Source organism: Homo sapiens, chromosome 2 (genome assembly GCF_000001405.40).
Source record: "Homo sapiens chromosome 2, GRCh38.p14 Primary Assembly".
NCBI classification, from domain to species: domain Eukaryota; kingdom Metazoa; phylum Chordata; class Mammalia; order Primates; family Hominidae; genus Homo; species Homo sapiens.
This window is the reverse complement of record NC_000002.12, coordinates 231,934,657-232,504,665: the sequence shown is the minus strand read 5'-3', so window position 1 is coordinate 232,504,665 and position 570,009 is coordinate 231,934,657. Positions and strand designations below refer to the sequence as shown.

The 570,009-nt window shown below is 45.6% G+C and overlaps 5 protein-coding genes, 2 long non-coding RNA genes, 1 other non-coding gene and 5 pseudogenes across 15 annotated transcripts, besides 50 other annotated features; 5 read left to right on the top strand and 8 right to left on the bottom strand.

Annotated features, from left to right (window-relative positions):
* Positions 6,885–7,690: an enhancer, noted in NCBI's record as "H3K27ac-H3K4me1 hESC enhancer chr2:233361686-233362491 (GRCh37/hg19 assembly coordinates)". NCBI's record gives its function as "activates a minimal SCP1, AML or CMV promoter by ChIP-STARR-seq in naive H9 embryonic stem cells {active_cell/tissue: H9 hESC(naive)}" and the evidence as "EXISTENCE:reporter gene assay evidence [ECO:0000049][PMID:30033119]".
* Positions 10,359–11,178: an enhancer, noted in NCBI's record as "H3K4me1 hESC enhancer chr2:233358198-233359017 (GRCh37/hg19 assembly coordinates)". NCBI's record gives its function as "activates a minimal SCP1, AML or CMV promoter by ChIP-STARR-seq in primed H9 embryonic stem cells {active_cell/tissue: H9 hESC(primed)}" and the evidence as "EXISTENCE:reporter gene assay evidence [ECO:0000049][PMID:30033119]".
* Positions 11,179–11,999: an enhancer, noted in NCBI's record as "H3K4me1 hESC enhancer chr2:233357377-233358197 (GRCh37/hg19 assembly coordinates)". NCBI's record gives its function as "activates a minimal SCP1, AML or CMV promoter by ChIP-STARR-seq in primed H9 embryonic stem cells {active_cell/tissue: H9 hESC(primed)}" and the evidence as "EXISTENCE:reporter gene assay evidence [ECO:0000049][PMID:30033119]".
* LOC124906124 (uncharacterized) lies at positions 12,276–16,723 on the bottom strand. Its single transcript, XR_007088123.1, has 3 exons — positions 15,707–16,723; positions 12,682–15,350; positions 12,276–12,586 (listed from the first exon to the last, which is right to left on the bottom strand). It is a non-coding gene; the product is annotated as an uncharacterized LOC124906124 (long non-coding RNA).
* Positions 16,832–24,839, top strand: ECEL1 (endothelin converting enzyme like 1). Of its 2 annotated transcripts, none has more exons than NM_001290787.2 (18): positions 16,832–16,947; positions 17,912–18,798; positions 19,399–19,467; positions 19,575–19,685; positions 19,773–19,865; positions 20,070–20,194; positions 20,443–20,665; positions 21,152–21,250; positions 21,487–21,561; positions 21,712–21,809; positions 22,058–22,116; positions 22,197–22,248; positions 22,817–22,884; positions 23,036–23,160; positions 23,510–23,575; positions 23,853–23,948; positions 24,191–24,267; positions 24,414–24,839. In NM_001290787.2, exons 2-18 carry the CDS (start codon positions 18,013–18,015, stop codon positions 24,511–24,513), a joined length of 2,322 nt encoding a protein of 773 aa, NP_001277716.1. In that variant the 5' UTR covers positions 16,832–16,947; positions 17,912–18,012; the 3' UTR covers positions 24,514–24,839. The 2 variants fall into 2 exon arrangements, with proteins under 2 accessions (NP_001277716.1, NP_004817.2); NM_004826.4 differs by having other exon boundaries at positions 21,712–21,815.
* Positions 18,178–18,785: an enhancer, noted in NCBI's record as "H3K27ac-H3K4me1 hESC enhancer chr2:233350591-233351198 (GRCh37/hg19 assembly coordinates)". NCBI's record gives its function as "activates a minimal SCP1, AML or CMV promoter by ChIP-STARR-seq in naive H9 embryonic stem cells {active_cell/tissue: H9 hESC(naive)}" and the evidence as "EXISTENCE:reporter gene assay evidence [ECO:0000049][PMID:30033119]".
* Positions 27,216–27,715: an enhancer, noted in NCBI's record as "H3K27ac hESC enhancer chr2:233341661-233342160 (GRCh37/hg19 assembly coordinates)". NCBI's record gives its function as "activates a minimal SCP1, AML or CMV promoter by ChIP-STARR-seq in naive H9 embryonic stem cells {active_cell/tissue: H9 hESC(naive)}" and the evidence as "EXISTENCE:reporter gene assay evidence [ECO:0000049][PMID:30033119]".
* Positions 43,913–48,513, bottom strand: ALPI (alkaline phosphatase, intestinal). The gene is made up of 11 exons (NM_001631.5): positions 48,400–48,513; positions 48,201–48,317; positions 47,971–48,086; positions 47,593–47,767; positions 47,344–47,516; positions 46,967–47,101; positions 46,799–46,871; positions 46,534–46,668; positions 46,258–46,449; positions 45,918–46,034; positions 43,913–45,806 (listed from the first exon to the last, which is right to left on the bottom strand). The coding sequence occupies exons 1-11, from the start codon at positions 48,464–48,466 to the stop codon at positions 45,520–45,522; spliced, it is 1,587 nt and encodes a 528-aa protein (NP_001622.2). The 5' UTR covers positions 48,467–48,513; the 3' UTR covers positions 43,913–45,519.
* Positions 52,298–52,809: an enhancer, noted in NCBI's record as "H3K4me1 hESC enhancer chr2:233316567-233317078 (GRCh37/hg19 assembly coordinates)". NCBI's record gives its function as "activates a minimal SCP1, AML or CMV promoter by ChIP-STARR-seq in primed H9 embryonic stem cells {active_cell/tissue: H9 hESC(primed)}" and the evidence as "EXISTENCE:reporter gene assay evidence [ECO:0000049][PMID:30033119]".
* Positions 52,810–53,322: an enhancer, noted in NCBI's record as "NANOG-H3K4me1 hESC enhancer chr2:233316054-233316566 (GRCh37/hg19 assembly coordinates)". NCBI's record gives its function as "activates a minimal SCP1, AML or CMV promoter by ChIP-STARR-seq in primed H9 embryonic stem cells {active_cell/tissue: H9 hESC(primed)}" and the evidence as "EXISTENCE:reporter gene assay evidence [ECO:0000049][PMID:30033119]".
* Positions 54,046–54,795: an enhancer, noted in NCBI's record as "H3K4me1 hESC enhancer chr2:233314581-233315330 (GRCh37/hg19 assembly coordinates)". NCBI's record gives its function as "activates a minimal SCP1, AML or CMV promoter by ChIP-STARR-seq in primed H9 embryonic stem cells {active_cell/tissue: H9 hESC(primed)}" and the evidence as "EXISTENCE:reporter gene assay evidence [ECO:0000049][PMID:30033119]".
* Positions 55,548–56,299: an enhancer, noted in NCBI's record as "H3K4me1 hESC enhancer chr2:233313077-233313828 (GRCh37/hg19 assembly coordinates)". NCBI's record gives its function as "activates a minimal SCP1, AML or CMV promoter by ChIP-STARR-seq in naive H9 embryonic stem cells {active_cell/tissue: H9 hESC(naive)}" and the evidence as "EXISTENCE:reporter gene assay evidence [ECO:0000049][PMID:30033119]".
* DIS3L2P1 (DIS3 like 3'-5' exoribonuclease 2 pseudogene 1) lies at positions 56,707–62,634 on the bottom strand (annotated as a pseudogene).
* Positions 57,414–57,913: an enhancer, noted in NCBI's record as "H3K4me1 hESC enhancer chr2:233311463-233311962 (GRCh37/hg19 assembly coordinates)". NCBI's record gives its function as "activates a minimal SCP1, AML or CMV promoter by ChIP-STARR-seq in naive and primed H9 embryonic stem cells {active_cell/tissue: H9 hESC(naive and primed)}" and the evidence as "EXISTENCE:reporter gene assay evidence [ECO:0000049][PMID:30033119]".
* Positions 57,914–58,415: an enhancer, noted in NCBI's record as "H3K4me1 hESC enhancer chr2:233310961-233311462 (GRCh37/hg19 assembly coordinates)". NCBI's record gives its function as "activates a minimal SCP1, AML or CMV promoter by ChIP-STARR-seq in naive and primed H9 embryonic stem cells {active_cell/tissue: H9 hESC(naive and primed)}" and the evidence as "EXISTENCE:reporter gene assay evidence [ECO:0000049][PMID:30033119]".
* Positions 60,523–61,160: an enhancer, noted in NCBI's record as "H3K4me1 hESC enhancer chr2:233308216-233308853 (GRCh37/hg19 assembly coordinates)". NCBI's record gives its function as "activates a minimal SCP1, AML or CMV promoter by ChIP-STARR-seq in naive H9 embryonic stem cells {active_cell/tissue: H9 hESC(naive)}" and the evidence as "EXISTENCE:reporter gene assay evidence [ECO:0000049][PMID:30033119]".
* Positions 64,372–64,876: an enhancer, noted in NCBI's record as "H3K4me1 hESC enhancer chr2:233304500-233305004 (GRCh37/hg19 assembly coordinates)". NCBI's record gives its function as "activates a minimal SCP1, AML or CMV promoter by ChIP-STARR-seq in naive H9 embryonic stem cells {active_cell/tissue: H9 hESC(naive)}" and the evidence as "EXISTENCE:reporter gene assay evidence [ECO:0000049][PMID:30033119]".
* Positions 64,877–65,380: an enhancer, noted in NCBI's record as "H3K4me1 hESC enhancer chr2:233303996-233304499 (GRCh37/hg19 assembly coordinates)". NCBI's record gives its function as "activates a minimal SCP1, AML or CMV promoter by ChIP-STARR-seq in naive H9 embryonic stem cells {active_cell/tissue: H9 hESC(naive)}" and the evidence as "EXISTENCE:reporter gene assay evidence [ECO:0000049][PMID:30033119]".
* Positions 71,672–72,493: an enhancer, noted in NCBI's record as "H3K27ac-H3K4me1 hESC enhancer chr2:233296883-233297704 (GRCh37/hg19 assembly coordinates)". NCBI's record gives its function as "activates a minimal SCP1, AML or CMV promoter by ChIP-STARR-seq in naive H9 embryonic stem cells {active_cell/tissue: H9 hESC(naive)}" and the evidence as "EXISTENCE:reporter gene assay evidence [ECO:0000049][PMID:30033119]".
* Positions 80,240–81,007: an enhancer, noted in NCBI's record as "OCT4-NANOG-H3K27ac hESC enhancer chr2:233288369-233289136 (GRCh37/hg19 assembly coordinates)". NCBI's record gives its function as "activates a minimal SCP1, AML or CMV promoter by ChIP-STARR-seq in naive H9 embryonic stem cells {active_cell/tissue: H9 hESC(naive)}" and the evidence as "EXISTENCE:reporter gene assay evidence [ECO:0000049][PMID:30033119]".
* Positions 81,008–81,775: an enhancer, noted in NCBI's record as "OCT4-NANOG-H3K27ac hESC enhancer chr2:233287601-233288368 (GRCh37/hg19 assembly coordinates)". NCBI's record gives its function as "activates a minimal SCP1, AML or CMV promoter by ChIP-STARR-seq in naive and primed H9 embryonic stem cells {active_cell/tissue: H9 hESC(naive and primed)}" and the evidence as "EXISTENCE:reporter gene assay evidence [ECO:0000049][PMID:30033119]".
* Positions 84,038–84,821: an enhancer, noted in NCBI's record as "H3K27ac-H3K4me1 hESC enhancer chr2:233284555-233285338 (GRCh37/hg19 assembly coordinates)". NCBI's record gives its function as "activates a minimal SCP1, AML or CMV promoter by ChIP-STARR-seq in naive H9 embryonic stem cells {active_cell/tissue: H9 hESC(naive)}" and the evidence as "EXISTENCE:reporter gene assay evidence [ECO:0000049][PMID:30033119]".
* On the top strand, positions 84,755–88,641 carry ECEL1P1 (endothelin converting enzyme like 1 pseudogene 1; annotated as a pseudogene).
* Positions 85,605–86,388: an enhancer, noted in NCBI's record as "H3K27ac-H3K4me1 hESC enhancer chr2:233282988-233283771 (GRCh37/hg19 assembly coordinates)". NCBI's record gives its function as "activates a minimal SCP1, AML or CMV promoter by ChIP-STARR-seq in naive H9 embryonic stem cells {active_cell/tissue: H9 hESC(naive)}" and the evidence as "EXISTENCE:reporter gene assay evidence [ECO:0000049][PMID:30033119]".
* Positions 93,952–97,822, bottom strand: ALPG (alkaline phosphatase, germ cell). The gene is made up of 11 exons (NM_031313.3): positions 97,705–97,822; positions 97,493–97,609; positions 97,265–97,380; positions 96,898–97,072; positions 96,649–96,821; positions 96,265–96,399; positions 96,093–96,165; positions 95,828–95,962; positions 95,554–95,745; positions 95,218–95,334; positions 93,952–95,092 (listed from the first exon to the last, which is right to left on the bottom strand). The coding sequence occupies exons 1-11, from the start codon at positions 97,769–97,771 to the stop codon at positions 94,794–94,796; spliced, it is 1,599 nt and encodes a 532-aa protein (NP_112603.2). The 5' UTR covers positions 97,772–97,822; the 3' UTR covers positions 93,952–94,793.
* Positions 95,195–95,695: an enhancer, noted in NCBI's record as "H3K4me1 hESC enhancer chr2:233273681-233274181 (GRCh37/hg19 assembly coordinates)". NCBI's record gives its function as "activates a minimal SCP1, AML or CMV promoter by ChIP-STARR-seq in naive H9 embryonic stem cells {active_cell/tissue: H9 hESC(naive)}" and the evidence as "EXISTENCE:reporter gene assay evidence [ECO:0000049][PMID:30033119]".
* Positions 95,696–96,196: an enhancer, noted in NCBI's record as "H3K4me1 hESC enhancer chr2:233273180-233273680 (GRCh37/hg19 assembly coordinates)". NCBI's record gives its function as "activates a minimal SCP1, AML or CMV promoter by ChIP-STARR-seq in naive H9 embryonic stem cells {active_cell/tissue: H9 hESC(naive)}" and the evidence as "EXISTENCE:reporter gene assay evidence [ECO:0000049][PMID:30033119]".
* Positions 96,559–97,758: an enhancer, noted in NCBI's record as "BRD4-independent group 4 enhancer chr2:233271618-233272817 (GRCh37/hg19 assembly coordinates)". NCBI's record gives its function as "activates an origin of replication core promoter dependent on BRD2, P300/CBP, MED14 and CDK7 cofactors, and independent of BRD4, by STARR-seq in HCT116 cells {active_cell/tissue: HCT116}" and the evidence as "EXISTENCE:reporter gene assay evidence [ECO:0000049][PMID:35650434]".
* Positions 117,622–118,916, top strand: ECEL1P2 (endothelin converting enzyme like 1 pseudogene 2; annotated as a pseudogene). The gene has a single exon (NR_028501.1). The product of NR_028501.1 is annotated as an endothelin converting enzyme like 1 pseudogene 2 (transcript).
* On the bottom strand, positions 121,777–125,915 carry ALPP (alkaline phosphatase, placental). The gene is made up of 11 exons (NM_001632.5): positions 125,788–125,915; positions 125,579–125,695; positions 125,351–125,466; positions 124,979–125,153; positions 124,730–124,902; positions 124,346–124,480; positions 124,174–124,246; positions 123,909–124,043; positions 123,635–123,826; positions 123,299–123,415; positions 121,777–123,169 (listed from the first exon to the last, which is right to left on the bottom strand). Exons 1-11 carry the CDS (start codon positions 125,861–125,863, stop codon positions 122,871–122,873), a joined length of 1,608 nt encoding a protein of 535 aa, NP_001623.3. The 5' UTR covers positions 125,864–125,915; the 3' UTR covers positions 121,777–122,870.
* Positions 123,339–123,889: an enhancer, noted in NCBI's record as "H3K4me1 hESC enhancer chr2:233245487-233246037 (GRCh37/hg19 assembly coordinates)". NCBI's record gives its function as "activates a minimal SCP1, AML or CMV promoter by ChIP-STARR-seq in naive H9 embryonic stem cells {active_cell/tissue: H9 hESC(naive)}" and the evidence as "EXISTENCE:reporter gene assay evidence [ECO:0000049][PMID:30033119]".
* Positions 125,149–126,116: an enhancer, noted in NCBI's record as "H3K27ac-H3K4me1 hESC enhancer chr2:233243260-233244227 (GRCh37/hg19 assembly coordinates)". NCBI's record gives its function as "activates a minimal SCP1, AML or CMV promoter by ChIP-STARR-seq in naive H9 embryonic stem cells {active_cell/tissue: H9 hESC(naive)}" and the evidence as "EXISTENCE:reporter gene assay evidence [ECO:0000049][PMID:30033119]".
* Positions 125,634–133,958, top strand: LOC124906123 (uncharacterized). Of its 2 annotated transcripts, XR_007088121.1 has the most exons (4): positions 125,634–125,721; positions 128,073–131,775; positions 131,952–132,088; positions 133,634–133,958. It is a non-coding gene; the product is annotated as an uncharacterized LOC124906123 (long non-coding RNA). The 2 variants fall into 2 exon arrangements; XR_007088122.1 differs by lacking the exon at positions 125,634–125,721 and having other exon boundaries at positions 127,565–131,775.
* Positions 128,997–129,564: an enhancer, noted in NCBI's record as "NANOG hESC enhancer chr2:233239812-233240379 (GRCh37/hg19 assembly coordinates)". NCBI's record gives its function as "activates a minimal SCP1, AML or CMV promoter by ChIP-STARR-seq in primed H9 embryonic stem cells {active_cell/tissue: H9 hESC(primed)}" and the evidence as "EXISTENCE:reporter gene assay evidence [ECO:0000049][PMID:30033119]".
* Positions 138,730–139,326: an enhancer, noted in NCBI's record as "H3K4me1 hESC enhancer chr2:233230050-233230646 (GRCh37/hg19 assembly coordinates)". NCBI's record gives its function as "activates a minimal SCP1, AML or CMV promoter by ChIP-STARR-seq in naive and primed H9 embryonic stem cells {active_cell/tissue: H9 hESC(naive and primed)}" and the evidence as "EXISTENCE:reporter gene assay evidence [ECO:0000049][PMID:30033119]".
* Positions 140,508–140,597: an enhancer, noted in NCBI's record as "active region_17322". NCBI's record gives its function as "activates an Ori minimal core promoter by ATAC-STARR-seq in GM12878 lymphoblastoid cells {active_cell/tissue: GM12878}" and the evidence as "EXISTENCE:reporter gene assay evidence [ECO:0000049][PMID:35858748]".
* ECEL1P3 (endothelin converting enzyme like 1 pseudogene 3) lies at positions 153,251–153,716 on the top strand (annotated as a pseudogene).
* NRBF2P6 (NRBF2 pseudogene 6) lies at positions 159,955–161,637 on the bottom strand (annotated as a pseudogene).
* On the bottom strand, positions 160,316–542,953 carry DIS3L2 (DIS3 like 3'-5' exoribonuclease 2). Of its 5 annotated transcripts, none has more exons than NR_046476.2 (21): positions 542,901–542,953; positions 489,687–489,831; positions 488,995–489,152; positions 480,336–480,389; positions 474,586–474,687; positions 416,945–417,179; positions 373,947–374,047; positions 367,947–368,194; positions 341,034–341,207; positions 294,261–294,340; positions 266,021–266,133; positions 255,320–255,427; positions 241,226–241,459; positions 204,547–204,626; positions 174,670–174,780; positions 173,890–173,976; positions 170,679–170,826; positions 170,167–170,297; positions 169,931–170,035; positions 168,792–168,893; positions 167,474–168,197 (listed from the first exon to the last, which is right to left on the bottom strand). NR_046476.2 is itself a non-coding variant. In NM_152383.5 (21 exons), the coding sequence occupies exons 2-21, from the start codon at positions 489,736–489,738 to the stop codon at positions 168,036–168,038; spliced, it is 2,658 nt and encodes an 885-aa protein (NP_689596.4). In that variant the 5' UTR covers positions 489,739–489,831; positions 542,901–542,953; the 3' UTR covers positions 167,474–168,035. The 5 variants fall into 5 exon arrangements, 3 of the variants coding, with proteins under 3 accessions (NP_001244210.1, NP_689596.4, NP_001244211.1); NM_152383.5 differs by having other exon boundaries at positions 174,670–174,853; NR_046477.2 differs by lacking the exon at positions 367,947–368,194 and having other exon boundaries at positions 167,474–168,893; positions 174,670–174,783; positions 373,723–374,047.
* Positions 161,316–161,825: an enhancer, noted in NCBI's record as "H3K4me1 hESC enhancer chr2:233207551-233208060 (GRCh37/hg19 assembly coordinates)". NCBI's record gives its function as "activates a minimal SCP1, AML or CMV promoter by ChIP-STARR-seq in primed H9 embryonic stem cells {active_cell/tissue: H9 hESC(primed)}" and the evidence as "EXISTENCE:reporter gene assay evidence [ECO:0000049][PMID:30033119]".
* Positions 166,908–167,707: an enhancer, noted in NCBI's record as "H3K4me1 hESC enhancer chr2:233201669-233202468 (GRCh37/hg19 assembly coordinates)". NCBI's record gives its function as "activates a minimal SCP1, AML or CMV promoter by ChIP-STARR-seq in primed H9 embryonic stem cells {active_cell/tissue: H9 hESC(primed)}" and the evidence as "EXISTENCE:reporter gene assay evidence [ECO:0000049][PMID:30033119]".
* Positions 170,108–170,907: an enhancer, noted in NCBI's record as "H3K27ac-H3K4me1 hESC enhancer chr2:233198469-233199268 (GRCh37/hg19 assembly coordinates)". NCBI's record gives its function as "activates a minimal SCP1, AML or CMV promoter by ChIP-STARR-seq in primed H9 embryonic stem cells {active_cell/tissue: H9 hESC(primed)}" and the evidence as "EXISTENCE:reporter gene assay evidence [ECO:0000049][PMID:30033119]".
* Positions 170,908–171,707: an enhancer, noted in NCBI's record as "H3K27ac-H3K4me1 hESC enhancer chr2:233197669-233198468 (GRCh37/hg19 assembly coordinates)". NCBI's record gives its function as "activates a minimal SCP1, AML or CMV promoter by ChIP-STARR-seq in primed H9 embryonic stem cells {active_cell/tissue: H9 hESC(primed)}" and the evidence as "EXISTENCE:reporter gene assay evidence [ECO:0000049][PMID:30033119]".
* Positions 174,118–175,091: an enhancer, noted in NCBI's record as "H3K4me1 hESC enhancer chr2:233194285-233195258 (GRCh37/hg19 assembly coordinates)". NCBI's record gives its function as "activates a minimal SCP1, AML or CMV promoter by ChIP-STARR-seq in primed H9 embryonic stem cells {active_cell/tissue: H9 hESC(primed)}" and the evidence as "EXISTENCE:reporter gene assay evidence [ECO:0000049][PMID:30033119]".
* Positions 176,186–176,235: an enhancer, noted in NCBI's record as "active region_17321". NCBI's record gives its function as "activates an Ori minimal core promoter by ATAC-STARR-seq in GM12878 lymphoblastoid cells {active_cell/tissue: GM12878}" and the evidence as "EXISTENCE:reporter gene assay evidence [ECO:0000049][PMID:35858748]".
* Positions 176,306–176,575: an enhancer, noted in NCBI's record as "active region_17320". NCBI's record gives its function as "activates an Ori minimal core promoter by ATAC-STARR-seq in GM12878 lymphoblastoid cells {active_cell/tissue: GM12878}" and the evidence as "EXISTENCE:reporter gene assay evidence [ECO:0000049][PMID:35858748]".
* Positions 189,128–189,297: an enhancer, noted in NCBI's record as "active region_17319". NCBI's record gives its function as "activates an Ori minimal core promoter by ATAC-STARR-seq in GM12878 lymphoblastoid cells {active_cell/tissue: GM12878}" and the evidence as "EXISTENCE:reporter gene assay evidence [ECO:0000049][PMID:35858748]".
* Positions 211,112–211,833: an enhancer, noted in NCBI's record as "NANOG-H3K4me1 hESC enhancer chr2:233157543-233158264 (GRCh37/hg19 assembly coordinates)". NCBI's record gives its function as "activates a minimal SCP1, AML or CMV promoter by ChIP-STARR-seq in naive H9 embryonic stem cells {active_cell/tissue: H9 hESC(naive)}" and the evidence as "EXISTENCE:reporter gene assay evidence [ECO:0000049][PMID:30033119]".
* Positions 211,834–212,557: an enhancer, noted in NCBI's record as "NANOG-H3K4me1 hESC enhancer chr2:233156819-233157542 (GRCh37/hg19 assembly coordinates)". NCBI's record gives its function as "activates a minimal SCP1, AML or CMV promoter by ChIP-STARR-seq in naive H9 embryonic stem cells {active_cell/tissue: H9 hESC(naive)}" and the evidence as "EXISTENCE:reporter gene assay evidence [ECO:0000049][PMID:30033119]".
* Positions 211,843–211,932: a silencer, noted in NCBI's record as "silent region_12458". NCBI's record gives its function as "represses an Ori minimal core promoter by ATAC-STARR-seq in GM12878 lymphoblastoid cells {active_cell/tissue: GM12878}" and the evidence as "EXISTENCE:reporter gene assay evidence [ECO:0000049][PMID:35858748]".
* Positions 227,312–227,827: an enhancer, noted in NCBI's record as "OCT4-NANOG-H3K4me1 hESC enhancer chr2:233141549-233142064 (GRCh37/hg19 assembly coordinates)". NCBI's record gives its function as "activates a minimal SCP1, AML or CMV promoter by ChIP-STARR-seq in naive H9 embryonic stem cells {active_cell/tissue: H9 hESC(naive)}" and the evidence as "EXISTENCE:reporter gene assay evidence [ECO:0000049][PMID:30033119]".
* Positions 227,473–227,767: a silencer, noted in NCBI's record as "tiled region #824; K562 Repressive non-DNase unmatched - State 24:Quies". NCBI's record gives its function as "represses a minimal TATA promoter and a strong SV40 promoter by Sharpr-MPRA in K562 cells {active_cell/tissue: K562}" and the evidence as "EXISTENCE:reporter gene assay evidence [ECO:0000049][PMID:27701403]".
* Positions 228,304–228,353: a silencer, noted in NCBI's record as "silent region_12457". NCBI's record gives its function as "represses an Ori minimal core promoter by ATAC-STARR-seq in GM12878 lymphoblastoid cells {active_cell/tissue: GM12878}" and the evidence as "EXISTENCE:reporter gene assay evidence [ECO:0000049][PMID:35858748]".
* Positions 228,404–228,453: a silencer, noted in NCBI's record as "silent region_12456". NCBI's record gives its function as "represses an Ori minimal core promoter by ATAC-STARR-seq in GM12878 lymphoblastoid cells {active_cell/tissue: GM12878}" and the evidence as "EXISTENCE:reporter gene assay evidence [ECO:0000049][PMID:35858748]".
* Positions 272,702–273,203: an enhancer, noted in NCBI's record as "H3K4me1 hESC enhancer chr2:233096173-233096674 (GRCh37/hg19 assembly coordinates)". NCBI's record gives its function as "activates a minimal SCP1, AML or CMV promoter by ChIP-STARR-seq in primed H9 embryonic stem cells {active_cell/tissue: H9 hESC(primed)}" and the evidence as "EXISTENCE:reporter gene assay evidence [ECO:0000049][PMID:30033119]".
* Positions 273,899–273,988: a silencer, noted in NCBI's record as "silent region_12455". NCBI's record gives its function as "represses an Ori minimal core promoter by ATAC-STARR-seq in GM12878 lymphoblastoid cells {active_cell/tissue: GM12878}" and the evidence as "EXISTENCE:reporter gene assay evidence [ECO:0000049][PMID:35858748]".
* Positions 331,919–332,013, bottom strand: MIR562 (microRNA 562). The gene has a single exon (NR_030288.1). It is a non-coding gene; the product is annotated as a microRNA 562 (primary transcript).
* Positions 366,533–366,827: a silencer, noted in NCBI's record as "tiled region #7061; HepG2 Repressive non-DNase unmatched - State 15:Elon". NCBI's record gives its function as "represses a minimal TATA promoter and a strong SV40 promoter by Sharpr-MPRA in HepG2 cells {active_cell/tissue: HepG2}" and the evidence as "EXISTENCE:reporter gene assay evidence [ECO:0000049][PMID:27701403]".
* Positions 382,937–383,131: a silencer, noted in NCBI's record as "fragment chr2:232986245-232986439 (GRCh37/hg19 assembly coordinates)". NCBI's record gives its function as "represses an EF-1alpha promoter that drives an FKBP-Casp9 reporter gene in an ReSE screen in K562 erythroleukemia cells {active_cell/tissue: K562}" and the evidence as "EXISTENCE:reporter gene assay evidence [ECO:0000049][PMID:32094911]".
* Positions 429,000–429,200: a silencer, noted in NCBI's record as "peak4085 fragment used in MPRA reporter construct". NCBI's record gives its function as "represses an SCP1 promoter by STARR-seq MPRAs in K562 erythroleukemia cells {active_cell/tissue: K562}" and the evidence as "EXISTENCE:reporter gene assay evidence [ECO:0000049][PMID:32103011]".
* Positions 514,124–514,745: an enhancer, noted in NCBI's record as "OCT4-NANOG hESC enhancer chr2:232854631-232855252 (GRCh37/hg19 assembly coordinates)". NCBI's record gives its function as "activates a minimal SCP1, AML or CMV promoter by ChIP-STARR-seq in primed H9 embryonic stem cells {active_cell/tissue: H9 hESC(primed)}" and the evidence as "EXISTENCE:reporter gene assay evidence [ECO:0000049][PMID:30033119]".
* Positions 542,696–542,855: a silencer, noted in NCBI's record as "silent region_12454". NCBI's record gives its function as "represses an Ori minimal core promoter by ATAC-STARR-seq in GM12878 lymphoblastoid cells {active_cell/tissue: GM12878}" and the evidence as "EXISTENCE:reporter gene assay evidence [ECO:0000049][PMID:35858748]".
* Positions 542,986–543,075: an enhancer, noted in NCBI's record as "active region_17318". NCBI's record gives its function as "activates an Ori minimal core promoter by ATAC-STARR-seq in GM12878 lymphoblastoid cells {active_cell/tissue: GM12878}" and the evidence as "EXISTENCE:reporter gene assay evidence [ECO:0000049][PMID:35858748]".

Sequence of the window (570,009 nt, the reverse complement as noted above, 5' to 3'; positions counted from 1 at the left end):
GCAGAGTATTAGAGAGTAGTTGACATTTGAGGCCAGAGCACTGGGTTCAAATCCCAGCTATGCCATGTCATAGCTGTGAGGTCTTTGGCAAGTCACTTAACCTCTCTGAACCTCTGCCTCTTTGAACCTTCTCCTGTCTGTGAAATGGGGATGATACTGTTCATGGATTAAGCATTCAAAATTAAGTTGCCAATGGGTGAAAGCGGGAAGGGCCAAGCAAAGGTGTGGAAGTAATGTGAAAAGCCCAGTGGGTCAGTGTCACAACCTGGTAGAAGCAGAGGGAGGCGAAGCCTGAGTTTGGGGTGGGATCCCTGGTGTGGGTGAGCCTCCCTATCTCAAGGGACTCCATCTCGAGGGACCCCAGCCTGGCCCACTTGGCAGCCCCACCAGACTCTTCCGCCCTTTGCATCACCACAATCCTCACTGTGGTACTTTCATCACTGAAGTGCCCAGGGATCTTTCTAGAGAAGCCACACTCCCGCGGCAGCTCTGCCTCCCCAGTGCAAAACCGTAACGCACTGGCTACCAGAATCTGCTAATTCTAAGCCCTTTACGCATATCATTGAACTTCCCAGAGAAGTGGGGTCTCCTCATTACTTCCCAGCGTCAGATGAAAGGGGCTGAGAGGCTAAATTACCTGCCCACAGTCTCGCAGGAACAAGAGGCAGGGCTGGGGCTCTAGAAGCCCGACTTTCTAGCATCTTTCCAGTGCTCTCATGGGTTAGGAAGGAAAGAGTGGGGGGAAGGGGTAACCAGAATGGAGGTGGGGGAAATGGAGGCAGAGAGACCCAGGGACAACGCCCGCGGTCTCAGCGGGAAGGTGTTGGGGCCCGAGGGCCCGAGCCAGAGCTCCAGGCTGGAGGAAACCTCCCTGCCTCCTAAACCGCTAGGACAAACTGGCCGCAGCTGCTCCTCGCCCTGAGCAGCGGGAACGCTCTGGGAGGGTCGGGGAAGAGCGCGGGGAAGTGTTGACTGGAACAGTCGCCCCCTCCCTCCCCGGGCTCGGGAATTAGCCGCCTTTATCGGCACCCGCGGGGGGAAGCGAGGGTAAAGAGGGGGACCCACCCCGAGGGGCAGGTGCAGAAAGAAAGGCGCGGGGAGCGTCCTGCCGCGCCGCGTCCCGCAGGGGCCCGGTCCCCAGCCTGCCCCCGAGGTCCACCAGGCGGGCGCCAGGCCCCAGGCCTCGGTCCTCACGGTGCTGGGGGAGGGAGGCTGAGCGGGACATTGACCTATATTTGGAGAGCGCTCAGTCCCCCTCGCGAGTCCAGGTGAGTCCCCTCCTCCCGTCCCCGCACTCAGCCCTCCAGCCTGAACCTCCCCCACGCCGCCCGCCCAGACCCCTCCCTGGGGCCAGGGCTAAGGTCGCTGCCGCAGCTCGGGCCGCCTGATTCAATGAACTAATTCCCGGCAAGACAGATGTGCCATTCCCCGTCGCCTGCCATTAGCGGAGACTGAGTGCCCGCGGGCGGGGGCGGGAGCGCGGCGGGGGCGGTGAGGTGACGTCACGGCCCAGCCGCTGACGTCAAGGGCGCCGGGCCAGGAGTCCCGCAGCGGCCAGGCCCGCCCCGGCCTTCCGCAGAGTGCGTGTTTGTGCGCACACCTGTGTCTCTGGGCCTCGGGGTCTGCACTGGGTCCTTAGTTTGACCCAACTGGGCTGACTCCTACGGATAAACCTCCCTCCCGCCCCCGCCTCTGCCTTCCCTTTCTTTGTCGTCTGATCTTGCCTCCCCGCCCCCCTCTCCTCCCCCAACACCACCCCGCTCCACTCCCCCCAACCTCCCGTCTCTTCCGTCTCTTACTTCGGTGGTATTTTCTGTGGGCGCATGCACGGTGAGGACGCACGCACACACGCGTGAACATTGACACCCAAGCATGCACACACGTGTGCACACGGGGGCCTGTGCGCACGCAGGTGTGTGTCAGCAGGAGCATACTTCAGATATGCACGCCGTGGTGCCCAGGGACACATACATGCACGCAAGGGCACAGGAGTCTCCAAGCAACACCTGCACACACGCGTGCGCACACACAGTCCTGGGTCTGGCTGGGGGTGCTGCAGGCCCCAGGGGGACCCTCTCAGCCTTAGAGAAGCCGAGCCCATAGCCTCAGCCCCTCCCCAGCCAGGTTTCTGGGCCCCTGAGGAGCATTACAGCTGGGGTTGGGGAAGGGGCAGGATAGGGGGAAGGGAAGCCTTGTCAAGGACACCAGCAAGGGAAAGGAAAAAAAAAAATAAAGTGGAAGAAATAAAATCAAAAGGCTTTTAAGGCTGCTCTCCCCAAGTAGTTGATGTCTTGGCTGCGATTGCCGGCAATGAAATATTGTGCTCTCTGATCGCTTAATGCACGGAGCTCCGCAGCCCCCTCCCCTTGCCCGTGGCAGCCCTCCCCTCCCCCTCCTCCCACCCCTCCCCCATTCCCTGGCAGATCTGCCTCCTTGCTCCCAGAAGGGCCCTGAATGTTTAATGGAGGACACAGCTGATACCCACGTCCACCCTGGCACTGACCCCAGGAGGGGCCCTGAAAGCCACAGCTGGCCAGGACACCTCAGTCCACAGCCTGGGCAGGAGAGGAGAGCCCAGCCAGGAGCTGGGAACCCTGCCCATGCCCAGCAATTGTGGTGCCCAGGGCTCTCTCCCTGCAGAGAAAGAGCTGGCTCTGGGGGTCTTTGAGGTGTGACAGCATCCTCAGCCCGAGAAGGAAATGAGGCCCATGTGTCACTGATAGGGATCCCCTGCCCTTGGAGCTCTGAGAGGCTGGTGACACAGCCGAGGCTCCTGGAGACTGTGTGTGTTGGGGTGGAGGAATGGATAGGTGGGGTGGGGGTGGGCGGTAGGGGCTGAGTGGATAGGTGGAGGGTGTCCTGTCCTAATTTTCAGCCTTTAGTTAAAAACAGCTCAGTTATGGTTAAGAGGCCTGGCTTCAAGCCTCAGCTTCCATTCCAGCTCCCTTACTTCCTGGCTCTGTGACCTTGGGCAAGCTCCGAGCCTCCTGTGTCTAAGTTTCCACACCAGGAAGGATAGAGCAAATAATAGAACCAACTTCATAGGGTTATTGGAGGATTAAAAGAGAAAATATATGCAAAGTGCTTAGCACAGGGCCCCGTGCACAGGAGGGGCCCATAAGTAGGGCTAATTATCTTTGTGATCTCTGCAGTGGCTCCACCCCGCCTTGTCTGGACTAGGAGGGGCTGGGCTGGCAGCAGGCCGAAGGTGGTGGAGCCCACAGCCCCTCTCCTTCCCATCTTCCTCCTCCTCTCCCACCCTGGCTTCCACACCCGCCCCGCCCCCAGGCAACGGTTCTCTGTGCGCCTTTCTGTCAAGGTCGCCAAATTGGCCAAATCTCCGTAATGCTAAAAAATTGGTCCATTAGCTGGCAGGGAACATTGACAGGAGGGGAGAGCGGAGAGCATCACCACCACAGATGTGCCAGGGGCAGGGGGAAGGGGCTCCAGAGCCAGCCCTGTGTGTGTTTCTGCACATATATGTGTATGCATGTGTGTGGGTGCGTGTGTGGCTAAGGCCCTGCTGTGTGCCAGACATGCTACCACTCGAGACTTTCACAGCATCACCTCATAAACCCCATGACAGCCCTGAGAGGTTGGTCCTGTTATTATTCCCATGTTACAGATGAGGAAATGGAGGCTTAGAGACCAGAAGGGCTCAAGCAGGGTCACTCAGCAGGTAGCAGGGAGAAAACTCACCCTCTGCTCTGGGACTCCACTGGCCTCTGTGGGGCCCCTTCCCAGATGTCCCAGTGGCCCCAAACACCCCATGATCCTTGATCCTGCAGTCTCTGCCCTCATCCCTGCCTCCTGGCCCTGCCCTGGGGGTCTTCTCACTGCCCTGGAGCAGCTGGCTGGGGAACTTCATCTCGTTGGGGTCAGCCGTGCCCAGTTTCTCCTTGTGGGGAGAAATGATGGGTGTGGGAAGTGATCAGGGCCTGGAGGAGAATGGGGAGGGAAGCTCAGGGCTTCTGGCTGTCCTCCCTCCTTCCTGGAGGGAGGGGTGGGCTTGGACAAGGACTGCCCACACTGGGCCACTCCCTAGCTGCCCATGATGGGGACAAGGCTCTTCTCTGCCCTCTTTGGAAGTCATCTCACTTAAATCTAGCCTGGGTAGATATTACTGTCCCTATTTTGGGGCAAAGGAATTGAGGCCTAAAGAGGCTAAGTAACCTGTCCACAGCTAGTGGAGGGTGGCGCTGGGATTGAATCCAGATCACTCTGACTTCAGAGCCTGGGCTTTCAACCCTTTTGCTTCAATGATGGGGAGCACCTCCATGGGTGTCATGTCCTATCAGAACAGTTTGAATCCTGAGAATGTGTTTATTCATTCTTTCCTTCCATACATATGAAGTACCTCCTAGTGCCAGCGCTATGCACTGGGGATGCAGAGATGGACGAGCTCCTTCCCTACCCCCAGGCCCACGCTGCTGCACACAGCTGAGACAGCCCCTACCCCACTCCTGCAGCCCCAGGAAGCCCCGGCTTCTCCTCTCAGGGCTGCTCGGCAGTCCTCGCCTCTTCCCCTCTCCCTCTGTCCCTTGCTTCCCGGATCTGCTTAACTCTGAGTCAGTCCACCCAGCTGCCTGCACACATGGGTCCTCATCCCTGCCTGTAAGAGGTGAGCACCTGCCAGTGGGCCTCAGGGCCCCCAATTCTTACTCTGCAGTCCCCCGGGCCCCCATTTCCCACCCCAGCACCCCCATCAGATGGGTAGTAGGGACCCCCAATTCTTACTCTGCAGTCCCCCGGGCCCCCATTTCCCACCTCAGCACCCCCATCAGATGGCTCGTGTCTGGGGATATGGCTGCCCACTCCAACCACCCTAGGGGAACAATACTTCAAGGCCAATGCCCTGGGCTGTGGCTGGGGACAAGGAAGGCTGAAGAGAGGGAGGCTGGCAGGCTGAGGAAAGAGCCTTCTCTTGGCCATAACCTGTCCTGAGACACCACCAAGGGTCCGGCTGGGCTGCCGCGTGGCCCTGGCCTCACTGTCTATTGTGGACTGCATATTAGTGTCCCCCAAATTCCTGTGTTGAAGCCCTAATTCCTAGTGGGATGGCCTCTGGAGTTGGGGCCTCTGGGAGGTGATTAGGCCATGAGGGTGGATCCCTCATGATGGGATGTGTGCCCTTCTAAGAAGAGATGGGAGAGAACATGCTTCCTCCCTCTGCTCTCTGCCGTGGGAGGAGACAACCAGGGGACAACATCTGCAAACCAGGAGGCCCCCAGCGGAAGCCAGCCGTGCTGGCACCCTGGTCTCAGACACCCAGCCGCCAGGACTGTGAGGATACACGCGCCCTGTTGAAGCCACCCAGCCCGTCGTGTTTGCTGTAGCAGCCCAAACGAACACACTGTCCATCCTCAGCCTGGCCGCCACCCACGAGAGGTGAATGAGCGCCCCCAGAGCCAGCCGTGGCCCAGAAGTGAGGGGATGTTGAGGGAGGTGGGGCAAGCTGGCCTCCATCTGACTGGAGACAAAACTAGGATTCAGCTTCTCAAGTCAACACAGTCCCTTTTAACATCCCCTCTATGCAACTCTGCAGGGTAGAAAGCTCAGCCAGGGAGGCTTGGGCACAACTGCCATGCACCAGTGGGGGTGGAGCACAGGCTGGCTGCAGGGAGGGCCTGCCTCTGATGCTGCTGCTCCTGAGTAGTCCAAGTGGCAAGTTGCTCTCCCCCACTTTCCTTCCCCCTTGCCCCCCTCCCCCAGCTTGATTCCTTAGAACCCCTTGATGGACTGTGGTAAAGTATAGCGGTTATGACTTTGGGCTCTGATGTCAAGCAGTTTAGGTTCAAGTCCTACCTCTGACACTTCCTGGTCATGACTTTGGAAAAGCCCCTTCATTGTAAGCTATGGTCTCCTCACCCTGCAAAGTGGGAGGATAATAATGGTACCTGCCCCTTGGTAGGTGTTGCAAGGATTCAGTGAGATGCAACAGTGCTGGTACAAGGTGAGTCCTGATGGCGATGATGGTGGTGACGGTTTTGTTGAAAGGGATGATGATGATGATGATGATGATGGAGGTGGTGATGATGTTGGGGAATTAGGCGAAAAGGATGATCTAGATAAGGTGATGGTGCTGATGGTGGTAGAAAAGGGGAGGATGACAAGGATGGGGTGCTGCAATTCAGGTCTAGTGAAGAAAGATAGCAAGGCACATAGGAAGCTTGGTGATGCAGGGGTATGAAGCCAAAGGGTGCTTCTCTGTGGATCCTGTGCCTACCCCACCTACTGTTAACCCCCTTGCCTCCAGCCAGCCCAGGAGAAGGCAGAGGTTTCTCTTCTTTCCTGCCTGACCCTGGCTGGGCATTGGTCGGGGCTCTGGTCTCGCCATGGCCCCCTGGCCTTCCCAGGTCTTTGGGAAGCATCCACAAGTCCTGGTGGCCGATGTGAGTCCCGGTTCTCCAGACCCAAAGGACCTGTCAGCAGGTGATCATGGGGTCCAGAGTGGCAGGCATGGACTGGTGCATGGGTCTTGAGCAGGAGTCCCAAGGCTGTGGCCCATCCCATGGGCTCTGAGGAGGGTCAGGGTAGGGCTGTGGACCTCAAGTGGGGTCCACAGGAGGAGACAGTTATGTGGGCTGGATGGGCAGGCGGCTGCGGTGCTTCCGAGTTTGGAGTCAGACCTGTTCACATCCAGTTCCACCACTGAAGAGCCATAGGTTAAGAAACCCTGGCTGTTTCGTAATCTCCCCAAGTCTCAGCTTTATCTCTGTCCCGACACATAGGGTCATGATTGTATTTTTCACAGGTTGGGCAGTCAGCAGAACACCTGCACCTGGGAGGCACCCCAGAGACATTGCTGACTGACTTCATTATCATGACCTTCATTGGCTTTGATGGGCTGCATAGACCCCTGGCCTGGGCTGCACCCGGGATGGTCATAGGCCAGGCCCGGGCAGGGCTGGGGGCTCCTGGCAGGCAGGCTGGGCTCAGATGCTTCACCTCCCTGACCCCTCCATGCGCCGGCTCTCCACTGCCCCCACCCCCCAGCCTCCCCCTGCGCCCTCTCCACAGGCTAGCGAAGGCTCTGACGTGTGAAATAAAAAGAGATTTTTAATTACCTCTCAGCAAAACAGCAATTAGAGAGAATCACAGCACAACAGCGGTCCCCTCCTCCACTCCCCCAGCCAGGTCCGCCTTCTCGCCTATTTCTCCTCGCAACCCCAGCGTGAGGCTGGATGTGACAGGAAGTCCTCCCATTCAGCTCAGGCCCCCGTCCCTGTACCCCAGGCGTGGGGTGGGCGAGTCAAAGGTCAGGAGGTGGTCTGTGCTGGGGATGGGGGTGGGAGGGTGCCAGGGGCTGTAGGGAAAGCCCCCAAATGATGAGGGCTGCTTGGGCAAGTGGGGCCTCCTTCTGCGCAGACCTCGAGGGTGGCCAGGACCCCATCTCTCTGGGGTCTGCGTGCAGACCACAGGGCTCTGCATCCACACCACGTGTGCCCTGGCAGTGCCCGTCCCTGTGTGCATGACTGGCACGTGTGAACACCCGTGTGTGCACGTGAGCCTGGCAGCAACCTGGGGCGGTGCAACCCTCAGGATGAGCAGGTTGTGCTGGACAGGCAGCGCATTCTCCTGCAACAGGCTTTTAAAATAATTGCCTGTGACCCTGAGCAGTAGCTCTCTGTCCGCTGGCTGCCCCTGCCCCAGGCGCCTGCTGCCAGGGGTCACTGCTCTGTCCATCTGCAGAGACTTGGGCACCTGTGCTGTACTTGGGGATGGGGCAGGGAGGGCGGGTGAGGTGGCCCCGTGGGTGGCCTGAGGCTGGGGGCGGTGGGTGGTGGGTGGCTGATTGAAGGGATAATTGCAGGCAGCAGGCCTTAGCTAATGCATGCTATGATAAAGCCCCATTACTGAGGGAGGCCGCTGAAGCATGGGGGTGGAGGCTGGGGGGGAGGCCGCCTATGGGGCGCTGACAGCCTTTCTCATGGGAGGGGGAGTGGGCAGCCACTGACACCTCTGCAGTCCCCTACCTTCCAGAGCTGCAGCCAGATGAGTGGGGAGAGCCAGGCCCCAGGGGTAGGAGGGACCCGCCCCACAGACACGCACGACCACCCCCGGGCAAAGGTCTGCAAGCCTCCACTCAGTTGTCTAGGGGCCCAGCCCCCATGGAGGAGCAGCAGTTTCCTGGCCATTAATCTTGGGGTTCCTGTACTGTGGAGCCTCCCAGCCTCAATGTTAGGGAGTATCATCACTGGGTTGTAGAGGTCAGACTGGGCCAGGTGAGGTGGCTCACGCCTGCAATCCCAGCACTTTGGGAGGCCGAGGAGGGTGGATCACCTGAGGTCAAGAGTTTGAGACCATCCTGGCCAACATGGTGAAACCCCATCTCTACTGAAAGTACAAAAATTAGCCGGGCGTGGTGGCGGGTGCCTGTAATCCCAGCTACTCGGGAGGCCAAGGCAGAAGAATCGCATGAACCCGGGAGGCAGAGGTTGCAGTGAGCCTAGATCCCACCACTGCAGCCAGCCTGGGCGACAAGAGTGAGACTCTGTCTCAAAAAAAAAAAAAAAAAAAAGAAGTCAGACTGGCAGTGAATGGACAGCTGACAGCAGGGACCCCAGCTCATTGGGTGTCACAGATGCCAGCTACCTGTGGTGGGGGCACAGATTAGACTGCTGAGTCCCTGCAACATGGCCCCAAGTCTCACCCACTTGTCTATGGGGAACAGACCTCAGCATCCATTTCCCAGAGGCCCAGAGCAGGTACATGACTTTCCTAAGAACACACAGCCGGGTCTGGATCAGACCCCACATACCCCTAATCTCTCAGTGTGGTCATTTACCGGCTGTGTGACTGTGAAAGTCACTTAATCTCTCAGGGCCTCAGCTGCTTCCCCTGTAAAATGGGATAATAGTAGCACCTGCTCCTAGGATTGTCCTGAGGAGTGAATGAGATAATTCAGCACTAATGCCCAGGGCCTGGCCTGGAAGTCAGCTGCTTCTATCCTCAGCGCTGTCTTTGTTCTCTGACCCACATCATTGTGGTAGGCAGACTCCTAAGATGCCCCCAAGATTCCCGGCCCCCGGTGTACACATGCGCATCCCACCGCTATTCAACTGAACACAAATCTGGGGACTGGTGTGCAGGGATTTTGCAGATGTGATTAAGGTTCCAAAAGACTTGACCTTCAGGTAAGGAGATTATTGGGGTGGGCCCGACCTAAGCACATGAGCCCTTCAAAATCAGAGAGTTTTGCCAAGTGCAGTGGCTCATGCCTGTAATCCTAGCAGTTTGGGAGGCCAAGGTGGGAGGATTGCTTGAGCCCAGGAGTTTTGAGACCAGCCTGAACAATACAGTGAGACCCCGTCTCTTAAAAAATAAATAAATAAAAGCAGAGAGTTTCCCGGGCTGGTCAGTGTGAGGAAAACAGAAACTTGAAGCAAGTGGAAGACTCCACTGGAGGGAATTCTCCATTGCTGGCTGTGGAAATGGAGGGGGCCTCTGGGAGCTGACAGCAGAACCCCAAAGTGGACACCTTGATTCTAGCACTTCAAGGAACTGAATTCTGCCACAAACCCTGAGCTTAGAGGAGGCCCCTGAACCCCAGATGAGCGCCGTATCCCCAGCCGACATCTCGATTTGGCGCAGTGGGGCCATGGGCAGAGAATCGCATGCCGTGCCTGGACCACTGACTACAGAAACTGTGAGGTCATAAAAGGGTGCTGTTGTAAGTAGCTATGTTTGTGCTACTTTGTTTTGCAGCAATACAAAACTAATAACCCTCTTTGGTAGTTCTGTCACAGGCTCTGGGACCTCTTGCCAAGAGGGGAGCTTGGTGCCAGGCTGAGGGGCAGCCCCAGGCATAGCTGGCACTCTCCGGTGACATGTGGATATGCACCTTGCAGCTGGCTACTCCTGGCAGGCCTGAGCACCTCCCCAAGAGGCTGTCACAGGTGGAAGGGAAGGCAGAAACTTGCCACCCAGGCTTCCTGCTCCGGGCCGTGCTGGAGTTGGGGGAACCTTGTACCCAGTTGCCCGTCCTCCAATCTGACCTATCAACACAACAGAGGAGGAGGCCTGTGGGAGGCCTCGCCATGTGCTGTCCAGCCCACAGCCCCAGGGTGGGTGGCAGTGGGTAGAGGTGGGGCAGAGGTGGGCACTGATATTCACAGTGATGCAGGGTGAATCACGGGAGCGCCAAATCTGCTTCTCTAGTCCTTTACCCACTTTAAGGAGCTTCTGACAATGCCTGACCCCTCAAACACACAGTCTGGAAGAAGGCCCCACAAGGGGCCATGGCCCTGTTCCCAGCCCCCCGCCTGCCAATATCCCCCTCCCCAGACCCTCTGTCTCCTCCCCTGCACAGCCCTGCTCTCTCTTCAAAAGGGACAATTAGTGGCCTCAGCTTTAATTAGCTAACGATCCCCTTCAGCTCCAATCACTTGAAATGATGATGGAGTGCTGGGGGAGGGGACTGCAGGCCCAGGACCCTGGCAGCCAAGGAAGTGGCCCTCCAGGCCATTCAGGCTTCTCTGCCTGTCCCAGGCTCGCCCTTCCTTGCAGTCCCAGGCAATGTGCCATGGAGACCCTGACAGGAAGGGGTGTCCCCAGCCCCCACAGCCTCATTTGCATCCCTCTTGCAGCAGGAGCTGAGCTCCTGTCGTGGCCTGTCCATCAGATGGGGAGCCCAAGGGACCTGCTTGTCAGGGCTAGAGACCACTGGCCGGAGACTCTCCACTGCCCCCTCCTTCCTGTCCCCCATAGCCACCATCCGACTTTGACTGCAAATCTGGCCCCCACTCCTGACTCCCTGCCTTGTGGCCAAGGCCTTGCCACTTAAAGGTTGGGTAGGAAGGACAAGGCAATAGGAAAATCTAGGGTTCCAGCAGAGCTGAGGAAGAGAGGCTGTCGTGAAAATAGCGAGTCACAAGATAACGTCAGGTAGGGACAAATGCGGTATGGGATGTACCCAGTGCCACAGACAGAAAATGGCTTGGCCTCTTCAGATAGGGAAATCCAGGAGGGGCCTGTGGAGGTGGCGACATCGGAACGGAGGCCAAGGTCCCGGCTGCACGCCCTGAGATGCCTCCTGAGGTCGCTGAGCAAAGCCACCTTTGGCACCTCCAACGCAGTTTCTGGGCCTGAGGTCCCAGGCTGGGACCCTGGCTCCGAGCTGCCGTCACTTGGGTTCCTGAGTGCCCTGCTGCCCTCTGCAGAGCTGTTCTTCCATCTCCCAGCTCGCAGTGTGCATGGCCCTGTGACTCTGAATGCAGCAGACACAGGGTCAAGCCTCCGTTTCAGTACTGAGTCTCTGCGTGAACCTGGGCATCTTCCTTTCCTTCTATGCACCCCAGTTTCTTCCTCTGTAAACTGGGGACAACGACAGGGCTCCCTCGTGGGCTTACTCAGCGTGAGGTTCAGTGTGGAGGGGATAGAGGTCTTGGCGCAGAGCATGGCGCTTGGGAGCCGCTCCGCATGTGACAGTGGCTGTTCCACCCACAGTTGGCGACAGGCCTGTCCAGGTTGGAGCTGGGGCCTTGTTCCATTCAGCCTGGCCCAGGCTCTGGGCACCCCTGCTCTGGGGTCACGTGCCAGGCTCCGGGCTGGGCACTGGGGGGCATGCATCCCTCCGTGCCAGGGGCCCTTGGGCAGCTTCCTCAGGTGGGGGCCTGTCAGGGGGATCCTGGAAGCTTGAGATGGACCTAAAGGAGGGACACAGGTCTGGGGACACAGAAGTTGGGCAGAGGGGACAGCTCGAACAAAGGCTGTGCTATGAGTATGCCATGCTGGTAGAGGAGGGACACTCAGGGGAGCATGAGGGGACCACACCCAGGAGGCCTCAGAAGCCACAGTGGCCATGGCTACACCGAGGCTGTGGCTGGGAACAGGCAGAACTGCAGCAGCACCCAGGTAGGCAAGGAGGGAGAGACCCCCTTCTCCACTAAGAAAGGGAGGAGGAGGGGCCAGAGCTGGAGACAGGAAAGGGATAAGAATGAGAGGAGGAGGTGAGAAGTCTTTCCAAGGCTGGGTTTGGAGTGCAGTGAGTTTCCAGCGCCAGCGGGTGTGGGTGGGACCTGGGACCAGAGCCAAACACCTGGGCACAGCATCCAGGGGATGGAGGAAGGGCAGGAGGCAGGGAAGGTGGGACAGGGCGGGCAGAGAGGGAGAGTGCGAGGCAAAACTCTGGGCCAAGGCCTTAGGATTTGGAGACCAGATGGGGTGAGTGAGACAACCTAAGTATCCCTCAGTCACAGAGGGTGACCCCGAGGACCTCTGGCTTGGAAACACTAGCACAGGCCACATGGGGAGGAGAGGCACTCAACCATCCATCCTATTGTGTCCTATTTATTAAAAATAAATCAGTAAGGGCTGGGCACAGTGGCCCACACTTGTAATCCCAGCACTTTGAGAGGCCGAGGTAGGCGGATCACCCAGAGTTCAAGACAAGCCTGGGCAACATAGCGAGACTCCAGTCTCTACACAATAAAAAAAAATTGGCCAGGCATGGTAGGAACACCTGTAGTCCCAGCTACTTTGGAGGCCAAGGTGGGAGGATCACTTGAGCGTAGGAGATCCAGGCTGCAGGGAGGTGTGATTGCACCACTGCACTCTCTCTGGGAAACACAACGAGACGTCATCTCTAAAACAACAACAAAAAAGACGATAAAATAAAGTGATACCCAGGTGGGCCTAGATGCTCCCCCTGCAGTGGTCGCAGAGCCTACCTGGCCTTACCTTGGGAGGGCTGAGGCTGCGTGAACGAGGACTTTCATGTTTCTCCTCTACAAACTTGTGTGGCTTCAATATTTTAAAACAAGAGAATATTTACATGTTTCTTGTACAAAAACAACATTGCTCCAGAGGTTGGGAGGTGACCCCAAGAGGAGTCTATGCATGGCGAGGACAAAGCCTACCACGGGGTTCAGAGTGGAGAGGAGGGGTGCAGGAGGGTGGAAAAGTGGCCCCCACTTTGTCATCTGGTGGGTTCCAGAGCAAAGGAAAGGTGTTCAGGATCTGAGAGCCTGGGCAGGTTTGCCTGGGTGCTGTGCCTGGTGTATGGCTTGGCGCTGAGAGATGCTTCAGGCAGGGCATCTCCATGAACTGATCACGGACGTCACCTGAGTTTATCATATGCGTCCCCTGTCCTGGGCTCCAGAAGGGGCCGCGGGCTACCTGGAGGGGAAGAACAGGGGCTGCCATAGGAGAGACTTTGCATCCGGTGGAGTAGGGGCCTGTGGAGGCAGCACCTGACCAGATGGGAGAGGCCACTTCCAGGTGGCCCTGAAGGATGGTTGGCAATTGGCCACCGTAAGAGGGGACGGGGGAAGGGTGTTCCAGGCAGCTGAAACAGCAAGTGCTAAGGCCTGAGGGATGACAGAGCCAGCCATGTTCTGGGAAATGGAAATAGATCAGAGTAACCAGAGGAAAGAGGGAGGTATGGGGGTGGGGAGGCAGAGAGGGACAAAGACAGAGAAGAGCCAGGAGGAGGCCCTGCCTTGTGGGCCACACTAAGATGCCTGAGCTCCCCCGTGAGGGGTGAGGAGGGGTTCTGCCGTGGAGGCCGGAGTGGAGGCCAGGTGTCCAGCAGCGGAGGCCAGTGCCAGCAGTCGAGGCCGGAGTGGGCCTAGTGTGGGGTCAGGACCTAGCAAAGGAGCTCAGCCAGAGGTCTGGACAGGGTGGAGGAAGCCAGGCCAGGAGGGCCGGGGGGTGTGGGGAGGTGATAGGCCAGGCCAGGGAGCCCAAGGGCTGCCCTTGAGGCACAGGAATCTGAAAGCCAGTGGAGGACAGATCCAGCTGTCCCCCCGACCGCCCTGCCAGAGGTAGGCCCCACTGGAGGCTCAGGCAGGACCAACGGGCACCCGTCACCCCACCTGGTCACAGCAATGGGGAGGAGTGGAGGCCTGGGGCAGAGTGGTGGGGTACTGGGCCTTTGGGGTCTCTCAGTTCGGCTGTGGGCCCCGAGCTTTCCAAGATGAACCTGAGTCAGCACCGTGGCGGCTGTGGCGGCCACGGCGGCTCCGGCCTTCCTCCACCCCCTCCCTGCCACCCCGGCCACTTGGGAGAGTCATTTCATTTCTCAAATTAAAAATCCATTTTGTGCTGTGAATAATAGATGGGATGAGCCCCGAGAGGCCGGGTGGAGGACAGGAAGCTGGCTGGAGGCGTGTTTTTAGGGCTCAGAAGATACCACAGATCTGCAGGGGAGGAGTAGGGCCTGGTTGGACAGGGTGGAGGCTGGCGGGGCTCGTCCTGGAGCTGACACCCTGCTGCAGCACACCGAGGCAGGGCAAGGGGTTCATCCCCACCCACGTGCAGGCCGCAGGAGAGAGGCGGGTCCGACCACAAATGGGCTCCAGTCAGGACCAGGCCCGGCGTTAGGTGGGCAGCCCCACCTCAGAGCAGGGCACTTAGCAGCCCACATGGTGAACGTGCAACAGATGCAAGCTACTGGTGACAGCACACTGTCCTCAGGGAGGGCTCTATGTCCAGAACCCAAACCAAGTGATGCCCTGTTCGGCAGAGTTGCTGGGATCTACCCTTGGTCAAGGAGGAGACAGAGAGTCAGGTTCTGAACCCCTCATCTCTGCCCCCTTGCATCCCCTCGGGCCTTTTCTCTCCAAGGCAGCTCTGGCAGCACCCAACTGCTCCCTGAAGCTGGGCACCCAGCTGCCTCACTCAGGGCTTGGCTGGGTTTAGCTGGGCACCACTGTGGCCTGTCATTCTCTTTCTCATGAGTCATGGGGTCATCTTGGTAATTAGGGGTAGGAAGAGATCCCCCAAAAGAGTGAGCAAGCTACAGGCCAGACCACTGGTGCCTACTCCCCTACAGTGCCAGCTTCCCTTACAGAGAAGGTGCCGGAGAGTCAAGGAGGTGGGCCTCTGACTTCTCTTTATTGGCAGTCTGTGTGGGGTGGCCAGGACTGAGGGGTCAGAGGGCCCAATTCCAAGTCAACTCCTGTAGGCCCTGGTTGCTGCTCTCAGCCCGGGGCTGGGGGATGCGATGTGAAAAGAAAAGGTGAGGTGGAGCCAGGCAGGTCGCCCGGCAGGGAGTCGGGAGGCCCATGAGCAGACCAATAGCAGCTGAGTCTGGGAGAGGGTGGCTGGAAGGGGGGTCCCAGAGCTGACCCGGGAGGGAGGAGGAAGGGATGAGGGAGGGCAAAAGGAGGGAGGAGAGACTGAGGGCCTGGGGGCTGCCCCCCACCCCACCCCCGGGACTGGAGCAGAAGAGTCCCTAGGGAAGCGTGTTTGCCTCTGTGCCTTTCTGTCGGAAGAGGCTCTCTGAGACAATATCCATTTTTACATTTCTTGGAAATTTCATGGCATTCATTTCGGGGAAAATAAAAGCTGTCCTTGCTGGAGAAATGATACCAATCAGGGCCTGAAAAGGCTGGAAAATTATCCTCCTGGAGACGGGAACATTGAGGGAAAAATGCAGATTAAAAGCACAAAGAGCCACTTTGCCACCTCCCTGCCCTCCCCTCCCCCCTTCATGGAATCGCCACATTATAAGTAATTCCATTTTTCCTCTTTAGAATTAATAGGACCCAAGAAGGATGCATGGGGCAGAGGACAACCCTGGGGTGGCCAGAGATGGAGGCAGGGTATCCGGAGTGGGGGCTTAGAGATGGAGAGATGAAGAGGCAGGGAGAGGCAAGACAGGGGCAGAGGCCGGCACTCAGGGCCAGGGCTCAGGAGCTGGGCAGATGCACAGACCCTGAGGAGGAGAACAGGATGATGGGTAGGTTATCAGAGTCCCTACCTTGTTGTGATTTTTATTAGATGGTGCTCCATGGCTCTCACACATTGTTTAAGCCAATCCTACGGGCTGGAGCCGGCAGACCTGGGAGGGCTGGTGCTTTGTGGGGTCTCCTGCTAGAGACACCAGAGGCAGGGTAGGGCAGAGAAAGCAGAGACTCCAGAAACAGTATCAGTCTTCCAAGGAGCCCCAAGTTCTCTGTGTCCCATTAGGGCCAGGCTGTCTGGCCAAGGCAGGCAGGCAGGTAGAAGAGGGCTTTGCCTCCAGGCAGTGGGGAGGCCCCACATTTAAAAAGCCAGTTTACCTGGAAGAAGGCAGGCGGTGAGTAAATTCAGAGTCCCTGCACCCAGCCTGCCCTCCCATCAGTCCACATACCAGGGTCTTGAGGCTCAGGGCCTGTCTGAGGCCTAGGGCTGCTGGCCAGAGGGGGCAGGCTCCAGCCTTCCCTGGCTCCAGCAGGGAGACTTCGCTCATTCTTCTCTTGGCCTTTTCTTCCTACCTGGGCCAGGGACTCCCTGAGCCGTGGTGCCAGGGCCACCCAAGGCTGGGGAGGATGGGGAAGGGGGCGGCAAGCCCTCTTCTTGCAGGAGTCCCCGCTGAGCTCCCTTCACCAGGGGCTAGGTGAAGGGAGCGAGGCCAACCAGAAGCCCTAGTGGAGAGCCCATCCAGGGCAGGGGTTCCAAGGAGGACAAAAAAGCCGGTTAGTGAAGGTGCGCTCTGCGCCAGGGACTGTGCCGGCAGACACAGGCACTACTGACACCGCCCCCAGCCCTTCGGAGGAGTCCTCGGCTCCTCATCTCCAGCTCCAGCCCCTTTCCAGCCGGCTGGTGGGCGGCTGGGAGTGGGGACACTGGATCGGAGGGGACCCTTCACGGGAGTACTCGCTGCCCTCACTCGTCTCGGAACGCGGCTGGACCCGGAGTCCCCGACCGCAGCCCGCGCACGACCCCCGGGAGCCTGTCTCCGCGGCCGCCGACCCACGTCCGCGCTGCCGCCCCACTGCCAGGTGGCCCGAGAGATGCAGGAGGAAGGAGGGGCGCGCGGGGCGGGCGGAGGAGGGTGGAGCCGCCGGCGCGCCCCCTCCCTCGGGCCGGCAGGCGGGCGGCGCGGCGGGCTCGGCGCGGCGGCAGAGGAGGCGGCGGGCGCTGGGAGACACCGGACGCCCGCTCGGCTGCGCTGCGGCTCAGGCCCCCGCTCGGGCCCGACCCGCTCGGTCACCGCCGGCTCGGGCGCGCACCTGCCGGGTAAGTGGCGCCCGAGTCCCTGCCGCTGAGGCCACCACCGCGGCCACTTCCGTCGCCGCCGCCGCCACTGCGCGGAGCCTCCCGGCTTTGTCTGCGTCCTCTCGGCTGCGGCTCCGGCTGCGGCTGCGGCTGCGGCTCCCGGGCTCGGCTCTCGGGCTCCGCGGACTGCGCCGCACGGCGCCGGGGCTCGGGGGTCGCCAGCCAGCTCGCTCCCCGCCGGGGGTGAAACTTCGCCCAAGTTTGGGTTCTGGGGAGAACCTGTTGAAGCCAGGAGTGGCTCGGGGCGGGGACAGAGATGGTGGGAGTGGGGGGAGGGAACCCGTCTCGGGTTCTCCATCAGGGCCGTCCAGTGGGTGGGTTGTGTGTCCGCCACCCTGGGGCGTTGGCGCGCGCCCCTAGGGAAGGGGCGAGTGGGCCGTCGGGCCACCGAGCAGAAGGAGCCAGGGAGCGGGGTTGGCGTGGTCGATCCCGCGGACTTCCGCGAGGACAAAGTTTGGTTCTTTGGCCGCTTTGCGGAGCGTCTGTCTGGGTCCAGCGCGGAGAGCTGAAAGTGTCGCATAGACGCGCCCCTGACCGCACCTCCTCACTCCAGCCTCCGCTTCTTCCCCCACTCCACCCGGCCTTGGCTGGGGCAGGTCGTGGAAGAGAAAGGCGAAGGGGAAGAGGGACGACCTTTCAATGAAGGCCCACTACGTGCCAGGCCCCTTGCCTGGCGCCTCTTGCTTCCAATAAGAGCCCTCCCAACCCTGCGGCCCTCAAGTGTGTGCAGGGAGGGGACAGGGGGGAAGACTCCACTGTGCACCCGGGGGTGGTGGCCCCGCCGAACCCTCATAGTCCCTGGTTTCCGCAGTGAATGAGGCCCGCGGCTGGGGCCTCTGCACCCAGGCCTGTGTCCCTCCTCGCGGTGACCCTGAGCCCCATCCGGCTGCGGCGCCTCCTGAGCCTGCTTCCGCCCTTCCCGCAGCTGCGGCCCCAGGGCCATGCGGAGGCCCACGAGGAGGCCGGCGGCCACGCGCATCCCGTAGCCCAGGTGGCCCAGGTCTGCACCGCGGCGGCCTCGGCGCCATGGAGCCCCCGTATTCGCTGACGGCGCACTACGATGAGTTCCAAGAGGTCAAGTACGTGAGCCGCTGCGGCGCGGGGGGCGCGCGCGGGGCCTCCCTGCCCCCGGGCTTCCCGTTGGGCGCTGCGCGCAGCGCCACCGGGGCCCGGTCCGGGCTGCCGCGCTGGAACCGGCGCGAGGTGTGCCTGCTGTCGGGGCTGGTGTTCGCCGCCGGCCTCTGCGCCATTCTGGCGGCTATGCTGGCCCTCAAGTACCTGGGCCCGGTCGCGGCCGGCGGCGGCGCCTGTCCCGAGGGCTGCCCTGAGCGCAAGGCCTTCGCGCGCGCCGCTCGCTTCCTGGCCGCCAACCTGGACGCCAGCATCGACCCATGCCAGGACTTCTACTCGTTCGCCTGCGGCGGTTGGCTGCGGCGCCACGCCATCCCCGACGACAAGCTCACCTATGGCACCATCGCGGCCATCGGCGAGCAAAACGAGGAGCGCCTACGGCGCCTGCTGGCGCGGCCCGGGGGTGGGCCTGGCGGCGCGGCCCAGCGCAAGGTGCGCGCCTTCTTCCGCTCGTGCCTCGACATGCGCGAGATCGAGCGACTGGGCCCGCGACCCATGCTAGAGGTCATCGAGGACTGCGGGGGCTGGGACCTGGGCGGCGCGGAGGAGCGTCCGGGGGTCGCGGCGCGATGGGACCTCAACCGGCTGCTGTACAAGGCGCAGGGCGTGTACAGCGCCGCCGCGCTCTTCTCGCTCACGGTCAGCCTGGACGACAGGAACTCCTCGCGCTACGTCATCCGCGTGAGTGCGCCCCCTGAGCGCCCTGCCAGCGGCCGCGGATCCGGGGCGCAGTGGCCTTGCCCAGGGGTCCCTGCGCGCGGGAGGCGGGTGCGTGAGAGGAGAGGAGGGAAGAGACGAGCAGGAGAGGGGAGGGGAGGGGAGCGCACAGAGGCAGAGCGCGGGAGGAGGGCGCAAGTAATTTCCCTGGGGTAATTGCGGTGTTTAGAGGAGCCGCGGGAGCCGCAATTTCCCAGCCCTCTGGCAGGCAGTGAGGGCCAGGAGGGAGAGGCGCGCCGGCGGGCTGGGTTGACGTCTCCGCGAGGTCTGGAGCTGGCCCCAAAGCTAGGGGTCCCAACTGTCAGTGGGGGACCTACGAATGCCCCGGACAGATAAGGAAAGTGCAGACGTACAGGGGTAAGATTGGGCATCCGCAGGCTGGGACAGTCAGGGATGGGGCTTTGGCCATCTCGTCTGGGTGGAAAGAGGAGCTGGGGTCTGCGTGCTTCTGTGGCTGTACTCATGGATGTCTGGTTGCTCTCTGGGCATTGGAGTGGGAATTCCCTCTGTTTAGGGAACCTGAGGTGTGGGCCTCTGACCTGTGGCCCCTGTCTCCCTCCCCAGATTGACCAGGATGGGCTCACCCTGCCAGAGAGGACCCTGTACCTCGCTCAGGATGAGGACAGTGAGAAGGTGCTGGGGCATGGGATGGGGAGGCAGGGAAGGCCTGGGGCCCCAGGAGGGGTGGATCCAGGCTAGGCCTGTCCCTGTCCCTGGGTGAGCCCCCTCCCCTGGTGCAGATCCTGGCAGCATACAGGGTGTTCATGGAGCGAGTGCTCAGCCTCCTGGGTGCAGACGCTGTGGAACAGAAGGCCCAAGAGATCCTGCAAGTGGAGCAGCAGCTGGCCAACGTGAGCAGACCAGGACTGGAGGCTGCCCTGGGCTTGAGGGAGGGCATCATGGAGCAGGGCTGGGTCAGCTGTGATCTCTCCCCACAGATCACTGTGTCAGAGCATGACGACCTACGGCGAGATGTCAGCTCCATGTACAACAAGGTGACGCTGGGGCAGCTGCAGAAGATCACCCCCCACGTGAGTGTGGCCCAGTCCTCGTGGGCAGGCAGGGTTGAGGGCAATGCTGCTGCTGGGACTACAGGGTCATCTCTCCCCAGAGATGGGCAAACCGTTCCTTGGCCATGGACTCTCATGTCCCCTCGCTGCCTCTCTCTGCCCCCTCCCTGTCTTCTGTGGCCCCTGCCAACCCTAGCCTCACTGTCCCTGTCCTTGGTCTCACAGTTGCGGTGGAAGTGGCTGCTAGACCAGATCTTCCAGGAGGACTTCTCAGAGGAAGAGGAGGTGGTGCTGCTGGCGACAGACTACATGCAGCAGGTGTCGCAGCTCATCCGCTCCACACCCCACCGGTATGGCTGCAGATCTGGCATTTTCTGCCCAGCGGTCACTAGGTCCTTCCCCTGCACCCTGGACCTCTCTGCTGGGTGGGCTTTACATTTTCTGCTCTGCATAGCTGGGATGACCCCCTGTCCCTTCTTTGTGGGGCTGTCTGGGTCCTGGGTCCAGCCACAGGTTGGCGGGCACAGGTAGGGGTGGTGCCCTTGGTGGCCCACATGCATGTCCGTCTGGACACCCACTGGCTTCACCTGGTCCCCAGGGTCCTGCACAACTACCTGGTGTGGCGCGTGGTGGTGGTCCTGAGTGAACACCTGTCCCCGCCATTCCGTGAGGCACTGCACGAGCTGGCACAGGAGATGGAGGGCAGCGACAAGCCACAGGAGCTGGCCCGGGTCTGCTTGGGCCAGGCCAATCGCCACTTTGGCATGGCGCTTGGCGCCCTCTTTGTACATGAGCACTTCTCAGCTGCCAGCAAAGCCAAGGTGGGTTGCCCTTGTTTGAGAGAGGAGGATGGTGCTGAACTGAGGGTGGAGCCCTCCCGAGGCCATGGTCCTAATATGGGGAGCCCCACATGTCCCCTGCAGGCAGGGGGACCAGGCCCTGCTAAGTACTCAGCCGATTCTGAGGCCCCAGGCTGCTCCTCCACAGGCCTCCTCCTCCAGGAAGCTTATGTGGACTATCAACTGCAGGCAGACCTCCCTGCCAGGCCCCAGCCCACCTTCTCAGGCATGCTCGGGAGGCGTGGCCTTAGGGATGTCTGTGGTCATTGCTGGGGCAGTTTCCTCCTCTATCTTGTGAGCCCTCGGGGGTGCAGGGCCTGGATCCTCACCTCCAAAGTATCCTCTTGGTGTTCAGAAATGAGGTTTGGGCTTAGAAAGTGGTGCTTAAAGGCAGGGGTACCCCTCCTGCCAGGAGTGATAGACCAGGCTGCTGGGTTGACCCTTGCTCCCTGACCCCTGACCCTGCAGGTGCAGCAGCTAGTGGAAGACATCAAGTACATCCTGGGCCAGCGCCTGGAGGAGCTGGACTGGATGGACGCCGAGACCAGGGCTGCTGCTCGGGCCAAGGTGAGGGGGGACCCAGTGTCATTGGTTGGTCCCATATATATTGAGCACCTACTGTGTACCAGCGAAAGAGAACAAAAGGGACAAAGAGGCCTTCGTGGAGTTGACCAGGCCTGCCTCCCCCACTGTGAAGCCCACTCCCAGGCTGGCCTAGTGCTCCCTTCCTTGGTGGGTAGGGTGGGGGGCGGGGGGCTGTCTCCCGAGGCCTGGTGCCACCTTCACCTGCCCTCGGCCCGCAGCTCCAGTACATGATGGTGATGGTCGGCTACCCGGACTTCCTGCTGAAACCCGATGCTGTGGACAAGGAGTATGAGGTGGGCCCTGACCCTGCCTGCCCAGCCTGTCCACAGCCCCTCTACTAACGGCACTCAGGAGGGCAGGTGGCCTGCACGGCCAGGTTGTTGCCCAGTCTGCAGGTAGCCCTGCCCTGGCCTGCCGCTGAGTGTCGCCCGTGCCTCCTGCAGTTTGAGGTCCATGAGAAGACCTACTTCAAGAACATCTTGAACAGCATCCGCTTCAGCATCCAGCTCTCAGTTAAGAAGATTCGGCAGGAGGTGGACAAGTCCACGTGGGTGCCTGGCCCAGAGCTGGGGGTCAGGGAAGGGTTGTGGGGAAAGGGCAGGAGCTGGTAGGGCAAATCGTCTCACAGCCATGCAGATATGGGGGGCACACACGCCAGCACAGGGCATGGGGTGGGGGCCGGCAGGGTGACCCCCAGACTGTCAGGAGATGGCTGACGAGGAAGCTGTGATGTGAGGGTAGCGGGGGAGGGAGTGTGTTCCCCCCATTCACCCCAGCATCCCTCCACAGGTGGCTGCTCCCCCCACAGGCGCTCAATGCCTACTATCTACCCAACAAGAACCAGATGGGTAAGGGGATGTGTCCCTACGCCGGGCGGGGCAGGGTCCGAAAGTGGATGGGTTTCCCACTGAGCACCCCCTTCTTGTAGTGTTCCCCGCGGGCATCCTGCAGCCCACCCTGTACGACCCTGACTTCCCACAGTGAGTACATAGCTTGCCCTGTTTGTGGCTGAGGGCAGGGCTGGCATTGCAGACCTTGTCTACCAGGTGTGTGTCGGCGTACTGTGGCTCCAATCGCCCCAGACCCAGCTGGGTTCAGGAGTCAGGACAGCTGTGGACCCTGGCTCCCCACTACATCCTTGGTTATTTAGAAAAATGTGTAGGTTTGTTATTTGTAACTTCCTGGGGTCTTCTTTACTTGTTTGAGGCTCATTTTGATGTTTCAAAGGTGGCGCAACACTAATGATGAGGTAGGAGGAGAAACCCCTACGTAGGTGCCTCCGTTTCCCTCCTGTCTCCTCCAGCCCTGTTTCACTGCCCAGCCAGCTCTGTTAGATGTGATTTCCTAAAAGAAGCTGGATAGGTTCCACTGGCATTCACATAGCGCATGAGGAAGCTGAGGCACATGTGCCCCTGGACCGCACGGATGCCTCTGTGGCCTCCCTGTGCCACCTCCTGGCCCGGCCAGGGGACATCTGGGGCCTGGGCAGCAGCATGGGGCTCTCAGAGGGTGGAGGGCTAGGGCCTGATGCTGCTGCTGTGGGCCCAGGTCTCTCAACTACGGGGGCATCGGCACCATCATTGGACATGAGCTGACCCACGGCTACGACGACTGGGGTGAGGCCTGTTGGGGCCCCAGGGGATGGCCCGGAGGGGGCAGGACAGGCAGTGGAGAGGCAGGGTAGGGGATGGCCTAACTGGGGCTGGTGGGTGGGGAGGGGAGGGGGCTCAGGTGAGGGTGGGTCTCAGCCTGCTGCACTGCCCACAGGGGGCCAGTATGACCGCTCAGGGAACCTGCTGCACTGGTGGACGGAGGCCTCCTACAGCCGCTTCCTGCGAAAGGCTGAGTGCATCGTCCGTCTCTATGACAACTTCACTGTCTACAACCAGCGGGTGAGACCCCCACCTGCCCCTTGTGCCCCTCAGGCCTGGTGGGGCACGGGCCGGGAGCATCACGCACACCCTTGCGCACGTGCACATGTCCAAACAAAACCTGTGCCCAGGTCCCTGCACACACATTCGGTTCCCACGCACACTCACGTGGACAGATAATGAGTGTCCGCAGACTTACGGAGGACAAGGGGGTTGGGAGGAAAGAGTAGGGTTGGAGCCCCCCCTCAAACTCTCTGGGCAAGGGAAGGAGAGGGGTGGTAGGAATTAGGGGCTGGGGCCCAGGGTATCAATGCCTGAGGGAGGCCAGCTGGGCCCCAAGCAGCCCCCTGGCCTCTTCCCTTCCCGGCAGGTGAACGGGAAACACACGCTTGGGGAGAACATCGCAGATATGGGCGGCCTCAAGCTGGCCTACCACGTGAGCGGCCTGCCTGTGCTCCACCCCTGCTGCAGGAGGGACGGGGGCTGATGAGGACTCCAGATGAGGGACAGAGCTGCCTCTCCCTGCCCACCCTGCTGAGCTCTGGCCTGGGGTGGGGCAGGGCATGTGCTGGGGCCACGGTCCACTGGAAGAGGAAGGATTCACGGGCCCCCCTTCACAGGGAGAGCAGGGAGGGCTACCTAGATGGAGGACAGAGAAGAAGCGGTGCCCAGGGTGGGCGGGCATAGCAGGTCCATGCTCTCTGTGTCCCCAGGCCTATCAGAAGTGGGTGCGGGAGCACGGCCCAGAGCACCCACTTCCCCGGCTCAAGTACACACATGACCAGCTCTTCTTCATTGCCTTTGCCCAGGTGGGCTGGGTGGGGGATTGGACTGGGAGCCTTGGGGTGGGGACACGGCATCCAGGGTCAGTCCCAGTCCTGCCTTGCCCAGGCTTCGCATGGACAGCCTGTCTGTCATCACCTGTCCCGTCAGAGGTGATGGTCCTGTGGTGCTGAGGGGGCCTACCGCCTTGTGTGCTGGGTGGGGGGCAAGGGGGCGGATGCCTGGCTTCATCTCCCCCTCCTCCCCTCCACCCCGCTCCTGGACCCAGAACTGGTGCATCAAGCGGCGGTCGCAGTCCATCTACCTGCAGGTGCTGACTGACAAGCATGCCCCTGAGCACTACAGGTATGCCCACCTGCCCGCCTGGCCTTGTCCACTCCTTGTGTTTGGGGTGGGATCAGGGGGCATGGGAAGGAATAAAAGTCACCCCTGGTTGCTGGGGCTGGAGTGGCTGCAGGGCCCAACACTGTGTGGGTCTCTCCCCACCCCAGGGTGCTGGGCAGTGTGTCCCAGTTTGAGGAGTTTGGCCGGGCTTTCCACTGTCCCAAGGACTCACCCATGAACCCTGCCCACAAGTGTTCCGTGTGGTGAGCCTGGCTGCCCGCCTGCACGCCCCCACTGCCCCCGCACGAATCACCTCCTGCTGGCTACCGGGGCAGGCATGCACCCGGTGCCAGCCCCGCTCTGGGCACCACCTGCCTTCCAGCCCCTCCAGGACCCGGTCCCCCTGCTGCCCCTCACTTCAGGAGGGGCCTGGAGCAGGGTGAGGCTGGACTTTGGGGGGCTGTGAGGGAAATATACTGGGGTCCCCAGATTCTGCTCTAAGGGGGCCAGACCCTCTGCCAGGCTGGATTGTACGGGCCCCACCTTCGCTGTGTTCTTGCTGCAAAGTCTGGTCAATAAATCACTGCACTGTTGCCTTGGCCTCTTCACGGGTCCCCAGGGCAGGCGGAGCTGGAGAGAGCCCTCTGCAGGGAGGCTAGGGCACTTAGCACAACCGGGACCCTGGAGAGGACCTTCTTGTCTCCTGGTCGCCCTGGCTTGGCCGCCTGTGTCCAGCCTTCCTGGACTCTTCTATCTTTTCCACCAACCGACAGTACTTCCCTGGCCCAGCCGCCCTCCCCCAAAGCCTCGCCCAGGGCTTCTTGCCCAGTTCTGGGGCACCCCTAGTTCAGCCTCATGGCCTGGTGACCCGCATTCCAGGGTGATGCTGGGGCTTATGACCCCTGCAAGTCTGAAGTAGGAGAAACTTCTGCCTTGTCTTAGCCTGGCCCTTGGCCTCAGCCTCCCTGGAGAAGGGGATAGCGATCCACACTTACATGGAGGTGAGGCTGACCCACAGGACATCTCAGCCTCTCCTCCAGTGTGGAGACAGGCTTCTGGGGTGCAGAAAGGAGAGGACTGGTAGGAATGGTAGGCTCCTGGCATGAGGAGGGTGGACAGAGGCAGGGAGTGCTGCCCAGGCTGGAGGCTGCCGGCTGGCCCTGCCTGATCATGGAGGGGCGGCAGGGGTGGGGGGATTATCCTACTGGGCAGCCCCACTCAGGGATCCCGAGTCTGAATTGAGGGGGACCAGCAGGCACCTGCCCTTCCTCCCAGGTCTGTTATTCTTCCTTTGGGGGTGGCCTAGAGGGGTTAACCCCTCCCTGGGCACCGCCCGGTGTGGCCATCCCCATCTCATGAATGGAAGTGGCAAATCTCTTGCCAGCCCAGCTCTTGTCATTCTGCTCAGACAACGCCTGCCTGCACCCTGTCCCCAGCCTTGAGAGACCTTTAAAAAGTCCTTCTTATTGGAGCCTTGGGCAGGACAGCCATGCGTGGCCCTGCGGAGGAGGCTGGAACTGAGAAGGATACCCACGGGAGTGGCCAGTCCGGGATGGGGCGGGGCCCTTCCTCGCAGTCTGCAGGCAGCTGACACTGGGTTCCGAGGTGTCAGGGAAGACTGCAGAGGCTCAGTCCTGGGCACCGAGCCCGGCTCAGAGCTGCCTGTCAAGGGCTCCTTCACAGCGTGCTCCTTGGAGGACCCCAGGCCCCATGGAGGTGCCGTTTCCAGACCTTTCATCCTGAGCTGGGCACACACGTGTCCCTTGGGCAGCTGGAGCAGTACAACAGTCCTCTTCCTGCCACCCTCCTGGGTGGGGCCTGGTGTCTGGGACCCTCCATACCCCGAGGCCCACCCCGCCCCTCTGATCTGGGATCCTGGTTGGAACTGGGATCTGCAGGCCCAGCCCTCTTGCCCTCACCCCGGGCTCCTGCAGTTTCCCAGCTTTACCCACCACCAATCCCTCCTGTGTCCACACCGGCTTAGGGGAGGCCTCAGCATCAGGGGAGCCTGTGGGGTGAGCAGCCAGCAAAGCCAACAGACAGGGGTCCCTTCTGCCCAGCTCAGGAAATGCAATGAGGCTGGGACACTCCTGGGGCCAGGCCCCTTCTCTCTGTGTCCTGCTGAGGATGCAGTGAGGACGGGTGCAGGGAGGTGCCTGGGACAAGACATGAGGTTCCTGGCTTCCAGGCTGGTCCAGAGCAAGTGGCCTGATGCCCAGCAGCACTGTGTGTCACCTGCTAGTTCCCAAACTGCTTTTTCAGACGGGCCCTAGGAGCATCCCCACCGTAACCCAGTGAGATGGACAGAGTGGCAGGAGCCCCTTTAACAGATGGGCCACATGCCCCCAAGGCCACACGCCCCCAAGGCCACACTGCTCATGTCAGGGTCTTGTGGAGCTCAGGTGTCAGCAGGTGTCAGCATGGGTGCATCACGTGTTCCGCTGGGAGACCAGGCACGCTGCATAGTCCCAGCCATCTCTTTGTCTACCAGGCCCCGTCCTAGGATCCACACTGGGCTGTCGATGACTGTGATTCTACTGGGGTCGAGGAATGTGAATGAGCTCAGCATAGCTACCCACCTGGCCTCCGTTGCCCTTGTGTTCAGTGAGGGGACATCAGCCTGGCTGTGAAGGCCCTTCCTGGGTGATTCTAGAAGTGGCTGAGGGGTGGGTTGTTGCTGGGCTGGTTCCATCCATCCCTGAGGGCAGGTTCTCCCACAAACAGGGCACAGCTCACTGGGATGACAGAAAGCAATCTTCGGCCAAGCAGGGAAATAAAGGAGCTGGGATGGTTTACAGCTATGCTTAAACTTCCGGGCATCCAGCCGAGTGAGGTGGCTCAGGCCTGTAATCCCAGGAGTTTGGGAGGCTGAGGCAGGTGGATCGCTTGAGTCCAGGAGTTAGATACCAGCCTAGGCAATACGGGCAAAACCGCATCTCTGAAAAAAATACAAAAATTAGCTGGGCGTGGTGGCATGCCCCTGAAGACCCACCTACTTGGGAGGCTGAGGTGGGAGGATCACTTGAGCCTGGGAGGCAGAGGTTGCAGAGAGCCATGGTTGCGCTACTGCACTCCAGCTTGGGTGCGAGTGAGACCCTGCCTCAAAAAACAAACAAACAAACCAAAAAAACCTGAGAAGAAAAAAATCTTCCAGGTATTCACCTGTGTACCAAAGTTCAGCAGGCGATGCTGTCCCCATCAGTATCCTCAGGGGCTAGCCTCTGCACCAGGTCCTGGTTCTGCCATCCACAGCTTTGTGAGCAGGACTTGAGCCCAGGGGTTACTGCCTGGTGACCTTGGCAAGGGAGGAGCCCTCTATGGTCTCCAGTGTTGCCATCAGCAGATGAGAGGTGACGGGTGCCCAAGCGCTGGCTTGCAGCTGCCACGATGAAGGATTGGCATGCCTGCCCCCTGTTTCCTCCCCAGGTCTGCACAGCTCCCCCGCCTCGGCTGCGAGCTTGCCTCAGAGTTCTCAGGGCCTAGGATGTTGGGGGTGCCCCTCAGCCCTGGGGGCCCTGTGGGTTCCACCTCTGTACAGATTCAGGAAGGATTTGAAGCCAGCAGAGAGGTGGGTTTGTGCCCAAGCTTCCCATCCTAGGGCCAAAGAGGGGACATTGGTGAATGCGGGGGCTGAGCCCAGCTTAGTGGCCCTGGGATTTCTGGGATACCCAGGAAGGGGCACATGGCATCTGGTGCCACTGAACAGCCCTGAGCCCCAGGTCATTCTAACTAGCTCCAGGGAGCCTGGATTTAAGTTCCCACCATCCCTATGGTTGTTTCTATGCTGGCCCTGATGTCCAGGACCCTGGGGGGGCTCAGCTGGTAAGTGCCATAGATACAGTATTTTTAAATGGCTGAAAATTTTTAAATTTCCAAATAGGATGGAAGCCCAGAGTCCTTCATATGCGAATGCCTCTGGGGGCAGGTTCTGCGGGGGGAGATTGGGTTTCTCCACATGGCCCCTTGGGTGGGCTGGTTCTTTCCCACCTCCATGCCCCCCATGGGGGCAGCACCCTAATTCATTTCTTCCCCGGGTCCCACCCACACAATCCTGGGTGGGCCACAGCCTTTGCTGAAGTTTCGGGGTGCCAGAGGGGGTGTGGCCCATCAGCTGCTGAGATCTGCTGTCTCTCTTTCTCTCCTCCCTCCCCCTGCTGAGCTCCTCCCCTCTCCCTGAAGCTGGTTGCAGGAACCCACTTTCCCAGGACTGATTATAAAGAGTAGTTTCCCTTTCCCCCTGCCTGCTCTGGGCTTGTCCAGAGGCTGAGCACTGTCTCTGTCCCCATGGGTGGGCTCTCAAGGACATTCAGCAGCAGGACAGGGCAGGACAGGGCTCAAGAGTCCAGCTTTCCTTCTCCCATCCCCACAGCCTCTGTACCAGTGAGACTGCAGAGGGTTATTTTTATAGATATGAATTTCACTGTCTACCATCCATTAAGAAGCAGAAGGGACTGTAATCTGTTTTTGTTTCAATTAGCATGTTCCCCTTCCTGCTCCCCTTGCAAGGGGCCACAGGACACTTCCATCAGCTCTCTACAGCCTGCAGGGTAGGCTTCTTCTTTTTTTTTTTTTTTGAGATGGAGTTCCACTCTTGTTGCCCAAGCTGGAGTGCAATGGTGTGATCTCGGCTCACTGCAACGTCTGCCTCCCGGATTCAAGGGATTCTCCTGTCTCAGCCCCCTGAGTAGCTGGGATTACAGGTGCACACCAGCACCCTGGCTAATTTTTTGTATTTTTAGTAGAAACGGGGTTTCACCATGTTAGCCAGGCTGGTCTCGAACTCCTGACCTCAGGTGATCCTCCCACCTCGGCCTCCCAAAGTGCTGGGATTATGGCATGAGCCACCGTGCCTGGCCGAAGGGGGCTTCTTGAGAAGCTGAGACCCTTTAGGCTTTGGAGTCAGCAGCTGGCCCTCCCGGGTCTAAGTCACTGCACAGCAATTGATCCATAAGAGGCTGTCGTTGGGAGGACTTTATGGAGAAGAACCTAGGCCACTGATCATGCCATCTATAGTTTCTTCCTATTGCTTATAGAAGGTTTCAGGACAATGGAAAACTCAGCCCATGCACCCCAAGGAAGCCCTTGCTCTATAAGCTCACTTGTCACTGCATTTTGGAGTCCACGATAGATGGCACATAACTGACTGAGCCCTTGGCAAGCTGTGCACTTCATCCCCGTCTGAGAAGAGCAGCTCTTCTCTGCAGCCTCCATCAGGCGGACACTCAGCTTTGCCTGGAAAACCATGAGGGGCAGGAACTGCGACTTCTCAAGACCCCTTCCCCTTGGGGACAACCTTAGCTGTGTCCTGACCTGGCCTTTCCCGCAGAGTCCTTAGAATGAGCAGGAATCCACATCCTAGTGTCCTGGTGTGACCCCTGCCCTGTGACTCCTCTTCATATGGTCCAAGGTGAGCCACAGTTTCCTTCTCTTGTCCAAGCCAAATACCCCTTTTTGTCCCTACTGCTGTTCATGTGACATGGGTTGTGGCTCATGTTGGGGCTTCTCTCTGGGGCCTCCTTTCCATCTGCTTGGGTTGGGGGTTCTCAGCCCTCACTTGTTTGCAGCCCATCTTAGAGGTGCTGTCCCACATGTTCCCCTGGCCATTCCTACTCCCCCACTATCAAGTGTGGCTTATTTTACTCTGTGTCACTGACTCAGGCCACCCTGCTCCCTGACAGCCGGTACACTCTGCTGTAGCAGAAATAAACCAACCTCAAGCAGCATGGTGGAATAGGAAGCTCCTGAATCTCCCCCGACCCAGAAATGCACCAGATAGGTCTATTCACAGGTCAGTTTCCTCAAGACAAAATCAGAGACCAGTTGAGACTCCTACCCATTGAGCAACGGAGAAAGTCATTTTGAATGGTTAGGAGAGTGGAGGCATATTCGGGCATGGCCCCGGGCACCTCACCACCCAGCTGGGAAGGAATCACCCCAGCTTCCTTCTCCCTGTGGAGAGGAGGGTTTGGGCCTTAAATATAGCACCCTAACTCTAAAGTTCCCCACAGTTTGGCTCTTATTTCACCAGCTCTGGGAGCAGAGATTAGACGCATATGAGTCTCTCTAGACCACAGGAATAAAGCAGCAGTTTCATACGGGCATACAAGCACTTCCAGTGGCTTTATCCTCTGGGAACAGTACAGAGAAGGGGCTTAAAAAGAGCGGCCCCCTGTTTCTCCCTCAGATAGAGCACCCCAACTTTTACAGCTTCCACTTGAAAGACTGCATCCTAAACCTCCTAGCTCTGGGGGCAAAGGGGACTGGCATGAATGTGTCTCTCTAGACCACAGGAAGAAAGCAGCATTTTTATACAGGTGCAACAAACACTTCCAGGGTCTTCATCCCCCAGGAGCAGCACAGAGAAGGGGCTTAAAAAAACACAGCCCCCTCTTTGTCCCTGGAAAGGGTTTATACCAAAAATTGAGTTCCCCAACTTTTACAGCTACCTCCCAAAGGACTCCATCCTAAACCTCCTAGCTCTGTGAACAGAAGGGACCAGGTATATGTGAGTCTCCTTGATCACAGAACAAAGTGGTGGTTTTAGATGAGTGTGTAAACACTTCCATGGGGTACACCCCCTTGGAGCAGTGCAGAAAGAGGCAGGAATGTGCAGTTCCCATTCGCTCTCCAGGAGAGGCTCTCGGTACACACTTCCAGTGGCTACTTGACGGTCTGCCTTCTAAATGAACTTGCATAAAGCAGCTAACTGGGCAATGGAACAGAACAGGAGCCCTTCGACAGCTGGAACCAGAGCTTGGTGCTTCATAAGCCTTCTCTCGGGCTCACCCTGGTGATAAATCCAGGCTTACCCATTCTTCATGAAAGGAGTTTGGCCAAGTGCCAAGTGCCAGAACTTCTATAGCTCCCAGCTAAGGGACTGCGTTTTTAATTACCAGCTCTGGGACTCAATGGGGCTTTGCATTCTTGAGTGGCCCTAGACCACAAAAAACAAAGAGGTGGGCCCAATGTCAGCAGCTATCTCCCCAGGATCAAAGAATGCAGCCTGTACAAATGCCTGTGCAGGCATTTGCCACAGATTTTATCCCCAGATTAATGCAGAGAAAGTGGGAGACAAATGCCTGCACTCAGCTTCACTGTAAAGATAGAAGGAACTGGAACACATATCCAACACCCAACCTTTCCAGCTACATCTAGAGAGTCTGGCTGCCATCTCACTGGTATTAGGTACTAACATGATGTAGTACATCCCAAGCTCTAGGGGGCCACCGCAAACAGAGGTAGCAGTCTGGACAAACACAAAGATTTGAGGGACATCTTAAAATCCCAGGTTAAATGGATTGGCGAGATTCTTCTACATGAGGCCAGTCTCACAAGACTGAGGGAAGTAGTTGTCCTATCTAACCCAAAGAGACCAACACAGAGAGTCAAGGAAAATGAAGAAACGGGATGATATTCCAAATAAAGGAACAATACGAATCTCCAGTGAAGAACAAATCCAAGTGAAGTGGAGATATGTGATTTAACTGAATTCAAAATAACGGTCATAGACATGCTCACCAAGGTCAGGAGAGCAATACAAAAACAAACTGAGAATTTCAACAAACAGACAGAAATTAAAGTACTAAACAGAAATCATAGCGCTGAAGAATACTATAACTGAACTGAAAAAGAGCATAAACAGCAGCCTAGATCACACAGAAGAAAGAATTTATAAATTCAAAGACAGGCCACTGGAAATTATCTAATATGAGAAGCAAAAAGAATGAAAAGGATTGAAGATAGCTTAACAACTTATGCATTATTGGCATGCCAGAAGAAGAAAGGGAGAGAAAGGGATAGAATACATATTCAAAGAAATAATGGCAGAAAACATTGCAAGCCTAGGGAATGAAATAGAAAGCCAGATCCAGGAAGCCCAGAGGATGCCAGATAAGATGAATCCAAAGAGATCCACACCAAGACACATTGTAATCGAATTGTCAGTAGTTAAAAAGAATATTGAAAGCAACAAGGGAAAAGTGAATCATCATGTATAAGGGAACCCCCATATGACTATCAGTATACTTCTCAACAGAAACCTTGCAGGCCATAAGGGAGTGGGATGATACATTCAAAATCCTGAAAGGAAGAAAAAAGCCAACTAATAATACTATACCCAGCAATTCTGTCTCTAAAAAATGAAGGTGTGAGAAAGACTTTCTCAGACAAAAACTGAGAGGGTTTTTGTTTTAGACCTGCTTTACAAGAAATGCTAAAAGGAGTTTTTCAAGCTGAAGGAAGAGGATGTTAATTAGTAGTAATATGAAAACATATGAAAGTATAAAACTCATTGGTAAAAGTAAGTACATTGTCAAATCCAAAACACTCTAACACCATAATGGCAGCAGGTAAATCATTTATATCTCCAGTACAAAGGTTAAAAGGTAAAACTTAAAAACAACTAGAGCCACAGTGATTTGTTAAAAGATAAAAATTGTAAAAAGATGTAAAGTGTGACACAAAAACATAAAATGGGAGGAGGAGAAGTAAAAGTGTAGAGTTTATATGTGCAATCAAAGTTAAGTTGTTGTCAACTTAAAATAACCAGTTAAGTATAAGATGGCTTATGTATGCCTTAGGGTAACCACAAAGCAAAAGCCTATAATAGATACACAACAGAGAAAAAGAACAGATCCCAAGCATAGCAGTATAGAAAGCCATCAAATCACAAAGGAAAAAAAGCAAGAGGAAGAAAGGGACAAAAGATCTACAAAATACCCAGAAAATAATGAACAAAATGGTACTAGTAAGTCATTATCTATCAATAATTAGTTTGAGTGTAAATGGGTTAAATTCTCCAATCAAATGCACAGAGTAGCTAAATGGATAAAATAACAAGACCCAACATATGTTGCCTACACAAGACTCACTTTGCCTTAAAGGACACTCATAGACTGAAAGTGAAAGGATAGAAAAAGATATTCAATGCAAATGGGATAAAAAAGAGAAGAGAGGTAGCTATACTTATTTCAGACAAAATATACTTGTGTGTGTGTGTGTGTGTGTGTGTGTGTGTGTGTGTGTGTGTGTGATGGAGTCTTCCTCTGTTGCCCAAGCTGGGGTGCAGTGATGCGATCTCAGCTCACTGCAACCTCCACCTCCCAGGTTCAAGGGATTCTCCTGCCTCAGCCTCCCGAGTAGCTGGGATTACAGGTATGCACCACCATGCCTGGCTAAATTTTGTATTTTTAGTAGAAACAGCGTTTCACCATTTTGGCCAGTCTGGTCTCCAACTCCTGACCTTAGGTGATCTGCCTACCTTGGCCTCCCAAAGTGCTGGGATTACAGGTGTGAGCCACTGTGCCTGGCCCAGACAAAATATACTTTAGGCGAAAAACTGTAAAAAGAGACAAAGTCATCGTATAGTGACATTCTATAGTGGTGAATTCATCAAGAGGATATAACAAGTACAGATATATGTGCACCCAACTTTGGAGCACCTAAATATATGAAGCATGCCTACAATCTCAGCACTTTGAGAGGCCAAGGAGGGAGGACTGCTCGAGGCCAGGAATTTGAGACCAGCCTGGGTACCATAGCAAAACCCCATCCCTACAATCAGTCAATCAAGCAACCAAACAAGCAAACCTTAAGGGATCTGAAGAAAGACGTAGACTACAACATAATAATAGTAGTGAATTGCAATTCCTCACTTTCAGCATTGAACAGATCCAAACAGAAAGTCAATAAGGAAACATCCGATTCGAACTACACTTTAGACCAAATGGGTCTAACAGATATATATAGACCGTTCCACCTAAAAGCAACATAATACATATTCTTCTCGAGTGAACATAAAACATTCTTCAAGGTATGTCGTATATTAGGCTACAAAATAAGTCTTAACAAATTTAAGAAGATTGAAATTGGCCAGGTACAGTGGCTCACTTCTATAATCACAACATTTTGGAAGACCGAAGCGTGAGGATCACTTGAGCCCATGAGTTTGAGACCAGCCTGGGCCACATAGAGACACTGGACATGGTAGCGTATGCCTGTAGTCCCAGCTCCTAGGGAGGCTGAGTCAGGAGGATTGCTTGAGCCTGGGAGTTCGAGGTTGCAGTGAGTGGTGATCAGCACCACCACACTCCAACCTGGGTGACAGAGCAAGACCCTGTCTCAAAAAAACAGAAAAAGATTGAAATAATATCAAGTATCTTTTCCAACCACAGTGGTATGAAACTAGAAATCAATAACAGAAGGAATTATGGGAAATTAACAAATATGTGGAAATTAAACAATATGCTTCTCTGAACAACTGGTGAATCAAAGAAGAAATTAAAGGGTAAACTTAAAAATATCTTGAGATGAACAAAAAATGGAAGCACAATATACAAAAATGCATGGGATGCAGCAAAGGCAGCTTTGTTTTGTTTTGTTTTTTGAGATAGGGTCTCACTCTGTTGCCCAGGCTGGAATGCAGCAGCGCAATCTCTGCTTACTGTAGCCTTGAACTCCTGGGCTCAAGCAATCCTCCCACCTCAGCCTCCCAAGTAGCTGGGACTACAGGCAGGTGCCACCATACCCAGATAATTTGTTTTTATTTTTGTAGAGAAGGAATCTCACTATGTTGAACAGGCTGGTTTCAAACTCCTGGCCTCAAGCAATCCTCTCACCTCAGCCTCCCAAAATGCTGGGATTACAGACATGAACCACCACACCCAGCCTAAAGCAGTTCTAAGAGGGAAGTTTATAGCAATAAATGCCTATATCAAAAAAGAAGAAAAATCTCAAATAAACAGGCTAATATTATGCCTCAAGGAACTAGAAAAAGAAGAACAAATTAAGGTCAAAGTTAGCAGAAGGAAGGAAATAACAAAGATCAGAGCAGAAATCAATGAAATAGAGACTAGAAAAACAATAGAAAAAAATCAACAAAACTAAGAGTTGGTTTGTAAAAAGCTGAACAAAACTGACAAACCCTTAGCTAGACTAATAAAGAAAAAAGAAGACTCAAATAAAATCAGAGATGAAAGAAGAGTTGTTACCATTGATAACAGAAATACAAAGGATCGTAAGAGACTACTATAAGCAATTATATGCCAACAAATTGCACAACCTAGAAGAAATGGATAAATTCCTAGAAATATAACCTAAATACTGGATCATGAAAAAATTGGAAATCTGAACAGACTAATAACTAATAAGAAGATTGAATCAGTAATTAAGAGTCTACCACCACCAACAAAAAAATCCCAGAACGAGATGGCTTCATGGTTAAATTCTACCAGATATTTAAGGAAGAGCTAACACCAATTCTTATCAAGCCCTTCCCAAAAATTGAAGGGGACAGCATACTTCCAAACTCATTCTACAAGGCCAGCTTACTCTGATACCAAGCCAGACAAAGACACTACAAGAAGGAATAAGTACAGGCTATATCATTGATGAACATGGATGCAAAAATCCTCAAGAAAATACTAGATAACCCTATTCACCAGTACCTTAAAAAGATCATTCACCATGGGCCGGATGCAATGGCTCATGCCTGTGATCCCAGCATGAGGTTGAGGTGGGCGGATCACTTGAGCTCAGGAGTTTGAGACCAGCCTGGGCAATATGGCAAATTCCTGTCTCTACTAAAGATACAAAAATTAGCCAGGCATGGTAGTGCATGCCTGAAGCCCCAGCTACTAGGGTGGCTGAGGCATGAGAATTGCTTGAACCTGGGAGGCGGAGGTTGCAGTGAGCCAATGTTGTGCCACTGTACTCCAGCCTGGGCGACAGAGTGAGACTCTGTCTCAAAAAAAAAAAAAAAAAAAAAAAAGATTATCTCTGGGATGCAAGTTTGGTTCAACATATGCCAATCAATGTGAGTCACCATATTAGAATGAAGGACAAGAAATCATATATTCATCTCAATAGATGCAGAAAAAGCATTTGACATAGTTCAATCCTTTCATGGTAAAAAAAACTCTCAACACACTTTGAGAGGCCAAGGCGGGTGGATCACGAGGTCAGGAGATTGAGACCTTCCTGGCTAACACGATGAAACCCCATCTCTACCAAAAATACAAAAAAATTAGCTGGCATGGTGGTGGGTGCCTGTAGTCCCAGCTACTCGGGAGGCTGAGGAAGAATGGCATGAACCCAGGAGGCAGAGCTTTCAGTGAGCCGAGATCGCACCACTGCACTCCAGCCTGGGCGACAGAGCAAGACTCCGTCTCAAAAAAAACAAAACAAAACAAAACAAAACAAAAGACACTCTCAACAAAGTAGGTATGCAAGGAATGTTCCTCAACTCAGTGAAGATCATGTATGACAAGTCCACAGCCAACATCGTACTCAACAGTGAAAAGTTGAAAGCTTCTCCTCTAAGATCAGGAACAAGGCAAGGATGCCTGCTCTGTTCCACATGGTACTGGAAATCTTAGCCAGAGCAATTCGGCAAGAAAAAGAAATAAAAGGTATCCTAATAGGAAAGGATGAAGTGAAATTGTCTGTGTTTGCTGACATGATCTTATATATAAAATATCCTAAACAGTTACCCCCAAAAACCATTAGAACTGATAAACAAATTCAGTAAAGTTCCAGGATACAAAATCAACTTACAAAAAGCAGTAGTGTTTCTTTATACTAACAACTAACTGTCTGAAAAAGAAATTAAGAAAACAATCCCACTTAAGAGAGCATAAAAAAGGTCAGAGTGCAGTGATGCAATCATAGCTCACTGTAACCTTGAACTCCTGTGCTCTGGCAATCCTCATGCCTCAGCCTCCTGAGTAGCTGGGACTACAGGTGCATGCCACTATGCTGAGCTAATTAAAAAAAAAATTTTTTTTTTCAGAGATGGGGCTTGCTATGTTGCCTAGTCTGGTCTCAAACTCCTGGCCTCAAGTGATCCTCCCACTTCGGCCTCTCAGAGGGCTGGGATTACAGGCATGCGCTACTTTACCTGGTCTTGGACAATGGGGGAAGAACGGTCTCTTAATAAATGGTTTTGGAAAAACTAGATCTCCACATACAGAATAATGAAAAGGGGACTTTATCTTACCCCTTATACAAAATCAACTCAAAGACTTAAATGCAAGACCTGAAACTATAAAACTACTAGAAGAAACGTAGGGCAAAGGCTCCATGCCATGGGTCTGGGCAGAGGTTTCTTGGATATGACCCCAAAAGCACAGGCAACAGAAGCAAAAATAGACAAATTGTATTGCATCAAACTAAAAAGCTTCTGAACAGCAATGGAAACAGTTAATAGCGTGAAGAGACAATTCAAAGATTGGGAGAAGACATTTGCGAATCATACACTGGTAAAGGGCTAATATCCAAAATATACAAGGAACTCAAATGACTCAATAATAAAAAACAAATAACCCTATTTTAAAAAGGCAAAGGACTTGAACAGACATTTCTCAAAACAAGACATACAAATGGCCAACAGTTATATGGAAAAGTGCTCAATATCACTAATCATCAGAGAAATGCAAATTAAAACCACAATGAGATATCACCTCACACCTGTTAGATTGGCTGTTATAAAAAAGATGAAAGATAGTAAGTGTTGACAAGGATGTGGAGAAAAGGGAACCATTATACACTGTTGGTAACATTGCAAATTAGTACAGCCATTTTGGATAACAGTATGAAGGTTTCTCAAAAGACTAAATATAGAATTAACTGGAGGGCTAGGTGTTGTGGCTCATGCCTGTAATCTCAGCCCTCTACTCTAGGAGACCAAGGAGGAAGGACTGCTTCAGGTCAGGAGTTCAAGAGCAGCCTGGACAACATAGTGAGATCCTATCTCTAAAAAAAAAAAAGAGAATTACCTGTATCAAATAATCCAGCAACCCCACTACTGGGTACATACCCAAAGGATTGAAATCTGTATGCGGAAGAGATGTCTGCACTGCCATGGTCATGACACAATTATTTACAATAGTCGAGATATGGAAACAACCTAAGTGTTCCTAAACGGGTAAATGGATTTTTAGCACGTGGTGTATTTACATAACGGAACACTAGTCAGCTTTATAAAAACAGGAAATTCTGTCATTTTCAACAACATGGATGAACCAAGAGGAAGTGAAATAAGCCAGGCATAGAGGGGAGGTGAACGGGGAAGGGGAGAGGTTGGTCAACAGGTACAAAGTTACAGCTACTAGGAGGAATAAGTTCTGCTGTTCTATTGCATAGCAAGGTGACTATAGTTCATAATAATGTATTGTATATTTAAAAATAGCCGAAAGATGAGATTTTACTTTTTTTTTTTTTTTTTTGAGATGGAGTTTTGCTTTTGTCACCCAGGCTGGAGGGCAATGGCATTATCTCGGCTCACTGCAACCTCCACCTCCTGGGTTCAAGCGATTCTCCTGCCTCAGCCTCCTGAGTAGCTGGGATTACAAGCATGTGCCATCATGCCCAGCTAATTTTTGTATTTTTATTAGAGACGGGGTTTCGCCATGTTGGTCAGGCTGGTCTCGAACTCCTGACCTCAGGTGATCTGTCCTCCTCGGCCTCCCAAAGTGCTGAGGTTACAGGCGTGAACCATCATGCCCAGCCAAAGATGGGATTTTAAATGTTCTCATTACAAAGAAATAATAAATATTTGAGGAGGCGGATATGCTAATTAGCCTGACTTGATCATTCCGCAATGTATACATGTATTGAAACATCACATTGTACCCCATAAATATATACAATTTTTATTTATCAATTAAAAATAAAATAAAACTGGCCGGGGCATGGTGGCTCATGCCTGCAGTCCCAGCACTTTGGGAGGCTAAGGCAGGTGCATTGCTTAAGCCCAAGAGTTCAAGACAAGCCTGCACAACATGGCAAAACCTTGTCTCTATAAACAGTACAAAAATTATCCAGGTGTGGTGGTGCGCACCTGTAATCCCAGCTACTTGGGAGGTCACTTGAGCCCAGAAAGCAGAGCTTGCAGTGAGCTGAGATCGTGCTTGGGAGACAGAGCTAGGCCCTGTCTCAAAAATAAAATAAAATAAAATAAAATAAAATAAAATAAAATAAAATAAAATAAAAAAGAAAGAATAAACACACACACACACACACATAAAATAAAAGCTATAAACACATCCACATATAAAGCAACCCCACTGGTCACAGTGAATGCCTCCTCCTCCCCAGCCTCCCCACCACCCTGGTGCAAGGTTCAAGGTGCCCAGAGGGCTACACGGTTCAGTCCCGAGCTGGGCCTGTGTCCAGCATGAGCTCATCAGGTTGCAAGGGAGTAAGATGGGTTCCTGGCTTCCCCAACCTCAGCTGCCACCCAGGATCCCGTAGCCTCTGGCAGCAGCTCACGGCTGGTTCATTGGACCGGCAGGCAGCTCAAATCCCCAAGAAGCTGTCACATGGTGCAGTCAAATCGCATCTTTCCTTGTCTATATTTTGCATAAATAATAATTTTAAAAAGCTTCTATGATCCTGTGGAACCAAACCATTGCAGGGACTGCTGTCAGGAATCTGTGTGGAGAGATCTGAAGGCAGCTCCTTGGGGAGAATTTTCCTTTACTCTAAGGAGCCCAGACAGGGTGGGTGGAGGTGGGGAAACTGTGCTGGCTGATAACAAATTTGCAAATCTGGTGAACAAAGAAAGTGCCAGAACAGGGTACCAGGGCCTGGCCACCTCCCTGTTAAGGGTGGATGGTGGCCTCATCTTTTGACAGGGGACTTCTGTTTCCTCCTTGAAGGGCAGCTCAAGAGCCATGTGGCTGGTTCCCAGGCACCATGCCAAGCGCATTAGCAAAGACTGGCAGCCCCAGTGGCAAGGTTCTATCAAGGGGAGCTTCCAGCTGCTTGTTGGTGTTGGGGTCTGGTGTGTGCACTGGCAGTCAATGGTCAGCTGGGGTCAGTAGACCCTGGGGCCGCCTTAGATGAAGGGGTGCAACTGCAAATCCCACACAGCTTCCGGAAGGCCTCTGGAGCCCCTCTGGGAGGCTGAGATTCAGGGAGGCTTCCTCTAGGGGCAGAGGCCAGTTATGCAGCTGCTAACCTGGTGGGGAGGCCTGTTCCTAGAACCAGTGGGGCCAGGGCACGATCAGATGCAACTTCAGCACCCAGGCCAGAATGGCACAGCTGGGATCCCCCTTGAGTCCTCCCGAGAGGCTGCCGGAGTGTGCTCCTCTCGCTGGATCTGGAGGCTTCCTGTGCCAATCACTGGATCTGTGCAGGGGCAGGGGTTCAAGGGAACTCGATGGGCAGGGGGCTTCGAATCTGCTGGGGACTGAACCTGTGGTGCCTTCTGGGGTCTGTGCTCTGCAGGGAGTGAGATACCCCTGCTCACAGGGAGTTGCTCAGCCTGGGCATCCTGCCCAGTACTCAAGTACTTCAAAACTCACCTGGACCTTGGGGTTTGGTTAAAGGGATGTCAGGCACTCCTGAGTGCCTACTGTTTGCTCAGCTCGCCATATGCCTTGCCACAGCCCTGAGCAGTGGGCGCCCCAAGAGCTCATGTTTAATATCAAGTTCCATGCTGGCGCCTTCACCCTTCATGCAGGTACCACCCCACGCAGTTCTCTGGTGTCCCAGAAGAAGGGAATTTGGTGCCCGAGACCAGGGGTTGATGCAATACCCACTCTGGATTGCACGCTTTCAGCGGATTGCGGAGGATTAGAGTTTAGTGCGTCTAAGTGGATTGATGGATTATATGATCTTGTTTTTTTTTTTTTTTTTGAGACAGAGTTTCACTCTTGTTGGCCAGGCTGGAGTATAATGGCACCATCTCAAAACCTTCGCCTCCCGGGTTCGAATGATTCTCCTGCCTCAGCCTCCTGAGTAGCTGGGATTACAGGCATGCGCCACCAAGCCCAGCTAATTTTGTATTTTTAGTAGACACAGAATTTCTCCATGTTGGTCAGGCTGGTCTTGAACTCCCAACCTCAGGTGATGGCCGATCACCTCAGCCTCCCAAAGTGCTGGGATTACTGGCGTGAGCCACCGCGCTCGGCTTATATGATCTGGTATTAACCGAACTCATCCCCCAAAATGGCCAAGTGGCTCACACAAGATTCCTGTAAGGAATCTGCAATGAACACCAGAAATCCAGAGCAGGTGAACCACAGCAGAAGGGAGAGCTGAGAATTCCTTATTACTCTTGGCTGAGCTCAGGGTACAGACCTGACCAGAAGTTAGCCCCTAAAATAAAAAATCAGCAAACAAAACTCTTTGAATTTCCCCCACTCTGTGGTTACTGCTGAAGTTTGCCCCGGGTGCCTGGTGCCTGGAGCTATTAAGTCATCAGCAGTGTGAAATCCTCATGGTTGGCAAGGTGTCTAAAACTAAGCTTTCAGAACCGAAGAGAAACCTGAGCAGTTTTTTTCCCAGCGGTGTTTAAAGTTCTGTGCTGTTCAACCCAGTACTTCTTAGTTATTTCCCTAAGCAATGATAAATATTTGGAAAGCTCTTTTAAAGTTTCTTGCATGATAGCATGAAGCAAAAAACATCTACCAATGGGCAGACACTTATTCTTTCTGCTGCAGGAAAAATGGCAGAAACAATGAACAATAAATGATCTGTCGACAAACCGAAAGGCATTTCTTTGTCAGCAAACACCATCGAAAGATGTAGAGAAAACACTGCCGAAGATTGGAAGAAACTCATGTTAGAGCAAATTACCCAGTGTGGGAGGTTTGCTTTGCAGTGTGCTGAAAGCACAGATGTTCCCAACATGGCTCAGCTGAAGGTATTTGCCAGGTTCTATTCCAATAATGAAATACACAAACCACTTCTTTCTTTCTTTCCTTTTTTTTTTTTGAGCCACTAAAGGGAAGATATAGCAGACAAGATATATTGCCAACAGTAAATGCCTTCTTTAATAAAAACGATGTCATATGGGAAAAACGGTAAAAATGCAACCACAGATAGAATAGCTACTCAGAAAGGGTTTTTTAAAAAAGGATTCTGGATACGAATCAGGGTGCAGAGGTGGCTTCACCCTTACCCCTCACTCATTGGCTCATCCACAGTCTAATCAGCGCAGGGAAGAGGTAGAAGCCTGGAGGGCATAGAATGTTGCAGACCATCAGTGGGCTAATGTTATAAAGCCAAGACTGTGGCATTACAGTAGAATCTTTCCCATACTTGGTAAGGAGATTGGGTGGACCATGAAAACTTTCCAGCCACACAGAATGACTTATCTTCATAGCAAAATACCGAAGAGGGTTGCCCCAAGTTCCCCTCCCTCTCTGCTTGACTTTCCCTCCCTCCTTATTTATTTATTTATTTTTAGACGGAGTCTCACTCTGTCGCCCAGGCTGGAGTGCAGTGATGTGATCTCAGCTCACTGCAACCTCCGCCTCCTGGGTTCAAGTGATTCTCCTGCCTCAGCCTCTTAAGTAGCTGGGGCTACAGGCGCCCGCCACCAAGCCCGGCTAATTTTGTGTATTCTTAGTAGAGACGGGATTTCACCGTGTTAGCCAGGATGGTCTCAATCTCCTGACCTCGTGATCCGCCCACCTCGGCCTCCCAAAGTGCTGGGATTATAGGTGTTAGCCACCGTGCCTGGCCCTCCCTCCTTATTTTTAAAAAATTTATCAGTAATTTTTAATGTATGTCTGTTTCTGCTTCCCTGTGATTAACTCTTTTTTTTTCCTGTGAATATTCTTTTTTAAAAGTTTAGATTCAGGGGTACATGTGCTTGTTTATTACATGGGTAGACTGCATACTGGTGGAGATTAGGCTTCTAGTGAACCCAATACCCATATAATGAGCTTGTACCCGATAGGTAATTTTTAAATCCTCACCCCCACTCCCACCTCCCTCCTTCTTTTTTTTGAGAGGGAGTCTCGCTCTGTCACCCAGGCTGGAGGCAGTGATGTGATCTCGGCTCCCTGCAACCTCCGCCTCCAGGTTCAAGCAATTCTCCTGTCTCAGCCTCCGGAGTAGCTGGGATTATAGGCCCCCACCACCACGCCTGGCTAATTTTTGTCTTTTCAGTAGAGACAGGGTTTCACCATGTTGACCAGGGTGGTCTCAAACGCCTGACCTCAAATGATCCGCCCGCCTCAGCCTCCCAAAGTGCTGGGATTACAGGTGTACGGCACCATGCCTGGCTAATTTTTGTATATTTAGTAGAGATGGGATTTCCATGTTGATCAAGCTGGTCTCGAATTCCTGACCTCAAATGATCTGCCCACATTGGCCTCCCGAGTGTTAGGATTACAGACGTGAGCCACTGCGCCCGGGCTCCCTCCTTCCTAAAGACCAAAATGCTGACACTTTTGAGATGACAAGAGCTGTCTGTTTTAGGCAATCAGGAAAAAGCTTGAAAAATAATTGTACTTTTCTTGCATCTGCTCCTTCAAGGTAAAGATGTCCTTTCAATGAAAAAATGAGAAAGTAATCATCTTGGAATGAAAACTCATGCCAAAGAAAACATTTTTTAGAACCAAAGTTTGAGAATGTTTTCATTGACATGTGAATTTTGTGGTAAAAAATGTATTTGACTGATAAAACCCTGATCCCTACACATTTAAAAAAACTTGAAAGCAGATTATATATTCGAATCTGTTTTTTAAAATTTAGATATAATTTACATACCATAAAATTCATCCTTTTATTTCATTTTTTAGACACAGATTTTCGCTATGCTTCCCAGGCTGGAGTCCTATGGCTATTCACAAGTGGGATCATGGTCCTCCAATATTTTTGTGACAGCTACTAAAACCCAGAATTAAAAAAGAACTACCCTGAGAGTCAGGCCTTCAAACTGATGTTTTACAATTTTATTTCAAGGTTTTAGTAAATAAGAAAGCATATTGAATGATGTTACTATTTCTTGCAAAAGCAAGATGCTTTTTTGCACCTTTGTAAATGTACAAATAAATTTGTAATACTGCAAAATTTGCTGGAAAATGTGGTTGATTTCACCTTTATTCTTTTCAATGTTCTCTTGGAGCAGGTGTGTACTCACTAAGTATGGCTGTATTGGGATGGGCGCTCCAGAATACTTTCAGAGGGAGGTCAGAAACACCTGGAGTCAGCTCCTTCCCCAGCTTTCACCTGAGCCTGCCACCACCCCCACCCTCTGCCCAAAAGACCAGACCCTTCTCCTGGCAGCAGCCAGAGTGCTTATTTCCCAACCAGGGCAGGTCACAGCCCTCCTCAAAGACCTCCAACCACACCCCTCTAACCAGACTTCACAGTCCCCCATGCACACCCCACTCTCCTGACCCCTCAGGCTTTCCCCACTCTGCCCACCCACCCCCACCCCTCTGATCCAGCCCTTGGCCTCCCAGAGCACCTGCTGACACTGCCCCAGGGCGTTTGCACTGCTGTGCTGCCTTGCTCAAGCCCCCACTCTGTTCAAGTCTCTTGCTCAATCATCTGCCCCTCAGCAGTACCTCCTGGCCTGCGTTATCCACCTCTCCAGATACTGTGCCCACACTCACTCATGATTTTTCTCCTAGGAAGTAGTACTGGCATTACATTGTCTAACACCTTTTATTATTGCTTTGTCTCCTAGGAGAATGGAGACCTTGAGGAGGCAGGGGAGTCTTCCTTGTTGAGAAATCTATGCCCAGCATCCAGATGTCCCGGGAGGGCCCATGGGCTCTGGGTTGCTGCCCTGTACCCAGAGCTCCTCAAGCGCTCCTTGGATCTGGTGACCTGGAATGGGCACTGGGGGGCAGGAAGCATCTGAGTGGCTGTGACTTGGGGCAAGCCTCTGCCTCATTGGTCCCTTGGTCAGGTGCAGGGGTGTGGAATGATCCTAGTGGGGAGACAGCAGAGGACTGTGTCAAAGCCCCCCTGGGAATCCCCGATCCAGTAGCCTCCTTGGGTGGGTTGCAGGGTTGCCGGAAGCTTCTCTTCTTCAGGTGTCCTGATCCACCCAAGTCCTTGGGTCTACCAGGTGCTGCCAGGATTGAAGCTAAGACGGTGGGGCACGCGGTCTGGGTGTGTCGTGTCCCACGATGGGGGACGTCTCTGGGTCCAGGCCTGCTTGGTCTTCCTTAGGATAGAGGCAGGGTGGGGGTTGGGTGGTTTTGGTCCCTTTATTGTCTGGGGTGCAGGCAGCCGCATGGCACAAATCTGCAGTCTCTGGGGTTGGGAGGAAGAATCAGAGAACAACCTGAGGGGAGGTCCTGGAAGTCCCAGGCTCAGCTCCCAGGGCGCCCTGGGCTCCTGCTCCCTGAAGGGGATGCGGAGGGAAGAAGGGCCCCGCTGCGCCAGCTGAGGCTGGTTTATCTCTAGGAGGTGAAGGTCCAACGGCAGGACACCTGTGTGTGTTCGCTGGAAGTGGCGGCTCAGGACGGGGAACAGGGCAGGACGCCCGGAGGTGGGGAGCAGGATAACTCCGGAGTGGGGCACTCAGGGAGCAGCGGACGCCCCCAGCAGCAGCAGGGTCCCGGCCAGCAGTGGCAGCGACGCGGCAACTGGGTGCGCGGCGTCGGTGGTGCAGGCGGGAGGCGCCAGGTCGCAGGCCGTGTAGGGCTCCAGACAGGCAGCGAAGGCCATGACATGCGCTACGAAGCTCTGCTCCTGCACACCATGCACCAGGTGCGCCTGCGGGCCGCGCGCAAACACCGCCACGTCTTCGCCTCCGTGGGTCTCGGACGACAGGGGCACCGCCGCCTGCTGCTGGTAATCGGGGCTCCCTGGTAGGAGGGTGAGTGCACTTCAGGGCAGGCAGGCGGCGTCCCCCTCCCGCGAATGCCCCCATCCCTGGCACCCTGGTCCCCCTGCACGGGCCATTCAGCCTCACTCACCGCTCTCGCTCTCATTCACGTCTGGTCGCACGCCTGAGTTGAACACGTAGCCCGGGCCATTGCCGTACAGGATGGACGTGTAGGCTTTGCTGTCCTGAGCCTTGCTGGGGGCCAACCCTGTAGGGAGATGCGGGTCCCTGTAGTTGAGCTGACCACAGCTGTGGGAGTGCCTCCTATGTGCCAGGCACCGCCACTTTTTGCCTGTTCGGGGGCTCGGTCCTCACAAGATCCCTATAGGGCTGGTGCCAGCATTGCACACTTTTGACAGAGGAGGAAACTGAAGCTCAAACTTCACCCTCATAATTGATGCAGCAGCACCTGCCACTCTCCCCAGGCCTACCGAAGATGGAGCTCCCTCGCAAGGTGTAGCCACCAAAGGAGAAGACATGGGAGTGGTCAGCGGTGACGAGGGTCAGCGTGTCCTCCTCGCTGGTGAGCTGGCCCGCCCTCTCAATGGCGTCGTCGAACATGACCGCCTCAGTGAGTGCCTGGTAAGCCACACCCTCATGATGACCATGGTCGATGCGGCCGCCTGCAGGAAGGCCAGAGGGGGGTGATGCTTGAACCTGCCCTGCCGCGCCCCGCCTTCCTCCACTCCCCAGGGGCCACCACGCACCCTCCACAAAGAGGTAGAAGCCGCGGGGGTTCCTGCTCAGCAGGCGCAGGGCAGCCTCTGTCATCTCCATCAGGGAGGGGTCCAGTGTGGGGTCTCGGTGGATCTCATATTTCGTGTCTCCGGGCTCAAAGAGGCCTGTGGGACAAGGAGCTTGGTGGTGATTGGCAGGCTGTGAGCGGGAGGGTGCTGGCAAATGGGCACACAGGCTCGGATGGCACCCTCTGAGGTTGTCTGAGGAATGCCAGGGCAGGAAGGGGGTCATTACCCATGAGATGGGTCACAGACTGGTCCAGGGACGCCTGCATGAGCTCAGTGCGGTTCCACACATACCAGGCACCCTGCAGGGACAGAGCCAGGCTTCAGCCCACAGCCCTGAGACCCACACACTTGGCCTCCCCCTGCCGTGCCTCCCACACCCACCAGCCCCCATCACCTGGTGCTTTGCCAGCCATTCCTGCACCAGGTTCTTCCCGTCCAGCCTGATTCCATTCTGGCTGGCATCAGCTGGGTACTCAGGGTCTGGGGTCCCCATGGGAAACATGTACTTGCGGCCTCCGCCAAGGATCACCTGAGGACAATGGATGGGGCAGGTGGTTTGGGGGCCTGGCTGGCCCCGTGCCCCCTCCTCATGCATAGCCCCTGGCTCCCCTCCCCAGGGCTGTGGGAATGGCCCAGCCTGTATTGCACATTCTACATCCCCAACTCCACCTCCAGAACCTGCTGACCCAGATCAGGCTTTTGGTTGCCTGGATCTGAGCCTGTGCCACCTTCCCCTCTGCCCAGCCCCAGCCCTTGGCCCGGGGGTCGCACGTCAATGTCCATGTTGGAGATGAGCTGAGTGGCGATGTCCTGGCACCCCTCCTGGCGGGCTGAGGCAGGCATGTCAGCATCTGAGTACCAGTTGCGGTTCACTGTGTGTGCGTAGGTGCCGGCTGGCGAGGCGTGCTGCACCCGTGTGGTGGTCACCACTCCTACTGACTTTCCTGAGGGTGACAGAGGTCAGGATCGGTGACCGAGATCTTGGGCCTGGTCCTGACCCCACAGCGGGCCCCAGCTCACCTGCTTGCTTGGCCCGGTTCATCACGGAGATGACCTCATTGCCGCGTGTCGTGTTGCACTGGTTAAAGCGGGCGGCTGCACTCAAGCCGATGGTCTGGAAGTTGGCCTTGACCCCGCACAGGTAGGCCGTGGCTGTGGCTGCGCTGTCTGGCACCTGTCTGTCCACATTGTATGTCTGCGAACGGAGACACCCTGAGCTCTACTTCGGGGCGGACACCCAGACCCCAACCAAGGACCTGGTTCTGGTCCTCTGGGATCCTAACTGCTCCCAGCTCCTAACTTAGGCCCCAGCTGTCCTGGCTCCCTCCCTCCTGCCACACTCCATATCCTTGATCCCTCTCCTCTGCTTGGAGGACTCTGAGGTGGCCCAGCCCTTACCTTGGACAGAGCCAGGTATGGGAAGCGGTCCATGGCCAGGGGCGTCTCAGGCCCCAGTTTGCCATTCTTCTGCCCCTTTAGGATCCTGGTGGCTGTCACCGTGGGCACCCCCAACCCTGAAGGAGCAGAAATGTGTGAGTCCTGGGCCCCAGGGTTGTCCTGGAACCACTGAAGGTCCCGGGTGCCGGGGCTGTGAGGACTACGGGGCTGGACAGGCCTTGCTCACTCACCATCGCCCAGGAAGAGGATGAGGTTCTTGGCGACCTTCTGGATGGGCTGCAGCTTCTTGGCAGCATCCAGGGCCTCAGCTGCCTGGCGGTTCCAGAAGGCCGGGTTCTCCTCCTCAGCTGGCCAGGGGGAGAGTAGAGATCAGGTCAGCCTGGCTGAGGGGGTGCCCTGTGTGTGGAACAGCTTGGGGAGCCTCATTACCTGGGATGACGCCCAGGGAGAGCTGTAGCCTCAGGCCCAGCAGCAGCAGCACCCAGGGCCCCTGCATGTCTTGGGGGCAGCAGGAGGGAGGCGAAGTGGGGACACCAGGAACCGGCTGCAGCGCAGGCTGCCTGGGTTTAAATCAGGGGAGGACTTTGCCCCTGGCTGTAAATGCTCCACGTCCCTCCCCACACCCCTGGTGTCCATCTTGACCCCGCCCAGTCCTGTGACCTGAAGCCAAGCTTGCTGAAGGGAAGGGACTGGGTGTGGCTCACAGTGTCTTGTGGGAGACGCGTTGCCACTCCTTCATTCACCTCATTCAAGGTGTGAAGAGAGGTGAGACTGGAAACACACAGCCTAGGCCAGGGCCCGGGTTAGGGCTCGTAATGTCACGAGCCCCAGAGGAGTGTGAAAGGAGGCACACTGGGTGGCCTGGCTGCCCTAGAACCCACTTGGTGTATATGGGTGCCCACACCTATGTCCTGAGGACGCAGGCTGGGAAGGGGCCAGTGCTCTGGGTCAGCCAGACCTGGGCTGGGTCTTCCAGAGCAGCCTGTGCACTTGAGGTTGACCCCTGTTCCCTTGCACAGGTAGATGGAGCCTGGGGTGAGTCTGTTTTCCATGGGCCCCGGGGAACACCCAGAAGTGTAGCCTCTGATAAGGAGTTCAGAGAGTTTGGTAACCTCAGGCTGAGTTCAAAAGTATTGCTTCAGTCCAGACATCCCACTCTGAGTGTGTAGCCAAAGGAATGCGAACTAGGGACTCGAACAGATAACTGCACACCCATGTTCCCAGCAGCATTATCCACAGCAGCCAAGAGCTGGAAGCTACCCAAGTGTCCAGCAAAAGAGAAATGGAGAAACCAAACAGGGTGCACACATACAATGGAGTATCACGCAGCCTTGAAAACAAAGGCGACCCTGACACCTGCTACAACATGGATGAACCTTAGGACATTATGCTCAGTGAAATATACCAGTGCAAAAGAACAAATACGCACGAACACACTTCTCTGAGGTCCCGAGGGGAGTCAAATACATAGAGACAGAAGTGGAATGGAGGTTGCCTGAGGCTGAGGGAGGAGGCAATGGGTTAGGGTTGGGGTTAGGGTTAGAGTTGGAGTTTAATAGGGACAGAGCTTCAAGGTTGCAGGATGAGAATGTTCTGGAGATCAGCTGCACAACACTGTGCGTGTACTCAACACTGCCGCCCTGTACACTTGAAAATGGTGAAGGAGGTAAACTTGATGTACCGTGTTTTGTAGCACAATTCAAAAACTGGTTCAAGAAGAAAAGGCTCCTCCAGCTCCACCCACCCCAGCCCAACCACAGCAGCCCCTTCTCCACTCGAGCCTGTTTACCTCAAACCCCAGGCTTGGCCCTCAGAACCCAGGGGACCTCACCTGCTGCCCAGCCTCTGCCTGCCCTGCCCCACTCCCCACCACGCCTAGGGCCTCCCTCAGGCCGAGCTTTCCCGGGTCCTCCTGCCTGCGCCCTCCTGGCTTCCCGGTGGTCGTCCTGGGGCTCTCAGGGAAGATGTCGCTCTCATAGGTCCTTCTTGCCCCCTGCTTGTTGCCCCCTTAGTTTCCTCTACCTCCTGCTTCATCTTGCTGAGTTAGGAACATTCTTGGCTGAAAGTCAGAGGAGACTCACTAATGGGTCTCCTCAATTAATTGATTGATTGATTCCAAAGTCAAGGTGAGTCAGGAGGCTTTATAGCCACCCTGAGTTTCATGTTTAAGTTGGAATTTTTGACAGAACTATAGATTCACAAGTAGTTGTAAGAAATAATACAAGCTGGGTGCGGTGGCTCATGCCTGTAATCCCAGCACTTTGGGAGGCCGAGGTGGGTGGATCATGAGGTCAGGAGATCAAGGCCATCCTGGCTAACACAGTGAAACCCCATCTCTACTAAAAATACAAAAAATTAGCTGGGTGTGGTGGCATGCACCTGTAGTCCCAGCTACTTGGGAGGCTGAGGCAGAAGAATCACTTGAACCTGGGAGGTGGAGGTTGCAGTGAGCTGAGATCATGCCACTGCACTCCAGCCTGGGTGGCAGAGTGAGACTCTGTCTCAAAAAAAAAAAAAAGGGAAATAATACAAGAGGCCCTACGTAGTGGCTCACCCCTGCAATCCTAGCACTTTAGGAGGCTGAGGCGGGAGATTCACTTGAGCGCAGGAGTTTGAGACCAGCCTGGGCAACATGGAAAAACCTCATCTCTACAAAAAATACAAAAATTAGCGGAGCGAAATGGCCTGCTCCTGTGGTCCCTCCACAGGAAATAAATTAAATAGCCTTTGGGTGTGAGCTGAAATTATCTCTCCACCTACTTGGGAAGCTGAGGTGGGAGTATCACTTGAGCCCGGGAGGTGGAGGTTGCAGTGAGTCAAGACCATATCATTGCACTCTAGCCTGGGTGACAGAACAAGACCCTGTCTAAACAAAAAAAAAAAAAGAAGAAAGTACAAGAGATGTCTGTGCACTTTGCTTAGTCTCCCCCAGTGGCATAATCCACAGTTATTATTCAGATTTCCCCAGTGTTACCTGTATTCGTGTGCATGTGTGTGGGAGTGTGTATACAATTTATCACCTAAGTAGGTTTGTGTAACAGCACCATAGTTGAGATGCTGAAGAGCTCCAACCCCACAGGGTACTTTTATAACCAGGCCACCTCTTTCCTCTACCTCTTCCCCTGTCCCTAATCCTTGACAACCAGATATGTGTCCAACCTGGGTGACAGAGTGAGACAACATCTCAGAAAAAGAAAAAAATAAGAAATGCCTTGTGGACTTTGCATAGTTTCCCCACCTTTGGTTAGTTTCACTGCCACCCTAACTTTGCCATCTCCCCTTTAACAAGATAAAGCATGCTTTAGACTCAAAACATCTAAGGAGGCTGTAAGAACACTGCTTTTGGTGTGTGTGGAATACACAGTTGCTTCTGTTTATGGCAAGAGATGGTGGTCTTCCATTTTTCAGTTACAAGTTTCCTTTTCTAATAGACTTAAGGCAAATCTGAGCTTATGTAGAGAAAAATATTCAGTAAATCATACCACAGGCAGTAATGTGGCTACGGCAAAAAGTTGTCAAGGTGATACGTGACTAGCTGAGTGCTAAGAAGCATGGATTTAAAAGAAGTAAATTAAATAGCCTTTGAGTCTGAGCTGAAATTCTCTGTCCACCACTTACTGAGTGTCCTTCAGAACGGAACCTCTCCAAGCCTTAATTCCCTCATCTATGAACGAAAAGAATGATAGTCCTGTCAACCTTAAGAAACAGAGGGAGGCTCTCCAAAACTATGGAGTTTAACTGGGAATAAGCAGCAGCATTGCATGCAGAGCCCCGGCCTTAGTAAACTAGGGGCGCATCGGAGGAGGGGAGGCAAGGGGTGCTTTGAAAGGCGAAAGGAGCAGTGCATGGTCGGTTTTTGGTTTTTGTCTTTTTTTTTTTTTTTTTCTTGAGTTGCTCTGTTGCCCAGGCTGGAGTGCAGTGGCACAGTCTCAGCTCACTGCAACCTCTGCCTCCCGGGTTCTCCTGCCTCAGCCTCCTGAGTAGCTGGGACTACAGGCACTCACCACCACATCCACCTACACAGCTGTTTTGAAAGGAAGAGAACACTGATTCCAGGGGCTTATCCCAGGAACCGGCATAAGTTTATGAGTGGACACAGCGTTATTAGGCAAGTGTTCTTGTGCAGCCGGCTAGCCGTCCTTGTGACTCACATAGTGAGCTGCAAAGTCCCGGCAAAAAATAAAAAATAAAAAAAGGTCTTGTTGCAGGCATCTGTGCCCTTCCCAGAGGCTTCGGAAGGGCTCTGATCATAGGCAGGTGTGCGGGAGGGCCCTCCTTCAGAACCTCCCGGCCGCATGATTTTGTTGTTGCTCTTAGGGTTGGACAGAAGTGGCTCCATTTTGATTCTGACAACTTTCACAGAGCCTGGGTCTCGGGGCTGTTGCGGGGACTTAATTAGTCCAGGGCCTGCTGCAGAGTTAGCAGGGGAGCAGGGGGCAAGAGGCGACCCCTGACCTTTATGAACACGAGGCAAGTCCTGAACATCCTTGAAACCTGTTTCCAAGCTGCGGGTCTGCACAGCACACAGTTGGCCAAATGGTAGCGGAAGCAGCTCCTTCCTAGAGCACAAATCTCTAAATTCCTAATTAAGGGCTGTGTAGGCAGGACCTCCCTCTGGCCCATCCCACCTACCAAGGAGGGACATCCAGGCATTCCTCATGCACAGGAGAACTTGGGTCAGGTACCTGGGGTGGGAACAAGAAGGGACTGTCCCACCCCCAAGGCAGGAGACACCCCAACCTCCTCCCTATGGGCTTCCTGGGGAGGCCTCTCAACAGGCCATGGAGCCCCCTCAGCAGCACAAGCAGGACACTGGGGCCTCAGCCTGTGGGAAGCTGCAGGCACAGGAATGGGCTCAGTGGAGGGGGCACTCAGCCAGGCACCCCGAGCCCTGATCTGGCCACCTCCTTCACCCCTGCCCCCTAATACCAGCAGTAGTGACAGTGGCAGGGGTGGCTGGCAGGTGGGCCCTAGTGAATGGTTGTCCCCTGAGAGTGAGGGACAAAAGACAATTCTGCCCTGAAGGGTGCTTCGGGCGTCTATATGGATGTGTGGAAAGGAAAGTGTATGAAGTCAAGGATGCTGCAATTGTGTTTAGTGGTTTAACTTTGATCTTGTATGACAGGAACCAGGGGGACAATTGTATTCCAATAGCACCCTGGTGAGTTGAAAACCTGTTAAGTTGAATACACTATTGGAGAGTTTTTGTTCCATCTTCTATTTTGCCCTTCAATTTCTGTTGCTTTTTAAATATCTGGCTAAGTGCTTTCCAGAACTGAGCAATGTACTATTGATAAACATTAAGAACACAACACAGCTCATGAACGAGGTTGAGCAAAACTGTTTTTTAAGTAAAATAAATTATTTAGGCCGGGTGCGGTGGCTCACGCCTGTAATCTCAGCACTTTGGGAGGCTGAGGCAGGCGGATCACAAGGTCAGGAGATCGAGACCATCCTGGCTAACACAGTGAAACCCTGTGTTTACTAAAACTACAAAAAAAATTAGCCGGGCATGGTGGCAGGCACCTGTGGTCCCAGCTACTTGGGAGGCTGAGGCAGGAGAATGGCGTGAACCTGGGAGGCAGAGCTTGCAGTGAGCCAAGATCATGCCACTGCACTCCAGCCTGGGCAACAGAGCAAGACTCCGTCTCAAAAAATAATAATAAAATAAAATAAAATAAATTATTTAAATGGATCAGTTTCCCCCTCAAATGATTTTCTATCTGTTAAAAAAACAAATCGGCCGGGCATGGTGGCTCATACCTATAATCCTAACACTTTGGGAGGCTGAGACGGGAGGATCACTTGAGCCCAGGAGCTTGAGACAAGCCTGGCAACATAGTAAGACCCCATCACTACAAAAAATTTTTAAAACTAGCTGGATATGGTGGCACTCGCTTGTATTCCCACCTAGTGGGGAGGCTGAAGTGGGAGGATCTCTTCAGCCAGGGAGGTGCAGGCCTCAGTGAGCCCTGATCGCCCCACAGCACTCCAGCCTCTGCACTCCAGCCTGGTCAATAGAGGGAGACCCTGTCTCAAAAAACCAAAAACCAAAAAACCAACAACAAAAATAAGTAAAATTTCCCCCAAACCATAAGACCCCACAATTAGAGAGAAGGTTCAAAGAGATGATCTTACAATAAGGTTTTAAATCCAGAACCTAAACTCAGGCATGTGGAAACTAATACTCATCATTCCAAGAATCATCCCCTTCTCCAGAACCTTCTTTAACGTGAACATCCTGTATAGCCTCCACCAGGGCTCAAATATTTAATTCACTTCCCCCCTCCCAATTCCCATCCCGACTGCCATTAGCCCCTGAATTCTGTGATTCCAACCCAGGAACCACTCTTTGGTCCGTGCCCGGCAAGGACTGGGGCAGGCTCATGTGCAGAGCTGGCCACGGCCCGGCCAGCGGCACCATCTGTGCTGTAGAACTCCCTGGAGAAAGCCCATCCCACCTGTGACTTTGGTGGCCTATCCCCGCCAGGCCTCTCTGGACATCTGCACTGTCCCCTCTCAGCCCTTCCTCCTGGCACCTGGGCGATCACAGCCCCTCCTGCCTGGCCTCCCACTTCCTGCCTCGTGGCGGTGCTGCTGGGTGGTGGAGCCGCTGCAGTGGCCTCTGGTGCTGCTTCTGCACAGGCCTTGCCTCCTCTGGTGCCCCCTTCCCAAGCTTCATGCCCGTGCCTCCCTTCTGCGGCCTGACATCCTCCTCAGGGGCCAGGAGGCTGCCACCCCAGTCTGTGTGATTCCAGTTCTTTCCTGAGGTCCTTCCTAACAGGAACTGGGGAGGCGTCAGTCTCTCCCCAGGTGGGTGGCTGCAAGCTCTGGGAGCTTCAGCTCCTTCCCCAGGCCAGGTCACTGCCTGCACCATCTTCCCCCTAGGTCCAGGGGGCCGGTACTGACCCTTCAGGGTTGGGACACACTCACTGGCTTCTGAGCATCGCCAGGCCCTGGTCATGGAATGAGGTTGATGGTGTCTACCTCTCCCTCTCTCCCCCACGTTGTCTCCTTGAGGAAAAGACAGTCTCGCTCTGTGCCCGGGCCCTGGCCGGCAGGTGCTGTGGGACAGCCCAGGGAATGACCCTCCTTTAGATGAGGGTCGGTGTCTGGTCACTCTTTCTGTTGAGTCCTTTTAGTGAGGGGCCACATAAGAGGCTGGGCCCCCAGCGGACCCATGGAGAGCCATCCTGTGAATGCGCGGCACCGGATTCAGTCAACCATGTTCCTTAAAGGAGTGAATGCAGACGCGGGGCTCGGTGTGACTGGTGTGGGGAGAAGGCTGGGCTGCCTTCTCTGAGCTCTGGGTAGGGTGTGGCGGCTGCCTGGGCCTGAGCCCAGGTCCTGGCTGGGCACAACCTTGCCAGGTCACTGGAGGCAGAGACCTGACCTGACCCTCGTGGATACGGTTTCCACTTCCCCAGATGGGGTGGGGTGGGCTGGGGCTGCCATGGCCTCCACAGCTCCAGGGACCCGCCATGCTCTGGGGCCAGCACGGAAGGTGAGGCTCTCTGAAGAAACTTTGAGCCCAGCATCTGCTTCCCAAACAAGCCCAGGCAGCAGGAACCCCCTTGTTCACCCCCCTGGCTACTCCTTACTGGGGCCTGGGGGCGCTGGGACATAGGGACAGGTGTCCGTCCGGGTCTGTGCTGCCTGTGAGGGAACAGCTCCCATGCTTCGTGGGAGGCCCTGGGGGACAGGGCCAGCCTGGCCTGAGAAGCCCAGAGAGGAACTTGGCCACTGCTCCTCAGAGGGTGGGCAGCGTGGAGGGGAGGGGAAGGGGCTGGGATGTCTCCTGTTTGGGGCTCTCACAGTCAGGCTGCCTGGGCTGGGGCAGCACCCCACAGCCTTCTCCACCCCAACACCAAACCCCCAGATGCTCGCCTGTCTGTCCCTGCAGATACTTGGCTCCAGGAGAAGGTTCTGGGGACAGGAACAGATGGGGTGACCGTGGCCTCTGGGACATCTCGGGGGTGGCAGGACACACAGACTGAAGGCCGCCTGAGGTGGCTGAGCCCTGGAGGAGGGAAAGGCTCCCAGGGCAGGTGTGGGATGTCTTTGGTCGCCTCCCACAGCCAGCCCCATCTGACAGTGGCAGAACAAAGGCAGCCATAACCAGTCGCTGTCATTCAGGTGCTGCGACGCACTCTGACAAGGGACCCTATTGAGTGTTTCTTTGAAGAAAATTCACTGTAACCAGATCAAATGAGCTTGTTAATCCCGACACCCCAGGAAATGGTGCGGGGGAACAGAGGCCGTGCTCACCATGGCTTTCATCCTAGTTTCTAGCAGCTCTCGGGGACGCCAAGCCACGGAGCTTCCCCCACAGAGGGGGAGGAGTGCAGGCTGGGGTCAGGCTGGCTGGGGAAGGGAATGCCCAGTGGCCAGCCAGCTCTGCCCAGGCCCCAAGGCAGGTGGGATCCATGGGTGCTCAGGACACTGGGTGGGCAACGGGGCCAGGTTGGGAAGGCACTGGAGAGCCCTCGTCCCCTCCCCGAGGCCCAGGCCTGCTTCTGTCCCCAGAGCACAGGATTGGGCCTGGAGCTGCCAGGGCACTGACTCAGACCCAGGGTATAGACAGGGCCATTCAGAGTGTTGGCCAAGGAACTGCGGGGAGAGGGTGTTGCAGGACCTATGACCCCCACCAGGCCCTGCGGAGCTGGTGCAGAGAGGAAGTGGGGGCAGGGTTGGACACAGTCACATGCGTCAGGGTGACGGGGGCGCTCTCAGTCCTGCATACTAATTCCATTTTTAATCAGGCAGAATGAGACTCCGGCACCAATCTGCCACGTAGCCGACTCTGAATCGTGCTGGAACTGACAGGAAGGTTCCGGGTGGTGACATCGGCTCAGCAGTGAGGGGTGGAGCCTGAACTGGGTCCCTTGCCCTGGGTGCAAGGGGCATTCCGCTGCCCAGGCTTCCCAGAGGCGCCCCACACACCAGATGGCACTTCACACTTGATTTTATTCCCTGACACTGATTTGCAGAAAAGGCCCCATTCCCTGGGCTGGAGAAGGCAGTGGGGCCCGGGCAGAAGGGGAACCGGTCTCATTGCTGGCCAGGTCTCAGCCTTCCTTCCAGCTCCATCCTCTCCCCTGCAGTTTGTTTAAAAACTGAGCTGCAAACACTAAATAAAATGCAAAAGTAAAACCAAAAGCAAACCCTTGAGTTGTTAAAACCTAAATTAAAAATCCCCCTTGGTGTCATCAGGTCCTATTCCTAAAGCTAGCGGGGTGGGGCAGGAGGGTTTGGCTGAGCTTGGCCAGCACATCAGACCTCAGGTTCCTTTTCAAACTCGACCTACTCCTCCTCCTCTTCCTCGGGGACCAGGTGGCCCTGGTTGCTCGGCTGCCTCAGGGCAGCACTATACTAGAGGGCCATGGCTGCCCACAGGACCACCTCCACCAGGCTGAAGATGGTGATGACCTGTGCAGAGCCCGGCAGTGAGGGGACAAAGATGGCAGGGCTTGATGACGAGGCGCAACTCTGCCTCCATCCCTGCAGCAGGACCCCCAGGACCCTCCCTTGGCCTCTGGAAGCCTCTGCTCGCCTGTCTGTAACGGGGGCCTGCTCCAGGATGAATGCCCTGGATCAGGGCAGAGCTGGGGAGTCAAATGCATCCTGAGCGCTCCCAAGGCTTATAAAACACAACCTGAGGGCCCGGGTCCACCTTCAGGGCATGTTGTTAGTGAAAACGGTGCCAGACAATTTCTTGCTTGTAAACTCATAGCTTTCATCAGGTTCTCTAAAGGACCCCAGAAGGCCAGCACCCCTGCATTAGCAGGACAGGCAGAGCCCTGCCTCTCTCCACTGTGGTTGTCCCCAAGGAAGAGAAGGTGGTGCCAGGAAGCAGGACCCTCAGGAAGGGTCTGGGTGAGCTGGGAGGGCTTGGGGGTCCTGAAACCCTACCCGGGAGGATGCAGTGCTGGGGGAGCCCAGGGGACACAGAAGAGGGCAGGGGGCACCGCAGGAGGCAGGTGAGGGTTTGCCAGGACTAAGGGGGATGGGACACAGAGGGGGCCACCTGCCCTTCCACCCTGGAGGGCTTTACTGCTTGGAGGTGGCCCTTGGCCCTGGCCCACCCCTGCCTGGCTGGAGGGAGATTCAGGGAGGCCCTGCCAGGCCACCTTCGGCTGAGGCAGCAGGTGAGAGTGACCAAGGGCCAGGGGTGGGGGCTGGGAAGGCCCATGGCTCTGTGTGCTATTGGGGGCAAGTGGTGGGGCGTCCAGGGCTGACTGCACTGAGGTGGGGACAGAGAACTGTGGCGGCGGAGCGCTGCGCCCCCTGCTGGTGCCATCTGTCAGTGCAGGCAGGGCTGGGCCCACAGCAGGGTGAGCTAGGCTTGAACTTCAGGATACAGAGCCCCCAGGGTCCGCAGGGGGACTCTGTCATTCCTCTTCTGCCCAGCTCCCGGTTATGAACACCACGTTTACTGCACACAACGGGCTGGACACTGTCCTCCCAGGGCACTCTGGATGTTAGGAAATTCAAAGCCAGGCACAGGGGCAGGTGGTGACCTGCAGACCCCAGGGCCAGCTGGAGCCAAGCCCCTAAGGCAGCATTAGGACAGGCCCATGTCCCCTTGGAGAGAGAACTGTGAGTCAACAGTCACTCAGGGCAGGAGCCGAGCCAGGGACAGCTCTCTTCCTTGTCTTCAGGGGACACAGTTTCCAGAGCGGCCACGGACCATTCGCTGGCCTTTCATTCCTTCACGTTCCTATAAACACAGTCCCCAAAGCCTGCACACCTTGCCGAGCTGTACTGGCCATGGAGGGGCCTGCTCTCTGGTTCCTGGGTCCTTGGGGAAGGGGGCCAGGCCTGACCCTGGGCCTGGAGCCACCATCCCAGGTGGGAGAGCTGGGCGTCTCAGCAAGGCCCATCAGGTGGGCTTTGTGCTAGGGCTGGGGGAGCGAGGGGTGGAGTGTGACCCATCACAGCCTGTGCCCCTCCAGTGCGGGATGGCTTGGGCTGCCCCGCCCGCCCCCGGGCTCTCCCAGGGCACTCACGTTGCAGTAGATGCGCTTCTGCACGCCATAGCGCAGCACCAGCACGTCGAAGGCTTGCTTCAGGACGCCCATCACCATGGCTTCTGACTCCAGGGGGCCACTCTCCTGCAGGGACAGTGCTGCAGCCATGGCACCTCCTGGCACTGCCCTGGGCTCCTCGAGGCCTCCTGGTGAGCAGGTGCCCAGGAGGGTCGGGAGCCAGAGGGAGGTGAGGGGCACCAGGCTGGAGGGCTCACCTTGACCAGAATGGCAAAGAAGAGACCGGTGCTGAGTTCCTTCATGTGCTTGGACGCCATGCGGCCGTCGTTGCAGTGGTCTGCCTGCTTCTGCAGGGTATCGGGCGCCATGTCTAGTCGCTCCCTATAGCCTGGGAAGAGGGGGCGGGGTCGTGGGCGGTGTTGTATGGGGCATGAGGGTGGAGGGCGGGCAGTGGGGAATGGTGATGGCTGGGGGATGAGCTGCATGGTGCTCCACCCCAGACGACAGATTAGGACCCCAGCACCCAGCTCCCAGGGCAGCAGAAAGCAGCCCTCCGAGGTCAGCGCCCTCCTCTCGGCTGTGTCCAGGGCTGGCTGTAGACCCCCTGCAGCTTCCGCAGCACCGGCCCATAGAGAGAGTTCTCAGGTCGGGTTCCCCTACACTTGGGTCGCCCGACCTTTGGACCTCCACCATCACCGCTGAATGGTCTTGGGCCACCGAGCACCCACTGTGGGTGAAGTGTGTGTACAGGGGCATGATGAGCGCATAGTGCCCGAACTGTGCCAGGTCCTGCAGCAGCCCCGAGCAGAAGTAAAGTGCCATCTGTGGGGCGGGTCAGAGCCTGGCCAGCCCAGAGCTTTCCGACTATTCCCAGAGGTCCCATGCCACCCACAGCTTTGCCATCGGCAGCCTTGGTGTGCACAGACCTGGCGGGCTGCTGGCTGCTGAGCAAAGCCAGGGAGGACCAGGGCCAGGACCAGTGCCCCTTTCTGTACAAGGGAACCCAAGGGGAGGCCAGGAGGCAGGCAGAGCCCAGGGGTGCCCATACTTCTCTCCAGGAGACAAATCTGGCCTGCCTGGGCCTCCCAAATGCCCTCAAGGTGGCAGCACTGAGAATGGCCCAGACATGTGCCGTCGCTGCTGAGTCACTGCTGGGCACCACCAGGAGGGAACCGTCTCTGGTCTACCCCTCCCCAGCATGGGGCTGAGGCTGCTACTCTGGCCCAGGAAGGAGGAGGGGGAAGCCTGTGGCCATGTATGACCGGGGGCTGCAGGCGCTGTCTGCTGGAGACACAAGCAGAAGCTGAGGAGGCTGTGGTCTTTGTTCAAGGAGGCCAAGTCCATTGCTCCATCTGGCTAGAGTGGGAGGCAGGCAAGAAAGCCCAGGATGCCATTCCCTGCCCCGTGCAACACAGGCCTCAGGCTCCTGGCGCTTCCTCTCGGACCTAGGCACACCTTTGGTCGGAGCTGACCTCATCCCCTCTGGCATTGATCCCACGCAGCTGAAGCCACGCTTCACCCCAGCACCTCTGTGTCCCCTGGTACTCCACCCCACAGCAGCCAAGGGAGGCAGTTTCCGGCCTGCCAGCCTCGGCCCTTCTCGTCTCTGACACCTGACCCTCCCGGGGGCTGAGACACAGAGGGCTGAGTTCCAAAGGCCCTTGTGCTGGGCAGGAGGCAGGACTGGGGCAGGGGGAGATACCGAGAGTCTCTAGGGACCAGCGCATAGCCCGTCCCAGCTGGGGCCACAGCCCCTGAAGCTGTTTGTCCTGCAGTCTCCGAGCTTTCAGGGCTGGGTGTCAGGGCCAGTGCTACTGCCTGGGAGCGAGTGAACGGGTTCCTCGCAGAGGTCCAAGGTCACTCCTGTGTGTCTCTCTGGCTCCCTTGCTCCCTGGCTGCTGTACACACTCACCCTCCTGTGCCCTTGGCCAGACAGACAGCCAGCTCCCGTTACTCTGTGCACACGGGCCCTGGAATCCAGGGCGCAGCTGATGGTGACCTGCTCCGCTCCCTAACTCCACTTCCCTTCCAGCCCCTGCTGGGCCCTGGGTTAAGTCGGGGGCAAGTCTCTGGGGGAGGTGGGCACAGCCTCCACTCCCAGACATGTCTGGGCTTTGTTCTCAGTGGTGGCCCAGTTCCCCAGATGACCTGGGTGAGGTTGATGAAGGGCCCTGGCCCCTCTTGGCTGGTGGAGGTGGCTCAGGGTCGGGTGGGATGGGTGGGGACCATGGCTTTCCCACAGGCCCAGCCATCCCTGGGACAGCCCTGGGACAGCCCTGGTGTCCTGATGCAGATGCTCACTGGGGACTGTGTGCCCCCTCACACCTTTCTGTGCTCTCTGCTGCTGCTCTGTCCTGTCCCCACCCCAGTTCCCGGGGCTGAGGAACAGGAGCACCGCAGACCTGGTAACTCTCTGCCATCGGATTCCCGGGCAAGGGCGCCTCTGAGCTCCCTGGGAGGCGAGCCAGGAGAATGCAGCCTGTTCGGGCTCTGGCTAACTCCGGAGCGGCTCCGATCTCTGGAGCTCCAGCTTGGCTTGTACCTCCTTGGAGGTGATGGCGTCAGAGGCAGGGACATGGGAGGGGCCCCAGCAGGGCAGAGCCAGAGGCAGTTCTGGGACTCAGGGGCTGCTGCGCCTTCTCTGCCAGGCCTAGAGCCGCTGCAGTGTAGAACAGAGAGAGCCCAGTGGGCACGGCCCAGCCCCTCTCCGCTGTGGGTGCCACAGGTGCTTGGCTGGGCAGACACTTGTGACTGGGGGCAGGTCACGGTGACCAGGCCCAAGCAGGCCCTGATGGCTTCAAACCCAGCAGAGCTTGAAGTGTCAGAAAATAAATCCACTGAGGTCAGCTGAAGCCATCCAGTTCTTGTGAACAGATTGAATCTTCCGAGTGACCGAGCCCCTAAAATATAGCCTGTCCCTGGCCCTGGGCCGGGCCGGGACCCAGAGCCGACCCATCAGCAACCACTGCTCCCGCTGACCCGAGGGTCCTCTGGGGTCCTGGTCCCAGGATGCTCGGGCCCTGCACGGGGGAAGCTCAGCCTGGGACGCTGTGACAGGCATCCCAGAGCAAGCCCAGCTGTCCACCCCACAGGCTGCCACCTCCCTGCAGGCCCAGGCCTAGGCCCCCAGCCAAGTCCGCTTCTTTCCCACACTGGCCAGAGGCTGACAGCTGGTTCTGGACTCCACGTGGGGATGGAGGCTGCGGAGTGTTCCCTGGGACAGGAAGCCACATGGGACCCTGTCTCTCCTCCAGGACCCCAGCCTGACAGGAGGTCTCAGTAGCCCCTCAGCTCCAGGGCACTCTGTCCTTGAGCGAGTGTGAGCAGGAGACAGCGGCTCAAACTCAAGAGGCTCAGGGTGCCCCCTCCTAGGTGCTGCCTGGGGTCGGCCTCCTCTCCCACCCTCTGGCAGAGGAGGAGCAGCCCCCGTCCACCCAGCCATGTCCAGAGCAGGCAGGAACGGTGGGGGCCTGTGCTTGCACGTAGAGGTCACCGGTCTGGGGCCAGTGTGCTCCCGGGAGTGGGGGAGACTGGGGCTGGGCCCTCCTTACCTGCATGGGGACTGGGCTGGGCCCTCCTTATCTGCATGGGCCGGAAGCACATGTTGGTGAGCACCTCCTTCCAGGCCAGTGAGTACTTGTCATCTCCAAATGTTTGGGTCAGGCTTTTCTAGAAGCAAATCCCAGAAACCTGTGTGACATGTGGTCCAGCTCGGGGAGCTGGTGGTCATCCGCTGAGCACCTCATGCCCGGCTCTGGGGGGAGGAGTTGGCTGTGGGGCTCAGCCCTGCCTCATCTCATGTGTTCCGCCAAGTCCCTGTCTTGCCCAGCACCCCCATGGTCTCCCCTGCACCAGTTGGTCTACACCGCCTTCTCCTCTGACTGGTTAGCTCCTGTGCTGGCTCTCCCAGAGGGGGACCCTGGAGAGCAGGGAAGCACCCATCTATTAAATAATTCACGGCAGCAGCCCCAGAGCTCAGCAGCCCACCCAATCCAGAGAAGGCACCGAGGAAAGATCTCTGCTGAATGACAGGATGCCTGGAATGCTCAGGCAGCCCAGGCTGTAAGAGGGCACCATGCTCGCCCAGGCCATAGGAACCCAGGGGGGCCCGGCCCAGGTCCTAGTCCGAGGACTCCCTGGGGCATGTGGCAGTGGTGAGTGGACTGAGGACCCCACAGGGCCAGGAGTGCTGGGCTCCCTTCTCCCTGGGGATGGTGCCTTGTTGGAGGGAAGCCTCCCGACAGGGTCTCTGAGGGTAGACAGGAGAGTCTGAGGCAGCAGGAGGGAAGGAGTCAGGGTGGGGTGAGACCCTGGAGTCACCCTTTCAGGGCCTGTTGCTCCAGCTTTGCTGTACTTGAGCGTTGTTAGACTCAACAGTCGCTGTGAATGAATGTGGCTCCCGATGGAAGGACTGAGCCGGCCAAGTCCCTCGAGATCCAGGCGCTGCTTTCCTGTTGCCCCTCCTCCCCCAACATGGCCAGCCAGGGGTCTCCCACACGTGTCCTGTGAGTCTCACTTCTGCCATCAATCCCATCCCCTTGCCCCGCTCCAAGTCTTCCCTGAATGTCAGACAGAATTCTCTTCCATGGGCATTTATAGCTAGGGTCACGTGTGTCACTGTCTAGTGCCATTGGAATCTTATTTAGATTTCATACTTACATCTTGTCAGCCCAAGAGGAGTCCCAGTTCCTGCTGGAAAATGGCTCATGTAATCTATCTTGGTTGGGTCATCATCACCGAAAAGCATCAGATGCATAGTTCATTCATTCATTTGTTCACTCATTCCACAAAGATTACCATGTGCCAAGCACGGTTCTGGACTTTCTCCCCACGCAGTCGGACAATCCTCCTGGGCAGGAGCACCTGGGCTGTTCCCTGGTGCCCCTTCCCCAGCCCAGTTGCAGGCCTGGGGGAAGAGGGACACCTGTAGCCTCCAGGCCGACCCTGGGTTGCATTTTGAAGTGTGGCCAGCAGGTGGCAGCATGCCCCCATACTGGGTCGCTCCGAGGCTGCAGGCTAAGGAGGCCACCAGGCGGGCAGGGTGAAAGAGCAGGGCTGTGCCGGGCGGCCCCGGTTTCTCCTCTGTGCCCATGCCCCACCCTATGGGTTTAGGAATTGAATATCTGGGGGCCTCTCAGGGCTGAGCCAGGCTCCTGCTCTCAGTTCCTGCAGGCGCTCTCCACATCCCTTCTCATGATCTTCAGTAAACACGAGGACAAGGACAGGAGGGAGGGGACAGGGAGAGGGTGGGGCCGCTGTGGAAGCCCCTGCCAAGACCACAGACCTCAGGCAAGCTGCTTCCCTGGCAACTCCACTACCTGCTCTCCCTGGACCCCAGCACAGTCCCAGGAGTCACCCCTGCCCTCAACAGTGAACAAGTGCACTCTTGGTGACCTTGAACGTGAAGCCTGGTGAGGCTATGGAGGAGAGGCCCACCTTGCCAGGGCCCTTGGTGTGGCTGAGTCTCTGCTTCCCTTGCCGTCTCAGCCTCTCCCTCCCTCTAGGGGGCTGGGGGTCGGGACAGCGCCTGTGGGGCTCTGGCCCAGCCAGTTGGGCCACATCAAGCAGGGACCCAGATAAAGGTCAAGGGCACTGAGGAGGGAGCTGGCACTGCAGAGAGTCCACTTCCCAGGCACAGCCTTGGCCATGATGTTTGAGGACAGCTGCAGGGGCTGTCTGGTGCCCTCATGTCCTTCTGATGCTGCAGGTAGCAGATGGGGGTGGAGAGAAGAGGTGAGCTATGAGCAAGAGTGAATGAAGGTGGGGCTGGCCCCTGGCTGTGGTGGTGACGCCCTGGGATGGCTGGAAGGGAGGTCCCCAGTGGAGTCTGGGGACAGGAAGGTGCAGGCCAAGCCCAGCTGCCAGCAGCCAGAGTTGCACCGAGTTCAGTATTCGCCATTGCAAATGGGACCTGGCACCACGGGTCAGAGAACTGAGCTGGACGGTGCAGGGTGGGTGGGGTAGGGAAGGTGGGAGTCAGGGCTCTCATCTGCGGCCAGCACAGGCTCCACAGTCCCCCACCCTGTCAATTCCCTGGTGGGCCAGCAGGTGGCGCCCAGCCTCTTCCTCCCCAAGGTCCTGGGATGGGGAGGCTCCAGCTTAGAGCCTAGGCGCTCCTATGGGAACCCAGGGCCAGAGATGGAGGCTGTGACAGTGACCTGGTCAGCAGGGCCCTCTACTCTGACCTCCTCCCTCCCTCTCCTGGGGAGCAGTGCTAGGTGCACAGCCTAGGCAGCCAAACCTCCGAAACGCCCCAAGCTATCCTGGGTGGTCAGGCCGCGCCGCTCCACACTCTGGGCCACGGGAGCCCCGAAGGAATGGAGTGGGCACTGGGGCCGCTGGACGGGAGGGTGCCCTGCCCCCTGCCCTGGCTTCAGACCTTCCTCCTCTGATGTGGGCACCGGCCCTAGTGCCAACCCGCTCCTCCCAGCACCAGGGGCACAGGCATGAGATCACTGGGCCCTGCTGGGAATGGGGCGCTGGAGCTCAGGGACTGCCTGACAACTGCTCTCCGAGGGGCTGGGAATGGCTGCCAGCCAGCATCACCTTCCAGAACAGCAAGCCAAGGCCTCGGAGACGGGGGCCTCGGTCCCAGACCTGGCATCGACCAAGCTTCTGGAGCTTGTGCCACCAGAGTCCCACGACTCTGGAGGTCTGGGGTGGGGCTGTGGTGTGACAGTGGCTGCAGGGCCAGGACCCCAGCTCCTCAGCACTCACTCCCAGCACCCCTCCTCCCTGGGTCTGTGCCTCCCCGGGGCAGGAGGGGATGGGGAAGGATAGGGCAGGTGTGAGGCTCAGCGAGCCCCTCACACGCTGTGGCAGACAGCAGAGAAAGGCCACCAGCCCCCCGCACACGGTACACACTCCCCACAGCAAGGGTGACACTGGTAGAGACAGAGGTTCCCACAGTGCACAAACGTTCCTCTAAAGAAAAAGCAACAACATCAATATATGAAACGCAGGGCTCTTCATGCGTTTACGACAGGGCGTCCTTCACCCTGAAGGTGCCGGCGAGCATCAAGACTGCAGAGCCAGCCACTGGGTGCCGCATTCCTGCTGGCTCAGGTGGGACCTGTTTCTGTTGCATCTTAAAGGACGATGCTGGGAAAGGCTGCTCTCGCCCTGGCAGGGCTTAGAGGTGATGAGATGAGAAAGGGGTGAAGCCATCTGCGCTTCAGAGGAAGCCTGCCTTCCCTGATCACGGAGGAACCAGATCTGAATGTTTCTCTGCTCAACTGGGAGATTGGGACTCGATTTTGACATTCAGGGATCTGGGGCATCTGTGGCCAGGAAAGACCTGTCTGGGGGAGGGGTGGAGGGGCGTCCTTCACCTCTCATGGCCCTGCCATTGAGAGAGGGGCTTCTCCTCAGTGGCTCGCATGGAACACCAGCATCAACATCAATCCCATGAAACATGCGCTCTTCATGCGTTTATGATCGGGTCTCCTTTGCCTTTAAGGTTCCAGCAAGCATCGGGCCTGTGCAGAGGCAGCACTGGGTGCCGCGTTCCTGCTGTCTCAAGTGGGACCTGTTGCTGTCACATCTTAAAGGACGATGCTGGAACGCCAGCCCTGCCACTCTCACTGCGTGATTTCAAACTTTTTTTTTTTTTAATTTTGAGACAAGGTCTTGCTCTGTTGCCCAGGTTGGAGTGCAGTGGCATGACCTCGGGTCACTGTAGCCTCCACCTCCCTGGTGGCCCAAGTGATCCTGATCTTCCCATCTCAGCATCCAAGTAGCTGGGACCACAGGCGCGCACCACCTTGCCCAGCTAATTTTGTCTATAGAGAGGAGGTCTCACTATGTTGCCCAGGCTGGTCTCCAACTCTTGGGCTGAAGCGATCCTCCTGCCTCTGCCTCCCAAAGTGCTGGGATTACAGGCATGAGAGACCATGCCTTGCCAGATAAATTAGTTAAGCTTTCAGAATCTCCATTTCTTTCAAAGCCTGTAAAATAGGGAAGCAATGTGCCAGTGCCTGGCCTTGAAAAAAAAATAAGACATCATTGTAACACGTCCTATGTTGTGACTGGCATGGTTGCCCCAACTCTAGGAATTGGGCTAAACACGCAGCTACATTTCTAGAAGCTTCTCCTGGCCTCCCTCTGACAAGGGCACCAGTCTTGTCCCAGCCTCCGTCTCTTTTACCAGGTGGCCTCCCTAGTCATGCTCTGCTCTGCGGCCTTCACGCCAAAGCTGGTCCCATCCCTCTGCTGGAAGGGCCCTCTGCGGCTCCCCCGTCATGGGCTCAGTCCTACCTCCAGGGAATGAGGTTCTGCGTCCAGCTCCCCTCCCCTTCCACACGCCCAGCAGTGAGCATCATCGTCCTTCGCCCTCCCTCCACCCATCTCCTGCCACCTGCTTCTTGACATCCCATTCAGAGCCCATCCCAGCACTCAGCCGCCATGTCTGTGACAGCCTCTTTGAACACAGGGGCCATTTCCTTCCATGCCGTGTCGTAGACTCCGGTCCCACTCTAGATGCCAAGTGCATCTGCACAGAATGAAGGACTCTAAGATGGGGCATGCCAGGCTCCAATTCAGGAGCTGAGAAGGCTGGGTCCCTGCCCCAGTGCCCTGTTCTGCTGGGCACACAGCTCTGGGCTGCGTGTTTCTGATGATGATGCTTGCTGCTGGGCGTGTGGATACTGTCAAGCTCCGCCTGAGGGAGCTCATTCCCAAGCAGGCCAGAGGCAGCCAGGGCCCTGTCCTCTCTCCTCCCTGCTCCCCACGGGTGGACCGAGCACCACCCTTGGGCTCAGACAAGACGGTGGCGACATCCCAGCATGGCATCCCTCCTCCTTCAGAGCTAGGCTTTGCTAGTGTCCTTGTGTCCTCACTCTCTTTTGCATCCTCAAGGCTCCCCTAAGTGGCTGCGGTCACCAAACTGTGCCCTTGGAGCAGCACCGGGAGAAGGAGAACAGGCAGCCCCTGCCCCTGCAGCTGCCCCGCGTGGTGCCACCCACATGCTCGTCCCTTTCCAGGCCCCTGCAGCCCAGGCTGTTCCATCTCTTTCTGTGTGGGTCAAAGCCTAAGGTGTAAAAAATAAAAAAATAAATAAAAAATAAAAGACTGGCCACACACAGTCTCCCCACCCCCAGGCCGCGGTCTGCACTGCTGCACCAGAGGGCCTTGGCCCTAACTTCCTGGAGCCTCAACAGCAGAGGTGCATTCCTGAGTGCCAGACTAATTCCAAGAGATGGTGAGAAAGGACTGTTTTATAGGAAAGGGGTGAGATAGCAAAGTCACGGAGGCAAAACAAAACAAAAACAAACAAACAAAACAGGCTGGGCACAGTGGCTCACACCTATAATCCCAGCACTTTGGGAGGCCCAGGTGGGTGGGTCACCTGAGGTCAGGAGTATCGAGACCAGCCTGGCCAACATGGTGAAACTCCCGTCTCTACTAAAAATACAAAAATTAGCTGGGCATGGTGGTGGGCGCCTATAATCCCAGCTAGTTGGGAGGCTGAGGCGAGAGAATTGCTTGAACCCGGGAGGTGGAGGCTGCGGTGAGCCGAGATTGCACCATCACACTCCAGCCTGGGCAACAAGAGCGAAACTCCCTCTCAAAAAAACAAACAAATAAAGAAAAGCATCAGGTTAGTTTGGAAAATAAGAAGTCAAGGGCAGACTGTGTCAAGGGGAGACTGAAGGGCTGCGCCAGGAGGGGTACAGGGACAGCCTGGTGCCTGTCACACTCTACAACCGGCACCTTTTCTGGGAGCTGGGGAAGGCTGTTGGAACAAGGGAAGGACTTTGCACGGGGACCTTAAGCAGGACACAGTGAGGGACGGAGGCTGGACCAGAGGCAGGGCATGGCTGGGATGAAAGCTGAGCAGCCCAAGGCTCCCAAGAAGCAGCCCCAGGAAGCAAAAAAGAGCAGGGTAATCCCAGCACTTGGGAGGCCAAGGCGGGCAGACCACCTGAGGTCAGGAGTTCGAGACCAGCCTGGCCAACATGGTGAAACCCTGTCTCTACTAAAAATACAAAAATTAGCTAGGCATGGTGGCGGGTGCCTGTAATCCCAGCTACTCGGGAGGCTGAGGTAAGAGAATCACTTGAACCTGGAAGCCAGAGCTTGCAGTGAGCCAGGATTGTGCCACTGCAGTCCAGCCTGGGTGGCAGAGTGATACTTCATTTCAAAAAAGAAAAGAAAGAGCAAGGCTGGAGACTGGGGGCCACAAGGGCGCCCTCTTCCCAACTGGGCACAGCGGGGCAGGAGCTGATAAGCTCCCAGGCAGAGGCAGTAGGAAGTGGCCGAGAAGCAGCTCTGGGACTTCAGAGGAGCCTGCGGGTTGTCCCCAGTGTGAGAGCTGCCAAGAAGAGCAGGGGCTTGCACAGGGCCCTTGGATTTGGCCAGAAGGAGTAAGTCACAGTGGCAGTGCGGCTGGAGAGGCTGGTTCAGAAACCCAAGAGGACGGAGGGAGGGAGACTGGCAGGTGTGGACAGTTCCCCACCAGGTTGCTGCTGATGGGGCCGGAGTTGGCCTGGGGGAGATGCGGGGTGTCTGTCTGCTTCCTGCTTGCTGTCTGAAGCATCCCAAAGGCCGGAATGTATCTGCAGAGGAGCTCACAGAGGGAAAGACCCCAGGAGAGCAGCCAGCTTATGGGACAGCCCGCAGGGCCCAGGGCAGGAGGAAGGAGCTCAGGGTGGAAGCCTGAGGTCCTGTCCTGGGGAGGGCAACTGGCCAGCTCCCAGGACGGAGCACCGCTGTGGTGTTGGGGGAGATGAGGAGGCCTGTCTGGGTGGGTCCTGAGGCCAGCCCCTGCTCAGTGTCCACAGCTCTGTCCTGACCATGGTCCCTGCAGAAAGGGTGGGTGCAGTCAGATGCCGCTTCCTTACAGCATCCTGGAGGCACTGAGGAGTGTCGCCCAAGCCATGTGACAGTGGCCAAGAGATGAAGGACCTTGCCCAGATCAGACAGTCAGTCAGGGGCACAGAGGGCTGGACCCCACCTCCCTGGGCCCCTTGACCAGCGCCCTGCGGGCCCAGGTCAGACACTTGCCCTGACAGCCCTAGCATGGAGGAAACAGGCTGGAGGCCAGACAGGTGACCCTGGAGCTCAGGTCAGAGGACTGCACCCCTGGATCTATCTTTTCCAGTCTACTGGGCACAGCAGAGAGGAGAAAGCAGAGAGCATGGCCACCCCACAAAGTGGGGTTCAGGTTCCATCAGCTCAGCTCTGGCCTGGCCACACCCCAGCTGCCTCCTGTCCCCTCCCTGAGGACTCCATGGCTCCAGAGGAGTCGAGGGAGACTGGGCCGGCAGTGGGTCTCTCCTCAGGCCCAGGCACGTTGCTAAGGCAGGGCCCAATCTCCTGACCTAGACTGCTCGGGCCTGGCCCTCAGACTCTCGGCTCCTCTGCACTTGGCCTCTCAACCCTGCCTGGCAAGGAGGACGTGTCTCCAAGGCTGTCCTGTTTCAGATCCACGCACCTGCTGAAGTGCTGAGAAACTCACCTCACCCCTTCCCCACACAGGACACTCAGAGAGTGGCTTTGGAAATGAGCGGGAGCCGGGGCAGAGGAGCAGGACCAGTGCCCAAAGCTGAAAATGTGTCCATTTTCAAAGGCCAAAGGCAAATGTGGGACAGAAACAGCCTCTTCTGCCCTCAGCCACCAGGGCCCTTGTCACGCTCTGTGGGAGGCTCCTGCTAATGGAATGAGGCCACTCACAGAGCTTGTTCAATTAGCTCTTGCTGAAAACTGCTAACGTGGCTTTGATAAGAATTGCTCCCAGCCAATTTCAGCCTCATTTCTTCTGCAGACCAAATTTTCCACACTTGAGCACATGCTCCCTGTAAGCTCCAGAGCCCTGGGCTCTGCCGAGGCCATGAAGGCAGCTGCTGGGCCTGTCTCAGAAGCTGTGTACCCAACCATGGCCCGTTCTCCATGGCCGGGCAGCCCATGGGGTGCAGGTGACGGCCACCTTTACGTAGAACCTGCTGTGTTCTTAGCAGCTGGAAATTGAGTGTAGTGTGGTGGGAACCGCAGGGCCCCGGGAGGCAGGGGTCTACGGAGCACTGAATTGCAGGCTGCTGGGGAGGGAAAGTGGAAGAGATCTTGGTGGCAGCTCTGTTCCAGGCCAGGCCGGGTGGGGCTGGGTGCCTGGGAGCTGGAAAGTGGAGGCCTGGAGAAAGGGAGCCGCAGGCAGAGCACCTTGCCTGGGTCGGGGAGGGGGATGGGGAGAAAGTGCAGCTGCTTGACTGATGGACCCCCACCCACAGCTGGCCATGCACCCTGCTGCCAGTCTCCAGCAGAGGGTGCCGTGGCCTCTGGGTGGCCCACCAGTCACAGCTCGTGCCTCTCGCTGACCCCTCTCCTCCTGGGCACACTGCAACCTCCTGAATGCACTGGACGTTTCCATGAAACCACAGGGAAATGAATGGGGCCCAGTTCACAGGCATGGAAAAGCCCAGAGGAGAAGGCCTCTGGAGCCAAACATCACATGCTGCAGGGGAGGCCAGAGCCAGGTTTCCTAGGCTGGGAGGCTCAGTCCACAGCAGGGCCTTGTCACTACCATCATCCTGCTCCTGACTGCCGAGGGCGCCTCCTCCCCTCTGCCAGGATCACAGCAGCTGCAGAGCCCAGGGTCACCCATCTGAACCTGGCTCTCCACCTGCCCGGCCACCCCCCAGGGACAGAGCCTTTCCCCTGGTCTGCTCCCTGCCCCTAGGCCCTGAGGCTGGTCACAGGCACAGGCGCACACGCATGGGCCCCTGCAGCCACCGCCTGGCTGGGCTGGGACACTGTTGCCACCTTAGAAGCCTTGCTTCCAGGCCCCCACTTTGCCTCTGCCTCTGTCCCGCTGCAGTTGGATGAGGGCAGAAGCAGCACTCAGGCCTGCGGCACGGCCTCCCTGATAAGGCTGCCCCCTCCTGGTTGCCTCGGGCTCAGGCCCTTTCCTGTCTGAGTCGCCCAGGGCTGAGCAGGGTTGCTTTTCCTGCTCTTGGTTTCCCGTCACTGCTGAAGGCGCCCTGTGCAGCCTCTCCTTTGCTGACGCTCCTCCCACCCCACAGAGACGCACTGGGCTCCTGGGTCAGGAGGGCAGGGCAGAGTGGGCCACGGGCCATGGCAGCAGTGGGATGGGGAAGGCCCCTGCCCCTCAGATGCCTTGGCCCACGTGACATCATGGCCCCTGGGTGCTGGGCCTCAGGTGAGCCTCTTTCTAGACTGTTCCAAGAGGGAGTTTTTGTGCTGAGCTCGGAGCTGGGCAATGAATCCAGGCATCCGCCATGTTTTCCCTGGTGAGCTCCATACAGTCGGAGAAACCTCAAGAAGTCCCCAGGTCAGTCCCTCGCCCAGGCCTGAGTGCGGCCCGGGGTCCTTAGCAGGCTGGCGCTCTGCTGGTCCTTGGCTGTCACACTGAAGGCTCCCTGGCTTGTGCAGGCTCTCACTGGCCTGTTCCTGGCCTCAGCCCTGCTCCCTTACCCGGCAGGAGGAGATCGGTGCCTCTGTTCTTCAGGGACCCCTTGGGGCCTCCTCATGGGTGACAGGCACCTAGACCTTTAAGAACCCCTGGATTCCCATGCTGCCCCCTCTGCTCCCAACACCCAAGCCCACCTTCTCCACTCAGCTCCCCGTGGGGCTGTACAGGCTAAGTTCAGCCCAGTCCTAGGCATCCTCCAGGTACTGACTCACGGAGCTCCACAGCAGCGTCATGCAGTAGGGGCTATAATCACCCCCTTTACAGATGGGCAAACTGAGGCACAGTGAGGTCCCCTTGAGGAGCGAGCCCTGTGTGTTTTGGGTGTGCACATGTGTGTATACACATGTATATGCATGTGTGTGTGCATATCTGTGTGCATGTGTGCATATCTGTGTGCATGTGTGCATGCACGTGTGTGTATGCATGTGTGTGTGCATGTGTATATGCATCTGTTTGTGTGTATGCACAGGGGGCGGGGGCTGAGGCCCTGCTCTGTGCCAGACTTGCTGCCACTTGGGATTTTCACAGCATGGCCTTATACAAACCCTGCAACAGCCCTAAGAGGTTGGTTGGTCCTGTTATTATTCCCATGTTACAGATGAGAAAACTGAGGCCCAGAGACAAGAAGGGCTCCAGCAGGGTCACTCAGCAGGTGTTGGGGGAGAGGACTCACTCCCTGCTCTGGGATTCCACTGGCCTCCATGGGGCCCTGTTCCCAGGTGTCCCAGTGGCCCCAAACACTCCATGAGCCTTGATCCTGCAGTCCCTGTCCATGTCACTGTCTCCTAGCCCTGCCCTGTGGGGTTCCCTCTCTTTAGGAACAAAGCGGGTCCCCTTTTATTTTTTTTTGAGACCGTGTTTCACTCTTTGTTGCCCAGGCTGGAGGGCAGTGGCACGATCTCGGCTCACTGCAACCTCTGCCTCCTGGGTTCAAGCAATTCTCCTTTCTCAGCCTCCCGAGTAGCTGGGATTACAAGCGCCCGCCACCACGCCCGGCTAATTTTTTGTATTTTTAGTAGAGACGGGGTTTCACTGTGTTAGCCAGGCTGGTCTCGATCTCCTGACCGCAGGTGATCCACCCACCTTGGCCTCCCAAAGGCGGGTCCCATTTTTAAGAATTCCACAGAAGGCTGGGCGCAGTGGCTCACGCCTGTAATCCCAGCACTTTGGGATTACAGACCTTGTCTGAAAAAAAACAAAACAAAACAGGAATCTCAGATTATCAAACCTCTTGAGGCTAGGAAGCCAAACCAAGACAGACTTTAGATTTTTTTCTGCAGTCTGAAGTTTCCTGGGCCTGCCAGGAAGTGACAATTTTTAGTTGCTCACTGTAAGGCTGGGAACCCCAGAAGCCAGGCATTCTATGCATATTCACAAATATATTGCAATCAAAGCTTTGGTAATATAGCCAATGTTTCCAATTGTATCCTATATAAAAAGAGAGCAAATTCTTAAACTTCAAATAACCATGTTGTCATAAGAATACTCATGAATAGTGTCTGAATTTTGGAGGGATCCACTCTTGCCTGGATGACAGACCAAGACCCTGTCTCAGGAAAAAAAAAAAAAAAATGAAAGCTTCAGTTTAGATGGCTGTTAAACACAGAAGTAAAAATTAATGCTTCTTGTGGATTTACTAAAAGCAGATTTAGACTGGGCGCGGTGGCTCCTACCTGTAATCCCAGCACTGTGGGAGACTGAGGCAGGCAGATCACCTGAGCTCAGGAGTTCGAGACCAGCCTGGCCAACATGGTGAAACCCCATCTCCACCAAAAACACAAAAATTAGCTGCGTGTGGTGGCACGTGCCTGTAATCCCAGCTACCCGAGGCTGAGGCAGGAGAATCACTGGAACCGGGAGGCAGAGTTTGCAGTGAGCTGAGATTGCGCCACTGCACTCCAGCCTGGGCAACAGAGCAAGACTCTGTCTCAAAAATAAATAAATAAAAATAAAAGCAGATCTATATTTCAAGGATATCTTGTGGTACTAACATAGGGGACCAAATTTTTAGTTTTTAAATCAGCGTAGGTTTGTTTTGTTTGTTTTTTACTTCTCCTAGAGCCTTCAGATGAGAATACCAGTGTAGTTTTAATATGAAAGCTCCATCTTTAGAAAGACTCGTGAATAATTTCCTTCTAATTTTAGCCAACTTGATCACATACAAAAATTCCTTTCCCAAATTCATCCTTCCCAAAAAAATGGGAAGACATTATATGTGTCTCTGCTAGATGTTTCAAGGTCATAAAACTATAAACCCAACCTAAAAACAGTAATCTTTGTTCATGTAGTTCTTTGATAAATAAAACTAGTTGAGTATTGCTGGTTTATTGAAAGCAGCTCTGTTTTATACATATACATACATATATACATAGTAATGAACCAAATACCTTTTAGTTCATGTGATTTAACTACATCTCTGATAAATAAGCTGGTTTTAAATTGGTTGATAAAATAGAAATACCTCAAGCATTTCCTTTTTTTTTTTTTTTTTTTGAGACAGAGTCTCTCTCTGTTGCCCAGGCTGGAGTGCAGTGGCACGATCTGGGCTCACCGCACACACCTTTCATGACTTAGCACTTCTATGACATGCTTAGGCCTCTGCTTTAACCTAAACTTCCCCTTTCTTAGCTAACAAGTCATTTTACTTTAGGACACAAAAACTTACAAGATCCTTTCTCATTCCAAATTATTCTTTTTTCTTTTAACTGTACTTATCAAAAATATATCTTCATACCTTTCTTCACATTTCTGTCCTACTTACGGGTTCCTTTCTATCCTGTTTTTATTTCTTTCATAAATCCATATTTTGGATTTATGAAAACACATTTTGGCCAGGTGGAGTGGATCACACCTGCAATCTCAACACTTTGGGAGGTGACCACTTGAGCCTAGAAATTCGAGACCAGGCTGGGCAGCGTAGCAGGATCCTATTTCTATTTTTTTTTTAATTAAAAAAAAGTTAAAATAATTTTTAAATATACAAAAAACTCAAATAAAACAAAAACATGTTTTTACACATTTTAAATAGTTTTTCTCATCAAACATACATATTCTGTACACTTTGTCTACAGAATTGTATAAATTAATTAGAATTTTTAATTCTTAGCAACCTTAATTTGTAGTGAAAACCTAGGAAGCAAAAAATGTTTAAATGACTGTCACATATTAGTATTTTACAGATGGGAACCATTTATAATTTTAGAAACATGTTTCCCCATTGCATAATTTTTATGTGTATTAACCCCTATAAATTTGGTAGTTCCATAAAACTGAAGAAGCCAATGGTGGCTCACGCCTGTAATCCCAGCACTTTGGGAGGCCGAGGCAGGTGGATCACGAGGTCAGGAGATTGAGACCATCCTGACTAACATGGTGAAACCCTGTTTCTACTAAAAATACAAAAAATTAGCCGGGTGTGGTGACGGGCACCTGTAGTCCCAGCTACTCCGGAGACTGAGGCAGGAGAATGGCGCGAACCCGGGAGGCAGAGCTTGCAGTGAGCCAAGATCGCGCCACTGCACTCCAGCCTGGGCGACAGAGCAAGACTTGGTCTCAGAAAAAAAAAAAAAAGAAGAAGCCAAAAACAAACATATTTGTGTTCAGCAATTTATGTTTTTGTGTTTTCTCTTACTTGGAAATGACCAATATATTTAATGAGTATCTGTCAGTTAAGGTAGCATAACATGACTTTAAGATTTCAAAGTCTGGCCAGGCACAGTGGCTCATGCCTGTAATCCCAGCACTTTGGGAGGCTGAGGTGGAGGACTGCTTGAGACCAGGAGTTCGAGAGCAGCCTGGCCAACATGGTGAAACCCCGTCTCTACCAATAATACAAAAAGTAGCTGCGTGTGGTGGCGCATGCCTGTAATCCCAGCTACTCAAGAGGCTGAGGCATGAGAATCATTTGAACGCGGGAGGTGGAGATTGCAGTGAGCCGAGATCACACCACTGCACTCCAGCCTGGGCGACAGAGGAGACTCTGTCTCAAAAAAAAAGAAAAAAAGATTTCAAATTCTATGAAAAGCTCATTTATAGACATTCATCCTATTTACATTTACCTAATTTATATTTTTAACAATTATACCTCCACTAATTATGAATACTGAGATATTACACAAAGCTAGTACTCATTTCCGGGTATTTTCTTGTTCACTATTTTCATAGCCTGTGACTCTCAGGTGTTCACTTAAGAAGCTTAAAGTTAAATACATGGATATTTTGCCAGTAACTCCTAAGACAGAGCTGTTTACATTAAACCAGCAATACTAAATTAGTTTTATTTATCAAAGAACTACACAAACAAAGATCACTGTTTTTAGGTTGGGTTTAAAGTTTTTCTATGACCTTAGGCCAGGCGCAGTGGCTCACGCCTGTAATCTGAGCACTTTGGGAGGCCGAGGTGGGCAGATCACTTGAGGTCAGGAGTTCGAGACCGGCCTGGCTAACATGGTGAAACCCCGTCGCTAATAAAAATGCAAAAATTAGCAGGGCATGATGGCACATGTCTGTAATCCCAGCTACTCAGGACGCTGAGGCAGGAAAATCACTTGAACCCTGGAGGTGGAGGTTGCAGTGAGCTGAGATTACACCACTGCACTCCAGCCTGGGTGACAGAGTGAGACTCCGTCTCACAAAAAATAAAAAATAAAATACAGTTTTAGGACCTTGAAGCATCTAGCAGAGACACGTATGATCCTAACTGACCCACAAACCGAGGGGAAAATGTACACTGCAAATGCTAAAGATGGACGTGCGTGGTGGCTCACGCCTGTAATCCCAGCACTCTGGGAGGCCGAGGCGGGTGGATCACTTGAGGCCAGGCATTTGATTAAATTAATTTTAATTTTAATTTTAATGTTTTTTGTCTTGAGGCCAGAAGTTTGAGACCAGCCTGGCCAACATGGCAAAACCCATTCTTTACTAAAAATACAAAAAAAATTAGCTAGGAGTGGTGATGAGCACCTATAGTACCATCTACTCAGGAGGTTGAGGCATGAGAACCACCTGAACCTGGGAGGTGGAGGTTGCAGTGAGCTGAGATTGCACCACTGCACTCCAGCCTGGGTGATAGAGAGAGGCTCTGAGAGAGAAAAAAAAAAAAAAAAAAAAAAAAAAAAAAAAAAAAAAGAAGGAAGGAAGGGAGGGAGGGAGGGAGGAAGAGAGAGGGAAGAAATGAAGAAAGAAAAGAAAATGCTAAAGATATTTCTATTTTTATTTTATCAACAAATTTAAAACCAGCTTATTTATCAAAGATGTAGTTAAATCGCATGAACTAAAAGGTATTTGGGTTAATTACTATGTTATATATGTATGTATATGTAATATGTATACATGTATTTATATATGTATGTATCTACACAGGTGTGTGTGCATATATATATATATATATATATATATATATATTTTTTTTTTTTTTTTTTTTTTTGAGATGGGGTCTCACTCTGTCACCCGGGCTGGAGTGCAGTGGTACAATCACAGCCCATGGAAGCTTCTACTTTCCAAGTTAAAGTGATTCTCCTGCCTCAGCCTCCCTAGTAGCTGGGACTACAGGCACACACCACCATGCCTGGCTAATTCTTGTATTTTTTTTATAGAGATGGGGTTTTGCCATGTTGCCCAGGCTTATCTCGAACTCCAGCTACTGGGCTCAAGCAGTCCACCGACCTCAGCCTCCCCAAGTGGTGGGACTAAAGATGTTTGACACCGCACCCAGCCTATATACATATTTTTTTTAGAGATGGGGTCTTGCTATGTCACTCAGGCTGTCCTTGAACTCCTGGGCTCAAGTAATCCTTCTGCCTTAGCCCCCTGAGTAGCTGGGAATACAGGCATGCTCCACCATGCCCTGCTCACTATATATTTTAACAAGTTTAATTAATCTAAGTTAAACTGAATAGAATTCCTTAAGGAATTTCTGGCCTATTGTGCCAGATTTCAAATTGGAGACATAACATACAACATGCAAAAACATACATAAACATAGATACACACAAATAAGACCTTATGGCTTTAATTTGAGCGTTTCGGTCATGAGACAGCAAAACATACTAATACAGACTCACAGGTTTATAAGACACAGTAGGATCCAAATGAGATTTCTGAGAAAATGGGAGAGGTCTCAAAGCTAAACTTTAAGATTTGCATTTGTCTTTATGAGCAATCTTATGAGGGCTGTGAACCAAAATTTTGGGTAAAGCAGTTTGGTTTTCTTTTTTGTTTGTCTTTAATTTTTATTTCTTCGATCGTACCTTTTCCCTTTTTCAGTTTCAAATGAGTTTAGGGGTTAAATATTAAATGTTTATATTTTAACTAGGACTGCCTGGATTTTATTAGAGAAAGAAAATCACCAAGCAGTTTTGAAGTCCATAACTAATTGCTTTTGTTTGCCACTCTTATTTGCTTGACAGTTCCACGCAGGTAGGGAAGCATTTTAGCAGGTTTTTTTTTTTTAGTTCTTCTGGCCCTGTGTAGCAGACAAAGCAATTTTTATGCTGGGCAGAAATCCTTTTTATTATTGCTCTGAGCTCACAATTTTGACCTCTTTGATCTGAGAGCCTAATTTTTATAAACATTTCTCTCATTCTATTCTTTCTAATAGCAGTCCTTCCATGGACTGGTCCATCACCCAAAGCAACTGTTAGACAGGTAAACCTAAATTTACATTTCCAAAAGGCGTCTAGGTTGTGGGTTGGCCATGGAGCTGTTGTAATTTGTAGAACCATTAATTTGAAAACCTTTTAAGACCTCTTCCTTATTGGTTTTTATCTTGGCTGGAATGTGATATTGTGGGTTTATCTTAATACCAGCAGAAATGTCAGCAGATTTCAAGTAGGCAGAAAAAAGAGAGAGAGAAGTAGAGAACTTAGAAGGCTCTCCATTTAACTCTGTAGTTGGCAATTTTAAAATTCAGTATAAGGAAAAAACAAACTTGGGGAGTTCAAATGATTCCTATCGTGCCACTGATTTTAAAATGTACATGAGGAAAAGCCATGTAGCTGGCTGTTAATGTTTGAGAATGCCATTCCCTTTCTTATTAATCTCGAGAGCAAAGAAAATCCTATAAATCCTGGAGTTTGCACAAGTATTTAGAGGTAGTGATGCCCTAGTTTCTTTTAATTGGCTATCTCATACCCATCTTTTTAAATTGTTTTGTTGTTGTCGTTGTTGAGACAGGGTCTCATTCTGTCAACCAGGCTGGAGTGCAGTGGTGTGATCACAGCTCAATATGACCTCCACCTCTCAGATTCAAGCAATTCTTATGCCTCAGCCTCCTGAGCTCAAGCAATGCCCCCTACCTCGGCCTCCCTAGTAGCTGGGCCTACAGGCATGGACCAACATGACTGGCTAATCTTTGTATTTTTTGTAGAGACAGGGTTTTGTAATGTTGCCCAGGCTGGTCTTGAACTCCTGAGCTCAAGCCATCCTCCCACCTTGGCCTTCCAAAGTGCTGGGATTATAGGCGGGAGCCATTGTGCCAGGCCTGCACTCGACATTTATTTATTTATTTATTTTTAAATGTTTCCTATGGTACCAAATCATTTATGTTTATTTTTGCTATCAGATGATCAGAAGATGTTCACAAGCATGAAAAAAAATGAACCAAATCATTTACAGACGTGGGAAACCAAACCAAAATCAGAGTGCTCACAAAATTTCAACCAAGGTGTGCACATCAAACAAAATATTCAGCCAGGCATGCAGAAACAAAAGTGAATTCACCAGAAAAGTCTTGCCGCCTAGACAGAAAATAAATTCTGTAGAAACCAGAGCCCTCAAACCAGAAGGGCACTTCTGTTTATACCAGAAAGTGCTTGCTAAAAGCAAAGAAGCAAATAAAAAAACAAAACTGGCTGGGCACAGTGGCTCACCCATGTAATCCCATCACTTTGGGAGGCGAGGTGGGCAGATCACTTGAGGTCAAGAGTTCAAGATCAGCCTGGCCAACGTGGTGCAATCCAGTCTCTACCAGAATACAAAAATTAGCCGGACATGGTGGTGCACGCTTGTAGTCTCAGCTACTAGGGAGGCTGAGGCACAAGAATCGCTTGAACCTGGGAGGAAGAGGTTGCAGTGAGCCGTGATCCTGCCAAGCACTCCAGCCTGGGCAACAGAGCAGGACTCTGTTGGGTGACCGAGCAAGACTGCCTCACACACACACACCCCAACCAAAAACAAAACTCCAACCTCTATACTCCCAAGAAGGATGCAAGGTCCTTTGTTTAAGGGAGGCTTATAACCAAAAAAGATCCAGGATAAAGTAAAAAGGAACTGACTAAAGGGAGGGAGTCTGAGTATTCGAGGAGATTCACCAGAACATGAAGGGGTGGGTTGCCCCTCCACACCTGTGGGTGTTTCTCGTTAGGTGGAACGAGAGACTTGGAAAAGAAAGAGACACAAAGTATAGAGAAAGACAAAAGGGGGCCCAGGGAACCGGCGTTCAGCATATGGAGGATCCCACCGGCCTCTGAGTTCCCTTAGTATTTATTGATCATTATTGGGTGTTTCTTGGAGAGGGGGATGTGGCAGGGTCATAGGATAATAGTGGAGAGAAGGTCAGCAGGTAAACACGTGAACAAAGGTCTCTGCATCATAAACAAGGTAAAGAATTAAGTGCTGTGCTTTTGTTGTGCATATACATAAACATCTCAATGCCTTAAGGAGCAGTATTGCTGCCAGCATGTCCCACCTACAGCCCTAAGGCGGTTTTCCCCTATCTCAGTAGATGGATATACAATCGGCTTTACACTGAGACATTCCATCGCCCAGGGACGAGCAGGAGACAGAAGCCTTCCTCTTACCTCAACTGCAAAGAGGCGTTCCTTCCTCTTTTACTAATCCTCCTCAGCACAGACCCTTTACAGGTGTCGGGCTGGGGGACGGTCAGGTCTTTCCCTTCCCATGAGGCCATATTTCAGACTATCACATGGGGAGAAACCTTGGACAATACCTGGCTTTCCTAGGCAGTGGTCCCTGCAGTCTTCCGCATGTGTCTCTGGGTACTTGAGATTAGGGAGTGGCTTGAGATTAGGGAGTGGTGATGACTCTTAACAAGCATGCTGCCTTCAAGCATTTGTTTAACAAAGCACATCCTGCACAGCCCTTAATCCATTTAACCCTGAGGTGACACAGCACGTGTTTCAGGGAGCACAGGGTTGGGGGTAGGGTTACAGATTAACAGCATCTCAAGGCAGAAGAATTTTTCTTAGTACAGAACAAAATGGAGTCTCCTATGGCTACTTCTTTCTACGCAGACACAGTAACAATCTGATCTCTCTTTCTTTTCCCCACAAGAACAGAAAAGCAACTCCTGGAAAGGCAGTCTGCAGAGGGCTCAGTCAATGCAGTGTTAGATTCCAGGAGACACTGATTCATCCAAGATGAGTTCACTTCAGTCCCACTTCTGACACCACTATGTGACATTGCATAACAGATACAGGAAGACCCTAAAATAAAATGAACTTTCTTTGGAAATAGGTACTGCAATGGGAATAAGCAGGCCAGAGGAAACTATGTGTGAATTTAGAAAGGTGAAGGAAGACAAAGGTTTTTAAAGAAAAAAGGAGGAGGATCACAGGATTGTTTTGAGATATTCATCCTTGGCTACAAGGATCAAGGATATGAGTGGCACCAGTTTGAGGATGGACAGGCAGGTGCTGGGCAGATGTCCTTGCAGAAGTATTTTTTGGTGAAAGGTTGTGAAGGCCATTATGCAAGCTGGTTGTTTGCAGTCTTCTGTGATAGTTCTTGATATCAGGTTTTGTGCATGATAAATCCCCTTCATGTTCCTGGCTTTACTTCTCAGGATTTTTAACAAAAGGAACTCTGTTTTGATTCTGACGAGGTGCATAGGCTGGATGACTGGGATCTGTCGTTAGTCAGGGGGTAGGCAGCGAGTCAGATTCTGAAGCCCTCACGGTCTGTGCCTGGTCTGTGCCCGGCACCCCCTCGGGCCTTCTCTCTCCAAGGCAGCTCTGGCTACTCTACCCACCCGCTCACCCTCACATCAGGTATCCAGCTGCGTCACTCAGGGCTTCACTGGGTGTCGCTGGGCACTGCTGTGGTCTGCCATGCTCTTGCATATGAGTCATGGGGTCACCTGGGCAATCAGGGTGTATTAGTCCGTTCTCACCCTCCTATGAAGAAATACCTGAGACTGGGTAAATTATAAAGAAAAGAGGTTTAATTGACTCACATTTCCTCATAGCTGGGGAGCCCTCAGGAAACTGACAATCATGGTGGAAAGCACCTTCTCGCATGGCGACAGGAGAGAGAATGCGCGCAAACGGGAAATGTCAGACGCTTATAAAACCATCAGATCTGGCGAGACTCACTCATTCGCACAAGAACAGCACGTGCGGAACCAGCCCCATGATTCAATTACCTCCACCTGGTCTCGCCCTTGACACGTGGGGATTATGGGGATTACAATTCGAGGTGAGATTTGGGTGGGAATACAGAGCCAAACCATATCACAGGGGTAGGGGAAGACCCCACAGTGAGGGAACTGGAGCCTGGACCACGGACATCACCCACTCACCCACAGCCTCAGCTTCCCTTTTGGGGAAACTGCAGAGGAGCCAAGGAGCTGGGCCTCAGACCCTTCTTTATTGACAGTCTGTGCAGGGTGACCAGGACTGTGTGGTCAGAGGCTAAACCCACGTCACCTCCTATAGGCAGTGATTGCTGTTCTCTGGGACAACCGCCTATTGGGACCATGGGGGCCACACTCACAGCCCCAGGCCTGCTTCTGGCAGGGCTCTGCGTTGCTCTCCGTGGATCAGAGGCTGGGGGAAGGGGGCGAGACAACCAGAAGCCCAGACACCCCGGGGAGAGCTGATCCCGGACAGGGGTTCCGAGGAGGTAAAGGAAGCTCCCTGGTGAAGGTGAGCTCTGCGCAGGCGCTGTGCGGGCAGCCCAGGCACTCCGTCAGCGCCCTCTCAATCCTTAGGAGGAGTCCTCCCTGGGTGGTGCTCCAGGGCTGTGGGCTGGACCATGACGGCCCCCAGCTGCGTAGCTCCAGCTCCTTTCCAACCGGTTGGTGGGCGGTTCCGAGTGGGGACACGGGATCGGAGGGGACTCCTGCCGGGTGTACCCGCTACCCTCACTAGTCCCGGGATGCGACTGGATCCGGAGTCCCCTACCGCAGCCCGCGCACGACCCTCGGAAGCCTGTCTCCGCGGCCCCCGACCCAGGTCCCCGCTGCCGCCGCGCTGCCAGGTAGCCAGAGGGTCGCAGGAGGAAGGAAGGGAGCGCGGGACGGGCGGAGGAGGGTGGAGCCACCGGCGCGTCCTCTCCCTCGGGCAGGCAGGCAGGCGGGCGGCGGGCTGGGGCGGCGGCAGAGAAGGCAGCGGGAGCGGGGAGACACCGGCCGCTAGCGCCGCTTCGCTCCTGCTCAGGCAGCGGCTTCGGCCCGACCCGCTCCGCCTCTGCCAGGCTCCGGCGCGCACCTGCCGGGTAGGTGGCGCCTGAGTCCCTGCAGCCGCGGCCACTTCCGTCACCTTCGTAGCCGCTGCGCGGAGCCTCCCGGCTTTGTTTGCGTCCATCCGCCGGCTGCGACTCCCAGGCTCGGCTCTGAGGCTCCATGGACTGCGCGCCGCGCCTGCATGGCTCTGGGCTCGCCCGGCCAGCTCGCGCCCCAGCGTGGGTGAAACTTCGCGCAAGTGTGGGTTCTAGGGAGAACCTGTTGAAGCCAGGAGTGGAGCGGAAAGGGGATAGAGACGGACAGGTCTCGGGTTCCCCATCACTGCCGTGCAGGGGGTGGGTTGTGTATCCGCGACCCTGGAGCAATAGTGCGTTCCCCTTGGGAAGGGGCGGGTGGGCCGTCGGGCCACCGAGCAGAAGGAGCCAGCGAGCGGGTTTGAAGTGGTAGATCCCGCAGACTTCCACGAGGACAAAGTTTGGTTCTTTGGCCGTTTTGCGAAGCGTCTGTCTGTGTCCAGCTCGGAGAGCTGAAAGTGCCGCATAGACGCGCCCCTGACCGCACCTCCTCACTCCAGCCTCTGCTCCTTCCCCCACCCCACTTGGCCTTGGCTAGGACAGGTCGTGGACAAGAAAGGCGAAGGGAAGAGAGATGCAATGAAGGCCCCCTACGTGCCAGGCCCCGTGCCCAGCGCCTCCCCCTTCCCATAAGAGGCCTCCCAATCCAGCATCCGACACGTGTGTGCAGGGAGGAGGACAGGGGAGAAGACTCCACTGTGCACGCGGGGATGGTGGCCCCGCCAGACTCTCCTCGTCCCTGGTTTCCGCAGTGAATGAGGCCGGCAGCTGGGGCCTCTGCACCCAGGCCTGCGTCTCTCCTCGCGGTGCCTGGGAGCCCCGTCGGGCTGCTGCGCCTCCTGAGCCTGACTCTGCTCTTCCCGCAGCTTTGGCCCCCCGGGGCCATGCAGAGGCCCACTAGGAGGCCAGCGGCCGCGCGCATCCCATAGCCCAGGTGGCCCAGGGCTGCATCGCGGCGGCCTCGGTGCCATGGAGCCCGGTATTCGCTGACGGCGCACTACGACGCGTTCCAGGAGGTCAAGTACCTAAGCTGCTGTGGCGCGGGGATCGTGCAAGGGCCTTTCTGCCGCCCAGGCTTCTCTCAAGGAGCAGCGCCACCAGGACCTGGGCTGCCGCGCTGGAACCCTGCGTGAGGTGAGCCTGCGGTCGGGGCTGGTGTTCGCCGCTGATCTCTGCGCCATCCTGGCGGCTATGCTGGCGCTCAAGTACCTGGGCCCGGTCGCGGCGGGCGGCGGCGCCTGTCCCGAGAGCTGCCCCGAGGGCAAGGCCTTAGCGCGCGCCGCCGGCCTCCTGGCAGCCAACCTGGACGCCAGCATGGACTCGTACCAGAACTTCTACTTTTTCGTCTGCGGCTGCTGACTGAAGCGCCATGCCACCCCCAACGAAAAGCTCACCTATGGCACCATCGCGGCCTTCGGCGAGCAGAAAGAGGAGCGCCTGAGGCGCCTGCTGGCACGGCCCAGGGATGGGCCCGGCGGCGCGGCCCAGTGCAAGGTGAGCGCCTTTTTCCGTTCGTGCCTCGACATGCGCGAGATAGAGCTACTGAGTCCTCGGCCCATGCTAGAGGTCATGGAGGACTGCGGGGGCTGGGACCTGGGCGGCGCGGCGGAGCGTCCGGGGGTCGCGGGACCTCAACCAGCTGGGACCTCAACCAGCTGCTGTACAAGGTGCAGGGCGTGTACAGTGCCGCCGCGCTCTTCTCTCTCTAGATCAGCCTAGATTACAGGAACTCCTCGCGCTACGTCATCCGCCTGAGTGCGATTCCCGAGCGCCCAGCCAGCGGCCGCAGACCCGGGGCGTGGCCCTGACTAGGGGTCCCTGCGCGTGGGAGGAGGGTGCGCAAGAGGAGAGAAAGGGAAAGCAGGGGAGGGGAGCGCTTGGCGGCAGAGCGCGGGAGGAAGGCGCAAGTAATTTCCCTGGGTTAACTGAAGTGTTCAGCCGAGCCGCGGGAGCCGCAATTTCCCAGCCCTCTGGAAGGCAGTGAGGGCAGGGAGGGAGGGACGCGCCGGCGGGCTGGGCTGACATCTCCGTGAGGGCTGGGGCTGGCGCCAAAGCCAGGAACCCCAAGGGTCAGTGCGGCACTGCGCAAGTGCCCCCGACAGGTAGGGAAAGTGCAGGCTTTCAGGGGTAAGCTGAGACAGTCAGGGATGGGGCTTTGGTCATCTCGTCTGGGTGGAAAGAGGGGCTGGGGTCTGCGTGCTTCTGGGTCTCTACCCATGGATGTCTGGTCGCTCTCTGGGCATTGGGGTGAAAATTCCATCTGTTTGGGGAGTCTGGCATGTGGATCTCTGACCTCTGGCCCCTGTCTCCCTCCCTAGATTGACCAGGATGGGCTCAATCTGCTAGAGAGGACTCTGTACCTCGCTCAGGATGAGGAGAGTGAGAAGGTGCTGGGACATGGGATGGGGAGGCAGGGAAGGCCTGGGGCCCCAGGATGGGTGTCCCTAGGCTAGGCCTGTCCCTGTCCCTGGATGAGCCCCTTCCCGTGGTGCAGATACTGGCAGCACACAGGGTGTTCATGGAGCGAGTGCTCAGCCTCCTGGGTGCTGATGCTGTGGAGCAGAAGGCTAAGGAGACCCTGTGGCTGTAGTGGGGGCAGCTGATGACAGGGGACCATGGGGCAAGGCTGGCTCAGCCCTGATTGCTACGCCCACCCAGATCACTGTGTCAGAGTATGATGATTTCCAGCGAGATGTCAGCTCCATGTACAGAAAGATGACGCTGGGACAGCTGCAGAAGATCACCCCCCCCCCCCATGTGAGTATGGCCCAGGCCCCTCCCCTGCCCCCTGGACTTGCTGGCTGGGTGTGCCATGAATTTCCACCCCTACTTCTGTCCAGTAGTCACACTAGAGGAGGCAGCACTAAAAAAGGACCCAGAGCCCGGGTATCCGATCCTAGCTCTCCCCTCTGCTTTCCGAGGCCCTCGGCAGGGCTGGGAGCTTCCTGAGCTGCAGTTTCCTCACCTAGGGATGGTTGGAAAGAGAAAGTGTGGCTACAGCTCTGCTGTCCCTGGGCCACCCTTGGGAGAGCCTCGTGGTATCTATCCACCATGGGGAGGAACAGAGGCCTTTGCAAGCCAGCTCTGAGTCAGACAGTCACCCTCAAGGACAGACGCTGTCTCCCCATGGCAAGTCAGGAAATGATAGAAGCCCTGACCCATCAGCTTCAGGGGCTGGCATCAGTAGCGAGAGTGTCCTGCTGTGTCATTGAGCTCAGCACACTCCAATTTCAGCCTCCACATACCTGGGATGACCTCCTGCCCCTTCTTTGAGGGACTATCTGAGTGCTGGGTCCAGCCGCAGGCTGGGTAGTACAGGCGGGGGTGGTGCCCTTGGTGGCCCATATGAATGTCTTTCTGGACACCCCACTGGCTTCATCTGGCCCCCAGGGTCCTGCATAACTACCTCGTGTGGGACGTGGTGGTGGTCCTGAGTGAGCACCTGTTCTTACCATTCCATGAGGTGCTGCACAAGCTGGCACAGGAGATGGAGGGCAGCGGCAAGCTGCAGGAACTGGCCCGGGTCAGCCTGGGCCAGGCCAACCACCACTATGGCATGGCGCTTCGTGCCCTCTTTGTACATGAACACTTGTCAGCTACCAAGGTGGGCCGCCCTGGTTTAGGGTGGGGAGGATGGTGCTGAACTGAGGGTGGAACCCTCCCGAGGCCATGGTCCTCGCATGGGGAGCCCCAAATGTCCCCCTGCAGGCAGGGGGACCAGGCCCTGCTTAGGCCTCAGCCTATTCTGAGGCTCCAGTCTGCTCCTCCGCAGGCCTCCTCCTCCTGGTCTGTCAGCGGTAGGTGGCCCTCCCTGCCAGGCCCCTGCCCACCTTCTCAGCCATGCTCAGGAGGCATCTCCTTAGGGATGCCCATGGTGGTTGCTGCAGCCATTTCCTCTTCTAGCCTGTGAGCTTATTGTCGGAGGGGAAGGGTCTGGATCCCTACCTCCAACATGTCCTCTTGGCGCCTAGCACCGAGCTCTGGGCTTAGGAAGTGGTGCTGAAAGACTCCTTCATGCCAGGAGTGATGGACCAGAGTGAAAGGCTGCTGGGTTGACCCTTGCTCCCTGACCCCTGACCCTGCATGTGTGGCAGCTGGTGGAAGACACCAAGTACATCCTGGGCCAGCGCCTGGAGGAGCTGGACTGCATGGAGACCAGAACAGCTACTGGGGCCGTGGTGAGGGGCCCCCAGTGCCATCTGTTGGTCCCATGCACATTGACTGAGCACCTACTGTATGCCAGTGAAAGAGAATAAAAGGGACAAAGAGGACTTCGTGGAGTTGAGCAGGCCTGCCTCCCCCACCGTGAAGCCCACTCCTAGGCTGGCCTAGTGCTCCTTTCCTTGGTGGGCAGGGGGTGGGCAAGGATGCTGTGCCCTGAGGCCCTGTGCCACCTCACCAGCCCTCCGGCCCGCAACTTCAGTACATGGTGGTGATGGTCGGCTACCCAGACTTCCTTTTCAAACTGGGTCTGTGGACAAGGAGTATGAGGTGGGACTGTGTCCCTGCCTGCCCAGCCTGACCACAGCCTCTCTGCTAATGGCACCTGGGAGGGCAGGTGGCCTGCATGGCCCGGTTGTGGCGCTATCTGCAGCCTTGCCCTGGTCTGCGGCTGAGTGCTGCCCATGCCCCTCATAGTTTAAGGTCCATGGGAAGACCTATTACAAGAACATCTTGAACAGCATCTGCTTCAGCATCCAGCTCTCAGTCAAGAAGACTGGGCAGGAGATGGACAAGTCCATGTGGGTGCCTGGCCCAGAGCTGGGGTGTCAGAGGAGGGTCATGAGGCAGTAGCCGGGAAGGTGGTGGCCCAGCCCAGAGGTGGCACAGAAGATGCATTGTCAGGAGATGGGTGTGGCTGGGCTGCCAGGAATGTCCTGCAGTCCGGGCTCTGTGACCTTTCTACAGAGGTGGTTGTTCCCCCGACAGGTGCTCATTGCCTTCTATCTACGCAGCAAGAACCAGATGGGTTTGGGGTGTGTTTCTATACCTATTGGGTCCATATATAGGTGGGTCTCCCACTTGACCACACCCTCCCTATAGTGTAACCACAGAATGTCCTGCAGTCCAGGCTCTATGACCTGACTTCAGTGATCAAGACATAACATACTCTGGCCAATGCATGCCCGGTGGCATCCTAGGTGGCAAGCTTCTATCAAGAGGAACTTCAGCTGCTTCTTGGTGTTGGGGTCCAGTGTGTGGCCTGGTAGCAAAGGGGGAAGCTCTGGTCGGAGGGAGTCAGTAGGTCCTGGGGCCGCCTTAGCTCAGAGGGTACAATTACAAGTCCCACATAGTAAGTCCCACACACTGTAGACATCTTGGGACCCCCTTGGGATGGGGGCAAAGGCCAGTTATGCAGATGCTAACCCGGTGGGGAGGCCTGTTCCTAGAACCAGTGGGACCAGGGCATCATCAGATGCAACATCAGCACCCAGCAGAAGGGCACAGCTGGGATCCCCCTTGAGTCCTGAGAGGCTGCAGGGAGCATACTCCTCTTCCCCGATCATGAGGCTTCCTGTGCCAATCACTGGAACTGTGTAGGGGCTCACGGGCACTCAATGGGCAGGGGGCCTCGGATCTGGTGGGGACTGAACTTGTGGTGCCATCTGGGGTCTGAATTTTGCAGGGAGTGAGACGCCCCTGCTCACAAGGAGTTGCTCAATTTGAATGGCCTGCCCAGGCTGCAAGCACCTCAAGACTAACCTGGACCTTGGGGTTTGGTTAAAGGAACATCAGGCCCTCCTGAGTGCTTACTGTTTGCTGGGCTCATCACATGCCTCAGCACAGCCCTGGGCAGTGAGCGACCCAAGAGCTCATGTTTAATATTGAGCTGAATGCTGGTGCCTTCACCCTTCATGCAGGCACCCACCCCATGTGGTTCCCGGGTGCCCCGGAGGAAGGGAATTGGGTGCCTCAGGCCAGGGGTTGACACAGTACGCCCTCCAGATCACAAGCTTTCAGCAAATTGTGGAGTATTAGTGTGTCTGCCTAAGTAGATTGACAGATTATATGATCTAGTTTTCTTTTTTTTTTTTTTTTTTTTTGAGACGGAGTCTCACTCTTTCACCCAGGCTGGAGTGCAGTGGTGCGATCTCGGCTCACTGCAAGCTCCGCCTCCCGGGTTCATGTCATTCTCCTGCCTCAGTCTCCCGAGTAGCTGGGACTACAGGCGCCCACCACCATACCTGGCTAATTTTTTTTTTTTTTTTGTATTTTTAGTAGAGACGGGGGTTTCACCGTGTTAGCCAGGATGGTCTTGATCTCCTGACCTCATGATCTGCCTGCCTCGGCCTCCCAAAGTGCTGGGATTACAGGCGTGAGCCACTGCGCGCAGCCTTATATGATCTAGTTTTAACCGACCTAATCCTCCAAAAGGGCCAAGAGGCTCACACAAGATTCCTGTAAAGAATCTGCAACTAACAACAGAAATCCAGAGCAGATGAACCACAGCAGAAGGGGGAGCTGAGAATTCCTTATTACTCCTGGCAGAGCGCACGTCACCCGGGGTACGGACCTGACCAGACGTTACCCCTAATAATAAAAAATCAGCAAACAAAACTCTTTGAATTTCCCCCACTCTGATTACTGCTGAAGTTTGCCCCGGGTGCCTTGTTCCTGGAGGTATTACTTAATTACTTATGAGCAGTGTGAAATCCTCATGGTTGGCAAGGTGTCTAAAACTAAGCTTTTTGTTTTTTCTGAGACAGAACGTCGCTCTGTCGCCCAGGCTTGAGTGCAGTGGCAAGATCTTAGCTCACTGCAACCTCCGCCTCCTGGGTTCAAGTGATTCTCCCTCCTCAGCCTCCTAAGTAGCTGGGACTACAGGCATGCATCACCATGCCTGGCTAATTTTGTATTTTTTAGTAGAGACAAGGTTTCACCATGTTGGCCAGGCTGGTCTTGAACTCCTGACCTCAGGTGATCCACCTGCCTCTGCCTTCCAAAGTGCTGGGATTACAGGCGTGAGCCACTGTGCCTGGCCAAACTAAGCTTCCGGAACTGAAGAAAGAGTGCAATTTTTTCCCATCAATGTTTAAATTTAGGTGCAGTTCAACCCAGTACTTCTTGATATTTCCATACGCAATGACAGATATTTGGAAAGCTCTTTTAAAGTTTCTTGCATGATACCATGAGACTAAAAACACCTACCACCAGGGAGAAACTTAATTCTTTCTGTTGCAGGAAAAATGGCAGAAACAATGAGCAGTAAATGATCTGTCGACAAACCGAAAGACTTCTTTGTCAGCAAACACCGTCGGAAGATGTGGAGAAAACACTGCCGAAGATTGGAAGAAACTCGTGTTAGAGCAAAGTACCCAGTGTGGGAGGTTTGCTTTGCAATGAGCTGAAAGCACAGATGTTCCCAACATGGCTCAGCTGAAGGTATTTGCCAGGTGCTGTTCCAATAGGGAAATACACAAACCACTTCTTTCATTTTTTTTCATGTCCCACTAAAAGGTAGATATAGCAGACAAGATATATTGCCAACAGCAAATGCCTTTTTAAATAAAAACAATGTTATGAGGAAATGGTGGAAATGCAACCACAGATGGAATAGCTACTCAGGAAGGGTTTTTTCAAAAAAAGCATTCCGGATACAAATCAGTGTGCAGAGGTAGGTTCACCCTTACCCCTCACTCATTGGCTCACCCCCCGTCTAATCAGCGCAGGAAAGAAGCCCAGCGTGTACATGAGATGTTGCAGAAGGCAGTGGGGTTGATTTTGTAAAGTTTAGATAGCCGCATAATAGAAACTTAAACATAAATAGAAACTTTAAGATACTTGGTAAGGGGAGTGGGTGGAAACTTTCTGGCCACATAGAATGAGTCGCAGAATGACAAAGTACTGAACCCACCTGTCCTGAGTTCTCCCTCTCTTTCTTCCTAACTCTCCCTCCCTCCTTCTTACAATCCAGTTTGCTGACTTTGAACTGAAAAGCTCTCCATTTTAGGCGTACCATGAAAAGATTGAAAATATAAATATACTTCCTGTGTGTCCTTCAGGTAAAGATGTCATTTCAATGACAAAATGAGAAGGTAATTATCTTTCAATGAAAACTCATGCTAAGGAAAGTGCATATTTTTGAATAGAAGTTTGAAAATATTTTCATGACACTTGATTTTGTGGTCAATAACATAGCTGACCGATAAGCCCTTATACCTACACATGAAAAACAAAAACATAAAACAAAAAACAAAAACCTAGACAACAGAATAATCTAATAGCAGAACAATCTATTTTAAAATTTGTCCAGTTTTAAATAATAGAAGTCCGTGGGTGTGAGCACTCATGTAAAATATAATCATGCAGCACCTCCACATTGGTTAGAAAGAGGAACTGACTGACAACTAGGAAGATAGAAATATACTAGCTGGATTTTACCAGAAACCTTTGCATACTTGATGGATGGAATTTAACAATGAGTGTGATAATTTAGTAAGGCCAGCTATTTGAGTCTATCTTCTGTTCACCTCCCATATTTCTGTGACAGCCACTGAAACCCAGAATTGAAAAAACTGTCCTGAAACCCAGGTTCTCAAATACATGTTTTGTTTTGTTTTGTTTTGTTTTGAGACAGGGTCTTGGTCTGTCACTCAGACTAGAGTGCAGTGGCAAAATCTCAGCTCACTGCAGCCTCAACTACCCTGGGCTCAGGTGATCCTCCCGCCTCAGCCTCCCAAGTAGTTGGGATGACAGGCACGTGCCACCTGGCCTGGCTAAATTTTTTAAAAATCTGGGGCTAGGCATGGTGGCTCATGCCTGTAATCTCAGCACTTTCTGAGGCCAAGGCGAGCGGATCGTTTAAGGTCAGGATTGAGACCAGCCTGGCCAACATAGTGAAACCCCATCTCTACTAAAAATTCAAAAATTTGCCTGGCATGGTGGCAGGCGCCTGTAATCCCAGCTACATGGGAGGCTGGGGCGGGAGATTCACTTGAATCCAGGAGGTGGAGTTTGCAGTGAGCCTAGATCCTGCCACTGCACTTCAGCCTGGGAGACAGAGTGAGACTCTGCCTCAACACTAAACGAAAACGTGTAGAGGTGAGGTCTCACCATTTGCCCAGGCTGGTCTGCAACTCCTGAACTCAAGCAATCCTAACCTCTTTTCCTCCCAAAGTGCTGGGATTGCAGGCATTGAACCACCATGCCTGGCAAATAGACGTCTTACAATGTTAATTCAATTTTCATAAAGAAGTATTCAATCATTCTAGTATTTCTAGTGAGTACAAAGTCTTTTTGTTTTGTTTTCTTCTTGAGACAGGGCCTTGCTCTGTCACCCAGGCTGAAGTGTAGTGACGTGATCGCACCTCACTGCAGCCTCCACCCTCCCAGGCCCCAGACAATCCTCCCACCTCAGCCTCCTGAGTAGCTGGGACCACAGACATGGGCAACCAAGCTTGGCTAATTTTTGTATTTTTTGTAGAGACAGAATTTCACCATGTTGACAAAGTGCTCCTTGTACCATTGTAAATGTACAAATAAATCTGTAATAATGTAAACTTTCCTGGAAAATGTGGTTGATTTCACCTTCATTTAATTCTTTTCAATGTTCTCTTGGGGCAAGTGTGATACTAAGTATGGCTGTATTGGGATGGGTGCTCCAGAATGCTTTCGGAGGGAGGTCAGAAACACCTGGAGTCAGCTCCTTCCCCAGCTCTCACCTCTACCCTCCACCACCCCCACCCTCTATCCAAAAGACCAGACCCTTCTCCTGGCAGCAGCCAGAGTGCTCATTTCCCAGCCAGGGCAGGTCACAGCCCTCCTCAAAGACCTCCAACCACACCCCTCTACCTAGACTTCACGGTCCCCCATGTCCCCCACCCTCCTGACCCCTCAAGCTTTACCCCATCTACCCACCCTCTGATCCAGCCCCTGGCCTCCCAGACAGCCTGCTGACACTGCCCCAGGGCCTTTGTGCTGCTGTGCCACCTTGCTCAAGCCCCGACTCTGTTCAGGTCTCCTGCTCAGTCATCTGCTCCTCAGCAGCCCCTCCTGGCCTGTGTTATCCACCCCTCCAGCCACTGTGTCCACATTCAGTCATGATTTTTATGCTAGGAAGTAGTACTGGCATTACATTGTCTAACACTTCCTTTTATTATTGCTTTGTGTTTCCCAGAAGAATGGAGGCCCAGGGAGGGAAGGTAATGAGTCTTCCTTGCTGAGAAATCCATGCCCAGCACCCAGATGGCCTAGGCGGGGCCATGGACTCTGGACTGCTATCCTGCACCCAGAGCTTCCCAGGTGCTCCTCGGAACTCAGGTGGGTGCTGGAATGGACCTTAGGGGGCGTCGAACATCTGAGTGGCTGTGACTTGGGGCAAGCCTCTCTGACTCATGGGCCCCTAGGAGGGGCACAGGGGTGTAGAATTAGCCCAGTGGAGGGACAGCAGAGGACTGTGTCAAAGCCCCCCTGGGGATCCCCACCACAGCAGCCTCCTTGGCTGGGAGGGTGGGTTGCAGGGTGGCAGGAAGCCACGCTTCTCCAAGGCGTCCTGATGCACCCAAGTCCTTGTGTCCCTCAGGTGCTGCCATGACTGAAGCTAAAAAAGGCGCAGGGGGTCCTAGGTATGGGTGCCTCATGTCCCCGGGGAGAGAGCCTGCCTGATCCACCTCAGGATATGGGCGGGGGCTGGATGGTCTGAGCCTCCTCTTTTCCTGAAATGCAGGCAGCTGCCAGGCACAAATCCCCAGTCCCTGGAGTTGGGGCCAAAATTTCAAGAGCAAGATAAAGCAAAGGGCGTGGTGTCAAGGGCTCGGTCCCCAGGGTGCACCGGGAGGGGAAGGTTCCATGGCAGGACGTCTGTGTGGCGACTCCGGGGGTGACAGCTCCAGGTGGAGGTCCGGCAGGACGACTGGAGGTGGGGAGCAGGGGAACTCCGGGATGGGGAAGCAGGAGCCCCAGGGACGGGACACTCAGGGAGCAGTGGCCGTCCCCAGCAGCAGCAAGGTCCCTGCCAGCAGAGGAAGCAACGCGGGGACCACGGACGGCCCCGGGTGCGCGGCGTCGGTGGTGCCGGCGCGGGGCGCCAGGTCGCAGGCGGTGTAGGGCTCCAGGCAGGCGGCGAAGGCCATGACGTGCGCTATGAAGGTCTGCTCCTGCACGCCGTGAACCAGGTGCGCCTGCGGGCCGCGCGCGAACACCGCCACGTCCTCGCCTGCGTGGGTCTCTCCGTCCAGGGGCACTGCTGACTGCTGCCGATACTCGGGGCTCCCTGGTTGGAGGGTTCAGTTTCAGTAGGAAGTTTCAGTTCCAGGCAGACAAGAGGTGACCCCTTCCCGCCAGCCCCCCATCCTTGGCACCCTGGTCCCCCTCAGGGGGCCACCCCACGGCACTCACCGCTCTCGCTCTCCGTAACATCCGGCCGGGCGCCGTCCTTGAGCACATAGCCTGGACCGTTTCCGTATAGGAGGACCGTGTAGGCCTTCCTGTCCCGGGCCTTGCCAGGGGCCAGCCCTGCAGAGAGAGGGGTCCCTGTGGTTGAGCTGAACACAGCTGTGGAGTGTCTCCCACGTGCTAGGCACCGCCACGTTTTGCCTGGTCAGGGGCTTAGTCCGCAGGAGACCCTACAGGGCTGGTGCCAGCATTACTCCCATTTGACAGAGGAGGAGACTGAGGCTCAGATTTCACCCACTTAATTGCTGCAGCAGCACCTGCCACTCTCCCCAGGCCTACCGAAGATGGAGCTCCCTCGCAGGGGGTAGCCTCCGAAGGAGAAGACGTGGGAGTGGTCGGCAGTGACGAGGCTCAGCGTGTCCTCCTCGCTGGTGAGCTGGCCCGCCCTCTCAATGGCGTCGTCGAACATGATCGTCTCAGTCAGTGCCCGGTAAGCCCTGCTTTCATGATGACCATGGTCGATGCGACCACCTGCAGGAAGGCCAGAGGGGGGAGATGCTGAGCCTGCCCTGCTCCAACCCCCAACCCCCACTCCCCAGGGGCCACCACGCACCCTCCACGAAGAGGAAGAAGCCGCGGGGGTTCCTGCTCAGCAGGAGCAGGGCAGCCTCTGTCATCTCCATCAGGGAGGGGTCCAGTGTGGAGTCTCGGTGGATCTCGTATTTCATGTCTCCAGGCTCAAAGAGACCTGTGGGACAAGGGGTCCTGTGGTGACTGGCAGGCTGGGGGTGGGAGGGTGCTGGCGGATGTGCACACAGGCTCAGAAGGTGCCATCTGAGGCCATCTGAGGGATGCCAGGGCAGGAAGGGGGTCATTACCCATGAGATGGGTCACAGACGGGTCCAGGGAAGCCTGCAGGAGCTCAGTGCGGTTCCACACGTACCGGGCACCCTGCGGGGAGGGAGAGAGCCAGGCCTCAGCCCACAGCCCCGAGCCCCACACCTCTGCCCTCCCCCTGCTGTGCCCAGCACACCCACCAGCCCCCATCACCTGGTGCTTCGCCAGCCATTCCTGCACCAGATTCTTCCCGTCCAGCCTGGTCCCACCTTGGCTGTAGTCATCTGGGTACTCAGGGTCTGGGGTCCCCATGGGAAACATGTACTTTCGGCCTCCACCTAGGATCACCTGGGAACAGAGGATGGGGCAGGTGGATTTGGGGGCCTGGCTGGCCCCGTGTCCCCTCCTCATGCACAGCCCCTGACTCCCCTCCCCAAGGCTGTGGGAATGGCCCAGCCTGGGCTGCGCCTTCTACGCCCCCAACCCCACCTCCAGACCCTGCTGGCCCAGATAAGGCTTTTGGTTGCCTGGGTCTGAGCTGGTGCCCCCTCCCTGCTACTCTCTGCCCAGCCCCAGCCCTTGGCCCGGGGGTCGCACATCAATGTCCATGTTGGAGATGAGCTGCGTGGCGATGTCCTGGCACCCCTCCTGGCGGGCCGAGGCAGGCACGTCGGCATCCGAGTACCAGTTGCGGTTCACCGTGTGGGCGTAGGCGCCGGCTGGCGAGGCATGCTGCACCCGTGTGGTGGTTACCACTCCCACTGACTTTCCTGAGGGTGATAGAGGTCAGGATATGCGATAGAGGTCTGTCACCTGGCCCTGACCCCACAGCGGGCCCCAGCTCACCTGCTTTCTTGGCCCGATTCATCACGGAGATGACCTCGTTGCCGCGTGTCGTGTTGCACTGGTTAAAGCGGGCGGCTGCACTCAAGCCAATGGTCTGGAAGTTGCCCTTGACCCCGCACAGGTAGGCCGTGGCTGTGGCTCCACTGTCTGGCACATGCTTGTCTACACTGTATGTCTGGGGACAGAGACACTCTGAGCTCTTCTCTGGGGCAGACAAACAAGACCCTGATCTCTGTCCTCTGGGATTCCAACTGCCTCCAGCTCCTTATTGGAGCCCCAGCTGTTTAGGGTCCCTCCCTCCTACCACACTCCATAGCCAGGATTCCCCTTCTCTGCTTGGAGGACTCTAAGGTAGCCCAGCACTTACCTTGGACAGAGCCACGTACGGGAAGCGGTCCATGGCCAGGAAGGTCTCAGGCCCCAGTTTGTCCTTCTTCTGCCCTTTTAGGATCCTGGCAGCTGTCACCGTAGACACCCCCATCCCTGAAGGAGCAGAAGTGTGTGAGGCTTGCTCCCCAGGGCTGTCCTGGAACCACTGAGGGTCCGGGCGCCGGGGCTGTGAGGGCTGCGGGGCTGGAAGGCCTGGCTCACTCACCGTCACCCAGGAAGATGATGAGGTTCTTGGCGGCTGTCTGTGCAGGCTGCAGCTTCTTGGCGGCACCCAGGGCCTCGGCTGCCTGGCGGTTCCAGAAGTCCGGGTTCTCCTCCTCAACTGGCCAGGGGGAGAGCAAAGATCAGGTCAGCCTGGGCTGGGGGGTGCCCTGTGTGTGTGTGTGTGTGTAGGGGCAGCTGGGGGAGCCTCATTACCTGGGATGATGCCCAGGGAGAGCTGTAGCCTCAGGCCCAGCAGGAGCAGCACCCAGGGCCCCTGCATGTCTGGAAGCAGTCGGAGAGCGGCGAGGCGGAAATCCCAGGTATGGAGTATGAGCTGCACTCCAGGCTGCCTGGGTTTAAATCAGGGAAAACTGTGTCCTGGCCCCTCCCCTTGTTACCACCTTGACCCCGCCCAGCCTCTTGACCTGAAGCCACACTGGCTGAAGGGAGTGGCAGGGTGTGGCTGGGCTGGGCTGGGGCTGGGGTCCTGAGAAAGGCAGCTTAGGGTGGGACCAGGTGTCCCCCAGGGAAGGGTGGGATTTTGGGTATAGTGCAGTGTGCATCCTGCCGCCAGGGGCCCCTCCCCCAACCCCTGCTCACTGTGTCTTGTGTGGAACTAGACACCCTGTCACTCGTTCATCCACCATTTTTTTTTTCTGTATTTCCTGGGAGCTGGGGGCCAGGCTCTGTTCTGGTGTCGAGAGGAGGGGAGGCTGGAAGCACACAGCCCGGGCCAGATACTGGGTTCAGCTTTCTGATGCCAGGAGCCTGGGCCCGGTGGGAAAGGGGCACATGGGGGGCTTTGCCGCTCTGGCACCCCCTTGCTCCAACATCTGGCCTTGGCCTGGACAGGTGGGGCTGGCAGGAATCTAGGCCCAGAGCTCCAGGGCTGTGGGCATCTGTGGGGCCAATGGTGACAACACTGAGTGGGGCCGGGCCAGTCCTGCCCATTGCTTACATGTTGTGTTTGATTGTGTATGTGTTTGTGTGGGTGCACTCGCACTAATGTTTGGACGACGCAGTGGGGGAGAGTCCAGTGCCCTCGGCCAGACAGGCCTGGGCTGGGTCTTCCAGAGCAGCTTGTGCACTTGATTGTGACACCTGTTCCCTTGCACAGGCAGAGGGTGCCTGGGCGGACTCTGTTTTCGGTGGGCCCTGAGCATGCCCAGAACTGTAGCCTTTCACATGGGGATCAGATGTTTTGATAGCCTCAGGCTGAGTTAAAAAGTATTTCTGCAGTTCAGATACCTTGCCATCATTTTTTTCTTTCTGTTTTATTATTATTATTTATTTATTTTTTTGAGACAGGGGCTGGCTCTGTCACCCAAGTTGGAGTGCAGTGGTGCATTCACGCCACACCTCCTAGGCTCAAGCGATCCTCCCACATCAGCCTCCCGTGTATCTTCCATTATGTGAAGCTAATTTTCAAAAATTTGTGTAGAGTCAGGATCTCTTTCTGTTACCCGTGCTGGTCTTGCACTCCTGGGCTCAGGCGATCCTTCAACACTGCTAGGGTTCCAGACTTGAGCCACCAATCTGGGCCCACATTCAGGAGAAATGGATTTGGAGAGGAACCAGAGTGCTCAAGGGTGTGTGACATGTGCCACAATCGTGGGCAAAACAGACCTCTGCCCTTGTGGAGGGCACAATCTAGTGGAAGAGGAATGTTTTTAGAGATGTACAAAGTGCTGGCCATCAAATTGTGGGGAGTTGCTGGAATAGGACAAGGGGCCTAGGAAGGCCTTTCCTAGAAAATGTGGTTTGAAGGCCGGGCACAGTGGTTCACGCCTGTAATCCCAGCACTTTGGGAGGCCGAGGCGGGTGGATCACAAGGTCAGGAGATCGAGACCATCCTGGCTAACACGGTGAAACCCTGTCTCTACTAAAAATACAAAAAATTAGCCGGGCGTGGTGGCAGGCACCTGTGGTCCCAGCTACTCGGGAGGCTGAGGCAGGAGAATGGTGTGAACCCGGAGGTGGAGCTTGCAGTGAGCCAAGATCGCGCCACTGCACTCCAGCTTGGCCGACAGAGCAAGACTCTGTCTCAAAAAAAAAAAAAAAAAAAATAGAGGAAGTGTGGTTTGAGCTGAGAATTAGGGATAACTGGGAGTTAGGCTGATAAAGGAAGGGAAGTGGTGATTGGAGGAGAAATCCTCTGTCCTTGTCTGAGATTACCCTGTGTTAGGGCAGTGGCTGACCCTTTTCTGGGATCACCCAAAATGGGATAGTGGGTGGGTGAGACATGTGGACTGTCAAAACTAGTAGATTCTGAATCCTGTCTCTGCCATGTCCTGCTGTGTGGCCTTGGGCAATTTACTTGTCTCTCTGTTGCTTCTGATAGAAAAGGAGGGTAGTGAGGGAGATTCAAGTTGAAGACAGACAGAGTTAATCATGTTTAAAGTGTTGGCTTTGGCTGCTGTGTGGAGATTGGATTAGAGCGGGGGTGTTAAGGAAGAGGGAGGGATTTGGGTTCCTGGTGAGAATCAAAGTGGCTGGGGCCAGGGTTTGGTGTTGTGGGTGGGGAAGAATAGAAAGTGATCTTTTTTTTTTTTTTTTTTGAGACTGAGTCTTGGTCTGTTACCCTGGCTGGAGTGCAATGGTGTGATCCCGGCTCACAGCAACTTCCGCTTCCGGGATTCAAGCAGTTCTGCCTGAGCCTCTTGAGTAGCTGGGATTACAGGCATGAGCCACTATGCCCGGCTAATTTTTGTATTTTTAGTAGAGATGGGGTTTCACCATCAAGGCCAGGCTGGTCTCAAACTCCTGGTCTCAAGTGATCTGCCCGCCTCCGCCACTCGAAGTGCTGGTATTATAGGTGTGATTAGAAGTGAAAATTAATTGGACTTGGTTGGTGAGGGAGTGGTCAAAGGTAACTCCCAGGTTTCTGGCTTCTGTTATTATGAGTAAAACAGAAGAGTGACTGAACTTCATTAATATATTTTCCATTTGTTGTGGTCATGCAAAAAAATGTTTTCCATCTGTTCCATTTAAAGATGAATAACAAAAATAAACCCTTATTTACTCTGTAGGGATAAATCTTTTTGAGAAAAAGATTTAAAGCCTTTGAGTCTCCCACCTTTCTCCCCAGAGGTAATGACTATCCTGTATTTTGGTTAATCTTGACTTTGCTGTTGATTGCTTTTTACCACATATGCATGTTTTCCTGAATGATATAGTGATTTGTTTAGTGTGTTTTTCAACTTTATATTTATTCTGATTAGGGTTCATTGATAATTTTATTTATTTATTTTTATTTTTTAACTCTTTTTACTTTTTTATTTTTTACACTGTAGAAGTTATCATTATAAACTTTTTCAATCCAAGGGTTTATAACAGTATTTTTTTTTTTTCATTTTCGAAAGACATTTTTTCAGTGTTTCACTCTGTCACCCAAGCTGGAGTGCAGTGGTGTGATCTCGGCTCACTGCAACCTCTGCCTCCCAGGTTCAAGTGATGCTCCTGCCTCAGCCTCCCAAGTAGCTGGGACTACAGGTGCAAGCCACCACACCCAGCTAATTTTTTGTATTTTTAATAGAGACAGGGTTTCATCATGTTGACCAGGCTGGTCTTGAACTCCTGACCTCAAGGCATCTGCCCGCCTTGGCCTCCCAAAGTGCTGGGATTACAGCCATGAGCCACCATGCCTGGCTGGTTTATCACAGTCTTAATAAAATTGGGAAAAAATTTGAAAACCAGAATAACCAAAAGGATGGCTGGGCATGGTGGTTCACACCTGTAATCCCAGTCTTTGGGAGTCCAAGTCAGAGAATTGTTTGAGCTCATGAGTTCCAGGCCAGCCTGGGTTATATATGTGCATATATATATATACCCAAAAGGTAGAAGAAACCAAATGGGGTCATCCACCCAACGAAATATCATGCAGCCTTGAAGGAGGCCCTGGAGAAGACTCTGTTACAACGTGAATGGACGGTTAGGACATTACACCTAGTGAAATATGAAAGTCACAAAAGGACAAATACCGTCTCCTGTAAAATAAGATTCTTAAAAACAATAACAAAAAGGGCAAATGCATATGAACACACTTCTCTGAGGTCCCTAGAGGAGTCAAATTCATAGAGACAGAAGTGGAATGGAGGTTACCTGGGACTGGGGGAGGGGGCAATGGATTAGGGTTAGGGTAGGGTTCGGGTTAGGGTTAGAGTTGGAGTTTAATAGGGACAGAACTTCAGGGTTGCAGGATGAGAACGTTCTGGAAATCAGCTGCACAACAATGTGTGTGTACTGAACACTTGAAAATGGTGAAGGAGGTAACTCTGATGTACCATGTTATGTAGCACAATTCAAAATTTGGTCCAAGAAGAAAAGGCTCCTCCAGCTCCACCCACCCCAGCCCAACCACAGCAGCCCCTTCTCCACTCAGGCCTGTTTACCTCAAGCCCCAGGCTTGGCCCCCAGAATCCAGGGGACCTCACCTGCTGCCCAGCCTCTGCCTGCCCTACCCCACTCCCCACCACACCTAGGGCCTCCCTCAGGCCGAGCTTTCCTGGGTCCTCCTGCCTGCACCCGCCTGACTTCCTGCTGGTTGTCCTGGACCTCTCAGGGAAGATGTCACCCTCATGGGCCCTTCCTGTCTCCTGCTTGTTGCCCCCTTAGTTCCCTCTACCTCCTGCTTCATCTTGCTGAGTTCGGAACATTCTTGGCTAAAGGTCAGAGGAGACTCACTAACAGGCACGCCCTTAATTGATTGATTGATTCACTCCAAAGGCAAAGCCAGTCAGGAGCTTTCCCAGCCATCCTGAGGTTTGGTTTTGTTTTGTTTTGTATTTTGTTCGGTGTTTTTTTTTTTTTTTGAGACGGTGTCTCACTCTCTCGCCCTGGCTGGAGTGCAGTGGCGCCATCTTCCGCACACTCTGCCTCCCAGGTTCAAACGATTTTCCCACCTCAGCCTCCCGAGTAGGTGGGGTTACAGGTGTGCACCACCACGCCCGGCTAATTTCTTTTAAATTTTTTAAATTTTTATTTACTTTGTTTTAGATGGAGTCTCACTCTGTTGCCAAGGCTGGAGTGCAGTGGCACAATCTTGGCTCACTGCAATCTCCACCTCCCAGGTCCAAGTGAGTCTCCCGCCTCAGCCTCCCAAGTAGCTGGGATTACAGGTTCCCGCCACCATGCCCGGCTAATTTTTGTATTTTTAGTAGAGATGGGGTTTTACCATGCTGGCCAGGCTGGTCTCAAACTCCTGGCCTCATGTGATCTGCCCGCCTCAGCCTCCCAAATGGATGGGATTACAGACAATGGCCACCGCACCCAGCCGAGTTTCGTATTTGTTTTTGTTTTTGTTTTTTTGACACTGAGTCTCGCTCAGTTGCCCAGGCGGGAGTGCAGTGGCATGATCTCAGCTCACTGCAACCTCCGGCTCTTGGGTTCAAATGATTCTCCTGCCTCAGCCTCCTGAGTAGCTGGGATTACAGGCGGGCACCACCATGCCTGGCTAATTTTTGTATTTTTAGTAGAAACGGGGTTTCACAATGTTGGCCAGGCTGGTCTCAAACTCCCGATGTCGTGATCTGCCCACCTCGGCCTCCCAAAGTGCTGAGATCACAGGCCTGAGCCACCCTGCCTGGCCCGAGTTTCCTTTTGGAATTTTTGACAAACTGTAGATTCACACGTAATAGTAAGAAATAATACAAGCAGGCTGTGCACGGTGGCTCAAGCCTGTAACCGCAGCACTTTGGGAGGCCGAGGTGGGTGGATCACCTGAGCTCAGGAGTTCAAGACCAGCCTGGGCAATATGGCAGAATCCCAATTATATAAAAAAATACAAAGAATTAGCCAGGCATTGTGGCGTGTGCCTGTGGTACCAGCTACTCCTGAGGCAGAGGTGGAAGGTTGGTTTAAGCCTGGGCTGCAGAGGTTGCAGTGAACCGAGATTGCACCACCACGCTCCAACCTGGGTGACTGAGTGAGAAAACATCTCAAAAAAAGGAAAAAGAAAGGAAGAAAAATAATAAAAGAATGGCCTTGGCCAAGCGTGGTGGCTCATACCTGTAATCCTAGCACATTGGGACGAGGCGGGTGGATTGCGAGGTCAGGAGTCTGAGACCAGCCTGACCAACATGGTGAAACCCTGTCTCTACTAAAAATACAAAAATTAGGCGGGTGTGGTGGCACAAGCCTGTAATTCCCCGCTACTCAGGAGGCTGAAGCAGGAAAATCACTTGAACTCGGGAGGCAGAGGTTGCAGTGAGCCGATATCATGCCACTGCACTCCAGCCTGGGCTACAGAGCATGGCTCTGTCTCAATAAAAAAAAAGAAAGAAGGAAAGAAAGAAAGAAGGAAGGAAGGAAGGAAGGAAGGACAAATGCCTTGTGCACTTTGCTTAGTTTCCCTCAATGACGTAATCCCCAGTTATTATTCAGATTTCCCCAGTGTTACCTGTACTCGTGTGCATATGTGTGGGAGTGTGTATACAATTTTATCACCCAAGTAGGTTTGTGTGTAACGGCACCATAGTTGAGATACTGAAGAGCTCCAACCCCACAGGGTCACTTTTATAACCAGGTCACCTCTTTCCTCCACCTCTTCCCCTGTCCCTAATCCCTGGCAATCTGCTATGCATCCTGTGTCTCTAATATTTTGTCATTTCAACTAAGTTACATCAATGCAAACAAACAATGTGTGATCTCTTGGGAAGGGCGTTTTTTTTCACTTAACATAACTTCCTGGAGCTTCATCCAAGCGTGTGCCAGCAGCTGGCTCCTCCGTAGTGCTGAGCACTATTTCACGGGATGGAAGCACCACAGTGTGTTTAACCAACCACCTGCTGAAGGAAGCTTGAGCAGCTTTCAGTTTTGGCTTTTATAAATAAAGCTGCTATGAGCATTCATGGGTAGGTTTTTGAGTGAACATGTGTTTTCATTTGTCTTGGATAAATGGCCAGGGCTGTATGTTGGTTGCATGTGTAGTTTTTGGAGAAATTACCAGCTTGTTTTGCAGATTGGCTGTACCATTACGTGTCCACCAGCAAGCTGAGTGACTTTTTCAGCATACTTGCCAGCATCTGGTGTTGTCATATTTTGTATTTCAGCCGTTCTGATAGCTGTGTAGTGGGAAGTTTCTTTCAATGCTCTTCTTATGATGACCTTAAGCAATCCTCGCTACAATTCGCCCTGGTTTCCTAACTCAGGCCTGTAATCCTAGCACTTGGGGAGGATGAGGCTGGAGGATCCTTTGAGGCCAGGCTGGGCAACATGGAGAGACCCTGTCTTTACAAAAAATTAAAAAATTACTCAGGTGTGGTGGTGCACACCTTTCGTCTTGGCTATTCTGGAGGGTGAGGTGGGAGAATCACTTGAGCCCAGGAGATTGAGGCTGCAGTGAGCCATGTTTGAGCCACTGTATTGCAGCCCAGGTGACATAGGGATACCCTGTCTCAGGAAGAAAAAGAAAAACAGAAAAAGAAGAAATATCAATAAACGTGTGTGAAAAGGTGTCTACCAATGTAGAAGAGACCACACTGGGTGGGGTGGTGTCCCAGATCCCAGACTGGCCAAGATTTAAAAGTCCATCCCTGGGGAGCTGGCAGGAAGTGGAGGAACCAATAGGAGCAGCGTTCTGAATGTTGAGCTGTGCACATCCCACGAGACAGCAATTCTGTCCTGGGTAGGTGTCCTGGAGAAACTTGGCACATGTCCAGGAGGAAAGCACCAAACGTGTACAAAGTGGCATTGTTTAAATAGCCAGACATGGAAACAGCCCCAAATGTTGATTGACAACAGAAAAGATAAAATGTCGCAGGGCACGGTGGCTCATGCCTGTAATCCCAGCACTTTGGGAGGCCGAGGCGGGCAGATCATGAGGTCAGGAGTTCGAGACCAGCCTGACCAACATGGTGAAACCCCATCACTACTAAAAATACAAAAATTAGCTAGGTGTGGTGGTGCACACCTGTAATCCCAGCTACTCAGGAGGCTGAGGCAGGAGAATCTCTTGAACCTGAGAGGCAGAGGTTGCAGTGAGTCGAGATCGTGCCACTGCACTCCAGCCTGGGCGACAGAGGGAGACTCTGTCTCAAAAAGACAAAAAGAGAGAAGATAAAAAGTCAATTGTTTCATGATTGGAATCGTATACAGCAATGGAAATAACCAGTTGTAATATGCAACAGATTAAATGAATCTCACAGACATAAAGCTGGACAAAAGATGCAAATCACAAAAGAATACATAGGATCCAACATATCTTTTATGTATATAAAGTTGAAATTAGGCAAAACTAAACTATATGAGGGATAAAACTATGAAGAGGAAATGAGTATCAAAAAATTCAGGGAGACCAGGTGCAGTGACTCATACCTGTAAGCTCAGCACTTTGGGAGGCCAAGGTAAGAAAGATTGCTTGAGCCCAGGGGTTTGCAACCAGCCTGATCAACATAGGGAGATTCTATCTCTAGAAAAAATTTAAACATTAGCTTTGTGTGGTGGCACATGCCTGTACTCCCAGCTACTTGCGAGGCTGAGTTGGGAGGCTCACTTGAGCCAGAGTGTGAGGCTGCGGTGAATTACAATGCTGCCACCGCACTCCAGCCTGGGTGGGAGAACAAGACTCTGTCTGTAAATAAACAAACAAAAACCAACAAACAAACCCAACAACTCAGTTTCCTTTGGTGACAAAGGAATGGGAATTATGAACAGGGAAGGTATGGGGTGGGGTGGGGAGATCCTGGTCATAGTCCATTTCTTGATCCGGGTGGTGGTTTCTTCAGTGTTCAATTCTGTAATTATTCTTTAGGTCATAGCTCTCTGTTTTAAACACTGATTTAAGCACTGTTTAAGCTTTCTGTTTAAAGCACAGATTTTCACTGGTTACTTAACTTCATGTCGTTAATTTTTGTTCTGTCTGATCTTGATTAGTTGTTTCACAAATTCATGTTTTTTCACTTGTGTTCTGAAAAAAATTTTATTTAGTCCTTTGATTTTTTTTTTTTTTTTTGTGAGACTGAGTCTCGCTGTATCACCCAGGCTGGAGTGCAGTGGCGTGATCTCGGCTCACTGCAACCTCTGCCTTCCAGGTTCAAGCGATTCTCCTGCCTCAGCCTCCTGAATAGCTGGGTTACAGGCACCTGCCACCATGCCCAGCTAAGTCTTTTTTTTTTTTTTTTTTTTTTTTGGAGAGACGGGGTTTCACCATGTTGGCCAGGCTGGTCTTGAACTCCGGACCTCAAGACCTCAAGTGATCCACACGCCTCGGCCTCCCAAAGTGTTGGGATTACAGGCGTGAGCCACGGAGCAAGCCTAGTCCTTTGATCTTAAAGTTATCAGAAACTTGTCCTAAGAGTACTTGGTAATGTCTTTACCATGAATCTGATTGGAAACGTTTTTAGGGAAGGACAACACTGTGGATGACAGAGACTTTGAATAGCCATTCTTAAAAATATGATTGAAGTTCAGACCTGACATGGAGGTTCACACCTGCAATCCTAGAACTTTGGAAAGAACTTTGGGAGGACAGCTTCAGACCAGGAAATGCAGACCAGCCTGGGCAACATAGCAAGATCTCATCTGCATAAAAAATAAAAACATGGCCGGGTGCGGTGGCTCACGCCTGTAATCCCAGCACTTTGGGAGGCCGAGGAGGGAGGATCAGGAGTTCAGGAGACTGAGACCATCCTGGCTAACACGGTGAAATCCCGTCTCTACTAAAAAAAATACAAAAACTTAGCCATGCGTGGTGGCGGGCGCCTGTAGTCCCAGCTACTCAGGAGACTGAGGCAGGAGAATGGCGTGAACCCGGGAGGCAGAGCTGGCAGTGAGCCGAGATGCCCCACTGCACTCTAGCCTGGGCGACAGAGCGAGACTCCATCTCAAAATAAATAAATAAATAAAAATAATAAAATAAAATAAAAAATAAAAACATTAGCTAGGCATGGTTACATGCACTTAAAGTCCCAGTTAATCGGGAGGCTGAGGCGGAAGCATCACTTGAACCCAGGAATTCAAGACTGCCGTGAGCTATGATTGTGCCACTGCACTCCAGCCTGGGTGACAGAAAGAGAGTCTCTACTTATATTTAAAAAAAAAAAATCTGATGATAGTTTATTGTAATTAGTAATTGACAAGGAAGTTTGGTTATTTCTGTGACATACAATGTAATCGTGGAGTGAAATCCCCAGTGAAATATTAGATTTCTAAGAGTTTTATCCAATGATGCAATGATGGAATTTTCATAGACCTTGTCTATACAAAAATAAAAAAGCCAGTTGTGGTGGCACACACAAAAAAGTTAGCACAGTAGGTGGTAGTCCTAACTACTCAGGAGGCAGAGGCAGGAGAATCCCTTGAGCCCTGTTGGTCAAGGTGGCAATGAGCCAAGACCACACCACTGCACTGTAACCTGGATGACAGAGCGAGACCCTGTCTCAGAAAAAAAGAAAAGAAAAGAAAGCTTTAGTTTAGATGTGAAATATATTTCAGAAGTAAAAATTAATAACTCTTTTAGATTTTCTAAGAGCTGATCTATACTTCAAGAAAACTTTGTTGTACTAACACAGGGGACCAAATTTTTAGGTATTTTTTTTTTTTTTCTTTTTTGAGAAAGACCCTCACTCTGTCACCCAGGCTGGAGTGCAGTGGCGTCATCTCTGCTCACTGCAACTTCCGCCTCCCACGTTCAAGCAATTCTCCTGCCTCAGCCTCCCAGCTAGCTGGGATTACAGCCACCCGCCAACACACCCAGCTAATTTTTGTATTTTTCGTGGAGACGAGGCTTCCCCATGTTGAGCAGGCTAGTCTCGAACTCCTGACCTCAAGGTATCTGCCCGCCTCAGCCTCCCAAAATGCTATGATTATAGGCATGAACCACCACACGCGGCCGCAAATTTTTGGTTTTTTAATCAGAGTAGTTTTTTTTTTCTTTTTCTTTCTCTTTCTTTCTTCTCCTTTTTTTTTTTTTCCTTCTAGAGCCATAAGAGGACAATATCAGTGTAGGTTTTTTTTTTTTTGAGATGGAGTCTCACTCTGTTGCCCAGGCTGGAGTACAGTGGCACAATCTTGGGTCACTGAAACCTCTGCCTCCCAGATTCAAATTCAAGCGATTCTCCTGCCTCAGCCTCCAGAGCAGCTGGGATTTCAGACATGTCCCGTCATGCCCGGCAAACTTTTGTATTTTTAGTAGAGATGGGGTTTCACCATGTCGGCCAGGCTGGTCTCCAACTCTTGACTTCAAGTGATCCACCCACCTTGGCCTCCCAAAGTCCTGGGATTACAGGGATGAGCCACTGTGCCCAGCCTCAGTGTAGTTTTAATATGAAAGCTCAATCCTTAGACTCATAAATAATTTCCTTCTAATTTTAGCCAACCTGATCACATACAAAAATTTCTTTCACAAATTCATCCTTCACAAACCTTTCATGACTTAGCAATTCCATGACATGCTTAGACCTCTGCTTTGACCTAAACTTCCCCTTTCTTAATTAATAAGTTGTTTTATTTAGGACAGAAAATTTACCACACAAGATCCTTTGTCATTCCGAATTCTTTTTTTTTTTAACTGTTTTTACCAAAAATATATCTTCATACCTGTAACATTCTTCACATCTCTCTCCTACTTACTGGTTCCTTTCTGTCTTGTTTTTATTTAGTTCATACATCCATATTTTGAGACAACATTATATAATCTCCAAATTAGACAAAATTATTCCTTTATTTCCGTGAATAACACATTTTGGCCAGGTGCAGTGGCCCACACCTGCAATCTGAACAGTTTGGGAGGCTGTGGCAGAAGGATCACTGGAACCTAGGAATTCGAGACCAGGCTGGGCAGCATAGCAGACTCCTATCTCTATTTTTCTTAATTTATAAAAAGTTCAAATAATTTTAAATATACAACAATACCAAATAAAGCAAAAACATGCTTTTACACATTTTAAATAATTTTTCTTGTCAAAAATGCATCTTTTTTTTGGTACACTTGGTCCACGGAATTGTATAGATTAATTAGAATTTTTAACTCTTAGCAACCTTAATTTCTAGTGAAAAACCAGCTAGCAAAAGAAAAAAGTATTTTTTTCTTTTTTTTTTTGAGATGGAGTTTTGCTCTTGTCACCCAGGCTGGAGTGCAATGGCATGCTCTCAGCTCACTGCAATCTCCACCTCTCGGGTTCTAGTGATTCTCCTGCCTCAGCTTCCCCAGTAGCTGGGATTATGGGCACCCGCCACAACACCCAGCTAGTTTTTGTATTTTTAGTAGAGACAGGGTTTCGCCATGTTGGCCAACTGACCGTCACATATCAGTATTTTACAGATGAAAACCGTTTATAATTTTAGAAACATCACTGTTTTATGTGTATCAGTACAACCCCAATATATTTGGTAGTTCTATCAGATTTTAAGAAGCCACAAACACACTTATATTTATGTTCGGCAATTTATGTTTTTGTGTCTTATTTGGAAATGACCCCTATATTTAATGAGTATCTGTCACTTAATGTAACATAACCTGACTTTAAGATTTCATATTCTGGCTGGGTGTAGTGGCTCTTGCCTGTAATTCCAACACTTTAGGAGGCCGAGGCGGGCCGATCAACTGAGGTCGGGAGTTCGAGACCAGCCTGACCAAGGTGGAGAAACCCCATCTCTACTAAAAATACAAAAATTATCTGGGCTTGGTGGTGCATGCCTGTAATCCCAACTTGGGAGGCTGAGGCAGGAAAATCCCTTGAACTCAGGAGGCCGAGGTTCTGGTGAGCCAAGATCATGCCATTGCACTCCAGCCTGGGCAACAAGAGAGAAACTCCATCTCAAAAAAAAAAAAGATTTCAAATTCCGACTGGACGCGGTGGCTCACACCTGTAATCCCAGCACTTTGGGTGGCCAAGAGGGGAGGATTTCTTGAGACCAGGAGTTCGAGACCAGCCTGGTCAACATGGTGAAACCCTAAAATTAGCTGTGCATGGTGGCACATGCCTGTAGTCCCAGCTACTTGGCAGGCTGAGTCAAGAGAATCACTCGCACTGAGGTTGCGGTGAGCCGATATCGCACTACTGCACTCCATCTTGGGCCACAGTGAGAGAATCTGCCAAAAAACAAACAACAAGCAAGCAAACAAAAAAATCTCAAATTCTATGAAAAGCTTATTTATAGACATTTATGCCATTTACAGTTACCTAATTTATATTTTTAACAACTATATCCCCATTAATTTTGAATACTGAGATATTACACAAAGCTAGTCGTCATTTCAGGTTTTTTTCCTGTTCACAACTTTTGTAGCCTGTGACTCTCAGATGTTCACCTAAGAATCTTAAAATTAAATAAATAGATATTTTGCCAGTAACTTGTAAGACAGAGCTATTTTCATTAAAGTAGCAATACTAAATTAGTTTTATTTATCAAAGAACTCCACAAACAAAGATCACTTTGTTTTTAGGTTGGGTTTAAGGTTTTATAACCTTGAGGCATCTAGCAGAGACACATATGATCCCATCTGACCCGCAAACCCAGTGGAAAATGTACACTGCAAACGCTAAAGATGGACATGCACGGTGGCTCACGCCTGTAATCCCAGCACTCTGGGAGGCCGAGGCGGGTGGATCGCTTAAGGCCAGGAGTTCGAGACCAGCCTGGCCTACATGGCAAGGCCCATTCTCTATTAAAAATACAAAACAATTAGCCGGGGGTGGGGAGGCGTGCCTGTAGTACCATCTATTCAGGAGGCTGAGGCATGAAAATTCCTTGAACCTAGGAGGTGGAGGTTGCAGTGAGCCGAGACTGCACCACTGCACTCCAGCCTGGGTGACAGAGCAAGACTCTGCCTAAAAAAAAAAAAAAGAAACAAAGAAAGAAAGAAAGAAAAGAAGGTGCTAAATATATTTTATTTTTATTTTATCAACACATTTAAAACTAGCCTATTTATCAAAGATATAGTTAGATCATGTGAACTAAAAGGTATTTGGGTTCATTTTTATGTTATATATGTATACATGTATTTATATATGTATGTGTGTATACATGTATGCATATACATACATAGATATGTGTGTGTATATATCTGTGTGTGTATATATAATATATGTAATATATATTATATATGTTTTATATATATATATTATATATATATTTGAGATAGGGTCTCGCTGTCACCCAGGCTGGAGCGCAGTGGTGCAATCACAGCCCACTGCAGCCTCTATTTCTCGAATTAAAGTGATTCTCCTGCCTCAGCCTCCCCACTAGCTGGGACTACAGGCACACGCCACCAAGCCCAGCTAATTTTTGTATTTTTTTTTTTTTGTAGAGATGGGGTTTTGCCATGTTGATCAGGCTGGTCTGGGACTCCTGAGCTCAAGCAATCTACCCACCTTGACCTCGCAAAGTGGTGGGACTAAAGACGTTTGACACTGCACCCGGCCTACATACATATTTTTTTTAGAGATGGGGTATTGCTGTGTTGCTCAGGCTGGCCTCGAACTCCTAGTCTCAAGTAATCCTCCTGCCTCAGCCCCCTGAGTAGCTGGGAATACAGGCATGCTCCACCATGCCCTGCTCACTATATATTTTAACAAGTTTAATTTATCTTTTTTTTCTTTTTTTGTTTTTTTAAGACAGAGTCTCGCTCTGTCACCCAGGCTGGAGTGCAGTGGCATGATCTCAGCTCACTGCAGCCTCTGCCCCCGCTGGTTCAAGTGATTCTCCTGCCTCAGCCTCCTGTGTAGCTAGGAATACAGGTGCACACCACCAGCCCCAGCTAATTTTTTTTTTTTTTTTTTTTAGTAAAAATGGGGTTTTGCCATGTGGCCCAGGCTTGTCTCGAACTCCTCACCTCAGCTGATCCACCTGCCTCAGCCTCCCAAAGTGCTGGAATTACAGGCATGAGCCACCATGTCCAGCCACCCCAAATAGAATTTCTTAAGGGATGTCTAGCTGACCATGCCAGATTTCAACTTGGAGACACGACATACGACATGCAAAAACATACATACATAGACAGAAACACAAATAAGACCTTATAGCTTTCATTTTAGAATTGTAGTCATGAGACAGCAAAACATTGTAATGTGGACTCACAGGTTTATAAAACACAGTTGGATCCAAATGAGATTTCTGAGAAAATGGGAGAGGTCCCAAAGCTAAACTTTAAGATTTTCAGGGCCAGGCCCCGTGGCTCATGCCTATAATCCCAGCACTATGGGAGGCCGAGGCGGGCATATCACCTGAGGTCAGAAGTTGGAGACAAGCCTGGTCATGATGTTGAAACCCTGTCTCTACTAAAAATACAAAAAGTAGCCGGGTGTGGTGGTGTGCACCTGTAATCCTAGCTACTTGGGAGGCCGAGGCAGGAGAATCACTTGAACCCAGAAGGCGGAAGTTGCAGTGAGGTGAGATCACTCCACTGCATTCCAGCCTGGGCGACAACAGAGAAACTCCATCTCAAAAAAAAAAAAAAAATTGTCATTTGTCTTGATAAGCAATCTTATGAGGGCAGCAACCAAAACTTTGGGTAAAACAGTTTTCTTTTCTTTTCTTTTTTTGAGATGGAGTTTCGCTCTTGTTGTCCAGGCTGGAGTGCAATGGCTCGATCTCGGCTCACTGCAACCTCAGCCTCCAGATTCAAGCAATTCTCCTGCCTCAGTCTCTCAAGTAGCTGGGATTACAGGCGTGCGCCACCACACCTGGCTAATTTTGTATTTTCAGTAGAGACAGGGTTTCACCATATTGGTCAGGCTGGTCTGGAACTCTTGATGCCAAGTGATCCACGTGCCTTGGCCTCCCAAAGTGCTGGGGTTACAGGCATCAGCCACCGCGCCTGGCAAGCAGTTTAGTTTTCTGGTTTTTATTTTAATCTCTTTGAGCCCACCTTTATCCTTTTTCAGTTTCAAATGAGATTAAGGATTAAATACTAACTGTTTAATTTTAGCTAGGACTGGCTGGATTTTGTACAAGAAACAAAATCTCCTAGCAGTTTTGAAAAGTCCAATAACAAATTTCTCTTCTGTTTGCCACTCTCAGTTGCTTGACAGCTCCGTGCCGGTGGGAAGCATTTTAGCAGTTCGTTCAGCTCTTCCTGGCCCCTGTGTAGCAGAGAAGCAGTTTTTATGCCAGAAACAGAGATCCTTTTCATTATTGCTCTGAGCTCATGATTTTGACCTGTTTAATCTGGGTGCCTAACATTTATAAACATTTCTCTCATTCTGTTCTTTTCTAATATCAATCCTTCCGTGGACTGTTCCATCACCCGAAGCAACTGTTAGGCAAACCTGAATTTACATTTCCAAAAGGTCTCTAGGTTGTTGTTTGCCACGGAGCTGTTGTAATTTATAGAGCCATTAATTTGAAAGCCCTTCAAGACCCCTTCCTTAGTGGTTTTTATGTTGGCTGGAGTGTGATATTATCAGTTTATCTTAATGCCAGCAGAAATGTCAGCAGATTCCAAGTAGGCAGAAAAGAGAGAGACAGAAGTAGACAACTTAGAAGGCTCTCCATTTAACTTTGTAGTTGGCAGTTTAAAAATTCAGTATTAGGAAAAAGCAAATTTGAGGAGTTCAAATGATTCCAATGATGGCCATTGATTTTGAAATGTGCACAGGGAAAGCCATGTAGCTGCCTGGAGTCCCAGAAAATCTGGCACGCCTTAGTGTCTGAGAATGCCATTCCATTTCTTTTTCATCTCTGAGAAGCAAAGAAAATCCTATAAACCCTGTCAGGGACTGTCAGGAGTCTGGACCAGTGTTTTAGATGGTGGTGACACCCTGGGTTCTTTCAGTTGGCTTTCTCACACTCACCATATGTGTATTTTTTGAGACAATTCTCACTGTTAAACAGGCTTTAGTGCAGTGGCAGGACCACAAGTCATGGTAGCCTCGACCTCCTGGGCTCAAGCAATCCTCCCACATCAGCCTCCTGATAGCTGGGACTACAGGTGGGAGCTGCCACACCCAGCTAATTTTTGTGTTATTTGTAGAGGTGGGGTTTCATCATGTTGCCCAGGCTGGTCTCCAACTCCTTAGCTCAAGCCATTCTCTCACCTTGGCCTCCCAGAGTGCAGGGATTACAGACAGGAGCCACCTCGAGGGGCCGACCCTCACCGTGTGTACGTGTGTTTTAACATTTCCTATGGTGCTAAACTATTTATGTTTATTTTTGCTGTGGGATGATCAGAAGATGTTCAGGAACAAGCAAGAAAAAAAAATGAGCCAAATCATTTAAAGACGTGGGAAACCAAACCAAAATCAAACCCAAATCAGAATGCTCACAAAATTTCAACCAAGGTGTACACATCAAACATAATATTCAGTCAGGCATCCAGAACCAAAAGTGAATTCACCAGGAAAGACTTGCCTCATGGACAGAACATAAATTCTTTAGAACTCAGAGTCCTCAAACCAGAAGGGCACTGCTCTTTACACCAGAAAGTGCTTGCCAAAAGCAAAGAAGCAAAAAAAAGAAAGAAAGAAAGAAAGAAAGAAAGAAAGAAAGAAAGAAAGAAAGAAAGAAAGAAAGAAAGAAACCCAACCTTTATACCCTCAGGAGGGATGCAAGGTCCTTTGTTTAAGGGAGCCTTATAATCAAATCACATCCAGGATAAAGTAAAAAGGAACTGACCAAAGGGAGGGAATCTGGGTATTTGAGGAGATTCACCAGAACAGAAAAGCAACTCCTGGAAAGGCAGTCTGCGGGGGGCTCAGTCAACACTGCGTTAGATTCCAGGACACGCTGATTCATCCAAGATGAATTCACTTCGGTCCCACTTCTGGCTCCGCTATGTGACACTGCATAACAAATACAGAAAGACTCTAAAATAAAATGAACTTTCTTTGGAAATAGGTATTGCTTGGGAATAAGCAGGCCATAGGAAAGCACGTGTGAATTTAGGGAGGTGAAGGAAGACAAAGGTTTTTAAAGGAAAATGGAGGAGGATCACAGGATTGTTTTGAGATATTTATCCTTGGCTACAAGGATCAAGGATATGCGTGGCACCAGTCTGAGGATGGACGGGTGGTTGCTGGGCAGATGTCCTTGCAGAAATATTTTTCGATGAAAGGTTAAGAAGGCCTTTGTGCAAGGTGGAACTGGGCCTGGACCACTGGCATCACCCACTCACCCACAGCCTCAGCTTCCCTTTTGGAGACACTGCAGGGGAGCCAAGGAGCTGGGCCTCGGACCCCTCTTTATTGGCAGTCTGTGCAGGGTGACCAGGACTGTGTGGTCACAGGCTAAACCCAAGTCACCTCCTATTGGCCGCGATTGCTGTGCTCTGGGTCAACTGTGCATTGGTACCATGGGGGCCGCACTCGCAGCCCCAAGCCTTCTTCTGGCAGGGCTCTCCGTTGCTCTCCCTGGATCAGGAACTGGGGGAAGTGAGCGAGGCCAACCAGAAGCCCAGACGCCCTGGGGAGACCTCATCCTGGACAGGCGTTCCCAGGAGTACAAGGAAGCTCCCTGGTGAAGGTGCGCAGGCGCTGTGCGGGCAGCCCAGGCACTCCATCAGGGCCCCCTTATCCTTTAGGAGGAGTCCTCCCCGGCCGGTGCTCCAGGGCTGTGGGCTGGGGCATGACGGCCCCCAGCTGCGTAGCTCCAGCCCCTTTCTAGCCGGCTGGTGGGCAGCTCGTAATGGGGACGCGGGATCCGAAGGGACCCCTCCCGGGAGTACCCGCTGCCCTTACTGGTCCTGGGACACGGCTGGACCCCTCGGGCTGGCAGCTCGGCGGCAGAAAAGGCAGCGGGCGCTGGGAGACAGCGGCTGCCCACGCAGTTCTGCTCAGGCTCAGGCTCTGGTTTCGAGCGGGCCCGCTAGTCCTGGTCCTGCTCGAGTGCGCACCTGCGGGGTAAATGGCGCCGAATCCCTGCAGCCGTTGCCGCCATCGCGGCCGCTGCGCGGAGCCTCCCGGCTTCGTCTCCTTGCGCCCCGCGGGAGGTGAAACTTCACCCAAGTTTGGGTTCTGGGGAGAACGTATTGAAGCCGGGAGTGGCTCGGGTCGGGGTCACAGACTGGGAATGGGGGTGGGTGGGGGGACGGAGCCGGTCTCCATCAGGGCCGTCCAGGGGGTGGGCTGTGTATCCACGACCCTGGGGCGTTGGCGCTCGCCCCTGGGGAAGGAGCGGGTGGGCTGTCGGGCCACCGAGTAGAAGGAGCCAGCGATCGGGGTTGAGTGGTAGATCCTGCGGACTTCCGCAAGGACAAAGTTTGGTTCTTTGGCCGCTTTGTGGAGCCTCTGTCTGTGTCCAGCGCGGAAAGCGGAAAGTGCAGCATAGACGCGCTCCTGACCCCACCTCCTCACTCCAGCCTCCGCTTCTCCACCCCCCACCCCCATTCTGCCCGGCCTTGGCTGGGGCAGGTCCTGGACCAGAAAGGCGAAGGGAAGAGGGACAGCCTTTCAATGAAGGCCCACTACGTGCCAGGCCCCGTGCCTGGCTCCTCCCCCTTCCCATCAGGGCCCTCCCAACCCAGGGACCCGCACGTGTGTGCAGGGAGGGGGACAGGGGAGAAGACTCCACTGTGCACGCGGGGGTGGTGGCCCCGCCGAGCCCTCCTGGTCCCTGGTTTCCCCAGTGAATGAGGCTCGCGGCTGGGGCCTCTGCACCCAGGCCTGTGTCTCTCCTCGCGGTGCCCCGGAACCCCGTCGGGCTGCGGCGTCTCATTAGCCTGCCTCTGTCCTTCCCGCAGCTGAGGCCCCAGGGGCCACGCGGAGGCTCACGAGGAGGCCGGCGGCCACGCGCATCCCGTAGCCCAGGTGGCCCAGGGCTGCACCCCGGCGGCCTCGGCGCCATGGAGTCCTGGTATTCGCTGATGGCGCACTACGATGAGTTCCAGGAGGTCAAGTATGTGAGTCACTGCGGCGCGGGGGGCGCTTGCGGGGACTTTCTGCCCGCAGGCCACCGGGCCCAGGCCGGGCTGCAGCTCTGGAAGCGGCGCAAGTTGAACCTGCTGTCGGGCTGGTGTTTGCAGCCGGCCTCTGCTCCATCCTGGCGGCTATGCTGGTGCTCAAGTACCTGGGCCCGGTCGCGGCCGGCGGCGGAGCCTGTCCTGAAGGCTGTCCTGAGCGCAAGACTTCGCGTGCACCGCTCGCTTCTTGGCCGCCAACCTGGACGCCAGCATCGACCCATGCCAGGACTTATACTCGTTCGCCTGCGGCGGCTGGCTGCGGCGCCATGCCATCCCCGACGACAAGCTCACCTACGGCACCATCGCGGCCATCGGCTAGCAGAACGAGGAGCGCCTGCGGCGCCTGCTGGCTCGGCCCAAGGGTGGACCCGGCGGCGCTGCCCAGCACTAGGTGCGCTCCTTCTTCCGCTTGTGCCTCGAGATGCGCGAGATCGAACGACTGAACCCGCTGCTCATGCTGGAGGTCATCGAGGACTGCGGGGGCTGGGACCTGCGCGGCGCGGCGGAGCGCCGGGGGGTTGCTGCGCGATGGGACCTCAACTGGCTGCTGTAAAAAAGTGCAGGGCGTGTACAGCGCCGCCGCGCTCTTCTCGCTTATGGTCAGCCTGGACGACAGGAACTCTTTGCGCTACGTCGTCCGTGTGAGTGCGCGCGTTGAGCGCCCCGCCAGCTGCCGTAGACCCGGGGCGCAGTGGCCTTGCCCAGGGGTCCCTGAGGGCGGGAGGAGGGTGCGCGAGAGGAGAGGAAGGGAAAGCAGGGGAGGGGAGGGAGCGCACAGTGGCAGCGCGCGGGAGGAGGTCATAAGTAATTTCCCCGGGGTAACTGCGGTGTTCAGCGGTGCAGCCATTTCCCAGCCCTCTGGCAGGCAGTGGGGAGCGGGTGGGGTGCGCGGCAATATATTCAAGCTTATGTACAAAGCATTTGAGGTCTAGTTGAAGAAACAACTTGAAGAATGGTCTCGCAGCAATTACAAACAAATACCCTTCAGCAATTACAAGAAGGCTTTCAATGACTGAACCCGAATACTTGGTTGTCTGGGTTAAACATACGCATTTGGGTGATGGCCGCTATATTCTTTTTTGTATCTGATTGCTAGGGTGATGGCCGCTATATTCTTTTTTGTATCTGATTGCTAGGCTTCTGTAAATGGCTCTGTGCTGCCACCCGAAGCATCTATGACCAGGGAAGAAGGATAGAAGCTTATTTTGCGTTGGATAACCAGCAAGCTCTAAGAATTAAAGAAGGGGGAGATGTGGGGGGTGCACGACGATATATTCAAACTTATGTACAAGGCATTTGAGCTCGAGGCATGGAAAAATACTGAGGCACTGTGTGTACGTTGTTTGTGCGTGAGAATGTAACTCCTTGACACTGAAAACAGGACAAGGAGTGGAATGTGTGATAAGGAGCGCTGAAAACAGCCTCCTAGGAATGTGGTCTGAGTGCTTTTACAAGGCCGTATGTGCCTCATGACCCCACGGCAAAAACCCATCTGGTGGATGTTTGTGGTTTAACAAGCCTTCTAATAAATACTTGGCGGATGGATTTTGGGGCGGCACTCTCTCAGAGGAGTTGCCGCCTGCCCCACTCAGCTGGAATTGTCTGAGTACTTCATTCTCTGGCGTTCACAGCAGCTACAAGCTGCAAGGGGTGACCCCAACGTGACCACCTTGAAATTACGCGTGGAGCAGGTCGACTCATCAACTTTGGGTACTAAAAATACCAAAACTTAGCTGGGCGTGGTGGCGGGTGCCTGTAATCGCAGCTACTCAGGAGGCTGAGGCAGGAGAATTGCTTGAACCCGGGAGGCAGATGTTGCAGTGAGCCGAGATCGCGCCATTGCACTCCAGCCTGGGCAATAAGAGCGAAACTCTGTCTCAAACAAAACAAAACTCTTGCTAAGGAAAGAGCAAATTTTTGAGCAGAAGTTTGAAAATATTTATTTGACACTTGATTTTGGGGTAAACAATGTATTAGACTCATAAACACTCATACCTACACAGGAAAAGGAAGCTTGAGAACAGAATGACCTAATTTCAGAATAATCTTTTTCCTCTTCTTCTTCTTCTTTTTCTTCTTCTTCTTCTTCCTCTTCTTCCTCTTCCTCTTCCTCCTCTTCTTCTTCTTCCTCTTCTTCCTCCTCCTCTTCCTCTTCCTCCTCCTCTTCTTCTTTTCCTCCTCCTCCTCCTCCTCCTCCTCCTCCTCCTCCTCCTCCTCCTCCTCCTTCTTCTTCTTCTTCTTCTTCTTCTTCTTCTTCTTCTTCCTTCTTCTTCTTCCTTCTTCTTCTTCTTCTTGGGATGGAGTTTCACTCTCGTCACCCAGGCTGGAGTGCAATGGTGCGATCTCGGCTCACTGCAACCTCTGCCTCCCGGATTCAAGCGATTCTCTTGTCTCAGCCTCCTGAGTAGCTAGGATTACGAGTGCCTGCCACCACACCTGGCTAATTTTTGTATTTTTAGTAGAGACAGGATTTCACCATGATGGCCAGGCTGGTCTCAAACTTCTGACCTCAAGTGATCTGCCTGTCTCGGCCTCCCAAAAGGCTGGGATTACAAGCATGAGCCACAACTCCTGGCCAGAATAATCTGTTTTTAAAATGTCTTCACTTTTAAAATATAGAAGTCCTTGGGTGTGAGCACTCATGTAAAACCTAAACATGCAGCACCTCCACATTGGTTAGAAAGAGGAACTTTCTAACCCACTGACAACTGGGAAGATAGAAATACACTAGCTGGATTTTACCAAAACCTTTGCATATTTGGTGGATGGAATGTAACAATGAGTATGATGATTTAGTAAGGCCAGCTAATGGTGTCTACCTTCTGTTCACCTCCCATATTTTTATGACAGCCACTAAAACCTAGAATTAGAAAAGAAAAAAAACTGTCCTGAGAGAGCCAGGTCCTCAAATACATGTATATATTTTTCCAGACAGGGTCTTGCTCTGTTGCCCAGGCTAGAGTGCAGTGGAGCAATCTTCTTTCACTGCAGCCTCGACCTCCCTGGACTCAGTTGTTGTTTTTGCAGAGACGGGATCTCACTATGTTGCCCAGGCTATTCTCAAACTCCTGAACTCAAGCGATCCTACCCGCTCTTCCTGCCAAAGTGCTGTGATTGCAGGTGTTGAGCCGCCATGCCTGCCAAATAGATGTTTTACAATGTTAAAATAATTTTCATATGCAAGGAAGCATTCAATCATGCTAATATTTCTAGTGAGCACAAAATGCTTGCTTTTTTTTTTTTCTTAAGACAGAGTGGCTCTGTCGCACAGGCTGGAGTGCAGTGGTATGATCTCAATTCACTGCAACCTCCCAGGTTCAATCAATTCTCCTGCCTCAGCCTCCCAAGTAGCTGGGATTACAGGTGCCGACCACCACGCCCGGCTAATTTTTGTAGTTTTAGTAGAGACCGTGTTTTAGTTTAGACCAGTTTTAGTTTCACCATGTTGGCTGGGCTGGTCTCAAACTCCTCACTTCAGGTGATCCTCCCACCACAGCCTCCTGAGTAGCTGGGACCACAGGCATGGGCCACGAGGCTTGGCTAATTTTTGTATTTTTTGTAATAGTGTAAACTTTGCTGGAAAATGTGGCTGATTTCACCTTTAATTCTTTTCGGCCAGACACGTGGCTCACACCTGTAATCCCAAACTTTGGGAGGCCAAGGCGGGTGGATCACCTGAGGTCAGGAGTTGGAGACCTGCCTGGCCAATATGGTGAAACCCCGTCTCTACTAAAAATACAAAAACTAGCCAGGCATGGTGGTGCACACTTGTTGACCCCTGGCTACTTGGGAGGGTGAGGCAGGATAATGGCTTGAATCTGGGAGGCAGAGGTTGCAGTGAGCCGAGACAAGGTCATTGCACTCCAGCCTGGGCAACAGAGTGAGGCTCTGCCTCAAATAAAAAAAATTCTTTTCAATGTTCTTTTGGGGCAGGTGTGGTACTCACCAAGCATGGCTGTGTTGGGATGGGTGCTCCCGAATGCTTTCGGACGGAGATCAGAAACACCTGGAGTCAGTTCCTTCCCCAGTTCTCACCTCTCCCTGCTACCCTCTACCACCCCCACCATCCACCCAAAAGACAAGACCCTTCTTCTGGCAGCAGCCAGAATACTTATTTTCCACCCAGGGCGGGTCACAGCACTCCTTAAAGACCTCCAACCACATCCCTCTACTCAGACTTCACACTCCCCAACACTACCCACCCTCTTGACCCTCAGATTTACCCCTCTACCCACCCACCCTCTGATCCAGCCCTTGGCCTCCCAGAGCACCTGCTGGCGCTGCCCCAGGGCCTTGGCACTGCTGTTCTGCCTTGCTCAAGCCCCACTCTGTTTAGGTCTCCTGCTCAATCATCTGCTCCTCAGCAGCCCCTCCTGGCCTGCGTTATCCACCCCTCCAGACACTGTGCCCACAGGCACTCATGATTTTCCTCCTAGGAAGTAGTACTGGCATTACATTGTCTAACACTTCCTTTTATTATTTATTTATTTTTAAAATTTATTTGTTTATTTTTGAGGCAGAATCTCGCTCTGTCGCCCAGGCTGCAGTGCAGTGGCATGACCTCGGCTCACTGCAATCTCCGCCGCCCGGGTTCAAGCGATTATCCTGCTTCAGCCTCCTGGGTAGCTGGGACTACAGGCGCATAGATAAGGGGTTTCACCGTGTTAGCCAGGATGGTCTCCATCTCCTGACCTCGTGATCCGCCCACCTCGGCCTCCCAAAGTGCTGGGATTACAAACACTTCCTTTTATTATTGCTTTGTCTCCCAGGAGAGCAGAGGCCCTGGGGAGGCAGGGGAGTCTTCCTTCTTGAGAAATCTATGCCCAGTGTCCAGATGTCTGGGGAGGGACCTTTGGCTCTCGACCAGTGTCCTGCACCCAGGGCTTCCCAGGAGCTCCTCGGATCTCAGTTGGGTGCTGAAATTGGCATGTGGGGGTATGGAACGTCTGAGAAGTTGAGATTTGGGGCAAGCCTTTGCCATGAGGCAGAGGGCCCCCTGGGGGGGTACAGGGGTGTGGAATTAGCTTAGTGGGGGGCAGCCGAAGGCTGTGTCAAAATCCCCCTGGTGATCCCCACCCCAGGAGCCTCCTTGGCCAGCAGGGTGGCAGGAAACCACCCTTCTCCAGGCGTCCTGAAGATCCCGAGTCCTCAAGTCCCACAGGTGATTCAAGGACTGAAGCAAAGATCAGCGGGGCGCGGGGTCTGGGTGCTTCTTTTCCCCAGGAAGGGAGCCTGCCTGGTACCCACTGGGCTGTAGGTGGTGGCTGGATGGCCTGAGCCCCCTCCTTTCCTGGGGTGCAGGCAGCCACAGGGCACAACCTGCAGTCCCTGGGGTTGGGGTAGGGAGTCCGAGAGCAGCCAAGGGGCAGGTTTGGTGTCATGGGCTCAGTCCCCAGAGCGCACGGGGAGGGGAAGGTTCCATGGCAGGACCTCTGTATAGGGACTCCGGGGATGACGACTCGGGCTGGAGGCCAGGCAGGACGACAGGAGGTGGGGAGCAGGAGAACTCCGGGATGGGGAAGCAGGAGCCCCAGGGACGGGACACTCAGGGAGCAGTGGCCGTCTCCAGCAGCAGCAGGGTCCCGGCCAGCAGAGGAAGCAACGCGGGGACCACGGACCGCCCCGGGTGCGCGGCGTCGGTGGTGCCGGCGGGGGGCGCCAGGTCGCAGGCGGTGTAGGGCTCCAGGCAGGCGGCGAAGGCCATGACGTGCGCTATGAAGGTCTGCTCCTGCACGCCGTGAACCAGGTGCGCCTGCGGGCCGCGCGCGAACACCGCCACGTCCTCGCCTGCGTGGGTCTCTTCGTCCAGGGGCACTGCTGACTGCTGCCGATACTCGGGGCTCCCTGGTTGGAGGGTTCAGTTCCGGTAGGAGGGTTCATTCAGTTCCAGGCAGACAGGAGGTGACCCCTTCCCGCCAGCCCCCCATCCTTGGCACCCTGGTCCCCCTCAGGGGGCCACCCCGCGGCACTCACCGCTCTCGCTCTCGGTAACATCCGGCCGGGCGCCGTCCTTGAGCACATAGCCTGGACCGTTTCCGTATAGGAGGACCGTGTAGGCCTTCCTGTCCCGGGCCTTGCCAGGGGCCAGCCCTGCAGAGAGAGGGGTCCCTGTGGTTGAGCTGAACACAGCTGTGGAGTGTCTCCCACGTGCTAGGCACCGCCACGTTTTGCCTGGTCAGGGGCTTAGTCCTCAGGAGACCCTACAGGGCTGGTGCCAGCATTACTCCCATTTGACAGAGGAGGAGACTGAGGCTCAGATTTCACCCACTTAATTGCTGCAGCAGCACCTGCCACTCTCCCCAGGCCTACCGAAGATGGAGCTCCCTCGCAGGGGGTAGCCTCCGAAGGAGAAGACGTGGGAGTGGTCGGCAGTGACGAGGCTCAGCGTGTCCTCCTCGCTGGTGAGCTGGCCCGCCCTCTCAATGGCGTCGTCGAACATGATCGTCTCAGTCAGTGCCCGGTAAGCCCTGCTTTCATGATGACCATGGTCGATGCGACCACCTGCAGGAAGGCCAGAGGGGGGAGATGCTGAGCCTGCCCTGCTCCAACCCCCAACCCCCACTCCCCAGGGGCCACCACGCACCCTCCACGAAGAGGAAGAAGCCGCGGGGGTTCCTGCTCAGCAGGCGCAGGGCAGCCTCTGTCATCTCCATCAGGGAGGGGTCCAGTGTGGAGTCTCGGTGGATCTCGTATTTCATGTCTCCAGGCTCAAAGAGACCTGTGGGACAAGGGGTCCTGTGGTGACTGGCAGGCTGGGGGTGGGCGGGTGCTGGCGGATGTGCACACAGGCTCAGAAGGTGCCATCTGAGGCCATCTGAGGGATGCCAGGGCAGGAAGGGGGTCATTACCCATGAGATGGGTCACAGACGGGTCCAGGGAAGCCTGCATGAGCTCAGTGCGGTTCCACACATACCGGGCACCCTGTGGGGAGGGAGAGAGCCAGGCCTCAGCCCACAGCCCTGAGCCCCACACCTCTGCCCTCCCCCTGCTGTGCCCCCTGCACCCGCCAGCCCCCATCACCTGGCGCTTCGCCAGCCATTCCTGCACCAGATTCTTCCCGTCCAGCCTGGTCCCACCTTGGCTGTAGTCATCTGGGTACTCAGGGTCTGGGGTTCCCATGCGAAACATGTACTTTCGGCCTCCACCTAGGATCACCTGGGAACAGAGGATGGGGCAGGTGGATTTGGGGCCCTGGCTGGCCCCGTGCCCCCTCCTCATGCACAGCCCCTGACTCCCCTCCCCAAGGCTGTGGGAATGGCCCAGCCTGGGCTGCACCTTCTACGCCCACAACCCCACCTCCAGACCCTGCTGGCCCAGATAAGGCTTTTGGTTGCCTGGGTCTGAGCTAGTGCCCCCTCCCTGCTACTCTCTGCCCAGCCCCAGCCCTTGGCCTGGGGGTCGCACGTCAATGTCCATGTTGGAGATGAGCTGCGTAGCGATGTCCTGGCACCCCTCCTGGCGGGCGGAGGCAGGCACGTCGGCGTCCGAGTACCAGTTGCGGTTCACCGTGTGGGCGTAGGTGCCGGCTGGCGAGGCGTGCTGCACTCGTGTGGTGGTTACCACTCCCACTGACTTCCCTAAGGGTGTCAGAGGTCAGTATATGTGACCAACGTCTGTGACCTGGCCGTGACCCAGCAGCGGGCCCCAGCTCACCTGCTTTCTTGGCCCGATTCATCACGGAGATGACCTCGTTGCCGCGTGTCGTGTTGCACTGGTTAAAGCGGGCGGCTGCACTCAAGCCAATGGTCTGGAAGTTGCCCTTGACCCCGCACAGGTAGGCCGTGGCTGTGGCTCCACTGTCTGGCACATGTTTGTCTACATTGTATGTCTGGGGACAGAGACACTCTGAGCTCTTCTCTGGGGCAGACACGGAGACCCAGACCCTGATCTCTGTCCTCTGGGATTCCAACTGCCTCTAACTCCTTACTGGAGCCCCAGCTGTTTAGGGTCCCTCCCTCCTACCACACTCCATAGCCAGGATTCCCCTTCTGTGCTTGGAGGACTCTAAGGTAGCCCAGCACTTACCTTGGACAGAGCCACATATGGGAAGCGGTCCATGGCCAGGGGTATCTCAGGCCCCAGTTTGTCCTTCTTCTGCCCTTTTAGGATCCTGGCAGCTGTCACCGTAGACACCCCCATCCCTGAAGGAACAGAAATGTGTGAGGCTTGGGCCCCAGGGCTCTCCTGGAACCACTGAGGGTCCGGGCGCCGGGGCTGTGAGGGCTGCAGGGCTGGAAGGCCTGGCTCACTCACCATCGCCCAGGAAGATGATGAGGTTCTTGGCGGCTGTCTGTGCAGGCTGCAGCTTCTTGGCGGCACCCAGGGCCTCGGCTGCCTCGCGGTTCCAGAAGTCCGGGTTCTCCTCCTCAACTGGCCAGGGGGAGAGCAAAAATCAGGTCAGCCTGGGCTGGGGGGTGCCCTGTGTGTGTGTTGTGTAGGGGCAGCTCGGGGAGCCTCATTACCTGGGATGATGCCCAGGGAGAGCTGTAGCCTCAGGCCCAGCAGCAGCAGCAGCAGCAGCATGCAGGGCCCCAGCATGTCTGGAGGGCAGCAGGACAGTGGCGAGGCAGGAATTCTGGGCATGGAGTATGAGCTGCACTCCAGGCTGCCCGGGTTTAAATCAGGGAGAACTGTGTCCCGGCTTCTCCCCTCGTTGCCACCTTGACCCTGCCCAGCCTCTTGACCTGAAGCCACACTGGCTGAAGGGAGTGGCAGGGTGTGGCTGGGCTGGGCCGGGCTGGGGCTGGGGTCCTGAGAAAGGCAGCTCAGGTTGGGACCAGGTGTCCCCCAGGGAAGGGTGCGGTATTGAGTACAGATGCCATTTGGGTGAGTGTGGTGTGCCTCCCGCAGCCAGGAGCCCCTCCCCCAACCCCTGCTCACTGTGTCTTGTGTGGAACAAGACACCCTGTCACTGGATCATTCACCCATTTTTTTCTATATTTCCCAGAAGCTGGGGCCAGGCTGTGTTCTGGTGTCGAGAGGAGGGGAGGCTGGAAGCACACAGTCTGGGCCAGGGCCTGGGTTCAGCCTCCTGATGCCAGGAGCCTGGGCCCTGTGGGAAAGGGGCACGTGGGGGGCTTTGCTGCCCTGGCACCCCCTTGCTCCATCATCTTACCTTGGCCTGGACAGGTGGGGCTGGCAGGAATCTGGGCCCAGAGCTCTAGGGCTGTGGGCAGCTGTGGGGCCAATGGTGACAGCACTGAGTGGGGCCGGACCAGTCCTGCCCATTGCTCACATGTTGTGTGTGATTGTGTATGTGTTTGTGTGGGTGCACTCACACTAATGTTTGGACGACGCAGGTGGGGAGTCCACCCCAGCCCAACCACAGCAGCCCCTTCTCCACTCATGCTTGCTCGCCCCGAGCCCCAGGCTTGGCCCCCAAAACCCAGGGGACCTCACCTGCTGCTCAGCCTCTGCCTTCCCCGCACCACTCCCCACCACCCCCACGGGCCTCCCCTCAGGCCGAGCTTTCTGGAGTCCTCCTGCCTGCCCCCCGCCTGGCTTCCTGCTGGTCGTCCTGGGGCTCTCAGGGAAGATGTCACCCTCATGGGGACATTCCTTCCTCCTGCTTATTGCCCCCTTAGTTCCTTCTACCTCCTGCTTCATCTTGCTGAGTTAGGAAATTTCTGGGCTAAATTTCAGAGGAGACTCACTAACAGGCAGGCCCTTAATTAATTCATTGATTCACTCTAAAGTCAAGGCCAGTCAGGAGCTTTTGCCGCCACCCCACAATTATTTTTCGAGCTGGAATCTTTTGGTTTTGGAGACAGGGTCCCATTCTGTCAGCCAGGTTGGAGTGTGATGCCTGAGTTACGGCTCCCTGCAGCTTCGGACCTCCCAGGCTCAAGCAATCTTCCCACCTCAGCCTCTCACGTAGCTGGCACCAATGGCATGTGCCACCACACCTGACTCATTTTTTATTTTGTGTAAAGACATGGTTTTGCTATGTTGCCCAGGCTGGTCTCGAACCTCCACCTCAGCCTCCCAAAGTGTCTGGATTTACAGACATGAGCCACTGCGCTCACCTTCCTCTTTTTTTTTTTTTTTTTTTTTTGAGGCAGGGTCTCATTTGTCACCAGGCTGGACTGCGGTGGCATGATCATGGCTCACTGCCTCAGCCTTAGCCTCAGCCTCCCCAGTAGCTGGGCTTATTGGCACCAGCCACCATGCCTGGCTAATTTTTTTTGTTTTGTTTTGTAGAGTCTCACTGTGTTGCCCAGGCTGCTCTCAAACTCCTGGCTTCAAGTGATCCTCCTGCCTCAGCCTCTCAGACCACTGGGATCACAAGTGTGAGCCACTGGGCCCAGCTGGGTCTTGTCGTTTGGCAACAACATTCGTTCCCAGCCCCTGCCATGCTGTCCCCTGAGTGGCAAGGGCTGTTGCCATATTTCCCAGTGAAATGCCCTGGTAAGATCTGGAGGGCAGGAGGCAGGCAGAAGCCATTCATCCGTGGTTGGCAGTAGCTGGTGAGGGGGCGAATTCAGCCCTGCCCGGCCACTTTGGGAGGCCAAGACAGGTGGATCACCTGAGGTCGGGAGTTCAAGACCAGCCTTACCAACATGGATAATCCCCATCTCTACTAAAAAATACAAAATTAGCCAGGCATGGTGGCGCATGCCTGTAAGGTGGGCACTGAGCTGGAACATGGTCTGGACTGCACAGAGCTTGGTATCCCCAAGGGCATCAGGTGGTAGAGGGTGCTAAGGGATCTAGATGGGGCCCTACAGGACCAGCCCTTCCTTCCCAGGAAACAGAAGGACCAAGACGACCAATCCTCTGAGAATACACGCCACAGCCTGGGCCTCCCCTTGCCCCAGGTAACAGCAACCAAGAATCCCAGGAATGGAGGCTTTGGCTCTTCCTCCAGCCGGGGAAGACCTGCTGCTTCTGCTTTGAAATCCCTGGACCTCAGAGGAAGGGCTGTAACCAGACATTATGACAGGCGACTCTGGCATGAAGGTAGGAGGCAGGGTGGCCAAGCATCCCCATGTGGCCAGGGTGTCACCATAGACTTTGAATGTGGACAAATATCCTTTGTTTACTGCAAGTGACATTGGTGTGTGTCTGGTCTCCAGTCTTGCTCAGCACCTGAAAAAATTCACCACATAGTGAGCAACATAGCAAGACCCTGTTTCTATTTTATTTTATTAATTAATTAATTAATTTATTTATTTATTTTTATTTTTTTGAGATGGAGTCCCACTCTGTCCCCCAGGCTGGAGTGCAGTGGCGCAATCTCAGCTCACTGCAACCTCCACCTCCCAGGTTCAAGCGATTCTCCTGCCTCAGCCTCTTGAGTAGCTGGGATTACAGGCGCCCGCCAGCACGCCCAGCTAGTTTTTGTATTTTTATTTTTTTATTTTTGTTTATTTACTTGTTTTAGAGACGGAATCTCGCTCTGTCGCCCAGGTTGGAGTGCACTGGTGAGATCTCTGCTCACTGCTCCGCCTCCCAGGTTCAAGGGATTCTCCCACCTCAGCCTCCCGAGTAGCTGGGATTACAGGCACCTGCTACCACACCTGACTCATTTTGTATTTTTAGCGGAGATGGGGTTTCACCATGTTGGCCAAGCTGGTCTCGAACTCCTGACCTCAGGCTATCCACCTGCCTTGGCCTTCCACAGTGTTGGGATTACAGGCGTAAGCCACTGCGCCTGGCTGATTTTTGTAGTTTTAGCGGAGATGGGTTTTCACAATGTCGGCCAGGCTGGTCTCGAACTCCTGACCTCAAGTGATCTGCCCACCTCGGCCTCCCAAAGCGCTGGGATTACAGGCGTGAGTAGCTGTACATGCTGGCTCGTATGTCGCAGGTCTCATTAGCTTCTTAAATCTCCACCCGGGGTGCGCTTTTTACTATTATAATGAGCAAAGGGTCAGTTTGAGGATAGGTAAAATCAAAATGCGCATGCTCTCTAGAAAGAAAAGTCCCCACTGAAGATAGCTTTGCTTGAATGAGCTCAATTACAATTCGAATGCTGAGGCTTATTGTGTTGACTGTGCGGTCACCACGCTTGCTGCATCCCAAGAACACGGTCACTTCCTTGATTACCTATCCTGTTTCAGTACCGCCCTTTGGAAATACGTGCATGTCACATTTTGAAAAATACTGGCTGAGATGAAAATGGAAAACGCAGCTGGAACAGTTGCATCTAATCTGGATCAAATGGCAAGCTTGTTCCTTCCTTTTCTTTCTTTCCTTTTGAGATATGTCAAACATTAAAACTGCAGAAAACAGAAAGATATGGCCTAAAGAAGAGTTACAGAATTGAACGCCAAAGTAATACCACTCAGATCAAGAAATTGACTACAGCCAGGATCTCCCCATATGTACCCTGCCCCCCATTCAAACCCCACTTCTTCCTTCCCCACCAAAGGGAACCATTGACTTTGTTTTTTGAGACAGAGTCTTGCTCCGTAGCCCAGGATGGAGTGCAGTGGGGCAATCACGGCTCACTGCAGCCTTAACCTCCTGGGCCCAAGAGATTCTTCCACCTCAGCCTCCCGAGTAGTGGGGACTACAGGTGTGTGCCACCTTGCCCATTTAATTTTTGCATTTTTGGTAGAGATGGGGTTTCACCATGTTGCCCAGGCTGGTCTGGAAGTCCTGGGCTTAAGCCTCTCCTCCCAAAGTGCTGTGATTACAGGTGTGAGCCTCCACCCCCAGCACGGCCTAAATTTTTTGACACTCCTTTTCTTTTAATAGCTTTTGGCCAGAACATGCTTACTAGCAACACCTCTTCCCAACCCCTCATGAATAATCATGTAAGATTTCCATAAAGGGAGCCTCCCTAGTGCCAACTTTTGCTGTCTCATCTTTATGAGCAGCCTGCCCTGAATTCTTCTCTCTGCCTATTCTGCACTTCACTTTCAAGATGTTCTTTTTCTTTTGCAAAAATTATTGTATGCTGCATCTCCTTTGCTGTTGTGTCTCTTGTTTAAATTATTTTAAGCTAAGAAGACAAGAACCAAAGTCTCACATCAGCTGCCAACAGTACTCCAGATTATTTCAGGTGGTGTGGGTGTCAAGGCAATTCCATCTTGGGGCCTGATCTACCAGGTTGATGAATGCCAGTTCTCGGAGGGCCTCTGAGATTTCCCATTCATGTCGTGTTTCTAGTGCGGGAGCACCTACTTCCCATAAATCCTGCCCTTAGGACAAAACAACTTTGATGTTATCATATTTCAATTGTCCTACACATCCCTTTGAGGTCACCCCTCCCCTGTGGCCCTTGGTCTTGGGGGGTAAAGCTACCATCTTGTCTCACTGCCACCTGAGACCCAGACATAGCTTCTGTTTGTAAGTCTCTATTAAATGTTTTTTTCTAAGAAACTGGATATGTCAGCAATTCTCCTGCCTCAGCCTCCTGCAGTGGCTCACGTCTTTATAGGAGGCCGAGGTGGGTTGATTGCTGGAACCCAGGACTTTGAGACCAGCCTGGACAACATGGCAAGACACTGTCTCTACCAAAAAATGTAAAAATTAGCTGGGCATGGTGGCATATGCCTGTAGTCCCAGCTACTTGGGAGGCTGAGGTGGGAGGATTGCTTGAACCCAGGAGGTCGAGGCTGCAGTAAGCTGAGGTTGTGTCACTCTACTCCAGCCTGGGCAGCAGAGTGAGACCCTGCCAAAACAAAACAAAACAACAACCAAAAAACCCCACATACTCCTGAAAAGCAGTCTAGGCCACCAGGAGGCTTGCTGTCTTGTCATTTCAACATACATGTCCACTTCAGTTGATGCATTACTGTGGGAACAGCAAGACGAGCTGGCGATTCCACACACTCCCCTTGTTCAGCAAGCAAACAGTGCACAGCTATGCGGTTATCTAAAACTACTCCAGGCTGGGCATGGTGGCTCACGCCTGTAATCCCAGCACTTTGGGAGGCTGAGGTGGGCGGATCACTTGAGGCCAGGAGTCCCAGACCAGCCTCGCCAATATAGTGAAACCCCATCTCTACTAAAAATACAAAAATTAGCAGGGTATTTATGGTGGTACACGCCTGTAATCCCAGCTACATGGGAGGCTGAGGCAGCAGAATCGCTCGAACCCGGGAGGCAGAGGTGGCAGTGAGCCGAGATTGCACCACTGTACTCCAGCCTGGGTGACTAAGCGAGACTCTGTCTCGATAATAATAATAATAATAATAATAATAATAATAATAAAACTACTCCAGCTAAGGAGTCTAGGGACTTGCTGGGCAGCCATAGCAGCCGCCATTTAGCTTGCTTTGATCCATAGGGCAGCCCTCAGGAGCACAGGTCTGTGTCTTGGGTAGCAGTAGTCACTAAGGCTGTCCTTTCTAACTAGGAATCAGTTAGGTTATTACTACATCCAGGCAAAGTCACACCTGCCCGAAAGACTTCCTGACTCATTAAGGCCTGCCCATCAGATGGAGTGCTCTCTGGCTCACCATCAAGGGAAAAGAGGAGCTCGCCTTCTTTTAGCAAGGGTAAGGGAATAGCCCAACTGGGATGCCCAATAGAAACGGGGGCTTCGTGGTCCCTAAAAGGGTCCACGTAAGGAGTACTCAGTCCAGTCCACAATTCTTTTAGGGGTCTTTGGATGTTCAGATAGGGACATGCAAAAAGCTGTGAACTGTTGGGTTAACGGGTCGCTGTGATCCAGGACAGATTGGCTTCGGTGACACATCCAACAGTGGATGAGTTGGCGGATGAAGCAAGAGCTTGTGAAATACTAAGCAGTGAGCTGTCCTTCCATCCAGAGGCAAGAAGGCGCTGGAGAACAGTAACAGCCAGAAAAGCGTATGTTCCCTTTATGATTTCTTAGGGTCTTTGGCTGGGCTTTGAACTCTACCAGTTTCCCCTGGAGGAACTCCAGAAACACTGGCTTTATCTGAGTGTAGTAAATCCGCAGCACCCACAGATGAGTGGGTGCTCAGCAGCACCTCAACAGGGCCGACCACGGTGGTTGCACTGATCTTCAGCCTACTGGAATTTCCAGGTCTTCAACAGAACTTGGTCCCCTGGTTTCAAATTTTAATTTAATTTTTTTTAATTTGAGATAAGCGTCTCGATCTGTCACCCAGGCTGGAATCCAGTGGCTCAATGTTGGCTCACCGCAACCTCCACCTGAGGTTCAAGTGATTGTCCTGCCTCAGCCTCCCGAGTAGCTGGGATTACAGGTGCCCACCACCACACCTGGATACTTTCAGTATTTTTAGCAGAGACGGGATTTCACCATGTTGACCAGGCTGGTCTCGAACTCCTGATCTCAAATGATCCGCCCACATCAGCCTCCCAAAGTGCTGAGATTACAGGCATGAGCCACCAAGCTTGGCCAAGTTTTCAAAATTTTTAAAGGAAGGCCAGACACAGTGGCTCATGCCTATAATCCTATCACTTTGGAAGGACAAGGCTGAAGGATCCCTTGAGCCCATTAGCTTGAGACCAGCCTGGACAACATGGCAAAACCTTGTCTCCAAAAAATTACAATTAGCTGGGTGTGGTGGTTGTGCATGCACCTGTAGTCCCAGCTGCCAGGGAGGCTGAGGCAGGAAGTCCACTTGAGTCGGCTTGGTCGAGGCTGCAGTGAGCTATGATCACATCATTGCACTCTAGCCTGAGCAACAGAGAAAGGGTGTGTGTGTGTGTGTGTGTGTGTGTGTGTGTGTGTGTGTGTGTGTGTGTTTGAGAAGGAGTTTCGCTCTTTTGCCCAGGCTGGAGTGAAGCAGTGCCATCTAGGCTCACTCCAACCTCTGCCCCCCACTCCTCCCCCCGCCCAGGTTCAAGAGATTCTTCTGCCTCAGCCTCCCAAGTAGCTGGGATTATAGGCACCTGCCACCATGCCCAGGTAATTTTTGTATTGTTAGTAGAGACAGGGTTTCACCAGGTTGGCCAGGCTGGTCTCAAACTCCTGACCTCAGGTGATCCACCCACCTCGGCCTCCCAAAGTGCAGGGATTACAGGTGTGACCCACTGCGCCTGGCCTTTATATTTGGTAACATAAGGTATCAAAGAGTTATTAAATACACCATCACTCCCATTTGGTACAGGGCCTATATATAATTATCTATACCTACAGAAAACAACATACATACACAGTAAGGAACAGCCAAGTTATATCTTGAGACCTAAAACAGATGCCATTTCTAATTCAGAACTAAGAAAAAAAACTGTATGTTAAAGAACAAGTGACTTTTTCCCTTGTAAAAGATGTCACTTGATTTTCAATAAATGCTTTCATACAATGGAGAAAACAAAATGTATTATCCTCTCACAAAATTTTTACATGTCAATCCTAGTCTAAACTGTATTTGAACAATTACAAATTTTTTTTTTTTTTTTTAGACATAGAGTCTCACTCTGTTGCCCATGCTAGAGTGCAGTGGCCCAATCTCAATTTACTGCAAGCTCCGCTTCCCGAGTTCAAGTGATTCTCCTGCCTCAGCCTCCCGAGTAGCTGGGACCACAGGCACCCACCACCACACTCGGCTAATTTTTATTATTTTTAGTAGAGATGGAGTTTCACCATGCTGGTCAGGCTGGTCTCAAACTCCTGACCTCAAGTGATCCACCCGCCTCGGTCCCCCAAAGTGTTGGGATTACAGGTGTGACCCACTGCTCCCAGCCACAAATATTTTAATAAATTCCAAAATCTTATTTTTAACCATTACTGCTCTGTAGCAATAGTTGATGTCCCAACCTGAGCCAAAGGCAGTGTCGATCTTGAGCCAAAGACATGTGAGCATCTTTCTACTGTCAACAGATGCAGTTCATCCGAGAAATGCACAAGCCAAGAACGTGCCCCACATCAACAGCACCCACTGCCACAGCGTGGAGGGGAGGGGAAGGGGCTGGGATGTCTCCTGTTTGGGGCTCTCACAGTCAGGCTGCCTGGGCTGGGGCAGCACCCCACAGCCTTCTCCACCCCAACACCAAACCCCCAGACGCTCGCCTGTCTGTCCCTGCAGATACTTGGCTCCAGGAGAAGGTTCTGGGGACAGGAACAGATGGGGTGACCGTGGCCTCTGGGACATCTCGGGGGTGGCAGGACACACAGACTGAAGGCCGCCTGAGGTGGCTGAGCCCTGGAGGAGGGAAAGGCTCCCAGGGCAGGTGCGGGATGTCTTTGGTCGCCTCCCACAGCCAGCCCCGTCTGACGGTGGCAGAACAAAGGCAGCAGTACCCAGTCACTGTCGCTGCGAGGCACTCTGACAAGGGACCCTATTGAGTGTTTCTTTGAAGAAAATTCACTGTAACCAGATCAAATGAGCTTGTTAATCCGGACACCCCAGGAAATGGTGCAGGGGAACAGAGGCCGTGCTCACCATGGCTTTCATCCTAGTTTCTGGCAGCCCTCGGGGACTCCAAGCCACAGAGCTTCCCCCACGGAGGGGGAAGGAGTGCAGACTGGGGTCAGGCTGGCTGGGGAAGGGACTGCCCAGTGGCCGGCCAGCTCTGCTCGGGACCGAGGCAGGTGGGATCTGTGGGTGCTTGGGACACTGGGTGGTCAACGGGGCCAGGCTGTGTCACCAGCAGCCGGTTTCCCCTCCTGGTTTGGAAGGCACTGGAGGGCCCTCCTCCCCTCCCCCAGGCCCAGGCCGGCTCCTCTGTCCAGGCTCCCTTGGCGCTGCCAGGGTACCCACTCACACCAGAGCTGGGCACAGGACCTCACAGAGTGCTGCTTGAGGAACTGCGAGGAGTGGGTGTCACAGGACCCCTGACCCCTACCAGGTCCTGCGGAGCTGGTGCAGAGAGGAAGTGGGGGCAGGGTTGGACATAGTCACATGTGTCAGGGTGATGGGGGCGCTCTCAGTGCTGCATACTAATTCCATTTTTAATCAGGCAGAATGAGACTCCAGCATCAATCTGCCAGGCAGCCAGCTCTGAATTGTGCTGGAACTGACAGGAAGGTTCTGGGTGGTGACATCGGCTCAGCAGCAAGGGTTGGAGCCTAAGCTGGGTCCTTTGCGCTGGGTGCAAGGGGGCATTCCGCTGCCCAGGCTTCCCAGAGGCGCCCCACACACCAGATGGCACTCCACACTTGACTTTGCTCCCTGACATGGATTTACTGAAAAGCCCTCATTTCTTGGGCAGAGGAGGGCAGTGGGGGAAAGGGGGGTTGGCCACTCAGGGGGATGCTGGGCCATTGCTGGCCAGGCCTCAGCCTTCCTTCTAGCCCCACCGTCTTCCTTGCAGTTTGCTTAAAAACTGAGAGGCAAACATAAAATAAAATCCAAAAATAAAAATAAAAACAGGCCAGGCACAGTGGCTCACATCTATAATCCCAGCACTTTGAGAGGCCAAAGCAAGAAGATTGCTTGAGATGAGGAATTTGAGACCAGCCTGGGCAACAAAGCGAAATCCCATTTTTCCAAAGCAAAAACCCAAAAACAGCTGGGCATGGTGGCACAGGCCTGCAGCCCCAGCTACTCGGGAGGCTGAGGCAGGAGGACTATATGAGGTCAGGAGTTTGAAGCTACTTGAGCTGCGATGGTGCCACCATACCCTGAGCCTGAGTGACAGAGCGAGACCCTGTTTCTAAAAAAAAATTAAATTTAAATTTAAAAACTTAAAACATTAAATTTAAGTTAGAAAAATTTAAACATTTTAAAAACAGAATTAAAAATTCCCCTTGGTATCAACAGTTCCTATTTCTAAAAGCCAGCAGGGCCAGATAGCCTCAGTCCTCCTCCCCCGCGGGGCCCAGGTGGCCCTGGGTGCCTGGCCGCTTCAGGACAGCGCTATACTAGAGGGCCATGGCTGCCCGCAGGACCCCCTCCAGCAGGCTGAAGACGGTGATGACCTGTACAGAGCCCGGCTGGGAGGAGACAAGGACGGCAGGGCCTGATGTTGAGGCGCAGCTCCGTCTTGGTCCCTGCAGGAGGACCCCAGGCCCCTCCCTCAGCCTCTGGAAGCCTCTGCTCGCCAGTCAGTAACGGAGGCCTGCTCCAGGATGAACGCCCTGGGTCAGGGCAGAGCTGAGCGAGTCAGAGGCCACGTGTCCCTGATGCATCCTGAGAGCTCCCAAGACTTACAAAATGCAACCTGGGGGCCTGGCTCCACCTTTGGGGCATGTTGTTGGTGCAAACGGTGCCAGAGAATTTCTTGGGTGTAAACTCATAGCTTTCATCAAGTTCTCAAAAGGACCCCAGAAGGCCAGCACCCCTGCAATAGAGGGACAGGCAGAGAGCCCCGCCTCTCTCCACTGTGGTTGTCCCCAAGAGAGGGAAGGTGGTGCCAGAGAGCAGAGCTACAGGAAGGGGGTGGGGGTCTGAGTGAGCTGGGAGGCCCTGGGGGTCCTGAAACCCCACCCGGGAGGCTGCAGTGCTGGGGGAGCCCACCAGGGCACATAGATGAGGGCAGAGGGCACCGCAGGAGGAAGGGGAGGGCTCGCCGGGACTTAGGGGAACGGGACACAGAGGGGGCCACCTGCCCTTCCACCCTGGAGGGCTTCACTGCTTGGAGGCGGCCCTTGGCCCTCAGCCCTGGCCCACCCCTGTCTGGCTGGAGGGAGCTTCAGGGAGGCCCTACCGGCTACCTTCGGCTGAGGCAGCAGGTGAGAGTGACCAAGGGCCAGGGGCGGGAGCTGGGAGGGCCTGTGGCTGTGTGTGCTACAGGGAGCAGGCGGTGGGGGGTCCAGGGCTGACTGCACTGAAGTGGGGACAGAGAACTGTGGCAGTGGAGCACTGCGCTCCCTGCTGGTGCCATCTGTCAGTACAGGTGGGGCTGGACCCACTGCAGGGTGAGCTAGGCTTGAACTTCAGGACACACAGCCCCGAGGGTCAACGGGTGGACTCTGTCGTTCCTCTTCTGCTCAGCTCCCGGTTTACTACACACAACGGGCTGGACACTGTACTCCCAGGGCACTCTGGATGTTAGGAAATTCAAAGCCAGGCACAGGGGCAGGTGGTGACCTGCAGACCCCAGGGTCAGCTGGAGCCAAGCCCCTAAGGCAGCATTAGGACAGGCCCATGTCCCCTTGGAGAGAGAACTGTGAATCAACAGTCACTCAGGGAAGGAGACGAGCCAGGGACAGTTCTCTTCCTACTGCTCAGCGGACACTCCATCCAGAGTGGCCAAGGACCATTCTCTGGCTTCTTCTTTCTTCATGTCCCTTTTAAAACAGTCCCCAAAGCCAAGCAAGCCTGGGGCCGGGACCCTTTCTGCATAAGGGCACCCAAGGGGAGGCCAGGAGGCGGGGAGACCACAGGTGCCCATGCCTCTCTCCAGGAGACAAATCTGGCACCAGAGCAGCTAGATACAGAGTGTCGATCGGTGCATTCACAAACCCTGAGCTAGACACAGGGTGCTGATTGCTGTGTTTACAAACCTTGAGCTAGATACAGAGTGCCGATTGGTGTATTTACAATCCCTGAGCTAGACATAAAGGTTCTCCAAGGCCCCACCAGAGCAGCTAGATACAGAGTGTCGACTGGTGCATTCACAAACCCTGAGCTAGACACAGGGTGCTGATTGCTGTGTTTACAAACCTTGAGCTAGATACAGAGTGCCGATTGGTGTATTCACAATCCCTGAGCTAGACATAAAGATTTTCCACGCCCCCACCAGACTCAGGAGCCCAGCTGGCTTCACTCAGTGGATTCCGCACCGGGGCTGCAGGTGGAGCTGCCTGCCAGTCCCGCCCCGTGCGCCCGCACGCCTCAGCCCTTGGGTGGTTGATGGGACTGGGCGCCATGGAGCAGGGGGTGGCGCTCATCGGGGAGGCTCGGGCCGCACAGGAGCCCATGGAGGGGGTGGGAGGCTCAGGCATGGCGGGCTGCAGGTCCCGAGCCCTGCCCTGCGGGAAGGCAGCTAAGGCCCGGTGAGAAATCGAGCGCAGCGCCGGTGGTCTGGCACTGCTGGGGGACCCAGTACACCCTCTGCAGCCGCTGGCCCGGGTGCTAAGCCCCTCATTGCCCGGGGCCGGCAGGGCCGGCCGCCTGCTCAGAGTGCGGGGCCTGCCAAGCCCACGCCCACCCGGAACTCCAGCTGGCGCGCAAGCTCCGCGCGCAGCCCTGGTTCCCGCTCGCGCCTCTCCCTCCACACCTCCCTGCAAGCTGAGGGAGTTGGCTCCGGCCTTGGCCAGCCCAGAAAGGGGCTCCCACAGTGCAGCGGTGGGCCGAAGGGCTCCTCAAGTGACGCCAAAGTGGGAGACCAAGCAGAGGAGGTGCCAAGAGCAAGCGAGGGGCTGTGAGGACTGCCAGCACGCTGTCACCTCTCACCGGGGCCGAGGAACAGGAGCACCGCAGACCTTCTGGTAACTCTCTGCCATCGGATTCCCGGGCAAGGGCACCTCTGAGCTCCCTGGCAGGCGAGCCAGGAGAATGCAGCCATTCCTGCTGCAGAAATATCTGCATGATTTGTCATCTGCCTTCGGTCAGGCCATCAGCACAGAAATGCTTCAGATGCACACAATCATGCATACTTTTGCCCTCTCGCTCCACAAAGATTACCATGTGCCAGGCACGGACTTTCTCCCCATGGAGTCGGACAATCCTCCTGGGCAGGAGCATCCAGGCTGTTTCCTGGTGCCCCTTCCCCCTCCAGCCCAGCTGTAGGCCTAGGGGAAGAAGGACACCTGGAGCTTCCAGGCCGACCTTAAGCTGCATTTTGCAGTGTGGCCAGCAGGACGCAGCATGGCCCCAGATCGGGCAGCACTGAGGCTGCAGGCTAAGGAGGCCACCAGGCGGGCAGGGTGAAAGAGCAGGGCTGTGTGAGGTGGCCCCTGGTTACTCCTCTGTGCCCATGCCCCACCCTCTATGGGTTTAGGAACTGAATATCTGGGGGCCTCTCAGGGCTGAGCCAGGCTCCTGCTCTCAGTTCCTGCAGGCGCTCTCCACATCCCTTCTCATGGTCTTCAGTAAACACGAGGACAAGGACAGGAGGGAGGGGAAAGGGAGAGGGTGGGGCTGCTGCGGAAGCCCCTGCCAAGACCACAGACCTCAGGCAAGCTGCTTCCCTGGCAACTCCGCTGCCTGCCCTCCCTGGACCCCAGCACAGTCCCCGGAGTCACCTCTGCCCTCGACAGAGAACAAGTGCACTCTTGGTGACCTTGAACGTGAAGCCTGGTGAGGCTTTGGAGGAGAGGCCCACCTTGCCAGGGCCCTTGGTGTGGCTGAGTCTCTGCTTCCCTTGCCGTCTCAGCCTCTCCCTCCCTCTAGGGGGCTGGGGGTCGGGACAGCGCCTGTGGGGCTCTGGCCCAGCCAGTTGGGCCACATCAAGCAGGGACCCAGACAAAAGTCAAGGGCAGTGAGTAGGGAGCTGGCACCGCAGAGAGTCCACTTCCCAGGCGCAGCCTTGGCCATGATGTTTGAGGACAGCTGCAGGGGCTGTTTGGTGCCCTCATGTCCTTCTGATGCTGCAGGTAGCGATGGGGGCAGAGAGAAGAGGTGGGCTCCGAGCAGGAGTGAGCAAAGGTGGGGCTAGCCCCTGGCTCTGGTGATGGCACCCTGGGGTGACTAGAAGGTGGGTCCCCAGTGGAGTTTGGGGACAGAAAGGTGCAGGCCAAGCCCAGCACTCCATCCCCGGAACGGAGAACTGAGCTGAGCAGTGCGGGGCGGGTGGGCTGGGTAGGTGGGAGTCAGGGCTCTCATTTGGGGCTAGCACAGGGACCCCTCGTACAGTCTCATACTCTCCTCACAGGATCCAATGTACCTGCCAAATTGATAAGAAATTCACCCCAACCCTTCCTTTCCCAGGACAGTCAGACTGGCTTTGGAAATGATTAAAAGTTGATCTGGGCCTGGGCAGAAGGGCATGGCTGTTAGCCAAAGCTGAACTGCATTCATCTTCAAAGACTTAAGAGAAGCAGCCCCTTCTACCCTCAGCCACCAGGACCATTCTGTCACATTCTGTGGGAGGCTCCTGCTAATGGAATGAGGCCACTCACAGAGCTTGGTCAATTAGCTCTTGCTGAAAACTGCTAACGTGGAACTTTGGTAAGTATGGCATGCAGGGAGTGGTGTATCATCCCATCATCCCAGCACTTTGGGAGTTCAAGGCGGGAGGATTGCTTAAGCCCAGGAGCTTGAGACCAGCATTGGCAACAAAGTGAGATCCCATCTCTACAAAAAAAAAAAAAAAAAAAAAAAAGTCAGCCTGGTGTGGTGGAATGTGCCTGTTGTCCCAGCTACTTAGGAGGCTGAGGCAGGAGGGATCCCTTGAGCCCAGGAGGTTGAGGCTGCAGTGACCCATGATCGCATGACTGCACTCCAGCCTGAACAACCGAGTGAGACCCTGTCTTGAAACAAAATCAAAAGAATTGCTCCCAGCCAGTTTCACTTTCATTTCTTCTGAACACCAAATTTTCAAGGACTTAGGCAGGTCCTTACTGCAGGCTTGGAGCCTGTGGGCTCTCCTGAGGCCATGAAGGCAGCTGCTGGGCCTGTCTCAGAAGCAGAGTGCCCGAGCACAGCCACTTCTCCGTGGCTGGGCAGCCCTCAGAGCGCAGGTGGCGGCCACCTTTACGCGGGACCTGCCGTGTTCTTAGTGGCCGGAAATTGAGTGTAGTGTGGTAGAAACCGCAGGGCCCCGGGAGGCAGGGGTCTGCAGGGCACTGAATTGCAGGCTGCTGGGGAGGGAAAGTGGAAAAGATCTTGGTGGCTGCTCTGTCCCGGGCCAGGCCAGGTGGGGCTGGGGGCCTGGGAGCTGGAAAGTGGAGGCCTGGAGTGAGGCAGCTGCAGGCAGAGCCCCTGGCCTGGGTCAGGGAGGGGCACCGGGAGGAAGTGTAGCTGCTTGACTGATGGACCCTCGCCCACAGCTGGCCATGCACCCTGCTGCCAGTCTCCAGCAGAGGGTGCCGTGGCCTCTGGGTGGCCCACCAGTCACAGCTCGGGCCTCTCGCTGACCCCTCTCCTCCTGGGTGCACTGCAACCTCCTGAATGCATTGGACGTTCCCATGAAACCACAGAGAAATGAATGGGGCCCAGTTCACAGGCATGGAAAAGCCCAGAGGAGAAGGCCTCTGGAGCCAAACATCACATGCCTGCAGGGGAGGCCAGAGCCAGGTTTCCTAGGCTGGGAGGCTCAGTCCACGGCAGGGCCTTTCTATAGGTGAGTCGGCGGGGCCCTGCTGCAGCCAGGCACATTCAGCTACTGTTTTTCTAGCTCCAAAGGACGGAAGTCCCCAGAGGCTAGGTGGCCACATTTGGGCCCTCAGGCCTTGCCAAAGGGAGGCCCAGTGGCTATAGTGGTTTTGGGGAGGGGGCTTGCTGGGAGCTGGGGCTGGGCTCTAGGCACTCAGGTGTTCAAGGGATAAGGGTGTTCTGGAAAGGTGTTCTGGTGCAGGTCTTTTTCCTCTCTTCTGCCCGCATACACGCTCTCAAATACCAATGCTGCCAGAGATGGCTAGGTAAATGAGATGAACCTGGGCTTCCTGGGACCTCTGGCAGCTTTGCTGCTGCAAATTGGAACACATTTGTTCACCTTTGAAAGGTGCTCTTGCCCCCATGCCTGCTAGGGGCAGGTTCTCTTCAGCAGGGCCACCACCCCAGCCAGGTAGCCCCTAAAGGCTGCAAGAAAATGAGAGCACAGCTGCCATCCTGGGCTGGGCTCTGTGCACTTTCCCATGTACTCCTCAAACCTCTGGTAAGGCTGCCACCTCCCAGCTGCATCCGGCTCTGGCCCCTCTCTTGTCTCAGAGTCGCCCTGGGCTGAGCACAGTGCTGAGCATGTTTGCTTTTCCTGCCCTCAGTCTTCCCATCGCCCGCAGAAGGTGCCAGGTGCTGCCTTTGTTGTTAATGCTCCTCCCACCACCCCATGGAGACTTGATGGGCCCCAGATGTGCTGGGTCAGGATGTTACCACACAGCAGGTGGATCCTGTCTCTCCATGAGTGTATTCGTCCATTCTGCAGTGCTATGAAGAAACACCTGAAACTGGGTAATTTATAAGAAAAGAGGTTTAATTGGCTAACAGTTCCACAGGCTGTACAGGAAGCATGGCTAGGGAGGCCTCAGGAAACTTTCAATCATGGCAGAAGGCAAAGGGGAAGCTGGCACGTCTTCCATGGCCAGAGAGTGAGGAAGAGAGAGAGGAGGGGGAGGGGCTGCACACATTTAAATGACCAGATCTTGTGAGATCTCACTCGCTATCACGAGAACAGCAAGGGGAAAGTCCTACCCCATGATCCAGTCACCTCCCACCAGGGAGCTCCTCCAATGCTGAGGATTACAATTCAACATGAGATTTGGGTGGGGACACAAATCTAAACTATATTGTCACTGGTGGAGGGTTGTGACTGCAGGTTGTCCAGGTTCTTGGCCTATTGAACAAAGAATTGGACAAAATGCCCAGCAAGGCAAAGAAAGAATGAAGCAACAAAAGAATGAAAATGGGGATTTATCGAAAACGAAAGTACACTCCATGGTTTGGGAGTGGACCGAGCAGCAGCTCAAGGGCCCAGATACGGAATCTTCTTGGGTCCAAATATCCTCTAGAAGTTTCCCATTGGCCACATCATGCTCACCTCATGTAAATGAAGTGGTGGCCTGCAATCAGTCTGATTGGTTACAGAAAGCAGCCAACCAGAGGCTGAAGTGAAGTTACAAAGGTTACACTCCTGTTCAACCAATCAGAGACTAGGGTGAAGTTACAAAGTTATACTTCTATTGAAACGAAGATGTGGCCAGCAATCAGTCTGATTGGTTGTGGACAGCAGCCATTCAGAGGCTGGAGTGAAGTTACAAAGTGGCAAACAAAGACTGGACCTTCAATCAATCTGATTGGTTGTGGACAGCCAATTTCCCATCTGCCTAGCAGAAAAGGTGAGGGGGTTGCAAAGGGAGTAGCCTGTGGTCCTTTTGTTACTTAGGCATGGAAAGGTAGGGTTCTGCCTTCAATTTAGTTCTAGGAAGTCGGTGTGAAACAGGCTTAGGTTCCCTGTGTCCAGACCCTATTCTCCTGCCTCAATATTGGTATCACCCAATGATCACCCAGTGACCATAACCAAGGAGGATTTAGCAATGGGATTTTGTTACTTGTAACAGGGAACCAGCAGGGACAGTTCCCAAGGCAGTGTGTCTCTGAGCTGGGCACTGGGTCAAATTTTAGAAGCATAGGCTAACGAGGTGTGATGTTACTGGAAACTGCCATGGGGGTGACACCAGAGCTCCAACTGCTTTTTTTTTTTTTAATTTATTATTATTATACTTTAAGTTTTAGGGTACATGTGCACAATGTGCAGGTTAGTTACATATGTATACATGTGCCATGCTGGTGCGCTGCACCCACTAACTCGTCATCTAGCATTAGGTATATCTCCCAGTGCTATCCCTCTCCCCTCCCCCCACCCCACAACAGTCCCCAGAGTGTGATGTTCCCCTTCCTGTGTCCATGTGTTCTCATTATTCAATTCCCACCTATGAGTGAGAATATGCGGTGTTTGGTTTTTTGTTCTTGCAATAGTTTACTGAGAATGATGATTTCCAACTTCATCCATGTCCCTACAAAGGACGTGAACTCATCATTTTTTATGGCTGCATAGTATTCCATGGTGTATATGTGCCACATTTTCTTAATCCAGTCTATCATTGTTGGACATTTGGGTTGGTTCCAAGTCTTTGCTGTTGTGAATAATGCTGCAATAAACATACGTGTGCATGTGTCTTTATAGCAGCATGATTTATAGTCCTTTGGGTATATACCCAGTAATGGGATGGCTGGGTCAAATGGTATTTCTAGTTCTAGATCCCTGAGGAATCGCCACACTGACTTCCACAATGGTTGAACTAGTTTACAGTCCCACCAACAGTGTAAAAGTGTTCCTATTTCTCCACATCCTCTCCAGCACCTGTTGTTTCCTGACTTTTTAATGATTGCCATTCTAACTGGTGTGAGATGGTATCTCATTGTGGTTTTGATTTGCATTTCTCTGATGGCCAGTGATGGTGAGCATTTTTTCATGTGTTTTTTGGCTGCATAAATGTCTTCTTTTGAGAAGTGTCTGTTCATGTCGCCCACTTTTTGATGGGGTTGTTTGTTTTTTTTCTTGTAAATTTGTTTGAGTTCATTGTAGATTCTGGATATTAGCCCTTTGTCAGATGAGTAGGTTGCGAAAATTTTCTCCCATTTTGTAGGTTGCTCTGATGGTAGTTTCTTTTGCTGTGCAGAAGCTCTTTAGTTTAATTAGATCCCATTTGTCAATTTTGGCTTTGGTTGCCATTGCTTTTGGTGTTTTAGACATGAAGTCCTTGCCCATGCCTATGCCCTGAATGGTAATGCCTAGGTTTTCTTCTAGGGTTTTTATGGTTTTAGGTCTAACGTTTAAGTCTTTAATCCATCTTGAATTGATTTTTGTATAAGGTGTAAGGAAGGGATCAAGTTTCAGCTTTCTACATATGGCTAGCCAGTTTTCCCAGCACCATTTATTAAATAGGGAATCCTTTCCCCATTGCTTGTTTTTCTCAGGTTTGTCAAAGATCAGATAGTTGTAGGTAAGCGGTGTTATTTCTGAGGGCTCTGTTCTGTTCCATTGATCTATATCTCTGTTTTGGTACCAGTACCATGCTGTTTTGGTTACTGTAGCCTTGTAGTATAGTTTGAAGTCAGGTAGTGTGATGCCTGTAGCTTTGTTCTTTTGGCTTAGGATTGACTTGGCAATGCGGGCTCTTTTTTGGTTCCATATGAACTTTAAAGTAGTTTTTTCCAATTCTGTGAAGAAAGTCATTAGTAGCTTGATTGGGATGGCATTGAATCTGTAAATTACCTTGGGCAGTATGGCCATTTTCACAATATTGATTCTTCCTACCCATGAGCATGGAATGTTCTTCCATTTGTTTGTATCCTCTTTTATTTCCTTGAGCAGTGGTTTGTAGTTCTCCTTGAAGAGGTCCTTCACATCCCTTGTAAGTTGGATCCCTAGGTATTTTATTCTCTTTGAAGCAATTGTGAATGGGAGTTCACTCATGATTTGGCTCTCTGTTTGTCTGTTGTTGGTGTATAAGAATGCTTGTGATTTTTGTACATTGATTTTGTATCCTGAGACTTCGCTGAAGTTGCTTATCAGCTTAAGGAGATTTTGGGCTGAGACAATGGGGTTTTCTAGATATACAATCATGTCGTCTGCAAACAGGGACAATTTGACTTCCTCTTTTCCTAATTGAATACCCTTTATTTCCTTCTCCTGCCTAATTGCCCTGGCCAGAACTTCCAACACTATGTTGAATAGGAGTGGTGAGAGAGGGCATCCCTGTCTTGTGCCAGTTTTCAAAGGGAATGCTTCCAGTTTTTGCCCATTCAGTATGATATTGGCTATGGGTTTGTCATAGATAGCTCTTATTATTTTGAGATACGTCCCATCAATACCTAATTTATTGAGAGTTTTTAGCATGAAGGGTTGTTGAATTTTGTCAAAGGCCTTTTCTGCTTCTATTGAGATAATCATATGGGCTTTGTCTTTGGTTCTGTTTATATGCTGGATTACATTTATTGATTTGCATATATTGAACCAGCCTTGCATCCCAGGAATGAAGCCCACTTGATCATGGTGGATAAGCTTTTTGATGTGCTGCTGGATTCGGTTTGCCAGTATTTTATTGAGGATTTTTGCATCAATGTTCATGAAGGATATTGGTCTAAAATTCTCTTTTTTGGTTGTGTCTCTGCCTGGCTTTGGTATCAGGATGATGCTGGCCTCATAAAATGAGTTAGGGAGGATTCCCTGTTTTTCTATTGATTGGAATAGTTTCAGAAGGAATGGTACCAGTTCCTCCTTGTACCTCTGGTAGAATTCGGCTGTGAATCCATCTGGTCCTGGACTCCTTTTGGTTGGTAAGCTATTGATTATTGCCACAATTTCAGATCCTGTTATTGGTCTATTCAGAGATTCAACTTCTTTCTGGTTTAGTCTTGGGAGAGTGTATGTGTTGAGGAATTTATCCATTTCTTCTAGATTTTCTAGTTTATTTGCATAGTGGTGTTTGTAGTATTCTCTGATGGTAGTCTGTATTTCTGTGGGATCGGTGGTGGTATCCCCTTTATCATTTTTTATTGCATCTATTTGATTCTTCTCTCTTTTTTTCTTTATTAGTCTTGCTAGCGGTCTATCAATTTTGTTGATCCTTTCAAAAAGCCAGCTCCTGGATTCATTAATTTTTTGAAGCGTTTTTTGTGTCTATTTCCTTCAGTTCTGCTCTGATTTTAGTTATTTCTTGCCTTCTGCTAGCTTTTGAATGTGTTTGCTCTTGCTTTTCTAGTTCTTTTAATTGTGATGTTAGGGTGTCAATTTTGGATCTTTCCTGCTTTCTCTTGTGGGCATTTAGTGCTATAAATTTCCCTGTACACACTGCTTTGAATGCATCCCAGAGATTCTGGTATGTTGTGTCTTTGTTCTCGTTGGTTTCAAAGAACATCTTTATTTCTGCCTTCATTTCGTCATGTACCCAGTAGTCATTCAGGAGCAGGTTGTTCAGTTTCCATGTAGTTGAGCGGCTTTGAGTGAGATTCTTAATCCTGAGTTCTAGTTTGATTGCACTGTGGTCTGAGAGATTGTTATAATTTCTGTTCTTTTACATTTGCTGAGGAGAGCTTTACTTCCAAGTATGTGGTCAATTTTGGAATAGGTGTGGTGTGGTGCTGAAAAAAATGTATATTCTGTTGATTTGGGGTGGAGAGTTCTGTAGATGTCTATTAGGTCCGCTTGGTGCAGAGCTGAGTTCAATGCCTGGATATCCTTGTTGACTTTCTGTCTCGTTGATCTGTCTAATGTTGACAGTGGGGTATTAAAGTCTCCCATTATTAATGTGTGGGAGTCTAAGTCTCTTTGTAGGTCACTCAGGACTTGCTTTATGAATCTGGGTGCTCCTGTATTGGGTGCATATATATTTAGGATAATTAGCTCTTCTTGTTGAATTGATCCCTTTACCATTATGTAATGGCCTTCTTTGTCTCTTTTGATCTTTGTTGGTTTAAAGTCTGTTTTATCAGAGACTAGGATTGCAACCCCTGCCTTTTTTTGTTTTCCATTGGCTTGGTAGATCTTCCTCCATCCTTTTATTTTGAGCCTATGTGTGTCTCTGCACGTGAGATGGGTTTCCTGAATACAGCACACTGATGGGTCTTGACACTTTATCCAATTTGCCAGTCTGTGTCTTTTAATTGGAGCATTTAGTCCATTTACATTTAAAGTTAATATTGTTATGTGTGAATTTGATCCTGTCGTTATGATGTTAGCTGGTTATTTTGCTCGTTAGTTCATGCAGTTTCTTCCTAGTCTCGATAGTCTGTACATTTTGGCATGATTTTGCAGCAGCTGGTATCAGTTGTTCCTTTCCATGTTTAGCGCTTCCTTCAGGAGCTCTTTTAGGGCAGGCCTGGTGGTGACAAAATCTCTCAGCATTTGCTTGTCTGTAAAGTATTTTATTTCACCTTCACTTACAAAGCTTAGTTTGGCTGGATATGAAATTCTGGGTTGAAAATTCTTTAAGAATGTTGAATATTGGCCCCCACTCTCTTCTGGCTTATAGAGTTTCTGCCGAGAGATCCGCTGTTAGTCTGATGGGCTTCCCTTTGTGGGTAACCCGACCTTTCTCTCTGGCTGCCCTTAACATTTTTTCCTTCATTTCTACTTTGGCGAATCTGACAATTATGTGTCTTGGAGTTGCTCTTCTCGAGGAGTATCTTTGTGGCGGTCTCTGTATTTCCTGAATCTGAATGTTGGGCTGCCTTGCTAGATTGGGGAAGTTCTCCTGGATGATATCCTGCAGAGTGTTTTCCAACTTGGTTCCATTCTCCCTGTCACTTTCAGAGTGACACCAATCAGATGTAGATTTGGTCTTTTCACATAGTCCCATATTTCTTGGAGGCTTTGCTTGTTTCTTTTTATTCTTTTTTCTCTAAACTTCCCTTCTCGCTTCATTTCATTCACTTCATCTTCCATCGCTGATAGCCTTTCTTCCAGTTGATCGCATCGGCTCCTGAGGCTTCTGCATTCTTCACGTAGTTCTCGAGCCTTGGTTTTCAGCTCCATCAGCTCCTTTAAGCACTTCTCTGTATTGGTTATTCTAGTTATACATTCTTCTAAACTTTTTTCAGAGTTTTCAACTTCTTTGCCTTTGGTTTGAATGTCCTCCCGTAGCTCGGAGTAATTTGATCGTCTGAAGCCTTCTTCTCTCAGCTCCTCAAAGTCATTCTCCGTCCAGCTTTGTTCCGTTGCTGGTGAGGAACTGCGTTCCTTTGGAGGAGGAGAGGTGCTCTGCTTTTTAGAGTTTCCAGTTTTTCTGCTCTGTTTTTTCCCCATCTTTGTGGTTTTGTCTACTTTTGGTCTTTGATGATGGTGATGTACAGATGGGTTTTTGGTGTGGATGTCCTTTCTGTTTGTTAGTTTTCCTTCTAACAGACAGGACCCTCGACTGCAGGTCTGTTGGAGTACCCGGCCATGTGAGGTCAGTGTGCCCCTGCTGGGGGGTGCCTCCCAGTTAGGCTGCTCGGGGGTCAGGGGTCAGGGACCCACTTGAGGAGGCAGTCTGCCCGTTCTCAGATCTCCAGCTGCGTGCTGGGAGAACCACTGCTCTCTTCATAGCTGTCAGACAGGGACACTTAAGTCTGCAGAGGTTACTGCTGTCTTTTTGTTTGTCTGTGCCCTGCCCCCAGAGGTGGAGCCTACAGAGGCAGGCAGGCCTCCTTGAGCTGTGGTGGGCTCCACCCAGTTCGAGCTTCCCGGCTGCTTTGTTTACCTAAGCAAGCCTGGGCAATGGCAGGCGCCCCTCCCCCAGCATTGCTGCCGCCTTGCAGTTTGATCTCAGACTGCTGTGCTAGCAATCCGCGAGACTCTGTGGGCGTAGGACCCTCCGAGCCAGGTGCAGGATATAATCTCCTGGTGCGGCATTTTTTAAGCCCGTCGGAAAAGCGCAGTATTCGGGTGGGAGTGACCCGATTTTCCAGGTGCCGTCTGTCACCCCTTTCTTTGACTAGGAAAGGGAACTCCCTGACCCCTTGCACTTCCCGAGTGAGGCAATGGCTCGCCCTGCTTCGGCTCGCGCACGGTGCACGCACCCACTGACCTGCGCCCACTGTCTGGCACTCCCTAGTGAGATGAACCTGGTACCTCAGATGGAAATGCAGAAATCACCCATCTTCTGCATCACTCACGCTGGGAGCTGTAGACTGGAGCTGTTCCTATTTGGCCATCTTGGCTCCTCCCCCCCATCTGCTTCTTAATTCAGTTCTTGCTCCTTGGTTGGAGCACTTAGGTCCTCCCTATGGTGGCATGCTTTGTTCACCTGGGCATGCTCAAGGTATGCGAACTTTAACCTGGGGGTCCACGGCCGCTGAAAAACAACTCACAACTTTGTTACATAAAAATTAAACCAAGCTGGGCACAGTGGCTCCTGCCTGTAATCCCAGCACTTTGGGAGGCTGAGATGGGTGGATCACTTGAGGTCAAGAGTTCAAGACCAGCCTGACTAACATGGTGAAACCCCATCTCTACTAAAAACAATTTCATTCCTCTAACCAAGGCCTACATCCCTAATCAGCAGGAAGTACTAAAAATACAAAAATTAGCCTTGCGTGGTGGTGTGCACCTGTAGTCACAGCTATTCAGGAGGCTGAGGCATGAGAATCACTTGAGCCTGGGAGGCAGTGCTTGCAGTTAGCCGAGATCGTGCCACTGCACTCCAGCCTGGGTGACAAAATGAGACTCTGTCTCAAAAAAATAAAAAATAAAAACAAAGTTGAACCAGATTATTCTGATGCAGTTACAAATCTCCCCCACCAGCTTTGTTTGTTTTTGTTTGTTTGTTTGTTTGTTTGTTTTGAGGTGGAGTCTTACTCTGTTGTCCAGGCTGGAGGCAGTGGTGCAATCTCAGCTCACTTGAACCCTCCCGGGTTCAGGTGATTCTCCAGCCTCAGTCTCCCGAGTAGCTGGGATCACAGGCGTGCACCACCATGCCCAGCTAATTTTTGTATTTTTAGTGGAGACGGGGTTTCACCATGTCGGCCAGGCTGGACTCGAACTCCTAACCTCATGTGCAATCACTTGAGTCAGAAACCTCAAGGAGTCCCCAAATCAGTCCCTCGCCCAGGCCTGAGTGTGGCCTGGGGTCCTCAGCAGGCTAGTGCCCTGAGGGTCCTTGGCTGTCACACTCCCTGGCCCCTGCAGGCTCTCACTGGCCTGTTCCTGGCCTCAGCCCTGTTCCCTTACCAGCCACAAGGAGGTCGGTGCCTCTTCCCCAGGGGCCCCTTGGGGCCTCCTATTAGGTGACAGGTGCCCAGACCCTTAGGCTCCCTGGGTTTCCACACTGCCCCCTCTGCTCCCCATGTCAAAGCCCACCTTCTCCACTCAGCTCCCCATGGGACTGTACAGGTTTAGTTCAGACCCCGTCCTAGGCATCCTCCAGGTACGGACTCACGGAGCCCCACGGCAGCATCATGCAGTAGGGGCTATAATCACCCCCTTTACAGATGGGCAAAATGAGGCATGGCAAAGTCCCCTGGGGGAGCCACCCTGTGTGTGTGTGTATGTGTGTACACGTGTGTATATGCATGTATGTGTGCATGCACGTGTGAGTGTATATGCACATGTGTGCATGTGTGGGCATCTGCATGTGTGTGTGCATGTGTGTTCAAGTATGTGTCTGCATGTGTTTTTAAAGGAAAAGGGAGAATCACAGGATTGTTTTGTGACGATTATTCTTGTCTACCAGGACACGGGTGGCACCAGTCTGAGGCTGGACAGGCAGTTGCTGGGCAGATGTCTTTGCAAAAGTGTGTATATTTTTTGTGAAGGTTGCCATGGCCTTTGCGCAAGTGGTTGTTTGCAGTCTTTTGTGATAGTTTTCATCAGGTTTTGTGCCCGAGGACTCTCCACTCATGGCCTTTCCTGCCTCTATTTGTCAGAGTTTTTAAGAAAAGTGACTCCATTTGGTTTCTGACAACTTTCACAGGCAAGACTGGCTGGGATCTGCCTTCCTCAGGGAGGAGACGGAGGTTGGGATTCGGAACCTCTCACCTCTGCCCTTTGCACCCTCCTGGGCCTTCTCTCTCCAAGGCAGCTCTGGCCACAGCCTCCACCCCCACTGCCCCCAGCCCCTACCGCCAACACCCACGCTGCGTATCCAGCTGCCTCACTCAGGGCTTGGCTGAGTTTAGCTGGGCACCGCTGTGGCCTATCATTCTCTTGCTTGTGAGTCAAGGGGTCACTTTAGCAATTAGGGGTGGGGGACCCCAAAAGAGTGAGGGAGCCGGAGGGCTGGCTGCTTCCCTTTATGTGAAACTGCAGAAGAGCCAAGGAGCTGGGCCTCGGAGCCCCCAATAAAGGCAGTCTGTGCAGGGTGACCAGGACTGTGTGGTCAGAGGCTAAACCCACGTCACCTCCTATTGGCCGCGATTGCTGTGCTCTGGGTCAACTGTGCATTGGTACCATGGGGGCCGCACTCGCAGGCCCAGGCCTTCTTCTGGCAGGGCTCTCCGTTGCTCTCCCTGGATCAGGAGCTGGGGGAAGGGGGCGAGGCCAACCAGAAGCCCAGACCCCCCGGGGAGAGCTGATCCTGGACAAGGTTTCCCAGGAGGACAAGGAAGCTCCCTGGTGAAGGTGCGCTCCGCGCAGGCGCTGTGCGGGCAGCCCGGGCACTCCATCAGGGCCCCCTTATCCTTTAGGAGGAGTCCTCCCTGGGCGGTGCTCCAGGGCTGTGGGCTGGGGCATGACGGCCCCCAGCTGCGTAGCTCCAGCCCCTTTCCAGCAGGCTGGTGGGCGGCTCCGAGTGGGGACCTGGGATCGGAGGGGACTCCTCCCGGGACTACCCGCTGCCTTCACTTGTCCCGGGACGCAGCTGGACCCCGAGTCACCGACTGCAACCCGCGCACGACCCTCGGGAGCCTGTCTCCGCGGCCGCCAACCCACGTCCGCGCTGCCGCCGCTGTGCCAGGCGGCCCGAGGGTCGCAGAAGGAAGGAGGGGAGCGCGGGGCGGGCGAAGAAGGGTGGAGCCGCCATCGCGTCCCCCTCCTCGGGCCGACGGGCGGGCGGGGGTGAGGCAGAAGAGGCAGAGGGCGCTGAGAGACACAGGCAACGGCGCCGCTCCAGGTCCTGCCTTGGGTGGGCACCTGCCGGCTAGGTGGCCACCACAGCGGCCACCTCCGCCGCCCTTGCGGCCGCTGCGCGGAGCCTCCTGGCTTCATCTACTTCCTCGCGGCTCAGGCTGCGGCTCCCAGGCTTCGCTCTCGGGCTCCACGGACTGAGCGGCGCGGCTCCAGGACTCCGGGCGCACCCGGCCAGCCCGCGCCCCGCGAGGGGGTGAAACTTCACCCAAGTTTGGGTTCTGGGGAGAACCTGTTGAAGCCGGGATTGGCCCGGGGCAGAGACAGAGACGAGGGTCGGGGAGACTGAGCCGGTCTCGGGTTCTCCATCAGGGCCGTCCAGAGGGTGGGCTGTGTATTCGCCACCCTGGGGCGTTGGCGCGCGCCGGTGAGGAAGGGGCGGGTGAGCCGTCGGGCCACCGAGTAGAAGGAGCCAGCGAGCGGGGTTGGAGTGGTCGATCCTGCGGACTTCTGCGAGGACAAAGTTTGGTTCTTTGGCCACTTTGTGGAGCGTCTGTCTGGGTCCAGCGCGGAGAGCTGAAAGTGCTGCATAGACGGGCCCCTGACCGCACCTCCTCACTTCAGCCTCGGCTCCTTCCCTCTCACCCCACCCGGCCTTGGCTGGGGTAGGTCGTGGACAAGAAAGGCGAAGGGAAGAGGGATGGCCTTTCAATGAAGGCCCACTACGTGCCAGGCCCCGTGCCCGGCCCCTCCCGCTTCCCATCAAGGCCCTCCCAACCCAGGGACCGACACATGTGTGCAGGGAGGGGACAGGGGAGAAGACTCCACTGTGCACGCGGGGTTCGTGGCCCCGCCGAGCCCTCCTCGTCCCTGGTTTCCGCGGTGAATGAGGTCCGCAGCTGGGGCCTCTGTACCCAGACCTGCGTCCCTCCTCATGGTGCCCGGGAGCTCCGTCAGGCTGCGGCGCCTCCTGAGCTTGACACTGTTTTTCCCGCAGCTGCGTCCCGGGGCCAAGCGGAGGCCCACGAGGAGGCCGGCGGCCGCGCGCATCCCGTAGCCCAGGTGGCCCAGGGCTGCACCGCGGCGGCCTCGGCGCCTTGGAGTCCCGGTATTCGCTGAGGGCGCACTACCACGAGTTCCAGGAGGTCAAGTACTTGAGGCACTGGGGGCCTGTGCGGGGCCTCTCTGCCCCTCAGGCTTCTCTCGGGAAGCAGCGCCACCGGGGCTGGGCCGGGCTGCAGCTCTGGAACCCGCGCGAGGTGAGCCTGCTGTCGGGGCTGGTATTCGCCGCCGGCCTCTGCGCCATCCTGGGGGCTTTGCTGGCGCTCAGGTACCTGGACCGGTCGCGGCGGGCGGCGGCGCCTGCCCCGAGTGCAAGGCCTTCGCGCGCGCCGCTCGCTTCCTGGCGGCCAACCTGGATGCCAGCATCGACCCGTGCCAGGAGTTTTACTGGTTCTCAGAGGAAGAGGAGGTGCTAGTGCTGGCGACGGACTAAGTGTAGCAGGTGACCCAGCTCATCCACTCCGCACCCCATAGGGACGGCTGCAGATCCGCTAGCCCCTGTCCACCGGCCTCTAGGACCTGTCTGCTGGGTGGGCTTTGAATTCCCACCTCCACCTGTGTCCGGTAGCCACACTGAGGGAGGCAGCTGTTGAGCACTAGAATAGAAATCCAGAGCCCTAGGTTGACATCCTGGCTCTCCCCGCTGCTCTGCATTTTCTGGGATGACCTCCTGCCCCTTCTTTGTGGGGTTGTCTGGGTCCTGGGTCCAGCCACAGGCTGGGGGGCACAGGTGGGGGTGGTGCCCTTGGTGGCCCATATGCACGTCTGTCTGGACATCCACTGGCTTCACCTGGCCCGAGGATCCTGCACAACTACCTAGTGTGGCGCGTGGTGGTGGTTCTGAGTGAGCACCTGTCCCTGCCATTCCATGAGGCACTGCAGGAGTTGGCACGGGAGACAGAGGGAAGCCACAAGCTGCAGGAGCTGGCCGAGGTCTGCCTGGGCCAGGCCAACCACCACTTTGGTATGGCACTTGGTGCCCTCTTTGTACATGAACACTTCTCGACTGCCAAGGTGGGTTACCCTGGTTTAACGTGGGGAGGCTGGTGCTGAACTGAGGGTGGATCCCTCCTGAGGCCATGGTCCTAACAAGGGGAGCCCCACACGTCCCCCTGCAGCCAGTAGCACCAGGCCCTGCTAAAGGCTCAGCCTATTCTGAGGCTCCAGGCTGCTCCTCCACAGGCCTCCTCCTCCAGGAAGCCTACCTGGTCTGTCAGCGGAAGGTGACCCACTCCACGAAGCCCCTGCCCAGCCTTCTCAGCCTTGCTCGGGAGGCATGGCCTTAAGGGATGTCCAGGGTGGTTACTGGGGCAGTTTCCTCTTCTAGCCTCTGAGCTTATTGTCGGGGGTGCAGGGCCTGGATCCCCATCTCCAGCGTTTCCTCTTGGTGCTCAGAACCAAGCTCTGGGCTTTGTAAGTGGTGCCTAAAGATGGGGACACTCCTCATGCCAGGAGCGATGGACCAGAGTGAAAGGCTGCTGGGCTGACCCTTGCTCCCCGACCCGACTCTGCAGGTGTGGCAGCTGGTGGAAGACATCAAGTATGTCCTGGGCCAGCGCCTGGAGGAGCTGGACTGCACAGACGCTGAGATTAGAGTTTAAATCAGGGAGGACTGTGTCCCGGCCCCTTCCCTTGTTGCCAGCTTGACCCTGCCCCAGGTTGGTGACCTGAAGCCACACTGGCTGAAGGGAGTGGCAGGCTGTGGCTTGCCTGGCCTGGGGTCCTGAGAAAGGCAGCTCAGGGTGGGCCCCGGTGTCTGCCAGGCAAGAATGGGGTGTTGGGGGCAGATGCCATCTGGGTGAGGGCAGTGTGCATCCTGCAGCCAGAAGCCACCCCCACTCCCACTCACTGTGTCTTGTGTGGAACAAGACACCCTGTCACTTGTTCATTCACCCATTTTTTCTGTATTTCCTGGGAGCCACCTACAGCCAGACCCTGTTCTGGTGCTGAAGGGAGGTGAAGCTCGAAGCACACAGCCCAGGCCACAGTGTGGGTTTGGCCTCCTAATGCCATGAGTCCTGGAGACAGCGGGAAGTAGGTAGGTAGGGTGGTCTGGCAGCCCTGGCACCCCTTGGTTTCTCACCGGCCATGGCCCAGACAGGTGGGGCTGGCAGGAGCCTGGGCCCAGAGTTCCAGTGCTGTGGGAAAGGGTGGGGCAGGTGGTGACAACATTAAGTGGAGCCTTGTCTTTGTCATGATTGCAGCCTGGGCTGGGCCAGCCTTGCCCACGTGTACACGCCTGTGGGTGTGCACACCTCTTCCTGGAGGAGGAAGCCGGGGGAGGGACCAGTGCCCTGGGCCAGCCAGGCCTGGGCTGCATCTTCTAGAGCAGCTTGTACACTTGAGTTTGACCCCGTTCCCTTGCACAGGTAGATGAAGCTCCAGGGAGAGTCTATTCTCCAGCAGCCCTGGGCACACCCAGAGGTGTAGCCTCAACCAGAGGGTTTGGTAACCTCAGGCTGAGTTCAAAAGTAAATGTGTGAAAAGGCGTCCAATCAATGTGGGATAAAGCACATTGGGGTGGGGTGGAGAAGGTATCACAGACTCCAGGTTGGCAAAGACCTAAAAATCCACCCATAGTAGGGTGGAGGGAGGTGGATGAATAGGCGCCCCACACACCAGACTCAAGAGCATCATTCAGGACGTCAAGTTGTGCACATCCCAGGATACAGCAATTCCATCCCGGGAAAGTGTCCTGCAGAAACTTGGCACACGTGTCCCAGGATGTAAGCACCAACGTGTGCAAAGTGGCATTGTTTAAATAGCCAGACACTGAAAAACCCAAATGCTCATCAACAGCAGAAAAAGTGTCAGGAGTTTCATAACTGGAATATTATACAGCAATGGAAATGACCAGGCTTTTCTAACATACAACAGATTAAATCTCACAAACATAAAGTTGAACAAAATATACAAATCACAAAGGAACACATAGGATAGAATATATCTTACACATACATGAAGTTCAAATGGGGCAAACCTAAACTATATGGGGGATAAAACGATGAAAAGAGGCTGGGTGCAGTAGCTCACACCTGTAATCCCAGTAACTAGGCTGAGGTGGGCAGATCACCTGAGGTCAGGAGTTCAAGACCAGCCTGGCCAACATGGTGAAACCCCCGTCTCTACTAAAAATACAAAAATTAGCTGGGTGTGATGGCATGTGCCTGTAATCCCAGCTATTCTGGAGGCTGAGGCAGGATAATCACTTGAACCCGGGAGGTGGAGGCTGCAGTAAGCCGAGATCATGCCACTGCACTCCAGTCTGGGTGACAGAGCAAGACTCTGTCTCAAAAACAAAACAAAAAAACTATGAAAATAAAATGAGTATCCAAATATTCAGTGGTGGTCGGGTGTGGTGGCTCACACCTGTAATCCCAGCCCTTTAAGAGGCCAAGGCAGGAGGACTGCTTGAGCCCAGGAGTTTTAAGACCAGCCTGGGCAACATAGTGAGACCCCATCTTTAAAAAGAAAAAGAAAAAAAATTCAGTGGTAAGAAAGAATAGTGTTTTCGATGGGAAAGGTATGGGGTGGTGTGGGGGAACCCTGGCCACAATCAATTTCTTGATCTGGGTGGCGGTTACTTTGGTGTTCAATTCTGTAATTCTTCTTTAGGCCATACCTTTCTGTTTTCTGCACTCTTCATCGTGTGTGACATATCTTAAAAACAAAGACAGAAAAAGGAGTGAACACTATGCAGTGATGCAGTGTGATCCGGATTAGATGATGGGTTCCAGCCATGTTTCCCATTTTCATCGCAATCAGCATTTTCCAAAATGTGACACACACTTATTTCCAAAGTGTGGTACTCCAGATTAGGTGGTATGGGGCATGTTTTAGCTGCCATCAGACAAGACATTAAATAGTATTAAACTTCACGATGAGAAAGTTATTTTTTAGACAGGATCTAGCTTTGTCATCCAGACTGGACTGCAATGGTGTGATCTCAATTCACTGCAACCTTGGCCTCCCGGGTTTAAGCCATCCTCCTGCCTCAGCCTCCTGCGGAGCCAGTATTTTTTGTAGAGACGAGGTCTTGCTGTGTTGCTTAGGCTGGTCTCAAACTTCTGGGCTCAAGCGATCTGGCCACCTTGGCTTCCCAAACTGCTGGGATTACAGGCATGAGCCACCGCTCCCAGCCGGTTATTTTTTGATTGTCTTCCAACCCTTCTGATAATGTCAAGGAGAGAATCTCAGTTGGTTCTATGTCTTCACTATCACCCTAACTTTGCCATCCCCCCTTTAACAAGATAAAGCATGCTTTAGACTCAGAGCATCTAAGGAGGCTGTAAGAACATTGCTTTTGGTGTGTGTGGAATACACAGTTGCTTCTGTTTACGGCAAGAGATAGTGGTCTTCCATTTTTCAGTTATAGGTTTCCTAACAGATTTAAGGAAAATCTGAGCTTATGTAGAGAAAAATATTCAGCAAATCATACCACAGGCAGTAATGTGGCTACGGCAAAAAGTTGTCAAGGTGATACGTGACTAGCTGAGTGCTAAGAAGCATGGATTTAAAAGAAGTAAATTAAATAGGCTTTGGATCTGAGCTGAAATTCTCTGTCCACCACTTACTGAGTGTCCTTCAGAACGGAACCTCTCCAAGCCTTAATTCCCTCATCTATGAACGAAAAGAATGATAGTCCTGTCAACCTCAAGAAACAGAGGGAGGCTCTCCAAAACTATGGAGTTTAACTGGGAATAAGCAGCAGCACTGCATGCAGAGCCCCGGCCTTAGTAAACTAGGGGCGCATCGGAGGAGGGGAGGCAAGGGGGGCTTTGAAAGGTGAAAGGAGCAGTGCATGGTCGGTTTTTTGGGGGTGGTGGTGGTGGTGGTGGTGGTGGTGGTGTTTTTCTTGAGTTGCTCTGTTGCCCAGGCTGGAGTGCAGTGGCGCGATCTTGGCTTACTGCAACCTCCATGTCCTGGGTTCAAGTGATTCTCCTGCCTCAGCCTCCTAAGTAGCTGGGATTACAGGCACCCACCACCAAGTCTGGCTACATGGTTATTTTGAAAGGAAGAGAACACTGGTTCCAGGGGCTTATCCCAGGAGTGGACGTCAATTTACGAGTGGACACAGCGTATCAGGCAAGTGTTCTTGTGCAGCCGGCTAGCCGTCCTTGTGACTCACGTAGTGAGCTGCAAAGTCCTGTAAAGTCCTGGCAAAAGGTCTTGTTGCAGGCATCTGTGCCCTTCCCAGAGGCTTCGGAAGGGCTCTGATCATAGGCAGGTGTGCGGGAGGGCCCTCCTTCAGAACCTCCCGGCCGCATGATTTTGTTGTTGCTCTTAGGGTTGGACAGAAGTGGCTCCATTCTGATTCTGACAACTTTCACAGAGCCTGGGTCTCGGGGCTGTTGCGGGGACTTAATTAGTCCAGGGCCTGCTGCAGAGTTAGCAGGGGAGCAGGGGGAAGAGGCGACCCCTGACCTTTATGAACACGAGGCAAGTCCTGAACATCCTTGAAACCTGTTTCCAAGCTGCGGGTCTGCACAGCACACAGTTGGCCAAATGGTAGCGGAAGCAGCTCCTTCCTAGAGCACAAATCTCTAAATTCCTAATTAAGGGCTGTGTAGGCAGGACCTCCCTCTGGGCCATCCCACCTACCAAGGAGGGACATCCAGGCATTCCTCATGCACAGGAGAACTTGGGTCAGGTACCTGGGGTGGGAACAAGAAGGGACTGTCCCACCCCCAAGGCAGGAGACACCCCAACCTCCTCCCTATGGGCTTCCTGGGGAGGCCTCTCAACAGGCCATTCAGCCCCCTCAGCAGCACGAGCAGGGCACTGGGGCCTCAGCCTGTGGGAAATTGGGGGCACAGGAACGGGCTCAGTGGAGGGGGCGCTCAGCCAGGCGCCCCGGGCCCCAAGTGGGCTGATCCTTCACCATCGCTGAGGTGGCAGGGGCCAGGCCTCCCCTTGGCCCAAGGATGGTGGCACAGGCAGGGGCACCTGGTAGGTGGGTGGTTCAGCCAAGTCCTAGCTCCTGGTTGTCCTTTGAGAGTGCGGGACGAAAGACTAAATTCTGCCCTGAATGGTGCTTTGGGCATCTATATGGATGCATGGAAAGGAAAGCTTATGAAGTCAAGGATGCTGTAACTGTATTCAGTGGTTTAACCTTGATCTTGTATCATAAGAACCAGGAGAACAATTGTATTCCAACAGCACCCTGGTGGGTTGAAAACCTGTTAAGCTGAATACACTAATGGAGAGTTTCTCTTTCCTGTTCTATTTTGCACTTCAATTTCTGGTGCTTTTTAAATTATTTGGCTAACTAATTTCCAAAACCAAGCAATACACAATTTGTGAATGTTAAAGAACACAACTCAGTTCATGATCCTCGTTGAGTAAAACAACTTTCTGAAGTAAAATAAATTATTTAAATGGATGTTTCTCCTAAAATGACTTTTTAAATATTAAAAAAAAATGCCACTGAACTGTAAAAACCCTTAAAAAGAGAGAAGGTTCAAAGAGATGATCTTACAATAAGGGTTTAAATTCAGAACCTAAACTCAGGCATGTGCAAATTGAAGCTCATCATTCCAAGAATCATCTCTCTTCTCCAGAACCTTCTTGAATGTGAAAACCATCGCATCCTGTTACCTCCACCAGGGCTCAGATCTTTTTTTTTTTTTTTTAAACACAATTACTTTATTGATTTCTTACAATCAAATACTGCCAACTAGAATTCCTTCCACTCACGGATCACTAAAAACAAAGAAGACTTCCTTGGTACTTTCAAATGATGCCTTATACAATAAAGTTAGAACTTAAAATGCACCCTCATTAATTATGTAAACTGGTAATTTGTGTTAAAAAGCATAACTAATAATTTGGTTTCTTTCTTCATAACACGGAAATTTAAATATTTCTCCTGATGGTCTTGAGGTTATCACCGTTATGAGTAGTGCACAGTGCGGCACATATGGTTTCATCTGGAAAGGTGTGTCTCACACCTTATACAAAACGCCAGTAACAAAATGCATACATACGTCAACGCCTGAGACAAAGCATGTTTCAAATACGAAGCAGCCCCTCAGGCTGCCATAATATTTAGGTTTTGCATGATCACTTATGACATAACAGATTAATTATACATAACATACTTTTATACATTTTAACCCTGAAGATAAGAAAAATAATTGTTGCTTGAAAAAATTCTTTCAGGCAGCCATTTGGTTGGTGTCAAGAGAAACTGACCCTCCACGAGTTTAGTGTCTGCCAGGTCGGCATCATCAGCTCAAGTCAGTGAATCAGGTATGTGACACGCTTCACAGCGACTGTTCCCCACATCCTGGCAATGCGTCTTCTCCTACAGTACACCAGATGACGAGGCATTTCCAGGATTACCCTTGCCTGTGGCTTTCCCTTTTCATTTTTTGTTGCTGGATTAACTGTATGACTTAGTATTATTTCCTCTTCTCCCTTCTTCTATGGCCTTCCATTTTAGTTACTCATAAATCCTTTCAGAATATCCTCAGAAAGCTCCATAAAGGGAAGCTCTGGAGATGGAAAATCTGAGGGAAAAGATTGGGTATTGGAATGTACTTGGCTTTCCTGGCATCTGCTGCAAACCTCTGCAAGGCTGAAGAGGGTATAGCAGTTTCTGAATGCAGAGGCGAGCTCCGTAACTCTGACTTTTCCACAAAATCAGCACCCACATCCAGCTCCTTTTCTACTGGACCTTTTAGAAGTCTGGCCTTTTCAGCCTTTACCTGTTTACTTTCTTTCCATAATCTTTCCTTCTCCGCCACAAGGAATTCCACATGCTTCTTCAAATCTGCAACTGGGTTGTCTGCTCCTCTACTCTTATCGTGTTTTGGGGCTTTGCTTCCAATACACGGCTCTGTTGCTGAAGGAAAAACAGTCGTGTGTCTGGATCCCTGTCACATATGCCCCGAGTCTCAGGCAGGCGTTCCTCTGTGGAGGGCTGTGCTTCTGCATCTTCAGCAGAGGGGCTGTGAGAGGCCTGAAGATGGGCAGCCCCATCCTTGTCTGCGTTCTGCTGGGCCCTTTTCCGTGTCTCCTGGATGAGGAGGCGCGGTTTCATGTGGCTAGGCCTTTGCAATTCCAGTGAAAGGTGAGCCTACTCAGCCTGCGTCAGCTCCATAGCTTCAGAAAGATACAGCATGGCCTTTTTGTGACAGGAAATAGCCTCTTCATATTTGCCTGCAGCTAGTCAACAGTCTGCTTTGATGATGAGCCAGGTTGAGGGGGCCTTCAGTTACTTCCAGAAGACCCCAGGGTAGGCGGCAGTGCCGGGGAACATGGAGGGGACAGCAGAGCAGTGTGATGCAGCTGTGGACACAGCAGCCCCTCTCAAATCTTTAACCTGCCTCAGCCCTCCCAGCCCCCCCACTCTGACTCCTATCAGCCCTTGAAATCTGTGATTTCGACCCATGAACACCTCTTTGATCTGTGCCCAGCAAGGGCTGGGGCACACTCTTCTGCAGAAAAGACCCATCGACCGTGCAGCCCTTCCCCAGGTGGCACAGCTGCTCCTGGCTCACGGAGCTGCCCAGGGACTGGCCCCTCACCCTGGGCTCCCAGGGGCCCCAGCCCAGCCTGGGCTCACACATGAGCCTAGAGGTTCTATGGAGGCAATGAGGATTTGTCACTGCCATGACTGCTACTTGAGGCTTTAAGTAGAAGACCATACGCAGCCTTCTAAACGAGTGGGAACCTGAGGTTGCGTGTCAGTAGGAATTTTATCTGTTGCTAGAATAGTGGACTCTTTCATACACCCTATGCTGAATGTACAAGAAGCCTTGGAATCCAATTGTGGATCATTCCTGTGCTATTAGCATGAATACATTTTTTTCAACTTCAGTTTTTACTTTTGTCCAAGTTATATGTGAATGTAGTTTAAAGTATCAAACAGATCTACAAGGTTTGTTAAAACAAACAGCAGTTCCGTCTCCCTCCTTGCATTTTCCCATCTCTGAGGCAACCACTTTCCTCTCTCTTGGTGTTTTACTATTTACCACTGTTGCTAAATAAGATACTTCTTCATGTCTGAATTTGAAGCTATGTGTATATATGTATATATGTGTATATATGCATATATGTGTATATATGTATATGTGTATGTGTGTATGTGTATATATGTGTATGTGTATATATGTATGTGTATATATGTGTATATATGTATGTGTATATATGTATACGTGTATATATGTGTATGTGTATATGTATATGTGTATATATGTATATGTGTATATATATATGCTACACACACACACACACACACACAGCCTACTGATGTTCTATTATCTATCGTTGTGTGACAAACTACCCCCAACAACCTTAAAAAACAATCATCTATCGTCTATATTTTGATCACAAAACTGCCATCTGGGCAGGGCTGATGGGACTGCCTGTGTGTACTGAGGCCTCAGCGGGCCTGGCTTGCAGGTTGGGGGTCTGCGTGGCTGCCCAACTGGTGCTGGCTGTGGGCTGAGAGTGGGCCCCTCCATAAGGGCTTCTCCAGAGCTGCTTGGGCTTCCTTACAGAAGGGCAGGTAGGTTTCCAGAGACAGAGAGGGGAAGCTGCCAGTCTCTTAAGGCCTGGGCCTGCAACTGGCACAGTGTCCCTTCTGCCATATTAGCTTAGCAGCCCTGGGGCCTGTCAAGATTGAAGAGGCGGAAAGAGAGTTTACAGTCATCTTCAAGCCACAGCTTCCCACTGAGGAAAATGAGCATTTAGCTTCCATTTCACCAACTGCATTCCCTGCATGTGGACAGCGTCCCCATCTTCCAGTCCTCCTGATAGAGTTCTGCAGTAAACTAGATCCTGACTCGGCATTTCTATGGTGATGACTGTGTAAACGCTATTGCCAGATCGTAAACTGTGACTAGCTACCTCTTCTTGCTTGCACTGCTGTTTTCTCTGGAGCCAATCATGGTCTTATCTTCACATGTGGATCATTCTGTATGTACTACTAATCCAACCCGAGGCTCTATGCGAAGTACTTCAATGTCCTCCAGGCTCTTCTGGGGAATTCAGCTTTCTATCCATGTCACTCTACTGCTGCCCTGGGTGGGACGTCCCGGGGCGGGTTGCCAGGCACCACCTGGGGCTGAGCTGCTCCCTCACCACTGTCCCGAGCGCTTGCCCCACCGCAGCTTGAAGGACCCTGGGTCCTGTCACTACGGTTTCCTCTTTGTGGCTTCTGCCCTCATTACTGCCCATCTTTCCTGAGAAGGCGAGGGACATGTATCTGTTGAGAGCTCACCTGTCTGCAGTGTTTTTACTCTAGTGGCGCTGAAATGTGTCTCCACGGTGGCAATCATTGTGCCTCCAAGGGCCCTTGTTTTGCTCTCTAGGAACTTTTTGGAGCAACCTCCTCTCGTTTCACGATGGCTTTCTCACCTCCAGGAAGGCATTCATCATTTCTTTTTCTACAGCTTTCTTTTTCCTCTATGGTCTGTGTTCCCCACGGAGCTTGTTTTTTGTTTCATGAAGTTTTCCTCCACGAAGGGCAATCCCTGGCTGTGCACGGATAGGCATGAGCAGTGTGACTGGAAGCTCTGAGCACACCAAGGGGCTTGCAGACTGAGATGCTCTGGAGGGTGGCCTGGCTGGGTCTCCGAGTTGAGGAATCTCTGAGGTTGGGTTCTTTGTCTCCTGCTGGGATGGAGAGAGAACTGAGAGCTTTGCCAGTCCCTGGTCATGGAATGAGATTGGATGGAGTCTTCCCATCTCTGGCCTGGATGGGGAGGGCCTGGCTATCCATGCCCTGAGCGCTGCCTGGGCACGAGGGCTGTAGTCTCAGCATCCCTTATGCACTTAGCCACACATCCCCCTGAACAGGCCTGGTCCTGGCCCAGAGACCGTTCATTTTGCCTCTGTAGGAGATGGCTCTCCAGGGCCGACCAGTAAGAGGTCGGGACAGGTGCTGGCCTCTGCAGACCACGGTGGGATCTAGGGAGCTGCCTGCCTACTGAATTGTTTGCAACAATGATTCCAGCCATCCCTCTTCACCCCAGCCCAGAGGTCCCCAGAGCTGCTCTCAGTCTCAGAGCTGGGGGTCCCGTGGTGCAGGCTGGGGCAGTTCCAGCTGTTGCTGCTGCTGGCTTTGGAGTCGCCTTTCTCAGGTCAGCTACGCCTGGGACACTCACCTTCTGCTTTCCAGGATCCAAAAGTGCTGTTTGCTCCTCTGCTCTCACCTGCCATGCGGTATGGATAGGCCTTAAAATCCTCCCTTTCTTGCCTCTTTGTGGACTTGGAGGAGGGAGTGACAGCAGGAGCGCGCTACTCTGCACTCTCCGCCTATAGTAATGACTTGCAGCCAGTCAGGCCTGGCCCCAGGCACAGCTAAACGCGCCCAGGCCACCAGGGCCACCCCTGGCTCTTCTCACAGTTGCAGCAAGTGTACCCTGCTCTCTCCATACCTAGCCAGGCTCCAGCTCCCCTGACCTGGCCTGTTCCTGGCTCTCCTTCTAAGGCCCAACTCAATCCACTTCCTCCCAGGTCCTCCCGGGACCTCCTGGTCCATTCTGGCTAGAAGAGACCTCCTCTCCCCAGCCAGACGGAGTTCTATGCCGGGCAGGTCACAGCTGCACATCCCATCCTGCCTGCGCTCCCAAAAGGCACTGCTGGGCAGGCCCGGCTCTCTCGTCCATGTGGCTTTCCTGCTTCCCACCCCGGCCCTGCATGCTCAGTGTTCTACTGCCCAGCTGCAGGCACAGCAGATCCTTGTAGGCCTTGTTCTCTGAACACCCTGCAGTGGCCTGGAGAGGCTCTTGTCCCACAAAGGAGCCCAACCTGTCACTTCGGCTGCATGTGCTCACCATGGGGCCTCCTTGCTGCACTGTCCTCAGGCCACACACAACTCTGGCGGAAGCCCATCCCCACCCGTGACTTTCGCAGCCTGTCCCTGTCAGGCCTCTCTGGACATCTGCACTGTCCCCTCTCAGCCCTTCCTCCTGGCACCTGGGCAATCACAGCCCCTCCTGCCTGGCCTCCCACTTCCTGCCTCCTGGCGGCGCTGCTGGGTGGTGGAGCCGCTGCAGTGGCCTCTGGTGCTGCTTCTGCAGAGGCCTCGCCTCCTCTGGCGCCCGCTTCCCAAGCTTCATGCCCGTTCCTCCCTTCTGCGGCCTGACATCCTCCTCAGGGACCAGGAGGCTGCCACCCCAGGCTGTGTAATTCCAGTTCTTTCCTGAGGTCCTTCCTAACAGGAACTGGGGAGGCGTCAGTCTCTCCCCAGGAGGGTGGCTGCAAACTCTTGAGAGCTTCAGCTCCTTCCTCAGGCTGGGCCACTGCCTGCACCATCTTCCCCCTAGGTCCAGGGGGCCAGCACTGACCCTTCAGGGCAGGGACACACTCACTGGCTTCTGAGCATCGCCAGGCCCTGGTCATGGAATGAGGTTGGTGGTGTCTACCTCTCCCTCCCTCCCCCACGGTGTCTCCTTGAGGAAAAGACAGTCTCGCTCTGTGCCCGGGCCCTGGCCGGCAGGTGCTGTGGGACAGCCCAGGGAATGGCCAAGTCCTCCTTTAGATGAGGGTCGGTGCCTGGTCACTCTTTCTGTTGAGTCCTTTTAGCGAGGGGCCACATAAGAGGCTGGGCCCCAGTGGACCCATGGAGAGCCATCCTGTGAATGCGCGGCACCGGATTCAGTCAACCATGTTCCTTAAAGGAGTGAATGCAGACGCGGGGCTCGGTGTGACTGGTGTGGGGAGAAGGCTGGGCTGCCTTCTCTGAGCTCTGGGTAGGGTGTGGCGGCTGCCTGGGCCTGAGCCCAGGTCCTGGCTGGGCACAACCTTGCCAGGTCACTGGAGGCAGAGACCTGACCTGACCCTCGTGGATACGGTTTCCACTTCCCCAGATGGGGTGGGGTGGGCTGGGGCTGCCATGGCCTCCACAGCTCCAGGGACCCGCCATGCTCTGGGGCCAGCACGGAAGGTGAGGCTCTCTGAAGAAACTCTGAGCCCAGCATCTGCTTCCCAAACAAGCCCAGGCAGCAGGAACCCCCTTGTTCACCCCCCTGGCTACTCCTCACTGGGGCCTGGGGGCGCTGGGACATAGGGACAGGTGTCCGTCCGGGTCTGTGCTGCCTGTGAGGGAACAGCTCCCATGCTTCGTGGGAGGCCCTGGGGGACAGGGTCAGCCTGGCCCGAGAAGCCCAGAGAGGAACTTGGCCACTGCTCCTCAGAGGGTGGGCAGCATGGAGGGGAGGGGAAGGGCCCTGGTCCTTCCTGTTTGGGGCTCTCCTGTTTGGGGCTCTCACAGTCAGGCTGCCTGGGCTGGGGCAGCACCCCACAGCCTTCTCCACCCCAACACCAAACCCCCAGACGCTCGCCTGTCTGTCCCTGCAGATACTTGGCTCCAGGAGAAGGTTCTGGGGACAGGAACAGATGGGGTGACCGTGGCCTCTGGGACATCTCGGGGGTGGCAGGACACACAGACGGAAGGCCGCCTGAGGTGGCTGAGCCCTGGAGGAGGGAAAGGCTCCCAGGGCAGGTGCGGGATGTCTTTGGTTGCCTCCCATAGCCAGCCCCGTCTGACGGTGGCAGGACAAAGGCAGCAGTACCCAGTCACTGTCGCTGCGAGGCACTCTGACAAGGGACCCTATTGAGTGTTTCTTTGAAGAAAATTCACTGTAACCAGATCAAATGAGCTTGTTAATCCGGACACCCCAGGAAATGGTGCAGGGGAACAGAGGCCGTGCTCACCATGGCTTTCATCCTAGTTTCTGGCAGCTCTCGGGGACGCCAAGCCACGGAGCTTCCCCCACGGAGGGGGAAGGAGTACAGGCTGGGGTCAGGCTGGCTGGGGAAGGGACTGCCCAGTGGCCAGCCAGCTCTGCTCGGGACTGAGGCAGGTGGGATCCGTGTCACCCAGGCTGTGTCACCAGCAGCCAGTTTCCCCTCCTGGTTTGGAAGGCACTGGAGGGCCCTCCTCCCCTCCCCCAGGCCCAGGCCGGCTCCTCTGTCCAGGCTCCCTTGGTGCTGCCGGGGCACCCACTCACACCAGAGCTGGGCACAGGACCTCACAGAGTGCTGCTTGAGGAACTGAGGGGAGGGGGTATCACAGGACCCATGACTCCCACCAGGCCCTGCGGAGCTGGTGCAGAGAGGAAGTGGGGGCAGGGTTGGACACAGTCACATTCGTCAGACACAGTCACATTCGTCAGGGTGATGGGGGCGCTCTCAGTGTTGCATACTAATTCCATTTTTAATCAGGCAGAATGAGACTCCAGTATCAATCATCTGCCAGGCAGCCAGCTCTGAATCGTGTTGGAACTGACAGGAAAGTTCCAGGTGTTGACATCGGCTCAGCAGCGAGGGGTGAAGCCTGAACTGGGTCCCTTGCCCTGGGTGCAAGGGGCATTCTGCTGCCCAGGCTTCCCAGAGGCGCCCTACACACCAGATGGCACTCCACACTTGATTTTATTCTGTGACACTGAGTTGCTGAAACCCCCCCATTTCCTGGGCAGAGGAGGGCAGTAGGGCCCAGAAAAAAGGGGGGCCAGCCTCCCAGGAGGACTGGGGCCTGCTCTGCTGGGGTCACTGCTGACCAGGCCTCAGCCTTCCTTCCAGCCCCACCCTCTCCCCTGCAGTTTGTTTAAAAGTTGAGCTGCAAAAATTAAATAAAAATAAAAACAAACCCCTGAGTTGTTAAAAACCAAATTAAAAACCCCCCTCCGTGTCAACAGGTCCTAAAGCCAGTGTGGCGGGACAGGCAGGCGGGGCAGGCGGGGCAGGCGGCTGGTGGAGCTCAGCTGGTGCTTGAGTCCTCGGGCTCACCGTCAGACTCCTCCTCCTCCTTCTCAGGGCCCAGGTGGCCCTGGGTGCCTGGCCGCTTCAGGATGGCGCTGTACTTGAGGGCTGTGGACTCTGCCTGCAGGACCACCTCCACCAGGCTGAAGATGGTGATGACCTGTGCAGAGCCCAGCCGTGAGGGGACAAGGATGGCAGGGCCTGATGTCGAGGCGCAGCTCTGCCTCCATCCCTGCAGCAGGACCCCTGGCCCCTCCTTCGGCCTCTGGAAGCCTCTGCTCGCCTGTCTGTAATGGGGGCCCCCTCCAGGAAGAATGCCCTGGGTCAGGGCAGAGTTGGGGAGTCAGATGCATCCTGAGCGCTCCCAAGGCTTATGAAACACAACCTGAGGGCCTGGGTCCGCGTTCAGGGCACACTGTTGGTGAAAACGGTTCCAGACAATTTCTTGGGTGTAAACTCATAGCTTTCATCAGGTTCTCTAAAGGACCCTAGAAGGCCAGCACCCCTGCATTAGCGGGACAGGCAGAGCCCCTCCTCTCTCCACTGTGGTTGCCCCCAAGGAAGGGAAGGTGGTGCCAGAAAGCAGGACCCACAGGAGGGGGTCTGGGTGAGCTGGGAGGGCCCTAAAACCCCACCCGGGAGGCTGCAGTGCTGGGGGAGCCCAGGGGACACAGATGAAGGAATGAGGGGCACCGCAGGAGGCAGGAGAGGGGTCATCAGGACTTAGGGGGCTGGGACACAGAGGGGTTCTGACCTGCTGTGCTGGCTCCTGCTCCATGTCCTCAGGCTCCCAGACCAGCGTGAGTTCCGGCTTCTTGCCCACCTTCTGGAAGTGGTGGGACCGCAGGGCCAGTGCCTGGAGTGCAAACACCAAGCCTCAGGCCTCAGCTCTGGATGCTGCTGCCTGCCCTTCCACCCTGGAGGGCTTCAATGCTTGGAGGCGGCCCTCAGCCCTCGGCCCTGGCCCACCCTTGCCTGGCTGGAGGGAGCTTCAGGGAGGCCCTGCCAGGCCACCTTCAGCTGAGGCAGCAGGTGAGAGTGACCAAGGGCCAGGGGTGGGGGCTGGGAAGGCCCGTGGCTCTGTGTGCTATGGGGGGCAAGTGGTGGGGGGTCCAGGGCTGACTGCACTGAGGTGGGGACAGAGAACTGTGGCGGCGGAGCGCTGCGCCCCCTGCTGGTGCCATCTGTCAGTGCAGGCAGGGCTGGGCCCACAGCAGGGTGAGCTAGGCTTGAACTTCAGGATACAGAGCCCCCAGGGTCCGCAGGGGGACTCTGTCGTTCCTCTTCTGCCCAGCTCCCGGTTATGAACACCACGTTTACTGCACACAACGGGCTGGACACTGTACTCCCAGGGCACTCTGGATGTTAGGAAATTCAAAGCCAGGCACAGAGGCAGGTGGTGACCTGCAGACCCCAGGGCCAGCTGGAGCCAAGCCCCTAAGGCAGCATTAGGACAGGCCCATGTCCCCTTGGAGAGAGAACTGTGAGTCAACAGTCACTCAGGGCAGGAGCCGAGCCAGGGACAGCTCTCTTCCTTGTCTTCAGGGGACACAGTTTCCAAAGCGGCCACGGACCATTCGCTGGCCTTTCATTCCTTCACGTTCCTATAAACACAGTCCCCAAAGCCTGCACACCCTGCCGAGCTGTACTGGCCATGGAGGGGCCTGCTCTCTGGTTCCTGGGTCCTTGGGGAAGGGGGCCAGGCCTGACCCTGGGCCTGGAGCCACCATCCCAGGTGGGAGAGCTGGGCGTCTCAGCAAGGCCCATCAGGTGGGCTTTGTGCTAGGGCTGGGGGAGCGAGGGGTGGAGTGTGACCCATCACAGCCTGTGCCCCTCCAGTGCGGGATGGCTTGGGCTGCCCTGCCCGCCCCCGGGCTCTCCCAGGGCACTCACGTTGCAGTAGATGCGCTTCTGCACGCCGTAGCGCAGCACCAGCACGTCGAAGGCTTGCTTCAGGATGCCCATCACCATGGCTTCTGACTCCAGGGGGCCACTCTCCTGCAGGGACAGTGCTGCAGCCATGGCACCTCCTGGCACTGCCCTGGGCTCCTCGAGGCCTCCTGGTGAGCAGGTGCCCAGGAGGGTCGGGAGCCAGAGGGAGGTGAGGGGCACCAGGCTGGAGGGCTCACCTTGACCAGAACAGCAAAGAAGAGACTGGTACTGAGCTCCTGCACGCGCTTGGACGCCATGCGGCGGTCGTTACAGTGGTCCGCCTGTTTCTGCAGGGTATCGGGCGCCATGTCTAGTCGCTCCCTATAGCCTGGGAAGAGGGGGTGAGGCATGAGAGTGGGAGCCTGGGGGGCTGGGAAGAGCTATGGCTGGGGGATGGGCTGCATGGCGCTGCACCCCCGCCGACAGATTAGGACCCCAAGCACCCAGCTCCCAGGGCAGCAGAAAGCGGCCCTTCGAGGTCAGCGCCCTCCTCCCGGCTGTGTCCAGGGCTGGCTGTGGGCTCCATGCAGCTTCTGCAGCACCGGCCCGTAGGGAGAGTTTCCAGGCCAGGCTCCCCTGCACTTGGGTCGCCCGACCCTTGGACCTCCGCTGTCACGGCAGAATGGTCTTGGGCCACTGAGCACCCACTGTGGGGGTGGGCAGCCCTGAGCTGGCCCAGGTCTGCCCTGACCCCGACTGCACCCCTCACCTAACGCGGCAGCCAGGAGGCGGTGCACCAGGACGTCGGCAAAGCGGCGGATGGGCGAGGTGAAGTGTGTGTACAGGGGCACATTGAGCGCGTAGTGCCGGAACTGCGCTGGGTCCTGCAGCAGCCCCGAGCAGAAGTACAGTGCCATCTGCGGGACGGGATGGGTCAGAGCCTGACAAGCCCAGAGCTGCCCAGCCAGGCCTGGAAGGCTGGCACCACCCACAGCCTCACCGTCGGCAGCGATGTGTGGACAGACCTAATGGGCTGCTGGTTGCTGAGTGACGCCAGGGAGGACTGGGGCCAGGGCCCTTGCTGCACAAGGGGCCCCAGGGGGAGGCCAGGAGGCTGGGCAGAGCCCAGGGGTACCCATGTCCTTTCCAGGAGACAAATCTGGCCTGCCTGGGCCTCCCAGATGCCCTCAAGGTGGCAGCACTGAGAATGGCCTGGACAAGCCCACCCTGCTGAGGACCAGGGAGCCAGGAACCCCCAGGATGCTGTCAGGGTAGGGGGCACGAGCTGAGCCTCCGAAGTCCAGTCCCTGCTGAGTCACTGCTGAGCACCACCAGGAGGGAAGAGTCTCTGGCCTACCCTTCCCCAGCATGGGGCCGGGGCTGCTACTCTCGCCCAGGAAGAAGGAAGAAGAAAGAAAGGTAGCGGCGGGGGGTGGGGGAGGAGGAGGAGGAGGTGGCGATGGCAGAGGTGGAGGCAGAGGAGGAGGAGGAGGCGACAGCGGAGGAGGAGGAGGAGGAGGAGGAGGAGGCGACAGCGGAGGAGGAGGAGGAGGAGGAGGAGGAGGAGGAGGAGGAGGAGGCGACAGCGGAGGAGGAGAAGGAGGAGGTGGTGGAAGGAGGAGGTGGTGGTGGTCGAGGAGGACAATGAGGAGGAGGAAGAGGAGGAGGCCGCCTGCGGTTTTGTTGGACCAGGGGCTGCAGACGCTGTCTGCTGGAGACACAAGCAGAAGCCAAGGAGCCTGTGGGTCTTTGTTCAAGGAGGCAACGTCCATCCTCCCATCTGGCCAGAGTGGGAGGAGGGAGAGAAAGCCCAGGATGCGATCCCCTGCCCTGTGCAATACGGGCCTCAGGCTCTTGGAGCTTCCTCTCCAGCCTAGGCCCACCTTTGGTCGGGGCCGTCCTCATCCCCTCTGGCACTGATCCCGCCCAGCTGAAGCCACGCTTCACCCGGGCACCTCTGTGCTCGCCAATACTCCACCCCACAGCAGTCAAGGGAGGCAGTTTCCGGCCTGCCAGCCTCGGCCCTTCTCGTCTCTGACACCTGACCCTCCCGGGGGCTGAGACACAGAGGGCTGAGTTCCAAAGGCCCTTGTGCTGGGCAGGAGGCAGGACTGGGGCAGGGGGAGATACCGAGAGTCTCTAGGGACCAGCGCATAGCCCGTCCCAGCTGGGGCCACAGCCCCTGAAGCTGTTTGTCCTGCAGTCCCCGAGCTTTCAGGGCTGGGTGTCAGGGCCAGTGCTACTGCCTGGGAGCGAGTGAACGGGTTCCTCGCAGAGGTCCAAGGTCACGCCTGTATGTCTCTCTGGCTCCCTTGCTCCCTGGCTGCTGTACACACTCACCCTCCTGTGCCCTTGGCCAGACAGACAGCCGGCTCCCGTTACTCTGTGCACACGGGCCCTGGAATCCAGGGCGCAGCTGATGGTGACCTGCTCCGCTCCCTAACTCCACTTCCCTTCCAGCCCCTGCTGGGCCCTGGGTTAAGTCGGGGGCAAGTCTCTGGGGGAGGTGGGCACAGCCTCCACTCCCAGACATGTCTGGGCTTTGTTCTCAGTGGTGGCCCAGTTCCCCAGATGACCTGGGTGAGGTTGATGAAGGGCCCTGGCCCCTCTTGGCTGGTGGAGGTGGCTCAGGGTCGGGTGGGATGGGTGGGGACCATGGCTTTCCCACAGGCCCAGCCATCCCTGGGACAGCCCTCGGACAGCCCTGGTGTCCTGATGCAGATGCTCACTGGGGACTGTGTGCCCCCTCACACCTTTCTGTGCTCTCTGCTGCTGCCCTGCCCTGTCCCCACCCCAGTTCCCGGGGCTGAGGAACAGGAGCACCGCAGACCTGGTAACTCTCTGCCATCGGATTCCCGGGCAAGGGCACCTCTGAGCTCCCTGGGAGGCGAGCCAGGAGAATGCAGGCTTTTCGGGCTCTGGCTAACTCCGGAGCGGCTCCGATCTCTGGAGCTCCAGCTTGGCTTGTACCTCCTTGGAGGTGATGGCGTCAGAGGCAGGGACATGGGAGGGGCCCCAGCAGGGCAGAGCCAGAGGCAGTTCTGGGACTCAGGGGCTGCTGTGCCTTCTCTGCCAGGCCTAGAGCCGCTGCAGTGTAGAACAGAGAGAGCCCAGTGGGCACGGCCCAGCCCCTCTCCGCTGTGGGTGCCACAGGTGCTTGGCTGGGCAGACACTTGTGACTGGGGGCAGGTCACGGTGACCAGGCCCAAGCAGGCCCTGATGGCTTCAAACCCAGCAGAGCTTGAAGTGTCAGAAAATAAATCCACTGAGGTCAGCTGAAGCCATCAGTTCTTGTGAACAGATTGAATCTGCCGAGTGACCGAGCCCCTAAAATACAGCCTGTCTCTGCCCCTGGGCCGGGGTGGGACCCAGAGCCGACCCATCAGCATCCACTGCTCCCGCTGACCCGAGGGTCCTCTGGGGTCCTGGTCCCAGGATGCTCGGGCCCTGCATGGGGGAAGCTCAGCCTGGGGCGCTGTGACAGGCATCCCAGAGCAAGCCCAGCTGTCCACCCCACAGGCTGCCACCTCCCTGCAGGCCCAGGCCTAGGCCCCCGGCCAAGTCCGCTTCTTTCCCACACTGGCCAGAGGCTGACAGCTAGTTCTGGACTCCACATGTGGGGATGGAGGCTGCGGAGTGTTCCCTGGGACAGGAAACCACATGGGACCCTGTCTCTCCTCCAGGACCCCAGCCTGACAGGAGGTCTCAGTAGCCCCTCAGCTCCAGGGCACTCTGTCCTTGAGCGAGTGTGAGCAGGAGACAGCGGCTCAAACTCAAGAGGCTCAGGGTGCCCCCTCCTAGGTGCTGCCTGGGGTCGGCCTCCTCTCCCACCCTCTGGCAGAGGAGGAGCAGCCCCCGTCCACCCAGCCATGTCCAGAGCAGGCAGGAACGGTGGGGGCCTGTGCTTGCACGTGGAGGTCACAGGTCTGGGGCTAGTGTGCTCCTGGGAGCAGGGGAGGCCGGGGCTGGGCCCTCCTTACCTGCATGGGCCGGGAGCACATGTTGGTGAGCACCTCCTTGCGGGCCAGTGAGTACTTGTCATCTCCAAATGTTTGGGTCAGGCTTTTCTAGAAGCAAATCCCAGAAACCTATGTGACGTGTGGTCCAGCTCGGGCAGAGACTCTGGGCCCTGTCATCCGCTGAGCACCTCATGCCCGGCTCTGGGGGGAGGAGTTGCCTGTGGGGCTCAGCCCTGCTCAGAGGGGATGGGTGGGGAGAGGGGGCAGCCGCCCACACCCTGTGGCCCACACTTCCATGTTTTTGCTGGCTGGCCTGGACTCACTGGGCTCCAGCTCTCTGGCCTGGGGCACCTGCCTTCCCCTCCCAGGGTTGGGCCTGGGTGAGATGTCTCCCTCCTCCAGGACCACAGCCAAGGCCCTGGGTTTCTTAGCTTTGCCCCAGGCAGGGAGCACCTGAAAGTACCCACCAGGAACATTCCCGGGATTCCTACAATTCCAGCCCCGACTCTGAAAGCCTCTGGGCCCAAGACCAGCCCTTTCTGGCCACAGGACCCCTGCCCTCTGCTAGGCCTCCAGGGTCCCCCCGCTTGGCACAGTCCTGGTGAAGGGGCAGGTCCCACTGTCAGGGCCCCTGTGACTCAGAGGGGCCCTTTCTCCCAGGGCCTCCTTCCCTACAGGAGAGACCTGGCTGAAGGGGAGGGACTCTGGGGGGAAGCAGAGGCCGCTGGACCACCCCACCTTCCAGGTCTTTCTCTTCTTTCCCCCAAGCAGGGCCTCCCCCGAATCCTGCCCACCACTCACATTGAGGGCTCCTGCGGAGCTGAAGTCCACGGGCAGCCCCATCTGGTCGCAGAATTCCACCAGGTCACTGAGCATCCTTGTTTGGGGCGGGGGGTGCCGGCGCAGCAGGGCCTGCTCGGGGAAGGCGCGGTGGATCTTGTGGGCCACTGCCATGTTGGCCAAGAGCATGAACTCCTCCACGAGCCTGCAGAGGGTGGGTGGGATGGGAGGGACCGCTGGGGTTTGGGGACAGGTGCGCAGGCTTTCCCACGCTGCAGCCGGCCTGGCTCTCTATCAATCACCCTTCAGGTCTCAGCTTAAAGACAACCTCCCAGCTACCTCATCTCATGTGTTCCGCCAAGTCCCTGTCTTGCCCAGCACCCCCATGGTCTCCCTGCACCAGTTGGTCTACACCGCCTTCTCCTCTGACTGGTTAGCTCCTGTGCTGGCTCTCCCAGAGGGGGACCCTGGAGAGCAGGGAAGCACCCATCTATTAAATAATTCACTGCAGCAGCCCCAGAGCTCAGCAGCCCACCCAATCCAGAGAAGGCACCGAGGAAAGATCTCTGCTGAATGACAGGATGCCTGGAACACTCGGGCAGCCCAGGCTGTAAGAGGGCACCATGCTCGCCCAGGGCATGGGAACCCTGGGGCCCCAGCTCAGCCCCTGCTCTGAGGGCTCCCTGAGGCATGTGGCAGTGGTGAGTGGACCAAGGACCCCACAGTCCCAGGAGTGCTGGGCTCCCTTCTCCTCTGGGGACGGTGCCTTGTTGGAGGGAAGCCTCCCAACAGGGTCTCTGAGGGTAGACAGGACAGTCTGAGGCAGCAGGAGGGAAGCCCTCACCAGAGGACAGGGCAGGAGTGGGGATGGGGTGAGACCCCAGAGTCACCCTTTCAGGGGCTGCTGCTCTGGCTTTGCAGCACTTGGGTGTCTGTCATTAGACTCAACAGTCACTGTGAATGGATGTGGCTCCCCACAGAAGGACTGAGCAGGCCAAGGTCCCAGACTGAAGGAGCGGGGACCGATAGGCGATGTGGGACATGAACCAGGCAAAGGCTGGGGGGCTGGTATCACACAGCACTGAGGTCAGCACCACTGACCCTACCACCAAATCTGGGGCAGGAGGCCACGCACTTCTTTTTCCCGCCTTTGGTGGGACAAGAAGATCACACATGTGCACAAGAGCTGGAGCCTGTTGTGATGGGCCAGCCTTGGGCATGTCCTCATGCCTTGGTGACCAGGACCCTCTTCATGGGGAAAGCCGCCCCCTCAGGGAGACATGGGGCTATCGGGGCCTTGACCAGCCTGGGGGGACTCTGCCTTCCCTGCCTTTCCCCAGCCTTCATGCCCAGCCCTGAGCTTTCCCCTTGAGTGAGAGAGATCAGGGAGGAAGCTCCCGCAGGCCTGGCTGCAGCCAGAACCCTGCCATCAACTTCCCTTCCTGGAGGTGTGAGTAGTGCTGCGGGTGAGCCTCGTCATCTGGCCATGCTCGTGGAAAGAAAGCCAGCCACCGAGAGAGAGAGCCCTGGCATATAGAGCCCCTCCTCCACCCAGGGTGGGCCTGCCAGGGCAGACGTGTGGCTGTGCTCTGCCAGGATGTCCTGAGAGCATATCTGCCTCCCCAGGGAGCCTGAGATGCAGAGGAAGAAGGGCTGGGAAATGCCCCAGGAGGGCAGGCACCACCTGGAGAGGAGGGAAGCCAGCCCAGCACCCCTAGCGCCTCCCCTGGGGACTAGTGGGGACTTTTTTGGGCTGGCTCATGGCACACAGTAAGGCAGGTGACAGCTGGGATGTGTGACCACAAGGATCAAGCTTCAGCCTGCCCTTCTACCACACAGGACACCCAGCAGGTAAAAGGAGGAGCATCCATGTTGCCCTCTGGGTGGCAGTAACGGCCTGTGATGTGCCACCCCACCTCCCAGCCCTAATCTGTGCTTGTGCCCACCACTTCCTGCCAAAAACCCTGTGTTCAAGCCCTTAACCCACTACAAGTCTCCCAAGCCCAGGTTTGACTCTCAGCTCCACAACTTTCTTGCCGTGGGATTCTGAACAAATCACAGAGCCCTCCCCATCCTCTGTCTCAAATGCAGGACAGGGGTCACAATGGCACCTGCTCAGGGCTGTCATGGACGCAGAGAAAACAGGTTCTGCACTGGCAGGCCCTCTGCCTGATGCATTGAAAGCCCTCAGGACGCAGGCACTGTTCTCCTGTTGCCCCACCTGCCCCCCACATGGCCAGCTGGGGGTCTCCTCAATATGCCCTGTGATTTTCATCCCTGCCATCAATCTGTGTTCCTCAATTCTTTTGAAGCCTCCCTGAAAAGCAGGCTGCAGTCCCCCACATGAACACTGACTGTTCTAGGCTCACCTGTATCACTGTCTGGTGCCATTAGACTGTTCTTATTCGGATTTCATAATAAGATATTGTGAACCCAAGAGGAATCAAAATTCCTGCTTGAAAAATAATCTGATACTGGTCAGGCCATCAGCACGGAAATACTTCAGATGCACACAATCATGCGTACTTTTGCCCTCTCACTCCATAAAAACTACTATGTGCCAGGCACGGTTCTGGACTTTTCTCCCCATGCAGTCGGACAATCCTCCTGGGCAGGAGCATCCAGGCAATTCTGTGGTGCCTGCTTTCCCCTCCAGCCCAGCTGCAGGCTTGCCGGAAGAGGGACAAGTGTAGCCTTAGGCCCGACCCTGGGCTGCATTTTGCAGTGTGGCCAGCAGGAGGCAGCATGACCCCATAGCGGGCAGCACTGAGGCTGCAGGCTAAGGAGGCCACCAGGCGGGCAGGGTGAAAGAGCAGGGCTGTGTGAGGTGGCCCCTGGTTACTCCTCTGTGCCCATGCCCCACCCTCTATGGGTTTAGGAATTGAATATCTGGGGGCCTCTCAGGGCTGAGCCAGGCTCCTGCTCTCAGTTCCTGCAGGCGCTCTCCACATCCCTTCTCATGGTTTTCAGTAAACACGAGGACAAGGACAGGAGGGAGGGGACAGGGAGAGGGTGGGGCCGCTGTGGAAGCCCCTGCCAAGACCACAGACCTCAGGCAAGCTGCTTCCCTGGCAACTCCGCTACCTGCTCTCCCTGGACCCCCAGCACAGTCCCAGGAGTCACCTCTGCCCTCGACAGTGAACAAGTGCACTCTTGGTGACCTTGAACGTGAAGCCTGGTGAGGCTATGGAGGAGAGGCCCACCTTGCCAGGGCCCTTGGTGTGGCTGAGTCTCTGCTTCCCTTGCCGTCTCAGCCTCTCCCTCCCTCCTGGGGCTGGGAGTCAGGACAGCACCTGTGGAGCTCTGGCCCAACTAGTTAGGCCACATTAAGCAGGGACCCAGACAAAGGTCAAGGGCACTGAGGAGGGAGCTAGCACCACAGAAAGTCCACTTCCCAGGTGCAGCCTTGGCCATGATGTTTGAGGACAGCTGCAGGGGCTGTTTGGTGCCCTCATGTCCTTCTGATGCTGCAAGTAGCAGATGGGGGCAGAGTGAACAGGTAGGCTATGAGTAGGAGTGAATGAAGGTGGGGCTGACCCCTGGCTCTGGCGGTGGCACCCTGGGGTGGCTGGAAGGTGGGTCCCCAGTGGAGTTTGGGGACAGAAAGGTGCAGGCCAAGCCCAGCTGCCAGCAGCCAGAGTTGCACCGAGTTCAGTATTCGCCATTGCAAATGGGACCTGGCACCACGGGTCAGAGAACTGAGCTGGACGGTGCAGGGTGGGTGGGGTAGGGAAGGTGGGAGTCAGGGCTCTCATCTGCGGCCAGCACAGGCTCCACAGTCCCCCACCCTGTCAATTCCCTGGTGGGCCAGCAGGTGGCGCCCAGCCTCTTTCTCCCCAAGGTCCTGGGATGGGGAGGCTCCAGCTTAGAGCCTAGGCGCTCCTATGGGAACCCAGGGCCAGAGATGACCCGGTCAGCAGGGCCCTCTCCCCTGACCTCCTCCCTCCCTCTCCTGGGGAGCTGTGCTAGGTGCACAGCCTAGGCAGCCAAACCTCCGAAACGCCCCCAAGCTATCCTGGGTGGTCAGGTTGAGCCGCTCCACACTCTGGGCCACGGGAGCCCCGAAGGGCGCAGAGTGGGCACTGGGGCTGCTGGACGGGAGGGCGCCCTGCCCCCTGCCCTGGCCTCATACCTTCCTCCTCTGATGTGGGCACTGGCCCTAGTGTCACCCCACTCCTCCCAGCACCAGGGGCACAGGCGTGAGATCACTGGGCCCTGCGGGGGATGGGGCGCTGGAGCTCAGGGACTGCCTGACAACTGCTTTCCGAGGGGCTGGGAATGGCTGCCAGCCAGCATCACCTTCCAGAACAGCAAGCTAAGGCCTCGGAGACGGGGGCCTTGGATCCAGGCCTGGCATCAGCCAAGCGTCTGGAACCTGCACCACCAGGGCCCCACCACTCTGGAGGTCTGGGGTGGGGCTGTGCTGTGACAGTGGCTGCAGGGCCAGGACCCCAGCTCCTCGGCACTCACTCCCAGCACCTCTCCTCCCTGGTTCTGGGCCTCCCTGGGGCAGGAGGGGGTGGGGAGGGGGAGGCTCAGGTATGAGGCTCAGCGAGCCCCTCACAAACTGTGGCAGACAGCAGAGAAAGGCCACCAGCCCCCCGCACACGGTACACACTCCCCACAGCAAGGGTGACACTGGTAGAGACAGAGGTTCCCACAGTGCACAAACGTTCCTCTAAAGAAAAAGCAACAACATCAATATATGAAACGCAGGGCTCTTCATGCGTTTACGACAGGGCGTCCTTCACCCTGAAGGTGCCGGCGAGCATCAAGACTGCAGAGCCAGCCACTGGGTGCCGCATTCCTGCTGGCTCAGGTGGGACCTGTTTCTGTCGCATCTTAAAGGACGATGCTGGGAAAGGCTGCTCTCACCCTGGCAGGGCTCAGAGGTGATGAGATGAGAAAGGGGTAAAGCGATCTGCTCTTCAGAGGAAGCCTGCCTTCCCTGACCATCGAGGAACTGGATCTGAGTATTTCTCTGCTCAGCTGAAAGGCTGGGGCTGGGTTTTGATAGTCAGGGATCCAGGGCATCTGTGGCCAGGAAGGTCCTGTCTGGCAGGTGGTAGGGGTTGGGGGGTGTCCCTCCCCTCTCCTGGCCCTGCCATGGAGACAAGGGGCTTCTCCTCAGTGGCTTGCATGGAATGCCAGCCCTACCACTCACTTGCTTCTTAAGCTCATGTAATCTCAATTTGTTTCCCTGTAAAACAGGGAAGCAATGTTCAAGTTCCTGGCCTCGAATAAATAAGACATTATTATTACACATCTTATGATGTGACTGGCCTGGGTGCCCCAACTCTAGGACTTGGGCAAAAAACACAGTAAAAGCAACATTTCTAGAAGTTTCTTCTGCCTCCCCTACCCTCACCACAAAGCCACCCTCTGGCAAGGAGGCCAGAGGTGTCCCATTTCAGATCCATGCACCTGATAAAGTGCTGACAAACTCACCTCACCCCTTCCTCACACAGGACACTCAGAGAGTGGCCTTGGAAATGAGCGGGAGCCGGGGCAGAGGGGCAGGACCAGTGCCCAAAGCTGAAAATTAGTCCATTTTCAAAGGCCAAAGGCAAATGTGGGACAGAAACAGCCTCTTCTGCCCTCAGCCACCAGGGCCCTTGTCACGCTCTGTGGGAGGCTCCTGCTAATGGAATGAGGCCACTCACAGAGCTTGTTCAATTAGCTCTTGCTGAAAACTGCTAACGTGGCTTTGATAAGAATTGCTCCCAGCCAATTTCAGCCTCATTTCTTCTGCAGACCAAATTTTCCACACTTGGGCACACGCTGCCTGTAAGCTCCAGAGCCCTGGGCTCTGCCGAGGCCATGAAGGCAGCTGCTGGGCCTGTCTCAGAAGCTGTGTACCCAACCATGGCCTCTTCTCCATGGCTGGGCAACCCATGGGGTGCAGGTGATGGCCACCTTTACGTAGAACCTGCTGTGTTCTTAGCAGCTGGAAATTGAGTGTAGTGTGGTGGAAACCGCAGAGCCCTGGGAGGCAGGGGTCTACGGAGCACTGAATTGCAGGCTGCTGGGGAGGGAAAGTGGAAGAGATCTTGGTGGCAGCTCTGTTCCAGGCCAGGCCGGGTGGGGCTGGGTGCCTGGGAGCTGGAAAGTGGAGGCCTGGAGAAAGGGAGCCGCAGGCAGAGCACCTTGCCTGGGTCGGGGAGGGGGATGGGGAGAAAGTGCAGCTGCTTGACTGATGGACCCCCACCCACAGCTGGCCATGCACCCTGCTGCCAGTCTCCAGCAGAGGGTGCCGTGGCCTCTGGGTGGCCCACCAGTCACAGCTCGGGCCTCTCGCTGACCCCTCTCCTCCTGCGCGCACTGCAACCTCCTGAATGCATTGGACGTTCCCATGAAACCACAGAGAAATGAATGGGGCCCAGTTCACAGGCATGGAAAAGCCCAGAGGAGAAGGCCTCTGGAGCCAAACATCATATGCCTGCAGGGGAGGCCAGAGCCAGGTTTCCTAGGCTGGGAGGCTCAGTCCATGGCAGGGCCTTTCTATAGGTGAGTGGGCGGGCCCCTGCTGTAGCCAGACACATTCTGCACCTGTTTTTCTAGCTCCAAAGGAAGGAAGTCCCCAGAGGCTAGATGGCCACATTTGGGCCCTCAGGCCTTGCCAAAGGGAGCCCCAGTGGCCGTAATGGGGAGCGAAAGGAGACTTGCTGGGAGCTGGGGCCGGGCTGACAGTGCAGAAGGCCCTTGTCAGCATAAAGCCAGCCCAGAAGCCTCATTCGCTCCCCAAGTTCGGGCTCTGCTCCCAGAGGTAGGGGCGGCCTGCAGGCTGGCAGCGGCCCTGCCCCCAAGCAGAACCAGGTGCCAGTCTGTGCTGTGTGGTCTTGCAGAGCGTGGTCATTAGGGCTTGCTGGCTGCTTTATGGTGTTGACACATAAGCCTCTCTCCAGTGCCAGCCCCTGCCCAACCGGAACTGGAAACAAGGTCCTGAGGAGGGGTGGCACGGGCACACAGAAGCCTGGCCACCTGGGGGAGTCCCCACAGTGCCCCCAACAGCTTTGCTTGCTGCCCTGCTTGCTCCTGGCCAGGGGTCCCTTTCAAGCCCCAGCAGGGGAAGCTGGCTTCGTAGACTTGGAGCAAGAACAGAACTGGGCCATCACAGACTTAAGGAGGCCAGCTGGGCCATCGCAGACTTAAGAAGGCATCGACTTCGGTTTTAAAATTAGGCTCTGGGTAATCGGATGTTCAAGGAAGAAGGGTGTTCTGGAATGCACAGGTCTTTCTTTCTCTCCGTCTCTCTCCTGCACATACACACGCTCTTACACCCACACGTTACCAAGGCAGCCACAAAAACGAGAGAGAAGCCTGGGCTTCCTGGGACCTTGAGCAGCTTTGCTGCTGCAAGTTTGAACGTGTGCTCACATCTGAAAACTGCTCCTGCCCAAACGGCTGCCAGGTCAGATCCCCTTCAGCAGGGCCACCACCCCAGCCACACAGCCACTAAAGTCTGCAGGGAAACAAGCGTAGAGTGGTCTCTGCACTTCCTCATCCACTCCTCACTGGTCCCCCACACCCAGTGCATGGGGAGGGGACTGTGGTCCTAAGGTGACAGAGGGAGATGGTGTCTCTGGGAGGCCACAGAAGTGACCACAGAGGTCCCATGCCACAGTGTGGCAGGGCTGGATGTGGAGACTGCCAGGCACTTTGCCACTCTCGGTCCATCTGAGTCTCAGAAGTCAGAGTTCTCATGCCTGGCAGGAGCACAGGGAGCTCAGTGAGCTCGAAGGGCTTGCCCAAGCTCCCAGACCCAGGGTCCCTGACACCCCATCCATGCTTTGTCCTCAGGTGACCCTGCATCATTTGCTCTGAACCCTCTGAGGAGGAGGCAGCAGCCAAAGGCTGTGCTGACAGTGGGAACTCAATACAGAGCCCACCCTGAGAGCACATTGCTGCCCAGGGGTCAGGCACCCCCGTAGTCAGCTACGTCACTACCATCATCCTGCCCCTGACTGCTAAGGGCGCCTCCTCCCCTCTGCCAGACCACAGCAGCTGCAGAGCCCAGGGTCACCCATCTGAACCTGGCTTTCCACCTGCCCGGCCAAGCCCCAGGGACAGAGCCTTTCCCCTGGCCTGCTCCCTGCCCCTAGGCCCTGAGGCTGGTCACAGGCACAGGCGCACACACATGGCCCCCTGCAGCCACCGCCTGGCTGGGCTGGGACACTGTTGCCACCTTGGAAGCCTTGTTTCCAGGCCCCCCTGGAAACAAAGGGGGGGCCTCTTGTTTGCCTCTGTCCCGCTGCAGTTGGATGAGGGCAGAAGCAGCACTCAGGCCCGCGCCACGGCCTCCCTGATAAGGCTGCCCCCTCCTGGTTGCCTCAGGCTCAGGCCCTTTCCTGTCTGAGTCGCCCAGGGCTGAGCAGGGTTGCTTTTCCTGCTCTTGGTTTCGCGTCACTGCCGAAGGCGCCCTGTGCAGCCTCTCCTTTGCTGACGCTCCTCCCACCCCCCACAGAGACGCACTGGGCCTCCGGGTCAGGAGGGCAGGGCAGAGTGGGCCACGGGCCACGGCAGCAGTGGGATGCGGAAGGCCCCTGCCCCTCAGATGCCTTGGCCCACATGACATCATGGCCCCTGGGTGACAGCTGGGCCTCAGGTGAGCCTCTTTCTAGACTGTTCCAAGAGGGAGTTTTTGTGCTGAGCTCGGAGCTGGGCAATGCATCCAGGCATCCCCCATGTTTTCCCTGGTGAGCTCCATACAGTCAGAGAAAGCTCAGGAGGTCTCCAGGTCAGTCCCTCGCCCAGGTCTGAGTGTGGCATGAGGTCCTTAGCTGCTAGTGCTCTGGGGGTCCTTGGTTGTCACACTCCCTGGCCCCCCGCAGGCTTTTGCTGGCCTGTTCCTTGCCTCAGCCCTGCTCACTTACTGGCCACAAGGAGATCAGTGCCTCTGTTCCCAAGGGACTCTTTGGGGCCTCCTCATGGGTGACAGGCACCCAGACTCTTAGGCCACCCTGGATTTCCACTCTGCCCCCTCTGCTCCCCGCACCCAAGCCCACCTTCTCCACTCAGCAACTCGTGGGGCTGTACAGGTTCAGTTCACACATCTCCCTCCCTGGCTCCATGGTCCTGTGGGCTGATTCTAAACCACATCTCAACAGTGAATCCAGACTGTCCTTCTCTGGAGGCTAGTTTTCCTCTGCAGACCATAGGCTGTTGGGTGGGGAAGGGAGGGGAACACCTAGCCGTGCCCATCTATGTATCCCAGAGCTGAGCAGCACATGGAGGAGCTGGTGAAATGTTTGGGGGAACAAATGAGGTATTTCAGAGACATGACTTGCTTGTTTGCTCCACAGAAAACGTTGAGTGCCAAACAAGACTTATTTTCAGGGGTGGAAGCACAGCCCCCTAGTAATAAAGGACTAGGAGTGGCAGTTATGGCTCCTGCAACTTCCCTTCAGCTTATCACTGTTGAACCAGAGGTGTATGAACTTGGCAGAAGAAACCCAAGATGGCTTCTGCTGGCCTAATGGGACAGGCTACATTTGCCTCGATACATTCTTACTGCCTGTATATGGTTATCACTTAAATCCAACACAGGTGACAGGTGACAATGTCACTGGGACTCATCTGTTGGTTGCATGATGAATGAATTCTCTCCTGCAAGGGCAGCCTGCCTCAGTATAAACATGAAACACAGAAGATTAAAAGAAAACTCCTTTTGTCTTGTTTTTTTTTCCACTGAACTAACGCTCGTCTTATCACCCCCTGGAACACAGCATGTTGAGTTTGGCAGAGCTCTGCATTCATTCTGTGACTTTTAAAATATTGACACACAGTTTTATGACCTAGGTTCAGAGCGGTTTCAATGAATGTGTCCCCCACCCCCCCCAGAACATTCTGGGCTTCCCTGACATCTTCATGTGCCCACCCCACGTGGCACTGAGGCCCCAGCTCTGCCCTCTCTTTGTCCACAGGAAGGGGTAGGGTGGGTGGGGTGGAGGGCGGGGAAAACCATAAGACTGCTGGGTTTCATCTCCACTCCTACCCAAAGTCAACCAAAGACTGCTGAGTGCTCTCGCACAGCCTGTGTGAAGACTTCAGCCCTTTCCCCGACGCCACTCTCATTCTACCTGAGAACCAAGACCAGAACAACCTGGATTAGGCCCTGAGTCCTTTCAGGCAGGCTGGGTCAATCGTAAGTCAGATGGTGAGGCCAGACCATGCCAAAGCGTGACTGGACCTGAGGGCTCTGCTTCCCTGAGCTACCACTCTGGAGGCCAAGCCCATCTTGTAGGGCAGCCTGGGTTGCAGAGGGCAGCCCTGTTTATCCAGGATTTTCAGATGCATTAAGAAAGCTCTCCTGGTACCTGGGATGCTGACTAGCAATCTGGGAGCTTCTTCACAGGTAGGTTAGGCCAAGCCCAGGCAGCCAAGCCCAGGCAGCCTTCAGGCCTCCCCTGGGTGAGAATTGTTGTTCCTGGTAGAGGCTGTAGCACCCAGAACTCTCTGGCCTCAGTCCAGCTGCCTCTGCCTGGGAGGAGGCCTTGCCCAACACCCCAGGAGGGCCCTGTGTGGTCCGCTGAGCTGTGCAGCCACCAAGATGGAGAGTAACTGTGCTGTCTGATTAATGGTGCTTATGCCTGTCCATTTACCAGTAAATCTTTGTGATACTCAAGCCCAGTTCCTCATGTGCCATGTTTGGCTGTTGTGGAAGTACTGTCAAATGGTCATTTGCAACAAAACAAAGAACTGGCTGCTAGTTTCACCAGGACATGCTTATACGTAGCATGCAGTCCAGGGTGTGTCCACTGTGTGCCAACCACACAGTGTCGTGTGCACCCCACATGGGAAGGCCAGTGTGGTAGGGTGCTGGGTGCTGTTGCCCTCTGCTTCTCTCAACCACCACAGTGTCTTGTGTGCCAACCACACAAGACACTGGGTGCTCCTTACTCGATACCATCTGCCCAGGAATGGCCCAGCCAGCCATGTGGGAGCAGACCACACCTCCCTGCTGGGTATGGAGGCCAGCAGTGCTAAGACTGGCAGTAGGAGTTCTGAGAAAGGAGTGGCCATGGCCACTGCACTCAAGGAACATGAAGGGAAGACCCCCGCCCTGTGTTGTATCTGGAATGCTCCTGGGGTTTCAGGGAGAGACGGTGGGGAGGTGGTGGGAAGAAGAGCCATTCTCCTTCTATCCATGATCTTTAGGGATTCCTCCTCATTCCAACAAGCATGACAAGATGGAACACAGAGGCTTGGTGAGGCGGCTCTCTGCTCTGCTCAGTTCTCCAGGGCTTGGCCAGGCCTCTTCCCTCTGGTTCTTGTCCCATGACTCTGTCCTGTCACCTTCTCACTTGCCTCCCCTGGGGTGGGTTGGGGCCTACAGGGTCCCACACTGACACTCCAGCCGGGAGAAGCAGAGGGCAACAGCACCCAGCACCCTGCCGCGCTGGCCTTCCCATGCGGGGTGCTCACAACACTGAGAGCCACTCCCTGCATCCTTTGTTCACCTCCCCCCTGGCCTTTGTCACCCCCTTGCAAATGCTGTCTTACATACCTGTCTTCCTCGATGGGCTGTGGGCTTCAAGGGAAGGAACTGGGCCCTTCTCTTGTGCTCAGTGCAGTACCTGGCACTAATAGGCGTCCAATAATGTTTGCTGGACAAGCAAACGAATGATGTTTACAACTGGGCCAGAGAACACTTGGCGAAACTGGTCCTCCAACCCACGAGGGTGTGGGCAGACTTCTCAGCGCCCTTCCATGAACTCTGAGGACTTTCCTAGGGGTCGTTTTCTAAGTTTGATGGTGGGAAAGGGCCCATGTGGCACAGAACACAATTCTGAATATAAGGGCTTCCTGAAGATTCTTGCAAGTTACCCTTGTTTGAGCCCAGCTTCCTGGGCACCCCGACCACTACTGGCCTCTGGCCTCTGGCCTCTGTGGAGGCCTGGCCTTGCAGGAGTGGGTTCTCCATTGTGGATCGGCAGCTTCACTTTATAACAGAGCCCAGAGGGCAGCAGCAACTTGCCAGTATTCTTGTATTGCTAAAGTCAGGGGGGAAAGGTAGGGCACTGTCAACCACACACAACCTGGGTAACCTTAGGCAGACTACTTAACCTCTCTAACTTCTTCTACCTACCTCGCAGGGTTATTCTAGTGAGGATTAAATGAGATAAACTTTGTTATCTTATTTAACATTATAAGCTCTGACCTATTGTTAACTATTCCATAAATATTAGTGTTATTATGAAAACCTTCTGCACTGAATTAAGGAGACAATTAATTCAGTGACAATTCAGAGACAATTAGAGGTGTAATTAAAAAATAGAAGAGGCTAGGAGTGGTGGCTCACACCTGTAATCCCAGCACTTTGGGAGGCTGAGGTGAGCAGATCCCTTGAGGCCAGGAATTCGAGACCAGGCTGGCCAACATAGTGAAACCCCATCTCTACTAAAAATACAAAAATTAGCCAGGCGTGGTGGAGGGCACCTGTAATCCCAGCTACCCGGGAGGCTGAGGCACATGAATCGCTTGAACCCGGCAAGCAGAGGTTACAGTGAGCAGAGATCGGGCCACTGTACTCCAGCCTGGGCAACAGAGTGAGACTCTGCCTACCTTCTACCTCCCCACCCCGCCAAAATAGAAGAATGTTAGGAACACAGAACATGAGAGGAAAAAAGAGCAAATACTGCATACTCCCAGGAGACATTTGTCCAGCATCTGCTGAACACCTCTGTGTTCCCAACACTGTGCAGGGGCTGGGATGAAGTGACTGTCCTTGCTCTTGGGCACAGGGAATCAGATCAACACACACTCACTCCCCTACCTCCCAACCCCTGTCCAAATCTTATTAGCATAAAAAGTGGCTTGTTTCCGCAGCACTTACTGCCTGGGCGAGGAAAGCCTTTCACACACATTCTCCACACTCTACCCACAAATGTGTTTCCCTTCCATTGCAAGGACTGTCCATGGGTCATGAAGCCAAGGGTAATAACCTGCCTCCCAGGGCACACAGCGAGGTACTGGTGGTTCTGAGGCTAATGCTGCCTTAAGGATGTGAGAGTTAAGCTCGATGACACTAACAGCTGGGAAATTCACCAGGAAAAAAGCCCAAAGGAATGAAAAGTTCCTTCCTCTTCAGGAACGGTACAATGAAAAATCACAACAATGGTTTCCTAGAAGATTTATGACACAAAAGATAGCGACCAGCTAACTGATCTTTTATCTACACCAAAGACTTAATGACAGGAAACAGATTTAGATTAAACTGGAGGGCTGTTAAACTAAAGAAGAACAATTCAATAATAAGCACAATATCTTGCTTACCTAAAACTTAATCACATTTGATCTTATGTCTTTGAAACATGAAGCAGAACCAGGAAATAGGCAGAAGCAGGGCCTGTGGGCAGCCAGCGCAGAGGTGGGGCCGGGAACCCAAGTGTGCCTCCTGGGAAGTCCTTCCTTCCCACCTCACTCAGAGCCTTTCCTCCCATTGAACAGAATCCTAACAGCTTGCCTCGGCTTCCTCACAGATTCCACGCTCCCCACAAAGCCTCATGCTTGGAGTGGCTGGAGAGGGTGCTACAGGTTCTCCGGACAGCCACGGAGAAGTGACAACTGGCCCTGACTGTAAAGGCAGAGACAAAGACAGGGCAGGGCCCCAGCAAAATCAGTGAAAATACACAGCATTGTGTGGACATCTAGTGTGGAGGCGAATGACACTGTGGAGTACAGGGGACCCCATTAAAGAACAGGACATAATCGTAAGGAACAAGGTTTTGGCGCCTGGAAGAATAAATCCTCTCTGTAGAATGACTCCTTCCTTCTTATTCTAGGTAGCACAAACATTAACAGATTTATAGAACAACAAAGGCTGTGCTGGAAGCTGATGAGCCGCTGCCCAGGAGGCTACTGTGAAGCCGCAGTGGCATGCCAGGGCTCGCGAACACACAGACACACCAATGCCAGGGCACTCAGGGAAGGGAGCTGCTGAGAGCGGGGTCCCCGACCCCAGGTGATGAGCCATGTCCTCTGCCATCTCTGCTACCCATTCATCACAGTCTACTCTCCAGTTTGGCACCTACCCCCTACTGGTAACCCGGGCTTGGAGGGTGGACCCTGGGTCTCACCTAGCTTTGGGGTAGGTGTGGGGTCACATGGGGTTGGCTTGGGGGTAGCCCAAAGTCAGTGGAATGATCTATGTTGTTCATCTCAGCCAGGCCTTGCTGTGTTGGGCTTTCAGAGCAGCTGCGGAAGTTGGCCACTTCCTCTTGCTTAATTCAGTGGGCATGAGCTGGGCGCTTGCTCTGAGTCACTCTACGAAATCTTTTCGCAGCTGTGTTCCGGCCATCAGAGAAGCATCCGCAGAACAGACAGCAAACATGTTCTTCTTCAATACGTGAAGCAGCCACTAGGCGATTTATAGCCATTGATAGCCTGTGCCTGTCATCAAGCACAGCAATTCCTTCAGGCTCTAGAGGCTTCCTGCCCAACCACCAAGAAAAAGCCACAAAGCCTCAGAGAGCTGGGAGTGGCAGTGAAGACAGATCAGAAACACTACCCCACAGATAGCACAGCCAAAAGCTAAGAGAGCCAAGCACATCTGGTTACCTGCCAGGCAGCCACAGAAGATGACAACCATGGGCACCTTTCTTCAGGCTCAAACCCAACATGCAGTCCTATGACCTGTTTCTTTTATGGGCTAACCTCCTTGAGAGTATATCTCAGACCTCTGTGGCCTGAGCCTGGGCTCTGGGCTTTCAGTACCGGAGTGAGGGTTTTTACAGCAGAGACATTTGCTACTTTAAGTACCTGAATATGCCCTGGGTCTGGGCCAGCACACCGGTATGGGGGTGGGGAGGGCTGGAGGCGCTCACCCCACTTGCCAGGAATTGAGTGTCCCTGTTCATCAAACAGGGACCTGGCCTGAATATCACAGTCTCTTCTAGAACTCCTTGAAGTCTTGGGAAGGGGCAAGCCTCCTTGGGTTTAAAGACCGCCTGGCAGTACTATCTGCTTAAAAAGCTTAGCATGAGGGACCAGAGAGCTGGCTTCCCCCTGGGGATGCAAACCTGTGGTTGGAGAAATACCCAGAGAGGCAGAGAGAGAAACGAGTCATTCCAGGACCTTCTGAGAAAGGTATGGATGTGGCAGGTACAGATATACGGAAAACAAAAATGGTCATTCTCACCGACCCTCTGTCACTGGTAAGAACACATCTTCATGTGCTATAAAGTAACTGGGAAAGAAAATCAAAGAGCTCCGAGTCATGCTGGATTGCTGCAGCGCCAGGAGGCTCCCCAGAATGGAGGGAGCTGCAGTCCATCGCAAAAACATGAAGAAAGCAAATGGCAACGTGACAGACAGGAAATCTTATTCAAGAAAGGGAAAGTGTTAGCTGCTTAATGTAACTCTATGTTAAATCGACAATGAAAACATTTACTCTTTAAGGTCTTTAAGAGTTTTGAAATATCTAGTTTTGAGAGTTCCTGGTGTTCTAGAATTTTCTGTCTCATAGGGAAATCTCTTGGGGCATCCATGGGTATTTGGGCTGCAAAAGGTGGAGTGTGAGAATAGTGAGGGGCATTCTCGGGCTAGGGAGCTCCCTTCAGCCCCAGGGCCCTGAGGCCTCCGGGGCCTGCTCGGTTTGGGTCTCGACCCTCTCTGTCCTCTTCATTCCTCCAAGTCTCAGCGAAAGGGATTCTGTGAACCCATGTAGGATGCATAACCCTCAAAATGGGACAGCTGAGACTCTACAGGGCTTAAAAATATAGGATCTACCTTGCAACCTGAGCAGCCCGCCCAGGAGGAAAGCCTTCAATCCTACCTCCCAGCACCAGACAACAGGCGACAGAATGACAGCACAGGCTGGAGAATGCCCTATACTGGGCCCAGTGGGTGCTGGGCCGGTGCTGAGGAGGGCTGCAGCCCTTTAGGGCCACAGGCAGGCCCAGAGGGCTCCTTTCCATGGCAATGGAAATCAGGGAAAGGTGGGATGGGGCAGGTGATAGTGTCATATGGTTTGGCTCTGTGTCCCCACCCAAATCTCATCTTGTAGCTCCCATAATTCCTATGTGTTGTGGGAGGGACGTGGTGGGAGATAACTGAATCACGGGGGCAGGTCTTTCTCATGCTGTTCTCATGATAGTGAATGGGTCTCACAAGATCTGATGGTTTTAAAAATGGGAGTTTCTCTGCACATGCCCTCTCTTGGCCTGCTGCCATCCTTGTAAGATGTGACTTGCTCCTCCTTGCCTTCTGCCATGATTGTGAGGACTCCCCAGCCAGGTGGAACTGTAAGTCCAACAAACCTCTTTCTTTTGTAAACTGCCCAGTCTCAGGTATGTCTTTATCAGTAGCATGAAAATGGACTAAAACACAGGGATATAAAGAGATTTGGGGTAGGAGGTTACTGGGGAAAGGAAAAGATGCTGCATATACCTGTGAGGCAATAATAGTTTAGCAACTTTTCTCTCGGTCATCTATGACAAAAGTGGTATTTTTACGACCTCGTGGGTTCACGTTCAATATTCTACCAAGGAATCAGGGAGCAGTAAAGAGAGCATGGGTTTTGAAGTCAGACAGATCTGTTTGAATCCTTGTTCAAATGTACAGCCATGAGATCCTTCTGTAAAATGGCCAAGGCAAAACCTCCTCACAAGGTTAAAATGAGGAGTAGCAGTCTTGTGATAAACATTAGTTCCTTTTCATTTAAATAAAAAATCAGATATCATTTTCCTAGCTCCTAGCTCATAAATCACCACTTAAAACTTAAAAAAAAGTTCCCAAATTGAAAACTCATCTTGGGGAAAAATAAAGTGTATACTAAAGAGAACACCAGTAAAAATTTTCATTTTCATAATCTAAGAGTGAGTTTGTGGTAAAAACTCTTCTGTTTGAGATCAGGAACAAGACATAAATGCCTATTATTATTATGTCCAGAAATACTGTACAGTGCAATAAGGCAAGAAAAATAAATACATGGCATGAGAATTGGAAAGGAAAAAGTAAAACTGTCATTATTTGCAGATGACATGATGAGGTACACTGGAAATAAAAAAGCATCTACACTGAACTGAAATATTGTTATGAAAAAAAATCTACAAATTATTTGAACCTAATAAATAAATTCAGGAAAGTAATTGATAACAAGGTCAACAAAAATAAACCATGTTTCCTTGTATTAGCAACAAAGAGAAAATTAAATTTACAAATACCATTTAAAATAGTACCACAAATCAAATACCTAGGAGTAAATCCAATGAAACATGAGCAAGATCTCTAACAGAAAATTATATTGAGAAAAATTAAAGAAGCTCTAAATAGAGGGAGGTACCATGTTTGTGAAGACTCATTATCATAAAAGTGTTGATTTTTCCCAAATTGACATATGGATTCAAAGCAATCTCAATATAAATCCTAGCAAGTTTGTGTGCATGTATGTGGCAACTGACAATCTGATTCTAAAATCTATATGGAAATGGAATGGGCCAAGAATAGCATAGGTGCTCTTTATAGAAAAAGTCCAAGTTGGAAAGTGTAGCTCTACTGGCTATCAAGATTTTTATACAAACATGAAGGTAGTGTGGTACTGGTACAAGAATAGATATATAAACCAGTGACACAGAATGGAGAGCAGAAACAGATCTGTGCATATGGGTACTTCATTTTTGACAAAGGTGGCAGTGCTAAGCTATGGGAAAGTATTTTCAAAAAATGATGCTGGGTCAACAGATACCCATATGAAAAAATAAACTTGCTGTACCATTTTCAAAAATCAATTCTAAGTAGATTCTTTTAGAATATAGACAAAGATTTCTTAAATGGTATACAAAAAGCATTTAACCATAATAAAAAAGATCGACATACTGAACTCCATTAAAATTAAGTACTTCTGTACGTTAAAATAACACCAGAGGCAGTAAAAAAGCAAACTACACAGTGGAAGATATTTGCAACATGTATAAGCAACAAAGAACTGATATCCAGAATATAGAGGACTATAAATCAAGAAGAAAAACAGAAAACCCAGTAGAAAAACAGGCAAGAAATTTGAAAAGGCACTCTACTGAATGGCCAATAAACAGATGAGCTCTCACACACTGCTTGTGAAATTACATATGATTTCAGCAATTTCATTCCTATTATATACTCAAAAGCAACACATGCATATGTGCACCAAAAGACATGTACAAGCAGATTTATAATAACCCCAAAATGGAAACAATACAAATGTTGACTGAACAAATGCAGATTGGATAAATTGATGAATGGACTATAGATGCAACAGCAAAGATGAATTCTCACAAATATAATGCTGAAAGAGAAAAGCTGGGCACAAAAGAGAATATAGTAAATAATTCCATTTATATGAAGTTCAAAGCCAGGCACAACCAATCTACAGTGTTAGAAGATAACAATGGTGGTATCCTTTTGGGAGGAGTGAGGGGCACATGGGAGGCTCCTGGAAGCTGTAATGTTCTATTTATTATTTATTTTTAAATAAAAATTTGTTAATTGTCGTTACACTGCCCGGGCTGGTGTCATACCCCTGGGCCCCAAGCAATCCTCCTGCCTTGGCCTCCCAAAGTGCTGGGATTATAGGTGTGAGCCACTGCACCTGGCCATGTTCTATTTCTTGACATGGATGTGTTCATTTTCTAACAATTTCCTTGAACTAGATGCTTATAATTTGTACACTTTTCTCTATGCATGTCATAATTCAGAAGTAAGTTTTACAAAGCAAGCTTATTGTAAAAACCTATTTTCCAGTATGTGCACTACAGAAAAAAATAGCAGAATGCATAAGTCACACTATATGCTGAGACATGGACCAGTGTTCCTGTGTGTGTACACTGATGTATGTGACTGGTCTGTGGCCAGCACAATCTGCCGATTTTTGCGGCTCCCCCATTTCCTTGTTTGGGTCAGTTCTGGCCTCAGAAAGCCAGAAAGAGCTGAAGGTCTAGTGATTTCTACAAAGGGTCCTGAGCACCATAGCTCAGCAGCATGGGAAACCTCTGCCGAGGCAACTGAGTGCTATAAAATATGACTTCAGACTCTGTCCCTCCCTGGTTCTCCCAGCAAGTGGGGAATAGGCACTGACTCAACACAGCTGAAAAAGAGCTCCTCCTTGTCCTGGCCCTTTGCAGTTCAGATTCCATGTGGAGGAGACTGGGTGACTGTGACTCCAGAGGAGATGGAAGCAATACAGGAGGCAGCTGTGCTGCCCCAGGCCTTGCTGCCCTCCCTGCTCCTGGACCCATGGGCAACTCAGTGCCACTTCTGTGTAGTTGTTCTAGGGCCCCACACCTGCTTGCATCAGATAGCTGGGGTAGTATCCAGGGAGAAGCCTGCTGGATGGTCCTCTTATGTACAGCTTGACCTTGCACAGGGCACCTATCAGGGCATCTGTTTCTCTCTCTCTAAAATGGGAGTGTTCATACCCTCTTCTCCTCTTCCTGTAGATAAAACTGAGGTTAAATGAAGCACTGCTTGTTGGCAGACAAAATATCCTGATTGCTGCTGCACGGAGTGAGGTGAGAAGAGAGCAGAGCATAGAGAGCCACGGCCATCCCTCTGTGTGGGTGGACGGTGGAGAGACACTCCCTTCGCTGAACACTACCCGAATCCAGCAGTGGAAGCAGGAGTTGTGCCTGCATCATGCTGATGCCAAACACTAACGGCTGTGGTGGAACAGTGAGCTCACACCTGCACTGTGAGTGGCTGACTCCCACGTGCACAATACAGCTGCAGGCTTGCACCCATGAGCTCACGCCTGGCACCTCTCTGGCTGCATCGCTTCCAACTTCCCCCAAGCCCCTCCTCTCTCTTGATTTCAAGCCCCCCTTTCTCCTAAACTAAGGCTTCATCAGGAACAAGAAAGGCCTTCTTCAAGCTAACCTGGCAGTGTCTGGGAGGCCTGGAGGCTCTCGCCCTCTGCAATGAATGGCTCTTAGGTAACACTGCTGCTTAGCCTGAGGAGCTGGCATCAGTTCCAAGGTGCAGACAGAAAGTGTCATTTCCAAAGTACTGGGAAGTGTTGGTGCTGGTTTGAAGTTGTCAGAGCTGCTGGGAAATATTTCCTCTGCTTATTCAGGATGAAGGCAAAGGCAAAGAACCAAGCAGGGGGGAAGCTAATTAAACAGGACTTCATCCAGGAACACCCTGCTCTGTCCCCTCCTCAAGTGCAGCAGCCAGGAAGAGGCATCACTCAGATCTTCTACTACTGACAATGTCCCCAACTGCAAGTGCTCTGATCCACCACTGCATCTGCCCTGAAGTCACACTTCCTGTGAGCACGCCTCCAGGGTCCTAATGCAGGCCAGGTCCTGCAAGATGTGAGGATCCTCCAGCAGTCAGCTTTGGCTTTGGCTTTGGCTTTGGCTTGAGGACTTTCCGTCAGTGAACCTTAAAACTGGGCCGCAGGTGGGAGCCATTGTGCGGGCCTGTAATCCTAGCTGGTGGGGGTGCTGAGGTGGGAGGATCTACCTAAGCCCAGGAGATTGAGACCAGCTTGGGCAACATGAGATCCTATCTCAAAAAAACAAAACTAAACAAAAAAACCTGGGCCGTAGCCTGAGACTCTCCCTACCCAGCCCTCCTTCCTTTCCAAATTCCTTCATAAGGGCCAGACTTGTGTTGAGGTCTGAAGGCTCTCTCTGCCTTCCGCTACTCTCTCCCCTTTCATCCTTCACAGGCATCTTCCTCCATATGTTTCTCAACATCCAATCCCATCTCAGCATCTGCTTCTCTGCAGATCTGAACTGACGCAAGTGGGACAGGAGTGGTTCTGAGGAAACAGGCAGAAAGATAGAGTCTGGGGAGTGGCTCACTCACTACCTAGTGGGCAAAGGGGATGCTCTTCTGAGTGGTGTGTGGGCAGGGACAGGCCCTGGTACAAAGTTGTGGCTCAGCTGCTCAAAGACTCACCAGCAGTGACCTGGGAAGAAGCTCCTGAGTCACTGTGATAATGCCAGCACGGGAAAGCCCTGGGATGCATACTGTCTACAAGGGCTGGTTGCTGTAAGGTGAAGGAAGCCCCGGGCCTGCCCCTGTTCCCTCCCCTCATCCTTCACAGGCCTTCCCCCAACACCTCTCGTACATTAATCCTGCTTGGGGTCCACTTGTCAGAGCACCTGAACGAACCCATCACATCCTCCATGATAAACACAAAACAACAGAGAACCGCAGTGTGGTTTTAGGGTTGGTTCTCTAGGTCTATTGTGTCTAGAGAGTGTGTTCTGAGACCCCGGGGGATGCCAAGCAGGCTAAGCCCCCACGGGCAGGGGGCATGTTGGGAAGCAGAAAGAACTATGTGCTCAGGTGCTGGGGAAGAGAACCCAGGTGTCCTTACAGTGACCTGAGCTAGCAGGTGCCTGTGGGCTGGGGAGAGGATGTACAGCCCAGAACTGCCCTATCCTCTGGAAGGCTGCAAGGAGTACTGTCCTTCAAGGCAGGCTCATGAATGCGGCAGACACTTCAGCCGAAGGAAATCAATCCCACAGCGTAGCTCTCTCTCACACATCTAGAGGCCAGCTAGTAAGTTTAATGATGTGTGTTTCAAGGTCCCAAAATGAGTCCAGTAGCTAGGCAGGAAAAAATGGAAGATTTTCTCTTGTTAAGTTTAGCAAACTAACCTGTTCTAAGAGTAAGAACTGCAGTAAGGCAGAGGACCTGGCTGTGAGTGTCAAGGAGGCTCTGAGAGGTCCGCAGGGACAACGGATCTGCCAGCAACTGCTGGCCTCACTGTCTGGACCAAGTGAGGCACAACTGCCAGCAGGGCAGAGGAGCAGGCACCCCAAAGCTAGGGCCTGGGTCTGCCAGGGTCTACTACAAGGGCCAATCAGGCAGGTATTCAGGGCAACTGCACCCCCAAAACTACGAGGTCTTTATAACTAACACAGCCACATCACATACCACTGAATGGATGGTGACCTGCCAAGCAGCGTGACTGGCCTAACCCAGAACTCTGATGACAAGTCAGAAGCTGCCCATCTGACCTGGGGTTCACAGGGACTGGAAATCCCAGGATTTCCCAGACAGCCTTCCCAAGCAGGCCTGCTTAGAAACGGCTGGAATCAGCACTCCCTGCAGCTTCCTGGCATGGAGAGAAAGGCAGGTGTCATGAAGGCACAGCACAGGCTTTAGAATTTGCCACAACTGGCCAGGTTCTGCCCTTGACCTCTGTGGCCTTGGCAGGTGAGCCTCTTCAGACTCTTCAGTTTTGGTTTGTTTTTATTTTTTATTCTGTACAATTGTGAAAATAATAAAACCTCTCAGACTCTCACTGGTTTTATTTTTATTTTTTATTGTGAATATCCTTCTTGAATGGTTTTAGACTAGAACTAACCTGGGTAAGCCCCTTGCCTGGTGTCTGCGGGCACTCAGAAGATGGTAGCTCCCATCATGATTATGGTACATGGATCATAAAGTCTAGATGTCGTGAACAAGAGTATAGCCTTGCAATCGAATTCAGCTTCCACAAGTTTGTCTGACATGTTTAATGCTCTTCATAGCTATCACTGTTCTTCACTACCCGGCAAAAAATGGCAAAAAAAAACTGATGTAAGTGACTGTAATTACCACTATATTTAGAGTTAAGCCACATTTTTACAGCTTCTTTTCTCCATGTTAGCTCTTCAGAATTCACAGCTATCCATGAAGACAGTTTCCCTGATGTCATGTGTAATTTAATCATCATGATAATCCTACGGCAAATGAAAAGACAAAGCTGGAAAGAAGCTTGACTCCTCAGTAGCCATGCTCCCTCCCTTCCTAAAGGACTAAATCAGGTCCCCCACCTTCCCTTCATCAAGCATTATTTGCCAGATAGTGGATTAGGCACTGTGGGTACTGAAATGAAAAAAACAAGACCTTGACCTCAAAAGCATCAGGCCAGTGGCGGAAGCCAACAAGCAAACCCACAACTGAAAGGCACAGTGCTAAGAGCTGACATGGAGCAGACAGGCACGGCACAGGGCCACGGGGAAGGCACATCTGACCCAGCTTTGGTGGTGCCTGTGAGGGGTGTGGAATGGCTTCCCAGAGGAGAAATACCTAGCTGAGAGTGGAAGGAGAAGCAGAGGTTACCTAGATGGGTGGGCACGGGGTTCTGGGAAAGAGGGATGTTCTAGAAGCAGAAAATGGCATGACAACAGGGACACGTTGTACGCAGGAGCGTGAGGTAATCTGGTACAGACAGCATGTAGGGTGCCAGGGCAGGAAGACAGGATGGGTCTGTATGGCAGGCAGGTGGGGTGGGATCACAGGGCTGGCTGCCTTGCTGCTGAGGAGTGCCCAGTCCCTTCCACTGGCACATGGGCCTCTGTTGGCAGCATCAGCGTTTATTCAGCTCTGTGGCCCCAGGGCCTAGAACTATACAGGTATATAGCAGATATTCTCTATACATTTGCTAAATGAGTGACCATATTTAAGTTTATTCAGATCTCCGATTCTGACAAGATAGTAGACTGAACTGATGTGGACCTCCTTCCCAACACAAACACAGAGAACTAATAGATAAAATATACCAAAATAATAATTTAAATATATTATTGAGTATAGAAGAATAATGAGAAAATTCTCAGATGCTTGAAGTGAAAAAAAAATTAAGTCAGAGCTGTAATTTTTACCGTGGCAACTGGGGGCCGGGAGTATCAGACGTTGATACAGTTACAGGAGCTAAGATTTTAATGCATGCAGGAGGCAGAAGACCTGGCCATGGAACTGAAGACCTGGTCATGGAACTGGAACTGAGATCCCCACATAAAGCCAGGATCCTGGGAGCTGTTGGTCTTTGAACAAAGAATCAGGAAGACCTTTCTCACAGAGCAGAGGAATGGCCGTATGTGGCACAGACCAGAGGCATCTCCTATGAGAAATGGAGATGTGAAGCCCACACGGCACATGGGTGAGGAGTCAGAATGTGGCCTACCCAGGAGGTGAGACTCCTAAGCCAAGGAGTTAACATCCAAACTAGCAGGACCTATGAACCTCCCTGGGTCTTGGCAGAACATATGCAAAAGTGATAAGATAACACATCCACAACCCACAGTATGTGGAACTCCCACTAAACACAATCCCTACTTAAGATGATCTTTTTTTTTTTTTTCTGAGATGGGGTCTTGTTCTGTCACCCAGGCTGGAGTGCAATGGCACGATCTCAGCTCATTGCATCCTCTGCCTCCTGGGCTCAAGTGACTCTCCTGCCTCAGCCTCCCGGGTAGCTGGTCTTACAGGTGTGTGCCATCACGCCCAACTAATTTGTGTATTTTTAGTAGATACAGGGTTTCACCATGTTGGCCAGGCTGGTCTCGAACTCCTGACTTCAGGTGATCCTTCTGCCTCGGCCTCCCAAAGTGCTGGGATTACAGGCGTGAGCCACTGCGCACAGCCTAAGATGATCTTATGATAAAAAAACAAGTTGCAAGAGAAAATGAACCACGTAAGAGTGAGTCAATAGACACAAGAAATAAGAGAATTGGTACTCTTGGAACTAGAACTAAAACTCTTCAAATAACTGGAAAGAGGCTGTAAAATAAATACAACCAAAATAATTAGGGAGATAAAAGAAAGAATAGAAATCATAACAGAAGACTAGGACACCAAAAAAATTAATTAATAGTAATAGGCGGATTTTCAAAAGCACCAAACAGAACTTCTGAAAATTAAATATAAAAACCAAACATGAGGACAGGCGTGGTGGCTCACGCCTGTAACCCCAGCACTTTGGGAGGCTGAGTTGGGCAGATCACCTGAGGTTAGGAGTTTGAGACCAGCCTGGCCAACATGGCGAAATCCCATCTCTACTAAAAATACAAAAAAATTAGCCCTGCGTGGTGGTGCGCGCCTGTAATCCCAGCTACTCAGGAGGCTGAGGCAAGAGAATCACTTGAACCCAGGTGGTGCAGGTTGCAGTGAGCTGAGTTTGCGCCACTGCACTCCAGCCTGGGTGACAGAGCGAGACTCCATCTCAAAAAATAAATAAAATAAAATAAAAACCAAATATTCATATTGGGAAGGGTTATTAAGCAGCCGATAGTAAACTGCTACAAGGAGAATAAAGTGACAGACACTTTTGAGGAAGTTGCCTACAATGCAGCATTAACAGATACAGAAATAGAAAAAAGAGAGGAAAGATGAAATAAGATGGTTTCTAACAAGTTCCAGAAGGAGAGATTAGAGAGAACCAAAGAGAATCAAAGATAATAGATAAAAATTTCTAAATGAGAACTATATTGAGTCCTAAACAATATAAATAAAAATGAATCCACTCAGACATAATGTAGTAAAACTGCAGAATGCCAAAGACAAAAATAAGGTCTAAAAAGCAACCAGAAGGAAAAGACACACACACTCACTCAGGCTGCAGAGAGGACAGCCGGGAGGCCAACCAGCTAACGGCAGGAAGAATAGCTTGCAAAGCAGCTCCACAGTCCTGGCAGTGAGAAGGAGGGTAGCCGTGGGGATGGAGAGAAAGGAGCCTTCTGACAAAGCTCCTTGTCTGTGAAGGTCACCACCATCCACACAGTAACTCCAAAGTCGGAAGCATTCACTTTCCTCATCGTTGCTGCCATAGCACTCGATTCCTACCACTGCCAAAGTGCATATCATCCCACAGGGTGCTGGAGTGCGCTTTGCTCCTTATACAAACCCTGAGGGCATGCACTGGGTCTAACGTATCTTTGCCTCCCCCATGTAACACACTGTACAGAGCAGGGGCTTCATAAATGTGTAACTGAATTCTCACAAATCACTTATTCACTCCTGAAGGTCTTGTTCCTTGCCCTATATCCAGAGATCTCCAAACTTCAATTTGACAAAAATGACTCTCGATCACTCCTTGATTAACTGGATTTAGTGTTAAAGACAGGTAAAGTTTTCTGCAACAGAGAAAAAAAAAAAACCAGTCACCACCCGTAGACCCACGGTGGCATCTGCCAGGGGGTGTGAGGCCTCACACCTCCAGATGCAGACTGGAGCAGCTTTTGGGAGGCTGACAGAATAATTCAGGGTGGAGAGCTTTACTAGTTGAACCCAAGGCACCATAGGACAGCTTCTCTCTTTCTTCTAATGACCTCAGAGCTTTAAGAATGTTTACCCGACAGCTGTGCCTCTAGCCTTAGAGAAGGCAGGGTCCAAGTCCCATGAGAAATGGACAAGTCCTAGGGACTGTCCTCCCTGGACCCCAGAGGTAGAGATTAGCCCCTTTATGTGAAAGGAGAACAGGATGACAGAGAGCCAAGGATCAAAATTATCAGGCACCACCCATGGACCCGAGGGCCACATTCTTCTTCTCTGTTGCAGAAAACTTTACCTGCTTTTGATACTGAATCCCGTTAATGGAGGGCTGATAAAAGAATCCAGAAAATATAAAAATGGAGTGCCCATTTTCCGGGCCATTCCATTTGAAAGGAAAGACTATTTGGGAGAACCATCCAACAGCCTCAGCACTTATTCAGAACAACTTTTTCTGCTGATGGATTGAATTTGGCAAACAGAGATGAATGCTAAAGTGATTACAAATTGTACTGCAGGGAATATCCAAAAAGGAAAGGCAGTAGTTTCAATAATCAGTTGTACCAAACTAATACTCAAGCTAGCTTTTTCATCTGTAGAATTTCCTCTCTCTGCTGGTATTGTCTTCATGTTACTTAGCCTGAGACAACATGGGCCCCTTAAGGGTCTGGGCTGAGTATCTTCATTTCCTAAATAACACTATTATGCCAATATTTGGATTCAGGCATTGTAGGGAAAATGACCCTAAATGGAAACAGAGGAACACAAACAGGGAAGGGTCTGGGGGAGACAATAAATCATAGTCAGGATTTTGGGGTCCTCCGTGCTTCATAACTCATGAGTGAGGAGTCTGCCTTTGACAGAGCGTCGTACACAACCAAAGGCTGTGAACGGCAGGCACACCAGCCTCTTCCCTCATGAGTACACTGTTGGCAGAAGACTTTCTGGGAAGATGGAAGTCATGAGCCAGTTTTTCTCTTTGGGAAGAAGAGGCAACAAGCACTTCCTATGGGCATTCTATATGTGAGACTGGTGATGACACACTTCAACATGATATCCCGGCCAGAGAGCCCCATGCAACCCTGCCAGAGAGGTATTATTAATCCTACTATTAATAATTAATTAACAATTAATAATTAATCCTACTATTAATCCTACTTCATCCTATAGATGAAGAAACTAGAGGCTCAGGCCGGGCGTGGTGGCTCACGACTATAATCCCAGCACTTTGGGGGGCCAAGGCAGGTGGATCACCTAGATCAGGAATTCAAGACCAGCCTCGCCAATATGGTGAAACCCCATCTCTACTAAAAATACAAAATTTAGCTAGGTGTGGTGGCAGGCACCTGTAATCCCAGCTATTCGGGAGGCTGAGGCAGGAGAATCACTTGAACCCAGGAGGCGGAGGGTGCAGTGAGCTGAGATCATGCAATTGCACTCCAGGCTGGGTGACAAAAGCAAGACTATCTCAAAAAATAGAAAAAAAAAAAAAAGAAGAAGAAGAAAATAAATGAAACTAGAGGCTCAGAGAGGTTAGGAAAGTTGTCTAAAGATTGAGAATGAACCCTAAGACTGACTCTAATACAAGCAAGAGAGAACCAGAGAAAGCAGTCACCAAAGCATTTGATCACCATACTTTTTTCTTTTCCTTTTTTTTTTAATTATTATACTTTAAGTTCTAGGGTACATGTGCACAACATGCAGGTTTGTTACATATGTATACATGTGCCATGTTGATGTGCTGCACCCATTAACTCATCATTTACTTTAGGTATATCTCCTAATGCTATCCCTCCCCACTCCCCCCACTCCACTACAGGCCCCGGTGTATGATGTTCCCCTTCCTGTGTCCAAGTGTTCTCATTGTTCAGTTCCCACCTATGAGTGAGAACATGCTGATCACCATACTTTTCTAGATCATGGCTCCTATCTGATTTCCTACACAAGTATTTTCTTTTAGAGGTCTTTGGGGGCCAAAACTTATTCATATTTATAAACCCTAAGTTATCTTCTTACATTGCTTGGTCTGATAATATGCTAGGAGCTATGGATCAACCAAGACACAGAGCTAGGCTGGGCATGATGACTCACACCTGTAATCTCAGCACTTTGGAAGGCTGAGGCAAGAGGATGGCTTGAGCTCAGGAGTTCAAGACCAGCCTAGGGAACATCATGAGACACTGTTTCTATTAAAAAAAAAAAAAAAAAAAAAAAGAGCTAGGCTATTTTCTCTTCTCACAGTCAAAGACAACATAAGTTGTTGCCACCAGATATGTGAACAGCTAAGACATAAACTTAAAGGACAGAGAGCTGGTGTCCTTCTCCCATTGAATAAATACTCTTCAACCTTTTCCCAAAGAGCAGAGAGTCCAGCAAGAATTGTTAAAGGATGTCTGGTCAATCCTTCCTATGATTAATTAGGGGTACACACCAGTTACTATGGCATTCTCCTAAAGATAAATTACAAACAGTCATCATGTCTTGAAGGTAATCCCAGTGGAGATGTGGTAACGAGGGCACCCGGTAGCCTCTCTTCTACCCTAAACAGCACCAGAGGTCTTGAGGAAGGCCCAGGTTTCTCTTCTGGAAGGTCATAGACAGTAGACAGTTCTACTGGCATGTGCCTATTTGTTTCCTTCCACTGAATAAAATTAAACAGCCTGGATATTTAGACAATGAGACCAGAGTACATTCTCCTTAAGTCCAGGATGGGACTGCTCTTGTCATTGACTGGGGTTTCTAAGTAAAAATACGGGTCACTTGTTTTCCTTCTATTCTCTCCCCAGAGTAAACATGATAATGTTGACTCTGCTTCTCACAGCCGTGGTGAGTCACCCTGAGTGAATTACTTTAGTTCCCTAGACCTTAGCTTCTGCAAATATGACAATAATAAAATAACACACCGGGGTTGTTATGAAGATTAAATGAGATAACAAATGTAAAGTCCCCAGTACTGTGCCTAACACATAGGAGGTGCTCAATGGTAGCCGCTGTCATTACCATCATTGTCATCATCGGGGCACAGTTCCTGTGCCTCATTCACCACCACTTTCACTGTCTCACAAACGAAAATACACAGTCAAGGAGGCAGTCTGTGGCTGGGTGTGGTGGCTCATACCTGTAATCCCAGCACTTTGGGAGGCTGAGGTGGGAGAATCGCTTGAGCTCAGGAGTTCAAGACCAACCAGGGCAACATAGGGAGACCCTGTCTGTACTAAAAATTTAGAAAATTAGCTGGGCATGGTGGTGTGCACCTGTAGTACCAGGTACTCGGGAAACAGGTGGGAGGATCACTTGAGCCCGGGAGTTTTGGGCTGCAGTGAGCCACGATTCTATCACTGCACTCTAGCCCAGGTGACAGAGCAAGACCCTGTCTCAAAAAAAAAAAAAAAAAAAAGGAGCAGTCTATGATGTGGAAAGGAGGTGCTATGAAAGTATGCAAGGTGCCACCTTTCCAACAAGGGCACCAATTTAAATCTCTGTAAGTACCCGGAAATCTCCCAACCATTAATATAAAATTTACAAGGTAGATAATCACAACAAAACCCATAAACCTAAGTATAGGCAGATAGTGACTGAGAACTACAACAAAGCCAAAGTCACACAGTGAACCAAACAAGCAGGCACATGACTGGAGACCAAGAGTGGGGAGGGTCTGGGGGACATCTGCAGCCTTGAAAGAAGGTCTGCTTCAGCATCTACTTCTAACACACCACAACTGCTCCTCTGCAAGTGCTCCAAGTTCTATACTTAGGGGCAAAGAGATCTTACAAGAGGACTATTTCTGTGCCAGCTATTTTCTAGTATAGTAGTAAAAGGTGTATTCCCTTCCTGACAACCACTTAGCAATGGAAGCTCAGTGTCAGAAAGCCCACAGGCACCACTGCTGCACACATGTGAAGTGACACTCTTTCCCACTGAGTGGCTTACTTGTTGCTCTCGCGGTACTCATAGATATGACATCCTTGAGGCAATCCGGTCTCGTGGTCCAGAGTGAAAGCAAGCTTTAGCTGAAGAGAGAGAGAAGAGAAAAAGAAGTTTTAGGCAGCATGCTCTATTCATTCCAATAGCTGAAATGAAAAAAATAAAATCAAACGAAGTCACACTCCCTCAAGTCAATGTGTTGTGGAGAACCTGGGCCTGCCCACTCTGGGAAGAGCCCACACCTTACAAGGACCCCATCATCAATGATGACTGTCAGCAAGACTCTACTTGTTCATTCAGCATGCAACCAATACGTTTATTAAGCACCTATCTTGTGCTAGACATGAGCTAGCTGAGAGGGAAAGAACAGTGACAGCAGACTCTTTTCATGGGTCTTACCGTCTAGCAGAGAAGACTGACAGCAATCAAATGATCACACCAATGAATGTGCATATATGTGTAGAACTTCAAATTAAAATAGGCTCTCTGAAGCAAGAAAAAAATCCCCATGTTTCCATGAAAGTGAAGAGCCTGACCTGGATAGAATGGGTAGAAGGGAAGGCTCCTCTGAATCAGGAGGAGGAGGGATGGGGAGTGGAGAGGGTTCTCCTGAGGAGAGAGCACAGTGAGTGCAGAAGCCCTGGGGCAGGAGCTGCAGGATGGCTGGTGAAGTTGGGCGCTGATAGATCCAGGGACATGGTGGGTGACTCTGGGGAGGACCTTCTTGGCCACACTGGAATTTTTGGCCTTTACCTTAACAGCGAAGAAAAGAAAAAGAAGGAGTAGATGAGGTAATCAGAATTCTATTTTGGCAAGACCCCTCTGGCTACAGTGCAGACTGCAGACCACAGACCACAGAGCAGAAGCAACATCCTGCAGGAGGCAGCCACTACAGTCAGGGGAGCGGCCAGGGGGGCTGGGATAGAGTGAGAGAAATGGACAATTTGAGGTACATTTTAGAAGTCGAATCAACAAGATATGCTGGTGGATTTGATGTTGGCAGTGGTAAGGAAAGAAAGGAAGAACTCAAGGACGGTTCAAGATTTTGAATCTGAATCACCAGTCAGGTGGCTGATCCACTGCTGAGAGAAAGACTGAATTTGGGGACTGATAGGGAGTCAAAGGTTTGACTTTGGACATGTTAACTTTGAGACACTCATTAGCTTTCTTCAGTTATGGAAGATCAGGAACAGGAACTCTGGGAAAGTCTTGGTTTCTTTCTGGATTCCAGAGGGCAGTGCTCAGGTGAGTGCTGAACTTCCAACAGAGCTCAAGGAGGTGCAGCATGCCCTGCTAGAGCCAGTTGGTTATGACAGCTTTAACATTCCAAATGCAAGCCAACTACTATGTTTATAAATTCACTGGGTTTTTAAAGCACTAGGGAGATTTTAACTAAAATTAACTGCACATTAGGAGGATACATTATTATAATTTTTTTTTTAACTACAAGGCTGCGAACACAGCTAATGATCTGCATCATTAGATACTGGACGATTTTTCTCTTCCTTAGTGGGAAAGGAACTCACAGGAATGGTTTGTCCTCTAACTGACCCAGATGAAAACACAAAAGCAGAAACAAGCCCTTCTCGACCATCATGAAGCCAGAACTTCAAGTCAAAGGCATGTTTGCCCTACAGAGCACCACTTGAATCTTCCCAGCCCTCTCCTTTGTGAAGTAAAACATAATTTTAAAAGCATCTATTAGTTACAACCCTTTTCTCTTTACCTCTCTCTTTGCAGCTGAGGTCAGGTCTATATTCATTCTGTCCATTTTGAGTCTGCATTGCTTAGAAATTTTCATATGATTTGACTCAGTGATTTAAGTTATGAATTTATAGCTTAGAAAAATCATCAGAAATGTAGGAAGAAAAGTTTTATTTGCAAAACTGTTCCCCCCAGTGTTATTTATTGGAAAGACTAAAAAGTCCAGCAGTGGCAAAAGGTTAAACAAACTATGCTATAGTCACACATGGAATAGCAGGTAGTTGTTACATGGCTTAGGGAGAATTTTTACTAACCCAGGAAAAATAGGTTGGACAGATGAGATAAAGCAGGATGCACACTTGATTATACAGTGTACCATGAAGACTATGTAAAAAAGGACAAAGACTTCCTAGAAGAAAGACTGAGGCCAGATGTGGTGGCTCATGCCTATAATCCTAGCACTTTGGGAGGCCGAGGCGGGTGGATTGCCTGAGCTCAGGAGACCAGCCTGGGCAACATGGTAAAACCCCATCTCTAGTAAAATACAAAAAATTAGCTGGGTGTGGTGGCACGCACCTGTAGTCCCAGCTACTCAGGAGGCTGAGACACGAGAATCGTTTGAACCTGGCGGGTGGAGGTTGCAGTGAGCCCAGATTTTGCCACTGCATTCCAGCCTGGGCGACATAGCGAGAGTCTGTCTCAAAAAAAAAAAAAAAAAAAGACTTGGAAGGAACATACCTAAACAGCAACAGTGCCTATCACTAGCTGAGAGGTTCCAGGTGATTACTTTCTTTGCATTTTCCAAATTCTTCATAAGCATACACTGCTTTGACAGAAGACTAATAGGTTTTCCTCCTTATTTTATGACTGGTGATTCTTACAGAATTCTAAGCCCTCCTGGGTTTCCTGTGTCTTTTGGTCCCAGTTTTCTGGACAGCTGGTCTTAGCTGAGTGTCTTATGCCTGTCCTACTAGCCACTAGACCCAAGAAGTATAGTATTCAGCTTCTCAATCAGTATCTAAGCATCCTTCTTGCTCCCTTATCATGAAAGGTGTCACTGGGTCAGAGAGGACTTAGCCACTGGGCTGGCACAGGCATGCAAGGGAGATGAGCTGGCAAGGCAGGCTGCACGTAGGAGTGTGTGAACTTCACTTCACCAGAAGAGAGAAGCCATGGCAGGTTTCAGGGCAGAAAGACCAGCTCTGATGGTCAGGTAGAGAAGGGCTGAAGTGAGAGAGGGCATAGAGAAATGCCTTAGAGGGGGCTGCTGCAGTAGCCCAATGAGATGATGAGGATTTGGCTTACGGAGGTGCAGTGGCGTTGGAGACAGCTAAGAGACAAGACTTGGAAGTACATACACATCTAATTATGTGCCAGTAACATCTGGCATCTGCCTCCCAGACCCCACACAATGCTGTGGTGACCAGCACTTAGTCCTTAGTCATGAAGGAACTATGGGAAATCTAATTGCAGGGGGAGTCTCAAAGTCAGGAAACTATGTTCACACCAACTCAACAATAAGGCAAGTCAGCAGAGGTGGTGATAGGGTAGGGGAGAGAGAGGACTGGAACAGAAGAGCAGTCATGTTTACTAAATGGAGGACTCACATTTATTGAATGCCTACTGTATTAGTCTGTTCTCACACTGCTAATAAATACATACCTGAGACTGGGTAATTTATAAAGGAAAGAGGTTTAATGGACTCACAGTTCCACATGGCTGGGGAGGCCTCACAATCATGGTGGAAGGCAAAGGAGAAGCAAAGGCAAGTCTTACGTGGCGAGAGGCAAGAGGGCTTGTGCAGGGAAACTCCCATTTACAAAACCATCAGATCCTGTGAGGCTTATTCACTACCACGAGAACAGCACAGGGAAAGCCCACCCCCATAATTCAATTACTTCCCACTGGGTCCCTCCCACAACATGAGGGATTACTAAAATTCAAGGTGAGATTTGAGTGGGGACACAGAGCCAAACCATATCACCTACCAAGTAAAGGCTTTCCTTTATCCTGACAAAAACCACTTAAATTAGGTATTGCTATTTCCTTTAAACAGATGAGGAACTTGAGGCTGAGAAAGATTAAGTAGTTTGAGCAAACCACAATTAGAACTGGAATTTTAACCAAAATCCATGCTCCTTTCACCTCACCAGCATTACAGGACTTGGTGATGGTCTGGAGATAAAGTCAGTGAGAGAGGGAAGAGTCAACAAGTGTTCAGGATTCTCTGGCTCAGGCTGCAGGGCAGATGCTATTGCTACTCACCCTGACAAGGAAGAAAAACAGGTTTGGGAGAAGAGTTTGAGTTCAATCTGAGATTGCGGATTCTAACATACCTGGGAGGCATCTAGTGGAGATGGCCAGTAGGCTGCTGAACATACAGTTCTGAAGTTTATAAGCAAGATTGTAACCTGAAGGGATAAGAGAGCCCTGGATAGAATCCTGAGAAACACCTGTATTTAAGAGCTGGACAACAGAAACTGGGGAGTGGCTATGGAGTTCTGAGTTCTGACATTATAGAAGCCAAAGAGAGAACATGCCTCAAGGAGGGCATAGTCAGCAGCGTTAAATCCTTCTAAGAGGTCAAGTAACAGAGAACATTCCCAAACAAGGAATCCTTTGGATCTATCAGAAAAGACTCTTGCAGGGAGTGCTGGGGGCAGAGATCGGGGTGACAGGTTGAAAAACGAATAGAAAGCCAGGAAATGGCAATCATGAGTGAATACAACTCTTTTAGCAAATTAGACAGTGCTAGGGAAGAGGCAAGATTCATGAAATGGAATGGGAAAGGATGAGAGGATGTGAGAGTGTACTGAAGGTGTTTGAAGGGAGTATATTTAAAGATGACAGAGACTTGTTTCAATGCTGACAGGAAGAAGGCACTATGGATGGTGGAGTAGAAGACATTAAGAGAGACAGAGAGAACTGCAGATTCAAGGTCTCTGAGATGACAAGGGATTGGATCCAACACAAAAGTGGAACCCCTTTCTTGGCTGCAAGAGGAAGGAAGATGGGCAGCGATAACAGTAAGATCTGTGGATTGGGCAGGGGGGATTTAGAATGTCCTAGTATGATTTTTTAGGTTCTTTCCTGAAAATTAGGACACAAATTATCTGCAAAGAATGGGGAGTGTGATGGGGGAAGGAGTTTGAGGAAAGTGATGAAGGTTTGAAATTGCTCCTTTGGAGAATAGGAAAAACAGTTGACCTGGGCAGAGCATAAGGATTGCCAGGGAGTATTGCCAGGGAGTATTCGGAGGCCACAGGATCTGAAGTTACTGTAGCAAGCATCTGTCCCACTGTTAATTTTTTTCTAGCAACTTAGACATTAGTGTGAAGAAAGTTAGGTTGGTCCAAGCTGAATATCTGCCAGGAAGGTATGAGGGAAGAATAAGGGGGTAAGGGAGTGGAGATACAATACGGCAGCATATGGACCAGGAGACCTACGGGGGAACAGGAAGGAAATAAATGGGAAAGAGGCTGATGGGAAGAAAACAGAAGGAAGCGGCTGGGTGACAGATGTCTGGAATGGAGCTAATATTTATTAAGCACGTCCTCTGTCCTAAGCATCTCTCACGCTGATCTTATTTAATCCTCGCAAGAGCCCTGCAAAGCCGGTTCCTACCTCTATGTTACAGGAGAGTTTATTAAGTATTTGGCCCAAATTACCAAGTAAGTGGCACAGCTGAAGTATGGTCCATGTTGCTAATCACTGGGTGTAGTGTCTGAGAGGTCAAGGAGAGGAGTGTGGGAGTCACTGGATAAGGGAGTTGAAGGGGCTGAGGCCATGGTCAGAGAGCAGGCTGTGTGTCTGACCTTGGAGATGGCTGGTCAAAAACAAGATCCAAAAAGAAGTCAAGGAATGGAGAGCCAAGGGTCTGGGTAGGGATAAGGGTAGGGGATCCTTCATGAGGACTGAAATTCACCCAGGATGATGGTATGCTGTTTCCACAAAGTATGTCCCTACTGGTGTGTAGGTGCTTACCATGTACAAGGTTCAAAAGATGAATGAATGGGTCCATCTGGTTCCTGTAGCAAACACGGATGCATAGCTAGCAGGCATTTCCTCCTTGCTAAGGATGGCCTACTTTCACTCAGCTATTCATTCCCCTGTCCTGCTCCCCATTCTAGGGGGTCCGGGGGGAAGCAGACCCAACCTCTAGCTCCAGGGCTGGACGTGACAGCTCTGAGGTAAGAAACCTAAGCCAATCAGGGCATGGCATTTCCTGGCCCTAGAAACTGGTTCAGGAATGGATGTGTGACCCAACCGAGGCCAATGAGGTACGAGGGGATGCTTGTTGAGTGCTTCTGGTCATGCGGGCCAGAACTGCTGCAACCAGCTTGCCACCAGCCTGAGAAGGGAGCCAAATCATGGAGGACACAGACTCCAAAGACTGACAAAGTGGGCAGCCAGTGCCTTGGTGGAGGCAGGCCTGGTCCCTGCCACCTCCGGGCCCTCTACTGCCCTTGTGTAATTTGTGCTCATGCTTCTCCTAAGGACACTGACACACAATGTATCTTCCTACTCCCTTGGCTATGTTCTCCTAATCCGCTCTCTAGAACATAGCTGTTATTTTCCTGAAGCATAAACCTGGTAACACTTCCCTCTTTAGTACCTTTGACGGCTTCCTGCTTTTGGAGATATGAAAGTGAATTCAACACAGCCCAGGCTCGCTGAAGGTTGGTTGTTCACATGAACAAATATGGACAGTAACAGAGCAATGGAAAGAGGTGGGCCTGTGCTCGGGAGGGTGTGCCAGCCAGGGAGGCCCTCAGGACAGACAGAAGGAGTCTTACAGGACAGGGAAGGGTCACTCTCCAGCTCCTGCAGAGCTCCATGCACTCCCCGACGCGGTCCACTTCCCTGAGGGGTTCAGAGCAGACCAGGCTCTCTTAGGCCTCTGTGCCCTTCCTCATGCTCCACCTGCTTCCAGGGGAGCCCTTCCTGCCTGTCCCTCCTCTGTCAAAGTGGCCCTGATCTTTTGTTTTCCCCTTCGCTGGAATGCCAGAGGTATTTCCCCCAGAGAATCCAAGGGTGGCTTCACCAGGTCTCCTGGGCAATCGGTGTCCTTATCACTGTCACAGCAGGTGTCCAATGTCATTCCTTCAAAATAATTTCTTTTTCTTCAGTAAATAAATTCTGCCTCACGTCTGCCTCCTGCTCAGTAATTGCCACCAGATGACCAGCTGTGGCTCAGACACTCTCAGTGTTCAGGTGTTGCCATCTTGTCAGCACCCTCAAGAGGCACAAGCTCCTTCCCTCAACAATGCTCACTAGATACTTCCTAGCTATCAGGCACGGCAAGGAACCAGGCAGCAGCAGCGCTCTGGCCCTAATCACCACCTGCAGGGACCACCCACAGAGCAGCTCAGCTTGGGAAGTCAGCCTGCAAGAATGGCAGCCACTCAGACTTCACAAGGTCTTTCTCTCTCCAGAGGCAGCTGCCATGTCAAGCAGGAGAGCTCACCACTACCCAATCCTTTCCCCAGGAACAGGCTTCCCTGGGTGGACAGTTTCCAACTGCACAACGGTCCTGGTATTGAGTGAAGAGGGAAGGAAGTGAAGGACCCAAGAGGCAACAACAAGGTTGCTCTGTCAGCTTCCACCAGCAGAGGGCGGAAGCCTTCAAAAGGGTTCAGTTAGAGGCAAGGCTTTCATCCCAACAAGGAAAGGGCAGTCTCCCCAGGGCAGAAAATGGGAGAGCCTTCTCCTTTCAGGGGCTCAGGCTGAGGTCACACAGGAGGGCAGGCTCCAGGCGGCCAGAGCATGAGACTACCACTGGGTCCCCTTTGGACCTAGGCCTCCTGCTCTAGGGTGGGGCCCCCAGGAAACTGGCCTTAAGAGAATCGCGTGGGTGAGCTCTAGGAGCCTGGATGAGTTGAAGGGACTAGGACCCTTGGGAGAGGAGAATCTTCCCCAGACTCTGTGGGAACATGGGATGCAGGCCCTGTTGGGGTTGTTGGGCCTTTGAGAGGCCCTCCTTCCGCCCGTCTGAGCTTTCTGGGTAGGATGACAATGGAGACAGCAAGGCGACCCTCCCAGCAGATGGCAACAGGTGGGTAACAAGAATGAGTGACTGAGGACTATGTACAGCTTCCTCAGGCTGCTCAGATTATTGCTGCTTGGGGATGGCACTTTAGGGAGAACTTAGGGGCAGAAACAATGTCCTAGGTAAGCAGAAGGAGGGGTGTCCACTGAGTCTTTTAATGTAACTATTAAAAGATATGTGACCTTATTTTGGATCCCAGCCTGGTGAAGACAGTGGGCCAGGCTACATTCATAAGAATAACCAGAAGCGTGACGAGACAAGACAGGAAAGTGTGGCTAGGCAAGCATGCCAGGGGTCCCTCTGGGCTACTGAACAGGTAGATCTTTGGCTGGCCCAGGCACACAGGCAGCTTTGTCAAACAGCCATACTTGGAGAACGTCATGCAAGGGCCACTAGGCACTAAACTCCATCAGTTAGGGAAGACGCCACATCAGAGGTTTCGAGGCTTTGGAAAAGTCCTGGCCTGACCTTGGAAGGGCAAAAAAATGAGTTTAAAAGTTTAGGAATTCCCTGTTTTGTTCGCAATACCTCCAAGATGACCTCTCATGGACAACCAAGTCTCTCTCTGCCCGTCTCCTGGAAGGTACTTACAGCCCCAGCAGGACAGAGCCATTCAGCTTTCTCTGCAGACTACTCCATGAATGAGCAGGGGAACCTAGGATGCTAGCTCAGAGCTCCCCTCACAGGGGTGTAATGAGGGAGGTCACTGGTAAGAGCACAGTGTGAGTTATTTGGCCAGGATTGCTCCAGTTCAAACCAACATGGGTTCTCCAGGAGGCCTGTGAATTTGCTTCAATCTGCTAGTTATTAGGACCAAGGTTCAAACACAGGTCAAGGCCGGCCTGGGAAGCCTCCAGCCTCTCCACGGTTGACTCTTCCCCTCATAGTCCACTGGGTCTTACAGGGTGTCCAACTCTTCCTTAAGCTGAAAGTGGTAAATCCTAGCACAGTTCAAACATTTCAGCTATGCCATTTATGGCAGAATTTAAAAGATCAGAAAAGTTACTTCTACCTGCAGCCTTGGTTTTTAATAGAAAAATCTGATTAGAAGAAAATCACATTTTCAGAGATGATCTTGAGTTTTTCTTCTTTAGTGTTCACTGTTTGGTTTGGATTTCCTAAGTATAATTTCTTTTTTTCCATCTCCTTTTTGCTTTCTTTTATAAGACAAAGATGCTGTGGACTTTGCTTTAACTTGGTTAATGACGATTCTATGGCAATGTATTAAATTTCTTTCTCCTAAGTCCACTGAAGTCTTTTTGGACTTGGAGAGAGCTTTTTAAGAAAGAACTTGCTCATTCAGCAGGATTTTCCTCCCCACCCCAAGCTCTGGTTCTGACCTGGAAAAAATAAGAGTGAGAAAGAGCAAGAGAATCCTGCAGTCCTGACGCTCAACTTCACAAACCACAAAAAAGAACCTTTCTCCAGTAACGTAATCATGGAGATTTCTGGCACCTTGGTCTTTCAAGAAAAATACATCCTTCTGCTGGCACAGGGACCCATCAAACTAAACCCTATTCAGCATGGAGTTCCCGATTCATTAGTGTTGGAAAGTCTATAGCGAGGCTGGCCGCTCCCATTGGATGATGCCTCCCTGCAGCGCCGTCTGTAAACCCCACAGCTGTGTTTTCACTTAAAGCCACTTCTCCTGACTGCGCTGCACCTTGTTCCAGAGGCTTGCTCTGTTCTCATTAAGGTTAAAAATGACAGGACAAGGATTCTTCAATGCTGAGGTTTTACTTTCTGAGAAGAAAAAACGTCTGTCTTTGGAGCTATGGTCAACCCACAGGGAGGGTTGCTCTGTAGGAAGGAGCCAGTCCCAGGAGAAAAGGGCCTGGTGGTAGCATTCATGCCCCCAGGTCAAGCCGCCTCCTCTTCTGAAGGTGACTCCATTGCTCACCAGCACGTCTATGGCAGGAGAGTTCGGCTCACCACTGTCCCACACGACCTGTATTACTGGGTGAGCCCAGCAAGGAAGAGCTCGTCCCTGATCCCAGGGTCTCCTTTAGCAGAACAGGAGCACCTTTACCTCAGCAGCTTCCCGATCAGGACCTGCCCAGTTAGTGGGCCATGTTCTTGCCTCTCACGTGCCTGAGCAATATGCAACAGTGAATACAAAGCATGATGAGCAAGTCTGCGTGTGTCACATGCAGCCAGCTGGAGAGAGAGTGCAGCCAATCTGCTCATCCTAATCAAAGCTGGAGAATTTTTGAGGATTTTCATGGCCAAAGAGGATGACTGCGTTAGAACATCACCTTATCAAACCATTTGTGCTCAGAGCTCAGGGGCCTCAGGCCAACTACTGTCGAAGGAATGCAGTTACCCAAAGCTGCTTCCACAGGAAAGTGCCAGTGCTGACTGCAGGAACTGCATATCACCCCTTCCAATGCACAGAGATGGTTGTGCACCTGGGAAAGATGCTATCTAGATTTCCTTGCATATAGAATATACTAATTCTGTTACCTATCTATCTGCTTTCTAAATAAAGCTTGTGGTCCTGCCCTCAGCAGTGGTCCTACCCAAGCTGCAGACCTTGTGGAAGCCTCCCACAGCTACACAGCCCTGGTCAAACACTCAGCAAAGGGAAGGGAAACAGAAGTAGCCCAAGCGACAGGCTCTCCACCCACTCAGAGATGGTCTACACTTTATCCTGGAATCAGATTAGGATAGAGGATAGTTATGTGTGTAGATCATATGAGCTTGGCTCTCTAGCACCTGCCTTCCTCAAGGGTGGGTTAGTATGTTCCTCTATTTTCACCAGATTTTGTCTTAAGAAATAGCCTTATAAAATCTCTTTCCTGGCTGGGCGCGGTGGCTCATGCCTATAATCCCATCACTTTGGGAGGCCAAGGCAGGTGGATCACCTGAAGTCAGGAGTTCAAGATCAGCCTGGCCAACATGGTGAAACCCCATCTCTACTAAAAATACAAAAATTAGCTGGGCGTGGTGGCGGGCACTTGTAATCCCAGCTACTCGGGAGGCTGAGGCAGGAGAATCGCTTGAACCCAGGAGGCGGAGGTTGCAGTGAGCCAAGATGGTGCCACTGCGATCTCAGACATGAGAGAGGCAAGAACACGGGCCAGTAACTGGGCAAGGCCTGGACAAGTCTCCAAAAAAAAAAAACAAAAAACAAAAAACTCTTTCCTCATTTGCCCAAAATGCAAACGCTGTCCACTGTTGTAACACTGAATATTTCCAATATCAAGCCTTAAGTGAGAAGCTGCTTTTAGGTGCTAAGAAAAATAATTCTCAATGTTCGATGGGGTTTGTTGTAAGAGATAACCTTGTAAACTCTCCCTCCCCCACGCCACCAAGCAGGACGACTGCATCTGTGATATTGAAATCAGAAAACATGAAGCCCAGTCACAGGAGCTGTGCCCACCCTTACAGATGTCAAATTCTTTCTGACACTCCTCTCCTTCATTCTGATTTTCTGTCTTTCTATTATTTAAATGCAGCTCACTGTTCATTTCCTTTGTTGTAAGTCCTCTCAAAATCTTTTTGGAAACAGATGAGGGTATATATAAACAAAGCAAAGTTCTTCAAAATATAAGCCAAACATACATAAAAATATGAGATCCAGGCAAGTTTAAACACAGACTGATGAAACAATGACCATAATGGTAGGCATTCAGTTCATGGAAAAAAAAGAAAACGGGACATTCCCATACAATACTCAGAGCCAGTGATCAAGCTGGCTGTATTCTTGAAAAAACAGCAGAGAACAGAATGATCTTCCAGGGAATTGGCCTCAGTTTCCAGGGACTTGAGGAGTCGGGGAGTTATATAACCCCAAGCGGGGAGCCAGCAGCTCTGACCTTGTCTCTGTTCTCTCCCAGATTCTGGGGTTGGTGGTGGGGTTCCGATGGTCCTAGACTTTCTACCTGTTAAACAGAGCTGAGTTCCTCTATGGTTGTCCTCATGGTTTGTTTTACGGGTGAATGTGAGACACTTTCTAGGTTTGCTGGAAGAAAGCACTCATAATAAGCCCCTGCTATATCAGTTAGAAGAGACGCTCTACGATTTCAGAAGAGCCAGTGCTCACATCTTCAGATGTTTTAATGAGAACCAAGTGGCAGTGAAGAGTTCTCCTGCATAAGGCTGTCTTACGCAGCTAAGAGCTCCCATCAAAGTTCAGGACTTGATTCCGTGCTAATTCTGCTTCCTTCCTCCCAGACAAGGCCAAATATCTGGATAACATATTCCAGAACTACACTGCCATCTCAGGTCCCTTCTGGACCTGGGGCAGCCAATCTACCTCCTTCCCCAGCTGCCTGCTCCCCTGCTCCTACACCCTGGCTTCAACCTGCAACAATGGGGTTAGCAGCACCTCCTGGTAGAAGAATCACTTTCCACTACCATCCAGCCACAAAATGCCCATTGATCTGACATCTCTTAATTGGTCGCTCAGAACAGTCTGGAAGGGACACCTATGGGGCCCATACCTGGGGTTACCTGAAGTTCCTATTCCAAGATAATTAGTTGTGTCTTAGATAGTCTATTTCTTTACAGAATGACATATCAGTCTAAGAGATGCTGTTTTAACTGTGGTAAAAACTAAAGAACCCACGCGTATTGTGAAGTTTAAAACAGTACAGACAAAAGTTTACTGTTAATATGAAATACAAAGACCAAATGGAGGGTATTTGGAAGGGCCAGGATCCATTAAGAAGGAAAATGGGGCTGGGTGAGGTGGCTCACGTCTGTAATCACAGCACTTTGGGAGCTGAGATGGAAGGACTGCTGGAGGCTATGAGTTTGAGAGCAGCCTGGGCAACAGAGCGAGACCTCCGTCTCTACAAAACATTTAAAAATCAGCACAGGCATGCACCTGTGGTCCCAGCTACTCAGGAGGCTGAAGTGGGAGGGTCATTTAAGCCCAGAAATTTGAGGCGGCACTGAGCTATGATCACGCCATTGCACTCTAGCCTGGCAACAGAGTGAGGCCCTGTCTCTATGTAATAAAAGCGGGGGGGGGGGGGGGCGCGGGGGGAAGGAAAGGATAAAAAGAAGGAAAATGAACAAACTTTCTATTTGTAATGCTAACTATGAAAAATTAGCTTTGGTAATAAAAAACTCCTTGGATAATCTCACAGTTGAAAATCATTTAAGAAACTAGACACAATGTTAAATGTTAAAAAAATAAGTTTCACAATAATCTTAGGGGAATGTTTTCATTAAGCAGAAACTTGTTTTCCCTCTAGCTGCCATGTAATCTCTCTAGAGGCTGTAGGGCTAGAACTCAGGGGACAGACAGAGGATCTCAAAGTCTAACTTTTTAGTCTAGTCTAGATCTTCTAGTCTACCTTTCTGCCTGTCAGACAGAGTTTATGCTCTTGCTTCCACCTTTCTGCCAGGGAAACACCTTTGACAAAAGGAAGGAACTTCTGCTTGTGAACACTTCTACCTATGAAAACAACCAATGACAGGCCAGGCGCGGTGGCTCACGCCTGTAATCCCAGCTACTCAGGAGGCTGAGGCAGGAAATCTCTTGAACCTGGAAGGCAGAGGTTACAGTGAGCCAAGATTGTGCCACTGCACTCCAGCCTGGGCAAGAGTGACACTCTATCTCAAAAATAAAACCCCAATAACAGGGGGCTGCTTAGTAGAGAAGTAAAGGGTACAGCCTCTTTAGGCTGCTGGGTTTTGAATCCCAGCTTTACTTCCTGTTAGTATGTAATCTCTTTTACCTTAGGTGCCTCCTATGTAAAAAAGAGATAATAACAGTGCCTAGCTATAGCGGAAACTCAATGATGTTCTTGATGTATTATACAGTAAGGCCAGAGGTTATTCCTGATAATGAGTTGAGATCAGAATTCAAAACATGACATGCTGGAACAAGCTGATTGGGACTCAATATTTCCAAATGTGATCACTCTAAAACCTGAGTAATTTCTACAACAATAAGGTCCAATTTCTTTACCTGAGCAGTATCTGGGAAACACTCTCTCTGTGGCTTGCTTTCTGTAGGACTCCTTGGGCCGCAGCAGGAAGATACAATGCTTCAAAGCCTTGCTGTCTGCCTCAGCAGCCCCACTACCACTACACTGCTCTCCTGTGGCTGTGCTGACACGGGGTCAGCCCTTGATAAAATCAAGGCAGCCCTGATTTTATGACCCAGTGACGCTAGCTCCAGAGCACCAGCATCAGGGAGGCCCTATGCCACTAGATGAAGCTCACGACTGAAAAAAAGCTTCCAAGGCCCTGCTGGGTCAACAGATGTGCCTCCACAAGGAAGCTGCCCAGAACCTCAGCACTAGTAACAACTTGTCCATTAATCTCTGCCTGGGGAAGGAAGAGGCCACCCCAGCCTGTTGGAGCATGGCAGAGGGCTGGCTTCTGACAGTCTGGATACATGAAAATTGCTTCTATCATGGCCTGATTCTTCTCAGTTATTCTCAAGTTGAAACATGTCTCTAGCTGTGTACTTGTTTAACAATCATATTGTCCCAACTAGATTTTAAGTCCCTGTAGAGAAACCCCAGTGTAAGTTTACTCTTTGTGATCCCCACAAAGGCTTTAAGTTAAGGCAATGCAGGGCCCCGTGATAAGCAGTAGGAATCACAGGTTCCACATGCAACCAGAGACTGTGCCAGGAACAAGTGTCCAGGTATCACTGCTCCTATCTTAAAGGTGAGGGAACTGAGGCTCAGGGAGGTTAAGTAACTGACCTGCCCAAGGTCTGGCAATACATAAATCAACCCCGGCCAACCTGGAAATGGAACTCAAACCCATACGGCTCTAAAGTCTTGGCATTTCCTACTGGGCCACACTTCCTGTTTCTTCTCCCACAAACAGGGACACTGTGTTGGAGGCTGCAAGTTGCAACAATTTACCTTTCCCCTTCTCTAGATTCTAACAGAGAACTGCAAATGGCATTAAGAATGTCAGCCTCCTCAAGGCTCACTGTCAATTAAGGTGGGCGCTGAAGAATCAGGTGAGAGCTCAGTAGACTGACCCACCCAGTTGCAGGTGGAGAGGCTGGACTGGAGGAAGGGGATGCCTGGGTGGGCTCCCTCCAGGCAATGTCAAGCTTGGAGCCTGCAGGTGCTAGGTGAGTCCACTCAGGGAGAGCAGGTGAGAGATAGGTTGGCTTCACCTTTTCAATTCAATGAACCTGCCCCCAGTTGTGGCCCAGTCACACAGCTAAGTAGTAATAAGACCTGAACTAGAGCTTCTTTCAGGGTCTGTAAAAGGTTAAAAGAGGAAATGTCAGTCAGCTAGTCCAAAAACTGCAGAACAGAAATAAAGAAAAAAAACCCAAAACAACAACAAAAATTAAGATCAATATAAGAACTAGCATTATCCTATTAAAAATGGGTTGGGGACCCTTATAGCCACTTCCTATTATTTAGTCCAGGGCCCCTATTCAGGACTTCATCTGTAAAATGAAAGCCTCAAAAGGCTCCTGTCTAAGTCTCCTTCGGGCTCTCCTTTCACAGTTCTGTGGGCAAGCACCTGCTAAGCATTCTCTCTGTGGTGTGCAGCTCCATGCCAGGTCCCATGGGAGGTTCAGGATAAAGGTTGGCAAAGATGACTGAGCTGCACTGCCTCTAATACTGAGGGAGCTTAGAGAATGATCTGGTAGAGGGGCCTGCATGGTGTAGATGAGGCCTCAGGTCTGGCAGGACAGCAAGGATCTGAACGATGGATGCACTCAGGAGAGATTCCAGGTGATGGGGAAAAAAACAGACCTTTAGCTCTCCCGGGGCAAAGACCACATGGGGCATGTCCATCAATGTATCCCTAGTGCCTTCCAGAATTTTCAACAAAACAGGTGCTCAATAATAATTGTTGAAGGAATAAATGATCAAAAGCAGAGAAAATAAGAATGAATATTCAATGTTCCATGAATACACAAGAGATTGGTCTGACTGCAAAGTTGGGAGTAAAATTGGGAAAAGATAAAATAATAACATTGATCGTGGTATCGAAGATGATACTAAGCACATCAACACATTCTGCCAGACTCACAGGGTGGGTGCAGTTACCATGCCTACTTTACAGCTGGGAAGCTGGAGGCTCACAGAAGTTGAGAAGCTTGCTCTGGGTCACACAACTGCAGCCCTGATACTTGAGCCCGGGGGCCCTGACTCTCAGTTCAGTGCTTTCCCATAAGTCGAGAGAGCCTAAGCTCACATCTGACAGGCGATAAAACCTGGACCCTCTTCTAGTTTGTGCCCCACTTCTAGGCCAACTTTGACTGTGTGATGTGGCTTGCTTTCTGATGGCAAGCAGCCCCTGAACTGAGACCTGGCTATTTCCTGGGGGCAATGCTGGTGTTGCACACAGAGGAATTAAAAAAAAAACAACCCACTTTTTATTCTGAGATAATTATAGCTTCAGGAAATTGCAAAGGTAGTATAGAAAGGTTCCACGTGCCCATCTCCAATTTCCACCCAAGGTTCCATCTTACATAATTATAGCACAATATCAAACGCAGGAAACTGACATTGGCATAATGGGTGTGTCTAGTTTTATGCCATTTTGGTCACACACGTACATTTGTGTAACTGCCATGGCAATCTACATACAGACTGTCCCATCCTTACACAGCTCTCCCTTGGGCCACCCTCTGCTCCCCCCGCCATCCCTAGCTCCTGGCAACTACCTACCTGTTCTCCTTCTCTATAAATCTGTCATTTTGAGGATGTTACCTAAATGGAATCATACAGCATTTTAAATAGCTCTTCAAATAATCCTAAGGTCAGGACTTGATCCATTTTTTAGATTTTTAGAAGAATATAAAACAACATCAACATCTACCGAGAGAAATGAAAAAGTAAGCAGAATAAGAAATAGACTGGGCCTAGTCCTGGCCCAGTCGCTCACAACACCTGTAGTTCCAACACTATGGGGGTGCAGAGGCAGAAGGACTGCCTGAGCCCAGGAGTTGGAGACCAGCCTGGGCAACACGGTAAGACTTTATCTCTACTAAACTCAAAAAAATTAGCTGAGCATGAAGACACGTGCCTATAATCCCAGCTACTCAGGAGGCTGAGGTGGGAGGATCACTCGAGCCTAGGAGGACTGCAGTGAGCCATGTTCATGCCACTGCACTCCAGCCCGGGCAGCAGAGCAAGACCCTGCCTCAAATAAAAAGAGAAATGATTCCATCCTAGTTCTGCCACCTCTAGCTATGTGAGTTTTGACAAGTGTTTAAGCTCAAGTCTCAGTTTCCTCATCTCTAAACAAGGGTAAAAGGCTTGAGGATTAAATGATCGAATGTGTGAAAGCACTTGGCAAACTGCAGGCTCTCAATAAATTCTAGCTGTTTGTTGTTACTAAAGCAAAGCCAAAGAAGCCTCTGTGCTTCTTTATAGAAAATAAGGCTCTCAGTGGTCACAGATGATTAAGGAAATGACCATGCCAGCCCTTAAATGACCCCAGGTTATTCTTCCTCTTTCTTTGCAAGACTCCAGGATGGAAACAACCTGGGGATTCTTAAAAGGCGCTTCCAACAGGCGCCTTCATGTGCGCAGCCTCATGAGAACAGGCAGCCATCCCCACGCCAGATTCACCAGGGGGCCCTGAATTCAGAAAGTGGGGAAAATGGCCAAGTGCTCTCTGCTTAGCACAGGACGCCTCCAGAACAGCCGGGTTTGTGCAGAGGCCCCCAGCAGCACACTGAGCACAGAGAAGGGGCCAGTGCGAAAGAGAGGCAGGGGTCAGATGTGTGATTGAATTAGGTGCTGCATGGATACTCCTGAAAGCGCAGCCTTACTCAAAGGCTGGATGTGAGAAGGGGACAATGGCCTGAACTGCCCACGAGGTCATCTTTACTATGACTAGCTATGGAAATCTGAAAACATCTCCCCCAAAATCACATATGTGAAGACTCCATTATATAGTGGAAAGAGCACTCGACTTTGAGCCTTTGAGTAGCTGGGAACCTTGCACAAATGGCTGGCTATATCTGAGCAATATGCCCAAGGCCCATTGAAAATGGGACAAAACCAGGCATTCAGAATCCTTCATGATTTATTGAAAGTGGCATTGTCTGTGCCTCTGCATGGCACCAGCAGGGGTGGGATGGGGGGCACTCCTCCTGATGGTGGGGTCACCCCATGGGTCTCCTGTTCCCTTGGACTTTTCAACTCCTCTGGCCCACATTCACTCACTCAACTTTTCTCCTTTGAAGTTACAGAATACGCCCTCATCTATCACTGACATGTTGGGTTTCAAAAGGACTGGGAGTGAATTCCCTTTTTTTTTTTTTTTTTTTTTTTTAAATAAACGAGAAGGGCTCAGCTGGAAAGACAGAGAGTAGGAGGTGAGGAGGGAGGGTGCAAGCAAGGAGGAAGGACGGCTGGTTTCCTCCTGCTCCACAGTAGCCTCTGGGCTCACTGTCAGGGGATGGAGGCTTTCATGGGTGCCACGTGCTGCTCCTAAGTGCCTGTGTGCTCACCGTGGTCTTGCCAATTAGATTTCATATTGCTTCTAGTCCTTCCTGCTGTACTTTGGGAGGTATGAGCAATCCCGATGCTTCCCATGTCTCTTTAACTCAGAGGCAGCAGCCTGTGGCAAGGTAGAAGAGGAGCAGCAGACTTCCGGTCCAGCCACCTGGCAAGCGTCTTTAAGTGGGCAGCTCACGCACCTCAAGCCTGGAGGGTCTCCACCCAATGCCTGCTCTTCCTCCCCTGGGTGGTGCCGATGATGCTCCTGGGTGGCACGTCTTCCTGCCTGTCAGAAACCTGGGCATATCCAGGTGTCCCCCCTCCCTTTTGTGGTTCTGATTCCACTTCTCTCATCTGTTCCCTCCTGTCAGCTGTGTGGCCTCACCTGCATACAGCCACAGCCATCTAACTGGCTTCCTTGATGTCTACACCTTGACCCCTTCCAACTCATTCTCTACAGAGCTGCCAAAGAGATCTTTCTAAAAAAGAGGTCCCATCCCACAACTCCTATATGTAAAATGCTTCAACAGCACCAAGTTGAATTCAAGAAAACATTCATATTTCTTTTTTTCTTTTTGAGACAGAGTCTTGCTCTGTCACCCAGGCTGAAGTGCAGTGGCGCCATCTCGGCTCACTGCAAGCTCCGCCTCCCGGGTTCACGCCCTTCTCCTGCCTCAGCCTCCCAAATAGCTGGGACCACAGGCGCCCGCCACCACGCCCGGCTAATTTTTTGTATTTTTAGTAGAGATGGGGTTTCACCATGTTAGCCAGGATGGTCTCGATCTCCTGACCTTGTGATCCACCCGCCTCGGCCTCCCAAAGTGCTGGGTTATAGGTGTGAGCCACCGTGCCCAGCCGAAAACACTCATATTTCAAGGCAGAGCAAACAAGTTCCTCCAGATCAGCCCTGGTTACATCCCCAACATTTCCCACCACCACTGGGAGCCCTTCCTCTGACACAGCCACACCAATGGCCTGTACATTCCAGAACAAACCAACCCACGGCAATGCTCTGCCTGGGACATTCTTGGAGAAGCCATTTCCAGGCTGCTCTCAACTGCCTTGCCTTACTGGAACTGGAATCTTCTGCCAGCTTCTACAACCTAGCATGGATCACAGAGTGGACCATGCATTTCTTGAAGACAGAGCTGTGTTTTATCTCTCTTGCGGTGATACAGTGCCAATTATCATTGTTGTTTTCTGAGCACTTCGGCTGCAGTGTATGGAGGGCCTCTATGTAGCTTGGCTGAGGTTGGTCATCTCACAGATTTCCATCAAACATTAGCTGCACATCCTTCCCAGGCAAGCAATCCTTGGTCTCTCACCCACACCAGGCTTTCTTCCCACCACATTACACTCCAGCTGTTCTGAGGAAAACTCCATTCCAATGGCAGTCATAACTAGCAAGCTGCCTTGTTGACTATAATTTTTTAAAGCCTCTCAGTTATGAGATTAAAGCATGATTGGGTGAGTCACTGACATGGGTGTTCACATGTAATCGGCAAAGTCCTGTGTTTGGCACCATTCTTCATTTCAACTTTGTGCAACAGTTAGAAGGACTTATCTAGAAAGTTTGGAGGTTTTTCTCTAATCATCCCATACCCTCTTTTCAAATGATACAATCTTCAGTTTGATGCCAAATCTTAAGCCAGAGAAGCCTGGTATCTGTTTAAAAGCCACCCCTCGGGCAACTTCTAAGGCACACACCTCCTTTTCAGATGGCTCACAGAGAGCATCATGCCTGGCAAGGCTCCTAGGACCAACTCCATCCCAAATCTTCTCAGGTGCAACTGTTTTCCAAAAGAAACTTCTAGGCCTGGGCAATATGTTTTAAAAAAGGAAGAAACTAAAATGTAAATCCTAAAATTATAAAACCTTCAGAAGAAAACAGATGAAAATCTTTCTGACCTTGGGTTAGTCAAAGGTTTCTTAGATATGACACCAAAAGCACAATCCATAAAATAGATTGATAAATTGGACTTCATAACAATGAAAAATTTCTGCTTTTCAAAAGACAGGAAAAGATAAGCCAGAGAGAATGGAGAGAGAAGAAATGAAATGACAAGCCAAAGACTAGGAGAAAGTATTTGCAAATCACAAACCTGGTAGAGGATTTGTATCTAAAATATTTTTAAAAATCCTTTCCAGGCCAGGCGTGGTAGTTCATGCCTGTAATCCCAGCACTTTGGGAGGCCGAGGTGGACAGATCACGAGGTCAGGAGTTTGAGACAAGCCTGGCCAACATAGTGAAACCTCATCTCTACTAAAAATATAAAATAATTAGCCGGGCGTGGTGGTGGTTGTCTGTAATCCCAGCTACTTGGGAGGCTGAGGCAGGAGAATCACTCGAACCCAGGAGGTAGAGGATGCAGTGAGCTGAGATTGCACCACTGAACTCCAGCCTGGGCGATAGTGCAAGACTATCTCAAAAAACAAACAAACAAACAAACAAACAAACAAACAAACAAACACACACACCAATTCTCCAAACTCAGTAATAAGAAACCAAACAACCCAATTAAAAATGGGCAAAAGATATGAACAGACACTTCACCAAAGAAGATATGCAGACAGCAAGTATACATATGAAAAGATGCTCAACAGAATTTGTCATTAGGGAAATTCAAATTAAAACCACAATGAAATACCACTATGCACCTATCACCACACCTAAAAAACAAAACAAATAAAAAACTGACAATACCAAGTGCTGACAAGCACATAAGAAATAGAATTCTCAGCTGGCCATGGTGGCTCACGCCTGTAATCCCAGCACTTTGAGAGGCCGAGGTGGGTAGATCACCTGAGGTCAGGAGTTTGAGACCAGACTGACCAATATGGTGAAACCCCATCTCTATTAAATACAAAAAATAAGCTGGGCGTGGTGGCACATGCCTATAATCCCAACTACTCAGGAGGCTGAGGCAGGAGAATCACTTGAACCCAGGAGGCGGAGGTTGCAGTGAGCCAAGATTGTACCATTGCACTCCAGCCTGGGCAACAAGAGCGAAACTCCATCTCAAAAACAAAAACAAACAAACAAACAAAAAATTGCTGATGAGAATGCAAAGTGGTATAGTCACTTTGGAAAACTGGAAGTTCTTTATGAAGTTAAATATACACTTAACCATATGACCGAGCAATCTTATTCCAAATATTTACCCAAGTAAAATGGAAAAAATGGTCATACAAAAGCCTGTAGGCAAATACAGCATTATTCATATTGCCAAAAACTGGAAACTAGCCAAATATTCTTCAACTGGTAAGTGGATAAACAAACTGTGGTATATCTATACAACAGAATACTACTCTGCAACAAAAGGGAATGACCACTGATACACACAACAACATGGACGACCCTCAAATGCACTTTCATGCTAAGTGAAACAGGCCAGACTTAAAATGCTACCAACGGAATGATTCCATTTGTGTGACATTCTGGAAAGGCAAAACTATAAAGAGGCAAAACAGGTTAATGGTTGCCAGGGGCTGAGGCTAGGGAAGAGGAACTGACTACAGAGGGGCACGTGGGAATTTTCTGGGGTGATGGAATTGTTCTGTATCTTGATTGTGGTGGCAATTACATGACTATACGTGTAGCTTGCAGAACTGTACACTAAAAAGGGTGGATTTTACTGTATGTAAGTATACCTTAGCAGGGAAAAAAGTGCTTTTAGCTAAATGTGGCTGGTAGGTCTAGTGCTTAAGGTATTATAAGATTCTAGTGATACCATATAAAATGGTAAAATGTGCCCTTTCACAGAAATGGCAAAAAGAGGATTGAAGAGTTGATTGAGCCCACAAGCAGGAAAACAAATGCGAGTCAAAGCAATAATGAAACACAATTTCCAATCTATCGTATTAACAAACTCTCAATTTAGTGAGAAGCAGTAACAATGCACTATTGTTTCCTGCTGAGGAAAACCTAAATTAGTCTAACCTTTCTGGAAAATTCAGTCATGTGCTGCATTAAGAAAGTTTTGGCCAACGATGGGCCCCATATCTGCCAGTGGTCCCATAAGATTAGAATACCATATTTTTATTGTGCTTTTCTACGTTTAAGTGTACAAATACATAGCACTTGTTCCAACTGCCTGGAGTATTCAGCACAGTCACATGCTGTACAGGTCTGTAGACTAGGAGCAGCAACTGTGTAAACCACAAAGCCTAGGTGGGTCGTAGGCTATCCCATCTAGGTTAGTCTAAGTACACCCTATGATGTTGCACACTGACAAAATCACTTAACGACATATTTCTCTGAATGTGTCCCTGTCATTAAGCAATGTGTGACTGTAATCTCAAAGTCAAAAGCTCTAAAAATGTACACGTACACGCCTTAGGATATATAGAAAAATGTTATTACTCAGTGATAGGTGAACAATGGCTGCTTTTGGTCAATTTCTAAATTTTTATAAAATAAATATGTATTACTTTTATAATAAAATAATAAAAGGTAGTAAGAAAGAGAAAAGTAGCACAGAAAAAAAAGTTAATTTCCTTCAATCTAGTAATTTTAAGAATGTACTCCTAAGGAAATAATCCAAAATGATTTTTGAATTTTATGCATAAGAGTATTAATTGCAGTGTTATTTATAACAGCAAAAACTGGAAACATTCCAGCTGCACCAACGTTAGCGGGTGTGATGCACTCTGGCCTAGTTATCAAAACAGGATGAAATACTTTGCAGCTCACATTTGCGTGACTTGGGGCGTGATGTTCAGAGCTGCATCCCTTTGCCTTCCTTGCTCCCAAATCTTACCCCATTAAGGAACTCAGCACCACCATGCCTAGGCTGATCCCTCACCACGGAGCTCCCTTCAGGGACCTAGCCAAACCAGACTGTTCTGCTTCCCTGCAGGGGGCAATGAGGCTCACTCTGCCTTGCATTTACATTTCAAATCCTCCCCCACCTCCCAGATCGACTGGAAGTATCATAAAGGAGGCGATGTCTCCATGCCATGGCTGCTGATGGCCACCATCGTTTACTGTAGTCCTTCCAAGTTCACCTCTGTGTTAAAGTAGCTCTTCTGTGAAGACAGAAGTGGGCCCTTTCTCACCATCTGGCCACACAGCTAATCCCTGCTGGGTGCTTGCTATGTGTCAGGCACTGTTCCAAGTGTTTTACGGGTACATCTCATCTAACCTAATATTCCTATAACGTAGGTACTGTTATGCTCTCCATTTCACTGACAAGGAAACTGAGGCACAGAAGAGTTAGAGTCACACAGCTAAGTGAGGGAGTCGGGATCAGAACCCAGGCAGTCTGACCCAGGGTCCATGCTCTTGATCACTACATTCTCTTGTTGCGCAGGAGATGTTCAAATAAACAGTCATTGACTGGAAGCTGGTAGCAACAGGAGAGCTGAGAGTTGGGGCCTGGGGCAGTCTGGAGTGGAAACATGTACCAAAAAGGAACAAGTCTGAGCGAGGCCTCTGGGCAAACAGGACAGAACTCCACAGGGACCAACAAGGTAGTCTTGGCAACCAGGGGTCAGGAATCCCAGCCAGGAAACTAGGCAGCCAGGAGGGTCCAGGAAAGATAGGAGCTCTGCTCCCCTCGAGGTGAGCTCAGCTGTGCTCTGGCATAGCCACCAGGGAGGTGGGTAAGCCTGAGAGCTTGGCTGGCAGGTGGCAGGCAGGAGAATGAAAGGGGAGAGCGCCCTGTTATTTACGGGTCGAAACTGACAGTAGCAAATCAGTTTCAAACTGCCTAATGGCCAAGCCAGCATTCTCAGAGCTCAGTCACAGCTCTCTGTTCAAATGTGCTTCGAAACCAGTAGACTCTGCTATTCATTAGCACATCTTCTTATTTAGGAGGCTACCAGCCTCATGCTGACAAGCAGATAAGAAACCTGTTGGGATTCCCTCCCTGGGTGTTGCCCTCATCTCCATCTACTCTGGCAGATTTCCTTTACCCCAGGAGGTCACGATTCAAGGAGCAATTAAATAATTTCTAATTTGTTTTTAGCATTTCTAGTATAAGAGCAAGTTGCTAGGAGAAAACTTTTAAACAGTTCCCACATTTCTAACTGACTTTGAAAGTGGCCCCTTCAAACCACAGCTGGTGTTACTGTAGAACACGAAAGCAGCCACGTGCACACCTGCTGTCCAGGCTCTTCCTGTGCACCCCTGTCCCATCTGCCTCTACGTCTTCCAGGAGACAGTAAGCCACTCTGAGTGCTGTGACCATGTTCTAACCTTGTCTTTGTCCCGGACACCTAGCAGATTACCTTGTACCTGGTAGATACTAAAAAAACATGTGGGCAATTAAAAAGGTAAATCAAAAGGAATATTTTAAAGTTATAAAATTAAAATAATTTAAAGCTCTTAAATTGTCTTTAGTCTAAAAATATCTGCCATGTCACTTAACAAGGGAATCAAGAAGTATTATAAAGCAAAACAAACCGTGCTACAATACTATCACTCTTTTAAAAATGTGGGAGTTTCTTGAGGAAGAGCAGTACCACATTTTCACCTTGTAGACAATACAATGGGCACAGTGTCCCTGGGCACCCATGGACCTCAGAGGTGACATCAGATCACTGTGAACAGCTCTGAGCTAGCCGAGTGATGCCCCACTAAAGGACTGCATACCTCTTCTGTGCCCAGCACCATGCTAGATTTACAAATCTGAAGGAAGCAACAGTAAGACATCTGCCTTCTTAACAGTTATAGTCAAGAATGCAGGCAGGGAGGAAAATAAAAAGGAGTAAAGAAAGAAAACCGCAAAACAAAACGAATGAAAGCTGATGGTGTTCCGCACCAGGCACCTAGGGGAGAGATGGGGAATGGGGCCAGAGATATTGGAGGAAGAGGAAGTCTATTTGGAGCAGGCTTCTAGAGGGAGTGAGGTGTGTAGGGTTGCGGGGATCAAATGGAGGCCCAGACTCTACAGAGGCAAGGCAGGAGGGAGGAGGAAGGATAGGGGTTAGTGGGAAGCAGGGAACACCCACACCAGGCTACCTGACAGAGGCCCCCAAAGGCTGGGGCACTTAGATTTGATGTAGAAATCCAGTCGTTCTCACAGGCTGGTTTGAGATCAAACAAAATGAGAAAAAGATAGGACAATTAAATAGGTTTCCACCAAGTTCAACCAAGTCAACGTAAAAGACTGCTCCATATTGTGAAATTATGTCGTCTTTGTTTTCATGCTAAAATGTTTTCATTTATAAAATAATGAAGATAGTAGATGGTAACTGGCTTTTTAAAGAAAATGTCCTTGCTTGGTAAAGTAAAAAGGCAACAATCTTATTATATCTTGTCTTCAAAACAGTTTTGGAAATCTTACTGATCCATGATATTTACTTAATAAGACTGCAGGCTCTTGAGTGGCAAGGGGAAAGCAGCATTTGGGGAAACTCAGTCTGGCAGCAGCCTTTAGGACAGAGAGCAAACAGAACAAAAGGATTCTGGCCTTCGCAGCAGAGCCCCAGCTCACTGAACAATGAAAACCGAAATAAACTGGGCCTGTCCCAAGAAGCAGTCATGGTTTAAATCTAAGGGTCAGCTGCAAGGGTTCCCCTTCCCTAATGCAGGTTTTACTAACGTCAAAGAATTCCACGTCTCTGATGTAGCTGTTTGGCTCACATATGAGTGACGTGGAGTGTGACATGGAGGCAGGGCAAGGACGTGCAGTGTGTCCCGTGAACAGAAAGAGGAGAGTCCAAGTGCTGCCTAATTATGAGTATAATTACCCAAAAGCCAGGGTCCTAGAGGAGCCAAATTCTGTTCCATTTGTCAAGGCCCCTAACTTGAAAGGTTCACATCTCTGAGAGGAACAAGGGGTGCTGGCTGGGGTTCTGCTCACCCCTGGAAGTTCCTATCACCTGGTCAGTGCAGGAACCCTATGTCTCACTTCATGTCCCCTGGAGATGCGAGGCACTTAGGTTTGAGTCATCTGGGCACACTTTCAACTTCAACCGGGATATAAGTTATCTTCCTCTCTTAGACAGTCCAGCAGCAGCTAACACAGAACCTCTGTCTTATGGGAATTATCTCCATTAAAAGCAAAAATAGGTTCTGATCAGAATTTTGCAGAAGGAGCATTAGACTGCACAGCCACCTTGATACACAAATCGCTTTCATCCCCATCATGGGTCTAGGGACTAACAGCTAATGGTAGCTGACCCTAGAGAACCTTCTGAAGTTTGGTGCCTCCCTACCTTTCCATGCCAGCAGGCCAGCATCTCCCTTCCCAGCATGGCACACTGGGGTCTCTTTCCCTTCCCCTGGAGTGCCCCTTCCACCATGCTCCCCTGAAGGGGACACAGTTGGTCTGAGAAGTGAGCACCGAAGTGCTCAGGATGCCTCAGAAGCACTGCCAGGCCCTGGGGGTGCCGAAGTTTCCTGGCTCCTCACACCTGTTCAGGCAACTCCACCTTGAGAAAGTCCTCATTATACCTTGTTCTAAACCCTGGATGCCCCAGCAAATAATCAAACACCCAGCCCTTTCATTCACAAGGAAAGAAAACCGCCCTGGCTCATAATATGTATCTAATCCTCTTATATAAACACGCCTCTCTTCTAGAGCTACAATCCACTCTCCTGAACACAGCTACCATCATCTTTTTTAAAAGATCAATATGTATAGTGATGTTTAAAGACCTTGAAATGCCTGGTTAAAAATGAGCACTGGGCAGGGGCTGGGGATACAAAGGTGGACAAGATGTTGTCTTTACCCTTAAGAAACTCACAATCTTAGAAAAGGAGACAGGGAAGCAAAAGGAAAATGGCAAGACAATGTGACAGTGTGATAAAGACAGGTAACAGGTATAAATAAAGTATCAGGGAAACCCTAGGAAGGAGGGGTGGATGGGCTGGCCCTGCCTAGGAAAAACAAATGTGAACTTCTCTGCAGCAGGATTTGGAGTTTCAATCTTCAGCTTCAAAAGGTGAACCTAGAAGGTCACAGGGTGAAGGTGGAGAAGGTCACAGGGTGAAGGTGGAGGAGTAGGCTGGGGGTAGGACTTTCTTCATCTATAAGAAATGAGCCTGGATATAGGCAAGCAGAAAGAACCAGAAGGCAAGTGAAATGCTTCTAGAAGTGGGGTGGGAGTCAATTTTGCTTTCAGAGTTCTTCTGAGGATCTGCACTGGCTGTTCTGACCAAGAGCAGAAGCATTAGCCACTGGTCCTCACCAGCAGACCCTGCACTGGAAGGGCACCTAGCAGAGAAGGTCGCACAAGGGCCATCCCCAGTTCCAGTCTGATAGAGGACATGGTTCTCTCTGTCTCTGGCTACTTTCTGCTCTCACTAATCACTCCAATCAGTTTCTTTTTACATTAACTACTTCTGGGCTGTTCTGTTAGATTGCCTTCTAACCCAAACGGTATCAGTAATAGATGGAATAATCTCAGTCTGATATGCATGACTATTTCTCAGTGGGTTCAGCACTCAGAGAGAGGAGTGAGGGGATAAATCCCTTACCTCTCACAGCGTGGGTACTCCATACCTTTCAGCTCCTTTTCCCTTTCATCACAGTGTGGCTCACGGCTTCACCCTCCAAACTGGCCTTCTTTCCCTAATCCCATCCCACCAAATAACCATCGGGTTTGCGATTCTGTCAGCCCTGTTTCAAGAGACTGTGCCCTTGCTTTTATCTTATTGGTGTTTTTTAAAGTACATACAGTTCTCAAATTGCTGAAGCAGCTTGAGGGTAGAAAGTTTGTCTTCTGCTGCCTAAGGCTCCTTCACAGAACTGTGAGCAGTATTTGTAACACACAGGAAGCAACCCTCCTGTACTGGTCGGATATCACCTCTGAGTCTGTATTTTTAACAACTTCCAGAATAATGCAACCTGTATTCCTTCTAATTTTTGAAAATGATGAGTAAATGACTAGGTGACTTGCCTACAAGGAGAGTAAGCACATGAAGAGTTCAGGGTTATAATAATGAGCCACTCAACAGAATGAATCTGATGCTTAATGACACATATTAGTTTTTATGCACTCGTGAACAAGCCAGAAATAGTGGCCACCACACATAAGTGGCTGTAATTAGTGTTGCTTATATATAATTAGGTCAAGTTTTCAAGTTTGTCTATTGTTCATGCCTTGGGATGCATAACCATGGATTGCTTTCCTTGATTCCATAAAGTGTACTAACTAAATCAATCTCTGTCTCTTCCTTTTTCTCAAAGGGGAGATTCCAACACCCGCGACGGCTGAAATTCACGCTCCCAGGTTCTCCCCAAAGCTCAGGGATGCAGCTTGTTCCACCCCTCACTGCTTCCTCCTCCCACTCTCTTCCACGGAGGCTGTCCTAGATAGCCTGAGTGCTGAACAGCTAAGAGGGCACACATTCTTGGCTGTGGATTTACTTTATAAATGAGATGAATAAATTTAAATGAAAATTTTGCTAATATTATTATAAAATTGGTAACTGGGAAAATGTAGGAGGCTAATATTCTTCAAGCCTCGCTGACTCTAGAACTATCTCCACGGTTGAAGTAGTAAGTCGTCAATGTTTAAATGGAAGCCTTGAACTTCTAGCAGAAGCCTTCCTGTACTGTTTACTACTACTTTCAAGAGAAGTGTAGCAATTCTTATGGGAGCACAGATTATACAGAGCGATTCTGTTTTCAACTGGATTTCCTTATAATTATTCATGTCAGACCAACTCAAACAATGCCCAAGAGGTAATACACGCAGGAGGTAAGAGAAAAGACTAGTGAAGTTACAAATGTTCTCTGAGGATCTGAGAATGCAACAACAGTTCTCAGCCCCACTTCAAACACAATGGGTTTCTTTAAGGATTCTAATGAGAGGAAAGGACCTTAACTTGGGGCAGGGGTCATTCCCCAGTCTCAGCATTAGCAAGAGTTTAGCAAGATACTGTCAACCACCTCTTTCAGCTGTTTTAAATTTTAGGACCCTTGTAAGTACTTTTTAAAATAAGTAACACAACGAGAAGTGTCTGTGACACATTGAGCTCTTTGTAGAGAGGAGCTCATGAAAATAAAATATGAAAGATGAAGGAATAATCTAAGACCACAACCACTGGGATATTTCAGAGACCTAGACACCTGAGAGAGACAGAGAGAGAGAGAGAGAGACGAGACAGAGAGAGAGAGAGAGAGAGAGAGAGAGAGAGAGAGAGAGAGAGAGAGAGAGAGACGAGAAAAAGAGAGCGCGCGAGTGCGCCAGAGCTCCGTGTAGGCAGAGAACTCCTGACAGATGTTTCCATCTAAGGTACCCTGATTCACATACTACTGAAGGAGTATAAATTGGTACAACCTCTCTGGAAGGGAATGTGGCAATATGTTTCAGTATTAATCTTAAATATATCCATATCCTTGATGCTGTCATCACAGTTCTAAGACTGTCCTAAGAAAATAATCAGAGATCAGGTCAAAGATTTACGAACACAGATGGCCATGGCCATGGTACTATTATTTGTAGTACCAAAAAAATCAGAATCTAATTTAAATATTCAAAATTGGGGAGTGGCTGAATGTTTAAGAGTATATTCATATGACAGAATATTATGTAGGTATTATAATGTTTTAGAAGATTTTTTAATGACATAGGAAAAACTCATTAGGTAATATTTAAGAGCAGAATATAAATAAAAACTATACATATGTTATGCTAGACACCCTTCCCTCCTGCTATGAAGTGATAAGGGGCAAATGCACAAGGAATTATACCAAAATATTAACCATGGTTATTTCTGGGTGATGGGACTATAGGTGATTATGATTTTTTCTTTATATTCTTGTATTTTCTAAATTTTCTAACATGAGAACATATTACTTTTATGATAAAGCTTCCTTCCTAAAGGAAGAAGAGGGGACCGGAGAGGCCTAGTTATGGAAATCATCATCTCTCTTCTCGACCTCCACCACGGTGGTGTCCCCAGGTGGTACTACCATGTGCCTAAACTGGAAACCTGATTCCCTGATCCCTAGCCTCTGATCCTGCCCCTCCCCTCCGCATCTAATCAAGAGAGTCAATTTGCTACAGGCTTGTCGATTTTCTTCCCTCTCTTGGGTCGGTCCATCATCTTCTCTCACCCCACGGTCCCTACCTCAGGTTAGGCCCTCATCATTTCTCTCTTGGATTATAAACTTCCTCTATTCTATTCACTTTTGGGAGGCTCTTTCTAAAACCCAGTTCTGCTCATGTCACTTACATATTTAAAATCATTCCATAGCTGCCCTGGTTCATTCCTACAGACTCCAAGGCCTAGCCTGTGTCTCCTCTAGCTCCTCTCTCTCTCTGCACCCTACACCACACACCCTGGAACAATCTGCCATTTCTCATCCCTCCCATGCTTGTACCAGCAGTCTGCTTGCCTTTGCAGCCTGGCTAGACCCTCAAGTCTTTTAGAAGGCCTAATGCCCCACTACTTCTGCTGGAAAATCTTCCCTGAACCCCTGAGACTGAGCTGGTCCTCTCCAAGACAGCTCACTGCACTATGGGCAGAGTTCTGTCACATCACTTTACATTTTCTGTGTGGCCTGCTGGCTCTCTCATTATTTTCCTATATTATTTATAGAAAAGCTCTACGACTAAGAAAACAGAATGATTCTACAAATATACTCAACCCTGTGATCAATAGCTTCCTCGTGTGTTTAAGTGACAACATAAATAATAAGACCAAGGAAGAGCCAGACAGGATAAATGTACCCATCCTTCCTACCTTGGATCAAATATATGGTACAAATATTAAACAGCAGAGCTGGAATGCTCATTTCTTGAAAGCGACTGTATTGGAGAGAAGGAACAGAAACAGATTCAACAAAACATACAGCTACATTTGGCAATGGGGGCAGTGTGGGGGAGAAATGCTACACAGTTTCCTTAGCGCTACATTTTGCCATGAGCAGTCCCCACCTTCAGCGCACCTACACGAGGCAGAGCCAGCATCTCTGCAAGTGGGCTTGGGTGGGATGAAGACCTGACTGTGAAGAGCTGCTGAGCTTGCAGAAGTGGGAAATGAGAACCCCTGCTCCTTTTGCTTCAGGCTAATTAAAGCGACCTGCCTGTAAATGGAATAAGGGAACTGATGCTAAACTGATTCATTCCTCTACTCCCCACCTCCCATTGGACTGGATAAGCATGGTACTAATCAAAGGAATAATTTACCTAATTGCATGAAGCCATCCTGAGAGTTAACTTAGCACGACTGTTCTCCATTACCCAGCCTGGCTTCCCTGTGAAGTGATGATGAGCTGCTAAAAGCTCACTGGATAGCAGGGCTGAATTGCTAGCTGGCTGTTTAAGCAGAGGTCAGCAAAGTATGGACCACAGGCCAAACCTGCTTTTGTATGACCCATGAGCTAAGACTGGTTTATGCATTTTTAAATGGCTGAAAAATAATCAAAGGAAGAACAATATTTTGTGATGTGTGAAAACTATATAAAATTCAAATCTCAGTGTTCTTAAAGTTTTGTTGAAACACAGCCACATTTATCCATTTAAAGCAACGCTGGTGTTTTCACACTACAACAGCAGAGTTGAGTAGCAGAGACAGAGACTGCACAGCCCACAAAGCCTAAACCATTTACTATCTGGTCCTTTACAGAAAATATCCGTCAATCCCTGCCTTAAAGGCTGGAACAGGTCAAGGTCATACATAACAGCATTCCACTGCAGCTTGGGTCCCAGGGTATTTAAAAATAATTTCCATTAACAAGGCTATCTTTACAATCAAGTCCACTCAAAGAAACTGCCTGCAGTTTGGGTTTCAAAATTGCACCAAGTAGGATTTATACAAGATGCAGTTGTGAAGCTCCTGGAGTTGAGAGTAATTTGCCTGGGAAGATGGTAACATCAGGTTTTCTCCACCACTACTTCAACTTCCTCTGAATTCCCAAAGTCAGTGACCCAGAAGGAACTGCTCACATCACCTAACCACCTGTCAGGGGACCCATGATGGTGCACAGCTTCCTGCAAACCTCATGCTTATTTTACATGGAAGCCCTCAAACAGAGTGGCTTCTGGGTACTGCCACCTGACTGATGAGGAAGAGGCTAGAGAGAGAACCCCAGCAGGCAGTAGGTGTAGCTTCCTAAAAATCAATCAATATTCCCAAGACACTTTCATAATGGGATTCTTCTGGCACCTGCCACCCTCCCTTGGTATCTTTTCTGAATGCCATGGCTAAGAAGCCTGAGGCCTTGTCTTCACATTATAGTCAGGCAGTCTCTGTAAAGGACCTAAGTGGGAAGGTGCCTGAGAACAGGCTTCGTGTCCCAAGAAGCAGAAGTGCCAGGGGACTCTGTGACCCCTACTCTCAAAGTCTATTAGTTGGGCCTGAATCACTGAGCAAGAACCAGGCAGAGAGCAAACTTCCCACAGTTCCCCTTCTCCCAAAGCTCAAGATTTGGATATGATTATAAAGCATTATGATTCCTTTTACTACAAACATAAAAAAGTCTGGGCCCCTGTTATGGGAGCTCCCTTTTCAGAAATGAGAGACATATGTTATAAATAAAATAAAACAAACATCTATGTTAAGTCCAAGAATTAACTTAGCAGCAGAAAACATGGAGATAGAAGAAACTACCTGGAAGGGGTATTACTCAACCCATCCAACCAAAAAGCACAAGAATGCATTTGGTATCTGCATTTGCTTTCTAAGCAATGAAACAAAGGAGTCATTCATGTACCTAGAACCTCTTTAGAACTAGGTTGAACTGTAGGTAAAGGAGACATTTGGAGCAGGTAATCCCACCTGGAAGGCAGTGCTTCCCTATCTGTTTCCCACCACAGTTCTAGGATATGAACTAGTATATACATATGCTAATATATGACAGCACACTAGGGTAAACAAGACTGCTAGTAGGTGGCCTTCATGGAACTGGGGCCAGACTAGGTGGCCCTGAGGGCTGAGGCTCACTAACTCAGACATGGGTTAGGCAGCTCCGGTCTAAGTTGCCAACTGCAAATACACAATGGTCAAGTTGCTCTACAGTTCTGAGGCTATGACTTCTGAACTAGTAGGTCCCTAACTCAACAAACAATCACCATACTAGTGCCGCACACTCAGCCCCCATTCATTCGGAAAGTCATCATGGTAAACTGACTTCTTGGAAAGGTGAAACTTGTGGTTTACACGCTTATTCTGAACCTAAGGGCATGATGTGTAAATAAATGGTACCCCCTCGCACAGACTCATCTCTAATTGAGGCTAGCTTAAATGGACTTTATTTTTTATTTTTTAAAGGACTGCCACCAAAAGCACGGACATAGTGGTCTGAGGCAAACAAAGCATCAGAGAACAATTCCAAACAGTAGGCTACTCAAAAAAGCACCAAGGAAAAATGGATTTTTGTGAGGACAAGGCAGGCAGTAGGGGCAGGAGAACAAATGCAGTGACTTCTGAATAGGGCCATTTAGCTGATTTATAAATGACCTCACCAGAGTCCTTTGCTGTGGGAGATTGATGTGCTCCTCCTTCCAAAGCTGGGGTCCATGGACTTGTTTTCGGGGGAACCAAGGAATCAACTCCAAGGGTGCAAAGCCCTTATTTTCAAACCTTAATTAACTGGAACCTAATTAGGACTTCGGAGGGTTTTCTTTCCACTTAAAAGGAAAATGTTTTTCTCTCTCAAGTCAGCATGGTGTAAATGAAGGCAAAGTGAACACAGGGCAATTTGAATTTCTTGCATATAAGCAACTCACTTAACCTTTAGGGGCTTCAGCTCTCTAACTGATAAATTGAGAAGGCCAATAGAGACAGATATCCAAAGCCATTTTCAGCAATAAGACTCTGATTCTGAGACATGCCAACAGATCTTTATCTATCAATAATCTGAGATCATTCTTCTATTTTGACAACTATACCCTATCCTCATATGAGCTGGGATCACCTGACAGTCTTCTACAGTTTTTACAGTATTTCATATACTTAATTCAACTGAACTTTGCAACAAACTGGTGGGGTAAAGTCTCTAAAACGTTATGACAGAAACTTTCCTGTGATGTGCTTCAGCAGCCATTGGTTGGTTATTCTAGAAGTTAGAAAAAGAAGAGAATCAAACAGAGGAAGACAAACCCATCACTAAATGTTTTAATTTATATAGATGTATATTCATTCACTAATTTTTTGTAAATGTAAGGCTTTCAAAAAGGGAATGCTAACCGGAATTCTACATAGTCTTTTCTGAATAAACTACACTCACAATTCACTGTTCATACGTTACCATTTGATTTCTTTAAAAAGAATGAGAATTTAGACATTTATGAAGCAATTTGAATACAGAATGCTTAATGGATTTTGTAATTATCCCCTGTTTTACAACTGAATTTTTAAAGACTTATCCTTATCCAGGTCTTTCCAAAACATTTAACTTAGTTTTTATAAAAACAACAGCTTCTTTTTTATGTTCGTATTTGATCGGTTTCCCTGATATTTAGTTAAACTGCATAATTACAACAAGTACAACTGGCCTAGCCAGGTTTGAGAATACACATACCACTCCCCTGGTGGGGGCCAAGGGAGAAGGCAGTACTAGACAGCCGGTGCCACCTACTGCATCACTGATCACTGCGTTTTACAGAGGGAAGGATGAGCACTGGCTGAGATATTGTGGGGCTGGACTAGAGCTGGGGGAGGGAGGCCAGGGATAGAGAGACAGATTTTGGCTCGTTAGCATCCAGTTAGTAGTTAGAATCACAAGAGGTCACTCAGGGTGGGAGTATGGATACAGAAAGAACAAAGGTTGGGTAGATCCCAGGGAATGCCAACCCTAAAGTGGTGGACAGAAGAGGCTTCTGCAAAGGGGGCCAGCAGGACATTACTGGAGATGTACAAAGAGAAACAGAGAACCAGGAGGTGGGTTTCAAAGGGGCTGGTGCAGGTCAGAAGTCTAAGAAGCAAGAACTGTAAAGTGTCCTGGGACTTGACAATCAGGCAGCCACCTGTAAATGAGAAACAGAGTGTGTTCACACTCCCATGAATGATTTCTTAAAGGAAGGAAAGTAGGTATTCTGTAATCCCCTATGCCTTTAGTTTCTCTTCCACCATGTCTGCTGTCTTCTTCAGCATCCGCTCTGCCTCTTGTCTCCCTGTCAGCATTCTCACGCAGACAGGCCTGCTCAGGCTGCCCGAGCCCAGGCTGGGGAAGGAGGAGCAGGAGAACTCCAGAGGCTACCCTGACTCTGCCACACACAGGCAGGACAGGTCATCCACTGGTCCCAATGGCAGCCACTTCTCCCTAGGCCCAGGGCAGCACCTATTTGCAATGCCTGCTTAGAAGCATTTGTGCAAGTCTGTTGCAAAAGGGAGGATAAAATCAGAACTTCAATCAGAAGGCTTTGCAAGGCCTTTCAGATTTCTCCCAGCTGACAGGCTCAGGGAAAGAAGTCTGCATGAGGCGGTCTGGTGAACAGTTCCACGCTCCTACCCACCTCATTTCAGACACGTGGAAACTTCCCAGAGCACACAACAAGCAAGGAAGGAGTGTTTGGGTGAGAAATATAAATGAAGGAGAAAAAAAGTCCATAATACAAAACATAGTCTCTCCTCTGTAATATACTGACAAGCAATGAAAAAAGAAATCCTGGGTCCTAACAGTTACCGACTCTCAGATATGGAAATTCAAGCAGGTTTAAGTGACAGCTACCTAAGTCCCAGAGGGCTGCCAGCAAGGCTGTGAGACTTCAGAGTTATCAATAACAATCCAGGCCAATGTTATTCAATAGCCAGTGTTCTACAGCAGGGGTCCCTAACTGCCGGGCCATGGGCCATACTGGTCCATGACCTGTTAGGAACCAGGCCGCACAGCAGGAGGTGAGCAGTGAGTGAGTATGACCACCTGAGCTCTGCCTCCTGTCAGGTCAGTGGCAGCATTAGATTCTCATAGGAGCTCAAACTCGATTGTGAACTGTGCATCCAAGGGATCTAGGCTACATGTTCCTTATGAGAATCTAACTAATGCCTGATGATCTGAAGTGGAAGTTTCATCCCGAAACCATCCCCTACCCCTGGTCTGTGGAAAAATTGTCTTCCACGAAACTGGGCCCTGGTGCCCAAAACAATGGGACCGCTGTTCTACAGTCTCCTCAGTTCTCTGCATCTTCAGATATTAATCTGGAATTTGTAAACAAATAACTCTTTTTTGGGAGATGAGGTATAAGAAGAAATACTTTTTTTCCAAGCCTTCGTATCAGATACTGGTCAGCTGCCTCCTAAATTTCCGTGTCTCCTATTCTTGCCTCCATTAAAGAACAGGTTTGAGTAGAGACCTGAGGTGAGGATCACAGACTGGACACAGCCTTACCAGGGAAGACCAGCTGGGGGTTTTGGTCAGAGCCACCCACACAGACCCACTCTTTGCCTTGGCTCATGTCATTAGGCCTCGTGTACCTGTGGAATCATACAAAATACAGAATATTTTGCATAATATCCTGTATTTGGAGAGTGAATGGGAGTTAGTTCCTGCCGGCCTCAGAGAACATGATTTTAGTGTGGTGCCTGGAGCAAAGAGAAGGAAGGAAGAGTCTAAGCCTGCCAAGCTGCGCTCATCCACGCTGGGTTCAGGCACGAGTCAAATCTGTTGGCTACACTAAAAAAACACGTACTGACCTGATCCAAACGAAGTGCGCCGTCCACAAAGCGCTGCTGGCGTAACTGCTTGGCAATTCCGTGGAGATTCAAGACGGCCTGGTGTACCTCCTCGCTGCTATGCTCTGGGGAAATGGGGGGCAGCTCTTTCGCAGGGATTTTCTCAGTTGGGCTTTCAATCATGCTCTGTGCATGCTCGTAGCTAAGTTTGGTGCAGGAGCGGATGATGGTCCGGCCAAACCATTCATCAAGGATCTGCAAAGATGGACAGATTACAAGGGAATTGTGAGGACAAATGTTTTTCAGGTTTTTCTTCCTTCAGCCATTCATCCATACACATTCAACAAAGATTTATTGAGCACTGACTGTGTGCTCGGAATGGTGGCAGGTTCAGGCTAGGCACCCAGATGAATCAGAGATGGAAGCTGCTGCCCTCAGGGAGCTTAGTCTCCACCTGGCGTGGAATTAATCCAATGGGCACTGGACACCTATGGACGGTCCCCAAGCACACCAGTGGCACAGGCAAGGCATGCTGGAGGCTTTTTCATTAGTTTCGGTGAGTGGGCATCAATGTCGACACTGAGAGTAGTAGAGGAGAGAGCTGCCAACAATGTGGCAGACAGGGACTCTGCAGGCTTGGGAACAGCTCGGATGTGGAGTGAGGGAGAAGGGGGAGGTGGGGCCACTGACAAAAAGAGTGAACACAGGTGGAGAAGCAAGATGAGGCTAGAAAGAGGAAACCCATTCCGACTTTTCCATTTGGGGCACATATGTAGAGACAGAAGTCTAGAACAGGCTTCTCAATCTTGGCACTGTTGGGCTGAATAATTCCTTGTTGGCCAGGGGGCTGAACTGTATATTATAAAATGTTCAGCAGTATCCCTGGCCTCTATCCACTGGATGTCAGGAGCACCTCTCCCTACCAAGTTGATAATCAAAAATGTCTCCAGACATGGCCAAATGTCTTCTAGGGGAAAGCTGGCCCAGGCTGAGAACCACTGGGCTTGAAGGAGATATACCCAAGTTTAGTGGTGGTGCCAGCCGAGCGGTGGGATTACCACTGAGGTGCATTTTATTATTTTCACTTTTCTGTATTTTGTATAATAAATATGTATTACTTTTAAAACAAAAAAAGGACATTAAAACATTTTGGGGACTCCTAGGTCTGAGGTTCAGGGAGAGATGTAGGTGAGGGGATCTGGCAGGCATTCGGATGTGGGCCTGGGCCGTTTGGAGGTGGAAGGGTCTATGGAAGAAAGGGCGGTTGGGGGAGGTGGGGCTGCTTGGCCTAACACCTCCTTCATGTTAAGGAGAGAAGAGAAGCCAGGGAATGAAAACAGTAGAAAAAACAAGAGAGCTGAGAGAGACAGGACAAAAACCAGGAGTGACCGATGTTAGGAAAAGCAGGAGAAAAGAGCTTTAAGAAAGGGGACTCAAAGACAACACAGGGCACTCAGAGAGCAATTGCTATGAGACAGGCATTGTTCACACTCTCCATATGGCAACTATTTAATTCTCATAACAATGCTATGAGGTAGGAATTTTGCTATCCTCTTCTTCAGTTGAGGAAACTAAGACATAGAGAAATTAAGGAATTTGCCCAAGGTTACACTGCTAGAGACTGGCAAAGCTGGGAACTGAACCCAGGCAGTCCAGCCCTAGAGTCTCTCTAAACCGCAAGTGTATGTCCAATGCCACTTGGATGTCAAGGAGGAGAAAACAAAGACAAGCTCCTGGCATTGAGCATTTGCTGGCTGGTGGTGTTTATGAAGGCTATTTTAGGAAAATATAGGACAGGGGCAGAGTCACACTGCAAAGGTTTAAGGCATGTACTGCAAATGGGTTCTGGAGACGCTGTGAGGAGGGCTCTAGCTCTTCTTACTCCCAGGGCAGCCAGAGCTTCGGCCTCCCATCAGCCTCATGCACACGTCCCCGGTGCTACTCAAACAGCAACATCTTCTGTGTGTGACATGACATGAAAAAACCTGGGAAGCACCAGGTTAAGGATAGGTGGGGGCATCGGAAGCGGAGGCAATGCAACCAGTGTGGATGACCACTTCCAAAAGAACAGGAGGGAAGGAGCGCTTTGGAATGAGCAGAACAGAGGGCTGTGTGGCAGTTGTAGGGTAAAGAAGAGAAACCAGCACTGAAGGAAGACTGAAGACACAAGAGAACAAAAGGGATCTTGGGCCAAATGGAGGCCATCCATCCTGGACAGAGGAAGCCCAGCCTGGTGGGGAGGAAGGAAGGAAGGAAAGGGCAGGAGACCCTGAAGGGAAGAAGAGGGAAGCTGAGAGCATGACTATCACAGAACCCCAATCTATGTAGTTGAGCATGAGGCAAAGTACAAAGGAGGCTAGGTGGAGTTTGAGGGCCTGAGGAGAATGGAAAAGCTCTGGATAAATGCGTGGAAGTGTATTTTCTGTGCAAGAAAAGGGAGGGAGCACCAGTCAAGAGTAGAACATTTTACCTTTTAACCTGGGCTTGCAGACATCCCCCTTGCCTTGCTCTTCACCAGCCAACCCTTCTGTTCACAAGCTCTCAGACAATGCTTTCCGAAAAAGCCAGTTGAAGAGTATGTAGGCATTCCCCATGGGGAAGGACTGAGCCCAGCCCAGGTGCTGTTCACACCACAAAGCCTCCAGGGAATACAGCTTCTGCCCTGAAAGGCTGGAGAGACCACTTTGGTACCTTCACCCTCCCTTAAAGGAAGAATCAATACTCTTGAAAAATGGCAGCCATGGGGTAGAGGAAAAGAATGGTGGCAACTACTCACATTTTTATCCAGAGCAAAGTCTTATAAGAATCTTGAATCTGTAATCACTGACTTTAACTTTTCTTTTAAAAAAATCCTGAAACTATTCTTTCCATATTATTCCAAGAACTACCACTATCCAAAGATATAAGGGATTCAAATAATCTCACAAATCTTCCACTGTGGCAAGCAGGTCTGAATTTGGCTCTCAGGAAGCATGTGTGTGCTGTGGGCAAAAGCAACTGTAGAGTCAATTCCAGGTACCACCTGACAGTCCCAGTGGGGAGTGCCATGTGCAGGTCTCCAGAAGAGTCTGAAGAGCCCCTTTTAGGCTCAGCCAGGCTTGTCCTCTTCGCACATCCACATTTCCTGAAGAGCTGCTCCAGCCTCCTCTGGAATGACAGGGCCATGACCTCTTCATTCTTGTGGTCTCAAGGGTTTCCCCTGGTGATTTAGCTTGCTTCCTTTTCTACATTTCATTCCAAACCCAGTCACTCCTCCTGTGCGTCTACATTGGGCTGTACAGTCTGCCTTCAGCATGCTCAGGGAACGTCAGTTTCAGTTCTATTCCACTGTTCTCTTTCACATTTCACAAGTGGTCTGGAGGTTCCCTCCAGCATCCAGCATTCAGGTCACAGGGTCTGCAGCCTCCCAGGGTCTGCGGTCTTTTTCCCTAGTGAATGCTCCAGCACAGGGCAACCACTGCACCCTGATCGGGCATTTGCTTTCACATAAGCCATGGGTCAAGAACTGCTTTCAAAATCTAGTGAATTTTGGCCAAGCACGGTGGCTCATGCCTGCAATCCCAGCACTTTGGGAAGTCAAGGCGGGTGGACTGCTTGATGTCAGGAGTTTGGCATCCTGGCCTGGCCAACACAATGGAACCCCGTTTCCACAAAAAAACAAAAACAAAAACAAAAATTAGCCGGGCATGGTAGTGCGCACCTGTAATCCCAACTACTCAGAAAGGTGAGGCATGAGAATTGCTTGAGTCTGGGAGGTGTTGGTTGCAGCGAGCCGAAGTTGCGCCACTGCACTCCAGCTTGGGCGACACAGTGAGACTCGGTCTCAAAAAAACAAAACAAACAGAAAAAAACTTAGTGAATGCTCCAGGCCCTCCTCCCTGAAATATTTATGCATAAAACGTAGCAGCAAGTTCCACGAGGTTCCCAGACACCCCTGTACCCTGCAGGCCCACGTCTCCTGGCTCTAAGCACATCTCTGTAGCTCCTTCTCACCCCTCTGATTGCTGGCCCTGACCAGGAGCCACTTGGAATCCTAAGGTATTCCTAAAATTGATTACCTGAGACTTGCCCAAAGCAGCAGCTTGTCACTCTTTACCAAAGCCTGCTCACCGCCTATGCTGGCATTGGCTACCAGTTCATTTGAGCTCCTTTTTTTTTTTCCTTAATGGGCACCTCTACTTTGTTTCCTTATCAGTCAAGATAGATAAGATGTCCCTTCCTAACAGCACATAGGAACACCACCAAATTGGAGACTGCAGTGCTGATGATCACTTTCCCATAGCTGTTTTGCTTCACTTCAGTCGTCTTCCTTAACGCCTGCAACCCTGAAAATCCATCCCAACCTTCTCTTTAAATACACGAAGGGCTGAGGTAGAAGCTTGAAGAGCCATCAGGAACTTCCTGCTCAGGCACAGGGACCTCTGGCAGCCGAATCTACTATGCCTTAACACAGTCCAGTGCTTCTGGGAGTCACACCTGACATGTACTAAAAAATGACTAGGCCAGGGAAAGAAGGCCTGAAACCATCTTCTGCAGACGCCAAGCAGAAAAGAAAGGAGTCTGTTGTCGTCTGACACAGAGAAAGGCAGCAAGAAAGCAAAGATCCAAATGGAGGGGGTCCTCGGAATAGCCAACCTCACAGTATGTAAGGCAGGCCTCTCTGTATGGAACACCTCATTACTTTCCAATTTGGAAACTGGATTCACATCAATGCCCAGTGCATAACCAAAGCCAGTGGCAGAAGACAAAAGGACAGAGTTTTTCACGGAAAAAGTAGAAACAGCAGGGAGAGCTTCAGAAACAAAACACTTCATAAAGAAGATCATGTCTTTCCTCTTTCCTTTTTTTTTTTTTTTTTTTTTTGAGACAGAGTCTCGCTCTGTCACTCTGTCACTCTGTCACCAGGTTGGAGTGCAGTGGCACGATCTGGGCTCACTGCAACCTCCGCCTCCCGGGTCCAAGTGATTCTCCTGCCTTAGCCTCCTGAGTAGCTGGGACTACAGGCACATGCCACCATGCCCGGCTCATTTTCTGTATTTTTAGTAGAGACGGGGTTTCACCATGTTGGCCAGGATGGTCTCTAACTCCAGACCTCGTGATCCGCCCGCTTTGGCCTCCCAAAGTGCTGGGATTACAGGCATGAGCCACCACACCTGGCCCCTCTTTTCTTTCTTAATCACAGGATTTGGGTCACTCTTCTGTAGGCAGGTGAGTTTACTGCACATACTCTGGAATACCACTGTTCAGAATGTCAAATTAAATACAGTGCCAACACTGACTGAAGGCGTATTACTGGGAAAAAACTACTGAAAAAGGAGTACATAATTATGTACTACAGCACTGTAATTCAAGGCCTACCTACTGTACTAAGTAAGACCGGAAGTAGTCTAACACTCGGAGTATTCTTAAACCTACTACTTCTAAAATCTCCTTAACACATCTGGGAGGAGTGCATTGTTCAGCCCATTTTACAGTTGAGAAAACAGGCCAGGAACTTGTCAAAAGTCATACAAACTCCTAAGTGGCGGCCAAGACCAGATCCAGTTAAAGACAGACCCAAAATCTAGTGTTACTTTTATTCCATTTCAGGTGAAGGTCATAAATTAGACAGAGGCAGATGATGAAGTAAAATAAACCAAGTATGTCTCAAACACACATCAACTTTCTATATTGATACAGAAGTATGACCACTTCCTTTGAAAATTATTCAGTTCCATTCAAATGTATCTTTAAATTTATCCTCTGAAAAATGTCAGCACTTCATTAAGATGTATCTCTGGCTGAAAAAACTGCAAGTGGGGTTAACTTATAATCTTAAATAATTAGGTACAAAATCACTTTTGCAGGAGCTCCGGGCTTCCGTATGCAAAATATTTTGTTCAAAAAAATATGAGGAAGAAAGAAACCTTTTCCTGACTGGAACAAAACCAGGCTGTTTGGAGTGACGGAGGGTGGGAGGGAGGTGGAGTGGATTTTGGCTGCTTCTTAGAGCTACGAAAACAGGGCAATCATCCTTAGTAGGGGCAGCCCGGCAGTGAGAAAAGTCAAAGGTGCCAAGAAGCAAGTGTCTGAAAAGGACTAGGCAGAGAGAGGACGGGCTGGAAGAGAGCAGAGAGAGGCAGGTCATGCCTGTGGTGGAAAGGACGCAAACTTGCTAGGGAAGGTCCTAGTAACTGCAGAGGACAGAGGCAGTGGGGTGGCTAGAGCAAACAAGAGGCTACTCCACAAGCCCCAGTCCTCACACTAGGGCCATCATCACTAAGCAAAGCTCAGGCTTCCCCTGAAAAAGGGAGAGACGAACACAGTAAGATTAAGGCATGAATATCTAGACTGAAGCACCATTGCACACAATCCACTTATACACCCAGCAGAATGCTCGCTTTCTCTTCACAGGTGGCTCACTGCAACTTCTGCCTCCTGGGTTCAAGCAATTCTCCTGCCTCAGCCTCCCAAGTAGCTGGGACTACAGGTGCCCACCACCATGCCTGGCTAATTTTTGTATTTTTAGTAGAGACAGGGTTTCACCATGTTGGCCAAGCTGGTCTTGAACTCCTGACCTCAGGTGATCTGCCCACCTCAGCCTCCCAAAGTGCTGAGATTAAAGGTATGAGCCACCATGCCCAGCCAAATATTTATTTATTTATTCATTCATTTATATTTTAGAAACAGGGTCTCGATCTGTTCTCAATCTGATCAAGTGATCCTCCTGCCTCAGCCTCCTAAGTAGCGGCAAGGCAGAGAGAAATTTTGATGTGGAAAGGGGGACCTCAGCAGTTGAAGTTGGCTAGCCTCTCTCGTTTCCAAGAAGGAGGAATGAAAGGTACTTGGGAGAATGATGGGTCTTAAAGGAAAGAGGAGTGGAAAGCAAGGTTGAGGTTGGAACCGAAGAAAAAAGGCTTGGAACCTAGTGACGAATAAAAGGATTCCCAAGTAGCACTGAAGGTTCAGCTGAGAAAGCCCCAACTGGTACACAACATAGTTCTACAATGTCCAATTCTCAGAATGGAATGAGTTAAGCAGGGAGGAAAAGATCTGCTCAGCTACAAGGAAGGGGCAGAGGCTTGAAGGATATGAGAAGATGGCAGGTGGGGAAACTCAACCTTGACTGATGTCAGGTCCCTGGAGCTGGGGAGGGGGCCTGCAGCACAGCAGAGAGCTCAGTTACACATAAAAGGCAGCTTCTCTCCTGTGAGCAGCAATGCTCCAGGACATGAGAGGAGATGCTGGTTGCAGGAAGACTCTGGAGTCTATGCATTTCCAGCACAGAAGACAGGCAGAAAAGAACAAGGAAAAAGTTACCATTGTAAGGGGGCGTTTTATCTTTTATTGTGAATGAGAGATTGGAAAGTTTTAATGGAGAGACAAGGCTTAAGATTCAGAAGGATCACTCTGACAGCTGTATGCAGAGGAGATGACGTGGGGCAAGAGCAGAGGCTGCAAGGACAGTCAGGAGGCCACTGTATCTGTCAAGGTGAGAGAGAATAGCTTGGACGCAGGTATTAGTGCCGGTAGTTAAGGAAGGGGGCTGATTCTGGAGGCATTCAGAAAGCAAAGCAGCGATGACACACTGGCAGACTGGATGCAGATGTAGCATGAGAGAAAGACCAAAGTCAAGAATGACCCCGTGGTTTTTGACCTAAGTAAATGGCTGAAATAGGCGACTTCCATAGTACACTCCAGGTCCTGACTAATCCTGTACAGCACACAGCAGGGATGTCACAGGAGACGCAAACTGAGGATAGCTAATCAATTGTGAGACCCTTCTTTTATTATTCTGATCTTTGGCCCTAAGATTCTAAGGTTCTAAGGTCTAAGGACTTAGTTACTAAGTCAGAGAATAAGACTCTCACAACCAACATGTGAGAAATATGCTAAAAATAAATTATTCAGCGTTTATTGACCTAAAAGCCTGAGCACTAGCTTAATGAATGCATACATGTCCAAGATTTTCTTGTGAGTGTTTAAAAAAAAATTTAGTAGGCGTTAAGAAAACGTTGGAACAATCTTTCTATAGCTGACCATGCCTGCTCCAGAAAGTAAGCCATTCCAATAGACTAAGGAAAAATACAGAGCTTTCTCCACTTCAACTCCAGGTGAGACTGGTGGCTACGCAGCAGCTGTGGCATGATGCTGTTGGCCCTGCTCTGACTCCTTCTAAGTCCAAACCTTTACGCCAAGAGAAGTCACCACTGCATGCAAAACCAGCCTCAGACTTTGGCCACACAGGCTTCGGAGATCCTCCTCTTCATCACTGGGTTCTTGATGCAGGGCTACCCCTTGCCCGTTGGCCTTCTCTGGCTCCCTAACCCTCCCATCTGGTTCCGAACTTTGTTCCCCCAGCCCTTGCTAAACTCAAGCTTTCCTTGCCAGTGTCTTGAGGAAGGACCATCCCTTGGATGTGAGTCTGGAATCTGACCTCTCATTTCATGCATCTTGATTGTGGGTAAGAGATACTCATCCCAGGACTAACCAACCAGGTCTACCTCTCATGTGGTCGCTTGGTCTGGGCAGGGTGTTTGGATAACCAACAGTACAAGGAGTGTGGTTAGTGGGCTTTGCCCTACAACTCTGTCTCTAGTCCAAACTCTCATTACTTCCGATCTGGCTTGGTTTGCACTGAGGCCCACAGCCCCTCCTGGATCCTGTGCCTACTTCACACCTGCTCTCTAGTCCCTAATGCCAGTGGCCTGGGCACCAGACACTACCTCCAACAGAAACCCCAGAGGCCAACTGAGTTACAGAGTTTGCCACTTTCTAGTGCTTCTTTTATGACCCTCATATTTTAGAAGCTCATTAGATTGGGCAGCTTTTTATTTCTTGGGTCTGACTTTGGCAGGCAAAATTCAGACTCAAAGTTCTTTTCTGTTGACTCAAGTTAGCTTTCTTCTATGGGCTTTTATTTTCTGTTTAGTTAAACTTTCACGAAAATAAGCATTTATAAAAACATAAAAGCTACACGTTTTCAAAAAACATTAGAAAATACAAAAAAGTAGAAAAAATTACTCATAGTTTTACTACCCAAACATAACCGCTATTGGCATTCGATTTTATTTCCTACTGGTCTTTTTCCATTCATTTTTTCCCCTATGCATGCTCCCACCCCCACCAAAATATGATTGCTGGCATACTGTCCTCATAATTCCTTCTGTTTTCAGATAGCGTTTGCCTCTTAACTCTTAAAAAAATCTTTAAAAGGGTGCTTTTTTTTTATTAACCCGATATTTAAGAGCCATAAAAACCAAATATAATGTGTATAACTTGTTTTGATCCCAATTCAGGAAAATCTATGGGAGAAAGGAAGGAAATCTATTACGGACTGGGTTCAGAATGACACCAAGGCATTAGTAGTCACTGTTAGGTGTGCTAATGGCACTGTGGTATATAAGAAAATGTCCAAAATTTTTTCAGCTTCATACTAAAATATGTATGAGCGAAATGACATGTCTGTGGTTTGTTTTAAAACACTCTGTCTTGATAGTTGAATCTGGGAAGTGGGGAGGATGGGTTTATTGTGCCCTTTACTTTCATGTATGTTTGAAATTTTTCACAATAAAAATATTAAAGTATACATAGTTCAAATAGTTTTAAAGTATTGTTATGAAAAACAGCAGCCCCCATCCCTCTCTGTTACTTCCCAAGAGTAACTACTTTTACCTCTTTTAAAAGAGTATTTGGATATTAACTTTCTATATAACCTGTCTGCTACTTCCTGATTTTTTTTAGGCATTATTTGCAAACTTTTCACTACAGAAGATAATTTATTTTTTCTTCCATACACACTCCCTCCCCCACCATGCCCACGTAACTATTCTAGTCCTTAATCCTCCTAATACATGACAATGATCAGAATTCATTTTATCAATCTACTATTATGATTACATAAATACTAAGTGTTACTTTTCTTTTCTATACAACTTTTTATTCTCACTGGAATTAATAACTGTCTTTTTATTTGCTTGGTTTTTCTGTGTGCTATGTATATTAATCTACCCCAAACTTTCCACCAACTGTCCATTTGGTTCTCAAGGTATGGTCCATGTACCCCTAGGGATCCCTGAGACCCTTCCAGGAATCCAGGAGGTTAAAACTATTTTCATAAAAATACTAAGGCAGTGTTTGTCCTTTCCACGTGCTGACATTTACACTGGTGGCACAAAAGCCCTCGTGGGTAAAGTGGCTGCCTTGGTGCAAATCCGACAAGCACACCTGTGGCTATTGCACTCCAATACCTCATACTCGTATCGAACAACCGAATGCTCTGGACAGAGGAGTAAAAATTATTAATTTTATGATGTCTCAACCCTTGATTGCTTGTCTTTTTCACTTTTGCTGCATGTAGAGGTACGCTGGTGGTCTTGAGGAAAAGCAATTACATAACTGAGTTGTGAAGTGAACTGATTGCTCATTTTATGGAACACCATTTTTACTTGAAGGAACAACTGACACACAAACTATAGTTTAGACTTGGGTATTTTGGGGAGATGAGAGAGCTCACTCTCTGGTGTCTGTTTTTTATTTTTTTTCATCCACACAAGGTCTCATTATGTTGCCCAGGCTGTGCAATCCTCTTGCCTCAGCCTCCCAAAGTGCTGGGATTGCGTGGCGTGATCATGGCTCACTGCAGCCTTGACTTCCCAGGCTTAGGTGATCCTCCCACCTGAACCTCCTGAGTAGCTGGGACTACAGGCGCATGCCACCACATCTGGCTAATTTTTGTGTTTTTAGTAGAGACAGGGTTTCAATATGTTGCCCAAGCTGATCTCGAACTCCTGGGGTCAAGCAATCTGCCCGCTTCGGCCTCCCAAAGTGTTGGGACTACAGGCGTGAGCCACTGTGCCTGGCCCAACCAACTTTTGAGAAACTATTAAAGTTTGGTGTAGTACAAAAATGAATAGCCACAATTATCTGAAAAAGTTATTAAAATGCTCCTTTCTTTTCCAGCTACATATCTACACATCAACCAAAACAACTGATTCTAACAGACAGAATGTAGAAGCCCACGAGAGGATCCAGCTTAGCGTCCTCTTCTTTTTCTTTTTCTTTTATTTTTTTCAGACGGAGTTTCACTCTTACTGCCCAAGCTGGAGTGCAATGGCACGATCTCAGCTCACCGCAACCTCCACCTCCCGGGTTCAAGTGATTCTCCTGCCTCAGCCTCCCAAGTGGCTGAGATTATAGGTGCCCGCCACCAGGCCCAGCTAATTTTTTGTACTTTTAGTAGAGATGGGGTTTCACCATGTTGGCCAGGCTGGTCTTGAACTCCTGACCTCAAGCGATCTACCTGCCTCGGCCTGCCAAAGTGCTAGGATAACAGGCATGAGCCACCACACCTGGCACTTAGCATCTTCTTTAAGACAGACCTGAAGGACAGTGTAGTAGCTGTGACAGGGATACTGACTATCTGGCCCTTTACAGGAAAAGTCTGCCAGCCCTGATCTAAGTGATTCCTTCACTTCTTTCTGTATTGGATTATCTGCTTCCTGCGTCCCATGTCTTCCTCTTTCTTCATTTACTCCTCCTTCATTTTGGTGAAGCACATCTTCTGGTGGCTTTCTGAGAAAGGGTGTATGAGATGGACATTTTTGTTGAAGCCTTGTATGTCTGAAAATGTCCTTTCCTACCCTTTTTATTGATAGCTTCGTTGGGTACAGAATTTTGGCATGGAGATCACAGTTCTTCAGAAATTAGAAAGCTTTGCTTCACTGTCATCTAATTTCTAGGGTTGTGGTAGAAAAGTCTGAAGTTATTCTGATTTCCGATTTTATCGTATGTCTTTTTTTCTTTGTCCACAGTGTTCTGAAATTTTATAATGATGTGTCTTGATGATGTGCCTCCACCCCTGTGCTAGGCAGTGTGCCCTTTCAATATGGAAAATCACATCTTCCAGGAATGGGGCATTTCCTAAAATTATTTTGTTGATCATTTCTTTTCCTCTGTTTACTTTGTTCTCTATTTCTGGAACGGTCATTGAACAGATATTGTATATCTTGGACTAGTCTTCTAATTTTTTGTCTTTTCTGTCTCTTCTTGGGACAGCTCCTCAACTTTACCTTTCAGTAGGAATCTTGAATCTTTAATTCTTCTAACCTGTGTTTAATTCCCAAGAGCTCTTTTTTTCCCTCCAAATGTTTCCTTTTTAAAGTATCAAGATTTTGTGATACAGCTACCTTCTTTTTTAAAAAAATTCCCTAAAGATATAAGTGATAATTTCTTTTCCCTGCTAGTGTGTTTTGTTCTAGTTACTTTTTCCTGTTTACTTCATTTTCTGTTTGTTTACTTCTTTCCTGTTTTGTTTGTACTCCAGTTGAATTACACATATACTTAAGAGCCCTAGGGCTAAGTGTAAACTCTGGACAGGGTTTCATCAAAGTAAAATAAAGCTATTGTTGAATCAATGCATTAGTAATAGCCTCCCTATTTCACATTAGAAGCTTCCCTCGGGTTGTCTCTTCATATATGGAAATGAAATCCTAAAAAGCTCTGATTGTGCGGGTGAAGCTTATTGTCTGTAAGCTTTACTGTAGGGAAAGACAGCTGGGCTGCTGATTGGGAAACTCTTAAGGTTAGTATCTTTATGTTTTTATTCCTCACTATTCAGAGTCCTCAGAGATTTTCCCATGTCCCGACTCATGGATATAGGCCTGGCGACCAGAATTCTGGGGCTGGCAGCAAAAAGAAAGCTGACACTCTTAACGTTCAGTATGCCAACATTCACTCAATCTCCCCCAAGGTGTCACTGCCATCAAGCATGTTTGATGTCCTCTAGTTCAGACACCTCTTACTTTACCCTGTCTAGAGAACACATTTCTGATCTTCCACTAAGTTATAGGAGGGGCAATTTTTAAAAATAAACTTTCAATACTGTTGTTAGCCTCACTCTCCCCCACCCCTCCCCCACTTTCTAGAATTATCTGGTACTGTCAATTTCTGAATTGTTTAGGGTTCTGCTGCATAAACTGGGTTGTTTCTTGGCTTTCTCTATTGCTGGCTCAGGATTCAGCTTTCTCAGGACTGCTAAGTCAGTTACACTCATCCATCTGCTACCCAGATTCCAAAATTTTGTTGCTGTTGTCTCCTCTCCCACTCTCTTTGTCCTTGTGGGTTTATGTCTTTAAAAAAAAAAATCCTTTTACTGTTGTTTTAGTGAGGTTTTGGGAGGGAATGAAAGTAAATGTGGGTATTTGATCCTCTATCTTTATTTGGAACCTCTTTATAATTAAATATCTTTTTTTACTTCCATTTAATATTACAGTATAAACACTTCCCATGTTCTTCCATGGTCTCTGTCAACAACTTTAATAACTGCATATATTCCACTGAGAAGGCACCAGGGCTTACTTAATCACGACCCTACTTCTGAATGTTTGGAGTTGTTACATTTGCAGGGAGGGGACTAGTTTCTCTTTCATGTATCTCTCTCCTGCCGTTCCCTATGATACGCATAGGCACATCCCGACGACAGGCACAGACATCTTTTTCCTTATGCCCAGAAACCCCTGCTGACATCCTTCTCTCCTCTGTTCTTGGTCTGTGGTTTCACCACCTTGTGCCTTGATTATAGCACTACCTTGCTAATTCATCTTCACCGCTCCAATCATCCAGCATGACGATGCACCACTGACCTTTCTACAATCAGCTTTCTCATGACACTTCAGAGGAACCCTAACACCTACAATTCATTTGTGATTCTCCAGTTTGATTTCACCCCACCTATGTAAACTTCCCACTTTACCTAATGTCCTCCTCTAAACAGGCTCTGCTCTCCTAACTGCAGGCTGGGCTGCCCCTCCTGCCTTTGCCAATCCTCATTCAATCCCACTTACACCCTGTCTCCTGCATAAGCCTCCCCGGCATCACTCTGCTTACTCAATTTCTTCCTTCACCTGATAACAGACAAGAAGCCTGTTCTAAGTGCTTAAGGTCAGTCTTGGCTTCTAAGTGGGGCCAACGGCTCTTCCGAGGCAGGGACTCTGACATTTCTCTATGATGGCTACTCCATACCTCCCTTGTCTTACCACCATGGCACCCAAGCCAGTGCCAGGCACATGGTGAGTGCTTCATGACTCATGGAACAGAAAAGAGGTAAGTGGAGAAAGAAAACGTGTAAGTTGTTACCTTGCCCTCTGGAGTCAGTGTCCAGATCACAGAGAAGGTCAGCTTGTCGGACATGGGGTTGAGGCTGCACAGCTCCTCACACAGCAGCCTGGGAAGCATGGGGACCACCTGTAAATAGAGCACAGGCCCATGAGCACCTTTCTCCAACCCGCTTAGGAGAAGCCCAGTGGGCAGAGTTTTGGTGAACAGCTTCAGCTTTTCCAGAGCAAGCTGAAGATGGAGGTGGCTCTGTTCCCAAAGACTCTGCAGAAAGACCACACTGTTGTATACTTTTCCATGCGCCTCTAGAGTCAAATAGGAATATGAGCTGGGAAAGTGAGGAGAACTGGTAAGGGAAGACAAAAGTACAATGCAAGCAATGTAAAATAGCTACATTGTATTATCTACTAAACCTGAAGCTCCAGACTCAAGAAGTACTTGTGCTTTTGGATATAAGCACTCCAGTTGAATTATACATATACTTAAGAGCCCAAGGGTTGAGTGTAAACTCTGGACAGGGTTTTGTTAAAGTAAAATAAGCTATTGTTATTGTTGAATCAATGTTTTAGTAACTGAATATACCGTAATTTACCAAATTACATGTTGGAACATTAAGAGACTACTTCAATAAAATATCACTAGAGTGATAAAACAGAAAGGATCATACATCCAGGTTTCCTAGATAAACATTGTGATCAACTAGTTATCCATTTTCCCATTTTTTAAGCCTAAATTATTTCTTCTCCTTATTGATCTTTCTGTTCCATAATAAACTGAGTCAACGGTATATACTCTTTAATTAAAAACTGTTTTTCAGCTTACTTTCAAATGATGACTTGCAGTTGTCCCAAAATATTACTTGTTTTTTTTCCTACTATTCCAAAGATGAAATGAATATCTCTGTATCTCCTGAAATTACTTCAAAAACTCTCTCCCATCTACCACTATCTGTTCCTTTTCCCATATTTTTCTTGATTAATGGCAGGACCATCCACCCCACCTCTCTAACTAAAAACATCAGCAGTACTAGCCATTTACTCAACACACTTACTATGGCCCACTTTGGCTTGCAGTGTTGAGCATGGATAACACTGTAACCCCATGCTAGGTAACTGAGAAGTGATAGGCAAAGGGTGGCCATGCTGTAATTGAGGGACATTCAGCAAACTATGTTTCTTTACGGGCAGAAACAGAACAAACCCCAGCGGCTTCTTATTCTGCGTGAAGTATCTGCAACTGTACTCTACTTTAGTACAGTAAATATCTTTGGTATGGAATAGTAAATTCTAGAACTCATGGCCCACACCAGTAACAAATAATTGGCAATTGTTTGGTATTTCTAAAGAATGTCATGTCTTTTAACATCTGTATGAAACTTAATGACTACCTGATAACTCTGGTAACAACTTTTCCTACCAGCCTTCGCTAACAGCTTTTACAGACAACTACCTTTGAAATTTTTTTCTTGCCATTACTTTTGCACCATCAGTTCAGACAATACTATATTTTCTTTGCTAACTTATTTTGTGATGCATTAGAATGTAATCCAAATATTTAACATTTTCTTGTATATGTCAAGTGTTTTATAAAATGATACATCTTCACCTGTTTAAAAATAGTGCACAAAATGGAGAAAGCTTCAAGATGATACCATCTCGTGGTTGAATGATAAAGATTTCACCTACTCAGCCTTTGGGCTATCCTAGGGACTGAATTGGCACCCTCCCCCCCGCCCCCCCCCCCCCCCCCCCGCGGCAGTTATATGTTGAAGCCCTAACCCCCAGTGTGACCGTATATAGAGACAGGGTCTTTCAGAGGTAAGTAAGGTTAAATGAGGACACGGGGTGGTGCCCTGGTCAAATACGACTGGTGACTTTATAAGACAAGAAAGAGACACAAGTCTCTCTCTGCATGAGTAGGCACAGAGAAAAGCCCATGTGAGGACACAGCCATATACAAATCAAGAAGAGACCATCACCAGGAACCGAATTGGCTAGCACCTTGATATGGGATTCTGGCCTCCAAAACTGGGAGAAAATAAATCTCTGTTGTTTAAGCTATGGCATGTTACTATAGGAGCCTGAGCTAAGACAGACTACATCAAGTTTGCTGGGTATGCATTCTTGTGTTCTCCTCTGGGCTGCATTAACAGTTCGTTCTATCAACTGTATTTTGGTAACTGGCTGCTCAGCCACCCAGCATGCTTGTTGCAATGACATCAGTCCAGGGCTTAATGCCTTTTGTACAGATAGTTAGTGTGTCTTCTAAGTGTTCACGGCAGTATCTTACTTTAAGTCACAAAGCTGAGCATCTGACAATGCATTATAATTCCTAACTTCATATTTAGTGTTTGTCAAAAGAAAGTCATTATAACTTGGGCCAGAACTAGAATCTGGAACAGAAAGAAAACACTGATGGAAAAACTAGTGAAATCCAAATAAAGTAAGGAGTTTAGCTATTTCCAAAATAAATGAGCTTATTAAAAACAAAGTCACTGTTTTCATTAATTGGTGTGTGTTACACATTTAAATATGAAATAAATGAATGCTAATTATTTAGTGAAAACCTGATCTGTTTCTATATGTTGGAATTTGGGGTTCAGATATTATTTGCAAAAAGGGCCTCACCACTTAAAAAAATACAACAAGGTCTAAAGACCTTTTTACAGTGAGTGAAGTGCAGACTCAGCAGCAGCATGGTGCAGGAAAGACAGCAAAGGCTTTGCCACCTGAGAGACTTGGGGGCTAATCCTGGGCCCACCGCTTCTTGTACAATTTGGGCAAGTTAGTAAAATTTTGAGTCTTGGTCTTCTTATTGGTAGAACAATACTGAAGATGCTCAGTGAAAGTCAGCTCACTGGCCAGCCCACGGTATCCAAGGTGCACTGTCACCAGGCTCAAGCATCCCCTTCAGCTTTGTGCCCTGGCCCTCTCCCGGGGCACTGGCAACACCAGTCACATGGGCCTTCCCACTGCACCCCCTTCACCTGTCTGTGTGCTGCTCCAGCTCTTGCTTGTGCTGGTCCCTCTTTCTGGAACACCTTTCTGGACATTTTACATCTGGCAAACTCTTGTACATCCTTTCAGATTCAGCTCATTGCCACTGCTAAAAGGTTTATCCAAAATCCCCCAGGCAGAGTGTGTGCTGTGTTTTACACACCTCCCCTGTTCTTTCAAAGAGGATTTGGGGCCATCCTACACAGTCAGCCACTTACTCCATCCTCCCTGCTCTTCTGCTGCATTTACAACACTGTCCTAATTGCTTCTTCAGGTGCCTTGAGTGCCACAGACACTGAAACCTCAGGAGCAAGGGCCAGGCCTCACTCCTGTCTCTCTCTACACCTGATGCATGGTAGGCACTTCCAGTGTGTAGACAACTGACTGGCTTCTGCCCAGGAGATGGACCACCTCTTTTTTTCTATGTTTACTGCATCACATAAAACATTTTATGAAATATACTAGAGACTTATATTTAAACATCTTGACAAAAAAAACTTCATAAACAACTAGTATTTTAAGTATAAGCTACACTGTTTTGGCTACTAACCTAAAACTTACCAGCACATGCAGTGGTTGTGCAGGCTATAAAAACTGTGTGGTATCCTATATCTTACACAGAAGACATTTTATTAATCACACTGCAATGGTCAGTTACCAATCTAAGTGCTCATGAAAAAGCTGAACTTTAAAACTTTTTGGTTAGTATAATTATATTTAATTTTTAAGAAGTATTTTTTATAAAAGACATTTACCAGGTCTTAAAGCAGAATTCAGACGAAATTCTCATAGAAAACAGTCTTTAGGTATATATAGTTTTGTAAATAGATGGTTATTCCTCTATGTTTCAAAGGAAAAGGAATTAAGAGGTTACAATCACATTTGTGGTTTGGCACATCACAGCCTCTCATAAATGGGGCCTAATTCCTGCCAGGGTCACTGTGAATGTGCTCTCCCACAACCCCAGGCACAGCAGGATCCCTGTGGAGGAGGGCTGGAAAGGAGAGGCAGGCAGCCCCTTCTGATCAGCTGCTTTCTCAAATCCAAGTCCCATTATGTCAGGGGGAGACCCACCTGGACCATGGCGCAACAGTCCATGCACCCAGGTCAGCTACATGAGGCCTGCGATGGTTCCTGAGAGCCTCTGGGTCAGGGTGATAAGTGTGGAACACCATGTCTGACTGGAAAAGAAAGGTCTCTCCAGGAGCTGGGAAACTCCTGGCTATCATTAGAACTGTGCAAATGTTCATACATTCCCTGACCCCTTGATCCTTTTCCCCAGTCTTATCCTGTCTTGTCCTCATTAACTTTGCTATGCAGTGTGAACCACATGGATAATTTCTTCAAGGTTCTTTATTTCCCTCACTTCTACTATCCCAGCTCCACAAACCCTATGATCGATCTTATAATCGCCCTTTCCTACTTCTGCAAGTCCTCACTGAGCAGTGACAGAGAAAACTGCTGGGCCGTGTGGAGGTGAGTTGCTAAGCTGTCTTAGTTCTTACCTCCATGAGGGTTGGCAGGCCTTTCACCTCTCTTTGTTAGCTCCTTCCCCACGCCCCTCAGAAGAGGTCCCAAAATGTTACTATTCTCCTCAGACCTCTTACCTGACTGCCTTCCCAATCTTTCTCAGCAGAAAACCTCAACTCTTCTTCACAGAGAAAACTGAGATCATCAGACTCAATCTGTTGCAAGCAACCTTCCAGCTCCTTCCTTTGGCCAATTTCTCCCAGGCCCACTCACTTTACATGTGTGCCCTCGTCTCCTGCCATCTCACAACGAGTGTCTTCCCTGTCCAAGGTCTGGCCATCTGGCCTTGTGACTCCACATACGTCTACAATGCCCTCTGGATACCATGAACTGGATGTCCCATGAATGTTTCAAACTCCACATGGAGAAGACAAAGTTCAGCATTTTCCTCCCTTCTTTACCTGTTCCACTGACTACATTTCCTACCTCTGTTAAGAGCAGCGCTCTGTCCCAAGTTAAATAAGCAAGGAAGCAAACGACCACCCCTCCCTCAAAACCACCAAAAATCAAAACACCACACCCATGTCTCCCCACACTCCTCACCCCTGTCCCCAGAACACAGCTGGGGATTTGCCTGTGATTCTTCACTCTCCTCTCTCTCCCTTCTACATCCAATCACTTCCCAAGCCTAGATCTGACATTCTAACGCTCTCAAATGAGTCTTTTCCTCTCCTCCTTCCACTATTCAAGTGTGGATATGTCTCTCTTCCTCTCTCAGATAAAAACCAGTGACAATTCTGAAGTAGAAATTATTCTAGATAAGACTTGTTTATTCTCCAGACTTCTGCATCTTCTTACTAATCTCCACTCAATGATAATCTGCAATTCCATTTATGTTAGGACACACTGGCTTTACCTTCCCAATAGCTAAGGAGCTGAATTTAGTAAATGGACTTTTGCATGTCCTGTGGATGAAGGAGGGCCTAGAGGGTTCCATGGGGCCAAAAGGTTTTTGGAAAAGCCTGCACCCTCAATGTTCAGTGGCTAAGGTCACAGGTGGCCAAGAGTTCCCCACAGGGAAGCGGGAGAAGGACCCTATCTCCGAGGGGACAGCAAAGATAACAGTGGGAAGCTAACTTCTCCATTTTCCCTGCCCTTTGCTTCTCCCTACTTCTTCTTGTGTGATATGCATTGCCAGAATTGGGAAGAAACTACAATTTGAAGTAACTGAAATGCTGCTTGTTCAGAATGTCCATTTGGCACTAGGCTGAAGACATCTATTGTCCTAGTTCTCCTGGGGTCCAGTTAGACATTACCACATTGGTAAACTCTCATAAGATTTTGTGAGCAAAGATCTCTGTGTTGGGGTAGTTATTCAGAGCCTCAAGAGGATATGACTGGGGGAAAGGGCCCAGGTACTGATGACAATTTTCCTGCCTCTGGCCTCACTATCCTTCAACCACACAGTTGCTAAGGTGATTTTCTATCTTGGTGGAAGGAGACCGTATCACTTCCCTACTTGCCCTCAAAATCTGAGCTCCTTCGCCTACCACTCCAGGCTTCTCTTTGTAACCTCATCCGTGGCTCTCTCTACAACTCACACCCCAAGAATTCCAAACTGCATACTGCTCCTTGAATGTTCTCTGCTTTTTCTAGCCTCTGCCTGGAATGCCCTCTCTGCCCATTTTTGTCTATCTAGAAATTTTCTACTCAAAATGTGAAACACTGTTCAAAACACGATTGCTTTGTGAAGCCTTCTTGGACCTTGCAGAAGCTCCTCTCCCACCACCAGCCCAGGCAGATACAACCCCTCTCTCTTCTCTAACACCTCCTCACCTTTGGGGCACTTCTGTACCTGAAGGTAGCCTGATGCATTGCAAGTGTTTGCTACCTGTCCACCTCCTCTGCTTCCCCAGGGCAAGACCAGAATCTGTCTCATCTTTACATCCCTCGAACATGACACACAGCTGGTACTCAATAAATACCAAGTGGAGGAAGACTGATAAGCACTTCAGGCAGCAGAAAAGGAAACGGGGCTTGAAGGATGCTAAGTCCTCTTAAGCATGCTTTGGGGCCAGGACCAAAGTTGAGTCAGGGCAGAGCTTAAGAGCTGGCCGTGGAGAAAAGGGATAGTGATGATAGGACACTGACTTTCTAAGCATTCTGGACCAGGTCTTGAGAGAGTAGAGAGAAATTTATCATTTGGGTAAATACACCACTGCCCAAGGCAGCTGGGTGGGGGTACCAACAAGACTATAAAACCTTATATTAGCCTCAGAGAGCAGAAACATCTGCTAAAGCCACAGTGGGCAGGCTGGCCAAGTTCAGCAGCAGGTTAGCCAGGACAGCCCTGTGACCAACACAAAGGGCCACAGAAGGGAAGAATCAATCATTCAGGCAAGGAGGAGCAGGAAGGACTAGCAGTGATGTGGGAGCCAGATGCCCACAAGCCAAGTCATAGGGGCTTCTCCACTACCTGGAGAGGTTGCAGGGCCTCTTCTGCCCCTTTCAGCCCAGGCCTTTGCTGGCTCCCCACCCACACTCCCTCAGGCCTTCAGTGCGATAACCCATTGGCCATCGCAGCCCATATCTGCAGTCTGAGAATTGGTGACTTTTCCCCCTTTTCTCCGAGGACTTCGAGGTTTTAACAACAAGGTACACTCAGCTAGCTCCCTACTTACACACTGAAATAACTTAAAGGAAATAGATTAATTCACTTGCCAGCCAACATCTCTGTTTAAAGAGTTTTCTTTTCCATATCAACACTTCCATGAATTCAGAATTTGATCAACTCTTTGCTACACAGTTTGACGTTAACAAAACATCAACACTCTGACAACCTGCTGGTGTCAGAAAGAAACATCTTAAAACTCTTTGGACTCTACATTAAGACAGGCTTCCAATCCCAATCTTTGATCTCTATTATAAAGCAGTACCAATAAAATATCGTAGAGATTTATGGGCGAACTTTCACTTGAGCTGTTTCGCACCTAAAATAACATGAATGCTTGGGCCAATAGGCAGAAAATTTAGGTTTAGGTTTCAACTGTTTAGGTTTTCTTTTACTTTTAAAGCTTAATTTGCTTATTTTCTAAAATTACTTTAAACTTTGCAATTACATTATATTTATCTCCCAGAGAAGACAGTTGAGAGGCATTAACTGAGCAAATGTTGTGTCCTTCTGAGAAAGACAGACCAAAATTCAGGTGGGCAGGTGTCCCCTATCTAACGGAATCATCTTTTGTCAAAAAGTTTTTTCCTGATATTTAAATGGACACTACCTAAATTTATATTTCCACCTGATTATACCCTATTGTTAACAAGAATAACCAAATACTTATTACTGTGAGCAAAATCTCAACAAAAAGAATTTCATTTAAAGTCAGTGAGGTGGTATTTGGACCCAAGACCTGTTACACTGTATACTGTCCTACTCCATGGGTTAATCCCCCAATTAGAGTTTAGATAAGGAGCTAAGATTGCAGTTCTGGCATCAGTCACTTACAGATCTGAATGAAATCAGTGCCACATTCCCTATAGATGGGAAATGAACTGGAACCCCAGCCCCCCTTCCCCTGTGTGATGAAGCTGGGAGAAATGATTGTGCCAAGTGAGAAAGCAGAGAATCTGGAGGGCGGAAACACAGCTCATCCAGCTTTTCAGAAGACCTTTATAGGCAAAGTAAAGTGAAAACAGCAGAAAAGTTCCTGGACACAGTCCTTTAAGAAACAAAACCGAGTAGGAAGAAAGGTCAGAGCAGCGGTTCAAAGGAATCAGAGCGCACAGCTGCTGCTGTCCAAGGTTGCGGGCCGGCGCCACTTGTGCCTGCCAAGCTGGAGGCAGTGCCGGGCAGCAGAGGCGTGCGGGCCCTTCCTCCACCCAGCTCCCCACTTTCACAACTCAGCAGCAGAGCCCCAACTCTGTAGTCCCACAGAGAAATTCTAGAACTGTGACAAACACAAAACCAAAGGAAACAGAAAAGGAAACATGCTTAATTACTTAACCCAATTTGATTTTTTCATTTTCTGATTTTGAAAAGTAATTCCTGGTTATAAAAGGAGAGCGCAGCAGCTAGTGCATGGCCGTGGCTTCATGGCCATGGGGGTCAGGGAGGAAGCCCCATGTACTCAAGAGAGATACTTGTGGGTCAGAAGTTTGCACTGCATTCTCTTAAGCTGCCTATACCTGCTCAGAGCTTGGACTCAGGTGTCATAGACATTGTGAGGGGTCGGGGGGCAAAGAGAAGTTCTTAAACATTGCATTTAGGCTTAGGCCAGCCACAGAGGTCAGGGAGGGACACAGTACGTTTGACACAAGCAAAGTCTGGTACGGAATTCCCCCTGCTCAGATGAGGACACAGCTAACTATTCTCACTAATTGGTCACTGAAGGTGCTGGGTCTTTCAGGCATCACTGTGCATTGAGATTACCTATTGCCCATGACACAGTTACCTGGAATGGGGTTTTGATGATCACACAGCTTCTGACTCAGAATTTCCTGGCTCTGATCAACTCTGTCTTCCTCTCTATTCACTATTCTCACTTCTGGGATGGCAGAAAACACGTACATGGTGGTTCTGATCACCTAATGTGAATGGTAGGCAAAGCTGTACTTCTGAAGAAATCGGCTGTACAAGTCTCCTGGAGCAGGTGGAGCTAGGGTTTTGCTCAAATATTCTAGGTTTCAGTGATCCAGAGAGTACTGTCCTGGGGCAGGGGAGAGGAGGTGCCAGGTCTTCCTAGGTAGGGCCTCCACATATTGAAGGCGGCTATGGCAGATAACAGCTCTGGCTTTCCTTTGGGACAAGAGAGCCCATCTAGGCTAGCTCCCTTTGTAGCAGGAGCAAAGGGTCTCAGACAAGGTGATTTCCACCATGGGGTGGAAGACATCACTGTCAACTGATAAGCTCAGCTACACTGGGGGAACTAAACTTGGGCCACAGGCAACAGGATCTTCAGCCCCTAGAGGATATGGCTGCACTCAAAGCCTAGACTGGTCTCTTCCCTTTTGAGAGGTTAGTTTTCAGGGTGGACAAGTTGAAAACATGAGAGGAACTCTCAGTAACACTTGGTAAATACCAGAAATCCTAGAAACTTTTGGGCTTTCCTGGATAGCTTTTGCTCCAGAAGTGCCAATACCTTTGTGAACATCAAGTAGGCACTTTGCTAGAAGTGGAGCCCAGAAATTCTAGAATGCACCTGTGGTGCTGCATTCTAGGGTGGATGGTGGGGATATTCCTCTGACCTTAGGGCAGTCAATGAGCAAATACCAGAATCATGTCCTAGGGCATGGGCTTGGGAGGCAGGAAGGCTCAAGCTAGTATAGGCAGAATCCCAAACTGGACTGCCAAATTTTAAAAAGCTAGAAAGGAAGTGGAAGTCCAGATATGGCCGAAGAAGGAAGATGAGCAAATGAGCAGAGGATCAGAGAAGGGAAAGAAGAGAAAGAAACCTGGCAGAATTCATGAACCACAGTGTGGAGGGCAGAACTTACTCATGCTTGGTCTCTTATTAACCCCTTTCTCTGAGGCCTACTGCAGTGACCATCAGATAATTGGTGCTCAATATATATGTGTTAAAGGAATGGATTCTCATGGTTACCTATTGAATGTGCCAGGTCCAAGTACACAGAATGGAAGGGATGTTTTGAGATGAATCTGTCCAGTCCCTTCATTTCACAGATGAGTCTAGGGAGGTCTGTAGACACTTAGTAACTAACCAAGAGTGGTGCAGTCAGGATGAGAGGGAAAAGCTCAGGCTCCTCCTTATCTCCCTTCGCTTTTCCATCTCGGAGACTCCCATAGCTATCTTGTAATGGGCAGGTCAGGACCAGATTGGCTCCCACCTTTTAGAACAGGGGTTGAAAACATTTCCTTAAAGGGCTTACAGTAATAGGAAATCGTCATGCCACTCTGCTGAAGTAGTGTGAAAGCAGCCACAATACATGAACAAATGCATGTGCCTGAGTTCCAATAAAACCTTACAAAAACTAGTCGCTAGTGTGGGCTGAGTTTGCCGAGCCCTGCTTTAGAACAATCGTTTGAAAGCAGGTATTTTGCCTCCTTTCTTTCTGAAGCTGAGTATCTGTCAGTTACTTATATAGCAGGGCCACTCTGGGATGAGGCCTCAGATGAACACCTGTGTCTTCCTTTGGCTTCTCTTTCCGGAGAACATGTAATAACAGAGAGCACACACTCTTCCAGGGAAACAAACAAATAAACAAAGCAAGAAAAAAGAAACTAGAGATGGATTTTTACCTTTTGAACCAAGTAGACGCTTGTAGCCCTCTCGGCAGCCACTTTATCCAGATCAGATCCCTCCGGAACAAAGTAACTCACGTCAGCAATGTGAACTCCCACTTTGAAGTTGCCTGTAAATGCACGAGAAGGACTATCAGGCTGGCGTGGAAGGCCACAGCATTCTCTCCCAGGAGTCCTTTCCTAGAATGTATGTCACTCCCAGAGGCCACAGGACCTGCAGTTAGGTGACACATCTAGTCTTGCTTGCTTCCTTCCTTGGCCACCTCCCTCTGTGACCCGCACTACTGTCACTTTCCTCATTGTATAGCAAAAGATGATGAAATTGTTCTTGTGAATAAACAAGATTAACCACTTTCCCAAGATGTTTCCCATTTCTAAAGGCTTCTTATCTTTGAGTAAACATAAGAAGATATGGCTCATTCTGGGTGATGAACAAATCCTTTTAGGTCACTAGAAGTGAATTAATCCCCAAATCCTACAGATGAAGCCTCTGAAAGCTCTGCCCTTCCTTCCCATTCCCTCTGGCCATTGCCCTATTTAGCCCACACCTGGCTGCCCTACCTCGCCTCTGTGCCCCCCTCACCTGGCCCTCCACACTTTGCTGTGATCTTTCTAAATGTGGGTCTGGGAAAGGTACTCTTAGCCTGTTATTCATGTCCTTACAGGGTCACACCCCAAGCAACCTCAGCCCCATCCTTCACATGCTCTGTATGTAGCTGTCATGGGAAACCTCTTTCCATTTCCTGAACAGATCTTCCCTCAAGCCATTTAGATGTTGGCTTGGCTCATACTTTTTCCTATGCTTGGGATAGTCTTAACAGGATCTGCCTATCAAAATCTTCCTTACTTTATTTGGGTCAACTGAAAGAGAATCCCCAAACAAGAAGAGGTTCCTCTACCCCCCTCCCACCATTTCCTCCACCTGTCTGTCTCCTCCAACTCCCCACCACCCCGCCCCCAACCATTTCCTCCATCTGCACTGTAAAGCACGTACTCCACACCTGTTGAGGCTTACCGTGGTCTTTCTTCAGAGCTCTCATCACTACCAGATATCACGGCATATCTCTATCGGCTTGTGTGTTTGTTATCTGTCTCTCTCCCTACCATGTAAGCTCCAGCAAATAAGGCCTTTTGTGTAATGTTCACTGTTACCCAAGGCCTGGAAGAGTACCTGGCACATAATAGGTCCTCAAGAAGTACTTGTTGAATGAATGAATCAACAGTCGGTCTGTCTTTTCCCTCTGGTAAAGGACCCACTTTCTTTTTCCTTTTAGAACTGCTCCTTCCCTTCCTGGTGGAGCTGTCTTTTAATAGGCCCTGCCCTCCCTACCAGGTTTACCAGAGAGTTGGTCAGGTGACCAAGGCTGTTAGAACTGTACCTTAAATGAGGGAGGGTAGTTAGGTTATAAACTTAAGATTTATTCTTGAACATACTGTAAATCACCTATCAAATATAGTGTATGTGAAAATAAAAATATACACATACATACAAGAGTATATACATACGTACATACATATACATGTATGTGTGTATGAAAATACAGAAAATGAACCAATTACAAAAAAAGAGTATACATGTAAAATAAGTATATAGGCTGGGCACGGTGGCTCATGCCTGTAATCCCAGCACTTTGGGAGGTCAAGGCTGGCGGATCACTTGAGGCCAGGAGTTTGAGACCAGCCTGGCCAACATGGCAAAACCCCATCTCTACTAAAAATAAAAATTAGCCAGGTGTGGTGGCACACACCTGTAGTCCCAGCTACTCAGGGGGCTGAGGCAGGAGAACTGCTTGAACCTTGGAGGCAGAGGTTGTAGTGAGCTGAGATTGTGCCACTGCACTTCAGCCTGGGCAACAGAGCAAGGCTTTGTCTCGAAAAAATAAAATAATAAAATAAAATAAGTATACAGTTTAAAGATATACAATGGGCAGAGAGAAGCACATGGAAGATACAAGCATAGTGCTGAATTTGCTTCAGTTGAACAATACAACTTGTTGTATTGATAAATGATATGAACTTCAGGAAAGAGGGTCTCTCTCCTGGGATCCTAGGCACTAAGGACCACATAAACCTGGAGCTGCCAGGAAACATCTATGCTACATAATCATGCCAATACAGAAAATAATAGTCTAAGAAAGAAAAGAAGAATTATGACCTCATTTGAACTTCAGGATCCAGCTGAGCCTGAAACTAGTCTACCTGTGGACTTGGCAGTTAATGAGTGGATCAATTCCCTTTCCATTATGACTCACTGACAGAGTCTTGACTCATACCCAAGTTGGCTTAGAAGAACTTATTAACACAGTACCATCTGCTCTTTTGGTAACCTGAATGATCAGTCCTAAGGTATCACACATTTTATCTGCAAACTGTGTAGCTACTTATTATCCTCCTACTCCTTCACTGGGGGATAATTCTTCCCTCAGTTTTTAAAATGGAAAAATGCTTAAACGTGGGATGCTTGAAAAAAGGGGTTCAGGCAAGGAAAAGAATTTAAGATTCCCTATTCTTCATCTGGTGTGACACTCAGAGACCACCTTCCTACAGGGCATTCTTCAGGTTTTTCCGCCCAATCCTGTAGCTGTAATACATAAAGGAATACTTAAGTCCACTTAAGAGATCCTGGCTGCTATGGGGTAACATAACAGATCTGTTTCCCACAGAGGAGAGGGCTGTCTGGAAAGCTGAGAGGAACCAGCATGACTCCAAGCTTAGCTGCCTCATTCTGACAGGCACGCAGCTGTGTCGCTGGGTCACTGGGAGCAGTGAAACCTGCCCTGCGATCGAGGAACTGAACTTTATGTGAATTCAGCCAAGAGTCTCAGATGGCTCAACTTCCAGTTTTGATATTTCAAGTATCTAAAACCAACACTTAGAGAAGGTAAAATAAAGTGTCTTCTTTTGAAGTCAGCATTATAATATATTGGCCTAACAGGTAAATATTGACTGAAGGACAAAAGAGAGGATTATTACATCATGATATAAACCATAATTTTAAATTCAGTCTCTGTGTTACTGCACATGAACTTTCTGTCCTTAGTCAAAATTGACAAACTGACAAAGAGTTCATTACAGGAGATAAAATATGAAGAAGGCCAATCAAAACATATTCAAGAGGCTTAAATTTCATTCAGAATTCCCAGCAGAGCCTCTGAAACCAGCAAAGAGAAGCTCTCTTATTCTCTGCTTTGGATCTTTTTTATGGAAACCCTAAGTAAATATTTTATTATATATGTTTACATAATGTGAACTTGCAGAACTCTTGAGGTGGTGGCACTGAACTTTTTATTCTATGAAAGAGAAACTATAAATCCAAAAGTCACATGGCATATGCTGCCAAAATGTTTAAGACAAATTTGATATTTTAAAAGATACTGGCTTTCATATGAAAGCATTCTTTTAAAATATTTTTAAATTTAAAACTTTCATCTGCCAGGGAGTAGGTGAGCCTGTGTGTTTAAAGAGCATTTAGAGCAGAGAGAGGAAGGATCCCCCGGGCAGCCGGGCCTGGCTCACTTTGCCTAGGGTCCACAAACTTAGATGAGTACAAACACTCCTTTGAATGAACCTGACGGGACATGAGAACTGCTTCATCCAATTAAAACATAGATTATAAAGCGGGATTCAGAAACCATCTCTTTGAAGCCAGCCTTCCAACCAGTGCAGCCACTTCCCCACAGTGTCCCTGCCAGGTGGCCCCTGCTATATCCTCAAGAGTGGGAAGCTGACATCTTCTTGAAGCCACCTGCTCTCTTTCTGAAGAGCTCTGGTAGGGGAAGTGCTTCCTCACATGGATCCTCTAGTTTATGCCCGCACTAGACATCTGTGAGTGGGGACCCATCCATTTAAGGAGCTCTCGGTCTAATGGGGCTCATACATACACCCGTGTGATAACTCAAGTATATGGCAGTAAGCTGAACTGCAATCAGTGAGGACATCTGAAAGTGTTTTGTGATCCATAACAACTACATAAATGTAACATAGACTATGATGATCATAAAAATAATAAAGACCTGTAATCCCAGCACTTTGGGAGGCTGAGGTTGGCGGATCACCTGAAGTCAGGAGTTCAAGACCAGCCTGGCCAACATGGGTGAAACCCCATCTCTACTAAAAAATACAAAAATTAGCCAAGTGTGGTGGCGCATGCCTGTAGTCCCAGCTACTTGGGAGGCTGAGGCAGGAGAATCACTCGAACCCGGGAGGTGGAGGTTGCAGTGAGCCAAGATCACACCACTGCACTCCACCCTGAGCAAGAGTGAGACTCCGTCTCAAGAAGAAGAAAAATAATAACAATAATAATACAGATAGCAGGAGTGAACATTTATTAAATGTCTCCTCTGTGCTAGGGGCTTCACACACAAGCTAACTTTGACTACAGCTATGCATATCGTTTTGCACAGATGAATTATCTGAGATGCAGAGAGTTTTTCAGTCACTTTTCCAGTTACTTGGCTAAAAAGTGAGAAATCCCAGATTCAAAACCAGGTTGGGTTCAGATCCTTTGCTCCTTTTATTACCCCTCGCCATAAACTGTCACTGCAACTCCAGAACAAGATGATACAACCCAATTTTTCATCTCAGTGGGCCACAGCTCAAAATCCCTCCCTATCTCTCATAACTCCAAGGAAGCCACATTCTCAGCTCTGGATTCAGAAGTCCTGGCAGAGACTCTTTCCAGCCATGTTCACTCCTGTCCCTGCAGGCTCTTTTGGTTCCCGTTGTCAGTCTCCTTAACCACTTGTAGCAGGGCCTGATTATAGAACAACCACTAAGCCATTAACTCCAGTTCTATTTAATTAGATGAACAAGCTCTTTAAAATCTAAACCACTCCTAAATTTCTAGCTTACAGTCATTTTTAGCTGGTAGTACAGAGACTGTCTGAACGACTCAAGAGGCCTGTGCCAGGAATGAGCACAACCAGGGTGGCCACCTACTATAGGTGGGGCCTTCCCTTACCAGCAGTGAGATAAGGCCTTCCAGACTTGGGTCACTTCATTCACTTTTACCCATTGCTGAGACTGGACAGTGGTCACAGTGGTGACAGAGGCTCTTCTTGACATCAGCAGGACACTCCTCACATAAAACAATATTATGTGTTGTGATAGATATTTGCTCCCCCCAGTCTCCCCACTCCCTGCCAATTCACAGGTTGAAATTCAATCCCCAATGTGATGGCATCAGGAGGCAGACCTCTGGGAGGTTATCAGGCCTCAGAGGTAGATCCCTCACAAATAGGATTAGTGCCTTATAAAAGGGACCCCAGACAGCTCTCTCATTCTTTCTACTATGTAAGGACGCAATGAGAAGGTGCTGTTCCATGAACCAGGAAGTGGGCCGTCACTAGACACTGGATCTGCCAGCATCTTGATCTTGGACTTCCCAGCCTCAAGGACTGTGAGGAATAAATCCGTTGTTTTAGTTCTTTATGCCACCTAGTCTACAGTATTCTGTTATAGCAGCCTGAATGGACTAAGGCACATGTGATGCCTGGAAAGCCTTTTAATATACTTCATCAGCAAAAAATAACTGCTTTGTCCAGGTCACTAATAACCTCTGTGCACTGAATCCAAACCTTTGTAGGCCTGACCTTATAGCAGCATCTGAAGCCTGGTGATTCTGTGCCCTCCCCACCCCAACACCTTGAGACACTCCTCCTTAGCTCTGGGCCCCACTCTGGGTGTCTAAGCTCCATGTCTGCTCCTCTTCAAGTTTCTCTGCCTCTCCGTGTCCCTTAAGTGTGGCGTGCCAAGCCTCCGTGCTCTGCCCCAGGCTGCCTTCTCTTCTAATTCTACCCCTTCTCTCTGGATTGTCTCATCTACTTCCAGGGATTCAAACCTCATTTCTGTGCTTTGGTCTTCTAATTGTATATCACCAGCCTAGACTTCTCTGAGCTTCAGATTGATGTATACAAAGTCTACTGAGAATTGTCACTCAGCTGTCCCACGGTCACATCACACTCATACCTCCATAAGCCCCTACTGGCAGCAAAACCATTTCTCTCCCTGTGTTTCCTGTCCCAGGAAGTGGGATCACCTCCACTAAACCAAAAGTGATACCCATGCTTGCCTAAACCAAAAAGAAACCTGGGACTTTCTCAGGCCTGTGTCGATCAATCATTCTGACTCTACCTTCCATACGTCTCTCACATCTGCCCATATGTCTTCCTTCCCACCACTGTCACCTTGGCCAAGACCACCATGGCTTCTTCTAAGAAATATCTAACAACCTCCTATTGCTCTCCCTGCCATTTCTCAAACTGATTTTCCATAGTGAAGACAGTGCCCTTTCCAAACACAAATCTGCCTGTCGCCTCACCATCTACACCCTCCAGAGGCCCTGCTGCCCTGAGCACGCAGCCCAGACCTGGCTTCTGTGGCCTGCCTGGCCTGGCTTTTGCCCACCCCTCCCATCCCATGGTCTTGTTTCTTCCACTCCTCCCCTGCACACCATCCTCTATCACCACTTCACAAGAAGCTGATACCAACCCAACTGCTCATCATGTGGGTCTGCTCTGTGCATGTTTTGACTTTCCTGGCCCTTATCCCTTAAATGACAGTTACACCCCCAAGACACTGTGATGGGGCTCCCATGCTCACACCCAGGGGTCTCCCCGCGGTTCTCTCTATTCCTCTTCCTGGCAACCCCCACTGGTCCTTCAAACTACCACCTAAAGTCACTTCCTCCGGCAGGCCTGCCCTGATGACCTAGACCAGGCTCAATCCCCTTCTGTGTCTTCCTACAGCTTCTCAACTCTTTCACCCCCATTTACTACATGCGGATCATGAACTACCTCCTGACTCTCTGTAATCAGCATGATGGGCAGGGAAAGGGCTGGGCCCGCAGTGATTGACATTTACTGAATGAAAAAGAAAGTAACAAAAAATACAGGGCAGGCGCCCTGCTGCTCTGGGCTGAAAGGATTGTAAACCCTGCCTAACTGCCCATGCAGGTGCTGAGCCCTCTCCATACCAGGTCTGCAAGAGAGCACCCAGCCTGTGCCTGCATATGCATACCTCAGGTGACTTAAAATTCACTGCTGTCTGGTGAAGCCCACTACGTCCTCAGGTAAAGTGGCAATTATTATTATTTTTTTCTCTCTTTTAAAGCCAAAATATGTCTCCCTAGAGTTTTCACTTATTGGCTCCAGTTCTGGCTCATAAGGGTGCCCAGAACAAGCCCATCTCCTTGGAGGACAGCAATCTGGCCAAGAGAAAGGAGTGAAGCAGGGCTAGGTGCTTTTAGGGTAGCACCAGCTTTAATTACTGAGACAGCCAGCATATGGCCCCTGGGACTTTTCTGCTTCAGGCTAAACAACCACATGGTTTAGCTTTCAATTACCTCATAATCTTCCTAATAACCATCTTCATTCATTCAATCAGCCACACAACAAATACTTACTAAGCTCCTACTATGTACCAGTCCTTTTCTAGGCACTGTAGACATACAAGAAAACTGACAAGGTCCCTTCTCATGTCAAGCTTCCAGTCTAGTGGGGAGAGAAAGGCAATGAGCAAACAAACAAATGACAAGATTACTTAGATAGTAAAAAGGACTTTGGAGAAAATAAAACAGCGAATGTCTGGAGCCTATTTTAGAGTTCATTAGTAATGAAAAGGTGTCTATGAGGAAACAGACTGAGACCTGTGGGTCTAAAAAAGACCATGTCACGTGATGACATGGGGGAGAGCATCCCAGGCAGGAGAGCCAGAGCGAAGGATGGGGGGTGGGCGCAAGCTTGCTGTGTCTAGGGACACAGCTGTGGCTGGAAAGCAGGGAAGAAGTGGAAGCAGGGAGGCTAGTGAGGTGGATGGGCCCTGAGAAGAGCTGCCCTGCTGGGTCAGGATGAGGCATTCTTTACTTCAAGTGCAATGGGAAGCCACCAGGGAGCGCTAAGTGGAAAGGTAACTTGAATGTACCATACTCACTTTCTCACTTTGCCACCTCACCCACTCTGCAGACCATGGCTCTATTAATGCCATCTGCAGTCATACTGAACAAAAACAAAGAGCCTCAAGACCACAATCAGAAGTACAACCTGCTGGACACCTTGACAGATAGAACAGATGTTGGACTTCCTGTCCCTCAGGTTGGTTTCCACCCAGTCTATGATGGGAACACAATGCTCTGGCTTGGGTCACCCCTCTTGACCCTGTGGCCAGTTTTCCCAACATAGGAGCCTCAACAGAGATAGAAAACAGTATTCTGGAAGCTCAGAAAGGGTAATCCAACCAAGGGGGCTGAGCGAAAGGGATGTTCCGCTGTTCAAACGGCACCAGCGATGAGGGGCCTTACTTAGGGCAGCTCATGCAGCCAGGATGCGGGCCCTGGCCTTAGCATGATCCTACTGAATTTTGGAGACAGACTCAATTGGGCTTGGATCACCTTGTGGCCACACAATAAACTCCACCTTTTACTTGGGATAAGCACATTCCCTCTGAGAAACACTGATTGGGTTGCTAGGTAAGAGGGACAACTCAAACGCTGGCATCTTCCAGTTCCATGTGGTATTCGTTATGTAATCTTACACAAAAGCTGACCACCAGTATAGCAAGCCATGGCAGCACTCCATGGCCATGACGTGGTGATGGTTTGAGGATATTTTACAAACTTAAGAGAAGCTGAAGTGAAAAAAAAATCTGGGGTAAGTAAATCTGAATGAAATGCAGGAACCCACCATGAGGAGGGGGTAGCATAGGATGACTTCTTAGGTCTCCCCAAAGGTCAGGATTTGAAGAGTCTGGATTTTCTTCTTCTTTTTTCCTCTTTGCCATCCAGCAAGAGGTTAATGAGGACCTTTAGTTGCAAACTCCTTAACTGGTGAGCTCATCTTCTGGAACAGAGCAGCTTCAAGAACCTTTTCCCTTCATTATTACTAAGGGCTCTATCAATCTGCAAGTACTCAACTAAACTGCCCACACAGCAATTTTTGTCATGTTCAATGTAATTCTCAGGCATCTAAGTTTAAATTTATATGAACAGCATGTATGAGGAACACCCAGGTAGTAAATTCCACTTTTTCTCTTCCAAATGACTTGAGCAATGGCCTTCTTCATTAACAGGAAAGAGAATGAGGAGCTGAACTTGCGAGGCTGGCGCACTCAACGTCTGGGAATTTCCAGGCTTTTCAGCAGTGAGTGGGGAAAGCCCAGGTCAGCCGGTCAAGCCTGGGACAGAGCACAGGCTCCAGAGAAGCTCTGAGAGCAGCAGGGCAGGCACTTGGTCCTTACTCAAAGCCAAAAGACAGTGAAGCCCTAGGGACTGCGAAGGACCCTAGAAGGTCATTACAAAGTGAGCAGGTCAAAGTAATAAGGGCTGGGGTACAGGTGGGTTGGGAATGGAGCAGGACTGGCTGTGGAATGAGGGATACAGGGGCTAGGTGATGGGAACAATGGGTTTCATTATACTCTTCCTTCTACTTTTGTGCATGTTCAAAATTCTTCATCCAAAAAAAAAGAGAAGAGGCAGGACTGAAGCCAAGAAAAGAAAAAAGTTTGAAAAGGACAAATCCAGTTAAGTAAAACTAGCTCAAAGTTTTAAAACAACAACGAGCCAATAGAGGCAGAAGTTGAAGGTTACTGCTAAGAAAGAGCAGAATAAAAATGTCCTCAGTGATGATCTTTAGAGGCAGCAGATACAGGGATTGTTCCTTCATCCGTTACACACTTTTGTAATGTTTTCAGTTTTCAAAGGCAGGAAAAGCAATAAGGATAAAAAGTATAAAATAAAAAATGCAAACCCTGCTTTAAAATATCTGGAGAAAAATATATGAAGAAGGTAACAATGGTTTTGAGTGATAGGATTTTGAATTTTTCTTTTTGCTTAGATGTAAACTTTAATTCTTGAATAATAAGTGTGTTACTTGGTAAAGAGTCTTGGATTTTTAGAATAAAACACACCAACAAAATGCTATGTCCACCCCAGCCACCTGTGTACCTCTTGACTTCCCAGCACACACCAAGAAACAGCACTACTGGCCAGCCTGAGCAGGAGGCAGTAAATTGATGCCAGCTTATTGGTCAATTCTCCTGGTGGATTATGGTGACTAAAGCACTTTGCAGGCAAGCTCTATAAAGGTGAACTTAGTAAATGAAGTAGCAGAGAACTGGGCATACTCCTTCTGAACAGGAAACAACTATTTTCATGCCAGAAATGTAACTACAGTAGGCAGCAGGTCATGGCATGTGTCGTCATCTCTTTTATGGGCTTCGGCACATACGGCCAGCATGGGGACCTAGTCTTTCTTATGTCTGAGGCTGTGCAGGGAATGCGTGTGTGGAATCCCAGCAGAATGGTTTCCCCCAGGTCTAGGTCTAAAAACAGAATTGTAGCATATTTTCATTCATTTGTGGACTTTTCTATTTTTTAAAAGTCCCAGCCGGGTGTGGTGGCTCACGCCTATAATCCCAGCAGTTTGGGAAGCTGAGGCGGGTGGATCACCTGAGGTCAGGAGTTGGAGACTAGCCTGACCAACATAGAGAAACCCCATCTCTACTAAAAACACAAAATTAGCCGGGCCTGGTGGTGCATGCCTGTAATCCCAGCTACTCAGGAGGCTGAGGCAGGAGAATCGCTTGAACCGGGAGGCGGAGGTTGCCGTAAGCCAAGATAGCACCATCGCACTCCAACCTGGGCAACAAGAGCAAAACTCCATCTCAAACAAACAAACAAAAATAGTCCCTCTATTAACAAGACATAATTACTAGTCTCTACCAGCCAAATATACAAGAGATATATAATTTTCAATGTTTTAAAGAAATATAAAACAACTATGTGTATTAAAATGCCTATAAACTAAACGTTAACTGTTAACTGCTTAATCCAATCCCAGCATTCCTTACATCAGAAATTGAAACAACTTTCATATTTACCTAGAATTCTGAAAGGCAAAAGCTCACTGCTTTATATTCCGGTGACAAAAACCCTTAGTGGCTTTTCTCTCACACTGGAGATACCTTTTGGGTTATTATTTTCTCACCATGCCCAATTAGCTCTTTTGGATCCAATCACTCAGTTTCACTTATTAATTTATTTGCATGAAAGGGAAACCATTTCTGACTCCCCAAGACGTCACAAAAGTTAACAAGAAATTATATACATAATTTATGTATGCCTGTGGTATGAGAATCCACCATACTGGTGGTCTCATAATAACGGCATATTGACTGCTTACTTTTTAAAGCACTTCATTATATTAATTCATTTAATCTTCCAATGCTATGAGACGCATCTCTTTCTACAGATAAAGACACTGAGACCCAGGGAGGTCAGACACCTTGTGTCAAGGTCTGACTCCAAAACTGGAGCTCCTAACCACTGCATTATGGAGACTCGCCCCTCAGCATCGGGTTCTTGACAAACTCATACTTGCTTCTTTTTCAACACCTGTAGACTACAAGCGCTCTCAATTTAATTTTAAAAGATTACACATTCATTCTGCAGAACAAACATTTTGACAAGTAGAACAAGTAAGTAGACATAGTATGATTTTCAACATGACTGAAAGTAATTCCTTTACAGAAACAATAAATATTTGTTGAAATGAAAACCTTGTCAAGTAGTCTTTTAACTACTGGTCACTTTCTATTTCTGAGCTGTCCATATATCAGTTAGTTATAACTCAATTTCCTGGGTTTTTTTTTGTTTTTGTTTTTGTTTATTTGTTTGTTTTTGAGACAGGGTCTTGCTCTGTCACCCAAGTTGGAGTGCAGTGGCACGATCATGGCCCACTGCAGCTTCCACCTCCTCAGGCTCAAGTGATCCTTCCACTTCAGCCTCCTGAGCAGCTGAGACTACAGGCAAGCACCATCATGCTCAGCTAATTTTTTAATTCTTTGTAGAGACGGGGTCTCACTATGCCCAGGCTGGGGTCGAACTCCTAGGCTCAAGCAATCCTCCCACCTCGGCCTCCCAAAATGTTGGGGTTACAGGCGTGAGCCACCCCACCTGGCCTTGAACATGACTTTTGTATTTTGTAATAGATATGGATGTGGTATAGTAGGGGAAAGATGTCCTGTCCTCATGACACACGCTCAAGTTCACTTGTAGCCTCTCTCACTAAAATGGAGTTAAGACTCTTCAGATGCCATAGCTCCTGGATGATAACAATAGTTTTATTCATTGTGGCTGGCATATAAATACACTCAACTATTTCTTGATTAAATGAATAATCTTCACAAAAGTTCTATGAGGTAGGTACTATTAATATTTACATTTTACAGATGAAGACATTCAGACTCAGAGAGGTTAAATGATTTGCCCAATGTCAGACAGTCAGTAAATGGCAAAGCCAGGATTAGAACATTGTCTGACTCCAGTAACAATGTGCTCACCTATCATACCAAAGGACCATATGGTGGTGCAGCCTTTTCCTAAGGCTGACTATGATTAACAATGTTTCAATCATTATTACAGTTACCAGTATCTCTTAACTTTTTGTTTCATGACAGCTTTATTGAGATTTCATTAACATACCACACAGTTCACTCAAAGTGTGCAACTGAATGGTTTTTAGTATAGGCACAAAGTTGTGCAACCACAACTACAATAAATTTTAGAACATTTTCATCACCCCAGAAAGAAAGCCCATATCTGTTTACAGTCACTCCCTACTTCCTCCCAACCTTCCCAGCCGCAGGCAACTACTAATCTATTTCTGGTCTCTATAGATGTACCTGTTCTGACATCTCATATTAATGGAATCATACAAAGTGCTCTTTTATGGTTGTCTTCTTTCACCTAGTTTATTTTCAAGGTTCACCCCTGTTGTATCGTGTACTTTGTTTCTTTTTATGAATGAATAATATTCTATTATATGGATATACCATATTAAATTATCCATTCATTGGCTGCAGACACATTTGGGTTGTTTCCATTTTTTTTGTACTCCTTCATTTTTTTAAAATAAAATTTTTTATTAAGGCATGAAATACATAAAGTATACAAGCATTAAGCATACAGTTCAATGAAGTTTTACAAAGTAAATATACTTAGGTAACCACCACCCAGTTCCACGAAATAGAATGTATGCAGAATTCCAGAAGCTTTTCTCATGCCTCCTCCCAGTCTTTACACTCACCAAAGATAATTACTTTTCTGACCTCTATATAATCACTGATCAGTTTCACCTTTCTTTGTATTTTACATAACTAGATTCATATGGTATATATCTATTTTTTGTCTGGCTTATTTTGCTCAACACAGCGTTTTTGATATTCATCATGTTGTGTTTTGAATTTGCTTCACTCTGTTGCTATATAATATTCCATTGTAAGAGTATACCCCAATTTATTAATTTTATTGTTATCAGGCACTTAGATTGTTTTTGGTTTTTTGCTATTATGAGTGATGGTGCTATGAACGTTCCTGTACATATATACACCTTTCTATGGGGTATATACTTAAGACTAAAACTGCTGGGCCATGAGTTATGAATCCACCCAGCTTTATTACATATTGTACAATGGTTTCCCAAAGTAGTTGTGGCAACTTAGACTCCTACTAGCAGTATATGAGAGTTGTAATTGCTCCACACCCTCCCTAACATTGTCAGCTTTAAAAACTTTTAGCTATTGTGGTGGGAACATAATAGTATCTTATTGTGGTTTTCATCTCCATTTTCCCCCTGGACTTAAGATATTTTCATGTGTTTGACCATTGGTTATCTTCTTTTATGAAGTGCCTCTTCAAGTCTTTATATAATATATTGGTAAGAGTCATATGCTGGATATATGTATTACAAATATCTTCTCCCACTCTGTGGCTTGCCTTTTCAACAATTTTTTTTCTTTTTTTTTTTTTTTTAAAGACAGAGTCTCACTCAGTTGCCCAGGCTGGAATGCAGTGGTGCAATCTCAACGCACTGCAACCTCCACCTCCCAGGTCAAATGATTCTCATGCCTCAGCCTCCCGAGTAGCTGGGATTACAGGCGTGTATGACCATGCCTGGCTAATTTTTGTATTTTTAGTAGAAAGAGGTTTTTACCATGTTGACCAGGCTGGTGTCGAACTCCTAACCTCAAGGGATCCACCTGCCTGCACCTTCCAAAGTGGTGGGATTATGGACATGAACCACTGCACCCTTTTCAACAATCTTAATGATGTCTTTTGATGAATGGATGTTCTTAATTTTAATAAAATCTAATTTATCAGTCTTTTCCTTTAAAGCTTATGCTTTTTGTGCTCCACTTAAAAAATCTTTGCCTACACCAAGGTCATAAGGTTATTTTTCTTATGTTATCTTTAGAAGTGCTAATGTGTTACTTTCATACTCAGATCTATGAGCCACATGGAATTCATTTTTATGTGTGGTATAAAGTAGGGGTCAAAACCAATTTTTCCCCCATATGGATATCCAACCAGTCTAGTACCATTTATTGATAAAACCATCTTTTCCTCACTACACAGCAGTAACATCTTTGCTAAAAACCATGTGGTTGTATATATATGTGGGTCTGTTTCTGTATTCTCTATTCTAGTCTTACCTTGACTTCTGAGCAGCAGCTGAACATTTATTATTTCAGCATAACCCTTACTACAATTCCATGGCAATTTTTTTGGTCTCACTCTGTCGCCCAGGCTGGAGGACAGTGTGGTGCGATCATGGCTCACCGCAGCCTTGACATCCTGGGCTCAAACGATCCTCCCACCTCTCAGCTTCTTGAGTAACTAGGACTATAGACGTGCACCACCACATCCAGCTAATTGTTGTAATTTTTGTAGAGATGGGGTTTCACCATGTTGCCAAGGCTGGTCTCAAATTCCTGGACTCAAGCAATCCTCCCATCTTGTCCTCCCAAAGTGTTGGATTACAGGCGTGAGCCACTGTGGCCCATGCAAATTTTAATCTTTCTAATTTTATATTAATAATAACTTTCACTAAACACTTACTTTTTGTCTAGCACCATTCTAAGTGCCAGGGATTATCTCATTTAGTCTTCCCCATAATTCTGAGTTAGATATTATTATCCCCCTTGATGTCAGGGAACATTGAGGTAAGAAGAGGTTAATTCTCTCCTCTGGAATACGGACTGTGTCCCTTCTCATTTTGTTGTTATACAAACTACTTTTGTGGAAAAGGATCAGAAGTATATGCAACTTGAGGTAGTTACTGTAAATATTTTTAAAGCTAAGTTGTGTTTACGCAACAATAGGCATAAATGAAGCTTAGCTCTTTTAGTTTTTCATATACTCAATAATTTGGAACTGGAAGACACTTGAGAAACTGTCTAGTTCAAACCACCATTTTATAGCTGAGGAAAGAGAATTTCAGAGAAATCACAGAAATGCCCAAATTTCCATGATGCAGTAGAGGCAAAGATGAGACAAGAACCCAGTTCTCCTGCTCCTATTGCAGTGCTCTTTCTGGTGTACCACAACTGTCTCTCATCAAGCAGTGAGTGTGTTGGATCACTGGGACTTCTTAACTGGCTTCCAGGTTTACCTTGGTGCCAGATACTTGAGGATGCCTGACTGGTGGGTGCCAGATTATCTTGGCTTTCATGAGCAAGGAAACTGGAACCAATCAGTAGAGCTGGAAGCTGATGAACACACAACAGTCCAAATTCGGTTTAACAAGGTGCACTGAGACATCCATGAAAAAGAGAATTTCCAAAGCCCAGACCCCACAGAAATCAAGCTAGCAAGATTTGAATGGAACATAGGAATAAGACTTAGAGGGTGGAGCTGCCTCTCCACTTAATCTTTCCACTTAGATTCTGTGTCCTCAAAAAGGAACTCATTGGCAAGCATCCCAGAAGCCCACTTCCATGCCAGAGCCCTCGCATGACTATTCAGTTATTTGGATTTTTTGAGTCAAGGTACAATTCAGTAAAAAATGATCATACAACAAGGACAGTTAAAATTGTTCACTCACCAGCTGGGTGCAGTGGCTCACGCCTGTAATCCCAGCACTTTGGGAGACCAAGGCGGGTGGATCACCTGAGGTCAGAAGTTCGAGACCAACCTGGCCAACATGGTGAAACCATGTTGTAAAAATACAAAAATTAGCTGGATGTGGTGGCAGGTGCCTGTAGTCCCAGCTACTAGGGAGGTTGAGGCAGCAGAATCACTTGAAGCTGGGAGGCGGAGGTTGCAGTAAGCCAAGACTGCGCCATCGCACTCCAGCCTGGGCGACAGAGCAAGACTCAGTCTTAAAAAAAAAAATTGTTCACTTGTCAGTGCCCCAGATGAATGAAGAAGACATGCATTTCCTTATGAGCTGACAGATCTACAGAATTTCCCATTTCTCTTCCCAGGTTCATTATCAAGGGCCCTACTACAAAAATAAGGTTTGACTGAGATCAAGTACTTGAGTTGCCTGGGATCTGCCTGAGACATAAAATACTGCAAGAGGAAAATATTCAGCATTTCAAAATGGGGATTAGAAATGACTTCACAAAGCTGGGCGTGGTGGCTCACGCCTGTAATCCCAGCACTTTGGGAAGCCGAGGTGGGTGGATAACCTGAGGTCAGGAGTTCCAGACCAACCTGACCAACATGGTGAAACCCTGTTTCTGCTAAAAATACAAAAATTAGCCAGGCACAGTGGCGTGTGCCTGTAATCCCAGATACTCAGGAGGCTGAGGCAGGAGAATTGCTTGAAACCAGGAAGCAGAGGTTGCAGTGAGCCGAGATCACACCACCACACTCCAGCCTGAGTGACAGAGCAAGACTCCATCTCAAAAAAAAAAGAAAAGAAATGAAATGACTTCGCATGGAAGAGGAACATAGGAGTAACAGCATTCGAAGCACTGGGCATCATGAAGATGTCAGAGACAAAACCCAGAAATGTATCCAAGCAGAAAATTGCCCTGAAGTGGAATTTTTCTTTTCTTTTTTTGAGACGGAGTTTCACTCTTGTCACCCCGGCTGGAGTACACTGGTGCGATCTCGGCTCACTGCAACCTCCACCTCCCAGGTTCAACTGATTCTCCCACCTCAGCCTCCTGAGTAGCTGGGATTACAGGTGCCCGCCATGCCCAGCTAATTTTTGTATTTTTAGTAGAGACAGGGTTTCACTATGTTGGCCAGGCTGGTCTCTAACTCCTGACCTCAGGTGATCCACCCGCCTTGGTCTCCCAAAGTGCTGGAATTACAGGTGTGAGCCACTGTGCCCAGCTGGAATTTTTCTTTTCCAAGATCTACTGATGAGTGATCAGGGTTCCCCTCTAAAATACAAAGCGCAGATTTTATCCTCTTCAGTGAGCTGAATCCTGAAATGCTGCATTTCAAAAGGATGCCCTTCCTGAAAATTGAAGACTGTACCATGGGAAGCACCTCACATTTAATTAGGAAAGTTTAATCTGTTAGCTGCTGGAAACATAAACATATGTAGCTTAAAAATAAGATCTACATGCACCATTTAATTTAACAAAAAACGATGCTTAAAATCTACATATAAAGTTGACTTTCATTTTTAAACTGTCACCTGATTTCTGAATTCCGGTCCCTTGGCATTATCTCCATATACCAATTTAACCTCCCAACTACATTCCCAAGAGATGAAAATTAAAAACAAACTTTTTTTTTTTTTTTTTTTTGAGATGAAGTCTTGTTCTGTCACCCAGGCTGGAGCACAGTGGCACGATCTTGGCTCACTGTAGCCTCCGCCTCCTGGATTCAAGCAATTCTCCTGCCTCAGCCTCCCGAGTAGCTGGGACTACAGGTATGTGCCAGCACACCGGCTAATTTTGTATTTTTTAGTAGAGACGGGGTTTCTCCATGTTGGCCAGGCTGGTCTCCAACTCCTGACATCAGGTGATCCACCCGCCTCAGCCTCCCAAAGTGCTGGGATTACAGGAATGAGCCACCATGCCCAGCCTAAAAATAAACTCTAATTTCCAATGTCTCACCAACATGGCATTAAGATCTATCTGCTACCAAAGGAATACTTAGATTTTTATACTATCAAATTTCTATTTCTTTTCTTTTGTTTTAGATGGAGTCTCGCTTTGTCACCCATGCTGGAGTGCAGTGGTGCGATCTTGGCTCACTGCAACCTATGCCTCCCGGGTTCAAGCGATTCTCTTGCCTCAGCCTTCCAAGTAGCTGGGATTACAGGCGCGTGCCACCACACCCAGCTAATTTTTATATTTTTAGTAGACATGGGGTTTCACTATGTTGGTCAGGCTGGTCTCGAATCTTGCCCTGGTGATCTGCCCGCCTCGGCCTCCCTAAAGTGTTGGGATTACAGGCATGATCCATCGCACCCCGCCCTCAAATTTCTATTTCTCCCAACTTATAGGTGAGCACTGCCACTGAAGAGATACTTGGTGTTTGTTTGTTTATTTATTTATTTATTATTTAACAACACCAAGAGATACTTGGTGTTGTTAGAGACAGCCTCACTGTATTGCCCAGCCTGGAGTGCAGTGGCGCCATCTTGGCTCACTGCAGGCTTGAACCCCCAGGCTCAAGTGGTCTTCCCACCTCAGCCTCCCACGTGGCTAGGACTACAGACGCACATCACTATGCCCAGCTTATTTATTTATTTATTTATTTATTTATTTATTTATTTATTTATTTATTTTTCTGTAGAGACTGGGTTTTGCTACGTTGCTCAGGCTGGTTTTGAACTCTTGGCGTTAAGTGAGCCTCCTATCTTGGTCTCCCAAAATGCTAGGATTATAGGTGTAAGCCACTGCAGCTAGCACTGTACTTGGTGTTTAAAGGCATTTCTTAACTAGTAAGACTATTTGCCAATATAACTAAAGGGAAAAAACATTTGGCTTTTAGATCACAAATTTTGTTTTACTACCATGTTAGGGTTCATTCAGGAAGTTAATTTTATCAGAAAATCAGCACTTATTGAATTTGAAAATAGCAAGGATACAGGCAGGAGGGAGGTGGAGGAAATGACAAGATAAAATGAAGACATGAGTTGCTGTGGAAGCCTGTAGGGATGAAAAGGGAAGAGCAGTGCAGACCACGCAAGACACCTGGCAAGGAAATAAGAGGAAGGAAGTGAGCCTCACGTGGGCCAATTCACAGAGCTGAAGTAACAGCAGCATGAACATAAGATAAACCCAGTGATCTTATAGGTACCACTGAGACATGACAGATGGAGTGAAACACTTGAATGGAATAAGGGAAAGGTATGCCCAATTCCAAAGAAACAGACTTATTTTAGGAGAGAAAGTGGATGAGACTTATATGTCAGGATATAAACCCACAGGCAACCCACAAAACAAGGACAGAAGTACATGGAAATAAAGGGGCAAGGCAAGAACCAGAAAAAGGAGTGAAACACTGAAGGTATGCAATAGGTTGCCTGGCTAGATCTGACTAGACCAAACAATTTTAAAATGCAGGGTAGCAACCAGGAAGTAGAGATATCCAAGGTACTCAGGAAGTAGAGATATCCAAGGAACACCCTGCTCTTAGGAAATAAGCAAAAAAGGGAATTAAATCCAGAAGTAATGATGGTTATTGCTATATCCAAGACATGAAGAATACTTGCTGGTAGGAGAAACAGAAACAATGCATTCTGCTAGGAGGAAAGGAAAGTTCTGCGGAGGTTTATGTTGTTCTTAGAAGGCGATTTCATCTGACAGAAGGAGGCAGGGAGGCAAGACCTTGTAAGCAGAGGGAAAGGAGCAGGCAGAGGCCTGGAGGCAGGAAAGGGCACAGGAGATCAGCAGAGCCTGCAGTGACCAGCCCCCACTGTGCGTGTGTTAAGGGAAGCAGCGCTGGGAAGTGGGGTGGCAGGAGAGGAGGCTGAGGACTCATCTTACAGGGCTTTGGTAACAAAGGTCTGCTAAAGAACTGCAGACCTAACCCATAGGTACAAGCAGGTTTTCAAACAGAAAAGCTACATGATCTGGTCCTTGTGCGTGCCACGTAGGAAAGATAACTAGACAGCAAGGTGGACGGGAGACAGTGAGGAGGGAGGGAAATTACTGAAAAGACCATGACAACAGTCTGGAGAGGAAAAGGAATCAAATGTGATTCCAAGATTACTTTGTAAAACCTTGGTTGATTAGACGCCAGCTGATGCCATCATAAAAGCAAGAGGCGGAGAAGAAACAGGCTCAGAGGGACCCTTGTCCTGCTGCCCCTCCAGCTCTCCCTCCCAGGAAACTCCCAAGTTTGGTCTTGAACTCCTGGCCTCAAATGATCCTCCCACCTCGGCCTCCCAAAGTGCTAAGATTACAGGTGTGAGCCACCACACCCGGCCTGAAACCTCCAAGAATGGATCACTGCAACCTCTGTTCCCACACCTCGGAGGCTGAGAATTACTGAAGAAAAATCTTATTATCCTCCAGACTTTGTAGGATTCAAACCCAGACATACCTGAGCAGTGTTTGCCAATGCTTTGTCTGATGGATTCCTGGTCAGTTCTCTATACTATCTGTGATGTGCACATGACATGGACATATATGTGTGTGTGAGCATGCGTGTTCATCCGCGGTTCCTCGCTTATGACTCCTACAGCCCTTATTACAGTCTTTTGTTAAAATGTTGGAGAGCTTTAGGCCACTGAATCTCTCTGACTTTCTCCTGCCCTCCTTTCACCCGCTTCTTTTTCTCCCCAAGGCAGGACTCTAATCTTCCCCTCTTCCCATTAAAATGTTCTCTGACCTACCTTGCCTGATTGTGGGTTGGAAGACTTCCATTTTAAAAGGGGTCCTGCCCTATATCCTGGAAGAGGGAATGCTGCACAGAGAGGCCAAGAAGCATCTGCACAGGCCTTGCTGGGTTTCTCCATTCAGTCTGTCACTGAGATCAAACGCTTTTTGCCCAATCACATTTCTACATGGGTGTCCATGCTTCAATCATGCCTATCGAATGAAGCCTCCATAAAAGGCCCAATAGGACAGGGTTCAGAGAGGTTCTGGAGAGCTGAACACATGCAGGTTCCTGGAGGGTGGCATGCCTGGGGAAGGCATGGAAGCTCCACATCCCTTCCCCCATACCTCGCCCTAGGCAACTGTTTATCTGGATCCTTTGCAATATCTTTTATAATAAACCACTAAACTTAAGCGTTTCCCTGAGTTTTCCGTGAGCCACTCTAGCAAATTTATGAAACTCAAGGAGGGGGTTGCAGGATCCCAAACTTATAGCTGGTCAGTCAGAATCACCAGTAAACCACCCTGGAGCCTGCAATTGGCATCAGAAGCGTGAGGCAGTCTTGTGGGACCAGGTGCTCAATCTTTGGAATCTGATGCTATCTCCAGGCGGAGAATATCAGAACTGAATTGGAGGACAACCTGCTGGCATATGCTGCAGAACTAATTGCTTGCTTGGTGTATGGCAAAAAAGCACCCAAGTATTTGGTCATAGCAGTCTTCTGTGTTGATTGTTGCAGGGTGGCAGCAGGGGAAAGGCAGTCTGTGTTGTTTTTTCCCACTCAGACTATCTCCTTCACCACTCCGTCAGCCCTCTCAGCAGCATTCGGCTTTCTACTTCACAGTGGAAGCAGGTATGGCCAGGTGTGATCCCTCATCAGCAGGGACCCATCAACTATGTCTTGCCTCTCTGTCTCATAGAAAGAGGTGTTGTGGCCAGGCGCGGTGGCTCACACCTTTAATCCCAGCACTTTGGGAGGCCAAGGCAGGCGGATCACAAAGTCAGGAGTTCAAGACCAGCCTGGCCAATATGGTGAAACCCCATCTCTACTAAAAATACAAAAATTAGCCGGGTGTGGTGGCAGGCGCCTGTAGTCCTGGCTACTCGGGAGGCTGAGGAAGGAGAATCACTTGAACCCAGGAGGGGGAGGTTGCAGTGTGCAGAGATTGCACCACTGCCCTCCAGCCTGGGCGACAGAGCAAGACTCCATCAAAAGAGGGGAGGGGAGGGGAGGGGAGGGGAGAGGAGAGGAGGTGTTCTTCCTTGGCCTTACCTTCCACTTATGCTCTGATTCATCTCCCACCTTCTTCTTCAAGACCCTGCAAAACGATCAACTCTTCTCATGCCTGTGTTTTCAACTTTTCCTTCTCTGTCATCTCCTAGTTCTCAACATAAACATATCAAATATCTTGCATCTTAAAAGCAAAGAAAAAAGCCACCTTTGACCTATGTTAGTTAGCAAGTGATGAGTGGTGAGAAAAAAAAAATGGAAAGGTGGCTAGGTGAGAGGGGTGGAATCAGAGGCAGAATGGCTAGGGAGGCTTCACGGAGAAGGTGACCAATCAAACCTGAAAGGGAGAGGTCAGCCATGTGGCTTTGCAGGGAAAGGGGAAACCAGGCACAGGGGACACCAAGTGCAAAGGTTGTAGAGCATGAGAGGGGCACTGATGCCTGAAGGGCTGGGCAGTGAAAGATGAGTTAAAAAGGCGACTGGAGAAGAAAAGCCCACATTTAGAGCCAAGAGCAGGCAGGGTCCTTTGAGTCCAAGGAAGAGTGAGTGAATTTCAAGGAGGAATAGCAGACTAAAGAGCCAAGTGCTGTAGAGATGCTTAGTGAACTGAGGCTGGGGCAACCTGTTGCAGCCAGCATTCTGAAGCCACACTGTAAAAGGGATAAGGAATACACGGGAAGTGAGAAAGCAACGGGAAGTGAGAAAGCAACAGCAAGTAAAGACAACTCTTCCAAGGTGTCCTGACAGACACAAGTGAAAGTTCTAGAGCTGGAGCAGAGTACAGGAAGGTTTTATAGGATGAGGGAGACTTCAGGTGGTACAGCAAGAGGAGGAAGCAGGGCAAAGGGAAATGTAAAGGGGCTGGGGTGAATGATTGCTGGGGAAGAGTCTTCCCAGAGGTGAGAAAAGAGCCCAGGAAGAGGGTCTGGCCTGGCTGCTAGAGACATGCACGAACCTTTTCACTCAGAAGCCCCAGGGCTCTCACATGTCCCGTTTCTTCCCAGTAGCAGGTCCAGTGACTTCATCTCAGCCCTTTGCTCTTTAAAACAACTACCACCCCATCCTATCCCTCAGGTTTTCTAGCCAAAGCCTGGCACACAGGGGGACACAAGAATTTCTGGCTCCTACTTCCTCACTGCCTCCAAAGGTGATCAGTCAATATAGGAAATTCTCAGCAGGTGACAAACACAGCCATTTGGGGAGCCAGAGAGTTTATTAGGAATTCTCTGAAATCCTTACAGGCACTGCTCCTAGACTCTCACTCTATTCCCTTATTGCTATGGGCTCCCAGGAACAAAGCTGTCTGCTCCATCCTCCCCAAAAAATGTCATGCAACCAGGCAGGCTGCAGAGACAATCCAGGCAGGAAGACTGGTGCTTCCTTGAGCACAGTAGGTAATGTCCACCCCAGAGGCCCCTTAGGCTGGATGCTGTTCTAACTTAACCAAATATTTTCTATGCAGATAGTGGGACAGACCCTTCTTTTTTTGAGTCAGAGGGCTGCACTCTGTGGGGATGGGAAATGTGAGCGGGCAGCAGAGCAGAGGGCTGTGCACCCGGGGCTGTAGTTTCATGGTTCAGAGAGGAAAGCAGCAAGGAGGAGAGATGGACACGAGGGATGTGACTATGATAGCCAGCTGGGCATTCCATAAAGACCTCTGCTAAACTGTGGTTAAGGTGTAAACTCCAATTTCCAGAAAGCCTCAAGGATAAGTGGATATGTTTATTTCTTCTCATTCATTTATTCATTCACTCCTTTTCCCCTAGTGGTTTTTGGTATGTCCACAAAGTTGTGCAACTATCAATTATCTAATTCCAGAACATTTTCGTCACCCAAAAAGAAACTGAAACCCATTAACCATCATTCCCCATTCCCATTCATTCATTTCTAAGGCCGGGCTAGGGTAACCCTGTAAGTTCAACAGCAGAGTACATGTTAGAGAATACAACTTTAGAGAAACAAGATGCTGGAGAAGTGAAGTTCAATTTCCTGCAGGATCTGCTGGGAGCCTGAATCAACGAAAAGCGAATAAAGGTCCTAGCTTGTCAGGCTGACAATTTTCCCTCAGAGACTAAGGCAAAGCCACAATGCTTGACTAATTGAACAGAATGGGTAGCTGTTACTCTGAACCCAGTCCTGCCCAATAAGGAGGAACTGGCAAGGAGAGAGTAGGCCCTGATAGCCAGGGAGGCGCAGTCTGGATACAGGTAGCCATGTACTTCAGACTTCATAAAAGCAGAAGTGACTCCATGACATGGGAGATGGGCTCACACCTCATAACCCACTGGACACCAAAGAATATTTAGGATGCTAAGTTGAGAATTTTTGACTCAGAAGACACATGATAACTGTTATCTAGTAACTGATAGGTTGTCAAATGAGACACTAGATTTGTTCTATAGGGGCCCGAGAGGCATAAATGGGACTAATGAGTGGAAAATTACAGGAAGAGAGCACTGTTTCAGATCATTACAGGGAAGGATTTCCTAATAGTCAAGCAATCTTAAGGCAGAATGAATTGCCTCTAAGGTAGAAAGTTCAAATGCAGTCTGGACATTCCATAAGTGGATGCAGTGGAGGTAATTCGAAAACCAGAGAGTGATCTGACAACTGTGGCATTCCCACACTTCAGCGTTGAGGTCAGCTGTGAGGTATGCTGCAAGTGATCTGTACAATAATAAAACACTGAGGCACACGATTTACTGTCTCCAGATTCTGGGTTATCACTATAACGCCACTCCTATTCACTTACATTACTAAATATTTTCTTGAACAAAGGTGAAAAACTCTACATTGCTGGGTAATGCTCATGGGAGTGTTCTCCTGAAGTGTGTTTTTAGGATAAGAAAAGTGGAGAATTACCAGGTTGGAAACCAGTAGAATCCCTTCCAAGCTGAGATTTCATGAAGATAGGTGGCACCCTCTCCTCCGCCTGCAACCTAATTATGATCTATTGGTAGACAGGTGGTCACTGTGATTTGCTGAATTGATCACTGGAGTGTCTCACCTGACAGACACTGGTAACAAGTCCTGGGAGTACATCTGAACTCTACCAAAAGGGAAAGTAAGGACTAGGTATGTTATATTTGTCTGCTTTTCACAGAATGGTCATTCAGATAATTTTAATGAAACCAAAGGAAAGTTAAACTTTACACTTAAAAAAAAAAAAAAAAAAAAAAAACTACAGATGATATAAATAGACCGAGAAAACACTATTTGTTTTTTGAAGCATTGAACATTTTTCCCCCTAAGCAAGAATTGACATGAACTGGTAACTACCTCAACCTGAACTTAGCCAACCTCACCCCAATCCAAACTGGAATTGACTTTCCCTTTTCAACTCCTTGGATAAATGGCCCTGGCAGAAACTGTTGTCACAAAGGCCAACTGTAGAAGTGCCACCATAAAACTGTTTGCCTGACCAACTCAGGCCGTTTCAGAGTCTTCCCTGACTCCTTTTCCATGTCCTTTTCCTGCTGCTCTGCCAAACTGCTCCTCAGGAATGCAAGAAAAACTAAGTGGATGGAAGGTATCTGATCACCTGGTGCAGTAGGCTACTGAGCGGCCTGTGATTTCTGGCACCTCATAATATTTTTGTATTACAAAATTTTTTCATTATACAACTATTATTGCCACATTATAAAAATTTGGGAACTAGAGAAAGGAAAAAAAATCACTTATGATCCCATCATTCGAATGAAATCACTGCATTTTGGTGCATTGCTTCCTCTCCTCCCGGGCTCTTTGTATATAGTTCCACGGACTGCATCTATTTAGCTTGTTTATACACACCTCAGCTCCCCTACAAAGAATTTGCAGCAACTAACATAAATAACATCAGACAGACAACTCCATGCCAACATACTCTCTCCCAAACCAGCTTGTACTCCTGATTCCCATTTCTAACTTATGGGTTCCATCTCCCAGTCATCCAGGTTGAAACCTTGGCACCATCTTGGACTCCTCTCCCTCAACCCCAACATTCATTTCCATAGATTCTTCTGTCATTATCCCTTTCTCACATCTGTCCTTCCCACTCCAACCCCCCCTATTGATTTTGCTACCATCTAGTCCAGGTCCACAACTATTGCAATATTTCTCTGACTCATTCCCCAGCCTCTAGTTTCTCTCCTTTTCCTTGCAATGCTAAATTATTTTCCTCTTTTTGAATGCTCTCTTGCTGAACAACATCTGCTTGCCTTTCCATTGTCCAACAAACAAAAAACACTATTTGGTCTGAAAATTTGTCCCGAGTTTGTCCCCAATCTATCTTTCCTATCATATCTTTGACCACTTCCTTTATGAAACCTCTGCTGACACACTTGGGCCCTAGACATAAAACCACAGTGTATGCAGTGAGTACGGCAGGACATGTGCCTGCTCCCTGGAGACCCTGCAAGGTGCAGGGTTCCAGGCCAGCTGAGACAGAGGAACAGGTAGTAGATGTATCCGTCTGCTATTATCAACTATGAAAATGGACAAAACAAATGAAGCAATTGTGTCTAAGCATTACACAAACAGTAGAGGTGTGAACCTAGAGGTAAGGCAAATATGAGGAATGAGGTCCACGGTCACCTGGCTTTCAGCCTAGGGGCACTTTCCACACTGTGGCTCAGGGAAGTGGTGTCTATATGCCGAGCAGGTATGCCTAAGCCTCTGCATGCAACAGAGATTGCTAAGAATGTAAGAAATCAAGCCAGTACTTGCTTTTTGAAGTAGGCTGCTTCAATTTTGGATTTTAAAAAGATATAATTTCTCTAAAATTTCCAGGGGACCTTTTCTCTTGTTTCTTTCAGTTTTCTTTAGTTGAAAATATTGAGGCTCAGCACAGTGGCTCGTGCTTGTAATCCCATAGTGGCTCGTGCTTTGGGAGGCCCAGGCAGGAAGACTGCTTGAGCTTGGGAGTTCAAGGCTGCAATGAGCCACTGCATTCCAGCCTGTGTGACAGAGTGATACTCTGTCTCTAAAAATCGATTAATTAATTAATTTTTAAAAAGAAAATATTGAGCAATCTTGCCCATAGTTTCAAGGAAGATAAAACCAGTCTTAGGCAATGTCTTCTATCTCTCAGCCTTCTATCTACTAAGCTTCCCCATCTATTATAGTAGAGAAGAGATTACATACTGAACCTACGGCGTTCTGTGTCAGTGGGAAATATGAACATCTTTGCAATGTTTTAAAACACTAGGCCACTAGGCCATCAACGCTTGGTGGCAGACTGAAACTGCAAGGGTGGATGTCCACATTGGGCAAATGTCAAAGGCCATGTTAGTGCCAAGGCCATCTCTGAGGATGACCAAAGCCAAAGCAGTCACCCAGAAGCCACCCTAGAGAGGGGCAAGAAGTAGGTAAAAACTAGAAGCAGCACATCTGGGGCATTAGAAAAGGGATTGGGGGTGCTGGGCATGGTGGTTGACGCCTGTGATGCCAGAACTTTGGGAAGCTGAGGTGGATGGATCACTTGAGCCCAGGAGTTCAAGACCAGCCTGGACAACATGGTGAAACCCCATCTCTACCACAAATACAAAATATTAGCCAGGCTTGGTGGCACACACCTGTAGTCTCAGCTACTTGAGAGGCTGAGGTGGGAAGATCACCTGAGCTTGGAAGATTGAGGCTGCAGTGAGCTATGATCATGCCACTACACTCCAGCCTGGGCAAAAGAGTGGGACTCTGTTGAGAAGAGGAGGGGAGGGGAAGGGAGGGGGAGAGGGGGAGGTGGAGGAGGAGGAGGGATTGGAAGGGTTCACTTTTCTCATATCCTACACATTTTTTCTTTGAGAGTCAATTGCTGCATTCCCTTCCTCCAACTATAATTTCCAAAGACAACTAGCCTCAATCCCACTTTTACCTGCTCAGTAACATCCCAAAAGAATGTTTAAAGAGCCCTTATCAGTTTGCCTTTCTCAACTTGCTGGATAGATGAAAACCTACTGGGAGTAGCCCAAGCTTCTCCAGCTCAGCCCTAGAGAGGCAGTTCTCAGGGAAGGTGTTCCTGCTACCCACCGAGAAGCATGCCTTTGAAGAGTACCCCTTCAATCACGTTATTTGGTGTTAAATTCAGGTAAAGAACCCTATGTCTCTCCCAAGCAGAGCCCTTACAAGCTTTCTTTCTGTGATACCTTACACCAACACTGGAACCATCTGAAGGGCCAAGGCTTGGAATTCATTCTTTAGCACTCACTGTTGCCCCTTCTGAAGCCCAAGAAGAGTCTAGTGGGAGGACATTTCTCATTCTCACCCTCACCAATGTCACCACAGGAACACAATCTTAAGGTCACATAGTTGTAAAGGCTCAGAGGCCTATGGCAAGTTCAGGCACGAAGCAAACCTAGCCTTGCACAGTATGCTGCCTAGGCAGCACAGGGCAGCCAGGCTAACCACACAGGCATGCAGACTGCCTGCTACCCAAGATGCTATAGAAATTTCCATCCTACCGTCAGCGAGTGGCTTGCAGGAGAGGGCATCATCGAGGTCTCGGGCGGTTGATGGGTCAATGGTGAAGATACAGTCTTTTCTAGGAAAGAGTGAAGAAACAATTAGCAATGCCACAAATAATAGCAACTTTACCCCACCATAGTACAGCTTTAAAGAACAGTGAATTTTGCATATGTGCTCTGTTAGGGAAAGTGAAAAATAACTTCTACGAGAATGAGATCTTTAGTTAAATGTGAGACTGAGAAGAGACAAATGGGTGAGTGACTTTCTCTTCCTCTGTGTGAACTGGCACCTACTTCTCCTTCACCCCAAGCCAGAAGAGATGTGAGTGGGTGAAAATCAGGCTGCTTCCATGAACGAGGCTTCTCAAGAAGAGTTGGCCAACAAGAGGGGCAAGTTACTTTGGTAAATTACTCTTCAATTTACACTTTGGTAAAATATCCTTCTCCAGTGACTTGTGATACAGGGGGATGGGACCCAACAATAAGCTTCGCAAAAAAACTTTGGGCCGTAGAGTTAACCATAATAGAAGTCTACCTGGAAACAGCACAAATCACAGTTTGTTTCCACAGAATAATTATATATTTCAACCAAGCTCATACCAAGTACACCATGTGCCCATTTATCTTTGCACAATATCCTTACGAACATCACACTCTTACCCTGTGAAACTCCCAGACATTCTCATTCTGTTTTACAGTTTCCCATATAGCATGCCTGACTCAATCCACCCATTCCCACCATGTAAACACCTAAAGATCTTGGCAGCAGCTGTCCTTGGCTCTCCATACCTCCAGCCTTTCCTGCCCGAGGACTGCCTGGAGATTGGGGTATTCTGCAGCAACTGCCCTTCTGCCCCCATGCCACACTCTAGTCGGTGCTCACTGCTTCCTAGGTTCTTCCTCCACTCCATCCAGTACTAGCAGTGCACTGCCACCATTTCTCTGTCTTTTCCTCATTCATCAACACTGATGATGTTGCCCATACTTGTACTAACCATGGTAAGACAGGCTTTGTTCTTAAAGACTTCTTCCCTGGTGTTGCTCCTCTGTTCAAAACCTCCTTGGCAGCAGTGAGCTATAATTGGGCCACTGCACTCCAGCCTGGACAATAGAGCGAGACCCTGTCTTCAGAGGCTGCCAAGCTGCTCTAATGCTGGCCTGCCACAAGCTCTTGGGACCTTTCTCTATCCGACTCTTAACTGTCCACTTACCCTACTCCTAGTAACTCCCAACAGCCCTCTCTAATCCTAACCACAATACTTCCATCCTAAGAGAGTATTAATTATAAGATGCGCCATCAATTCTGTAATAGCTTTTGGAGAAATAAAAACCCCACCACATTAAATATATACATTAATTTTAAGATACTTCAGAATTTCAGAAATGTCAAATGTTTAAAAAATAATAATAACCTTTTTTTTTGTATGGCTCACTGCAGCCTCAACCTCTTGAGCTCAAATAATCCTCCCACCTCAGACTCCCAAGCAGCTGACAGTATAGGTGCATGCCACCACACTGGAGTAGTTTTAAAACTTTTTGTAGAAACAGGATCTCACTCTGTTCCCCAGGCTGATCTCAAACTCCTGGCTTCAAGGGATCCTCTCAACTTGGCCTCCCAAAGTGCTGGGATTACAGGTGTGAGCTACGATGCCCAACCCAAAAAGTAATCTTAAATGGTAAATGGATAACCAGACTGTGGTATACCCCCAAAATGGAACAGTATTTAGCAACAAAAATTAACAAATTATTCATAAATGCAACAGCCTGGATGAATCTCAAAGGTATTGAACTAAGTGAAAAGAGCCACTCTCAAAAAGAAAACAAAGCACTTTGGGAGGCCAAGGTGGGCAGATCACCTGAGGTCGGGAGTTCAAAACCAGACTGGCCAACATGGTGAAACCCCGTTTCTACTAAAAATACAAAAATTAGCCGGGCATGGTGGCACACGCCTGTAGTCCCAGCTACTCAGGAGACTGAGACAGGAAAATTGTTTGAACCCGGGAGGTGGCGGTTGCAGCGAGCCAAGATTGTGCCACTGCATTCCAGCCTGGGCAACAGAGCAAGACTTGGTCTCAAACACAAAAACAAAAAAGGGTGGGGGGAGGAGAGGGGATAAGAAGAGGAGAGGAGAAGAAGAGGAGAGGAACGGAACGGAATGAAAACAGAGATAAGACAGAGAGCAGATCAGTGGTTGCCAGAACTGGGAAAGGTACGCTTGTGCGGGGGCAGCAGGGGGAGTGGAACTAAATCTATGCATGTCTTAAAATTCACAGAATTTTACATACAGCAAAAGAAGGTCAATTTTAATGTTTACTATTTTTTTAAAAAATTCATGTGACTTTCAAATCAAGAAGAGTAAAACATATATGTTAAATATTCATAGGGTTGATCGACGGGTGCTAGATTTATGGATTAATTTTTTTCCCTTTAATGTGTACTTTTTCATATTTTTAAAATTTTTCACTGCAATTGAATATTACTTTTGTAAATGGAAAAAATCAAAACTATAGAGAATCTTCCTTAATCAAAAAACAATTGATCAGATATGTATTATTGTTTGTTTGTAAATATATTGTTTGTACATATATTTAGCTATCTTGTAACATTTGTTACAAGATGCATTTGGCTTAATATAGTTAATGGCTTTAAGATTATGGATCTGGTAAAAACTGTGTCCCTACTGGACACTAAGAAAATAGGGCAGGGAAAGGTAGGTGCCATTCAGGTGGAGGGAACGAGAGCATTTAGAGTGCAGATCCCAGAAAGGGTGATTAATCAGGAGACCCACTCTCCCTCTAAATATTTCGAGGAGAGTCACACACAGTGTAGGCAACATGAAGGTTGAAGCCTCAAGATATACAGAAGTAATTTTGGTTCCACTATATAAAAGAGGTTGTAAGCAAGAGTGCCAGAGGAGAAGAGAAACACTGATCTCCTGGAATGCGTGCTCCGAGGGCTGTGTTCCCAGAGCCTTGAACAGAGGCTGCACCTCAGACATGTTTGTTGAATGAACAGATTGATGGTAATAGGAAGTGCCCAGGAGGTGAAATCAGACCTGGCACCACAGCAATGGGCTGTAATTGATGAGGATCTTGAACTTGGCTCACAAGGTAAAGAAGGAAGTGTCCACTTCTTTCTCCTTTTGATATCTCCCATAAAATCTAACCAAATGTTTTATATACACTGAGTACTCAATAAAAAATACTGGTATAACTGAAACTAAAAAGTCAGACATGGTAGTAGGAATGTTTGGGTCTTCTTCTTTTATCATAATGACATCATAAAAAGCCAAAAAAATGTTCCCCTAGTCAAAATCAAAAAGAACTCCATTAGCTTGGTTGGAGGTGGGAAGCCATCGTTTACTAGGTTACTTGGAGGGTTGACTAGGAAGTTTTAATTTCTTAAAATTAAACGTCTCTGGGTGCTTTGAGACTTTCATTTCTATGGATCCAGTGCATGAATGATAATTCCCATTTAGACATTTCCAGCCTGAAGTTGATCCCACCATATGTGACCGTGTAAGACTTTGTTAGTTTGTAAATGTCTTCTTTGGGAGCCCCCACAACTGCTTTCTAAGAAAAATCCTAGACTAGCCTGTAAGGACTCAAACCAACTCTCTATTACCTTTAACACTTTTTAAAAATCTGCTCTTAAACCAGAAACATAAAAGTCTAAATTAAAATGGAACCTGACAAACAGTACTCAGGAAGGCTTGCTTGCTGGAAAGATAAGCCATCCAAACATTATTCCTGATCAGGAATTGGCAAACCATACTACACTGGTCAAATCTGGCCTGCCACTTGTTTGTGAGTGACCTGCAAGATGAGAACAGTTTTTGCATGTTTAAATGACTAAAAAATAAAAAATCAAAAGAAGAATACTATTTTGTGACACAAAAATGATTGTGGAAATTCAAATTGCACTACGCACAAATAAAGCTTTATTGTACACAGCCACACTTTTTCTATACAATGGCAGTGTTGACCAGTTGTGACAGACAGCTGTTTTAATTGTGCCTGAAATATTTCCTATGTGACCCTTCACAGGAAGTTTGCTGACCCCTGTTTTAGATCAACGTTTCTGAATGTGCCAATTAAGTGTTTTAATTTTTTTAAAAAAGATCTTATGATTAAATCAGTTTGGGAAATACTGGGCTGATTTCTTAACTGTAGGACTTCGAGGAGCCTTTAATATGCCGGTATCAACAGTTCTTGACCAACTCATTTGCTCCTGGCACTTCTTTGTGGGACAGCATCTCCCAGAACCAAGATTCCTCAAGGGAGCACCTTTGGAGATGCGAAGAACTGCACTGAAATGCCCTGCACAGGCCTCCCATGGTGCCCTTGTCCTACTTGGGGCTTTGCCACCAAGCCTACCCCAAGGGACACTGCAAGAAGTCAACCAAATGACTATGCTATCACTGTAGGGAAGCAGGGAGAACAAGGGCCCATTTGACCATGTAGTATCCTTTTATAGAGTACACTTATGGGGGAAGTTGATGCAGTATAAGGAAACACTCTACTTGTGACAATCTGTATCTTACAGACACACAAATTTTATCCTTGATGGCTTCCCTTTTTATGCTATATGAACTGTCTGCTGTACAAAATAAAATAAATAAACTTTAAAAAGTTTTCCTTTTTGCTTTGGCTGCTAGGAAACTCAGAAAACCTTCCTAACTTGCCTCTAGGAGATTTTATTTATAGTTTGCACTTTGTGAACTAACCCTTATCCTGGCTGTGCCTAATTTTCCTACTCACGTGTTCCTTTTACCTCATTTCCTAATTTTTAAAAAAACACTTGCTGGGCACGGTGGCTCATGGCTGTAATTCCAGCACTTTGGGAGGCCGCGGTGGGCAGACTGCTTGAGTCCAGGAGTTCAAGACCAGCCTGGGCAACATGGTGAAACCCTGTTTCTACAACAAATACAAAAATTAGCCATTGTGGTGGCATGAGCATGTAGTCCCAGCTACTCAGGAGACTACTCCTGAGAAGTAGGAGTAGTCTACTATTACTTCCAGTTAGTAGTAGAAGTGGGAGAATCGCTTGAGTCTGGGAGGCAGAAGTTGCAATAAGCTGAGATCACGACACTGCACTCTAGCCTGGGTGATAGAGCAAGACCCTGTCTCAAAAAACAAACAACAACAAAAAATTCACTGCATTTTATATATATATATATATATATATATATGTAAACTGCCTTCAAATATTTTTGGATAAAAGCAAGGTATAACTAAATACATATGTATATTGAGAGATTACAACATTCCAGAATCATGTGTTGAGGGGATGCTGGAAGACAGAAAGATGCAGCCTAGACTACTAAGAGAACGAACCTCTTGACAGCAAAACTCAGAGGGCTCTCAGAAAGTATTTCTACTGTAGCAGCAGACTCCAAGCTTCCTCTCTCACTATGGAAAATTGGGAGAAGCAAAGGAACGGTGAGTGACCCTGACAAACCCCAGTCCTCAGTGCTGAGAGCCAGTGATTTAATCTGTTGTCATCACCGCAATTACGAGCCTGCCACGATGTGCTGCATGAGGGCTCCTTCTGCTTGCAAGCCGCAGTGGCTAGGAGCTGCTGGCCTCAGCACTTGGGAGCCCAGCCCCGTGCGGTGGGGTTGAGGGTGATGGAGGCGGTGCACTGTGCAGCTGTTACACTCAGTTAACATGCTTGGGATTTTACTGGCTCCTTTTCTGGAAGGCTTTGGTCTCACAACCTGCAGGGAGCAGCCTGGCCTGCCAGCTTTTAGAACCTGTGAGACCAAATATTTAAAGAGTTCCACAACAATGGTTAGAAAGAAGTTAACCCTGACCCGCAGAAAATACAGTGCCAGGTGGGGGAGGGAAAGAATGAGACTCCAGTTCATGAGGCTGCAGAATTCCAATTCAGAGCAATGTTATGTAACCAAAATTTCTGAAGGCACGTGACTGAAGGGCTTAGAAGAACTTTTTAAAGAGACAGAAAACTTCTAAGATTGTGTTTTACCCAAAGCCATTGGTCTGGGAATGAACACATGAAGAGTAAGTCTTCTATAATCCCTTAAAACCTCGCCAAGAACCCTAGGAAATAACAAAAGCTTAGAAATAATTTCTGTTCCTTTGTCACTTACACTCTTCCTCTGACCCTGCACCCTCAGCCTCCTCAAGGTATTAACATCTCTACCTCCTTTAAGCTGGAAGAAGCTGTCTAGTCGCCACAGCAACATTTACTCACCACTTTGTCATTATTCACCTCACTGGATTTTGGTCATGGCCCCTACCACATCACAGAAACTGTTCTCCCCAAGGTCGCAGATGCTGCCAGATTAAGCATCTTAAAGCATGCATTGGTCAAAAACCTTCATCAACTCCTTACCGAGAAAAATACAAAGTCAGCTTAGGATTTAAAGCCCTTCATGACCCAGCCCCAACCTGTACTTTTCCAGTTAGACTGCATGCTCCCGCTATGTCCCTCGTGTGCTAAATTCTTCTCTACACCCTCTGCTTTCTGAAATGTTGTTTGTGCTGTTCCTATAGTGGGCTACTTAACTCTACCAATCTCCAATGTCTAAGACCTACCTTGCAGTTAAAGGCCTGCCTGCAATGCCAGCTTTTTTCCAGTAAACCCTCACAGCCCCAAAGAATAGAAGCTATCTCTCCCCCATGCGCCCTACCCATGCCTGCAACCTGCCTCTCTCTGATGGCAACAGCCACTGTCTCTGGCATGTTGGTGGCCACTTATGGACATGTCTTATCGCTGTGACAGGCTGGGAGCCAGTATCAGGTCTGGTAATGAGATTGGACTGTCTTTATATCCCTTCCAGCACATTGAAGGCACATATGTAATGAATAGCTGATGGACAGATGAATGAAAAAACGACCAAAGGGCTCTTGTGGAGCACTTTTCCACTCAATTTTGCCACTGTGTCTTGGGAAATACATTTAGGATTAGAACTCATGACTTCCTGGCATTCAATCCTGTGGTCACACCACAGTGTTATTGTTTCCAAGGGTGTCCTTTTCTGTCTTCATCCCATCTTCTTTTCTCATAAAACAGTGTTTTACAAACTGTGGTTCAGGGACCACTTCCAGATTAGCAAAATTTATAGAGGCCCTCCTCTGTCCGTGACTCTGGGTCTGTCTCCGTGCTAGCAAGCAATTCTGGGGAGGAGGATCTGGGTCAATGATGAAGAATGGGTGAAAAGGAATGGAAAAAAAATTAAGAAATAACCTTAAGTGGATAAAGAATAAAACTTTCAGTCCAACACTTTCTTAGATTAGATGGCATCACAGTTTATAAAGAAATCAGCAAATTTTATGTAAACTGTAGAAGGAAAAACAACTGAAGAGCTGGATCATTCACCCACAGGGATGTGTTCCCAATTGTACCATTGCAGAGAGCCCAGCCAGATGGGTGCTGTGACATTCCAGTACAATCAGATGCTGAATTCATCTAAGCCTCCATTTCACAGAGCTGGGATCATCATTCAAACCTAGGTCTGTCCCCTTGCTCAGTGGGGCTGCGCCTTTTCTTTTTTTCGACGGTAGTTGCCAATATCATAATACTGTTTCACGCACTTCTACTCACACAAAAGATGCTAAGAAGCAGACACAAAACACAAATTTTTCACAACAGGAAAAGTCTATGGTCTATTTAGAGCAGAAAGTGACCTTGGTCCATTTGCCTCCACTTCCCCAGCCTCACCACACTCAGTGGTAAAGTGACACTTAATGAGGCCATATGGCCAGTAGAAAGAAATGATGCAGCACTGTGGGCAGGCCCTTTTCACTGGAGCAGGTGTTTCTAACCTCGGGTCCTCAGAAAGGTCAACTCAAGCGTTAGCAGAATTCTACACCAAGTGAATGTGTTTATTAAGTTCTGTTATTTTTTAAAGGATAGTGATGAAACTTAATCCAAACAAACTGAAATGTTCTGCCATGTTACATCCCTTTACTCATTGGTTCTACTCACCGGTTCAATGAACCTCTCATCGTTCTATGTTTTTTTTCTGTTTGTTTGTTTTTGAGATGGAGTCTTGCTCTGTCGCCAGGCTGGAGTGCAGTGGCGCAATCTCTGCTCACTGCAACCTCCGCCTCCCAGGTTCAAGCGGTTCTCCTGCCACAGCCTCCCAAGTAGCTGGGACTACAGGTGCGTGCCACCACACTCAGCTAATTTTTGCATTTTTAGTAGAGATGGGGTTTCACCATGTTGGCCAGGATGGTCTCAATCTCTTGACCTCGTGATCCACCCACCTCGGCCTCCCAAAGTGCTGGGATTACAGGCGTGAGCCATCACGCCTCTTTTTATACTTTAAAAAAACAACATCCTGAAGCAGAGGACAAAGGACAGGACGGGTCTGGGACTGTGGGAGCCAGAGATCAAGGGATGGGCCAGGAAAGCCATGGTTTAAACCCAGAAAATATGTTCAAATTCATTTTCTTCCCCTTAATTTTCATTTGAAGAATGTTAAACTTTCAGGAAAGTTGAAAGAATAGTAAAATGAACATCCATATACCCTTCATCAAGATTCATCAAATTTCAACATTTTTCCATATTGGCTTTATCTTTTTTCCTCCTTCCATCCCTCCCTTCCTGTGTCTAGCTGGTTGTTTTGTGTGTTTATTTTTGACATCTGAATTACCAAGAAGTATGTCACAGAGATGGTGATACTTTCCCTCTCCATACTTTAACATGCATTGTCCAAAACTAAGGGCATTCTTCCATAGAACCACAACACTAACACCACAGTCAAGATTAATACTTTCATATCACCCAATTCATAGACCACGTTTAAATGTCTTTGACTGTTCCTAAAAAGTCTCTTTTGCTTTTAGTTTTCCTCCTGATCCAGGATCTAATCAAAGTTTCCACAATGTATTTGGTAGTTATGTCTCTTTAGCCTGTTTCTTGCTCAACTATCTTTTGTTTTTCAAATATAACATTGCTTTTTTATTCTGAAGAGTCCAGGTCAGTTGTCTTGTAAAGCGTCTTATGTTCTGGATTTATTAGATTGTTTCCTCACAGAAGGAGGAAGAAAGGGATAGACAGAAATAAATCAAATGTGACAAAATTCATCTCCTCTGTATTTCCTATAAATGGAAAGTTGGGTAAAAAGGCTTGACTAGATTCATGGTGAACATTCTGGCCTCAAATTTTCACAGGTGATGATGTGCATACCTTCAGAAGGCACAAAATGTTAGGCTGCCAGGTTGGATTACTTGGTTAAGGTGCTAATAGCTAGAACTGTGTATGTTAAGGCTACCTTTTACCCTTTGTAAATAATAAGAAACCTACAGAATGAGACTTAGAGATCATGTGAATATCCTGCTCTCAAAAACCCTTTTGGGGCCAGGCACGGTGGCTCACGCCTGTAATCCCAGCACTTTGGGAGGCCGAGGCGGGCAGATCACCTGAGGTCAGAAGTTCGAGGCCAGCCTGGCCAACATGGTGAAACTCCGTCTCTTCTAAAAATAGCCAGGCGTGGTGGTCGGCACCTGTAATCCCAGCTACTCGGGAAGCTGAGCCAGGAGAATTGCTTGAACCCAGGAGGCGGAGTTTGCAGTGAGTTGAGATCGTGCCACTGCACTCCAGCCTGGTCAACAGACAAGACTCCATCTCAAAAAAAAAAAAAAAAAAAAAACCTTTTGGTCAATGGTTTCAGCATCTAGATGACTTGACTTTTGCCTGAATGAATCATAGCCTTGTAAATTATAAAATGTTTGCTAATCCTATAATATCTCCTACATTTGCTGGCTATCTTCTATTAAAAGAAGTTTTTTCCTGCCCCCAATTTTTTTTTTTAGTGTCATTACAAATTCATTGATTTTTTAAAAAAATTCACTGTGTTATAATCCATTACCACGACTACCACTACTATTCTTTTTGATACATAAATTTTCCCAAATTAGGCTGGTGGGAGCCCTTTCAAGTGAGCCTCTATATCCCTGTGGCAAGTCTCACAAGCTGTACAATCCCTGCCCCAGGTTTATAATTACCGACTTCCCTAAGGAGCCCAAATTCCTTCTGGTGGGAATGGCATTTAGAAACCAGGATGGGGCATAAGATATGCTCATTGCCTCCAGGCCCTTTCAGCTAGCAGAGTTAGAAAATGTTGGGTTGAATCACATGAAATTGTTAATATTTGACTATTTGTGGCCTAAAAACTGGCAATTTCATGTGGTTCAACCTAAATGCTGTTTAAAAATCATGAGTTCATATTGACATCCCCAACTGAAATCTAATACCATAAAGTTCTTATCTCCCCCATTCCATATTTATATCTTTCTTTTTCCAGTTCCCAATGGCCTTGATATTCAAAACTGTTTCAGAATTACAATGCCAACACCACTCACAACAACAAACCTATTAAGTTTGATTTCTTTGGTGGTTTATCCTTAGAATATACTCACTATGGGTATATAGTTCGAGTGCTTAAAAGTTACTTGAATTCTTTTTTCTGTAGGTGCTGATGCTATACATTTGAAAAACATTAGGCCCATTTGTTTTTGCTTGATTTCAATTTTAGAAATTTTGCTTTTACCACCTTTTAGATTATATTACTGAATATTTAAAACTTTAAATGGTTCAAAAGTTAGCATACTCAAAAGAAGTCTCATTCCCATCTCTATCATTCCCCCAGCTCTTACCTCTCCCCTATAAATAATTATTTTCATCATTTTCTGGTTTACCCTTTCTGTGTTTGTTTTCCTTTTTCATACATATATAGATAGATACATTTTTCTCATTTTCTCTTCTTTCTTACACAAATAATCAAATACTATTACTTCTCTTTTCATTTTGCTTTTTGCACTTAATAATAAATCCTGGAAATCACTCTGTATCAGTTCAGGGACCAGAATCACAGAATAATCAAATTGGAAGGTTACCCTACTCCAAATCTTATCCTCTGAATGTCCCCAAACAAAAACCAAGCACACAGATAAACCCACATCTTGAAAGCTGGGATGGGGAGGTGAGAGGAAGAGTTCACTGCATCATTAGGCAATAATTAGATAGCTCTACCTGTTAGGAATCACCTTTACACACTGAACTGAAATCTGACTCCGAGAAACTTCAAAATTCAGGCCCTTCATGGCCACAAAGAATTAGCTGACTCCCTCTGATACCATACAGCTCTTCAAACATGACTTTTTTCAAGAAATATGCCCATTCCTTTCTTTTCTAAACTGTTTATAACTGTGAATAATTGTAGCCTTTTTCATAAAATTTCACTTACTTAGTGTCAAGAACAAGTCCAAGTTGTAGGAACCAGTAGAACATCAATGTGAAGAAGATATCAGAGGTCAAGAGAAAGACAAGAAATGCTACACCCAACAAATATTTAGTGGCTATCTACTGCTTTCGGGGTTTGGGACACATTTGAGAACAGACAAAGATTTCCACGGGGAGGAGACAGAAAATAAACAGTGCTGAAATTCATTGCTATGGAGGAAAAAAAAGAAACATTAGAATACAGTAAGGGGCACTGAAAGTACTGATTACAATTATGAATAGGATATACAGGGTAGGCTTCACTGAGAAGATAGCATGTGAACACGACTCAAAGGAGGTGTAGAAGTAACGCGTGGGCTATCTGGGGAAGAAGAACTTGGGCAAAGGCCCAGAATCCACGAAGTTAGTTTACCTGAAAGCACTGAACTACTGGGCACAACTCAACCAAGAGAGTTTGTATGCAGGGCAGAGATGGCTTGGTCTCTGACTCTTTTATTTCCTGTCCAAGAAGATTTATAGCTAGGCTTGCTGGTGTTCAGAATGCAGCTTTCCATGCCTAAGGGTGCAATGAGGGCAGCCGAGTCCCACCAGGCCAGAAAGTCTCTCTATCCGAAGCTCTCTCTGAACATCTCTTTCTTCTTTTATCTCTGGTAGTAGTTTACCTATAATCCAGATTTAAAATATCAGATTGCAGTTACTTTAAAACAGCCTATGAGAATACTAATTAATACAAATTAAGTTTTAAAATCAAACAAAACAAAGGGGCTGTAAGCTTCCAGGAAATAATACCACAGAAGGATCAAATACCTAAGCCCCTAAATATAAAGTGTTAAGAGTTAAAGTATAAAAAGTTCTATACAATCTATAAAATCTTCTCAGATTTTATAAACATAGGAGAGGTCTTCAACATACGAGAAATCTTATTCTCATTAAAAACACTTTTTTTTCTCTATTTCCTAGAGATGGCCCTTAAGGGGATAGAATTATAACAATGGTGGGTGTTATTTTTACTCTCACTTTGTGGGTGGGGAAACTGAGGCCCAGACGGATTAAGTAACTTGCTCAAGGTCAAAGAAGCCCAAGGTCACAGAACTGCAGAGCTATGACTCAAAGGGACAGGAATTCACCAAACAAGTCAATTAGACCAAGTTCTATTTCAATGAGAGTTGAAATCTCCCCTACTTCTACCCTTAATTCCAGACTTTTCTTTTTTTTTTTTTTAATGAGATGGAGTCTCACTCTGTCGCCCAGGCTGGAGTGCAGTGGTGCGGTCTCCGCTCACTGCAACCTCCGCCTCCCCTCCCGGGTTCAAGTGATTCTCCTGCCTCAGCCTGCCAAGTAGCTAGGAGCACGTGCCACCACACCTAGCTAATTTTTATATTTTTGTAGAGACGGGGTTTCACCATGTTGGCCAGGATGGTCTCAATCTCATGACCTCATAATCTGCCTGCCTCAGCCTCCCAAAGTGCTGGAATTACAGGCTTGAGCCACCGCGCCCAGCCAGAATTCCAGACTTTATCTTAAGATTTAAAAACTCTGGATGTATTTTGGCAAAAGTAATAACTTATCCCAAATCTCTACAAGAAAAAGTTTCTCTGTGGTTGACTAGGTTGACAATGACTTCATTTTAGGTACCCCATCCAAACCTGAAAACTTCCCATCCTCAACCTGAAAATCTCCATCCAGAGTTCTGATATAGTTTCTTCACAGTAGATACTCCTTAGTATGACTGAGAAAGTCAAGTACCAAGTACTTTCCTTAGGAAAGGATATATAAAAATAGGAAAACGATAGTGAAAGAAAGAATATATGTGAATATATTTTCACTTAAATATACTACGCTTAAAATTTGCTTCTTGATTTCCAGAAGTGACATAGTTAATATGTAAAAATAAAACAGAAATTGTAACCAAATTTTAATATGACTTTATCTGAGACTAAGCACAGTGGGGTAAATGACAGCATTTAATGGATTTAAATTCTAGTGGACAGAATTAAGAAGAGTCACAAAGTCAAGGAATTTACTATGTCTAGACATCTCTCCTAGATTTCTATTTGAGGAACAATGTATTTCTTTTCTCATCCTTTGAATTCCCAAGTTAGGAATTCAGAACCTGCTGTTGAAAGGATCATCATCCTTAATTCTCAATCCATTTATCAGGCTAAAATGCAAATGCAAGTGGTGAATGCATTTCAACAGCCCTGGAGCTCCAAAGAGACTTCTCAGGGAACATGCTGAGCTAACTGGGGAAGGGTTAAGCCACCCCTATTTTTCAGATCTGAAAACAGTTGTTCTGATATGAGAAGAAGCATTACAATGGTGCCAGCTCCCTTCTATAAAAGCTATACACATTTTTTGCACAACTGTATGATTGTTATGGCAACCATAAAAATGGAACTATCATTCTTCACATTACACACTACCCATACTAGATTACCTACCTACATTTGTTCTTCTACATTACCCAGAATTTCTTTTCAGAAAATGCTATGTCTGTCCTATAGATGTTTAGGAGCAAGATAAAGTGGTCTCTTTCAAAGGGAGAGTCCACAACAATGAATCTTTCAAAAGCCTTGCTCTTCAAGAATTCTAGGGCTTTCCTGTCAAGTCTTTTAATCCTATGGTCACTGGGAGGCCTCAAAATATTCCCCCTGGAGGCAAAGGAACTGCCTGGAAAATGTATTCTCAAAATGAATGTTTTTTATTAAGATGATGATGTGGAAAGATACTATTGTTGAAGCATCATAAATGATGCATAATAGGCCTTAACAGGCCTGGCACCGTTTTATAAAATATTGAGATTATTTACTAGAGTCTCAGTTTAGAGAGATAAGTGACTTGTGTACAAGATCCATACAAACAATTAAATAAATTTGCTGCTGAAAATAAAGAATAATAACATGAATATATGTTTAAAATACCAGGCCAGGCACATTGGTTCACGCCTGTAATCCCAGTGCTTGGAGGCCAAGGAGGGAGGATCACTTGAGCCCAGGAGTTCAAGGTTGTAGTGAGCTATGACTGCACCACTGCACTCCAACCTGGGTGACAGAGCAAGACCCTGTATAATAGTATAAAATTTATAATTATAAAAATTCTAATAGTGAGAAAAGTTTGACAATAAAAGAATCTGACCTAACAGATTCCATCTTGCCTTTAACCTCCAAGCTGCCCTTGTTCATTCCTGGGCATAGGCTGAACTAACTTTAGGAGGAATTTAATTCATACTTTAACTTTAAAACAAAGATGATAAAAGCCTCTCCCCAAAACAAACTCCCCCCTTGCCTGGGGACTAGACTGCCTTCATAAAACTAATAAATTAGCAAGATTTAAAATAATGGTTTAAGAGATATGCAGCCAGGAGCCACAAGATTCCCCACCTCTCAATTGCTCCTATGGATAACATTATTATTATCAAACCTAAGGCTCATGCTCAAGGCAGGGAGTGGGGGTTCATCCCTGTAATCCTAGCACTTTGGGAGGCTGATGCAGGAGAACAGCTTGAGCCCAGGAATTCCAGACCAGCCTAGGCAACACAGCAAGACACCATCTCTATTTAAAATAAAAAGAACTGTAAACTGGCTCACCTGGTCTTGTGGCACCCCCACCCACCACCCCTACCCCACCCCACCCCACCGCACCCCACCCCAGGAACTGACTCAAGACAAGAGGACAGCTTCAACTCCCTATGATTTCATCCCCAACCCAACCAACCAGCATTCCCCATTCCCTAGCCCCTGCCCACCAAACTATCTTTTAAAAACCCTAGCCTCTGAATTTTCAGGGAGGCTGATTTGAGAAATAATAAAACTCTACCTGTTTTAGCCAGCTCCACATGTATTAAACTCTTTCTCTATTGTAATTCCCCTGTCTTGACTAATTGGCTCTATCTGGGCAATGGGCAAGAAGAACCCATTGGGCTGTTACAGTGTCTCAAAAACAAAACAAAACAAATTTCAGCTGTATTTCAGGATAATCGGGGATTCTATTATTAAATTGAGTATGACTTTGTAATTTTTAACAGAAGAAAGTATGAATGTCCTTCTTTTCATTAATGGAGAAAGCCAAGCTTAGAATTATATGTCTTTTAAGTACTCATTTTGGGCCAAAACTCTGTTGTATCATTCAGAGCTTGTTCTATAGTTTTTTGTTTTGTTTTTAAATAGCAGGCTGAAAATGACTTCCTGGCTGATTTTAATATTAAATACTTAGATTCTAGGTCAAAAATATGCTCATAATAACTGTTTGTTTCAGAGAGTTTCCAAATCAAGAATTGGAACATAGTGAAGAATGGAGTGCTACTTCTCTACTCCCACCAACTTCAGGAGAGGAGTCCCAAGTGACCCCTCATGCAACCTACACCTCCTCCTGTGCTTCCAGGTTGCGGGTCACCCAGCACACACTCTCTACCTCAGCCCAACTCCCACAGCCCAGTCCTTACCAAGCCCTGGACTGGCGCTAAATTCATAAAGCCCACTTTCCATTCCTACTAAAGCAGCTCTCTTCAAATGGACTCCAGTCTCCTCTCTTTCTTTCCTGCCTTTCAAGTCCTTTACCACTTGGCTATTAGGACAAAGTCAATTCTTAGAACGTACAATTACATTATACTCTCCTTCTCAAAAACCTTCACTGGCTTCTAGCTATCTTTGAACTATAATCCTCAGCTTGGCATCCAGTATCCTCCATGATTTGGCTTCAAACTATTTCTCCATTCTTACTTAATGTGACTTAGCTTCATTAACATGGGACCTTGGTAAACCAGTTCTGCCAAAACACCCTGAATTCATGATTTTTGTAGATTCACAGTATTTTCTTCTAGACTTTACTCTTTTTAAAGGAAAGGACTGTTTCTCTTAATTATTTATGTAAATATATATTATACATATTTTTAATTCCAACAATATCTATTTCAGTATCTTGCAAATATTAGCATGTATATACACACACATAGAAGCAGCATATATATCTATATACATTAATATTTGCAAGATACATTCCTATTAATATATACTAAGATATATATAGTAGAGATAACAAATATTTACTAAATTGAATCTTTTTTCTTTTTCTTTTTCTTTTGAGACAGAGTCTTACTCTGTCACCCAGGCTGGAGTTCAGTGGTACGATCCCGGCTCACTGCAACCTCTGCTTCCCAGGTTCAAGCAATTCTCATGCCTCAGCCTCCCAAGTAGCTGGGACTACAGGCGAGCACCACCACGCCCAGCTAATTTTTGTATTTTTAAATAGAGACAGGGTTTTGCCGTGTTGGCCAGGCTGGTCTTCAACTCCTGGTCTCAAGTGATCCGCCTGCCTTGGCCTCCCAAACTGCTGGGCCTCGCCGTGAATTGAATCTTTAATTGGGGTCTTCCAACTCCAATCACTGGAAAAAAAGGCTAGTAGAGCCATGAATGTTTTTCACCTAATAGTCTATGTACCAACATTATTTGTGAAACTACTTTGGGTGATACCTTGGGACCTCCAACTATTTCCTAGAGAATTTTGGGGTTTCTTAGAACCAAAGTCCTTTGGATTATGAATATATTAATACCCAATGATAGATGAAATGGGGACATAAAAGAGGCAAGAGGAAGCAGAAATTTGAACCAAAAGGCAGTTTAAAATTTTTACTCCTCATATGACTTAAACATCTTTTTGTTAAGGCAATGTGCCTTAATAATCATCAGAAATAAAGGGGCAATATTTTATCAAGCATAATGTATGCTAGACCCTGTGCTAAGCACTATACCTGTTATTACATTAAACTCTGCCACAACCTCATGAGAAAGACATTATCTGTATATCCCTTTTATTAAAGAAAGTAGGGCTCACAGGAGCTAAAACTTGCCCAAGATTATATACCTAGTAAGTGGCAGAATTTGCCTCTAAAACCTGTGTTCTTGTATTTCACTCCTGTGATAGCAGCATTTAAAACTCCCAAAGGTAGAAGTGAATGCAACTGTGCTAGTCACATTAGGTTGTCTGTCCTTACATTCACTCACCCAAACTAGCATGTAAAGTCAAAACGGAATAATCTGATCCTTGCCTAGAATTTGGAAATTGGGACAAAGGATGGGAAACAAGGAAGGAGTGTGCAGGGAGGAAAGAGAAATCAGTCTCCCTTTGGTTGGATGGGCCCGGAGAGCACCGTGGTAGCTGTAGATAGCAGCCATCCCACTAAGGAGGAGGAAGCAAAGGAGCTAGTCTGAGTAAAGGGGAGGAAGGAAGCCAGTGTGTGAAGTAGGAGAGGCAGAGAGGAAGAAAGAAGTCTTTCTGGGTTTCTTGCCTCACTGCAGTCCCTGGTTCCCTGCCCTTGGATTCTGGGAGACACCACAGCATCCTTAAAACAAATTCCCCTTTCTGCTTAAGTGAGTTCCAGTGGTTTCTGTTACTTGGGACCAAAAAAGTCTTAATTAATGCAACAGCTGTGGAAAGTTTCCTAGAATGGCTAACTCGTCCTGGCTTTCTCTAACACTTTATCATTATCGAAAGCTACGACAGGACATTACAGTCACCACTTCCACACTGTCCCCTGGGGGAGCTCAGAGAGCTCCAGGTGTGGGGAGGCAGAGGGAGGGTGCCGCGACTTTCTAGAAGTTTAAAAACTATTGCTTTGGTAATTAGAATGACATAAAGTACAATGCTATCAAGTCTTTTAGCCAGTAGGAGCTTAAAGAAGACAGGCTCTAACTTCTATTTTCTCAGTATGAGGAAGGGGGAAGTATGAAGTGCTTCTGATTTATTTTTTTAATCAACTTTTTTTTAAAATTAAGGGCATAGGTTTAAGAAGGTGGAGACATATGAGGACCGTGAGTTAGAGATTCCAAAACTGCAGACCTGAAATCAAGTCCCAGTTCTTCCCCCTCAGTCATGTGACCTCAGGCAAGAGATTACTACTCAGAGCCACAGTTTCTTTATCTGAAAAATAAGGACAAGTTTCACAAGGTTATTTCAATGATTAAAGGAGATGATAAGTATGTATATAAAGGTATAACATAAGCCTTCAAAAATATCTTTTGGTATATAAATATATACCCCATTAACAAAAAGATAAGTAAAAACATCAAACTTCTGTACACATTTGTTTTCTTTATGCTGGATATTTTTGGCCAAACACCATGGAAGATGATCTACTAGCTATGAACTGATTTTTCTCTTAGTGTGACCCCTGGTATATAACAAACACTAGGGTAGAGAAGACAGGAGAGGGATGTTCGGTGAGTGCCTACTATGTGCCCAGCTCTGTCTCAGGTCTGACAGACATTCAAGATTAGAGTAGCGACTTAATATTTTCAAAATAACTCTATTTCAAAAAGAAACGATGAAATATGACTATAGAAAGGGATAACTGAACACACATTTAAAGTACTGTTATGCTTGTGGGAACACTCCTATCCTAGGAATTCTAATTACATCTGTAAGACCACAGAACTGTTTAAACAATCACAATTTGAAACTCTTGATTCTCCCATATATAAACTTATAACTCCACTAAGTCACCTCTCAGGCAAAAAGACTACATGGCAACTTTACATTTGAGCACTAGGAGTAAACACAATGTAACTAGGCCAATTTCTTCATATATAATAGAACTTCCACACAAATGAGTGTCCTCAAAGTTACAAATCCATACACCTACTATTCAGAGAATGCTACAACTGCTCAAATGGTTCTTGTGATTTTTTAAGGATTACTTTCTAAGCCAATTCATGAGCTTCACAAGAAAATCAGTGTTACTACTTTATAATTATAATTTTTTTTGAAGTTGTGTTATCCAGCTTGATCACCCACCTGATTTACCACCCTTGGCTCTGAATTAACTTGGCTGCTTCCAAAAATTAAATCCACCCTCGAAAGATGAAGATTTCCCATTGTTGAAAATGTGCCTCAGGCTCTGAAGGCAATTTCCAAAAAGGAGTCCAAAAATGTGTATGTCGCCCACTGGCTCCTCACCCACCACTTGCCAGCAAGCTCAAATCTCTCCAATTTGCACAAATATCTTCAGGACCCTGCTTCTTTCAAGCTCCCTCTCACTTCCTCTGCAAAGCAAACCTCCTTAAAAGAGATGTTTACGTTTAGGATCCCCACTTTTTCACCTCCTCAGTTGACTATAATCTGGCTTTCGCTCCACTCACTGCACTGACATGACTCTTGAGATATCCAAAGGACAAAGAAAAGAGCTTCATGGCTAAACACAGTGACTTCTGTTCTAGCTTTGTCCCAGCTGACCTCACTGCAGCAGAGCACAGGGTAACTCACCCTTGTTTGGAACTTGTCACCAACTTTGCCTTTGTCTTTTCTTTAACTCTTCTAATATCTGCCTTTCTGTGCCCCCAACACCACCTTTTCCTAAGAAATTTCCTTCCACCCTTTACATTCTGGAGCTCTTCACAGTCTATCCTTGGTCCTCTTCCCTCATCAGATTATATGCTCACCCTATGTATACTCATTCACTTTGGTGCCTGTAACTACTACCTTCAGGCACCTAAACAGGTATCTGTAATCTAGACTTCTTCCCTGAATGCCAGGCCTGCCTTCTTTCTTTCTCTCTTTCTTTCTCTTTCTTTCTTCCTTTCTTCCTTCCTTCCTTCCTCTCTTCCTCTCTCTCTCTTCTTTCTCTCTCTCTCATCTCATCTCCTTTTGAGAACCTAAGCACAAAATATCCAAATTTTACTCATCTTTCCCAATCCAAAAATTGTGTCGTTCATGTTCTTTAAAGCAAAATCTCAGTCTTCTGAATTTCACCTTGGTCTATAGTTACTGACGCAATTCAAGGACCACGTAGGCATATCCCCCAACTGAGAGGTTTTCTCGGAGCATGAGGTAACCATGTTAACTGCTTTCTCTTTTCCTATTTTGAGACAGGGTCTCACTCTGTTGCCCAGGCTGGAATGCAGTGGCATGATCAAAGCTCACTGCAGCCTTGACCTTCTGGGCTCAGGTGATCCTCCCATCTCAGCCTCCTGAGTAGCTGGGAACCACAGGCATGCACCACCACATCTGGCTAATTTTATTTTTAATTTTTTGTAAAGATGAGGGTCTCATCATGTTGCCCAGGCTGGTCTCGAACTCCTGCATTCAAGCAATCTTCCTGTCTCAGTCTCCCAAAGTTTTGAGATTACAGGCGTTGAGCCACCGTGCTCAGCCCCTTTTTAAAAATTAAGACAAAAGCATACTAAAATCCTATTCCTCCTTCAAAGCCGAGTTCAAACTTCACCTGCTCCAAAGTTTCCAAGTGCCTCACATTATATTACTTTCCCATCTTTATTAATCTGGTTCCTTTTAAATTTTTTAGAATCTTTTATGTTGCGATAATTGTAGATTAAAATGCAAGTATAAGAAATAATAAAGATGTTGTGTGCCCTTTACCCAGTTACCAATGGTAAAATCATACAAAACTGTAGTACAATATCAAAACCAGGATATTGACACTGATACCATGCACCAATCTTATTTAGATTTCTCACTTACTCATACTCATTTGGGTGTATAAGTTCTATACAATTTTATTACATATGTAGGTTCATGTAAATACCACTCAATCAAGATAATGAACACTACTATTGTCTCAAGGATCCCTCAATTGCACCCAATTTCTTCCTGTCCTGCCTCCCTCAATCTTGGCAACTACGAATCTGTTCTATGGTTCTAAAATTTGCCTTTTCTGAATCTTAAACTCAGCTGACTTTTTAAAATTGTACTTTCAAAAAGATTAAATAGAATCATACAGTACATATGTAACCCTTGAGACTGAAGATCCATCCAAGCTGTTGCGCATATCAACAGTTCACTCTTTTGTTGCCAAGTACCATTCAGTAATATGGATGTACCACAATTTGCTTAACCATTCATCTGCTGAAGGACATCTGGGCTGTTTCTAGTATTTGGGCTATTCTATGTAAAACTGCTATAGAAATTCATGTACAGGTTTTTTTGAGAATGTAGGTTTTCATTTTTCTGGGATAAATGCCCAGGAGTGCAATTACCGGGTTGTGTTTAGTTTTTTAAGAAACTGCCAAAGTGTTTCCAGAGTGGTTGTGCCATTTTACATTTCCACCGGCAACGTTTGAGTGATCCACTTTCTCTGCACCCTCGCCAGCACTTGGTATTGCTTAGAACTTCTTGCCAATTTGGCCTTTTCATTATTTTACTTTAGATGTTCTGATTGATGTGTATTGATATTGTGAATTTAATTTGCATTCTCGAATGGGTCGTGATGTTAAACATTTTTTAATTTGCTTGTTTTCCATTTGTATATCCTCTTCAGTGTATGTCTTCTGTCCATTTTCTAATTGGATTGCTTTGGTTTTAAAGGTTCTTTACGTACTCTAGATACTAGTCTCTTGTTGGATATGTGGTTTACAAATATTTTCTCCCAGCTGCAGAAAGAATTTTCTGCAGCTCATCTTTTTCTTTTCTTAACAGCATCTTTCATAGACAGAAAGTTTTTAATTCTGATGAGATCCAATTTACCAACCTCTTCTTCTGTGGACTGTACTATGTCAAAGTCTAAGAACTCTTTCTCTAGTCCTACATCCTGTAAGTACTCTTCTATGCTCATTTCTATTAAGTTTTATACTTTTACATTTTATACTTAAGCCCATGACCCATTTTGAGTTAACTTTTGCATAAGGCATGAGGTTTAGATCGAAGTTCATTTATTTGCCTATGTATGGCAAATTCCTCTAATGCCATTTTATGAAAGGCTATCCTTCCTACATTGAACTGCGTTTGCTCCTCTGTTAAAAATCAGTCAGGCATATTTGTGTGGATCTAATTCTGGATTCTCTATTCTGTTCTGTTATTGAGAAAAAAGTTACATAAAATTTATCATTTTATAGCATACAATTCACAAGTTTTTAGAATATGTACAGAGTTGTATAATCATTATCCCTACCTAATTTTAGAATATTTTCATTACCCAAGAAAAGAAACTCCATACCCATGGCAATCATTCCATGTTTTCCCTTCTCTGCACAGAGGGGAAACACTTTGTTTATACATTCAACAGTTGATTGGGTTGTTTCCCTCCCTCCCCCTCCACTTTTTTTTGAGACAGAGTCTTGCTCTGTCGCCCAGGCCGGAGGGCTATGGCGCGATCTCAGCTCATTGCAACCTCCGCCTCCCAGGTTCAAGTGATTCTCCCACCTCAGCTTCCACAGTAGCTGGGATTACAGGCGCACACCACCAGACCCAGGTAATTGTTTTTGTATTTTTGGTAGAGACGGAGTTTCACCATGTTGGCCAGGCTGGTCTCCAACTCCTGACCTGAAGTGATCCGCCTGCCTCAGCCTTCCAAAGTGCTGGGCCTTTTTAAAAATAAAGAAAGGATCTTATTATGTTGCCCAGGCTGGTCTCGATCTCCTGGCCTCAAGCAATCCTCCTCCCTCTGCCTCACTTTAGCCACTAAGCCTGGCCTGTTTCCATTTTTTAAATAATGCTGATATAAACATTCAGGCACAGTGGCTCACGCCTGTAATCCTAGCACTTTGGGAGGCCGAGGTGGGCAGATCACGAGGTCAAGAGATCGAGACCATCCTGGCCAACATGGTGAAACCCTGTCTCTACTAAAAATACAAAAAATAGCTGGGCATGGTGGCGCGCACCTGTAGTCCCAGCTACTTGGGAGGCTGAGGCAGGAGAATCGCTTGAACCTGGGAGGCGGAGGTTGCAGTGAGCCGAGATCGCACCACTGCACTCCAGCCTGATGACAGAGCAAGACTCCACCTTAAAAAATAATAATAATAATTCATGTACAAGTTTTTGTGTGGCTATGTTTTCAATTCTCCAGGAGTAAAATTGCTAGGTCATATGGTAACTCTATGTTTAACCCTTTGAGGAGCTGCCAAACTATTTTCCAAAATGGCTGCACCATTTTACATTCTCACCAGCAGTATAAGAGGGTTCCAATTTCACTACATCCTCACCAACACTTGTTATCTGTATTTTTTTAAATTACAGCCATCCTAGTGAATGTACAGTGGTATCTCATTGTGGTTTTGATTTGCATTTTTGTAATGATCAATGATGCTGAGCTTTTTTTTATATGCTTAGTGACCATTTGTGTGTCTTAAAATTCTTGCCCATTTTAAAATTGTCTTTTTTATTGTTAAGTTGTAGGAGTTCTTTATGTATTCTAGATATATTAACCTACATAATTTGCAAAACAATTTTTCCCATGAGGGTTATGCTTTCACTTTCTTGATGGTGTCCTTCAAAGCACAAAATTTTTAATTTTGATGAAGTCCAATTTGTCTATTTTTTTATTTTGTCACTTCTTCCTTGGCCAATCCAAGGTCACTAAGGTTTACTCTTTTGTTTTCTCCTAAGAGATTTCTAGTTTTAGCCCTTACATTCAGGTCTACGATCCACTTTAAATTAATTTGTACACATGATACATTAATTGGTTTTGAATGTTGAACCAGTCTTGAATGCCTGGAATAAATCATACTAGGTCATAGTTTAGAACACTTTTTTTTAGACACTTCTGTAATAGCAATAGAATTCTTTTTATACATTGCTGGATTTGATTAGCTAAAATTTTGCTGAATACTTCTGCATCTGAGCTCAGGAGGGATATTGGTCCACAGTTTTCTTTGTGATATGATCTCTGTCTGGTTTGGGTATCAGGCTTCATAAAATCAGATGGGAAATGTTCTCTCCTATTGTATTTTCAAGCAAAGATTGTGTAAAAATTGCTGTTAATTCTTCTTTAAATGTTTTCTAGAATTCTCCAGTGAAACCATCTGGGCTTGAAGATTTCCTTTCTGTGAGCTTTTAAATTATGAATTCAATATTTTTAATAGTTTTGTGACTATTCAGATTGTCTATGTGACATGGTTGAATGATGAAAGTTCGTAGTCTTTGACTCATCTCTTCTAAGATGTTGAATTATTAACTTCTTGAAAAACCATTTGTATGTTCCTTATTATCCTTTAAATGGCTGCAGTATCTGTAGTGATGTCCCATATCACTTCTAATGTGATGTGTGTCTTCCGTTTATCCATCAATCTCGCTAAAGGCTTATCAGTTTTATTAATTTTTTTCAAGAACAAGCTTTTGGCTGGGAATGGTGGCTCACGCCTATAATCCCAGCACTTTGGGAGGCTGAGGCAGGTGGACTGCTTGAGTCCAGGAGTTCAAGAACAGCCTGGGCAACATAGTGAGATCCTGTCTCTTTTAAAAATTAAGTCAAAGTTTTAAAAAAAAAGAACCAGCTTTTTGTTTCACCAATTTTCTCTACCGTTTTCCAATTTCCAATTTTATTGACTTAAGTGCTTATCTTTATATTTTCTTCCTTCCTGCTTACTTTGGGCATATCGTGCTTTTTTTTTTTTTTTTTGAGACGAAGTCTCACTCTGTTGCCCAGACTGGAGTGCAGTGGCACAATCTTGGCTCACTGCAACCTCTACCTCCCAGGTTCAAGCAATTCTCCTGCTTTACCCTCCTGAGTAGCTGGGACTACTGGCACAAGCCACCACACTCAGCTAATTTTGGGGTTTTTTGTTTTTATTTTTTTAGTAGAGACGAGGTTTCACCATGTTGGTCAGGCAGGTCTCTAACTCCTGGCCTCAAGTGATCCACCCGCCTAGGCCTTCCAAAGTGCTGGGATTACAGGCATAAGCCACCATGCCCAGCCTTGCTCTTCTTTATCTAAATTCCTAAGGTAAAAACATAGCTCACTGCTGAGATCTTTTTTCTTTTTAATGTAAGCACTTGGAGCTATAAATTTTCCTCGGTACTGCTTTAGCGACATCTCACATATTTTAATATGTTGTGCTTTCATTTTCATTCAGTTCTACATATTTTTTAAAAATTTCCTTTAAGATTTCCTCTTTAACCAGTGAATTATTTATAAGTGTGTTGTTTAATTTCCAAGTGTCTAGATATTTTACTATTGTCCTGTTATGGATTTCTAGTTTGTAGTTCCATATGGTCAGAAAACATACCCTATATGACTTCATTTTCACATGAGCTGAAGTTTGTTTGATGACTCAAGATATGGTCTATCTTGGTGAATATTCCATGATCACTTTATTTGGGTCTGGATGCCATGTACTGAGTTAGCACCTAGAAACAGAAAAGTAACACCCAGTCCTTGCTCTTGATGAGAACTTTGCTACCCATCAGAGAGACAGAGTCATATTTAAGTAAATTAGGTACATTATGGCAAGTGAGCAGACTGCCTCGGGAGAACAGAGAAGGGCAAGGCTAATTCTTCTAGAGTGAGAAGACAAAAAATTCACAGCATTCAAGACGGGCCCTGGAAAATGGATGAAGTACAATGCAAGGCATAGGTAAGACAGAGAACTATGACAGAGCAAGACTGAGGAAAGATGAAGGGCTGAAAGCAGAACAGGATATTGTATAAGAAGCTAAGAAATTTATTTTCCTCTTTTCCTATTATCAACAGAGTTGACCATTTCATTTTTGACCTGCCCTAATACGAATGTCAGGCTACCCAACACTACTAATCTTAGGAATAATTTGCCCACACAATTACTGACTACTATATGCTTCTTTTCTTTTTCTTTCTTTTTTTGAGATAGTGTCTTGTTCTGTTTCCCAGGCTGGAGTGCAGTGGCGCGATCACAGCTCACTGCACCCTCAACCTCCTGGGCTCAAGTGATTATCTCACCTCAGCCTCCCTAGTAGTGGGACTACAGGCACATGCCACCACGCCCAGCTAATTTTTGTAATTTTTGTACAGATGGGGTTTTGCTGTGTTGCCCAGGCTAGTCTGGAACTCCTGGACTCAATCAATCCACCCAAAGTACTGGACCTCCCAAAGTACTGGGATTACAGGTATGAGCCACGCACCCGACCTTATTTTCAAATTCTATCTTCCTTTCACTCTTTCTGTTATTTTCCCAGGAAAGCTTGTAGCTTTTCTGCAGGACACTGTCTTCTTTTATCTCCAACTCAAGCAATAAAAGTGAAAAGACTTGAGAGTCACATCAGTGGGACTCGCAAAGTAGAGGCCTCCTCTGAAAAGCTACTACTTCATATAAGTAACAACAACACTGGACAAAACTGTCAAAATCAAATTTAGTGTAACTCTGGAAATTAACCACAGGCTTTTAACAATCTGAGATGCAATTACTCAAGAAAAATGGCTAAATATCAACAAGGACACTGAACTTTGTAAAGTTTTACTTACAAAGTTTACTTTCCATATTCCCACATCCCCCTTTCCAGCTCTATCTCTCTCTCCAGCCTTAAAATCAACAGCATTGTAATCGTGGTGAAAACCAGTGGCCTAGCAGTCACTGGAGTGGCAAGAACAGGTTTACAGCACCCTAAAAACAGCATCACAGGAGAAATGTCATTATTTGACCTATCCAGCAGTTCCCTGAAAACCCCCATTTACCGGGTTTGCTTAATTTGACCTTCATCAAACCTTGTTCACTGCAAACAGCCTTATAGCCCCAGGGGTGTTCATCAAAAACATTCAGCAGTATTTATTTAACATGGCAGCTATCTGAGATGGTGATAACAGTGAGCTAAAGTACTGGTCAACAAGAACTGACCAAAAACATTAAAAGGAAAAGCTGGAGAATGAGGCATCTATAAAGGGCTGTGAAAAGGTCTGACACATTCCTGGGGATAAAGATGGTCACACTCATGCATAGGGCTGTGCACATGCCCAAGAAAGACTTAAGAAGGGTCTTACACTCTTACTTCTGGCTGACCCTGAAGCTCTGCAACAGCAGGAAGTGAAGGCTATGGCAGAGTTGTAAAGTGCATGCCTAAGCATTAAAGGTATTAGTCGACACAGAGCCTCTTAACAAACGCTAAGAGACTTACTGTTTTCAAATATTTAAGGAAATCTCTGTTTATTCATTAGGTGACCACTAAGCTAGCCAAGCAGAGATTTCAGTAGCTTCAAATAACAAAGAATACAAACTGTCTCTGTTTGTTTGAGTTGCTATAACAAAATACTATAAATTGGGTAGCTTATAACGTTTATTTCTCACAGTTTTGGAGAGTGGAAAGTCCAAGATCAAGAAACTAGCAGAATCAATATCTGATGAAGGCCCACTTCCTCATGAATGGCACCTTTTTACTATGTTCTCACATGGTGAAAGGGGTGAGGTTTCTTTCTCATGCTTCTTTTTATAAGGGCACTAATCCCGTTCATGAGGGCTCTACCCTTGACTTAACTGCCTTCCTAAACTATAATTTGGGGGTTAGAGTTTCAACCTACGAACTTAGAGGGAACACAGACATTCAGATCACAGCATAGACTCAAAAGACTTAGTTCAAAAAAGTCAGAAAATGAACAGCAGAAAGAACAAACAGCAATAACAGCAAACCTTGGAAATGAAGGGAGGCAAGATGATTTCCAGAGCTGCCACATTATATTACTATTTAATAGTATTTAATTGTATGTGTGTGTGTGCCTGTGTGTGTATGCATGTGCAGGTGTCATGCAAACAGTAACAAAAGAGAGCTGGAGTAGCCAAACTAATAGCAGACAAAATAGAATTCAAGGCAAAAAGTGTTACTAAAGACAAAGGATAATATTTTATAACAATGATAGGCTCAATCCATCTAGAAAATGAAACAATTATAAACACACATGCATCTAACAACAAAGCCACAAAATACACAAAGCAAAAAATGGCAGAACTTAAGGGAGAAATGTAGAATTCAACTGTAATATATATCAATACACAACATCCAGTAACAGAGATAAAAAATAAACAAAAGATAAACAAGAAAATAGAAAGCTTAAACAAAACTATAAATCAATTAGATCTAACAGATATCTACAGAACACTCACTCCATCCAACAACAGCAGAAAACATATTCTTCTAAAGTGGATATGGAACATTCTCCACACCATATAACAAGTTTCAATAAATATACAAGGACTAAAATCATGCAAAGTATGTTCTCTGACCAAAATAGAATGGAATTAGAAATTAATAGCATAAAGAAATTAGAGAAATTCACAAGTATGTAGAAATTAAACAACCTACTCCTAAATAAAAAATACGTCAAAGAAGAAATCTCAAAGGAAATTTTAAAATATTTAGATATAAATGAAAACAAAATACAACCTATGAAAATTTATGGGATGTAGCTAAAGCAATCAGGGAAGTAGGGAGGGAGTAGCTGTAAATGCCTTTATAAAAAGTACAGTGGCTAATGCCTGTAATCCAGGAGCTCGAGACCACCCTAGGTGACATGATGAAACCTCACTTCTACAAATAAATACAAAAATTAGCCAGGCGCCCGGGCACGGTGGCTCACGCCTGTAATCCCAGCACTTTGGGAGGCTGAGGTGGGCAGATCACCTGAGGTCAGGCGCTCGAGACCAACCTGGCCAACATGGTGAAACCCCATCATTACTAAAAAACAAACAAACAAACAAACAAAAATTAGCTGGGTGTGATGATGCACGCCTGTATCCCAGCTATCTGGAGGTTGACACAGGAGAATCACTTGAACCCAGGAGGTGGAGGTTGCAGTGAGCTGAGATCGCACCACTGCACTCCAGCATGAGTGACAGAGTGAGACATTGTCTCAAAAAATTAAAAAATTAAAAAATTAAAAAAAATAGCCGGGCATGGTGGCCGATGCGATCAACTGGAAGAAAGGCTATCAGCGATGGAAGATGAAGTGAATGAAATGAAGCGAGAAGGGAAGTTTAGAGAAAAAAGAATAAAAAGAAACAAGCAAAGCCTCCAAGAAATATGGGACTATGTGAAAGGACCAAATCTACGTCTCATTGGTGTCACTCTGAAAGTGATGGGGAGAATGGAACCAAGTTGGAAAACACTCTGCAGGATATCATCCAGGAGAACTTCCCCAATCTAGCAAGGCAGCCCAACATTCAGATTCAGGAAATACAGAGAACGCCACAAAGATACTCCTCGAGAAGAGCAACTCCAAGACACATAATTGTCAGATTCGCCAAAGTAGAAATGAAGGAAAAAATGTTAAGGGCAGCCAGAGAGAAAGGTCAGGTTACCCACAAAGGGAAGCCCATCAGACTAACAGCGGATCTCTCGGCAGAAACCCTACAAGCCAGAAGAGAGTGGGGGCCAATATTCAACATTCTTAAAGAAAAGAATTTTCAACCCAGAATTTCATATCCAGCCAAACTAAGCTTCATAAGTGAAGGAGAAATAAAATACTTTATAGACAAGCAAATGCTGAGAGATTTTGTCACCACCAGGCCTGCCCTAAAAGAGCTCCTGAAGGAAGCGCTAAACATGGAAAGGAACAACCGGTACCAGCCGCTGCAAAATCATGCCAAAATGTAAAGACCATCGAGACTAGGAAGAAACTGCATCAACTAACGAGCAAAATCACCAGCTAACATCATAATGACAGGATCAAATTCACACATAACAATATTAACTTTAAATGTAAATGGACTAAATTCTCCAATTAAAAGACACAGACTGGCAAGTTGGATAAAGAGTCAAGACCCATCAGTGTGCTGTATTCAGGAAACCCATCTCACGTGCAGAGACACACATAGGCTCAAAATAAAAGGATGGAGGAAGATCTACCAAGCCAATGGAAAACAAAAAAAGGCAGGGGTTGCAATCCTAGTCTCTGATAAAACAGACTTTAAACCAACAAAGATCAGAAGAGACAAAGAAGGCCATTACATAATGGTAAAGGGATCAATTCAACAAGAGGAGCTAACTATCCTAAATATATATGCACCCAATACAGGAGCACCCAGATTCATAAAGCAAGTCCTGAGTGACCTACAAAGAGACTTAGACTCCCACACATTAATAATGGGAGACTTTAACACCCCATTGTCAACATTAGACAGATCAACGAGACAGAAAGTCAACAAGGATACCCAGGAATTGAACTCAGCTCTGCACCAAGTGGACCTAATAGACATCTACAGAACTCTCCACCCCAAATCAACAGAATATACATTTTTTTCAGCACCACACCACACCTATTCCAAAATTGACCACATACTTGGAAGTAAAGCTCTCCTCAGCAAATGTAAAAGAACAGAAATTATAACAAACTATCTCTCAGACCACAGTGCAATCAAACTAGAACTCAGGATTAAGAATCTCACTCAAAGCCGCTCAACTACATGGAAACTGAACAACCTGCTCCTGAATGACTACTGGGTACATAACGAAATGAAGGCAGAAATAAAGATGTTCTTTGAAACCAACGAGAACAAAGACACAACATACCAGAATCTCTGGGACGCATTCAAAGCAGTGTGTACAGGGAAATTTATAGCACTAAATGCCCATAAGAGAAAGCAGGAAAGATCCAAAATTGACACCCTAACATCACAATTAAAAGAACTAGAAAAGCAAGAGCAAACACATTCAAAAGCTAGCAGAAGGCAAGAAATAACTAAAATCAGAGCAGAACTGAAGGAAATAGAGACACAAAAAACCCTTCAAAAAATCAATGACTCCAGGAGCTGGTTTTTTGAAAGGATCAACAAAATTGATAGACCGCTAGCAAGACTAATAAAGAAAAAAAGAGAGAAGAATCAAATAGACACAATAAAAAATGATAAAGGGGATATCACCACCGATCCCACAGAAATACAGACTACCATCAGAGAATACTACAAACACCTCTACGCAAATAAACTAGAAAATCTAGAAGAAATGGATACATTCCTCGACACATACACTCTCCCAAGACTAAACCAGGAAGAAGTTGAATCTCTGAATAGACCAATAACAGGAGCTGAAATTGTGGCAATAATCAATAGTTTACCAACCAAAAAGAGTCCAGGACCAGATGGATTCACAGCCGAATTCTACCAGAGGTACAAGGAGGAACTGGTACCATTCCTTCTGAAACTATTCCAATCAATAGAAAAAGAGGGAATCCTCCCTAACTCATTTTATGAGGCCAGCATCATTCTGATACCAAAGCCGGGCAGAGACACAACCAAAAAAGAGAATTTTAGACCAATATCCTTGATGAACATTGATGCAAAAATCCTCAATAAAATACTGGCAAACCGAATCCAGCAGCACATCAAAAAGCTTATCCACCATGATCAAGTGGGCTTCATTCCTGGGATGCAAGGCTGGTTCAATATACGCAAATCAATAAATGTAATCCAGCATATAAACAGAGCCAAAGACAAAAACCACATGATTAACTCAATAGATGCAGAAAAAGCCTTTGACAAAATTCAACAACCCTTCATGCTAAAAACTCTCAATAAATTAGGTATTGATGGGACGTATCTCAAAATAATAAGAGCTATCTATGACAAACCCACAGCCAATATCATACTGAATGGGCAAAAACTGGAAGCATTCCCTTTGAAAACTGGCACAAGACAGGGATGCCCTCTCTCACCGCTCCTATTCAACATAGTGTTGGAAGTTCTGGCCAGGGCAGTCAGGCAGGAGAAGGAAATAAAGGGTATTCAATTAGGAAAAGAGGAAGTCAAATTGTCCCTGTTTGCAGACGACATGATTGTTTATCTAGAAAACCCCATCGTCTCAGCCCAAAATCTCCTTAAGCTGATAAGCAACTTCAGCAAAGTCTCAGGATACAAAATCAATGTACAAAAATCACAAGCATTCCTATACACCAACAACAGACAAACAGAGAGCCAAATCATGAGTGAACTCCCATTCACAATTGCTTCAAAGAGAATAAAATACCTAGGAATCCAACTTACAAGGGATGTGAAGGACCTCTTCAAGGAGAACTACAAACCACTGCTCAAGGAAATAAAAGAGGATACAAACAAATGGAAGAACATTCCATGCTCATGGGTAGGAAGAATCAATATCGTGAAAATGGCCATACTGCCCAAGGTAATTTACAGATTCAATGCCATCCCCATCAAGCTACCAATGACTTTCTTCACAGAATTGGAAAAAACTACTTTAAAGTTCATATGGAACCAAAAAAGAGCCCGCATCGCCAAGTCAATCCTAAGCCAAAAGAACAAAGCTGGAGGCATCACACTACCTGACTTCAAACTATACTACAAGGCTACAGTAACCAAAACAGCACGCTACTGGTACCAAAACAGAGATATAGATCAATGGAACAGAACAGAGCCCTCAGAAATAACGCCGCTTACCTACAACTATCTGATCTTTGACAAACCTGAGAAAAACAAGCAATGGGGAAAGGATTCCCTATTTAATAAATGGTGCTGGGAAAACTGGCTAGCCACATGTAGAAAGCTGAAACTGGATCCCTTCCTTACACCTTATACAAAAATCAATTCAAGATGGATTAAAGATTTAAACGTTAGACCTAAAACCATAAAAACCCTAGAAGAAAACCTAGGCATTACCATTCAGGACATAGGCGTGGGCAAGGACTTCATGTCCAAAACACCAAAAGCAATGGCAACAAAAGCCAAAATTGACAAATGGGATCTAATTAAACTAAAGAGCTTCTGCACAGCAAAAGAAACTACCATCAGAGTGAACAGGCAACCTACAACATGGGAGAAAATTTTTGCAACCTACTCATCTGACAAAGGGCTAATATCCAGAATCTACAATTAACTCAAACAAATTTACAAGAAAAAAACAAACAACCCCATCAAAAAGTGGGCGAAGGACATGAACAGACACTTCTCAAAAGAAGACATTTATGCAGCCAAAAAACACATGAAAAAATGCTCATCATCACTGGCCATCAGAGAAATGCAAATCAAAACCACTATGAGATATCATCTCACACCAGTTAGAATGGCAATCATTAAAAAGTCAGGAAACAACAGGTGCTGGAGAGGATGTGGAGAAATAGGAACACTTTTACACTGTTGGTGGGACTGTAAACTAGTTCAACCATTGTGGAAGTCAGTGTGGCGATTCCTCAGGGATCTAGAACTAGAAATACCATTTGACCCAGCCATCCCATTACTGGGTATATATACCCAAATGACTATAAATCATGCTGCTATAAAGACACATGCACACGTATGTTTATTGCGGCATTATTCACAATAGCAAAGACTTGGAACCAACCCAAATGTCCAACAATGATAGACTGGATTAAGAAAATGTGGCACATATACACCATGGAATACTATGCAGCCATAAAAAATGATGAGTTTATGTCCTTTGTAGGGACATGGATGAAATTGGAAACCATCATTCTCAGTAAACTATCGCAAGAACAAAAAACCAAACACCGCATATTCTCACTCATAGGTGGGAATTGAACAATGAGATCACATGGACACAGGAAGGGGAATATCACACTCTGGTGACTGTGGTGGGGAGGTGGGAGGGGGGAGGGATAGCATTGGGAGATATACCTAATGCTAGATGACGAGTTAGTGGGTGCAGCGCACCAGCATGGCACATGTATACATATGTAACTAACCTGCACAATGTGCACATGTACCCTAAAACTTAAAGTATAATTTAAAAAATAATAATAATAATAAATTAATTAATTAATTAATTAATTAAAAAATTAAAAAAAAATAGCCGGGCATGGTGGCACATGCCTGTGGTCCCAGGTACTTGGTAGGCTGAGGTAAGAGGATTACTTGAGCCTGGAAGGCGGAGGTTGTAGTGAGCCAAGATTGCACAACTGCACTCCAGCCTGGGCGACAGAGTGAGACTCCCATCTCAAGAAAAAAACAAAAACAAAACATAGAAAGATCTGAACTCAATAACATAAACTTCCACCTTAAGAAACCAAAGAAGAACAAACTAAACCTAAGCAAGCAGAAAAAAGAAAATAACAAAGATTAGAGTAGAAATAAATGAAAAAGAGAATTTAAAAAAAAAGAGAAGGAAATAAAAAGAATAAGAAGAAAATAAAAGTTGGCTATGTGAAAAGATCAACAAAATTGACAAACCCTGAGCTAAGCTGACCAAAACAGAGAGAGAGGGGGAGAGATTCAAATTACTAAACTAACAAATGAAAGAGCAAATATTACTAACAATCTTACAGAAACAATAAGGATTATAAGGGAATACTAATAACAATGGTATGCCAAGAAATTAGATAACCAAGATGCAAAAGACAAAGTTCTAGGAAGAAGCCGGGTGCGGTGGCTCACGCCTGTAATCCCAGCACTTTGGGAGGCCAAGGTGGGTGGATCAGTTGAGGTCAGGAGTTCAAGACTAGCCTGGCCAACATGGTGAAACCCTGTCTCTATGAAGAATATAAAAAACTAGCCAGATGTGGTGGTGGGCACCTGTAATTCCAGCTACTTGGGAGGCTGAAGCAGGAGAATCACTTGAACCCAGGAAGTGGAGGTTGCAGTAAGTTGAAATCGCACCACTGCACTCCAGTTTGGACAACAAGAGTGAAACTCCGTCTAAAAATAAAAAATAAAAAATTCTAGGAAGATAAACTGCAGAGGACTTAAAAATGGAAAAGTTCAATAGATCTATAAGAAAAAAGATACCGAATTAATAAACAAACCACCCCCCCACCCATCGCCGACACACACACAAAAGCACAGGGCCAGATGGCTTTACTGATGAGTTCTAGAGTGGGAGAATAAGGATCAAAAAACTACCTCTTATTGGGTACTATGCTCACTACCTGGGTGACAAAATCATTTGTACACCAAACTATAGAGACATGCAATTTACTCATATAATAAACCCGTACATACATGTACCCCCGAACCTAAAATAAAAGCTAGAAGAAAAAAAGAAAAAAAACTATACCCCAAATTCTTCACAAACTCTTCCAAAACTCATTCTATGAGGCCAGTGTTATCCTCACATAAAACCAAAGTTATCACAAGAAAACTAAAGACTGAAATCTCTTAAAAATACGAAGCAAAGATCCTAAAAAGGAATCCAGTAAACCAAATCTAGCAATGTAAAAATCATTATACACCATGACAAGGGTGAAATTTATCCCAGGAATGTGATGGCTCAACATATGATAGTCAATCAATGAAACAGATTAATAAAGAACAAAAATCACAGGATTATCTCAACAGACAGAAAAACCATTTGACAAAATCCAACACTCTTCCATGAGAAAACCACTCAATAAATCAGGACTAGAAGGAAAAGCTTTCAGCTGATAGAGAGCATCTACAAAACCCCCAAAGCTTACATTACAATTAATATTGAAAGACTGGGCTGAGTGCTTAGCTCATATCTGTAATCCCAGCACTTTGGGAGGCCGGGGCGGGCAGATCACTTGAGCCTAAGAGTTCAAGAGCAGCCCGGGCAACACAGCAAAACCCTATCTCCACAAAAAATACAAAAATTAGCTGGGTTTGGTGGCACGCCCTGTTGTCCCAGCTACGTAAGAGGCTGAGCTGGGAGGATCACTTGAGCCTGGAATTGTGAGTTGTGACTGTACCACTGCACTCCAGCCTGGCAACAGAGCAAGACGCTGTCTCAAAACAAAAAAACAAAAAAAAAACTGAATGACTGAATGCTTTCCTTCCTCAAGATCAGGACAAGAGAGGCACACTTCCATTAATTCTATTCAACACTGTACAGAAGGTCCTAGCTTGAGTAACTGGATAACAAAAGGAAATAAAAGGCATCTAAATTAGAAAGGAAGAGGTAAAACTTCCCTATTTGCAGATGACATGAACTTCTAAATACAGGAAATTCCATGGTATCCACGAAAAACAGAGCTAACAATTTTTTTTTTTTTTTTTTTTTTTTGAGGTGGAGTCTCACTCTGTTACCCTGGCTGGAGTGCAGTGGCGTGATCTCTGCTCACTGCTGCCTCCACCTCCCAGGTTCAAGCGATTCTCCTGCCTCAGCCTCCTGAGTAGCTGGGATTACAGGCACCTGCCACCAAGCCTGGCTAATTTTTGTATTTTTAATAGAGACGGGGTTTCACTATGTTACCCAGGCTGGTCTCAAACTCCTGATCTCAAGTGATCCACCAGCCTTGGCCTCCCAAAGTGCTGAGATTACAGGCATGAGCCACCATGCCCGGCCAACAAATGATTTTTGTAAGGTTGCAGGATACCAGATATATATATAAATATAAAATGTATTTCTAAACATTAGCAATAAATAATTTGGAAATGAAATTAAGAAAACAATTTCATTTACAACAGCATCAAAAAGAATAAATATGTAGGATTAAATTTAACAAAGAAGCCTTGTATACTGAAAACTACAAAACATCATTGAAAGAAATTAAAGACCTAATTAATGGACAGACATCCCATGTTCATAGGTTGGAAGACTTAACAGTGTTAAGATGGAAATGCTCCCCAAACTGATCTACAGACTCAGAGCAATTCTTATGAAAATCCTGAGTGCCTCCTGAAATTGACAAGCTGATCCTAAAATATATATGGCAATGCAAAGAACCCAGAATAGTAGAAAAATCTGAAAGAAAAAAAAGCAAAGTTGGAAGAATCACACTTCTCAATTTCAAAACTTACTACAAAGTTACAATAATTTAGACAGTGTGGTACTGGCATAAAGACAAATATACAGATCAATGGAACAGAATTGAGAGTCCAGAAATAAACCAATACATTTATGGTCAAATAATTTTTGACAAGAAATGCCAAGACAATTTCATGAAGAAAGAATCATCTTGTCAACAAGTTTTTCTTATGGTGCTGAAACAACTGGTTATCCACAAGCAAAAAAATGAAGTTTGACCCATACCTCACACCATTTACAAAGATTAACTAAAAATGGATCATAAATATAACAACTAACAGTATAAAGTTCATAGAAGAAAACTTATGTTGGCCAGGCACGGTGGCTCATGCCTATGATCCCAGCACTTTGGGAGGCTGAGGCTGGTGGATCACTTGAGGTCAGGAGTTGGAGACCAGCCTGCCCAGCATAGCAAAACCCCATCTCTATAAAAACACAAAAAAATTGGCAGGGTGTGGTGATGGGTGCCTGCACTCCCAGCTACTTGGGAGGCTGAGGCAGGAGAATCGCTTGAACCAGGGAGGCAGAGGTTGCAGCTGAGCTCGCACTACTGCACTCCAGCCTGGATAACAGAGACGCCATCTCAAAACAAACAAACAAAAAGAAAACATATGTCTAACTCTTTGTGATCTTCGCCAATGGTTTTTATAGATATGACACCAAAAACACAAGCAACCAAAGAAAAAACAGACTAAACGGGTCTTCATCAAATTTTGAAACTTTGTGCTTCTAAGAACACCATCAAGAAAGTGCAAGATAGCCAGCCCACAAGTAGGAGAAAATATCTGCAAATCATATATCTGATAAATGACCAGTGTTTGGAATACAGAAACTACACTTATAGCTCAACAATAGAAAGGCAATCCATTTTAAAAATGGCAAAGGATCTGAATAGATACTATCTGAGTAGATTTTTCTTCAAAGAAAATATACAAATGACCAATAAGCACATCAAAATACATTCAGTCTCATTAGTCATGACAGAAATGCAAATCAAAACCACAATGAGATACTACCCCACACCTACAATGATGGCTATAATCACAAATACAGATAACAAGTGTTAGGATATGGAGCAACTGAGACCCTCATACATTGCCACAGGGAGTGCAAATGGTACAGCTACTTTGAAAAACAGTTTCACAATTACTCTAAAAGTAGACTGACCATATGACCTAGCAATTTCACTCCTAGGTGTATACCCAAAATAACTGAATGTCCACACCAAAACCTGTACACAAATATTCATAGCAGCATTATTCATAATAGTCAAGCTGGGGAATCAACCCAAATGTCCATCAACTAATGAATAAACAAAATGTGAAATATCCATACAACAGAATATTATTCAGCTATAAAATGGAATTACGTTCTGATATATTTAACAACATGGATGAACCTTGAAAACATTATGTCAAGTAAACCACGTCAGCTACCAAAGGCAACTTGCTGTATGACTCCATTTATATGAAATGTTCAGAACAGGGAAATCCACAGAGACTGAAAACTGATGAGTAGTTGTGAGAAGCTGGGGGGAGAGGGAATGAGGAGTGACTGCTAATGGAATTGATTTTTGGGGTGACAAAAATGTTCTGGAATTAGATAGTGGTGATGGTTCAACAAATCTACCAATATACGAGAAACCACTGAATTTAAAATGATTAATTTTGTGGTATTTGAATATCTCAATATAAAAAACAGACTTTGCCACCCTGACATTTAGTTATCTCTATACTCCAGTTTATTCCAAATCTTAGACCATCTATACCACAAAATGAAATTTTTAAATATCATTATAGTATAATTTCCAAACAGATTTTATTTAGAAGATGTAGAAATTATCTTTCCCATGCACTCATATTTCTACAGTGCTATAAAAATATTTCTAGGGAATAAATTCAAATATTGTCTTTTGCCAGTAGGCATTTTTCCTCCTGGTTCAGACAAAAATCTATTGATCTTTGAGTATTTGTCTTTTCTGAGAGTGGTGCTATTTATCAACATGAATTTTATGGGCTGATGAAGTACTAAATACTTACAATTAAGAAGGTCCAGTTGTGTATCTACTTTAGGGCCCATTCATCCTGGTTACTATCTATGCATTTCTTGTAATTTCACAGTGAGTTGGGATTTACATGAAAGGAATACTACTGCCAGGAGTTTCAAATGACAATGACAGCTTCCCCATTTGATGCCAAACAATTTAATCTTGCTTCCCTCCAGCTAAGGGAAGAAGGGGTTCCCTTGGCCATCGAAGAACTGAGATTTAAAGCACAACCCTTGAATTTCCTGCGTAATTATCTTTCCTGGGTGGTCCATGGTGGGGCACAGTTGATAGTTATTTGTCAGATAAATGCGGCAGACAATCACTGATGGGATACCATTTTCTTTCAAATCCAAGAATGAGACAGCTCTAAATAACTCAGAAAAGACATTTCAAATACAGAGTCATGCTCTGTTAGAGCTAGAGGGGTTTGAAATACCTAGTTCAGAAAGTTGCAAAATGTATTCTAAGGAATACTAGTTCCACAAGATAATCCATGAGAAGAAACTCTAAGAAATCTATTAACACACTGTTTTCCAAAAATACTTGCCCACAGATCCTTTTTCTGCATGACACCTATTCATGACCTAGTAACATGTTTTGAAAAATCCTAATCTGGTCAAAAATCCATTTCACAAAAGATAAAATTGCTCACGGCTCTCCACTTCCCCAGATTTAACTGGTTTGCCTAAAATCACCTAGCTAGGCCCTGGGGAGAACTAGGACTAACTTCCAGCGCTCCTTCAATGCTACCACACTGTCTTACCAGGGGAACCTTCTTCTAAAGGCAATTTAATCATATTGGACTTCCTGATGAACAGCAAGATCATTAGTCATTTAATGTTAGTTATGTTTGAAAGCTTTCCCACAAAAGGGTTGACCTGAAAGAGGTTAGTATTATATGACTCTCCTTTCAAGTTGCTATTTCAAGGTTGGTTTTACCTGGAGTGACAGGAAATTTCTGTCTCTTTGGAACAGCTCCATCTTGAAGATTTTTCAATATTTCTTACCACAACCCCCTTTCTGTGCTTAGTATTTTTAGCTCATTGTTTTCTATTTTGGCAGCCGAGAAGCTGCAGTTTGTAATTTTACCTCCAGCTTCATATTTCTTCTTAAAAGTGAATACAATGTCCTGTTTATAATAATAAAATCACTAGTTGGCAGGACGACATTAAATGGGAAAAAAAGAGAGAAAGCAATTGGAAAATTTAGAGCAAGCAATTTTAAGTGCCAAGTTTCACATTTGTAATGGTCTGGTGGAGGTCACTGGGCTTCCTTTTTATTGAGGGAATAGTAAGGAAATAGATACCCACAAGTTCTCTTGTAAAAAGCTATAGAAACCACCTCCACTTCAATGAAACTCATAGTTTTACTGAAAAGTGACATGATTCAAACTTCCATAATAATACTAACTATAGGAGAAACATAAAGATCGGTTTAGTGTGGTATTTTCCCCCTCCAATATTTAGGTTTTCATTTTCCACTTTAATTGAGCTTTTAGGCTTTGGTTTCCTGTTCCAGTTTAGCAACAAAGGAAACAAAACAATATGAATGAAATTTGAAATAACTGGAGCCAGTCTCAGAAATAACTTCTGGGTTTCTTGAGCTTCTGGTGCAACCCCCCTTTAAGCAGTTTCCTTGGACATATTATCTTCCTGATCCTCAAATTTCTGCAGTACTTATGTTGCTTTTCTTTTTTAAAGCCTCAGATGCCCTGCTAAAGACAGCTACAGGTCTAGGCCATGCAAGCAGGGACTCTCCAGAGACTAGAGCTGAAGGTCCAGAAAAATGGTGACCCCAATCAGGAGGGCTATATCGCCCCTAGGAGTTCATGCAAGCCTAACTTCTTGAAAATTGCTAACCGACCATTTTTCTTTTCAAAATAAACACTATTTCTCTCAACTTCAGTTTGCAAAATATTACCCCAATTCCATTGGACCAAAAAACTGGAATTTTACTGACATAATTGGATTATGAGGTTTAAAGATTGATGGAACTTTTCTGTTCCAAATATAATTGTTCAAATACCAAACCTAAACGGGTATGTAGAAGTTCTTATGTAGCTAGAGCCAGAGTAACACTGCAGGCTCTGAGGCAGGATGACCCAGGACAGGGGATTAAGTGACCAAACCATAGGACTTGCAAGCCCTGTTAGAGAAGGATCTTAGAGTCTGAAGGGAACATACTGCCTTTCTGCAGACATGGACTATCACTAAAATGAAGACAACTTTAGTCACTCTATTTCCCTCTATACCTGCTCATTTCTCAGATCTCACCTCATGCACCAATGACCCTGGCAGTCTGTTCATACCTATATTACAGCACTTGCCATTGTCTGCTGTAATTTATCTGAGTACGAATCTGTCTACCTGAAGAACAGGGGCTGGCCCTTGGTTGTCTTTGCATTTTCAGTGGCTAACTCAGTACTTGGCATATATGTATATATATATATATGACATATACGGCATATATGACATATACTATATATAAACAATATGTGCAAATAAATGTTTGAAAAAGGTTTGATTTTATTAGTTTACAAAATGTATATTAATTTATTCAATATAGCACATATTTTTCAGCATGTGCTGGGACTCAATCTTACTTCTTTTGACATTCCTAGGAAAATCAATACTGTTTTTAAAAACTCTTTGAAAGCAGTGGACCTCAGAGCAGAAGAAATCACATGATCACAAACACTTGCACCAAGCACCCCCTCCTTCATTACAATTCCACATTTGACTACTGCTTAATAGTTTCATTCATGTTCTTCTGCCACCAAACTGAGAGTTCCACAAGGGCAGTGAATACATCTATTTTTGTTCACTGTTGTATCCTCAGTGCCCATGGTTGGTGTTCCATAAATATTTTTGGTATAAAAACTGAATGACTCCATCATAAAACCAGTCAAAGAAAAGGAAAAGGTTATCAGATCCAAATACCTCCACATGCTTACCTACTGCTGTACAGTACTGCATGCTAACCAACTACATCACTGGAGCTCATTCCACACACTTATGGCTTCTCTTTATGTGTGTTAAAAATAAGGAATTAACTGACACTACATAACTACATGAATTAACCCTGGCACCCTCACTATGTGTGGGTCAGGTGGTAGGTGAGGTGTACAGATGAAAAAGTTGGCGTTCTGCAACACAAAGGCAATGACAGTGGCACTCTTGGTTCCTATGCTTTTGCCAAGTGCAAATAATGGGTCTTTACTCATGCCCAGATACATGGATTTATGGATATTGTCTAGTTTTAGCTAAACTAATCCTTGCAAAAAAAAAGGCAACTGGCTAAAAAAAGATTACTGCAAAGTCCATATATTGAAGATAATACTAAACCACTAATACTCCTAGTAGTATCATTAACACTAGAAAAATGGCAACACTGACATTTCTTCTGTGTCTAATATGAATTCATCTCCAGCCACATTATAATTTCAAAACAATGGCTATCAGTCATATGTTACCTATCAGATACTTTAGGAAAATTAAACATGCTTAATCTGTCCCTTCAAGGTAAAGGTGATATTTTAACAATAAGAAAAAAAATTATTGCATTTTGAAAACAAAATAACATACTCGAATTTTAAAGATAACATTTTTTTAAATGGATGTTTTGAAATACTTCCATTGTTATATTATTTGGGGACTAAAATGATGTAAGTGTATAAACTACAAAAACATTCATATCCATAGACTTAAACTTCCTAATAGAATTATTTTTATTTATTTTTATTTTTTTGAGACAGAGTCTTGCTCTGTCACCCAGGCTGGAGTTCAGTGGCACAATCTCGGCTCACTGTAACCTCTGCCTCCGGGTTCAAGCAATTCTCCTGCCTCAGCCTCCCGAGCAGCTGGGATTACAGGTGGCTGCCACCACACCCGGCTAATTTTTGTATTTTTAGTGAGACAGGGTTTCACCATGTTGGCCAGGCTGGTCTCGAACTCCTGACCTCAGGTGATCTGTCCACCTTGGCCTCCCAAAGTGCTGGGATTACAGGTGTGAGCCAATGTGCCTGGCTGAATTTTTTAACTAGTTTTTAAAGATAACAACTAAAGAGTAACTGGAGATTATAAATCTATTTTTTTAATCTAAAAACGCAGCACCTTTCAATGAATCCACAAGAACTGACATCAGAAAAGATGGAAATTTACTAGCTGAATTTCAAAATGAATTGGAATATAATTGGCGAATAGGACTGAGAAATGAGTATTAGGATTTTGTAAGCACAGCTCACATCTTCTAAACATATATCCTTTTCAATTATGATAATCATCAAAACCAAGTACCAAAACATACAGAACTTAGAATCAGATCTCTGAATTTCCATATTATTAGTTGTTAAAGTAAAATTTTAATAAATAAAGAATATTATTCAACCATACTGCTTTCACCAAAAGTAAAATTACTATATAAACAGTTTTCTATACTTTTCGTAAGTAAAATGAAAATATTTAAAAATTTATTTCTCATTACATTTTTATTTTTCTATTTTCACTTACATTTATAATGTACGTAATAGACTATCAATGTAGTAAATTCATGTATAGTTTTAAAATAAAGACAAGCATTAGTGGTAATTTACTATATTACTTCTTGATGCCTAAAGTAGTAATTTCTAAACTTCAGACATTACTACTTTAGGCATTAAGAAACATTAGAAAAAATTTAAATGCAAAGGAGTAAAATAAATCAGATTTGAATTTTAGAAACATAATCCTGAGGATAATGGGCAAGGATAACCTATTTTAAGGTTAAAGTAATTTTTTTTTTTTTTTGACTGAGACGCACTCTATCGTCCAGGCAGTGGCATGATCTCAGCTTGCTGCAACCTCTGCCTCCTGGGTTCAAGCAATTCCCCTGCCTTGGCCTCCCAAGTAGCTGGGATTATAGGCACCTGCCACCATGCACAGCCAATTTTTGTATTTTTAGTAGAGATGAGGTTTCACCATGTTGGCCACGCTGGTCTCCAACTCCTGACCTCGAGTGATCCACCCACCTTGGCCTCCCCAAATGCTGGGATTATAGGTGTGAGCCACCGTGCCCAGCCCAAAGTAATTTTTTGTTGTTGTTGTTGATGGAGTCTCGTTCTGTCGCCACGCTGGATTGCAGTGGTGCGATCTTGGCTCACTGCAACCTCCGCCTCCCGGGTTCAAGCGATTCTCCTGCCTCAGCCTCCTAAGTAGCTGGGACTACAGGCGCGTACTACTATGCCCAGCTAATTTTTGTATTTTTAGTAGAGATGAGGTTTCACCATGTTGGCCAGGATGGTCTCGATCTCATGATCTGCCAGCCTCCGCCTTCCAAAGTGCTAGGATTACAGGCGTTGAGCCACGGCGCCCGGCCCAAAAGTAATTTTTTAAAAAATCCTTGTTACTTCATGAATAGCAGAGAGCACCCTACAAACTCCTTCTGTCTTTGGATCCTTTCACAGGGCGCGCGCGCACGCGTGTGTGTGTGTGGTGTGTGTATTTAAGATATATTTTAACAAAGGCTTTCTGCAGAGCAAGGTTTCTTTTCTTTTTTCCCTTAGACAGAGTCTTGCTCCGTTGTCCAGGCTGGAGTGTAGCGGCATGATTATAGCTCACTGCAGCCTCAAACTCCCAGGCTCAAACAATCCTCCCGCCCCAGCTTCCCAAGTAGGCACACACCACTGTGCCTGGCTAATATTTTATTTATTTATTTATTTATTTATTTATTTATTTATTTATTTATTGTAGAGACAGGGTCTCACTAAGGACCTCTTATTCTATGGTCTAAACCAGAAGGCAATAAAGGTCAAAGAAATGGCAAGATAGAGCCATGAGAGGGGAATTTACTGCAATATTGGGCCCCATAACTACTAACATGCTTATTATTTACCAGTAGGCTAAAAGGCTAGAAAAAATGGAATACTTCTATTTTGTGACTTTCACATTTATAATTTTTTAAAGTTATACAAGTTACTTTAAAAAAGATTTGGACCAGGTGTGGTGGCTCACGCCTGTAATCCCAACACTTTGGGAGGCCAAGGCAGGAAGATCTCTTGAGGCCAGGAGTTCAAAACCAGCCTGCTCAACATAGCAAGACCCCATCTCTACAAAAGTAAAATAAAAGAATTAGCCGGGTGTGGTCGCACATGCTTATAATCCCAGCATTTTGGGAGGCTAAGGCAGAAGATCACTTGAGCCCAAGAATTCAAGGCTGCAGTGAGCGATGACTGCACCACTGCACTCCCGCCTGGGCAACAGAGTGAGATGCTGTCTTAAAAATAATAATAATAATTTGAATAGTATGGCAGTATGCAAAATGAAAAGTCAAAGTTCACTTCCCTGTTGCCTTACCACTCCACTGAATCCACTCTCCATGGTAGTCACTGTTAACAGTTTATTTCCTTCCAGGCCTTTTTCTATGCATATATACTTTGATGTGTATACGTATACACACATATATGTATATGTGTATATTTATGTAGTTTTTGTATTACTTTACAAAATATAGGCTCATATTCATATTGTTTTGAAACTTGCTTGACTTAATAATATATTATAGCTATTCTTTTAGGAAAGTCAACATGGATATAGCTCCTTTTTGCAGAGCTGCAAGGAATGCTATCATATTGACATAACACAGGTTACTAAACCATTCCTTTATTAATGGACATTAGCAGTGTCTTTAATGTTTAACTTTTATGACAAGACAGCAATGAACATTCTTGTACATATATTTTTGTACACTTCGAGTAGAGTTTGGGGTGCAGGAGTAGGTACATTTAAAATGTTGATAGATACTGCAGCATGGCTACACTAAATTCTACTAAACAATAATGTTCAACCATTTATTCTAGCATTCTTTTCCCATTAAATCATTAGATAGATTCCTAGATTCAGGAAATGACCTCAGAAAACAAACCCCTCAATTTGTATATGAGAAAACAAAGGTTCAGAGAGGTTAATGTTATGGGCCCAAGACCTCGGAGCCCCTGAAGAGATAACACACCCATGTGCTAGCAGGGGTTCAGTGATAGAGGGGTTATTATGAAAATCCAGCAATGCAATATGGGTTAACTGACTTCAAATGTAATATGTGTTCTATGAGAGATACTAACAAGTAGGAAAGGGGACTAATGATCATCTCCTTTTCCTTGCCTAACCTCAATAAGAAAAGAAAAAGGCAGTAAATTACTAAAAGATACAATAGTAAGAAGGTACAGAGAGGGAGTATTCACAAACTAGGTGGGTAACAGGCACCCAGAGCTGAAGGTGTCATAAGTTCAGCTGCATGAAGCGAGCAAGTGTGGTGGAAAAGACTTTGACATGGGATGACCTTAGCAAAAACCTTCCACAGCCTCAGTGGGTTGTATGAAAAGTTTCTTGGTTCTAAATATCTCCATGTGGCATCCAAAATGAGTGCCAGTACTGAAACCAAATTCTGAAGAGAAATATCAGAAAAGAACTAACATCCCACAATGAAGAAACATCTTCAAAGAAGATGTTGTTATAAAAATACCACGAAAGTACTTTCCAACAAATTCCAGACCTAAAAGTAAGGCTTTAAAATGAGGCTCCAAGTACAGAAGTCTTGAATCCTTTGCTCTGTGCCTGAAGAGGCCCATTTAAAGGAAGGCACTTCTCACTAGATAACAGTCTGTACTTGACCAGATCTATGGCAATGAGAAGATAGGCACTGTAGCTTTTGAAGTTAGAATGGTCTAGAACAGGGATCAGTAAACTTTTTCTGTAAAAGGCTGACAGTAACTACTTTTGGCTTTGCAGGCCATATGGTCTTGGTTGCAACTAATCAACTGGGCTGTTGTAGGGCAAAAAACAGCCATAAGCAACATAGATAATGAATAAGCATGGCCATGTTCCAATGCAACTTTATGGTCGCAGAAATCTGAATTTCATATAATTTTCATAAAACATTATTCTTGTTTTAATTTTTTCCAACCATTTAAAAATGTAAAAACCATTCTTAGCTCATGGGTTGTACATAAACAGGTAGTAGGCTAGATTTAGCCTGTGGGCCATAATTTGCCAACTGTGGTACAGAAGCACCTATTCCCAACTGAACTGAACTTGAATGTTCGTGGAAAGATGAAAACATCTAAGCCTAGCCCCTAGGAAAGTTAAGGCAGAAAGGGAGATATACGTTCTTAAAGGGTTTCAGGTGCTTACCTTAAATCCCTTCTCTTGCTGAACTCCTCTGGTGGAATTGTCCATGGCAGGCCTTGAGGAAGACATTCTAGAACTTCTGAAGAGAAATCAGAGAAATCCACGCCATACTCTGTTAGTATTCCTTCTGTTTCAGGCTCAATTTCACCAGCCTGCCCAAGACTCTTAGCCAGCTGCCTATGGATAGAACAGAAACGGAATAACTGGGTTAGCAAACAAATGGAACATAGGTACCTGTCTCCTCTCTAAAAGTAAAGTAGTGGGAAAGTTTAAAATCTCCTGCCCTTCCACCAGTAGAAACATGATCATCCGTAAATCACTGGCAATGGGAAAGCAGAAGACACAGTAATGCTCTTCTCCTGTTAAATCGGTAACTACAGTGTAATTTCACCTTTTTTTATTTGACATTCTGACTTGAGAAACAGAGCCAGAAGGCTTTCCTTAGGACCCCTCCAATTGTTCTTCACAGAGAAGTCAAAATTGATATTATGATCAATCCAGTGTGCTATTAAATCATTAGTTTCAGAGTGCCTGTACGTTAAGTCATGCTTACTAGATTAATTCTGATGTTCCTATTTCACAACTCTACCAGTTTTTAATCTTTAAAATTTTAAAATATTTTATCTAAACACAAAAGTAATATACGTTCATTGCAAAGAAGTTAGAAAACACAAAATCCACTGAGAAGAAAATTAAAATTATCCATAAACCAGTCACCCATGCACATTTTAGGGCACTGGCCCATTAAAAATAAAATTGCATTTAACAGGACAATGCTAACATTATGAACAGGGTTCCACCTTTCAGAAGGCAGATCTCACTCCTTACCAAATTGACAGCTCTCTATTCTCATAAGCATTGTCATGCCACATACAGATCACAAGTCTAAATTTGTGCGTTGAATACAGGCAGCCAACAGGAAATGTGTTATGGGCCTTGGCTGCCTTTGTAGAGGGTATTGCGGAGACCAAAAATGGCCATCTCCTCTGTTGTACAAGTCTACTTATCTACCAGGGTGCTCCAAGAGTCCGCCCTCAGCACTTTCTGCAAGAAATTTAGCTATGGCATCAGGACATTCTCTCAGGCTATTCGATTTCTATGAAAAAGGTTCTGTTTCCTAAATAAGGGTAGATGCTTGGCTGCTGGAGTTCTTATGTGCACAGTGGTAAAGAGGAATAGGGGAGGTGGTTGCCTCATAAGCAGACTTTTAACAAATTCCAATCTTCAGCCTTGCCACTGGAATGCAGCAGTGATGGCAGCAGGGCTGGCCCCATTTCTCACACTAGTCAAGAGAGACCAGCCCAGTCTACTTGTGCACCCGCCCACCAGCCTATGATCTCGGCAGCCTGCAGACTGACCTGTGGGCTCCTCCCATATGATGTGGACTCAGAAGAGTACTTTCTCCACAAATGGGTGGTCTCTCCCATAAAACACATCAAAAAGCCAGACAGCAAAAATATGAGAGAAAAATTAACAGAAAGCAATCTGGAAAATCCCCAAATATGTGGAAATCCAACAACCCATAGGTTAAAGAAGAAATAAAAAAAGAATTAGAAAATATTTTGGACCAGGTGCAGTGGCTCACGCCTGTAATCCTAGCACTTTGGGAGGCTGAGGCAGGCGGATCACAAGGTCAGGAGATCGAGACCATCCTGGCCAACATGGTGAAACCCCGTCTCTATCAAAAATACAAAAATTAGCTGGGCGTGGTGATGCGTGCCTATAATCCCAGCTACTCAGGAGACTGAAGCAGGAGAATCCCTTGAACCAGAGAGTCAGAGGTTGCGGTGAGCCGAGATCATGCCAGTGCACTCCAACCTGGTGACAGAGTGAGACTGTCTCCAAAAAAAAAAAAATTGAACTGGGGTCAGGCACGGTGGCTCACATCTGTAATCCCATCACTTTGGGAGGCCAAGGCGGGTGGATCACTTGAGGCTAGGAGTTTGAGACCAGCCTGGCCAACGTGGTGAAACCCCGTTTCTACTAAAAATACAAAACTTAGCTGGGTGTGGTGGTACACACCTGTAATTCCAGCTATTCGGGTGGCTGAGGCAAAGGAATCACTTAAATCCAGGAAATGGAGGTTGCAGCGAGCCAAGATGGCATTACTGCACTGCAGGCTGGGCGACAGAGCGAGATGCTATCTCAAAAAAGAAAGGAAAGGAAGTAATGGAGAGAGGGAGGAAGGGAATTTTGAATTGAATGAAAACATAACATGTCAACATTTGTGAGAAGTAGCTAAAATAGTGGTTGGAGGGTAATTTACAGCATTAAATGCTCACATCGGAAAGGAAGAAAAGTGTCAAATCAGTGATCTAAGCTTCTACGTTAAAAAACTGAAGAACAAATTAGATTCCAGGTAAGGAGAAGGACAGAAATAATGAAGAAACAAGAATCAATGAATAGAAAATGAACAAATAGGCTGGGCGCGGTGGCTCACGCCTGTAATCCCAGCACTTTGGGAGGCCAAGGCAGGAGGATCATGAGGTCAAGAGATTGAGACCATCCTGGTCAACATGGTGAAACCCCGTCTCCACTAAAAATACAAAAATTAGCTGGGCGTGATGGTGCATGCCCGCAGTCCCAGCTACTCTGGAGGCTTAGACAGGAGAAACGCTTGAACCCGGGAGGCGGAGGTTGCGGTGAGCCGAGATCACGCCACTGTACTCCAGCCTGGGCAACAGAGTGAGAGTCTGTCTCAAAAAAACAAACAAACAAACAAACAAAAATGAATGAATAATGAAAACAAATCAATAAAACAAAAAACTAATTCTATTTTTTAGACAGGGTCTCACTCTGTCACCCAGGCAGAAGTGCAGTGGCACAATCATGGCCCACTGCAGCCTCGACTTCCCAGGCTCAAGCAATACTCCCACCTCAGCCTCCTGAGTAGCTGAGGCCCATCTAATTTTTGTATTTTTTGTAGAGATGGGGTTTTGCCACGTCGCCCAGGCTGGGACTCGAACTCCTGAGCTCAAGCAATCTGCCCACCTCGGCCTCCCAAAGTGCTGGGATTACAGCTTTGAGCCACCACACCTGGCTCAAAAGCTAATTCTTTGAAAAGAGAAAAACAGATAAATTTCTAGCCTGACTGATCAAGAAAAACAAGGAGGGAAAAACACAAATTACCAATATCAAGAATGAGAGAGGAGACACCATTTTACATCCCACAAGCATTAAAAGGATAAGGGAATAATGAATGACTTTAAGACAATAAATTCAACATCTTGGATGAAATGGGCAAATTCCTTGAAAGATGCAAACTGCCTAGGATAATTAAAATAAATTGATACTTGAATATTCCTATTTAATCTACCTATTATCTATTTTATCTAATGTATCTATTAAAGAAACTGAATTCACAGTTTGAAACCTTCCCACATAGAAAACTCCAGACCCAGATGGCTTCACTGGTGAATTCTACCAAGTATTTAAGAAAGAATTATTGCCAATTCTACATAAACTCTTCTAGAATAAAGAGGTAGATGGCATACTTTCCAACTAGTTTAATGAAGACAGCAGTACCTTGATATCAAAACCAAAGGATTAATGAGATCAATACCTCTCATAGACTTAAAATTCTTACAAAGGTATATCAGTTATTGAAAAAGAAAATTTAAAACTTCTTACAAGGTCATTAGCAAATAGAATTCAGTAATATATAAAAAAGGTGATACATCATGACCAAATAATGCAAGATTTGTCCAACAATGAAACATCAATCAATACAACATATTAACAAACAAAAAACAAACACATATAATCATCTCAGTAAATGAAGAAAAAGCATTTGACAAAATTTCAACATTCACTTAAGATAAAAGCCCTCAGCACATGAGTAACAGGAATTTCTTCAACTTGGTTAAAGGCCTCTATGAGAATCCTAGCACTAATGTAAAACTTAGTGGTGAAAAGTGAAATGCTTTCCCTTGGAGCAGAAAGAAGACAAAGTGTTCATTTTCACCAATACTATTTAACATTGTACTGGAGGTACTAGTGAATGCCATAAAGTAAGAAAAAGAAGGGGCATACAAACTGGAAAGGAAGAATTGCACGTTGCCTATAAGCAGGACAAAGGACTACAATTCCCGTCATGGAAGTGACCAGCTTCCTACTACATAATGCCTGGCCTCTCTTTATACAAGCCTCCTCTCACTCTGTGAGAACCAAAATCCAGTACACTGTGTGTGACTTAAACTCTGCCTCAACTCAAGACTTTGAATGTGTAGACAGAAACACAAAGACAAAAGGCTGCTTAGGATTCACTCATGACAGCTAGAATGGCTTCTCGTGATAGCAGCGGTGGCAGCAGCATCCAGTGAAAATGGTGTCCTGCAAGAGTGGTGGTAAGAGAATAACTGGCATTACAGCCAAACTAATCCTGATAAAAGATGATGGTTGGGCTTCTTGTTCTTGGCTTTCCAGAGCTGCCTTAGTTCACATCCCTTTTCAGGTCATTCAAGTCTTTTGCTCAGTGAGCTCTTCAGTATCCTCCCAATAAATTCCTTTCCCAACCAGAGTTGGTTTTTCTTGCTTGTAACCAGGAACCCAGACAATTAAAGACTCAGGTCCCATTAATTTTCAAAATGACTAAATTATTACCTGTGTTCACTAGAGTGAAGTTCCAACTGAAGATATGGGGGACCTATTATCCCAACCTTTGAAATTTGAAGGACACAGGAATTCAACACTGTGAGTACAAGACGAATACTTATAACAATGTTGTTTAGGTTAAAGACAACTTTATTCTGGTGATGACAGGTAATAATTAGTAATTTTAAAAATTATTTTGTATTCTGAAAATTAATGGAATCTGAGTTACTTCCAACCCATCTAACTCATTTATTATTCTCACAGGTCCCTGAGGTTCTGTTTCCTACATTCGTCTCCTAATATCAATGTCTTTAACTGTCTGTCTGGGTTCTTGTTTGTAAGCACAAAAGACCAGTGCTGTTTGGAAAAGAAAAAAAGAAATTTCTTGAAAGGATATCAAAGGGCTCACAGAAACAGTGAGAAGCTTCGAGAGCCAGAAAAAGGGGGAGAAACAAAGAATTACATGCTTCATCTCTAAATTCTTCATTCTAAATTCCTCATTTCTAAGACTGAAAGTTAGGGACTTAGTATGTCCAACAAAAAAGTATCTTGAATCTCTTGTAGCTGCCAGGCTAAGACAGAAAAAACAAATTGAAAGGGTGATGAATCATTACACCATTGAATTTAAGGTCTCATTAAGTCACTTAGGTGAAAAGTAGGACACTCATCAGACAGAGTAAGATTCAGAGAACCCGAACACACACATGCACACACACACACACACACACACACACACGATATAAAGGAGGATGCAGAAAGGTTTGAGTACCTTGAATGCCTAGTTCCAACTGACCCTCCATTGTCATGAGTCATAAATGGACACGATAGCATTAAATCCATTGTAAGGGATGGTCTCTGAAAAGACAATATAGCAGAAACTTTCTCCCAGTGGGCAGAACTTCAAGCCCTATGTCCGTGGTCCACTTTAGCTGAGGAAGGACAACCTGATAGGCTGATAGGCAGTGACTACAAGTTTAACCAGATGGATAGGGACCTGAAAGAAGAAAGATTGGAGTACTGGTGACAAGGGCATCTAGGGAAAAGACATGTGGATGAAATGGGCCCACTGAAATGAGTCCAGACAGGGTATAACTATTTGTGCTCCATGAGAGTGCACAGTGAAAGGCTCCCACTGTGGAGGCAGGATGGCCTGCGCCCGTGTATGTCCCCATCGCTGCAGTGCTTGCTCAAGGGACATAGGAACAAAGCACAAGGCAGCAGGAAATGCACTCCACAACATTCACTTCTCACTAATGCTGACCTGAATACCATTCTTGCAGGATGCTAGCTTGCCAGCAGCAGCAACCAACTCTGAGCACCTGATACACAGCCATGCCAGGAGGACCCCCAACTACTTCACATCAGATCGCATCCAGTGAGCTCTTTTAGGATGGGAAAGGCAGTAATTCCTCCACTAAAAGAGACACTTACTCTAGGTTTGCTATCTGCATTTCTTCTACCTATATTGCTTATGTAAACACCACAATCCTCAGATTTACGAAATATCTTTTAAGCTATTATCGCACTCAACATTGTTTGTAATTAAGGACTTCACCTTTTGGAAGAAGCAAAGCCCATACATTTCACTGACTGGCATGATGTAATGATCTGACTTACTAAGCTGTTGGACTAACCAGGAGGCATCAGTTGTGAGGGGGGAGTGCCATCCTCCAGGATGCATTGGTGCTCTGATTTAGCATCCTACAGGCAGTGTACATGGTTTGGGAAGAAAGAATGCAAGGGAGGAGTCAGGCCTTTCAATATCACACTTAAGACCCACACATAAAATATTTAGTTTTGCCTACATAATGCTCATCTCTACAGTTGAAAGGTTTTAGTACCTCTGGGGACATAATTATGATTCCTCTGAATTGGAATCTGAGACTACAAGAACCCTGACTGATATTAAAAGGCAGAAAATATGCTATGTACTTTCCTTCCCAAAAAAAACTTATGTGCAACTCAAGCCAACTGAGAGGTTACTCAGAAGTAATAATTCAAGAATGGCAACAACAATATAAAGAAGTTAATAATATATTATTTTGAGGCACAGAAAATTGCCAATATGACCATTTATTAACATATAAAACACAGTTTCTTCTGATTCTACCTAATAGTATTAAAAGTTACATAAAATAACTAACCATCCATTAATTAGATAGCATACATAGCTTCTGGGAGAAGTATAAAAATGAGATATACCACATAGAGTTTATTAGAGAACTACACTAATACGAAAAGAAACAAATTCTTCTATGTGGTGGGAGTCTCAGTGTTTGTGAGGCTGACCTAGAACACAGTGACCATACTATTCTCACCTTGAAGTTAAGAGTGAGTGAAGTTGGAATGCTATCCTCCAGGATACAATACGGACCTAAATGATTGTCTTATGCCTAAAATAGAAAAGGGGCTAAAAACTTAGACAAAAAGCATTTTATAATGTCCAGTTTTTTAAATATAATACTAAAGTCCAGGAAGAACTCACTATTTAAAGATTCCAGGGAGGGAGAGTAGAAGGAACCATCCAAACATTCTATTAAAAAAAAAACCCACATTTAAAAGGAAAAAAAGGAGCAAGAAAAAGAAATGGCAGAAGGACAAAACAATCTCTATAAGCATATAACCACAGAAATGACCAAAGATACTCTCAAGAACTCCCAAAAATATAAGCTTTATAAAACAAGAGCTTGAAGCAAAGATGCAAGTGCATAAGGAATAAGTAAGTCATGAAAGGAAACAAAAACTAGGTTTTTAGACCTCAGGAAATAAGTAGAAAAGAACGATAAAACTATCACAGAAAGTGAAAGTCATACTGGAAATACCTAATGAAGAACTGACACTATTTGAAAGCCATAAGGATCATAGAGTAAAATCTTGAGAAAAGTGAGGAAAATGAAACTGGGCAAGTAGAGTTTAAAAAGATAACAAAGAAAACAGACAGATGTGAAAGGCAGACCAAGGAGTTCCAGGCATCCTTGAAATACAGAGCTAGAGATGAGGAATAGAAAACATTTTCTAAGATTCTTTGGAATAGAAAACTTTTTTTTTTTTTTTAGATGGAGTCTCACTCTGTCGCCCAGGCTGGAGTGCAGGGGCGCGATCTCAGCTCACTGCAAGCTCCGCCTCCCGGGTTCACACCATTCTCCTGCCTCGGCCTCCCGAGTAGCTGGGACTACAGGCACCCGCCACAACACCTGGCTAATTTTTTGTATTTTTAGTAGAGACGGGGTTTCACCATGTTAGCCAGGATAGTCTCAATCTCCTGACCTCGTGATCTGCCCGCCTCGGCCTCCCAAAGTGCTGGGATTACAGGCGTGAGCCACCACGCCTGGCCAGAAAACATTTTCTATTCCTCATCTCTAGATCCTTCCTTCGGCATAACTGAAGGAAGGAGCTAGAGATGAAGAAAAGAAAACATTTTCCAAGATCATTAAGAAAACTTTTCTGAAATAAAGAAAATTTAGGTTTACAGAAAGGTAAGTCTCAGAAAAGAAAATTACAGAAAATCACCAATGAAATATATTCTAGTGGAGTTACTGGATTTCAAAGATAAAGATTTCTAAATACAAGAACTCAGGGAATATAGTTCTCATAAGCCCTTTCTGAAAAACTGCAAAGTGATGAACTGAGGTGTACCAAGAGATGGAGAAATTCCTCCACAAAGACTGGCGCTGAGCACTAGATCCATGAATGGAGTGGTGGGAGGGTGAGGAGGAGGGAGGACAAAAGGAAGCAAGTGAAGTGATGGACCTGATATTAGTTGTTAAAACAGTCCTGTCATACCAGTTATTGGACCTTTAGAAAATTAAGGAGGGGGGAGGAGCCAAGATGGCTGAATAGGAACAGCTCCGGTCTACAGCTCCCAGCGTGAGCGACGCAGAAGACGGGTGATTTCTGCATTTCCATCTGAGGTACCGGGTTCATCTCACTAGGGAGTGCCAGACAGTGGGCGCAGGCCAGTGTGTGTGCTCACCGTGCGCGAGCCGAAGCAGGGCGAGGCATTGCCTCACCTGGGAAGCGCAAGGGGTCAGGGAGTTCCCTTTCCGAGTCAAAGAAAGGGGTGACGGACGCACCTGGAAAATCGGGTCACTCCCACCCGAATATTGCGCTTTTCAGACCGGCTTAAGAAACGGCGCACCACGAGACTATATCCCACACCGGGCTCAGAGGGTCCTACGCCCACGGAATCTCGCTGATTGCTAGCACAGCAGTCTGAGATCAAACTGCAAGGCGGCAACGAGGCTGGGGGAGGGGCGCCCGCCATTGCCCAGGCTTGCTTAGGTAAACAAAGCAGCTGGGAAGCTCCAACTGGGTGCAGCCCACCACAGCTCAAGGAGGCCTGCCTGCCTCTGTAGGCTCCACCTCTGGGGGCAGGGCACAGACAAACAAAAAGACAGCAGTAACCTCTGCAGACTTAAGTGTCCCTGTCTGACAGCTTTGAAGAGAGCAGTGGTTCTCCCAGCACGCAGCTGGAGATCTGAGAACGGGCAGACTGCCTCCTCAAGTGGGTCCCTGACCCCTGACCCCCGAGCAGCCTAACTGGGAGGCACCCCCCAGCAGGGGCACACTGACACCTCACACGGCAGGGTATTCCAACAGACCTGCAGCTGAGGGTCCTGTCTGTTAGAAGGAAAACTAACAACCAGAAAGGACATCTACACCGAAAACCCATCTGTACATCACCATCATCAAAGACCAAAAGTAGATAAAACCACAAAGATGGGGAAAAAACAGAACAGAAAAACTGGAAACTCTAAAACGCAGAGCGCCTCTCCTCCTCCAAAGGAACGCAGTTCCTCACCAGCAACAGAACAAAGCTGGATGGAGAATGATTTTGACGAGCTGAGAGAAGAAGGCTTCAGACGATCAAATTACTCTGAGCTACGGGAGGACATTCAAACCAAAGGCAAAGAAGTTGAAAACTTTGAAAAAAATTTAGAAGAATGTATAACTAGAATAACCAATACAGAGAAGTGCTTAAAGGAGCTGATGGAGCTGAAAACCAAGGCTCGAGAACTACGTGAAGAAAGCAGAAGCCTCAGGAGCCGATGCGATCAACTGGAAGAAAGGGTATCAGCAATGGAAGATGAAATGAATGAAATGAAGCGAGAAGGGAAGTTTAGAGAAAAAAGAATAAAAAGAAACAAGCAAAGCCTCCAAGAAATATGGGACTATGTGAAAAGACCAAATCTACGTCTCATTGGTGTCACTCTGAAAGTGATGGGGAGAATGGAACCAAGTTGGAAAACACTCTGCAGGATATTATCCAGGAGAACTTCCCCAATCTAGCAAGGCAAGCCAACGTTCAGATTCAGGAAATACAGAGAACGCCACAAAGATACTCCTCGAGAAGAGCAACTCCAAGACACATAATTGTCAGATTCACCAAAGTTGAAATGAAGGAAAAAATGTTAAGGGCAGCCAGAGAGAAAGGTCGGGTTACCCTCAAAGGAAAGCCCATCAGACTAACAGCGGATCTCTCGGCAGAAACCCTACAAGCCAGAAGAGAGTGGGGGCCAATATTCAACATTCTTAAAGAAAAGAATTTTCAACCCAGAATTTCATATCCAGCCAAACTAAGCTTCATAAGTGAAGGAGAAATAAAATACTTTATAGACAAGCAAATGCTGAGAGATTTTGTCACCACCAGGCCTGCCCTAAAAGAGCTCCTGAAGGAAGCGCTAAACATGGAAAGGAACAACCGGTACCAGCCGCTGCAAAATCATGCCAAAATGTAAAGACCATCGAGACTAGGAAGAAACTGCATCAACTAATGAGCAAAATCACCAGCTAACATCATAATGACAGGATCAAATTCACACATAACAATATTAACTTTAAATATAAATGGACTAAATTCTGCAATTAAAAGACACAGACTGGCAAGTTGGATAAAGAGTCAAGACCCATCAGTGTGCTGTATTCAGGAAACCCATCTCACGTGCAGAAACACACATAGGCTCAAAATAAAAGGATGGAGGAAGATCTACCAAGCCAATGGAAAACAAAAAAAGGCAGGGGTTGCAATCCTAGTCTCTGATAAAACAGACTTTAAACCAACAAAGATCAAAAGACACAAAGAAGGCCATTACATAATGGTAAAGGGATCAATTCAACAAGAGGAGCTAACTATCCTAAATATTTATGCACCCAATACAGGAGCACCCAGATTCATAAAGCAAGTCCTGAGTGACCTACAAAGAGACTTAGACTCCCACACATTAATAATGGGAGACTTTAACACCCCACTGTCAACATTAGACAGATCAACGAGACAGAAAGTCAACAAGGATACCCAGGAATTGAACTCAGCTCTGCACCAAGCAGACCTAATAGACATCTACAGAACTCTCCACCCCAAATCAACAGAATATACATTTTTTTCAGCACCACACCACACCTATTCCAAAATTGACCACATACTTGGAAGTAAAGCTCTCCTCAGCAAATGTAAAAGAACAGAAATTATAACAAACTATCTCTCAGACCACAGTGCAATCAAACTAGAACTCAGGATTAAGAATCTCACTCAAAGCCGCTCAACTACATGGAAACTGAACAACCTGCTCCTGAATGACTACTGGGTACATAACGAAATGAAGGCAGAAATAAAGATGTTCTTTGAAACCAACGAGAACAAAGACACAACATACCAGAATCTCTGGGACGCATTCAAAGCAGTGTGTACAGGGAAATTTATAGCACTAAATGCCTACAAGAGAAAGCAGGAAAGATCCAAAATTGACACCCTAACATCACAATTAAAAGAACTAGAAAAGCAAGAGCAAACACATTCAAAAGCTAGCAGAAGGCAAGAAATAACTAAAATCAGAGCAGAACTGAAGGAAATAGAGACACAAAAAACCCTTCAAAAAATCAATGAATCCAGGAGCTGGTTTTTTGAAAGGATCAACAAAATTGATAGACCGCTAGCAAGACTAATAAAGAAAAAAAGAGAGAAGAATCAAATAGACACAATAAAAAATGATAAAGGGGATATCACCACCGATCCCACAGAAATACAGACTACCATCAGAGAATACTACAAACACCTCTACGCAAATAAACTAGAAAATCTAGAAGAAATGGATACATTCCTCGACACATACACTCTCCCAAGACTAAACCAGGAAGAAGTTGAATCTCTGAATAGACCAATAACAGGAGCTGAAATTGTGGCAATAATCAATAGTTTACCAACCAAAAAGAGTCCAGGACCAGATGGATTCACAGCCGAATTCTACCAGAGGTACAAGGAGGAACTGGTACCATTCCTTCTGAAACTATTCCAATCAATAGAAAAAGAGGGAATCCTCCCTAACTCATTTTATGAGGCCAGCATCATTCTGATACCAAAGCCGGGCAGAGACACAACCAAAAAAGAGAATTTTAGACCAATATCCTTGATGAACATTGATGCAAAAATCCTCAATAAAATACTGGCAAACCGAATCCAGCAGCACATCAAAAAGCTTATCCACCATGATCAAGTGGGCTTCATTCCTGGGATGCAAGGCTGGTTCAATATACGCAAATCAATAAATGTAATCCAGCATATAAACAGAGCCAAAGACAAAAACCACATGATTATCTCAATAGATGCAGAAAAAGCCTTTGACAAAATTCAACAACCCTTCATGCTAAAAACTCTCAATAAATTAGGTATTGATGGGACGTATCTCAAAATAATAAGAGCTATCTATGACAAACCCACAGCCAATATCATACTGAATGGGCAAAAACTGGAAGCATTCCCTTTGAAAACTGGCACAAGACAGGGATGCCCTCTCTCACCGCTCCTATTCAACATAGTGTTGGAAGTTCTGGCCAGGGCAGTCAGGCAGGAGAAGGAAATAAAGGGTATTCAATTAGGAAAAGAGGAAGTCAAATTGTCCCTGTTTGCAGACGACATGATTGTTTATCTAGAAAACCCCATCGTCTCAGCCCAAAATCTCCTTAAGCTGATAAGCAACTTCAGCAAAGTCTCAGGATACAAAATCAATGTACAAAAATCACAAGCATTCCTATACACCAACAACAGACAAACAGAGAGCCAAATCATGAGTGAACTCCCATTCACAATTGCTTCAAAGAGAATAAAATACCTAGGAATCCAACTTACAAGGGATGTGAAGGACCTCTTCAAGGAGAACTACAAACCACTGCTCAAGGAAATAAAAGAGGATACAAACAAATGGAAGAACATTCCATGCTCATGGGTAGGAAGAATCAATATCGTGAAAATGGCCATACTGCCCAAGGTAATTTACAGATTCAATGCCATCCCCATCAAGCTACCAATGACTTTCTTCACAGAATTGGAAAAAACTACTTTAAAGTTCATATGGAACCAAAAAAGAGCCCGCATCGCCAAGTCAATCCTAAGCCAAAAGAACAAAGCTGGAGGCATCACACTACCTGACTTCAAACTATACTACAAGGCTACAGTAACCAAAACAGCACGCTACTGGTACCAAAACAGAGATATAGATCAATGGAACAGAACAGAGCCCTCAGAAATAACGCCGCTTACCTACAACTATCTGATCTTTGACAAACCTGAGAAAAACAAGCAATGGGGAAAGGATTCCCTATTTAATAAATGGTGCTGGGAAAACTGGCTAGCCACATGTAGAAAGCTGAAACTGGATCCCTTCCTTACACCTTATACAAAAATCAATTCAAGATGGATTAAAGATTTAAACGTTAGACCTAAAACCATAAAAACCCTAGAAGAAAACCTAGGCATTACCATTCAGGACATAGGCGTGGGCAAGGACTTCATGTCCAAAACACCAAAAGCAATGGCAACAAAAGCCAAAATTGACAAATGGGATCTAATTAAACTAAAGAGCTTCTGCACAGCAAAAGAAACTACCATCAGAGTGAACAGGCAACCTACAACATGGGAGAAAATTTTTGCAACCTACTCATCTGACAAAGGGCTAATATCCAGAATCTACAATTAACTCAAACAAATTTACAAGAAAAAAACAAACAACCCCATCAAAAAGTGGGCGAAGGACATGAACAGACACTTCTCAAAAGAAGACATTTATGCAGCCAAAAAACACATGAAAAAATGCTCATCATCACTGGCCATCAGAGAAATGCAAATCAAAACCACTATGAGATATCATCTCACACCAGTTAGAATGGCAATCATTAAAAAGTCAGGAAACAACAGGTGCTGGAGAGGATGTGGAGAAATAGGAACACTTTTACACTGTTGGTGGGACTGTAAACTAGTTCAACCATTGTGGAAGTCAGTGTGGCGATTCCTCAGGGATCTAGAACTAGAAATACCATTTGACCCAGCCATCCCATTACTGGGTATATACCCAAAGGACTATAAATCATGCTGCTATAGAGACACATGCACACGTATGTTTATTGCGGCACTATTCACAATAGCAAAGACTTGGAACCAACCCAAATGTCCAACAATGATAGACTGGATTAAGAAAATGTGGCACAAATACACCATGGAATACTATGCAGCCATAAAAATGATGAGTTCATATCCTTTGTAGGGACATGGATGAAATTGGAAACCATCATTCTCAGTAAACTATCGCAAGAACAAAAAACCAAACACCGCATATTCTCACTCATAGGTGGGAATTGAACAATGAGATCACATGGACACAGGAAGGGGAATATCACACTCTGGGGACTGTGGTGGGGTCGGGGGAGGGGGGAGGGATAGCATTGGGAGATATACCTAATGCTAGATGACACATTAGTGGGTGCAGCACACCAGCATGGCACATGTATACATATGTAACTAACCTGCACAATGTGCACATGTACCCTAAAACTTAGAATATAATAAAAAAAAAAAAAAAACTTTTAAGCGCTGGAATGAAAGATTTGCTTACATTCTGAAGCTGGTGCAGGGTATCTTTTTTAAGCCTTCTTTGGCATCTCATTTTCACGCACCATCTGAGATGACTTGGAAAACACCAGAAAATAACAACACTACTTCCACAAAACAACTGCCTGGACAGTGCCTATTTCTACAGCCATCATTTATAGAACTCTTTTTCTGGGGAGAAGTTTTATTTTAAGTGTCAATACTAAAAGATGGTATATTTGGAGTTGGCTGCTTCAATCAGTAAATGTAGTCAGCACTGACTCAGAAACAGCTTATTTTTAATAATTGGAAGAAGAAATATTTCTAGCTGTTAGTTTTAAATGGCTACAAAGGAAAGAAATTATTTTTTTGGAATTATTAGCTTGCCATATGTGTAGATTAAGAAGGCTGTGTAAAAAAAAAAAAAAAAAAAAAAAAGAAAGAAAATTAAGGAGAAAAAAAATTTTTCATCTTTTTTGGAGCTTTGTAAAGTTCTGACACAATGTTTTACCAGGTTATACTCTGAGTCCAAAGAGTCTCAATTTGTTTACTCAAATTACAACATGGCTCATAAAGACAAAATTATATTTTAGTTATGGTTTCCAAATGTGATCAATGACTCCAAGTTCCTATTAGTAGTAATTAACATTTATTTTACGAGTTCCAGAGAACATTTCTCAAGTTCCTTATTTAAATAAATTTATTACGGACTTTCATTGGAGATCTATTTTACAGCAGCATAGACTGGACAGCTTATGGCAGATAAAAATCTAACAGATCAGCATGCTGAAAGAGCTCATGCTTTGGGGGCCTTAGATGCCCTAGAAAGAATCCTATCTTGGCCGGGTGCGGTGGCTCACACAGGTAATCCCAGCACTTTGGGAGGCCAAGGCGGGTGGATCACGAAGTCAAGAGATCGAGACTATCCTGGCCAACATGGTGAAACCCCATCTCTACTAAAAATATAAAAATTGCTGGGCATGATGGTGCGCACCTGTAATCTCAGTTACTTGGGAGGTTGAGGCAGGAGAATCGCTTGAACCCAGGAAGCAGAGGTTGCAGTGAGCCGAGATTGAACCACTGTACTCCAGCCTGGCGACACAGTGAGACTCCGTCAAAAGAAAAGAGGGGAGGGGAGGGGAGGGGAGGGGACAGGAGAAGAGAGGAGAGGAGAGGAGAGGAGAGGAGAAAAGAGGGGAGCGGAGGGGAGGGGAGGGGAGGGGAGGAAAGGGAGGGGAGGGAAGGGAAGGGAAGAGAAGAGAAAAGAGAATCCTATCCTGTCTACTTAGTCATGAACTCTTCTGTCACCTTGAAAACCAGAATTCTTTGGTAGGTAAACAAAGCCAAATTCTACTAGGGAACTGACTTTTACATTGTGTATTTGTCTTGCAGAAGGGTTTATTTTTATATTTTAAATTTAATTTCATTGTAAATTCTATTTAAAATGAATCATGAAAGTAACTTTCCCTTTTATGTAATGTAGTTCAAATGTTACAACTTTCTAAGTAGTTTCTGTCTTCTGCTTACTGTCTGAAAAGATAACAGCTGCTTTAGGACAACTATGATTCAATGTTATGTCAAAATATCTGGTGATTCTCTTAAAAACCACATTTCATCCTATTCTGCATTAAAATATGTCCTTCAAAAATAACTTAGAAGCTCTCATAGTCAAGAGGAATCTAAAGAGACAAGACAACTAAATGTAATATGAGATCCTGGAATAGATAAAGGACATTAGATTTTTAAAAACAAGAAAGTTTGAAGAAAGTACGGACCTCCATTAATAATGTATCAATATTGGTTAAGAGAAAAAAACTAGTTTTGGAGGAGGAGAGAAGGGGCAGGTGAGAACTGTACTATCTTGACAATTTTCTGTAAATCTAAATCTGTTCTGAAACATAAAGTTTATTTTTATGGGCCGGACATGCTAGCTCACGCCTGTAATCCCAGCACTTTGGGAGGCTGAGGTGGGAGGATCACTTGAGCCCAGGAGTTCAAGACCTGTTTGGACAACACAGCAAGACCCCATTCCTATTTATTAATTAATTAATTAAAATTAAGTTTATTTTAAAAATCTTGGAGCAGAAAAGGAGTAAAAGTAATTTAGATGTCAAGCAACAGATAAATGATAAACTAAACCATGTCATATTTTTCAATTTTTTATGTATTTCACAAAAAGAATTTTGAAGATGTATGTAGAGTATGATTTAACTAAGTAAAAACATTTATGAAAATGCTGAAAGGGACAAATGGTGTTAATTATTTGAGAGAGGATTCTGAGTGACTTTTTAATCTATTTTCTAAGCTTCCTTTAATATCACAAAGTTGGAGGTTTTTTAATTTAAAAATTATACAAAAAATAATTATAACAAAAACTAGAGTGCCCAATATTGGTTTGCTACCCAACATTCACTTCTGTCTTCCTCCTTCCTCACAAAAATCTAGTTTTCATACAGGAAACACATCTCACCTTCAGCTCCAGTGACAGATACTAATTATTCTAATAAATTCAGTGTATGGCCTCCCCTGGTGACTGTAGTCAATAGCATTGTTGGCAGACAGGGTCTCCCTTTTTGTGTCACATGTCATCAAGAAAGCAGGTAGCCTAATCATACTGGCAGCCATCTTCACAACCATAGAGAAACCACCACTGGATTGCTGAGGACAGCAAAAGGCAACCTGATAACATCATCCAGTCACTGACTTTACTGGGTCTGCAGCTGCACAACCTTTGAATTCCCACTATATGAGATAATATTTTCTCTTATTAAGTCACTCTGAGTCAGGCATTTTTATAATTTGCTGCTAAAAGCATCCTACTACAAACTATTTAAAAAGATCATCCATGAGAAGCAAACTTCCCTTTCCCTCCATTCACTCTGCAACAGAAAATGTAAAGCTCTTACTACCAAAAATAAAATCTTAGTACTGTTGGCATCATAGATCTTGTAGAGGTATTCACTACACACTGACATGGAACTGCTGGGTTCTAGAGCATAAGAATACCATAAATGGCCCTTCCTTAGGCAACATAATTCTATCCTAAAGGTGCTCCCTTTATAACTTCCATGTTGAACTAGGCCCACAAAGCATATACCCAGATCATTTCATCTTCATGGAATATAGCAGCAAGGCCAGGAAGCCATCCCTGTCTCCTAGAGTGGATCTGCCTCATCAGTACTGTCCCTATCCTTTGGTTATATCCTCTTTCTTGCATGTGCCACTTTCTAGCTGTGTCATGGTGCTTTAGGTATGCCTCTTCCTTATCAATAGATGGGGGGGATCATCCATAAAAAGAATAAACATTTCTTTATTTCTGTGTACCACTGAGACTTGTATGCCTTTGGTGTCCAACACATGTTGGTGACTGAATATGTAAATAAACAAATTAATGCTTTGTACCTATTAGAGAGGCATACTATTCTTCCTTGAAATGCCAAAGGAAAGCTAAGAAAACAGAGGATGGCAAAAACAAATAAAACTCAAAGATAAGTACTTCAGTAAATTATCCAGTCCTACCATAATTAGCTGCCACATTAGCAAACTTATTAACACATCAAAAAATCAGGAATTAAAAAAAATGCCTGCTACTATTGCTTTTATTCAAAACTGAACTTTTATCAGTTACTGTGTGGGAAATACCTCCTCTCCAATTGTGAGTTGCCAATTCAAGATAAGAAAAAGAAATAAAAGTCATACAGATTAGAATGGAAGAAATAAAACTCTCATTACTTACCAATGATGTGATTATCTACATAGAAGAGCCAAAGGAAATTACATCTCAAGTACTGAAATGAATAAGGGGATATGGCAAGATGGCTGGATATAGGATAATGTATAAAAATTAACTGTAATTCTACATGCTGGCAGCAAACAAAAAAGACAACTTCAAACATCTATTCTTCAGAAGATACCATTAATAACAGGAAAAGACAACTCACAAACTGGAGAGAAGATAATTTCCATATCAGTGACTGCTAAAAAGATTACTTTCTGGAATATGTATTTTTAACTCCAAAAAAATCAAATGACAAACAGCCCAATTAAAAATGGGTAAAAGCACCAATGTATGCTAAAATGAATGGGTGAAATTAAGCAGAAACAGAATATTACACAGACTCAAAAAATCTTTCCAAAAATACAGTATAATAATTACAAGGGAAAAAAGTAGTAAGTTAGGAATCATGGCAGATGCCTCCTTAACCAGGTGATCAAGGTGAACATCACCAGTATTACTTACTGACATTATGTGCCCCCGATAAGATGCACATCACCTCTGTGGTATCTTTCCCAATAATGTCTAATCTTGATCTAATCATGAGAGAACATTAGACAAACACAAACTGAGAAACGTTTTACAAAATCACTGGCCAGTACTCTTTAAAAGTGTAAAGTTCGTGAAGGACAAGTAAAGAGTAAGAAATGTCACAAATTGGAGAGACTACAGAGACACAGCTAACTGTATTACGGGATTCTGGACCCAGATTCTGCAACTGAAAGAGAATGTTAGTGGAAATAGTGATAAAATCTGAGTAAGACCTATACTTGGTATCATACCAAGATTAACTGCTTACTTCTGATAAGTATTCCATGGTCATGTAAGATGTAAACATAAGGAGAAGATAGGTTAAAAGATATACAGGAACTCTCTGTTCCATTTTTGCAATTTCTGTAATCAAAATTATCTAAATAAAAAATTAACTGTTAAAAAAATGGGTAAAAACATGAAAACACTGTCTAGAAGAGGAAACATGACCATGAGTATATGGAAAGATGTTCAACCTCATCAGTAATTAGGAAAAAAATAACAAAAATCACCCAACGATTATCACTATTTTTACCCACCTGGCTGGCAAAAATGAGTCTAACAAGTGTAAATAAGAATGTGGAGCAATGGAACTGCATACACACTGCTGGCAGGACTAAAAATGGGTACAATCACTTTGGGAATGGTTTGGCTAGAAAGTTGTAAAGTTAAACATGTACCTATGTATGATTCAGTAATTTCCTTTTTAAGTAGAGTCTAGAAAAACTTTAGTTAATGAGCACTGGAACGTTTTCAGGAGCAAAATCCTCTGTTCAACCCAAATGTACATTGCTAAATTATGGTATATTTCAGAAAATGGAAATATTATCGACTAAAATGAGTGAAATATGTGAGTATATTTTAGAAACATGTTAAATGAAAAAAGGCAAATGATAGAAGAATATATATAACACGGTATTTTGTAAAGGTTCAAAAACAAGCAAAACAAAATAACATTTAGGGTTATAAATATGGGTAAATTTTTTTTTAAATACATTTTCATTAGTATATTTGAGATGGTGGTTACCTCTGGGGAAAAAATTATGGTTTAGGATACAGGAGAACAGACAGGGAACTTGAACAGTATTGGTGATGTTATACTTCTTAATCTGGTTCATGAGTTCATGGGTTGGTTTTAGTATTAGGTTTCAAAAATTATAGAAGTGTTACATATATTCTTTTTCCTGTGAAATATGCTTTGTAATTAAAGTTGATAAATATTTTTAAAACAATATTTTAGTCAAATGTATACCAAAACCTTAATAGTGATCGTTTCCGGGGGTGAAACTCTGGGAAATTTTCATTTTCAATAGTACACATTTGAATAAATTTAACAGTAAATATTCAATATGTATGTATTTGGAAAAAATAAAATTTAGAAATGTTTGTTAATTTGATATTTCAATAATAGTTGTAAGAGAGAAAGTTTTCCTCCATAGAGTTATTTATAATGATCACCACTTCAATTTTTCTTCACTAGAGCTCCTCCATGAATACTGCTGCCATTCACAAAGAATGACATTCCAACTGAGTCCTACTGTAAAATTAATCTGAATGGCACTGCAACAATATTCCCAACTTCCTACATATGATAGGTGGGGGCCTTGGGAAACATATAAACATTCTATATAAATAAGCATCAGATCTACTATCCTGGGTGATATGCCTATTAAAAACGTACTGAGGAAAGGGACCAGCTACAGACAGAAAAAAATATAACAAGAAAGTCCTTCAAATTGGCCTCTTTGCCTTAAAGAAAACAGGAACATTAAATAGTCAAGATTAGTGTTCTCAGCCATTCATCATCTTTCCTCTACTAAATATTCTTATAAACTCCTAGTCTTACAACTAGACGATATTTAGAAGACAGTCATGCACTCTTGCAGTGATTACCACTATCGTATTACTACTCTTAAATACATGCTCTCATACATGTTGGTCCAATGTTGGAAACTCCATGCAAACAGATATAATGGCATCACAGCCCTGAGAATGTACAAGTGGGGAACAATCAAACATCAACTATACCGAGGGCCCAAACTTCCAACAATACAAAGTAAAAACGAAGTGTGGCAAATACACTTGTCTTTGGCTGTATATTTTATGTATTATTTTCTATAATCAGGAGAGGGAACGAGTTATTTTCGCTTCTTATGGCTCAGTACTATGACACAGCAGAAAGTAGCACTTAAGGAATAGGGACTTCAGGAACGGTGTTTTTATCAGTGAAAATAGATAAAAGCATGGAGAAAAGAAGTAAGAGTCAACAATACTGAGTTATTTAAGAAAAGGTCTTGAAATTTAAGAGTGAATTGGTGTTGATATGAAGAAAGCAAAGAGGAAGCTGAAAGGATTTAATGAGTATAAGAGGAGGTTGATGGTTATCTAAGGTCCTCTAACATCATAATATTTTCAAGAAGGTGCACTAGAAATTGCAGTTGAAGATGGCGACTTTGGAAGAAGTGCCAAAACTGCATGCAGTGCTCATCAAGGAAAGGAACAATTTGGTAACCTAAGCCTGGATCAGGATCATTCTCCTCCATTCCTTTAACTTTTGCTCTGCCTTGACCAGGATTTTCTCAGTGTTGAAGACACAGCTTTTTCCAAAGCTGATCCTTACAGGCCACCAGGTGGAGCCCAACAGTCACAAAAAAAGAGCCCCCTCCTCAGCCTGATTTGCTTTTTGCCTCCTAGCCGGCCAGGTCCATACCCCTTGAAAAGAACATACAAACTCTATAGATCTGGTAATGCGAGTCCATAGCATTATATAACTTGGTTTCTCCCTCAGAGCTATCTTTAAAGAACATGCTCTCAAAAAGGTGAAATATTCCTTTTGCAAAGGGAAAGATTGGATACAGTTATTTTTCAGTTTGCTAATCTTGGAGCCTATGCTTCAATGAAACAAACTAATTTCTTCTGTTTGTTTTTTCTATCAATCTAGTCATGGTTTAATTTTCCTACTAATTACAATTCAATGTATTTAATGTAATTTAATGACCACCTCTTCAATTCCTATCTACCCTGTAAGAAACTGAGTATCTATCAAAACTGAATGGAATGTAAAAGTATTTGCTTCCATGGGTCAATAAATATTGCTGACTGGCTAACAACCACCACAAGGTGAAAAGCTAGGAGACAAAGGTGATACCAGAACAGACCTCCACCCCCTACTTCCCATCTCTACCACAGTCCTCTAAGGTCAGAATTTCCCTTCCTCTGCTTTCACCTCACTCCGTCATCTGCTCCAATGGAACCTGCTGTCCTTCACACTCATTAAAGCCAGCAGCACTGTGACCCATTCTCTGTTTCTCATTTCCACAGCCTCCCATTAAGCCTAGGCAATCCCATGTTCAACCAAGAACTTCTCAGCCTGTAATGACCTATTCATTTTTCCTCCTCCTCCTCCACCCCTCAAAACCACCAGACTTTGCTTGATAAAATAATATAAATGTGTCAATTTGCTCTAGGTCGATTCATGTCACATATCTTCAGCTAGCCTTCAGTGTTGCCAAGAAACACTATTAAGTTCCTCACGGTAGCTGCTGTAAAACGTTTCCATTTTATTCAAGACTTACCCTTAAATAGTCAAGAAGAAACCATGACAAATCTGGGAGAAAGTGACCATGCTATCTCTACGCTCAAGACATCCCGGAAAGAGAAGCTGGAACTGTAAACTCTAGACTGAGGATACCAGATTTCCCAAAGGGCTGAGAAAATATAGGCATGAATTCCACTGCAAGAGTTTCTAAAGGGAAAGATGATTTAAGAGGTTGGGAAGCTCTTAAAACTGTAAATCTGATTATGTAATTGCAGATCATTCCAGCGAAGAAACCAATGTGGCTTTTTAATTATCCTGGACTAGAGTGTAGTACTAAATATTAAAGGTACTAAATATGTTGTAATGTATAACAAAAAACAGTGATCCCTAAAAGCTAGCAAGGGTTCACTTGGGTTTTGATAGCATTACAGAACAAGATTCATAAAAATGTGGGCGATGTGATGTATAGAGAGGTGAACAAGGTTCAACTGAGATCTCTCATGACAATTCTAAGAACAAGATAGAAAATAACTTTATAACAACTGGAAGTCTCCAATGTTGTAATACTCTTTGAGCTGCCCCTAAATGGTGGCCCCAAGGCAGCACTAGGGTGTCAGAGAAGCAATGCTTACAGCAAAGGGGAGGCCAAGCTCCATGTCCTACCTAAGGATCCTTCCAAAGCTACTAACATCATATATTCTATTAATGTGTGCATTCTATTCAATCCTTCTGTTAAATATCTGTGCCTTCTCAATTTGGCGTTCTCCACCTGAGTTTTTATACTTGTTGTATGCCATTGTCAAGCATGGACTTTGAAGTCATAGAACCTTAGTTCTCATCATTTTCTGTTCCAAATTACTCCTTGTGTGTTTTCTAGCTTGATTCATGGTGCAACATCTTCCTAGTCAACCTGGCTCAAGACATTGGGGTCATCAATCCATTTCCATCTACTCATCTGACCAGCTAGCAAATGTTCACCAAGTGTCCTTGTCCTAAAGGAGTTCATGGCCAAGTAAAACAAACAAGCAATTGCAAACCAAACAGATGAGAAATATAATAATAGTACTAATAGAAGCTATGGGAGCACCAGAAGGGAGGCCTGTGAGTCAAGGAACATTTTTTTTTGAGTGGACAAATGAGTTTAAAAGTTGAGTATTTCACCAAGCAAACACTAGAGGAAGGAGAAAGCCACTGTTAGGAAAGGAAGTGTAATGTGCAAAAGTTTGGAACTATGAACATACACACTCAGCTTGGGAAATGGCAAGTTTGATTTTCGATAGTGAAGACCACAGAAGGAACTGAGATGGCTCCCAGTAAATTGTGGTTAAATGCCATCAGCATCCACCCACTCCCCCTAGTCAGAGCCCTGAAAGTTCATCCAAGATTCCATCCTTCTCCCTCATGCCCTATTTCTAATTAGTCATCGCATCTGGGAGAATTTACCTTCTTAATCTCCCCTGAATCTTTTCATTTCTTTTGTTTCCTCCATTGCAACCCTTTATTTCAGGTTCTCCCACCTCATCTGTCTTACTGCAATTGTGTATTATGACCTCCTGCTACTAGGCATGTCCCTTCTCATCTATTCTTTACTCTCAGTCAGAGTGATCTTTTAGCAAAGAGGCCTCTGTCCTATAAGAAATGATCCTGGATTTCCCCCTTTACCTACCTCCTCTAAATTCCCCCAAATTATTCTATTCTATGGAAGAACTTAGAACATTCTGTTTTGTACTGTAGGTAGAACTCAAAGAGATAAGCCATTCAAGCCATCTGTTTTATCCACGCTCTTTCCCAGGAGTCCCACAGCGCTGCAAATTGGGTGTGAGTCATGGATGGGACTCTGGACCCCCACCTCTGCTTGAAACTACTGACGAGGGAAAACACCTGCCTCAAGCTAGACCAGTAAGATTTTCCACCATAGAAATTCTGTATTATGATCTAGACTTTAGTATGTAACTGCCATAGGACTGGCAGTGCCATTTTGGGGCCACGTGTGCTGTTGTGCAGGTAGAAGACTACTGTGCAGAGAGAAGCAGAATAACACAGCTCATGTGCAAAAAGGGGTAAAGAAAAGATACTGTGTGGTGGCTGGGCTAGTCACAGGGGTGAAAGAGAAGCTGTGGTTCCTTTGTTGCCTTGTTAGTTCTGATTTTCTCATGAGACTTCCTCCATTTCCTGCTCTGGTTTTTAAAAGAATCACCAGCTTCTTATATTAATCTCTACTTTTATTTAAATTAGTTCAAGTGGGATTACACTTCTTAGAATCAAATTATCGCTATGATATATACATGCAAAAATCCTTTTGCATTAGACTATAAGTTCCTTAAGTAACGAATCCATAACTTGTTTACCATTGTATTTCTCAGATAATATAGCATAGTGCTTTACACATAGTTGGATCAAAACCAGCCTGGTGAACTAAATGTAACTACAGAAGAGGAAAATGACTTTGAACTTGAATAATTAGAAGCAATTACATAGGCAAAGGAAGTCCGATACTTTTAAGGAGAGAGGTATAGGAGTTGGGAACAAATTGAGAAGGAAGCCACCTTAGCTAAACTTGATTTTTAGGGATAGTTTATGTGGAAGCTAACCATAACACTTTCGCACCCACAGCAGGTATTACCGTCACACTCCTGGTCAAAGCCTGGCAAAGATAAGGGAGGAAACCTAGGCAGTCATAGCACAGCATGTTCTGATTAAGAAAAAGTGACCTCAGTTCTTAAAGATCAGTAACGGATAACCAGAACAAAATGGCAAGGCGACCACCAACATACTCAACAGCTGCAGCCCTCACCCCTCATACAACAGACGTCATTTGAGAAATTCATCAGGAAAACCTACCATGTTTTATTTCTTAAAATAAATTTTCTCTTCTTCACAAAGATTTTAAAAGGCATATTTCCATAAATGACAATTTTTATATCCTTATATTAAGAAGGTAGAGAAAAAGCATGATGTTTCCATCTAAATATGATTATCTTCATTTTTTATTTTGAAAATTACATGATTAATATGTGACTTTTTAAATATTATTTCTTTAAATCCAGCAAATGTGCTTGAGGCTTCAAAGACCTGACTCCCTTTTTGTTGTATTTTACCTTCAAGAAAAGGGTTCCTGATGAAGTAATGGCTCAGCTATAAAAAAAATAAAAATTAAAAAATACCTATAAGGCCATGAAAGTAATAAGAGAAACTCATACTATGAAGATTTCCTGACTACACCCTTACAACTTGAAAACTAAGGAAGTAGTCCAATCAAGTACACACAATGGGATACGACAGAAAGGCAGATAAAAAACAAGGCTGGATTTCCTGGTTTGATGTGAAAGTCTTCCTCTTTTACTGCCAAACAGAGTGTGGCTGCACAATCAACAGGACCAGGTGGCACAACCGTTACTGGGCCTTTTGATTTGATGGTGAGAAACGGGCAAGCTTGTAAGAAGGACTATTTAGGGCTCAAGGGGTTGACATCACTTTTGGATAATTAGTTAGGCTTAAAAATGATGACATTGCAATCACACCACTTGAGAGGAAAAAAAGAAAGTACAACTGTTCCTAAGTAGCTATGAGATCATTTAAATCACACCAATCTTCATATAACTGAAAAAGTGGCACAGGGTAGTGTTTCTTATATATGAAACACTCTTACATATGACACACACATTTGATTTGGCTTATTTTGCTAGGCATAAGAAGCTAAGTATAGAATAAACCTGATAAAAGCAGCACATTGTAGCCATCCATTCAGTGCTGACTCTCCTACCCATAGGACATTCCCAGGAGGGTGCATCCTGTACAAGTTAGATGACCAACAAGCAAGTCATTAAACTAGACTAAAAGTAAATCAACAGGCTCTTTTCTAGATTGTATACCTTTATAGTCATTTCCTGTGAAGCATAAACCAGACATCATCTATAATAAACACTTAACATAGCTAAAACTTACTGCTTTTCTTTCAATATGAATACCAGTTCTAAGAAGAAAATAGGCATAGCATTTGGTCAAACAACTGGGTCCAGCAGTTTCTTCAGATGAAAATGAAGTGGCCATCCATGATGCTCCTGGACTATGTCATGTATATTTAAGTTAGATTGATCTCTGACAGCATCCACAAAAACATGATACCCTTTTCCTTCTTACAATAGGGTAGTTTTTAATGCCACAGGCAAAATCAATACCGAAAAAGAATGCCATTTAAATATACCTTCATGTTCATATTTTAAAGCAAAGGAGCCTGGGGTCTCCTGAATATGCCTAGACTTTGCATGGTTTAACACTAGCATCTGCAAGGAGAGGACTGGTTGTTTGATGCAATGAATTATCTGTGGTACACAAGTACAAATAGGACACATGACATAACTAAATAAGTAGAGGCTCGGAATGTTCATGTTTTACGCCAAAAAACAAAAACAAGAATGTGACTGCCTGGTAATTCAAGGAACATACAGGCAATCAGTTGAGGTGGCAGCTAAGAGTGACTTCTGAAGAATCAGGACCAAAATACACCAGAAACCGTGCTTCAATAAAGAAATAATAATTAAAATACACAAAAAGTTTACCTAAAGACCACCTAAACTGAGTTCTGCCTGTGACCTGTGGTTTTTCCTACCAGAGATCACCTACCCCAGGGCAAAATTGCAGTCCTCCTTCCAGTCCACAATGCGGCAGATGAACAGTGTGTTGGCATAATCTTTAGGCCGTGCCACAAAGTCCTGGGGACAGTCCTTGAGAGGCACATAAATTCTAGGCACTCGGTGGTCTGAGGGAGAAAACAGGGCGTATTTCCTAAACAGTTCGCTGTTCTTATCAGCCAAGAGTTTGAGGAAGCCGGTTGCTGCTCGAGAATGTTTTTTCTCCAAGATGTAAACCACCTAAAAACACCAAAGATATAGTCAATGTTGTTTATCTGCAGAACTGAATTACACTTGGGAGAGGTCAGCAGGTTATAATTTGATCAACTAGCAGGAACCAGCAGTTTTTCTAGGTCAAAATAAGTGCCTCTCAGTGATGATCTGTGACTTAGTAATCTATATTTAAGTTGTAAGAAGTACCTAGTAGGCATACATATCCAAGAAAAATTATGCAATACATGGATGAATTAAATCAAAGTGCTTTTATTACCATGACCTGTGTCTTATAAAGACATGTGGGACTCCAGCAGGGAAGTACAGCTCCAGGTATTTGTTTCACATTATATTTTTCTCACATGAACAATACTAGTATCTCACACAAACAACACGGTAGGTGCTTTTTGCAAAAGTAAAAGGGTTATCAGACATAAATTACTTCTCTTAATTATGTCTTGAATAGCTGAAAGGAGAAATATTTGATCTTCCTTCTTTCCAAGATTAAGCCCAAGCTCTAATTTGACTAGATGAAGATTGAGGCCACCACTCCACCACATACACATGTGATTTCCATCAAGAGAGAAGTATTCTCTGAGAAAGTGAGTCTTCTCCCTCACCACCCCCTCCTCAACACATTCTTCCTGAAGTGCTTCCTTTCCCTACCGTAGCCAGTCTGCAGGCTCATCCCTTCCTCAGAGCTTGCCGACATCCCACCAGACCCCTGAACAAAGATTCAGCCTGCAGTTGAGCTGGCTGCTGCTCTTCTCTATGTCCCTGACTCCATGTGGAATCTCAGCCTGTCTGCAGGAAACCTCCAAACCAATTGAGTGCACCACACCTCTCCCCCAGTCACTCCCAGCTACTACCCCACAGGAAAGCACCTTAGGGCACCCGTCTTCTCATGCAAGCTCAGTCCCAAAACATGCTCTACTTTCTTCCTCTTAACTCTTCCTTCTTCCCTGAAAAACAGCTATTTTAAACAAACTGCTGTGCCCTCTTTCAAGAAGGCTGTGGGACACCCCCCTTCGCCACTCCCTTGCATGTAACTGTCTCTCCTAAGGACTGCCTTCCCCAGCCCATTTAGGAAGAGGATGCTCCTTTTCCCACATACAGCCTCTGAAATGGGTGTCCATGTTTTCCCATGCTGCACTGCCACACCCAGACCTTTACTCTTCCAGCCTCATGCATGTATGTGCACCCTCTTCTGGTTCAGGTGGTCCCCATCTTATTATTATCATCTCCTGGCCTCCTGGTTACTCTGTGAAACCTGGCTTACAGTCTGGCCCTCCCACGTCCATCCAGGTGAGTAACTTAGTCAACATCCTGTCCTCACCTTTCCCTATCTCTTCAACGCCAGCAACCTTCACTTCTATTTGATTTCAGCAACTTGTCCTCATGGCCACACCTCAGCATCATCTGGAACTATTCCAATTCCAACACCTCCTCTCCGATGAATCCACCACACAGCTCGCTTGTTCTCCAGTGCTGCACTCCACAGGCTTTTTCACCACATCAAGACTTCTAGCACCTTTAACCCTTGCCTGTTCTCCAAGTCTGTTATCTACGTCTAAGCCTCGAATCCTTTCCTCCCTTCCCAGAGCCACCGTGTGTGTGTGTGTGTGTGCGCACACACAATACCAATACCACATGCACACTTTTTTTTTTCTTGGAGACCTTGCTCTGTCACCCAGGCTGAAGTGCAGTGGTGTGATCTTGGCTCACTGCAACCTCCGCCTCCCAGGTTCAAGCAATCCTCCTGCCTTAGCCTCCTGAGTTTCTGGGACCACAGGTGTGTGTCACCAGTCACCACGCCTGGCTAATTTTTGTTTATTTAGTAGAGACAGGGTTTCACTATGTTGTCCAGGCTGGTCTCAAACTCCTGATCTTAAGAGATCTGCCCGCCTTGGCCTCCCAAAGTGCTGGGATTATGGGCGTGAGCCACTGCATCCGGCCTTGAACCACCATATTCTATCACCTCAAGTCCTCTTACCCAAGCTGTCAAATGCCTTATCTTCTGGTCCTTCCACTAACCCCACCCTAAAAACCCTCAGTCCTGCAACATTTCAGCCACCAGTATTCTCTAACCTTAAACGCAAGGTATAGAGTTGATCAGAAAAGAAATTACAATTGTACAGATGGACAGCATTATACATTGTTATACAACTTTTGCTAGAACCTTAAATTCTCTGAAGATATATTTTCACCTGTCCCCATTCTGCACAATCTCTCCTTTCATCTTCAGTCTCTTGATCCTCTCCTAGGGCTCCAGTTGTCTGAATGTTCAATCTTCTTCTTGTCCCACAACTCCCTGAGGCTCTGTTCAATTTTTTTCAGTCTATACTTTCTTTGTTCAAATTGGGTTAATTCTACTGATCTCCTCAAGTTCACTGATTCTCTGCTGTGTCATCTCTACTACTGAGCCTATCCAATAGTGTTTTTACTTCTGTTATTGTACTTTTCAGGACTATACTTCTCATTTGGTCCTTTATATAATTTTTTTTTTTTTTTGAGACAGAGTCTTGCTCTGTTACCCAGGCTAGAATACGGTGGCACGATTTCAGCTCACTACAACCTCCGCCTCCTGGGTTCAAGAGATTCTCCTGTCTCAGCCTCCCCAGTAGCTGGGATTACAGGTATGTGCCACCACGCCCAGCTAATTTTTGTATTTTTTTAGTAGAGACAGGGTTTCGCCATGTTGGTCAGGCTGGTCTTGAACTCCTGACCTCAAGGTGATCTGCCCACCTTGGCCTCCCAAAGTGCTGGGATTACAGGAGTGAGCCACTGTGCCCGGCCTTTTTATAATTTCTAACTCTTTGCTGAGATTTTCTATTTTCTCCAAGGTTTCAAGAAAGTTTTTAATTGCTTATTGAAGCACTTTTATGATGGCTATTTTTAAATCATTGTTGGGTAACTGCAAGACCTCAGTGTTGGCATCAGATGATTGTCTTCTCATTCATGTTGTGATCTTCCTGGTTCTTGATATGATTGGTGGTTTCCAATTGTATCCTGGACCTTTTGGTTATCATGTTAAGACACTCTGGGTCTCATTTAAATCTTTTATTTTAGAAGGCAGTCATACACCCTGTTGGGGTTTAACATGCAGGTCCTGACCTACTTTTGTGGGCTGTAGTTTCAATGACAATTTCCTTGGAAAATAGCCTTTGCAGTGCTATCTTGGTATGTTTGGTTTATATGGTATCACTGGGGCTCCCGCTGGTCTCTACTGGTACTGCCTATGTGGGTGGCAAGAAATTCCCCAAGCCAGGCCACCTGGTCTAAGTATGGAATGGGGATCTCCAGCCTGCAAGGACAAAGAGGCTTCCCATTTTGGGTTTCTTGTTGTGGCAGGATCACCTTTATTGGTGCTACCTGGCTGCCCAGTGTTTCTGAGTGGGAGAGGGAAGTCTCTGGCCCACAAGGATAAAGAGGCTTCCTGGACCACACACCCATTATGACCAGATCTCCCTTGCTAATGCCACCCAGCTGCTTGGTGTCTCTGGGTGAAGAAGCAAAATTCTCTTGCCTGTGAGAACACAGGGGCTTCCCATACTTGACTGCATGTTGTGGCCAGATCCCCTTTCCTGGTGTTTTCTGGGTAGATGTCCAGTGTCTCTGAATGTTCAGTGCCTCTGGGTAGACGAGAGTCGCAGTCCCACAGAAACAAAGAGGCTTTCTGGGCCACTTCTAGAATCCTTCTTGTTGGAGCCACTCAGATACCTGATGTCTCTTGGTGGGAAAGAGAAGCTGCAGGTCCGGTGAGGAAGGAAACCCCTTCTCTTAACCACTTACGGTCATTAGGGCTCTTTACAGGTGCTGTGGATGTTGCTGGAGGGATTTCTGTTAGATATGGGTGAGAATTAGTCTAGCTGGGCCACCCTCTATTGCTAGGTTGGCATTCAGAAACACTAGGCCTGGGCCACCTTCTGTTGTTGCTGTTGTTGGTGGGGGTTGTGAGGTCCCTGCTGTTATGTTGTTTCTCTAGTACTGACATAACTAGTTTGCCTTCCTCTTTTCACCTTTCAGAATTCTCCTTTGGTTGCCTCTTGTTTTTTCCAGGGTTTACAGTTATCCTCAGTGGGAGGAGCAAGAAAAAATAGGTCTATGCCATCTTGTCTGAACTGGAAATTCCTGTTTCTTGTTTTAATGTTTGACAGCACGGAAACGTATAAAGTAGGCTGACATTACTACATTACTTGCAATTCATATAATGTTAATTGTCATGGAAATGACTCTACCATAGCATAAGTTTCGCAGGCAAGTGCTGTTTGCCTTGTAATTTTTGGTTGAATCCATTAAAAACATTATCCAAAAGAAAGGGAGATAGGGAAAAGGGAGAAGGGAGAGGGAAAACATGTTTGGAGGGCAGTAGCAAATCAAAGAACACAGGTTCCAGGGCTGCCTCTACTCAGCTCTGACTACAGTCATTTAGAAATTTGGCCCAGTGTTACCAAATGTTTTGTTTTGACAAGAGAAGCCAAAAGTCTAATTTTTAATGTGAACACCCCCACCCCCGCCCACCGACGACTCTTTTTTTTTTTTTTTTTTTTTTTTTGCTGAAAGCCATGAAGTCAAAATTTTTAAATACTGCACAGGTCAAACAAAATAGGTCTGTGAGCCAGATCCATCCCCAGGCTTTCCATTCATTCTAATCTCCCACACTTAGCATGCTGCCTGGAGCACAGTTAGTACTCAAATATATAGAGTATAATTTAGAAATTCCTCATGTCAGTATGCAAGAGCAATACTCTATTAATCAACTTGCTTGGTAGAGTAAGCACACTGCATTCCCATATGAAACACACTGATGGATGCTTCTGAAACATAAAGCCTCATGCCATTATGCCACTTTATACGTTGCCCTTCACCATTTCTGCCACTATGAGCTATGTGCACAGCTAGAAGTCAGCTGTGTTTAGTCGAGCATGTTGGCTCACACCTGTAATCCCAGCACTTTGGGAGGCTGAGGCAGGCAGATCACGAGGTCAGGAGTTCGAGACCAGCCTGGCGAAACCCCATTTCTACTAAAAATACAAAAAATTAGCCAGGCATGGTGGTACACGCCTGTAATCCCAGCTACTCAGGAGGCTGAGGCAGAAGAATCGCTTGAACCAGGGAGGCAGAGGTTGCAGTGAGCCAAGATCGTGCCATTGCACTCCAGCCTGGGCAACAACAGTGAAACTCTGTCTCAAAACAAAAAAAAAAGAAGTCAGCTGTTTCATCCCACATCTGAAAATGACACTAGCTTCTATAATTAAAGAATACAAGTGAATTGTGCAAAATGGTGAAATAGGAATATAAAAACAATTGTTTCTATAACTAAATTGAATACTTTGGAAAAACTAAAAAAGACATTAAAATTATTTTTAAATTAGGTATGGGCATGGTAACAACAAAAAAATTGGAGCAAAAACTGTACAAATCTGAAGAGAGTCTATATTCATACTGCTTCTCCACTGTCTAAATTCTCACTCCACCAAAACTCAAAGTGATAAATGCTGCATTACAAGTGTGGTTTAAGCAAGAAAGATAACACAGAACTCCAATCAACATACCCACACTCAAAGAAAAGGCCTTGACCCCTTATCCAAAGGCAGGAAGATGGATTCGTATTTATATGTTTAAAGTTTTTTTTTTTTAATTCACTTTTTATGATTCTCTGCTCTAACTTTTCTGATTAAATGACCAAATACAGTCCTGACTGAATCACACGAGATCTTCAACAAGTAGCTCAGGTGAAAGCCATTTGGACACGTGGAGAAAATCTGTAGGCAATGACCTTTGCTGATCTTTGCAGGGATTTCTCCGATAAAGCTCTTGTGTCTTGTGAAATGCAGGTGGTCTCATCTTTTGTAACCGGTGCATCACCATCCTCTCTTCCTACATTAAAAAGATAAAGAGAGAAGAGGAGTCATCAACCAGATGCATATCAATTAGTGGGATTTTAAAATTCAATCTAGAAAGATGCCTGGATACCAGTTACCCCAAACTACTCACTTTACAGAAGAACCCCAGGCCGCCAGTGGACCTGTCACATACCAGTATTATACTCAGGCTGAGCACTCAGCCTCAGCAGACCACATTTTATCTACTTAACATTATTCACATACTATCATAAATATCATACAACTGGAGAGCATCAAACTATGTTGAATTAAACTAAATAGCCTGTGTGTCGAAATTCCAAAAAACTAGATGTTAAATGCTGCCCCAGCCCAAAATGAAGAATAGAGATAGGTTAATTTATTATGCACATCTGCTGAAATAAAACAAAATCATAATAAATGTTAACTTTTAAAAGTACTTTGGTACCAGCCATAACAAACAAAATGGTGGAAAATAGATTATATTTATTAAATAAATAAATTTAAAAACCCAACCCTGATTTTCCTGGCTTTTTCTTAGTGACATTATATAAAGAGTAAAGTACTTAAAGTCTTTTAATGTTTAATTTCCTTTCTTAAAAAACTTACAAAACGCACATTCACCCAAGAAACTGAAACCACATCTCCTGAGGAAAGAGGCAGTTAGGCTCTCTACCAGAAGTATTAAAAACACTCATGAACAAAAGCAGCAAATTACACACTTCTAAACATTTAAAATTTTGAATCTTTACTTGTTACATTAGATTTCCCCACAAAATATTCTTATCCAACTATGTTAGGGATTCTGGATTCTAGGGGTCACAACCAATTTACGTGGGAGCCTCTCCAGAGAGCTAAGAGAAACTTGCACTTATCATCATTTAGATGTTGCCAAGGCCAAAGTAAATAAATCAATCCTTTTCAGGACTGGCTGCCTTTTAGCAAAAACTCAGCTTAAAGCCAACTTTTACCATTCTGGGCGTACTCTGGAAACACTGACATGATCTGACCTACCGGGGTTTAAGAATGATCAACTGTTTGCTTTTCCATCTATGCTGAAATCTACCTACTGAAGTGCCCTCTGAATGCAGAATCCTCATTGTTTTCCAAAAAGTAAAAGCAAACACAAACTTTCCTATCGTAGATTGCCCTCTCTATCAGTGAAAGAGGACATCAGCAAGGTTCAACTTTTCTTTTAAACCCATAATTCAGGATTCCAAAATCATCAAATGCTTTTAGAACATTTTTTATAATTGTAGAGAGAAAAAAAACCACACAAGTTGTTGATCTGTTTGTTCCATAACATACCTCACCAATGTGCTCTGCAGAACAAAGTAACTGAGGAAAAAAATCAAAGCGTGGAATTACCATGAATAAGTATCCTCTACTTAGATATTTGACAACTAGTTTGGTCTCAAATGCTACCAATCAAGACACTGCAGTGAGAGGACTGGGTTTCCAAGGCAGCCTAAATCCTGGGCAAACAGCTTTCTGTGATGATCACTGATGGCTCCATCTTCAAATGACTGTTACCTCAGATTCCATCCCAACAACAGCAAGTCGGCTGTTCAAAATGTTATACCAAATTACATCTTAAGAGAGAGGGCAAGCCATAGAAGTGGGCCCAATCATGATTTTCTATCAGACCTGAACATGACCTTTTCAGGTTCTATATTCAGAAGGATATCCTGGCAGAAATGAGGCTTTGTTCAGACAAAGTTACATTCTAATAAATTAAACCAAGGTTTAAAGCCTTACAGGTGAGAATCACAGATAACAGTCAATGGATATAAAGAAACACAATGCCAGGTTGAAAAGGTGAATCACCTTAATACATTTCCAACAACCATGTCTTGCCACACTGAATAGTAAAGTTGTCGGCTGGTCTTGGGTGGCTCATGCCTGTAATCCCAGTGCTTTGGGAGGCCAGGGCAGAAGGATCACTAGAGCTTTGGAGTTCAAGACCAGCCTGGGCAACACGGCGAAACTCTGTCTCTACTAAAAATATAAAATTTAGTTGGGCATGGTAGTGCTCGCCTATAGTCCCAGCTACTCAGGAGGCTGAGGTGGGAAGATCACCTGAGCCTGGGAATTCAAGGCTGCAGTGAGCCAAGATTGCACCACTGCACTCCAGCCTGCAAGAACCTGTCTCTCCAAAAAAAAAAAAAAAAAAAAAAAAAAAATTAGCAAAGTTGTCAATTTAATGAGACTCTACTACATTGTTTAATCACAAGATCAGTTATTATTCATTTATTCCATGTGTATTTATTGAACACATTAATGCACTGAAGATCCAGTGTTAAAAGAAATATGATCCCAGCCCTATAGACTAATGTGGGAATATCATATAAATAATCACTCAATAAATATAAAATTATAGGGTGGGCATGTTGGCTCACGCCTGTAATCCCAGCACTTCAGGAGGCTGAAGTGGGAGGATCACTTCAACCCAGGAGTTCAAGATCAGCCTGGGCAACATGGCAAAACCCTGTCTCTACAAAAAATACAAAAAAAAAATCCACCAGGTGTGATGGTGTACACCTGTGGTCCCAGCTACCTGAGAGGTTCACGTGGGAGGATCACTTGAGCCCAGGAAGTGGAGGCTGCAGTGAATCAGGATCGTGCCACCGCACTCCAGCCTTGGCGACGCAGTGAGCCCCTGTCTCAAAAAAAATAAAAACTGTAATAAATGCTAAGAAGGAAAGAATAATCCCAAAAAGAAGGGGGAAAGGACATATGATTTAGATTAGAGATCAGGGAAAGAATTTAAATTGAGACATAAGGACAGTGTATACAGGAGTGAAGAGGAGAATGAGAGACCCAAGATAGGAATGGCACACAGGAAAGGGTAAAGGCAGGAAGTTCTTCACACAATCAAGGACCAGAACAAAGACCATGAGGCATGGCTGGAGCACAGTGAGCAAGAATGGGCATGGCTAGAGATGAGAATGAGAGGTAGATAGGTGCCAAGTCAGGTGTGGGCCTTGCAGAACATAAGAAGCCAGAATTTAAGTACAACGGCAAGATGGGTAAGGATTCTGTGCAAGACAGCAACATTGCCCAGGGCAAGATAAGAGCAGGCTAAGAGTGGGTGTAGGGAGACCAGTTAAAAGCTACTGCAATAGTCAAGGCATGAGAGGCTGGAGCTGTGATGCAGGCATTGGAGATGGAATTAAGATATATTTTGGAGTTGAATAGTCTTGGTGATAATTACATATGAGAGCTTAAGGATTATCAGCTAAGAGAAGTCAAGGATTATTTCCAGCTTTCTGACACTAGCAATTAGGTTGATAGTGGCATCACTTATGGCACAGGAAAGACAAGAGGAAGGGGTAAAGATCAATAATTCTATTTCGGAGGTGGTTCTATTTGATAGGTCACATATGAGACTTTTAAGTGAAGAAACTGAGTAAGCAATTCAAAATGAAGGTCTGGAACTCAGAAAACAGACCTGGGCTGTAGCTTTACAAACAGTTTATATGCTGAGAAACTTTCCAGCCCAAGCTGGAGAGAGGATATTGAAATGCAAGTCCATGCAACCCCTAAATCCATGAAACTCTTCCAGTGCACCACACTGCTATACACAAAAGTAAGGGATAATGTTCTGTCACTGTTAATGAAGAAAATTCACTGAGGAAGTGAGTTGAGCCTTGAAGGATATATAGATATAGATGTTCCAAAGAGAAATAAGGAAGTTGAAGGCCACTCCAGACAAAGGCCAGAACTTGTGAAAGACCTAGATCTGTGAGTGGACCTGCCATGGTAAAGGCCCAGTAAAAGATTTACTGTAGCTATTAACAGGTTGGGGACACAGTGCTGGGTAGGGAGGAACTAGAATAGGGGGGAAATAACGCTGGTAGAATGGCCCTGTGGGAGGGACTAGTCACTGCCCAATTATCCAGCCTCTTCTTTCCTAGTAAAAAGAACTCCAATTTTTAGCTGGGCATACTGCCACCTAGTTAAAAGGCCACATCCCTCAGCCACATCCCTGCATGTCTACATTTTAGGCAACAAGATTCTGGGGAAAGTGTGTTGTTAGTGACTTCCAGGAGTAACCTTACAAGGCAGAGGCCCAGCCTTCTCTCTCTTCTCAATCCTGCGGGCTGGAATGTGGATTTGATAGCTGGACCTTGATCGCTCATCCTGGTCCTGGAGGCCAGAGGTCAAGGGTGTTTTCTACTCTGCAGAGCAGTACAACAGAATGAGCTGAAGACTGTGGAGCTATCCTACAAGTCTTGGCCTGCCTGTCTCTGATCTTCTTCTACGTGAGATAGAAATTAACTTCTTTCTTGTTTAAGCCACTGATATTTTAGGATTTAATGCTATTCTCTACGGAATATACTTTCTAACATACAGGCCCAGACAATGAAACTGACAAGCTAGGACACTATCCTATAAAGCATTATAAATGCCAGGGCAATTCTTCTCTTAAGAGCTATATATCACACATGTATTTTAGAGCTATGAATTTGATAGAACCCTGGAATGAAGAGACAATGGTAGCAGAGATCTTAGAAAGCTGAGGTTAGAATCTAGGTGAGACACAATCAGAACCCAAATTAAGATAATGGCAGTGATTTAAGTCCAAAGCTGACAAATCCAAGCTTGTTCAATCTCTGAATGGAGGGCCACAGAAATTTACAATTTCCAAAGAGTTCAATGAAAAGAATGCAGTATGTATTTGTAAATGAAAATATGTCCCTTCTGGATCTCTCAAAACCAACTAGGAAAACTTATCTTATGGGCCCCCCTCTCTTCAGTGAAATGTAGAAATGAAAACACAAGTCCTCACAGGGGCAAGGTAACATACACTGTGAATAATCATTTGTGATGCTGCAAGCTTGCTGGGCTAACGAGTGCTTATGATCATTCTAGGACCCCACATCTAGCTCCTGTCAAGGCAAGACTTGGGAGGGACAGTCTTCAGGAGCACCAATAAGCTCCTTTCTTCACAAAATCCCTAGGCCTAAGCAAATTTCACTCTGATATAGAGCTAATGAAAATGTATGATGCCAAAGAATTTTCACAGCATGCTCGCCTATATTACCTCTTTTAACTTACAACTTATACTATGGGTAAAGTGGGTACTGTTATTCCAGCTTCACTGAGGAAAGAGGAGTAGTGAAGAGGGGGAGCCAGTGAATGACAGCATGCAGGATGCTGGTGTTGACAGTGGTGACCTGTTCTCCACACTAGCAAGAACTGGGCACTATGAAAAGAGCCATGAAAACCTGTATCAAGATATTATTTAAATGGCATGGGACCTCCTGAAATGCTGGAGTCAACCCAGTGAGCATCCTGAATATTGATGGAGTATCAAGCTCTGTCCTCAGGGAGCTCGCTCCTATGTTGGAAGGGAGACAAAAATGCAAACAAATTTTGAAAGCACATGCTGTTCATGACTGCTGGCAAGCAGTGTGCCTAAGGGCAATGAGATGGGAGCCCCGCAGTTTGACAGAGCGGCTAAACTCTTGAGTTGAGAATGGAAAGGCTGAGTAGGAAATAGCTAGGTGAATGGGACGAGGGAGCATTTTAGAAAGGGAGAAGAGAGCGTGCAAAGGCACACAAGCAAGAGTAAACTGAGTAGGAGGAAAGCCGTGTGTGTATAAATGAGGTGTAGGGACCAGACCATGAAACGCCTCATATGACATTCTGAAGAGTATCTATTTTATATTTTAGTGATGGAAAACCATTGCAAATTCTGAGAATAATATGATCAGAATTATATTTAATGAGAAATGGTTAAATTATATTTAATGAGAAAAGGTTATCCTGGTCAGTCTAGTGCTCCTTTGAAGACAAACTTTTTTTTCTCCAGCTGCTTTTTTCTCTTTGCCTTTGGCTTTCAGTAGTTTCCTCCTGGTGTATCTAAATTTGGATATTTTTTTAAAAATTAGACTTGCAGTCACTAATCTGCTTAATGGTATCTCGCCTGCTATGGAAAATCTCAGCCACTGTCTTCAAATTTCACCTTTGCCCATTTTCTGTCTCATCTTCTTCTAGAACTCTAATTCAACTTATTTAAACCTTCTCACTCTGTTCTCTATGTCTCTTGCCTTCTCCTCTGCATTTTCTATTTGTCTCTCCATTGCAATACTCTGAATAATTTTTTTCTTACTCTCTTCCAGTTTGTTAACTTTCTCTTCCACTTTATCCAATCTGCTGTTAAATCTATCCACTGACTTTTTCTCTTCAAAATATTTAATCAAACATACACTTTTCTTCATCCACAAGTTTTTAATTTCATTAATTTAATGTTTATTTCTAGAAGGATTTTTTGGTTTCTTTTCCAATTTGCTATGTCATAATTCAGAGTTATCTTCAAAGTTATCTTTTATTTCTTTAAACAGGGGAAACAGACTTTTTTTTTAGACTGTGGTGATTCTAGTATCTGATGATATTTTTGAAGGGCCACTTCTGTTGTTTGTGTTTTCTTATGGTTCTTGTCTTTGAAGTCTGATTTCAAATAGACATTTTTTAGACTGTGATGATTCTAGTACCTGATGATGTTTTTGAAGAGCTGCTTCTGTTGTTTGTGGTTTCTTATGGTTCTTGTCTTTGAAGTATGATTTCCTTGGATGCCTGGTTATATTTATGGGCTGGTCACTGAATAATCTGAGGCCTAGGTTGAAGAAACCTTTCTTTTGAAAGAATTTCCACTTGATTTTGCCAGATATCCAGAGGCACCAGTCCTTAAACCAATTCAAGACTTTAGATTCTTTGATTGACCCAGTCAGCTTGAACCTGGGCTGCATTTCCATGTGAGAGCTGCTGTTTCATGTCTACCCTGATGGTGTAGCCCTTTGGGGTTCCAGCTTCTTATAAAGAGTCTGGACCTTATTTCTGTCCCCAGCAACTGGTGGTCAAACCTACAATGTCTTATCAATTCCAATTTTAACCTGGTAATGCCCGTCAGTTCTTTAATGCTTTGAGATTTTTTTTAAATCCAAATATTTTTAGTTGTTTCAGTGGGAGGGTGTATCTGCCTTTGGTTTTCAGTAGTTTCCTCCTGGTGAATCTAATAGCCCACCATAACGATTAACGGAAAGTCCCTAGGATTTGTATCTTAGAAATCTTTTTCGGGTGGCAGTGTAGAGCATAGATGGGGAGCAGTGATGGGGGTAAGAATAGGGGAGGGGGACAGTGTAAGCACAAGCAAGGAGATGGTAAGGAAGCCATTACAATAATACCCAATGTTCCATTAAGGCACTGTCGGATAAGGTACTATCTCATTAAGGCACAAGGATGGAGAAGTGGGTACTCACATTCATTTGTCTCAGCAACCCCATGAGGAAAGTATTATTATCTTAGGGTTTTTTTTTCTTTCAGAAACCCATTGCTTGTTAATATCCTGAGTTTTAATGAAAAGCAACCAGCAATTCAAAGAAGTAAACTAACTTATCCCAGGGTTCATCCAAGGAGATGGTTAGTAGAGGGGCATCAGAACCCAGTCTGACTCCACGTCCAAGCTCTTCCCACCAAGGTATGATGGGATCTGGAAGAAAGATGGGTGTATGTGGGTGGGTTCCAATTAGGGTGGGAGGGTTGTGGAAAATTTTATAATTCAGTTATAGACAGTGATGGGTTTTAAATTTTAGAAGCTGCCTAATGATCAACAGCTCTCCTTATATAATTTCACTGCTTCCATCCATAGGCATGACAGATAGCATGAGCTTTGGAGTCACAAGATCTAAATTCAAACCTAGATCCTATGAGCTTGAGCTATGTGGCTCCAAACAAATAAATTACTCTTTGTCTCTGAATTTCCTCCTTTGCCCACTGGAAATAGTTTATATGAGTTATGTTTACATGTAGTGTCCTGGCACAAGTATATTTTTTAACAATTGTTAGCTACTATTAATGTTTTTGTTGTTGTTGTTGTTGTCTCTTGGAGTTTTGTTTTTGTTTTTTGTTTTTGAGATGGAGTCTTGCTCTGTCGACCAGGCTGGAGTGCAAGGGTGCAATCTCAGCTCACTGCAAATTCTGCCTCCCAGGTTCAAGTGATTCTCCTGCCTCAGCCTCCCGAGTAGCTGGGATTACAGGCACCTGCCACCACGCCCGGCTAATTTTTGTATTTTTTAGTAGAGACAGGGTTTCACCATGTTGGTCAGGCTGGTCTTGAACTCCTGACCTTAGGTGATCCACCCACCTCGGCCTTCCAAAATGCTGGGATTACAGGCGTGAGCCACCGTGCCTGGCCTGTAGCGAGTTATAAGTGAATCCAACCCTGTTATTTTGGACACAACTGGCAGGACAGGACTGGTATACAGGACAATGGCAGCATTACAAAATAGGTCACATTTCCTTGTCTGTAAAATGTAACTTACCCTAAGGAGTTAATGGGAGGATTAAATGAAATTAATATCTGTTAAAGTGCCACAGGGGCTAAAACACAGTAAGCACTCAGTAATTGTTATATATATAAATTGCTGATATTTTTCTGTGTGCCTGGTGTATGCTGTGCAGAGTAAGGAGGAACAAGAGAAGGTACTACATAGATAGGCAGAGGCCAGTTAAACATTACAGAGTTTGGATTATCACAAAGGCAATGGGGAGCTATAGGAGAATGGTGGCAAAAGGCTGACATGATTAAAGTATTGGGAAGCTTAGACAGGTTTCTGAACAGGGAACAGATTTAGGAAAAGTGAGACTGGAGGCAGGAGGCCAGTTAATAGGTCACTGCACTAAATCAGACTAGTGGCCAAGGGAATGGAAGGTCCTGGCTAGAGAGGTATGTAGAAGGCAAAACTGGCAAAATTATAATATTTAGATGCTAGTGGGGAAGTGGGGAGGTATATGAGGTAGAGTAGGGTGTGGGAAAGACTGCCTGATTTCCTTATAACAGAGCTTCCTTACCAGCAGCATAGACATGACCTGTGAGCTCTTAGAAATGCAAAATAAAAGGCACCGTCCATGACCTACAGACTCGGAGCCTCTGGGGTTGCGGGCCAGTACTCTGTAGCTTCACGAGCCTTCCAGGTGATTCCAGTGCACACTAAGGCGTGTGAGCCACCACTATAGATTGATGAGGAGCCATCACAGGAAGAGTATTTCAGTGCAACCAAGAAAGGATATAAATTCAGTCAGTTTTTAGTTTAAGGTATCAGATATTAGATCTGGCACTTCAAAGAAAGGAAGGTCTGGGCTGGAAACAGAAATAAGGGAGTCACCTGTGTACAGACAGCAAATGAATGAGTAGACTCTTTCCCTGGGAGATTGTTCAGAATTAGAGGGGAAGAGAACCTAGGACAGAATAGTGGAGAACATCAACATTTAAGAAAAGCAAAAGTAGAAAAGTTTGCAAAGGAAACTGAGGTGTGGTCAGAGGTAGGAGAAAAATCAGGCTAATATGGAATCAGAGAAGACAAAGAAAGAAAGTATTTCAATAGGGAAAGTGTAGTCAGCAGTGTGGCCTTAGTGACAAGGTCACAGGTGACCCTAGTGAGACTAATCTGAATGAAGGAAAAGTGAAGTCAGAATGCTGTGCCTGGGAAATTGAGTGGGAGGCAGACTGTGGGAATGAGGGTGTGGAAGAAGCTCAGGAAGTCTGGCTGTGAAGGATTGGAATAATACAGGGTGGAAGCTGTAGGGGGAGGACAGAAATCATGACATGGCTTTTAATATTTTATTTTTTTAAGATAAGGGAGGCCTGGACATGGTTAATTGCTGATGGGAAGGAACCAGTAAAGAAGGTGTGGTTGAAGTGGGCACAATTAGGAAAGGGAGGGGTCCCTGGACAGGAAGGGATGTGATCCAGAACCCAGGGGAAGGGTTAACTCCAGCAGAAGGACAGAGAAACGCCAACTTCATTGTATCGAAATAAATGCAGGAGGGGAGGAGATTAGACATAAGCCATTTGTAAATCTAGTGGCTGTAAGCTGCAGGGGATCACAAAGGGGTCAGCTTTTGTTTCCTCTGAAACATCAAAGCCAAACACATCTGGTGAAAGTGCTAGGGAAGGTAGAGAAGACCCACTATGTGCAGAGCTCTGTGTTCCACAATGCCAGGGGAGGCCTGAAAGCGAATGACATCCCAAAACAACGGCCTTGAACATGCCAGGCACTGTGCTCAATGCATTCAAACTAACCATTGGTAGCTTGTCATTGAGCCCGTCACCTGCACTTGGCACTGTGTTAGGTGGTTTACATGCATACCACATTTAATATTCTCCAACAGTCCCACGTGGTAGGCAGGGATTATCATGCTGGTTTTAGAGATAAGGGAACTTATCTCTAAAGGCTCACACATACCAAATAACATGCTTGCCCATGGTGACCAGCTCGGAAGTGGCTGGGGCAGGATTCGAACCTAAATCTCATGGATGCCAGCACCTCATCCTCTTTCCATGCTGCCACACTACCTTCAGAATCCAAACGGCATTGATGGGAGTGAAAATGGAAAACATGATTCCTAAGAGTTATGCCTGAGTGACAGATACTGCAAGAGTCAATCAACTTTATTTTGAACACATTTCAAATTTGGTGTCACAATGCAACATAAGCATAATGAGGTCCTCTGCCCAAGCCAGGGATATGGTTCTACATCTTATGGTAGAGGCTGGGTATATGAATTCTATGATAACATCATCTGAGAGTAGATAAACTGGGCAGAGACTGGGGGGAAAAAAAGCCTTAACATATTAGAGCGTAAGATGAATAAAGGAATGCAAAGGAAGCTGATACCCAAGGAATAAGAGAGGAAAAACATCCTTTCACTACCCCATTTCCCTTCATTGTTCTAATTTACAGATTGGTAAGAGATTAAGAAAGGTGGTACATATTTTGGCAAGATTTGGTCACCCTCCTCTTTAAGCTGGCCATGCAGTGGCTTCAGATTCCTGAGTTGGACCTGAGCCTTGGATACTGTGGCTTTCAGGCCCAAACTGGAGTCCCTCACAGGGTCTTCTCAAATGGGGCTTTGCACTGATTCCCATTCCCAGCTATTAACTGTATTAATTACATCTTCAACACTCTTCTGCTTTTCCCTGAGCACTCTCTGCTCCAAATCTTTCTCTTGCCCAGGAGAAACCACTTTTAAATTTCTCTACTGAAGTTTTAATTGACTTTTAGTCTGATGGCTCCCCAAAGACCCAAAATGTAGGTACATACACTTATATGCTTCCATCTCTAGCTGGCTTTAACTGACTAATTCTGCATCTTACTCAACAGATGAATGATTCCTCCAAGTTTAAGTAGACTTCCATCTGAATTTTTCTGAAAGAGGCCAAGCTTCACGTCTTCCTGTGATGTGATCATGTCAACACTAGAAATATGGTGTTTACTAAAGTCCGACAGGTGTTTCTCTACCCGTCTTCTAAGGACTAGCTAGTTATCCATTAAAACTGCAAAAAATAAAAAAGGTGTTAAGTCATCTGAGCGAGTTAAGTAGAGACTAGCCTCAAAGCATGGGAAGCTAGACTAGATGAGTCAAATTGGGTCTGCAAGCCCACATATATGAAATACATATCATATCTCTCTTATGTTCCAAGCCTCTTAAAGCACATTCAATATTTCATTCTCTTGAACATCTCCAGCAGCAATAATGATATCCAGCCTACTACTCGACAAAAGGGAAATAATTAAAATGCTACTTCCCCAAGAGCCAGTCCTCTTTTTCAAATCATTTGGTGTGACCTGAAAACAGGAGGACTACCAAGTGAATTAAGGGAAAAGAAGCTAGATAGATTAAAGGAGAATAAATTCATTTTTACAGATAGCATCATTTCTGAGATCCACGAAGGCCCCTAGGAAAAACACAACAATGCACTACTCAGAAACAGCTAATGTTTGATGCATCTTTGATGGAAAATTGCTTCTCTTTTACAAGGTAACAAGCTTCAGCTCTAAGTGCAAATCAGGCTAACATGGACCACTCCAGCCAGGTTACATAGACATGAATGAGTCACTGCTTTTGATGCCAAATTGGCAAATCTGAAGGTTTTACAATGGATGCTATATGGCTATTGTGGAGAAAAATACTCAGGAATTAAACATGAGAGCAACTGGCTTGGTCCTTCTTTAGTTTCAAAGGGTGGAAAGAAGGAGTGCCTTCTGCACAACAGTTGCTAAATACAAGACTGTTGTGGGGTTGCAAGTGGATGATTAAAGATGAGCAAAAACGGTTACATGAGAAAAAAGTTTTTAAGTCAATTGTAAAAACACCAGCCATGAATTGTAAACTGGAAAAAATACGTTGTTATAAAGAAGACTCACAAAAGGAAAAGATCACACACTTGGTTGGAAGAAATAAGTAAAGGCTGATAGAGGAACCATCTGTGACAAGCAGACTCTACTATGGTCCCCAATAATCCCCCACCCTCTTGGTCTTCATGCCCTGTATGATCACCCCTACCTGAGTGTGGGCGGGACCTGGGACTTGTTTCTAACCAACGAAATATTGCAGAGATGATGCCCTGTCACTTCCATGATTAGCTTCCATAAGACCGTGACTTCCATCGTGCCAGCTGACTCTCTGGATCTGATAAAGCATGCGGCCACATAGAGAGGCCCATGGAGCAGGCAGCGGAGGCAGCAAGGAGCTGAGGTCATCAGTCCAAGAGCCCACAAGGAACTGGATCTGGCCAATAATCACAAAAGCCTGGAAGCAGATCTTTCCCCAGTCTGCCTTCAGAAAACTGACACCTTGACTACAGCCTTGTGAGGAACTCTGAAGTAGGGGACCCAGAAGGGCCCTATCCAGATTCCTGACCTACAGAAACTGTGAGATAATAAATGTGTTGGTTGAAGCCACTAAGTTTGTGGCTATTTGTTACACAGTGAGAGATACCTAATACACATCTAAAATGACAGTTTACATTTGAAGAATGGGAGGCCTTTTCACAGGAGATGGCGAACTAGGTGGCATTCATGTCAGAAAAGATAAAGCACAGCCACACAAGGACAGAAGAGGAAAGGGAGTGCTCAGGAACAATACGGAGCCTGGTTAGGCTGGCCCTGAGGTCTGAATGGGCAGATGCAAGAGCAAAGGTTGGAGAGGCAGGGAAGAGGCCCCTGGTGGGCAAGGGGAGCCAGAGAGTCATTAAAGCTCATCACTGACACCATGTGGTCTGAGAACTTCTGCAGGAAGATTCATTTGACACTTGCTAGTTCAAGAGGTAACAGGCTTCAAAAAATGGTTTGGAAAATTCCCATAACAAAATGCTACGCTTTACTCTTTTTAAGGTGCTTTCCCTTCCATTACCTCACTTGATCTATGCAAGAATCATCTGATTTACGTAAGAACCTGTGAAGTAACCAAGACAAGTATTTATTATGAAGGTTTCATACAAATAAGGAAAATGAAGCACTAAGAGGTAAGAATGACTGGCAAAAGCTCTTGTTTAGTACTGTTTTGTCCTACTAAGAGTGCTGCCACATTTTGTTGGATCCCCCTTCCCTGATGGAGAGGTGAACAGAGCTAGCCAGGCAGGTTTGGATCCTGGCCCCACTACACCAGGGTCGGCCCAGAGAGCATATTCATACCTGGAAGAAAAGGTGCAATGAGGCCTGGGTGAACTGCAGAGTCATGGGTGCAGTAGTCTAAAGTGCAGAAGCAGGTACCAAAGGGGCTCTGAAACAGGGCTGAAATGAGTGTCAGAGCCAAGGGGAGCAGCCACATGAGGGTTAGCTAGCTGAGGAGCAGAGATGTGGGACTTCACAGTGCAGCTGAACTTTTGTTCAAGGGACTAGACAAAAGCTATGAAGCGTGGACGGCTGGTTCCACTTACAGGAACAGGGGTGGCATATTCATTCTTTAATGTTTTGAGTTGGGTGGGGTTTTTGTTGTTGTTGTTGTTGTTGTTCTTTTTGTTTGTTTTTTGTTTGTTTTAAGCATTATCTGAAAACCAGGGACAGTTTTCAATTGTAAAATGTTAAATAAGATCTGTCCTTAATGGCGGACATTCTATAGCCAGAGTAGGGCAGCTGTCAGTTCCCTCTCCCCATTCAGAGCCACACGACCCAGTTTTTAGCCAATAGGCTTGGCTAGACTCTTCAATAGCTTTTTAAAAATCTCAACAGGTTATAACCATCATTACTCCAAGTCTATTAGTCAGGCAAAGATTTCCCTTGGCATGTTGTTGCATGACTTGAAAAACCTAGTTGAGAATTCTCTAAGGAGAACGGGAATTATTTAGAGTGATCCAAAGAAGAATCAATGACAGTAGGATGAACTTGTAGGCAAGGATAATTCCACATAGTGACCATGAAAGGGTCTCTAACAAAGGAAAAAATACATAAACCTTAAAGACACGGGTAAAACACCAGTTACCCAAAAGGCTTCATTACTCAACTGAATAAACCCAGCATATGCTGACCAAAGGGATGAAAAGGGAAGAGCTACTTGACTGGCTCGAGCCTTCCCTTCTTGAGCTCTGAAGACCTGAAGCTTAACTTCACAATAGTATTCATCTGTTTTATTTATTTATTTATTTATTTATTTATTTATTTATTCATTTATTTATTTAAGACCAAGTCTCACGCTGTTGCCCAGGCTGGAGTGCAATGGTGCAATCTCAGCTCACTGCAATCTCCACCTCCAGAGTTCAAGTGATTCCTGTGTCTCAGCCTCCTGAGTAGCTGGGATTACAAGTGTCCGGCACCATGCCAGGCTAATTTTTGTATTTTTAGTAGAAACAGGGTTTTGTCATGTTGGCCAGGCTGGTCTTGTGCTCCTGACCTCAAGCCATCTGCCCACCTCAGCCTCCCAAAGTGCTAGGATCTGTAATCCTGTGTGTGAGCCACCGCGCCAGCCTTGTATTAGTCCGTTTTCACACTGCTATAAATAACTTCCCTGACATGGGGTTATTTATAAAGGAAAGAGGTTTAATTGACTCACAGTTTTGTAGGCTGGGGAGGCCTCAGGAAACTTACAATCACAGTGGAAGGCAAAACTTCTTCACAAGGCAGCAGGAGAGAGAAGAGCGACAGAGGAACTTCCACTTATAGAATCATCAGATCTTGTGAGAACTCACTCACTATCACAAGAACAGAATGGGGGAAACCGCCCCCATGATCCAATCAACTCCCTCCCTCGACACATGGCAATTACAATTCAAAATGAGATTTGGGTGGGAACACAGAGCCAAACCATATCATTCACAGGCAAACAGCCTCAGAATCTCAGGAAGAGAGAAGTGAGAATGAAGACATAAAACATCCCACGTGGAGCTGATTCTCAGGTTCCTGAGTATACTGTACATTCATTCAGTAAATACCAAATTTAACTTTTCTCTTTCAATACATTCGTATGACATAAAGATTGAATGCAAAAGCGGCTGACAGACTGATTCCAAATAATTGTCAGAATTAGGTTTGTTTTTCTTTTTTTTTTAAAAAAATCTTCAATCACCTGACACCTGCTAAGGGAAACAGAGGCATTCCTTTGTTCCTTGAAAGTAATCATCCCTTTCTTCTTACTTCCTGCTATGGTTTGAATATTTGTCCCTTTCCAAAACACATGGTGAAACTTAATTCCCAATGTGGCAGTACTGAGAGGTGAAGCCTTTAAGAGGTGATTGGATCAGGAGGGCTCTGCTCTCATGAATGGATTAATCCATTAATGGATTAATGGGTTATCATGGGATTGGAACTGGTGGCTTTATAAGAAGAGGAAGAGAGACCTGAGCTAACACATTCAGCTCCCTCTGCATGTGATGCTCTGTGCTGCCTAGGGACTCTGCAGAGAGTCCCCACTGGCAAGAAGGTCCTCACTAGATGCAGCCCCTTGACCTTGGACTTCTTATACTCCATAACTGTAAGAAATAAATTCCTTTTCATAATAAATTACCCAGTTTCAGGTATTCAGTTATAACCAAGAGAAAACAGACTAAGACACTTCCAGATACTTTTCTTCTAGGTTTTCTTCAAGGCTTTCAAAATCTTTACCAGATTTACTTCTCAAACACCCTCCCCTATGCCTGAGTTTTCTGTATCTTCCAGGTTGTGCTCTGGTATTATAGGACAATGATTACTTCGGGTAATTCAATCATAGTCCACTTACTCAACAATCTCATTGATTTCCCATAGCTTGACAAGATTCACGTGTATAACTCTCACCACCCTTCCTATGGGTCTATACTTCTATTTCCAATTGCCCACTGGATGTCATAACCTGAATGTCCCCTATGAAACTCAAATCAACATATAATCACAACCTGAATCCATGGTCCTTCTTACCCTTGGTCTTTTATTTTTTTATTTTTTTCACTAAAGAACATCAGCATCACACAGTTGCTAAGCTAGAAACCAAGTTACTCTCATTAATTAATCCTTCTCTGCCTAAGTCCTATATCAGATCTGCCGTGGAACCATGTCAATTCTAGTTCTGAAATGTCTTGTTCATCTATTATTTCCTCTTTATTCCAGCGCTGTTGCTCTTAGTCAGGTCTTCCAGCATCTCTAGTCTTTGGGGTGGGGGGATGGGAATGGGAGGGACGGGAGTCTTATTATTACTCAAATCAGTCTCCCTGAGCATTCAGGGATCAGAGATTTTAAGGATAATTTGGTGGGTAAGGGAATAGTGAGTCAAGAGTGCTGATTGGTTGGGTCTGAGATGAAACCATAGGGAAATGAAGCTGTCCTCTTGCCCTGAGTCAGTTCCTGAGTGGAGGCCACAAGATCAGATAAGCCAGTTTATCAATCTGTGTGGTGCCAGCTGATCCATCAAGTGCAGTGTCTGCAAAATATCTCAAGCACTGATCTTATGAGAGTTTAGGGAGGGAGGGTCAGAATCCTGTAGCTCCAGCTGCATGACTCCTAAACCATAATTTCTAATCTTGTGCCTAACTTGTTAGTCCTACAAAGGCAATCTAGTCTTCAGGCAAGAAGGAGGTTTGTTTTGGGAAAGGGTTGTTATCATCTTTGTTTTAAACTGTAAACTAAGTTCCTCCCAAAGCTGGTTCAGCCCACTCCCAGGAATGAACAAGGATAGCTTGGAGGTTAGAGGCAAGATGGAGTTGGTTAGGTCAGCTCTCTTTCACTGACTCAGTTACAATTTTGCAATGGTGGTTTCAATCCCTCCTTTTGGGTTTTATAATACCTTAATCTTAAGGTGTTGGCTAATGAAGATGGAAAAAGGGTGAAGACCATTCTAACTTCTTCCTGCTATCAGAGGCATAGTGGGAATAGGTGTGGACCCTAAGATAAAAGGAGTGGAACCACTTTGCAACTGTCTAAGCATATTCATGCAGGCCTGGCTGGACTTCCAAGACTTGCATGGCAAAGGTGTTAGTACTGTCACCTATAGTTTTAGTACCGCATAAGGGAACAGCATACTATAAAGTAAATACTGAGTAGTGGAATGAGCAGTGCAATTCCCAGTTTTAAAAGTAAAGATTTGAAAGCTTTGATTTGGAGACTTATAGCCCACAAAGAATTTAGGACATAGTCCAAGCTGTAGGAAAAACTCAAGGACAGCTAGGAACAGGTGTATTATAGTTTTTCTTTTGAAGCATAATTTTTGTCTCCAGCATCTCTAGTCTTAATGGTTCCCAGCCATGCCCCAGTTTCTCCCCTTTCTAATGACAAGTCTCCTTTCTGTAACAACCTTGGATGACTCTTCACAATCCAGAGCTCTAAGCAGCCATAGATAATTCTGCAAAACCTCATCACAGCCCATTTTTTTTCTAGCCTCCTTTCCAGACTCCCCACTGTGCATCCTGTACTAATCCCACTATAGGTATTACTCTACCTATCATCCAGCTCTGTGACCCTGTTCATACCAAGAATATTCTTCATCCTCTTTCACTTGGCAAGCCCTACTCACCCTTCAAGGCCCAGGAAATACATTGTCCTCTTTTTTTCTCTCCCTTTTTCTACCATACCTCCTTTTACCTTGTCCCCCTTCCTCTCTGAATGGTCCCTCCTTCTGCCTGCAAATCTGTTCCTCTTGTCTACATGCCACTGTCTACAGTTGCTAGAGCCTCTGTTCCCTAACAACTTTGTTTCCAGCCCTAACTCCATGTGACATCTCAGCTCCAGAGCTCTCAAGCCATGAAGAAAAATATCTAGTGGATCACTGGCCAGTCAATGTGTTGGTTTTCCTTGGGACAGGAGTCTACTCATGGTCTAAGCAAGGCCCTGGGGACAAGAGCAGACTGTATTTACCAGTTCAGTAAGGGGACTTCCCACTGAAGGAGCTACAGCAGGCAAGATCCAGAGCACATCTGTTATGGTCTCTCCTCTTAAGGACTAAGTGCACCCGAAGACTAGTATCCAGATTTTACTTTGTATTCACTTTTCTTTCCCCAGCAAGTAACATAAAGCCTGGTGTGTGTATAAACCCACTCAGGCCCCTATTTTTAAAGTTGTAAAATAGCATAATCCTCACTTACGTGAAGTTTGCTGAAGGATAATGGCCTCCAGCCCCATGAAAACCTTGGGATCTAAGAAGAAAATTGATTTGTCCAAGTTACCTGGCAAGCAAGCAGCAGAGTGGAACTAGAGGTTGTTCACATCATCTTTTACCACAAAGAAGCCCTCTCCCTCAATTACAAAATTTGTTCATGACAATGCCCATCAGAAACTCAAAAGCCTTATATAAAACATGAAGTCTATCAGTGCCTTTGTATCTGCTTAGTTGCTCTTGGCTGAAATGACAGAAAATTCAACTCCAACTGACTTACACATCAAAGGTGACAAATTAGCTCATGTATTTGGAAGTGCAAAGGTAGGCAAGGCTTCAGAGTCAGTTGATCCAAGGTTCACTAATGGCCTTAGATCTAATGTAGGAGCACATATTTGCTTCTGGTTCTTTACTCTTCTATGTATAATACTTAGCAAGTCATAAGATAGCTGCTAATAGCAGTAAGGAATAAGTGTTGCCTTGTTCATATCCATCAGGAAACTACTTACACCACAGAATTCCAAGCAGGATTCAGCCTGACTGGACTGCTTAGGTCATGGGCTTATGGGAAGAGGCAATGGTCTCATGTTATGACATCTCATAAAGTGACCACTAACCACATGTAGCTATTTAAAATTAAATACGATTTAAAAATTAAATTTATTAGTCACATCAGCCTTATTCAAGAGCTCAAGAGTCACATGTGGCTGGTGGCTACAGTACTGAACAGTATAGATTAGAACATTTCCATTGCTACAGAAAGTTCTACTGGTGCAGGCAATGAAGTATACTAAGCAAAACTTGTATAAGCCAACCAAGACCCAGCTTGGCAACTGGGATCAACTTTGCCCAAAGTACAAGGAATCTGGGGAACAAGCAGATATCCAGACGAAAATCGGTATACATATGAGAAAGGGAAAAGGGAAGCAAACACTAGATGAACAATGTCCATGATGTGCTCTTTAAAAAAATATGATCTATTCTAGAAATTGGCTGCTACTAATAGAGGTACAAGTATTTTTCTTTAATGAACTCACTGACTTCCTGTGGGATACTGGATAAGCCCAGGAACTTCTCTGAGCCTCAATTTCATTGTCTGTAAAACAGAAGGGATGAACTATATCAGTTGTTTCTAAACTTTTAAGCACAGCAGTTTTTTAATAAGATCTTTTTAAATTTGCCCAGGATCTCACATTTTGAAGTATTTTTAGTAACAACTACATCTATCATTAATTTCCTATCCTTTTTAAATATCAAAAACATATAACTGTTAATTAGAGCTTCTGGCCAGCAGGCAAAGTCAATGTAACTACAGTGGGCTGGTACCATTCACATAGAAAGTAATCTAAGTTGATCTTGCAGTCTTATTAAAAGCACATTTACCATTTTCTTTTTTTTTTTTAATTTCCAACTTTTAAGTTCAAGGGTACATGTGCAGGATGTGCAGATTCATTACACAGGTAAACATGTGCCATGTTTGGTCACATGGTGACCATGGTGGTCCGCTGTACAGATCATCCCATCACCCAGGTGTTAAGCCCAACATCCATTGGCTATTTTTCCTGATCTTCTCCTTCCTCCTACAACACAACCTCTGACAGGCCCCGGTGTGTATTGTTCCCCTCCCTGTGTCCATGCCTTCTCATCTTTTAGCTCCCACTTACAAGTGAGAACACACGGTATTTGGTTTTCTGTTCCTGCATTAGTTTGCTAAAGGATAATGGCCTCCAGCTCCATCCACATCTCTGCAAAGGACATCATTTTGTTCCTTTTTATGCTGCAAAGTATTCATAGAAAATGTGTGTATGTACCACATTTTCTTTATCCAGACTGTCACTGATGGGCATTTAGGTTGATTCCATATCTTTGCTATTGTGAATAGTGCTCCAATGAACATACGCATGCATGTGTCTTCATAACAGAATGATTTATATTCCTTTGGGTATATATCAAGTAATGAGATTGCTGGGTCAAATGGTATTTCTGGCTCTAGGTCTTTGAGGAATCGCCATACTGTCTTCCACAATGATTGAACTAATTTACACTCCCACCAACAGTGTAAAAGTGTTCCTTTTTTCTCCACAGCCTTGCCAGCATCTGTTGTTTTTTGACTTTTTAATAATAACCATTCTGAGATGGTATCTCATTGTGGTTCTGATTTGTATTTCTCTAATGATTAATGATGTTGAGCTTTTTTTTACAAATGTTGGCCACATGCATGTCTTCTTTTGAGAAGGGTCTGTTCACGTCCTTTGCCTACTTTTTAATGGGGATGTGTTTTCTTGTAAATTTGTTTAAATTCCTTATAGATGCTAAATATTAGACTTTTGTCAGATGGATAGTTTGCAAACATTTCTCCCATTCTGTAGGTTGTCTGTTTACTCTGTTGGTAGTTTCTTTTGCTATGCAGAAGCTCTTTAATTAGATACCATTTGTCAATTTTTGCTTTTGTTGCAATTGCTTTTGGTGTCTTCATGAAATCATTGCTGGTACCTATATCCTGAATGGTATTGTCTAGGATTTCTTCTAGGTCTTTTATAGTTTAGGGTTTTACATTTAAGTCTTTAATCCATCTTGAGTTGATTTGTGTATATAGTGTAAGGAAGGGGCCCAATTTCAATTTTCTGCCAGTTCTCCCAGCACCATTTATTAAATAGGGAATCCTTTCCCCCTTGCTTATTTTGTCAGGTTTGTCAAAGATCAGATGGCTGTAGATGTACAATCTTATTTCTGGGTTCTCTACTCTGGTCCATTGGTCTGTGTCTTGTACCAATACCATGCTGTTTTGGTTACTGAATCACTGTAGTACAGTTTATTTTTATTTTTTTTTATTTATTTATTTTTATCTTTTTGAGACTGAGTCTCGCTCTGTCGCCCAGGCTGGAGTGTAGTGGTGCAATCTCGGCTCCCTGCAACCTCTGCCTCCCTGGTTCAAGCAATTCTCCTGCCTCAGCCTCCTGAGTAACTGAGATTACAGATGTGTGCCACCGAGCTAATTTTTGTATTTTTAATACAGATGGGGTTTCACCATGTTGGCCAGGCTGGTCTCAAAATCCTGACCTCAAGTGATCCGCCTGCCTTGGCCTCACGAAGTGCTGGGATTACAGGCATGAGCCACCGCCTGGCCCCTGTAGTATAGTTTAAAGTTGGGTAGGGTGATGCCTCCAGCTTTGTTCTTTTTGCTTGGGATCGCCTTGGCTATTCAGGCACTTTTGTGGTTCCATATGAATTTTAAAATAGTTTTTCTAATTCTGTGAAGAATGTCAATGGTAGTTTAATGGGAATAGCATTTAATCTAAAAATTGTTTTGGGCAGTATGGTCATTTTCACAATATTGATTCTTCCAATCCATGAGCATGGAATGTTTTTCCCTTTGTTTGCGTCATCTCTGATTTCTTTGAGCAGCGGTTTATAGTTCTCCTTGAATAGGTCCTTCACTTCCCTTGTCAGCTGTATTCCTAGGTATTTTATTCTTCTTGTGGCAATTGTGAATGGGAGTTCATTTGTGATTTGGCTCTCAGCTTGCCTGTTGTTGGTGTAAAGGAATGCTAGAGATTTTTGCACACTGATTTTGTATCCTGAGACTTTGCTTAAGTTGCTTATCAGCTTAAGAAGCTTTTGGGCTGACACTATGAGGTTTTCTAGATATACAATCATGTCATCTGCAATGCAAACAAAGATAGTTTGACTTCCTCTCTTCCTATTTAAATACCTTTATTTCTTTCTCTTGCCTGATTGCCCTGGGCAGAACTTCCAATACTATGTTGACTAGGAGTGGTGAGAGAGAGCAACCTTGTCTTATGAGGGTTTTCAAGTAACCTTGTCTTACGAGGGTTTTCAAGAAGAATGCTTCCAGCTTTTGCCCATTCTGTATGATATTAGCTATGGGTTTGTCATAAATAGCTCTCATTATTTTGAGGTATGTTCCCCTTCAATAACTAGTTTATTGAGAGATTTTAACATGAAGAGATGTTGAATTTTATTGAGGGTCTTTTCTGCATCTATTGAGATAATCATGTGGTTTTTGTCTTTAGTTCTCTTTATCTGATGAATCACATTTATTGATTTGCGTATGTTGAACCAGCCTTGCATCCCAGGGATGTAGCCTGCTTGATCAGCTTTTTGATGAGCTGCTGAACTCGGTTTGCCAATATTTTTTTTGAGGATTTTTACACTGATGTTCATCAAGGATACTGGCCTGAAGTTTTCTTTTTTTGATTTAACTCTGCCAGGTTTTGGTATCACGTTGATGCTGGACTCATACAATAAGTTAGGGAGGGGTCCCCTTTTTCAATTTTTTGGAAGTTTCAGTAGGAATGATAGCAGCTCTTTGTAGAATTCAGCTATAAATCCATCTGGTCCTGGGCTTTCTTCGGTTGGTAGGTTATTACTGCCTCAATTTCAGAACTCAGTATTAGTCTATTCAGGGAGTCAGTGTCTTCCTGGTTCAGTCCTGGGAGGGTGTATGTGTCCAGGAATTTATCTATTTCTTCTAGATTTTCTAGCTTATGTGTATAGAGGTGTTTATAGTATTCTCTGATGGTTATTTGTATTTCTGTGGTGATAATATTCCCCTTATCATTTCTTTTTGAGATGGAGTCTCGCTCTGTCGCCTGCCCAGGCTGGAGTGCAGTGGCGAGACCTCGGCTCACTGTATCCTACACCTCCTGGATTTAAGTGATTCTCCTGATTCAGCCTCCTGAATAGCTGGGATTACAGGCATGCACCACCATGCCCAGCTAATTTTTGTATTTTTAGTAGAGACGGGGTTTCACCATGTTGGCCAGGCTGGTCTCAAACTCCTGCATCAAGTGATCTACCCACCTCAGGCTCCCAAAGGGCTGGGATTACAGGCGTGAGCCACTGCGCCCAGCCTACCCCTTATCATTTCTGATTGTATTTATTTGAATCTTCTCTCCTTCTATTAGTCTAGCTGGTGGTCTATCTATTTTATTAATTTTTTTCAAAAAACCAGCTCCTGGACTTCTTAATTTTTTGAAGGGTTTTTCATGCCTCTGTCTCCTTCAGTTCAGCTCTGATCTTGGTTATTTCTTCTCTTCTGCTAGCTTTGGGGTTTGTCTGCTCTTCGTTCTGTAGTTCTTTTAGTCGTGATGATAGGTTGTTAACCTGAGATCTTTCTAGCTTTTTGATGTGGGCGTTTATTGCTATAAATTTCCCTCTTAACACTGCGTTAGTTGCATCCCAGAGATACTGGATCATTGTATCTTTGTTCTCATTAGTTTCAAAGAACTTCCTGATTTCTGCCTTAATTTCATTATTTACCCAAAAGTCATTCAGGAGCAGGTTGTTTAATTTCCATGTGGTTGCATAATTTTAAGTGAATTTCTTAATCTTGAGTTCTATTGGACTGCACTGTGGTCCGACAGACCATTTGTTATGATTTCAGTTCTTTTGCATTTGCTGAGGAGTGTTTTACTTCCGATTACGTGATCAATTTTAGAATAAGTGCCATGTGGCAATAAGAATAATGTATATTCTGTTGTTTTGGGGTGGAGAGTTCTGCAGATATCTATCTATCAGGTCCACTTGATCCAGAGCTGAGTTCAGGTCCTGAATATCTTTGTTAATTTTCTGTCTCAATAATCTAATATTGTCAGTGGGGTGTTAAAGTCTCTCGCTATTATTGAGTGGGAATCTAGGTCTCTTTGAAGGTCTCTAAGAGGTTGCTTTATAAATCTGGGTGCTCCTGTATTGGGTGCATATATATTTAGGACATTTAACTCTCCTTGTTGAATTGAACCCTTTACCATTATGTAATGCAACTCTTCTTGTTGAATTGAACCCTTTACCATTATGTAATGCCCTTCTTTGTCTTTTTTGATCTTTGGTGGTTTAAAGTCTGTTTTGTTGGAAACTGGGATTACAATCCTGGTTTCTTCTGTTTTCCATTTGCTTGGTAAATCTTCCTCCATCCCTTTAAAATTTACCATTTTCATTCAGTATTATAAAACAGTATTTGTAAATAACATAAAGTGCCCCACTAAGAGCCATTAGGGGTAGAGTATCACATGTCAACAAGAGTACATGATCTTGTAGGACCCGACCAGGGCCAGAATTTTATTATTTCTATGGCAATGTAATGTAATTGTAAATAGATATGGCCCTGAGTCAATACCTTGTCATGAGCATGGACTGGACTGATCTGGAAAGTAACACAGAGTGGGATCAGTAGATGGACTGGGAAGAAAGAGTCCAAAAGTGGCTAGAATCTAGAGAGCATGGAAAAGGAAGTAAGGAAAAAATGATACCATTACTCAGAGACCCTTTTCATTACCAGTAAACCCAAGGAAAATGAATTATAAAAAAGCCCAGGGAGCCTAGTATAAAGCTAAAACTGCAGAGCAAGCAAGAGAGTCAGGAACACCATATTGGAAAAGGTGCCGGAAAAGCCATGGGGATGATAGGCACAGGGGCCTTCAAGTCTTCACTCACCTCCAACAAAGGAGAAGGACAGGCACACATAGCGACTGACATGTTGGGAGCCTGGGAATCCCTGTTTCCAGATAACAGGATGAACATTTGTGAGACATTATTTCCTTTCATTTAGGTTTCCATCCCAACAATTTTGTGCTAAAAGTGTTAGCAAGGCTGATGTTTCTTGCTAGCTGGAAGAGGCAGAGTGGGGCAGAGTATATTCTATAAAATAAGTCCTTTGTAATGTTAGAAAAATGTTCTGAAACCCAAGCTGCCTAGGTCTGTTGATGTGTCAAAGAGAAACTAGGCAAGTAGGTAGGAATGACTCCAGGATTTTAAAAAATGGGAAGAGAAAGAAGTGAAAAGGAAAAGCCTGAAAAAGAGCTGGGCAAGCTCCAGTTATATTTGAATAAAGAACAGATGTAATCATTATTATTTCAAGATTTTCTATAATACATCAACATTTTCAGTTTCTGTTAACCCCCCTAATAACCAAGTATTTAATAACCAACAAAAATCCCTCTTTTAAAAACCTCACAATCCTCATAAAGCTAAACACAGAATTACCCTATGACCCAGCAATTCTACTCCTATATGACTTAGGTATAAAAAGAATTGAAAACAGTGACTCAAACGGATAGTTGTACACCAATGTTCATTTCAGCATTATTCACTATTCAATAGCCAAAGGTAGAAATAATTCAAGTGTTCATCAACATGGATGGATAAACAAAATGTGTGGCTGGGCATGGTGGCTCACATCTGTAATCCCAGCACTTTGGGGGGCCAGGGCAGGCGGACCACTTGATCTCAAGAGTTTGAGACCAACCTGGGCAACATAGTGAAACCCCATCTCTACAAAAAATACAAAAATTAGCTGGGTGTGGTGGTGCCACCTGTAGTCCCAGCTACTCCAGGAGGCTTAGGTGGGAGGATGGCTTGAGCCCAGGAGGCAGAGGTTGCAGTGAGCCGAGATCACACCACTGCACTCCAGCCTGGGGAACACAGCCAGACCCTCTGAGTCTTTGTCTCAAAAGCAAAAAACAAACAAGCAAAAATACCAGAATTCAGTATATACAATATAATGGAATATTATTCAGCCACAGAATAGGATGTTCTGATACACACTACAACATATATGTGCCTTGAAAACATTGTGCTAAGTGAAAAAAGCCAGACACAAAAGAATATTGTATGATTCCACTTATATGAAATCTCTAGAATAGGAAAATTTATAGAGAGGAAGTAGATTTGTAGTTATCAGGGGTTGGGGGAGAAATGAGGAGTGGATGGTTATTGGTTACAGAGCTTCTGTTTGGGATGATGAAAAGGTTTGGGAAATAGTGGTAGTGGTTGCACAACACAGAAAATGTAATTAATGACATTGAATTGTACACTTAAAAATTGCTAAAATGGCAAATTTTTTTTTACCACAATAAAAAACAAATTTAACCCACAAAAGTTTCTGTGTGTTATAGAGACTCCAGGGCAGGGGACAGTTTGATAAACAATACCTGCTGCGTCAGGGAGGGAAAGCCAGGTGGCAGGAAAAGAGAACAGGTAGGCCCTCGTCCTCTGACAGTCTCTTAAAAGAACTCTCAGAATCCAGGAGTTACTCAAGGAATTAATTTGACAGTAATGACTCATGAAACTGCATTTCCAGTTCACAGACCTCTATCATGAACTTCAGTCTGTATTTCTAATTAAATATGACCATCTCACATTTACCATATCTAAAAGAAATTCCTTGGTAATAAAAACAGTAGAAATTATTTATAATAAACAAAAATGGCAGAAATCTATTTCCATTAAAAATTAAACAGATTAAGTCACTAGCTAGTGTTAAAAAAAGGTGGTGGGGGGGGACCTGAAAGGGGTTATGATCACAGATACAGATGAAACTAAACAACTGAAAATACTTCATATAGCTCTATTCTAATACATTACAGTATGTGCTCAAAATGTATTATTTTCCTGGAAAATATAATTATCAAAATACATGCAAAGAAAATTTAAAGAAATCAATAATCACCGGAGATTGAGAAAGTTGCCAACTAAAGAAAGCTCTAGCCCATGTTTCAAGTATGAGTTCTTCAATTGCTTCAATCATTGAGAATATGTGATCACTCTCAACGCTATTGTAACTATTCCAAGGCAATGAGAAAAGCTCCCCAATTCTTCCTACCAAGTTACGAAAACAAGAAGAAACTGCAGACTAATGTCACTTTTTATTGTAAATCCAAAAATCATGAATAAATTAGCAAACACAACTGAATTACATGTTAATGCATGCTACATACCATGACTAAATGAAGGTCATGGTCAGATGAGGAATGCAAGAATTATTCAATATTATATGTCATCATGTTAACAAGCCAAAGGGAAAAACAGCATCTTGAAAGAGGCTCAAAAGGCACTTGAGGAGAATTCAATATCTATTCCCAACAGAAACTTTTAATATAAAAGAGGACATTTGGTTAACTTGGTCTCAAGCCAATAACCAGCATTGTGCTTGAGGGTTTAATATTGGAAGCATTCCCATTAAAGTCTGGAACAAGACAATCACCACTATTATGCAACACAGTTCTTAAAGTAATGGCCAATGAAATAAGGTAATAAATAAAAGGTACAAAATTAGAAAGGAAAAGACAAAATTATTTTACACCTAGAAAATCAAAACAACCAACTACAAAATTATTAGAAATAATCAGAACATTCAAGCAAATGAACGTTTCACTTTTACAAAAGTCATTCTGTTTGACTTTTACAGGAGGTTCATAAAAACAATCATGTTTACAAAATTACTTGAAGGCTTCATTAATTTTCACAAGAATTTCTCTTAATCCACTGTTAACTCAAATAAGTTAAAAATCTTTACTCAAGATTTTTATTTTACTACCACCTTGTGTGACACACTGGCATTTTTAATGGGAAATAAAATTGTGACTGGCCGAATAAAAGTAATTTTTAGAAAAAAGACCCAGCTGAAAACAGCAGTCCTGACTATATTTGTATTGAATAAGCAATTATTATTTTATGCTTTAGAGTTACTTCAGGGCCAAAGATGGGATGAGCAATGCCAGCTCTTGAAATCCACACCGAACTGTAGAACATAGCAATTTTTCTCTTTCACCCAATGTTTTATTTTAAAGATTTTTAAATTTACTAAAAAGCTGAAACAGTGATATTATGAACACCTATTGATTCACCAATTAACATATTGCTACATTTGCACCCATTCTCTCTTGATTTGTATATGCACGTGTGTTTGCACACACACACAACCACATAGTTTCGTTTCTTCTTTTTTCTGAACCATTCAAAATAAATTAAAGACATCAGGATACTTCACCCCAACCATGTTAGCCAGTATCTCCTAAAAATAAGGACATTCTCCTATATCTCTGCAATATCATTATCGCACCTAAGAAAATTAATGGTAATTCCAAAATGTCACCTAATATCCACTCTAAATTTAAATCTCCCCAATTGTTGCTACCATATTATTTCCCCAACCCAGGTTCTAACCAAGCTTCACACAATATTTTTAGTTATGTCTCTCTTGCTTTTTGTTTCACTAGAACAACTCCCCTTGCTTTTCATGGCATTGGATTTAATCTTATTATTTCTCCCTTGGTGTCATTTAACTTATTCCAATATCCCCTGTATTTCCAGTAGACTGGAAGTTAGGGCTAGAGGCTTGATTCCGGTGAAACATTTTTAGCATGAATGCTTCACAGACAATGATATTCAATAATGCATCCCATCAGAAGGTACAAAATGTCAGACTATCCCAATTAATGATGCTAAGCTTGATCAGTTGGTTAAACTGGTGACCACCAAATATGTCCACTATAAAAGGACATTCTGCCCAGTGTAATTAATTAGTAAGTCAACTGTGGCATGATACTTTGAGTCCATGTGAATATCTTGGTCCCCAAAACCTTTATCTCAATAGTTTTAGTATCCAGCAATGATTCTTGATTGAATTATTAAACTCAGGGTTAGAGAACTATGAATGTTTAACCTGTATTGTATATATTGCTATTTATTAGGGGAGAAAGAATGTAATAGTTGGGAGGACAAGCCTAGGGCTGATTCTACAGCAGCAATGCTGAGTATGTAGCAGAATCCTTGAATCTCTAAAGAGCTCTTTCAAAATACCAATGCTTAGCCCTATTCCAGATCAATTAGAATGATCTTAAAGTATACTTACCAACTGCATAACTTTTCTGCATCTTGGGAATAAAAACTACTGGAATTCCTGAGATAGATACTATTTATATTCCTAAAATAGACACTATACTAGGTATGTTCTAAGGATTAACTAATGTAATGAGAATTAATTACAAAGTGCTTAGAAAGGGCCTAGCACATTGTAAATGTTCACTAAATACTGATGATAAATATGGGTACAAATAGTTATCCACATATATGGATATGCATGTATACAAAAAATACATCTAGGTATATTCTAGCATACACATATGTATATAACAACACAACTTCAAAATATATCAAGCTACAATTGACAAGACTGTAGGAAATACAAATAAATCAAAATGTAAGAAATACAAATACATCAAAATTTACAGACACAGATTTTTAAATGGAAGGTATATCTTTTTTTTTTTTTTCACTCTATCACCCAGGCTGGAGTGCAGTGGTATGAATCTTGGCTCACTGCAACCTCTGCCTCCCGGGTTCAAGTGATTCTCCTGCCTCAGCCTCCTGAGTAGCTAGGGCAACAGGGGTGCACCACCACGCCTAATTTTTGTATTTTTAGTAGAGACGGGGTTTCACCACGTTGTCCAGGCTGGTCTCAAACTCCTGACCTCAACTGATCCGCCCACCTCGGCCTCCCAAAGTGCTGGCATTACAGGCGTGAGCCACCACACCCAGCCCCCAGACATAAATTTTTAAAGATCCCTCTCAGAAACTGACAGATAAAGTACACACAATAATAAACAGCTTACTATGAAGGGAAGAACAATATAATTATAAATCAAATTTGTGGAGATATATATACACACACACACACACACACACACACCTTTCTTTCAAAGCATATGTGTAATATTTAAAAATATAGACAATATAATAAACTATAATGGAACTATCCATAAACTATAAAGAATTAAATATACAGACATCCTATACTCTGACAATAAAATTAAACATTAACAAAAAATAGCAAAATACAGAATTAAATAGCCTTAATAAATAACCTAGTTACAAAAGAAATCACAAAGAAAAGAAAACATTTAAAAGTGAATAATAATAAAAACACTGGACATAAAAATCTGTAGAATAGAGCTAAAGAAGTATTTAGAGGTACATATGTAGCTTTAAAAACAGTTCAAAGAAAACAAGAAAAGTTAAAATTAATAAGCTAAGTACTCAACTCAAGAATTTGGGGAAAGGGCAAAAAAGCAACATCCCTGGAAAATAAGAAATTAAATTAAAAAGTTAAGGGCAAATATCAAAGATACACAAAACATCAACAATAGAGGAAAAAAAAGGCCAGGTGTGGTGGCTCACGCCTGTAATCCCAACCCTTTGGAAGGCCAAGGTGGGCAGATCACTTCAGGTCAGGAGTTCGAGACCAGCCTGGCCAACATGGTGAAACCTTGGCTCTACCACAAAAAAAAAAAAAAAAAAAAAATATTAGCAGGGCATGGTGGCAGGCACCTGTAATCCCAGCTAGTCAGGAGGCTGAGGCAGGGCCCAGCAGGCAGAGGTTGCAGTGAGCCGAGATCACGCAATTGCACTCCAGCCTGGGCAACAGAGCAAGACTGTCTCAAAAAATAAAAATAAAAAATAGAGAAAAATAACACAACCAAAATTGTTCTTTGAAAAGATTAATAAGATAAGACCCTTGATGAGCAAGAGTTATCAAAGAAAAAAGAAGATTCAAATAATTAAAATATAGAATGAAAAGGAATACAAAAGTACAGACACAAAGGAGATTTTTGAAATGATAACAGAATATAACGAGCATTAGGAATATCTACATGCTAATAAAGTTGAATGGATAAATTCCCATTAAATTATGCCAAAACTGGCACAAGAACTGATAGAGAATCTGAACAGACCAATTAGTATAATAGGGATTAAAACAGCAAAGATCTTGCCTTCTGAAAAACAGCAGGTACAATTTTACAATGAGTTCTACCAAATTTCAAGGGTTCATTCCTGTTTTACACAAGCTGTTCTAGAAAAACAGTAAACTCTCAGAAACTGACCAAGACATTTCATTAATTTATTATAATCTTGATTCTAAACACTGAATTAACAAAAAAATCAAAGATCCATTTTAACATGACACATAAAAATACTACACTTGGCCAGGCAGTGGCTCATGCCTGTAATCCCAGCACTTTGGGAGGCTGAGGTATGCAGATCACTTGAGGCCAGGAGTTCAGACCAGCCTGGACAACATGGCAAAACCCCGTCTGTACTAAAAATACAAAAATTATCTGGGTGTGATGGTGTACATCTGTAATCCCAGCTACTTGGGAGGCTGAGGCAGGAGAATCACTTGAACCCAAGAGGCAGAGGATACAGTAAGCCACGATGGTGTGACTACACTCTAGCCTGGGCAACACAGCTAGACTCTGTCCCAAAAAAAAAAAAATACAAAAAATACTACCCTAATATTACCTAAGTGAATCCAATCATGTATTTTTAAAATAATGACATATCAGGATTAAGTAGAATTTATATGACGAATAAAAGGATGGTTCAACATCAGAAATAGACTTAGAAGAGAGAAACCAGACGATAATCTTAATCAATGAAGAATGCGCATCATAAAGTTTAGCAAAAGGCAAAACTTAACAAAAGATTTGCCTTAATAAAATCTTAATAAAGATTTGCCTTAATAAAAGATTACAAGGGAGAATATCTTTGTGATCTAGTGACAGGGAAAAACTTAAAAACCCATAAAGTGTATGACAACTTTTACTGCATTAAAATTAAAAATGTTTGTTCTATGAATGCCACACAAAGTTAATAGACAAATGACTAAATGACAAAATGAGAGAAGATGTTTGTAAAACTGTTAGGAAAGGGATTATTAGATAGAAGATAAGAAATTCCTGTAAATCAACAAGAGAACAGTCACCCTGATGGAAAAATGGGCAAATGATATTAAAAAAGCAATTAATAGAACTTAATCTATATTACAAAAATTAGAAAGCTAGGCTGGGTGGGGTGACTCACACCTGTAATCCCAGCACTTTGGGAGGCCAAGGCAGGTGGATCACCTGAGGACAGGAGTTCGAGACCAGCTTGGCCAACATGGTGAAAACCCATCTCTACTAAAAATACAAAAATTAACCAGGCATGGTGGTGTGTGCCTGTAGTCCCAGCTACTCGGGAAGCTGAGGCAGGATAATCGTTTGAACCCAGGAGGTGGAGGTTAAAGTGAGCCAAGATGGTGTCACTGCACTCCAGCCTGGGTGACAGAGTAGACTCTGTCTCAAAAAAAAAAAAAAAAATTAGAAACCTCGATAATCCTAACTGTTGGCAGAGATGAGAAGATACAAGGAGCCTCATACATTGCAAGTAGGAGTGTACACTACAATCATTCTGGCTTAGATGGAAGCTTCAGTTAATAAAAAAAGAATTGTTCCTCCGCCTTGCTTTGTCCTCTGTGTATATTTCTTTTGTAAACTTCATAGGGAGGAATGTCTGGTCTAGCATAGGATTTGGGTCTTAGAACACTGTGGGTCCTGACCATCTATCCTACCTAGTATGACTACATTGTTCACCCAGACTAAAAGACAGGGAAGAAAACTTTTCCACTGATGACATTTCTAGGTACACCCTACGCCCAAAGAGAACCTGTTGCCTTGAAGGGAATGACTCAGTCACGGTAGGACTCATCACCTGCTGAATTAAAGAGCCATCCGATCCTGAATAACCAGCCGTGATACTCAAGTAGCATGCCATGGGCCTTGAGTGAGACTCTGAGACATGCCAGCTTAAGGTTAGACACAGCATATTCTCAGCTGTGGTGGCTATCGCGAGAGACTCCATCTGCTTGAGAAAAGCAGAGAAAAAAGAAAGGAAGACTTTGTCTTGCACCTTAGGTACCAGCTCGGCCTCAGGGGAGAAGGGTACCAAGTGGGCTCTTGGGGTTCCTGATTCTAGGCCTTGGCTCTTACATGGCATCACTTCTGGACCTGCCCTGGGCCAGAGGGGAGCCCACCACTTTGAAGGGTAAGTCCCAGGCCTAGCAACATTCATCACCACAAGTTGACTGAGGAGCCCTTGGGCCTTAAGTGAACATTGGTGGAAGCCTGGCAGTACTCCCCATGGGTCTGTAGTGGTGGCAGCCACAGGGTGAGGCTCCTCTGCCTGTGGAAAGGGGAGGGAAGGGTGAGAAGGACTGCATCCTGTGGTTTGAAAGTCAGCTCAGCAGCAATACAGGTTGTTGGGTTGTGGTTACAGTGGGCCTTGCGTGAGACCCAGTGCTGTGCTGGCTTCAGGTCTGATCCAACACAGTCCCAGTGATAATGGCCACAGGGGTACTTGGGTCAGCCCACTCCCAGCTCCAGGTGGCTCAGCACAGACAGAGAGATGTGGTTTGTTTAGGAGAAAGTAAGGGAAGAGAACAAGAGTCTCTGCCTGGTAATCCAGAGAATTCTTCCAGATCTTATCCAAGACCACCAAGGCAGAACCTCTACAAGTCTGCAAAAACCAGTGTTACTGGGCTTGTGGTAACCCCTAATGCACATACGGCTTAGATTACAATACACAAATCCTTTTGAATACCTGGAAAGCCTTCCCAAGAAGGACAGATGCAATAGGCCTAGACCACGAACACTACAATAAATACCTAACTCTTCAATGTCCAGACACCGATGAACAACCACAAGCATCAACACCATCTGGGAAAACATAACCTCACCAAACAAACTAAGGCACCAAGGACCAATCCTGAAGAAACAGAGATATGTAACCTTTCAGACAGAAAATTCAAAATAGTTGTTTTGAGGAAACTCAAAGAAATTCAAGATAATAGAAAAGGAATTCAGAATTATATCAGATAAATTACCAAAGAGATTGAAATGATTAAAAAAAATCAAACAGAAAATCTGGAGCTGAAAAATGAAACTGACATACTGAAGAACACATCAGAGTCTTTTAATAGCAAAACTGATCAAGGAGAACAAAGAATTAGTGAGGTTGAACACAGGTTATTTGAAAATACACATAAGAGACAAGAGAAAAAAGAATAAAAAAGAATGACACATGCCTACAAGATCTAGAAAACAGCCTCAAAAGGACAAACCTACGAGTTATTGGCTTTAAAGAGGAGGTAGAGAAAGACATATGGATAGAAAATTTAATCCAAGAAATAATAAGAGACAATTCCCCAAACCTAGAGAAAGACATTAATATCCAAGTACAAGAAGGTTATAGAACACCAAGCAGATTTAACTAAAAGAAAACTACCCCAAGGCGCTGGGTGCAGTGGCTCACGCTTGTAATCCCAGCACTTTGGGAGGCCGAGGTGGGCAGATCACGAGGTCAGGAGATCAAGACCATCCTGGCTAACACGGTGAAACCCTGTCTCTATTAAAAATACAAAAAATTAGCCGAGCGTGGTGGCGGGCGCCTGTAGTCCCAGCTACTCGGGAGGCCGAGGCAGGAGAATGGCATGAACCCAGGAGGCAGCGCTTCCAGTGAGCCGAGATCACGCCACTGCACTCCAGCCTGGGCGACAGAGCGAGACTCTGTCTCAAAAGAAAAAAAAAAAAGACAACTACCCCAAGGCATTTAATAATCAAACTCCTAAAGGTCAGGGATAAAGAAAGGATCCTAAAAGCAGAAAAAAAGAAAGAAAGAAAAGAAAAGAAGAAAAAGAAAAAGAAAAGAAAAGAGAGAGAAACAAACAAACAAACATACAATGGAGCTACAACACATGTGGCAGCAGACTTTCCAGTGGAAACTTTACAGTGGCATAATATGTTTAAAGTGCTAAAGAAAAAAAAAACTTTTACCATGGAATAGTATATCCAGTGAAAGTATCCTTCAAACATCAAGGAGAAATAAAGACTTTCCCAGACAAACAAAAGCTGAAGGACTTCATCAACACCAGACTTGTCCTAGAAGAAACGCTAAAGGGAGTACTTCAATTAGAAAGAACAGAACATTAATGAGCAATAAAAAATCATCTGAAGGTACAAAACTCACTGATAATAGTAGGTACACAGAAAAACACTGAAATATTATAACACTGTAACTTTGGTGTGTAAACTACTCTTACCTTAAATAGAAAGATTAAAAGATAAACCAATTAAAAATAATAACTACAACAACTATTCAAGACATAGATAATATTGTAAGATGTGAATAAAAGCAACAGAAACTTAAAAAGTGAGGGGATGAAGTTACAGTGTAGAGTTTTTATTAGTTTTCTTTTTGCTTATTTATTTATAAAAACAGTAAGCTGTTATCAGTTTCAAATAATGGGTTAAAGGATAGCATCTGTAATACTGATTGTAACCTCAAATCAAAAAACATACAACAAATACACAAAAATTAAAAAGCAAGAATTATATCATATTACCAGAGAAAAATCACTTTCACTAAAAGGAAGACAGGAAGATGGAAAGAAGAGAAGACCACAAAACAACCAAAAAACAAATAACAAAATGGCAGGAGTAAGTCCTTACTCATCAATGTTAACACTGAATGTAACTGGACTGAACTTTCCAATACAAAGACACAGAGTGGCTGAATGGATGAAAAAACAAGATGCAATGATCTGCTGCCTACCAGAAACACACTTCACCTATAAAGACACACATCAACTGAAAATAAAGGGATGGAAAAAGATATTCCAAGCCAATGGAAACCAAAAAAGGGGAGAAGTACCTATATTAATATCAGATAAAATAGATTTCAAGGCAAAAACTATAAGAAGAGAAAAAGAAGATCACTATATAATGATAAAGGGGTCAATTCAGCAAGAAGGTATAAAAATCTTAAATATATATGCACCCAACACCGGAGTGCCCAGATATATAAAGCAAATATTACTAGAGCTAAAGAGAGAGAGAGATAGACCCCAATATAATAACAGCTGGAGCTTTCTTTCTTTTCTTTCTTTTTTTTTTTTTTTTTGAGATGGAGTCTCGCTCTGTCACCCAGGCTGGAGTGCAGTGGCGCAGTCTTGGCTCCCTGCAGCCTCTGCCTCCCAGGTTCAAGCAATCCTCCCACTTCCACCTCCCCAGTAGCTGGGATTTATAGGTGCGCACCACCATGACTGGCTAATTTTTCTATTTTTAGAAGAGACGTGGTTTTGCTATGTTGGCCAGGCTGGTCTCAAACTCCTGTCCTCAAGTGATCCACCTTCCTTGGCCTCCTAAAGTGCTGGGATTACAGGCATGAGCCACCATGCCTGGCCAACAGCTGGAGATTTCAACACCCCATTTTCAGCATTTGACAGATCTCGCAGACAGAAAATCAACAAAGAAAGAGCTGGCTTAATCTGCATTATAGATCAAAATAGCCCTAATAAATATTTACAGAATACTTCATCCATTGGCTGCAGAATACACATTCTTTTCCTTAGCATATGGATCATTCTCAAGGACAGACCATATGTTAGATCACAAAACAAGCCTTAAAACACTCAAAAAAACTGAAATAGTATAAAGTATCTTCTCTGACCACAATGGAACAAAACTAGAAATCAATAACAAGAGGAATTTTGGAAACTATACAAATACATGAAAATTAAAAAACATGCTGAATGACCAGTGGGTTAACAAATTAAAAATTTCTTGAAACAAATGATAATGGAATCACAGCATATTCAAAACCTATGGGATGCAGGGAAAGCAGTGCTTACATCAAAAAAAAGAAAAAGAAGAAAAAATTCAAATAAACCACCTAATGATGCATCTTAAAGAACTAGAAAAGCAATAGCAAACCAAACCCAAAATTAGTAGAAGAAATAATAAAGGTCAGAGCAGAAGTAAATGAAATTGAAATGAAGAAAACAATCCAAAAGATCAATGAAACAAAAAGATAGTTTTCTGAAAAGTTACACAAAACTGACAAATCTTTAGCCAGACTAAGAAATAAAATCAGAGATGAAAAAGGAGACACTACAACTGATACTGCAGAAACTCAAAAGATCATTAGTGGATATTATGAGAAACTATATACCAATAAATTGGAAAATGTAGGAAATTGATAAATTCCTAGACACATACAACCTACCAAGATTGAACCATGAAGAAATGCAAAACCTGAACAGACCAGTAACAAATAACAAGATTGAAGCTGTAATAAAAAGTCTTCCTACAAAGAAAACTCAGGACCTGATGGCTTCACTATTGAATTCTACCAAACATTTAAAGAAGAATTAATACCAATCCTACTCAAACTATTCTGAAAAACAGAGGAGAAGGGAATACTTCCAAACTCATTCTACAGGGGCAATATTACCCTGATATCAAAAACAGATAAAGACATATATTTAAAAAAAACTACAGGCCAATATCACTGATGAATATTAATGCAAAAATCCTCAACAAAATACTAGCAAATAAAATTCAACAACACATTAAAAGGATCATTCATCATGACCAAGTGAGATTTATTCCAGGGATGCAAACATGGCTCAACATACGCAAACCAATCAATGTGATGCATCATATCAACAGAATGAAGGAAGAAAACTATATGATGATTTCAACTGATGCTGAAAAAGCACTTGATAAAATTCAACATCCATTCATAATAAAAACCCTTGAAAAACTGGGTACAGAAGGAACATATCTCAGCCTAACAAAAGCTGCATAGGACAGACCCACAGCTAATATCAAACTGAATGGGGAAAAACTAAGACTTTCTTCTAAGGTCTGGAACACAACAAGAATACCCACTGTCACTACTGTTATTCAACACAGTACTGGAAGTCCTAGCTAGAGCAATCAGACAAGAGAAAGAAATAAAGGGCACCCAAATTGGAAAGGAAGAAGTCAAATAATCCTTGCTTGCAGATGGTATGATCTTATATTTGGAAAACCCTAAAGACTTCACCAAAAAACTATTAGAACTGAAAATTCAGTAAACTTTTAGGATATAAAATCAACATACAAAAATCAGTAGCATTTCTATATGCTAACAGCAAACAATCTGAAAAAGAAAGCAAGAAAGTAATCCCATTTACAATAGTTATAAATAAAATTAAATAACTCAGAATTAACCAAAGAAGTAAAAGATCTATACAATGAAAACTATAAAATATTGATGAATCTCATTAAAGAGGACACAAAAATGTTTAAAGACATTTCACATTCATGGCTGGGAAGAATCAATATTGTTAAAATGTCAATACCAAAGCAATCTACAGATTCAATGCAGTCCCTAACAAAATACCAATGACACTCTTCATAGAAAAAAAAAATCCTAAAATTTATGCAGCACCACAAAGATCCAAAATAGTCAAAGCTATCTCAAGAAAAAGGAACAAAACTGGAGGAATCAGATTACCAGACTTCAAATTATAATACAGAGCTATAGTAACCAAAACGGCATGGTACTGGCATAAAAACAGATACACAGACCAGTGGAACAGAGTAGAGAACCCAGAATACATACATCCATACATACATCCATACATCCACAGTGAACTCATTTTCAACAAAGGTGCCAATAACATGCACTGGGGAAAGGACAGTCTCTTCAATAAATGGTGCTGAGAAAACTGGATATCCATATGCAGAAGAATGAAACTAGACTCCTATCTCTTCTCACATAAAAAATCAAATCAAAATGGATTAAAGACTTAAATCTAAGACATCAAACTATTAAACTACAGAAAGAAAACATTGGAGAAACTCTCCAGGACATTGGACTGGGCAAAGACTTCTTGAGCGAGGAAGACAGACAAATGGCAAAGAGGTTTACAGAAAAGTGCTCAACATCATTGATGATCAGAGAAATGCAAGTCAAAACTGCAATGAGATATCATCTCATCCTGGTTAAAATGGCTTTTATTTAAAAGATAGGCAATAACAAATGTTGGTGAGGATGTGGAGAAAAGGGAACCCTCATACACTGTTGGTGAGAATGTAAATTAGTATAATCAGTATGGAGAACAGTTTGGAAGTTCCTCAAAAAACTAGAAATAGCTACCATACCAGCAATCCCACTCCTATGTACATATCCAAAAGAAAGGAAAACAGTGTATCAAAGAGATATCTGCACTCCCATGTTTCTCGCAGCACTAACCATAATAACCAAGATTTGGAAACAACCTACGTGTCCATCAACAGACAAATGGATAAAGAAAATGTGGCAGATATACACGATGGAGTGCTATTCAGCCATTTAAAAAAAATGTGATCCTGTCATTTGCAACATTAATGGAATTGGAGGTCATTATGTTAAGTGAAGTAGTCAGGCACAGAAAGACAAACTTCATATGTTCTCACTTATCTGTGAGAGCTAAAAAACTAAAACAACTGAACTCATGGAGATAGAGAGTAGAAGGATGATTACCAGGGGCTGGGAAGGGTAGTAAGTGGGGAGAAGTGGCAATGGTTAATGGGTAAAAAAAGATAGTTACAAAGAATGAATAAGACCTACTATTTCCTAGCACAACAGCTGAACATTTTTAAAGCCATTTACGCATTTGATACCAAGAAAATTTTAATTGGTTGTCCCTAAGCTCCACATGGATGGCAGCTTTCTATGCTAACAACAAAGCTACTGCTTGTAAAGTGGTAAAAGTTCAATCTCAAAGGGGGATTGGGGAGTGGATCTCTAAAAGGGGCCCAGGTCTTTGGCCCACTCTCTCTCAGGGGCTGGGGATAATGCAGACCTGTGTAGTCGTCCTCAAAGAAACTACTGTATGAATGTCTGAGATGCTGAGATGTTTCTCTTAACGCAATGACAGGCACTTGCTACAGACAACGGGAGCAATGTGCTCTCTTACCAGAGAAACTGGTAGTTATCACAAAGATATAAATATTTCCTCAGCAAATAGGTATATGCTATAAATACACATGCAATATAGAGCATTTGCTTTGGGCAAAGAAACATAATACTAAAGCAAAAACAAACAAAAAAACACTTTTGAACACAAGCATGAACCAGGATTAATAATCCACTTGCAAGTAGAACACAAAGCAAAGAACCTTTCTAGAAGTCTTAGGAAAAGTTTGATATTCTCAAGGTTATGGTTTGTTTCAATAACAAACTTCAAAACCCTAAATAGTGCAAAAAGTACTAACATCCTAATGGTAACCAGATTTTTTTTATTATCCCAAGTAAGAGAAGATGGTTGAAATATCCTTAAAAATGCTGTGATTTTCAAAAGAGCAAATTGCAATTTTCCTAAATATCAAGAGGGCAAGAAATGAGAAACAGCCATGTGGTTTCACAAACTCTCCATTTAGAGGCTAGCAGGAAAGAGAAATCTGTACCAGATACTGAGGGAAGGATTAAGGTTGTTCCCTCAGTCAGGGCTACTAAGGAAGTAATATAAATAACAGTGGGCTAGGAAGGATGCAAAAAGAATAAGGAAAGAAACATGCATACAGCGGGCTTGTAACGTACTCAGTGATATTTACTTGTAAGAAAGAGGGAGGGGCCAGGCACAATGGCTCACACCTGTAATCCCAGCGCTTTGGGAGGCCAAAGCAGGAGGATCGCTTGAGGCCAGGAGTTCAAGACTAGCCCTGGCAACAACAGGGCTGTATTAAAAAACAACAACAACAACAACAAAAATTATCTGGGTGTGGTGGTGCACACTTTAGTCCCAGCTACTCAGGAGGCTGAGGCAGGAAGATCGCCTGAGCCCAGGAGGACAAGGCTGCAGTGAGCTATGATGACACCATTGCACTCTAGCCTGGGCAAAAAAGTGAGACCCTATCTCAAAAGGAGTGTGGGGGAAGAATTATAATAGAGGGTGAATCAAGAGGAGGTATAGCATCAGAGTTTCGCAAAACTCTGGGTTGGATGCCAGCAAAGTAAACCGTTAGCATCCAACCCAGACATCCATTCTGCTGTCACTTCCATCCATCAGTATTTCCTTGTCCTTATATTTGTACCAACCACTAATGAGAGATCAATGTGTCTTATCCCTTCACTTGGAGCCCAGAGGAAAAGAGGCTGCTGAGATCTGCCAAGCCTATCACCAGAGCTGGGTTTCCACGAAGTAGTTTTAAGCCAAATACTCAATATGCTTTAAAGTGTTCCTTTGCCTGGCTTTATCCTGTGAATATCTCTCTTCCTTGCTGATCTTGTTAATGAAGGATTTGGCTACTTAGAGTCCTGGTTATTTGCCACTCTTCTCACTGAAAATACATGACTCATAGTACTGATGTGATTACGATAATACACATTTACTTTAAGAGGAATGTCACAGTATTCGACTATTTTTAAAGAAAAGAAAGTAGAAAAATCGCAAGAATAAAATGTCAAGGAATAGCATCCAAAAGGAACTGGCTGAGCTCTAAACAGGGAAACCACTAGTTACCTAAACGTGTCCCCAAACAAAAGGAACCTGGGTACCCTGAAGGCAGTGATACCTGGTGGGGCCCATAGCAGTACCTGACACAGGAAGTAGTAGCCTCTTCAGTCAAGAAGAATTTCAAAGTTGGAAAGTCATTCTGAATGAGTACTTGGCACCAAAAAGGACACATGCTTTCAAAAAATGCTTTCTTTCACAGATCACTACCTCCTCAGCAATGGAGAAAAGCAGTCATCCTTCTCCAGTCATGTCCTGAAGATACCTTCGGCTTTCTTTACGCTGGGGGGACATATGCTCACCAGTCCCTAAACGAGTTGTCTGCTGAACATCCTCCTTTAGAAATCTTCTGGCATTTCTCCTAGCCTTTCATGGGAACTGTGCCAGAAACTTCTTCTTGATAACAAAGCTCATTATCTAGTCAGCCTGGCCAGGTCAGAGTTGGTCGGTTTCCATTAATAGTATACATAAAATTCGATTTGGCTAGAAAATATACTCCTTCTATGTAGAATTTCTTCAAAATCTCTAACTTGAAATATTCAAATTGTACTTAATATTTTCCTTAAGTCTCTTCAAGTGTGGTCAGGTAGGGTCCGTGGTCACAGCTCTCATGTGTTTACAACTGCTTTTTTTCTGCATCCAGAGGGCCCATGGCTTAGATTTCAATCAGAGAAAACAAAACTGGCTTTTTAAAAGGCTTAGAATCAAAATACTTTCTAAGGCTATTTGTTTATAAAATTTTGGGTGATCCATGCCCACCAGAAATGACAAAAAAAACTTTTTTTTTTTTTTGAGACGGAGTCTCACTCTGTCACCCAGGCTGGAGTGCAGTGGCACAATCTAGGCTCACCGCAAGCTCCACCACCCAGGTTCACGCCATTCTCCTGCCTCAGCCTCCCGAGTAGCTGGGACTACAGGTGCCCGCCACAACTCCCGGCTATTTTTTTTTTTTTTTTTTTTTTTGTATTTTTAGTAGAGACGGGCTTTCAACGTGTTAGCCAGGATGGTCTTGATCTCCTGACCTCGTGATCCGCCCACCTCGGCCTCCCAAAGTGCTGGGATTACAGGCGTGAGCCACCGCGCCCGGCCCACGCCTGGCTAATTTTTTTGCATTTTTAGTAGAGACAGGGTTTCACCATGTTAGCCAGGATGGTCTCGATCTCCTGACCTCGTGATCCGCCCGCCTCGGCCTCCCAAAGTGCTGGGATTACAGGCGTGAGCCACTGTGCCCAGCCGACAAAAATACTTCTAAAAGATATTTAAAGTAAAACTGAAAGTAAAATAAAGTGATTTTTCATATGAATTTTACATACCAGTTTAATTGTGTTCACATCATCCACAGGATTGCGCCTATCGCAAGAGATGTCAACGTTAACCAGCAACACAGCTCAAGCCTATTAGGAATGTGGCAACTGCAACTACTGCCCACACAAACCGCTGGAAGCACTTTCATCCCCTCTTTCATAACCAGCAGCTAAACCTGTCAAAGATCCCCCTTTTCTGAAAGCTGCCACAGGTCAAAAATTAGGACTATATCAATGGCATTGTGTTATTTACTCTGCAGCAGAGAGGGAATTCCAATACTTAATCAGTGTACTTAAAAAAAAAGTAAGACAATAGTCTAGTACTCACCTTTCTCAGAAACACAAACTGAGAGTTTCTTAACACCATCAACCAGCACATTTTGTGTGATGCCATGTCCATCTTCTGAGTCGCTGCCATCAAACTGAGCCTCTACAATGACATCAGGACTGTCATTATAGCTTTTCAGGGACTGTTGCGGGAGATGGTGTCCACAGAGCTCCTCGGGGATATCTGATTCATACGCAGCTTCTGTTTCTTTGTCATTGCTCTCTGGTTTAACTACCTAAAGAAAACAGAAAAATTCTGCTAAATCACTGAGAGAGGAAAAAAAAAAAAGAGCAGATTTTTCTTTTCTAAGGAAGAAACTGCATATTCAGAAGCTAACGGTATTGGACACTAATCATGTAGTTCAAAAAAGGATCTTTATTTTCCAGAAGCACAGACCACCTAATGCACATAATCAATCCAGCAAAGCCAGGCTGACACTCAGCTCTTCAGGATGCCCCAAATTAATGCCTTATCCACTTCTCATATTTCTGATCTACATTTTCATCCCCTCTCCCCAAAGGCCCTGAATACCAGAAGTAGTACCATGCTGCTTCATAAACCCTCACCATATAGGAACAATTAGTAAGTTAGGGAATGATAAAAGAACTCAACAAAGTATGCCACAGTGTTCCTAAAGGAAACCAAGGAAACCACAAGAATACAAGATGAAGTGGAAAAAAAACAAAATTAAGTGTGAACAAGAGTTTATAAAATGTTCTTATAAAAATATAAAGCTTTATTGGCCAGGCGCGGTGGCTCAAGCCTGTAATCCCAGCACTTTTGGGAGGCTGAGGCGGGCGGATCATGAGGTCAGGAGATTGAGACCATCCTGGCTAACACGGTGAAACTCTGTCTCTACTAAAAATATAAAAAAATTAGCCAGGAGTTGTGGCGGGTGCCTGTAGTCCCAGCTACTTGGGAGGCTGAGGCAGGAGAATGGTGTGAACCCAGGAGGCGGAGCTTGCAGCGAGCCGAGATGGCACCACTGCACTCCATCCAGTCTGGGTGACAGAGCGAGACTCTGTCTCAAAAAATATATATATACACACACACACACACACATATATATATATATACATATATATATATGTGTATATATATATATATACACACACACACATATATATATATATATTTAAAGGCTCAGGCCTTTAGTTTCTATTATGTATTTATTTCTGCCACTAATGGTTCCACAAAGGATTTGGTTCCCATCAACCATGGAGAAAATATCACAGGTACCAGAATTCTGACTTTGTTATACAATCTGCAGGCTGAACTTTCTCACAGTGAAAGGTCTTTCTCTGCATGTATATGTATATATACACATATACATATACATATACATATACATATACATATACACATATATATACATATATGTATATATACATATGCATATGCATATACATATACATATGTATATATGTATACATATATACGTATATGTATATACACGTATACACGTCTATACGTGTGTATATATACGTATACACGTCTATACGTGTGTATATATACGTATACACGTCTATACGTGTGTATATATACGTATATACGTATAAAGCACACACACACTGATGGACATTTACACTACAATACTAATGAAGCAAGTAGAGGAAAAAAATCCAGGCCAGGCACAGTGACTCACACCTGTAATCTCAGAGCTATGGGAGGCCAAGGCAGGAGGAGTTTAAGACCGGCCTGGGCAACATATTGAGACCTTGCCTCTAAAAAAAATTTAAAAATCAACCAGGCATAGTTGGGGGGCAGGGCGCCTGTAGTCCTAGCTACTTGGGAGGCTGAAGTGGGAAGATTACTTGAGCCTAGGAGTTAGGAGTTACAGTAAGCTATGATCACGCCACAGCACTCCAGCCTGGGCGACAAAGGGATATTCTAGCTCTAAAAAAAATAAAATAAAATAAAATAAAAAACCAATCCAGATACTAATCCATTTTATGAGTTTGTCACATACAGCACTCTGATGTCTATGGACACTATATTAAAATACACCAGGTGTTATTGAGTCACTGAAAAAAATTGTGACCCTACATGTAAATCTGCCCATCCACATTAGCAAAAAAGCAGCAGATTTTGTAGGTTCTTGGATGTTACTTGAATACTGCATCCTTTTTAATAATCTATTTCTATATGATAAATACCTATGTTCAATTTAAACATATAATTAAAACTTAAATGATCACCTGTATATACATAAATATAAAAAATGAATTTGATCACTACTTGTAAACATTCCTTTTATTCTTTCAAACAAATGTTGGAATGCCCACCTCGTGCCAGGCACCGTCATGAGTCCTACATCCTAGTGGGGTGACAAATGATGAACAATTTACTCATTCAACAAGTCATTATGGAGTCCCTTTCATGGTGCCAGAAACTGTTCTAGGTGCCAAGGGCAGAACAGTGAACACAATCAAAAGTCGACTAGTGAGAAGCGCAATTAAATATATTGAAAGAATGAGAAAGCTCGTTAAGTAAATGAGAGAATAATGGAGAGGGTGTGCCTAGTTTATCAGTAGGGTGATTAGGAAATACTGCTTAGAGGAAGCAGCATTTGAGCAGAGACCTGAATGAAGTAAGAGAGCTCTAGCAGTTTCACCATGTTTATATTTGATAGGTCTAATGTTCTAATTAAAAGTAACACAAAGATCATGCTTAGTGAAAGATCTTCACCTTATACAAGAGAGAAAAAGTTATTAAATCTTTCCTAAAGCATTTTAATACAGTAGGTTCAATTAACATAACCATTCCTAGACAATTAATATTATAATATCAACTCAGAAAACCAAAGTAAAATATTACAAAGAACGATCAGAATAAAGGTAAGAATATATCCTCAGTTTGTAAAAATTGACTCCATAAAAATATAGTAATAGAAAAACTTGTAAACAATGCTTTTTTTTTTTTGAGCAAAACTGTGCTCAAAACTTTTGAGCAAACTTTTTTAAAAACTTGGTTCCCAGTCCCTGAGTATATTTAATAAAATTTTCTTTTTTGCTTGTTTTGACTCATGTCAGATTCATACATTCATTTGTCCATTCATCTGTCAATGGGAAGTTAGAAACAGACATATCTCCCTCTCTTTAATACTACAAAAAAGTTCTACTGGCCAGGCCAGCAATCTCCAAAAAGATTCCCGCAGGGCCCTTCCTGCAAGAGCTCATGTGAGTGAAGCTACAGCTAGGGCACTGATACACAGGTTGAACATCCCTAATCTGAAAATCCAAAATGGTCTGAAATCTGAAACTTTTTGAGCATCAACATGACAATCAAAAGATATGCTCAGTGAAGCATTTCAGATTTCAGATTTTAGGATTTAGGATGCTCAACTGGTATAATGTAAATATTCCAAAATCCGAAAAACATCCCAAACCCAAAAAAAACACTTCTGGTCCCAAAAAGGACCTTATTTTGGATAAGAATTCCTTATTCTGGATAAGGAATACACAGCCTGTACAATTAAAAAACCAGCTCCCCCATCTGCACTTCTGCTTTACCACATAAGCCTTGTTTTCATAACTGACCCAAAGAAGATCATCCAAAAATAAGAAAATTTACTGACAAGTTACAGCAGAAAAAGAATCCGATATCACTCAAATCAACAAATTCATTCAATTTCCTTAAATATGCCTGGCAAATTCAGAAATATTTAGGAACATCTGCCCCTGACCATCCTCAAAGAACTAATACAACCTTGGGTACTGTCAGAGCAGCCTAAGCACAGGCAGAAGGCACAGGTGTATACCCTATGTCTAAAGCATGGTGGCTATATACAATCTCGGGTTTAATGGTTTTTCCTGTATCATCCCCATACATACTTTATCTCAGAGAGAGAAGTTCTGGGCAAGAAAGCAACTGTCATGCTGCAGTTGGTCTAGCAGGTAAAAGGTAGTCTCCTGGAAAGACATTATGGGCCTGGCGTGGTGGCTCACACCTGTAATCCCAGCACTTTGGAAGGACAATGCAGGCAGATCACTTGCAGTCAGGAGTTCAAGACCAGCCTGGCCAACATGGTGAAACCCTGTCTCTACTAAAAATACAAAAATTAGCTGGGTGTGGTGGCACACGTGTGTAATCCCAGCTACTCAGGAGGCTGAGGCAAGAGAATCACTTGAGCCCAGGGGGCAGAGGTTGCAGTGAGCTGAGATCATGCCACTGCACTCCAGCCTGGGCAACAGAGTGAGACTCTGTCTCAAAAAAAAAAAAAAAAGAAGAAGAAGACATTATGCAAAGAGCTCAGGCCTTTAGGTTCTATTTTGTATTTATTTCTGCCACTAGTGGTTCCACAAAGGATTTGGTTCCCACCAACCACGGAGAAATATCATAGGTACCAGAATTCTGACTTTGTTATACAATCTGCAGGTTGAACTTTCTCACAGTGAAAGGTCTTTCTCTGCATGTATGTATATGTGGGGGGGGGGGGGGGGGGTATAAATTGTAATCAGCGTGATTCTGCCTGCCTACTTACTTAATAATTTATGCTTTGGCTCATGCATACGAAGTTTAAGAAGAGAATGGGAAGAGAAGGCGACATGGTTTGGCTGTGCCCCCACCCAAATCTCATCTTGACTTGTAGCTCCCACAATTCCAATGTGTCATGGGAGGGACCAGGTGGGAGGTAATTGAATCATGGGGGGGTGGGTCTTTCCTGTGCTGTTCTCATGATAGTGAATAAGTCTCACATGATCTGATGGTTTTATAAAGGGGAGTTTCCCTGAACAAGTCCTCTTCCTTTGTAGGCCGCCATGTGAAATGTGCCTTTCACCTTCTGCCACGACTGGAAGGCCTCCCCAGCCACGTGGAAATGTGAATCCATTAACCTCTTTCTTTTGTAAATTGCCTAGTCCTGGTTATGTCTTTATCAACATTATGAAAATGGACTAATACAGAAGATCAGTGGAAAGCAACAACCAGAGTACAGCAAGCTTAACTGTAGAGCATATTCAAAAACTAACCTACGTCTGATTTTGTGATAATCTTCATGGTTTATACTGAAGAATTAGTGTTGTAGGGACTAAATTCACTTTTGAGTTACTAAACCAAAAAATGCTACAAGGCAGCAGTCTCCAACCTTTTCAGTGCCAGGGACTGGTTTTGTGGAAGACAATTTTTCCACAGACCAGAAGTAGGGGGCTGTTACGGGATGAAACTGCTCCATCTCAGACCATCAAGCATTAGATTCTCATAAGGAGCATGCAACCTAGATCTCTTGCATGCACAGTTCATAGTAGAGTTCATGCTCCTACGAGAATCTAATGCCCCTGCTGATCTGACAGGAGGCGGGGCTCAAGCGGTAATGCTCACTTGCCCACTGCTCACCTCCTGCTGTGTGGTCCAGTTCCTAACAGGCCACAGACCAGTACCAGTCCATGGCCCAGGGGCTGGAGACTCCTGAGGTAATAGGACTTAATAAATTAAGTCATTCAAAACTGTGCAATTAAAATATAAATTAATGTGTTACTTCTTTAAAGCATTTTATTCTATGTTATTATCCTAAAACACATAAGAAAAGAACAAAAGGTATGGGGGGAAAAGATCATTATGAGATCACAGGACTCAAAACCTGTGTACTCTCTAACCATCTCATATTGCATACTGGTTAAAAGTAAGGATGTGAGGCCGGGCACGGTGGCTCATGCTTGCAATCCCAGCACTTTGGGAGGACAAGGTGGGCGGATCATCTGAGGTCAGGAGTTCGAGACCAGCCTGGCCAGCATGGCGAAACCCTGTCTCTACCAAAAATACAAAAATTAGCCAGGCATGGTGGCATGTGCTTGTAGTCCCAGCTACTTGGGGAGGCTGAGGCAGGAGAATAACTTGAACCCGGAGGCAAAAGTTGCAGTGAGCCAAGACTGCACCACTGCACTTCAGCCTAGGCAACAGAGCAAGACTCCGTCTCAAAACAAACAAAAAAAGTAAAGGTGTGGGACTCCTTAGAGAAATGGCTAATTCAAATCTGGAGCAGGAAATGGACAAGACAACCCTGGAACCTCCTGTCATACTGGGAAAACAAGAAAGCTATCAATGGCTACTAGTGTCTTGTCTAAAGGACACAGGAAGTATCATAAAGGGGCTTCTCTGGTCAACTATGGAGAATTCTACGCATTTATTCTACCTGGCCTGTACGAACTGTACCTCAAGGTAACCAAGTAATTGATGAGGTAAAGTTTTTCTTTATACAAGTGTTTCAGCTAATTAAATTAAGAAAGAAAAAAAAAAAGGCTTTCGGTATCGCCATTTTGCCATCCCTACTGAATAATGGATTCAGGTAATGGTCATCAATGGTTGCTAAAACCAGTAAGTTGTAAGCTGATGGAGAGGGAGTTTTATAACGTATGAACGTTTTATTATGGGTGGACCAGAGAGGTAATAATAATGGATGGATGTTTTATAATGGGTGGACCAGAGTTTTATAATGGATGGACCAGAGAGGCAATACCTGAACCCACTGATACATATGCATATTGTAAAAAGAGAAAGAACCAAAGTGCTTCCTGATTCACTATATCAGGAAGTACACATCACCACCTACGAAGTATTTTTTTCCCCAAAATTAAACCTGATCCAATATAGGAAATGGAACACAGGAACATGTTAAACAACATTACCATGCACACTCAATCACATTCACAATTTGAGAAATTTTGTAGAACAAATAACCCAGTTTTGCCAACAAATAAATTGCAAGAAAAAAGGGTAAGCCTATAGATTAAAATATTTGTTACATATCAACAAAAGGCAATTTTGTAGGTTTTATTTTAATCCTGATTCTAACCAACCAACTGTATTTTTTTTTTTTTTTTTTTGAGACAGAGCTGCACTTTGTTACCTACGCTTGAGTGCAGCGGCACCACCTTGGCTCACTGCAACCTCCACCTCCCAGGCTCAAGAGATCCTCCCACTTCAGCCTCCCAAGTAGTTGGGACTACAGGCACACGCCACCATACCTGGCTAATTTTTGTATTTTTTGTAGAGATGGGGTTTTGTCATGTTGCCCAGGCTGGTCTCGAACTCCTGAGCTCAAGCAATCCACCCACCTTAGCCTCCCAAAGTGCTGAAATTACAGGTTTGAGCCACCATGCCCAGCCCTGTATTTTTAAAGAAGAAAAGAAAGGGAAAAAAAGGAGGAGAGACAAAAATCTGAGAAATGTAAATAGTGATTAGACAATGAATATCATTAATTCGTTATGACTGTTTTTCAAAAATCTCTAACTTTTGGAGATACCTGAAGTATTCAGGGATGAAATGATGGATCCATCCATACTCACTTCTTAGGTGATTTCATGCAGTCTTTTGGCTTTAAATCTCCCTCTACATGCTATTAACTCCCAAAGTTAAGTGCCTAGCTCAATCTTTCCCATCTTCAGACTTATATTCAATTGCCCAGATGACATCTCAAACAAGAGAACCCTTGATCCCCACTAGAACCTGCTCCTCACCCAGCACACTCTCTCAGCAGATAACATCACCTTCCATCTAGTTCCTCCAGCCCTAAACCGCAGCACTACCCTTGACCCTCTCCCTCTCATTCCCCACATTCAATCCATCAGAAGAGCCCAGTGGCCTTTCCTTTAAATGGATCTTCTTGCCATTTCCACTGTTACTACATAAACCCAAACAACCTTTATTGCCACGCTGAATTAATGCAATAATTGGTCTCTTTATTTCCATTTTGGACCAATAAAGTTAGAGCGTTTCTTTTAAAACACAAATCAGATCATGTCATTCTCCCAACAGCTTTCCAACCTCCTTCCATTGCCGTGCTACAAGGCCTTATCAAGACATTTTTCTATCCTCATGTTCTACAGTTTCTTCTTTTGCAAATGACCCTCCAACTCCAGAGACTTTCTTGCTGTTCCTAGAATACTACAACCTTCCATCTTAGGGCTTTTTCACTTGCTATCCTTCTATCTGGAAAGCTCTCTGCCTGGCTATTCATAGGGCCTGCCCTCTTGTTTTGTTGAAGTCTCTGCTCAAATATCTGCCTGTCAGAGACACTTCCCTGATCACAGTAACTGAAATAGCCCCACCTTGCTATCATTTCTCTAGCCCCTTATCCAGCTTTACTTTCTTTTCTTTACTTTTTTTTTTTTTTTTTTTTTTTTTTGAGATAGAGTCTTGCTCTGTCGCCCAGGCTGGAGTGCAGTGGCGCAATCTCGGCTCACTGCAAGCTCCGCCTCCCCGGTTCACACCATTCTCCTGCCTCAGCCTCCCAAGTAGCTGGGACTACAGGTGCCCGCCAGCCACCACGCCCAGCTAATTTTTTATATTTTTAGTAGAGACGGGGTTTCACCATGTTAGCCAGGATAGTCTTGATCTGGTGACCTTGTGATCTGCCCGCCTCAGCCTCCCAAAGTGCTGGGATTACAGGTGTGAGCCACTGCGCCTGGCCTTATCCAGCTTTATTTTCATTTGCACTTACCACTATCTGAAAGTATATATCTCCTTATTTACTTTCTGTTTCCCCAACTAGAATATAGGTTTCATGAACATAGAGGTATCTATTCTATTCACTGCTGTATTCTGAGTTGAGAGCAGCATTTAGTAGCCACTGAAATACATGCTAACAGAATCAACAAATATGACAATTAATTAGGAAATGATTTGTTCAGAGTCTATCTTCCCTGATAAACTCCATGAAGTGCCCATGGCTAGGCCTGGCACACAGTAGTACTCAATTGTCTTTCAAATAAACAGCCAGAGATGGCACACTGTATCTAATATCTCCACATATCTAAAATCTATCCATCTTTTAAGACCTACTCCAAAAAGCATGAATTTTCTATAATCCAAAATCCACCACATAATCTTCCCAGTTCCTCTCTATCCTCCTGCCTGCCCAGACAAGAATAATTTCTCTTTCTTTGAAGTCCCAAAGCAATTTATCTATACCTCTTCTTCAGCACTTCTCAATTTCTTTACTGCATTATTGTTATCTAGGCATATGATTTATCTCATCTGTTAAGACTATCTGCTCACTAACTGTATACTACACATTTTTGTGTATTCTATAGAAACTTGCATAATTAAGTACTCAATGTTTGATGAATAAATGGATAAACAGGTAGAAGAACAATAAAATGCACATAGTAGATTATCAAGATGCAAGAGCTTTCAGAAAAGTTTTCAAGCACAAGGGTATGTGGGTTAGAAACTAGTAGCCCAATTTTCCTTGACTCTGTAAAGTAAGAGGCTTTCTTCCATGGGGTTGTCTTTGAAAGAGTTAAGAAGTCTAAATCAGTGGTTCTCAACTTTGAAAGTTAGCAGATCCCTCTGAGAATCAGATGAAAGCTGTAAACCCTTCCTCCCGGGGAGCGGGGCGGGGGGGAAGGGCATATCTACAAGCAGATAGAAAATACTCTAGGCTGGGCGAGGTGGCTCATGCCTATTATCCCAGCACTTTGGAAGGCCAAGGCGGGTGGATGACCTGAGGTCAGGAGTTTGAGACCAGCCTGGCCAACATGGCAAAACCCCATCTCTATTAAAAATACAAAAATTAGCCAGATGTAGTGGCACGCGCCTGTAGTCCCAGCTACTCAGGAGGCTGAGGCAGGAGAATCACTTGAACCCGGGAGGTGGTGGTTGCAGTGAGCCAAGATTATGCCACTGCACTCCAGCCTGGGTGACAGAGCTAGACTCCATCTCAAAAAATAAAAAAAAAAAAAGAAAGAGAAAGAGAAAGAGAAAAAGAAAGAAAGAAAGAAAGAAAGAAAGAAAGAAAGAAAGAAAGAAAGAAAGAAAGAAAGAAAGAGAAAGAAAGAAAAAGAAAGAAAGAAAGAAAATACTCTATAACAAAGTACAGTAAAGGGCCTGGTGCTGAAGGATACCAGTTCAGGCTGGCCAATATTTTGGAGAACTCTGGGCTCAGCGTGAAAAAAGGGGCCCTGAGGATAGCAGATATATTACTGACATGGTTAACTGAGGACTTTTTAAATTCTTCTGGTTTCTCCATAGACCTGCAAGGGTGGGGCAGCTGACTGCACTTATTACCTGAGTGCATGCTGCAAATGGGATTATTTCTCCCTTGGAGATTTAGTCTAATCTCTGAAGGACAGGACAGAAACAGATTAGTGGGAGAATCAAATCACTGGATCATAAAGAACTTTTTCACTCTCAGTCTTTTTCCATGAACAGGGTGGGATGGGCATCACATAAAACCCTGCTGATAAAAATAAGCAGTGAAAATATAGACAGATATCAACTGAGGAGTATTGATAAGAAATAAATGGCATTTGCAGCCACTAAAAATGCTCTAGAAATAGCACATTACAATACTTATTTTAATCTATTTGACCTCACCCCCAACTCCCAAACACACACACACAGAAACTTGTGTCAGATACATCCTGAAGTTAGTTTTACCAAGCACAGATCTGTAATCTATCTACTGTTTTTTTTTTTTTTGGAAGGTAAAATTGGGCACTAAGAGTGGTATGGCAGTGTGCTGAAAGGAAAAAGTAAGGCTTTCTCCATCAGGCAGGATTCCCTATGCTCCGGAAGACAGAGAACAGCAACCTGGCCTCTACAGCAGGACCCATGGTGGGGCAGTGGGTAGGGGTGGAGGGCACCCAGAAAAACCATGAAGGATGGCTGAAACTGAGGGGCAGCTATGAGAGGCTCTCCACTTAAAGGAACAGAACTAAGCCCAGAATCCTGAGTTCAGAGACACAGGAGAAGAAGAGACACCCTGCTGGAAAAGTAGGCTGGGTATAGCATGATGTCAGCATTTTAAGGGGAACACAGGCCTTGTGTTGGCAGAGGAATGGCAAAATGCCTTGTAGCATCCTATTTCAAAGACAAGAACACTTGCCGGGTCAGAGACACTATGCAATACTGGGAGTGGGAAATAGCTAAGGAAGATGTAATCTAAAAAGCTGGCAGAATTTTAGAAAACGTGAGAAAATATGTTGGGAAATATGTTTTAAATATATATAAAAAACACTGCCACGAAAGAAAAATAATGATAAATTCAACTCTATTAAAACTTCTTTTTATTCTAAGATATAATAAAAGAAATTTTAAAAGGCAAGCCACAGAGGAGCTCATATCCAGAATATATAAAGAACTACTATAGATCAATAAAAGACAAATAATCCAATAGAAAAATGGAAGAAAAGGCTTAAAATACTTCACAAAATAGAGATGCCATGTAGCAATAAAGATGGAAAGGTGCTCTGCCTTATTAGTCAGAGAAATGCAAATTAAAGCCACAATGAGATATCACTACAAACCCACAGATGGGCAAAACCCAAAAATTCTGATAATACCAAATGCTAGCAAGAACACACAGCAGTACATATCTAGTGTGAATGTGAACTGGTCCAGCCCTTTGTAGAAGAGACCAGGACTATGAGGGAAAGCAGAAAGCAGATCCACTGGACTCCGGAGCCCTGGCTTATTCCACTACACTGCCCTGTCTCCTTCAGGATTCTGACAGGTACACATGAAAAAGAGGTATCTAAGCTGAGAAAGAACATATGGAAAAGCAAAGAGATAAGAAAATGCAAATTCTCCTTTAGGAATGGCAAATAATCGTGAAAATATACAACAAGAGGGAGAAAGGAAGATCAAGATGTCAAGAGCCCTAAATGCCAACTTAATGAGTTGGGACTTTACTGTCAAGTCAGTGAAGTGTGAAAGCAGAGTGGAGTGATTCAGAGCACAAACTCTAGGGACAACACAACTGGCTTGAGTCATGGCTCTGCACTTACCTGCAATGCCACCTTGGAAAAGCAGTTTCTTTGAATCTCAATTTCATTATCTTTAAAATGGGGACAAGAGTGTCTAATATCACAAAACTATTGTGGGAACTAAGATAATAAATGAAAAACTCTTAGCACAGGTGCCTGGAACATGGTAGGAGCTTAAGTAAAGTGAAGGATTTAATAATAACAGTACACTCAGTTGGGAGCCTTTACATCCTGAAGAACAACCTGAAGCAAGGGGAAGGGGAAGGAAGGGTCAAAAATAATTGCAAGGTCCTGAACTCAGACAATAGAAACAGAAAAATTAGGAGCAGTTACATATAAGGAAACAAATGTAGCCTTCAGATGACTCGAGAAGTGCAAGATGATGAGGAACATCCAGGTGGCAGCTGGAAATGTAGGTCTGGAGACTAGAAGTGTCTTGGAGGACAGAAATCAGATTAGAGGGTTACCCATAATATGGGTTGACAGTTAAGCAAAGGTGACTCAGGGCCAAGTGTCTACTGAAAAGAGAACCTGAGGATAAAGCCCTTGGGGAAGACTCAAATAATGGGGTTTCAACAAGGAATAGGAGTGAGCAAAGTAGAGAGAATTTAAACATAACTATGGATATGGGAATCACAAGAAACACTGAAGTTTTTATTATGAATCTTCACATTCTATTGCACAATCGTCCCTGTGCTTTTATACACATTAACTGATTGGATCCACCCAATGACCCTGGGTGATGCACAGGAGAATGAGTATCTCCATCTCACAGAGGAGGAAATGACTTCAGACATGTCACAATCTCACAGCTACTAAATGGCAGAGTTGTAATGTGCCTACAGGTCTAGGACTCTAAATGCAATTCTCTTAGTCCTGGACACTGAAGGAAATCATCCACAGGAGTTGAAAACAAAGAGATTCAGAGTGAACCTCACCCATACAGCTCCCATCCCTGACACACATTGCATGAAATGCCTCTGAACCTTTTGTTGGCCTAGCAAATAATCAAAATTCAAGACCCAGCTCTTCTGTGAATGTTTATCTGCTAACTTCTCTCTCTCTGCCTAAATGTTGTTGCCTTCCTCTGCAGCACTGCTAGTCCTTAGCCATTCTTTCACTATACGGTTCCTCGGCCAGGTGTGGTGGCTCAAGCTGTAATCTCAGCACTTTGGGAATCCGAGGCAGGCAGATCACTTGAGCTCAAGAATTCAAGACCAGCCTGGGCAACACGGCAAAACTCCGTCTCTACCAAAAATAAAAAATTAGCCAGGCATGGTGACATGCGCCTGTGGTCCCAGCTACTCGGGAGGCTGAGGAGGAAGGATCATTGGGACCCAGGAAGTCAAGGCTGCAATGAGCTGTGATTGTGTCACTGCTCACGTGGTGAACCTGGGTAACAGAGCGAGATCCTTTCTCAAAAGCAAAAAAAAAAAAAAAAAAAAGGTTCCTTGATGGGGCTATATTTCATTTATTTGTTTGCATATTTTTTCTTCCACTAGACAGTAAACCACATTACATTCATTTTTATATTTCTGAGAGTCTCCCATGATCCATGGCACATAGAATGTGCTCAGTAAATATTGATTCTCTTTTCTCTTCTTCTGAAGAGAATGAGAAAGACTTGAATCAGCTGTAAAAGAAGCATTTGCAAAAAATAGTGAGAAATAAATACTAAGCAGCAAGAGCCAGCTAAATTAAAATGCATGTCCATAAGATACTTCATGATACAGCAATGTCCTCCATTAACACAATGTGTCTGGAAACCAGGAAATAGTCAACAATTATTTCATCAAAATTGAAACTTATCACTGTAAGAGATACAAGATAAATAAATGCAAATGAATAAAATTGGGAGGCACTGAAATAAATTCATTTTTCTAAAATAATTCTATGCCTTTATATCTAAATTATAACTCCAGTTTTCAATATAAATGCAAATATAACCATAAAGTTAACTGCTCCCCAACTTGAAAAGAAGTGTCTTAGCAAGAAAAGTCACAAATGTCCAGATGAAGGAAAGAAAGCCTAGATCTGGCAACACCTCAGAGGGACATTTCCTGATCTTTCCAGAGTTGTGAAGTAGCAATCTGTCACTCAGAAAGCTGGAAATCTCGTCTACGCTGTGTAGTAAGTTAGATCAGTTGCAAACAGCAATTCAAACCTACCAGGATCTAGAGAAGAAACTGGTCACTTCAAAACTGTTTGATGTGCATTAGGTTTTTCTTCCCTTCCTTTTAAAATCAATATACCGTATTTCAAAATTGAAAAGCAAACAGAAAAAGTCCCTGTAACCAAAAAATTCTAATGGAATCCTAAATAAAAGTGCCAGGTAACCTTTCCATTATGCTGGCTCACCCGAACTCCAAGCATGAAACATTTCATAGCTTCCCTGTTTACTGATATAGAAAAAACCTTTCCTCGAGCTCAAAGACCATCATTAAAGAGTGCTGTTTTAAATCTTATAAAAAGAGCAAGTCCATATTAGCACTGGAAAATTCTGTTGCAGCAAATAAACCCTATTACATTCTCCTTAGGCAGGGGGTTGCTATCAACTTGGTATTATGGAGTTTTTCCAAAAGATTCACATATACCCATGTCCACAGACATTTTCCGCGGAAATGGCTTGAGAACTGTGTCCACTGACACTTTGTGCACAGGAAATAATGCCCTGTCCACCCCACTACCTGAGCCTCGGATTCAGAGCTAAAGCATGTCAGGAAGTCCAGCAAAGAGCTGCTTTTCATTTCTTGGCTTCCCTGGCTAGGCTTAAATGACAGCACTCACTTGCCACACATGTTTTAACAAACTTTCAAATCCCTTAATGGCACACTCGGGACAAAGGATAATACACTGTTCAGGAAACACCTTGAAGCCAAGAAAAGCAACTGATATTTCCACAGGGAGCTCTTGACAAGGCTTGCCAATAAGCTTTTCATTATAAAATTTAACTATGGGCACTATCATTTAAAAGACATATTTACAGACATTTTCAAGGGCGTATTTGTTGGGAACTTCGTTTGCTTAGGGTAGCTAATCCAAACGTACCTTTTATCTAGTTAACAGCCAAAGAATGAACAATCTCTCTCCATTCTTCCAATTACTCAGCCCAAAATCCCTGTGCAGTCCTTATCAATCAATCATTCGACTTCCTTCCCCACCCCACCTCAACCTCCCCTTCTCTCAAACACACAGCAACACACACACACACACACACACACACACACACACACCCCACATCCCAACTGTCAGCTGATCTTGTCAGCTCTACCTTCATTGCCACCATCCTGGTTTAGTCTCCATCATCTCCATCCTGGAAGTAAGCAATAGCCATGTAAGGGGTCTCCCTGCTTCTACCCTTGCCTCCTTTCAGTCTATTCCCAACATAACAGAGTGAGCCTATGAAACATAAGTGATATGTCAGTTCTCTACTCCTACCACTCTAAGCCTTACCACTTCAATCAGAGCCAGAAACAGAATCCTACCTATGATGTAAAGGCTCTACCTGACTGCACCCCCACCCCGGATCCCTCCGACCTCGTCTCTGACAATTCTCTACCTCAGCCCCTTTGCTATTCCTTGAGCACACTAGGAACGCACTGCCATTCCCCAAGATCTCCATAAGGACAGCTTCCTCTCTTCCTTTGTTTCTTCCCAAAGTCATGCTCTCAATGAGGTCTTCTTTCATCACCCTATTTAAAATCTCAATCCTTATCCCCCAAAATCATATTTCCTTTCCTTATTTTTTTTCTCTTCAGCACATATCACCATTGAGTATGCTACATGTAGTATTTTATTTAATATTATTATATCTTTCCCAGTGCAACACAAACTCCATGAAGGCCACTGCCACCTGAAACTCAAAACATCAAAAGCACTCTGGTCCTTCCCCTCAAAGCATTTCCCTTTCCTGTTCTTCTCTTTCTTCAAACACCACTACTACTTCTTCCAGGCCACTCAAGCTGAAAACCTTGCAACTACATTTGACTCTTCCCACTGCTTAACATACCAGTCACCAAATCCTTCACTTACCTTTTTACAAGCAATCTTAGAGCTCCACAAATTCCCTGGTCTTCTAAGTGACACCACCCTACAAATCTCCAGAAATAAAAATTCTGATTATCCTCTTATTCAAAAACATTCCCATGGGTTTCTCTTTCCTAGAGAAACTACTTATCAGCCAGGTACAGTGGCTCATGTCTATAATCCCAGCATTTTGGGAGGCCAAGGTGGAGGACTGCTTGAGCCCAGGAGTTTGAGACCAACCTGGGCAACATAGTGAGACCTCGTCTCTATTTTAAAAAGAGAAACTACTTCTCTATTCTTTGGCTTACAAGACCTTGACTTTCTCAATGTCCACTGACCTTTTTCAGTTATTTTAATCTTATCTGCCATTTCCTTCCATTATACACCATTCACAGACCACTGCAAACTCTGTCTTGGGTTAAATCCCACCAGCTCAATAACAGGTTTCTTTTTTTTTTTTCTTTTTTTTGAGACAGGGTCTCACTCTGTTGCCCAGGGTGGAGTGCACTAGTGTGATCACAGCTCACTGCAGCCTCGACCTCCCAGGCTCAAGCTATCCTCCCACCTCAGCCTCCCGAACAGCTGGGACTACCAGCATACACCAACATGCCTGGCTACCTTTTCTTTATTTTTTGTAGAGACAGGGTCACTATGTTGCCCAGGCTGGTCTAGAACTCCTGGGTTCTCAAGATCCTCCTGCCTCAGCCTCCCAAAGTGCTGGGATTATAGGCAAGAGCCACCACAGCGAGCCAAGAATAGGTCTCTAACAACTCAGAACAGCAGGATCTGTCTCTCTCTTTCTGATTCTTTGTGATACAGTACAGAAAACTATATTAACTCCCTTTAAAAATGGCTGAATTATGTTTTAACTCTTTTAAGAAAAAAAAGAAAAATAGATTTGGAGAAATAATCAGCACCCGTTAAGGAGCCCTCCTCTATGCAGACCTGGCTTGGACTGCAGGAGAAGAAGAGTTCAGAGATCTAAGGGTCAGGCTATAGGGCCTCTGGACACTGTTCCCATGTTTGAATCAGAATTAGAAGTGTTCTGTAACATGTGCCCTCTCTCCTCTCCTGCATGGCCACCACAATCAACTAAAGAACCATAACCTGGCTGGGCGCAGTGGCTCACGCCTGTAATTCCACACTTTGGGAGGCCGAGGGGGGCAGATCACAAGGTCAAGAGATCGAGACCATCCTGGCCAACATGGTGAAACCCTGTCTCTACTAAAAATACAAACGTTAGCTGGGTGTGGTGGTACGCGCCTGTAGTCCCAGCTACTAGGGAGGCTGAGACAGGAGAATCACTTGAACCCGGGAGGTGAAGGTTGCAGTGACTGGAGATGGCGCCACTGCACTCCAGCCTGGGCGACAGAGTGAGACTCCATCTCAAAAAAAAAAAAAAAGAACCATAACCTAACTCCGGTACAAGCAAGCCTCCTTACTGAATCACTAACGAAGAGTGAGAAGCAGGCATACTTCCCAGAGGAGACCCAGTTCATAGAACACAGCAGGATCCAACTAGAGTTCTCTCAGTAGCAAGGTGATAAATATTTTTGATGCCAGAAATAAACAGAGAGCATTAGGCAATTTGACAGAATATCACACCAAGTTCTAAAGCTCAGAAACAGGAAAAAAACAAACAAACAAAAAGGCAGGAAGTAAATCTGGGTAAACTAGAAAAGCAAGCCCTAGGAAAGAATTTTTCTTTTTCTTTTCTTTTCTTTGAGACGGAATCTCACCTCTGTTGCCCAGGCTGGCGTGCAGTGGCACGATCTTGGCTCACTGCAACCTCCGCCCCTACGAAAGAATTTCTAACAGAGATAGAAGGACTGGATTTCTACTTGAACAGAGTTCACAGGAGGAATAATTATTGAAATTTAGTGGATGAACATATATACATGTATATAGATATACCTTGTACATGGGTGGTTGCTTTTCTTTGACTCATACTCTTTACTGTATTTTGACTTAAGTCTCTAAAACATAGTCAATGTATTAGTACTGCCTCTATTAGCTACTAGAGACAGAAAAACCAACTTGAACTGGCTGTCATTTTTAAAGTAACTTATTAGCTTATGTAATTGAGACAAACTGATCAAATTGAGAGGCTCAGATGATATCTGTGGGACAGTGTGTGCACAGATGTGTGTATGTGCCTGTGTGTATGTGTGTATGTGTCTCAACTCAGCCTTCCTCAATATTGCTCCATTATCAGGACAGCTTCTCTCCTCATAGAGAAGGATGAAGGATGCAAGGATACCAGTAGCTCCAGAATTACATTCCATCCTCTTAGAGATCCCAGTAAAAAATTAAAACAAAAACAAAACCCGATAAGCTCTTAATGAGAGACTCTGCAAATAAGTCCCAAGGCTGGGTCTGCTGGGGTTGATTTGGGTCACATGCCCATTCCTCCATCTATCACCACAGCAAGGAAGTGAACTACACTGATTATCCCTGTATCTGAGGAATATGGCCAATTTTTCAACACTAGTAAAGAATAAAGTTGAAGCTTCCTTAGAAATGCTCAAGTAGGATCATTTTAAAAGACAAGTCTCTGTATTTTTATTCATAGAACACTACACTGATAAAACAATACACAGAAGCCTACTTCTATGGGTATAATTTCCAACTGCTTGCCAGAATGAAAGATTATTCCCCTTTTAGAATCACAACAATTTTTGATAGAGAATCAAAGCAGAGATATAACATCATTCAGGAAAGAAAATAACCTGTAAAGGTTAAACAACTTGTCAAATAAAGATCATCTATATTTAAAGATTTTATGTGTGGAGAGACTTAGCTGCAGTCCCTTACCTCAGATTTCATCTTAGAAACACACTTAAATATCCTGGACCTCACTAAAAAATAAGCTCAGGCCAGACTCGGTGGCTCACGCATGTAATCCCAGCACTTTGGGAGGCTGAGGCGGGCAGATCACTTGAGGCCAGGAGATTGAGACTAGCCTGGCCAATATGGTGAAACCCTGTCTCTAATACAAATATAAAAATTAGTCAGGCATGGTGGTACATGCCTGTAATCCCAGGTACTCGAGTGGCTGAGGCATGAGAATCACCTGAACCCGGGAGGCAAAGGTTGCAGTGAGCCGAGATCGCCACTGCACTCCAGCCTGACTGACAGAGTGAGACTGTCTCAAGAAAAAAATTAAAATTAAAATTAAAAATAAGCTCAATTTGCAGACCATTTCAGAAAATCAAACAGTATATAATAAAAAAAATTTCAGGACAAGGGAGATTCAGGACAGTGATATAACAGCCATAATTCCGGAGCCTGAGGATATTCCAAAGGATCAATTTAGTATTAAGAAATTAACCACAATTATCTGAAAGATCAGCCAACACTTTAATTACCACCCTCATATAAATATATATACATATAACTTTTTTTTTTTGAGGCAGGGTCTCACCCTGTCACCCAGGCTGGAGTGCAGTGACACAATCATGGCTCATTGTACCCCCAACCTCCCAGGTACAAGTGATCCTCCCGCCTCAGCTTCCCAAGTAGCTGGGACTATTGCATGCCATCACGCCCAGCTAACTTTTGTATTTTTTTTTTTTTTTTTTAGTAGCAATAGGGTCTCACTTTGCTGCCTAGGCTGGTCTTGGACTCCTGGGCTCAAGCGATCCTCCTGCCTTGGCCTCCCAAAGTGCTGGGCTTACAGTTGTGAGCCACTGCACTTGGCCCACCCTCATATATTGATGACAAAAACTGAAACCACATTTCTTTGATCAGTGGTTTCTGGCATACTGTAAAGTACATATTGCTAGATTTTAAAAATCTAAAATATATAGATTTCACGTATAGCCAACTCTAAAAATCTACTTATGTCTATAATCATCCTTGCCTTCTTCTGCAGTGCAAATACAGATGAAGTGATTCACTTCTTTTGCAAAAGACCAATCCCAGCACATGCTCTGAATACTACTTCTTGCTCTGAGGGTTTTGCTCCTTGGATAATCCTTCTCTCCCCATCTCATTGCCTCTCCCTCTCTATGGTAAATCTTTCTCATATCAGCACACAAATGTTCTCTATTACCTCCCATCTTTGAAAACATTCCCATATTAATATTAGACACAGTGATTCAAGAAAAAAGGCATTACCAGGGAAAAAGAGGAACACTTTATGTTGATAAGCGGCACTGTATTAGTAAAATATAATGATTACAAATGTATATGCACCTAATAAAAAAGCTTTAAACCACATAAAGCAAAAACTGACAAAAGTAAAAGGAGACATAAACAAATCCCCAATCATAGATATTTTCACAATTAAATAAAGTAAGACAAAAACCAGTAAGGAAACAGAAGCCCTGAACAATGCAAGCAGCTGTAACCTAAGTGGCCTTTACAGAGCATAACACTGAACAACTGCAGATATAAGTTCAAGTGCACAGAGAATGTTTACCACAATAGACCATATGCTGAGCCACATGAATTTCTGTAGGTTTCAAGAGCTTGATATCTTGCAGAGTATGCCCTCTGACTATAACACAATTAAATTAGAAATGAATAGTAGTATGATATTCTAGAAAAGTTCCTAAGTATTTGAATATTCACCTATACACCTGAAAATAAAGAATGGGTCAAAGAAAAAAATACAAAGAAAACTTTAACTTATTTTGAACTGAATAATAAAAATACAACACGCTAACATGTGTGCAATGCATGTAAAGTAGCGTCTAGAGAAAATGATATAGCTCTAAGTGCTTCTAATGGGAAAAAGGGACTAAATCAATTAGCCAAGCTTCACCTTCAAAAGTCTGGAGGTGGGAAGTATAAGAAGCTAATTTAACCCAAAATAAGTGGAAGGAAAGATACAGTAAATTTAAGAGAGAAAATCAATGAAATAGAAAATCAGACCAAAAACTAGAGAAAATGAATGCAACCAAAAGTTATTACATGAAAAGATTGATAAAATCTTCCACTAGAATGATAAAGAAAAAAGAAAAATAAGGCACATGATTACCAATAATATTTCAGAAATTAAAGAGGGGCAATCATTAAAAATCTTACAGACATTAAAAGGACAGTAAAAGAATATTATGAACAGCTTTATGCCGATACAGTCTACAAATTAGATGAAATGAATAAGTCCCCTAAATGAAACAAATTACCAAGACAGATACAAGAAGAAACAGAAAAATTTAAAAGCCTTTAGTATCTGTTATCAATAATAGGAATGTCAAAAAAAATGTTGGGTCATGTTTAAAACCATCACACTCTATATCAATAAAGAAATTTAAACTGTAATTAAAAACCCACTAGAAAAGAATACTCTAAGCCCATATGCCTTCACTAGTAAATTTTATCAAATACTTAAAAAGGAAATACCAACCCTATCATACTCTCTCAAAATATAGGGGAAGAGGAAACATTTCCCAACTCACTTTATGAGACCAGTATTATTACCCTGATACCAAAACCAAAGACATAATAATACCAGTAAGTCACAAGTTAATAATCCTGATGAGGACACATGTTAGATCTGTCAACAAATTATTAGCAAACCAAACCAATGAATAAAAACCTAATTTAACATTTTAAAATCAATCCCTGTAATTCAACATGTTAACAGGAAAAAGAAAAGAATCTGTATAGTCATCTCAATACACACATTTGACATAATTCAACTTCTATTCATGATGAAAATTCCACTAAGACTATAAGGATATTTCCTCAGCTTGATAAAGGGCATCTATGAAAAACCTAAAACTAACATAATTAATGAGAAAGATAGAGGGCTTTCCTCATAAGATCAAGAACAAGGCAAGAATATCTCACTACTTGTGTTCAACATCATAGTGAAGGTTTCTTGTAAAGCATGAAAAAACTAAAAGGCATATAGATTAGAACAGAAAACATAAAACAGCCTTTATTCACAGACAATATATATGCAGAAAATCCTACAGAATCTTTAAAGATGTACTAAAACTAATAACTAGGTTGCAGGACATTATAAAAAATATATACATATACATATACAAAAGTCAATTTCTATATACTAGATATGAACAACTGGAAAATAAAATTAAGGGGATAATTTCAATTATCATAGTATCAAAAACATGAATGATTTAGTAAGAAATCTAACAAAATATATGCAAAACTTATACACTGAAAACTACAAAATCCTGTCAAAAGAAATTAAAGAAGACCTAAATAAATGGAGATAAATATCTGTTCATGGATTAGACAACTCCAATCTATGCCATTTGGACCCCAAATTGATCTACAGACTCAATGCAATCCAAATAGGCTTTATGCATAGAAGTAGATAAAGTCAATTCTAAATTTCCCATCAATATACACAGGAGCCCAAAGAGTCAAAAGAATTTTGAAAAACAAATACCACTAAATATTAAGGCTTACTACAAAGCTACAGTAATTAAGGAAGGATAGATAAATAGATTAATGGAACAGAATATAGAGCCTAGAAATAGAATCACATTTATATAGTAAATTGATTTTCAATAAAGATGTCATGGTAATTCAATAGGGAAAGGAGTCTTTTAAACAAATGTGCTAAAATAAGTAGATATCCACAGGAGAAAGATGAAATTCAGCCCTCACTTCACACTATATATAAAAATTAACTTGAAATGGACAATAGACCAAAAAGTGAAAATTCAAACTACTATAAACCTTTTATAAGGAAAAAAAAGAGACTTGCAGAAACAGAGTAGAATGGTGGTTGCCAGGAGCTGGGGGGAAAAAGAAATGGGAGCTGCTGGTCAATGAATATAAAGTTCCAGTTGTATAAAATGAATTAAGTTCTAGAGATCTGCTGCACAGCATCATGCATACTTAAAAATACCATGCACTTAAAACTTTGGTAAGAGGGTAGATCAAGTTAAGTGTTCTTACCACAATTTTAAGAAGAAAGAAGAAAAGGAGAAATCTTTGCAACTTTGGGATAGACAGAGATATATTAGATAGGAAACCAAAGGCATAACTCATTAAAAATTTTGATAAATTGGATTTCACCATAATTTAAAACTTCTGCTCTGCAAAAGGTACCCTTCAGAAATTTGTGTAGCAAAGGACTTTTGTCCACATTATATAAAGAACTCTTACAATTCATTAAAATGAAAGCCAAAAATGTATAAAAGACTTACACAGACACATCAGAGAATAACATATATATTAATGGGTGTAAATACAAAAAATACTCAGCATCATTTTGTCATCAGGGAAATTCAAAGCAAAATATAACAAACAATAACAAAGGAGATAACACTATACATCCACCAGAATGGCTATAATTATAATATGTGGTGGTGAGGATGTAAAGAAACTGAATCTCTCATATATTTTTCATGGGAGTGAGAAATGGTACAGCTACTTTGGAAAACCACTTCATAATTTCGTATAAAGATAAACATATGCTTACCATATGATCCAGCAATTCCACATCCAGGTACCTACTTAACCAAGAGAAATAAAAGCATATGTTCTTACGATGATGTGTACAGCAGTGTTCACAGGGGCATTGTTCTTAATCATCAAAAACTGAAAACAACCAAAATGTCCTTCAACTGGTGAAGAGGTAAACAAACTCTGAAACATCTATACAATGGAATACTAGTCGGCAACAGTGAACAACATGGATAAATTTCACATGCGCACGCTAATAGAAAAAAGCCAGACTCAAAATTATTCCATTTATATGACATTCTGGAAAAGGTAAATCCACAGGGATGCAAAACAGATCAGTGGTTGGCAGGGGCTGTGGGATGAGGGGAAATGTTGACTTAAAAGGGATACAAAGGAATTTTCGGGAGTAAAGAATGCTTTTCTATCTTCATTATGGTGATGGTTACACAAGATTTTAATTCATAGAACCGGACACTTAAAGGGAGTGATTTTTTACTATATGTAAATTATACTTCAATAAACCTGAGCAAAAAGACTATATGAACCAAATAAATTTTTTTTTATACCAAAGCCAAGCAAACTCAGCATCTATACACAGGAAAAGTGCAAAACTCCATAAAAACACCCAAACTACAAGCCAAGGTTATGATCTAAAGGTATCAAATATTTTTTATTCTGATAAAACTTAAAATCCAAGAAATATTTATCAAAATTTTGTAATGTGCAGAGCATCTATTAGGCATCAAATTACTCCCACTTACAGTGAGGTGACGCTTCAGTTAATAAGGCATTTTCGAAAACCACATCGCTAGTATTGGCCTATCAACACCTAGAAATAAGTACACCCACAAAGCACATCCCTAACTATCTTCAAGCAGAAGCAATCATCAATCAAATGGTATAAGCTTTAGGAAATGAAGGCAGTGTCTTGCTTCCTGTGAGATGACGAAGGAAAGACTTAATTAACATGGCAGAATGCAGCATAGGTCATGAGAATGGATAGTGATGAAAAAAGATGTCATAGTTTAAAAAGTTCAAGAAGTAGGCATGTTTGCAGAACAGAAAGTAGACAGGTGTCACTGCAGCTGGAAGCTTCTGAAGAGGCACAAAAAAAACAAAAAATCCACTAAGGAAGAATGAGCTCATCCTTGCCAAGGAGGGCCTTAAATGTCATTCGTATGTACCTTAAAACGCACAGGCACATACACACATGCACACATACACAGTTTCTTTTTTTCTCAACTTGATGCTTAAAAGAAAGATAGCCATCAAGAAAGAAATCAAAATAGAAATGTTATAACATTCTAAACACAAGTAGAGTTGAGGTTCTTGTATACTAAGTGCCATTGATCAACTGGCTATAGGACTTTACATAGAAAAGCTAGAACCTCCAACTTTCAAAGGAACCATGTTCAAAAATAACATGGTGCAATGGGGATGGGGAGGTGGGAGCAAGGAGCCAGGCCCTGAGTGAGGAAGCAGGAGCCTAGCAAGGACTGAAGCCTGGAGTGAAGCAGGTGACCTAGTGATACAGAAGACAAGCAATGGAAATAGATTAGTTACAAACAGGAATGAGCAAAAAAGTAAATATAATGTGAACAGTAAGAGCCAGGTTTCTCACTGTCAAAGAAAGGGGGTACAAATGTGGGAAGGGGGAAACCAGAACAAACCCTATGGTGTTGTGTTAGAATTGGAGATATCCATGTGAAAAGGAAGGAAGGAAGGGAAGGAAGGGAAAGGAGAGAGAGACACAGATAGATAGATGAAGATAGGGTAGGTAAGATAGGTAAGGCAGGCACGCAGGCAGGCTGATAGGAAGGCAGGAAGGAAGAAAGGAGGGAAGGAGGGGAGATACATACATGTCTTTCCTAGTTTCTGTTCATTAAGAGGGCTTGGGAGAGTCTGGATATCTCCATTAAAAGGAACTAGGGAGTCTTAGAAAAAATGGCTGATTCGAGGGATAGCAAAGAGAAAGTTACAGGATGAGGTGGGAACATCACCAGGAAATAAACAAGTGTTCAAAGAACGATGAGGACATGTCCAAATGGCACAGAGATCAACTTGGGGGGCTACCACTGGTCAGATCAGGGGCAGTTTGAACAATAATGATAGTAGTACATTACTCTTCAATAAATAATTATAGTAATTGATTACCCCTCTGAGAAGCAAAATAATCTGCTCTTTCCCAAAGAGCATCTCTATACTAAACATACCCACTTTCCAGGAACTGTGAATTCAAACATTCACTCAGTGGTGTGGTAGTGCCTTCTCTCCCTTCAAGAGGCCTACTATCACTTCCACACCTAAGATTCCAGCCTCGAGCTTCTAGTGGATCATGACAACATGAATGCCTGTCTCTAGAATAAGCCACCTAAAACTAGACCAGGCAAGGATGGAGAAGCTGCCTCTCAGCTGAGATGACTCCAGAGAAAGCAACATGCATCCACCTCTGAAGCCAAGGCCGACTTTCCTTCATCTCGGCATAGCGGCCCCCCAACCCAGCCCGCCCCGTAGCTGAACAGGATGACTCTGGAAGCAAATTTCCTATGATCTCTGAATAAGTAATGACCTAATTTTAAAAAAATATATCTGTCTAAAGAAGTTGTTTTCTTTTACAAAGAAAGAAAAGTTGTTTAGCTTTATAAACCAAAGGGCTGTTGCCGTTTTAACCTTGTTTGGGCCCAAGTGTGGTACAGCATCAGCACCTTGAAGAATAAGGAGTGGTGAGGGAAAGAAGCATGTCCTTAATGAGGTAGTTCCTTCTCCACCATGGAGACTTTATTTCTGAGTAACTGTATATAACCCAACATCATTTCTAATTCACATTTCACATAAAGTCATGTTTCATTTCAGACCAACAAGACTTCAAATGTTCCCTGTAGGCTCTCTGCACATGAACTGCACTTCCATGGGTCAGAAGTAATACAATAGAGGAAGGTATTGCCAACTCTGAGGCTAGACTGGCTGCCACATATAAAATTATCCTGGAGGCAATCTGCTTATGAGATTGAATGTTGAAGAAAAAGTAGACAATAAGAAGAAAAAAACCTGGCCACAAGCTGTAAAATGCAGTAGAACTATACGTGTACGTGTGCTCACAATAACATAAAAGCAGGGAGCTTATCTTCATTGTGGTTGATCTTTTCAAGCTAAGACCTGCCCAAAGATTTGGGAAGAAAGTTACATTAACAAGAAGCTCTCCAGCTTCACGGACTAAGTCTCCAATCACGCAAGAAACATGTCTTTGCTTTCCCTTCTTACTTTCTTTGAGGACACCTAAGCCAGGTAACAAACAGAAAGCTATTTTTCATCAACTAGGAAAAAGAGACAAAAGAGTCTCTTTAGAGTTACACAGTCCCTGAGCAGCCCCAAATGCTGCTTTCAAAATGAGCTGCTAAAATCTGTTCTTAAATAAGTTGCTCGGGAAGTCCTAGCTAGAGCAATCAGACAAGAGAAAGAAACAAAGGGTATCCAAATTGGAAAGGAAGAAGTCAAAGTATTCTTGTTTGCAGATAATATGATCTTATATTTGGAAAAACCTAAAAACCACCAAAAAACTATTAGAGCTAATAAACAATTTCAGTAAAGTTTCATGATACAAAATCAACATACAGCAGCATTTCTCTATGCCAACACAGAACAATCTGAAAAATAAATCAAGAAAGTAATTACATTTATAATAGCTACAAATAAAATTAAATACCTTGAAATTAGCTTAACCAAAGAAATAAAAGACATCTGCAATAAATATTATAAAACACTGATGATAGAAATTGAAAAAGACACACAAAAAATGGAAAGATATTCCATGCTCATTGGTTGGAAGAATTAATAATGTTAAAATGTCCATACTACCCAAAGCAATCTATAGATTCAATGCAATACCTAACAAAATACCAATGATATTCTTCATATAAATAGAAAAAAATCTTCAAATTTATATGAAGCCATAAAAGACCAGAATAGCCAAAGCTATCCTGAGCAAAAGGAACGAAACTGGAAAAGTCACATTCTACCAGACTTCAAATTATACTACAGAGCTATAGTAACCAAAACAGTATGATACTGGCATAAAAACAGACACATAGAGAACAGAATAGAGAACCCACTTTCTTCAATAAATGGTGCTGGGAAAACTGGTTATCTAAATGCAGAAGAATAAAATTAGAGCCCAATCTTTTGCCATATACAAAAATCACATCAAAATGGATTAAAAACTTAAATCTAAGACCTCAAACTATTAAACTACTAAAAGAAAACACTGAAGAAACTCTCCAAGACATTGGAGTGGGCAAAGACTTCTTGAGCGATACCCTACAAGCACAGGCGACCAAAGCAAAAACGGACAAATGGGATCACATCAAGTTAAAAAACTGCACGGCAAAGGAAACAATCAACAAAATGAAGAGACAACCCACAAAATGGAAAAAAACCCACAAAATGGAGAAAGTGAGGAGACAACCCACAAAATGGAGAAAATATCTGCAAACTATTTCGCAGATATCCCTTTACAGATGGCTGACAAGGGATTAACAACCAGAATGTATAAGGAGTTCAAACAACTCTATAGAAAAAAAATCTCAGCAATGCCACTACTGGGTATACATCCAAAAGAAAATAAATTGTTCTACCAGAAAGATACATGCACTCATATGTTCATTGCAGCACTATACACAATAGGAAAGACATAGAATCAACCTAGGTGCCCAGTCCAATATTGGACTGGATAAAGAAAATGTGGTACACATATACCATGGAATACCATGCAGCCATTAAAAAAGAATGAAATCACGTCCTTTCCAGCACCATGAATGAAGTTGGAGGCCACTATCCTAAGTAAATTAGCTCAGGAACAAAAAACCAAATACCACATGTTCTCACTTATAAGTGGGGGCTAAACAATGGGTACTCAGGGAAATAAAGACAGCAACAGACACTGGGGACTCCCAGAGGAGGAAGGAAGGGATAGGGGCAAGAGTTGAAAAACTACTGGGTACTATGTTCAATACTTGGGTGACAGGATCAGTCATACCCCATACCTCAGCATCACACAATATAGTCAGGTAACAAACCTGCACATGTACTCCCGGAATCTAAAATAAAAGTTGAAATTATTTTTTAAAAAATTTGTAAAAAGAGTTGTTCTGAAGTCACCTAAGATTCAGGGCTTATGCTGGGTTTGGTGGTGCTATTATTTTTGATAGTTAAGCCAATGGCGAGCCTTGTGATAGTACAGTGGTAGAGTATCTTTTAAAACCAACAATTTTCTAAGCATATAAGTCTAGAATACAAATTTCATATTGTTTTATTTGAATCATTTTAAAAGCTTTCATCTTTTCCCTACTTTGATAGAAGCATAAAAAATGAGTTCAATGTAAGCTGGTTCTGCCATATAACCTTACAGTTTATGCTGTTGCAAGAATTCTTCTGAAAATTATCCTGGGCAGAGCTTTTTGTATACAAAATATCAGCCAAGAACAAATTTTTACAGCTGACTTCTAAACCCTTTGAAATTGCATTCCAAAATGGAAATACTGACAGATGCTTTACCCCAGAAGCACTATTTTAATATTTCTAGCTTTTCCAAAATACAAGACTATGAACTCAGGATCAGCATGTAAAAAAGAAAAAAAATAAGTCATAAGTTATAAAACCATTTAAGAAAATGGGCACAAATAAAAACATGCTTTATGAATCAAACATGTTTAGATGCATCTACCTGCCATAATTGTTACATTTAATTCTGCAATGCTTTCTTACATCACTGAGTCAGGATTTCAATCAGTAGAAACCTTAACCCAAGGATTCTTCACGATCAATGACTGACTTAAACCTGGATTTACACCCACTCACACATATACAGAGTCCAGTTCTGTGTGCACACTGGGAAAAGTAGGGGCATTATCTAACTCCTTATTGACTCAAGAAAGAGGAAGGCTGTAAAGCAGTATGAGTCTGGGAAAATTTGGAAGCGCAGGAAGCCATGTGTGGTAAACAGAAACTCAAAACAAAGATAATTGGTGACAGTGACATCCCAGTACATAGCATAAAGGTTAGGCATAGTAGACATTTGTGGCTAACCGAATCTTTCCCCTACACCTTCCACAACCTGCAAAATTAGCTTACTAGTTCTAATTAGAAACAGAGAATGTTACTCCCCCACTCAGTACCCTCCACCCAGATCAAACTACATCTATGACATAACCACTACCAAAATGCTTGTATTTCCTTTGGATTCCAGAAGCTCTATGATAAGAGGAAATGGGCACAGAATTAGAGCCGTCAAGAACCGAGGTACTGGCTTTGCTACTCAATACTTAACTTGAGGCACATTCCAGTTTCATCAATTTTGAAATAAGAAAGTGAAAAATCATTACATCTCCAGCTTCAAGACTCTACCACTCTCATAGTGAAACCATGGAGGAGGAGATGTAAAATATAAGTGACATGTCAATGAGAGCAAGGACAGAGGGTGAGTTCACTTATGGGAAGAAATATTTAACTTAATTTTGTGACCAAATCTGCTTGTGTTCAAACTAACCATTGCAATTACAACATAACTATTTGATTATATTTGTGTACTGGTTAAAGGAAATACAGAGGAATGCCATTAATTTTTCTCCTGTTTTAAAGTAAACACTTTTGGGTAATATAACTCATTTTTAATTACATATAGAAAAATACACAAATCATAAATGCATAATATGATGAATTTTTACAAAATAAACAATGCCCACATACAACACTAACCAAGATGAGGAAACAGAGTCTCACTAGTATGTCAGTTTTCTATGCGACACAAAAACCTACCACAAACTTAGCAGTTTAAAACAAGACACATTTATTATCTTACAACTTCTGTGGGTCGAGTATCTCGGTATGGCTTAGCTGGGTTCTCTAGTGGTGATCTCAAGGCTGTAATCAAGATGTTTGTCAGCTGGGGCTGCTATCTCATCTATGGTTTAACGATTAGGGTCCTAACGGAAGCCTGGGTGGCTGTCGGCAAAATTTGTTTTCTTGGAGCTATAAAACTCCTGGCAGTTTGTTTCTTCAAGGGCAGCAAGAAAAATCTCTAACTCCTGGATGCTATTTTAAAGGGCTCACCTGATGAGGTCAGGTCCACAAAGATAATCTCTCTTACGGTTAACTTAAAGTCAGCTGATTAGGGACTTCAATAACATCTGCAAAAGCCCTTTACCTCTGCCCAAAATTGCGACTTGCTCATAGGAAGGATACCCCACCATATTCGCAGGTCCCACCCACACTCAAGATGATGGAATTAAACATGGTGTGTGTATTTAAGGAGGAGAATCTTGAGGGCCACCTTACAATTCTGCCTGCCAGAACCAATACTCAAGACGTTCTTCTCTTGCCCCTTTCAATTATTGCCCCTTCAAAGACAAATAATATCCTGATAAAACTATAGTTTTATGCTTATAAGTAGAACCATAAGCAGTTTTGTGTTTGGCCATTAGATTCATACTTAATTGCTGCACATTGCTGTAGTTGATCCATTCTCTCTGCTGTACAGTATTCTATTGTATATACATACCACAATACATCCATTCTACTATTGAGATTTGGATGGTTTCCAGTTTGGGGCTATTTTATATAATATTCCTAGGAAGATTCCTAGACATATTTTTTTGGTGTACAAATGTACCCATTACTGTTGGGCATATACCTGGGAATGAAAATTCTGGGCCACAAGATAGCAGCAGCTTTAGCAAATGATGCCAAGCAGTTTTCTGAAGCAGCTACACTGACATTCCCACTAGCAGTATATGAGAATTCCAGTTACTCTACACCTCACCAACTCTTAATATTGTTTACCTATTTATTTCAGCCCTTCAGGGAGATGTGAAGTAGTACTGCATTATGGTTTTGATTTGTGTTTCCCTGATAACTGATAAAGCTGAGAATCTTTTCCTAAGTGCATTGGCCATTTGGATAGCTTTTTGTGAAGAGCCTGTATCAGTCATTCTCCCATTTTTCTATTTGTTGTCTGTTTTTTTTCTCAATTATGTCAGGGAATTCTTTATAAATTCTAGTTAGGAGTCGTTTGTTGAATATATATCTGGTTGCATACATCTTCTCCCACTGTGCAGATTAATATTTACTTTCCTTGTGGTATTTTTGAAGAGTTCTTTAATGTACTCCAATCTATTAATTTTTCTCCTTCATGGTTACTGTTTTTTGTTTGTTGTTGTTGTTGTTGTTGTTGTTGTTGTTTTGAGATGGAGTCTTGCTCTGTCACCCAGTCTGGAGTGCAGTGGCATGATCTCAGCTCACCTCCACCTCCCAAGTTCAAGCGATTGTCCTGCCTCAGCCTCCTGAGTAGCTGTGACTACAGGCACACACCACCAGGCCCAGCTAATTTTCGTATTTTTAGTAGAAACGGGGTTTCACCATGTTGGCCAGGCTGGTCTCCAACTCCTGACCTCAGGTGATCTGCCTGCCTCAGCCTCCCAAAGTGCTGGGATTACAGGTATAAGGCATCACGCCTGGCCTATTTTTTGTGTCCTGTTTAAGAAATTTTTGGTGCCCCTAAAGTCATGAAAATATGGTATTATGTTTTCCTTGAAAAGCTTTACTGTTCTACCTTTCACATTTAGTTATTTTATCTACCTAGAATTGATTTTTGTGCATGGTATGAAATAAAGGTCAACATCCTTTTTCTCCAAGTGGGTAGCCAATCAGCCTTGCACCACTTGTTGAAAAGAGCATTCTTTCCTCCACTGCAGTGCACTGTTCCCTTTATCATAATCAAGTGACCATATATGAGTCTATTTCTGGACTTTCTATCCCATTCACTAGCTTATGTGTCTCTCCTTATACTAAATACCAAACTATTGTAACTGTGCTCACTTATGGTAAGTCTTGATGTTGGGCAGTTTAAGAACTCCAGCTTTGTACTTCAAAATTGTCTTGGTTATTTTGGTCCTTCACATTGCCATCTATTTTTAAAATCAGCTTGTTACTTTCCACACACACACAACAACGATTGCTGGAATGTTGGCTTGGATTCTGTTAAATGCAGCAATCAATTTGGGAAGAATTAATATTTTTACCATAATGAATTTTACAGTCCATGACCATTTAGTTAGAGCATCTTTAGCATCTTTTGATAACATTGTGTCGTTTGCAATGTTGAGGTCTTGAAAACTCTTTTTTACATGCTAACATAAGGGTAACATTTTTTCTTTGTTGTTGATATATAGAAATGCAAATAATTTTTGTAGGCTGACTTTGTATGTAGCAGCCTTTTAAATTCTCCATGTATACAATCAACTAGTCTGAAAATGATGAGTACTGTCTTACTTTCCCAATCCTCATGTCTTTTTTCTTGCTTTATCGCATTAACTACAGTCTACGATATAACATGGAATAAAAGTAATGATAGTGAGCATCCTCGCTTCATTCCCATTATCAGAGGGAAAGCTTTCACTGTTTCAACATTAGCTATGATGTTTACTGTCGGCTTTTGTAAGGAGCCTTTATCAGATGAAAGTCTTCTTCTATTACTAGTACTTATCATGAATGGATCTTTAATTTCATCAAGTACTTTTCTACAGAAACTAGAGTAACCATAGATTTTTCCTTTCTTCTGGTAACGTGATGAATTACCTTATTTGAGTTTTGAATAGTAATCCTCCAATCTTACATTAGTGGAATAAACCTTACCTGTTCATAATCTATTATCCCTACAACATATCTATGGATTCAATTTTCTATTATTTTATTTAGGATATTTGTATCTGTGTTTATAAAAGGACTTTGCCTACAATTTTCTTATATTGTATTATCTTTGTCACGTTTTGATATCAAGGGCATACTGGCCTCAAAAAACATTTTTCTGTTCTCCAGAATAGTTTTGTAAGATTGGTGTTATTTATCTGTTTTAAACATTTGGAAGCATTCACTTGTAAAGCCATTTGACACTGGACTTTTCATACCTCAAAAAGGTGTCAAATAAGTCTCAAATGAATGAGTTTAGGAAAGCCATTTAACTTACTGGTTCTATGACAAAAATCATACTTTAAGCATATAATACTATGGCTGGTTGGTTGTTCTTTCCCTAATGAATTTAGAGGTCTCTGCTAAAAGAAAAAAATTTTCCTTTCAAATTAGAAAAAGGTAAAAATCACTTCTGGCTTTTGCATTTGTTAAAATAGTTTCCAAATGTTAAAGTATTATTTAAATCTTCTATGGTTCTTAAATAAAGACAGAATAGGTTTTGAAAATAAGCCTCTATGGATCCATTTTGGCCTAACAGACAATATAAACTTTCTGTATGTTCCATGAGGACAGTACACTATGTTATATTCAATGATATGTTCTCTTATCTGGTACACAGTAGATGTCCAAAATAATATTTGTTGAATGAATTGTCGCATCACTGAAGAAGAAAAGAAACACTGATACTGTCATATTATGATATAATTAAAAAATATAAATGTGTTCTTCATCCCCAGTTCCTAATACAGAGCTCCTAAAAACCCCAGGAATTTTCTTAGTGATGGGGTGAGAGGAGCATCTTTTGTTATTGGTAATAAGCCCTTTTCGAACATACCTCAGTTTATGCTAATGAGGGACTCTTGGAGGATGGGGCCAGCTGCCAGAGAATGAATCATGTGATTAGAGGGTTGGAACTTTCAGCCCCACCCCCTGACCTCCAGAAAGGGACGAGGGGCTGGAGATTGAGTTCAATGGCCAATGATTTAATCAATCATCCCTGTGTAATGTGGCCTCCATAAAAACCATAAATGAGTTCAGAAAGCTTCAGGGTTGGTAAACACAGAGAGGTGCTGGTAGGGTGGAGGACTTCAAGAGGGTGTGGCAGCTCCATGCCCCTCCATAGAGGCACTATGTACCTCTTCATCTGGCTATTCATCTGCATCCTTTGCAATATCCTTTATAATAAACTGGTAAACATAAGTCAATGCTTCCCTGAGTTTTATAAACCATTATAGCAAATTACTGAACCTGAGGGGGCCATGGGAATCCCCAAATAATAGCCAGTCAGAAGTACAGGCAGCCCGGACTGTGACTGGCACCTGGGTAGAGGGCAGTCTTGTGGTATAAGCCCTTAACCTGTGGGGTCTGTGCTAACTCTGCGTAGTGTCAGGATTGAGTTAAAATGTAGGACACCCAATTAGAGTCTGAGGAGAACTGGTTGGTGTGGAAAATCCATGCAGTTGATGTCAGCAGTGTTGAGAGTAGTATAGAAAAACAGTGTTTCCTTTTAGACATGTAAGTATTCTCCTTGCTTTTATTTTAAAAAGTATACTTTTAAACTACTTTTAACATAATAATAAAACTGACACCAACATATTTTCTAAATTCTGTATAGTCTTAACAGAAGTACCTTGAAAATGAAGTTTAGATGTTGTATAAACAAAAACTCAAGTTCAAGAATTTACTCATTTTCTTTGGATTTAGGAACTGACTTTTTATCTGTTACCAGACATTGTCTCCTCATGAATTAAATCAATATGCTCTGGTCTATTTAGAAATAAGCACATGAAGAATGAAAAAGAAATACTATAGTCCAGTCCATCTCACAAAGAAATCTATGTCTGCAACATGCAGTGTTATCAAAGCCCTAGAAGAGTGCCTAACGCAGAACAGGTACTCAACAACAAACGGCACTTGCCATTTTTAACATCATCACATAGTGGGAGTCATTCATAGTAGGTCATGCAAATACCACCCAGAAGAAAACATCAAATGCCACTGGAATGTGAACAGAGACAATATAAAGGGCCCTATAATATGTGAAAAACATCTAAAGATTTTTCAATTCAATAAAACAGCAGCATTGAATAACAATTGTAAAGATATGAAGGAAAGGCTTCCCAGAGGCAACAACCTGTGAAACCAGTCTAGAAAGATGAGTAGGGGAAAGAGGAAGAGACACATGCAGAGAACTGCAAGCAAAGGAAACTGTGTATAAAAAGAAAATGTAAGCATGCAGCTGCATGGTGCATTCAAAGACCTTCTGTATGTGGTGCCCAAGATTAAGGGTATGCTAAAGGAAACAGAGTTGCCCAACAGGGAAGAGGGCAGGTCATGGAAGGCCTTTATGTCATACAAAGGAATAAGAATGTAATTGGTAATAAAAACCTAAAAGACTCCAGTCTGAGCTGGTACTAACTGAGAAATAGTTAAACTACTGTATTTGAGACCCCAAGGAGAAAACAGACCATCCTGGATCAACTGAAATCTACAATCAAGTTTATTTAACTCTGTAAACAAAAAGAAATTAAGAAGGAGGCTGGGCACAGTGGCTCACGCCTGTAATCCCAACATTTTGGGAAGCCGAGGCAGGTGGATCACCTGAGGTCAGGAGTTCGAGACCAGCCTGACCAACACGGCAAAACCCCGTCTCTACTAAAAATACAAAAAATTAGCCAGACATGGTGATGGGCATCTGTAATCCCAGCTACTTGGGAGGCTGAGGCAGGAGAACTGCTTGAACCAGGAGACGGAGGTTGCAGTGAGCCAAAATCGCACCACTGCACTCCAGCCTGGGTGACAGAAGGAAACTCCATCTCAAAAAAAAAAAAGGAAATTAAGATGAAAACAAATCCAAAATCAACTATAAACATTAATGAAGAAACATTATAGAAGACATTTATAAACAATATATCCAATCTTTTATATTTGGGGGGAGAATTATCCAGCTCCCATGTGCAAACATCCAGCAGAGCTGACTTGATTCATTGCTTTGTTTTCTCTTCCAATCAAAGCTAGTTCTTTTTTTTTTTTTTTTTTTTTTTTTTTTGAGACGGAGTCTCGCTCTGTCGCCCAGGCTGGAGTGCAGTGGTGGGATCTCGGCTCACTGCAAGCTCCGCCTCCCGGGTTCACGCCATTCTCCTGCCTCAGCCTCCCAAGTAGCTGGGACTACAGGCGCCCGCCACTACGCCCGGCTAATTTTTTGTATTTTTAGTAGAGACGGTGTTTCACCGTTTTAGCCGGGATGGTCTCGATCTCCTGACCTCGTGATCCGCCCGCCTCGGCCTCCCAAAGTGCTGGGATTACAGGCGTGAGCCACCGCGCCCAGCCGAAGCTAGTTCTTAAGAAAACAAGTTTCTGCTTTGTAAGATCACTAAATTTAGTGAATTCATCCTGTGTTTTTGGTCTTCCTAGTCGTAAAAGTTTACATCACAATAAACAATCCTATCCTTTTTCTGAAGTTTGGAAACACTGAAATTGTTCAAAAAGTATCTATTCCCTGCCTACTGTATGCCAGTTAACAGGTGGCTAGATAGAAGGAAAATGAAAGAATAAAACTCACGTTTTAAAAGTACCTACTACTTGTCAGACACTATTTTAGGTGATTACAGTTCATTAATCCTTATCAAAAACTTATACCATTTATAGGTGAGGCCCCTAAAGCCCAGAGCCAGTAAACAAAGGATCTAGAATGGAGACCCCAATCTAACTTGAAAGGTTCCTGTTGTTACCTTAACACCATGAATATAAATAAAATAAGACAAAACCCCTGCCCTTACCAGTTGAGACTTGGGAGGAATGCATGCGTCTCTTCCTTTAAACATACAGTTCCCTTGCCTTAAATATTCTCCTCTCCCCTTAATTTTCATTTCGCAAACTCTCCTTTCCAACTGCAATTGAAATGTCACTCTTACAAGAAATTTAAGTTCCCTTAGGCAGAGCCATTGTCTCCCACTCCATACACCTCCTTCATCTCTGTGCTCAGATCTCTGTTAAAACATATCACACAGCAATGTGGCTCTCTGTCTACACATCTGATTTCTGCAATGGTCTCCAAATTCATCGAGGGTAGTCAAAGTGTGTTCATCTTTGTATCTCCAGGACCCATGCCAGTGCCACGTACAAAGCTGCCAATCAAAAAATGTCGAATAAACAAATGGATGGTGGAAATCCTCCAAATAAAAGTGTCAGTTTAAACTAGGAAACTACATAAAGATCTATCTGGAAAAGAACGTAAAGAAAGAAAAGAGGACATAGGCTAGAAGCTTAAGAAATGTCTACAACCGGCCGGGTGCAGTGGCTCACGCCTGTAATCCCAACACTTTGGGAGGCCGAGGTGGGTGGAACACCTGAGGTGAGGAGTTCGAGAGCCTGGCCAACATGATGAAACCCTGTCTACTAAAAAAAAAAAAAAAATACAAAGATTAGCTGGGCATGGTGGTGCACCTATAATCCCAGCTACTCAGGAGGCTGAGGCAGGAGAATCACTTGAACCCGGAAGGCAGAGGTTGCAGTGAGCCAAAATCACGCCATTGCACTACAGCCTGGGCGACAGAGCGAGACTCCGTCTCAAAAAAAGAAAAAAGAAATGTCTACAACTAAGTGGAGAAAAGAGAGAAATCAATAAAAAACAAACATACTGAATAGAAGAAACAGAACTGGGACATGGAGCTAATGAGAGGTTATTACAAAGAAAAGGGAAATCAATGGTCTTAAATCACTGTAGAAAGCTCCAGGAAAATGAAAACTAAGCAAACAACCAATGAAAACAGGTAGGAAATCAGTGACAACCATGAAAAGAACAACTTTAGTAGAAAGCTAGGGTAGAAAACAAACTGCAGAATCCACATCACTAGTGAGAAATAGACACTGAGTCCAAAAAGTCTGGCTACAAGCAAAAGGAAAAGAAACAGGAGCATGAAAGAAAAGTCTGCACAAAATAAGGATGTGTACGCTTACAGAAATATGTCTATGCCCCTAAATACCATGAGGACACAAATCCAGCTTAGGCACACAGAAGTGGCACTGTGCCCAACGCAAAGTGTCAAATGTAGAAATAACATATATAAGAAACAACCAATACTGAAGATGATAAAACCAACATTCAAAATATCAACAAGGTCACAGGATGAAATGGAAAACCAAAAAGTAAAAGTTAAAGAAATAAATGCAAATTTGATCTCTTTTAATTATTTAATTAAAGAATGGATAAAAACCTGTGTCTCAGGTTTTCCCTGTGTCCAGACTGTCTCCCCAGTTCTGGAGGCTCGGAAGTCCAAGATTAAGCCACCAGCATCTGGTGAGGGCTTTCTTGCTGTGTCATCATGTGGACAGAAGGTAGAAGTCGGAAGGCAGAAGGGCAAGAGTACGAAAACCCACTCCTGCAAGCCCTTTTATTTATAATCCATTCAGTAGGGCTCTACCCTCATGACCTAAACACCTCCCAAAAGACCCCACATCTCCCAACGCTGGTGCATTTGAGATTATGTTTCTAACACATGAATTCTGGGGATACATTCAGACCACAGCAACCTGGTAGTACAAAGAATCCATTTGAATAATTTCTTATCTTTTGACCTAGTAATTCCTCTTTAAGAATTTAAAGAAAACAATCTTAAGAAATAAAAAGTCATATATTTAAAGATCTTCTCCATAATATTATTTAAATTTTAAAAATCATAAAAAATTAAAATGTCCTATAACATAGGGAAGTTATTTAAAATATATAACATCCACTCAAGGAAATATTATGTAGTCATTAAAAGTGACAATTTATTCATTCACTGAATGCATTCCATGTGCCTGAAACAATTATAATAAACTGAGATGTTTATGGTACGTAAAAAGCTTACAATACTAAACTATGTGTCTATATATACTATGAACACCAAACTATATGTGTGTATATAATATGAAATGCTTGTATATTTGTAGTATATAAGCATTTTTAGAACTATATAGCAAAGACATGAAATGCTGATAGGACAATAGTATTTACATTAGGTAACTAAGCTACTTGAGTTCCTAAACTATATTCAATAACACACTATAACAACAATGATAATAAACAACCTCCTTCAACAACAGCAACAAACATATTTCGGGCATATACAACTCTTTTTTTTTTTTTGAGAGGGAGTCTTGCTCTATCGCCCAGGCTGGAGTGCAGTGGCGCGTCTGGGCTCACTGCAAGCTCCACCTCCCAGGTTCACGCCATTCTTCTGTCTCAGCCTCCCGAGTAGCTGGGACTACAGGCGCACCCCGCCACACCTGGCTAATTTTTTATATTTTTAATAGAGACAAGGTTTCACCGTGTTAGCCAGGATGGTCTCGATCTCCTGACCTCATGATCCACCCGCCTCGGCCTCCCAAAGTGCTGGGATTACAGGCGTGAGCCACCGCGCCCGGCCTACAACTCTTATTAAGTGCCCACAAGATTTTTTTTTAAGAGAGAACTTTTGATGCTCCAGAAGTAACTCATAAAATAACACAGCAAAGGGCCATCAAATTCACAATCTAGGAGATAGAGGGGCTCCATTTTGAAATGTCCAAAATGGTGACTTGCGTGTGAAAAGAAACGGGAGCAACACAGCTGCTGCTCATATAGTGGACTAAATGCCAAAGAAAACAAGTAATTTTAGGGCTTAACTTGTGTATACATTCATAAGACTAATTCCTTTGGGGTCAGAAAAGTTTGGGGACAGTATCTTTTAGTGATCTATATTTTAAAAATCATTTTTGTTAAACATGGAGTCACCACATGACCCAATAACTTCACTCCTAGACAAATACTCAAAAGAAGTGAAAACATGTGCTTATATAAAATCTTGTGCATGAATGTTCACAACAGCATAATAGCCAGAAAGTAGATACAACCCAAATGTTCATCAACTGATGAAAGGATAACAAAATGTGGCATGTCCACACATGGAATGTTATTCTGCCACAAAAAGAAATGAAGTACTGATATGTGCTACAACGTGGAAGAACTCTGAAAACATTATGCTAAGTGAAGGAACACAAACACAAAACGACAAATATTGTACAATTCTATTTATATGAAATGTCTAGAGTAAGAAAATCCATACAGACAGAAAACAGATTAGTGGTTACCAGCATCTGGGAAGAAGGGGAACAGAGAGTGACTACTGCTTAATGGGCACAGGGATTCTTTTGGGGGTGAATAATATTCTGGAATTAGATGGTGTGATGGCTGCACAACATTGTAAATATACTAAAACCACAGAACTGTATACTTTAAATTATCAAAATGGTGAATTCTATGTTATGTGAATTTTATCTCAATTTTTTAAAATTTTAATCATTTTTGGCATAATCTAACCACCTCTTACCAAAGAAAGTGTCTGAATGAAAAGACAATTCCAATTACAAATAATAAATCATTTTGATAATACAGGTGCCTCATTTATTAAAAAACAGTTCATCTTTCTGATAAACCTCAAATATAGTCATTTAAAGTTTCAGACTGCTTTTCTTTACATTTTCCTCTTGTAGTTCTTTACACTATCAACTACAGAAAGAGCAGCTATCTTCTTTTTCTTTCTAATCCCACCTGATGCACTAGTCTATGATCTTGCAGTAGCATAGGCCAAATGGAAAACAGTAACACTCAAGTTATGAGGAGGTGCTTTGCACTTTGAAGTGTTTCAAGATACAAAAACTCTTTATATTGAAATAACTTTGCAATATTCTGTAAATTTACTTGTCAAAAAGACTTCAAAACATGCTGAAAACTACTAAAAGTGGGTCTCCAACAGAAAGCTGTGACAAACATGTATTAAACATAATGTAACAGGTAATCCCCTTCCAGAAAAAAATGAGTGAAGCTGGAGTCCAGTAAGACAGAAATGACATGATTGTCTGAACTTAATATTAAGATGATCTCCAAGGCTGGGCATGGTGGCTCATGCCTGTAATCCCAGCATTTTGGGAAGCCAAGGCAGGAGGACACCTTGAACCTAGGGTTCGAGACCAGCCTGGAAAATACAGCAAGACCCCATCTTAAAAATAATAATAATAAATAAATAAAATGATCTCCCCAAAATGGGAAGGAGGTGGGTTACAGAACACTTAGTAGGATAAAAATAACTCAAGATATTCTAAAATCTATCTCTTTTCAATAAACTAGTCAGTGGGTTTTTTCCAACTACAAGAACAATATATCCTTCAATTGTTAGACCTAACTGGAGAAGGGGGTGAAGGGGTTACAGTGAGGGATCTAGAGTCTAAAACAAAGAATTCGTTATAATTACTTGAAACCTCTGAAGCCCCAACAAGTTACACTGCACCCATGACTCTCCTCCAGGACCAGCTATAATAATGTCATATATATGTTCCTCCTTTCTCTATAGTGACAAACTAATCTTTATCTTAAGAGCAAAGAAGACCTACTCATCCACATCGATGCTTCTCAAAATATAATGCTCATACAAATCACTTAGGGATCTCATTAAAATGCAAATTCTCATTCAGTGGGTCTTGGGCCTGAGATTCTTCCATGCCGTTAGTACATGGACCACACTTTGAGTGGCAATAATCCAAATTACCCCAAAAGGAAAACCACACCCAACACCAAGTATGTATTAGAGAGGACAGGCAGAAGGCCCAAAGCCAATGTATCCAGGCTCAACCTCCTCCCTTTCAAAAGACACCATATCTTATCCCAAAGGACCTGAGACTATGGTGCTTACAGACTGAAGATAGTGCATCATAATTTCAAGGAAAAGAAATGACCACGCACCAAGTGTTGTGACAGTGTCCAGCTCATCTTAGATAGCATTCATCCAGTGAGACTGGGTAATATGGTTTGAATGTGTCCCCTCCAAAATTCAGGTGTCGCCAGTGTTATGGTATTAAGAAGTGAATGGCCATGCGCGGTGGCTCACGCCTGTAATCCCAGCACTTTGGGAGGCCGAGGCAGGTGGATCACCTGAGTTCAGGGGTTCGAGACCAGCCTGGTCAACATGGTGAAACCCCACCTCTACTAAAAATACAAAAATTAGCTGGGCGTGGTGGCAGGTACCTCTAATCCCAGCTACTCAGGAGGCTGAGGCAAGGGAATTGCTTGAACCCAGGAGGTGGAGGTTGCAGTGAGCCGAGATCGCACCACTGCACTCCAGCCTGGGCAACAGAGCGAGACTCTATCTCAAAAAAAAAAAAAAAAAAAAAAGTGAGGCCTTTAAAAGGTGATGATATCATGAGGGCTCCTCCCTCATGAATGGGATTTAGGCCCTTATAAAAGAGGCTTCACACAGTGGTAGGCCCACTTGCTGTTCCACTTTCTGCCATGTGAGGACACAGCATTCCTTCCCTCTGGAGAATGCAGCCTTCACCAGGCAGTTGAACCTGCCAGTGCCTTGATCTTTGACTTCCCAGCCTCCAGAACTATGAGAAAATAAATGTCTATTCTTTATAAATCACCCAGTTTCAGGTGTTTTGTTACAGCAGCACAAAACTGAGACCAGTAAGACACTGGGTCTGACTGTCTGTGATCTGCCTTTGTCAGTGCCCAGTAAGAAACATCCCCAACAAAGCTGACAAGAACTTACCTCTGCTCACCACTGTTCTCAAAATCTCCCCTCTAGCCATATTTTTAAAACTTGTTGGACTTAGAGAAGGTTAGTCTCTCTTTTCCATCAAGCCTTTTCTACTCTTCACATGGTTAACAGTTTTCCATTCAGACTTCATTTCTTCCCAAAATTCCTTTCCAGAAAGCATTCCCTGGCCCTCTGCAAGCTAGCTGGGTATCCCTATTGCACACTCCCATGACACCCAGGATTTTTTCTCTATCACTGCACTTACCACTCTATTATTGCTCCACTAGACCGATTTTCTCAACCTGAGTTCCCAGGAGAATTAAGCCCCCATACACTAAAGCATCCATTACATGCAATAAATAACAACTCTACTTGTCTGGGAGCAGTGACTCACACCTGTAATCCCAGCATTTTGGGAGGCTGAGGCAGGCGGATCACGAGGTCAGGAGTTCCTCAACTTGGTTTCTGGCACATCATTCCCTGCTGCTGTTCCTCCTTCCTTGCTGGCCACCACTCCACAGCATCCTTTCCTGGATCCTCTTCTTCTGCATACCCATTAAGTTTTGGTATTCCTCAGGCTCTATCCTCAGAGGTCTTCTTTTATCTCTCTATAAAATGTCCATTTATTCAAGTGCAATTGAGGTCACCCAAATCTCTACCTCTAGCCAAGCTCTGACTTCTGAACTCTAAATCCTAATATCTAAATGCCTTCTAGCTTTGTATACCTATATGTCCCTAGGCATCTCAAACTCAACATGTCGAAACAAGTTTATCATCCTACCCTAACTTCTGCCCTTGCCCCCCTTCCTAAATTCCATCTTGGCAAAGGGTGCCACCATCCCCTCAATTACCAGAGCCTAACATGTAGGAGTCACCCCAGCTTCTTCCTATATCCAGTCACCATGTTCTAGCTTATTAAACAGTCTTAAATTCATCTCCTCCTTGTATTCCACATGGGCACTGTGACTTCATCTCTCACTGGGACTCTCAACCCATAATTTTCTTTTCAGTCTCCCACCAATTTTGCCCCTTTGCTTTAAGTCCTTCACACCTTACCACCACAATGATATTTAATATACAATGTGACTATGTCACCTTCCTCAAAATCATTCAGTGACTCCCCAGTGACTACATACCAACTGAACTCTCTTACACAGACCTTTCACAATGTGACACCACCACCACCACCCCTGCCTCTCCATCTGCCAGCCTGGCCTCATCTCTTGCCACTTTATATCCCTAGCTTGCATTTTAAGCTCAAAAATAAAATAATATCTGTAGTTTTCCAAATCTACCATATTTTCAGAAGTCTCCAATGCCTTTGTACATAATACTGCCTAAATTCATAAGACAGCTATGTATATGCCCTAAATCATTACTAGTTCTATAAGACATAAGAGAAATCTATTGAAATTTTAATAAAAAATGAGAATTTGAACAATAGCAGTAGCAAGCAGCAGTATCACAATACTACTATGAATGATAAACTCTTTGTGGTTTATAAATATTACCAAGTAAATGTCAGTACATTTCCTTAAAATATAATTTCCTTGCCTTTCACTTACAAAAACTGTACTACTACACCATTAACTTAATTCCAAAATCAACAAATTTACTTGTTATCATACCCTGTACTTTAAAGCAATAATTACATGACTGAGGGTGATCTTATAGACAGACCATCTAGAACATTTTCAGGTTCCTTCTGAATTCTACTTTCAGTAGTGGGGATATATTTGTAGTAAGCAATATTGAAGCTTTTGCCATGACCAGTGTCATACTCTTTTCAGATGGCTAGTCAGGAATGCAACACATAATGAATCTAATTAGTCCAGCGTGAGAGTCATTAGCACAGTTTACCAGATACATCCTGTTATATCCCTACTTGCAGACATTTGGTAGGATTGCACTTCCTGGTCCTCTTGTGGTTGGGTAGTGTCAGGTGACTCGTTCTTGCCAATGAGCTATGAGCAGAAGTGACTCCATCACTTCTGGACAGGGGCATTTTAAATGTGGCCCTCCTTGGCTCTGTTTCCTTCTGCCACAGAGAAAGGGAGCACTTCTGATGGTCTATGTTCCATCCATCCTGAGCTTTGGAGTAAAGATAATGCAAAGCAAAGCCCCTAGATGATCTTGATGGGCAGTGAGCATGAGTAAGAAACAAACCACATCATTCCAGAATATAACCTTGCCTATCATACAGTTGCTCAGCAGTGCAGATGACTCAAAGAAACACATACTAAAACACCAACATTTTATGTGAATATTTTGTCTTCTGTCAGTAAATGTGGTACACTCAAGAGCTAGAAAAAGTAAATCTGAATTATCATGTGTTGTGGCTGAACCATGTTCTTGGTCCTCATTTCTAAGACTAATAGTAGTAATACCTGACATCTCTCAAGCACTTAGAATGTGCCATCACTGCCCTAAGTATTTACCTACATTAACTCTTTCGTTACAATGAATGTGGTTTTCACCAAAACATCTCCATGGGGTTAAGGAGAAATAAATTAGTTTTCTAGAAAATAACCCTGAAATATTAATTAGGAGTTTCCAGCATAAATAAGCTACTCTATCCTTAAACAATACACTCCTTATTTCAGACATTTCAACTTGAATTACAAAGATCTGAGGGCATGTTTAAAGCAGGCAAGAACCTGAAGTATTTGATGCAGAGCTGGCAGTAATGAAGAAAAAAGATGACTGTTAAAAATAGGCTGTGTATATAACAATCTTGGGAAAATCTGATCATGTTAGTGGATATACCTTACCTACCATACTACTCTTGATGGAGGCTCCGAAGATCTTGCCCTCCCATCACTGAGTACCTTCCAAGTCTTTTTCAGGCCTGCCATGCAGGCCAAGAAACCAAACAGTTCTAAGAAATTCTAATTCCACTGGAATTGAGAACAATCCAAAATGATAGTGGTTATATAAGAGATTGGATTAAATATAATCTAGTATGATGGGTGCACATTTAAAGAAGAACTTGGAACACAAAACTTTAAAACAATCACTTGAAGGAAAAGTTAGTTGTCAAAGGAAACACTTTACTGTACTAGACCAATTTCATGTGACCATAAGAAGGTTTGAAACAACCATTGAAAATTAGGGATTAAATGTGTACTTTGATTTCTGCATTTGTTTAATTTAGAACAAGAGTAGCCACTCCTATCAACACTTCCTTTATTCTTTCAGACTCAAGTTATTTCTTTCTTTCAGTGCCAATCTCTTCCGAAACACTCACCTATACATCTATTATTCCCTTGCTGAACGCTACTTCCTTAAATCATGTATAGACTTTGCTCTGCTGTAAGTTAAGTGAAATAATCCTGTCTTGAGAGAAATTTAGACTTGCTAACAAAGTACTTGACTGATTTATTCCCACTTTATCCTCTCAGTACCCTGCAGGTGCTGCACAAATACATGTGGGAGAAATAAATGAGTCCCTAGCATTATAGGTTTCCAACAGGTATCAATGTATCAAGCATATTCCTGCCTGTCTTACTATATTTTTAACAGTTTCAATGAGTAAAAGTTTCACTTGAAATCCATCTCTTTTGCTAGTTAGGTTCTGTATCACATTGTTTTGCCGATTGAGTGTAATTTTAATATGCTCTGTCAGCCTCTTTTACTCTTATTTTCTCTGAGCCAATCACTATGGCTGCATCAACTAAAATACCACAGCTGAATTCTGGGCTCCCAAGACTCCTTTGGTACAACCAAAAAAAGTTTCAGAATTCTGGCTCTCAAGGCTGGTCCTCTGCTTTGGTTTTTGCTCCCAGTATGGCTCTAGTCAATTCTCCCAGCTTGAGGATCAAATCCTATCCTTGACTCCTAGCCCAGTGGCTGCTTCTACCACTCTGCTTATAACAAAACAGTCCCACATTTCTGAACTTAGCACCCTGTCCCAAAGCCCCAGTAGGACCCCCTTCCTCCTATATGACAACTGCCTACCTGCCTTTTGAATACCTGTGCATCCAAATACTATGAATTTGGGATCTGCTGCCATTGAGTCAGGAATGGCATCTAGGTCTGTAACCCCTTTGACTCTGCCTTGAACAGCAAGCTGCAACTCTGATGTGACTTTTATTGTTGGGTCATCTCCACTGTCTAGGGCAAGTATTTGTTAAGGTTCTCCCTCATTCTCAACACCTGTCTCCATAATGTCCTATCATACCTCTCCAGTCCTAAGATACAACCACTAGAATTCTAACTAATATTTTCTGAATTGTTTATTTTCTGAGACTAACACTAAGCTTTTAGTTATGTCAACTGATAGTCACCTTGTTTATCCATGATGGCAACTTAAGATATTACCTATTACCTAATGCTGAAGCATATATTTTTATTTTCTAAATGTGTGCTAATTATTATGACACTGACAATATCTGTATACAGATCAAATAACTCTCTCCTTGATATCTCTGGAATAACAAATAACAGTATGATCATGAAGCCAGGAGATGTAAATCTGAATACCACTCTGTTACTCCTTAGTTATATGTGCCCTAAATAAGAGGCTTAAACCGAGCCCCAGTTTTCTCATTCACAAAATTGGGATACAGACAACAGCATACAAAAGAATAGTACAAGACACTAAACACAGTACCTGGTACACGGTAAGCACCAGTAAGTTAGCAGTTGTTATTAGCACCCACAGGGTTTATATATGCATATTTGTAATTTACCGTATTGGGGTATTAAGAGAAGGAAAATAATAGAATAAACTCATTATGGTTAACCAAAAGATGAAAGACAAGTATGGGCTATGGTTATGGGAGGTGAACTTGATGAAAAAAAGGGAAAGAGAATGGAAGAAGCAGGGCAAAGATCAAATAAATGGCAAACAAGAGTTTACTGAGCTGGCAGCAATGTTCGAAGAGTCTCTGTAAAAGGGTGCCATGGTCCCCCTTTCAGTTTCCCTTGAGGGCAGGATCCTCAGAAGAGTTAGGAGCCCACTACTTCTTCCAATGTCTGGGAGAGTTAGTAGAGGGGCTGCTGTACTCAGCCAATAGTATACCAGGAAGAGAAAGCTTTGATCCATACATGCCTCCCTGAAACCTAAAATTTTCACAATCCTCTCTTGCCAAATCATTCTCATCTTGAAATAAAACAAATCCTCTCTCTTTCTCTATTCCCATCCTTTAAACCTTAGCTCTAATGTAACCTCTATGAAGTCTTCCCCAATTCTTTCAAATAGAGTTTGTTTCTCCCATAACAGTGTGGTATTTCTGTTTCCATCCTGCAAACCGTACCATAATTGTTTCCATTCTCTTCCCAACCAGCCTATGAACTCCTTAAGCGCAAAGCCTGTGACCTATTCTAGTTTGTATCTCTAGAATCTAACACAGGGCAGGATGAATGGTAGATGAGAAGCCACTGGGTACCTTGAACTGCTCCAGGCAGAACTGTCAGGATCAATGCTTCCTAACCATTTGGGGACATGATCTCCACTTTGAAAATCTGAGGAAAAGGATATTAAGCTGTAAGTCAAGAGATCTGGATTCTATCCCTGGTTCTGCCAAAAACTCTCAGTCCTCAAACCAGTCACTCTCACAGTACCTTAATATTCCAATTGACAAAGGAAGAAACTATCATTTGCCCCTCAACTATCTTTCATTAGATGTCTGTAATAAAAAGTATAAGGAGACAGTAAAAATGTGGAAGAATCTGAACTTCGAAGAGTTATATAAGAGTAAATTATTTTTCATTATTGCCTCACAGCTTGATACTCATACAGCTATCTATTTTGCCAAAAATCATGCTGTGAAATAAATTGACTATTTACTACTACAACGAAAAGAACTGTTGTTTTTCTAAAACCCCAAAAGCCCTGTAGTTTACATACCCAAGAGGAGTGAGCACGACAAGCAGAAAGAAGCAAAGATGAATAATCCAATTAATCCACATTGGCTCACGCTAGTGACTACAGATTCCTTTGATAACAATATGCTTTTGTACTAACAAACCTGTAAGACAATTGGCCAGTATGTTTGGAGATGTTTATATTCTAGACGTCAGGGATTCTTGATGACAGTCCGAATATTCTCTTCTCCCTACTTTGACCCTGTCACCAACAACTATCACAGGTGGGCTAAGGACAACAGAACTCCCCCACTTCAGAATAAGAAGCTGTGAAATATTCTAACTAATGAGGCCTGAGAGATGTACCTAATGGGGCTGACGTTAACACAAAAAGCAATTGTCAGGCAGCCACTGTGAAGACTCTCGGGAGCTCCACAGAAACAAAATAATAAGGAACCCGGGGCTACCCTCTACATTTCAAATCTTCTGAAAGCTTCAGAGGCAGCCAGCAGCCCCTCTGTAGGAGCTAGTTAAACAGATAACAGTTTGTAGAAGTAGGTAGCACTAAGCTAATTTTATGACCTAGAAATTCATAAAATTAGGCCTCTAGGGAGAAACACAACTTTGTTGTATTCAGTTTTAAAAGAGGTACTGATTTTTGTCCAAGAAAAAAGGCACCAAGGCAGAAACAAGAATGCTCAAGTCCCAAACCTTTCCTCCAGACCTCAACAACAGCAAACACTTTAACCCTCAACCTACCCCCAAGCTTTGGTTAACAATCTACCCCATCGTCTTAGACTTCCTGCCTGAAGCAAGAGCACTTCTAACAGCACAGGAAAGGCTGTGCTGACTGTCTTATCAATAAAGGGGGTGAGAAACAAGGAAAACAATGCAACAGACTTACTTATTCATATGTTTGCTTATTTTGGCCATCTCTTGCCTGGGTCCAAGGGCAGAAAGGATGCCAGGTTACTTGGCCTTGCTCTTTTAAGCAATCTCATCCACTTCTGTAGAGCTCCACTGGTGCTCTACTGTATGCTTTCCATGCCTACTGTACAACCAGTCAGCACCTATACCTGCTCTGGTCTGCTCTACACCCACCCAACTTGCTAACCATTCTTCTGTTTCTCCCTATTCTACCACTCTCATGTCTTAGGGTAAAAGATGCCACCATCTTTCTGTTCTTTCTTTGGCTCTTCTTCATTACAATGCTGCCTCTTTACTCCCTCAAATGACCTCTAGGAATGTTTCCTTTGGTTTGACCTGGCCCTAATACACTTCTCTTATCTTCTTGGACCTGGTCAACACTATGCTAGATTCAAGAAAACAAAGTGACCTAAATCAACCTATATACCTAAAACATGAAGCCAGCCTTTAGCTATGCTTTCAAGGAATCCAGGGAAGACACTGTATCAACAATTGGCAGCAACTGGGGATGAAGCTGGGAGGTGGATCTGAACTAGGAAAGTTCACTGTAATTCAAAAAGAAAAAAGAGGATTCCCAGACAAAATGGTCAAATAGGAACAGCTTCTGCCTGCAGCTCCCAGTGAGACCAACGCAGAAGGCTGGTGATTTCTGCATTTCCAACTGAGGTACCTGGTTCATCTCACTGGGACTGGTTAGCCAGTGGGTGCAGCCCACGGAGGGCAAGCCAAAGCAGGGTGGGGCGTTACCTCACCCAGGAAGTGCAAGGAGTCAGGGAACTCCCACCCCTAGCCAAGGGAAGCCATGAGGGACTGTGCTGTGAGGAACATTGCACTCTGGCCCAGATATTATGCTTTTCCCACAGTCTTCACAACCCTCAGACCAGGAGATTCCCTCGGGTGCCTATACCACAAGGGCCCTGGGTTTCAAGTACAAAACTGGGCAGACGTTTGGGCAGACACCGAGCTAGCTGCAGGAGTTTTTTTTCGTACCCCAGTGACTCCTGGTATACCAGTGAGAGAGAACTGTTCACCCCGCTGGAAAAGGGGTTGAAGCCAGAGAGCCAAGTGGTCTAGCTCAGCGGATCCCACCCTCATGGAGCCCAGCAAGCTAAGATCCACTGGTTTGAAATTCTTGCTGCCAGCATAGCAGTCTGAAGTCGACCTGGGACACTTGAGCTTGGTGGGGAGGGGCGTCTGCCATTACGGAGGCTTAAGTAGGCGGTTTTCCCCTCACAGTGTAAACAAAGCCACCAGGAAGTTCAAGCTGGGCGGAGCCCACCACAGCACCGCAAAGCCCCTGTAGCCAGACTACCTCTCTAGAGTCCTTCTCTCTGGATAGGGCATCTCTGAAAGAAAGGCAGCAGCCCCAGTCAGGGGCTTATAGGTAAAACTCCCATCTCCCTGGGACAGAGCACCTGGGGGAAGGGGCGGATGTGGGTGCAGCTTCAGCAGACTTAAACATTCCTGCCTGCCAGCTCTGAAGAGAGCAGCAGATCTCCCAGCACAGCGCTCTAGCTCTGCTAAGGGACAGATTGCCTCCTCAGATTGCCTCCTCAAGTGGGTCCCTGACCCCTGTGCCTCCTGACAGGGAGACGCCTCCCAGCAGGGGTCAACAGACACCTCATACAGGAGAGCTCCAGCTGGCATCTGGCGGGTGCCTCTCTGGGATGAAGCTTCCAGAGGAAGGAGGAGGCAGCAATCTTTGCTGTTCTGCAGCCTCCACTGATGATACCCAAGCAAACAGGGTCTGGAGTGGACCTCCAGCAAACTCCAGCAGACCTGCAGAAGAGGGGCCTGACTGTTAGAAGAAGAACTAACAAACAGAAAGCAATAGCATCAACATCAACAAAAAGGACCACCACACAAAAACTCCATCCAAAGGTCACCAACAGGAAAGACCAAGGGTAAATAAATCCACAAAGATGAGGAAAAACCAGTACAAAAAGGCTGAAAATTCCAAAAACCAGAATGCCTCTTCTCTCCAAAGGATCACGACTCCTTGCCAGCAAGAGAACAAAACTGGACGGAGAATGAGTTTGACGAACTGGCAGAAGTAGGCTTCAGAAAGTGGGTAATAACAAACTCCTCCGAGCTAAAGGAGCATGTTCTAACTCAATGCAAGAAAGCTAAGAACATTGATAAAAGGTTAGAGGAATTGCTCACTAGAATAACCAGTTTAGAGAAGAACATAAATGACTAGATAGAGCTAAAAAACACAGCATGAGAACTTCGTGAAGCATATACAAGTATCAGTAGATGAATTGATCGAGTAGAAGAAAGGATATCAGGGACTGAAGATCAACTTAATAAAATAAAGCATGAAGACAAGATTAGAGAAAAAAGAATGAAAAGGAACTAACAAAGCCTCCAAGAAATATGGGACTATGTGAAAAGACCAAACCTACGTTTGATTGATGTACCTGAAAGTGACAGGGAGAATGGAACCAAGTTGGAAAACACACTTCAGGATATTATCCAGAACTTCCCCAACCTAGCAAGACAGGCCAACATTCAAATTCAGGAAATACAGAGAACATCATAAAGATACTCCTCGAGAAAGGCAACCCCAAGACACATATTGTCAGAAATGAAGGAAAAGTTGAAATTAAGGAAAAAGGTTGAAATCTAGGAAAAAATGTTAAGGGCAGCCAGAGAGAAAGGTTGGGTTACCCACAAAGGGAAGCCCATCAGACTAACAGTGGATCTCTCTGCAGAAACCCTACAAGCCAGAAGAGAGTGAGGGCCAATATTCAACATTCTTAAAGAAAAGAATTTTCAACCCAGAATTCATATCCAGCCAAACAAAGCTTCATAAGTGAAGGAGAAATAAAATCCTTTACAGACATGCAAATCCTGAGGGATTCTGTCAGCACCAGGCTTGCCTTACAAGAGCTCCTGAAGGAAGCACTAAATATGGAAAGGAAAAACTGGTACCAGCCACTGCAAAAAAACAAACCAAAATGTAAAGATCATTGACACTATGAAGAAACTGCATCAACTAATGGGCAAAATAACCAGCTAGCATCGTAATGACAGGATCAAATTCACACAAAACAATATTAAACTTAAATGTAAATGGGCTAAATCCCCCAATTAAAAGGCACAGGCTGGCAAATTGGATAAAGAGTCAAGACCCATCAGTGTACTGTATTTAGGAGAGCCATCTCACGTGCAGAGACACACATAGGCTCAATATAAAGGGATGGAGGAATATTTACCAAGCAAATGGAAAGCAAAAAAAAGCAGGGGATGCAATCCTAGTCTCTGATAAAACAGACTTTAAACCAACAAAGATCAAAAAAGACAAAGAAGGGCATTACATAATGGCAAAAGGATCAATGCAAAAAGAAGAGCTAAATATCCTAAATATACATGCACCCAATACAGGAGCACCCAGATTCATAAAGCAAGCTCTTAGAGACCTATAAAGAGACTTAGACTCCCACACAATAATAGTGGGAGACTTTAACACCCCACTGTCAATAATAGACAAGACAAAAAGACACTGTCAATAACAGACAATAATCAACAAGACAAAAAATTAACAAGGATATTCAGGACTTGAACTCAGCTCTGGATCAAGAGGACCTAATAGTCATTTACAGAACTCTCCACCCCAAATCAACAAAATATACATTCTTCTCAGTACCACATCACACTTATTCTAAAACTGACCACATAATTGGAAGTAAAACACTTCTCAGCAAATGCAAAACAATGGAAATCTTAACAAATAGTCTCTCAGACCACAGTACAATCAAATTAGAATTCAGGATTAATAAACTCACTCAAAACCCACAACTACATGGAAACTGAACAACCTGCTCCTGAATGACTACTGGGTAAATAATGAAATTAAGGCAGAAATAAATAAGTTCTTTGAAACCAATGAGAACAAAGACACAATGTACCAGAATCTCTGGGATACAGCTAAAGCAGTCTTTAGAAGGAAATTTATAGCACTAAATGCCCACAGGAGAAAGCGGGAAAAATTTAAAATCAACACCCTAACATCACAATTAAATGAACTAGAGAAGCAAGAGTAAACAAATTCAAAAGTTAGCAGAAGACAAGAAATAACTAAGATCGGAGCAGAACTGAAGGAGATAGAGACATGAAAAACCATTCAAAAAAATCAATGAGTCCAGGAGCTGGTTTTTTGAAAACATTAACAAAATAGATAGACCAGTAGACAGCCTAATGAAGAAGAAAAGAGAGAAGAATCAAATAGACGCATTAGAAAATGATAAAGGGGAGATCACCACTGATCCCACAGAAATACAAACTACCATCAGAGAATACTATAAACACCTCTACACAAATAAACTAGAAAATCTAGAAGAAATGGGTAAATTCTTCCCAAACACCCTCCCAAGACTAAACCAGGAAGAAGTCAAATCCCTGAATAGACCAATAATAAGTTCTGAAATTGAGCCAGTAATTAATAGCCTACCAACCAAAAAAAGGCCCAGGACCAGATGGATTCACAGCCGAATTCTACCAGAGGTACAAAGAGGAGCTGGTATCATTCCTTCTGAAAGTATTCCATACAACAGAAAAAGAGAGACTCCTCCCCAACTCATTTTATGAGGCCAGCATCATCCTGATACCAAAACCCAGCAGAGACACAACAAAAAAAGAAAATTTCAGGCCAACATCCCTGATGAACATCAATGTGAAAATCCTCAATAAAATACTAGCAAACCAAATCCAGCAGCACATCAAAAAGCTTATCCACCACGATCAAGTTGGCTTCATCCCTGGGATGCAAGGCTGGTTCAATATATTCAAATCAATAAATGTAATCCATCACATAAACAGAACCGATGACAAAAACCACATGATTATCTCAATAGATGCAGAAAAGGCCTTTGACAAAATTCAACACCCCTTTATGCTAAAAACACTCAATAAACTAGGTATTGGAACATAGCTCAAAATAGTAAGAGCTATTTATGACAAACCCATAGCCAATATCATACTGAATGGGCAAAAGCTGGAAGCATTTCCTTTGAAAACCGGCACAAGACAAGGATGCCCTCTCTCAGCACTCTATTCAACGTAGTACTGGAAGTTCTGGCCAGGGCAATCAGGCAAGTGAAAGAAATAAAGGGTATTCAAACAGGAAGAGAGGAAGTCAAATTATCTCTGTTTGCAGATGACATGATTGTATATTTAGAAAACCCCAATGTCTCAGCCCAAAATCTCCTTAAGTTGATAAGCAACTTCAGCAAAGTCTCAGAATACAAAATTAATGTGCAAAAATCACAAGCGTTCCTATACACCAATAATGGAGTGCCAAATCATGAGCAAACTCCCATTCACAATTGCTACAAAGAGAATAAAGTACCTACGAATACAACTTACAAGGGATCTGAAGGACCTCTTCAAGGAGAACTACAAACGACTGCTCAAGGAAAGAGAGGACACAAATGGAAAAATATTCCATGCTCATAGATAGGAAGAATCAATATTGTGAAAATGGCCATAGTGCCCAAAGTAATTTAGATTCAATGCTATTCCAAGCAAGCTACCATTGACTTTCTTCACAGAATTAGAAAAAACTTTAAATTTCATATGGAACCAAAAAAGAGCCCATATAGCCAAGACAATCCTAAGCAAAAACAATAAAGCTGGAGGCATCACGCTACCTGACTTCAAACTATACTACAAGGCTACAGTAATAAAAACAGCATGCTACTGGTACCAAAACAGATATATAGACCAATAGGACAGAATATAGGCCTCAGAAATAACACCACACATCTACAACCATCTGATCTTTGACAAACCTGACAAAAACAAGCAATGGGGAAAGGATTCCCTACTTAATAAATGGTGCTGGGAAAACTAGCTAGCCATATGTAGAAAACTAAAACTGGACCCCTTATACAAAAATTAACTCAAGATGGATTAAATGTTTATATGTAAGACCTAAAACCATAAAAACCCTAGAAGAAAACCTAGGCAATACCATTCAGGACATAAGCATGGGCAAAGACTGTATGACTAAAACACAAAAAGCAATTGCAACAAAAACCAAAATGGACAAATGGGATCTAATTAAACTAAAGAGCTTCTGCACAGCAAAAGAAACTATCATCAGAGTGAACAGGCAACCTACAGAATGGGAAAAAATTTTTGCAATCTATCCATCTGACAAAGGGATAATATCCAGAATCTACAAGGAACTTAAACAAATTTACAAGAAAACAAACCATCAAAAAGTGGGCAAAGGATATGAACAGACACTTTTCAAAAGAAGACATTTATGTGGCCAACAGACATATAAAAAAAGGTCATCAACACTGGTCATTAGAGAAATGCAAATCAAAACCACAATGAGATATTATCTCACGCCAGTTAGAATGGAGATCACTAAAAAGTCAGGAAACAACCGATGCTGGAGAGGATATGGAGAAATAGAAATGCTTTTACACTGTTGGCAGGAGTGTAAATTAGTTCAACCATTGTGGAAGACAGTGTGGTGATTCTTCAAGGATCTAGAACTAGAAATACCATTTGACCCGGCAATCCCACTACTGTGTATATACCCAAAGGATTATAAATCATTCTACTGTAAAGACATATGCACACATGCACACATATGTTTATTGTAGCACTATTCATAATAGCAAAGACTTGGAACCAACTCAAATGCCTATCAATGTTAGACTGGATAAAGAAAATGTGGCACATATACACCATGGAATACTATGCAGCCATAAAAAAGAATGAGTTTATGTCCTTTGCAGGGACATGGATGAAGCTGGAAACCATCATTCTCAGCAAACTAACACAGGAACAGAAAACCAGACACCACATGTTCTCACTCATAAGTGGGAGGTGAACAATGAGAACATATGGGCACAGTGAGGGGAACATCACATACAATGGGGCTTGTCGGTGGGTGCGGACAAGGGGAGGGATAGCATTAGAAGAAATACCTAATATAGATGATGGGTTAATGGGTGCAGCAAACCACCATGGCACATGTATACCTATGTAACAAACCTGCTCATTCGGCACATGTATCCCAGAATTTAGGGTATAATATAAAAAAAAAAAAAAAGAAACCCTGCACTTCACAGCACTAATAAAAATTACACTTAAATTTGTATAAGTGTGATCAGTATCTGTCTTTTCCTACCTGTACTCCCCATTAAACTATAAGCTCCATGAGAGCAAGAACTATGTCAATACTACTCATTACTGAATTCCCTACACCCTATGAATACCTGGCATATAGCTATAACTCAATTACTTTAGCTGTATCAGATTAAAAAGAATGTATGCCTCAACAAAGCTCTGAGATAAAATGGTACTCCTCACATCACATCTTTTTTGGAAAAGCTAGTAAGAACATTTCTTGAGCTCCTGCCATTCTAAGATTTTTAGGCAGTATTCTAAAATTTTTACATGTATTCTCATTTAATTTTCATGACAAACCTATGAAGTAGGTACCATGATTATTCCCATTTTACAGATGAGACATTTGCAGCAGAAAGGTTGTACAATTCACTCAAAGTTATAGAGATGAATGGCAGAGATGAGATTCAAATCTAAGTAGCCTAGCCTAAAAGCCCATACTTTTAGTCACTACTCTATAACACGTATTATTGAAGAAGACACCAAATTCTTCAAATAAATAAAACAAAAAAGCCAAATAAAACAAATGATATGAAGACAAATTCAGACTTAGATACATCTATAACACGTATTATTGAAGAAGACACCAAATTCTTCAAATAAATAAAACAAAAAAGCCAAATAAAACAAATGATATGAAGACAAATTCAGACTTAGATACATGTCTCCAATCCTACATGACAATTCAAAGATATTGTCACCACACATCATTCCAATGCCTGATCCTTACTTTTATTTAAAACCATCAAAACTAAAACCATATCTTCCTTTCCAATTAACAGACATAGATGGAGACCGAAACCCAAAATACTCTCATATTAAAAACATTTTCTTCTGCCACTAAATCCCTGATTTATAAAAACACAGACCAACTATTTTTATCTGCCAAGGCACCCAATCACCAAACTGGGCCAACAGAACTCCACATGTATTGCCTGGGTTTTCCACTGGAGGCAGCAGAAATGCGTGGGGACTGCCACTGTCTCCATGGCTTTGTCTTTCTAGTTCTCCCTGCATAGGATGTAGGAAAATAATACATACCAAGTTTGAATGGGCCCTCAGTATTTATTCAAAAGAATACCAAAAACCAGTGCAAGGCATGTGACAGGGAGGATGGATCACTAGAGAGAGAGCAAGGAGAACTCATTTAATTAGCAATCTGCCCAGCAGATGCTTCTAAGTTCCAAGCATTCGGTAGCATGCTTCCAAGATTACACCCCATCTTATCACAGCGCCTAAGGGGTCTGTGACTCCTCCAGTTTATGATGCCTTGTTGGTGCACCATGGAATGTGAAAGACCCTAAGAAATCTGTAATTAGAAAGGGAAAACTTAACTCACCTTCCAATGCTCCTCGGGAAGCAGTTTCACGACCACCAGATCCCCATTTAAGGCTCTATTACGAGCAACAACCCCATCAATAAAAATGTCTCGATCACCATCCTAGGTTGGAAAAAGAAATAAAACAATAGTGAGCTTAAAAACACATAAAGCAAAAAACAGATTGCCTGCTTTCATAACTGAAATAGAAAACAGCAAGTTATTCTTAGGTTATCCTTTTTCGTATTAAATAAAGCATGCTGATACCTTTTTAATACTAAATGAATTTTTTACATATCAAGAAAGTATAAAAATAGAAGGTATGCAAGAGAACAGAAGAGGAACAACATATAATCTCCCCCAAGAAAACAAACTGAGGGCAGGAGTAGCAATGGCTCTAAGATTTGGACTCTCTAGGAGGAAACCAGCAAATTCATAATGCCCCCCAAGAAAGTGGCAGAGAGACTAAATTGTGGTTGTTTTTACGGAGACCTAAGTAGAGGGCAAAGAAGAGAAGGAAAGAGATGTAATATGAGATTCATCACGTGATCTTCACACTCTACCGACCTTGCTGACTTAGGACCACCGTGAACTCCAGACAATGAACACAAGATACAGACACTTTCATCCTCACTCACTCACTCAGAAACAACCCACTTTAAATAATGTGGCTCCCCAGTGAACTCCCCAGGTGTCAACTTCTTGGCTTAAATAGGTGCCAGAGTCTTCTTAGTAAGCCAAATTACTTTGTAATTTTAAATAAACAAGATAGCCAAGGAAATGCAGGCCTTCACCAGCAGTCAGGGTTCCTGAGAAAATGAAATATTTTCAAAATGTTTCACCAACAAACATGTACTCTTATCCTTCTATTCTCTACAAGTTTATATGATGTGCTCTTTTTCAGAGAATAAGAAAGAAGTAAAACATTTTTTCTTACAGGAGGTGACAGCAAAAGAGTCTGGAACATCATCACTCAAATTTTTCTAATAGAGACACTTGACATAGATAAGATTGAACATAACACTCAATGGACTGAAGGTGATTACTATGAAATTTTGGTTAAAGTTAAAATTAGCATCCCAAAATCACCAAATCAAAAAAAGGGGGAGGGGCAGATTTTAGTCACTCAGCATTTTTTACAGCTTCCACTTACAAACCATTAGAGATCTTCTAGAATAGTTTTTCTGCTCAATTTCCAGTTTAGCTATGGGTTGACAGCTGTGGCTTGCACACTCTGCCAAAACTGACCCCACCCTAGTCCCTGAGGAAAAGCTACTGTGTTAGCCACAAAACATGACTGTAGTTGACCTCTTGACAAGCTTCTCAGAGAGATGTGGAAGAGACAGCCAGTAAACAGAGAGAGAACAACTGAAATAAGGCACATCACCATCTATTGCTGCCTTTTGCAATTCAAACAGCAATAGGATCTCTCAGACCTCCTTGGAATGAAAAATGGGCTGTTTGGAGGTCACCCTAACCCATACTCACGTGTCAAACATATGCAATGAAATGCCTCTATTATAAGCAGATACAACCACCCTTTGGCAGCGCAGAGATTTCAGATTGATGGGATGATAGTACTGTCACCTTACAATCCCAGGAAACCAAGGAAAGCAGGGCTGAGTTGAACCTCAGACAACACAAAAATCTATAGCTACTGCATCATACTCAGCTCTTCCTTGATTCATTCAGAAGACTGATCTGTCGCTGAATCTCTTACTTTAAAGACACTAAGCTTGGGAACTGCTCAATATTAAAAGTTTGAGTCATCTCTTTTAACCACTTTTTTAGGCCAAAGATTTCAGCTCTTTGTTTGAATGCCAGAAGTCTTGTTCCACCCATCAGAAAGAATAGATAATAGAAAAAAAAGAAAGAAAAATAGATAATGAACTTCCCTGGAAGAAAAATAATGGAATTGGGAGGTGGGCATGTGGTAATCAGACTAAAGACTTAGAGGACTGGGGGAAGGAGGACAACACAAATATGCCACGATGGTCACAGCATCCTTCATTGATGGAACAGTTCCCTTTGGACCAAAAATAAATTCCACCACTGTACAAAGGGTGCCTCCTATGACACGATGCATTAAAAAGTTAGAGAGCTTCTTAGATTTACATAATTCAGAATAGAAACTGTGCTTTTTAAAAATGACAGGTTTTTCCATCTGATCAATTTTCTCCTCTTTATCCTATCCCCAAATAGGATAAAAGGCATGACAATAATATCATTTTATCTTGGTTTGCTTGAAAGTCACATGATTTTACTCACATTCTGTATTTCATTTTTATTGAGAACCTCACAAAACTAGCAAGTACACATAAGTTACTCATCCTGTATAGTTTAGATGTGTCATGAAATGAAAACCAACTTTCTGTCAGTAGAAATTATAATGAACCTAAGTCAAGTTCCCCTAAAACAAAGTATTATTTTATACCTGCTGACTAATTCACTGTTCTTCACCTCTTTACCTAGGGAGATATTTTAGCATAGCAAATGACATTGTGTAAATTCACAACCATTTTTAGAGTGAGTAAGAGCAAACCTAAATAGTTTAAACAAATCTCTATTTTTGTCTCTCTAAAAACTTTAGAATGTGAGCAACATTAGACAACATTTACTCCATCCCCTCATTTTACAAATGAGGAAGCCACTGTATGTCCTACTGTCAGAGCAAAAGCCTCATCTTTCATATTCATTCCTGCCTTTATGCTCCTAGCTTAAGCCGGTAACAATTAGGCCCTGGTTCTGACATTCTACTTCCCAGTCTATCTGCAGGCATTTTTCATCCCATACATTTTATATGTCATAAAATGAAAATCAACTTTCTATCAGTAGAAGCTATAATGAACCTAAGTCAAGTTTCCAGTTCATACAAGTTCATATTTGACATGGATATGAGATATGTATACTCAGAAATCTAGACCACAGGTGGTTATGGGCTTTATGTATGAGTAATCTGTTGCCTCTATTATTGCCCTCTTCAGTTGCTTTCTATAATGCTTCTGGAAACTGAAACCCACAAAGCAAGAATGTAGGACTGTTCCCGTGTCCAAAACCAGAGTGTATACAATCACTTGCAATGGGCCTTGATTGGTAGCTCTTATGATCTATTCTTAATTACCTAGAGGTGAATTGTTTTTCTCTGAGACAATATTACGACTCAAGCAGGAGCCAAATAAAAGAATAAAAGAGGCATAGAAATAAGCCAATCCTAATATCGCAACTGTCTAAAAATTTCTAAGTATGACGTAGTAAGAATACAATTTTAAGTAAGAGAACAACTATGAGCTTTTAAAACATCACCACCTTTTGCTTTTGTGTCTTAGCTTTCTTTAACAAGCCAGGTTACACCATGGAGATACATCATTTGCAGATGTAAATTACTTGAATTTAGCTTGCAGGAACCATAGGACCTCTGCTCTGGCCCTGCTCCAGCCACAACCCTCCCCATCAGACAAGGAGTTCACAGGGCCAAATGGATGTGCTTCCCTAAAATAAGCAGCCCAAAGCCTACCTCCAGGACATATACAGGCACTTCCCCACCACCGGAGGCACCCCCTCAATGGGGGTGCCTCCACTCAATGGCAGGTATTTCTAATGGGTATGGACATAGCTTAGATACATGGGATAGGATGCCCACGTTTGGGCATGAAAGGGCCCTCACTGAATGCAAGGGAATCACAAGGGGACAGGGAGCTAGCACTGAGAAGGGAAGAGGGGCAAGCCAGAGGTGAAGCCATGTTTCAGCATGGAGCTGCAAGAAATCTGAGAATTCTACATTTGAACTCAGGTATATGAAGGTGTATTTGGCAAGGAATAGACTTTGTCTATTCCTACATGGAATATATAGAATAATATATTTTACTTGATGGTGGTTTTGATGTCTAACTTTTCAATATTTGATTTAAGGTATGTGTGCCTTCTTTTCTACTTCTGTCCTAGGTCCCACACTTGCTAGGAGCCAACCCAATAGGGATTTAACTTAGGGAAATTCTATACTGTGTTATCAGGGAAGAGAGGAAGCAGCAAAATTTTCAAAATGCTGTAGTTCCCCTTATCACACCAATCAATAAGAGCAAACTTAAGCATGCACAAGAGACAAGAGGTCTGAATATACCCAGTTCCCAGCTGTCTCTCAGGATGAACTTACTACATTGAGTGACATTTTCATGCTTAAAAATCTGTGTCTTTCATACATGAGGGCTCCTAATACAATCAAGTTCCTTCAACTGGTATATTCTTGAAGAAACAGTCATGCTTTCTTATGGGAAAAAAACATTGGTTATGCAGGACGTACTGAGAGATGGTTTATCCGTCTCCAACACAGCACCTTCCTAAGAGATTTTCTGGGTAGTTTTTATGATTCCTGGATGTAAATTTAAGCTTATGAGCAAATTCTGGAAACTAACACATATGTAAACTGCACTTCTCGTACATGTGAGAACTGTTCGTGCAGCCAAGTTACCACCTCAAAACTGACCCTCAATTCTACAACCCAATTTTACAACTCAAGTTTCAGGGTCAAGACATATGCCATTTTCTCTAACAGGAACAGAATATGACTGAGAAAGAATAATGTGAATGTCAGTGATACCTTTTATCTAATTCAATGGGTAAGACTCGAACTTGGATGCAATGTGAGTCCCTGGATTTCAGAAGGCAGGGGAAAAGGACTAAACTGAGCTTGAGAATAGGTCATAAGGTTATTGTAACAATAACAATAATATCACTTGAGCATATAAAATCTGAAATGTTCCAAAATATAAAACTCTTTGGGCACTGACATGACATTCAAAGGAAATGCTCACTGGAGCATTTTGGATTTCAGTGTAAGTATGTAATGTAAATATTCCAATATTTAAAAAAAAATTCTAAATCCAAAATACCTCTGGTCCCAAGTGTTTCAAATAAGGGGTGCTCAATCTGTAATAATGACATTTATAAAGTACATGACTGAACCTATATTCTCACTAAACTTACTGTCATTTAAAATAATAAAATATGTTAACTAAAATATATGTATCCCATTTCGTCATCTATAAGCATAAGTTTGGTCTCTTTCACTGTGAAAAATCTGTGATTCTATAGCTATTCTATTTATGGTATCCTGGAAAAGTTAGGTCAGGAATTTAAGAATATTGCTCTCCCAGCTTTGCTCAATCAAACCTTCTCTAGAGAACTGCTGCTAACTATATATCAGTGTAAACTTGATTTAAGTGGAAAGAGCCTCTTAAAATGAGTCATAAATGTAAGAAAGGGTCTAAAGACCCAACGGTAAAGAGCCTTGTACAAAGTTTTATCACCTGCACGAAAGTGAAGTGAGAAACTCTGACCCCCACCAAAAAAAAAAAGCATTACACGTTATTTTTGGACAAATGTTCAGATTAGCTCATGCAGTAGATCCAAAGTAGATAGCATATTTGTTTAGGAAAGATTAACTTAAATCGGTGGAAAAAACCATAAATCCTTTTAAGCCATAAACCAAGGGCGTCCAGTTACACGAACTGGTGGGTAGTCTGCCTGGGTCCAGCTGCTCTTTGCAGCCTTGTAACAAATGCCATCCCTTTCATTTGGCATGCGATTTTAAGACTGACAGAAGGGGTTGTTAACCAAAAGAAAATTTAGTTTATTTAAATTTGAAACAAATCTTTGCCCATCGTCAATTTTGTTTCACTACTCTGCTTTTTAGTTAGAATATATGATTTCAGTTTCGGAGCAGATCTAAAAAATTAAATGTGACATAAAGTTTATTATAAATTTATTGAACTTACCGGGGAAGGAATGAAGGCTTCATGAAACTTCTTTGGATTAATTCTCAATACACCCTTTAAAACAAAAAATAAAGTTTGTGAAAATCTAGCTATATATTTACGATTTTTCCACGTATGTTATTCTCCAATAAAAAGTTTTAAAATTAAACAGGTCACTTGAGAAAACAAGTTAGATGTATAAGAAATATTCATTAAATGCAGGAAACACAATTTATGTTGATATCTGAAATAGAGGGTTCTATCAAAAACAGAAAGCTTAGACTGGCACCTTGGTGTGAACAAGCAAAGGTAAGGAACAACAGAGCTTGGCGTAGAGTGGGAAAGTGGCAACTATTAGGATTTTAGATGCCCCTATATGCTAGTCTTCAAATTTAAACCTTGACTTTACAAACAAGATTACCTAGGGATTGTGCCTCACTATATAAAGGCCTTTTTTTTCTCCCAGTTCCAAGACCTTTCCACAATTGCTTGTTTCTGTGACAATTTTCAAAGTGGTACAGGTTGATTTCCAAGCTAGATACTGAGCCTTATGAAACTGGATGCATTATTTTTTACTCTGGCCCCTCTGCAGAGCTGAATGAGTCAATAATTCAAAATGGTCCATAACCAGCTCTTAATGCAAACTGGAATCCTGGCTCCAACAGCCAGGCCACCCAGTCTGCCTTCAACTTCATGTTATTCCAGCACCAAATCAGGGTCTGCTTCTATTTACACACAGGGGTGCAGGTGGGGGCCTCTTCAATAGCAGTTCAGTATTTCAGGCTCTTGCAGGAAGCTGTAAGGCTCCCCAGGTTCCAGCTGTAGTCTCAGGCCACTGGAACACATGGATGGAAGCAGTTATTTTTCTAACAGCCAGACTCAAAGGATATCTTGAGAAAGTGTTTTAAATAACATTTCTCCCTAAAACGTTTAAAGACTCAAAGATACATAATTAACAAAACAGGCAACGGCATAAAATAAAGCAGAAAATAATTTCCTTCTGCACTGTACCATGTTTAAATTACAAATGTCCATGCCACAGTTTACAATATCATGAACACTCAAATAGACTACTACAAATGATCATTCAGTCCTTAATTCAACAATTAATTATTGAGTATGGACTATATTCAAGACCCTGAGACACACTGATGGAGAAGATAATGATTAACTAAGCTCAATCCCTATTTTAAAGGAAAACATAAAGCAGAGGTACAGCTTACTTTCACAGCGAGGGCACCAGAAGAGGCTTCAGAGATGGTATCTGACCTAGTCCTTTACAGAAGAGCAAAATTTGCAAATAAATCAGATGAGAAGTATAGTAGAGGACACTGTGTTAGCAAAAGTGGTTAAGAGGGCACTCACTAACTCTTCTCCATTGTGCGATAACTCTGCCTAGCACAGAAGAGGGAGGGACCAGGAGATAAGGTTGGCAAAGCTCCCCAAGGCCAGTCCCTTGTTAAAGAGTGTCACAGTAAATCCACTTCTAGACAGCTGTTTCTTGTTGAGGGAAGGAGGGAAAAAACTTACATTTAACCTAAATATTCATCCACTCACTCAACAAATATTTCCTAACGAATAGCATGGCAGGCACCATGTCAAATGACGGGGTACAAGGGAGACTAACAACAGACAGTCTCTACCATCACAGAGCTTACAGTCTCGTGAGGGGAAGAGACTCCAAACAAACAAAAGTCAATTCATTGAAATTAAATGTCTAACAATTTCATTTTCTGATTCCAGATGCTTTTCTCTGGCCTAAGTTTTTTTTTCAATTCCTATTCTTCTATCATCCCTTGTCGCTCAAAGAATGGTTAGCATATGAACAAGTACAGAGATCAGAATGCCTCTAGCTTTGAAAATGCCTTTAATTGCAGGGCACTCAGACAGGCCAGGCTGGGCCCAGGGAAAAGAGACAGGTTGCTCAGGGCTGCATCCAGGCTCTATTTAAAAGAAAAGATGTTAAGAAGACCTTGAAGATTTTACCCTTGATTCTCTATCCCAAACTTCCCAATATATACAAAAGCACACAAGGAAGAATAGAAACCTGGTTCCACAACAGCATTTGCAAATTTGACTGGAGCATAACTCTGAAGAACTGGACCTCGGAAACAGAGCCCTTGAGGGAATGCAGATCACACTAAGAAAGCAGAAACTCCCACAGAGCTCCGCAGCAGACCAGAGTTGTTCCTATAGCCTGAGAGAAGCAGCTGGCATTTAAGTCTGTCAAAAACAAATGGTCATTTAACTAAAGGATACTTCCCACAGATCTCGTCTTACTCACCTACAAAAGTCCAAGGCTTTCATTTCTATAGCCATCCCCTAACCTGACCCAATTGCCCATCTCCTGTCTTCTTCCTAAAGCACTTCCCTAGGCCTGAAACTTGATCAGTGAGGATCCCATAGCCTCCATCTCTTCTCCAGATGCTCCTGATTCTTCGCCTTAATTGAAACCTGGCTGTTCCCTGAAGTGATTGCTTCTCTCGAGTGCTCTCAGAGGGAGTCTATTTTATCTCTCATAACCCATGTATCTCAGGGACCAAGGGAGGAAGGTCTCTTTGCTTCCCCATCATGACTTTAAAAGTATTTTTTCCTCCATTCTCTTTCAAAAATCCCAGATCCTTTAAAGTTCATATCATTAGCACCTCTTTGGTGCTGTCATCCTCAAATTTACAGGTGGGTCAAAGCTCCAATTCACTAACATTTTGACTAGCAGTTCACTGCCTTCCTCTCTATCCTCACTACTATATATATTTTTGGGACTTCACATCCATGTTGAAGACCAAGCAACCCTAGCCTGTCACTCTAACTACCATTTGCTCCCCTAACCCACCTACTCTCTCCCACGTTCACAGCCTGGATCCCGTCAGCACTACTAATGACACTACCTCAAAAAAAAAAAAAATTCAAATATCGCACTTTCCGATGGCAATCTTCTGTCTACTTATGGTAGAAACCCCACTTCAACAACTCTTCGATTTCACTAAGATCTCCAGCCCAAAGCTGTGACCACATTGTCACCATTCATTGTCCTCCCACTGTTTACTCCCTTCTCTAGCCACCTAATTGCCATGGCCTATCATTATCTATTAACGTTGCAAATCCTGAACAAACCTCTTACTCTGATACTCAACCAGCAAAAGACCTTGAAGATTTTACCCTTGATTCTCTACTCTCAACTAACCCCAGCTATCTGCTTTCTCCCTTCCTATACCCCAGGAGCTAAACAGTACCATAGAAAAACACCACACAACTGGGCTAAATCAGTCTAACTGGCAATCACAAACATACTGTATTTGGCTTGTTTGAGAGTCCTTAAAACTGAGGAATTTCACACATATAAAATACATATTTCCAGATATTCTTGAAAAATCATAAGATCTAACAGCTTTGGACAGGGTTCTCCAAATGACAGCAACCACCTAACCTGAATAACAGACGCTCCTCTTATAGTAATAAAAACAAAACTCAAGTGCCACTTATGCAGGCATACGACATGCCACACACTCTTTGAAGAGCTTTATATCGATCAGCTAATTTAACCCTCACAACAACCCTATGAGGTAGATACTATTATCCTTGCTTTTACAGATGAGGAAACTGAGGCACTGAGAGGTTAAGAAAATTGCCCGCTTTCACATCACATTCAAGGCCAGACAATCTGGCTCCAGACTCCATGCTCTCAACTACTGTGAACAGCCTCTCTCTCTGTTTGCCACGGTCACCACCAGGGCCTGTTCACTCATGTATGCCAGCTATCCCTCTTGCCCAAAAACTCAGCACCACATTCCAACCCTTGCTTTTCTCTGTCTTGGTTAATGGCAACATCATCCAGCCAGCTGCTCAATTCGAAAACTCAGCAAGCATCAGGGATGCCTCCCTCTGCCTCACCTTCCATATCTCATCCATCACCATGTCACATCAGTTCTAGCCCCACATCCATCCATCCATCCACTCCTCTCCATCTTTACTGCCACTTTCTTGTTCCCATCTCCATGTTTTCTGACCTGGTTTACTTTGATACCTTCCTGAGTGGCCTCTCAGCTTCCACTCTATTCATCTCACAATTCCCAGAGAGGTATGTTCAAAGCATGAAACAGATTATTTTCTTCCCCTGCTTAAGAGCCTTCAGTGACTTCCTGCTGCTCTTTGAACAAAATCCAATTCTCCAGCATAGCCTAGAGACCCTACATGACTTGGCTGCTGCCTAACTCTCCACTTGTCCCATAATATAACTCCCTTTGCTCACAATGTTCCAACAGGCTTCCTTCTCATTTCTCAGAAACACCAAGCCTTCTTCTGCTTGCTGCTGTTCTACTAGCTGAGCTATCCACCTATGTTCTTCTCCTAATTCTTCAATTGGCTGATTCATTCTCATCTCAGATAACCCACAGATCATCTCACAGAGGCTTTCCCTAACGACCCTACTAAAGAGGCTCTCTCTAATTATTCTCTCTCACCCTTCCCATTTCTTTATTAGCAATGATCAGTCTATAATTTCTTCTCTTTTTCTTTAGTTGTTTTTCCTTACCTCCCCAGTGACTTGCCTAACTTGCTCACTGGTATACGCTTGGCACTGAGTAAGAAGTCAAGAAACATTTGTTGCAGTAATTAATTAATTAATGCCTGCAGAGCTAAAGTTCTCTCATCACCCCCAGTATTAATGTTATGAATATCATCTCTCCCTTCTAAGTGGCTGGGCATTCCACTGTAACATCACATCTATTCCCCTCATCTTTAATTCATCCCCAAGTATTCTCCAGCTGATTTTACTCTTTAAAAAAAAAAAAAAAAGAGAGAGAGACAGGGTCTCACTCTGTTGCCCAGGCTGGAGCACAATGGCATGATCATGACTTACCTACCATAGCCTCCAACTCCAGGACTCAAGCGATCCTCCTGCCTCAGCCTTCCCAGTAGCTAGGAATACAGGTGCACATCACCATGCCTGGCTGATTTTTATTTTGTACAGATGAAGTCTCACTATGTTGCCCAGGCTGGTCTTAAACTTCTGGCCTCAAGCAATCTTCCCACCCTAGCCTTCTAAAGTGCTGGGATTACAGGCGTGAGCCACCACACCCTGCTTGATTTCACTCTTAACAAATGGTGAAGGTCCCAGAAACTAGTTCATCCTGACCTCTATCTTCCTGGACTAGGATTTTTCAGAGAGCCAATAACAACTTCACACCAATATTCTATTCTAAGAGGAACTCCGACATCATGACTAAGACAGCTCTGGAGGCTTAGCCTGAACTTCCTTTAGCCAAAGCATCTTTTGGGATCTGAAACAGCCAATTCTGCCATGTTCATACCCATGTCACCTTGATCATCACCCTAAACTGGAGCCCCTTCCAGGCTTGTCTATCCCCTACTCTAATCTCTCCCAACATCTCCTATAACAACCTCTCAGTACTCTACCTATGAAGAGAGAAATGAAATACATTTTTTGATGTGAGAATTTATTATTTTTTTTTAAACTTCAAAACTACATGTACATGACCATGTGTTACTGTTATTGCCATTTCAAACACTGGAAAGAGGAAACTGTGGTCTCCTCCCCACATAGGAAAAAATACTAATGAAATGTCGAAGTATTAGTTAAGGTATTGAAAACAAAATAAAAATACTCTACTCCTGTTTTTTTTTAAATCCCCCTTCAATCTCTCGATAAAAGTTTCTTCTCTGGATAGGGAGAAAAAAAAGAGGTCAAAAGAGATGAGTTTGAATACTAAAGTTAACAAAAGTTTCTAAGTATCTCTAATACACTTAATTTTCTCCATCAGCATTAAAACATCCTTTCTTGTCTGGCCTTTTACCTTACCCCGCAAGGCTTGCACACATAAAGTTTATATCAAGCAGCAGATGGACTCTGTTTCTCTGCCTATGAAAATCTTATTTACAGTGTTGTATATTTCACACGGTGACCTCATATCTGGAACCCATTCCTTTTCCCATCTGCAAAGAACAACTGTTCTCATATGTAGGGGGGAGGCCCTGGCTGCAGAGTCCCATGATGTCACAGGCCAGAAGGAATCACTTACAAACTCCTGGGAATTAGAGTTGTTATATTGATCAGATTTTTGTTTTGTTTTGTTTGAGTATCAGCAACGAGTTGCTTCAAAAGCAAAAACTAAAAGGGAGCTGAAGCTAATATCACTGCAGAACGCTGTCCTCTCCTTCGCTGTCCTCTCCTTATCTCTAGACAGGTATAATTCTATAACCAAAATTCTAGGCTAGTTTTCTTTCAAGTTCTAACAACTGAAGTTCCCCCAACTCTTCTTCAAAAGACAGTATCTGGATCCTTTATTCAGTCAGTAAGTAAGTATTTATTCAATATAAATGTATTAAGCAACAGTCAAATGCCAGGCACTGAGCTAACTTCTGGAACAAGACATGACCCTGCCATCAAGGACATGAACAGTCTATCTGGGGGAAACATAAAAGCCAAGAAATGGTGTTAAGTTTAGAATAAAGGGAAAACAAAGAAGTCAACTACAGGAAAACACTAACAGCCAACTCTACTTGGAGAATTAAAATGAGGCTTCTCAAAGTGGGTAACATTTAGGCACGGACTTAAAAGGTAAGCACCATTACATCAAGGCAGCAGGAGAAAGCATTCCAAGCACCAGGAACAGCATGCACAAAGTCACAGAGACATCAAGAAGAACAGTTTTTAGAGGAAAAGACTGGAAGGCTCAGGGTGAATGGAGGAGAGTGTTCCTGGAGGAGAGTGCAGGAGGATAAGAATGGAAAGGCACAATGGGTCCTCCTATGTGAAACAAGAGAAGGGCCAAGAAACTTACAGATAAAATGGTGTTTGGGATATGGGCTGAACAATGAAGAGCAAATGAATGGATTAATGAATGGACTAACATCCAAATGCAGCTTCATCTCTCCTAAGAGAGGCCTTGTCAAATAAATCCAGGGAAAGCTTTAAAAAAAAGAAACACCAATAGGGCTGGGTGTGGTGGCTCATGCCTGTAATCCCAGCACTTTGGGAGGCTAAGGCAGGAGGATCACTTGAGGTCAGGAGTTGAAGACCAGCCTGGCCAACATGGTGAAACCCCATCTCTACTAAAAATACAAAAATTAGCCAGGCATGATGGCATGACTAATTTTTACCTTCTGTAATCCTAGCTACTTGGGAGGCTGAGGCACAAGAATCGCTTGAATCCAGGAGGCAGAGGCTGCAGTGAGCCAAGATTGTACTGCACTCCAGCCTGGGCAACAGAGTGAGACTTTCTCAAAAAATAAATAAATAAATAATAAATTAAAACCACCAAGAGTACTCCAAGAATCAGAAAAACCAACTCATTTTTTAAAAGATAGTTTTCTTTCTTCTTTCTTGTGCACGTGTGCACTTGACCACAGATAAATACAGAAAGGTAAAGAAAGGTGAAGGAAGGAAGGAAGGGAGGGAGGGAGGGAGGGAGAGAGGGAGGGAGGGAGGGAGGGGACAAAAAGGAAGAGAAGATGACAGCATCTGTAAATTGGTTAGATCTTCAGCCAAAAACACAAATACAGAAGCTGGGCTCTCAGAATAAGAGAAAATGGAACACAGCATTTTCAAGTGAGCCAGGTAGCACATGGCAATATTTCTATACTAATGAAAGTATTATGAAATAGACTTAATTCACAGAATATGTGGCCCTGCCTCCCTCCCCAGCCTACTACCTGCCTGATAGTTTATGCCCAAGGAGGCCTAAGCTGCCATACTCCATGTTGTTTCACAAGTTCATGTTTTCGTTAGCGCCACTGCCTCTCCATACCTCCCACACACATATCACTCATCTGATAGGCCCAAACTAGACCCTCAATACCTACCACGAGGGTCACCAACTCCAGGAAGCCTCTCCAGAACCTCAGCCTACACAGTTTCCCCATTTCCCCCCAATATTTTGCCATATACCCTGGTCACCCTTTTATCTGAGCACTTGCCATTTTATCCCCAAATCATCTGTTCACATGACTGCCTCCCACCACTGGGCTGCAAGCTGAAGTACAGCAAGGCAATCTTGTCTACCTCCATGTCAAAGGCACCCATGCTGCACACTTATTCTAACCATAACTGTTCCTGGCTCACAATGGATGCTCCATAAACATTTGTTCAGCCAAACCACTGAACTAGCTTGTAAACATAGTTTGTAAAGTATAAAGCACTCAACAAATACTGTCTATTGTTGTTTACTGCTTCCTTTCCAACCTCATCCATTTTTCTCCGTCGTTCAGCATCCACATGCTCCAGAAAAACTGAACTATTCAATGTTTCATATATCCAAACCCAATTTCTCACTTCTATTGTAGTAGCTCACACTGGTCCCTACATTTGTAAAGCTCTCTCTTATCTTCACTTACTCAAACTGCACCAATCCATGGCCTGGCTCAAACATGTCACTTCCAATAAAGCATCTCTAGACAATCCTAATGGGAAATAGTGGTTCCCTCCTCTCAAATCTCAGAGCACTTTTCCTGTTCCTGTCTTGTGGTGCTTATTACCTCTAAATGTACTGTAGTTCTAAGAAGAATCTGTTACCTCATCATCTCTGTTATGCCATCATAACAGCCCTGCACCTGTTACATCATCGTCTCTCTGAAAGCATATAGCACAGAACAGGAAACAGTTTAATAGATTGTTTTGGATTCTACATATTCAGAGAATAGCCTTCCAGTAGATTTTAAGCACCTGGATGAGTGTTCCTCTCTTCAAGCCTTCTGAAACATCCTCCTTGGACATGTAAGTTTCAAATATGCTCTTTTTCTTCCCTCGTGTGGACCTGTTCTTTGACTTTTTGTCACCTGGCGAAGCACCAATGTCATGTGGACCAGCCACAGCAGACACACCTAGAAACAGGAGGCAGCAATCAACTCTTTCCTCAAACATCTGTGTATTTTTAAAACTGGAGATATTATACCTTTTTACAATTATTATTTAAAGAGACCAACAAGAGACTGAAACTCCCTGATGGTGATTTTTAACAATAACAAAAAGGAAAGAGTGGCTAAGAAAACATGAATAAAATATACACAGATGAGACTTGAGTTTTAAATCAGCACAACAACACGCATGGAACATAATCTGAATAATGAGTTCAGTATTCTTTGCTATTTATAGACACACAGACTTTTTGAAAATAGAAATTACTAAAAGATTGCCACTTTTCTAGAGGAAATTAAACAGCTGTACTTAATACAACAATAAATTAAGACAGCAAGAAACCACATCTAATTCTAGAATAAATCACACAGAATACTTAACAGGTCACTAAAAGAATTATAGTAGCCCTCAGTCCTAAAAGACAGCCTCCACTTCACACCCATTCCACTTTCATTTCAGTTCTCCAGTTATTCAGGCAGACTCCATTTTCCTTTTACTACCTCTGGGGGTCCCCAGGGGCCGGAGGTTCATTCTGTAGTCAGGATGGCTCATTATTGGCTCCAAGGTCACTCTTCTCTCCAGATCCAGAGAAACCTCCACTGCTTAGCTCAGAGTTCCCGCCTTGAGCAGCTCTGTTGTCATTCGCTGAAACCAAGAAGAGATTGGTAATTGGAGAGCGGTTAAGCTGTAGCCTCCTCTGTCCTCTCAGAAATTTAGTAGTTCAATGGCAAAGGCAACATGGTGCCCCTCCTGGGTTCTGGCATCACATTCTCTGGGGCAGTTAGTCAAGCACACCATCTGTCTCAAGTTTCTTTTCAAGGCCTTCACCCTCACAGGTACCACTAGACTGCTTCTTTGGGCCACTTCAACTAAACATCTCCACAAATGGGGCAATGATGTGAAAAATAAGGAATCCTGCGGTTCTATTCAGCTTGTGAAATGCACAAAAATATAAAGAAATATAGTTTTGAAAAGTGATAATAAAGATCTAGAATCTAAAAGCTGTAATGGAATAGGTACTAAACTGGGGCTCAATATGTGGCATTTACTAAGTCCAACTCCGGACAAATGATATACCTCTATGAAACCAAGTAAGTCAATTCCTTAGAATCCACCAACAAAACCTAATTCATTGTCACAACTTGACGTCCCAAACTATGCAGGGAGCCCCAGATGATTCACATGCTTTCAAAACACAGCAATACTGTAATTAGACGTCTCTTCCCCTACTCTTACCTGCCATCACCTCAAACCAGCTGTCTCATCAGAAGCTCAAACAGCTGTATCTAAGGAATATAAGAGCAGCTGCCAGGATCAGCAGGCTGGAATGTGGGGCCCTGCAGCTGGCCCCTGGCCTTCCACCTGGATGCTGAACATGTCATCACAACTTCTACTTTCTAGTCTCTGCTGGCCACCAGCCCAGGAGTCAAGTCTATATTTGAAATTTTTGTGGGCAGCCTGAGTTCCCACAAAATGAATCAAGATGTCATTCTGAACACTAGCTTCCATTTCCTCTATATTTCCCACACACGTCCTTCACCAAAATGATGTAATTTCTCTTTAAATTGAAATTAATACTAACTCAGCAGAAGAAAAGCAATGGAGACAAAGGATAATAGGCCACTTAGGGAAAGATAAAGAGATTCACAGATAAAGCCAATCCAGTTGAAAGAAGGGAGAGAAAGAGATGGCCTTATATAAACAGCAAGGGAATGGGAAAGGCAGATGGAGGAGTCAAGACTGTCTGAGGGCTTAATACAGAAATGCTTTTATCCACTCGTTAATTTCACACATATTTCTTCAGGGCACTACACTAGACAGAATGAAGGATAAGTGGTAAGCACTATGTTTTTTTAAAATGTGGATAAATGTACAGATGACAGGAGAGAAAGAGTATCTCCAGGTCAGGAAACCTGAGAGTACTTTAGGAGAGATTTTAAAGAACTAAGAGTGTGAGGAAAGCATACTATTGGCAAAAGGAAATAAAAATAGAGGCGCAAACAGAAAATACAGGCGAGTTCTCGCAAAATTAATTCCATTTGGATAGAGTCCAGCCTATATGAAGGGAGGCAGTGGCAAGGAAATTAAAACAAGTTGGAAGGTCTAAAAAACTAGGCCAGTTTTTCAAAAGCACTAGGGAGTTTTCAAAGCATGAATGAGCAGAAGAGAAAAACAACAGATTAGAATTGTTTCAGGAAAAATTAACCTGGTACAGGACTCAGAGTCATCTGGACTTGACAGATACTAGCAGCAGATGCATCTTAGGAGAAAATCAGGACAGACAGGTGAAAGGAAAGGAAGACCCGAACTTGAGTTCAGGACACTGAAAAGAAGAGGCCCTTACCATGGTATTACACAGGACAAAGTGGCACCATCTAGCAACGAGGCATGTCTGGAAGTGAGCAAGGTGGGAGTGGTTGTGTGAGATTTCTAGGTAGGAGACTGGGAGTTGGTAAAGTTAGAGAAGATGATGAATTCTACTTGGAGTATTATATGCCTCCACATGGGGCAATCCACCAAATACTTGAAAACAGGAGCAAAAGAGAGAGAGAAGTTAGCCAGTCATTTGCATAAAGATGGTAACACGGAGTGTTCAAGAATGGATAAGATTGCCAAGAAAGGGTACGCAGATACAGAGGAGGGCATAGGACAAGGAACGAACAAGCAACATTCCCTTCCCCGTGACATCATTGTGAAGGCCTATTATCCCTGTAGAAGTCCTGGGCACTCTTACCCTGACAAAATCTGGGTTAGGGCAACTTTTAGGAAATGTAAAGAAGTATAAAATACAACAAAGAAGCTAATGAAGATGTAGGAAAAGAATCAACAGAGGCAGGCATTAAGAAAAAAAAGAGAAAAGAGCTCCCAAGTGAGGACAGATCCATGATCAGGGTATGCTACCACTAGTGACTAAGAAAACAAACGCGGCAGCCTTGGTTGGGGCGAGGAGTCGAGAGCAAACTGCCAGCAACCCAAAAACAAGCGCTGGAATTGAAAATGGGGCACTACATGTCAATCCTGATTCAGGCAGAAGTTCAAAATGAAGGGGAGTTACTGCCAGGTAAGTGAGACAAGGGGACAGATTTCAATTCCAGTGTCCCTAGATCAGCTGCATCTGTATCTTTCCTTCACAGCAGTTATCCCAGTTTGTGTGAGTAACACCTAACTTGTCTCTTTAGCTCAGGGAGACAAGGAATGTTTGATTGGGTTTGTCATTGTAACTCTGGCAGCTCCCACAGCACCTAGGATAGAATAGGTGCTCAAAAGCTGCTCCATAAATGAATGGATGAGTTTGTTTTCATGAACAAGCAATGAGAACACTAAGCAGAGCAGGGTCATACCAGGAAACTACTTTAAAAACAAGTCAGCAAAGAATGGGGGAAGAACGCAGGACTGAGAAAACAAAATTGGCAAGAATAAGCTGGACAGCTAGGCAGGCAGTAAAGGCCACATTTGGGTACCAAAGCACTAGAAGGAGATGGAAAGATTCTGAGTATATAAAATGCTAAGTAGAAAATGAACAAACAATGGCTGGGCATCGTGGCTCACGCCTGTAGTCCTAACACTTTGGGAGGCCAAGGCGGGCAGACTGCCTGAGCTCAGGAGTTCAAGACCAGACTGGGCAACATGGCGAAACCCGGTGTCTACTAGAAATACAAAAAATTAGCTGGGCAAGGTGGCATGCGCCTGTAATCCCAACTACTCAGGAGGCTGAGGCACAAGAATTGCTTGAACCCAGGAGGCAGAGGTAGCAGTGAGCCGAGACTGTGCACTCCAGCCTGGGCAACAGAGTGAGACTCTGTCTCAAAAAAGAAAAATGAACAAACAGGCAGGCACAGTGGCTCACGCCTGTAATCCCAGCACTTTGGGAGGCCAAGGCGGGCAGACCACCTGTGTTCGGGAGTTCGAGACCAGCCTGACCAACATAGAGAAACCCTGTCTCTACTAAAAAAACACAAAATTAGTGTGCGTGGTGGTGCACGCCTGTACTCCCAGCTACTTAGGAGGCTAAGGTGGAGAACTGCTTGAACCTGGGAGGCAGAGGTTGCAGTGAGCTGAGATTGTGCCATTGCTCTCCAGCCTGGGCAACAAGAACAAAACTCCTTCTCAAAAAAAAAAAAAGAAAGAAAATGAACAAACAAGAAATCTTCTATTCCCTGTGACATAGTTATAAAGGCCCATTAAGCCTGAACAAGTCCCTGGGCACTCCTACCCTGACACATTGAAAGCACGGGCCAGTTTCCAATCCTTACTAACTTCCAGAATGAGGGCCACTGATACACTGCCCAACAGCCCACTGGTCCCTAGAAAAGGTGTCCTACCATGGAAATAGTTATACATTCTTAAGAGCTGGGCTGACATTAGGATGAACAGGCAATAGCGGTCAATAATGTCACATGGTACAAGAAGGCAGGAAGGATGAGGAATGGGGAAAAGGCACTAGACCTCACTAAGGGCAAATCTGAAGAAGGCTTCTGGGTGAAATAAACGGTGTCTTGAGAACCTCTGTATTCCCCAAAACCTAGCACAATGCAGAGTACATAGCAAAGGCTCAAAAATTGGAATAAATGAAGCCTATTTGGGACAGAAGTCAGGTTACAACAAATATATACTAGTGAGAAGCATGAGTGGCAGGGCCAGGACTACAATGGGGCAAGCCAGGCACTTAGGGTGCAAAATTTGAAAACGCAAAGTTCTATGAGTACTAATCCCACACTTGCAGGACCCAGGAGTGAGAGCTTCCTAGAATTTTTGTGCCTTATGCATCTCACTTGTCTTAGCCTAGCCTTAGTACTTACGAGTATCAGAGCAAATGGAATGTATGAAGCCGAATAGCGAAGGAAACTCAAAGAGATAAAGTCCAAAGACAGGTTTAGAGAGAGAAAAAGATGAGCCAATGGAAAGCAAAAGATGGGAAAAACAAGCAAAAGATGACTATTGATTAAGAAAAAAAAAGAGGGCAAAATTAAAATAAATCTCAATGAGATTAGAAAAATAAACCATTTATATTACAAATCAGTAAGAAGTACATGGATTAATCAACAAGTAGTATTAAGACACTACTTAATACCATTTTAAAAAAATAACCAATACATCCCTACTTCATAACATATTCCAAAATAAATTTCAGTTTGAATAAAATTTAAATGTTCAAAAATGAGAGACAGAGACAGGGAGACACACAGAGATGAAAGATAGAGAGAAAGGGAGGGGGCAGGGGAAAGGATATCCAGACGGTTGAATGAGGAGTTTGACAAATATTAACCCCTAAAGCAACAATAAAACTGACATTGCTAAAACTATTTAAAGATCTTGATATTGATCAAAAACATTACAACAAATTTGAGAAGTGCTGGTCCAAGAAAATCTACTGAATCTTGGTAAGAACAGTGAAGAGTGTGGTGTTTTAGCCTGGGGCTCCTATCATCCCACACTCGCTCCCAATTCCTTGGTACAGAAGCTACCAGGGTAGGACAAGCTGTGATGACAGGAAGCTCCACTGCCAGAGGGAGCTAAATTAATTTGGAGAAGAATTCCATGCCCATAGGTGTTGTCAAAAAGTGATTTCAAGGGCAAAAAAGGAGGGAAAGCCAATATTACAGCTAACTTGAGTTTGCAATGCCAGTCAGCGCAAGCAACAGATCAGCAGACCAACGTGGAGACTAAGGAATGAGACAGCCAGACTGGGCCTTGATAAAAATCTATTTTTTCCTGCTGGTCTGGAAGACTGTCCACATGCACAAGACTGCAAACATGAAGGAAAGAAATGTTAGGGCCACAGCAAGCTGCTCATTCCTGGAAAAAGATGAGGCCTTGCAAATGGAGAAAGTAAAACCCAGGCAGACTTTCTGAACTTTGAATGCATTCTCCAAGCCTCACAAAAACCAATGACAAAGGGAAGCTCGTTGTTTCAAGGAATTTAAACACAACCTCTGACCAATCATAGGCTGACCACTAAGATACGCTGACCCAGGAGGCAAATACTTGACAGCCATACTGAAAAATAAAAACAAGAAAGGATGAGCTAAGCAGAGACATCAGCAGTCACACACACACACTCCATGGAGAAACAGACTCCATGGAATTAATTAGTCCAGCCAAGTCACTAAACAAACAAAAAGAGCAACCACCTCTAACTCTGGGGAGAAGGAAATCAGAATACAGAATATATTATCAGAAATATCCAGTTTTCATAAGATATGCAAAGAATCAGAAAAGCGTGACCCATACATGGAAGGGGACAAGTTTCAATAAAAGCTATCTCTAGGGGAGCCTAGATTTTGAAGTTAGACAATAGGACTTCAAAGCAGCTATTATAAATATGTTCAAAGAACTAGAAGAAAACACTTTTAAAATAAAGGAAACTATGATGACAATGACTCAGCAAACAGAATATTAACAAAGAGAAATTATAAAAAAGAGCCAAATGGAAATTTCAAGTGGAAAGACAACAACTGAAATGAAAAATTCACTAGAGAAGCTCAAGAGGAGAATTAAGCTGGCAGAAGAAATAACCAATAAATTTGAAGGTAGATGAATTAACGTTATACAATCTGAAGAAAAGAAAGAACAAGGAAATTTTCTTTTAATTCCAAAGTCAAGAATTGTAATAAGGAGTCTCACTCCATTTTTTAAATTTTTGATGTCTGACCACTGACTTATGTTAAGCCTCACCTCACTTCTCCCCTTTTGAACCCACAACTGATCAGGCTAATAAGGAAGTCCACATGTGCCTTGCCTTTGGCACCAGGGGAAAATTCAAGTTTTGCCGATCCTCAGCCTGCACATGGGAACTCCCCAGCACCCTAGCCATTATAAAGGCATAACCCACTCCCTCTGTCTAACTCAAGGCAGGCCAGACCCACTTGTACTAACCCTACCATCCCCAGAAGTCTCTTGGGTGAATAATAAAATTTCTCTCAAATTTTGTTGGCGTGTGGAGTGCTTCCAGCATAGACATCCTACCTGTTAATTGGAAGGGTTATTTTCTACCTCCACAGGGTGTCCAAAGAATAGAAATGAAAGAGAGGACATCTCTATAAACCTTACAGAAATTAAAAGGATTATAAAGGAATACAATAAACTTAGAAAAAAAATGGACAAATTCCCAGAAATAAAAATTACTAAAACTGAGTCAAAAAGAGAAAATTTGGCCAGATGTGGTGGCTCACACCTGTAATCCCAGCACTTTCAGAGGCCAAGACAGGCAGATTGCTTGAACCCAGGAGTTTGAGAACAGCCACAGCAATATGGCAAAACCCCAACCCTATTAAAAAAAAAAAAAAAAAAGTACAAAAAATTAGATGGACATGGTGGCATACACCTGTAGTCCCAGCTACTCTGGTGGCTGAGGTGGGAAGATCACCTAAGCCTGGGAGATCAAAGCTGTAGTGAGCGTGAGCTGTGATTACATCGCTGAACTCCAGCCCAAGTGACAGAGTGAGACCCTGTCTCCAAAAAAAAAGTAGTAGAAAATCTGAATAGACATATAACAAGTAAATAAATAGAATTATTAATTTAAAATCTTCCAGGCTCAAATGTCTTCACTGGTGTATTCTACCAAACATCAAAAGAAAAAAATATCATCAAATCCTTTACAACTCTTCCAGAAAATAGAGAATTCATTCTGTTATGACAGTATTCCCTTGATACCATAGCCAAAGAAAGGCATCAGAAGAAAAAAACTAAAACTTGTAAACAGATAAGATAGTTCATATTTTTTAAATTTCTTCTTGAATCAATTTTATTAATTTGCATTTCTATAGGAATTTCTCAATTTCATCTAACATTTCATGGTGGGAGTAGAATGTTGTTCAAAATATTCTCTTGTATTTTCTTAATACCTGTCCTTTCTAATATGGTGAAAGTGTTCTTCACTTTGGGAGGCCAAGGTGGGTGGATCACTTGAGGCCAGGAGTTCACAAGACCAGCCTGGGCAACATAGCAAGACCCTGTCTCTACAAAAAAATACAAAAATTAGCCAGGCACAGGGGTGCACACCTGTAGTCCTAGCTACTCAGGAGGCTGAGACAGGACAAACACTTGAGCCTGAGAGGTGGAGGCTGCAGTGAGCCAGGTTTCCAATTATTTTCTATGCCATAACTGAGAGCGGAAGTATCAACCTCACTCTTAACTCTCTCATTCCCAACTCTCTCCTATATGGACTCACTCTTCTCCCAGACAAAACTTCTCCATACCTGCACCTATCTTCGCTTTCTATTTTAGAGGGGAAAATGTCCCTACATATTTATAACCTAACCCTCTTAATGTGTGTTCTTCATGTTATTTTAATCTACTCTAGAACTTTTAACACACCCATTATTCTTGCCACTGGGGTATTCCCAATAGCACACAACCAATGTAAGAACCTGGCCCTGCTCCCCTTCTGCCCACCTCAGGCTACCAGCTATCATTCCATTTCTCTCATTCCCATCCTTGCCAAAGTTTAAAAATGTGGTCTGGACTCACAACCTCTATTTCCCCCATTACACACTCTTTAATCTCTTTTGGAATATGACGTCTATCATCTTCTCTATAATGAAGTAAAGTTTTCTGTATTCCTAGAAAGAAAAATCCTCACTACTTAAATAATGGCATTCTCTCAGTTTGCTTGTTTTTTGTGCAGGATGCCACTGACCAGCTATATCTTTGTAATACAAATTCTTCACCCTTGGCCTCCAGAACACAACAGTCTTGTGGTTCTTCTCTTTCTCTCTCTACAATTCACAGGTTTCCTTACAGACTCCTCTTTTTTTCACTTACCTCTTCGGTTTCTACCATTTACAAGATTCTACTCTTATACCTCATCTCACTTCTCTTTTAAAGAGTTTTAAATTTTCATCTCCAGCTCTGCTCTTCAAAGCTCTTCTTTAACTTTCCAACATCCTGCTGAATAATACCGGCAAGCACTTTGAATGCCACATGTTTCTAATTCAATTTATTATTCTCCTCAAACTGTATTTTCCACCTGCATACTACATCCAGATTAATGACATCATTATCATCCCTGGGCAGCAACAGTAGACATCTAATCTCTTTTTCTCCATTAGTACTCTATTACCAAATTCTGTCTATTCTACCTTCAAAATGAGTCCTAAGTAGATTCCTTCATTTCCAACTTAATTAGCACTGTCTGAATTCAGGTTGTTACAACGGTGTATGTACCATAAAGATGGCAATAGTTTTTTAGCAGGTCTCTCACTCACGAATCTCTTTTCTTCACTCCACGTTTCACCTACAACATAGAAGATATTTTATAAAATGCCTTTTCTTTTTTCTTTTTTTCTTTTTTCAAGGCAGAGTCTCGCTCTGTCGCCCAAGCTGGAGTGCAGTGACACGATCTTGGCTCACTGCAACCTCTGCCTCCCGGGTTCAAGCAATTCTCCTGCCTCAGCCTCCAAGTAGCTAGGACTATAGGAGTGTGCCACCATGCCCGGCTAATTTTTGTATTTTTAGTAGAGACAGGGTTTTGCCATGTTGGCCAGGCTGGTCTAGAACTCCTGACCTCAGGTGATCCACCCGCCTCAGCCCCTCAAAGTGCTGGGATTACAGGCATGAGCCACCGCGCCCAGCCATAAAGTGCCTTTTCAAAACCCTTCAGGGTTGCTCACTGCAGCTCTATAATCTAACCCATCCTTCCAGGCGCATCTCTTACTATAAGTTTTTCAATATCACACTAGGTGAATCACTGATGAAAATAGTAAGTTGGGAAAGACTATGATTGCCATCAAAGCCAGAAAAATGACTTAAAAACAAATTGGGTTAACAATTATAAACCCTGGAAAAAAATCAGAAACAACTACCTATAGATTCTGCAGGGTAAACAAAGGGAGGAAGGCTGTTGGGAGGAGTAGGAATCTGGACAAGTAACTGGTATTAGTAGGGGGAATTTCATGAGTTTTTATAAAATTTGTGGGGAGGGAAATAGAAGTTTTGTCCCAAGGGCAGGCCACCATCACAGGGTTGGTGCAATGCAGGCAGCTAAATCTTCAATACAAATTCCATAGGCTGCGCCTGGCTAGAAGAAAGGACCACAGGTGGAGGTCAGTAGCAATCTAAAAGAGGAGAGAGCTGAAGAAGGGACTCCCCTAATTCTTATGACTCTTCAAGTCTCAGGCTGACCCCTTAGCCATGTAGACATGTAGGACAGACTCAACGCAACATTATAAAGGCCTAAAAATTTCAAATGAGATTTAAGCCAACAGGAGATTTCAAATGAGATTTAAGCCTACAGGAGACAAGACGCAATCTGAACCTAACAGGGTCTGAAGCTAAGTGCTAGTGAAATAAAAAAAAAAAAAAAAAAAAATCAAGATTCTTCAAAGGAATTTAACAGAATTCAGAGTCTACATAAAATAATATTCAGGAAACAATCCAAAATTATTTGACATACTAAGAACCCAGAAAACATCCATTCTAAAGGGAAAACTACAAATCCCAACCTCAAAATGACTCAGATGTTAGAACTATCAGACAAGAACTTTACATCAGCTCTGATAACTACGCTCACTGAGGTAAAGGAAAAGACACTTGAAATGACTGAAGAGATTGAAACTCTCAACAGAGAAATAAAAACGTACTTAAAAATGAGAATTTTAGACCAGGTGTAGTGGCTCATGCCTGTAATCCTCGCACTTTGGGAGACTAAAACAGGCAGATCACTTGAGCCCAGGAATTCAAGAGCAGCCTGGCCAACATGGTGAAACCCCGTCTCTACTAAAAACACAAAAATTAGCTGGGTGTGGTAGCACATGCCTGTAGTCCCAGCTACTTGGGAGGCTGAGGTGGACAGATCACTTGAGTTCCAGGAGGTGGAGGTTGCACTGAGCCAAGAACACGCCACTGCACTCCTGCCCGGGCAACAGAGTGACACCCAGTCTCAAAAAGAAAAAAAAAAAAAGAAACTTAAAATTAATAAATACAATATCTGAAATAAAAAATTCAGTGGATAAGCTCAATAGCAAAATAGAGGTAAAAGAATAAACACTCAAGGAGTTTAAACTTTATCAACAGAAATTATACAACCTGAAAAACAGAAAGAAGACTGAACAAAAACATAAAGTATTATGGACTTACAGGACAACAACAAAAGGTCAAACATAAAGGTAATTGGCCTGGTGGGTCACATCTGTTAATCCCAGCACTTTGTGGGGTCAAGGCGGGTCGATGACCGGAAGTCAGGAGTTTGAGACCAGCCTGGACTACATGGTGAAACCCCGTCTTTACCAAAAATACAAAAATTAGCGGGATGTGGTGGCGCATGCCTGTAATCTCAGCTACTTGGGAGGGTGAGGCATGAGAATTGCTTGAACCTGGGAGGCAGAGGTTGCAGTGAGCCAAGATCATGCCACTGCACTCCAGCCTAGGAAACAGAGCAAGACTCTGTCTCCAAAAAAAACAAATAAATAAGGGGAATTGATTTCCCAGAAGAAGAGAACAGGTCCCAAAAAAATGAAGAAACACTGGCTAAAAACATCCCAGATTTGCTGAAAAACATAAATACATAGATTCAATAAACTGAGTGAACCCCAAAAAGGAAAATTGTTTTAAAAATTATATCTATATCATCATAATCAAACTGCTGAAAACGAACAATACAGAGAAAATCTAAAGCAGTCAACATAAAAAGAAATACCTCAAACAGAACAACATTTTGAATGGCAGCAGATTCCTTATTTTTTATTGTCTTCTTTCCTGCCAGCCAAAGACAATGGAATAACTTATCTTTAAAGGGCTAAAAGAAAAAAACTGTCAGCCCTGAATCCTATTTCCAGCAAAAATATCCTTCAGTAATGAAGGCAAAACAAAGACATTTTTCAGATAAAAGAGAAAACCCATCACCAGCAGCACTGTACTACAAGAAACGCCATACTGAGTTCTTCAGGCTAAAGGGAAATGATACCAGAGCAAAACTGGATTTTCAGGAATAAATGTTAAGCACCAGAAATATTTAATGTATGTAAATTATACATGAGTAAAGTTGTAAAAAATTTTAAGGAAAATTATTTCTAATCTGCAATTCTATATGCAGTCAAACTAACAATCAAGTATGGGGGTAGAATAAAGACATTTTCAAAATAGCAGGCCAAAAAAAATTTCCTGTATTTTTTCTTATGAAGCTACTAAAGGATGTGCTCCACCAAAATGACACAATAAACTGAAACAGAGGATGATATGGAGTACAATGAGGAGAAGACTCAGCACAAAAAAAGTGCAAAGGAATTTTCTAAAACGACAGAGAAAAAAGAGACCCCAGGATAGCAAATGTGCATTAAGCATAAAGGGTAACCTCTAGATTGGAGGACAAAGGTCTAGATTAGAGCAGAGTCAGGAAAGAGAAATTGTTATCATTTAAGATCCCTGCCACCAAATAATTTAGCGTCTTTTTAATCCAAGGCAGAATACCTGGGTAAGCCTGGCTTACTTCCTGTTCTAGGCTTAATTTGACCATAACCTGATGAAGTTCCTACTCTCCCCTCCAATAACTTGATTGAGTTGAGGCCACTCATTTCACCACACAGAAATGTTCTACTTTGACCAACTCCTGAGCTTCTGAATTAACTAAAAGATAATCTATGGTATGTTTCCTTTTATATGACAAAGAAAGAAAAAATAAGAGTTACACACACACATACGATCATTTGTGCAAAAAGACACACAACACAGTAAATTAGAAACTAATGAGACTGGCTACCTACAGTGAGTAGATGGGAACAGTGAAAGGGAGGCAGGTGATAACTAGGTAAAAGAAATGGATGTGGAATAACACTTCACTTAATATGCCTTTTTATATGTTCTGACTTTTGGAACCACAGTGATGTTTCACATCTCAAAAAAAAGCAACATAAAACAAACCAGAATGGGGGAAATGGCCTAAAAATGCAATTCAAATAGAAAGAAATTATGCTAACTCTACTTAAAATGAAAAACACAACAAATGTTAATGAAATAAACTGAAGACACCAAAAAATGGAAAGATATCCCATGTTCATGATTGTGGAATACTGTAACAGTGTCCTTACTACCCAAAGCAATCTACAGATTCAATATAATCTCTACCAAAATTCCATGACATTTTTCACAAAAATAGAAAAAGCAATCCTAAAATTCATATAGAATCACAAAAGACCCCAAATAGGCAAAGCAATCTTGAGCAAAAAGAATAAAGCCTGAGGCATCACACTACCTGATCTCAAAATATAGCCTACAGTAATCAAAACAGCACAGTACTGGCATCAAAGCAGACACACAGAGCAATGGAACAGAATAGAAAACCCAGAAATAAAAAAGCACATTTACTATCAATTGGCCCTCAAAAAGATGCCAAGAATACGTAGTGGGGAAAGGACAATCTCTTCAATAAATGGTACCGAGAGAACCGGATTTCTATTTGCAGAAGAATGAAATTAGACACTCATCTCACAACATATACAAAAACCAAGTCAAAATGGATTAAAGGAGGCCAGGAGTGGTGTCTCAGCCTGTAATCCCAGCACTTTGGGAGGCCAAGGCGGGTGGATCACCTGAGGTCAGGAGTTCCAGACCAGCCTGACCAATATGGTGAAACCCTGTTGTCTACTAAAAATACAAAAATTTGCTGGTCATGGTGGCACATGCCTGTAATCCCAGCTACTCAGGAGGCTGAGGCAGGAGAATGCTTGAACCCGGGAGGTGGAGCTTGCAGTGACCCAAGACTGGGCCACTGCACTCCAGCCTGGGTGACAAGAATAAAACTCCATCTCAAAAAAAAAAAAAAAAAAAAAAGAATTAAAGATTTAAATGTAAGGCCTGACACTGAAAACCACTGGGAAAAAACATGGAGTTAAATAAAGTTCCATGACATTGATCAGGGCAAAGATTTTTTTTCTTTAAAAATACAAAAGCACAGGCAACAAAAGCAAAAAAAAAAAAAAAAAAAAAAAGACAAATGGCATTCCACTAAGCTAAGAAGACTCTGTTAAGCAAAAAATCAACAGAGCAAAGAGACAATGAATGAGAGAATATATTTGCAAACCATACATATAATAGTTAATATCCAAAATGCACAAGGAACTCAAACAATCAATTGCAAGAAAACAAATAATCCAATTTAAAAATGGGAAAAGGACCTAGGTAGACATTTCTCAAAAGACCCATAAATTACCAACAGGTATATGAAAAAATGCTCAATATCACTAATCATTAGGGGAATGCAAATTAAAACCACAGTGAGATATTACCTCATACCTGCTAGAATGGCTATTATCGAAAACACAAAAGATAACAAGTGTTAGCAAGGATGTGGAGCAAGAGAACCCTTGTACACTGTTGGTGGAAATGTAAATTACTATAGCCATTATGGAAAACAGTTTGGAGGTTTCTCAAAAAATTAAAAACAGAACTACCCTATGATCCAGGAATTCCACTTCTGGGTATGTATTCAAAGGAAATGAAATCAGTACATCAAAAAGACATTTGCACTCCCACGTTCATTACAGTATTATTCTCAATAGCCAAGATACGGAATCAACCTAAATCCTCAGCAAGGGTGAATGGATTTTCAAAATGTAGTATATATACACAATGGAATACCATTCGGTTTAACAAACAAACAAACAAACAAAAAAAAAAGGAAGCCGGGTACAGTGGCTCATGCCTGTAGTCCCAGCACTTTGGGAGGCCAAGGTAGGAGAACTGCTCGAGCTCAGGAGTTTGAGACCAGCCTGGGCAACAACATGGTGAAATCCAGTCTCTTAAAAAAAAAAAAAAAAAAAAGAAGAAGAAGAAAGAAAGAAGGAAAGAAAGAGAGAAAGACAGAAAGAGAGAAAGAGAGAAAGAGAAAGGAAAGGAAAGGAAAGGAAAGGAAAGGAAAGGAAAGGAAAGGAAAAGAAAGGAAAGGAAAAGGAAATCCCTCTCATTTGCAACAACATGGATGAACCTAGAGGACATTAGGCTAAGTGAAATAAGCCAGGCATAGAAAGACAAATAAATACCACATGATCTCATTTATATGTGCCGTGTAAAAAAGTTGAACAGATAGGAACAGAGAATGGTGGTTACCAGAGGCTGGGGGTTGAGGGGAGAGGAGAGATGTCTGTGCCAAAAGACACAAAATTTCAATAAGACTGGAGGAATAAGTTCAAGAGATCTATTGTATATCACGGCAACTAGAGTTAATAACAATATATTGTATACAGTCATCTCTCTGTATCCATGAATTCTGTGTCTGTGAATTCAGATCAAAAATATTTGGGGAAACAACAATAAAAATAAAAATACAACAATTTTTAAAAAGAATCCAAATTTAAAAATACAGCATAACAACAATTTTCATACCATTTATATTGTATTAGGTATTATAAGTAACCTAGAGGATTTAAAGTCTGTAGAAAGATGAGCATAGGTTATATGCAAATGTCTTGCCATTTTATATAAGGGACCTGAGCATCCACATTTTTTGGTAGCTGTAGGAGTCCTGGAACTAATCCCCTGTGGATATCTAGGGGCCAAGTATACTTGAAAATTGCTAAGAGAGTGTATTTTAAGTGTTCTCATCACAAAAAAATGATAAGTATATGACATAATGGATATGTTAAGTAGCTTGATCTAGTCATTCCACAATGTATACATATAGCAAAACATCATGTTGCACACCATAAAAATATGTAATTTTTTGCTTGTCAATTAAAAATAAATAAATCACAATATATTAGAGGGCAGCAGGAAATGGGTGTAACAGGAATGGCACACTAACCCAAGTAACTGTGGGGTACAGTATTTAACCAAATCCTGTGGCTAAAAACAAAAAATAAGTGTAAATAAAGATTAAACTCTGGTTAATAGGTTTTTTATAGAAGTATGAGTGAGCAATTCCAAAACTGCTTTCTATATATCCTAGATGGAACAAATAAGTAAATACTTGTGGATAACGAGCCAAGTTTGTCAATGTTGGAGAAAAAAATTACAAATATGGAAAAGTGGAAAGGCTAGAATCGAAATGGAACTGGAGATATCAGTATAACTCAATGGTTTATAATAAATAGAGAAATACGGATGCGTCTATATACGCACACAAATGTATATAGCATATAAAGATATATTCTTATATTCCCTAGCTTTGTCTCCTGAAAGGGCCTAGAATCAATGACATTCCAGTAGCAATGAGCATATCTAGTGCCTAGATCTCAGTTTCTAAACACCACTCATCACTAAAAGCAACCAATGGAAAAATGGCCAATTCTGAGACCAGGGTAGAAACGTACAAATATGAGCCTAGAAGAGGGGTTGGCAAACTATGCATAGTGCATCCACCTATTTATGTAAATAAACTTTTACTGAAACACAGCCAAGCTCATTAGTTTACAAATTATCTATGGCTGCTTTCATGCTGCAAGGGCAGAGTTAAACAGTTGCAAGAGGGACTGTATGGTCTACAAAATCGAAAATATTTACTATCTGGCCACTTACAGAAAAGGTTTGCCAAGCCCTGGCCTAGAATATCTTGCTGTTCCAGAAAGTAAGAAAATACTCAAAAAATGATGAGGACATGTCAAAAGTTCACAGGAGCCCTCTGAAAAGGCTGCTACTGGCCAAATATATGATCATTTAAATATCAAAATTTTATAACTGACTAAATAAGAATCCATAAGTTCCTACTGATAGACAAAAATAAATAAGTGAAAGGGAGAAGCCATTCCTTACAGCAGTATCGCAAGTGATAAATCTAGAAAAAACAATGGAATTAGAAAATTACCATTGGCAACCATCATCATACTAATTAATGTGTATTCATCAATGAAATCTAAAACTAGTTGGTAAGAGTTTAAGAAGTAACAGAATTTTAAATAGTTTCAAAGTATCCTCAAAGATATTATGTAAACACAAAGAGGAAAATCTATCTTGAGGGTGGAAAAATCTGGCAGACCCACCTTAATCAAGTGATCAAAGTAAACACCGGTAATGAGCCAAATCAACATTATATGTCTCCTGATATGAAGCACTAAGAAAAACATGTCAGTTTTGAAACATCAGTTCTATGGTTTGAATGTCCCCTCCAAAATTTATGTTGAAATTTAATTGTCATTGTAATGGTATTAACAGGTGGGATCATTAAGAAGGAATTTGGCCATGAAGGCTCAACCATAGTGAATGAATTAATGCTATTATCACAGAAATGAGTTCCTGATAAAAGTGAGTTTGGCCCTCTCTGCTCTTGCTCTCTTGCCCTTATGCCTTCCCACCACAGGATGATGCAGCAAGAAGGCTCTCAACAGATGTCAGCACCTTACTACTGGACTTTCCAGACTCCAGAACTGTGAGAAATAAATTTCCTTAAATTACCCAGTTTGTGGCACTCTGTTATAGTAACAGAAATCAAATTAAGACAGTCAGTTAAACCCAAATTGAGGGACCTGCTAAAAACTGTCCCTGTTGTATAACTGGCCTATAATCTTCAAAAATGTTAAAATCATGAAAGGAAAAACTGTTCCAAATTAAAGGAGACTAAAGACACGTGACAACTCTATGCCACTCATGATCCAGAATTTTCTTTTCATATAAGAAAGGAAAAGGGCATGATTGGGGAATTTGAATAAAATCTACTGGCTAATGGTATATCAATGTTAATTCCCTGATTCTAATAACTGCATAATGTTATAAAAGAGGATGGCTTTGAGTGTCTCCACTCACCAAAAAACAAAAAAACACAATAGAGGATAAGTGGGGAGGGATACTAAAGCAAATGTGGTAAAATATTAACACTGGGGAATCTTGTAAAGAATACAAAGTAATTATTTGTACCATTCTCTCGTCTCTTTTATCGGTCTGAAATTATGTTTTTCAAAAGAATCCAAGTCTAATTATAGAATCATACCTGTTTTACTGAATTACATTTTTTCTCATGCTAAAGAATATTCCCAACAACTGACAATTTTGATATACCCCTAACATGGAATACAAATGACGCACTAAATAAATGAAGTTCAAATAATCAATTAAAGGCTATGTGGACTACAGGATCATTCCACCCTGTTTCATATGAGCCAAAACAGATTTATTAGCTGCAAGCTCAAATAAAGTGATCTCAAATGAGAGTTATGTCAGTAAAAACACTGCCTCTTAACAGGTCAGCAATGACTTTACTCACTTATATTTTACAAAATATTTTGAGGATTTAAAAGATTAAATGTCCTGAAAGGGACAACAGCCCAGCACTTTTTGCAAACACAGCTGTTGGTTAAAGCTCTTGAGAAAAGAAAAGCTCTGGAATAGAAATCAGTTGTAGGAAGAGATAATGGTTATAAAATATTAAGCAAATTTTGGAATCTTTATTAATCTAATAGCTGACTTGTTTCTAAACCTTTGCTTCCTTACAATAGGCTAGGCTTGCTTCAGGCCCTGGCCATAGAGCAATAACCATGACAGACCAGGTCCCTACTCTCATGGCGCTTACAATCTAGGGGAGGAGACAGACAATACACAAGCACACAGGCAGTGACACAGAGCAGGGAGGCAGTGGCCAACAGGGTGGGGGAAAGGGACACTACTTTAGTTCAGTCATCAGGAAAGCCTTTATTGAGGAAATAATACTGTCACTAAGGCCACCATGTGGAGGTCACAGACTAGAGCCTTCTAGACAGACAGTATGACAAGTATAAAGACAGAAAAGGAGGAACAATCTCAGCATGTTCAAAGGACTTTAAAATAGAAAGCCTCCACAGTCTTATGTATAGTAGTAAAGAATAATCCATTTTATATTAGATGTGATAACAGCATTTTGACTACATGTGAAAATGTTCACATTGCATAGTTAAGATATGTACATAAATGATGTCAGGATTTCTTTAAAATATTTCAGCAAAAGAAAGATAAACACGGCAAATGTACAAAAAATACTAAATTTGGGTTATGCACTATTCTCTCAATGCACTATTCTCTCTACTTTTGTGTGTTTCAAATTGTTTCATAATTTTTAAAAATTCCACAAAATAGAGGCTTCATGTTAAAACTGACAATACCTCATTATATTCTTTCTCTTACTTTAATACCCCAGCTGGGCTCTTACCTCTTCAGTTCTTCCTTCTGATGACCTCACCTGAGATATAAACAAAAGCTTTAAGGACCTAGGTGTATACAAGATAGGTCCTACAATCTATGGCTGAATCCAGTTTCTATGACAGACATAGCTACTCTATCTAAGGCAAGGTTGGAAGCTAGACAGTATTAAAATAAGACAGCATAAAATAAATAACCACATACTGATAAACAAGAAGTCATTCTTCCTGAGAAAAACAGGAATTGCCTGGACCAAAGACCATCCTCCCAATTCCATGGGATTACTCTGGCAAAGACATTCTAATTGTGAAATCCCACTGTCAATTTTCAGTCTTGATCTTAGTTGACCTTGCTGTAGCACTTGACACAGTTGAGCATTCCCTTCCTTCTTGAACCTCTCTAGCTGTTTGGCAGATGTGAGGGCAGTACTAAAGATGCCCATGCTTCTTCCTTTTAAGGACAAGTGTCGCTACCACAGCCCCTCCTGAGAGACAGGAAGAACTTTTGTCCCAAATGACCAATTTTAAAGAAACCAGAGTGAGTCCCTCCTGGGACCCAATAATCTATACTTTATTGAATGGTTTGGAAGCTGTGTGTCAAAATCTTCTATTTCTAGTAACATAGTGGAGTCAATATCTGAAAAACCACCTGATACTGAATTATTGAATTATTATAACTGCTAAACAAAATATTACCAGTTTCTTTTAAAATGCACAGTTGAGTTCTCAAGAAAGAAAAGAAAATCCCCAGGAGCTAAAAATCAAGTGGGAGCCAGAAACCAGAAAAAGTAGAAACTGAGGCTATAGAGACCCTGGGAGCACTTTCTGGTGTTAGTATCAAGAGTGGTTTAAAGCCGCAGAGGGACTGAAGACTCTAAGGCTTTGATGATACAAAATGTAGAAAGGTTGAAGTGAGCCCCTTGGAAAAAACTCAGACCCTTGAAGGGGAACAATCTCAGTGAGAAAATAGGCTAGAAAAAATACACCAGCTGGTGAAGGAAAAAAAATCACAGGTGTCTGTTTTGATCTAGGTTCCATAGGAAAGTCTCCTCTGAACATTCAGAACCCAGGATTGTATTCACACAATAGGGTCCAGCTAATGAACCCCAAGCATAGAAACGAACTTAAAGTGATCCTAGATTGGTGGCACCCATTGCTGAACCAAAAACTCCTCTCAGAACTATTTGCTTCAGAATATGCCTACAGTCAAAAGCCTGCTAAATGCTTACAAAGCACATAAGGAAAGAGCCATCACGATTGACAGTCAGAAAGAAAAAATAGCAAAATGTAGTACAGAATAACTTCAGGTCTTAAAAAAAGACAACTACAGAATATTTTTAAACAATGTATATAAAGTAATGAAAGGGCCCAATGGCTCACACCTGGGAGACCAAGGAGGGCAAAACACTTGAGCTCAGGAGTTCGAGACCAGCCTGGGCAAAATAGTGAGATCTCGTCTCTACAAAAAGTTAGCCAGATGTGGTGGCATGCACCTGTAGTCCCAGCTACTTAGAAGGCTGAGGTGAGAAAATCACCTGAGCCTAGAAGGTTGAGGTTACAGTGAGCCATGATAATGCCACTGCACTCCAGCCTGGGTGACAGAGTGAGACCCTATCTCAAAAAAAAAAAAAAAGAAAAAGAATGAAAGAAAAAAAGAAAAGAAAAAATAAACACAAGCGAAAGAAACTTACTAAAATATAAATTTTGAAAGAAATAGAATTTTACAAGTAAAAAGTAACTAATGTTGGAGAGTAACTTTATAGTTAAGTGTACTAGTACTAGACTTTCTCCTCTTGAGTTTTTAAAATTACATTAGGTAATTAAAAGCAAAAGTATAATATTGTCTGATGTGGTTTTCAATGTATGTAACTATAAAGCAGGGAGGGTAAAGGGGCCTAAATCGTGGTAAGCTTCCTATGTTCCACCTAAAGTGGTAAGCTGTTGACACTAGTAGACCATGACATAGTAAAGATATCAATTCTCCCCAAACTGATTTATACATTTAACATAATTCTTAGCAAAGTCCCAAGATCTTTTGTAGATACAGACAAGCTTATCTTAAATTTTATATAGAAATGAAAAGGAACTAGAATAACTAAAATAATGAACGACCAAAAAAAATAAAGTTGGAGGAATCATACTATCTGATTTTAAGCTATATAGCTATAGCAATTAAGACTGTGGTATTTTCAGAGGGACAGCCACCTAGACCAATGGAACAACAGAGAGATCCCAGAAATAGCCCCTTACAAATATGTCCAACTGATTTCAGACACAAGTGCAAAAGCAATTCAAGGGAGGAAAGATAGCCTTTTCAACAAATAGTGCTGGAACAACTGGACATCAATAGACCAAAAAAAAAAAAAAAACCAACAAAAAATCTTGACCTTTGCCTCAGACCATATATAAAAATTAACTCAAAATGGATCCCAGATCTAATACAAAAACTATAAAACTCTTAGAGGAGAACATAAGAGAAAAGCATCATGACCTACGATTAGGTGAAGAGTTCTTAGGACATGAAAAGCATGATTCACAAAGGAAAAAAAAGATAAATTGTTATTTTTTTCATTTCTAGAACCTGTCATTGACATAGATGAATGACAACTTATTCAACAATGACATTCTTATTCAACAATGTTAACCGTTAGAGCTCTTCTAAGAAGACCAAAAAAAAAAAAAAAATGCAGTTGGAATATGAGCTCCTGTTTTATCCTTAAGTATTAAAGTGGATGAGAGGGAGGGACTTAAATGTATATTAATTATTTCATTTTAATGAAAGACATTACCTGGACACCATTTACCTACAATATATCATTTTAGGATCTGTGTGAAATCTCCAGGTAATTAAACCTAAGTGATGCAGACCCTCAGAGGTAACTGGGGGACTACTGACCTCAGTCAAGGATTACTGATAAAGAAAAAAAGCCATCTCAGCCAGGCGCGGTGGCTCACACTTGTAATCCCAGCACTTTGGGAGGCCGAGGCAGGTGGATCACCTCAGGTCAGGAGTTCAAGCCCAGCCAGGCCAACATGGCGAAACCCTGTCTCTGCTAAAAATACAAAAATCAGCCAGGCGTGGTGGCTCACACCTGCAGTCCCAGCTACTCAGGAGGCTGAGGCAGGAGACTTGCTTGAACCTGGGAGGCAGGGGTTGCAGTAAGCCAAGATCGTACCACTGCACTCCAAGACTCTGTCTCAAAAAAAAAAAGATAACTTCATATTTTCTAGCTTACATAATTGGATGGACGGGAGTTACATGCACCAGGACAGGGTTATTGAATGAGGATAGAGGGGTAGAGATCATCAGCCAAGAATTGGACGTGCTGAGTTTGAGGTGACTGCAACACCAGGCAGCTGGACACAAAAGTCAGGAGCTCTGAAGAACATCTGGGCTGACAGCAAATTTGGGAGTCACCAGAGAACAAATCATAACCAAAGCAACTGAAATTGAACACAGATGCGATCAGCCTAGGAAGAATATCGAGAAAAAAAGGAAGGGACCTAGGATTGAGACTCTGAGGAGCCTCAAAGTTCAATAGCCAGGGAGAAGGGAACAGAAATTGCAAAGACTGAGAAAAAATGGCCTCCTAAGAGGGAGATATAAGAGAAAACTTGGAAGAGTGTGATGTCAAGAAAATGTCTTTTCTCTACTTCCTGGAGGCTTGGCAGCAGGGAAAAGAGAAAGAAAATCAAGATTTCGAGAAGACAGAGGGCAATGAAGCCCTATGTCACTAAGAGAAGTGAAATAAGGCATTAAGTGTTCATTACACTTAGCAGGATGGATATCACAAGGGGCTCAGTGAGAGGTGCAAGGGGGAAGCAATGGGGATAACACAAAAAAGAAATCAGCTGAGAAATGAATGGGCTGGGGGGATGTGGAGTTCGTGAGCTGTTGATTGCTTGTGAAATTTAGCCATGAAGCGGGAAAGGTGGAAGCAAAAGACAGTTTGCCTTTTTGTTGGTGTTTTTATGAAAGGAGAAACTTGAGCATGTTAAAACACAGAAAGCATGGAAGAGGTGACACGGTGGAGCCAAGGACAATGGGTAGCTTCTGTGAGGGTAGGAGGGGAGGCTGGGGACAGGTGCATTTTGGGTAGCATCCCCCAACATGGCCCGTACTCTTCAAGCTCCCTGCACATTCTCACACAGTTCACTCACCCTCTACTCCAACCTCACTCTTAAAATTTTACCCATTAAAGAACAGCTCAAATTCCATATCCTCTCCCCTACTGTCTCACCTAATTTCTCCAGCTCTTGGGATGCCTTCTCCACAATCCCAAGTGGGTCATGTTTTCCATCTATTTGACCACGAAATCTTTGATAGCAGGTTCCACAGAATACACAGTGGGAAATGAACAGTCTCACGCCTGTCCAGCTCCAGTCCTCATCCCTCAATACAGCCTTCCCAACCATACCACAGCAAAGTAATACCTCCCCTCATAAGGTCCTTAACAATTTCATCATTTAGCACGTGAAGTGTTGAGGGTTCCAGTATGTAAATTCCAAGAGTGTAGAGCCTTGTATGTCCCGTTCATCACTGTATCCCCAGTTCCTGGAAGGGCTAGCACACAGTGGATACTCAGGAAATGCTTACTGAATGAAGTCATTAAAAGAGATGCCCTGTGTACTCTCAAAACCTGTAAATTACTGAGGAGCAGGGATCATGTCTTCTGCCTACTTCTACACCATGCCCACAGGGTACACACCTAATAAATGTTCTTGATAACAGGAGAATTTATTACGGCCTAATGTCACATCAGGAATTACAGGCACAGTTTGGCAATATACCCTAATGCAAATAATATGATATACCCTGATGGAAAATAATGAATAGCCTCTGTAATGTTTTTCAACTCTAAATTTAAAAGACAATTAAGGCCAGGTATGGTGGCTCATGCCTGTAATCCCAGCACTTTCGGAGGCTGAGGTGGAAGGATCCTTTGAGCCCAGCAGTTTAAGACCAGCCTGGGCAACATAGCCCAACTTCATCTCTACCAAAAATCTAAAAATTAGCCAGATGGTGGCACATGCTGTAGTCCCAGCTACTCAGAAAACTGAAGTAGGAGGATCATTTGAGTCCAGGAGTTCAAGAGTGCAGTAAGCTATGATAGTGCCATTGCACTCCAGCCTAGGAGACAGGGTTAGACCCTGTCTCTAAAAAATAAAAATAATTTAAAGACAATAATAGTTGCCGTCAAAATATTAAACATTTCCCACATTACGGAATTTAAGAAAACTCTTAGGCTGGAGTGGGCTGACGCCTGTAATCCTAGCACTTTGGGAGACCGAGACAGGCGGATCACTTGAGGCCAGGAGTTCAAGACCAGCCTGGGCGACATGGCAAAACCCCATCTCTACAAAAAAATACAAAAATTAGCCGGGCACAATGGCTCATGCCTATGGTCCCAGCTTCTTGGGAGGCTGAGGTAGGAGGATCACTTGAGCCCGGGAGGCAGAGCTCAAAAAAAAAAAAGAAAACTCTTAAAGACAACTAAACTTTCTCTCGCTTCTGAAATTCTCTTATAAATTCATATAGCACTCCAAAAACTCGGAGTCTATTTAAGATTTATTTGAATGCTGGAGTTTAGTATATTCACATCTTGGTAATACACAGGACATCGGTAATGGCAGGAAGTACATGAAGGATACTGCTTGAGTGGATCTACAGTATCATTACTTGCCTAATAAAGACAGAATCATCTTAATGCCACTGAAGTACCAGAGTTTTGGCCATAAATCACACAATAACAAATTTAAGATTTGCAATGACAAAACATACAAAACCAAAATTGAAAGAGATCTCAAATACAAGCTTTGCTACCAAATAAGGCCCAAAAATGTTATAAGGTGGAAATTGTTTCAACAAATAGCTTGATTTCTCATGTGTACTCTGTACAGTATAACATTATAAATTCAATCTCATGTTTCTTTCCCGCATTTTATTACTACGATTAAAGTCATCTACAGAATTATTACACTGAAGCGACTAAGATTTCTTCCTATGCTTTAAAGACTTTCGTATCAAACTGGCATTTTCAACCCTCTGAAATTTATTCTAACCTTTCTTTTTGGGAAAAATGTGCAGACTTCGGAGACAAATTCTAGGGAGAGTGGCAAAAAGCACAAGTCAAACACAAGTACTTTAGAAACAATAAGAAACCACTCTCCATCCATCCAGTGAAGGAAGGAACAGAGAGAAACACTTGCAAAACAATAGAGACTAATTAAAAGCCTCATCTTAAAACCTCATCTTTAAAAAAAAAAAAATCAAAACCTAAAGAAGCATGGGAAGGTATTGGTGTCAGAATTCACACTTGGCTCCAAATATCAAATAAAAGGATCTTGTGGAAAGAAAACACAAAGGGTTTCTTTTTGTAATGTATGGGCAGCACACTGGAATACCTCTGCCATGATCAGTAAACCTAGGCAACAACAGTAAAATTCTATTCTCTCTCCTGAAGTAACTCAGGGGCAGTACTTCAGCACCACTGAAAAAGCCACCCTGGAAGGTTTTAGAAATCATGACATCTATTTCATTGACCCTTGTCTCTACTCCCTAGCAAATAAAACCTACATCTTATCTTTTTGTTGTTGTTGTTGTTTGAGACAAGATCTCATTATGTCACTCTGTCACCCAGGCTAGGGTGCAGTGGTACGATCACAGCTCACTGTAGCCTCAACCTCCCGGGCTCAAGTAATCCTCCCACTTCAGCTCCCGAGTAGCTGGGACTATAGGCGTATACCACCACACCCCACTAATTTTTTCTACTTTTTTGTAGAGACAAGGTCTCACTATGTTGCCCAGGCTGGCCTCAAACTCCTGGGCTCAAGCGATCCGGCCTCAGCCTCCCTCAGTGCAGAGATTACAGGTGTGAGCCACTGTGCCCAGTCCCCTGTCCCTTTTCTTAATTACCGTTTGGGGAGACTCTTTTACTCTTTATTTTGGAAATTTTAAAACATCCATGAGGTAGAAAAAATGTAAGAAACTACCATACATTCATCATCAAATTAAATAATTTTCAATTAATAGCCAAAGATTTTTCATCTACGCCTCTATACAAACACACACATACACACACACACACACACACACACACACACACACAATTATACTGACACATACATTTTTAAAACTCCCATTTACAGGTCACACTGGCAAAATATTCTATTTAGCAAACAATTCAGCAACAACTACTATCACTTAGGGCCTTTACTTACAGAAAGCATAAATTTTATTGAGCAAGGTTACCACAAGCTCAATCCAAATTTCATGCTGTGATACAGAAGCAGTTATTTAAAAATAAAGCTGAGAAAGAACTCACCCACTATCTACACGCATAATTTCAACGGTAATCCGAGCCATCACATCTCCATACACTAGTCTCAAAAGTAATAAGACAAAGGAAAAAAGGGTTGCAAAGCTCATCCACGTGGCCAATTTTACCATGGCAATTTGGAAAAATATGTGACTTTCAGAACCTATAATCAACTGAACAAAATGACTAAAACATACAAGAATTGAAAGTAATTTTCCCTAGGTTCATATCAGTTCAAATAAAATGTCAGTGTTCATAAAAACTTGTTTTTATTTTACACAAGAGATTAACATCAATCTAGCTTCTGTGTTAGTTATTTATTTTTTTCAAAAATGTCAGTTATATCATGGCCTTAGTCTTGGGAAAGTATTGCTACAACAATGCCTACTACTCTCAGGACTGCGGCTGCAAACATCTGGAAGTTACTACCAACAGACTTTCAGCCCTAAGCACGGTAAGGCCTTGCTAAGAACCATCTTCCTGCCTACACACAAGATCCACGTCATGTCTTGGAGAACACTCCTGTAAGATGACATATAAAGTCACAACCAGTTGTAATTTACCCTCAAAGTCACGGAGAAGTCTAGTGTTATTCAAGGAATCTGGAGGAATGGAGGACACAAAATTCTAAACAGTAAAATGACTAAGATACTAAAACAGACCACAGATAGATAGGGAAAGCTTGATGACCTCTAAGTCAACTTTCTGATTTTGGTCTGTCAGCTAAGCACGTGGCACTGGTGGACCTGAGAGAGGCCCTACAAAGACAACCCTCACTCTAGCTCCACTTTCCGTGGAGAAATTAAGTTCCACATTCATGCCCTTCAACATGAGTGAGTTTGAAAGATAGTGATTCTAGGGTTTGGAGCAATCCAAAATTCTAGATTTTCCACGTAAAAACCACTACCACTCTCAAGGACCATCACCATGAACTTAATAGTTATAAAACGTCAGGTAGACAGCAGAGAAAACAATCTAAGAAAAATAGGCCAGGTGCGGTGGCTCACGCCTATAATCCCAGCACTTTGGGAAGCCGAGGCAGGTGGATCACCTGAGATCGGGAGTTGGAGACCAGCCTGGCCAAAATGGACAAACCCTGTCTCTACTAAAAATACAAAACTAGCTGGGCGTGGTGGCACATGCTTTTAATCCCAGCTACTTGGGAGGCTGAGGCAGGAGAATCGCTTGAACCCAAGAGGCAGAGGTCGCGCACAGTGAGCAGAGATCGTGCCATTGCACTCCAGCCTGGGCAACAAGAGCGAAACTCTGTCTCAAAAAAAAAAGAAAGAAAGAAAAAGAAAAATGACCAAAATCATTCCCAAAACACCAAAGTACAACTATGACAGACCTGGTGTACTTCTTCTCCCTACCACTTCAAAAAAAGAAGTCAAAACACCAGCACTGTAATCCCTGCTTCTCATGGAGACAAAACAAACCCAAAGTCTACAGACTCCAGGGAAATAAGCTGGGCCTCCAGCTCCACTAAAGAGCTCCAGATTCCCAGTGCTTACGCATGCCTTCTAAACTGAGGGTCAAGGTGCAGGACCTCAGTTCCGTGGCAAAGTTCCTAGCCTTGGGATTACCTTAAACCTTCAGCTAGCAAGTGTTCAACTTGTCACTTACAGGGAAACTACATCACTAAGACCTTGCTGCCTCCAGATGCACATTAAATATAAAACCTATATTCATGCAGAGCCTTTGTGCACGCTTCATTAACCCAGATGTGATTAAATCCAATGTTATGATTCCCACGGAAACTGCAATCTTGGCAAACCCATACACATGTATTTCATATTACTTCAGATGGTAGTGACGTTAAAAGAATCTTAGAAAGAATAAGGCACATTTTAATTGCCACATCTTATTACAAAGAAAACCTTCCAGAAAGATGAGAGATTAGAAAACTGCCTTCCTCCAGGGATAGTGGAGCTCTTTCTTTGAGACAATTAACAAAGACTAGACCAAGCCCTGAAGAATGTCCTGGAAGAAACTATCCTTATCTGGCCTGAAACACACAGCCCAGACAACTTAGGGTTTCCTATAAACTCTATTTCTAATATGCAAGACAACCAGCTGCTTGATGCTTAAAACTTCATTTAAACTATTTAATACTTCCATAAAGTACCATAAATGTTAATCAGATGCAGACCTAACTTTAACTCCAACTAAAAGCAACAGATGAAATATCTGAAGTCATCACAAAATGGATCATCTACTGTAAAACAAATTAAATACTTGTTTATGTCAGCCAATATAGAAAATAGTTTCCCTGGTTCTCAGTTTCTGAAAGGTCAAGTGCTACTACAAACAGGCTAAAAGATTAATGAAAGACAGTAGAGCTCAGTGGTTAAACAGGCTTCTGAAGTCAAAACACCCAGGTTTGAATCCAGGTTCTACCATTTAAGATGACTTGAGCAAATTATTTCATCTTTCTGTCCCTCTCATCATCTAAAAGAGGCGATAATAATAAAAGCTTCTTTGTAGAGCTGTCTTAAGTACTAAAGGAGACAATACATGTAAAGTTCTCATTTTTGCTTCTTCAAAAATGCCAATGTCACAGAAGACAATGTAAAGAGCTGTTCCCAGATTAAAGGAGGTAAAGGAAACATAACAATGAAACACAATATGTGGACCCAGACCAGCCCCTGTACTAGAAGGGGACAAGATGCTAAAAGGGACGTTGCTAGGCGAATTGACAAAATTGTTATAGATGATAGATCTGATAAAAGCTATATCAAAAGTTATGTTAAATTAAGTTGATAACTTTCCTGTGGGTATGTGTACTAATCAGGGTTCTCCAGAGGGGCAGAACTAATAGTTTATATGCATATATGAAAGGGAGTTTATTAAGGAAAACTGGCTCATACAATCACAAGGCAAAGTCCCACTACAAGCCATGTGCAAGCTGAGGAAGAAAGAAGCCATTAGTGGCTCAGTCCATGTCCAAAAGCCTCAAAAGTAGGGAAGCCAACAGTGCTGCCTTCAGTCCGTGGCTGAAAGCCCAAGAGCCCCGGGCAAACCACTGGTGTAAGTACAAGAGTGCAAAGGCGGAAGAACCCAGAGTCTGATGTCCAAGGGCACCAGGAGCGGACTGAAGCATCCAGCATGGGCAAAAAATAAAAGCCAGACGACTCAGCAAGCCAGCTTACCCGACTTGTTCTAGACGCACTGGCAGCCAATTGGATGGTGTCCGCCCACACAGAGGGTGGGTCTTCCTCTCCCAGTCCACTGACTGAAATGTCAATCACCTCTGGCAACACTCTCACAGACACACCCAGAAACAATACTTTACCAGCTATCTAGGCCTCAATCCAATCAAGTTGACACCTAATATTAACCATCACAGTATGTAAGAAAATATCCTTAATTCTTGGAAATACAGAAGTATGTGGGAGTAAGGATGTAGTCAAATTTACTCTCAAGCAGTTAAGGAAAAATTTTAGTTTATATTTGTGTGTGTATGGAAAAGTGGAGAGAGAGAAAGGAAGGAAATAATAAGCAAATGGGACAAAATGTTACCAACAGATGAGTCTAAGTAAAGGGTGTATGCACTCATGAGCATTTATTCCAGAGAAATGAAAGCTGCACATGAACGCTGACGGCAGCTTTATTCATAATAGCCAAATCCTGAAAACAACCGTCATTCAACAGATGAATGGTTAAGCAAGCTCTGATGCATGCATGCCATGGAATACTACTCAGCAATGAAGAAAAACAAACTATTGATACATGCACCAATCTGAATGAATCTCAAAGGAATTACACTGAATAAAGAAAAGTCAATCTCAAAGGTTACATACTATATGATTCTGTTTATATAGCATTCTGGAAATGACAAAATTATAGAGTTTAGTGCTTAGATGGGGTTAGGGAGGCAGAGAGAGAGGGCAATGGCTGTGGCTATGAAAATGTAGCACAAGGGATCTTTGTGATGGAACTCTTCTTTATCTTGACTGTGGTGGTGGTCACACAATCTACAGATGTGACAGAACACACACACAAATGAGTAAAAGCAAAACTGGTAAAATCTGAATACGGAGTACAAGTGAAAATGGTAGAATGTGAATAAGGTATGTGCAGTTACCTGATGGTGATACTGTACCTTAGTTACACAAGAAAAAACTAGGTGAAGGGTACACGGGATTTCTCTACATTATTTCTTACAATTGCATGTGATTCTACAAGTAGCTCAAAATAAAAAGTTTAATTTGCCGGGCACAGTGGCTCATGCCTATAATCCCAGCACTTTAGGAGGCTGAGGCAGGCAGATAACTTGAGGTCAGGAGTTCAAGACCAGTCTGGCCAACATGGTGAAATGTTGTCTCTACTGAAAATACAAAAAATTAGCTGGGTGCCGTGGCGCACGCATGTAATCCCAGTTACTCAGGAGGCTGAGCCAGGAGATTTGCTTGAACCTGGGAGATAGAAGTTGCAGTTGGCTGGGCGCGGTGGCTCACGCCTGTAATCCCAGCACTTTGGGAAGCCGAGGCGGGCGGATCACGAGGTCAGGAGATCGAGACCATCCTGGCTAACACGGTGAAACCCCGTCTCTACTAAAAATACAAAAAAAAAAAAATTAGCCGGGCGTGGTAGCAGGCGCCTGTAGTCCCAGCTACTTGGGAGGCTGAGGCAGGAGAATGGCGTGAACCCGGGAGGCGGAGCTTGCAGTGAGCCGAGATCGCGCCACTGCACTCCAGCCTGGGCGACAGAGCCAGACTCCGTCTCAAAAAAAAAAAAAAAAAAAAGAAGTTGCAGTGAGCCCAGATCACGCCACTCACTCCAGCCTGGGTGACAGAGTGAGACTCCATCTCAAAAAATAAAATAAAAATAAAAAGTTTAATTTAAAAATAAAAGCTAAAAGGAAAAATGTTTAAACAAAAATTAGCAACATAAAATAACATATGAATAATGATAAAGCACCAGAGGCATTCCTATTAACTTAAGAATAGGAAAAGCCTGCTATTTGTTATTTAATAATGTTCTAAAGGAGATAGTCTGCTACATAACAAAAAAGGTGATATAAATATTAGAAATGAGACAAAATGATCAATTATAAATGAAATCACTATCTAGAAAATCCAATACGCAAAAAGTATTAGAATATAAGTTCAATAATGCCCAAAAACAATACACAAAAATAGCCTTTTTATTATATCCCAATAATAATTAGAAAACTCTGTTATAATAAAGAACTTTGTTCCACTTATACTACATTTAATTCTTTTCTTTTTTTTTTTTTTTTAAGATGAGTCTCACTCTGTTGCCAAGGCTGGAGGGCAGTGGCGTGATCTCGGCTCACTGCAACCTCCACCTCCCGGGTTCAAGCGATTCTCCTGCCTCAGCCTCCTGAGTAGCTGGGATTACAGGTGCATGCCACCATGCCCAGCTAATTTTTTGTATTTTTAGCAGAGACGTGTTTCAACGTGTTAGGCAGGATGGTCTTGATCTCCTGACCTCGTGATCCACCCACCTTGGCCTCCCAAAGTGCTGGGATTACAGGCATGAGCCACTGTGCCTGGCCCTCAATCATCAGGCATTAGATTCTGATAAAGAGCACATAACCTACATCCCTCACATGCAGTTCACAACAGGGTTCGCACTCCTATGAGAATCTAATGCCACCACTGATCTGACAGAGGTGGAGCTCAAACAGTAATGCTTGCTCACCACTCATCCCCTGCTGTTGTGGCCCAGTTCCTAACAGGCCACGGACAGTTCAGGATCCCTGTTTTACAAGCCAAAGATTACCAGCCACCAACACAGGCTAACAGAGACATGCAACAGATTCTCCTTCAAAGCCTTTGGGAGGAACCAGCCCTGCCAACACCTTGATCTCACACTTCTATCCTTCATAGCTGTGAGATAATAAATTTCTATTGTTATAAGCCATTCAGTTTGTGATACTTTCCTATGGCAGCCTCAGTAAATCAATACACCACTAAAACCAAGCTTAGGAGATCCACTGAAAACTCCTCTCTGATGATCTCAAATAACTTTTCCAATAAAGGCAGAGGAATGTAAAATACATAGAGTGAAACTAAAGCAAAGCCTGATTAATTAAAATGCATTAAAGTCAGCTTAAAAATATACTTGTCTTTCAATCTAGTTTTCAAAAGAGTTTACCAAAAATTATCTTTAAAAGATGCTTGAGGCTGGGTGCAGTGGCTCACACCTGTAATCCCAGCACTTTGCGAGGCCGAGGTGGGTGGATCATCTGAGGTTAAGAGTTCGAGACCAGCCTGGCCAACACGGAGAAACCTCGTCTCTACTAAAAATACAAAAATTAGCCAGGTGTGGTGGCGGGCACCTGTAATCCCAGCTACTTGGGAGGCTGAGGCAGGAGAATCACTTGAACCCAGAAGGCAGAGGTTGCAGTCAGATGTGATATTGCCACTACACTCCAGCCTGGGCAACAGGGTGAGACTCTGTTTCAAAAAAAAAAAAAATGCTTGAATAAAACACTAAGAAACAAATCCAAATGTAGAAATTATTTAGTATATGATAAAGGAGGCATTTCAGATCAATAGAAAAAAGATTTCTCACTAAATGGTAATATAATAGTGGAGCTATACAGGGAAAAGAAATAAAACATTCTTTATCTACTTCACACTAAACTTGACAGATTAAAGAAGTTATCATAAAACACAAAACCATAAAAAGATTGAAAGATTTAACTGCAGAAAGATGAAATACGTAAGTATTGAATATATAATACATCATAAACAAATGTAAAGACAAATATAATATCTTGCTTCCCATGTTAGGTAAACTATTCCAAAGCACAGACTAAGATGAAAAACCCGCTACCATGCTGTAAGTAAGTGTATTCTAGATTGCAAAGCCAAGTAAGGAAAGCAAAGAATACAGGCCAATCTCATTTATGAACATAGATGCAAAAATCCTAAATAAAATATTAACAACATGAATCCCCACAATATATTGAAGATTACACACTCAAGCAAGTATATCCTATAAGAGTCTATCTATTAAATATAACTCACTATATAGCAATAGGGGGAGGTGAACTTAACAAATGTCCAAAAAAGAATATGACAAAATTTATCACCAACTAGTATTTCTTTTTTTTTTTTCTTTTTGAGAGAGAGCCTCACTTCTGTCACCCACACTGGAGTGCAGTGGCACAATCTCAGCTCCACAACCTCAGCCTCCCAGGTTCAAGCGATTCTCATGCCTCAGCCTCCCGAGTAGCTGGGATTACAGGCACGCACCATGATGCCCAGCTAATTTTTGTGTTTTTAGTAGAGACGGAGTTTCTCCATGTTGCCCAGGCTGGTCTTGAACTCCTGGACTCAAGCAATCCACCCACCTCAGCCTCCCAAAATGCTGGCATTACAGGCATGAGCCACCACGCCTGGCCACCAATTAGTATTAAACATCTAAAAAAAAGGACACTTAATAAGCACTTAATTAAAATAAACATATGTTAACTTATTTATATATAAATATGATATATAATATGTAAATATGTCTCATATATATATATATATATATATATATATATATATATATAAAATACTTAACAGTATAACATTACTGACATTCCCATTACAGTTAGGAGGAGATACCACCTACAACTCAACACTAAGCTGGAGCAGCCCTAGCCAACATAATCAGAAAAGGAAGAGGAATAAATATTGGAAAAGAGACTATGTGTTTATTATTTACAGATAAAATGACTATCTAGAACATCTAAAATGACATACTCACAAATTATATTATTGATAACATGCCTATATGCCAACAATGATAAATTTGAAAATGCAAGGAGAAAAAAAGATCAATTCTAAGTAGCAACCAAAATCACAAGCTAGTAGGGTGTGAAATCTAATTTGAATTTTAAAATTATTTTTAAAAACATGAAGGAAGGCTGGCCACAGTGGTTCACGCCTATAATCCCAGATCTTTGGGAGGCCAAGGTAGGCAGATCACTTGAGGTCAGGATTTCAAGACTAGCCTGCCCAACATGGAGAAACCCCATCTCTAATAAAAATACAAAAATTAGCCAGGCATGGTGGTGCATGCCTGTAATCCCAGCTACTCAGGAGGCTGAGACATAAGAATCACTTGAACCTGAGAGGCAGAGGTTGCAGTGAGCCGAGATCGCACCACTGCACTCCAGCCTGAGCAACAGAGACTTTGTCTCAAAAATTAAAATTTAAAAAAATTTAAAAATTAGCCAGGCGTGGTGGCACATGCCTGTGGTCCCAGCTATTCAGGAGGCTGAAGTAAGAGGATCACCTGAAAACATAAAAGGGACCTAAACAAATAAACCCTGCTTTTGATCAAAAAAGACTCAATACTATAAAGAGGTCCATTAAAAATGAGTTGAAAAAGTCAATGTGATCACAAATTCCAATCATGACCTTTTAATAGAAATTAACAAGCTTATCTTTTTTTTTTCTCTCTCTCTCGAGACGGAGTCTTGCTCTGTCACCCAGGTTGGAGTGCAATGGCACAATTTCGGCTTACTGCAACCTCCACCTCCTGGGTTCAAGTGATTCTCCTGCCTCAGCCTCCCAAGTAGCTGGGAATACAGGTGCATGCCACCACGCCCAGCTGATTTTTTGTATTTTTAATAGAGATGGGGTTTCACCATATTGGCCAGGCTGGTCTCAAACTCCTGACCTCATTATCTGCCCGCCTCAGCCTCCCAAAGCACTGGGATTACAGGCATGAGCCACTGCGCCCAGCCTAACAAGCTTATCTTAAAAATCAAATGAAAAAAAATGGGAAAGGATCTGAACAGGCATTTCTCCAAAGAAGATATAATTACAGCCAATGAGCTTATGGAAAGATGCTCAACATCATCAGACATTAGGAAAATGTAAATCAAAACCACAAGAAGTACTACCAGTCACACTCACTAAATTGTTTCCTTTAAAATGACTAACATTATGTGATGTGAATTTCACATTGATAAAAAGTAATTTTTAAGATCTAATAGAAGAATGCCCAAAATAGATGAGAAATGTTTGCAAAAGAGTAACGAGAAAAGACCTGCTCTATCAAATTGAAAAACATCCTATGACACACTAGTAATTAAAAGATTATGATATTCAACTGGAAATTGGCAAAGACATCATTAGAAGGAAACAGAGAGTCTAGAAACAGACCTTAGGGAAATTATTTTAAAAGTATTTCAAATCACTAGGAGAGAGAACCACTCAAATGGTAATAGCACACCTGGCTATCTGTTTGAAGAAAAGTTAGATTCTTACTACACATAAAAAATAGGCCGGGCGCAGTGGCTCACGACTGTAATCCCAGCACTTTGGGAGGCCGAGGTGGGTGGATCACAAGGTCAGGAGATTGAGACCATCCTGGCCAACATGGTGAAACTCCATCTCTTCTAAAAATACAAAAAGTAGCTGGGTGTGGTGGCAGGTGCCTGTAATCCCAGCTACTCAGGAGGCTGAGGCAGGAGAATCGCTTGAACCCAGGAGGCAGAGGTTGCAGTGAGCCGAGATCACACCACTGCACTCCAGCCTGGCAATAGGGCAAGTCTCTGTCACAAAATAAATAAATAAATAAATACCTGACTCCGTCCCTAAATAAATAAATAAATAACCTTCAGGCCTGGCACAGTGGCCTTGGGAGGCCAAGGCAGGTGGACTGCTTGAGCCCAAGAATTCAAGACCAGCCTGGGCAACATGGTGAAACCCCATCTCTACAAAAAATACAAAAATTAGCCGGGCATGGTGGTGAATGCCTGTAGACCTAGCTACTCGGGAGGCTGAGATGGGAGGGGATCACCTGAGCCCAGGAGGTCAAGGCTGCAGTGAGCTGAGATCATGCTACTACACTCCAGCCTGGGTGACAGAGTGAGACCCTGTTTCAAAATAAAAAAATAAATTAAATAAAAATAAATAAATAAAATAAACTGTAGGTGGCTTAAAGTGCTAAATGTTGGAAGTAAAATTATAAATACAGTAAGAACATAGGAAAAATAGCTTAAAACCTAGGAGTAAAGAAAGTCTTCTTAGTTAAGACGCAAAATACAGATGTCATAATGATGAAGTCTCAAATTTTAAAAATCAAAAACTTCTGTAAGCCAAAAGGAATCATAAAGACAAATCAATTGACTAGGAGAAAATATTTCTAACACATAGGAGTCCAAGGATTAATATACAGAATATGTAAAGACCTACAATCAATATGAAAGAAGCAACTCCATTAAAACAAAATTGAAATTTTAAATGTAAAAACAGGTAAAAGAAATATTCTAATTTAATTGTATGTAAAGGAGACATTCTAATTTAATTGGTCAGTGTTTGCACACAGGTGTGAATATTCTTAAAGCTCCCCTCCCCTGGTGATTCTTATACACAAGGTAAAGAAGCACTGGGCCACACCTATTTGAGGAGCAGGAGGTGTCTCAGCCTGCCCAAGGCGAGGTAAAAGAGGAAAAAGCTAACACCCCCTTGAAGAGCTCCTCTGCAATGGGTTCCAGAGTGAGGATGGTGGAGTGCATGGAGACAGAATGCCTTAAAGGAGACTGGTTTCTTTTTATCCACTAGGAAATCATTCTCTTTTACTTCCACAAGACCGAAACATATAAATCATATTCTCTGAGATGAATAAGGAAAATTACTACAAAATAAACTTATACGTCTATGTGGAAGCAGCCCACGATTATTTGCAAAATCTGACCAAAACAAACACATTTGACGCTATGGGAAAAAAGCAAATCACATAAAAATATCTGCACTGTGATTCCATTTGATTAGTGTCAAAAACATGTAAAATTAAACCACAGTTTAGGGATACAAACTATGTGGTTCAAGTATAAAGAAAACACAAAATTCAGATTACCTCAGAAAGGAGAAAGGCACGGAGATCTTCAATGGCAACGATAATTTTGTTTTCTTAATCTGGTGGTTGTGTACATTGGGTATTCATTGTCCTGCTATTCTATATACCTTACACATATTTTGCATACATTACTTTGTAACTTTTCAATTACCAACAAATAAGACTATAGAATGCATATAAAAACATACATAGTCTTTTAATTCTAGACTCAATCTTTTCCACTGAAAATCTGCCAGGTTCTATCATGTCCTTCTATCACCTTCTAGGAGTTAACAAAAACCTCGATTTTCATCTTTTCTTCTGAAGTTGTATCACAAGGAGACTCATGGAGGTAGGGCAGGGATACAAGAAAGGGCAATGGATCTTCTGATCAAACACAAACCACTGACAATCACTTCAGACCAGAACTCAAGAATAAAAACAAAAAACATGTGTAACACAATTAAAAGCACTGCAAGAAGAATGAGACAATTTTAACAGCTAGATAGTTTTCCATTAATTATTTTCTAACTGATCAAAATTCCATGAAACCCATTTGAAATCTCAGCTTTCAATTCCTTTGAGATACAAATATTACACTGAGTCCAATTGAGTATTTGCAGTGTCAGAGCAAATTCTACATGTGGTGGGTAGTTTTGAGTTCAAGGACAGTGTCACATGTATTCCTTCCTACTGGCCAGAAGTTTCGAAGTCCCCGAGAATCAGGCCTGGGCTCTGCCCACAATACTATAATCTGAGTGTTCCTTTCATTAGCACAGTACAAGATCACACAATGACCCTTAAGCTGAGGCAGGATCCTGGATGCCTGAGGAAGTGGGATACTCTTTGGGTATGGTAAAAGCCAAAGGCTGAGACAATCAATAAATTAATTAGCATGAAGTATGCTGACTTCTTTGGAAGGAATTTTATGAACACAGGATTTAAGACTTCTTATACAATAAACAATACAATCACAAGTGCTAATAAAGTAGAACTAAGGGTGCTACAGCATGAAAATGTTATCAATCAATCAATAAACCTCTGAATTAATTATATATAAGATTGTACAGACAGACGGTCCTCAACTTATGATGGTTCAACTTACAATTTTTCAACTTTACAATGGTGCAAAAGCTATATTCATTCAGTAAAATTGTACTTCAAGGACCCCATGACCAGTTTTTCACTTTCAGTGCAGTATTTAATAAGTTACATGAGGTATTCAACACTTTATTATAAAAAAGACTTTGTGTGGCCGGGCGCGGTGGCTCACACCCGTAATCCCAGGCGTGGGAGGCTGAGGCGGGCGGATCACGAGGTCAGGAGATAGAGACCATCCTGGCTAACATGGTGAAACCCCATCTCTACTAAAAATACAAAAAATTAGCTGGGCGTGGTGGCGGGCACCTGCTGTCCCAGCTACTCGGGAGGCTGAGGCGGGAGAATGGCATCAACCCGGGAGGCGGAGCCTGCAGTGAGCCAAGATCGCGCCACTGTACTCCAGCCTGGGCAACAGAGCGAGACTCTGTCTCAAAAAAAAAAAAAAAAAAAAGGCTTCGTGTTAAATGATTTTGCCAAACTTTAGGCTAACATAAGTGTTCTGAACACATTTAAGGTAAGCTAAGCTAAGCTATGATGTTCAGTAGGTGTATTACAATCATTTTCAATTTGTAATTTTTTTTTTTTTTTGAGAGAGGGTCTCGCTTTGTTACCCAGGCTGGAGTACAGGGGTGAGATTTCAGCTCACTACAACCTCCACCTCCCAGGCTCCAGTGATCCTCCCACCACAGCCCCCCAAGTAGCTGGGACTATAGGCACGCACCACCATATACCCAGCTAATTTTTTGTATTTTTGGTAGAAACAGGTTTCACGTTACCGAGGTTGGTCTCGAACTCCTGAGCTCAAGCAATCTGCCCGCCTCAGCCTCCCAAAGTGTTAGGATTACAGGCGTGAGCTACCGTGCCTGGCCCAATCTATGACATTTTCAACTTATGATGGGTTTATTGGAATGCAACGCCATCAGAAGTCAAGAAGGATCTGTATTAGGGAATTAAAGGAAATTTTAAAAGATACCTTCCCTGGATCAGAAGCATACAGTAGTTAAATAGAAAAGAGTTGTAATGTACACTATAGGGGTGATGGGTACACTAAAAGCCAACACTTCGCCACTATGCAATTCATCCATGTAAAGAAAGCCTCTTGTACCCCTAAAACTATTGAAATAAAAACTGAAATAAATACTCCACAATTCAATCCAACCTCCCTTCTCATCTGCTTTCCATATTCACATTTACTTCTTAAACAGGGGTGTGTGTGTGTGTATGTGTGTGTATGTCTAAGAGAGAAAGAGGAGAGAAAAAGAGAGTAAGAGAGAGAGAGAAGAAGAAGGAGGACTGGGAATGAGAACATAGAAATAAGTGAGAATAAAGAACAGGAAAGTAATAGTTATTAGAATTGTATTCCAGAAAAGCATTACCTCCAGGGCCTCTAAGGGAGCTTTCTTTCTCTAACCACATCCCTCTCCTCACTCCCTCAAGCTTGCAAGACTGCTCTTCCTTCTTCTAACTTCTGGTCCTTCATCCCTCATCTTTTTTTTTTTTTTTTTTTTTTTTGAGGCGGAGTCTCGCTCTGTCGCCCAGGCTGCAGTGCAGTGGCGCAATCTCAGCTCACTGCAAGCTCTGCGTCCTGGGTTCACGCCATTCTCCTGTCTCAGCCTCCCAAGTAGCTGGGACTACAGGTGCCTGCCACCACGCCTGGCTAACTTTTTTGCATTTTTTTAGTAGAGATGGAGTTTCACCATGTTAGCCAGGATGGTCTCAATCTCCGGACCTCGTGATCCGCCTGTCTCAGCCTCCCAAAGTGCTGGGATTACAGGCGTGAGCCATGGTGCCCGGCCCATCCCTCATCTTTTTTTTAACCTCTCAGTTGAGCAACCCCATTTCTGCTTTCCCTTCCCTGGATTCTTAGCCTCAAAGAGATATAATATATAATAATAATATTGGAAAGAAATTATAGAATCCTGTTCCAACTGCCTCAGAGTCCAGAGCTCTTCATGCTAGTGACCTCATTATTTTGCACAGAGTCCCCTGAAGGGCCTGGTCAGAGGTTTCCTACATTCTTTTAGCTTGGCACTCTGGCATGGGCATAGTCCAGGGACACATTCCAATTTCCTAAAGCTGAAAAGTCCCATCTGAGATTCTAAGATCTTTACTAAAACTAACCTTAATTGAATGCCGTTCAAAAGTGTAAACAGTAGATAAACCAGTTCAACTCTATACCCAAGTATTTGTTAAATTATGGTGAGACAAACGATAAAACTACTCATTTTTCAATAATTATTGTATTGTATTGAAGACTTTCCTTTATAAAAGGAAAGCAACCAAACGGATACAATAGTCTGAAGGGCATATATGTTTTCTAAATAAATAACATTAGTAATTACTTCTCTGAATACTATATCACTTTACTGTATTTTTAAGAGATGATTTGTTTATTCTATTAGCCTAAGAGATCAGAAGATTATAATACATCCTTTTATCACTTATAATTTGAATAGCTTTATGTTCTGATAGCATTTACAATCAAGAAATATAAGCATTATTGATTCTAACATCTCCAAATCCCAGCATTTCTAAGTAAATAAATACATATACCTTACATGTTTGAGGAGACAGCTATGTAAAAAAATTTTTTTAAAAAAGAATTGTATTCCATATGTTCAAGAAGCTAAAGACTGGCTATGTTAAGAGACCTGGGATATTAAAAAAAAAAAAAAAGATCCAAATTAAACTTCTAGAGATAAAAACCATGTCAACTGAGATGAAAAATACACTGAATGGGACAACAGATTAGACACCACAGAAAAAAAAAATTAGGAACTTCAAGATGTAGCAAGAGAAATTATCCAAAATGAAACAAAGAAGGAAAAAAGACTGAAAAAAAAATTGACAGCTGAGACCTTGAGGCTATTCCAGCCAGTCTGCTGCCAGGGACCCATGTTTTTGCTCCACTACTTAGAGCCTCCTGCCTTCCCCTAGGGAGGTGTCCTTCTGCTCCAGCTTCCCTCCCCTGTCCCTTTTTGGCCCCTATGTGCTCCTCTTTTACTTAGACTTGTGCACACAGAGACAAGCACACCCCCTTGTCCCCCACTTCACCAATTTCTGGTGGCTGAAATCCACCCTCACAGACTTCAAAGGAAGATATTCTTGAGATAATGAAAAGTAACATCTTTGCATATGAAAGGAAAAAGGTTAAAGTATATATATATATTTTTTTAACTGTATTAGGAACATGGGAAGCTTTTTAAAAACAAGGTTTTATTTACTGTAGAGATGAATGCAAGTCAGAACCAGTATCTCTTAGTCTACTTAATTAAAACCAGCTCATACATCCCTTAGGGGTTTATTATTAATTATTATTATTGTGGTTGTTGTTATAGTTGTTGTAATTATTAGTTGGGGTTTCTTTTGTTTTTCTTCACAGTTCTCCACATTAAACTCACAATATTGTGGGGAAAAGCCATAACTAAACTCTATGCTGCAGTGAGATATAGGAGTAATCAGCTCCCAGTAACATATGTAGCCCGAGTTGCAGCTTGTAATAATCACCAATGATTTAAAGCTTTTGGCTGGGTGTGGTGGCTCACACCTGTAATCCCAACACTTTGGGAGGTCTACGCAGGAGGATCCCTTGAGCTGAAGGAGTTCAAAACCAGCCTGGGCAACACAGTGAGACCCTGTCTCTATAAAAATAAAATTATATTTTAATGTAAATAAATAAAGCTTTATTTAGCCTTGATCTCTACCCTCATAGTCAGGTCTTCCCATATTTTATTACTGAAGTGGGAAAATGTATTATTTGTTTGTTGTTTTGCTTCTGTCCCAATATTAAACTATGAAATTTGTGATTTGTTTAAGTTCTGGGTGAATCACAGCTTTATCTGTATGTCCAGCTCATTTGTTTCTATGTATTTTGTTTGATTCTCTCTTTCTTTCAAGGCTTCTACAAAAATATATACGTGTGTGTGTGTGTGTATAAACATGTAAATATATACATACGGATCTTCTGAAAAGTGTGTTAAGTTCGTTCAAGTAATAGATAACTTTAATAGCCTTATATGGCAAAAAGGAATTGAATTTGCAGTTAAAAACTTTTCTACAAAGAAAACTTGAGACCAGATGGATTCACTGGTAAATTCCACTGAACATTTAAGGAAACTATACCAGTTCTATGCAAACTGTTCCAGAAAACCGAAGAAAAGGAACATTTTCCAATTCATTCAAGGTTTCCAGCGTTACCCTGATATCAAAAACAAAGATATTACAAAACACAGTTCAAACCAGTATCATTCATAAACAGAAATGCAAATTTTTTAAACCAGATTTTAGGAAATCAATTGCAACAATATATAAATAGAATAAGAATATGGCAGAATCAAGTGGGGTTTATCCCAGGAATGAAAGGTTACTTTTAGGACCAGGCATGGTGGTGCACACCTGTAATCCCAGCACTTTGAGAGGCCGAGGTGGGCAGATCACCTGAGCTCAGGAGTTTGAGACCAGCTTGGGCAACATGGTAAAACCTCATCTCTACTAAAAACAGAAAAATTAGCCAGGCCTGGTGGCACACACCTGTAGTTCCAGCTACTCGGGAGGCTGAGGCAGGAGAATCGCTTGAACCCAGGAGGCAAAGGTTGCAGTGAGCTGAGATTGCACCACTGCACTCCAGCCTGGGTGACAGAGCAAGATTCCATCTCAAAAAGAAAAAAGAAAGGTTACTTTTAATACAGTCATGCATTCCATAACGACATTTCAGTCAATGACAGACATATATGCTATGGCAGTCCCATAAGATTATAGGGAAGCTGAAAAATTCCTAACACCTGGTGACAGTACAGCCATCCCAACAGTGTAGCACAACCCACTAGTCATGTGTTTGTGTTGATGCTGGTGTAAACGAGTCTACTGTGGTGCCAGTCTCATATAAAAGTATGGCAGATACAATTACATACAGTATGCAATACTTGATAATAAGTGGCTATGTTACTGCTTTATGTATTTACCATACTTTTATCATTATTTTAGAGTATACTCCTATTTTTTATTTTTATTTATTTTTTATTTTTTTATTTTTTGAGACCGAGTCTCGCTCTGTAGCCAAGCTGGGGTGCAGTGGCGCGATCTCGGCTCACTGCAACCTCCGCCTCCCAGGTTCAAGCAATTCTCCTGCCACAGCCTCCTGAGTAGCTGGGATTACAGGTGCACACCACCACGCCCTGCTAATTTTTGTATTCCTAGTAGAGACAGGGTTTCACCATGTTGGCCAGGATGGTCTCAATCTCTTGACCTTGTGATCCATCCGCCTCGGCCTCCCAAAGTGCTGGGATTACAGGCGTGAGCCACCGTGCCTGGCCACTCCTACTTATTTAAAAAAGATGGGCCGGGCGTGGTGGCTCACACCTGTAATCCCAGCACTTTGGGAGGCGGAGGCAGGCAGATCACGAGGTCTGGAGTTTGAGACCATCCTGGGCCAACACGGTGAAACCCCGTCTCTACTAAAAATACAAAAACTGGGCAGGGTGCGGTGGCTCACGCCTGTAATCCCAGCACTTTGGGAGGCCAAGGCAGGCGGATCACAAGGTCAGGAGATCGAGACCATCCTGGCTAACACGGTGAAACCCGTCTCTACTAAAAATACACAAAATTAGCCAGGGGTGGTGGCGGGCGCCTGTAGTCCCAGCTACTCAGGAGGCTGAGGCAGGAGAATGGCGTGAACCTGGGAGGCGGAGCTTGCAGTGAGCCGAGATGGCGCCACTGCACTCCAGCCTGGGCGAGAGTGCGAGACTCCGTTCAAAAAACAAACAAACAAACAATGAGCTGGGCGTGGTGGCACACACCTGTAGTCCCAGCTACTCGGGAGGCTAAAGCAGGAGAATCACTTGAACCCGGGAGGCAGAGGTTGCAGGCAGAAGTTGCAGTGAGCCAGATCGCGCCACTGCACTCCAGCCTGGCGAAAGACTGAGACTCTGTCTCAAAAAAAAAAAAATGACAAAATAAACTGTACACCAAACCCCGACAACACACAATTTACCCATGTAACAAACCTGTACACGCACCTCCAAACCTAAAGTACAATTTGGAAATCAAATAAGTAATTTAACTGTAAAATGTTAACTATAAAACAGCCTCAAGCAGGTCCCTCAGGAGGTATCCAGAAGAAGGCACTGTTACTGGAGATGACAGCTCCATGCATGTACTGCCCCTGAAGACTTTTCAGCAGGACAAGATGTCAAGGTGGAAGAGAGTGATACTGATGAACCTGACTCTATGTAGGCCTAGGCTAACGTGTGTGTTTGTGTCTTAGTTTTTAACAAAAAATTTTAAAAAGTAATAAATAGAAAAAAGTTTATAGAATAAGGACATAGAGTATTTTTGTACAGCTGTACAATGTGTTTGTGTTTTAAGCTAAGTATTATTATAAGAATCAAAATATAAAAAATTAAAGTTTATAAAGTAAAAAAAGTCACAGTAAGCTAAGGTTAATTTATTATTGAAGAAAGAAAAAATGTTTTCTATAAATTCAGTATAGCTTAAGTGTACTGTGTTTGTAAAGTCGACAGTAGTGCACAGTAATGTCCTCGGCCTTCACACTCATTCACCACTCACTCACTGACTCACCCGAGCAACTTCCAAGCCTGCAACTTCCATTCATGGTCAATGCCCTATACAGGTGTACCATTTTTTTATCTTTTATATTGTATTTTTACTGTACCTTTTCTATGTATAGATACATCTAGATACATAAATACTTAGCATTCTATTACAATTGCCTATGGTATTAAATGCAGTCACATGCTGTACAGTTTTGTAGCCTAAGCGCCACAGGCTTTACCATATAGCCTAGGTGTGTAGTAGGCTACAACATCTAGATTTGTGAAAGTACACTCTATGAGGTTTGCACAACAAAATTACCTAACAATGCATTTCTCAGAATGCATCTCCATTGTTAGGCAACAAATGGCTGTATTTGAAAATCGATGCGATATTTCACCATATTAACAAATGAAAAGTGGCTGGGTGCAGTGGCTCACACCTGTAATCCCAACACTTTAAGAGGTGACAGTGGGAGGACTGCTTGTGCTCAGGAGTTCAAGGCCAGCCTCGACCACATAACAAGACCTCATCTCTACTAAAAAACAAACAAACAAAAAAAAATCAGCCAGGTGTAGTATGTGGTCCCAGCTACTTGGGAGGCTAAGGTAGGAGGACTGCTTGAGCCCCAGAGGTCAAGGCTACTGTGAACCACAGTCATGCCACTGCAGTCCAGCCTGGAAAACAGAGCAAGACCCTGTCTCGAAAAAAAAAAATCATATGATCATCACAGTAGATTCAGAAAAAGCACTTAACAAAACCCAATGTTCACTCTCGAAAAAAAAAAAAATCTCAGTAAACTAGAAATAGAAGAAAACTTCTCCAGTGATAAAATGCATATACAAATGGTGAAAGACTAAATGCTTTCTCCCTAAGAGAAGAAACAAGACAAGTAATCTGCTCTCACCATCTCTATTTAACATTGTTACTTGGGGATTGCAGCCAGTGCAATAAGAAAAAGAAATAAAAGCCTGGAAAGGAAGAATTAAAACTGTATTCACAGATGACATAATCTTTACATAGAAAATCCAATGGAATCTATTAAAAAGCTCTAGGACGCCAGGCGCAGTGGTTCACGCCTGTAATCCCAGCACTTTGGGAGGCTGAGGCGGACAGATCATTTGAGATCAGGAGTTTGACGCTGGCCTGGCCAACATGGTGAAACCCCGTCTCGACTGAAAATACAAAAATTAGCCGGGCGTGGTGGCACACACCTGTAATCCCAGCTACTCAGGAGGCTGAGGCAGAAGAATTGCTTGAACCTGGGAGGTAGAGGTTGCAGTGAGCCAAGATTGCGCCACTGCACTCCTACCTGGGCAATAGAACGAGACTCCAACTCAAAAAAAAAAAAAAAAAAAGGTCTAGGACTAATAAGAACTAAGTGAGCTTAGCCAGATTGATGGAGAAGATTAATGTAAAAAAATCAATCATATTTCTATATACTAGTGTCAATCAGAAATATAAATTTTAAAAATATAATTTTAATAGTGTATTAGTCCATTCTCACACTGATAGAAATACCCAAGACTGGGTAATTTATAAAGGAAAGAGGGTTAATTGACTCAGTTCCACACGGCTGGGAAAGACTCAGGAAACTATAATCATGGTGAAAGAGGAAATAGGCATGTCTTACACGGCGGCGGCAGGCAAGTGAGAGAGCATGTGAGAACAAAGGAAAAACTACCATTTATGAAACCATCAGATCTTGTGAGAATTCACTATTACAAGAACAGCATGGGGGAAACCAGCCCCATAATCCAGTTACTTCCCTCCCTCGACACGTAGGGATTACAATTCAACATGAAATTTGGGTGGGGACCTAAAACCAAACCATATCAAATAGCACCAAAAACTATGAAATACTTACGGATAACTAAACATTGACAGTTTTCTTAAAGGTTAAGCATATACCTATTATATGATCCAGCCATTCTACTCCTAGGTATTTAACCAAGAGGAATAAAAACATATGTCCATACAAAGCCTTGTAAACAAAATTTTTATAGAAGCCTTATTTGTTAATAACTAAAATTGGAAACAACCAACATGTCCATTGGTAGGTAAATGTATTAATAAACTGAGGTACATCCATACAATGCAATATTACTCAGCAATAAAGAGGAATCAGCTACTAATACACTTAACAACAGGGATGACTCTCAATTATGCTGAGTGAAAGAAGGATAACTACATATTGTGTGGTTCCATTTATATAAAATAAGAGGAAATTCTAGGAAATGAAAGTTAATGTACAGTGATAAAAACATCAGTTAGGCCAAGCGCAGTGGCTCACGCCTGTAATCCCAGCACTTGGGAGACCGAGGCGGGCGGATCACGAGGTCAGGAGATCAAGACCATCCTAGCTAACACAATGAAACCCCGTCTCTATTAAAAATACAAAAATTAGCTGGGCATGGTGGCAGGTGCCTGTAGTCCCAGCTACTGGGGAGACTGAGGCAGGAGAATGGTATGAACCTGGGAGGCGAAGCTTGCAGTGAGCCAAGATCATGCCACTGCACTCCAGCCTGGGTGACAGAGCAAGACTCTGTCTCAAAAAAAAAAAAAAAAAATCAGTTATCTGGGATAGGGATCAGGGAGCCAGGGGTATGAAAACAGCTTTGGGCATAATAGATATGATCAATGTCCTGTTTGTGATGATAGTCTTACAAGTACACACATATGTCAAAACTTAACAAACTGTACACTTTAGAGTTTATAACCTGTCAACTATACCTCAATAAATCAGTCTTAAATCAATCAAATAAATTTTTTAAATAAATCAAAAAAATATGGTCTTAACCAATAATAATCCTACACAACACAAATTGGGCCCTAATTCATTTATTAAAAATTGTTTTTTGTTAATAAGACATATTTCAGTCATAAAACTTATAAGGCATCCTTACTTGCAAACTATTATAAAAGACTGATTTGAACTGGCAAAAATTCAGTGAAACATAAAGAAAATAAATGCATTATTTCAACAAAAAAATCTCAGAACAATTCTTTTTTTCATTTACAAAACTTAACTAAAATTAAAAAGAAACATGTAAATTTCTGACCTTGTTTAATACTGTGCCATAAGTAAAAGGATTAAACAAAAATAATAATAGCTCCTTCTTGGTATAACTGTTGCTAGAGTTTTGCATTCAACCTTTTAAAAGTGATTAAAGCTAACAGTGGCAGACATCAGAGAAAAAGGCAACTATTTCCCATGTGGAAAGCTGGTCCCTAAAAAAATGAAGTTAAACAGAAATGTTTGGGGCTTCTCTCTGAATCCCTCAGCATCTAGATAATCACCACAAACTTCTCCTCACCAAAGCCTAATGGGAAATAGAAACAATCCAATTTCATTAGAGGAGGACCAAAAAGGAACTTATAATGCAGAATTCTTCAATTAGCATTATATAACTTCCTGCCTCATCCGGTTTGGGTCACACAACCTCTCCGTGTCTACCAGACACTCCACCAATACTTTACTGAGGGCAGGGTACTTCATCAGCCCTTCTCCCCTCATGATTTCATCAGAGATAATTTCAAGGTACTTTGCACCACATGAAGTCCCTTCCTACCAGTGTGACCAGTGTCTCATCTGTCATCATTAGTACATCCCAGAGGCAGCCTGTTATTAGGGCAAGAAAGAAATCAAAAGTAGGTGGACTAACAGTTGACTAAACTTCATCAAGTCTTGCCTCAACATAACTGGTCACGTAATAACTACTCTAAGGCATCAAGTTCTTGCTATGGTTCCAAATAAAATACCTTCTATACGAAAAACCCTTCAAATCCTTCTACTTCATGTTACATGACAAAAAGGAGCATCTTCTGCCATTCTACCACCACTCTCAGTTTAATAAAGACAACAAGATTTCTGGGATGGGCACAGTGATTCATGCCTGTAACTCCAATATTTGAGAGGCTGAGGCAGGAGGATCACTTGAGGCCAAGAGTTTCAGACAAGCCTGAGCAACATAGCAAGACCCTGTCTCCACAAAAAAAAAAAAAAAAAAAAAAAAAAAAAAAAAATGTTTTTTAACTAGCTGGGCATGGTGGCTCATGCCTGTAGACCCAGCTACTCAAGAGGCTCAGGTGGGAAGATCACTCGAGCCTGGGAGTTCAAGGTTACAGTGAGCTATGATCACACTACTGCACTCCAGCCTGGGCAGCAGAGTGAGATTCTGTCTCAAAAAGGCCAGGCACAGTGGCTCAGTGGCTCACGTCTGTAATCCCAGCACTTTGGGAGGGCAAGGCGGGTGGATTGCTTGAGGTCAGGAGTTTGAGACCAGCCTGGCCAACATGGTGAAACCCCGTCTCTACTTAAAATACAAAAAATTAGCCAGGCGTGGTGGCGTGAGCTTGTAGTCCCAGCTACTCACGAGGCTGAGGCTGGAGAATCACTTCAGCCCACAAGGCGGAGGTTGCAGTAAGCTGAGATCGTGCCACTGCACTCCAGCCTGGGCAACAGAGTAAGTCTCTGTCTCAAAAAAAAAAAAAAAGAAGAAGAAGAAGAATTCTGGTCAAGTCTCCACTCCCTGACATCAGCAAAAATGGTATCGATGGCCAGACCTCAGAGGGATCTATCCACTCATTCCAGGCCCAGTTTTACTTTTACTCATGCTCAATAGCATTTCATGAAACTCCTTCTGTAAAACAAAAACTTTTTGAAGGATAAAATAAAAGGACAGGCTGGGCATGGTGGCTTACATCTATAATCCCAGAACTTCGGGAGGTTGAAGCAGGAGGATCGCCTGAGCCCAGAAGGTCGAGGCCACAGTAAGCCGTGATCTCACCACTGCACTCCAGCCAGGGCAACATGGACGTGGCATCAGAGGGTCTGCTTTGATTAGAGCACTGTTCTCTTCCTGTGCATCTTGTAGACATCAGTTAAAATGTCATTTCAGTGATTTCTCTAAAACACTTGTCACAGCCATAGTTTTGCATTTGTGTGATTATTTGAGTATCATCTGCTGAGGACAGAGATCATATGTGCATTCACTCTCCCCCATCTCCAAGGCCAAGCATAGTGCCTGGTACCAAGTAAGCACTCAAATATTATATTTGATGATTAAGTGAATAAATGAACACTAAGTCTATAAGAAAGCAACAAAACATCTTTTAAGAGGACTTAAAAGTTTGATCATCTTCACAAATGTATCTTTGGTGGATGCCCAAAGCAACTGAGTCCCCTTATTAAACATTAAACTCAAAAAAAAAAAAAAAGTCAATTCAGATGTCTACATAAATTGCTCTGGCCTTCAATGTCTCAAGGCAAATGCTGAGCATCAAAGGCTGATAGGCTAAACACACACACTCTCCTTATGTAAAGCATACCTACTGGTTGCTAAGTAACAGTTGTTTTTGGTAATTCCTGATACTACCGCTGCTACATAGGAAGCACTTCAGAAATACCAGTCAAATAAAAAAGAGCAACATTTCACAAGACTCTTGAGCATGAATGAAACAGTAACTACTTAAACTGTGGTGTTTCATATAAACCTAACACCAAATGCAGAAGCAAAGAAACTCTAAGTGGCAAAGCCCTCAGCTAGTAACTTCACTATTTTAGATGTCAAACAGGAAAAATGTCATATAGATTTGTACTAAGACTATTTGAAAGAAATAGGTCACAAATCAAGTGACCTGAAAGCATTAAATAAGAACTTCGAAATGCCACATGGAACTATTTCCCAAACTCTTAAGAATATAAGGAAAGGAATTAGGACTTCCTGTCCTCTCCAATACAAATACAAATTATATCTGTACTTTAGAGACAAATCAAGTCCCATTTAATCCAGAAATGATTTCTCCACCCTCTGACCTACTACAGCACTTAATATCCGTACCACATATTTTGCATTTAAACAAATGTCCATTTCATTGCTTTCCTAATAATTTCATGTGTGCACTTTTCTTTTATATCCTTTAAAGTGTATAATGCTGTAGATGCTTAATAAAGTTATTAAATTGGAATGAAATTATAGTTTTAAATGAATTTTGATATAGAAACTCCCACATTTTATTCCCAAATAATGTCATTTCCAAAAACGGTTCACACGCCTCAGTTTTAGCTCCATCATCATCAGATTAAAAATAAAGTCGTTATCCAACCATGTTCAAATAAGGCTTACAGTTTTCTTAGTACAGCTCATTCAAACTCAAATCAGGGGAGGTTTTCCAGTGCCATAGTGTCTTCTGAAGTGTAAGTCCATGCTATTAACAACACCTGCTCCTACTTTCTTCAATGTAGCAAATTTCACTTGAAATATTTCTCAAACCTCAAACCTAGTCAGTCCCGGGAAGATTTCCTTCTGCAGAAAACTTGTAAGCACAAAAATCTAAGCTACAGAATATACTAACCACACCTCACTCACAACTGGGAAGCAAATTCCCCAGAAAAGGATCAGTTCAAGATGTACAATTAAATGAGTCTCACACCTATAGAACAATGGAACAGAACAGAAAACTCAGAAATAAAGCCACACACCTACAACCATATGATCTTCAACAAACTGACAAAAAACAAATGGAGAAGGGACTCCCTATTCAATAAATGGTGCTGGGATAACTAACTAGCCACATGCAGAAGATATAAAACTGTATATATTTCATGATATACATAATGGGTTAAAGATTTAAATGCAAAGACCTCAGTCAGGCACAGTAGCTCATGCCTGTAATTCCAGCACTTTGGGCAACTGAGGCAGGCAGATCTTTTGAGCCTAGGAGTCAGAGACCAGCCTGACAACATGGTAAAAACCACATCTCCATAAAAAATACAAAAATTAGCCGAACGTGGTAGTGCGCACCTGTAGTCTCAGCTACTCGGGAGGCTGAGGTGGGAGGATCACTTGAGCCTGGGAAATCGAGGCTGCAGTGAGCTGCAGTCACGCTACTGCACTCCAGCCTGGGTGACAGTGAGACCCTGTCTCAAAATAAAATAAAAGACCTCAAGCTATAAAAATCCTAGAAGAAAACCCAGGAAATACACTTCTTGACACTGACCTTGGCAAATTTTTGGCTAAGTCCCCATAAGCAACTGCAGCAAAAACAAAAATTGACAAGTTGGAACTAATTAAACTAGAGCTTCTGCACAGCAAAAGAAATTATCAACAGATTAAACAGACAACCTACAAAATGGGCGAGAATATTCACAAACTATGCATCTGACAAAGGTCCAATATCCAGAATCCCTATGGAACTTAAATCAACAAGCAAAAAACAAATAAGCCCATTTTTAAAAATGGCCAAAGGACATGAACACTTCTCAGAAGAAATACAAAAAGAAAAAACCACGACATACAAGCAGCCAACAAATATATGGAAAACATGATCATGACTAATTATCAGAGAAATGCCAATCAAAACCACAATGAAATACCATCTCACACCAGTCAGAATGGCTATTATCAAAAAGTCAAAAAACAACAGATCCTCATTAGGCTCCCTTGGAAAGGGAACATTTAAACTACTGTTGGTGGGAATGTAAATTAGTTCAGCCACTGTGGAAAGCAGTTTGGAGATTTCTCAAAGAACTTAAAGAGCCACCATTTCACCCAGCAATCCCACTGTTGGGTATATAACCAAAGGAAAACAGACCATTATACCAAAAAGACATATGCAGTTGTATGTTCACGGCTGAGCTATTCACAATAGCAAACACACGGAATCAACCTAGGTGACCATCAATGGTGGACTGGAAAAAAAAAATGTGGATGTACAGGATGGAATACTATGCAGCCACAAAAAAGGAAGATATCATGTCCTTTACAGCAGCACAGATGGAGCTGGAGGCCATAATCCTAAACGAATTAGCACAAGAACAGAAAACTAAACACCACACGTTCTCACTTATAAGTGGGAGCTAAACATTGAGCACACTTACAAGTGGGAGTAGAAACATTGAGCGCACATGGACATAAACATGGGAACAGTCGGCCGGGTGCGGTGGCTCACGCCTGTAATCCTAGCACTTTGGGAGGCCAAGGCGGGCGGATCACGAGGTCAAGAGATCGAGACCATCCTGACTAACATGGTGAAACCCCGTCTCTACTAAAAATACAAAAAAATTAGCCGGGCGGGGTGGCGGGCGCCTGTAGTCCCAGCTACTCGGGAGGCTGAGGCAGAAGAATGGCATGAACCCAGGAGGCGGAGCTTGCAGTGAGCCGAATCGCGCCACTGCACTCCAGCCTGGGCGACAGAATGAGACTCCGTCTCAAAAAAAAAAAAAAAAGGTAACGGTAGACACTGTAGACTACTGGAAGGAGGGGAGAGATGGGGGATGTGGGTTGAAAAACTACCTACTGGGTTCTATGCTCAATACCTGGGTGCAATATACCCATGTGACTAACCTGCATGCGTATCCCCCATATCTAAAAGTTTATTAAAAAAAAAAACTCTCTATGATCAATAAAGGAGATAAAGTGTATCACTGTGGAAAGCGCAAACGTCAAGGACATGTTATAATTAAGCGGCTGCCCTTCAAGATTCCCGAGGCTCCCCATCCCTGCCAGTCCTGAACATCTCGATCAAGACCCTAGAGAACGCGTCCACAGGTGACCCGAGCCTCGGGAGGCGTCCTCTCTACAGCAACAGGCTCTAATTCTGGTCTCGCTCCCCTCACGCCATCCTAGGCTACAAGGGCCCCGGCGCTATAAGCGCGGCCTGGGAGGCCGGGTCGGTCAGGAGCGGAGAGTGGGGAGCTGGGGACATTGAGGGAGATGCGGGACAGGGAAGACGCGTGGGCCGGGGAGCAACGCCAGAGGCGGAAGACGCTCGTCCCGGGCCGCCACCACAGGTGCCGGGCGAAGCGCCGCGGAGCCCCCCAGAGGCCAGACCCCGGGTCGGTCCCGAGGGGGTCGTGCAGCACTAGGCGGTGCAGGGGGCAGGCGAGTGAGGGCCTCACCGTTTCTCCCCGGAGGCCGGCGCCGCCGCAGTCCCGCAGTTGCTAAGGAGAATGCTCTTCCGGGTCACGGGCGCGGCGTTCTAGAGAGCGACGGTGGCCGGGCGAGGCCGAGAGCGAAGCGCGCGGGGTGTGTGCGCGGTGCAGGAGCTCGTAGTCGGCGGTTCAGCTGCGACAAGGGCGAAATGGCCAGGCCAGGGGCCGCCGCGCCTTCTCCGGCCTCGCTCGCGGGGACAACTGGCTGCAACGGTTGGCTCCCAGTGGGCGGCCTCTGAGACGCCTTGTGCCAGGCGCCGGCTGGCTCCGGGCCCCTCTTCCACCGGAAGGAGCCTTCCAGACCCGGCTCCTGAACCTCCAGGCTCTGCTCCACTGGGCCAGGTCTTGCACGGCAGACGCCGCCGGCCCCTTTCCTGTTACAAGGCTTTGCTCATTCTTTCATTTACTCACTGCTCATTTATTGGACAACTGCTTGGGGCGAGGTGCAGTGCTGGCACTGGGGATACAGAGATGGACAACCCCCGCATGGTCCCTGCCCTCAGGATGTGAGGCTGATGGCAGAGCAAGCAGATGACGTCCTGCACGTGGGGATGATCGAAGGAAAGGAGACTAGGGGAGCCTGCCCAAGGGGCCCACCCAGACACGGGTGGGGAGCAGCTGATGTTGGAGACGTCGACCTAGTATAAAGGGTTGGGAAGAGGGTTTCAGGTGAGAGAGGAAGCGCAGCCGAGAAAGCCCCCGACAGTTCAGCCCGCCCAGGGAAGCGTGTTGAGAGGAAACAATCGTTAAGTACGGGACCTAGGAAACACCAATATTGTAGATGTGAGCAAAGGAAAAGGAAATCCAAAGAGCAGCCAGAACGTTCGGGAGAGCACAAGAGGAAAGAATGCCAGTGAGGGGATGGCCGCCATTCTCAAGCTATGGAGATCAAGTGTCCATTGGTGACCATAGAAAAATCAAACTTCCCTTTGGGAGGCCGAGGCGGGCGGATCACCTGAGGTCGGGAGTTCGAGACCAGCCTGATCAACATGGAGAAACCCCGTCCCTATTAAAAATAATAAATTAGCCAGACGTGGTGGCACATGCCTGTAATCCCAGCTACTCAGGAGGCTGAGGCTGGTGAATCGCTTTAACCCCGGAGGCGGAGGTTGCAGTGAGCCGAGATCGCACCATTGCACTCCAGAAAAAAAAAAAGAGAGAGGGAAGGAAAGACGGGAGGGCAGGGCAGGGTAGGGATCAAACTTCGGGAATACAATGTGGACAGATGCTTGAACCACCGTATGCTCCATATTGAAAAAGGAAAAGAGATGCATTAAATTGTGCCTATATTTCTCTTTTTTTTTTTTTTTTTTTTTTTGAGACGGACTATCGCTCTGTCGCCCAGGCTGGAGTGCAATGGTGCGATCTCGGCTCACTGCAACCTCCGCCTCCTGGGTTCAAGCAGTTCTCCTGCCTCAGTCCCGAGTAGCTGGGACTACAGGCGCGTGCCACCACTCTCGGCTAATTTTTGTATTTTTAGTAGAGACGGGGTTTCACCGTGTTAGCCAGGATGGTCTCACTCTTCCGCCCATCTTGTCCCAAAGTGCTGGGATTACAGGTGTGAGTCACCGCACCCGGCCAGTGCGTTGCAGTAGTCTAAGAAAATTCAGGGTTTCCCTTAGTAACTATGAGCTCCATGAAGGTGGAAAACTTTGCATCTGCAGTACCTGCCACACACACAGGCCTCAATCGATGTTTGCTTAAAGACTAAATGAACCCAAGGAACCTTTGTTTTTTAATGTTCACACAGACCTTTCTAGAACCCTCAGGAAAACTGTGATTTCAGCAAAACTTGTCTTTGAAATGTAGAGGGTAGAGGAAACCCAGCAAGGACAGGAGGCAGAGGGTGTCAGGCATCCAGGGATTCAGTGGATAGGAGAGGGGCCAGTGGGGACAGGAAGGGGAAGACCTAGAAGAGGAAGAGAACAAAGGATTGAAATAAAATCTGTGGCCGGATGCAGTGGCTCATGACTATAATCCCAGCACTTTGGGAGGCCAAGGCGGGCTGATCACTTGAGGTCAGGAGTTCGAGACCAGCCTGGCCAACATGGTGAAAACCTGTCTCTACTAAAAATACAAAAAATTAGCCAGGCATGGTGGTGGGGGCCTGTAGCCTCAGCTACTCGGGAGGCTGAGGCAGGAGAACTGCTTGAACCTGGGAGGTGGAGGTTGCAGTGAGCCTAGATCGGGCTACTGCACTCCAGCCTGGGAGACAGAGCAAGACTCCGTCTCAAAAAATAAAAAAATAAAAAGAAAACCTGAGATTTCAGGACTAGAAATAGGAGGTGAAGCCAAGGAAACCAAAAATAATTAAAAGTAGGAATAGAGAATCAAGGACAAGAGCAGAGGAAGTAGGGCTGAGACCATTATTTTCCTTAAGTTCAACGGACAAATCTCATTTTGATTGGTCGTTTGTCAAAGTGTGCTGCCTGCCTTTGTATAGGCTACAGGGCTAGGGTGGACATATCACTGTGCCCTCTTTTTTTTTTGTGGGGGTCGGGGGATGAAGTCTCACTCTGTCGCCAGGCTGGAGTGGAGTGGTGCAATCTCGGCTCACGAGGCACATCCCACCACACCCAGCTAATTTTTGCATTTTTAGTAGAGACGGGGTTTCACCATGTTGGCCAGGATGGTCTCGATCTCTTGGCCTCGTGATCCGCCCACCTCGGCCTCCCAAAGTGCTGGGGTTACAGGCGTGAGCCACAGCGCCCAGCGCACTGTGCCCTCTTAAGTGATGTGAGCCCTGGCTTCCTCACGTGGGCTAAAGGAAGATCACAACACACTCTGGAGTAGACTTGCGGCAAGAGGCTTATCCCACTAGCATATGTTCGTTCAGTCCATTACTTCAGTATGTTCCTATTGAAACAAGTATTACAATAAGCTCCCTGAAAAGAGATAGAAGTAATATTCTCTGAAAGACAACAGATCTCTCCATAACAGATGTGACAGGTTATCTGTGTCAGAAAACCAATAAATTCAAAATGTATGGCTGAAGAATTTAGAAACACCAAAATATGGGTCAAGTGGGCTATCTTGGTCCTTTAGGAGTGCTATAACACAATACCATAGATTGAGTGGCTTATGAACAACAGAAATTTGTTTATCGTGGTTCTAAAAGCTGTGAAGTCCAAGATCAAGGCACTAGCAGATTCCATCTCTGGCGAACCATTTCCTGGTTCATAGATGGCCTTCTTGTCCTGTTGTGACGTGATAGGAAGAAGGCTAGCTAGCTGGCCTCTCACAGGCCTCTTCTTAGAAGAACACTAATCCCATTAGTAAGAACTCCACTCTCATGACCCAAGTACTTCCCAAAGCCCCCACCTCCAAATACCATCACACTGGGATTAGGGTTTCAACATATGAACTTTGAAAGAACACAGACATTTAGTCCATAACAGTCTGTTATGAAGTCCAAGCCTTTCTGGAAGTTTAGGGCTTGTACACAGCTGTGGTTGCCCCAGAACCTCTCAGTCCCAGCCTGACCTGAATTCTTAGCAACCACCACCCCTAACCCAGCCTTCTGGACTAACATCTACTCAGTCACAAAAGCAGACACCATGGGGTCATCCCTGACTCCACTTTCCCTCATCACCACGCCCACACCCTAACAATCCAGTCCCTGAGCAGGTTCTGAGGATTGTCTCCTCCCCACCCAATTCCACTGCCACCAAGGACAGTGAAAGAAGCAAACAACCAAGCAACTCAGGGTCAATAACAAGTGTTGCAACCTCAGAGATGAGTCAAGGTGATAAAGGTGGGGTGTGTGTGTGTGAAAGTGTAATAACCAAATCAAACACCAAAACTCCAAGGAGATAAGATGGAATACATTCATTCAACATATTTTAGTTGCCTTTCACATGATAATTTTATCATAAAGGCAGTAAAAGATAATGAAAGGACTATTAAAAAGGGTAAAGAAAAACTAAGAATCAAACACATTCCAAGAACCAAAGTGAAGCAGGATTTGCTGGCCTTTTCGAGGCCCCAGTTCTGTTGAGGGATATGTTAAAGTGCCAGGAGCCTGGCCTTCACCAAGGCTGAGAGCGCCATGGTGAATAGAAAAGGTGTCTCACCATTCCCATATCTACTGTTTTTGGCGTCCTCAACTGCAACGACTACACCCATCCAGACCACTAATTCCAACATACAATTTTGGTCTGATTAAAGTCTATTTTTGCTCTTCTCTCAATTTAAACTTAATGTTTTTAAAAAATACATTTTCTTTTTTCTATATATAGTATTCTTTTTTCTCTTAAAATTTTTTTTTTTTTTTTTTGATACGGAGTCTTGCTCTGTCTCCAGGCTGGAGTGCAGTGGCGTGATCTCAGCTCACTGCAACCTCTGACTTCTGGGTTCAAGCGATTCTCCTGCTTCAGCCTCCCAAGTAGCTGGGACTACAGGTGCACACCACCATGCACAGCTAATTTTTGTATTTTTAGTAGAGACAGGGTTTCACCATGTTGGCCAGGATAGTCTGGATCTCTTGATCTAGTGATCCGCCTGCCTCAGCCTCCCAAAGTACTGGGACTACAGGCATAAGCCACCACGCCCAGCCTTAACTTTGAAAATCTAAATTCTATGAGAATATTTCTTTTTCTTTGGACTCTGAGGTCTTAGCTTAATTTCTCTTTTACCTTCTGGTTCCTATTTAAAATGTCATCTTTTTAAATATTTTACCTGTTAATTTTATTTTATTGGGATGTTATCAACATATTATGCTTAACTTTTTAGGTTTAATTTTTTTGTTTTGTTTTCTAGTGCTTTCCTATTTTCTTTTTTAATTTCATAAATGCTACTTTAAAAGTGGATTTTATGCTTGAACCCGGGAGGCAGAGATTGCAGTGAGCTGAGATTGTGCCATTGCACTTCAGCCTGGGAGACAGAGCAAGACTCTAAAAAAAAAATAAGAAATTAAAGTGGATTTTAGAAAATTCCCTGATTTACAGTGTTGCCCTATTCTTTCTACATTTTTATTCCCACGTTTTTAGCTTTAAATCTGTCTTAATTTTTATATTCTGTCATCATCCTATTTTATCTTTTCTTTCTCCTGTCTTCTATCTTGCATATTTTTTTCTGGTTTTGAAATTTCTCTTTTAATCACAGACACATCTCACCAGCTACAAGTGGCATCTAATAATTTTTACGCTTTAAAAGAGAAAAAAAGAATGGCATTCAATTCACAAAACCCAGAATGCTTGTACCTTTGTTTTGTTGGGGAATTCACTGAAGAGGGAGGTACAAGATTTTACTTTCTTCTGTACCTTACTGCCTGCCAGAGACCAGCCTCATATGAAGCTGGTATAACAAAAAGGGATTTCTTGTGTTGCAAATCCAATACAGCAGCAATTCAGCATAGCACTTAGGACAGAGGGAGCCAAACTGCTGGGTTCAAATCCAACTCTACCAGTTACTCACTGTGTGTGACCTTGGACAAGTTACTCAACCTCTCTGCCTCTCTGTTTTCCTTGCCTGTGAAATGTAGATAATGATAGTCATATCACCTCATGAGGTTGATATGAGATTTAAATGAGTCAATGCATGTAAAGTACTTAGAACAGTGCCTGAGCACATTGTGAATATATATTTACTAACATTGTCATTTAATAAGAAGAGGTCACTCTTAGGAGTGAAAAATGACTACGTGGCCAGGCACAGTGGCTCACTCCTATAATGCCAGCACTTTGGGAGGCCAAGATGGGTGAATTGCTTGAGCCCAGGAGTTTGAGACCAGCCTGGACAACATGTCGAAAACCTGTCGCTACCAAAAAAATACAAAAATTAAGTGGGCGTGGTGGTGCACACCTGTAGACCCAGCTACTTGAGAGGCTGAGGTGGGAGGATCACTTGAGGTAGGAGGATCGCTTGAGCCTGGAGGCAGAGGTTGTGGTGAGCCAAGATTGCGCCACTGCACTTCAGCCTGGGTGACGGAGCGAGACTCCATCTCAAAAAAACAGGACTGTAAATTGACCATCCATGGAGTATATGGATTAGGGGCCCACTGGATCCAATCAGTTGAGCCAAGGAAACAGATTTACTTAGCGGAATTATGACTGCCCAGGTCGTAGGGGCTGGGGGGTTATGTATGTATACTTATCTGGAGGGAGGTGGCAATTTCAATGAAGGGCATGTAGGCAGGGAGAAATAATAGTCATATGTAGCATAGCCTGATATCTCCACAAATATGCATATTCCAGTCTGAAAGCAGGGATATATAGGTGTAATAAAATGTAACAATCATATTTTAAAATATTTAACAGGATTTAAAGCTGAACTTGCTGGTGTACAAAAGAAGGAAAAATAATAAAATATTTAACTGGAGAGAAAAGTTTTCAGAATACCCAAACAAAACAAAATGAAACCAAGAGGACCTGGCTAAGAAGAGAGAGGATGAGTAAATGACTCCCAAAATTCTGTATCTCTATATAAGAAAGAAAAATGGTTTTGAGTTACAACAGATATGAAAAATGGCCGGGCACAGTGGCTCACGCCTATAATTCCAGCACTTTGGGTGGCCAAGGTGGGCGGATCACCTGAGGTCAGGAGTTCAAGACCAGCCTGGCCAACATGGTGAAATCCCATCTTTACTAAAAATACAAAAATTAGCCAGGCATGGTGAGGGGAACCTGTAATTCCAGCTACTCAGGAGGCTGAGGCAGGAGAATCACTTCAACCTGGGAGGCAGATGTTGCAGTGAGCCGAGATGGTGTCACTGCACTCCAGCCTGGGTGACAGAGCAAGACTCTATCAAAAAAGAAAGAAAGAGAAAGAAAGAAAGAAAGAAAGAAAGAAAGAAAGAAAGAAAGAAAGAAAGAAAGAAAGAAAGAAAGAAAGAAAAAGAAAGAAAGAAAGAAAGAAAGAAAGAAGAAAGAGAAAGAGAGAGAGAGAGAGAGAGAAAGAAAGAAAGAGAAAGCAAGCGCAGGCTGTTTGGGGATAGGTCAGTCAAGAGAGAAAAACATGAGGAAATGGAGTTGTTCAAAAAATGTTACGTTGGGCTGGGCACGGTGGCTCACACTTGTAATCCCGGCACTTTGGGAGGCCTAGGCGGGTGGATCATGAGGTCAGGAGTTCAAGACTAGCCTGGCCAACATAGTGAAACCCCCTCTCTACTAAAAATACAAAAATTAGTCGGGTGTGGTGGCACGTGACTGTAGTCCCAGCTACTCGGGAGGCTGAGGCAGGAGAATCATTTGCTTCTCCCTGGAGGTGGAAGTTGCAGTGAGCCAAGACCTCACCATTGCACTCCAGCCTGGGCAACAGAGAGAGACTCCATCTGAAAAAAAAAAAAAAAAAAAAAGTTAAATTCAATCTCACATAAATGAATTTTTAAAACACTTAAATGAATTTTTAAAATGGAAATCCTTATGTTAAGTTAAAGAGAAAACAGAGAATTTTATTAACTGAGAAAAATACCAGAAAACACAATTACAACAATTATAAGATTACATGTAAATGGACCGAATTCTCCTATTTAAAAAATAAAATTACAAACTAGATTAAAAAGACAAAATCCACACATGCATCTCATTTTAAAACACACACACACTTAAAGAAAAAAGAATAATTTAAAAGCCTAGCATAGATAAGTCATGTTTGCACAAAGCAAGTGTAGTGAGTCCCAGCTTGACTGATTAAGTTATTATGTTCATCCCAGGAGTCCGGCATACCTAGGCATGCCCAAAACACCAGTGGGAGGACCCGCTGGAGGTCTATTTGCGTGAGGATCCAGGCCGCTAGGAAAGAATTCCTTCTTCAGACAAAGCCAAACAGAGGACCAAGGTTAACAGGTCAGAATGATGCTTTGTGAAGCAGGGAGGCTGCAGAGAGGGAGAGCCCCCAAAACAGGATATTGGCTTAAGGCAGCCCCTGCTCTGTAGCTTTTCAACAGAAAGGAGCATTAGCAGGGGAGAGTACTGTTGAAGCATGTTGGCATAAACTCTCAATAATACTCCATTCAATGGCCCCAAGCACAGGCTGCGCCCCAGCTCCACTGAGGAATCACCAGCAAGTCCCTGCACCTCAGAGGCCTCCATTTTTTCTTCTACAAAGGGATGTGATTGAACGAACTGCTCCAAAGAGGAAAAATTGGGAAACAAAGAGCTTTCTCAAGTGTACATGAAGCTTGTACAAAAATTAATTGCAATTTTGAAGACAGGTATTATTAGAAAAGATTTCACACATTGATTCAGACTGCAATTCAATAAATTACAGAGAAAGGCAATATACCACCATTTTGCACATGGCCAGATAAGAATGGAAGAAATACTCCGTGATAGAACAATCGAGTTGAAAAGACAGTGTTAAATATAGAGGCATTAATTTAAAACCAAAAAAGGTAACAGGTACATATTCAAAGCTGTATCAGAGGTACTTTTGTATCTTTCATTCCTATAAGAACAAGAAAGAAAGATCTACATCTAAATTTTTAAAATATATATAAGCAATAAATTTTAAAAGGCAGTAATAAATATGAAATCATAGAAATTAGAAAAGAATATGCCAAATAGCAAAACTAAGATAAAAATTAATTAATACAATATTTACAAACCACTAATACTAAGGTATAACCAACTAAATACCCAAAAGAATATAAGGGAAACAAAATTTGAAAACTACATAATCATTAAAATTATTGGGAAATTCTATTCAAAGTTAAACTTTAGTGAGTTTGAAATGTTAAAGGAAGTGAACAATTTTCCATGAAAACACAAGTAGAATAAGAAAACTCAGGTAGAACAACAGAAAAATTGGTAAAAGGGAAAGTTCAAGGAAGAAACAGAAAACTTATGCAATGAATATTTATAGAATGCATTCTATAAATATAAATGAATATTTATAGAATGCATTTATAGAATGCATTTTCAGAAAAAGGTGCCTAGACATGATAATGTTGCCATTAACATTTTCAATATTAAATAAATAAACAAAGCCCCATTTCATTTTTGAGGCCAATGTGGTCATTTTCTATCTACTTGTAAACATAAAGATTACAGTAAAATTTTTTTAATTTTTTAATTCATACATAAATTTACCACTTTTGCATACTTATTTTCATTTTATTCTATTTTCCAGTACTAGTACCATATATTTATGTTGTATAGTTGCAGGATGTGCTGCTATTTTATATCCCTTCTTTTAGAAATTGAATCAATATCTTCCATGTTAATTTTAGACTTTTTAAAACTTTTTTATTTCACAAATTATAAATATTCATTCGAAATAACTTAGATGATACACTTAATTATGAAGAAGCAACTGAGAATGTATGTGTAATTTTACTGCCCAGAGATAGATGGACAGATAAACAGATAGGTAGGCAGATAGACAGATATGCATACATACACATATATACATTTGGATTGGATTCCTTCTTGAAATTTTAAAATTGAGATATAATTCACACAACATAAAATTCACCATTTTATTTTATTTTATTTTATTTATTTTTTGGTAGAGTCAAGGTCTCACTCTGTCACCCCAGCTGGAGTGCAGTGGTGTGATCTCGGCTCCCTGCAACTTCTGCCTCCCAGGCTCAAGCGATCCTCCCACCTCAGCCTCTTGGGTAGCTGGGATCACAGATGCATGCCGCTACATCTGGCTAATAGTTTTTGTATTTTTTTGGTAAAGACGGGGTTTCACCACGTTGCCCAGGCTGGTCTCGAATTCCTGAGCTCAAGTGATCTGCCCACTTCAGCCTCTCAAAGTGCTGGGATTACAGGCATAAACCACTGTACCTGGCTGAAATTCACCATTTTGAAGTATACAATTCAGTGCCTTTTAGTATAGTCACAGTGTTATGCAATCATCACCACAATTTTAGAATACTTTCAATCACACCATAAAGAAATCCTGCAATTACTAGCAGTCACTCCTTAGTTCCCTCCTGTCCTCCCAGCCCTAGACAACCACCAATCTACTTTCTGTTTCTGTGAATTTCCTTATCCTGGACATTTTATAGAAATAGAATCATATGATATGTGATCCCTTGTGACTTGTTTTTTTCACTTAGCATAATGTTTTCAAAGTTCATCATGTTATAGCATGAATCAGTGCTTTATTCCTTTTTATGGCTGAATAATATTCCTTTATGTGGATATACCACATTTTGTTCGTCCATTCATTAGTTGATGGACATTTGGATTTTTTTGTACTTTTCGGTTATTATAAATAATGCTACTATGAACATTCATATACATGTTTTTGCAGGACCATTTTTTTCAGTTCTTATGCATTCCATACATAAGAGTGGAATTGCTGGGTCATATAAGCTGGATCATATGGTAACTACACCATTTGACATTCCCATCAGCAATGTATAAGGGTTCCAATTTCTCCACAATGGCAACAATTGCTTTGTTTCATTTTTTTTATTACAGCCATTCTGGTGAAATGTAAATCATCTAGTAAAGTAGTATTTCTTTGTAGTTTTAATTTGAACTCCCTAATGGCTAGTGATAGGGAGCATCTGTTGTTTCGTGTACTTATTGACCATTTGTATATCTTTTTTGGAGAAATGTCTCTTCAAGTCTCTCGCCCATATTTCAATTGAGTTATATGTCTTTTTTATTGTTGAGTTGTAAGAGTTCTTTATATATTCTGGATACTAGACCTTTATCAGATTTGTAAATTTTTCCCCCATTCTGTGGGTTATGTACAGGAATTACATTCCATTTTCATTATCTATCTTGATACTGTCCTTTGATGAAACAAACAAACGTTTTACTTTTGATGAAGTCCAAATTATTCATCTTTTTTGGTTGCTTTTGCTTTAAGTATTATATCTAAGAAACTGTTGCCTAATTGAAGGTCGTGAAGATTTACAATTGTTTCTTTCTAAGCGTTTTATCATTTTAGCTCATACATTTAGATCTTTGATCCATTTTGAGTTCATTTTTACGCATGGTGTGAGGTCAGAGTTCAACTTCACTCTTTTGCATGTGGATATCCAGTTGTCCCAGTACCAATTATTGAAAAGACTCTTCCTTTCCCATTGAATGGTCTTGAGATCCTTTTTGAAATCAGTTGACCACAGATATACGGATTTATTTCTGTATCCCCATTCTATTACAGTGATCTATGTATCTATACTTATGACAATACCACACTGTTGTGATCACTATAACTTTATACTAAGTTTTGAAATTGAGAAGTGCGAGTCTTCCAATGGAATATACTTTAATACTCCTTTATAACTTTTTCACTCCAAAAACGTAGAAGTAGTCACATCTACATATCAACAAATGTAATTCTATAGTATCCCACATTATGAATTTTCCATTATTTATTATTTATATTAGTTATTTGCAAAAATTACACTATATTGTTGGACACATAGGTTATTTCCAATCTTTTATTATCATAAACAATGCTTAGTGAACATTCATGGAGATAAATCTTTGCACATGCATTAAATTATTTTCTTAAAGACTATTATATTCTATTAAGTTTATTTACAGTAATTACATTCAGTTTTTTAACATTATAAATAATGGGGGAATAACGTTTTTTGTATATTTGGTTCAGGGTCTTTTGGACAATTTCCTTAGACAAATTATACAAGCTTGAGATTCCTCAATCAAAGGATATGAAGGCTTCAATGACAATTGATATATATCAATACCTATTTCAAATACATATTGCATCAATTTAATGCTGCCTCAAAACACCACACTTTTGTCAGAATTGGGTACAGTGTTTTTTTAAAAACTAGTGATTAAAAATAGTGCCTCATTTACATTTTAATTACATTTCTATGATTACTACAGATGTTTGTCTTCTCTTGGGTGCTGTAAAAGTATTTTCTTCTGAGTATATTGTTTTTTTCATGAGTTTTACCCAATTCTCTATTAAGGCCCTCAATCCAACTAATTTGTAAAGTCTCTTATTAAAGTGCACTGTTGCAAATTAAAACCACAATGAGGCCCAATGTGGTGGCTCACACCTGTAATCCCAGCACTTTGGGAGTCCAAACCTGGCGGATCACTTGAGGTCAGGAGTTCAAGACCAGCCTGGCCAGTATGGTGAAACCCCATCTCTACTAAAAATACAAAACTAGCCAGGCATGGTGGCACATGCCTGTCTCAGCTGAGGCAGGAGAATTACTTGAACCTAGGAGGCAGAGGTTGCAGTGAGCCAAAATCATGCCACTGCACTCCAGCCTGGGTGAAAAGAGCGAAACTCTGTCTCAAAAAAAAAATTTAAAAAAAGGAAAATAAATAAACTGGTATATATACCCAATAGAATACTATTCAGCCTTAAAAAAGAAAGAAGTCGGCCGGGCGTGGTGGCTCACACTTGTAATCCCAGCACTTTGGGAGGCCGAGGCGGGCGGATCACAAGGTCAGGAGATCGAGACCATCCTGGCTAACATGGTGAAACCCCGTCTCTACTAAAAATACAAAGAAAAAAATTAGCCGGGCGAGGTGGCAGGCGCCTGTAGTCCCAGCTACTCGGGAGGCTGAGGCAGGAGAATGGCGTGAACCTAGTAGGTGGAGTTTGCAGTGAGCCGAGATCACGCCACTGCACTCCAGCCTGGGTGACAAAGTGAGACTCTGTCTCAAAAAAAAAAAAAAAAGAAAAAAGAAAGAAGTCATGTCATTTGCAACATGAATGAGCCTAGAGGATGTTATACTGAGTGAAATAAAGCAAAGGCCAGGCGCGGTGGCTCATGCCTGTAATCCCAGTACTTTGGGAGGCCAAGGCAGGTGGAGCGCTTGAGCCCAGGAGTTCGAGACCAACCTGGGCAACACGGTGAACCCCATCTCGACAAAAAATACAAAAATTAGCCAGGTGTGGTGCTGGATGCCTGTAGTCCTAGCTACTCAGGAGGCTGAGGTGGGAGGATCTGTTGACCCCAGGGGGTGGAGGCCATGGTGAGCCATGTTTGTGTCACTGTACTCCAGCCTGGGTGACAGAGTGAGACCCTGTCTCAAAAAATAAATAAATACATAATGAAGTTTTAAAAAGCAAGCACAGAAAGACAAATACTGCATGATCTCACTTATATGTGGAATCTAAAAATATTGAACTCATAGTTGTAGAGAGCAGAATGGTGGTTACCCAAGGCAGGGGCGGGGGAGAGATTGGGGAGATGTTAGTCAAATAATACAAAATTTCAGATAGGAGTAAGTTCTAGAGATCTATTAAACAGCATGGTAACTACAGTTACTTTGTATTGTGTACTTGAAAATTGCTGTAAGAATAGATTTTAAACATGTTCTCATCACAATAAAATAAGTATGTGAGGTAATGAGTATGTTAATTAGCTTGATTTTGTCATTCCACAATGCGTACATATATCAAACATCATGTTGTACACCATAAATATATATAATTTTTATTTGTCCATTTAAAATTAAAATAAATTATAAAATGAAATAACTATGTCCTGTCATTCTTACTGCAAACAATTTCCTGCCCAATTTTTGCCTCATTTCTTTGTAATGTACAAGAATGGAGCAGCAGCAGTCAGGGCATCTTGCTGGGCTTAGAATGTTTATTTCTGGAAAAATGAAAGCAGGAGCTAAGCTGATTTTAGATCCTTCAAAAGTGGTCTTTTATTCTGCTTGTAGGATATTAGTCCTCTTTGTCATTTTATGTATTTATTTTAGAAAGAAGCACTCAGTGCAGAATTCAAAAGTCACCAAAGGATATCCAGCAAAAAAGACCTGTCCCCGTTCCCGTTCAGCAGCACCCATCCTGGCATCCACTGTCCGTCCATCTGTCCAACTGGCATTTTGTTGGTTTCCACTCTGTATAGAGGTAATAGGTCCTGTGGTTCAGAGAGGTTGAAAACCCACCTCTAGCACCTGACAGCCTTTCCTTGGGTCAAGCCTCAGTTTTCTCATCTGTGAAATGGGGATAGTGATTGTTACCTCGTAAATTATTGAGAAGATGTATATAAGGTACTTGGCAGAGATCCGGGTCCTGTGGTACCTCTGTGAACAAACCAGGCATGGCCTGTCATCAAGAGGTCTGCTCAAGCATCGCTTTCAGGTCTACATCTTGGTTGCCACTTCTTTTGCCCCCACTATGGATCGGGCTATTTCTCTTGCTGCTGACCTAGAATCCTCCACGTCACCTCCCGTGAGGGGCCTCCCGTGGTAGGACCAGGCCCCTCAGGCCCCTATGAGATAGAAGTCTGGAGCTTTCCACTGCCCCATACTGGCCATGAAAATTTTTTTGTTTGTTTTGTTTTTGAGACAGAGTCTCACTCTGTCGCCCAGGCTGGACTGCAGTGGCACGATCTCGGCTTACTGCAACCTCTGCCTCCCGGGTTCAAGCGATTCTCCTGCCTCAGACTCCCCAGTACCTGGGATCACAGGCATGCACCACCACACCTGGCTAATTTTTGTATTTTTGGTAGGGATGAGGTTTCACCCTGTTGGCCAGGCTTGTCTCAAACCCCCGACCTCAGGTGATCCGCCCTCCTCAGCCTCCCAAATTGCTGAGATTACAGGCGTGAGCCACCGTGCCCAGCCCTGGTCGTGAACATTTTAAACCAACTTCTCGGACTTCATATTCACCAGATTTATCTTGTCAGATGCAACAAAAACATTTATACTCTTGTCTCAACGTTATGGAGGGCAAGTGATCAGCCAGGGGGAAAATAAGATTAATAATGAACTTGTTTGCCTTATTCAGGAGCTGCTTTTGTTCTCCTTGAAGAAAAATAGTCACTGAACTCTTCTTAAAAAACTGGCTGACCTCTTCCCCACCAACTATGCGTCTCTCTGCTGAGAAGAGTGCATCTTCAGCCTGAAAATCCCTATATCAAAACACTCGTTTATTGTTTAACAAAATGTTCTCATTGCTTTCCTGAACACAGTGAGGAAACTTGAGGAAGGGGAACCTTCTGAGGCTGGAGGGGTTCTTGGAACAGGCCAAGGAAGGGATGCTGGTGCATCTGACTGAGGGGCAGTCTGGAGGCCAGTCTCTCCCTCTATTCCTGACTTCAGTTTCTTCTGCCACCGGGGAGCTACCACGTATGAGATGACAAAGCTGTCCCCAAACTTCCCAGCCTCAGGAAGAGGCTGAGGGCTTTCCCCACCCCAACCCCAAGCCTGTTCCACCCACATGCTCAGTGGCTGAAGCGCAGGCAGCCCGGCCCAGGAGGGGACCGCCTTCAACCTCTGCAGGCACAGGAGAGTTGAACTTTCTCCAGGTCAGAGTAACTAGACCAGTGGGATCTTGGGGAACAGTTATGACAAGAACTGGAGGCTTAGTGGAAACCCAGCTGTAAAGCCCATCACCCTGTGCATACCGCCAGGACATCGCCAGAGTGGCTTCCTGGGCCTGAGGTTTTTCTCTGGGACTGGCTGTGAGGGTGCTTCCTAGAAGGGAAGCTTCTTCATCTTCACAGCCTGGCCTGTGACCCGTGACTCTGGCCGGTAAGCAGGGAGTCCCCGGTGCAGCAGCACGAGGCACCCACCGGCGACCTGGTTGTTCTGTCCAAAAGATGGCTTGTGAGCACGTGCGTGTTAGCTCTAATTCATGCATGGGAATTTTAACAATGCACTGGTATTATTTTATTTAATTTTATTTATTTTTTTGAGACAGAGTCTCGCTCTGTCACCCAGGCTGAAGTACAGTGGTGCAATTTCAGCTCCCAGGTTCAAGAGATTCTCAACCTCCACCTCCCAGGTTCAATAGATTCTACTGCCTCAGCCTCTCCAGTAGCTGGGATTACAGGCGCACACCACCATGCCTGACTAATTTTGCTTTTTGTATTTTTAGTAGAGACGGAGTTTCGCCATGTTGCCCAGACTGGTCTCGAACTCCTGAGCTCAGGCAATCTGCCTGCCTCAGCCTCCCAAAGTGCTAGGATCACAGGTGTGAGCCTCTGCGCCCAGCCCTCCCTGGTGTTATTTTAAATCTAGTCATCTGGCCCACTTCACTGAGAACTGTATTAACTTGGCCTTTGTCAGAAACTCCTATTTCTTTCACCTTATCTCTTCCTTTACCAGCAACACATCCTAAATTAGTATTATAATACTTTTTCAATCTAAGAGGATAAATATGTCTTAAGACTTTAAAAAACCTTCTTGGTTATTTGCATGTATTTATTATTCCTGAGAAAATTTAGAATCAGGTTTTCAGCATTCACAAAGCCATTGAGATTTTTGTCTGGAATCATGTTAAATTTATGCAGTACTTTGGGGAGAATTACTTCTTGATAATAGTACATCTTCCCATGCAGGCACATGCTCCAGTTCTCTACTTAGTTAATGTTCTTTTTTGTCCCTTTGGTGTTTCATTTCTGATATTACTATTGGTAATGGAATTTTTGAGATGTATTTGCTAATGGGTAATTGTTGTCAGGCAGGAAACGTTTTTATTTTTATTTAAAATTAAAAATAGACTGGGTGCGGTGGCTCACGCCTGTAATCCCAGTACTTTGGAAGGCTGAGGGGGGTGGATGACTTGAGGTCAGGAGTTAGAGACCAGCTTGGTCAACGTGGTGAAACCCCCTCTCTACTAAAACTACAAAAATTAGCCGAGTGTGGTGGTGTGCACCTGTAATCCTAGCTACTCCGGAGGCTGAGACAGGAGAATCACTTGAACCTGGGAGGCAGAGATTGCAGTGAGCCAAGATTGCGTCACTGCACTCCAGCCTGGGCGACAGAGCGAGACTCTGTCTCAATAAATAAATAAATAAGTGTTTTTTAAATAGATCCACTTGTATATGTTCTGTAAAAGACTATTTCATTAAACCCAATTATAAGAACTGGAAAATGGGAAACCATATCACCATTATTAATTAGTCAATGATTTGACTGTCTATCAAAAAAAAAAAAAAAAAAAAGCCCCCCAACAGGCCAGGCATAGTGGCTCACGCCTGTAATCCCAGCACTTTGGGAGGCTGAGGCAGGCAGATTAGTTGAGGTCAGGAGTTCAAGACCAGCCTGGCCAACATAGTGAAACCCCATCTCTACTAAAAATACAAAACTTAGCTGGGCGTGGTGGCTGGAACCTGTAATCCCAGCACTTTGGGAGGCTGAGGCAGGCAGATTACTTGAGGTCAGGAGTTCAAGACCAGCCTGGCCAACATAGTGAAACCCCATCTCTACTAAAAATACAAAACTTAGCTGGGCGTGGTGGCTGACACCTGTAATCCCAGCTACTTGGGAGGCTGAGGCAGGAGAATTGCTTGAACCCAGGAGGTGGAGATCGTACCACTGCACTCCAGCCTGGGTGACAGAGCGAGAGTCTGTCTCAACAGAAAAAAAAAAAAAAAAAGAGACAGACTACTTAATTAACGATATTTTGCAAACCATTTTGTTTAAACATAACCTGATATTGCTAAAGGGTAATGGTTAGACAAACCTGGGGATAAGATGGTGGAATGCAGATTTCCCTTCTATTTTATGGTGAAGACAATGTTCTAGAATTGTTGATAAAATGGTAGTACGACTCCAGGGTGAGCCCTTGGATTTCTGATGCACAGGTGCGCCTGCTTCCCACCATCTTTAGGTGGATCCTTCTCCTTCCCCACGTGTTCCTCGCCCCCTCCCCCAAACACACAGCTCTGTGTTCACCCATGGCAAAGCCATTCTGGCTACAAACCACCCTTGGGGTAAAACCAGTAAGATGACTGTTTTGAGGAGACTGAGATGGACAAGCTACATTTAACTTGTTAGGAAGTGTTTGCCTACCAAGATTTCTCAAAACTCTTTCTAGATTCACCTCAAGGGAAATATTTTCTCCTCTCACCTCTTACCAACAGCTGGTCAGTAAATTGAACACACTTTGCTCCGAATACGAGATCTGCCCGTGAAAAGCTATTAGGCAGCCCAGGTGAGCAGGTGAGAAACTCTGATCAGAGACTAAAGAGCACATGAAACAATTCGGAAACTGTCTGGCTCTTGCTCTAAACTCATTACTGCTTTCTCCGTCCTGGGAGAAAACCTCATTTAGGCCCCTGGGTATCCATAGTGTGAATTTCAGCAGTTTTCGGTGATCTTTGGAGGCTTGCATGTCACATCTTTATGTAAGGGTTTGGTAGGCCAGGTGGTTTCAATAAGCACAGCAGACACATTTGGTACACCTTTGTTAACCTCCCCAATGTATACGACACAGATATTTTATTGAGTACGAAGTCTAGAACTGGACTTCCCAGGTTTGAATTCTGGTTCTGCCATTCCTAGCTATGTGACTTTGGGCAAGTTATTCAACTTCAGTGTGCCTCAGTTTCCCCATCTATAAAATGGGAATGAAAATAGCCATTAGGATTAAATAAGTTAATAGCTAGTGGCTAAGCAAGCATTTAGAATGGCACCCAGTATACAGTAAGCACTCTATGGGTTTTTTTTTTTTTGACATCTGGTTTGATAAATTGTTCCTTCCGATTTCCCCCTACACTTTATTCTTCACTGGTAATGGAAGGAACAATTTATCAAATTTAATCATAAATATATATTCAAGAAAATAAAAACATAGGCAGGTTTTTTATTACATAGCTCATGCCTGTAATCCCAGCACTTTGAGAGGCCAAGGCAGGTGGATCACTGAGGTCAGGAGTTCAAGGCCAGCCTGGCCAACATGGCAAAACCCCGTCTCTACTAAAAATACAAAAAGAATTACCCAGGTGTCGTGGCACACACCTGTAATCCCAGCTACTTGGGAGGCTGAGGCACAAGAATTGCTTGAACCCAGGAAGCAGAGGTTGCAGTGAGCTGAAATCATACCACTGCACTCCAGCCTGGCGACAGAGTGATATGTCTCAAAAAATAATAAAATAAAATAAAAATGTATATCCACCCATACAAAAACGTGTACATACCTGCTCATAGCAGCATTATTCATAACAGCCAAAAAGGAGAAACAACCCAAATGTCCATCAACTAATGAAAAGATAAACAAAATGTGGTGTTATTCATGCAGTGGAATATTATTTGGCCATAAAAGGAAACAAATTACTGATACATGCTGCAACATGGATAAATCTTGAAAACATTGTGCTAACTGAAAGAAGCCAGACACATAAGGCCACACCTACTGTATGATTCCATTGATATAAAAGGCCCAGAAAAGGCAAATCTATTGACACAGAAAGTAGATTGGTGTTACCAAGGCCTGGCGGGTGGGGATTGGAGATTGATGGTTAAGGGGTACAGGGTTCCTTTTCAGGGTGATGAAAATGTTCTAAAATTGATTGTGGTGATGGTAGCCCAACTCTGTGGCTAAACACCATTGACTTCTGCATTTTAAGTGGGTGAATCGCGTAGTATGTGAATTACACCTCAAAAAGCCATTACAAAATAAATTTATTTTGTTTCAAAACAGGTGAAAGGTGTGTGTGTGTATTTAAGTTCATTTATTTTAACCCTCAATCCATTGTATTTACTGATCCTTACAAAATCATGACACTAAAGTTTATTTTCACGCTGACCTTTAATACGGGATCTGAAACAAAATATTGAACTAGATTCAACAAATGTGGAAGAGTTGGCTCTTTGTTGAATAAATATTTCCACCTTTCAAGTGACTTCATCTTTTCTAGAGATAGAAACTTATCCAAGGCGTTGACTTATAATAAAAATCTTGAGGGAAACTCGAATTTTCTCATGAAGAAAGTTTCTTGTGAAACTCAAAGCACACAACCAGATAAAGTGAGTTTTCACTGTGAGCCTCCATGCACTCATGGCTGGCTTTCATACCTCCAGCCTTGCGGCCCTAATGTCCAAGGTGGCCCCAGCCCTAGCTCTGCTGGCCGCAGAGCCGCTGCTGGTCCAACCACAGTGAAATCTCCCCGGGAGCCTCAGAAACAGTCCCTACGGCTCTGGTGCTGCTCACTGCTGCCTCTGCTACCACCCCGGAGACCAGCCCCTCCCTCGGTGGTCCCTTAGGTGAGAGGGCAAGAGAGGCAGCCTCCCGCCATTTCCAGGGCATCCTGGGAAAGCATCAGGACCTCAGGGCCGCACAGCCTTCCTCATTCACACTTGGCCCAGCACCCAGGGCTTGCCCATGGAGCTACGATCACAAGATGGGAGTAGGCTCCTCCCCATGAGAAGTGGATTCCCTAGACCGCGGTAAAGAGAAACACCAGTGCTGGTTGTTATCCCCCTCTCTCTTCACCCCCCACATTTGCTCTCTTTATTCTCTGCCCTGCATGGCCGTGGTTCCATCAGGGGTTGCTCTCAGTGGTTAAAGGTCCTGTCGGGAGGCTCCACTATCATGCTCTCAGCTCTCTGTCACAATCCCCTGTTAGTTCCCATATCATGTGAATAGTCCTGTCAAGAAACTCTCCCAGTAAAACCCTCTGAGTTGCCACAATGCTGACTCCAATGTCTCTCTCCACCAAGACTCGGGGAATCCTAGGATAGAGAAGTAGCTCCCCAAAATGATGAAATTGACTATTCTGTCATTAGGACAGCTGAAGCCTGAGCCATATTTAATCTGATTTGGAAAAATTTTTTAAGGTGACATTTCTTTTGCCTTAGTGTTGCTGAGCAAACCCATACCATGATGCAAATGTGGATCTCTGTGTGCGAATAGGGCTCCCTATCACCTGTCCACTGGAAGTCCTTGTGTATTCGCCATCATTTTGTGAAGAGAGTTTAGATGCGTATGACCATTTATCACCTTGATTAAAGCTCCCTTGGCTACTCCATCCAGAGCATGGCACTGGCCCCTCCTCTCAATCTGCCAGCAGAGCAAAGGCCAGGCTCTCACGGGTGCCTGAGACCACAGGGAAGCACAGCACAGGCAGCAACATCACTGCACATGCCCAGACCCAGCTCAGCCTGCTCACAGGGAAGCACCTGCTTCCTGGTGGCCAGGGACAGCACACTGCTCCCTCTGGAACTGCCCCAGTGCCCCGCTTATGGCAAAGCCAGGCCCAACTGATCCAACCCTCAGCTCCAGAGAGAGGATCTTTTTCTGCCATCCTCATCAAAGGCCCCACCCACTCTATTCTTCCTGCCCCAGGACATTATCTGACAGTGGAAAAACCGGGTCATGCAGGACCAGGATGGGGTTGGCTTGTCTGATCCCATTAAAGTAATCACAGTATATCACAAGATCTAAGCTATTCACATCCATCTGCGGTCAGTTTGTTACATTTTAGTAAAAATGTGGAAACAACCTACAAGTTCATCAATAGGGAAGTGACTATTTAAATAAATTATGAGACCTCCATTCAACAGAATGCCATGGAAAATGATGACAGAAACCTAGATATAGTTATGTGGCATGCAGCGGATAGGAAGATTCCATTAATAATTTAGGTAAAATGCTTAGAATTGTATGGGCCACATAGAAATGCTCCAGAGGTGAGAGTAAGTAGAAAAAGAGGCTACAAAACCATGTTAGAATGCAATTGAATTGTATTATTAAAATAAATGCATCTTTATATATTTATATACATAGAAAAATTTCTGGAAGGATATTGACCAAAATATGAACAGTGACTATTTCATGGTGAGGGGCCTGGAGGTATTCTCCTTCACATTCAGTTATATCATGTATATTATCCATATTTTTTTTATTTTGAGACAGGGTCTCACTGTTGCCCAGGCTGGAGTGCAGTAGCACAGTCTCAACTCATCACAACCTCTGCCTCCCAATCTCAAGCCAGCCTCCCACCTCAGCCTGCTGAGTAGCTGCGACTACAATTTCGCACCACCATGCCCAGCTAATTTTTGTAATTTTTTTTTTTTTTTTTTTTTTTGGTAGAGACAGGGTTTCACCATGTTGGCCAGCCTGGTCTCAAACTCCTGCTCACCTTGGCCTCCCAAAGTGCTCAGATTACAAGTGGGAGCCACCATGCCCAGCCCTGTATTATCTGTATTCTAATGACTATGTGACACCTTTTTTTAAATAATTCAGGAAATGGTCAAGAAAACAGGTTTTTAAGAATGTTCTGCTCAACCTTAACATGAGAAATCGTCACATGAACTTGGTAATGCAGCCCGAGTTACATAATAGTCAGAAAAAAAGCTATTTTTATTTTTTTAATTAGAATAAAATAAAGTAAAACCTTTCATATTTTAAAAAATCTAGTTACAATGCTTGAGGCCTGCATGGTGGACTGGAACCTGAGAAGTCATCCCCCACCATCCCCTGGTGAGGAGACCAAATGGCTTTCTGTGGAATGATCAGGTATCCCAAGGTGCTGCCCTCGGTTCTGGAGCCAGCCCACCTGGGTTTAATCTGACTCAGCCCCTTAATAAATTGTGATCTAGGGCAAGTTACACAGGACACAGAAGGTCACTTTATATTATTAAATATAAAATGTGGAAGGAAGACATAACAGTACTGCATTGGGCAGGTCTCTGGTTGCAAGCAACAGTACCCCGATCCCAATCTGCTTAAGCACAAAGGGGGCAGAGTGGTCCTTGGCTCAAAAAATTGACGCAACAGGAGTATGACTGAACTCAGAGACTGAATATGCCCATAGACAGCTCCAGGCCAACCACCTAGCATTACAGGAAAGAGATTTCATCCTTGCCAGCTCCACAGAGAGAAAACAAATCCCTGGAAGTTCTTTAATTGGCTGGCTTGGGTCACATGCCCATTCCCGAACCAATCGTATAGCCAGGGGGTGCAGCCCATTGCAGACATCTGTTCTTCCCTTCCCAACACCCTTTTCCCTCATCCTTTTGTTACCAGTTATCAATTTTCCTTTAGAGACTCATCCCTTCCTCATTCTCCAGGGTTCTGCTGGGGCAAGCAATCTTCATATTTCGCCTCTGGGGCCCCAGAGATGGGTGCTTGAGCTAAGTCTGGCCAATCTATGAAAAACCATCTCCTTGGCCACAGTGACTGGCCAAGTCTAACAAGTCAAACAAGGCCAACAAGGCCAGCTGGTCCTTCCATAAGATTCTGTCTAGACCTAAGAGGAGACATCTGAGGGCATCACTCTCCCTGCCTGCATCCCCTACCACACAGAGGAAGACGCTCTGTAGTAGGAAAGAATAAGGCCATCACATGGAGGCAGAGAAGTTACCGGGAGAAAGAGAGAGGCTCAACATCACTTAAATCACTGAATCTGTTGGCCTCTGAGCCAGCGAATAAATAGGCTCTCGCCCTGGACTTCCTGGTTATGCAACCAATAAAGTTTCTTAGAGCTGGAGTTACGTTTCTGTCATTGACCAACTGGGGGCTTGGGTCCGGCCGGATCTGGGTCATGTGCTTGTGTCTATAATAAAAGAGATGGGTTATTGAGATTGGTAGGCCACAATAAAACAGGGTTAGAGTGGAGGGAGAGTTTCCGAAAGAAGTTAGTGCTGCACAGAAGAAAGCAATAATAACGTCCAGACAAGTATTGAAATAGTCAGTTACCAAATAAATGGGGGTTTTATCCAGTTCTATTAGCCTTTACAAATCAATTGCCAAAAATTAAGTATACAGAAAATAATTAAGAAAGTTGTATATATTAAATTTTGTCCCCTACAAATAATAGTCATATTTTTAATGCACGTGAGATATTTATAAAAACAACAAATATTCAGGCACAAAAGAAAATCTGGCCAGGCATGGTGGCTCACGGTTAGCCTGTAATCCTAACACTTCAGGAGGCCGAGACAGAAGGATTGCTTGAGCCCAGAAGTTCAAAACCAGCTTGGGCAACAGAGTGAGATCCTCGTCTCTACAAAAAAAGTAAATTAAGGCCAGGCATGGTGGCTCACGCCTGTAATTCCAGCACTTTGGGAGGCCAAGTCAGGCAGATCACGAGGTCAGGAGATTAAGACCATCCTGGCTAACATGGCAAAACCCTGTCTCTACTAAAAATACAAAAAGTTAGCCAGGTGTGGTGGCAAGTGCCTGTAGTCCCAGCTACTCAGGAGGCTGAGGCAGGAGAATCGCTTGAACTCGGGCGGCAGAGGTTGTAATGAGCCAAGGTCACGCCACTGCACTCCAGCCTGTGCTACAAAGCAAGACTCCATCTCAAAAAAAAAGAAAAAGAAAAACACAGTAAATTAAAAAAAAATTAGCTGGGTGTAATGGTGCGCACGTATAGTCCCAACTACTTGGGAGGCTGAGCTGGGAGGACTTGAGCCCAGGAGGTCGAGGCTATGGTGAGCCGTGATCATACCACTGCATTTCAGCCTGGGTGACAGAGCAAGACCCTGTCTTAAAAAAAAGAAAAAGAAAATCTCAAGAAAGTTCAAATCTCATAAATATTACAGTTTCAATATCCCTAATCCAAAACTTGGAAATCCAAAATGCGTAAAATCCAGAACTTTTTGAGGACCAACATGATGCTCGAAGGCAACGCTTATTGGAGCATGTTGAATTTCAGATTTTTGGATTAGGGATGCTCAGCTAGTAAGTGTATAATGCAAATATTCCAAAATCCAAAAAAATCCAAAATTAAAACATTTCTGGTCCAAAACATTTGGGATAAGGGATATTCAACCTGTATAAGTTATATTATCTGATTACAATACAATAAAGTTAAAAACCCATAATAAGAGTTTAATGAGGCCGGGCGCGTTGGCTCATGCCTGTAATCCCAGCATTTTGGGAGGCCGAGGTGGGCTGATCATTGGGAGATGGAGGTTGCAGTGAGCCGAGGTCGAGACACTGCACCCCAGCAAGGGCAACAGAACGAGACTCCATCTCAAAAAAAAAAAAAAAAAAAGAGAGAGAGAGAGTTTAATGAAAATGAAATGCAACTATTTTAATTAAAATTACTTTTATAAAAGTTTATAAAGTAAAAATAACATTTATATAAGAAAGCAACTGCTTGGGAAATCTTTTTTATTTTAAGGCAAAACCAGGGAAAATGCCTACTAGTCTATAGAACACATGCAGCAGCTCTGAAAACTTTACGGAAGAGCAGAACATATTTATCTGAGTTGAATATTTATCATGAATCAAGTGAAGAGAAAATGATGAAAGAAACAATTATCACTACATCATATGGGAAATGGATAATAGTGACATGCGAGTAACAGGTCTTTACTCACCATTTACCACAGAACATTCCAGACAGGTTAAAGTTAAATACACGCATGCATACACACTCACACAACCATTCTTTAAAACCACAACAGAAGAATATAAAAGTGTATGCTCCCCCTATCTACGGAGACATTGGTGTCAGGACCAAGTGTGGGTTTCAGGGCAGACAGACCTCTGAGTTTCAGTCCCAGCCATGGTGCTTACTCCAGTACTTAACATTTCTGAGCTTAGTCTCCTGTCTATGTAATGTAGGTGAAAATACCCAGTTCGCAAGAATCAAAGCCACTATGTGGTCCACACTTTCAGCCTCTATAGTGGACTTACCCAGGCTGGGTGCTGGGGTAGCAAGAGCAAAACAAACAAGATCCCTGCTCTCCAGGAACAAATGGCCCCTGGGAGAAATGGCCTGAGCCAGGCGACCACACAAGCATGTAGTCAAAGAAAAGTGCAGGAGGCTACGAGAACTCAAAACATCTTGAAAATGTGTAAACATCTGTATATGAGCATAGAAAAGCCATACAGTGAAAGGCCATTTCATAGTAAACATGAAAATAATAATATCAATATATCTAACACTCTGATAAAAATACTTAAGAAAGCCCATATACCAGGTCATGTCCATTGGCACAGGGCTGACAAAATTCAACCAAACCACAAAGAGTGCTTATGCTATCAAACCCTTTCAACCAGCAATTAGAAAGAAAGAAACAAAAGAAGGAAGGAAGGAGGGAAGGAAAAGGGAAAGGGAAAGGGAAGGGAAGGAGGAAAAAGAGAAGGAAGGAAGGGAGGGAGGGAGGGAAGGAGGGAGGAGGAGAGATGAAAGAAAGAAAGGAAAAGAGGAGAGAAGGAAAGAGAGAGGAAGGGAGAAAGAAAGAAAAGAGAAAAACTCTGTTTATATAGGCATGTTTTTACCTGCGATATTTGTAAGCACATGACACTAAAAACAGCCCAAATCCTGACTGTGAACCATTACATTGCAGACTATGAAGGTTCATGGAAAAGGTTTTATCAAATCATATTACATGAGAAAGTTGATCACAAGATATTATGTGCACTTCAAATCCAACTAGACACAAAAGTTGCCGGAGGATCTGAAAACCAGGGAAGTAGTAGACAGGCCATGTTATATCAGTGGAGCTGTGCATATTTGCTATTAGTCTGACTTTTCTGTTTACCTCGCACTGTAACATTGGATAAATATTCTATACCAAATTTCTAAGGAGGATTGATTTTTAAGGGGCCATTCATCATTCCACCCAAATAAGCTCAGCATCGCCAGGTCATCTTCCTTGGGCTCAGCCTGCAGTTTCTAAGGAAGCAAGAGAAGGTGTGTGCAGGGCAGAGGCCAGCAGGGCCGGCAGACAGTGTTCCTCCTACAGAAGCAGCTGCCCATGGGCCCCTGGCTTGGCGAGGCCTGGGAGCATCTTATCACATGAGCTCATGTGAAAGGCCCACGCCTCCAGATCTCCAGCAAACATATGCAGTTCCTTTCCCATCACTGCCCAGCTCTGCTCCAGGGTCCATGAGCTCATTGCTGCTGGGCAAGTCCTCCTGGGGTCAGATAACCGCCAGGGGCAGCTCCTTTCCCAGCCTCCAGCCCTTGCCTTGTGCCCCCAGGAGACACAGGGCTGCCCTGATTTCCACTGTGTGATTGCAGGCAGAACACAGAGCTTTGTGTGAGCTTAGCCTCCGTCCTGGGGGGCTGAGCTGGTTCTCTCACTCCAGCCCTGACCCCTAGTGATGGCCTGGCCTCAGTCTGTGACCAGGTGGACCCCGCCTGGCCTCCAGGCCCTGCCCAGGCTGAACTGCTGTCTTGTTTCTGTCTCAGTCCCAGAATCTGCAGCAACCCTGAAACCAGAGGCCATCTCCCAGGTGGGTGTCAACCAGAAGAGTCATTGAGCATGGGAGAGGGGGCAGAAATGGAGGCCCTGCCCTCAGGGACCCCGGGTGGCTGGTATGAGGGGAGGTTTCTCCCAGAAGGTCAGAGCTGGTTCATTCATTCAGTCTCACACAAGAGGGCGTCCATTGTGTGCCAGGTCCAGCAGCAATGGAGTCCCAGGTGAGTCCCAGCAGTCCTGATGTCACAGACAACTGGAGAGAGAATGTCCCCTGGCCCTGCTCTGTTCCTGTGGGCAGCGGTCCTCGTCTAGGCCTCAGAACCCTACCCCAC

What these genes read in the sequence shown, in the direction of transcription:
- ECEL1 (NM_004826.4), top strand. Translation starts at nt 18,013, where the DNA reads ATGGAGCCCCCGTATTCGCTGACGGCGCACTACGATGAGTTCCAAGAG. An exon ending in GCCTCAAGCTGGCCTACCAC is followed by an intron (nt 23,576 to 23,852) that starts GTGAGCGGCCTG and finishes CTGTGTCCCCAG; the next exon opens with GCCTATCAGAAGTGGGTGCG. An exon ending in CATGCCCCTGAGCACTACAG is followed by an intron (nt 24,268 to 24,413) that starts GTATGCCCACCT and finishes TCCCCACCCCAG; the next exon opens with GGTGCTGGGCAGTGTGTCCC.
- ALPI (NM_001631.5), bottom strand. Translation starts at nt 48,466, where the DNA reads ATGCAGGGGCCCTGGGTGCTGCTGCTGCTGGGCCTGAGGCTACAGCTC. An exon ending in CTCCCTGGGCGTCATCCCAG is followed by an intron (nt 48,318 to 48,399) that starts GTAATGAGGCTC and finishes CCCCCTGGCCAG; the next exon opens with CTGAGGAGGAGAACCCGGCC. An exon ending in GAACCGGGCCAAGCAAGCAG is followed by an intron (nt 47,517 to 47,592) that starts GTGAGCTGGGGC and finishes TGTCACCCTCAG; the next exon opens with GAAAGTCAGTAGGAGTGGTG.
- ALPG (NM_031313.3), bottom strand. Translation starts at nt 97,771, where the DNA reads ATGCAGGGGCCCTGGGTGCTGCTCCTGCTGGGCCTGAGGCTACAGCTC. An exon ending in CTCCCTGGGCATCATCCCAG is followed by an intron (nt 97,610 to 97,704) that starts GTAATGAGGCTC and finishes CCCCCTGGCCAG; the next exon opens with TTGAGGAGGAGAACCCGGAC. An exon ending in CTTCTTCCTCTTCGTGGAGG is followed by an intron (nt 95,746 to 95,827) that starts GTGCGTGGTGGC and finishes GCCTTCCTGCAG; the next exon opens with GTGGTCGCATCGACCATGGT.
- ALPP (NM_001632.5), bottom strand. Translation starts at nt 125,863, where the DNA reads ATGCTGGGGCCCTGCATGCTGCTGCTGCTGCTGCTGCTGGGCCTGAGG. An exon ending in AATGGCTGGCGAAGCGCCAG is followed by an intron (nt 124,247 to 124,345) that starts GTGATGGGGGCT and finishes CCCTCCCCACAG; the next exon opens with GGTGCCCGGTATGTGTGGAA. An exon ending in GTCTGTGACCCATCTCATGG is followed by an intron (nt 124,044 to 124,173) that starts GTAATGACCCCC and finishes CTTGTCCCACAG; the next exon opens with GTCTCTTTGAGCCTGGAGAC.
- DIS3L2 (NM_152383.5), bottom strand. Translation starts at nt 489,738, where the DNA reads ATGAGCCATCCTGACTACAGAATGAACCTCCGGCCCCTGGGGACCCCC. An exon ending in GCCCCTGGGGACCCCCAGAG is followed by an intron (nt 489,153 to 489,686) that starts GTAGTAAAAGGA and finishes TCCTGTTTCTAG; the next exon opens with GTGTGTCTGCTGTGGCTGGT. An exon ending in GACTGCAATTTTGCCCTGGG is followed by an intron (nt 341,208 to 367,946) that starts GTAGGTGATCTC and finishes TTCTATCCATAG; the next exon opens with GCAGCTGGCTAAGAGTCTTG.